We start from the raw sequence: 546935 nt of genomic DNA, 5'->3' as shown, positions 1-546935 counted from the left end.
GCTAAACATCAGGGAGTTGTGGTTACTTTTACCGAAATGGTCCCCCACCGAGAGGTCTGCTAACTGACAAGGGTCATTATCCAGTACTAGATCCAGTCTGGCCTCTTCTCTCATCAGCTTGTTCACATATTGTGTCAGGAATCGTTTTTGGACACACCTGACAAATTCTGCCCCATCTACCCCTCTTGTAATAAAGAGGTGCCAGTCAAATTTGGGAAGTTAAAGTCTCCCATAACAACAGCTTTCTAAAATCTGTCTGCTTATCTGCTCCTTAATCTCCTGAGAGCTATTTGGGGGCCTATGGACTATGCCTAATAGAACAATCGCTCCCTTCCCTCTTCTGACTTCCACCCACACTGACGCATTAGACAATCCCTCTACAATGTCCTCCCTTTCTACAGCTGTGATACAATCCCTGATTAGTAATGCTACTCCCCCCCCACCCAACCAACCCTATTTGAAACATCTAAACCCTGGTACCTGCATCAGCCAATTCTCAGTAGCACCCACCACATGGTGATTTGTGGTATTCTGGACACTTTCCGGATCCACTTGTTGGTGAACACCTCCTCTTGTTCCCTGGCTAAATTGTTTCTTGGTCAAACTGCACCATCCCCAACAACAGATGCTCTGTTCCAAGCTCCATCTTGGCAGGAGGTTACCAGGCAGACTGATGACAATATTTATGGACATATTCAAAGTTACCTTGATTCTTGACAATTCCTATCCAGTCACCACGGAAGTGGAGGAGAATTGGGGTGGTACAGACAACCTTAGGTTCATCCTTGGAGAGCACACAGAACCCTGAGTAGAACTTAACAACCTGCCTACCAGATACCTCTTGGCCTAAGGTTTGTCCCATATCAGCCTCATCAGACAACATAGATCCCAGAGAAGTGGAGGGAAACCAAGTCATCCTCCATCCCATGGAACTGACCAAGAAATACAGAAGGAGTCCCACTAGGGTTCACCCCTAACTTCCTCGGGGTTGCTCTCACCAGCTTCTCCAAGCTAACCTGGGAATATTTTCTGCTCTCTATTATATCACAGCCATCTCCATTTACCTTCTCCATTTTGCTGGCTGTGAAACAAAACATTCGTTAAATAATCCTGAACAAACTGCTAGAACTATATAATAGAAAATGTTCAACATTATAGGAGGCTGTTCAGCTCATCATCTGCCCTTTCCAACCCACCTTCCAGCACTGGGCCTGAAGGCTGGCAAGTCACAACACTCCAAACACATCTTCAAACTTGTTGAATTAGGATGGGGGCTCTGATTTTCCCAGAGAGCCAGTGCATCAGGCAGGAGGCCCAGATCCACACCCCTCTGAGAGTGAAAATATCCTTTATCTCCTCATCCCACCACTGAGTACTATAACTCTTTACATCCTCTGCTCTGTGAAGGAGGTGCTTCCAATTTATCCTAACTATTTTCTATATATATTTTTGGGAACACAAACAAGGCAGGCATTTGCTGCCCATCCCCAACACCCTTCATCCGAAAGGATCATTATGCCACAGGATCAGAGCCCCACGTAGGGAGGGTAAAGAGGACATGAGTGAACCAGTGAAACACGAAAGTCTTCAGACACTGTGATTGTAGTAAAAACACAGAAGTGCAGGAGGAGCCCAGCCAGTCTTGCAGCGTCCACAGGAGGTAAAGATAGATATCTTACCGATGTTTCAGGCCTGAGCCCTGAACCAGAAGTGAGGTAGTTTTCAACATCATCTCCAGATCAGTTGCTGTTCTTTCCTAAATTGCAGAAAGTTAACTGTATTTAAATTCTGCTGTGGTGGAATCTGAACTCAGGCCTTTGGTACTAATTTAACCATCGCACCATCTCAGGGCTGAACTCCCCACTGCAATAATAATCATATCCTTCCTGTAAGATGGTGACAAGAGCTGGATACAATGCTCAAATTTCTTCCAACCTGCATCCACATCAGCCTCATATCATTCTCTGCTAATTAACCAGCTGATAAAGCAAACCATTCTGTAGGACTTTTTAACTACCTCATTGAGCTGTCCTGCTATCACGAAGATTGTAAGGTCTTCCCTTCCTCCATACTACTCAAGAGCATGCCACTCCATGGCCTGTGGCTCCTCTCCAAATGCACAACCTCACACTCCCTAGGATTAAACTCTATTGCCAATGTTCTATCCAAGTTTCAGGTTTATTGTCAAGTATGTCTGGGTACAATGTAAAAATATGTTTCCCATTTTGTCCAGCACGTCAACTGTGACATGAATCTAACAGCGCAGAGTAGATCAGACCATTAGCATGGCCCTTCTATTTGTTTCAGTAGAAACAGTGTGTTTGCACTTTGAATCTTGTGATAGTCTATTGATAACGGGCTAACATGCTAGCATTTTTCACATAAACACCCTCTGTTGGATTGGTTATCGTAAAGCAGTGGCTTACTGTCCATCTTTGTTAAATCACTTGGTCCAGAAAACACCCATTACTCTCTCTCTCTCTCTCAGGCCACTCTGCTTTGTAACTCAGGCAGTTTTCATTTACTGACCACCCAGTGAGTGAGACCTTGCTTCACCTGGTCCCCGTAGATTGTCTGCTCTTCAATCATACAGGCCCTCCTCACTTCCTCCTCAAATAATTCAAGCAATGGCCTTTCCTTAATAAATCATCCCTCTCTTTTGTGAAGACATTTGAAAATTACCCATAAAGCCCCATTCACATCCTCCATATCCACACATCTTTTAATCTTTTGGTTCTTACTTGGCCCTACCTCCGAGATTCTTGCATTATTATATGGTCACCGAGTTGTCCTGTGTAGAAGGGGGCCCTTCTGCCCATCACTTCTCTGATGACTGTGCTAATCTATAAGAATCCCATTTGTCTGCATTAATTCCTTCTCCTTATTACTCGTTTAAGTTCCTGTCCAGGGACCTCTTAAATGTTGCTCTTGTTCCTGCCTCCAGCACCACCTCATTGATTAGGCCAAAATGTGTGAGAAATATCCCCCTCAGATCCCCTTTAAACTGCCTCCCTCCCGCTTTTAGCCTATGACTTCTAGTTTTAGATACTCCAATCGCAGGAAACAGACTCTGGCTCTCTCCATTACCATGCTCTCATGATTTTGTGAATCTCCTCATGTCTCCATTCAGCTTCCACTCCAGAGAAAACAGACTCAACCCATCTAATTTGTCCTTCACACTCAATCTCTCCTATCGAGGAAGTCCATATGAATATCTTTCCACTCTCTGTAGTGCAATGAGCAGAACTGTACACAGTCTCCAAGTGTGGCTGAAGCAACATTTTGTGCAGCTGTGACATGAATCCTACACCCATTGCCTCAGCTGATGAAATCAAACATGACAAATGCCTTCTTCGCCTCCCTGTCAACCTATGTCACTGCTTTTGGTCAACTATGTACCCGAACTCCAAGGTGAACAACATTATACAGATCCCTGTCATGCACTGAGCAAGTCCTAGTTTAACATCCCAATCTACATCACCTCACACTTTCTGAGTTCAATTTCATCTATCATTTCCTTGCCCACTTTCCCAGTTGATCTGGCACCTGTTGTAATCTAACACAGTATAGACTTCCTTCCTTGCTCAAAGCTCACAAAATACCTTTGGCTCATCTTGTTTTCCTAATTCCCCTTTTAATTTCTGCTCATTTTTCTCTCAAATTTCCTTCAGTTTTGATTTCTGGTGGGACCTTGTCTTAGCACAAGATCACAAGATAAAGGAACAGAAGTAGGCCCTTTGACCCACCAAGTCTGCTCCACAACTATACCCTGAGCTATCCTCTTGGCATCTATTTGGAAGCCCCAGCCTTCTATCTGGAAGCCCCAGCCTTTTTCATAGAATCATACAACATAGAAACAGGCCATTTGGCCACCATGTGCAGACTGGCCATGGGCACTCATTGGTGTTGGTCCCACCTCTCAGCACAGGGCCAGTTGCCTTGTGTTCCCAGGTGATTAACGTGCTCATCCAGATAATGTCAGTCGCTCTGCTTCTGCTACTCTCTCACTCCAAGTGCTCTACATTCACTGTGTTGAATAAGGTCTCCTCGTCACCCTCTACATCTCATTCCTGACATCTTGTTCATCACACCCTATCCTCCACACCCAGTCTGGCTCCAGGCTCTGGAAATGTACTTAATGGTCCCAAGGTCAAGCCATAATTAATGGAGATTCTTAGCTGAAATAACTTCAATTCCTCATCCCATGGCTCATAACTAAAGGAAAGTCCATGGGCCATTGTATTCAGGGCTTGAATGAACACTGAGACATTCCTGCCTGATGCTTTCTCCTGATCAACATGGTAAACATGATGACCTGTTGCCTACACTTGGCATTTAACCATGGGCAGACAGTCGTGCTGCCCCAAAACACACAGTAGCCTGGCAGCAGATGTGTGAAAGCATGTTCCAGATGCTGGTGCCATGAATCAGGAGACTTCAGCATGGTGAATTTGTTCAAGCATGTTCTGTTTATTTTGCTTTTGATGGAATGTAATTTTAATCAGCTCTGCCCTGGTTATGAATTTGTCATTGCTGATGTATGCTTCATTACTGAAGCTGCAATGAGAGTTCCTGGGTTTGATGTTATTACAGATTATTAATTCATAATAGTGTATTTTTTAATGATTCTGTTAACAGTGAATCAATCTATTCTGTATTTTCTTTCAAACAATTAAATATCTGTGTTGATAAATAATGACTCAATCACAATGTTACACAGCCTGTTGTCTCCACATAAATCTGTGGTCCACAATCAAACTACACAAACCTTTCTTTTCAAAGCATTGTGTTTTAAAATTTATCTGCTGCTGAAGGCTGCAATGAAAATTTTTCCTTTTGCTGTTTATCTGGCATTTCACCTCTAAATGGTTGGCACATCTCAGCTTCTCCGTTGAAGTCGGGGGGTCTAGCAACCTTCTCTTCACCTGGCCCAGAGTGCCATTCATTAGGACAGTGGTTCTCAACCTTCCCTTTCCCACTCATATACCTCCTCAAGCAATCCCTTACTAACCACAGAGCAGCTGTGGCATAGGATACCATTGGTGCTTTGTGGTTAGTAAGGGATTACTTAAGGTGGTATATGAGTGGCAAGAAAAAGGTTGAGGAACTTTACACTAGGATATGCAGAGAAATTGTAAGGAACTCTAAGAACTGGAGCAAGCTCATTTATAAGTTTGTGACACGAAGGGTAAGTGGATCTGCAAGGGAAAATCTGAGGGAAGATCAAGCTTCTGAGTTTGCTCATTGGTGTGTGCTGATGGTATGTAGATGCAAGGTGAAAGAGAAGACTGGACAGAAAGCAGAGGGTGGTGGAAGGTTGTTTCTTGGACTGCTGGTCTGTGACTCGTGGTGTGCCATAGAGTTCGGTGTTGGGCTCTTTGCTGTTTGTATTTGATATCAATGATTTAAATTAAAACATACACGGTGTGATCAGCAAGTTTATGTCTGGCATTGTAGAAAGTGAAGACTGTTGACAAAGATTGCAGCAGGATCTTGATCAGTTGGGCAGGTAGGCAGAGGAAGGGTCGATGGAATTTAACACTGAGAAATGAGTGGTGTTGCATTGGGGGGAGGTCAAACATGAGTAGGATCTGCACAATGAATGGAGGGGATATGAGGAATGCTTTAGAGCAGAGAGATCTGTGAGAACAGGTACATAGTATCTTGAAAACGATGTCACAGGTAGATAGGGTGGTCAAAAAGCCTTGTGTTACTGGTCATTAGAGTGTTAAGTACAGAAGATGGGAAGTCATTGCATTTGTATAAGTTGAGGAGCATTTGGCATATTGTGCTGAGTTTTGATCACTGTGGAGTAGGAAAGATATCAAAACACAGAAGTACTGGAGGAATCATAGGAGGTACACCTTGAGGAAGTGCTCATAGGATGCCAGAGGTGGTTTGTGGCTAGTATGGGATTACTTAAGGTGGTATGTGAATGGAAATAAAAGGTTGAGAACCACTGAGGGATATGGGTCAAACACAGGCAGGTGGGACTGTCGGTGTGATATTTTGAACAAATGGCCAAGTTGGGGCAGAGGTCCTGTTTCCCTGCTGTGTGACCATGAATAGGAGGCAAAGGGTTATTAATATTATCATTAGGCAGGCTGCTTAGGACAAGGTCCTCTCTGAGAGAGAGTTCCTTCTCACCTCTCTGGGAAATGCCTCCCTCTTTTGGTGTAGCAGATGCTAGGCAGGTACTTACACATTTCTGTCCCTGCTGGTCTTGTACCTCAGTCTGTGATTGTTTTCAAACAATTCCACCTTCAACAGGAACCATCTCAATAAGAAAAATTCTGCTGATCATTTTGGAAATTAAACATGCAGTCAAGGTTAATGTTTCACCATCATAAAATGTTGTCTCTATCCTGTATCCCTACATATAACAAAGGTCACTGGGGGAAATCCCCTTGACAGTGGCCTGCAGTTCAGATTTTTCTCATTTAGTGTCAGACCCTGTGACAGATGCATCCCCAGAATCACAGATGTTTCTGACAAGTGAACTTTCAGTAATTACCAGCTGCCATGTTGAGTATCAGGGCAGCAGCCACAGGACACAACTTTCTGGAGATCAAATATGGAAATATGACTGAAATGGAAACAGAATATGTTTAAACCTTCAGAGGTCAGCCAGTATCTATGAAAAGGGAAACTTGTCAACGTGAACTTCAGAAAGGCATTTGAAAAGATCCTCGAATTTGGGGCAAAAGGTAAAAACCATGGGATCTTGGGCAACTTGGCAAATTGAATCCAAAGGTACCCTCTATACCCCTCCATCCCTGAAACTTTTCAATCTTAACTTAAATGTCAAAATTAAACTGATATCCAGCACCTCCGCTGGCAGCTCGTTCCACACTCTCTGCATGAAGTTCCCCCAATTTTCCCCTTAAACATTTCACCTATCACTCTAAACTCGCGTCCTCTAGATCTTGGCTCATCCAACCTCAGTGGAAAACTGCTTGCATTTTCTCCGTCAATCCTCCATATAATCTTTTCCATCTCTATCAAATCTCCCCTTATTCTTCTACACTCCAGGGAATAAAGTCCTAACCTGTTTAATCTTTCCCTATAACTCAGTTCCTGAAGTCCAGGCAACATCCTTGTAAATTTTCTCTGCACTCTTTCAATCTTATTGATATCTTCCCTGTAGTTAGGTGACCAAAACTGCACCCAATACTCCATATCTGGCCTCACCAATGTTTTAAGCAACTTTATCATAACATACTCAATACTTTGATTTATGAAAGCCAATATGACCTTACCCACCTGTGACACCACTTTTGAAGAATTGTGTATTCCCAGATCCCTCTGTTCTACTGCATTCCTCAGTGCGTGACCATTTATCGTATACGTCCTTTCTTAGTTTGTCCTTCCAAAATGCAACACCTCATACTTGTCTGCATTAAATTCCATCTGCCATTTTATCAGCCTATTTTTCCAGCTGGTCCAGATCCCTCTGTATGCTTTGAAAACCTTCCTCACTGTCCACAACACCTCCAACCTTAGTGTCATCTGGAAACTTGCTGATTCAGTTTACCACATTATCATCCAGAGTGGCTGTTCAACCCGTATTTTCTATCTATTACAAGCTCATTCACAATCATATACTAAAAGCAGAGAGTGCTGGGAATGTTCAACAGATAATACAGCTTCTGTGGAGAGTGAAAGATGAATGATGTTTCATTAGAACTAGTCTATAAACCTCCTTGTATCAAACTCAGCACATTACATTCCCATTCATGTAATCCTCACTTTGAAAAGGCATATCCTGGACTATTCACATCTCAGCCTTTATCACAGATTCACCAATTACATTTTAGAATCTACCTCTCAGAATTCTCAGTCTTCCATGTGATCAAACCCTCCTCACTTGATTCTCTGAACCAGAAATGAGAATTTAAAATTGTTGAATAAATTCCAAGTCCTCAGGGAAAGAACATTAATTTTGAAACTATAGTCTGCTCCCTGCAACCATTATTAATATTTATATATCTAATGAGACCTTCATGAGTCTCATTAATCTTCCCAAGACTGTTCAGTTCTGTACTTTCCTAAACTTTTTCAACTCTGGGCTGACTGAGACCCTGAGTCTGTCCATGGCTCGCAACTTGCAGAGCTGAACCAACACAGAAACATAAAATGCTCCTTGAGTTCATCACCCTTAACCAGTGGTGTAGTTAAACTCACTGTTCACCTCGATCCCTCATCTTTTCAAAATCAAACATCAGATGGAGTCATGGAGTTTTTCTACAGCATGGAAACAGAACCTTTTGTCCAACTTGCCCATATCGACCAAGCTGTTCCCATAGGCCTGCGCTTGGCCCATACTCCTTGAAAGCTTAAATTATCCCACCTCGACCATTTCCTCTGGCAGCTCATTCCATGTACCCACCACCCTCCGTGTGAAGAAAATTCCTCTCACGTCTTTTTTAAATCTTTCCCCTCTCACTTTAAATTTATCCCCTCCAGTTATTGATTCATCGACTCTGGGAATAAAACTGTGACCATTTCCTTATCTATGTCCCTCTATTTTTCACACAGCCTCCTATGATCCAGGGAGAAAAGCCACAACCTATCCAGTCTCTCCCTATAATTCAAGCCCTCAGTCTTGGTAACATTCTTGTGAAAGTCATAAAACTATCATAGAAGATTACAGCACAGAAACAGGCCTTTTCAGCCCTTCTAGTCTGTGCCAAACTATTTTTTTCTGTCTAGTTCCACTGACCTGCACCGTCCATAGCCCTCCATACCTCTTCCATCCATGTACCTGCTCAAATTCCTCTTAAATTTTAAAATTGAGACCACTTCAGCTGAAAGCTCATTTCACACTCTCACCACTCACTGTATGAAGAAGTTCCCTCTCATGTCCCCCTAAACCAGTGGTTCTCAACCTTTTTCTTTCCACTCACATACCCTTTAAGTAATCCCTTTGCCATCAGTGCTCTGTGATTAGTAAGAGATTGCTTAAGGTGGGATGTGTTTTAATCATATCTAATGGACTGGTTACGTGTAGTTTCATAACTCCAAAGGAAATTGGCCAATGACAATTTTTCTCAAGCAAAATATTTTAGTAAAAATTGGGTAAAAATTTTAGTAAAAAGTGATTCTCAAACTTCCCTTCCCATTCACATCCCACCTTAAGCAATCACAGCACACCAATGGCATAGGGATTACTTAAAGTGGTATGTGAGTGGGAAAACAAAGGTTAAGAACCACTACCTAAACTTTTCCCCTTTCACCTTTAACCCATGTCCTCAACTACAATCAAAAAGCCAACCTACATTTACTCTGTCTGTCCCCCTCATAATTTTAAATACCTCAATCAAATCTCCCCTAATTCTTCTATGCTCCAGGGAATAAAGTCCTAACCTGTTTAACCTTTCCCTGTAGTTCAGTTCCTGAAGTTCAGGCCACATCCTGGTAAATCTTCTCTGCACTCTTTCTATCTTATTGACATCTTTCCTGTCATTAGATATCCAAAACTGCACACAATACTCCAGATTTGGCCTCACCAATGTCTTATACAACTTTGTCATAACATTCCAACTCCAAAATGCAATATTTTGATTTATGAAGGCCAATGTGCCAACAGCTCTCTTTACAACCCTGTCCACCTCTGATGCCACTTTCAGGGAATTATGTTCAGTATTCCCAGATCCCTCTGTTCTACCACATTCCTCAGTGTCCTTCCATTTATTGTGTATATCCTTTCTTGGTTTGTCTTTCCAAAATGCAACACCTCACACTTGTCTGCATTAAATTCCATCTGCCATTTTTCAGCCCATTTTTCTAGCTGGTCCAGATCCCTCTTCCTCGCTGTCCACAACACATCCAATCTTAGTGTCATCTGCAAACTTGTTGATCCAATTTACCACATTATCATCCAGATCATTGATATAGGTGACAAACAACAATGGTCCCAGCACCGATCCCTGAGGCACACCACCATAGGCCTCCAGTCTGAGAAGTAACCATCCACCTCTACACTCAGGCTTCTCCTGTCCAGCCATTGTCGAATCCAATTCACTACTTCACCATGAATTCCTAGCATATGAAACTTCCTGACTAACCTTGCATGCGGGACCTTGTCAAAAGCCATGTAGACAATATCCACAGCTTTTTCCTTCATCAACTCTTCTGGTATACTCCTCAAAAAACTCTATAAGATTGGTTAAACAAGACCTACCATGCACAAAGCCATATTGACTGTCCCTAATCAGTCCAAGACTATCCAAATTATTGTATATGGAAAGAAATGGCTCTTAGAACATCTTCCAATAATTTACCTACTACAGACTTCAGGCCCACCAGCCTATAATTTCCAGGGTTACCTTCAGAGCTTTTTTTAAACAACAAAACAATGTGAGCTATCTTCCAATCCTCTGGTGGTTAACGTGGTTAAGGGCATTTTAAATATTTCTGCCAGACCCCTGCAATTTCTACACCAGCCTCCCTCAAGGTCTGAGGGTATATCTTGTCAGGCCCTGAGGATTTATCCACCCTTATTTGTTTTAAGATAGCAACCACTTCCTCCTCTTTAATCTGTACAGGTTCCATGACCTCACTGCTTGTTTTCGTACTTCCCACAACTCTGTGCACTTTTCCTGAGTGAACACTGATGAAAAAAAAATTTAAGACTTCTCCAGTCTCTTTTCGCTCCATACAAAGCCGGCCACTCTGATCTTCAAAGGGACTAATTTTGTCCCTTATTATCCTTTTGCTTTTAATATACCTGTAGAAACCCTTAGGATTTTCCTTCACATTCTCTGCCAAAGCAACCTCGTGTCTTCTTTTACCTTCCTGATTTCTTTCTTGAGGTTTTTCTTGCATTTGTTATACTCCTCAAGTACCTCATTTACTCCATATTGTCTGTACCTGCTATACACCTTTCATTTCTTCTGATCAGATCCCCAATATCCATGGTTGGCGCCAAGGGGGGGGGGTGCATTCGCAGGCATGGACCCCCTTGTGAGGTGCTGTTCCCCATATGCTCGTGGCCATCACTCACTGTCAGACCCACCCCTGTTTCACTAGTGTGTGTCAAACGACATTAGCATCCTGCTTGATGCACGCTAGAACTTGCCATGCAATAAAAGTAACACTTTTGGATGCTATGTCTGCTTGGCAGGTAGGTCACCATCAGCAAACCGCCCACCTCTCCCCAGCTGACAAGTTTATGACTGATGGACTGTGCCCCACCCAGTCAGGTAGGCCTCTGCCAGCAACCCCCCCCCCCCCACTGCTGAATGAGTTTTTGACTGTCGGATTGTGCCCCACCCAGTTACCTCAATGCCCTCCTCTAACACTTGTTCTGGCGCAAACCCTGCCAATATCCCTCGAAAACCAAGGTTCCCTCTGCCTGCGAACCTTGCCTTTGATCCTGATGGGAACATACAAAGTCTGCACTCTCAAAATTGCACTTTTGAAGGACTTCCACTGACCTTGCACATCCTTGCCTGAAAGCAACTTATCCTAATCCATGCATCCTGGTAATATTTCCAATTATATTACAGTTATATTTTCAGTTAACAATGAGGTGTGACATTCCTCATTACATTTGTCCATAATCCCTCCCATCAGTTTTGCAAACATTAACTGACCGGGTTCATCCTGCTGCTTGGTTTACTATTTATTTTTATTTATTTCCTGGATCTGCCACATGCACTAACTTACAGTCACACACCTTGGATCTTTGGAAATGTGACTGGTTCCCAGCACTATTGAAATGAAATTCTGTACTTTCTGAAATAAATTGATCATCATATTGGATTTATACCTAGATGTCTAGGGAAAACATAAATATTTCTTTGTGTTGAGAAAACTGCTCCAACTGGTGTTGGGATCAGGCTTATTTTTAATGCAACCATTATTTAATAGCTGCAAAGAATATTTGTCTTCAAAGCAGAGTGATGACTGATGAACAATGGGAGCCCCAGGAGCTGGGTGCACACTGAATGTTGCTGATACTTGCTGGTCACAGATGAAGGAGGAGATCAGAGGCTGATTTCACAGCTTCAGCCGCACTCTGTCTCCTTGGAATTAATGAGATCAGATATGACAAAAGTAATGCTCCTTGATATTCTTCAAACAATTGAAATCTTACACCATTGATTAGCATTTATAATAAAATGTGCTGAAGTTATCCTCGAAGAAAAGAAGAAAGGGGTTTTCAGTCATATACCATTTAGGGCCTCATGATTCCCTGAAACATTTTATATTTAAAGTGTCGTGTCACGAATCTGCCTTCCTCTGGACCAGTAGATCACTCTGTATTCCATGGTCACCATCCATAGGGTCACTTGGCAACAACACTGCTACGTTGCATACATCCACTTTGAGGTCAACAAGGATATGCAGATGTTGGCAGAATTAAGAGATTTGCATGGACGAGATGGGCCCAATGACCTATTTCTGTGCTCTATGGTTCGAATCAGTACAGTTCACAAAAGTGCTGGAGGAGCTCCGCAGGTCGTACAGCATCTGTGTAGGATGTCAAATGACCATTGCTTTCCATGAATGCTACATGACCTGTGGAGTTCCTCCAGCATGTGTCTAGTTTCCATCCATTCTGAACTGGGCTTCCTTGAGATGCTGTGGAGCATGTATGCATTCTACCACAGCTCCAGTCATACCAACAAGTTAAGGACCATGCCAGGTTCAGTGAGGAGTATGAAGATGCGAAGTGAGCATGGGGTCAGACTGCAGAAGGAGTATGCAATTAGCCCATGGTGAGCCCAGTCAGCAAGTCATGTTTCCATGTCCATGCCTGATTCTGAGTCCTAAGCCCGACTGACTTTCATAGCAATAATGAGAAGCTGCTGCATTAGAGTAGAGGACATCTTCATTCAACATCTGGGAGGGCACTCCTTGAGTAGTCAGTGAAGTAAACACACAGAGTCCTGCCCAAAAGTGCTGCTCAGGAAAGCATAATGCAAAATGGCCAGGAGGTGGGAACCAGAGCAGAAGGGCAGCAATTGAAGGGGTTGAGGGGAAGTAACAGTCATGGCAAGTAGGTCTGAAAGGAAAGACAGACGGGTTGATGAAACAATGGGGTGAAGTGGAGCATCGTGAGTAAGGCAAAGTTCCTGTTCCACTAGTTGGAATTAGGATGTTGTGGCCATAACAGACTTGGCTGCAAGGGATAGAACAGGTAACTCAATGCTCTGAGGCTTTGATCGTTTAGACAAGATCCAAAGGTGGGTAAAAGAGGTGAGGGGTTGCACTACTAATCAAGGAGAGTGTCATTACTGCACACAGAGATGATGTAATGGAATGCTCATCCACCGAGGTATTGAAGGGAGATCTCAGAAATAAGAAAGGGGAAATCATTCTGGTGGGGTTATACGATTGGGCTTCCAGTAGCCACCAAAAGATAAATAGATATGTAGGCAAATTATGGAAAGATGTAAAAGCAACAGGATTGTTGTCATGGGAGTCTTTACCAATATTGACCAGGACTTCCTCAGTGCCAGAGGCTGAGATACGGCAGAATTTGTTCAGTACCCTCCAGGCTACTACGTGGATAGTCCAACTGGAGGAGGAACCAAACCAGACCTTGTCCTGGGAGATGAGCCAAGCCAGGTGATCGAATTTTCAGAAGGAGATCATTTTGAGGATGGTGATCATAATTCCTTTAGTTTGTAGATAGTTATGAAGAAGGGAAAATACAAAATCAGGGCAGGGAAAATTGCAATACTATTAGACAGAGGCTAAGAGGAATGAATTAGAAGCATATGTACCAAGATGCAGTGATAGAAGTTGTTTTATGAGCAGACCAGTTAGACATCTCATACATAGCACAATGTAAGCTAAATATAATCAACTGGAGAAACTCAGAACGTTGAGCAGCATCAGTGAGAGAAAAAGAGTGGCTGATATTTTGGGCCAAAGCCTTTATGAAGACTGAGAATATGGAGAAGAGAAGATTCAAGATTCATTTATTGTCATGTAATAAAACAAATGTAATATTACACAAAATTGCATTTAGTCTACCATAAGCCAGACAAAGATTCGCTATCAGCAGAAATTGCCTTACAGTCAGAGAAAGAAAAGCAAAGAGTTCCCTCAAAGTCATTGAGTGTCAGTGGATTTTCCACCAGTGTTCCAAAGCCTCAGCAGTCGCACAGACTCCTGTTTGATCCACTGACAACCGAAGCCCAGATCCAAACCTCCGACATGATCAGGAGGCCTTCAGCACCCAAAGCCCTTCCCACCCTCTAAATACACATTTAGAAAATCATGGTGAGATTAGGGGGATAGCCAACGTAGCTTTGTGAGGGGCACATCATGTGTTGCATACTTAAAGATTCATTCCACCCTGGCCACACTCTCTCCTCACCCTCTTCCCATTAGACAAAATTCATGAGTATGGAATCACGTGCCACTGAATTCAGGGAGAGTTTCTTTTCTACAATTATTAGACTCTTCACTGAACCTCACTTGTCCAGAGCAACCTCCATCTGCTATTCCTTCTCCTCTCTCCCCCCCCCCCACCCCCCAAGTGTACTTGATCTATATCCTTCTGTATCCTTTGGTAGCTCTCTATGCTCATCTGTAATCTTACTCCTTCAACTATGTACATTTTCAATTAAACAGGAAAGTCTGCAGATACAATATATAAAAGTTCTGGAGAAACTCAGCAGGTCACACAGCATCCATAAGGAGTAAACGATAACCAACATTTTTGGCCTGAGCCCTTCAAGAATAAAGCAAAAAGCCTCCTTCCCCACATCCTTTTACTCAGACACTTGACTGCCCGCCCCACTCCAACCCCATTCCCAACACCTTTGTATTTTATTAATGTGCAAATCCTGCTTTTTGCTTATAACTTGATGAAGGGATCAGACCCAAAATAGATACTTCCAATAGATGATGCACGATCTGCTGGGTTTCTCTAGTACTTTTATTTGTCTACATTTTCAACCAAATCACTTCAAATGACAGTCCTACAGCATGGACACAAGCCTTTTGGCCCAACTTACCAATACCAACCAAAATGTCCCACATAGTTAAACAGTATGCACAGGAGAACACTGAGCATGCCCCACAGTTAAAGTGGATGTGGGGGTGTACACCATGGGAATCACACTGAAATATCCAGTGTTGTGTGTTGTGTGGGAGTACACTGTGGACACAGGGGTGGAACAGTCAATGGGTGTGGGAGTACACTGTGGACACAGGGGTGGTACAGTCAATGGGTGTGGGGGTACACTGTGGGCACAGGGGTGGTACAGTCAATGGGTGTGGGGGAACACTGTGGACACAGGGGTGGTACAGTCAATGGGTGTGGAGGTACACTGTGGACACAGGGATGGTACAGTCAATGGGTGTGGGGGTACACTGTGGGCACTGCACTGGTATAATCAGTGTGTGTGGGTGTTGTAAATGTGCCTAATATTTGTGCTATGTGCCCATTGTGTGGAATACAAACTTCCACCTTGTTAGACCCAGAGAGGAACGACAGCTTCCAGTGTTTTCCAAATCCAAAGAACAAACCCTTTTATTTACAATTAGAGAACTATTTATAGTACTTACAATGCCCTTGGTCCTGAGGGAACTCTCGCAAGGCCTCACACACACGTGACTGGATTATGATGTCCATTTCCATTGTAAGGAGCTTGTTGAGTGGATCGCTGAGTTTATCTCCAGCAGGAATGAACTGTAGTGCCTGATAAGACCCAGGAATGAACATAGCTTGGTCACATCAGTGGGTGCAGGCGTGCGCCCAATAGCATCAGGGTAATGTGGATCTAGCTGCCATCCATGTTCATCAATGAGGAAACCCAGATATTTCACTGATTTCATGAAAAATCTACTTTTTTTGGATGCATTCGAAAATTGTAATCTTTGATGTGGGACAAAATGCAATCAAGATGATCAAACAATTCTTGAGCGTGTGTTCCCATGACCAGGATATCACCTAGGTACCCTACAAGCCCCAAAACAGTTTTTTCCATTGTGTCTATGATCTGTTGAAAGATAGCTGGAGCAGTCTTCACTCCAAATGGTAGACATGGTGTATCAGAACAGTCGATGGTGCCTGTTGATGTTAAACGATTCCTTAGATTCATCATCAGTCTCCACCTGTAGATAAGCTTTTGATAAGTCAATCTTTGCATTGCATTTGCCACCATTCAGTTTAGTGAAGAGATCATCAGACTGGACAGTGGCAGTGGGATTGATGGGTGTCCAATGCTGCATTCAGACTAGTTGAGAAATTGGTTACTTCACCACCATGATAGGTGCAGCCCATGGTGAGTAGTTGACCTGTTCAATTATTCCTCATGTTGCAGCCATTCCAATTTTTGCTCCACTTCTTGCAGTGCCACATATGAGAAAGGTCATTTTGGCTTGAAAATCATTTCACGCTTGGCAGAAGACAGTTTTGCTTTTGTTTTAGTACACCGTCCAAGGCCTTCAGAAAATACCATTGCATGGCGTTGCTTTAACTGTACCAGCAATTTTTGTGAGGTATTTGCTGCTTGTGGGATATGTGCCATTTGTAACTCATGGCAAATATTGCTGAGTGGCCATTCCAGAAGATTCAACCTTTCGATCCAGTTGAGACCCATGAGATTGAGGTTAGGATATTTTTACCAGATAACACATTCCATTTTCTTCTGCGCTGTTTAAGCGGAACAGTCAACTGAACCGAACAAGTCCAGAATCCCCCCCAGAAGCATGTTTTCAGTTGGAGTCACTTCTGGCTGACCAATCTGTTTCCAGGTTTTCTTTGATATTTGGATAATGTCAGACCCTGTCTCAATTTGAAACCTCACTGGAATGGCATTAATGAGCACTTTCATATATTTCCTGCAGTTGGCCTTAGCCACCTTGAAAGTCACTGTGATGGGTTTCACTTTTGAGGGTGTTTTCCGTCTTCCAGCTCTACTGCATTCTGCTTTATGCCCCTTCTTTGACTTGGCTTCGCGGTCGAAGATTTATGGAGGGGGTAAAAAGTCCACGTCAGCTGCAGGCTAGTTTGTGGCTGACAAGTCCGATGCGGGACAGGCAGGCAAGGTTGCAGCGTTGCAAGGGAAAATTGGTGGGTTGGGTGTTGGGTTTTTCCTCCTTTGTCTTTTGTCAGTGAGGTGGGCTCTGCGGTCTTCTTCAATGGAGGTTGCTGCCCGCCGAACTGTGAGGCGCCAAGATGCACGATTTGAGACGATATCAGCCCACTGGCGGTGGTCAATGTGGCAGGCACCAAGAGATTTCTTTAGGCAGTCCTTGTACCTCTTCTTTGGTGCACCTCTGACACGATGGCCAGTGGAGAGCTCACCATATAATTATGCCCCAGGCGCTTGCATTTACTGCAGCCCTGATGTCTGTACAGGCAGTAGTTCCACTCATTGCCGTTCCAACAGACGCTGGGTGGTTTGGCTGGCAGATCACACTTTTGTTTTGTCTAGCGGGACTTGACTGTCTGGACACAACTGCTTGAGGATCGATGTTGCCGCTGCCACCATTTTGCTGTCATGTTTCAGATTAATTAAGTGTTGGTATTTGCCTGTTAAACTTTGAGACTCCTATTTGACCCCTGCTAAATCTTCACTAACAAACACGTCCTGAGGTCAGAATCTTAGTGCGACTGCATTCCAGCTACAAAGACTAAACACTTAAACTGGCCTTCAGTCAGTGTAGGGAGCTTAAAACGCTCGCACTGTCGATTCACCATCCCTGTGTATGTCACAAAATCTTCTGTATCTTTCTTAGTCATTCTGAGGCACTGATACCGAATGTTAAACAGTGATGTTTGCTCAACGAATAGCTCTGCCAACATGCTAAGTGTTTCCCTGAAGCTGAGCTCACAAGGAAGTTTTGGCAGAATGAAGTTTGTGTAGCGCTCATGTTCTTGAGTGCCTAACTTCCACAACAGCCTAATTTTTCACACATCATTGAACTTGGCAAAGTCGACTGCAAATAAGTCTTCATACTTTTTAAACCAAGTTTCAAATGTGCTTGACTCTGGGTCAAATGGAACTCAGTGAAAGAACTTATTAAAATATCTGCCGAATTTGATTTAACTTCAGGCTCACCTTCTACAGTGGCGAGAGTCTCAACCAGCATTTACACTGGCAGCTGGTCAATTAGCCTCACTTGTATTTCTTCAGATTTTCTCTGCTGCTGCTTGAGGACAGCCTGCAGCTGGTGCATTGTCACCTCGTAGCCAAAGTGTTGTAAATGTGCCTAATGTTTGTGCTATGTGCCCAATGTGTGGAATACAAGCTTCCACCTCATTAGACCCAGAGAGGAATGACAGCCTCCACTGTTTTCCAAATCCAAAGATCTAACCCTTTTATTTACAATCAGAGAACTATTAACAATCCCCTTGGTCCACAAGGAATTCTCGCAAGCCTTCTCACACACATGTGACTGGATTAGTTGATTAATGGCACAAATCCTGAGAACCGGTAACACCCACTCCTGGCAACGGTGCAACTGTTCAGGGTGTCCTAGCAGTGGGAACAGGACTGGTATAATCAGTGGGTGTGGGGTTACACTGTGGGTTCAGGGGTGGTATAATCAGAGGGTGTGGGGGTACACTGTGGGAACAGGGGTGGTACAGTCAGCGGGTGTGCGGGGACACTGCAGGCACAGGGGTGGTACAGTCAGTCCGTGTGGGGTTACCCTGTGGGCGCAGGACTATATACCAGGGCGGGTATACATTGGTGGGTGTGGGCATACTCTCTGGGTCCAGAGACTCTGAAACGACAAGCAAAAAAATGTTTCAAGGTTCAAAACCCAACCTGCTGGAGGAGCTCAGCGAGCTGGGCTGCATCCACAGAGAAAAATCGTCGAAGTTTCGTATGGGAACCTTACAACAAACTTGAGTTAGGAGGGGGAAAAACTGGTCGCCTTCGATGCTTGGATGGCGTTGACATTTCACACAACAGATTACCAACAATCATTCCATTTTCAATCAGAATTTTTATTGCAACATATAAATTAAAAATAATGCCTCTTTGAGGGGCAGGATCGGTGCCACTCCACATAGTCACAAGCCAGACTGGTCTGGGACAAGATTTCTGTCACCAATCCATCACAATATTTATATACAGTTCTGATCTTGCCGCGTTCGCCTGCTTGGTTCAGTCCGAGCAGGTGAACGTGGCCCAGGTGGACCAAGAATAGACCAGGAACGGGCTAATCACAGGCCACGGCAGCGGGAGTCAGCAAGTTAACAGGAGGTGAAGGTTTTCCAGAAGAAGTTCTTGCAGCCGGCTTTCCGCTCTCTCTGGGCCAGGTTGGGATTGGCCGATCTCTCCAACTCCATCCGCACCTCGTCCTCTTGCGCCGCTCGCGAGACATCGTCGGCTTCCAGCGCTTCGTTCTCGGCGTTGGCCAACTCCGCCAGCAGTTGAGCCAGAGAATACTCTGCCAGTTCCTGGGGGCAAGGATACACGTTAGGACACAGCCGGCGCTGAACACGCGCAACGCGATCGCGGGGTGGAAATCCCACTAACTATCGGACCCCAGAACCCGTTCGCGAGGTTTGTGCTTCCCCGCACATCCCTGGTTTCAACCTCCCAAATGATCTCAAAAGCCAAAGTTTCGCAGCTCAATTCCAGCTGCGATTTGTGTCATTCCGTCCGAAAACTTCTGACACAAAGGATGTCTTTCAACCACCCATCTGGCGTCGGTTCCCCTGGAGAACGTGAAGGACACCGTTTGGGGCCAGGGTTCGGCCCGTGAAGGACACCGTTTGGGGCCAGGGTTCGGCCCGTGAAGGACACCGTTTGGGGCCAGGGTTCGGCCCGTGAAGGACACCGTTTGGGGCCAGGGTTGTCCATAGAGGGGTCGCTCCGCTCTTTCGTTCTTTTTCGGAGCTTGTGACCTATCTTCCGGAAAGCAGGCGATGCGTTTCAAAGTTCGACGCTACGGGGAAAGCGGCGAGATGTGTCCGAGAGCAGGACCGCCCTGTCGTGACTTCGGAGCCAATTGGGAGAATCGACAAGTGAAGCGAATGGTTGACTCGGTGAAAGTGACAAGCGGTTGAGGGCGCCCGGAAGAGGAGCGGGGACTGTGCTGGGTTGAGGTTTGGATCGAGGGCTCTGGGACTGGGGGAAATTCAAGAGGCTTGGTGGATACACAAGGAGAGAAGACTGCCTTCTCTAGGGTTGCGATTTTCTCGTCCTTGGTTCAACGGAACCTTTCCCTATCGGTTTTCAAACCTGAAGCACCAGTATCTGCAAGAATGAACAAGCCGGTTGGGATGGTTCTGGTCACCCTACCGTTGGATTTCGTCCCTCGATTCTTTCAGGTACTTACCGCCTTGTCCCGTGTTCCCGCGGCGGCCAGTCTCTGCAGCATTCCGCGGTACCTGGCATCGGCGGGAGCCGAGTCCACACTCAGCACAGCCAGAGTTATGGTCAGGAAGGCGAGAGCGCACTGGGCACGGCCACACCACATCTCGGGTCGGAGTGAGACAAGCTGGAAGTTGAGGAAGTGCCCGGCTTCCAGCACTGCTCTTGTCTGGACAGCTCCGCCGTTCCGTCTCTTTTAAACGGCGCTCACCCCCACATCACACGTCAGGAGGAGGCTCCCAAGGGATTTCGAGCAAATTACGCACAATTCAGTCACATTGCTCAAGCAAATCGTTGTCAACGTGACGAAGGCTCACGGGGTCTCAATCTGGGCCCCTTATCGCATCTTGGCAGATGTTCCTGTGGTGGGATGTTGGAGCGGATCCATCTCGAACGAATAAAAAGACGGTTCCATTTCCATTCCTTCATTAGGATGAATGGGCTGTTAAATGATTTTAATTTGAATGTTGACGTTTCCATAATGCAACTGTATTAAGGCTTCTGAATATATTTCTACAACGAAACGCAGAAGGTTCCGTGAACAATGGTCCATCCTTTCATTAATGTCCAGTCGCGTGGTTCTTGCTGTAGCTTCACTCTGATGTGGGACGATTAGGTTTTTCAATGATCACTTTTTAGGTTTGTTCGGGGCGGTGGGCGCGGGCAGGCGAGAAATGTGGGAACTTCCGTGAAAAGGTGGAGAGTCATGAAGACCCTGTAGAAAGATACGCAAAATTCAACTGTTATTCCTAAATTCAATCGAACATTGGGAATGAGTTTGGTTACTTTAACAAAGTGAGTACTCCTTGATTAATAGTTATGTTGTTGGAAATCGTCCCTTCGGCCCAAAATATCCCTGCCGAGTGTGTTGGATTATCTCGACAAAAGCAAATTGTGCAATCATAGTCAAACAGCATAGAAACCGTCCCTTCGACCCAACTGACCCACACTAGTCCCATGTGCCTGTATTTGGCCCTTATCCCTGTAAACCCATCCTATCCATGTACCTGCCTCAACCATCTCCTCCCGCAGCCCTTTCCGTACATTCACCTCCCTCTGTGTAAAACAAATGTTGCTTTTCAGATTCCTGTTAAATTCCCCCCCCCCCCCCCCGCCTTAAATCTGTCTTCTGGTTACCGATTTCCCTACTCTCTGCCTTCCCACGATTTCTTTCTTTCTTGATTAAGATCATCCTTCATCCTCTTCCACTCCAAGGAATAAACCCCCAGCCTGTTCAACCTCTCCCTGAAGCTCAGGCCCCCTATAGTCCTGGTAACGTTCTCGTCAATCTCGTCTGCACTTTCTCCAATTTGAAAAAATCTCGCTGAGTTTCTCCAGTATTATGTTTTTATTATTATCCAACCTGCTATCTCATACGGCGACCTAACCTTCCAGAGCAGCATAGTGTGCAGAACCTTATCAAACGTCTTGCTGAAATCCATATATACCACATTTACAACTTTGCCCTCATTAACCTTCTTGGTCGCATCTTCAAAAACTCAATCAGATTGTTGAGACATGATCTCCCATATACAAAACTCTGTTGACTATCTTCCTTTGAATACTCTCCAGTAACTTACAGATGTTAGACTCCATGGCCTGTAGTTCCCAGGATTTTCTCTGCAGCCATTCTGGAATAGAGGCACAAAATTTACCACCCTCCAGTCTTCCACCGCCTCACCTGCACTTAATAATGATTCATAAATCTAAGTCAGGGCTCCTGCAATTACCTCGCCAGCTTCCCACAGTGTCCTTGGACATATCTGATCAGGCCCAGGATACCCTCATACTCATCAGGACCTTTAGGACTTCCTCAATTGTGATACTAACTGATCTCAAGACACTATCGATGGCAGCTACCATTCACCAATCCTCTTGTCTTTTCCACAGTAAAACAAAACCGGAGAAGTACTTGCTCATCTCCTGTGGCTCCCTACACAGTTCTCCACATTGATTACTGAAGGATCCTTTGTTTTCTCTGTTTACCCCTTTCCCCTTTATGTACATAAACTCTCTTGGGATTATCATTAATGTTATCTGTCAGAAATATCTCCTGTCATTTGTAACTTGCTCCTCGGTTCCCGAAACCCCTCCAGGTATACACTTGATCCCAGCTGCTTATACCCACCCCATCCCTTTTTTCTTGCTTACGATCAGACCCTGAAGTTCCCTCTCATTCAAGCTTCCCTGCACTTGCATACCTGACCCTTCACTCTAACGAGACCGTACATGTCCTGGACTCTTGTCAATACACTTTTAAAAACATCCAATTTTCCTAACGTTCCTCTTCCTTCAAATACCTGGTTCCAATTAACTGAAGCTAGTTCTTCTCTTATACCTTCAACGTTGGCCTTTCCCCATTCCGAATTTTAACTGGTGATCCCATCTGTCTCTCTCCATAATTAACTTAACCCTATTAGAACAATGGTCGTTGGTCCCCAAAAGAGCACTCATGAGCATTTTATTCACTTGCCCTTAATTTCTCAAGAGGGAGCCTCTACATATTGTTGGAGGAAACTTTCCTGAACACATTTGACGAATATCACCCCGTCTATACATTATAACTTTCCCAGTCAGTATATTTAGAAAATTAAAATCCCCTATGACAATCTCCTGGCATATTTGTATCTCTAATTTCTGTTGATTATTTGGAGGCTGTAGTTCAATCCCAACAAGGTCATCATACCTTTCTTATTCCTCACTAGCTTCCCAGTCTATATTGGTACTTTTGGCCATTGCTGTGATATCTCCCTTAACCAATAACACACCTCCCTCTCCTCTTTTACCGTCGCCCCTGTCTTTCCTGAAACAGTTCTATCCTGGCTGCCTGTTCTGTCCCTCTCTTAAACGTGTTTCCCTCATGGCTATCACATCTCAGTCAGATGCGTCTATCTAAGGGATCTTAAGGACAGGCCTCTGGCATTAAAAACAACCATACGTCCTCGGTCCCTGCATTTCTCCTGTCCACTAAAATTTCTCTCATCACCCCTCAAGCCAAAATTTAACCTCTCACCTGCCTCTGTCCCACACAACATTCCCAGTACCCTGCCAATGTACTCTAAATCCACCCGTGTAGCACCAGTGTAGCCCGCCAGGATGCTGGTCCCTCGCTGGTTCCTACATTCCGTCTCTTTTGCACTGGCCGCCTCTCCCCCAGAAGAGATTCCTGTCTTGAAAAGATATCCTGGTAAAAAAGAAGTGGAATGAACCAATCTCTGGGTTAACCCGAAATGTGTGTGGTCTGTCCAGGGTGAGAGGTGATATTCGGGATATCGTTCGAGGTGGGACCATTCGAGATTTTTTTCTATGCTCTTGGAAAATGCGTCAAGCCGCCGCTGCTCCACCCTGGCTAATCTTGTTCATACGGCCGATGCATGAATTCCGCCCTTTACTGGAACCAGGGGCTCTCTTGGTTCGTTAGATTTCAGGCAGTTCACGACGGTGAATGTTTGCTTCACCCGGCTGAAACCAATATCGCTGAGACCTTAAAAAAAATACATTTAGACACACAGCCAAGACCGTGCCGCCCAATTTACACCCAATTAACCCACACCCAAGGTACGTTTTGAACGGTGGGAGGAAACCGGAGCCCCCGGGGAAACATGGGGAGAATGTACAAACTCCTTACAAACGGAGCGGGATTCGAACCCTGGGCCCGATCGTTGGCGCTGTAAAAGCGTTACACTAATGGGAGACTAAAGGCAATTTTGTGTAATATTACATTTCTGTTTTATTACATGACAATAAATAGTATCTGATCTGAAATACCCTCTCAATGAATGAGCAGCGGCCAGATAATCATATTCTATTTCCGTTCTTAGCTGGAAGGTACAAAGACACAACGACCCGGAGAAGGAGCTGCATCTGTCGACAGAAAGCATTATGGATCGAATCCCTGCATCAGGACAGAGGATTTCGATTGAAAATGCCTACTATACCTTTTTTTTTTGGTCTAGATTCTACCTTTTGACTACAAAAATCCGAAATACACACACAACATTCGGATCAATAAATTCCCAGGACCCGAAGAGACATACCCCAGGTTACTACAGGTAGCGATGGAAGAGATTTCTGGGGGTTTGGTAATGATCATAGGGGTACCGGAGGGTTGGAGAATGGCAAATGTGGTCCCTTTATTTTAAAAAAGTAATAGGGAAAATCCTAGGAATTATAAATCAGTGAGTCTCATGTCAGTGGTGGGCAAAGTCTTGGAGAGGGTTCTTCGGGACAGGATTTACGAGCATTTAGAGAAAATTAGTCTTCTCAGGGATAGACAGCACGGCTTTGTGGAGAGTTAGGTCATGCCTCACAAGCCTAATTAAGTTTTTGAGGTGATAGCAAAATAAATGAATTAAGGTAGGGTGGGTAGATGAGGTCTAAATGGTTTTCAGTAAGACTTTTGACAAGGTCCCCCATGAGAAACTCTTTTAGAAACACTAAACATGGTTGTGTTGATACAGAAATGACTTGTTTGCAGAAAGCAGAGGGTAGTAGTGGATGGAAAGTATTCTGCCTGGAGGTCGGTGACTAGTGGAGTTCCACAGGGATCTGTTCTGGACCCCGCTCCTTGTGATTTTTATAAATGACCTGTAAGAAGTAGAGGGATGGGTCAGTAAGTTTGCAAATGCCGCAAAGATTGGAAATGTTGAGGATAGTTTAGAAGGTTGTCATAAGTTACAACAGGATATAGGCAGGATGCAGAGTTGGGTGCCAGATGGAGTTCACTTGGGATAAGCGTGAAGTGATGCTTTTGAAAAGTCAAATTTTAAGGCTGGTTTAATAGCAAAATTCTTAACAAGGTGGATGAACAGAGGGACCTTGGGGTCTAAATCTAAGGTTTCTGCACAGGTTGTCAGAGTAGTTAAGGTGTATGGCGCGTGGGCCTTCATTAGTAGGGGCACTGAGTTCAGGAGTCCAGAGGTAATGTTGCAGATCCATAAAATTCTGGTTAGACTACACGTGGAATATTGTGTTCCGTTCTCGTTGCCTCATTACAGGAAGGATGTGGAAACTTTGGACCGGGTGCAGAGGAAATTTACCAGGATATTGTCTGAATTGGACAGCCAGCAGCATTTTCCCGGAGGAGAGTAGAAATCACCAGAAGACATCTGAATGTGAGGAAAGTAACGTTTAGGGGAGAGGTCAGGGGTAAGGTTTTACACAGAGAGTAGTGGGAGTTCGGAATGCATTGCCGGGGTGGTGGTGGAGGCTGGTACAATGGGGACGTTTAAAATTCTTTTTGACAGAAGAATACAAGAATAATAGAGGATTCTGGGTGTGAGGGAAGGAAGGTTTAGCTTGTTGAGTAGGTCTCTATAGGTCGGCACAACATCGTGGGCCGAAGGGCCTGTACTGTGCTGTAAAGTTCTATGTTCTAACACGCAGCAGGACAGGCGTCTAGTGTTTCAATATTTCAAGTCGTTAGACACAATCCATTATCTGAGGAAAATCTTGCCCACCAGGAAGCAAGGCGATCCAAAAGCCGACACCGTTGTCTCGGAGGACCAGACCGCGTGTTCTAATGGGTTGATCGTGGGATTTTGGATCTCAATCCACAATACGTTCAAACAAGGCACGTTCTGTTTACCATCGGGAAGCTTTCGCGGCGGAATGTGAGCGAGAAACCAAGGATCGAAATCTACTTCGTCTCTCAGTTGGAGGTGGGCAACAGTGGACACAACATTAGAAGACAACAACTTGGGGAATAATATTGTGAAAAACGCTCGGAGACTTGGGTGTCCCTGGATACATGAAAGCACCTGTAATTCTTGTTTACATGTCGGTGTGTTTGTCAAGGTACATGTGGCCTTTATGAAGACAATCGTTGTGAATAAATTCCGCTCCGTTCACCAGGACTGCGGACGGCGGGACATTGCCCGTATCCCTCGCCTGGAGGAGAAGGCACCGAGAGAGGAGCTTTCACAAGCCCCTGGTGCTGGAGACGTTCAACCTGGAGGGGGAGAAATCGATTCTTCACCACAAGCTTCTTAATCTTGTTACCGGTGTTGAGCGATGGCGGAACGAGACAGTATGGAATAGAAGGGGTTACTGTGACCACAGGCTCTGGAATCTGAAGTCTTGAAGCAGGGTGTCAACCCGAAATGTCGACAATTCCCCCCGCCCCCCCACCTCCAGCCCCCCCCCCTCTCCACCCCCCCCCCCTCCACCTGCTGAGTTCCTCCAGCAAATTGGTGTTTGACTTAAACAAGAAAATCTGCAGATGCTGGGGCCAAATGCAACACACAAACGTACTGGAGAATCTCAGCAGATCACGTAGCACCTAAAAGGTCATCAACGTTTCAGGCCTCCTCGCCGCCTTTTGATTCAGACGCCCGTCTGCATTTGGCTAGACCTTGATGAAGGGCCCAGGCCCTTTGCTTCCCTTATGGATGCTCGTTGACCCGCGGAGTTCCTCCAGCACGTTTGATCTGATGTGATCCACTTTATTGCCATTTTGCTGGTCTACCAGTCAATGAGACGATAAGCATCGACAGGAATGTAAAATAGAATAAACACATACAACAAAAATAAACCATGCACAATAAGACAGCAATATTCTAAAATAAACGGTTTTAAAAACTGAACGATCAGTGCAGCTTCACTCAACGCCGCGAATTGTTATTTAACACACGGCTTCATGAAAAAAAACCTCTTTTTAAGTCTGGTCGTTCTCGAGCGTATGGCAATTGCCTGCCATTGAATCTATCTCTCATAGCGTCCGCCCGATGGAAGGAGAGCAAGAGTTCGTGGTTAGGGGGCTTCTTTAATGATATTCCTCGCCCTCTCCAAAGGTCGTCCCCAGGAGATAGAGAGATTCAATGGGAGGCAATTGCATTCCAACAGTCCACTGGTCAGTTTTCATGACTTGCTGCAGTGCCTTCCTATCTTGCACAGAACAATTCCCAAACCGAAATACTATCTCTCTCTCGCCCTCTGGAGTGGAGGTGTCACCTTCCTCACACATCTCAAAAAATAGAGACCTCGTTGTGCCTTCTTGATCAACATTGATGAATTGAAAGACCACGTGAGATCATCAAAGATATGGACCCCCAGGAATTTGAAGCTCTGTAATTACTCCATTAATGTAAATCGGGACGTGCATGTGGCTTCCCGCCCACAATGATCTCTTCTGTCTTCTGGGGACTGTTCTTTCTCAAGGCGAGGTGCTGAACCTCACCCCTATAGGCCGTTTCATCGTCCCCTGTTGGGGAGGGAGTTCAGGACGCAACAATTATGAAAGATCAGTGATATCTTTCCAAGTTAGGTTGATGTGGATTTCCATATTTGTTACACATGTCTTTCTTGATTGAAGTTACGGTAGAGGTATTGCCATCCAATCACAGAGATTTACAGCATGGAGACAGGCCCTTTAGTGCAATCTGGTCTCGTTTGCCTGCACTTGGACTACCTGCCTCTAAACCTTTCCTGTCTGTCTCAATATCTTTTGAATGCTATATTGTCCCCACTTCTTTGGGTAGCCCATTCTATATACCCACTGTGTGAAGAAAGTGCCCTCAGGTCCCATTTACATCTTCATCTCCTCACCATAAATTTATGCCCTCCAGTTTGAAATTCCCTTTAAATTGATATGACCATTTTACCTTATCCATGACCTTCATGATTTTATAAATCTCAAAAACTTTCCATCCTTAGTCTCCAGGGAAAAGTGCCATAGCCTATCCAGCCTCTCCAAATTCAAGTTCTCTCGTCATAGCAACATGCTTATGAAGGTTTTCTGTATATTTTCCAGCATAATGATACTTTTCCCATATCTGGCTAACCAGTGAAGGTTTGCATTCCAAATGCTCACTTCACCACCCTGAATAGCCGTGTCACCACTTTCATGGAACTATGTACCTGTACCTCCATGTTCTACACTTCCAGGGCCCTACCATTCACCGTGTAATGCTACCCTGGTTTAATCTACCTGCAGTTGTCCGAATTAAATTCCATCTGCCTTTCCTTGACCCATTTCCCCGGTTCATCAAGATCCTGTTGCAATCTTAGTTAACCTTCTTCACCTACCAATTTTGGTGTTGTCCACAAACTTTCTAACTATGCTTGGAACATTCTCATTCAGTCATTAATATTGATGACAAATAACAGTGGACGCAGCCCTGATCCCTGCACACCACCACCTCCAAGATGTGCCACAGGATCCGGCACCACCCTCTGATCCCTACCATCAAGCCAATTCTATGTTCCATTGGTCAGCATCCCCTGGGTCCCACCCGATTTGATCTTTCAGATCAGCCTTCAACGTGGAACCTGTCAAAAGCCTGTTAAAATTACAAGAGACAAATGTCTACAGCACTGCCTTCATCAATGGTCTCTTCTTCAATATTCAGTGAGATGTGTGAGCCATAATTTCCCCTGTACAGCTATGCTGACCAGTCTTTGTCTTTCCAAATGCCATTAGATCCTGTCTCTCCCAATCCCCTCTGGTAATTTACCCTCAACATCCAAGTTCTACAGCCTATAGTTCCCTGGTTTGATCTTAGACTTTTCAAAATAAAGACAAAATATTACCCACCCTCCCATCTTTCGGCACTCACCCATGGCTAATAATGGGCCAATTGGGCAGCACCGTTCGTGAGGCGGTTAGCACAAAGGTGTCACAGTGCCAGAGACATGGGTTCGAACCCAGCGCTGTCTTGTCAGGAGTTTGTACATTCTGCCCATGTCTGTGTGGGGTTCCCTGGGGACTCCATTTTCTTCCCACTCTTCAAAATGTTCCGGGGGCTGTAGGTGAATTGGGCGTCACGAGCTCATGGTTCGAAAGGGCTTGTTACCAGGCTGGATGTCTAAATTTAAGTTTAAAATATAATTTTAACACCTCCAGAGCATTCCATAAATAGAACACGTTGTGATGTCAGTGAGTGAGCAGCCATTCGAACGGACTGCCCTTGTCCCAGATGGCACAGAGTTGATGGTACTGTGCTCCTCAAGGCCAGGGCAATACTTTCTCAACAGGGCACATTCTGGGGGAGTCGCTCACTGCAGGGTCAATAGAGCAGCACTCTGACCTCCGACCTTGTAGCTTCAGTTACCTGACTGGACAAGGTGAACATAGAACAGAACAGCAAAGCACTAGCCCTTCAGCCCATCATCTCTGTGCTGATCATGGCACCCAAGTTAAACTAAAACTGTTGCTTGTACCTGGTCCAAACCCCTCCACTTGGGGCTATCTAGAATAGTGCTTCCTCCATTGTTGGTGGCCGCCGCTCCATGCCCACACCACCCTCTCACCTTCAACACATGAAAGTTTCTGTTCCCGGCTGGGAACTCAATGTCAGCAATGTGGCAGAAGGTTTCATTTCGAACTGATATCAAGGGATGATTCGAAGCCTCTGTTCCCTGTCGCGGGTGACCCACTGAAGCCTCTTTCTCCAGAAAAGGGCCAAAACTCAGTTGTTTTAACATAGGCCTCTTGTGTTCTTTTGTACCCCAGGAATACTTCTCGCAGTTGGTTCTTATTTTCGAGAAAAACATGTGGTCTCTTTTTCTGACCAAATGTACAACCAGAATACATTTGATAATTAAACAGTTCCAATCCCATTTGTTGTTCACTGCGGATCTTCTTGATTTTGATTCTTCACAACTCACACCAAAGAGGTGTTGGGGATGAGTTTGGAAGAGCCCTGCGGCTCCCTCCACCGTTCTCAGGCCCTGATCCAGCGTTGATGCTGAGGGGTTGGAGACGGTCAAGCGTGGACCTGGTCCCAACACACCCAAACCCACTCAAAGCCAAAGAGGAGCTGGAGGACATAACAGGATCCATGGAGAAAACAGAGACTCCGTCCGCATCACTGTTCACTCACAATTCCTGCATCTCGGCGTGACCTAATCTCCAGCCGCACGGCATTCATCTCTAGCAACAAATCTGCAGATTCTCCGACGCACAAACTGAACAACAACGAAGCCAGGAAAGAAGACGTGGCCCTGCATTCAAAGGCAACTTTTTTTTAAATTGTACTGGGGAAAAAAACACAAGGGATGCTGAAGTTCAAACTGGCAGAGATTGGTGTGTGGCAAGTCATTTCTGCATTGGGGGAGCGAGCGGGTTCTCAGGAATTCGTATGAGCAAAATGTATTGGGTTTCCAGAAAAATTGTTGAAGTTTTTCCGCATCGCCGTTCCCAGCAGCGAAAGAAGGAGGAACGTCGATGTGTTCTTCTGGAATCCCGTTCTAGCTACAAGTGCTTCCCAGTTCTCAGCGTCTGCCTGGTCAACCAGCAGCAACAGGCGAACCAAAGTGTCTCCCAAAAGCTGTTGTGAGAAAGCCAAGCAATGACAGGTTCAGTTCCTGCTGTGGCCTTTTATCATATCTCGAACTTGTTCCCATTCTGTTTCTCTCTTCATTTTCAAGCATTTTCTGTTTAATTTCCGAATTACTGGCAGTTGAGAGACCAGTCTACCTTGGCACTCAATTCCAGCATCTTCAGCCTGGCCTTGTTTCTAGACACTCAGCTCTTACCAAGGTTCTGTTCGGCTGTATGTTCAGAAAGAACTAAATGAATAACTCCCCTGGCAGTGAGCCACTGTGGTGTGAATAAGGCACAGACCCCCAGATGAGGTACCTTCTCTTGCCCATGTTTCAACTGTACAGGAGATTGGGGAGGCCAAAACTATGTTCAGTTCTGGACACCCAGTGTGGAAAGATAGCATTAATCTGGAGAATGTTATCAGGATTGGGCTTGAATTATAAGGAGCCAGTGAATTAGATGGGACCTTTCTCCTCGGAGCTGAGGGGATGGCTTATAGAGGTTATTTAAGTCATAAGGGGCATATACAAGTACTCAGAGCCTTTTTCTCAGGGTAGGGGAATATAAAACCAGAGAGCATAGATTTTAGATAAGGAGGAAAAAAAATAAAAGGAACTTGAGGGGTATCTTCTTTACACAAGAGGATGGTGGGTATGTGGAGCAATATGGGCGGAATGCAGGCAAATAGGACTAGTTTGGTCAGCCCGGACATGGACTGAATAGCCTGCTTCTTTACTGTGGAACTCTGGGTCTCGATGAATAATAATTGTACAAAATTATTGTTCACACTCTAATAGTTTAAAGGAGTAGAGGTTGTTCATTCTTGCAGGGAGTGCACACCAGCTTTGGGCCAATGACACGGGTCAAAGCATTCATGCTGTTCGAAAGGGCATTGTCAGAGTTTGTTAATATCATGACTTCCTGTCACTCCTCTGCCTGAAAATTGCCATTACAAGGATTTCACACTGTTGTCTTATCTCCCATTTCAATCTACATTTTAATTATTCCTGTGCTAATATTCAACACTGAATCAGACTTCAGTGTGCAGTTAAACTCCTGAATTTTGTGTTATGTCTCAAAGGTAAGAGAAGCAATAAATGGGCTCAGACTCTAAGGAATAGCAAGGAGAGAGTTTAAGATAATGATGTCCAATAAAATATTGTGAGAGATTGAAACGACTGGCGTAATTAAAGATATTATGTTCCATTTATAATGTAAGGAATGAAATCTGACTAACATGAGTACACACAAACTATTGATATATAACCAGCAAACACTTGGTAGGGCAGGTTGCAGCAGTGGGGAGACAGGAACAGTCCATGATTTGGATCTTCAACGTTTTAGAACTGATTTAGAACAAAGGGATCTTGGGGTCCAATTTCACAGCTCCTTCAAGGTTGCTGCACAAGGAAGGTTGTGGAATCTATCAACAGGGAGCAGAGAAGATTTACCAGGATGGATTAGAGAACATGTCTTAGGAAGAAAGGTTAAGCAAGCTAGAGCTTTTCTCTGGATCAATGGGAATGAGAGGTGATTTAATAGAAGTGTTTAAGATTATGAGAAGCATAGATAGAGAGCACAGGCAGCAGACCTGTGATGTGCCATAGAATTCAATGCTGGTCCCATTGCTATTTGTCCATCTTTACATGATTGAGATGAAAATATATAGCATGTGGCATGATTGGCAAGTTTGTTGATGACACAAAAGTTTCTGGTGTTGTAGAGAGTGAAAATGGTGACAAAGATTGCAGCAGGATCTTGATTGATTGAGCAGGTGGATAGAGGAATTTTTGATGGAATTGAACACAGAAAAGAGGTTTTGAATTTTTGGATGTCTGTCATGGGTAGGGACCTGCACAGGGAATGGTAGGGGTCTGGGCAGTGATGTAGAGAAGGAGCTGGGAGCACAGATACATAGTACCTTGAAAATAGTGAAACAGGTAGATAAGGTGGTCAAAAAGGCTTTCAGCATATTGGGCTTCATAAGTCATCAATATATTGAGTAATAGGTGGGGAGGTCATGTGGCATTGTACACAACATTGATGAAGCCCCATTTGGAGTATTGTTCGCAATGCTACAGGAAAGATGTGGTCAAGCTGGTTGAGGGAGCATAAAAGATTGAAGGATGTTGCCAGGTCTTGGGGACCTGAGAAATAGGGAGAGGTTGAGCAGGCTGGGGCTTTATTCCTTGGAGTGCAGGAGGATGAGGGGGGGATCTCAGAGGAGATTAAAACTATGAGAGGAATAGATTGGGTGAACAGAGAATTTCTTTTATCCAGAGTAGAGAAATTGGTAACCAGACAACATAGGTTGAGTGGGGGAGGGGGGGTGGGGTGGGAAGGAAAGATTTAACAGGAACTTGAGGGGTGACTTTTTACACTGTGGGTGGTAAGTCAATGGGATGGACTGCCAAACAGAAAGGTTGAGGCAGGTACTGTTGTACATTAAAGAAAGAAATTGGGTCGATCCATGGTCGGACAACTTTCTAGGGAGGGTGGAACTATTGTAAGTGGGACATTTTGGTCGGTGTGGACAAGTTGGGCCAAAGGACCTATTTACAAGCCAAATCTCCTCATATTTCAGATGCATATATATGCTGGCTCCAGGATAGGCCTTTTGAAATATGGACTCCCAGGAACTTGAGAGATCAGTTCCGACACACCCCCACCTCCCCACCAATGCAGGTGCGCGGCCCCTCAGCTCCACCTTCTCACCAATCCAGACAGGTCTGTTATTCCTCAGCCTCTTCTCCCTGAAATCAACAATCAGCTCCATTGTCTTGTTGATGCTGAGAGCAAATTGATGTTCTGGCACCACCCAACCAGGTTTTCAGTCTCCATCCTGTATTATGACTCATTATCTCCTGTTATTCAGCCAACATTACCTATTGTATTGAGGTAATCACTTTCCATCACATCCATAACATCTCTTTTTGGCATGTTAGATGCATCTTCCACTGTGAAGACGGTCACAGAATAGTTGTTCAAAGCATCGGCCATTCCCTCATTACTTGATATTAATTTCCCTTTCTCATCTTCCAAGGAACGTACATTCACTTTATTTTAGTGAAGTATCTTTCCTCAGTTTACTGCATTCTTTTAGTGGTTCTTTGATCTTTTCCCTTTACTATTCTAATCTCTGCCCAGATGAATTCTGCTTCTAAAATCATCTTTCACTTTTCCCCTGATATCCCTCATTAAAACTGTTAACCCACCCCCTTCAGTCAGCCAATCATGTCCATCCTTCAATCATGTCTCTGAATTGGCCACTAAATCATACTCCTCTTTACTGGTTTATGCCACAAGTTCAAATAATGCAGACAATCAGATAAAGTGCCCTGCCACTTATTGTGCTTTTATATTCTAGTAATCGCACTCATTATATTGTGGGTAAAAAGCCTGCCTCTGATGTCTCCCTAAACTTTCCTCCACTCACCTTAAATTGCAATCCTTTGGTGGTTGTCCCCTCTATCTAGGGCTCTCGTAACCTTATGCACCTCTATTAAGTTCCTTCTTGTCCTCCATCACTCAAAAAAGACCCAATTCACTTAACCTTTCTTAAGACATTCTCTAATCCAGGCTGCATCGTGGTAAACCTCCTCTGCATCTTCTCCAAAGCTTCCACATCCTTTCTAAAGTGAGGCAACCAGAACAAAACCCAATACTCTGTGATCTAGCCAGAGTTTTACAAAGCTGCAATATTACTTTGCAGTGCAAACTCAATCCCATGACTAATGAAGGCCTGCACATCATACACTTCACCAAACCCATCAACTTGTGCAGCAATCTTGAGGGCTGCAAACAAGAAGTCTGCCAACGCAGGGGTCTAGTGCAGTACACAAAAGTGTGGGAGGTCATGCAGCAGCTAGAGAAAGCAATAGGTAGTCAACCTTTGGGGCCTGAGCCCTTCAGGTGTTCTGCATGACTTAATCTTGAGAGATTAATGGAGAGATCCGAGGCCCATCTGTTCCTCTGTATTACTAAGAATAATTAACCACATACTCCACCTTCAGTTCAATTTTCCAAAGTGCATCACCTCACATCTTTCCAGATTGAATCCATCTGCAACTTCCCATCCTCATGCCACTTCCCAACAGCTCCAGTAAACCTGCCCACAATGACACTGATTCTTCTTGAGTTCACAACTAATTACTTCTGAAGGTCCTCTCTTATGCTAATGAAATCACCCCCCCTCCACCCCCCCTCCCCTCCTCCCCCTCCCCTCCTCCCCCTCCCCTCCTCCCCTCCTCCTCCTCCTCCCTCCCTCCCCTCCTCCCCCTCCTCCTCCTCCCCCCTCCCCTCCTCCACCTCCCCCTCCCCTCCCTCCCCTCCTCCACCCACCCTCCCCTCCTCCACCCCCCCTCCCCTCCTCCACCCCCACCTCCCCTCCTCCACCCCCCCTGCCCTCCTCCACCCCCCCTCCCCTCCTCCACCCCCCCTCCCCTCCTCCACCCCCCCTCCCCTCCTCCACCTCCCCCTCCCCTCCCTCCCCTCCTCCACCCCCCCTCCCCTCCTCCACCCCCCCTCCCCTCCTCCACCCCCCCTCCCCTCCTCCACCCCCACCTCCCCTCCTCCACCCCCCCTGCCCTCCTCCACCCCCCCCTCCACTCCTTCACCCCCCCCCCCCCGTTAAGGATCTCAACTAGAGGACAACCACTTTGAAACACAGAATTATGGTCCTTGCTCCCAAGTGTTCCCCACAGACCCTTCCACCATTTGTCTAATTTTATTTCCTCGGATAAGATTGAAGACTGTTCTTTCTCTTTTAAGAGAATGCATTTTGGACACTACAAGTTCTGCCCCTTTTAGCTACTTGCTAAAAGGCAACCCCAGTCTTTCTGGAAATCATCCAGTTCGCTTCATCACTGCATAAATGGCTATTTATGTGCTGAACAGCTGAGTAAAACAAGAACTATTCAGGTTTTTAATTCCCCAGTGGAAGATTTATTTTTCAAGCTCTTGGGAAATAGTTGGGTTTGAACAAACGACATTCACACGCCCTGATTAAATCTGTTCCCAGATATTGCTGACTTCCACTTTCTTATAACATTAATAATGTAGAAGATAAGTCTTAGTTTAAAAGGAAGTTTGTTGTTTTGTGACAACTGGCCAGATCTATGAAATGATACATGGGGTGGGGGGGGGGGGGGGGGAATAGAAAAGGAGGAAAATAAAGTTCATGTGATCTTGAGACCACAGCAAGGTTCAGAGTAAATGACTTCTACCAGTTGCACTCACATCGACAGTGACAGTGTTTGAAAGGCTGGTGTTGAAGCACATCAGCTCCTGTCTGAGTGGCAACATGGATCAATTCCAATTTGCCTACCACAGCAACAGGTCTTCAGTGGATGCCATCTCATAGGTTCTACACAAAGCAATGAAACACCTGGACAGTAAAGACACATACATCAAGATGCTCTGTCAACTACATTTTGACATTCAACACCAGCATCGCCTGAAAACTGATCATAAAACTAAGACCTGGGCCTCAATACCCCACTGGACTTCAACATCTCCCAATTTCAATCTGTGAGCATTAGTAACAGCATCTCCTCCACAATTCCCATCAAGACCAAAGCACCACAGGGCTGCATACTTATTTCTCTGCTCTACTCACTTTACACCCATGACTGTCTGGCTTGGTACCACAACAGCACCATCTACAGGGGGACATCATGTGATGCCATAGGGTTAGGTCGAAGGAACCTGACCCTTCTGGTAAACTCATAAAAAAGTACTAAATAAGTAATGTTTTAAACTAATTAAAATTTTTGAAGCACATTTAAACACTGAAAGAACATTTTCAAAATGCCTCTGAAGAAAGAAAAAACTGCTGCAGCCTTACCTGGAGCCCATCGTGAAGAGAAGACCAGAAGAGATCAGAGGCCTACTGCAAACATGAAGCAGGGAGCTAGTGTTTGAGGTGTTCCTTGGGTGAGTGAACCTGTGGAGGGTGTATCTGCCAACGTCACTCTGTGCAGTGACAGAGAGATGGCGTCAGAGAAGAACCCGGAAGTGAAGTGCACGTGCGCGAAAAGTTGGGGCCTTCAGCAACGGTGTCAGGAGAGTTGGGCTCTCAGGGGATTTATAGCCATGAAGAGGAAGAAGATGAGGAAGTGCAGCCACAAGAGGAGGAGATCCTGAAGGAAGTCAAGACTTTTAAAAATAAAAGTACATGTAAAGTAGAAGATGTGAACAATGTTGACTTACTATTAAGAGAATTTTATGGAATAAAAGGGAAATGAAAGGGGATAGACTAAATATATTTGGCAGTTTCTGGACGACTGAATAATTCAGAATAACGTATTTATTTTTGTGTTGGTTATTGAAAAATTCTTTATGTATTAATTAAATGATCAAAAATTAAATGGTAAATGTACCAGGGGGTTGGGGGGGGGGTGGAAAAGAGGGAAGGTTCTGACTCCTACTGGATCATGTGGGCATTTGTGACCTTGGTCTCATCGCATAAAATGGGAGATAGTGTCTAAACAACACTTGCTGGAGGGTGAGGGGTATTTTGCTTATATATATTTTAAATGGGGAAACATGTATTTTCTAATTGTAAATTTGTTTTTTTTCTATCTAGATTGTGGAGGAAGTGCATGGTGACACATTGGATATTGAGTAATGGAGTAGGTGGAAGTGGAAGAAGTAATGGTTTATCAAGTTAAATAATAGTGAAATTTGTAAATTTTATTAACAGATCAATGAAGAGGAAGAAAGTATTAACACATTAAGAAAATGAGAGTTGACTTAGCTTTTCTGCAAGAAATTCATTTAATTGAAAGAAAACATCTGAAATGAAAATGAGACGATTGGGTATGTAGCAGCTTTTTTTGTTTAACTCTAATAACAGACCCTGCAGGGAGATAGATGATGATACATTATCAAATATATTCAGAATTATAGACTCTTCTGAATGTATATGCACCATATGTGGACGATGAGAAATTTATACAAGAAACATTTTTTAACTTGGTAGAGGCACACAAGAATATTTTAATAGGAGGAGATTTTAATTTTTGTTTAGATCCATTTTTAGATGAATCTGCTAGAGGAATAACAAGAGCTGTAGCAGCAAAGACTATGTTGGTATTAATGAGAGATTTGAACTTAATAGAAGCATGGAGGAGAATTCATCCTAGAAAAAGGAATTATTCTTTTTATTCAAATAGGCATGATTCTTATTCTAGAATTGATTTATTTTTAATTTCAACACAAATATAATGCAAGAATTTTGTCTGATCATTCACTTTTATTAATGACGATTGTAATGCCTGATAAAGAGAAATCAGTTTATAGATGGAGACTGAATCCATTATTATTAAAAACAGATTTTTGTGATTTTCTTAGAAGACAAATTTAGTTATTTTGTGACACAAACTTGAACTCTGAATGATGTTTGTAATATGGGATGTTTTAAAAGCATATCTGAGAGGCCAAATTTTAAGAATATTTCTAAAATTAAGAAGGAATATATGAAAGAAATAGATCAATTAGAACAAGAAATAATGGCTTTGGAAAAAGATTTTCAAAGGAGAAATTCTGAAGATAAACAGACAATTAAAAAAATGTCAATATAATGCATTACAAATGAACAGAACAAGCGATTACAAGAACTAAACAGGGGTAATACGAGTTAGGTGAATGATCATAAAAGTACTTGCATGGCAAGTAAAAGCAGAACAGATTTCAAGATTATTTGAATATTGTTAGTTATAAACCTCAAGAAATAAATGGAACTTTTAAAAGTTTTTATTCTAAATTATATAGGTCAGAGTCTTTACAAGTCTTTATAAATAGATATTTATCCAAGATAAATTCATCTGCACTGAGATGGAAGAACAAACAGAATTGAGTACCACCTTCACCTCTATCTGTGTAAAATGGACAATTAGTTCATTACAAAGTAATAAACCTCTGGTAAAGTATGGTTTTCTGCCTGAATTTTATAAAGAAATTAGACTTATTGATTCCTATTTTTATGGAAAAGTTAGACCAAGCATCAACAACCCATACTCTTCCAGAATCTCTTTCAACAGCAATAATTTGCTGTTAAAACCTTAACTTTATAGACCTATTTCATGATTAAATGCAGTTTATAAGATTGTTGCCAAAATACTGGTGAATAGAATGACTAAACTACTACCTAAATTAATAAATATGGATCAAACAGGCTTTGTAAAAGAGAAATGGCCTCTCAATGCAGCTAGATTGGCAGGGATTGATCAGGGGCACCCAGCATGGGTTTGTGAAGGGAAAGTCATGTTTGACGAATTTAGTTGAGTTTTTTGAAGTGACAAGAAAAGTGGATGAAGGTAGGGTGGTTGACGTGATCTATTTGGATTTTAGTAAGGCTTTTGATAAGGTTCTCCGTGCAAGGTTCGTAAGGAAGGTTCAGTCACTAGGGATTCATAGAGAGATAGGTTCAGAGGTGGCTGGAAGATAGACAGCAGAGAGTAATGGTGGACAACTGTCTGTCAGGATGTAATCCTGTGATGAGCAGTGTGCCCCAGGGATCAGAACTGGGTCCCCTGTTGTTTTTCATTTATATTAATGATTTGGAGGAGGGGGTGATTAACTGGGTAAGCAAATATGCAGATGATACGAAAATAGGGGGAGTGGTGGATAGTGAGGAAGGTTTTCTTGGATTACAGAAGGATTTGGTTTGTTTGGAAGAGTGAGCTGAAAGATGGCAGATGGAATTCAATGTAGACAAGTGTGAGGTGTTGCATTTCAGAAAAAATAACTAGAATAGGACTTGTTCAGTTAAGGGGAGGGCATTGGGGAATGCACAGGAACAGAGGGATCTTGGGGTAATGGTACAGAGTTCCTTGAAGGTGCATTCCCATGTAGACAGGGTGGTTAAGAAGGCATATGGTATGCTGGCCTTCATAAATCATAATATAGAGTAAAGGAGCTGGGAAGTGATGCTGCGACTGTTTAAGGCATTGGTGAGGCCAGGTTTGGAGTATTGTGTTCAGTTCTGGTCTCCAAATTATAGGAAAGATATAGATAAGATGGAGAGGGTGCAGAGAAGATTTATAAGGATGTTGCCTGGCTTACAACATCTAGAGTACAGAGAAAGATTAAGGAGACTGGGACTTTATTCATTGGAACGTAGACAGTTGAGAGAGGATTTGATAGAGGCATTTAAAATTATGAAGGGAATAGATAGACTAGACATAAATAGACTCTTTCCCCTGAGGGCAGGAGAGGTTGGAACAAGAGGGGTGAGGGGGAAAAACTTCAGGAGAAATGTTAGAGGATACTTCTTCACTCAGAGACTGGTGGCAGAATGTAATGATCTTCCAGAGGAGATAGTTGCGGCAGGGTCCTTTCTGTCACTTAAGAGAAGGTTGGATGTGTACATGGATATGAGGGAGTTGGAGGATTATGGGCAGAGAGTGGGGGGGGGGGGGGAACTAGTGGAGTTGTTCAAGTTATCCTGCCTGCTGCTCCTCAGGTCACCTGACCTCTTGCTCCAATCAGCTTCTTCTTCCAATCAGCTTTTAGTTGCTGCCTCATGTCTTTTTAAATTCTAACTGCTACCTTACTATTAGCTTACTTGTGTGAGGTGTTGTGTGAGCCAAGCAATTTTTATTGAACATTTTCAGACTGTAACTGTACAATTAAGTTGAGAAAAACTCATGCCACAGTACCTAGGGGCCAGGTCGGGTTCGGCGGACGGAGTGAGTGGCTGGCCTTGGTCTGGATGTCCTGATGCTCATTCACTCTCCCTGCCTCCACGGTACCAGCCGCTGATCCTAGAAAGGAGTATTGTGTGCAGTTTTGGTCACCTAACTACAGGAAAGATATCAATAAGGTAGAAAGAGCACAGAGAAGATTTACCAAGATGTTGCCTGGACTCAGTTAAAGGGAAAGATTAAACAGGTTAGGACTTCATTCCCTGGAGCAGAGAAGAATGAGGGGAGATTTGATAGAGGCCATTAAGGAAACAAAGTGTGCACATGCCCAGTGCATTCATAGATACTTCCTGGACAGCAAGGACACGTGACACATGTGGAAGGGCATTCAAGATATAACCAACCACAAGACTACACCATATTCATGTGATGGTGATGCCTCCCTCCCAGACACACTGAACAACTCCTATGCTACAGCAACATGCTAACGAGCCAGCAATAAATGATGGAAACACTAGATGGAAACCCTGCAGGCCCAAGCTCAAATCACTTACAGCAACAAGCAGGTTGCTTGCAATAACGCACCATTGAGACAGAATTTTTCCTTAATGAGAGACTGGGGAAGCAAGGTGTGTTCTCCAAGGAGTGGAGGAGGCTGAGGAAAGACCTAAGTGAAGATAAAAAAAATGATGAGGGCAGAGACGATAGACAGTTGGAAACTTTTTCTCCAAACAGATTTCAGTGATCAGAGATTCAAGGTCATGGTCATTTTAAACTCAAATGATCTCAAGTTGTGGAGAGATAACCCCGAAACTGTTTCCTTGCCACCCAATGGACATCCCTGACCATTTTGCAGCTGATGAAAATCCAATCATTCCCTGCACTCGTGCAAACTTCCCCAAGGGTCATCCCTTTGAAAACAAAAGGACAAACTGATCAGGCAGAGAATGCAAGCATAAAACAGGAGCCTGAGTCCAAAAAAATGTCAATTTTCCAACCCCCATTAAACAATGAGTGGATGCTCAATTGAACAAAAGGTGTCTGGAACAGATCTTACTAAATACACCTGACTCCTTTACAAATCACTGCTCTTCTCATTCATCAATATGAAATCAGTTTAACTCTGACATCTCTGCATTAAAAGTATCTGCTCCACTGAACACTCACCATTAATATTCCAGTGAAAATAAATTGAGTGTCAACAGTTGAATGGTATCTCAGACACTGTCAAAATTAATATTATGCAAAGCCCTAATTATATTGACTCTTCCCAAAGTACAGAACCTGAAGATGTGACTCTCCCCAGGGTAGTGAGGGGGTGACTCTCCCTGGGGTACAGTCCTCCCTAGGGTACAGTCCCTGAGGGGGTGACTCTCCCTGGGGTACAGCCCTCCCTAGGGTACAGTCCCTGAGGGGGTGACTCTCCCTGGGGTACAGCCCTCCCTAGGGTACAGTTCCTGAGGGGATGACTCTCCCCAGGGTACAGTTCTCCCTAGGGTACAGTCCTCTCCAGAGTCCAGTCCCTGAAAGGGTGACTCTCTCCAGGTACAGTCCTCCCTAGGGTACTGTCCACTCCAGAGTACAGTCCCTGAGGGGGTGACTCTCTCCAAGATACAGTCCTCCCTAGGGTACTGTCCACTCCAGAGTACAGTCCCTGAGGGGGTGATTCTGGGGTACAGTCACTTTTTGGGCGGCCACTTTTCGCCCAACAGAATATCCTGTCTATATTCTGTGGTTACCTACAACAACCTTCAACACTGTTCACAACCCCTCCAACCTTTGTATCATCCGTAAATGTACTGACCCATCCCTCTACTTCTTTGTCCGGTTTTAAACAACCCATTACCATGGTATTGTGAGCAAATTCCCCTTCATTCATTTCCACCCCCTGCCCCCCACACCTACCAGTTCTACCATGTCCGATACAACAGAACCTCAGAACATTGAGCTGCCGGTCCTGACCTTCCTGAAACCACATTCCACTAATGGTTACAATATCTAATTCCATGTGCCAGTCCATGCTCCGTCTTTTTTACAATACTTCTTGCATTAAAATAGTACACAATTTTCACCACATACAACGCTTTGATTTATGACTTTACATGCAGTCATCTATTTCCTCCTCCGCTCCACTATCTCATCTTGCACTGTGGTTCCCCTCCACCTGCAAATCTCGTTTAACTTCTGCACTAGCAAACCTTTCTGCAAGGATATTAGTCCCCTCCAGTTCAGATGTAAACCGTCCTGCCAGTACAGGCCTAACCTTCCCTGGGAGAGAGCCAAATGACCCAGAAACCTGAAGCCTTCCCGCCTGTACCATGTCTTTAGCCATATGTTAAGCCATATTATTCTCCAATTTCTAACCCACTAGCATGTGACATCTGTAGAAATCCTGAGATCACATCCCTGGAGGCCCTGTCCTTCAACTTCACACCAACTCTATGAACTCTCCCTGCAGGACCTCTTCACCCTTCCTACCCACGTCATTTGTCCCTATATATACCATATCATCTGGCTGCACACCCTCCCTCCTGAGAATGCCGTGAACTAGATCTGAGATATCTCAGACCCTGGTACCAGGGAAGCAACATACCATCTGGGATTCTTGATCTCTTCCACAGAACCTCCTATCTGTACCCCTAATTATGGAATCCTCTATCACTACAGCTCACCTCTTCCTCTCCCTTCCCTTCTTAGCCACAGGGCCAGACTCTGTGCCAGAGACCTAATCTCCGTGGCTTGTACCTGGCAGGTACCCCCACCCACCCCCCCACAACAATATCAAAAATAATATACTTGTTATTGAGGGGATGGCATAGGGGTGCTCTGCACGGACTGCCTGTTCCCTTTCACTCTCTTATCACCCAGTTACCTTCCTCCTATCTCCCAGGAAGGTATGATTGCGTCCCTGTAACTCCTGTCCATCAACACCTCAGCCTCCTGATTAATCCGGAGTTCATTCAACTACAGCTCCAATTAACACAGTTTCTAAGGAACTGCAGTTGGATGCACTTAATAGAACCATAGAACCTTATAGCACAGAAAACAGGCCATTCAGCCCTTCTAGTCTGTGCCAAACTATTATTCTGCCTAGACCCACTGACCTGCACCCAGTCCATAGCCTGCATCCACCATTTCAGCTGGCAGCTCGTTCCACACTCCCACCACTCTCTGTGTGAAGAAGTTCCCCTCTCAGGTTCCTCACTCTTTCACTCTTAACCCACATCATGGTTTGTATCTCACTTACCCTCAGTGGAAAATGCTGACCTACATTTACCCTTATAATTATAATTACCTCTATCAAATCTCCCCTCATTCTTCTACGCTTCAGGGAATAGAGTACTGACCTGTTTAACCTTCCCCTGCAACTCTGTTCCTGAAGTCTGGGCAACATCCTAGTAAATCTTCACCCTTTTCTTTTTAAAATATTTTTATTGATGTTTACATTATCCACAGTCGAACAGTAGTTATATATTTTATTGTAAAATTCAAAGAGGAAAAAAATACTCAAAACCCTTCCAATTCAGAACCCTACCACGAAGCAAGGTTAAAAGCTGGCATGTAGCAATCAACCTGGAGGTGGACACCACAGCACTAAAAACTTCAGAACAACCTGACTCTTTATATCTAATTTTTTTCTAAACTTAAATAAGACATAATATCACTTAACCATTGTGTATGTGTAGGTGGAGTGTTGTCTTTCCATTTGATCAAAATTGCACATTTGACAGTCAATGAAGTAAAAGATAAAATTTGGTTTTGATTAGAGTCATCTTGAAATTATCCGAATGGAGCAATTAAAGGTCCAGGTTCTAATTTGAACTTGAGAATCACCGATATTGTTTGACAAATAACTTTTTAACGCCTTTCTAAAATAAGGCAAGACCAGAACATGTGAACCAAAGAAGCATCACCTATTTTACATTTGTTACATAGAGGATTTATATGGGAATAAAAATGAGACAATTTAACTTTAGACATGTGTACGCTATGGACCTCTTTCAATTGCAACCATCAGTGCCATGCACAAAAGGAGGTCATATCAATCAGGTTACAAATAGAGACCCAAACCTTATCTGAGAATGAAAGATGCAAATTCTGTTCCCAATTGTTCTTGATTTTTAACTAATGAGGCTATCCTTAAATCAAGCAAATTGTTACAAATAAGATAAATTAAACCTTTATGAGAAAGTGGTAAATCAAAAACTGTATTAAGGATGTTTATTTTGGGAATTCATGGAAAGTCAGGGATCTGAGATGGAACAAAACATCTAACTTATATATATCTAAAAAAACTGAGGGTTTGGTAAATTAAATTTTATAACCATATAACCATTTACAGAGCAGGCCATGTTGTTCAAAGGAAACAAAATTGTTTTGAATAAAAAGGTCTTTAAAACATTTGATACCCAGTCATTAAAGACAGTATCTTGCAAAGAAGATTGAAAAAGATGATTAGATATAATAGGGCTGGCAAGATGAAAAACTCTGAAATCCAAAAAACCTTCTGAATTGTGCATATATTCTCAAACAATGTCTGATTATCGGACTACCATTTAGTTTATATAAAGAAGAGGATATAAAACAGACCCGAAAATTGTCAACTAAGAAGTACTTTTAGTAAAATTCCTTCCATTTCTACCCATGAAGGGCGGTCAAGTAGATTATCAAAGTATATTGACCATCCAGTAATAAAACCTAAAATTGGAAACCCCAATCCACCATTCCTTTTAGCCTTTTGTAGATGAGCTTTATCTAAATGGAGGCATTTTCCTTGCCATATGCAGGAATATATGAATGAATCAAGTGAGTCAAAAAAGGATTTGGGAATGAAGATTGGTATAGATTAGAAAAGATACAGAAATGCAGGTAAAATGTTCATTTTAATAGAATTGTTTCAACCATTCATGGAAATAGATCAAGGTGACTATCTCAATAGCAGTCATTTGACCTGATTAAATAAAGTAGAACATTTTTCCTTAAAAAGATGTTTATAACTCCAAGTAATTGTAATACCGAGATAGGTAAATTGATCCTTCACAATCGTAAAAGGAAAATTAGAATATTTTGGTGTAGAACCATTTAAAAGTAAAAGTTCACTTTTATGCAGATTCAACTTGTATCCAGAAAACTAACTAATATGAGAAATAAAAATTAATTTGCTTGGTAAAGAAACATCTGGATTAGATACATAAAGCAAAAGATCATTTGCATATAAGAAAACCTTATGTTCAATGCCATTACTATGGATAAAATCTCTACATTCATGAAGAGCAATTGCTGGAGGTTCTAATACAAAGTCAAAAAGTAATGGACTTAAAGGATAACCTTTACAAGTACCATATTGAAGATTAAAAGGTTTTGATTGCTGTAAATTAGTAAGAATTGAGGCAGTAGGACATAAATATAATAATTTAACCCATTTAATAAATCATGGTCTAAAATTAAATTTTTCCAAAGTGGCAAATAGATAAATCAATTCCACTCGATCAAAAGCTTTCTCTGCATCTAAAGAGAGAACACATTCAGGCGTAGGAGTGGGAGGTAAATATAAAGCATTCAATAAATGGTGTTTATAAGAACATTATAAGAATAATGGTTTTTAATAAAACTAGTTTGATCCTCAGAAATGATTAATGGTAAAATATTCTCCAAACTATGGGCCAATATTTTAGACTAAATCTTCATACCTATTTTAAGTACAGAAATAGGCCTATAAGAAGAACATTTAAATAGATCCTTCCCCTTTTTCAAAATAAGAGAAATAAAAGCTTCATTAAAAGATGATGGAAGATTCCTTTGTTTAAATGAGTCATTGAGAACAGAACTTAATTGGGGCACAAGCAAATTGGGGCACAAGCAAATTGGAAAAGGATTTATAAAATTCCACAGGGTACCCATCAGGTACTAGAGATTTACCCAATTGTAAAGAGGAAATTGCAAAAACTGGTGCCTCCAGACTCATTCTTTTATTCTGAGAAAGCGTAGACAAATTAAGGCAGACCAGAAAATCTGAGATTGAAGTACTATCATTTTTGGATTCAGAAGTATACAGTCTGGAATAGAATTCTCTGAATGATTCATTTATTTTAGAATGGTCAGTAGTATCTGTACCATCTTCCATCTGAATCTTATTTGTCTCTTAGCAGCCATTCCTTTCAATTGGCGAGCCAAAAGCTTATCAGACTTTTCACCATGGATGTAGAACTGACTTATCCTCCTCACAAGTTGCTGTTCAATGGGATAAGTTGAAAGAAGATCAAATTTAGTTTTAAGTTCAGCGGTCCTTCTTTACAAATTTTTAACTTGTGCATACTGAAAAAAGTCGATTTGTTTTATCTGATTGATTAAATCTAATCTTTCCTTGTTAATCTTCTTCTTTATATTAGCTGTTTAAGAAATAATTTGCCCTCTCAGATATGCTTTCATACTGTCCCAGACAATCAGGTTAGAAATTGTTGGGGAAGAATTTGTAGTGAAGAAAAACTGAATTTCCTGAGAGATAAGTACAATATAACTGGAGATACAGCGCTGGCATATTACCAATTGAGATCCTACTTGAAGGATAAATTAGGAAGCAGTTTGAGTCTGCCAGAGGGAAGTAACCTTGAATATGTGATTACAGATACAATGTTAATCAAAAGATTTATAACAAGTATGTATATTAAACTGCAAGAAAAGGAGAATGAGGAAACAAATGGTAAAACTAAACAAAAATGGGAACAAGATTTAAATATAAAGATAAAAAAGGAAACATGGGAGAAATTATGTTCTGGAACGATGAGAAATACAATAAATACGAGGCTACGTATGATACAATATAACTGGTTACACAGACTATACATTACACCTCAAAAGTTAAATAAATGGGACCCAACAGTATCTGATAGATGTTTTCGATGTAAAAAAGAAATGGGAACAACAATTCATGCAATCTGGACATGTGAGAAAGTAGAAAAATTTTGGGAAGATCTCAATCAGATATTAAATAAAATAACAGAAAACAATATACCAAAGAATCCAGAGATCTTTCTCCTAAGTAACATAAAAAACAAAGAATTTGGAATTGATTTGGAGGATGCACAAAAAAGATTTGTTAAGATGGCTCTAGCCGTAGCAAAAAAATGTATTATGTCAACCTGGAAATTGGAAGATAATCTGAAAATACAACAATGGTATATAGAAATGAATAAATGTATTCCATTAGAAAAAATTACATATAGTTTAAGAAATAATATTGAAATATTCAAACAAATATGGGAGCTTTACATTAAATACAATAGCGAAAACCTACCGGGGACAATCATTACCTAAGTTGATGGAAGGAGAAGGAAAGAAAAGAATGGACTCAGTAGAATTTCTGGTGTATTTTTGTTGAATGACAACATTGTCTGACTGGTTTAATGTAACCTAGATTGTATACCTAAAATGGATGGGAGGGGGGGGTGGGGGGGTGGCTTGGGAGGAGGGAGGGGGGGAGAAAAAAGTCACTGTAAATGTGTGAAAAAGAAAAAGTGTGTATCATGGCTAATGTGATTTATGGTGTGAAAAATAAAAAAAATTTTTAAAAAAGAAAAACTGAATTTCCTCTTCCATCAAATTGAAAAAAACCATGACCTAAGAGCAAGGTAGAATTAAAATGCCAACACTTCTTTGTAAAGGAATGTCAGGAAAGTTCAAAGACAAGATAGCAGGAGCATGATCAGATATCACTATTCCTTGATATTTACATGATTTGGTCAATGAAATTAATTGATTATCTATTCGATAATAATCAATCCGAGTATCAGTACAATGGACATTTGAAAAAAAAGAATATACTCTGCTGTTCGGATATAAAAAATGCCAAACATCTGAAATACCAAACTTTGTTAAAATTAGAGATAAAGTTGACACGGGAATATAAATTGAAGGGCTTAAAACTGCCAGATTTTAAAACATACTACTGGGCGTCCCAGGCGAGGCTTGTTGCCTCATTTTTTGAGGGAGGGGGCCCCCCTTCTTTGACACAAATTGGGTTGCATATGGTAGGAGAAAAGATATCAGGAGAATTTATTTAAAAATGGGATGCCAAATTAGTTTTTTAAAAAAACAGATAATCCCATAATAAAACATGGGCCAGACGTGGCAAAGAATAAATCAATGCATTGGATTGAGGGTGGGGTTATCTCCTGAAATGCTCTTGACCCAGAACAATTTGATACCCATGACTCTGGGCAATAAGATCCTGGACATGTCATTCGAGCAGTTGAGGACTAAATATGAGTTATCGAATAGAACATTTTTCTGCTTTCTGCAATTAAGATCTTTCCTAAGGGACAAACTGGGACCAACAATAACTCTGCCTGACTGTAATGACTTGGAGACTCTCATTTGAAAGGGGAATGTGTGTAAATTTATCTCTAGGATGTATTCCACAATCCAAAGTGAAAGCCCAAATCCGGGCTTCCATCGGACAAGGGAAAGATGGAAGTTGAGCATAACAATTGATGAACAATGGAGGGAAGATTTGTGTTTGAATAGCCTGGTGAGAATTGTTAATGCCAGACACATGCTGGTGCAATATAATTTCTTGCGTTGGTTATATCTCACCCTGATAAAATTACACAACTCAAAGTCAGAAATTTCAGAAATATGCTTTAGGTGCGGTGTGGAGGTTGGAACCTTTGTCCACTTCCCCTGGCTGTGTACAAAGGTGAGATCCTTTGGGAAGACCTGGGGGACATTCTGAAGAAAATTACAAAGGTGGATTTTCCACAGGATGTGGAGTTATACCTTCTAGGGGACATTGGAGAAGTACAGTTTGGACTATCCAAACATCAAATTCAGTTTGTGAAGATTGCCTTGTCAGTAGCCAGGACGTGTATAGCAGTGATGTGGAAGTCCGACTCCCAGCTAAATATCACACGATGGAATATCACACAGGGTTGCATTCCCCTGGAGAAAATCACCTACAATTTACAGAAGAGATATGACACATTTGTTGAAGTGTGGCCACCGTATCTGAGGCACATCAGGGCACAAATATAATCACACCCCCTCCCCGAATAAGAGAAAAGAAACAATACATCCCAGCAGGTAAAGGATTAAGAGTATGAAATGGGGAATGTGGCTCAGACAACGTGTGTTTCTGCCCCGAATGGTTTTTATTTAATATTCGAGATCCTCCACCCTCGAGGAAGATCATTGTCTTTCCGGTATTCAAGTGTTTTTTGTGTGTCTGTATTTTTATATTTTGATATCTGTCTAATTTAAGGGATAGGGAGGGGAGGGTGTAAGGGGGGGAAATAAGCAGTTTGTAAACCATATTACGAGGGGAGAGAATGTAATAGTTTTTTTTAATTGAATTTGCATGAGTCTTCAGAAAATCAAAAATAAAATATTTTTAAAAATTAATAAAGTAAAATTAATATAATCTATTTAAATCTTTAATGGCAAGAATAAACAAAATTAAATCAAAAAAACATGTAATTAATCCTTCAGTTAACACAAAAGAGCGGTCAGACTTCTCCCACTCGATAAAAAAATATTTTCAAGAAAGAAATAGCTTTAGACACAGACTATTAGTTCACATTAAACTTGAAATTGAAACGGAATCAGCCAAAATTTTGCAAGCTTCATCCACTGAATTTAAAAAAATTCTTGTGACTGACTTCCAAGGCGATCTGGAGGTGGGATGGATACAGCAAAACTGGTCGTTTTTAAGTAATTAAATCATTTCTTGTATAGCTCAGTCATAATTTCTCTGTATTCATTCTGCATCTCCATAACTTCAGTGCAAAAATCTTCAATGAGTCTACCAGAGACTGGGGTGCTCTGTCAAGCTTGAGCTTGGTGGCAAAAAAAACTCTTTTCCAAACACTTTCACAAGTAACTTTGAGAAGAAATCAGTTTCTGGCCTTTATCAGTATCTTCCTTTAAGCCCAAGATTCAAACGTCTTGGTGTCTGCTCCTACTCTCCATATTGACCACCTTCGATGCTAACTTGGAGTTGCTGGCAGACATAACTTTCCATTGAGTTTCTAATTTATCTATACGGTCATTAACAGACTTCAAACCAACCTCCGTAGTTTCCAAACGCTTCTCAATTGTTGAAATCAATTGTAGGACCTTTTCAAGCTTAGAATCGATCTCTCTTTCACTGCTGCAGTTATTTCTTGTGTTATCTCCTGTGATTGCTTTTTCAATATGTCTGAAATGGAGTCTGCAGTTGTGGGGACTGCCTCCTCTTTACTTTTTTTGCTGCTTTAGCTCCTCTGGTCATCTTCATTTCCAAAAACAATGATATTAAATATTGAACCAGCAAAGTCTAAGCCACTTTGGTTAAAGATTAAGGTTGATCAAGTGAGAAATGTTTAAAACCTGACAGGACACCTAACTACTGCCATCTACATTATACAGTCGCCAGCCAGAAGTCACACTCTTTCAATTTTATTGATCTTTCCTGTAGCAGGGCGACCAAAACTGCACACAATACTTCCCACCGGTCGGAGCCGGCAGGAAGATGGCAGAGCTGCTGTAACAGACCCACGGATCAGAGACACCAAACTTCTGCAGGGTCCAACTGCCCAGTCGGACTGCCGTCAGCTACGTACAAGCTTTAAACAGCCTGTAAATTGAGCCGACAGTGGTTTTATTTAAAAATACTGTAACTGCGGGGTCTGCACCCAAGATGGCAGAGCCTGTGATCCGCAGCAGCCACAAGGGGTTGCAGACTTCAGGGAAGCAGAGGACTAGTGCAGAGTACCAGAGAACAAGGAGACTACTTCCCCCCCACCCCTTTTAAAAAGGAACAGCAGAGGAGACCACACATGGCCCGATGACCATGGCGGCAGACCAGTGAGGGCCTCTGAGGCTGAGGAACACCCAAACGGTGGGCAGTTGGACACTTGAGGTGAGGAACCCACAGAGGCTGCGGGCAGCTGGTGATTCTGGGCTATGGACTGCTTGAGACTAGATCAAGACTGGCTGAAGGGGGACCAGGTGTCGGAACTGGGATACGAGAGGGTGCCGAGGGCTCTGAAGGGTTCCTGATCATGTCGGAGATTCTGATCTGGAGCTCGGGCCTGCTGAAGGTTTGGACTGGACTCCGTGTGGCTGCATGGGCTGTGGAAGCTGGAGGCAAATCCACGGACACTCGGTGACTCTGGTGGGGAATCTCTTTAGCTTCTCTTTCTCTGACTGTAGGGGGTGTTTCAGGCAATTTCTGCCGATGGCAAATCTGTCTGCCTTACAGCAGAGAAAAGCTAATTTTGTGTCATATTGCACTGTCTTAATTACATGAAAATAAATTGAATCTTGCACCTTGAAACAATACTCCAAATTTGGCCTCACCAATAACTTTCACAACTTTACCACAGCATCCCAACTCCTTGACTCAATACTTTGATTAATGAAGAACAATTTACCTTGCTTTCTCCTTCCAAAATCCGATGCCTCACATTTGTCTGCATTAAATTCCATCTGCCATTTTGCACTTTTCCAGTTGGTACATCTGAAATCTTTGAAATCTTTCCTTGTGGTCCACTACACCTCCAATCTTTGTGTCTTGTTGATCTTGCTGATCCAATTTACCACATTATCATCCAGATCATTGATATCAATGACAAACAATGCATTCAACATCGATCCTTGAGGCCTCCACTAGTCACAGGCCTCCAGACAGAGAGGCAATCATCCACCACCACTTCTCAGAGATGCAATCATCAGGGGTACAGCTGGCCTCCCTGACTATCCAGATTCTGCAAGGAGCATGTTCCTGCCCTGTCTAGTATGGAGGTGTCAATGCTCAAGACAGGGAAAAAAACTCCAGAGGGTTGTTAACTTGGCCTGCGACATCACAGGCACCAGACTTCACTCCATCAAGGACATGTACAAAAAGCAGCCTCTAAGACCCCCACCACCCAAGCCATGCCCTATTCACTCTGCTACCATCAGGGGAAAAAGGTACAGGAGCCTGAAGACAAGCACTCAGCGGCACAAGGACAGTTTCTTCTCCAATGAACCAAAGATACGGCCTCACTTTGACTTTTCATCCACTATTGCTATTTATTCATTGTAGTTTATATGAATAGCCTCTTTTAAACTGCAGCTCCAGGGTAGCCCTCCTGGGACCCAGGTGCAATTACTGGGGCAAAGATGCTGGAAGCACCTTTTAAATTGCAGGGGGATTGACCCATTAAATCACCAACCTGGCGATTTAAGGAGGGCCCCGCCCTGCAATGGCACGTCACATACTCACTGGAAGTACCGCCAGATGTTTAGATGCTGCCTACCTGGTGATGCACACATGCAAGCCCTGACTAAGCGGGTCGGCCATTTTAATTTTCAAATCGCCTGTGGACGTGACCTAGGTAAGTTTAACTGGATTCCCTGACTACCCCTGAGGTAGGTCAAGGACCCTGTTGGATTCCAACCCTTTCTAACTGCCGCACAACTTGGGCACTAACTGGGAAAATTGCCCGGTGAACCCCATTTTACATGGCAGTTTGAAAGAGCCTACTGTTTGCAATGTGATTCTGCCGCAAAAACAATGAATTTCATGACTTGTTCATGACAATAAATTCTGATTCTGTCCTGGCTGCCATTGAAATAGAAAAAAGTTAAGGAAACCTGCCCTTACCTGTGCCTTTTGTTTCTCGATAGAGTTGTCCTTACTACAACTCCAGTCCCTCTACCTTAGCCTCTGTTCACTGAAGCATCCTGAGCCAAAGCCTGTATAAGAGATCTAACATTATCCCCATTATTGATGTCCAACTAACAGGTAGTTCTGTTTTCTCCCTACCACCTTTTTATAAACAATGGGGTTACATTTTCCACCCTCCAACCTCCAGGAACTATTCCATTATCTCCAGGTTTTGAAGATGACATTTCCTGGCCTTCTCTTTTAGAACGGATTTGAATTCTAAGCCACGAGAAGCAGGAAAGAGAGAGACCTTTGCCCCTCTGCCATTCAATCAGATCATTTTTGATCTGACATTGATCAATTTCCCTGTCCCATCCTTTCCCTATTATCACAAATCCCTTAATGGTTATCTATCTCAACACGCAAGATCTGTGGCACCGCTCCCTCACAGATGTACCGGACCAATGCCTGAAGAGGACGCACAAAATCAGTGAACCGGTGCGGACTCGAAAGACCAACGTGGCCTGTTTCCGCTCCGTAAATGGTGATATGTTTATTAATGCAAACAGGCTTTTTGCACTGAGTTTGGGTGAGACCAGAACGCGAGGACATGAGTTAAGGAGGGACATTTTGGGGAACATTAAGGGAACTTCTTCACTCAGAGGGTGGTGAGAGTGTGGAACGAGCTGCCAGTAGATCTGGTGGATGTGCATTCCATCGAAGAGAAGATTGGATAAGTATAGGATGGGAGGGATATTGAATGGTATGGTCCAGGTGTAGTCAATGAGACCGTGTGGAGGTAATAGTTAATAGACTAGATGGGAAGGAGGGTCTGTTTCTGCATGGTAGGATAAGTGGTTCCAGGACAGCAACCTGTTCCTCAGTGACAGTGTAGCAACTGTGTCGCAGTGCAAAATGAAGAACGAGAAAAGTGATAAGACGCAGTCAAGTCGAAGTTCAGAAAAGGCATTTCCTCAAATAGTAACGCGCAGCTTTTTAAAACCCCACGCGTTCCAAATGATGTCATCGCATGGTGACGTCATGATGTCACTCGGATCCTCCTGAACCTCCGACGAGCTGCTACAATAGCAAGACTGGTTTTCAGACACACTGCACAGTAACAGGCCCATTCGGCCCACGGGTCTGTGCTACCCAATTACACCTGATTAACCTACAACCCCCAGTAGGTTCTGAACAGTGGGAGAAAACCAGAGTCCCTGGGGGAAACCCATGCAGACACAGGAAGAACATGCACACTCCTGACACACAGGCAGGATTCAACCTCCGGTCCTGATCGCTGGTGCTAACTGCTACGCTAACCTTGCCACCCGATAAGACTTCCAGAAGAAGGGGGGAGCTCACTCCTGTCTGGATTTACAGCACCGTGGTGGAAAGAGTCAACAGCTTTATATTCTTAGGAGTGAGCATCTCCAGTGACCTGTCTTTATCCAACACGTTGTAGCAATGCCAAGGAAATGCACTAGTGCCACTGAGGAAATTTGACATTACCTGTGTCCCTCCACAGCTTCCACATCCAAATCTGTTAGGGTGCATCACTGCATGGAACAGAAAGTGCCCACAGATGATCCTATAGTCTTGACCCTACATTCCGTCCTGACCCACCTGGCAAATGATGCCCCATATGCCAGGCTGTGGTTTATTGACTTGCGCTCGGCATTTGTTATCCAGAGGACAGACAGGAAAGTGCTCCGAAAACAGTAATTTCCACGTGTTTGCACCTGGAGGGTCACCTGACCAGACAGGTTGAAAGTAATTTCCCCATGTCAATCAAGGTTAGTCCATCCATAGGTGAGGGTACACCTTGCGATTGGCTCTCCCGAACATCTTGCCCCATTTGGGCATACCTGAGCTGGCCCCTCCAGCCAAGGGCAGTATAAAGCCCACCACATGGAGCAGCTCTCCCTCATTTTCCCTTGGGATTGAACCCTAGCTTCACTCCAGGTTGCGAGGTGAGTGACGCTGGAGTCAATTGTCAGATGTGTAGGTTTATGGTGGGGGTCTGTGGTGATGCATACTCAATAAGGACTTGTGCCTTATTCATTATTATCAGTGCATCTCATTAGTGAGGGGTGGTGGGTACTGTTGGTTTTGTCCTCACATTCATCAATGAGAACCACGATTGGTAGCCATTTGTCGGCCGTAGCAAGTATCAGTTGTTTAGCTGTGTGGTTTCTTTGTCTGTGTGTGTGAGTGTGATCCCTCTTGCAACTTCCCCCACATGTGTAAATAAAGTTCCTTGTTTGTGGTGAAACTATGTTCAGACTCGTCACTTCTGGAACCCTCAGGACTTGTTCTATTTAGTGTTCAACACAATCATCCCTTAGAAGCAGGTGGATAAACTCTCCTCACTAGGACTCAACACCCCTCCCTGCAACTATATCATGGACTTCTTGACTGAAAGACCATTCAGTCTGGTTTGGCAGCAAAATATCAAGCCCCGTCACACTGAGCACTGGCATGTTCATCCACACTACTGACTCACGACTGCACTTCCAGAATCAGTTCTAACAGAATCATCGTTTGCAGATGATACAACAGTAGCTGGTCTCATAAGCAATCATGGAAACTCAGCTCACAGAGAGGAGGATGGGAGGTTGTAAAACATCCTGAATGTCAACGTGGACAAGAGAAAGGAGATGGTGTGAACTTCAGGAGGATGAAGGTCGACCACTCTCCACTGCACATCATAGAGTGTGCATCACGGTTCCATGGTGGAGAGAGTGGTGTTCCTTGGTGTGCAGAGAAAGGACGACCAAGCCTGGACTCACAACACTTCCTCATTAGTCAGGAACGTGCAGCAGTACTTACACTCCCCAAGGAGATCGAAGAGGGCAGGGCTACTGGCCCCATCTTGACCACATTTCACAGGAGCACAATTGAGAGCGTCCAGTCCGGCTGCATCATTGTCTGGGCCGGTAGCTGCAAAGTCAATCCAGAGGGTCATCCAAACAGCCAGGAAGATCAATGGGGTCTCCCTTTCTTCTCATGATAATGTTAGGACTGAAAGAATTATTGAGGACCCTTTCCGTCCAGCACAAAGTATCTTTGACCCACCCACGACCGTCAGGAAGGAGGTACGAGCATCAAAATCAGGATGGCCAGGCTAGGAAATAACTTCTTCCCACAGGCTGTGAGATTGATGAACAGTTTCCTGTAACCCAGTAAATCAGCCCAAAATATTAATGTATTTATTTTAAATTATATTGTTATGCATTATATGTGATTATTATGTGGTCTGGAGAAACACTGGACATGGACAGTCAAATGACAATAAACTTGAATTTGAAGAAACTCCAATGAGTTGTGAATGCAGTTCAGATCAACACATAAAACCACTCCATCCCCATCCCCCATTATCAACTCGATCTACACCCCGCTGCCTTGGAAAGGCAGATTCATCCCACCCTGGCCCCTGGCGTCATGAGTGAGATCACACACCATCAGGTACAGTTTCTACCCACTCTAATCAAATTGCTGAATGAGCCATCACACCAGTAAAACCATGTTGCCGTTTCCTTGACTTGAACTGATCTCTCTCTCTCCCTCCCTCTATGCTATTCTGCACACTAACCTGTGTTTTAACTGCTCTATGGGTTGATGTGCTGGACTGCATGCAAAATGAACGTTCTCACGGTATCTCAGCAGATGTGGCAAAAAAAAGAGTACTTGAAAAATATTGAGAGAGAGAGTTGGAGGAAAGCTGGAACACGATTACTTCTTCCATTCTGATCAACGTCAACAAGATGAATTCAAATTTTATGAGATCGTGCACCTTAAAATGATTCATCAAATTATACAAAAAACTCTCAATGCTAAAGGCAGACTAATTAAACAAAGCTGGAAGATTATTACTAGGGGTTCTGAACATCACAGTAGAAATTTAAAAGATTAATTTGCCAAACAGAATGTAACTGTCGAGTGAAGAAGGTCCTTCGAGAAGAACGCAAAGTGGAATGAAATGCAAAAGTCTGCAGATTGTAGTCAAAACACAGAAATGCTGGAGGAACTCAGTAGGTCTCCTAATGGGAGGTAAAGGTATATAATGATCATTCATGGGCCTGAGCCCTTGTCAAGGTACAAAGTGGATACTGACAGTTAAGCAAAGGGGCACATGTGATGTGGGGTTGGTTAGAATGAGCACTGAAGCTGCCTTTTCTGGCAGGTAACTCTCTTCACACCCTCTTCTCTGATACATTGAGATCAGCCTGTTAATGGGCTCTCTGAACCAAAGGTATGGAGAGGGCTGAAGGGTACACAGGTGGGCAATGATAACATCTCGTGAGATACAAGAACACGTGAAACTAGGAGCAGGAAGACGCCAGCCCACCCCACCCCCCAAGCCTGTCCCCACTTTAATGTTGTCATGTCTGACGTGCCCCAGGCCTTGACTCCTCTTTTTTGTGACAGTTTCCTATCGCCCTTGATTCCCCAATCTTCCATTCAACGACCTCATGATCCAGCCACAGCGTGGGTGGTGTCTGTGAGACAAAGAGGTAACAAAGCTGGAGCATAGCTGAAATACCCAGCTGAAGATGGGGAGAGATAAATACTTAAAAGATCAATACATCGGAGGTTATGGGAAACTGGCACAGGAGTCATGAAGCCATGGTCACAATGAATGGTAGGGCAGGCTGGAAGGGCTGAATGGCCTCCTCCTGCTCCTACTCCCTTCTCCCTCCTCCCATCAGTGAGAAGGACCAAGAACAAACACACACATCCACAGGCTTAAAAGCTGTTTCTTTCCTGCAGCCATCAACTTCTGAATGAACCCCACAACAGTGTTATTATACTGTCCTTGCTTGGAATGAACTGATCTTCCCAAGAACAGAGCAAAGGCAACACTATTTTATGAATGTGAGGACCGTTCATGAGCCTGACAGGAAAGGAATTGTCCTTGAGTCTAGATGTGAATTTCATTGCCTGTGAGTCACTGGTGAAGTGACAGAAACAATCAGATTAGTTTCTCCATGAGGACATTTCAACACTGTTTCATTCTCCAGAGGCACATGAACCTCTGCATAATGCTGTTGGTACCTTGCACGTAAGCAATCATATTCTTGCATGTACAGACAGCACAGATTCGGAACACATGTCCTGTCTATTTTGTGTTCCTTGGTTTTTTAATTTAGACATACAGTATAGTAACAGGCCATTTCGGCCCACGAGACAGTGCCACCCGATTTACACCCAATTAATCTACACCTTCTGGTACATTTTGACCGGTGGGTGGAAACTGGGGCCCCCAGAAAAAAAGTCCACACAGACACAGATAGAGATTACAAACTCCTTACAGACAGCATGGGATCACCTGTTGATGTCCCCAGCACTTACATAGAACACAGAGCAGTACAGCCCTTTGGCCCACAAGTCTAAACAAAAATGATGTCCTAATTAAACTCAAACTCTACTGTATGCACACCTTCCATTTCTTTCATCCAGAGCTTGGTTCTTGCTTCAGATCATCTCCTTGCTACCAGCACATCAGGAGGTGGCCATATCCTCAGATGTATTTCTCTATCCAAAGAGAAAGTTGTGAAGTAACTGCTGCTAATCGCAAATGTCTGTCATTACCTGTGTAGACACACACTACCCAGGAGCCAGATAGTGATCCTCTGCTTGACTGGAAGAAGATTTATTTTTCAAGCCTTTATTTTAAATATCCTCATGCACGTGGCAAATGTCAATTATTCAGGATCTGAGGGATCCTGACAGTGGGAGGTTGAGACCATTCTAGAGGAGGTGGAGCTGAGGTAGGACCTGGACCTAGGGGAGAGGAAGGTGCTGTTTCTAAGTACTGTCCAGGGTCAGTGGGGAAGAGGGTGGGAGCGAAGAAGGTGCTTATATCTGCTGTCCAGGGTCACTGGTTAAGTGAACTCCAAGGAACTTGGTGCCTCCACTCTCTCTACTACAAAGATATTGATGTGTAATGGAGAGTGCTCGTTCCTGGTCCTCCTGAAGTCCACATCATCGCCTTTGTTTGGTACCATTTCATGGTAGAGCGACTTATCATTGTTGCTGACGAGGCCAATGACTGTTGTGTCATCTGCAAACTTGATGACACTGTTGCAAATGGATAATGGGTCAGTAGCGTGAACTGGAGCAGATTGAGCACACAGCCCTGAGGTGCATCAGTGCTCAGTGTGACGGTGCTCAACGTTCTGCCTCCGATTGTGGCCCTTCCATTTTAAAATCCTGTATCCAATTACAGAGAGGCCCCCAATGCTGCCGACGCTCCTGCCTTGCCCCAAGACTCTGGTCCTGTGGCCAGAGAGGCTCCCTGCTGGTGTCTGGGTGCAACTTTGTGAGAACGTTAACTGCTTGGTGTCATCAGTGGGGCAGCAACCCTGACCTGGGACATGGATGAGGACGTTTACTTCTCCCATAGCTGCTGAAGGTGAAATATGTTTTCATTTAATGGCCATTCCTCCAGGCTTGAGCAGGTGGGGACGAGCTGCTGCTAGGGAGGGGGTCCAGAGCCCTTGTCACTGGGGAGGGGGAAATCAAGGCCCTCCCACTGGTACAGAGACACCACACTCCTCCCCAGGGTCCTACTGCCCGCTGGTCACTCCCACCCATCTGTTCCACATGGGTTTCTTCACCCACACATTATTCCCCCCCACCCCTGTACCATACAGGTCTGCTCCAAAACCAACCCCTATCCATCTCGGGTCTGTTCCCCCCCCCACCCCCGTCCCACATGGGACTGTGCCCATCTTCCCCCTCACCGCTTACAACACAGGTCTGTTCCCCCCCTCCCACTTCCATAATGGCTCCATGGAGATGTCTGGGAAAGGCATTATTTGACTCAATAATGGTGAAAACCAGTGTATATTTCCAACGCATATGGTGCAAGACTTGGAGGAACCCAGGTGGAAAGTGAAGGAGGATGACAGATGAGTTTAACACTTACTGAGTACCTGTCTTTACAGTGAAACCATTGTTTAGAGAAAGAAAGATATTTCAGAGAAGCTGCTGAGGTTAGAAGCTGGCACGTGAGAATTTCAGTTTCAAAGGGGCAGGCTACTTGAGCAGTGATGGCACTGGTTATCATCTGGCAAAGTTCGACAGGTTTGGAAAAGCTTCTGTGGATTGGAGTGGAGCAAATGTAATCCCAATATTTAAGAAGGGAGAGAGTTCATGGGAACTACTGACCTGTCAGTGAGGGAAAATGCTGAAAGACAGCATGCCTGCCAAAGCAAATGGCTGCATTCACGATGGGAACTTTTGTGTCCAGTCTGCTGGGGTTCTACTGGAGAACGGACCAGCAGAACAGGTAAATGGGAACCAGTTGGTGTGGTGGGTTTTCAGCTTTTCAATAGGTCCCACAGAGCCTGGAGAAGAGGGTTAGAGCACATGGAACCAGAACCAGGAACAACATGTAGGCATGAATTGCAAATTGGTTACACCAGATAACAAAGATTTTGCTTCGTGAGCACTTTGGGATGTTTTAAGGATTTGGGGCCGCTGATCACGAAAATCACCTTAAAACTTTCCTATCACATACAATTTTTTTAGATACAACCGATTATTGTGGCTTCCTGTCATATTTTAGGTCTACTTGATGTGTACAAAACCATGAAATGCAACGTCATTGAAAAGTTCGCACTTGGACTTCTTTCCAGCTGATCCTGGTGCCGTCAGTGACAAACACGGTGAAAGGTTTCACCAGGACATTGTGACCATGGAAAAGCAGTATCAGGGCAACTGGAATCCATCAATGGAATCAATCATCTGGCTGACTATTGTTGGAGCCTGACTTGAGAGGCATCAGGTGCTGAGTACAAATGAAAATCAGTGGCAAATCATTTTTTAGGTCAGTTGATCTAACACAATGTGTCAGCGTCATTATGCGATTAAACATGATCAATTCAATAAAATTCAATTTCCTACATGATAAAGCAAATCTGAAACTATCTTTGTGTTCAGCTTGAAGTTGTTAATTATAATCCCCAATTTTTTTCAGGAAGCACATTATCTGGATTGGAAAATAAATCTTATGAGGCAAGGTTAGTAGAGCTAGGACCTTTCTCTTTGGAGTGTAGAAGCATGAAAGGTGCCTTAATAGAGGTCTACAAGATTCTGAGACACATAGACAGCCAGTGCCTTTTTCCCAGGGTGGGAATAGCAAACACCAGAGGACATATGTACAAGGTGAAGGGAGGGAAGTTTAGGGGAGATGTCAGGGCTACGTTGTTGTTGTTTTTTTTTTTTTTTTTTTTTTTTTTTTTTTTTTTTTTTTTTTACACAGAGAGTTGTGGGTGCCTGGAATGCATTGCCAGGGGTGGTGGTGGAGGCTGAAACATTAGGGGCATGTAAGAGACTCTAAGACAGGCACATGGGTGAAAGGAAAATGATGTATGAGGTCAGAAGATTTTTTAAAAATTTTGCTAGGAATACATAGATCGGCACTACATTGAGGTCAAAGGGCCTGTTACTGTGTTGTCATGTTCTATATTCTATATCCAAGTGAGGTACAAAGCTAGGTAGGATTGAGTACAGAGGTTTCAGATGCACCAAGGGAAATAGCAAGGTGAGAATCTCAGGTGCGATTAATGTGGGACACGAGAGGTCCTCCACAATGGTGGAAAACAGAAAAGCAGAGTACATGTTAAAGGGGGAGAGATCAGGTAGTACTGATGTGTTTGAACCCGAGACTCTGAAGGTGAACATGCAGGTGCAGCGAGCAGTCAGGAGAACATGTTGCCTTTCATTAAAGATGATTTAATACAAGTCTTATTGTTGGATTGGAACACCTGGAGGATTGAGGACTCTCAGTATAGTTTAGTCTCTCAACCCTGGAAAGGATATCCTTGCCACAGAGGCAGAGCAGTCCACACCATTCCAAGGTTCAAGGAGAGATGGAGTAGACGAGGCCCAAATTCTTTAGTTTCAACAGATTAAAGGAAATCTCATTGACACTCTCAGAAATCCTATAGGATGCAATACTCTGGATGTGGGGGAAATGATAGAAGCAAGGAACAGTCTCAGAAGCAACCAGAGTTGTTGGCCCTGGTCACCTCTTGGCTGTCAGACAGCATTCCATCACACTTCAGACTCTCACATGTTGACATTAATGAGATGGGAAGATGCTGTCCCTCCCACTCACACTCAATGGATGCCCAATATGATGCCATGCCTGACTTTGGGAAAAATTAGATGTTCCACAACTGAAATTAATCTGAACTTTGTTTCTTTATTGGGTTCTTTTCTCAATTATTTTCACAATTTATAAGATTAACCATTTTCTGGTTGATGACTCTATTGGTGACATTTTGTTTATTATCAGTGGTGGTCTGTCCATGTTAATCCAATAGCCTCTGAAGGGTGGGGTTAGATGAGTAGAATAGTGGTTTAATGTTTTTCTTCCCACTTTTTAATGTAACATAGGTTACTAAACCATCTGTATTATTCTATAAGATCTGTTAATATTCTATTTCATTCTCATGTACCTACGTAACATTTATACAATGAAACTAATAAATATATTGGAAGAGCCTCTCACATGTAGATCTGGAATGTCCTCAGCCTGTCAGCAAGGTGGGGGGGGTGGGGGGAGGGTCCTGTCACGGAAGGATGTCCATTCGCTCAGTTCCTCTTGTACCAAAACACATCCAGCTGAGTTGGTCAGTGGTCATTGAGTTTTACTGCAGGGAAATTAGCCCTTCAGCCCAACATCCACGCTCATCCTCCCAAACAAGTCCTATTTCCCTGTGAAAATGGCCCATCTCCTTCTAAACCTTTCCTATCCATTTACCTATCTAAATGTCTTGTGAACATTTAATTGTCCCCACAGCAGCCACTTCCTCTGCAACTCATTCCATTTACCCACTACCCTGTGGGAAGTTGGCCCTCAAACTTCCTTTTAGATCTTTCCCATCATAAATCTGTGTTCTCTAGTTTTAGATTCCCTCAGCGAGGAGAAAGAGACCTTATCTAAGCACCCCCTCATTTTATAATCTATGAAGGTCCCCCTCAGCCTCCAGCATAAAAGTCCCAGCCAATCTGATCACTAATTATCTGCCTACAAACTGGAGGGATGCAACACAATGACCACCGTGCCAGGGACATGGTCTGTCCGTGAATAAGAATGTGGCTGGACTCACCCTTCAGAGGTGGCTTTTAAGGAGCACCTTGGAGGGAGGTTTGGGAAAGGACATTCGAGATCTCAGCATCTAAACAACTGAATGCAACTTCAGAAATTTAGGATAAATGTGAAAATTGTTCAGACTGAATGTGGAGCCAACATGAAAGGGCATGTGCCATCATCTGAGGCATGTATCTGGTCCCCGTTCTCCTTCCCCAGACACAGAAACTGTGGACCTTGGAGCTGTGACTTCAGTGTCTCCAAACCTCCAAGTTGTGTGCTTCTGTAATTCCTCAAGCCCAAATGCAATCAGCTTGCATTTAGCTGAAACGTAGAATCCACTTCCCAAAACTCTCTGAGCTGGTCCTTAAAAGCCACCTCTGAGCTGTGCATGGATTGTAGACAACACTGTCCATCCTTCCAGTGAGGATCAGACTGGGTCAGGAGTCCATGGGAGTTCTGATCAGCAGACACATCAAGGGAATTAGGTAATGCAAGCAGAGTTCCATGAAAGGATAGGCCTTTCTCCACAAAGATACAGGAGGATCAGAGCTGGCACCACGAGGCTGAGGAACAGCTTCTTCCCACGGGCAGTGAGGATGCTGAATGACCAAAGGAAGTGTTCACACTGACCCTCCAAGACTCTCATATTCAGGAAACAATGTTTATTTAGTTATTGTATATATTGTTCTGTGTGTGTATGGTTTGTCTGTATGTGTGTTATGTCTGCATGTTTGGCATCAAGGACCGGAGAACACGGTTTCGTCAGGTTGTACTTGACAATAAGCGACTTTGTGAATAACGGGAAACCAGTGCAGATACAACACGAATTCCAAAGGTCACTGTAGAAAATCAGTGCGGGAGATATGCACAGGAGCAGTAGCGATGTTCCTATTGGTCACTGCAGAGAGGGACAAGGGGTTCATCAATACACTGATAGCACAGACCAAATACCTCCTGATAAAGTTTGCTGGGGAAATGACCTCCACTCCTTAAAGGTCAGACCCCCTCCCACACACAAAACCCCACCCAAGGCCCTCCAATTCAAGATCAGCAACTCTTCCCCACATCTGGACCTCTCTGCCTCCACCATTGGGGACCCCCTGGCAGATGTCCTTCCTGGAGGACGTCAGTGAGCTGCAGGGTTTAAAACAACTGATGGGTCTCCCAGCAACGACACAACATCACAACAGGCAGCAGGGCAACATATCCATTTATTACATTCTCACAGCCATATTGTACAGTCTATAATTAAAAACCCTCGAAAATCATTGCCCATCTTGCACAAGAAGTTTGTGGTGGAACCCTCATCAGTGACCCAGGGCCAAAGTCAGGGATGACAGTCAAGTGGCTAATAGGGGTGGGAGGGAAGGTCAGGGACCCAGTGAACGGGGCAGGGATCTGGTCCTTGGGGCAGACAGCCTCAGCACAGGGAAGGCACCATGGAAACTGCTCGATAGACAAGAGAAAAACAGATAAAAGTCCAACACAGCAATTGAAGAAAATGTAAACCTTACTTTTCAAAAGCAGCTGAGAACCAAACTTCAAAGAGCACACATATAATTTCACAATAGACAAAATATTTTAAGTGCTTTAAGCAATTGAGATGTTCAGACGGCATGCCCTGCCTGCTCTGTTCAGTAACTGCCGCAGTACAACTTTGGTTAAAAATATCACCGACCTTTCCTTTCTTATATAATAGTACACAACTCTGCTGTGCTTTGCACATGAAAAATATAGATATTTATAGAGTCATACATTCCTTTATATTATGGGAAGAGATGCATATTGTGAAAGCAAATCTCTATTAACAGGAAATAATTGCAAGCACTTTTCACAAGTTTAAAAACCCGTTATACTTCTATCTGCCGATACCTGCTGTAGAATTGACGTGGAGCCTCTGAGCTACAATACTTTAACAATTCAAATATTCCATCACCTCAGAAAGTCAATGTGGCACACGAGTGCAGACAGTGGGGACTAGCGCGCCCGACAAGGGTCAGCCTGGCACTCTGTGGGGATCTGATATTGCACCTTGGTGTTGGTGATGGCTCCATGCTTTTGACGCAAGTGCAGTCGTAGTTGGCTCTTGTGGCGAAAGTGCAAGTTACACTTCTCACACTGCAGAGAGAGGGAATACAATCAGACGGGCGGCAGACAGGAGAGGACGTGGTGAGACGGGCGGCAGACAGGAGAGGATGTGGTGAGACGGGCGGCAGACTGGGGGAAATGGTGAGACGGGCGGCAGACAGGAGAGGACGTGGTGAGACGGGCGGCAGACCGGGGGAAATGGTGAGACGGGCGGCAGACAGGAGAGGACGTGGTGAGACGGGCGGCAGACCGGGGGAAATGGTGAGACGGGCGGCAGACAGGAGAGGACGTGGTGAGACGGGCGGCAGACCAGGGGGAAATGGTGAGACGGGCGGCAGACCAGGGGGAAATGGTGAGACGGGCGGCAGACAGGAGAGGACGTGGTGAGACGGGCGGCAGACCGGGGGAAATGGTGTGACGGGCGGCAGACAGGAGAGGACGTGGTGAGACGGGCGGCAGACCGGGGGAAATGGTGAGACGGGCGGCAGACAGGAGAGGACGTGGTGAGACGGGCGGCAGACCGGGGGAAATGGTGAGACGGGCGGCAGACAGGAGAGGACGTGGTGAGACGGGCGGCAGACCGGGGGAAATGGTGAGACGGGCGGCAGACAGGAGAGGACGTGGTGAGACGGGCGGCAGACCAGGGGGAAATGGTGAGACGGGCGGCAGACAGGAGAGGACGTGGTGAGACGGGCGGCAGACAGGAGAGGACGTGGTGAGACGGGCGGCAGACCGGGGGAAATGGTGAGACGGGCGGCAGACAGGAGAGGACGTGGTGAGACGGGCGGCAGACCGGGGGAAATGGTGAGACGGGCGGCAGACAGGAGAGGACGTGGTGAGACGGGCGGCAGACCGGGGGAAATGGTGAGACGGGCGGCAGACAGGAGAGGACGTGGTGAGACGGGCGGCAGACCGGGGGAAATGGTGAGACGGGCGGCAGACAGGAGAGGACGTGGTGAGACGGGCGGCAGACCGGGGGAAATGGTGAGACGGGCGGCAGACAGGAGAGGACATGGTGAGACGGGCGGCAGACCAGGGGGAAATGGTGAGACGGGCGGCAGACAGGATCAAGGGAGGGAGCACGGCGAGACACGCGGCAGACGGGATCAAGGGAGGGAGCACGGCGAGACAGGTGGCAGGTAAGATCAAAGGAGGGAGCACGGTGAGACGGGCAGCGGACGGGATCAAAGGAGGGGGCATGGCGAGATGGGGAGCGGACGGGATCAAGGGAGGGAGCACGGTAAGATGGGCAGTGGATGGGAGGGTGCAGCGAGACGGGTGTCAACTCCCACAGGCCATGGTCAGTCACTGGCCAATGGTGTTGTCGTCTCCTCTCCAAACTCTCACCCGAGGTCCACCACAGGATCATGCTGTACAGAAGACCCTTTGCTCTCATTAATGGTTCCACATCTGGAGCTTTCATGAGATGGAGACATTCCCCCAAAATAAATGGAAATGGATGTGCGAGGGATTTGTTGGTGGTGAGGGGAGTTAACTTGACTTTGGGTGGTGGGGTGGTTGCATCACAGACTCTGAAGAGCATTCTTTCTCTCCAACACTGATGCACGGGTGACCAGGAAAGCCTCATGTCCCAGAACCAATCCAGCTGCATTGCTGGGAACTCCCTGTGCCTGATCCCATAGGGACCTGCACCCTCAATCCCCTCACAACCCTGTAGCACTCCAACATCATTTTCCTTTTCAAACACCCAAGGAGAGGTAGCTGTATGCCAAGAATCTCCTCATCAGTCTGGGGCCCAATCAACTGACCATTTCCCACTGCTCTCAAACCAACCATCATAAGATCTGGTCACTGGCCCACAGCTGGGGTTAGGGTCTAGAACAACTTCCCCCTCCTATAGCAGCTCTGAGGCATCTTGAGCCACTGTACACCAGGTGCAGGCCTGCTGGTTTGAGTCCAGACTGGAAGACTCAGTTTGGTCAGCCTTGCACCTCCCACTAGCCCTCGGGAAACATGCCCATCCCAACCGCCCCACACACTCACGTGATAAGGTTTCTCTCCAGTGTGGATCCGAAGGTGACTCTTGAGTGTCTGCAGATGCCGGAAACGGGTGCCGCATATCTCACAGGGGTAGGGCTTCTCTCCAGTGTGGATCAGCACGTGGGCTCGTAGGTGGGCTACCTGCAGGGACAGAGTGAGTCAGCGAGCTCCCAATGACCCAAGTCACCCCAGCTCAAGCAGGAAGCCAAGGTGCCATCAGCAACTAGAGAACTCAAGAGACGACGGAGCCAGCCATTCACCCAGCGACCTGTCAGTTCCGGTCAGAGGGAAGACGGGAAAATAGCACACCTTACTCTTATTCCTAATTGAGAGGGAAAGCAGGAAACCAGTTTGCAGAACATTTCTGACTGGGCTATTGTCGAGGATGGTAGGAGCTTGTTATCAGAAGCAGCCTGAACTATTGGCAAACAGGAGCTGATTGAAGTTGATATCGTACCACATCAAAAGTTAGTGACAGCTCTTGACGAGTGTGAGGTGTTGTCCTTCGAGAGGTTAAATGAAAGGGAAATTTCATGTCAAATCAAGTTTATCGTCATCTGATTGTAGAAGTACAACCTGACAAAACAGCGTTCTCCGGTCCTCGGTGCAAAACTTGCAACCGGACATAAAGTACATCCAAACAATACATACCGGATACAGGACAAGTATTTAATCTATATAAATAAATAAAGTTTTATGGATATGAGAGTCTCGGATGGTTAGTGGGAGCAGTTCCTTTGGTCGTTTAGCGTTCTTACTGCCTGTGGGAAGAAGCTGTTCCTTAGCCTGTTGGTGCTGGCAGAGAATTCCATAAATTCACCACCCTCGGAGTGAAAAAATTCTTCCTCATCTCAGTCCTAAAGGACTTCCCCTTTATCCTTAAACTGTGATCCCTGGTTCTAGACTTGCTCAACATTGGGAACAATCTTCCTGCATCTAGCCTGTCAAATCCCTTAAGAATTTTGAACGTTTCTATTAAATCTCCTCTTAATCGTCTAAACTCCAGTGAGTACAAGCCCAGTCATTCCAGCCTTTCTTCATATGCAAGTCCCGCCATCCCTGGTATCAATCTGATGAACCTTTTCTGCACTCTCTCCGTGGCAATGATGTCCTTCCTCAGATAAGGAGACCAAAACTGAACACAATACTCCAGGTGAGGTCTCACCAAGGCCCTGTACAACTGCATCAATACCTCTCTGCTCCTGCACTCGAATCCTCTTGATATGAACGCCAACATACCATTCGCCTTTTTTACTGCTTGCTGCACCTGCCTGCCCATCTTTAATGACTGATGCACAGCGACACCCAGGTCTCTTTGCATCTCCCCTTTTCCTAATTGGATACCATTAAGATAGTACTCAGCCCTCCCATTCTTTCCTCCAAAGTGGACAACCACACACTTATCCACATTATATTGCAACTGCCATGCATTTGCCCACTCACCCAACCTGTCCAAGTCACCCTGCGCACTCTTAACAGCCTCTACATAGCTTACAATGCCACCCAGCTTCGTGTCGTCTGCAAACTTGGAAATGGTGTTTTCTATTTCCTCATCTAAATCATTGATATATATGACTGTAACATTTTCCCCACTACCGATGTCAAGCTAACCGGTCTATAATTCCCTGATTTCTCTTTCCCTCCCTTTTTAAAAAGTGGAGTTACATTAGCCACCCTCCAGTCCTCAGGAACTACTCCAGAATCTAAAGAGTTTTGAAAAATTATCAATAATGCATCCACTATTTCATGGGCAAGGGGTACACAAGGGGTTCACTGGATTAAAGGCTCTAAGTTATAAGTTGGTCCAACTTGGGCTGTTTTCTCTGGAGGCTGAGAGGAAAAGTTTACAAATCTCTGAGAGACATTGATAAGCAGCCAGTCTTTTCCTCAGGGTGGAAATGGCAAATACTAAATGGCATGGGTTTAAGGTGAGGGGAAAGGGGTAAAGGTGGACCGGCTGCCAGGGGTGGTGAAGGCAGATACAATGGTGATGTTTAACAGGCATGTGGACAGACACATTAACAGGCAGGGAATGGAGAGAGAGGGACCACATGCATGCAGATGGGATTAGTTTAGATTACCATTGTGGTCAATGAATATGGAGCCTGTTCTTGTGCTGTCTTCATAATTTCAGCTCTTGCAGAGCCCTGTCTGATGAAAACTGTTATCCCACATTCTTTCCTAATCACATCCTTCAAGGATCCATTGGCTTGTATTAAAAAGCTTCTTTGTTCCCCAACAGTCCCCAAGACCCACAGCTCATCATTTCACCAAATACATGTGGAGGTTACAGGGCGAGAGGGGAATACAGAAATGACATCAATCAGCTTTGAACTTTCTGAATCAGGGAGCCTCAAGGGGCGGTGTTCCTTGTCAAAGTTCCTCCAATCCATTTTCCCCCCCCATTCCTGAAGACAACAACTTGCTTCTTTCCAAGTCTCCTGCCTCTCCATGGCTTTGTTTCCCACCCTCACTTCTGTTTCTTTTACAGCATCAAAAACCCTCGCCATAATTAAATCTTCATCAGCCTAGTGAACACCAAGAAAATTTCCATTCAGCCCATCGAGTCTGCCCCACCATTCAATCATGAGCTGATCCATTTCGCCACTCAGCCCCACTGCCCGGCCCTCTCCCCATAACCTTTGATGCCCTGGCTAATCAAGAACCCATCAATCTCTGTCTTAACTACATCCGCTTGTGGCAACAAACTCCACAGGTTAACCTTCCTCCGCCTGAAGAAATTCCTCCATATCTCTGTTCTAAGTGGGTGCCCTTCAATCCTGAAGTTGTGCCCTCTTGTCCTGGACTCTCTGACCATGGAAAATATCTACTCTGTCCACACCTTTCAACATTCAAAATGTCTCAATGAAATTCCCCCCATACTAAATTCCACTACAAATCGCCAGGTGCATCGTTCCACAGATGTAATCTCAATGGCTCTCCACTCAGCCCTGGAACACCTGGACAACAGCAATACCTACATCAGGCTGCTTTATGTACAGCTCAGCTTTCAGCGGCAGTGCTGGTGACCAAGCATCAAACCTTGGCCTCTGGACCTCCCTCTGCAACTGCATTCTTGACTTCCTCATCAGAAGAGAGGAATCAGTAACAACATCTCCTCCTCACTGACAATCAACACAGGAGCATCTCAAGGATATGCACTTAGCCCACTGCTCTTCGCCCATGACTGTGTGGCCAGGTACAATTCCAATGCTATCTACAAATTTGCCAACGGCACCACAGTTGTCGGCAGAATCACAGATGGCAACAAGGAAGCGTATAGGAAGGAGATCGATCAAGTTTAGTGTCATCAGATTGAATAAATACAACCCAATGAAATAGAATTCTCCAGTTCTCATTGCTAAACACACAGACACACAACCAGACATAACATACATACAGACAAACTATACATATATATGTGTGTGTGTGTGTGTGTGTGTGTGTGTGTGTGTGTGTGTGTGTGTGTATATATATATATACAACTATATAAATAAATATTGTTTTGGAAATATGAGGGTCTCGGAAGGTTAGTGTGAGCAGTTCCTTTGGTCATTCAGCATCCTCACTGCCCGTGAGAAGATCACCAGTTGAGTGGTGTCATAACCACATCCTTGCACTCAACATAAGCCAAACCAAGGATTTGATTGTGGAGTTCAGGAGGGAGAAACCAGGAGTTTTCAATGTTCTCCCCATTTCAAAAATAGTCTTCCTGTTAATTTTTTTCCACCAAAGTGCATGACCGTCCACTTTCTGACATTGTATTACATTGGCCACTTCTCTGCCCATTCTCCTAATCTGTCCAAGTCCTTCTGTACCCTCCGTGTCTCCTCCGCACTCCCTGCTCCTTCACCTACCTTCGTATCATCCGCAAACTTGACCACAAAGCCATGGGGCTGCACAGTTAGCGCAGCGCCAGCAATCAGGACTGGGTTTCGCATCCCACACCATCTGTAAGGAATTTGTATGTTCTCCCCATGTCTCTGTGGGTTTTCCCCAGGGGCTCCAGTTTCCTCCCACCCTTCAAATCATACCGGAGGCATAGGTTAATTAGGTATAATTGGGTGACACAGACTCGTGGGCCAAAATGGCCTGTTACCATGCTGTACGTCTACATTTAAATAATCTAAATCATTAATATACAACATAAAAAGAAGTGGCCCCAACCCCGACCCGTGTGGACACCACCAGAAACTGACAGCCAACCAGAATATGATCCCTGTATTCCTACTTTCTGCTTCCTGCCAACCAGCCAATGCTCTCTCCACAATTCTCCTTGTTAAATCTCAAAGTGAATCCCAGATTCCCATCTCCCACACCAACTCTTCCATGTGACTGCTCCACTTCGTTTCCCAGCTTTCTACTCAACGATGAGAGAATGGAGTCATGGTCCCAACAAAGGACTCTGTAGTCTCTGACCAACAGTCCATGTCCGGCAATGATTTACAACTGGACGGGCAATTGCTCGATCCTTCGGCAAATTCATTGGGTTTGGCTCTGAAAGCAGGAAGAGAGTGGGATCTGTCATCCCACTGCTGATGTCAGGGATCTCTGAATCTTTCAGGCAAACAGAACTGGAGCAGAAACTGAACAGTAATGTATGACTGTTGACAAGCGGCCTCACTCTACAAGGGAAGAGTCAGAGGACTCATCCTACTAACCACCCTAGGTCAAGGGCCCTGCCCAGCCCAGGCCCCACTTCTCTCTCCTCACATGACTGTGAGATCACATTCCTGCTATCAGCAGATTCCTAAACAAACCTCACACAAGGAAAAGAATGTTTTCAAGTCGATCTCTCTCCAACTCTGCAGTTTTATTTGCTGTTCTATGTATGGGTTGACTTGGTGGACAACTCATTGAAGAAGGCTTTCACCATGAACAGGGAATGCAGAGATCAATATCAACTGAGAACGGGGCTGAAAATCTTTGGTATAAAACTCCTCCAGGTAAAGTGATGGTGGGCGAATGGTCCTTGGGACTGGGGCTCTGGGAGTTTGCAGTCAGGGTGAGGATGCAATCACCCACCTGGACAAATCGGGCCCCACACGTCTCACACTTGTATGGTTTCTCCCCAGAGTGGATGCGCGTGTGGGTCTTCAGATTGGCTGGACGGTTGAACTGGGCTCCACAGACGTTACAGCGATAGGGCTTCTCACCTGGAACCGCAGGGGGGGACAGATTTGTGAGGGCCTTGAGAGATTGGCTCCCCCTCTTTCAAATCTTAGGTCACCCACCCATTGTAAACACCTGCAGAGTGGGGCACCAATCCCAGACCTGGACCCAATGTCACCCCTCCACCCCATTCCTGGGCTTCTCTCTCCCCACCCCTCCCGGCCCTTCCGTCCCTAACCCTCAGCCCTCCATCCCCTCCCCCTAATCCCCACCCCTCTCCAAGGGGTCCTGCCTACCTGTGTGCACGGTTTTGTGACTGGCGAGGTTGCCCTTGTAGCGGAAGGCTGCCTGACACCGGTCGCATTTGTAAGGCTTGTCGCTGTGACACTGCAGTAGGTGCTGCTTCAGGGCTGCGTCCTCTGAGAAGCGACATTCACACTCGCAGCACAGGAACGAGCCGTTCTCTGCAGGAACACCAGCTGCTCAGAGCACGAGGTGCAATGGGCCTACAGGGACCCCTAACCCAGGGATACCCACACACTCTCCAAGATCCACCTATGGGACCCCCTTCCTTCCCATCTCTCCCCTCCTCCCAGGTCCCCCCTTACCTCCCTTCTCCCCCCTCCTTGGGACCCCCTTCTCCCCTCCCCCCAGGACACCCTTCCTTCTCTCCCCTCCCTGGGAACACCTCCTCCCCCCGGGTCCCCCAAACTCCATCCCCAGGACCACCCTTCTCTCCCTTCATCCCCCTCCCTTGAACCCCCTTCTCCCCCTCATTCCCCCAGGATGCCCTTCCTTCTCCCCACCCTCCTCCTCCCCTCACTGGGACCCCCAACCCACCCTCCCCCCCCCCCTCCCTGGGAGTCCCTTTTCCCCTCCTCCTCCCTCTGGGAGCCCCATCCCTCCCTTCTTCCCCATCCCTGGGACCCCCTTCTTCCCCTCCTCCCCGTGGCACCCCCTTCCCCTCCTCCCCCCGGGACCCCCTTCTTCCCCTCCTCCCCCCGGGACCCCCTTCTTCCCCTCCTCCCCCCGGGACCCCCTTCTTCCCCTCCTCCCCCCGGGACCCCCTTCTTCCCCTCCTCCCCCCGGGACCCCCTTCCCCTCCACCCCCCGGGACCCCCTTCTTCCCCTCCACCCCCCGGGACCCCCTTCTTCCCCTCCTCCCCACGGGACCCGCTTCCCCCCCCTCCCTGGGAACCCCCAACCCACCCTCCACCCTCCCTGGGAGCCACTTTTCCCCTCCTCCCTCCGGGAGCCCATTTCCACCCTCAGGAGCCTCTTCCCTTCCTTCTCCCCCCTCCCTGTGATCCCCCTTCTTCCCCTTCTCCCCCCGACCCCCTTCCCCCTCTCCCTGGGACCACCATTCTCCCCCCTCCCTGGAACCCCCTTCTCCCCTTCCTTCCCCCAGGATGCTCTACCTTCTCCCCACCTCCCCCCTGAAACCCCCTTCCCCCCCTCACTGGGACCACCCAACCCACCCTCCCCCCTCCCTGGGAGCCCCTTTTCCCCTCCTCCCTCCAGGAGCCCCTTTCCCCCCTCAGGAGTCCCTTTCCTCCCTTCTACCTCCTCCCTGGGACCCCCTTCCCCCGACCCCCTTCCCTCTCTCCCTGGGACCATCAATCCCTCCTCCCCCTGGGACACCCCCCCTCCCCAGGACCATCCTTCTCTCCCTTCACCCCCCCTCCCTGGGACGCCCTTCTCCACCAGGACCCTTCCTTCTCCCCCCTCATCTCCCTTCTCCCCATCCCTGGGAGCCCCTTCTCGCCCCAGGACCCCCTTTTCCCCCTTCCTCCTCCCCGCACCCACCCCCCCCCCCCTTTGGGGAATCCCCTTCTAACCCTCTGGCCCAAATTTCTGAACCTCAATGTGAATGAGTTTGAACCACTTGTCCCTTCCCCTTGAAGACACTTGATTTTGTGTGGTATCCAGCCAAGACAATCTATCACTGACCACAACAGGTCATGCAAATAAAACCCCCGAGGTGAGAGCAGAACGGTTGTAGTGAAAACAAGGAGAGGATTTGCTGGGAGTACAACACACATCTCCTCATGACCGAGTTGGGTTAAACCACTGCAAAGCCAGCCCAATGGGACCTGTTCATGAGCCTGATCACAGCAGGTGGCAACCTGTCCTTCAACCTGGAGTGAGGCCCAAGAAGAGCAATTCTGCCCTCCCCACTGTTCCTTTGGTTCAAACTCATCACCATCACCTGGAACACCCCCTCCTCCCGCCCCGCCCGTCCCCTCACCTGAGCTGGAGTCGGAGAGCTCGGACTGCGTCTCAGCCAGCTCCTCAGTATGTGGGTGCGGTGAGCGATGACACACATCCACGTGTGGTGGCGATGCTGAGTCACACGAGCTGCACTTGCGTGGACAGGCGTTCCCGGGGGGATGCTCGTCTGGTGAAGAGTCAGCCGGTGACCTTGGAGCAAGGAGAGGATCAGTGAGGTGGGGGCTTCTGGTGTAGAGGGAGGTGGGGTAGGTGCTGGGATGGAGGGGGAGGGGGCTGTCCCTGTCAGGGAAGTACGGTAGTCGCTCTGACACGCACAGGGAGTGAGGGGGACCCACACCCGCAGGCCGGGCGGGGGGGGGGGGGGTCTCCGACATGTAGACAGACCGCATGGACTCTCCTGACCCAGGGGTTTGAGTGGAGGATCCCAGTTACCTGTTGACTATGCTGTTAAGTCGACTGGCCTGAGCTTCACTATCAACGTCCATCCTCTCGGGACTGGGAGTTGGCAGTCCCTCGGCTTCAGGTGAGCCCTGGAACGGGGTGGGACACCCAGCGAAGGCTGATGCAGGCCCGTTGTCTGCCTCCAGCCTACCCTCAGCCTCCCCTTTGGCTGTCTGGTTCAGGGAGTTGAGGACGATGAACTTGTACTTCTTCCAGTTGCAAGGCTTGGCATCAAGTACACTCTTGGTGGGAGGCGAGTCTGCACAGGGTGAACGGAAAGCCTTCTTGCTGCTCTTGGATTCAGTCGGCGAGTTGGGCTGGCAGTCAGACTTCAGTGGGCTGTGGGGTCCTACAAGGCCACCATGGTGGTTGACAGGCAAGTGGCTAGACTCCCCAGGACCCCCAGCCTCCTCCTTTGGAGCTCGATGTTCCTCTGTCCTCCAGCCACGGTGGCTGGCAGGGAGTCCCTGGCCTCCCTGTGGCACAGGCTGGGTCCTGTGGCTGGGACTGTAGTGCAAATCATCTTTACCTTCATCTCCCCTGCTGAGCTCTCGGGGGACGAACACGGTGCTGCTCAACATGGTGTCTGTGACAGACCTGCTGCCCAACTTGACACAACATGGCTCACAATCGTGCTGCCCACAGTTTGCTTGAAATCTCCGCAACTCTGCCACCGCGGCCCAGGGAACGCCAGAGTCCCGGAACTCACCGAGTGTGTAGGGGTGCGCTGAGTAGTTGCCAGGGAAGTGCCGATACAAGTGGTAGGGATGAGGGGTGGGAGTCACCGTCACTGTGTTGTACACTGTGGCATCTGCACACCTCCCCTCCGACACTGAGGAATCCACCAGGTTCTCTGAGCCTCTTGACTTGTGAAAGGTCACCATCTCCGGGGGTAGCAGGGGGTTACTGGACAGGAACTGTGGTCGAGACGGACTGACGGTCGAGCAGAGATCTTCACTACAATTGAAAAGACAAAGATTAGCATCGAGAAGCAGGAAACGTCAAACTGCCAGTGTCATCTCTGACAAACCCAGGTCAGTGGGGATTGACAAAAGGTTCGGGGTACCGGTCTCATCAAGACTTGCCCGTCTAATCCTTGCCCTTGAGCTACTTCCTGCCGTTCGTGTTTCAGATCCCACCCCCCTCCACCCCACCCCCAACCCTGTCAGCACCAAATGCCCCCAGGAGAGCAGTGGAGCTGTTAATGTCACCCTCTGCTGTTCTACACCTATGGTGTCTTCCATAATGTTTGGGACAAAGACATTTATCCCTTTATTTTCCCCCCCTATGGTCCAGTTTTAAATTTGTAATCAAACAATTCACACATGATTAAAGTGCATGCTCCATATTTTATTCAAGGTTATTTGTACACATTTTGGTTTTGACTTTTTATACATAGTCCCCTCATTGCAGGGCACCCTGATTGGGATATAGCAATGGTGAGTATATTAAAATAGTCCCGTTTAGTACTTTGTTTCATATCCTTTTCACGCAATGACTGACATCTGTCAGGTGCTGAGCATCTTCTCTGTTGATGCTCTGCCAGGCCCCCTACTGCAGCCACCTTCAGCTCCTGCTTGTTTCAGGGGCTTGACCCTTAAGTTTTCTCTTCAGCATAGGGAAGGCTTGCTCAATGGGATTTAGATCGGGTGACTGACTTGGCCATTCAAGAATTTTCCAGAATTTAGCTTTGAAAATCTCCTTTGTTGGTTCAGCGGGATGTTTGGGATCATTGTTTTGTTGTGGGATGAAGCGCCATCCAATAAGTATAGAGGCATTTGCTCCAACTTGATCCAAGAAGATGTCTCTACACAGTGTTCATTTTCCAATCAGCAGTTATATCATCAATGAAGATAAGTGTCCCAGAACCTGACATGGCCCAGGCCAGAACACCCCCACCACCAGGTTTCATCGTTGAGGTGGTTTACTTTGGACCTTGGGCAGTTCCTTTTGCCTCACACTTTGCTCTTGCCATCACTCTGATACAGGTTAATCTTGTTCTCATCTGTCCACAAGACATTTTTCCAGAATTCTGCAGGTTCCTTTAAATACTTCTTGGCAAACTGTAATCTAGCCATCCTGTTTCTGTGGTGAACTCATGGTGTGCATCTTGCAGTGTAGCCTCTGTATTTCTGTTCATGAAGTCTTCTGTGGTCAGTCGTCATCGACACACCCACTTCTGTACAGTTTCTTCTGAATGATGTTCCAAACTCCTGATTTCGGTAATCCTAGGGTTTCGACGATGTCTCTTATTGTTTTATTCTTGATTTTCAGCCTCATAACGGCTTCTTTGACTTTCATTGGGCACAACTCGTCCCCATGTTGAAAAATTACAACTACAGACTCCAAAGGTGATCTAAAGCTTAGTAGCAGCCCAGCTCCCTTCTACCTGCACCAATGAAGCAATTAAACACACCAGAGTACTCACATGCACCCGTGAAGCCAAATGTGCCAAACGTGGTGCCCTGAAACATGTTTAAAAAGGGCTGTAATTTCTACAATGTCAAACCAAAATGTGTCCATATAACCTTGAATAAAATCTGGAATCTACTCTTTAATTACATGTGAATTGTTTAATTACAAATTTAAAACTGTGGAGCACAGGAGCAAATAAAGGAAAAACTGTCTTTGTCCCAAATTGGAGCACACAGTATGTGACGACGCTCCTCCCACCACCCCTCCCCCTCGTTCCTCCAATCCCTGCGCCCCTCCCACCCCAAGCACAAACCCCTCTCATTGGTCAGTCACCTCCATCTAATCTCTGCTGTCCCAGTTCCCACAGCTCAGGTCAACCTTCCTCGATCTGTTCCCCTCGCCCCACCCCCCCACACAACCCCCAAGCACCTCCGGCAACCAGGCTCCCTCCTCTCACTGGAGTTGACCTCCACCCCACGTCCCACCGATCGGACACAAGGGCACAGCCCGCCTGCTGCCTCACCTGGACTGCAGGTACCTGCGGCAGGTATCTGCCACGTGGTCCATCTGCAGGTAGAGAGCAGTGTTCATTACTGCCATGATGTTGCTGTCTCTCAGAGAGAGGCGAGAGGTGTACATGAAATCCAGAAGAGTTCCAAAGCCCTCCGGGTCCACGTCAGGGTCTAGAGTCACCATGTTCAAACTGAACTTCACCCGATCAGTGAAGATGACGTAGAATAAGCCACTGCAACCAGGAAACAGGGTGTCAGACCCTGCAACTGGTCCCTGCTGGGGGGCTTCTGCCACAATCACGGCACCTTATCAGGGGAAACCCAGCTGAGCAGAAGAGCAGTAACAGAGACCACGGGTATCCCTCAGTAACAGAGACCACGGGTATCCCTCAGTAACAGAGACCACGGGTATCCCTCAGTAACAGAGACCACGGGTATCCCTCAGTAACAGAGACCACGGGTATCCCTCAGTAACAGAGACCACGGGTATCCCTCAGTTCCCTGGTGATGGAGATAAGGAATGGAGTGGTTTGGCTAAATGCAAGGCCTGGACCAAACTAGAGGAGTTGTCCTCAGGACTTCCCATCCCTGCACTGGACCCTAGGGTCTATATCTTGCTGACAGGATGGTGACCCAGACCCAGAGTGGCGGCAGCCTCTCTGCTCTGACACCTGGCAGTAGGTGTCAGCCCCCCCAGTTGGGAACCTGCTCTTCATCCACACCCTGCCACTCAGAACCTCACACACTTGGATAACCTGCAGCCACGTCAACCCACTACCACGCAGGGCATCGGGATGTAACAGGGTCAGCCCCGGCCAAACGAGCTGTGAGGCGCCCCTGAGTGAACCATCGATCGTGGAGCCATGGTGCTGACTGAACCATGAGACCGGGCCACAACCCTTTGCAAATGTGGGTGGCAGCTTCCCCAACCTTCATTGGTTTGGAGGCTTTCATGCCCAATCTGCGGTAGTGCAATCGCCCCGGGGCCTGACCTGCAATGGCGCCACCGCGCTGGTGTCTAACCTGCACGCCATGAGCACAGTTTTGTGCGCTTGAAACTTCTGACGATCCACCAGGATGGTCACGTCAGTGAGAATGTCCCGGGATCGAAGGCGGTTCAGATTGAAGAGAACGTCACCAGCATGTCTGGTGAACTGGATGCAGCTGTCTGATACTGAGGTCATTGTGCCTGCAAGACAAACACAGAGACTGATGCCCATGCAACAACAGTGAAGCTCAGCCCCTCGAATCACTGCCACAGCCTGAATGCAGAAAGAACGTGGCCCTTCAGCAGGTGTCAGCCCTGGAACATCATCTCTCCACAGATGCTCCTTGTCCCACTCTACTCATCTCCAGCCCCGAACAGAACATCACCCATCCCCAACATGATCTCAGAGTGAAACTCAAGGGCCCTTGCACCACATCCCAGGTTTCAGACAATCATTACTTTCCACTTCATCCAAGCAAACCCCACATCACCATTGCTGCAAAATCGCCCGTCGCCAGGACATTTTGTACTGGGTTTCTGTAGATAATAACAGAAGTATGACAAATACAATTTAAAGTTCAATCATCTGCTTACCCATTCAAACACCAGTCCCCCAGTTGTGAAATCTGAAAGGAGAAAAGGAAATTGAAAAAAATGATTCACTGTTGGGGCTTTTTTTTTTTAAAAACCACTTGCAGTTTGAAATCAGGAATCTCACTTTGAAATTAAACTCCCTCGGAGGGAACAGAACCCGACTCGATCGAACTGTTCCTGAATCTGACTATGAAAAGCAGGTGGAACATAGGTCCTGAGTCACATCCCATCCATTGAAAATCAGGCCACGTGTCCACACGGGCACGGCCACACTCACTCCGGGGCCCGGACCTCCTGCACAGTTCTACCTATGGTCAGCTCAGCCTACTGCCTCTCCTCACTCCCCCAGTGGTTACCACACACCTGATGACCATAGAATTGGGACAACAGATTCATGAAACCCAGTGATTCACTGACTCCTCATCCAGCACCCCCACCCCGAACAAAAAATTTGTGCTGTAAGTACTTTCAGTTTCTGGAAGGCAGGCAGACAATCTGATTTAATCTTTCTGCATTTCTCATCTCTGAGAAATTCTCTCAGTTCTGCTAATGTTATCGTGTTTACATTTCCGTGAACATTGTATTCAGAGTGACTCAGATCGGCAGCACAGCCTGTCATCGTCAGGAGCTCGAGGCCCTCCCCATTAGACTGCACCATCTGGAAAGAGATACAGGCCACAAGTTCTGGAAATGTTTCTCAGCCTGGATGTTGTTCCGCAGACACAGGGCAGAGCAGTATTGCTCTAACCCCATCCCTGCAAACATCCGTTTAGGGTAGGAGATGGGCCAGAGTGGATTCTCCAAGGGCTGCACTGAGGCCCTCCATCTTCTCCAAGGTTGCCACTACAAGGCCCACAGAAAGTTGCAATTCCTCCTTCAGCTGTCACTTCAAACAAAATTATTCATTCATTAACTGGGCGGCTAAGGAATTTTGAAGATAAAATTGGGCGCACCAACAGATAACAGGTGTGTGGATCGGCAACAGCTGAAAGGGTCGTGGGCCAAGCACAGGCAAAGGGACTGACTCAGGTAGTGTAATGGATCTGCGTTAATATTAATATAATTTATATTCATCTAAAGATGTCTTAGTGAAGAAAGTTATAGGGTTAAGAGGATTTCTAGTGAGGGAATTGTGGGCTGGTCCATGGTTACACACACCCATACAAGAGAGGTAATCTTTCGGAGTAGCAGCATCTAGAAAGACAGAGCTATTGGAATTGAAGTTCAATTCTTAATTATTTAAGAACAATGGAGAGTTTGCTTTATTAAAAATTGAAGTATTCAAGAAATGGTGAGGGAGGCCGTCAATTTAAACAAAAACAGGTTTATTCGACTTTCTGGCATCAAGCCTCTTGGAACAGAGATGAGGTCAGAGATTATGGATATGGAGTGGTCTTTGCAGAAATGAGACTAAAACTGTTAAGGATTCCAGCACATGATTTCCAAGAATTGAGGTTGACCTCATTGATGATGTAAATGTCACATAATTTGGAGAAATATATTATCAAATTTAGGCATTTCTGGATCGGTTCAGAAGTCAAGACCCTGTGACACACATGGGAGTCGGAACCTTGTGAAATACACGGTTAAATTACAGTGACCAGAATAGGTTGCTGTTATGAGTTACTCCTGATAAAAGGGGAATACAGAACTAAATGGATTCCAAAAGGGAAACCACTTTCCTTCTGCTCTTTTGAAAAATAAAGAGCGCAGTCTCATCGTGGAAGGAAACTCTGTGACTCTTAAGAAGAAAACTTGACCTCCTGGAAAGACAGGACTTGTATTATTCAAAGAATATTCTCTCTGAAAGAGAGATCAAGAGATGCAAGTTTAAAGAGATCTGAAGATATAATGTTTAAAAGTGCTTCATAATTACTTCTGAAGTGCAATTAAAAGGATCCTGGAGTCAACAAGACTTTTGAAACTGGACTTATAAAAGTGATTATTTTTCAGAATCAAGTTTAAACTGTAATGGTTTTGGACTTTAATACCAACACACATTTACAATTGCATAGTGGGGTTAAATTTAGAGATAAGTAGGAAATTTTATCATTTTGAATTTCCCATTATCTGGTGAATTTTCCATTACTCTTCATTTGTTAGAACTAATAATAAGGGGTTATTAGTTCACAACACTGGACAATCACTCCTGTCATGCAAAACATGATGACTAAGGTCCCCCATTAAAGTTAGCTCAATTGAGGGAAAGGGGCTAGTAACGTACCGGCATGGATTGATGAACGGAAGGATTAGGACAGAGATTGGTGCTCGCAACCCAACTGTTCACAATTTACATCAAAGACAAGACCAAGAAGGAAAGCACAATCTGCACAGCAGACAGAAATCTGGGAGGCAGCCGGCATTGAGGGAAGGATACAGAGAGGTTTCAGGGAATTGTAGACTGGACAGGTCAATGGCAAAGCCTCAAGGAGTCGGTGTTCAGAGGCACCCAGGTATCCTGGGATATCAGAACCGTGTGCTCAGCTACAGAAGGAGCAGTGTTGGACTTTACTGCCGGAAACCGTGTGACACAGATACACTTCCTTTCATTATTCAAGAGGCTTTGGGGAAACCTCGAGGGCAGCAACATTATCAATCTGTAAATACAACTGAACAGATGCAGCAAAGGTCATCAGCCTGAACCCTGTGTGATGGAGGTGAGATCCAGCAGCCTGGACTTTAGAAAGAGCTGACATCACTGAAACTGGGCCAGGGAATTTGGTTTTCCCTAGTGGAGGAGGCCACAGCCAGGGATGGCGGCCCCGGCAATACCCGCAGCGGGCAGCAGGGGGCGGTCCCGGGTCACGACGATACCCGCAACGGGCGGCAGGTGGCGGTCCAGGGTCACAATACCCGCAGCGGACGCCAGGTGGCGGTCCCGGATCACAATACCCGCAGCGGACGCCAGATGGCGGTCCCGGGTCACGATACCCACAGCGGACGCCAGGTGGCGACCTCGGGACAGGAATACGTTACAAGTTGGATCCAGGGACCGAAACCAGGGTCCGGGTCTGAATCGAACCTGGACTCGGGGACAAGTGAAAACCCTTTCTGATGGGCCGATGAGACGCCAGGAGCGCGCTCCACGTGGGTGGCAGCGCCGAGGAATGAACGGGTCGGCGCCAGAAGGGAGAGCGAGTTCATCCACCACCCGGGCGGGGGCCGCTTGTCCTCCATCCCCAGCCCCAATTGCTCGTTGGGCGTGAAGGGAGCGGCCGTGACCCGGCCACCCAGACGCCGGCGGCCGGGAACTTGGCCCATAACCTCCGTCCAGTCATCGCCGGATGACGGGGCTTCACACCAGGCAGGAGCCGCCCGATGGGGAACTAACCCGCGTCGCGCCAGGAACTGGCCAACAAACTTAATGGATCGGTAGAAATGTGCAGAGCAAGGATTTTAATCCAATGCAGCAAGTGGTCGTCGGGCACCTTCTACTCGGGGAACAGAATCACCTGCAGTTTAAAAGGCAGCTTGCAGAAACATCACGGAAGCAACGGGTCGAATGGCCTCCTGCACTGCGAATGTGGCAGAAAGGGATTTCTGAAAGACATCGGATAAAGTGCCACATTCCAGTGGCCGAGGAGGATGCGCAGGGTCTTCCCCAACATTAAAACGTGCAGAACCTCCCCAAATGGACCTGTCGAGGATCGATGGGAAGTTGCATTTGGGTTTTAAAAGGCAACGTTGAAGAGAGGGAATGATGGAAAGTGAAGGACAAATCCCTACAATATCCCGGGCCGAAGTTGGAAAGCAGCTCGTGTTTTGCCCACTTTAATTCCGAACGGGTGGAAGAGACTCGTTATAATGTTTCCAGGACGAAGGGCTCGAACTCTGTGGATCGAGAGGAATCTGCAAGATCCGGAGCGAGAGGGGTTGAAACCAGCCACGGTGGCTGGATTCAGGCTCATTGGAGAGGGGCAGTGAAGAGACTGTGGGATCGGACCTGCGGGGACCAGCCCAATTCGAGAAGGAGAGGTGGGCTTCGAATTTTTGCAAAGAACGGAACATTAAATGTGTTTGTGATTTTAAAAAAATGAATCCCACAAATACGGGGAATGTCGAGGAGCTGAGTCGCCTGGTCGTTACGTCCAGCCCAGGGGTCGGGGGGGACTTCAGCAGCAGGAGGGACCCAGACCGGGCCTTGAACAGACCAGAGTGGGGACGTCAACCGGCTTCAGGGTTCCCCAGCTGCCGCCGCCAGCCCACGTCCGACCGGTTCCTGGTCGCGCCGCCACGGCCGAGCAGCCACCGCAGAAATTTCCGAACGGCCGCGGCCGGCGGCAGAGCCCGGCGCAGACAGGGACATGACGGGCCGAAGGGCGCGGGGACGGAGCGGCGACCACAAGAGGGCAGACATTCCCCGCCGGAGCTCGTCCGCTGGTCCCGGACTCCGGCAGCGGCCTGAAGCCCGTCCCGCGGCGGCCGCACCAGCTCCTGGCTTTGAACGGAAGCCCCAGACATCGGCCCCGGGGAATCACAGGCCTCTTCCCCAGCACCAGCCTGCGCTGAGCTGCCGACTCCACGTCCCGGGAAGCAGCCGGAACTCGGCCTCTGACCCGGTAAGTCGGAAAGAGGAGCCCGAGGGACCGTCGATCCACATCGGCCTCTTCCCCCCCCACCCCCCGTGCCCTTGTCAGCCTCTGCCCGGTCAGTAACGCTGTCACCCCGGACCCGCCCGTCCTCCTCCGCCGAGTCCCTGTCCCTCTCGCTCCGCCGTTCCCCCCTCCGCCCCGACCTCCCCCTGCTGCCGCCCCCAATTCCAGCTCTCCGCGTCCCGGTCCTTCTGCCAGTCCACCGGCTCCCGACCCCATCACCTGCCCCCTTCCCCCGGCCCGGTTTATTCCCCCAGTCCCGATCACTCTGTACCGGCCCTCTCCTCCATGCCCTCGGTCCCGGTCACCTCCCGGTCCCGTCGCCCTCCCTGTCCCCCCTCCTCGACCCGCTCGGTATTGCCCCGACTCCTTCTAGTTCTCCCTCCATCCCGACTCCCTCGTCCTGCTCGGTCCCGACTCCCTCGTCCTGCTCCGTCCCGTCCCGACTCCCTCGTCTTGCCCCGACCCCCTCCCGTCCCCGTCCCGGCCCCCTCCTGGTCACCTGGCCGCTCCTTCCAGGAACCGCCGCTTCTCAGAACCGCCTCTCGACAATTCCGCGAATTTGAGCGAAGGGCCGAACCATCGCGGCAGGCCGAGGGGTGGAGGCTCCAGGATGCAGATGGGACAGTGGCTGTGCCGGGCTGCGGGCTCCGTGACAGCTGCGTTGGGGACAGCCAGAATGTATACAGCGGTGGTCTGGCCGGTGGTCCCGAGTCCGGGGGAGCAGCGCTTGTCCTGGTGTCACTGGCTGCTGGATCAACCCCCCGGGCATCCCGCTGCTTGGGCTGGACCATCACGTGGTACGACCCGGCAATGACGTTGCAGCTGAAATTGATACATTGAATCCGAATTCTGAGAACTCATTAACCAGGGGCGGGGCCAGTCCTCCCAGGGGCGGAGCCAGTCCTCCCAAAGGCGGGTCCTGCCCTGTGACGTCAATCGGGGCGGGATCTCCCAGATTGAGTGGTCTGCTAGGTGTGGTCATCTGCTGATTGACAGATAGTCTTTATTCTCAATAAATCATTAACAAACGGCAGAATCTGTTCAAAGTCCCTTCCCGTCCAGTGTCAGGTGCGACAATCCCATCACCTGCGTCGTTCGACTGCAAACCAGTGCAACGCAATGAAACCGTGTTCTCCGGTCCTTGGTGCAGAACACGTGGACACACAACCAGATATAACACACACACAGGCAAACCACACATATGCAGGACAAGTATTCATATATGCAAATAAATAAAGAGATATTTATTCGTAAATATGTGCATTTCGGAGGGTCAGTGTGAACATTTCTTCTGGTTACTCGGCATTCTCACTGCCCGTGGGAAGAAACTGTTCCTCAGCCTGGTGGTGCTGGCTCTGATCCTCCTAGATCTCTTTCCCAATGGAGGCAGCTGAAAGATGCTGTGGGCAGGGTGGATTTTGCTTGCCGTCCTCAGATCACGATCCCAGTAGATCATGTCAATAGGGGGGAGGGAGGCTCCAGAGATCCTCTGTGAATTGACCTCTGATCCATTTCTCTGCAGCAACCATACCACACTGTGACACTCTCAAGAGACCATTGTCACCACTGTGGCTCCTTGTCTTTAATCCCCACTCTGTTGTTTGAGGACCTTCCCCTCAGTGCCAGCCCCTCAGTGCCCGGTAATATAGACTGTGGTCCTTCCCCACAGCGCTCTCTATGGTTGCACCAAGCCTCAGTACATCTTTCAGCACATCCTCCTGCAGCCTGGAATGTGCCCGTCAGCAGTGTTCCCTCCCCAACATCTCCGAGTGCTGAAAGACCAACAGGTTTTGGGCTGACCAAAATGCATCTTTCAGCAGTTCTGGATGTCTGACTGTGTGTCTCTGGGAACAGCCTGTAGATCAGGGAGTCCTCTGCCATGTTGTTGCTGGGGTGAATCATGACTGGCTCTGCACTCAGCTCTGGATCACAGAGAAAACAGCAACTCGTAGATATGGCTGTTCTCCATCGACTAGAGCTCAGCCTTCAACACCATTATTTCCTCAGTTCTGGTGAAGAAGCTCCAAACCCTGGGCCACTGAACCCCACTCTGCAACTGGATCCTTGACTTCCTCATCGGAAGACCACAGTCATTACACACCCGTGACTGTGCAGTCAGGCACAATTCCAATGCTATCTACAAATTTGCTGATGACACCACAGTTATTGGTAGAATCACAAATGGGAAAGAGGAAGCGTACAGAAGGGAGATAGATCAGCCCATTGAGTAGTTTTACGGCCACAACGTTAACAAAACCAAGGAGATGATTGTGGACTTCACGAGGAAGACAGGGGAACATGGCCCAGTCCTCATCAAGGGCTCAGTAGTGGACAGGGTCCAGAACTTAAAATTCCTGCGTGTTAACACCTGCAAGGATCTGTCCTAGAGCTTCCATGTTGATGCAATCATGAAGAAGGCTCACCAGTGGCACTACTTTGTGAGGTGATTGATAGTCTTGGTCTATGTCACCCAAGAAACTTCTTCAGGTGTACTGTGGAGAGCATTCTGGCTGGTGGCTTCAGTGTCTGGTATGTAGATGCCAATGGTCAGGATAAAGAAGAACTCCCAGAGGGTTGTGAACTCGGCCTACAACAGCACAGGCACCAGATTCCACTCCATCGACATCTACATGAGGTGGTGTCCTAACAAAACAGCCTCTATCCTTAAGGACCCCCACCACCCAGGCCATGCCCTCTTCACTCTGCTACCATCGGGAAAAAGGTACAGGAGCCTAAAGATGAGCTCTCAGTGGCACAAGGTCGGCTTCATCCCCTCCACCATCAGATTCCTGAATGATCAATGAAGCAAAAACACGGCCTGGCTGGTGACGTTTTGTGCACTATTTTTATTTATTTTTGTAAGGTGGTTTTTATAGAAATGTTTGCTCTGTGACGCTGCTGCAAAACAACAAATTTTGTGACTTGATAATAAATTCTGATTCCGATTCCTTCTCCAAGCCCTCTTAGTGAATCTGCATTCAGCAGAGGTGAGTGCCTGTCTTCACTCCACCACACTCATCTTGGGGACAAATTGTGTGGTTGGTGATGTTCCAGTTGTACAGGAAAGCTCCTCTCACCACCAACCAGGCCAAATCCTGATGTTTATTAGTAAGCATCTGCCAGATGACCTGATCAGTCTGCTCAGTGAATCACCCCGCCACGTCCATTGAGGTCTCATCTCTCAGTGTCTGCAGGATGTTCTATGCCTAATGGACTTGTGGTCAAAATGTTGGACAGATGTTGGAAGGATAGATGGTGTGGCAAAGTCCAGCTGATTGGAATATTGCAAGGCAATAGGGCCAGGCCCATCCTTCGCAACACCTAGGACAGATAGAACCTCAGCACCTGGCAGCACTTGGTGCCTTTGTACTTTATTTCCATGCCTGATGCAACCACACACAAAGTTGGTCATCAGGATGAGGCAATATTGTGTCTAACCTTGCCCCTGTTGTCTGGTGACTTGTACATGGCAACCCTTCGGACCCTTTCCATTTTGGATCCCCATGTGAACCGGAAGACTGCTCTGGTTACCACCAGGGTGGAGGTGCAGGGGATGGGCTATACTTGCATCATGTACAACAGATGAGCAGATTCTTTCCTGTCATTGAGATGTGCAATATTGAGGTGGCTTCATTGACGTATGTTTTGGTCATAAAGATATTATTAAAACTCTGGCAATTATGTTGGTTATTCGATTACAACCTTTTTGGAATTACAGATGGAGGTTGTTTACTGATTTCTGCAGATCGAGTTATAGTTTTTGCTACGATTAGCTAGGGGCGCCACTTTACTTAAATGGGAAGACTGATTCCGCTACATTATTTCAATGTCTTTCTCATGTTATGTAGAAAAACATCGGAAATCCTACTTTAGATTCAACTTTGCAGAAACATGGAAACGATTTATTGATGACTTTCATGGGTTATAACTGGGTTATTCTATGAATTAACTCTTGCTTTCTAGATGCAATATAATTCTTGCCATTTTTTGTTATATGTAGGTGTGGACTGGAGCTATGTTTTAAACTATTCAACAGATCCTTGGGATAGGCCGCTCAGTTGCTTTCTTAGTAGATTAGTTGGGTTTTTAATAAATAATATTATAATTATTTCTTTATCTCTTTTCTTTTGTTAGGAGAATTATTTCTAATATGTCACATTTTCACTCTTTGGAATTTATATGATCCTTATATGATGTAGACTTGGACATCCAATTTTAATTGTGCTATTTCTATTCTCCTTATGCTGTGTTTATTACGAAATATCAATGAAAAGATTGAAAAAGAAAGGAGAGGGAGCCCACAGACCCAATTTCTGATGGCTCCTTACGATTCACTCCGAATCATTTTTATTGCACGCCTTGGCCCCTCTGAACAACATCCTCATATATTATCCTGAGAATCAAGGGGAAGTTGGCTCTTGAAACAATCAGTTCCATCTGCACCAAGATTTTTCAGGGTTGGAGGCCAACGAGCCCCGACTAGTTCAGGGAGAAGTTCCAGGAGCGGAGAAAATATGAAAGAGAATGTGCTAATGTCTTTGCTGAAGGCCAAAAGACCTGTTCCATGCTCTCCTGTGATAGAGGGGAGGAAGGGAACAGAGAAAGCAGAGGAAGAGTGGTATGAGATGGAATAAATGGAGGGGATGAGAAATAGAAGGAGGGGGGTAATGGGATGAAGCGGGGAATTAAAGTGGAGATAAAGGAATGAGAAGAGGAGGAAAAGGGTGGGAGCAAGATAAGGCAGGCTGACTGACTGGATTAGTATTGCTTATTGAGGTCTACGTTTGATCCTGTGTGTCATTATGTGAATGTATTATGTAGCTGGTGCATCATCTGGGTGTTTCTATGAAGCATCATTGATTGATTGAGAACTGAAGGCTTGAATACATGGGCAGCTGCCAGAGTACCCATACTTGAGGAAAGATGAAGTGTCTCGTGTATTGGAGACACAGAGGAGAAGTTCAGGAGGAACATCTTCACCCAGGGATGAAGATGCAGGAGGTGTCTTGTTATGAGCCCAGAGGACCCCAAAACCCAGCAGCAATAGAAATTCACCAAGACAAATGGTTACTTAAACAAAAGTTGCTTTTAATTTTCTTTAAACATAAAAACAGGATCAAACTTTAACTTATTACTATTAACTTAATCCCCTTCTCATTCTAAGAGCACGTGTATGTAATGTGTATATGTTCAGGAAAGTTCTCTGATTCACAGTCAAATCGTTCACTTTTCACTTCTCCAAGTTCACCAGTATCAGGCAATTCTCATACTGTGAACAGAATTTAACATTTATGAATCTTCACCAGACTCTGGCATTTGAAGTTAAATGGTTACCACTCAGAAAGGTTCTTGTTGGTTTCAGAGAGAGATTTATTGCTCGTTGGACACACAATCTGATTTCCTCCAATCAGTCACTTCAGTGTCTTGCCGAAAAAACTTGCCCCATCGTGGGTTTTCCAAATGATAACTTCTTATTCCAGGACACCACAGAGTTCCTTGTTTCACTTATTTCAGGAAAAACATACTAGCCAGTCATTTCCTCTCATAAGGACTACAGGGTTTTAAACAGGCTGAACTCAGAACTCACAAACTGTCTCTTCAAAATGGGGTTTTCAACAAGCTGCCAGCTTGCCACTTTCCAAAAAACCACTGCAGAACCCAGTTCTCTCTCTCTCTCTCTCTCTCTCTCTCTCTCTCTCAGAGAAGAATCCTGATTGTTATTTTTCCTCACTCTGCTTGTAAAAACTAAAAACCTCTCCCAAGGCTCCAAACCCAATCTTTGAAAGATCTCATCAGTACTTCTGAGCCTGGACTTTATATTGCCCAAAAACAATAGAGCAGCATTTTCATTGCTTCTGCAAAGCCAACCGGAGCCTCAACATCGAGCTTCAGCAAAGATTTTGCATTTTAAATGAGATGTCTTTTGTGAAGTGTTGTGGTGACCTACCCTAAACCCCCACAATCTAACTCTTTTAAAGATATATTTATTCACAACTATACTAATATAACCCATAACAGTCTAAAGTAAAACTGATCCGTGATGAGTTGAAGTTGGATTAAAGGCAACACTGATGTTTCTAAACTGATCTTTCACTGTACTGTGTGGGATTTACTGAGTTGAGTCTGGTTAGTATTTTGCTAGATACCCTGCAAAACAAACCTTCAACTGTACCTCAATATACACTTGAAATTGAACTAGGTTGAACTGCCTGTCTTGATGCTGTACAGTCTTTGTAATTCTATGAAACAAACCATTTCTGTCAGAGTTGTATTTGATCCAACTAAACAATATTATTTCCCAGGTCCTTTCCTCTTCACGTCCATAATTACCACCCCCTCTCACTTCAGACTCACGGATGGTCTTGATATCAAACATTAACTGTATTTCTGCTGCCTGTCTCGCTGAGTCCCTCCAGAATCTCATTCTTTGCTCAGCATTTGCATTTTTTTGTGCTTTTGTGGCTCAGAACACTTCAAACGTAGGAAGTATAACACTTTTAAATCTTGGATAAGATTCCATAAGGTGACCAATGACCCACCAGATGCTGTTCAGAACCCTGGCTTCTCCTTTCCTTCAGGAGACAGAGAAGAGACTTGGCGTGAATCTCCTTCAGCAGTACACCAAGACTGCCAACCATGACAGGGTGCCTACGTCTCTAGATTGGAGAGTTCCTCAAAACCACAAAGTGACTCAGAGGGGCATGTGTCAGGGTGGTGATACTTCTGTGGGACCAGACAAAATTTGTCAATGAAAAGTAAACAAATGCAGATGCTGGAAATCTCAAATATAAACACAAAACTAGTGAGGAGTTTGGCAGCTGAATGACTCCAAGCAGGCTTTAGATGGCTTATGGGCTGCTGGAGACCAGCTCGTGGAAACCAGGTATCAAGACTAGGATTCATGAGGATGCTAATGGAGAGAAGGGACCTAAAAGGCCTTGAGTGTTAACAGGGTAGGAGCATGGGGTTGAGAGGGGTGACAATGCATTGAGCTCAGGTTCACCACTGGAACCGACAGGATATTAGGAAACTAAGGTTACAGGAGGGCAGGAGACAGACCTTGACATCTCTTTCTCCTTTATGTGAGGCTCTAAACTAGTGGCAGCTCTGTGTGTTCCATCATGAGCTCACTGTTGTGTAGTTATGTACGTGACAGTTCAAGAACCTTGAACTAGAATGCTGCATTTACTCAGCAGATTAGACAGTACCGACAGAGAGAGAGAGAGAGAGAGAGAGAGAGAGAGAGAGAGAGAGAGAGAGGTAAAGTCAGCATTTAAAAGCATATCACAGTACAGAAACAGGCCTTTAGCCCATCAAGACAGGAGAATATGATCCAGTCCTCATCGAGTCTCAGTAGTGGAGAGGGTCCAGAACTTCAAATTCCTGAGTATCAATATCTCCAAGGATCTGTCCTGGAGCCTCCATGTCGATGTAATCACAAAGAAAGCTCGCCAGTGGCTATACTTTGTGAGGACTTTGAGGAGATTTGGTATGTCACCAAAAGAGTCTCAAAAACCTCTACAGGTGGACCATGGAGAGCATTCTGGCTGGTTGCATCACAGCCTGGTACGGAGGTGCCAATGCTCAGACCAAGAATACACTCCAGAGGGTTGTTAACTTGGCCTGCAACAACACGGGCACCAGACTTCACTCCATCAAGGACATCTACATGAGGTGGTGTCTTAAAAGGGCAGCCTCTATCCTAAAGGACCCCCACCACCCAGGTCATGCCCTCTTCACTCTGCTACCATCAGGAAAAAGGTACAGGAGCCTAAAGACGAGCATTCAGTGGCACAAGGACAGCTTCTTTCCAGCTGCCATCAGATTCTTGAATGAACCAAAGACCCTGGCTCACTTTGATTTTTTGTACACTATTTTTATTTATTTTTGTAAGGTGTTTTATCTATGAATGTTTGGTTTGTGACGCTGCCACAAAACAATGAATTTCATGACTTTTTCATGACAATAAATTCTTTCTTTTTGTATCTTTTTATTGGTTTTTAAGAAAAAAATATAATAGATACATAGACATATAATATAAAGTTCAGGTAACATAAATTAAAATTTCAGAGAGTAAACAATGGTAAACAAGATCCATATGATCCACATTATTGATAAAGGAAAAGGAAAAATAATTCTATAAGTGATGTAATTTCTAACCCCGAGCTATTATCTGAGCGACTACTATCAAAGCCAGGCATCAACTACTAATTTCAATATGAATTGTTCAAGAAATGAAGAAAAGGAGAATAAAATAAAATAAAGAACAAAAATTTTGAAAATAATTGAAAAAAGAATCCCAAAGAGAAAATGTAATACTCGTTGTAGTAGTTGATCACTTGATTTTTGTCCAGAAAAAGGGATGCCATCAAGTCCAATAACCATTGTGTATGCATGGGAGGGACATCTTTCCACTGCAGCAGAATGAGCCTCTAGCAATCAGGGAAGCAAAAGTGACCACATGGGATTGAGATGGACCCAAAATTAAGTCCATTGGTCCACTTGTTCCAAAAATAGCAATAAAAGGGCTCAGAGAGAGATTGATATCAAGAATTAATTATAGTGCACTCCCACTTTTCACTTTCCTATCCATAAATATCTGTCTAAATGTGTTTTAAATGGGCTGATATTTATTGGAGTTTGGAGTTACAAAGGGAGGGACATAACCAGAACATATGATATAAAGGACCTTCCTGAGTTGTACACTTACCACATTTCAAGAATATATTGGGGTAAAATTTATTTAATTGAACTTTGGAGAAGTAGGCCCTATAGTCTACTTTACACCAGAATAAGGAATGTTGAGCACAGAGAGAGGACGAATGTACATTTTTCAAAATAGATTCCCATGTATCTTCGGCAAAGTTGGGTTCCCAAACTTTCTTCATGTTAAATAAAGAACTATTGCTAAATCTTAATAGTAGTCCATAAAGGGCTGAAAGTGGTCCTTTCTGATTAGTTCTAAAATTATATACTTCCCAGATAAGATTAAAATCTAATTGTTGGGGAAGCCTCAACCTTAAGGAGTTTAAGAAACTCCTAATCTGTAAATAGTGAAAAAAATGTTGATTAGGTCATTTAAATTTGGCAGATAATTGCTCAAAATAAGCAAGGTTTTGGTCTATATATAGGTCCAAGAAAGATTGAATACCTAAACTAAACCATTGAGAATATCCAATGTCTTGAACCATGTTAAAAAAAAAAGGAATTACGTAAAATTAGACTAATTAATAAAAATATATAATCAAAAAGCTTCCTAAATTGAACCAAATACTCAAACTACATCTAACTACCAAATTATCAGTGAGTTTGGAGAGCAAAAAAAGCAAATGTGCTCCCAGTATTGAGATGAGAGTCTCTAAATGGATTTAATCACAAAATCAATCCATCTTGAGGCACCTGAATATTCATAATGTATCAGATAATGACAATAAATTCTGATTCATCCATGTCTATCATTGCCCACCTGAGCTCATCCATTTCCTTGAGCTTGCCCCATATCCCACTAACCCTTTCCTATCCATATATCTGTCTAAATGTGTTTTAAATGGGTCGATATTTATTGGAGTTTGGCAGGATGGGAGGAGGGGTGGAACATGAAACACATCAAATTATGAAAGAAGTAGCTACGATTGAAGTAGGGAGGATGTTTCCACTGGCAGCTGAATGAGGAGACATAGCCTCAAAATTTCAGAGAGTTGACTTAAGACCGAGATGAGGAGGAACTGCTTCTCCCAAAGTGGTGAAACTGTGGAATTCTCTGTCCAAGGAAGCAATAGAAGCTGCCTCTTTAAATATATTTAAGAGACGGGCAGATAGATTTTTGAAGAATATGGGAATGAAAGGCGATGGGGAACAGGCAGGTAAGTGGAGCTGAGTCCATAGTCAGACCAGCTGTGTGTTTATTGGATGGTGGAACAGGCTTGAAGGGACAGATGGCTGCCTCTTGCTCCCATTGCTTGTGTTCCTGTATTGTCCCTGCCCACACTTCCTTTGTCAGTTTATTCCATATCCTCCACCTCCCTCTGTGTGAAAGAATTGGCTCTATGGTCTCTTTTAAATTTTTACCACTTATCTTAAAACTATGCCCGTGGAAAGGATGGTGATCATTCACCCTATTTATCCCCTGAAAATCTAATACTCATTGAAGTCACCCTTCAGCCAATCTCTACTTTTAAGCATAACCTGCCATTCCAGGCCACATCCTGGTGAATCTCTTCTGCACTCTCTCCTTTGCTTCCACATCCTTCCTGCAGAGTGGTGATTGGAACTCAATACAATACTTCATGTGGTCCAATGAAGACTAGTACATTTACAAACCACGAGCTGTTGGAGGGACTCAGTGGGTCAGGCATCATCTGTGGAGGCAGAGGGATGGTCGACAATTCAGGTTGAGACCTTAGATCGAACCTCATCAAGTCGGTGATTCCACTTCTTCCTCTGGCAGCGAGATATAGATATCTCTCACTTTTTGTGTAAAAGACATATCTAAAATCTTTAAAGTTCCTTCGCCTGAAATCTTCCCCTTAAACCTATGCCCACTGTTTTTAACATTCCTTACTATGGAGGTATGGAAAGCAAGAGATTCAAGGAATAAGCCTTTTTTTTCTTGGATTTCACTGTGCTCTGAATCTAAATCATGATCTGGTTTGGTGCCTTCTGACCACAAGATCTAGATGAATTAAGAATGACGGCCAAGGAATGCAAATGGAATTTAACTCAGACATGTTGTTACGTTGAACAAGGCTGGGATGTACATGGAGCATGGTAAGAACATGAAGACTTGCAGATACAGGTATATAGTTCAATGAAAGTGGTGGCACAGGTAGACAGGACAGTGAATAAGGTGTTTGCCTTCATCAATCAAGTCATTGAGGGCTATAGAGGATCCCCATCATCCTTGGTCAAGTTACATCTGCACAAAATATTGGAGTATTGTACACAGTTCTGATAACCCAGCTATAGGAAAGATATTTTTATCCTGGAAAAGGTAAAGAAAGAATTCACAAGAATTATAAGGAGAGACTCTATTGGCTGAGAGTTTTCTCCTGGAGTGTAGGTGCCCAAGTGGGGACATTGTAGAGGTTAGAAGATTGTGAAGGGCATCAATAAGATAACTAGTCATAGTCTTTTTCCCAAGGCATATGGACATTCTAGTGAATGCATCAATAGAGGATTATCACTGGGGTCCATTTACTCTATTGATGACATTTACTGCGGAAGGGGGAGGCTTATACAGGTACACGATCCTTTATCCAGTCTTCTAAAATCTGGAAAGTTCCAAAATCCGGTAAGTGGGGAGAGAGGCGGCTAGCGCTTTTTTTGTGGGGGGGAGGCGGCCGAGGGACCAGCGCTTGGGGAAAGCGGCCGAGGGACCGGCGCTTGGGGGAGGCAGCTGAGGGACCAATGCTTGGGGGAGGCAGTGGCACTTGGGGGAGATGGCCAGGCAACTAGAAGGGGGTGGGGGTGAATAAGGCAGCACAATTTGGGTGGGCTTTCCGAAATTCGGAACACACTGTCCCCCAAAGGTTCCGGATAAAGGATCGTGTACCTGTAATTGGGTTCAAAGAGTTATAGGAGACCCTTTCCATTCAGCACACACTATTTTTGACCGACTGCCATCAGGAAAGATGGACAGGTGCATCAAAATCAGGACTGCCAGGCTGGGAAACAGTTTCTTCCTACAGGCTGAGAGATTGTGAGAATGATTAGCATCAAAGGTTATGGGGAGAAGGCCGGGCAGTGGGGCTGAGTGGGAAAATGGATCAGATCATGATTAAATGGCAGGGCAGACTCGATGGGCCAAGTGGTCTGTTTCTGTTTACCTGAACCAAGTAAATCATCCCAAAATATTTACATTTTTAAAAAAATTGTGTATATATGTGATTACTAGAGGCTCCAACAGCTCTGTGGTTTGAGCACTGGTCTTATAAACTGGTGTTCATTCCTCGATGGGGCCTATTTCTGAGAGGGGCACTGGACATAGTGGCGACTCTCTGTCTTCCTTAAGGTAGACAAAGTTAAAGAATTTCATGTATCTTACATTCTAAATGTAGTGTTATGTGACAATATGGAACCTCTACCTTTTCACCTTTATCTTGGACTGTGTATTATGTGTGTATGTGTGTGCATTGTGGTCTGGAGAAAGGCTGTTTCATCAGGTTGTATATGTACAGCCTTGATGTGAGGTGCTGCTATAGAGGATCCCCATCATCCTTGGTCACAACCTCTTCTCACTGCTTCCTTCAGGCAGAAGGTAGCTTGAAGTCTAACATTTCTAGGTTCAAGAACAGTTTCTTTCCAACAGCCATCAGGCTCTTAAACCTGCCCTTATTACACTGATCGGGGCTGCTCCGACACCACAAACGGACTGCCTGCGCTGTGGCAGTCACGTTTTTGCACAAGAATAATAATATTTATGATTTCTATTATATTTTGGGGCAGCAGTTAGTGTAGCAGTTAAAGCAAGGCTGTTGGGACCAGGGTTTGAATCCCACGCTGTCTGTAAGGAGTTTGTACGTTCTCCCCGTGTCTGCATAGGTTTCTGTGGGGGGGGGGGGGCTCCGGTGTCCTTGCACTGTTCAAAATGTCCCAGGGGGTTAAGTTAATCTGACCTTCGAAAATTCGCTCAGAGTGGGGAGGGTTATTGCTACATACCTATCATGAACCTCCTCCATGCAGCAGTACCACCTCTACCACCTTCCCCCTCCCTCCAACCTAGCAGACAAACACACTGCTCACATTACCTGGAGACTAGTGACACTAGATGCTGGTGATACCAGGCTGTGGGTTACAAAACCTCATTTGGTGGGGGCAATGCTCGCAAATCCCCGCCCCCACCCTGTGTATGTCTCAATTTAAAATTTATTATTTTTATTTATTGTCCATTTTAATTCAATTAAGTATATTATTGTAGTTGATAACCTATTAAACCGGTACATTTTGGGAGGAAACCGGAGCACTCAGAAGAACCCATGCAGGTCACAGGGAGAATGTACGTGCTGCTTGCTTTTATGGAATTGAATTGATGAAATGCCATAGCCTGAAATGTTTACACTCTTTCTGTCCACAGCTGCTACATGACCTGCTGAGTGTTCTCAGAATTATTTGCCACAACTGCAGGACATTAGCTCTGGACCCCTTAGTTGATTGGTAGATGGAATGGGATGTGAAATTGCGTGTGTTGGAGTCTTTAGGAGCCGCAAGAGAGACAAGCTTGTTCTCACTGATTACGCTTTGTCAGAAATTAACTGAAACTGGCAAAACAAAATCTTGGAATAATTGATAAAAGTGACCTTTGAACCTCTCTGGTGGACAAACCATTTGTGTTGAGGGTGAAGGGGGAGGTGAAAGAAATTGCTGTAGTAAGACATACCAGCTACTCACAAATTTCAGCTTTCTGTGAAGCCTGACAATTGATGCCTGCACTGAGCTAGTCTCACCCAATCCCACTGCTGCTTCCCAAGCCAAAGGGGTGACATTTCTGCAGAACGAATGAGGAAAGACATAGGATTGTGCAGTGGCCTCTCCCAGGGCTCGAGGCAAATGGCCTCCAGTCTTGGATCTCTTCAGAATGAGCACATTAAATACCTTGTCAAGCTCTTTCTGAATGTGCTTACTCAGAGCGTTCTTCTCTGTGACTTTCATGTGTTTGTTGAGTTTACATTTTAGTTTCTACATTTCATTTATCTCCTTTGCTCAATGTTACTGAAAGTTACTGATGTCAGAGAGCTTGTGGGTTTTAAATCATCTCACCCCAGATTAGAATTGAGACTTGCGTATAAAGTATTTGTGCTGCTCCTCTCCCAAGCCAATGTTCCTGTTTATTATTCAGCAAAGGGCCACCGTCTCCCCAAAGTGTAATTATGGGCCTTCACACTGGGTCACACTGCCTGGCTATCAATTTCATCTGGATGCAGCAGGTGCCTCAGCATTGTGGTCAGGACCAGGCTCTGCCTCACCTCCTCTGCATTGTGGTCAGGACCAGGCTCTGCCTCACCTCCTCTGCATTGTGGTCAGGACCAGGCTCTGCCTCACCTCCTCTGCATTGTGGTCAGGACCAGGCTCTGCCTCACCTCCTCTGCATTGTGGTCAGGACCAGGCTCTGCCTCACCTCCTCAGCATTGTGGTCAGGACCAGGCTCTGCCTCACCTCCTCTGCATTGTGGTCAGGACCAGGCTCTGCCTCACCTCCTCTGCATTGTGGTCAGGACCAGGCTCTGCCTCACCTCCTCTGCATTGTGGTCAGGACCAGGCTCTGCCTCACCTCCTCTGCATTGTGGTCAGGACCAGGCTCTGCCTCACCTCCTCTGCATTGTGGTCAGGACCAGGCTCTGCCTCACCTCCTCTGCATTGTGGTCAGGACCAGGCTCTGCCTCACCTCCACTGCATTGTGGTCAGGACCAGGCTCTGCCTCACCTCCTCTGCATTGTGGTCAGGACCAGGCTCTGCCTCACCTCCTCTGCATTGTGGTCAGGACCAGGCTCTGCCTCACCTCCTCTGCATTGTGGTCAGGACCAGGCTCTGCCTCACCTCCTCAGCATTGTGGTCAGGACCAGGCTCTGCCTCACCTCCTCAGCATTGTGGTCAGGACCAGGTTCTGCCTCACCTCCTCAGCATTGTGGTCAGGACCAGGCTCTGCCTCACCTCCTCTGCATTGTGGTCAGGACCAGGCTCTGCCTCACCTCCTCAGCATTGTGGTCAGGACCAGGCTCTGCCTCACCTCCTCTGCATTGTGGTCAGGACCAGGCTCTGCCTCACCTCCTCTGCATTGTGGTCAGGACCAGGCTCTGCCTCACCTCCTCTGCATTGTGGTCAGGACCAGGCTCTGCCTCACCTCCTCAGCATTTCCTGCAGCAGTGATAGGAGCGGTGAACAGAGGTCGAAGCAGATGTCGGCCATTCTGCTCCTCAAACCTGCTCCACCATTCAAGGTCATGGCTCAAAATCATATTCTGCCACAATTTACAAACCCCTTTTCATTTCCTTTCGAACAATGGAGGCTGAGGAATGTATGTAAAGTTGTTGGAGGCACTGGCAGGATTGAGTCAAAATAATTTCCCCAGACAAGAGGGCCAGATGGAGAGATAGAGATTTAAATGTAAATTCAATTGAAATTTAGACATCTATAATGGTAACAAGCCCTTTCGGCCCACGAGCCATGCTGCCCAATTACACACAATAGTCCTTTCTGAATATGCCTATTGTAAAGGTTAAAACCTTCTGTTTTTGATTCTTAGTGAATTTTGTGCCTGTCTCTTTAAGAGGACTATTGTTTGTAGTGTTACCATAGTGACTGTGATGTAATATGTTGTAATATCCACTCAGGCTAAGTGCTTGTTCTCTTTCTACAAGATATGAAGGAAGCACGAGCATGAGTAAATTTTCTTTCAATTTTTGTATCTCTTTCAGCTTTTGTGTCTCTACATATTTTTGTTTCTCTATATATCTTTGATTCTTTATGCAGTAAATGCTTCATTATTCATCATTGTGAAAGTCTTAATGTGAAGCTACGTAAAATGTTTATCCACTCTATCAAGTAATTAAAATGACATAAAGTAACAGCCACAGAGTTTGATTTGTTGGATTAAAGAGATAGAAATTTGGGATATCACAGCTCACACTTTGGAAGATGATTCTCTGAAATCAGGATTTATTAGAATAAGGAAAGTGTCATCTATACCTGAGATTGTCTGAACTCGGAGGCTAAGCAGGCTCAGGACTGGTCAGTACTTGGAGGGGAGAGCACCTGGGAACACCAGGTGCTGTAGGTTTCTGTGAGGGGTGCTGGATGAAATGGCGACTCTCTGTCTTCCTTACGGTAGATAAATTTAAAGAATTTCATGTATGTTGCATTCTAAATGTAGTGTTACGTGACAATAATGGAACCTTTACCCTGGTACGTTTTTGAAGGATGGGGGGAAACCCACGCAGTTACAGGGAGAACATAGAAACTCCTAACAGACAACGCCAGATTCGAACCCTGGTTACTGGCACTGTAAAAGTGTTGCCCTTACCACTACGCTAACCGAGTGGCCAATTTAAAGGGGAACTGAGGAATGCATTTCTTTTACACAGAGGGTGATTGATATCTGGAATTGGCTGCCATTGGAGGTGGTGGAATCAGATACAATCAGTGCATTTAAGGACATTTAAGCAGACACTTAAATGATCAAGGTGCAGAAGGATATGAGCATCTAGGGTTACTGTAGATGGGTAAAAAGGTTGGCATGTACAACGTGGTCATCGAGCCTGTTTCAGTGCTGTACAATTCTCTGACTTGCTGGCTGCTCCAACCATGAATCAAACAGATCTGTCCCAAGTAAACTAAGAGTTTGTCTTACACACGTGTTTCTGACCCAGTGAAATAATGCAGAGGTTAAAGGGGAATGGAAAAAAAAGGCTAAAAAAATGGCCATTAACTTACACTGATTTTCGATAAGATGTCCAATCAAGCTCAATTCCATGCAAGTCTGCTATTATATTTGCTTCCTCTTTGAAAGGTTAAGTCTGTTTCTCTCTCTTTCTAATTCCTTTGAGGACCTCATCCATCTCTTGTGGCTCCACCATAGATAACCATGCTGAGTCTTAAGGGGAGCTGTTCTCTCTCCAAGAAGCTAGGGAAGAAATTGCTGAGGTCATTGTAGAGATACTTGTATCGTTCTTAGACACAGATGTGGTACTAAAGACTGAGAAGGTGCATGCAGTTCCAGCAAGGAGCTCGAGTTCGTGGAGTTTGGGGATGATCCTTACCCCAAAACAGATCCCAGTGGTCTAAGAATCCAAATCCCTGCTTCACGCACCAGCTCCTCAGCCACACATTCAGATTCCCATCTCCCTGACAGGTAGGTTTGCCACTGCTGCATGGGTGTGTTTAAACTAAGTAGTGGTGGGAGGTGGGGGGGGATGATGAGGAAATCAAATGGAATTATAAGGATGGAGTTAAAGGGAAGAGAGAATAAGAAAAGTTAAGAAAGTCTACAGAATTAACGGGGCAAAAAGCTTGACAAGGGATTGGAGAGTATTGCCAAGTGCAATAGGAATCGGTGTGAAAGGGGAGAAAGTAATGGATTAAAAGTATTATAAATGAATGCACAAAGTATAAAAAATAAAGTGGATGAGCTTGAGGCTCAGGTGGAACCTGGCAAGTATAATATTGTAGGGAGGATCCAAGATGGCGGTAGAGGGGTAGTAGTTAGTTTTTAGAGCTCCCAAGGCTTTTTAATATAAAAGTCAGAAAAAAATAATGTTGCCCCCAGAAAATGAATAGGGAAAGATAAAAATAGCACAAGAAGAAGGAAGGTTAAAAAGAATGGGAAAGAAGACAAAAACATTTGTTTCAGAAAGAATGGAAAATATAAAGAGTGAGAAGGACTCAGCCAACCACGAGGCCGACGAGAGTACTGGATGCAGGATCACAACATTGTGACCCCTGTCGGGATGAGAACTCCCCTAGAGAAGTAAGAGAGGGCAGCCCTGACAGAACTGACCTGTGGGGTGGTTGGCGGGGAGCTGCGAGTGAGGCAGCGGGAAATCGGTCTGGAGCACTGTCAGATGTGGACAACGAGGAGGCTTGTATGCGAGGGAATCAGCCTGAGATGGCAACAGCATCGGCAGTGATGGACGAGGGATCACAACATCGTGACTCCCATCAGGATGAGAACTCCCCTGGAGCAGTAAGAGAGGGCAGCCCTAGTGGAGCTGACCCAAGAGGAGGTCGGTGAGGAGCTGCAAGTGAGGTGGTGGGAGCGCGGTCTGGAACACTGTTGGGCGCAGACAATGGGGAGGCTCATATGTACATGATGGAGTCGACCTGAGTTGGTGACGACGGTGGTGGTATTGGATGGGGATCACAACGGGCTGAAAAAAAATCAGAAACTCAACGGGTAAGGTTATCTCGCCTGAGGATCGAGAGGAAGCAGATCACAGAGCCCCATTGGGAAGTCGAGTCGTCGGGCCAAGTGGGAAGCAGGTCGTCGGGCCAGGCGGGAAGCAGGAATGGAGAGATCGTAGAGGTGATGGGAATGCTCGGCGTCTCGATATCGGAGAGCAAGGTGGATGAAGACGTTGGAGAAGAGGAGGAAGACCACGGGGGGAGGAGAAAGATAGTAAATAGAGAACAGAAACAAAGGAGATAGAGGGCTTGATGCCCACTACCAGGGACATAATAATGGCCATTGGCCAGATCAAAGAAATGCTGAAAAATTGGTGGCAGGTCAGGGGGTGATCAAGGAGAGGTTAGATAACTTGACAGAAAAGGTGACAGAAGCAGAGGAAAAAATTGAGAGGGTGGAGGAAAGGTTGGATAAGAGAGAGAATGAAATGGAGGAAAGGTTAGATAAGAGTAAGAATGAAATGGACATTTGGGTGAGAGAGAGAGAGACTATGGGAAAAGATAGATTCTTTGGAAATTTACAGCAGGAGAAATAATATCAAGATTGTGGGGGTGAAGGAGGGTGTGGAAGGGTGAGACCTGGTGGTGTTCTTTAAAATGTGGATCCTGGAGGTGCTGGGAAGGGAATAAATTGGGGAAGATTTGGAATTAGAGGGAGCCCACCAGTCTCTTGACCCCCAGCTGGGTCCAAACTAATGACCCTTCCCTGTCCTGGTTAGATTCCTTTACTACCAGGACAGAGAGCAAATTTTATGGGCGGTGGCTTTGAGAGTGAAGGAAAGGAGGGGCCCGGTGGCACGAGGGAGCAAAATATTTTTTTACACCCGTACGTTAGTGTGGCACTTTTATGGCGCAGGAGGGAATTTGATTTAGTAAAAAGGAATCTCAGGAAAAAGGGAATTGAGTATACCCTCCTTTGCCCAGCAGCTCTGAAGGGAATGGGAAGGAGGGGAGAAGAAATTTTTTAAGGACTCTGGTGAGGCAATGGACTATGTATAAACTCCGGCACCATCTTGAGACAAAATATAAATAGGAGATAAAGGGGAATTAATGGGAAGACTGTCTGTACATATTGTAAGCGCTATGAATATAGTGGGGAATGTGTTTGCTGTATTATTGTTTAAATATGACAGGTCAAGATAAATGAGGAATTATTATGGGGAGCTCCAAGAAGGAGAGAGGGAACAAGTAAGAAACAGATGGGTGCATTCTGCACACCTCAAAATGTCAGGGGAATTGGCACCAATATTGGCAGCAGGAAGGAAGGATAGACTGGGGGGGGGGGAGCAGAGAGGTGGGGGGGTGGTTATTTGGAAGTATTTTTAGTTTTTTTTTATGAATAGTTGGTTTTAATTTTTTTTTTAGCTTGTTTAGGTTTGGTTTGGAACATGATTGTCTGCACCAGAGATCTACAGCAAATAAGCGGGACGGAAGATGAGTGGAAAAGAAGGGGAGGATAATTCTGGGGTAATGGATAAGACAATTAAATGTGTAAGTTTTAATGTGACTGGGAGAAAGGAAATCTTGGCACACCTTAAAAAATGCAGGTAGACCGTATTTTTACAGGAAACCCACCTTTCAAATCAAGAACACATAAAGTTGAAGAGGGGCTGAGTGGGCCAGGTCGCATTATCCTCATTTAATTCCAGAGCCAGGGGTGTGGCTATCCTGATAGGAAAAAATGTTCCAGTCGCAGTCTGAGCTGTGGTCACCGAGATGATGCATTGTCAAATATTCTGTGAATCATGGATACTTATGAATATATACTCCCTGAATTTTGATGACAAGCAATTTATACAAAATATATTCTTGAGGGTAACAGAGGAGTGTGGGAATACCTTGATTGTAGGGGATTTCAATTTCTGTCTGGATCCATATATCCATATAACAGTTTATGGCATGGAAACAGGCCATCTCGGCCCTTCAAGTCCATGCTGGTTCACTCAAACAACTCCGCTAGCTCCCCCAGCCTATTCTCCGCCCATAACCTTCCAACCCCCTCTTATCCATTCAGCCTCCTCTTAAATGAAAGAATGATTCTGCCTCCACTATTTCCTCTGGAAGATTATTCCATTCAGCCACCACTCTCTGAAGTAACCTCTAATGTTTCTCCTAAAATTTTTCCCCCTTACCCTCAACTTGTGTTCTCTTGTTTCAACCTCCCCTGCTCTCAAGGGGAAGAGTCTATTTGCATCTAGTCTATCTATTCCCTTCATAATTTTAAACACTTCAATCAAATCCCCTCTCAACTGTCTACGTTGCAATGAATAAAGTCCTAACCTCTTCAATCTTTCTCTGTACTCAGGTATTTTAAGCCAGGCAACATCCTAGTAAATCTTCTCTGCACCTTCTCCACCTTATCTATATCCTTCCTATAATTTGGAGACCAGAACTGAAGACAATACTCCAAACCTGGCCTCACCAATGCTTTAAACAGTCGCAACATCACTTCTCAGCTCCTATACTGCTAATCGGTCATGGACAAGTCAGTAAAGAAAGTAACAAGGGCCAAGGCAGCTAAGTCTATAGTTGCCTTGGCTTTTATTAAAGAGCTGAATTTAATAGATGTCTGAAGAAGGCAGAATCTGAGAGAGAGATGGATTATTCCTTTTACTCGAGACAACACGATTCCTACACCAGAATTGATTTTTTTTAGCATCAGCCCACTTGGATAGTGGAGACTGAGTACACACCTCGATTGCTGTCGCACCATTCACTCTTGACTCTGTCTATCAAATGCCAGATAAGCAAGCCAAGGCGCATAGATGGCATCTGAATTTGTGGCTGTTGGGAAAACTAGAATTTTGTAGCTTTGTTAGGGCTCCAATAGAATTGTTCTACACAAAGGTATCAAAAAGGGGTACATGAAGAAGATCAATAATTTGGAACAGGAAATAATTCAATTGGAAAAAGCCTATCAAAGGGCAGGTTCAGAATGAAAAAAGGGCAGGTTCAGAATGAAAATACAGGAACTTTAATGAATATAAAGTTCAAATATAATACACTGAAAATATACAAGACTGAGAAATCAAAATTAAGATCTAGTCAACAGTTTACAAGCTGGGGAGAGGGCCCATAAATTCTTGTCCTGCAGGTGAGGGTGGAAGAGGTCTCAAAAATGCAATTCAAAAGGGGTAAGGCAAGATTTCACATAAACCAGAGGAAATAAATGAAACTGTATAGATCAGAGTTGGGAGGATCCCACTGAAATAGATGATTTCTTGCTTACGTTGGAACTACCAAATTTGGATCAGGAAGACTAAGAGGGGCTGAATGCCCTCTTCTCTAGAGAGGAGATTTGAAATATATGGTGTGGAGATTGGAACTTTTATCTATTCAACCTGGCTGTGCACAAAGGTGAGTCTTTCTGGGAGGATCTGCGGGACATTCTAAAAAAAATTACGAAGGTGGATTTTCTATAGAATCTGGAATTTAACCTTCTGGGAAACATTATGGAGATGAGTTTTAAACGGTTGGAGGCGATATCAGCCCACTGGCGGTGGTCAATGTGGCAGGCACCAAGAGATTTCTTTAGGCAGTCCTTGTACCTCTTCTTTGGTGCACCTCTGTCTCGGTGGCCAGTGGAGAGCTCGCCATAGAACACGATCTTGGGAAATCCATGCTGCTGAAGACCCAACTGTGCTGGGTGGGTCACGTCTCCAGGGTTGGGTATACGTCTTATCGAAAGGACAGACAGGTGGGCAGAGGGGGTGGGGTGGCTCTGTTGGGAGAAATGAAATTCAGTCTCTTGCCAAGGGTGACATAGAATTAGATGTAGAGGCAGTATAAATAGAACTGAGAAATTATAAGGGCAAAAAGACCCTGATGGGAGTTATCTATTGCCCCCAAACAGTATCTTGGATATAGGGTGCAAGTTGAATCAAGAATTAAAATTGGCATGTCGTAAAGGTAATGCTATGGCTGTTTTGGGGGATTTCAACATGCAGGTAGACTTGGAAAATTAGGTTGGTACTGGACCTCAAGAAAGGGAGTTTGTGGAGTGCCTCCAAGCAGCTTGTACTAGACCCTACCAGGGAGAAGGGAATTTTGGATTTAGTATTTATAATAAACTGGATTTGATAATGGGAACTCTAGGTAAAGGAGCTATTGGGAGCAACTATAATATGATAAGTTTTAATCTACAATTTGAGATTATCTACAATAATCCATTTGAACAAAGGGGAACATTAGGGTTAGGGTTAGGGCAAAGGAGTTAAGGGTTATAGGGATAAGGCTGGAAAGGGGTACTGATGGTAGTGATCAGCCATGATCTGTAAAATGGCAGTGCTGGCTCGACGGGCCGAAGGGCCTACTCCAGCTCCTATTGTCTATTGTCAATGGAGCCATGAAGGAAGAACTTGGCAAATTTGACTGAAGGATACCTAGCAGGTATTTCAGTGAATAATACAAAAGGTGCAGGATCAGCTCATTCCAAAGAGGAAGAAAGATTCTAAGAGGAGTCAGGGGTGACCGTGGCTGACAAGGGAAGGACAGTGTAAATATAAAAGAGAATAAGTATTACAGAGCAAAGATGAGCGGGAAGCCAGAGAATTGAGATGCTTTAAAAGAGCAACAGAAGATAACTAAAAAGGCAATTCAGGGAGAAAAGATGAGGGACAAAGGTAAGGCAGCAAAGAATATAAAGGAGGATAGTAAAAGCTTCTTTAGGCATGTAAATAGGAAAAAATTAGTTAAGATCAAAGTTGGGCCCTTGAAGACAAAAACAGGTGAAATTATTATAGGAAACAAGGAAATGGTGGATGAGTTGAACAGGTACTTTGGATCTGTCTTCACTAGGGAAGACATAAAATATCTACAAGATGTAATAGTGACAGAGGACTTGGGGTAACGGAGGAAATGAAGGAACTTCACATTAGGCAGAAAATGGTGTTGGGTAGATTGATGGGACTGAAGTCTGATAAATCCCCAGGGCCTGATGGTTTGTATCCCAGGGTACTTAAGGAGGTGGTTCTGGAAATCGTGGATGCACTGGTAATCATTTTCCAATGTTCTTTAGATTCAGGATTTGTTCTTGCGGATGGAGGGTAGCTAATGTTGTCCTACTTTTTAAAGAAGGAGGGAGAGAGAAAATAAGGAATTATAGACCTGTTAGCCTGACATCAGTGGTGGGGAAGATGCTGGATTCAATTATAAAAGATGAAATATTGGCACATTTGGATAGCAGTTACAGGATCAGTCCGAGTCAGCATGGATTTACGAAGGGGAAATCATGCTTGACTAATTTTCTGGCATTTTTTGAGGATGTAACTATGAAAATGGACAAGGGAGAACCAATGTGTCATGTACCTGGCCTTTGAGAAATCCTTTGATAAGGTCCCACATAGGAAATTAGTGGGCAAAATTAGAGCACATGATATTGGGGAGGGAACTGACATGGATAGAAAGTTGGTTGGCAGACAGGAAAACGAAGAGTGGGGATTTATGGGTCGCTTTCAGAATGGCAGGCAGTGACTAGTGGGGTACTGCAAGGCTCGGTGCTGGGACCACAGCTATTTACAATATACATTAATGATTTAAATGAAGGGATTAAAAGTAACATCAGGAAATGTGCAGATGACACAAAGCTGAGTGGCCGTGTGAAATGTGAGGAGGATGTTATGAGAACACAGGGTGACTTGGACAGGTTGGGTGAGCGGGCAGATGCTTTTTAATGTGGATAAACGTGAGATTATCCACTTTGGTGGCAAGAACAGGAAGGGAGATTACTACCTGAATTGTATCAAATTAGGAAAAGGGGAAGTACAGTGAGATCATCAGTCACTGAAAATAAGCAAGTGCGGCAGGCAGTGAAGAAAACTATTGGCATGTTGGCCTTCATAACAAGGAGCAGAGAGGTTCTTCTGCAGTTGTACAAGGCCCTGGTGAGACCACAACTGAAATATTGTGTGTAGTTTTGGTCTCTAAATTTGAGGAAGGACATTCTTAATATTGAGGGAGTACAGCGAAGGTTAATGAGGTTAATTCCCAGGATGGAGGGACTGTCATATGTTGCAAGATTGGAGAGACTGGGCTTGATTTAGAAGGATGAGAGGGGATCTGATTGAAACATATGAGATTATAAAAGGATTGGGACATGCTCGAGGCAGGAAAATGTTCCCGATGTTGGGGGAGTCCAGAACCAGAAGCCACAGTTAAGAATAAGGGGTAGGCCATTTAGACGGAGTTCAGGAAAAACTTTTTCAGCCAGTTGTAGATCTGAGCAATGTTCTGCCTCAGAAGGTAATGGAGGCCAATTCTCTGGATGCCTTCAAGAAAGATAAGGAATATTCCTTAAAGTCAAGGGATATGGGGAGAAGGCAGGAATGGGGAACTGATTGTGGATGATCAGCTGTGATCACAGTGAAGGGTGGTGCTGGTTCAAAGGGCTGAATGGCCTACTCCTGCATCGTTTGTCTATTGGAATATCTTTATTTTAAGTAGGGATGCACAAATAAATCAGGGAATACAGGCCCAGTAAACAAAAGTCCAGCAGTGGGAACATGGAGATCCTGACAGACATCTGCTCAGATTTAGAAAAGCAAAGGAAGTAAAACACTAAAGTTTGCAGACACTGTGGTTGAAGTAAAAACATGAAGCTGGAGAAATTCAGCAGGTCAAACAGGGTCCTTTATTGAGCAAAGGTAAAGATACAGAACCGATGTTTCGGGCTTGAGTCCTTCATTAAGAGATGGGAAAATGTCGGCAGGCATCTGAACAATAGAGTAGGGGGGAGGTGTGGTCACAAAGGCAGACGATGATAGGGGAGAATGGAGGGAGGGGACAGCAGTCATCGGAGAGGAGGAAGGGCGAAGTGAAAAGCAAAGACTGATGAAAGACAGTCAGGATGGTTTGTGTGTGGGAATTAAATCTCACAAATTGGAGTTTTTTGAAGAGGTGACCAAGAGGATTCAAGAGGGCAGAACATCAGACATCATCTTACAAGGACTTTTGAAAGATATTTAATAAGGTCCAGTATGGAAAGGTTATTCGGGTTAAGTCAATGAGGTTCGGGGGAGTGAACCTACGAGAGACACTACCTCAACAGAGCAGGTGACATCACAAGGTCGCAACACACCTAAGTGCTGAAGGAATTCAACAGATCAAGCAGAATCCGTAGAGGGCAATAAATAGGCGATGGAGACTTTAGGCAGGAGCACTCCATTGTAAAAGGCCCCTGCCCCTGCTCTCTTCCTATTGCTAACGACCCCAGGAACCTGCCCCTGCTCTCTTCCTACTGCTAACGAGCCCAGCAACCTGCCCCTGCTCTCTTCCTACTGCTAACGACCCCAGCAACCTGCCCCTGCTCTCTTCCTACTGCTAACGAGCCCAGCAACCTGCCCCTGCTCTCTTCCTACTGCTAACGACCCCAGCAACCTGCCCCTGCTCTCTTCCTACTGCTAAAGAGCCCAGCAACCTGCCCCTGCTCTCTTCCTACTGCTAAAGAGCCCAGCAACCTGCCCCTGCTCTCTTCCTACTGCTAACGAGTCCAGCAACCTGCCCCTGCTCTCTTCCTACTGCTAACGACCCCAGCAACCTGCCCCTGCTCTCTTCCTACTGCTAACGACCCCAGCAACCTGCCCCTGCTCTCTTCCTACTGCTAACGAGTCCAGCAACCTGCCCCTGCTCTCTTCCTACTGCTAACGACCCCAGCAACCTGCCCCTGCTCTCTTCCTACTGCTAACGACCCCAGCAACCTGCCCCTGCTCTCTTCCTACTGCTAACGAGTCCAGCAACCTGCCCCTACTCTCTTCCTACTGCTAACGAGCCCAGCAACCTGCCCCTGCTCTCTTCCTACTGCTAACGACCCCAGGAACCTGCCCCTGGTCTCTTCCTACTGCTAACGACCCCAGCAACCTGCCCCTGCTCTCTTCCTACTGCTAACGACCCCAGGAACCTGCCCCTGCTCTCTTCCTACTGCTAACGACCCCAGCAACCTGCCCCTGCTCTCTTCCTACTGCTAACGACCCCAGGAACCTGCCCCTGGTCTCTTCCTACTGCTAACGACCCCAGCAACCTGCCCCTGCTCTCTTCCTACTGCTAACGACCCCAGGAACCTGCCCCTGCTCTCTTCCTACTGCTAACGACCCCAGCAACCTGCCCCTGCTCTCTTCCTACTGCTAACGACCCCAGCAACCTGCCCCTGCTCTCTTCCTACTGCTAACGACCCCAGGAACCTGCCCCTGCTCTCTTCCTACTGCTAACGAGTCCAGCAACCTGCCCCTACTCTCTTCCTACTGCTAACGAGCCCAGCAACCTGCCTCTGCTCTCTTCCTACTGCTAACGAGCCCAGCAACTTAATTTCAGACAAAAAGTATAACAGCTCGAGGTTCAAGAACAGTTTTCTTGCAACAGCTATCAGGCTCTTGAACCTCCCCATACTATCCAAACCACAAACTATTTCAAGACCACGAAAAGATCTGTCTGCATTGTTAAAACTTCACAGTTTTGCATTAACTCTAACTAAATTTTCTTTATATTAATTTCCTTTCTTTTACTTATTGATTTAATTTATACTATTTATGGGTGTATTTGATGGACCTGTATATCTGCAGCGAGGAAGAATTTCAGTGCATCTGCACATTGTACCTCTGTGGAGGATTTCAGATTTATTGTCAGAGTACATACGTGACATCACGTACAACCCTACGACTCTTTTTCCTGTTGGCGAGGCAGAATAATCATTTATTGGAGGTGTAACAAAAACTCTACACAATGAAGACATGTAAACAGATAAAGATCTGTAAGCAGATAAGGAATGCTAATATGACAATAAACTCCATTTGGCATCACGACCTGGATTCAGACTGAGCTTGAGTGCTGAGTGAACATCCTCCTATACCTCCTAGAGACACTGCAAGACTGGCTGAGATTCTCCAGCATCTCTGTGTCTTCTCTACAATCACAGCATCTGCAGACTTACATCTTTCATTTGATCTTAAATTATAACTGGATCCAGATGAACTGGGAAAGTGGGCCAAGGAAGATGAGATGTAATTTAGCTTGGACAACTGCAAGGTATTGGATTTTGTTAATTTAAAACAGGGCAGAACTTACACGGTAAATGCTTGGACCCAGGAGAATGTTATTGAACACAGACCTAAGGGTAAAAGTACATAGTTCCCTAAATGTGCTCTCTCAGGTAGACAGGGTGATGAAGAAGATGTTAACACACTTGCCTTCATCAGTCAGAGCACTGAGCACAGGAGCTGGGATGTCACAACTTTACAAGGTGCTTGGTCAGACCACATGTGGAGTATTGTATGGGACTCTGGTCAGCCAGGATGTCAATCAGCCAGAAAAGGTGCAGAAAAGATTCATGAGGATGGTGGAAGGCATGAGTTATGAGAAGAGACCGGACAGGCCAGGGCTATTTTTCAATGGAGTGGAGGATGCTGAGGGTGAACTTATACAGGTTTATAAAATGATGAGAGGCATAGATCAGTGAATATTGACAGACTTCCCCAGGGAATTCATTCTAAAACCAGAGGTTAAAGATGAGCGATGACCCAATAGGCACCTTTGTCACCCAGATGGTGGTGGGTGTGTGGAACGTGCTCTCGAAGGAAATGGTAGAGGGCATTTATTACATGTCAAAGACATTTAAACAAGAAAGTTAAACATGTGACTAGCTCATGTTGACAACTTGTGTTGGACGAACTTAGCCAAAGGCCTGATTCCATGTGTATAATGGGAGGAATTGCGATTCATCTCCTGAAGAATGTGAAAAATACTTGGACTATGTCAGGCTCTCGATATGATAAGGAACTAGCCTCAGTTCATCTCAATCCAGACAACTGGTTCTGCCTTGGTCATGACCCCGTTCATGCTGGACACATTTGTGGCTGGGATGTAGTGCTGGTTGCACGAGGGATTGGATAGGCTGGGTTTACTCTCACTACAATGTATGAGGCAGAGGGATAACTTTGAAGAGGTTTATAAATAATGAGTGGAACAAATAGCTGTCTTGGGTAGGGGAGACTAAAACTATGGGCAGAGGTTTTAAGGTGAGAAGGAAGAAAGGCCAATATGGCCTGTTTCTGCTCCGTAAATGGTTATATGGTTAAGTAGGGAAAGATTTTCACTCAGAGAGAGATGATTATCTGCAGCGAGTTTCCAGAGGAGGCAGTGAAGGCAGATACAAAAGGTACTGGGACAGGAAAAGCCGAGAGGGATACGGGCTTAATGCAGGTGTGGTGTTAGTGTCGATAGGCATCATCACGGTCAGCATGAGGAGGTGGGCTGAAGGGCATGCAATTCTGTAATTCAATGAATTCCCAGTGACAGTTAGAAGGATCACAAAGGACTTTATTTGGATGAACCTATGGCTGGATTTGGCCCAGGCTGGCAGTGGATGTGGATGAGTGAGATTAGTTGTCCGTTGGCAAATCAACATGTTGCAGAGAAACCCCAGGATGTGGCTAAGTATCATGGTGGTGAAACTGCAAAACAGGCTCTTCCGCTCGCTTCCTGTAATTTCCTTTTGCGACGAGATATGTCCAAGTTGGTAGTTGACCCAAGTCCCTTCGAGAGATATTGACGTGACCATGGGGAACTAGTAGACCTGATGATTTATGCAGAAAACCAGCAATATTATTGACAGGATAACTCCATTTCATCAAAATAAATGACAGGTCTCACATGTGACAGTTGGGTTCTGAATCTTTTAAATAAAATTGCCAACTTCATCAGCTCATCTGGCATCTAAATATTGTCTCTAAAGTTCAAATCAGAGAATCCTTGCTTTTGGATAAAATGTGATAGGTCCCAACCCCAGTGACTCACTATATCACAGTACCAGAAATCCTGAAACTGTAACCGTCTCTATTGAAGTTGTGCAGGAGAGAGGGGGACAGTACTGAGGGAGGGGCATTGTGGGAGGGGGCAGTACTGAGGGAGGGGCACTGTGGGAGGAGCCAGTACTGAGGGAGGGGCACTGTGGGAGGAGGCAGTACTGTGGGAGGGGCACTGTGGGAGGGGGCAGTACTGAGGGAGGGGCACTGTGGGAGGGGGCAGTACTGAGGGAGGGGCACTGTGAGAGGGGGCAGTACTGAGGGAGGGGCACTGTGGGGGGGGGCAATACTGAGGGAGGGGCCTCAGTGTCACTGAAATTCTGTGGCTTGTAACTGATAGCTATTCCCCATCCACTTCAGGTCCACATGTCTATCTACTGTAGAAGCCTCAAACACTACTATTGTATCTGCTTCCGCCACTCCTGGCAGCCTATTTCAAGCACCCACTACTGTCTGCGCAAAATATTTGCCATACACATCTCCCTTAAACTTCCTCTCCCTCACCTTAAAAACATGTCCTCTAATATGTGACACTTACTTATGGTTTTATAAACCTCTATTCCAGAGAAAACAAGCCAAGTTTGGACAATCTCTCCCCATATCTCATCCTCTAAACTAGACACAACATCCTGGTAAACCTCTTCTGAACCACATCCTTCCTGCCATGGAGTGACCAGAATTGTACAGAGTATTCCAAGTGTAGTGTAGCCCACAAGACCTCCTAACATCGATACTCAATCCTTGCCCAATGAAGCCAAACATACCTTACATGTTACATTTGACCTCCCAAACTGCAACACCTCACACTTGTCCAGATTAAACTCCAAATGCCACTTCTCTGCCTATGTCTGAAACAGATCTAAATACTGTTGTATTCTTTGATAATCCTCTATACTGTTAACAACTGCACCAATCTTTGTATCATCTGTAAACTTACTAACCCACCCAACTGCTTTGTTGGCCCTGCAGAGCACCACTGGTTGAAGAATTCCAACTCGACTACTGGCCTTGCAACACCCTGTCTTCCATGACCAAACCAATTCTACTTCCCATCTATTAACTGACAATGGATACAATGGCATTCATTTCAAGAATAGAACTATAAGAGGAGGGATGTGATGTTGAGGGTTTGTAAAGCCCTGGTGAGACCTCATGGAGGATTGTGAGCAGTTTTGGACTCCTCATTTAAGAAAGGAAGTGCTGACATTGGAGAGGGTTCAGAGGAGATTCACAAGGATGATTCCGGGAATGAAAGGGTTATCATATGAAGAGTATTTGATAGCTCTGGGCCTGTATTCATTGGAATTTCAGAGAAAGGGGGGAGGGGGAGAGGGGGAATCTCATTGAAACATTTAAAACATTGAAAAGCTTAGACAGAGTAGATGTAGAAAGGTTGTTTCCCTATGGGGAACAAGAGGGTGCAACTTCAGGATTGAAGGGCATCCGCTTAGGACAGAGATGCATAGGAATTTCTTCAGCCAGAGAGTGGTAAATCTGTGGGATTTGTTGCCACAGGTGTGTGTGGAAACCAGGTCATTGGGTGAATTTAAGAAAAAGATTGATAAGTTCTTGATTAGCCAGGGCCTGAAAGGTTATGGGGAGAGGCCAGGTAGAGGGTCTGAGTGGGAGAATGGATCAGCTCATGATTAAATGATGGGGAAGGCTCGAAGAGCTGAAAAGCTTATTTCTGCTCCTATGTCTTGTGATATCTGCACCTTCTGAATCAGTTGATTCAACCTTCCATGAGGGACTCTCACTGAAGTCCATGCAGACAATATCTACTTCCCAACACTCTTGAACCATCTCTGTCATCTCCTCAAAAAACTCAATCATGTAAAACATGACCTGACCCTCATAAAGCCAAGTTGACTTTCCAAATTTACATATATCAGATCTTTTTCCAGTACTTTCCCTACCATTGATGTGAGTCTTATTGGCCTATAATTTCCTGGATTATCCTTTTTTTTCTTTTTGAACACGATTTAACATTTGACATCCTCCAGTCCTGTAGAGCGTCTCATGTCACCAGTGAAGATGCAAAGAATTTTGTTGAGGCCCCAGCAATCTCTTCACTTGGCTCTTTCAGTAACCAGGATATATCCCATCATTGTTCACCTTAATGCTCCTCAAGAGATCCAGCACTACATCTTTCTTGATCTCAAGAACATAAGAATCAATAAATAATAGGAGCAGGAGTCGCCCATACGGCCCATCAAGCCTGCTCTGTCATTCAATGAGATTATAGCTGATCAGATGATTCATCTTCACCTGCCTTTTCCTCATATCCCTTAATTCCCCTACTATGTAAAAATCTATCCATCCTTTTCTTAAATATATTTTTTGAGGTCGCCTCCACTGGTTCCAAGGGCAGTGAATTCCAAAGATTCACCATTCTCTGGGAAAAGGATGATGAATTCCTCATCTCTGTCCTAAATTTACTACCTTGAATCTTGAGGCTATGTCCCCTAGTACTTGTCTCCCCCATCAATGGAAACAACTTAACTATCTCTATCTTATCTAGGCCTTTCATAATTTTATTTCTATAAGATCCCATCTCATTCTTCTAAATTTCAGTGAGTACAGTCCCAGACAACTTAATCTCTCCTCATAGACCTTCTGCAGGGCAGCATGCTATAATCAATTTCCCTTTAAATAATAATATAATCTTCCATTCTTCCTTCCAAAGTGGATAACCTCACATTTACCATCATTGTACTGCCTTTCCCACTAACTTAACCTAACCACATCTCTGCAGACTCTCTGTATCCTCTGTACACTTTGCTTTTCAAAATGCCCAAACACATTCTGCTCCCTATCACTGTCCATGTCTTTCTCCTTGGTAAACACTAACGCAAAGTATTAATTTAGTACCTCGCCATTTGTCCTTGAATTATCTTATCTTCTCTCTACTCATCCTCTTGTTTTCAATGTAAGTACAAAGTGCCTTGGATTTCTCCTTAATCCTAGTCATTAAGGATATTTCATGTTCCCTTTTGCCTTCCTAATGATCTGCGAGAGCATTTCCCCTCCAGGGCCCTGTCTAATTGAGCTTCCTGAACTTTATACATGCCCCCTTTTCTCTTGATTAAGTTCATGACCTTTCTCATCATCCAAGGTTCTCTGACCTTGCCATCCTTGTCCCTCCTTCAAAGTGGAACATGCCAGTCCTGGACACTAATTAGTTAATCCTTAAACAAACCTGCTACCTGCCAAGAAACTCCCCCCAGCGCCTGTTGAAATCAGGTCATAATTTCCCCTCCCCCGATTTAGTACTTTCCGACCAGGTCTGAGCTTATCCTGGTCCATAACTACCTTGAAGTTAAAGAAGAGTGATCACTATTCCCTAAATATTCCCCACTGTAACTTACATCACCTGGCCAGATTCATTTGCTAATACAGATCTAGTGTGGCCCCATTCCTGGTCGGACTATCTTCACGCAGCTTTATGAAACTCCTGGAGACACTTAACTAATTCTTCCCCATTTGAGTCTCTGGCACCAAGGACATCCCAGTCAATATTGGGGTAACTCCTCCCCCACTCTGGCAATTCTATTGCTTTTACAACATTGCATAATCTGTCGACATATCTGTTTATCCACCTCTCAGTGACTATTGAGAGGCTTGATCAGAGTGATTGCACTAATCTTATTTTTGGTCTCCACCCAAACTGCTTCAGTGGTTGAGACCCCCTTATGTTCTCTTTGAGTGCAGCCTCTCTGTAATATCAAGCCCTCCATCTTGGTAACATCTTGGTGGATCTTTTCTGCATCTTTTCCATCTCAATATCTTTTCTATCGCAAGATGACCATAATTGCACACAATACTCCAAGGACGGTCTCACCAATATCTTGTACAGTTGTACACAATGACCTGACAGATGTGCCAAATGTCTTCTTCACTACTCTTTGTATCTGAGTGGTTATTTCTCAGGAAACTATGCCCCTGTACCCCAAAGTCTCTCTCTGTTCTATAACACCTCCCAGGGCCCTGCCATTCACTTTGTATGACAGACTCTGGTTTATCTTCCCAAACAGTTCAATCGTTTCAGAAATGAGAATTGAACATTTCAGATAATACACATCCTGTTGTGTCAGAACTGGTTAATTCTGATGGCAGGTCATTCACTTGTAACACTGACTCTGTTGTTCTCTCTCACAACTGCTGCCCAACTTGTTGAGTACTGCATTTCCAGCACTCTTTTATCAGATTTTGCACAACTGCATCTCAGCTGTGCTCTGCAGCACACAGATCTTTTATCTGACAATGTGCACAGATAGGCTGGACATTCAGAGTCTTTCTCCCTGGGTGGAAATGTCCAATAGGAGAGACTTAGGGTTTAAGGTGAGAGAGGAAAACTTGAAGGCAATTTGTGAAACAAGATTTTTTACACACAGAGAGCTGTAGGTGCCAGGAAATGGTAGTTTTTCAGAGGCATTTGGACAGAGACATGAACAGACAGGGAATGGAAGGATCGGGACCACAAGCAAGTAGATGGACTTGGTTTAATTTGGCACAGACACACGGGCCAAACAGTCTGTTCTTGTGCTGTACTCTGCTCTTTTCTAGTTGAATGAATTGTGTGAACATTGTCAAATGTTCTAAGTTTCATGTTCTATGTTCCGTTCAATATTATTTGTTCTTTGTCCATTTGCCCTTACTCACCTATTAATTCAACAGCACAAAAGGAAGTATGACCGAAACACCCAGGTCCCCACCTGAGACATTCCTTTTAATTCCCTCCACACAATGTACCACTGCACTTTCCACAAATGCTGTTAGACCTGCCGACTGTTTCTAAACATGTAATGGGCCAGTACAGTACATGCCCTTTGACCTGCATTTTTCTTTGCTTTTGGATTCAATGGAGAGCTTTTGGCCCATTCACAAGACCACCGCACATCCTCAGAATGATTTCACAGCCTAAATTCTCATGGTTGGACTGCTGCTGAGAACCCTGCCATCTCTTTCCCCCAGTGCCACTCTTTCTCAAGAGCATTCACTTTAATGAAATCTTTGGATCCCAGAATGTAACATGACAGGTATGCAAATTTTTCACAACTCAATCTGGTCAGCAATTCAACTGGAATTCCCCTGGGCAGTGTCCAGGGTCCAACCATCCTCAGATGGTTCATCAATGACCTCCCTTCATTCTCAGGGTTAGGATTGGGATGTTTGCCGACGATTATACATCCATTCACAGCCTCTCAACAAAAGCAATCAGCTCATGCTTGCTTGCAGCAAGACTGAGAGAACAAAGGATGTTTGTTGAAGATGTGCAATCATCTGCAAAGATGCCAGGAAATGATCTTTACTAGAAGCCTTCACATCTGCCCTCATTATTTAATACTATCACTGTTGCAGAATCCCCACCATCAATATGCCATGGGTGACCAGTGATTAAAAACTCAACCTACCACCACTCTGGTCATAGGACCTGCCTGAGTGACATTCCAAAGCCTTTCCATGGCACAAGTCAGGAATGAGATGGAACATTCTCCATTTGCCTGGATGAGCACAACCCTAACAACACTATAACTTGACATCATTGAGGGCTCAGCCTATTGTCATTCATCGCCACCCTCATCCCCCACCCCATCTCCACTACTGGTGGTTACAAGATGCACTGCAATTACTCACCTGGGCTACTCCGCCATCACCTCTCCCACTGAGAAAGACAAGGGTGGTGAATGTGTGATCACCATCTCACCCTATGCATATTGGGGAACTATGTCATTGCTTCATCATGACTGGGTCTACATCTTGGATCTCCCTCCCCACAGCACCACCGGACCATCTTCACCAGAAGCATAGCTCTTTTCTAAGGTCATTATGGATAGGTGATGTTCTCTCGCTGATGCCGGATTCCAGAATGGAATTGGAGATGGTGTCCATCTCTGAGCTTGACCACGGAGAATGGATCTCATTGTTCCTGGCTCACATTGAGGCTTGATCAGGTGCTTCCTGCTGTTCATTCCTATCTGCTTAGTCTTATGGAGAAGAAATAATCCTGAAGCATTATCTTTATTGCAGAAAACACAGCAGCTGTATTTTTGCAATACTCCCACAAACAGCACTGATGATCAGTACTTCCCCTTCTTCTCAGACAGTCCCTTCAGATGGCAGACAGTTTGCTTCCACTCCAGGATTTAGGTGGGAATGTGGGACAAACAGCCAATGGGGCAGCGTATACATGTTCCCGACAAATGGCCTTGAGGTTCTCAATGCCACCCTTCTCTGGTTTGAGTGGGAAGAAGGCCAAAGGTTCCCAGGAGTAATGGCAATGTAGCAGTTTTTCAAGTCTTTGATCACACCCTTGAACCTTACCTCTGTCTATCTGGTAATCTCGTGCACAGGGTTATTGAGTTAAACAGCATGGGAACAGGCCGTTCAGCCCAACATGTCTATCATGATGGCATCAGCAAGCTGCTCATCCAATTTACCTGCATTCAGCCCATACCCCTCCACCTTTGTTGTCCATCTTTGATATGTTGGAACTGTGCCTACCTCTACAAATTCCTCTGCCAGCTCTATCCCCAGTATGAAAAGAGTGGTCTCTCAGGCCCCCTTGAAATCTTTCTCTCCTCACCTGAAATCCACGCCGTCGAGTTTTACACTTACCCATTCTGGGAGAAAGAGTGACTTATCTGTGTCCCTCATGATTTTATAAACATTGAGGTCACCCTCACCCTCCTACACTCCAGGGAAAAAAAGTCATCGCCTGCCCAATCTCTTGTTATGCCTCAAGCCCGAGTGCCAGTAACAGCTTTATGAATCATTTTTGCACCCAGTCCAGTTCAATGACCTCTTTCTAATACTTAAATTATCAGAACTGTGTACAAACATGGCCTTACCAACACTGTCCAACTGTAACCATACAGCACCTAATAGCCTGAATATGCCTCGCAAGCTAAGCAGTCATAGAAGTGGAGGGGAGACCACCGAGAAACAGAAGGTGCTGTAGGTTTCGGTGAGGGGTGCTGGACAAAGTGGCGACTCTCCATCTGCTTTATGGTAGACAAAAGTTGAAGAATTTCATGTATATTACATTCTAAATATAGAATTATGTATCAATAATGGAACCTCGACCACTGCCATCATGGTTATTGTCTTCACTGCATTGAGACATCTACAAGAGATGGTGTTTTAAGAAAGCAGCCTCTATCCTCAAGGACCCCCACCATCCAGGCCACACCTTCTTCTCACTGCTATCATCAGGAAAGAGGTCCTGGAGCCTGAAGACAAACACCCAGCGGCATAAGAACAGCTTCTTCCCCTCCTCCAGATTTCTGAACGGACAATGAATCATAGATACTACCTCATTTTCTCCTCTCTTTTCACTAATTGATTTATTTTTTAAATGTAATTTATAGCAATATTTGGACTGCTGCAAAACAACACATTTCGTGAAGTATTCATAACAATAAATTCTGATTCCTTCTGGATCAGCCTATCCTGTGGGACTTTGTCAAAGGCTTTGCCAACGGCCGTCACACAGTGACCTTTTCAGGAGTCTGGTGATAGGTTATATGAAAGCATTTTCCTCGCCAACAGAGTGGCAGAATGTAACCAGGGCTGGCAGTGTTGGACTGTGAGTACCACTGATATTGGTTCACATAACTCGATAACATTGTGACCCTCCCTCAGTGTGGAGCTCCCTCAGTACTGCTGCTCTCTCAGTGCTGCCCCTCCCACTGAGCTGCTTCCTTAATGCTGCACTTCCCACAGTGTGGAGCTCCCTCAGTGCTTCCCTTCCCACTGAGATACTCCCTCAATGCTGCACCTCCCACTGAGATACTCCCTCAATGCTGCACCTCCCACTGAGATGCTCCCTCAGTGCTGCCACTCCCACAGTGTGGAGCTCCCTCAGTGCTTCCCCTCCCACTGAGATACTCCCTCAGTGCTGCACCTCCCACTGAGATGCTCCCTCAGTGCTGCCACTCCCACAGTATGGAGCTCCCTCAGTGCTTCCCCTCCCACTGAGATACTCCCTCAGTGCTGCACCTCCCACTGAGATGCTCCCTCAGTGCTGCCACTCCAACAGTGTGAAGCTCCCTCAGTGCTTCCCCTCCCACTGAGATACTCCCACAATGCTGCCCCTCCTACAAGAGGTGGACCCTCTGTGCTAACCCTAGCCCCACTCACAGTGTAATCTCACTATTTTTTGACATCTGTTTTAATCGGAAAATTGTGAAAGGAAAATGACAGGTCGCTTGAAACTTATCTTTCTGCAAAGAGTGCAGGAAAACCTCAGTGAAGCCACACTCCGAGTTGCTGTCAGATATATTTAGACCTAAGGTTTCAGGGGTTTTTTTAATCATTTCCTTAAGGTCATATGTGAAAATAATATTGGGCTCTGAGAGTCTGTGGACAAGAGTGGGGGCAGTGAACAAAAGGGGGGAGGAGAGGGGTTGAGGCAGGGTGGTGGAGTCAGAGGGTAAGGACAGTGAGGGTTCAGATGGAAAGGTCAGCAAGGGGAGGAGCAGGGAGTCAGAGGGGGGAGTGAAGGTGGAGAGAGGCAGTAGGGAGGGGGCAGTGAGAACAAGGAAAAGCAGTGAGGGGAGGGGGAGTGAAGGGAAGGAAAGGCAATGAGGGGAGGGGCAATGAAGGGAGAGACAGTAGGGAGGGTGCAGTGAGGGAATGGGCAGTGATGGCAAGGATAACTAGTGAGGGGATGGGGAAGTGGGGGGGAGGAGGAAAAGCAGTTGGGAGAGAGTAGTGAGGGAGGGGGCCGTGAGGGGCTGTGGCAATGAGGTGGGGAGAGGCAGTCGGGAGGGGACAGTGAGGGAAGGGGTCAGTAGAGAGGAGGCAGTGAGGAATTGGGGCAGTGGGGGTAGGGAGAGGGCGTAGGGAGGGAGCAGTGAGGGGAGGGGAGGGAGGGTGGGGAGATGAGGTAGGGAAGGGGAAGTTATTGGAAGGGGCAGTGAGGGGAGGGGAAGGAGGGTGGGGAGAGGCCATAGGGAAGGAGCTGTACGAGGATTGGGCTAGCACGGGCTGTTGAAGGAAGTAACTGTGGTGCAGGAGAGTGAGGAACAATTTCATACAATGGAATATTTCCATAAAGGTTGGGACACCAGAGGAATGAAAACACAGCACCTGATCCTGAGCCACAGGTGAAATGTACTGCAAAATCCTGGGATTTTTGAACCAGAAAGGTCAGCTGAACGTTTATAAAGCACTGGTTATCCTTTCCAGTTTTATGTGCAGTGATCAGTGTATCAGTAGGGCTGTCCGTGTTGTGGAAAAGAGGCCTAGAGGAGAGGCATTGGAGCTTGAAATTAATTCAGGGTTTCAAAGTTATGAGGCGTTCCTATTTTCCCAGCAGAAGGTTTGATGATCAGAGGATGTATTTCCAGGGTAACTTGAAATAATTCCAGGAGGGATTTCTCCATGCTGTGAGTTGTTATAGAGAAGCATAGTCTTCTTAGAGATGGTCAGCATGGCTTTGTGAGGGTCATGTCATGCCTCACGAGCCCCGAGTGAGGTTTTCAAGGTGACAAAAGAAATTGATGAAAGTAGGCAATAGATGTTGTATATTTCAGTAAAGGATATGGCAAGGTCCCCCATGGTAGACTCATTCAGAAAGTCATGGGATCCATGGCTGTGTGGATTCAGAATTGGCTTGCCTGCAGAAAGCAGAGGGTAGTAGAGGAGAGAACATATTCTGCCTGGAGGTCGGTGACTAGTGGAATTTCGCAGGGATTTGTTCTCAGGCCCCTGCTCTTTGTGATTTTTATAAATGGCCTGGATGAAGAAGTAAATGGATGGGTCAGTAAGTTTGCGGATGGCACAAAGGTTGAAGGTGATGTGGATAGTGGAGAATATTGTTGCAGGATATAGACAGAGAGTTGGGCAGAGAGGTGGCAGATGGAGTTCAATCTGGATAAGTGTGAAGTGATGCAGTTTGGAGAGTGAAACTTGATGGAAGAGTAATGGTTAATGGCAAGATTCTTAACAGTGTGGAAGAACAGAGGGACCTTGGGTCCAAATCCATACATCTCTCAAGTTTGCCATGCAGGTTGATAGGAGAGTTAAGAAGGCTTATGGTATAATGGCCTTCATTAGTCGGGGGTTGAGTTCAAGAGCCGTGAGGTCATGTTACAGTTCTATAAAACTCTGGTTAGACCACATTTGGAATATTGTGTTCAGTTCTGATTGCCTCATTGCAGGAAGGATGTGAAAGCTTTAGGAAAGGATGCAGAGGAGATTTACCAAGATGTTCCCTGTATAGGAGAACATGTTTTATAAGGCAAAGTTTAACAGAGCGAGGGTTTTACCGTTTGGAATGAAGAAGGAGGAAAGGTGACTACAAGAGGCATAAATAGAGTGGACAGCCATCACATTTTCCCTGGGGAAACGTTAGCAAACAGAGGACATCATACAAGGTGAGGGAAGAAACATTTAGGGGAGATGCTAGAGCAAGTTTTTACTCAGAGAGTTATCGGTGCATGGAATGCATTGTTGGGCTGGTACAATTGGGACATTTAAAAGATTTTTAGACAGGCACATGGATGCAAGGAAAATATGGGGTTAAGCGCGTGCAGTAGGGAATGTTTAGAATGTTGAGAAGGTTTATATAGGTTAGCACAACATTGTGGGCTGAAGGGCCTGTACTGTGCTATCATAGCTTGGCTTTGTGAACAAAGATTTAGAAAGGGGACAGTCCACATCTGCCACAGGCTTACTGGTGGCTGATGTGGCCAATGCAGGACAGTCATGCCCGGTGGCAGTGGCTCCAAGAGAAATTCTGTTCTGAGTTTGTTGCTGCTGTGTCACGGTTCTTCCTCCATCTCCTTTTGTCCCCAAGGCCAGCCCTGCATGCGTTCTTGAAGGAAGAGACAGACTGGTGAAACATGTGTTGCCAGGCTGTGCGATCAGAGGCAAGAGCAGACTACTGGTGATGGTCAATGTGACAGGCACCATGGGATTTCTTTAGAGAGTCCTTGTACCTCTTCTTTGGTGCCCCTCTGTCATGGTGGCCAGTGGAGAGTTTGCCATACAGCACAATCTTGGGCAGGTGAAGATCCTCCATCCGAGAGACATGCCCTGCCCAGCGTAGCTACGTCTTCAACAGCATGGTCTCGATGCTGATAACCTCCGTCTGTTCGAGCACTTTGATGTTGGTCACAAAGTCACTCCCATGGATGCTGAGGGTGGTGCGGAGGCAGCGCTGGTGGAGGCGGTCAAGGAGTTTTAGGTGGTGACGATAGGTAACCCACGACACTGATCTTTGTGCCTTTCTTCAGATGCTTGTTGTTCCAGACTCCTTTATACACTGGCTGAATGCACTGTCTGCCTTTGCCCATCTGTTGTCAACCTCTTTATTTGTCTTGGCATCTGACGAGATGGTGCACCCCAGGTAGCTGAACTGTCTTCTGGTCAGTATTGCTGATGGTAATATGGGGAGGGTGGTACTCTTCCTGAGGTGTGGGGTGGTGGAGAACTGTCTTCTTCAAGCTGACTTCCAGTCCAAGAGCTCCGCAGCCTTCGTAAAGCAGGACGTTATATGCTGCCAGGCTGCCTCTGTATAAGCAGCACGGGCAGCATCACCGGCGAATTATGGGACTGTAGTCCCCTCTGGTTGAACAGCTGCCATTGGTGCGGTATTGGATGTAGACACTGTCCTCGTCATCAAGGTCTTCTGTGGCCCTTTGGCGCATCATGCTGAAGAAGATGGTGAAGAGAGTTGGCGCAAGGAAGCACCTTGCTTTACACCATTGCCTATTGAGAAGGGCTCTGAGAGGTCCTTGTGTCTGACTTAGCCAAGGAAATCTTCATGTATATGGATGACCATGCTGAGGAACTTGGGGGGGACATCCCAGTCATTCCATGATTTGCCACAAACCTTTCCTCATAATGTCGAATACTTTGATAAGGTTGACAAATGTCAGGTGCAGTCCCTTGTTCTATACCCGACACTTCTCTTCGAGCTGCCTGAGAACAAATACCATGTCGATGGTGCTCCTGTTGGCTCTGAAGCCACACTGATTCTCTGGGAGGTGTTCTTCTACAATGATGGGCACCAGTCTATTCAGGAGTACTCTTGCGAGGATTGTTCCTGCGACAGAGAGCAGATTTATCCCCGGTATTTGGAGCAGTTGGACTTTTTCTCCCTTGTTCTTGTACAGGGTGATGATGGCTGTACCACGGAGGTCTTATGGTAGTTTTCCTTGTTCCCAGCAGCAGACGAAGAACTCGTGGAGTTTGGCATGTAACGCTGGGCCCCCATGCTTCCAATCCTCTGGTGGGATTCCATCAACTCCTATTGCCTTGGCCTGGGTTTGAAGTGGAGACTGAATTTGCAGTGGACAAGACAATGGTCTGTATGACACTCTGCGATGGGCACCATTTTGGTGAGTAAGACATCCCGAAGATCTCTTGGCGCACAAAGATGTAGTCTATGAGATGTCAATGCTTGGACCGAGGATGCATCCAGGTTGTCTTCAGACTGTCTTCCTGCTGGAAAGTGGTGTTGGTGACGGTGAGTTGCTGTGCTGTGCAAAACTCTAGCAGAAGGCAGCTTCCAACACCATGTTTGCTAAGTACTCCTTTCCAGGCTTCTGGATCTTGATATTGAAGTCACCAAGGATGATGACCTTGTCATCTGCAGGGGTGTTCTGTATAAAGTTGCACAGATCAGTGTAAGATTTATCTTTTTCTGCAGGATCTGCTTGAAGAGTTGGGATGTACACACTGAGGAGTGTGGCATGCTGCTTGGTTCGAAGTGGGAGGTGCATAGAGATGATGCCCTCTGAGTGACCCATTGGCAGGTTTACAAGTTTGGATGCATAAAGCCAATGCCAGAAAGGCGTCTCTCAGTCTTTGGCTTGCCTGACCAGTACAGGGTATAGCCGGCACCTTTTTGTTGAAGGCTGCTTTCCTCTGGAAAGCGGACTTCACTGAGAGCAGTGATATCGATATCCAATCTTGAAAGTTCATGTGCAACTAGAGCAGAGAATCGTTCTGGGCGACTGCTGTGTGCTAGATCAAGCATGGTTCTGATGTTCCAGTATGTGACCTTTAACCCTTGTGCACCGTGTGAGGCAGGTGTGTAGCTCTTCTTTTTTACCGTTGTTCGGCTGCATTTGAGGATGCCCCTTGACCACAGCTCGCCAACTGGGGGAAATGGAAACGAGCTTTGGTTAGGCCACCTTTTCTAGACTCTCTCCATATGAAGCAAACAGTGCTGTCCCTAGAGAAGGCTGCTTGGTGCTGCCAAATGATGTCGTTATCTCTGTGGTCAGCAGCAGATGACCATTACACCTGAACTGTCTGCAAGCAAGATTGGAACTGCGGCTTCCAGTGTTATCTTCCACCTGTTGTTTTCATCCCTTTCCCATTGCTGCAAGGCTTAATGAATAGTCTGGGAGGATGGTCATAGACGTGGGCACGTCCTTTGAGCCTGCACAATGGATTTTTTAGGTGGAGGGCAGTGTGCGCAGTACTAGCCCCACCCTTTACACCCAGGGCTTATCTGCTAAGGTCCTGCAAGCTGGGACGATGACAGCCAGATCCTTGGGTTGTAGGTGTAACGTCAGAGAGCCCGTCTCCTAGATGGATGGCCTGACAAAGCTAACAAGCCCAATCTGCCCAGGTTTGAAATCAGGGTTATCCTTCTCTTAGGCTGGCTGCCAACCAAGGTTAACGAGTCCAGCCCACCCGTCCAGATATTCCACCAGACACTTGGTCGCGCCATGATGTAGCAAACTCAGTGAAAACGGGGGAATGAGAAGGTATTGCTATGAACGTAGTAATGTAGAAAGGTCATTTGCAGTGACCTCCTGCGCTGTAATGTTCTATTAAACAGTGTAAGTATTTATAAATGTAAGTACGAGGAAGAGTGGAGCAATAGTTAGGCAGTTCTTTCAAAACCACTAAGCTGCAAATGCTTTCATTCCTGAGAGATTCCAGCCCCATTGGCTACTCCTGGGTTTGCCAACGTTTTGAGCTGGAATCCTTTGTCTAAAGTAAAGAGGGAAGAGGAGATACCATGCAAGAAAAAAGAGGGGAGGGGAAGGGAGGAGACGGGAAGGGGAAGGGAGGAGATATGAAGGGAAGGGGAAGGAAAGGAAGGAGACAGGAAGGAGAGGGGAGGGGAAGGAGGAAATGGGAAGGAGAGGGGGGAGGAGATGGGAAGGAGAGGGGAGGTGAGGAGAGGAGATGGGAAGGGGAGAGGAGGAAAGGTGCCTAGAGGTGAGAGGATACTGGAAAGATGAAGATCAGAAGATAAAGGAACAGAAGTAGGCCATTCAGCCCATTGAGTCTGCTCCACCACTCCGCCCTGAGCTAAACTGTTCTCACATTTATTTCCAAATTCTGGCCTTTTCCCCATATCCCTTGATTCCCTGACTAATTAGATACTATCAAACTCCTCCTTAAACTCCCTGAATGATTGTGCCACCACAGCTGTAAGTAGCAACGAATTCCACAAATCCATGACCTTCTGGGTAAAGAAATTTCCACTCATCTCTGTTTTAAATGACCCTCTAATTCTCTGCTCCCTTGTCCTGGATTCAATTTGAAATGTTTCTATGCGATCCCCTCTCATTCTTCTATACTCCAATGAATTCAGTCCAAGAGCTGATAAACCTCCAAATGAAGTCTCATCAACACCTATTTATTCTTATACGCTATTCCTCTTGAAATGAATGCCAACATAGAATTCGCTTTCTTTACTGCCGATCCAACCTGGAGATTAGGTTATCCTGTACGAGGACCCCCAAGTCCCTTTGCACATCCAAATTTTGAATTTTCTCCCCATCTAAATAATAATCTGCCTGTTTATTTCCTCTTCCAAAATGTACAACCAAACATTTCTCAACATTGGATCTCATTTGCCATTTCTTTGCCCTCTCTCCTAAACTGTCCAAGCTTCTCTGCAACATTTCAGTTTTTTCAACACTTCCTACTCAACCACTTATCTTGGTGTTATCTGCAAACATGGCCACAAAACCATTCTATCCACAATTTAAATCATCAATACACTTTGTAAAAAGAAGCGGCCCCAACACCGACCCCTGCGGAACGCCTGTAGTAAAAGGCAACCAGGGTGGGAGAGGTGAAGTGACCAATAGTGGAGGGGCGGTGGGAAGAAATCTCATTTTCCTCTCTGGGAATGAGAAAAGGTAAAGGACTGGTGGAAATGGATTGGAATGGGGGGAGGGGGCTACATAAACTTATGCCATCCAGTCTGACACACTCTCCCTCCAAAGTATATTCCCTAACTTGGAACCCTCCAAACACCTCTGCAACCTTGCATCATCTTCAAAGCCAACTCAAAACTTAAACAACTGCTTCCAAATCCGTCCACCCTGGATAAATCTACCCCATAAGGCCAAACCCTGACTGCATGTACTTTGGGCTCTGAGAAACATGAGCTGCCAATCAAGCATTAATCCCTGACCAACCCCTCCACAGCTGGGGTTCCTATGGTTCACTAATCAGACTGCTCCAAGAGCACAAACGGACTGTTTGCACAATTGTAAGTCACTTTTTGCACTTGGATCACTGTGAATATTTTTATCTATGTTAGGTATTTATTGTTTCTTTTAATTAATTCAATTAATTTTCTGTTGTAGTTTCTCTTTACATGTACTTGTTCAGCTGCAGCAAGGAAGAATTTTGGTGCATGTAGAACCACAGGACACGACAGCACAGAAACAGGCCCTCTGGCCCTTCTGGTCTGTGCCAAACTATTACCCTGCCTAGTCTCACTGACCTGTACCCAGCCCACAGCCTCCATACCCCTCCCATCCATGTACCTGTCCAAATTATTCTTAAATGTGAAAGTTGAGCCTGCATTCACCACCTCAGCTGGCAGCTCGTTCCACACTCCCACTACTCTCTTTGTGAAGAAGTTCCCTCTGATGTTCCCTCGAAACCTTTCCCCTTTCACTCTTAACCTACGTCCTCTGGTTTGTATCTCTCCTAATCTCAGTGGGAAAAGCCGACCTACATTTACTCTGTCTATCCCCCTCATAAATGTATACACTTCTACCAAATCTCCCCTCATTCTTCTCTGCTCCAGGGAATAAAGTCCTAACCTGTTTAACCTTTCCCTGTAACTCAGTTCCTTGTACAATGTGTATGACAATTAACTCATTATCATCAGTTAAACTGCAATGAAGACAGACCCTGTGGCAGTTTTCTCTTCGTGCCTTACCAGCTTGTTTGGTTTTATTTCAGATTTCCTGCATCTGTGTTTTTTGCATTTCAAATGAACTGTGTATGGCCTCAGCCTCTACAGCAAAGTAATGGGCCTGGAATTGAGGCCTTGAATCAGGGAAGGATGTGTTCAAGGTTGCAAGTCTTTACCTGACCGATGTAGGAGGACCCAATGGGAGGCATTCCAAATAGAAATAATGAGGTTTCAGGAGCCCCTATTCCCTGAAGAGTCAAAGGTAAGCCCAACGTCTGAAGAATCCTGAATGCCAAGCAATATCAAGGAATGGACAAGTAAAAAGAATCCTCGAGGCAAGTTAAGTGTGTGAGATGTTTATTAAACTAGTTTGGAGGGTGATTGGTTCACATGAAATCCCTCCTGTTGACAAGATTAAATAACATCTCACAGCATTTTATTGTGTGTAAAATGAAAATGTAGATGACAACCAGGCAAGGGATGGGCTTACTAAAGACCAAAGTGAAGGAGCCAAAGGATGTCCGTGAATCAGGTGAGTTGTCTTTATTAATGAAGGAGGAGATTTCTGCTGAAGAATTCAGAGGAATGGTGAGACCCTAGGTCGTCTTATTATTGAAAAGGAGGAGGTATTAGATCTCAATGTGCATAAACATAGATAAATCCCCAGGCCCTGGTACAGCAGGCATGGAAAGAAATAGTCAGAGAGCCACAGGCCATGTCTACCATTCTATTTAGCTGGACTAGTCCCATTTACTCACAATTACTCTCAGCCTTCAAGTGTGTCCAGATGCTTTAAATGCTGTGAGAAAACCTTCCTCCACTTCCTCCCCCTCCCTCCAACTCATGCTTAATGCCCCCTCTAAATCTTTAGCCTCTCACCTCAAACCTCTGCGCTCTTGCTCCAAACACCTTACCATGGGAAAAAAAATTGTTACTGTCTCCCCATCTACTCTCCTCGTTAATTTGTGTACCACTGTCAGGTCACCTCTCGGCTCCGTCGCATCCAGGAAAAACTAATGTAAAGTTACGTAGATAGTTGTATCTACTGACATTTCCAACAGGACCTGTTGTCCTCCATCGTCTCTCTGTTCTTAAACCGTGCCTCAAGGTCAGCCTGCTTGACCTCTGGGTAAGTGAGCTGTCCTGCTACGAGTTCTTGAGCCCATAGTTTCTCATGTCAGTCTTTCCAGGGGAGGATTATTTCAACTTGTCTCCTGTTTGTCAAGGATACAGAATGTAAACAATGAAACTCCCGAACAACATAGGTTGCTATTTGAAGTATTTTCAAACATTATAAAGCGTTTGGATGCATTTAGGTTTTAGTGAAGATACATTAACATTTGGATTTGCTAATGGACCCCTCCTCCTGATGTTAATGACAAAGACCTAACAATTGAAACAACTTGTTGTTAATTTTGGATTGAATTGGCTGGCAAGAATTATCGGTCAGTTGATGGGCTCAGCTTTTCATCCCAGCTATGGGGTAAATGTTGCTGGACATTGTACCAAATGGTTATTCCAGAACAGTCTGCACAAGGATCACAGCTAAGGATCAGGTTTGGCTCCCTCCTGAATGATGTCTGGGTCCACACACTCCACTGAGGCATTTCAGGATCACACCACCACTCTCTTTCACCTCCTCCTCCCATCCCCCCCCCCCCCCCCCCATCCCACCAACTTCCATCAGGCAAAAGATGTTCAAAGAGGTTGAAAGATGATTCTTTCCTGCTGTTACTAGACTCCTTCCTGATCTTCCATGGGTAAATGATGATGCTCTTTCCCTTCTACCTGCTGCACATGATCACCATTTTTGCACTGCACCTTTCCCTAGACCTGCTGCACTCTCTTCACTGATGTTTATTCACATGCACTGTTGCACTCCTTGTTGAATGAGTTGACTTTGCACACTAAACAAAGCTTTCATGATATCCTGACACACATGATGATAAACTATTCAATTAATTTGCAAGAGCAGAACTCATTAGCTGTTCCCACCTCCCATTCCAGTCGTGGTGAACCATGAGCCGCTGCAATCCATTGAGAAATAAAGAAAATCAAAGCAGGAGGCTCTCGAGCCCTTTGGCTCAGCCCTGATATACACCTGATGTGGCCGATCACTCACTTCATCCCCTAATCCAAACCAGAGGACGTGGGTTAAGGGTGAAAGGGGAAATGTTTAGTCGGAACTTCTTCACACAGAGAGTGGTGGGAGTGTGGAACAAGCTGCCAGCTGAAGAGGTGAATGTGGGCTCCATTTTAACCACCAAGAATTTAGACATGTTCATGGATGGGAGGGGTATTTAAATTTAGTCATAAAGCAGGGAAACAGGCCATTTTGGCCCACGAAACTGTGCTGCCCAACTACAGCCAATGAAACCCACTCCCTCCATGCACTGTGAGCCCGGCAGTTTATGAGCGTTGAACTGGGCCACCCGCCAGTGGGAACACTCATCTCTGCCTCTTTTACCAGTACCATCAAAGGCTAGTGAGTGTGACTCCCCTATACACTAACTCACATATGCCAGCCCCTTTCCCTGCTGCAGTTGGAAGTCCCCCTCCCACCGTGGCTTGCCTGGGCTAATAAACCAAACAGAACTTGGTGGGTGAGGTGAGAACCAGCTGATCCACCCACCACAGTTCCATCGGCAGAGGTTACCACCATCACACTCTAGGTCAAAGGTTCAAGGCCAAAGCCTGACTGACAGAGCTGGACTAAGGAAGCTCTGCACTGTGGGAGGGGCAATACTGAGGGGAGGACTGAGGTAATAGCAGAGGCTGAGGTTTTCACTTTAGATAGTTGAGGAGAGAAAATTGAAAAAAGAAACAGAATACAGAAGTAACAGCAGTGAAGCCACATCCGTGGAGCAACAGGGGTAAGTGGACCTTGTATCAGGATTGAGCGAGAAGGGAGAAAGGTAGTAGTACAAGGAGGTGAGGCAGAGGCTGGCTGTGAATAGGATGAAGCAGATGGGTCACCTGTGGACAGGTGATTGTGGTGGAATGCGGCCCCTCTGCCCCACGTGTGAGAGTGTGACCCCTCTGCCCCACATGCAAAGGTGTGGCCCCTGTTCCCCATGTGAGGGTGTGACCCCTCTGCCCCACATGCAAAGGTGTGGCCCCTGTTCCCCATGTGAGGGTGTGACCCCTCTGCCCCACATGCAAAGGTGTGGCCCCTGTTCCCCATGTGAGGGTGTGACCCCTCTGCCCCACATGCAAAGGTGTGGCCCCTGTTCCCCATGTGAGGGTGTGACCCCTCTGCCCCACATGTGGCCCCTCTTCCCCATGTGCGAGGGTGTGGCCCCTCTGCCCCACATGCAAAGGTGTGGCCCCTGTTCCCCATGTGAGGGTGTGACCCCTCTGCCCCACATGTGACCCCTCTGCCCCACGTGTGAGAGTGTGACCCCTCTGCCCCACATGCAAAGGTGTGGCCCCTGTTCCCCATGTGAGGGTGTGACCCCTCTGCCCCACATGCAAAGGTGTGGCCCCTGTTCCCCATGTGAGGGTGTGACCCCTCTGCCCCACATGCAAAGGTGTGGCCCCTGTTCCCCATATGAGGGTGTGACCCCTCTGCCCCACATGCAAAGGTGTGGCCCCTGTTCCCCATGTGAGGGTGTGACCCCTCTGCCCCACATGTGGCCCCTCTTCCCCATGTGCGAGGGTGTGGCCCCTCTGCCCCACATGCAAAGGTGTGGCCCCTGTTCCCCATGTGAGGGTGTGACCCCTCTGCCCCACATGTGACCCCTCTGCCCCACGTGTGAGAGTGTGACCCCTCTGCCCCACATGCAAAAGTGTGGCCCCTGTTCCCCATGTGAGGGTGTGACCCCTCTGCCCCACATGTGGCCCCTCTGCCCCATGTGCGAGGGTGTGGCCCCTCTGCTCTGTGACTTTACACTTGCACAAAAGTCGGAATGGTCAGTTTTCTCTAACCCTGAATCTGAAGCTGATGGGCCCTATTCCATTGCTGTTTGTGTGCATCTGTTTTGCGTAAATTGGCTGACTTATATCAGGCTTTAAAATAGTGATGACGCTTTAAAAATTCTTCCTCAAAAATTTAGAATTCCTTGCATTGTGTTCAGGATCTGGACGTGTCTGGCAAGGCCAGCATTTATTGCTCATCCCTGAATAGTGATGAGCCCTGTTAGTTGTTCTGGTGGTGAGCTCCCACAGCTCTGGTAACTCAGTTTCTCCAGACCTGCATTTAGCACCTTCTGGTTGGAGGTGCTGGGTTGGGGAGGTGCTGCCAGAGGAGACCGGACACCAACATTAGAGGACTCTGTTGATGTAGAAGATATGGTTTGCTGGGCTTCATGAGCCTCACCATTGATCCATCCTCTCACAACTGCCCTAGTCTTTATCACCAACGTCCTGAACTCAGCTAAATGCCAAGGTCTTAATTTGGCTACATTTTGATTGATGAATTCTCTCATAGTTTGCGTATACAAAAATCTATGTTTTTCAAAAATCAATTTTCATTTTGCAGGTTATCAATGAGCTTTTCATCATTGAATTCTTATTGCAACTGTCTGTCTCTTCCTGTGAGGAATAGAAGCTTGGTTAATTTATTCCTGAACACTCTGTTACCTGCTGTCAGGTCTTGCTGCAGTCTACACAAAGACAAGGACTGGGCCATGTTCCCCAGGACCTTGTCCCTGGGGGTGGTGGGGACTGGGCAACAGGAAAAGGCAATCTGAACCTGGACGTTTCCCCTTCACTCCACCAGTTCCAACAGCCAGCGTTTCCTTCCATGTCCTCTGCCTGGAGCACCTCCAACTGTTCACCCTGCCTCCTTCGTGGAGTCTGAGAACAGACAGAAATAAATATTTCACTCATAAAGGCTGAAGAATATTTGAAAAGCTTTCTTGATAGATTGTTGATTTGCTTCATGTAATTTCTGTCTTCATGAAATATTATCGAGAGAGCTGATTCAGAGAGCATGATTCTTCCAATCTTCCACAGATTCCCACAGAGGGAACAGGAACAGTGACAAACCCACTGTTTAGAAAGGTAAGGAGAGGGGAATAGGGGCCAATTGCCCAGTAAATCTGATGTCAACCAGAAGGAGATGCTGGAATTAGTAGGACTGGGAAGAGTCAACCTGATCTTTTGAAAGGAAAACCACGTTTAACAAACCAGTTGAAGATTTTTGGGTTTGTAACAATCAGTTTATGTGGTGTTGGCATAGAAACAGGCCCTTCAGCCCTTCTAGTCCATTTTGACCATGATGCCAATCCATACTTGTTTCATTTGCCTGCATTAGACCTTATTCATCTATTCTGTTCTCAGCCAAGTATCTATCCAAATGCCTTTCAAACTGCTTCCACCACCTCCTTTGGCAGCTCGTTCCAAACATTCATCATCATCTGTGCAACAAGACATCCTTCAGATCACTGTAATTTTCTCCCTTCTCATGTTAAACCTATTCCCTACCCTGGGAAAAAGTCTTTCTTTCCTATCTGCATCCTTCATGATCTTGTAAACTTATACAGACTTCCTACATACCAGTGAGAAAACCCCCAACCTATCCTTTGACAACTGGCCTCCATTCCAGGAGCATCACAGACACACAGGACACAGCTAGAACCTGAAGTCAAATGGTAAGTGATTGCAGAAGGATTTGGGAGGGCTTGTGCGCGAATCGCAAAAGGTTGGTTTGCAGGTGCAGCAGGCTGTCAAGAAGGCAAATGGAATGTTGGCCTTCATTGCTACAGGGATTGAATTTAGGAACAGGGAGGTTACACTGCAATTGTACAAAGTACTGATGAGGCCACATCTGGAGAATTGCGTGCAGTTCTGGTCTTCTTACTTGTGGGAGGATGGACTGGATTTGGAGGTGGTGCAGAGGAGGTTCACCAGGTTGCTTCCAGAGATGAAGGGGTTGGCCTGTGAAGAGAAATTTAATCGTCTGAGACTGCACTCTCTGGAATTTAGAAGAATGAGAGGGGATCTTATAGAAACATATAAAATTATGAAAGGCCTTTTTTATAGATCGAGGTAGAGAGACTGGAAATAGGGACACAGCCGCAGGTCCAGGTAGTAGTAAAAAAAACAAAGCTGGAGAAACTCAGCAGGTCTAATAGTGTCCTTTATAAAGCAAAGGTGACAATACATAGCCAACATTTCAGACTTGAGCCCTTCATAGTAGATCTAGGATGGAGATGAGGAGGAACTGCTTCTTCCGAAGAAATTCACTGCCCATTGAAGCAATATATTTAAGACAAGGTTGGATAGATTTTTACATAGCAGGAGAGTTAAGAGAAATGGGGACAAGGTAGGTCGGTGGAGAGAAACCTAACATCAGATCAGCCGTGATCTCATTGAATGGTAGAGCAGTCTTGACGGGCAGGATGGCCAACTCTTGTGTGCTTTTGAGTGAGTTTGTATCAATCAGTCAGATTTCAGAATTATTGTCAGAGTACATATACGACATCACATACAACCCTGAGATCCTTTTATTTTGGCAGCGAGGCAGAATTACCACTAATGGGTAATGCAAAAAAAAATGTTCATAGCACATACATGGAAACAAATAAAGGACTATAAACAGATAACTGTGCAATATAGAGAGAATTTTGAAAAAATCAATAAAGTGCCCATTAGAGTCCTTAAATGAGTCCCTGATTGAGTTTGCTGTTGAGGAGTCTGATGGTGGAGGGGGAGCAGCTGTTCCTGAACCTGGGGGTGTGAGTCTTGTGGCACCGATACCTCTTTCCTGATGGCAGCAGCGAGAACAGAGTGAATGCTGGGTGGTGGGGGTCCTTGATGATCGCTGCTGTTTTCCAATTGCAGTGTTCCATGTAGATGTTCATGATGGTGTTAGGGTGTTGCTTGTGATGTCCTTGGCTGTGTCCACTATCTTTTGGAGGTCTGGTGGATTAGCATTAGTGGGAAAAAAGAATGCTGATGTTTCAAGCCAAGACACTTTATCGAGACTATATGTAGTAGAGAAGCAAGTGTAAAGAGGACAGGTGGAAGGGGTGGGATGAGGTGAACCAGGAGAGGTGAAGCATGATGGATAAATGCAGTAGATTGGCAGATGCCAGATAAAGGAAGAGGAGAGAGGTGAGGCTTTATCCCAGGATAGAAATGTCACACACTAGAGGGTATAGGTTAAAAGCAGTAGTTTTCAAATATTTCTTTCCACTCACATACCACCTTAGGTAATCCCTTACTAATCACAGAGCACTGATGGGATAGGAATTACTTAAGGTGGTATGTGAGTGGAAGGAAAAAGTTTGAAAACCACTGGTTTAAGAGAAGGGTAATGTTTAGAGAAGATCTGTGAGGCAAGTTTTTTTTTACAGAGGTGGGTACCTGGAATGCAGTGCCAGGGAAAGATAGTGGAAACAAATGCAGTCATCATGGCTTGGCTTCATGAACAAAGAAAGGAAACTGTCCACATCTGTTGCAGGCTCGCTGGTGGCTGACGAGGCCAATGTGCATGCCCGGCGGCAGCAGTGGCTCCAAGGGAAATTCTGTTCTGGGTTTGGTGGTGCTGTGTCACGGTTCTTCCTCCATCTCCTTTTGTCCTCAAGGCCAGCCCTGCATGCATCCTTTAAGTAGGAGACAGACTGGTGAATGGTGTGTCGCCAGGCCATATGATTGGAGGTTAGAGCAGACGAATGGTGATGGTCAATGTGACAGGCACCACGGGATTTCTTCAGAGAGTCCTTGTACCTCTTTTTCTGTGCCCCTCTGTCACGGTGGCCAGTGGAGAGTTTGCCATACAGCACAATTTTGGGCAGGTAATGATCCTCCACCCTAGAGAGGTGCCCTTCCCAGCGTAGCTACGTCTTCAACAGCATGGTCTCGATGCTGATAACCTCCATCTGTTCAAGGATTTCAATGTTATGACAAATTCTCTCCAGTGGATGCTGAGGGTGGTGCAGAGGAAGCGCTGGTGGAGGCATTCAAGGAGTTGTAGGTGGTGACGGTAGGTGACCCATGACTTGGAGCCGTATGGGAGGGTGGTACTGGTACTGGCTCTGTGGATGCTGAGGGTGGTGTGGAGGCATTCAAGGAGTTGTAGGTGGTGACAGTAGGTGATCCATGACTTGGAGCCGTACGGGAGGGTGGTACTGGTACTGGCTCTGTCCATATTGATATTTGTGCCTTTCCTCAGATGCTTGCTGTTCCAGACTCTTCTGCACAGCGGACGAATGCACTGTTTGCTTTTGCCAGTCTGTTGTCAACCTCTTTATCAATCTTGGCATCTTGGAAGCAAATGCAATAGTGACATGCAAAAGGCATTCAGACTGATACATCAACAAGCTGTTATTGTTGGAGATTTCAGTTTCCCTAACATTGACTGTACTGTGCTATGTTCTAACAGGTGGGTATACCCAAACAGTACAGGCCTTTTGGCTCTCGATGTTATGCCAACTCATATATGCTGGCCAAAATATAAAATAAACTCTCCCTACCTCATAACCCTCTAATTTTCTTTCATCCATGTACCTGCCTAAGAATACCTTAAATGTCCCCATTGTCCCAGTCTCCATTACCACATTTCAGGCACCCACAACTCTGTGTAAAAAACTTACTCTTGATGTCTCCCCTAAACTTTCTTCCCCTCACTTTGTATAGAGTCCTCCGGTGTTTGCTACTCCTGTCCTGGAAAAAAGATGCTGTCTGTCTCCCCTCCCCCCACCATGTCTCTCATGATCTTGTAGACTTCTATCAAGTCAACTCTCATCCTTCTACACTCCAAAGAGAAAACCTCTAGCTCTTCAACCTTGCCTCATGATACATAATTTCCAATCCAGACATCAGGGGTTTGGACGGGTGAACCTTGTTCAGAGTGTCCAGGATGACTTTCAACAGCAATATGTGGACAGGCGTGACCTTTACCTATTAGGAGAGGGCAATTTTAACTCTGCAGTTAGGGTAACACTTTTACAGCACCAATGACTCAGGTTTGAATCTGGTGCTGTCTGTAAGGAGTTTGTATGTTCTCCCCGTGTGTGCATAGGATTTCCCTGGGGACTCCTCACACTTCAAAAACATACATTGTAGGTCAATTGTGTGTAATTGGACAGCACAGGCTTGTGGGCTGGAAGGGCCTGTATGTCTAAATTTAAATATTTGGATAGTTAAGGGACAATTAAGAGCCAGCACGGGAAATCGTATCTCATGAACTTGACAAAGAGGGTAGATGAGCAATTCATGTTATGTGTAAAGTAGTTGATGAGGTCCCACATGGTAGATTCGAATGGAAAGTTACTGCACACAGGATAGGAGCCAACTCATCAACTGCATACAAATTTGGCTTTGTGACTAGTTGCTGTTTTGAATGGAGTTCACCTCCACAAGGAGGCTTGCTCAGTGAGATGGTGATTGATAGGTGGAGATGAGGGAGGTGGGAACTCTGCTGGAAAGGCAGAGCTGTGATGGAATAGCCCAGCTCAGTGGTTCACTTTCTGTCTTCCTTTACTCATTGTGGGATACCTGTGGTGTCCACAGGCCACTGGCTGAAAAAGTCAAGGGTAATTATTCGAGAACAGAACTGCCCACTTCAGCTTCAATCTCTTCTCTTTTTATTGTTACATAAACCAGCCAGAGATCAGGTATGAAGCTGCAAGCAACTTGAAGAAGACTGCCTTACTCTCCTCAGGAAAGTGTTTGACCTGCAGAGGAACTGTGGCTCCCCCTCCGGCTCTGGCCCTGAGGGGAGTACTAGGTGCACCTCCGGGATGCTGACCTTGCTTTGAAATATTCTGATTTCTGAACTAAAATGCAGTTCTGCCAGTTGGCCTGAACAAACCAGTTCAGTGAGTGATTAGTTGCTCACCCAGAAATTCCTCTTGGAGTTCAGCTCACAGTTAAAAGCTGGAGTCTTGTAAACACTGGAAGTTTTAGCAAAAGGGAGAAGGATGAATTCCATTGGTCAGCTCACCCTGCATCCCATGCCCTTCAACTTCCAGCCAGCCTACCACTTTGTGATTGTCATCATTGCCCCTTCAAAAAAACTTAATCAGAATTGTGAGAATTGATTTCCCATGCATAAAGCCATGTCGACTATCCTTTCCAAATGGAGGTGAATCCCCTCCAGTAACTTTTCCACAAATGAAATTAAATGTAGTTCTATGGCTTGTCCTTGTATCCTCTTTCTTTAATACTTGTTACTCTCCTGTCTTTTGATACGCAGGTGATACGTAGCACGTAGGTGGACAGTACGCAATGTAATACACACCACGCAGGTGGACAGTACACAGTGTGAAACACACCTGACAGGTGGACAGTACACAGTGTGATACACACCTGACAGGTGGACAGTACACAGTATGATACACACCATGCAGGTGGACTGTGCAAAGTGTGAAACACACCAGACAGGTGGACTGTACACAGTGTAATACACATCACACAGGTGGACTGTACACAGTGTAATACACATCACGCAGGTGGACTGTACACAGTGTAATACACACCACACAGGTGGACTGTACACGGTATGATACACACCATGCAGGTGGACAGTACGCAGTGTAATACACACCATGCAGGTGGACTGTACACAGTGTAATACACATCACGCGGGTGGACTGTACACAGTGTAATACACACCACGCAGGTGGACTGCTCGGAGTGTAGAAAGTGAGAGGAGGCACAGGCAAAGCAATGAATATACTGTCTCGGATCCAGCCCTCACTTGCTTTTTCCAGCACATGGCAGCAACAACTATGCTGAGAGACGCCAAGGTTCAGCTACAGCCCTGCAGATGAGTGATTGCCAGAATGAGAATCTCCAGCCCAGATCCCATCTCAGATGCATTAACAACCAGACCTTCCATTCAGGAGCACTTGGCTGGCATCATCCAACAATGAATGAATGGAACTTGTTTCCTTGCCAAACCCTTGCCAACAGAAGGCTTTGATTACCCCTCAGGTGGGAACAATGATGACTTCCTAATCAGTGTGCCTCGGGACCCAACACAAATAGTTTACCTGTTGAGACCTGAGGAAAACTGTGTGACATACTCAGGCCAATGTTCCCAGCCTGCACTGTCCCAGCATCTGTGGATGCCTGAAAAAGAACATCAAAACCCTTCCTTTCTGGGATCTGCACTGTGTTCTCAGCTACAGCTCTGCACATTAGACAGCCACTGTATCCCTTATCATTGCAGCAGGTCAGACGTCATCCTGCAAGTTATTGAACATGACTATAAAATGTGTCATGCATCAGTTCAATCAGTAAAGGTTAATGGAGGCACTTTGGCACAGAACCCTTATGCCTGTGACAGTACTATAATCTGTCTTTTGCTGATGTTTACCACCTCTGACAACACTACAACCTGATATCCAGATAATAACATCTAATTATTCTCCACTTTAGCAGTGCTCTCCATCTTTTATCTTTTATTGATGTTTACAAGGCAAGAAAAAGGTGTACAGAGACTTGCAGTGGGATCAATCTGAAAGGCTGATGCATTGCTCATCAAGTCAGGTGTGTGGTCCCATCCCTGTGAGTGCCATTGGGTTCTAGACGGGATGGCAGTTTTTTGAGGAAAAAGCCCAATAGAGTCACTAATGGAGCAATGTTTGGGTCAACTACGGTTGGGCACAAGGTTTTTGGGGGGAGTTCTCACCACGTGTGTCACTATGGCACACCCCATGCTGGTGGGATTCTTGTATTTCTCATCAGCAGTTGACTTTGAAAAGGTGAGCTGCCTTCTTGGCCTGTAGGTTGTTGGACAGAGGGCAGTGTGTCCCTATCTGATGGAAGCTGGGTCCATGTTTGGGGCTGCCATTGGCTCAATGCAGCCTACAGCAACATGGGTTTGGTCTGAGCAAGGCCACACCAAATGGTCTTGGCTTTAAACATTTCTGGGTACAAGAAAGGGAAAGCATGGAGTGGTTCAGTGGTTGATTATTGAGGGCAATACTCAGTCTAGTCAGGCAGAATAAATAGATTCCTTGGAGTTATAGAGCAGAGATACAGGCCCTTTGGCCCACTATGCTAACCCATCTGTACTTACCCATTTACCATCATGGTCAGCACCTTCATCTGTTGCAAATACAAGCACTTTGTCAGGACATAGTGAAAGCCCCTGAATGAACCATTCCCTCAGGACATGTGTTTTGGGTTCCTGCTTTTCTGTGGCGTCAGACTTGACTTGATGAATCTCTGCCAGCAACCTACAGTGGAAGCAAAACAGAAAACAGGTAGCTCTGCCAGTTCGAGGGAACATTGGACCTCATCCTGTACCAGACCAGTCAGAATCCTTAGTAACTCGTAAATCGTAATTCCTGTATATCACTGAATGTAACAGCAATAATAGAGATAAACAACCAGCAAAATTAAAACTACACCTTTAAATTTCAGTATCATACACAAAGCCTCAATGTAGTTAAAGTAAAAATTTGGTAAGAAACAAATACTAATGACCACAATATTGGAGCTAAAACAACAGAACATTTGACAAAAGCAGCGACTCTAAAAACACCAGCAGCAACGAAAACAACAGCGCTTGCTGATGCACGTGCAGACGAAGTACGTGTTTCAGTGGCATTGTAATTGGGTCATAATGACAGCTCTGACAGAAGCACATTAGAAGGTTCAAAAAGTAAATTAACGTTGAGTTTTAGACTTGTAGATCTATTGATACATGTAAGCGGGCTTACGCAAAATGTTTTTGTTGTTAGATTTACAAGGATATTTTTCTAAAAAAAATAATAAATTTCTGCTGAAACACTGCACAAAAATTTTATAGACAGTCATTTTGGTGTCACCTCCTTTGATGGTGTCACGGGTGCATTCCGCACCCCCTTAGTAGCACTGCAGAAGCTGTGCCAATGGTAGCAGGGATGCAGGCCCTTCAGGCCAATTTGTCCATGCTCGTGTGTGGTTTGTGATAGTACAGATCTATCACCAATGTACATAGTGTATATAGTTACTGTATCTAGACTGTGCTTACAGCGATTGGCTGAGAGCTTAGCCACACCTATTGTTTGGGCCTTAAAGGGTTGTGTCCCTAGCCAGGTCGGATCATTCTGGACTGGTTGGCCACCTGTGAAGAGCTCCGGTCTTTTGCTAATAAAAGCCTTGGTTTGGATCAACAAGTCTTTGGTTCTTTCGATGAGCTCTACATGGTTCCATGAACCTGCATTAGGTCTGAATCTCTCAACACCATTCCTGCCCAAATCTGTGCAAATGTCCCACTCTCCATCACCAGCTCGTTCCATGGACTCACCGTTAAGTACGGAAAACTTACCACCCATCTCAAATCTGTGGAGTCAGGGAAGAGTTAACATTTAATTTGCGGCCTTATCAGATCAGTCAGAGAGGAGTTTCAGGTTTCAACAACAATCCAAACTGGTTTTGTTTTGATTTTGTCAATGAATGCACAGAAAATCCTGTTAAAGATGAGGTGGCAATGACCAGATTTTTGTGGTGAGTGAGGATCTTTGGGAATGCTTTGCTGCTGTAGCTACTTCCTCAGTGTGTCCTGATGCTTTCTTTACTTGGGTAACACACCTGTAACAGTTTAATGTCTCCTCCATAACACAGCATCTCACAAGATGGAACCCTGAGTTGCCAGACAGGATTCTGGGAGGACTGGATCAATCCCAGACCCAAAAATAAAGCCACAGGAACAGTGGGAGTTCTTTCACATGCTTCCAGATCAATATGCATCTTGGGACATGGACATAACAATATCAGTATGGTACTGAGGGAGTGTCTCACTGTGGAAGAGGCAGTACTGAGGGAGCGAGGGAAATTGTAGCCTCTAGTATGATCAAGAGAAATGTATGCATGGAGCCAAATGATGTTGTTGAGATTTTAAATGAACACTCCTCATCTGTATTTATGGTACATTTGCAATTTGTGACTAGAGAACTCAGAGAGGGCATGGAGAAATTCTAGAACATATAAGAAAGGAGAGGCAGCAATTGTCCTGGTGGCCTTAAATGTGATGTTCTCAAGGCCTGATGACATGTGCCCCAGGCCTGATGGCGTGTGCCCCAGGCCTGATGGCGTGTGCCCCAGGCTGCTATCTGAAGCAAGGTTGAAATCTTCACTGACCACAGGTGAGGTGATGGGCATCAGCATCAATGGTGGGGATATGACGAGGAGTAGCTTTCTCAGGGAAATGCCTCACCGATCAGCTAATATGATTGAATTTCTTGGAAATGTCACAAAATGTGCTGATGAGGACAGCACAGCAGATAAAGTCTACATGGACCAGTAAATGTTTTTGACAAGGTCCCACATGGTGGGAGCTACATCAGGGTGGGGGTCTAAGGCCAGCAGCAGGGGCTGCAGCGGAATGGAATCTATGGCTGGGGTGGGGATCTATGCCAGGGTTGGAGCTACACCAGGGGTGGGACCTCTGCCAGGTTGGGGTCTATGCCGGGGTGGGGGTGGGGCTATGCTCATTTGGGGGCTACACTAGGGATCCAACATGGGAGACTAGCTCAAAGGTTTATAGTGCACGGTATCCATGGCAAGATCCAGATTATTTTGGTAATAGGAGAGTGGGTGATGGTTGAGGATTGTTTTTGTGATTTGGCAACCAGAAGCTGGAGGGGTACCATGGGCATGGAAGCTGGTATTATTTATTGGCCGTGATGTACATGAACAACATGTCCAAATTTTACATTAAGATGGAAAGTGACAGGGTTAATTCTGTAACTCAGGTTCTGAACTTAAAGAAGGGTGACTTTGAGGGTATGAAACGCGAACTGATTGTTAGATTGGCAAATGTTACTTAAAGGATTAATTGTAGAAAGGCAATGACAATGGCAAGCATTTAAGGATCACCTGGATGAAATACAGCGTTTGTTCATCCCGGTTTGGAAAAATAATAACTCAAGGAGGGTAGTATATCCTTGGATAACAAGGGAAATCAGGGAGAATATCAAGTGTAAAGAGGAAGCGTATAGACTAGCCAGGAATGACAGAATGCCAGAGGATTGGGAGAAATTCAGAGTTCTACAGAGGAAGACAAAGGGATTAATCAGGAAAGGCAAAAGAGATTATGAGAGAAAGTTGGCAGGGAACATAAAAAATGACTGCAAAAGTTTTTATTGATATGTAGAGAGAAAGAGACTAGTAAAGACAAATGTGGGTCCCTTGCAGTCAGAAACAGGTGAATTGGTCATGGGGATTAAGGACATGGCAGACCAATTAAATAACTACTTTAGTTCGGTCTTCACTAGGGAAAATATGAATAATCTTCAGGAAATAATAGGGGACCATGGGGCTAATGTGACGGAAGGACTGGGGAAAGTAAGTGTAAGTTATGAGGTTGTGTTGGATAAATTGAAGGGATTAAAGGCAGACAAGTCCCCAGGGCCAGATGGTCTGCATCCCAGAGTGCGAAAAGAAGTAGCCCATGAAATAGTGGATGCATTGTTGATAATTTTTCAAAACTCTTTAGATTCTGGAGTAGTTCCTGAGGACTGGAGGTGGCTAATGTAACTCCACTTTTTAAAAAGGGAGGGAAAGAGAAATCAGGGAATTATAGACCGGTTAGCTTGACATCGGTAGTGGGGAAAATGTTAGAGTCAGTTATTAAAGATGTGATTGCAGCACATCTGGAAAGTGGTGAATTCATTGGTCAGAGCAGCATGGTTTTATGAAGGGAAAATCGTGTCTGACTAATCTTATTGAATTTTTTGAGGATGTAACTAGTAGAATGGATAGGGGAGAACCAGTAGATGTGGTTTACCTGAATTTTCAGAAGGCTTTTGATAAGGTCCCACACAGGAGATTACTATACGAACTTAAGGCACACGGTATAGGGGATATGGTATTGAGGTGGATAGAGAATTGGCTGACAGATAGGAAGCAAAGAGTAGGAATAAACAGGTACTTTTCGGAATGGCAGTCAGTTACTAGTGGGGTACCACAAGGCTCAGTGTGAGGACCCCAGTTATTTACGATATATATCAATGATTTAGATGAGGAAATAGAAAACACCATTTCCAAGTTTGCAGACGACACGAAGCTGGGTGGCATTGTAAGCTATGTAGAGGCTGTTAAGAGTGCGCAGGGTGACTTGGACAGGTTGGGTGAGTGGGCAAATGCATGGCAGTTGCAATATAATGTGGATAAGTGTGTGGTTGTCCACTTTGGAGGAAAGAATGGGAGGGCTGAGTACTATCTTAATGGTATCCAATTAGGAAAAGGGGAGATGCAAAGAGACCTGGGTGTCGCTGTGCATCAGTCATTAAAGATGGGCAGGCAGGTGCAGCAAGCAGTAAAAAAGGCAAATGGTATCTTGGCGTTCATATCAAGAGGATTCGAGTGCAGGAGCAGAGAGGTATTGATGCAGTTGTATAGGGCCTTGGTGAGACCTCACCTGGAGTATTGTGTTCAGTTTTGGTTTCCTTATCTGAGGAAGGACATCATTGCCACGGAGAGAGTGCAGAAAAGGTTCATCAGATTGATACCAGGGATGGCGGGACTTGCATATGAAGAAAGGCTGGAATGACTGGGCTTGTACTCACTGGAGTTTAGACGATTAAGAGGAGATTTAATAGAAACGTTCAAAATTCTTAAGGGATTTGACAGGCTAGATGCAGGAAGATTGTTCCCAATGTTGAGCAAGTCTAGAACCAGGGATCACAGTTTAAGGATAAAGGGGAAGTCCTTTAGGACTGAGATGAGGAAGAATTTTTTCACTCAGAAGGTGGTGAATTTATGGAATTCTCTGCCACAGGAAGTGATTGAGGCCAGTTCCATAGCTATATTTAAGAGAGAGTTAGATTTAGAACTTGTGACTAGGGGGATCAGGGGGTATGGAGAGAGAGCTGGAACAGGGTACTGAGTGGATGATCAGCCATGATCAAAATGAATGGCGGTGTAGGCTAGAAGGGCCAAATGGCCTTCTCCTACCCCTATTTTCTATGTTTTCTATGTGTATGTATGAGACATGATTACATTTGCAGAGAACATGAAACTTAATGGTAGTGTTAATAATGAAGGTTGTCTTAAACTTGGCATATTGGCAGGATACAGAGTGTAGGACATTCACAGTAAACTATAGGGACCAAGGGAGTATTAAGGTACAGAAGGACCTTGGTGTAGAAGTTCAAGGATCCCTGAAGGTGGCAACACAGGTAATGCGGTGATAAAGAAGGCACACGGGATGCTTGCCGTCATTGGCCAAGGGACAGAATACAAGCACCAGGGGACAGAATACAAGCACCAGGGATGACTGTACAACTTTATAAAGCATTGGTTAGGTGACAGCTGGATACTGATTGCCGCACAGTGGGAAGGACAATTACTCCAGAGAAGGTGCAGAGGAAGGAGCTTCCCCAGGATGTTGCCTGGGATGGAAACTTTGAGTTATGGGGAGTGACTGGAGAGGAAACTGAGGAAAACCCTTGTAGAGGTGCACACAACTTTGGGCACAGGGCATGTCGAATGTGAGGAACTTTTCTGTAAGTACACCTTTAAAAATTTCAAGTTTACATTTATTGTCACCTGTACTGAGGTACAACGAAAAAATTTGCTCTGCGTGTCCGCCAATGCACAAGTGCAGCAGAATACAACACAGGACAGAGTGGAGTTTCCGTGAGAGATCCGTTCAAGTGAAGCAAGGGTATCAATATTGTACTAGTGTGAGGTGCATTCAGGAGTCTGTTAATAACAGAGAATGAAACTGACCTTTAAACTGGTGGTGTGTGATCTCACACTCCTAACTCACCTTCCCATGGCAGGAGGGAGAGTGTGGGATGAGTTGTGGGAGAATGTTGGCTGCTTTTTTGAGGCATCAGGGAGTGTGGATATAATCTAGGGAGGAGAGGTAGGTTAGTGTTAAGATTGGAGAAGCATTTACACCTCTCAGCAAGGTCCGCATAGTAGCTAGTACAGCACCAGCGGCCCGGGTTCGAATCCACCACTGTCTATAAGGAGTTTGTACGTTCTCCCCGTGACCACATGGTTTCCTCTTATGTTCCAAATATTTTTTTTTTTCATTTTAGAGCTACTGTATAGTGACAGGCCCTTCCAGCCCGTGCCACCCAAATACACCCATGTAACCAATTAACCAACAAAAGTTGCAAGTCTTTGGAATATAGGATTAGTCAGGGGTTAGCCCATTAATTGGTTACATGGGTGTATTTGGGCAGTGCGAAATCGTGGGATAGAAGGCCCTTTTACCTTTTAAATGATCACCAAAGTGATCATTATTAACCCCGGGGGGGGGGGGGGGGGGGGTAGTTGATGAAACCATTCAAGTGGTTGATAAATGCCAGGGGGTCGAGAGGGAGTTGATAACATGGGGTGGGGGGGGGGTCAATTGAACTTTTGTAGTGGAAAGTAGAGGCTGATCAACAGAAAATGGAAGATATGGCAGTGGTGGCCAACCTCATATGAGAGCGGGCCTTGGTAGCTGCCATGTGTATTTGACTTCGTCCTTTAAATAAAGACAGACTGAGCAAACAAGGGGATGGACTGAGCATAGAAGAAAAATGTATGTGTTCTTTGTACCTTTTGTAGTCACCACCCCCACCCAGTGCTGCCACCACACCCCGTCCAGCGCTGCCACCATGCCCTGTCCAGTGCCACCAACACCTCATCCAGCACCCCCTCCCTCGTCTGGTGTCACCACCCGCGTCCAGCACCACCACTACTACCCCATCCAGCGCTGCCACCCACGTCCAGTGCCACCACCACTGTCCAGCCCCACCGTCTCCGTCCAGCCCCACTACCCCGTCCATCCCCATTGCCCCCGTCCAGCCCCACTGCCCCCGTCCAGCCCCACTGCCCCCATCCAGCCCCACTGCCCCCGTCCAGCCCCACCGCCCCCGTCCAGCGCTGCCACCTGCCCATCGAGCACCACCACCCACCCTCCCCCCCCTTACAGTGCCAGGATTCCATGCCTGCGGGTCAATGAGTAATCAGGTATTCTATGAAGGGGTCGATAGTCTAAAAGGTTTGTGGATGCCTGATTTAAATGATTGTTTTGAGTGGAATAGCACCTAAACCACGCAGTGACATAACCCGATAGGTTACTTTCAATGATCCATCCATAGAATCATAGAAAATAGCTGCAGAAGGCTATTCAACCCATCGAGACTTTCCCTAAGTTCGATAGATCACAGCTGATCATGTGAGTTAGAACCATTGAACATTACAGCACAGAAACAGGCCCTTTGGCCCTTCTTGTCTGTGCCGAAATATTTTTTTTGCCTAGTCGCACTGACCAGTGCTCAGTACGTAGCCTCCATCCCTCTCTCATTCATGAACCTGTCCAAATTCTTCTTAAATGTTAAAACTGAGCCACATTCAGGACTCTATTCCTGCTTCCTCTCTGGAAACCTTAATCCCTTTAGCAATTAGGGCCAGATCCATAAGTTCACAACTCTCTGAGTGAAGAAGTTTCTCCTTGTCTCAGTCAGAAGTGGTTCTTATCCTTGTTCTGGACTTCCCCAACATTGGGAACATTCTTCCCACATCAACCTTGTCTGCTCCTGTCAGAATTATATGTCTCTCTGATGTCTTCTTGTTCTTCTCAGTTCCATTGAGGATAACCCTGGACTGTCCAGTCTTTCTTCATACACCAGTCCTGCATCCCAGAATCAATCTGGTGAAACTTCGTAGCAATCCCTTATTTGCCTTTAGCCCACGTTTGATCTGTACTCCCTTTTTAGGGGATAGTGATTGTACTACAGTCCTCACCTCCCATTGATTCCTTAACATCACACTTCCCAGACAAAAAAGCTGATCAAGGCCTTGTCATTTCCACATTACCCAGGCTGTCCACCCTCTGGATTTCCCCACTTCTGTATGCCCACTTCACTCCTGACTATAAGCCTGTTGCCACCAAGAGCAGGCTATACAGCGCTGGGGACAGGGCCCTTATCAAATCAGCAATGTCCTGGAGAGCTCAGATAGTGGTGGTTAAAGTGGGGAAAAACACTGAATTGACTATGGTCAAACTATTAACATGTTTACGCAACTGGACGTGTACCCCCTCCCTTGCATAGCCAACATGGTAAATCAAATCACTCAATATTGGGCATTTTCCACCATTTTCCACCTAAAGTCAGTGTACTACCAGCTCCTTATGTGGCCAGAGGATCAGCAGTACATCACGTTTGAAGTGGATGGCTGCCTCTACCACTTTCTGAGGGTCCCCTTTGGGGTCACCAACGGAGTCTTCATCTTCCAGAGAACGGTGGATGAGCATGGGCTACTGGCCACATTCCCCTAACTCGACTATGTGTAGCGCAAATATAAGCTGTCATATCTGGATGGAGAATAAATGCTTTTATTAGCTTACATGGGTAGGATCTCACCGTGGTCTTCAGAAGGGTTCTGGGTTTAGGAGGGAAACCAGGGTTATATATGTAAGTAGATGAGGGTGGGGCCGGCCATCAGCACCACACCCCACCAGTGAATCCCAGTTCACTGCATTCACCCCTTCCTGTAGAATTTAGGGTCCGTGAATGAAGACAGAGAACCTGGATTCAGAAAAAAAGTCGAAAAATATACAGTTATTTACAAATTTACAGATTTAAGTGGTCTGGAGATCATGGTGGAGCGTCTTAGCACCGGGGGGCCTTGGACTCCTTGGATCTCCTGGTCCCCTTGTGAGGGAGGAGAGGTGGGCTGAACTGGATCCCCTGAGGCCATGACTGGGGGTGCCGAGAATGACCTCTGTGGCTCGCAGGGCACTTAAGGCAATAGACCCTTTTTTCCAGCAGGTGCCAGGGCCCTGAAGGAGATGGTGTCCTCCCTGCCATCCAGATACTCCAGATAGGCTTACTTGGGATTGGCATGGAGCAGTTTCACCCTTTCCACCAGGGGGTTGGACTTGCTTCTCCTCACGTACTTCCTGAGAAAGACTGGACCAGGAGTGGTGAGCCAGGTTGGGAGTGTAGTTCCCAATGCCGACCTTATATCGAAATTGAATAGGAGTTCATGAGGAGTAGTGTTCGTCGCTGTACATAGTAGCAACTGGATGGAATGGAGCGCCATAGTGAGGACTTCCTGCCAGTGTGAGTTTGGAAGGCCTCTTGACAGCTTTCCAGATCGTGGCATTCTCCTTTTCAATCCGCCTGTTCCCCCAGGGGTTGTAGCTCGTAGTCCTGCTGGACGCGATGCCCCTCACCAGCAGTTACTGATGTAGCTCTTCGCTCATAAAGGATACGCCCCGATTGCTGTGAATGTAGCTGGGCTACTTGAATAGGGCGAAAATGGAATCTAGGGCCATGATGACTGATGAAGTGGACGTATCTGGACATGGAATGGCGAACAGAAAGTGGGAGCTTTCATCAACGATAGAGAGGAAGAAGGTGCTCCCGTTCGTGGAGGGGAGAGGTCCCTTAAAATTGACACTGAGCCGTCCGAAGGGCCTGGATAATGATCAGGTGTGCCTTTGTGGGGCGGTAGAAATGTGGCTTGCACTCCGCGCAGACCTGGTCATTTCCCTGACGTCTCCATGGAGTAGGGCAGATTGCGCGCCTTGACAAAATGAACCACGTGGGTTATCCTTGGATGGCAGAGCTCATTATGCAGAGACCGCAGTTGGCCAATGTGTGCAGAGGGACAGCTTCCTCTGGATAAGGCATCTAGAAGGTCATTATTAGGCAATGTCATAATCATAGGGGGAGAGCTCGATCCTCCACCCAGCAATCTTGTAATTTTTGATTTTGGCCCTCTTGACATTATTAAACATTATTATTAAATATAAATGCGACAGAGAACCGGTCAGCGAGGAGCGTAAATTTCCTACCAGCCAGGTAGTGTCTCCAGTGCCTCACGGCTTCTACAATGGCTTTAACCTCCTTTTTCACAGATGGGTTCCAAAGCTCATGGCCTTGTATGGTCCGAGAAAAAAATGCAACCGGCCTGCCCACTTGGTTGAGGGTATTGGCCAGGGCTACATCCGAAGCATCGCTTTCCATCTGAAAAGGTACATTCTCGTCCACCACATGCATGGCGACCTTCACAATGTGGTTCCAGAGGTAGTTAAAAGCCACTTGGATTTCAGCCGAAAAAAGGAAATTAGTGGCTTTTAAGAGAGGATGAACCTTATCAGCATATTGAGGGATCCATTGGGCGAAATATGAGAAGAACACCAGGCATCTCCTCAAAGCCTCTGTGGTCCTGGGAACGGGGAACTCTAACACAGGGATTGGGCCAATACCATTCTCCACCATGTAGACAAGGATAGTTCTGATCACGCACTTGTCAGAGTTTTAAGTGAGGTTCAGGGCTTTCGCTGTGTGCAGAAAACTCTGGAGGTTAGCGTCATGGTCTTCCAAGTTATGGCCACAGATGGTGACATTATGGAGGTAGATGAAGGTAGCTTTCAACCCATACTCATGCACCATTCTGTCCATCTGCCTCTGGAAGATAGAAACCCCATTAGTGATACCGAAAGGGACCCTCCGGAATTGATAAAGACGACCGTTAGCCTCAAATGCCAGAAAATGGATGGTCCTCAGAATGGATTGGCAGCTGGTGATAAGCAGCTTTCAGGTCGATGGTCGAATAGACCATATACTGCACAATAACATTCACCATGTCCAAAATTTGAGGGAGGGGGTTTGCATCTAGGGGTGTGTACTGATTAATAGTTTGGCTATAGTCATTTACTAGCCTGGACTTGTTTTCCCCTTTTACCACTTACACTGTCCACAGGCTGGTGCTAGGTTCGATGATACCGTCATCGAGCAGATGTTGTGTTTCAGACTTTATGAAATCTTGGTCTACTGTGCTGTACCTCCTGCCCTTGGTCGCACTAGGTTTGCAGACTGGGTACAGACTTGGGAAGAGAGGTTGGGGGAGGGTCGATATTCAGTGTGGAGAGGCTGCATGTGGGTTCTGATTTTAGGGGCCCTCCATTCCGAACCGTTACAGAATACTCCAAGGTCACGTTTTTAAGGTGACGCAGGAAGTCCAGAGCACACAATTCATCAAGTACGTACAGGTGAATCTTACAGCATCCTCCCCCTTCAAATGACAGATGTACTATACAATGTTGTTAAATACGCGTAGAATATGAATGAGATGCAAGGAATATGCAGTAATTGGAAGGATACATCTTTAGGTTGTACTCTTGCACAGTTCGTGAGTCTGTGAAGCTTTAGTAGAGTCTGTATCAATTAGGCATTTAGTGGAATCTCCATTTACCTTCACAGTCACTATGGAGTTGCTGAGCTGGTGAGGTCTGTCCTGATCTAGAACCATTGAGGCTAGGACCCCGGAGAGTCCATACTCCTCACTCAAGTGTCCCCCACTGTCCTGGGTTGCCATGTGTGGGTAAGATGACATTGACCTCGTGGCGTGGTAACATGGTTGCCCTCCTTTCTCCTCTGAAGGTGGTGGCGCCGAGTTTGAATTTGGGTCGTGGCAAGTTGGCCACCAAGCCTTTTCGTGCCATTTCCTCACGGTCACTGCCACTCTCTGTCGCCGTGTAATGCAGCAAGTGGGTTTGGGTGAATTCAGGGCAGATGGCTTCGGGCTGGAATCAGATCCAGGAGCGGTGCAGGCCGTGGACTTCCCCTTGCGTGGCAAACCCTCACCCAATGGCTTTTCTTGCCATAGCTGGAATACACTGAGTCTTCAGCTGGGCAACAAAATCCAAGATCTTTCTCTTGCCGCAGAAAAAAGCACTCCCTAGCACAGGAAGCAGCAGCTATTAGGGCTGGAGTAGTGGGAGCAGCCGGTCTTTGGAAGGGGTCACCTGGGTGAGCGAGTTTGCTGGCTTCGAGGTCGTCGTTCTCGAGCTTGGCCTGTTCCAACGATTTGGCCAGTTCAATGTGGCTAGCCAGGTCCTTCTTACCCAACTCAAGTAGTCACTGCCTCATGTACCACGAGCGGACCCCCATGACTAGAGAGTTCCGGGTCTGTTCTTCTTCACGAACGCAGCCTGTAGCAGTCTTGGACCTGCACTTTTTGGCAAGTGTCCACAGATCTAGCAGGTAGTCATCGATGGTCTCTCCTGGCCGTTGGTAACGTAGAACAACTAGGACCTTGTTTTGCGACTTCAGGAACCGAGTCTTCAACGCCTCGACAGCAGCATCATATGTCGTGCAGTTCCTAATGGCTGCATACCCTTTCATTCCTACCCTCAAAACAAGAGCAGACCTCCCAATTTCACCAGTGTGGAAGATGTCCCTCGTCGTGTTCAGGTAAGCCTGGAAGCAGTCTAGCCAGTACATGGGACGTCGTGGGACAGAGAGTCTATCGGTAGTACACCAGGCTTGAGTAGTGCTTCCATCGTTCAGGGAATAAGCTAGTAAAATTGTAGCGCAATTAAAAGCTCTTTCGACTGGAGGGAGATCAAACGCTTTTATTAGCTAGGGTCTCACAGTGGCCTTCAGAAGGGTCTGGGTTTAGGCGGGAACCAGAGTTATATGTGAGCAGATGGGAGTGGAGACGGCCATCAGCACCACACACTACTAGTGAATCCCACTATGACACTATCTGCAGCCACAATCTGCAAGACCATGATGCCAACCTCCAGAAATTCCTCCAGAGAGCAAAACGGGACTTGGCACACGTGGGAGACCCTGGGACTCTGGCCGTCCAACCAGTACATCTGTGTGCCCCCCCCCACCCGAAGCATGTCACCCTACCCCAGGTCCCAACCCAGCTGTCTCAGTTCAGTTTCCGGACACCCCACCCACCAACAACGACCACACTGTCCAGGAATCAATAGGTGAGCCATAGCCAGTGCTACGACAATCACAAGGGCAGACAAGACCACCGGACAGACTGAATCTGTGATGGATGTGGAGCCCACTTCACCCTGCCGGGCTCCTTTTTTAAAAGAGGGGGTGAATGTGGTGGAACCATCTTATTACTATCTGTACATGTATGGCTGGCCTGTCCCTTGCTGATTGTACCTGTGGCTCCTCCCCCTTTTTCCCCAATAAAGGCGACAATGCCATAACCCCCTCCCCCAGAACAATCTCGGGTCTCGGGTCAGCAACATGTCAGTTTATGGTAATAAAAACCAATCAGTCAGGTAACTTCTAGTGCATCAGTACACACTCACCAGCAGCTCTGCATTCGCAGAGGACATGTCCAGGGTCTTCATCTGGCCCAGCCACTTTCCCCCTCTCACTACACCAGCCTACCCAGTCTCTTCTTGTAACTCAATCCCTCCATTTCCAGCAAGATCCTTATAAATCCTTTCTGCACCTTCTCAAGATTCCTGTAGACCAGAGCCAGCATGTCAAAGGATCCTCCTGCTGTCCCTTTCGAGGTGACATTAATAACTCTGCTCTCCATTCCTGAACAGAGAAAGCCATTACTCCATAAAACCCCATCAAACACCAATCTCTCCTCATCCTATCCCCATCTTTCCTCGCCCTGCTCTCCCCATCCCTCCTTGCCCTCTTGCCCTGCTCTCCTCCTCCTTATCCTCTCTCCATCCCTCCTCTTCCCAACCCCTCCTCTCCCCAACCCCTCTTCTCCCCATCCCTCCCCACCCATCCCCTCCTCTCCTCATCCTATCCTGATCCCTCCTCTCCCCACCCCTTCACCCTCCTCTGCCTATCTCTCCTCACACTCCTATCCCCACCCCTCCTCACCCTCCACTCCCTCCTTGCCCTCCCTTCCCCATTCTCCTCTCCCCATACCTTTGCCCTCCTCTCCCCATTCCTCCTCACATTCCTCCCCATCCTATCCCCATCCCTCCTCTCCCCTCCTCGCCCTCCCCTCCCCAACCCTCCTTTTCCCACCCCTCCTCACCCCATATCTTCTTGCCCTCCCCTCTCTCCCCCTCCTCACCCCATCCCTCCTCCCCTCCCCTCCTCCTCTCCCCATCCTATCCCTATCCCTCCTCTCCCCTCCTCGCCCTCCCCTCCCCAACCCTCCTTTCCCCACCCCTCCTCACCTCATATCTCCTTGCCCTCCCCTCCCCTCCTCCTATCCCAATCCCTCCTCACTCAATAACCCTTACACCTCTTCCTTTCTCCCCTCTCCCTCTTTCGTCACCACTTCTTCACCCTCCTTTCTTACACTATCCCCTCCCTCTCTCTCACCTTCCCTCTCCCTCCCTCACCTTCTTCCTCCAAGTTTCCCACCCCCGCCAACCCCTCCGTCCGTCCCGGAGCCGCGGGCGTGATGACGTTACACGTTGCCCGGGGCGGCGGGCGCTGGTAAGTGTGGGGGGCCGCGGGGTCCCGGAGCCTGGGTAAGGTGTCGAAGGGGAGGTGGAGGGAGGGAGGGAGAGGGATAGAGGAGCCCAAGGGGGGAGTGTTGCCAGGCGTTGGAAGGGGAAGAAAGGAGGCGGCCCGGGGCGGGGGAGAAGAGGCGGCCCGGGGCGGGGGAGAAGAGGCGGCCCGGGGCGGGGGAGAAGAGGCGGCCCGGGGCGGGGGAGAAGAGGCGGCCCGGGGCGGGGGGGCGGCGGTGGCCTGGCCGGGGTCTGGAGCGGCCCTGCTTGGACATGGTGAAGCAGGAACGGGAGTAGCTTCTCAGCAGCCACGCAGTGGTGGAGGGATAGTGGAATCGGGCAAAAGGGCCTCTGTTTAACACGGAGGGAGGTAGGAATTTGTAGAATCTGAGGGTGTTGATTTATTTCTTGAGGTGGAAATAGATGAACGTTAAATGATCAATGTATTGAGGTTAATGGGGAATTGGAACAGAAGATGCCAGCCACGATCATATTGTAAGGTGGGGAAGGCTTCAGGGGCCAAGTGGTGAACTTCTATTTTCCAATGTTCTTCCAGTTCAGATTCTATCAATTTCCACCCTGATGGTGGATCCTCTGGCTGCCTCCGCAGCTCTCATGGGTTGAGAGCTCCAAAGATCCTTGTGCATTTAGGAAGAAAAAAAATCCTGCTCATGAATCTTAAAGGATGATCTTTTGTTCCAAACACCCCTCATGAGGGAACCATGCATTCATTTCAGTCAGATCATGTCTTGTTCTTCTAAAGTCCATTCAATGTAGGTTCAACCTCCTATCAATTTCAGTCTTTTTTTGCAACCTTCAAGGAGCCTATTTGTTTTATTAAATCTTTGTTTTCTCAGTGCATTCCTATCAGTCACAAACACCCTGTTAACTTTCAGAATACATCATTCTCCTTCCCAGCCACCCACCGACATCAGGGATAGTTTACAGCAGCCAATTAACCTATCACCATGTCTTTGAGATGTGGGATAAAATCAAGAGCATCCAGAGGAAAGCGATGAGTTCAAGGGAGAAAGCACAACCCCATGTGATCTGTGCCCTAGTTAGGATTGAATTGGGGGTCAATGGAGGATTATCTGCTGCACCTCTGTGCTGGCCACCTGATCTATCCTTCTGCCCACACAGGCCCTTTGACCCAAGAATAAACTTGGTGAATCCTCTGCTAATCCAATTATATCATCCCTTTAGCATGGAGAACAAAAGTATGCACTCTATTTCAGACACAGTCTCACCAATGCTCTGAAAGGTTTATACTCCAACCCTCTTGTAATAAAGGCCACAACTCCATTTTTGAATTGCTTGCTTTGTGTTTCACATATACAAAACTCTTTTGATTAACAACATTTGTAGTCAATCTCCATTTAAACATAATTTGCTTGATCATGCTTCCTTCCAAATTGGATAACCTCATCCATATATTTATTATACTCCATCTTCCAACCGCTTGTCCATTTTGCCAGTCTTCATACCTTTCCAACCACTGTTCTTGTGTTGCGCTAACCCGCCTGCCTTTGCAACTGAACACCCAGCCCATTGAGCTTGAGAATCCCAATGTTTTACGTCCTTCTAAGTAAAAAAAATTCCTCTCATCTTGGCTTTCAAGATTCAATTTATTGTCACTGTAATAAAACTGTGTCCTATTACATGAAATTGCCTTTTGCCTACTTTAAGGCAGATGGATTCGCCATCAGCAGGAATTGCCTGAAGCGCCTCTTACAGTCAGAGAAAGAGAAGCCCTCCGAGTCACTGAGTGTCTGTAGATTCGTCTCCTGCGCTTCTGCAGCCCTCGCAGTCACACAGAGTCCAGTCCAAACCATTGGCCACCCGAGGTCCAGATCTGAACCCCCGACATGGTCGGGAATCCTTCAGCGCCTTCGCCACCCCCTCTCATCTGGGTTCTGATACCTGGTACTCCTTCAGCCAGATTCAAGACAGTCTCCAGCAGTTTGCAGTCTGACACGAGTCTCCCAACAGTAGCCTTCAGCAGCACCCAGCCTCTGTGGGTTCCCCAACTCGAGTCTTTCAGCCGCAGACCCCCCCCCCCCCCCACTGGTCCGCCACTGTGGTCAATGTCCCATGGGTCGTCTCCTCTGCTCCTTCTCAGACAAGGGATGGTCTCCCTGTTTTCTGGTGCCCTGCTCCAGTCCTCCGCTTTCTTGGCATCTGCAACCCTTCTTGACTGCTACCAATAAGAGATGCTGCCATCTTGGGCACAGACCCCGCAGTCGCTGAATTTTAAATAAAACTCCCACTGGCTTCCTTAACAGGCTATTCAAAGCCTGTGCAGAGCTGATGGCAGTTGATTGGGTGATGGACCCTGTGAGAGTGCTGTAGCTCCACTCTCCGCTCCCACAAGTCTGCACCAGTGGCAGCGGCGCCATCTTGAATAATTGACTCCACACACACAGTGTCCATTCAGCCCATTGAATATGCCGAACAATTCTGCAAGCCCCAGTTCCTCACTCTTTCCCAAATGTGCTGCAAATTATTTCCCCTCACTTTTAAATAAATATTTTGATTTTGTTTTGTACCTGGGCAAATATTCAAGACTACTTAGATGTAGAAGATATGAATTTATAATTTACTATTTAGAAGTCAAAGGAAATCAACCAGGAAAATGGAAAAGAGAGTGGCAGATGGAATATAACTCAGATGAGTGCAGTGATGCAGTTTGAGAAGTTAATCTAGGGCAGGACTAACCAAGTGACTGAGAGAGCATTGAGGAGTGTAGTTACACAGGTATATAGTTCCCTGAAAAGAGGAACACAGAGAGCCAGGGTGATAAGGAAGGCACATGGCAGGTGTTGGAGGAGGTAGTGAGTTGGTGGGAGTTGGAGAAGGTGGTGAGTTTGGGGGTTGGAGGAGTCAGTGAGTTGGGGGGGTTGGAGGAAGTGGTGAGTTGGGGGGTTGGAGAAGGTGGTGAGTTGGGGGGGTTTGAGGAGGCGGTGAGTTGGAGGAGGTGATGAGCCGTTGTGTATATCTCTATACTACCAGTGTGTTAGTTTTAGTGACTTGACGAGCAGATAATGATAGTGTTGGGGAAAGATTGCAGGATGCTTCATTCCTTTAACAGGTGAAAGATAGATGGTTGTTAATTTCCAGTTTGGGATCTTGCTACGTACTGAAAGGCAGTAATGTGTGTGTTCCATGAGAAGTTCAAAGTCCCTCCTTGTATGTAAAGTGTTTGATGGTATTTAGGTGTGGAAAGATTTGGTGTAACTGAAACTGGCAGGTGGCCAAGATCAAAGTTTACAGCAACCTGTGGTGTGTCGAGTTCACTGCTGAATATTCGACTCAAGTGACCAGATAGGACTGATGCCCTGCAGTGTGTACTCCACCTCTGCTGAGCAGTCCAGCACTCACTTTAGTTCAAGTCCCTCTGGGCACGTCATGCAGAGCAGGAACATCAGAATAAAGGGAGCCATTCAGCCCCATGAGTCTGCTTTGTTCCGTGTGACGATGGCTGATCCAACACTCAAGGCATCCTTACTCTTGATCTTTTGATGCTCTTGTCCAGTCGATGCACCATTGGACTTGAAATGCTCAGTGGATCCCTATGATTCCTTTCTGATAGTCTGTATGGATCACAACAACACCTTTGTGGGAAAAACTTTCTCAATATTTTCTGCAAGTTCTGATGACATCATTTTTCAACTTGTTACCCACACTGCATTTCTCTCCATAGATGTGGAGTCTGGAGGCGTATGGGTATCTCACGGAGACAAGGTGATGGTGCATCTCATGTGCTTGCAGGGTCCATGGGGTCGGATCTTATTGTCTTGCAGGGGTTAATGGAGAAAAGTGGCTGAAGTTCTGGATTAAAATATATTTTTTAAAATCCATTATAAAAGGAGTCCATTCAGCCTATCATGTTTTAACTGATCAAAGAAAAACTAATCAAGACTAATCCCACTTTCCGTCTGTGGTCTAGAGTTCTGCAGGTCAAGGTTTTACATGCTCAGACATGCGCAGCTTAAATGTGGTGAGGGTTCTACCTTTCCCAACCTTTCAATGAATAACACAAGAAAATGATCCATCTGGCTCCTGAAACCTTCCACACCAGTCATTGTAATCATGGCCTCAGTTTCTCTTCTATGTCAGTTCCCCAGAGTCTTCAATTTCCCGATTAAAAAAAAAAAATTAAAAAAAAAAAAAAAAAAAAAAATTAGACATACAGCGCGGTAACAGGCCATTTCGGCCCATGTGCCCTTGCCGCCCAATTACACCCAATTATTGAGCACCCCTGGTACGTTTTGAATGGTAGGAAGAAACTGGAACCCCCAGGGAAATCCCACACAGATATGGGGAGATCGTACAAACTCCTTACGGACAGCGTGGGATTCAAACCAAGTTCTGATCGCTGGTGCTGTAATGGTGGTGTGCTAAACGCTACACCAACTGATGTATCCACCAGTGAGTTGAAACCCTTCCCCAACATCATGAGTAGATCTGTCCATGAATGTATTGGTAGTCTTTGTTGAGGCCTGTATTCTGTGTGATATCTCCCTTCCCCAAGAACCAGCCTCAATGCCCCAAGAATCTTTAAAAAAAATCCTTCCTGTATTTTCTCAAGCCACACATTCATCTGTGCTATCCACCAATTTTTTCACTGATTGACAAATGGCCCAGGGAGTAAATGGCTTTTGATGTCCTGCTTCGTCCAATATATTCAAATCTAATTATTCACACTCCCCCTTCAGAATCTTCTGGATCCACTTAATGTATCCTTGAATCTGAGAGAGAAAAGCCTGTATGCATTCAAAACTATAGAATCCCCAAGAATGACTGGTCCCTTGAACTTAATCTTCCCTCCGCAAGTGAGCCACCCTTTGAATCATGGTCTTACTCCTGAGTAGAACTCTCTGCCATCCACTTGGATCCCCTGTGGCTGCCCTTTGAGTTAAAGGGTGGTCTCCATCTGAAATATGCTGAGTATGTAACAGCCTCCTGATGGATTGTGTGATGTGTGTTCTTGCTCAAGCACTAAAATCGAGGTCTAGAGCTCTTCCTAACACCTCTTGTAACTGTGGTGCCTCAGAACATGTTCCCTCCTGGCACAGGATTCACACTGGGTCTGAGGGCCTGCTATATGGCTCCTTTCCCCACTCACTGAAACGACATTTGTTCTCTGAACTGAGAAATCAGACTTTGGGCCTGGCCTTGTGCATCCATGTTTCTCACTGACTGTCCAGAGGTTCAGTCACATGTTGCTCAGCCACCTGACTGAAACAATAGCATCTACTTAGAGGAAGAAGGAGCAAAGGCAACAGTGTCCACAGGCCTTGTCATTGTGGTTTGTTATTGTTGATTTATTCACTATATAAAAGCTGGCATCCCGAGAAAAGCAAACTATGTCTTTGCTAAAACCTATTCAGTGACTTTCCTATCATGCCAGTGAACAGAAACTCGGAGACCAGAGGCAGAGCAATGGTTACTAGATAAAGGGTCTGTCATTTAAAACTGACACGTATAGAAATGCCTTCTCTCAGAATGTGGAGAATCTCTGGCATTCTCTACCCCTGAGGGTGGTGGAGACTGGATGATGTTATGTTTAAGGTGGGGATAGATAAATATTTGAAAGAGTGAGAAAATTAGGAACTGGAACAGAAAAAGGCAGCAGAGATAGGTCATGGTCACGTTCAATGATGAGGCAGGACGAGGCGTCTGGTGCTCTACTCCTGTTCCTGTTTTCTTGAGTTCTGTGAATGGTTTTCCCTGACCTTGTTCCTATGAAGTAGTTGAGTATCAAAAATGCAAGAAAAACCTCAAGAAAGAAATGAGGAAGGCTAAACGAAGACATGAGGTTTCTTTGGCAGACAATTATGGTTTTTAAACAGCCATTGCAATAATTTCCCATCACTGATTTTCACACTTACCCTCCGAGGTGTCCGTTCAAACAGGATGGGTGTTTACACTAAAATACCTGAGTTGCGGTGATTTTGAAGGCTGGATGACGGCCGAAGGGGATTGAAATGTAGACCCTGCATCCAGTGTATAGTGTCATTGCTTCAATGTAATCAGTGACATCATTCATCTGAGTCCAAAAAGCCTCCAGACAGAAGAGGAAAATGAATCACGATCCACAGGTCATGTTAGCATTAGCAGTGGATATGTACAGCCTTATTCGCATGAATCTTAATTTCATGCCTTCATGATGTGGACATGGAGCCAGAACACGTGTGGTGAATAATTTCCCGCAACACAAAATGCATTGCAGGAGAATTTGAGTGAAGACAGGGAGTAGTTTGATGAAGTAACGCACGAGGACTATAAACGCCACTGAAGGAGACGTTTCCTTATTATGAGTCAATTCACGCTAATGTCACAGAGAAAGAGAAAGAGTGGGCCCGTGTTCTGGTGTAATGTCAAACAATCTTGATGATAATGAGTGTCTCAGTAAATCTTTGACTTTGTTTTGGGACTCATTGAGCCAGATATCAGGAGTAAGACAACCAACTGGTAACAGCCTCTGGGCTTAGACTCACTGTTGATTTGTGATGGAATGTGACACCATGTAAATATCAATCCATAAGTTGTACTTTTGGTATTGGTGTGGCCACCGTCTGTATGTTGGTACACCATGTAACTGGAGGAGTTGGGAGGGCCCCGTTGAAACGTTTTGTTCAACTACCAAGTGGCACTTAACTTCAGGAGACAATCGATGCATTACGGAACGGGGGTATCCAATGTGTGGAGGTGCCATTGATAGTACACAAATTCTCGTCAGATCACTGGCCTACTACAATAGAAAAGGAAGGCATTGGATTGGTCCCCTTGAAGATCAGAGTTATTGTCTTTGTATGGAGCCAAAAGAGATTGGAGAAGTCTTAAATGTTGTTTTTCATTAGTAAAGGGCACAGAGTCATGGGAAGTAGGAAAACAGGCAGAGAGGTCAAGGAACCGATACAGATTAAAGAGGAGGAAGTGCTTTCTTAAAGCAAATAAGGATGGATAAATCCCCAGGACCTGACAAGATATTCCCTTGGACCTTGAGGGAGGCTAGGATAGAAATTGCAAGGGCTCTGGCAGAAATATTTAAAATGCCTTTAGCCACATCCTTCCTGTAATGAGGTGACCAGAACTGAACACAATACTCCAAGTGTGGTCTTAACCATAACCATATAACCGTTTACAGCATGGAAACAGGCCATGTCGGCCCTTCAAGTCCGTACCGGTTCACTTGAACAACTCCTCTCCAAAGGAAATGGGCCAATGACATTTTTTATCAGGAAAAATATTTCAGTAACAATCGGGTCTAGAGCAGTGGTTCTCAACCTTCCCTCCCACTCACATTCCACCTCAAGCCATCTCTTACAGAACACTGTGGCATTGGGATTACTTAAAGTGGTATGCGAGTGGAAAGATAACAAAGATTTGTAGCGTTGCGACATGACCTCTCGATTCCTGAACTCAATCCCCCTATTAATGAAGCCCAGCATCCCATAGGCCTTCTTAACTCTCCTATCAACCTGTGCGAAGACCTTGAGAGATGTTTGGATTTGCACCCCAAGGTCCCTCTGTTCATCACACTTTTAAGGAACCAACCATTGACCCTGTACTCAGCCTTCTGGTTTGTCCTTCCAAAATGCATCACTTCACACTTATCTGTATTGAACTCCATCTGCCTCTTTTCTGCCCAACTCTGGATCCTGTCTATATCCTCTTGTAACCTTTGACAACCTTCAGCTTCATCCACAAGCTTACTGACCCATCTGTCCGCCTCTTCATCCAGGTCATTTATAAAAGTCACAAAGAGCAGGGGTCCCAGGACAGATCCCTGTGACCCCTCCACTAGTCACCGACCTCCAGGCAGAATACTTTCCTCCCACTACTACTCTCTGCTTTTGCCTACAAGCCAATTATTTATCAATGCAGCCAATTATCCACTCATCCCATGACTCATCATTTTATGGATGAGTCTCTTGTGGGGGTCCTTGTCAAATGCCTTATTAAAATCCATGTAGACCACATCTACCGCCTTACCCTCATTATTTCTTTTGTTACCTCCTCAAAAAAACTCAGACTCACAAAGCCATGTTGACTATCTTTGAGTAGTCTGGACTTCTCCAAATGCTCATAGATCCTATCCTTAAGAATCCTCTCCATTAGTGTACATCCCACTGATGTAAGACTCACCCGTCTAGAATTCCCAGAGTTCTCCCTATTATCTTTTTTTAAACAAGGGGACTACATTTTCCATTCTCCAATCCTCCAGCACCTCCCCTGCGACCAAAGAGGTTCAAAGATCATTGCCTCTGCTCCAGCTCTCTTCTTCTCTCACTTCCCACAAGAGCCTTGGGTAGATCACATCCGGCCCTGGGGACATCAATCGATGTTTTTAAGAAGATCCAACACTTCTGCTTCCTTAATCTCCACATGGTCCAGCACACAGGCCTGTCAATTCTGACCTCACCCTGATCAAGGTCCTTTTCTCTTGTGAATACTGAAGCAACGTATTCATTCAGCACCTCCTCAGCCTCCAGACACATGTTGCCTCGTTTATCCTTTTGTGGCCTCACCTTCATTCTCATTATCCTTCTTTTCTTCATTTACACATACAACACCTTGGGGTTCTCCTTAATCCTATATGCCAATGCCTTCTCATGCCCCATCGAGCTCTCCTAAGTCCTTCCTGGCTACCATATACTTCTCATGAGCCTTTCCTATTTCCTGCTCTTATATTTATGTTTCCTTCTTCTTCTTGACTAATTGACTGATCTGTTTCGTCAGCCACAGTTCCCTTTTCCTACCATCTTTTTCTTGTTCCAGTGGGACAAACTATCTTGAATCTTGTACAAGTGGTCCATAAACTTCCTCCACATTACTTCTGTGCTTTTACCCTTAAACATCTGTTTCCAATTTATTCTCACTAGTTCCTGCCTTGCCCCTTCATAATTATCCCTTCCCTAGTTAATCACTTCCCCACTTTGACTGTTTATATCTTTTTTCACAGCTATGTTGAAGCTAAGGGAGTTGTGGCCACTCACCAAAATGCTCCCCCACTGAGATATCCACCACCTGATCAGGTTCATTCCCCAGAACCAGATCCACTATGGCCTCTCCTCTTGTCGGCTGGTCCACACACTGTGTCAGAAATCCTTCTTGGACATACTTGACAAATTTAGCCCCATTTACCCCTCTTGCAGTCAGGAGGTGCCAGTCAATATTAGGGAAGTTGAAATCACCCATGACTACAACTCTACATTTCTTGCACCATTCCAAAATCTGCCTGGTTATCTGCTCCTCGGGATCCCGAAGGCTATTTGGGGGCCTATAGACGACTCCCAGCACAGTGATAGCTCCCTTCCTGTTTCTGATTTCCACCAACACCGACTCAGTGGACCCTCCCTCTGCAGCCTCCTCCTTTCTAAAGTCGTGATACCATCTCTGACCAGTAATGATACTCCCCCCGCCCCCCCCCCCCACCCTTTTCTACCTTGCATCTATTCCTTTTAAAACACCTAAACCCTGGTACCTGCATCAGCCGATCCTGCCCTTCCTCCAGATACGTTTCAGTAATGGCCACAACATCGTAGTTCCACGTACTGATCCAAGCTCCAAGTTCACCCCCTTTATTCCTAATACACCTAGTGTTGAATTAGATACATTTCAAACTCTCTAAGTGGCTCCTTTTATGTTTTAACCCCTGCTTATCCTTCCTCTCCAACTTAGACCACATACAACCTGCTTGCCAAGATATTGGTCCCCCTCCAGTTCAGGCGCAGCCCGGACTTTTTTACAGGTCAGACCTTCATCAAAAGAGATTCTAATGATCCAGAAATCTGAACCCCTGTCCCCTGCAACTCTTCAGCCGTAGATTCATCCTTCACATCTTCCTGTTATTACCCTCTCTGGCGTGTGGCACAGGCAGCAGTCCTGAGATTGCCACACCTGAGGTCCTGCTTGATGATTTGTGGTAAATTGGATCAGCAAGTTTGCAGATGACATTAAGTTTGGAGGCATTGTGGACAGGGAGGAAGGCGTTCAAAGCTTATTGAGGGATTTTGAACAGCTGGAAAATGGGATGAAAAATGGCACATGGAATTTAATGCAGACAAATTTGAGGTGCTGCATTTTGGAAGGACAAACCAGGGTGGGCTTTCATGGTAAACAGTCGGGAACTGTGGAGAGAGGAAGAACAGAGGGAACTTGAAATGCAGTATCTTATTTCCTGAAAGTTGTGTCATAAGTGGATAGAGTCAAAGAGAGATTTTGGAACATTGGCCTTCGTAAATCAGTTTTGAGTACAGGTTGTACCTGTCTTATCTGGTGTTATGTGGTCCCACAACTCTCAAGTTTGAATCTCCACTGTTAGTACAAACTCCTTACAGATAGTGTGGGACTCGAACCCTGGTCCCAATCGGTGGCGGTGTAAAGGCATTGCGCTAACTGCTACACCAACCATGCTGCCCCACAATATTTTTTCCTGTTTTAAGCTTTGTTCTATCTTTTGATACATAGAGGTTTCCCTTAGGAGTCAATTTCTGTTTTATGACAATGGCTAGGTCCCAACATCTCTGGATTAAAGTGGTACAACCTATACAGGAATTGGGATGTAATGTAGAAATTATATAAATACACTGGTGAAGCCAAATTTGGAGTATTGCATGCAGTTTGGCTACCTACCTACAGAAAAGATGTCAATAAGACTAGAAGAGTGCAGAGAATGTTGCTGGGTCTTGAAGAGCTGAGTTGAAGGGAAAGGTTGAATAGGTTAGACTTAATTTGCTGGAGCATTGGAGTAGAAGAGTAGATTTGATGTATACAAAAGCAGGGGTATAGATAGGATTAATGCTCTTTTTACTGAGGTTCAGTGAGTTGTGAACGAGAGGACATGGGAGGAACCTCCACTCGAGAGGGTGATGAGGGTGGGCAACAAGCTGCCAGCAGATGTGATGGCTGTGGCTTTGATTTTGAAATTGAGTAGATAGTTGGATGGGAGGGGTAAAGCACGATGGGACGAGGTGAAATAAATTGTTCAGCACGAACTAGGTGATGTGGTATTCTATATTTACTTTCTTGATTAGCCCACCATGGAAGACGTTGTCAAATTCCTTACTAACGTCCATGTAGACTCTATCTATTGCCCTACTCTCATCAATCACCTTCATCATATCCTGCAGCAAGTAAGAATTTTGGTGCATCTCTCCATTGTACAAACTTGGTGAACATTGAACACCACTTCTCTCTGTGCCTCTACATTTCCTGAGGAATCTATAGGTTGAAATATCGAGCTGCCAGTCCTGCCCATCCCTCACCATTATAATCACATGCTTAGTGGTACTTACTGTAGGTTTCTTTGTGAGATTACCTGGACAGATATATTGTGTGTTTGTAAAATGGTGGGGGTGGGGGAAGCAGATTGGCCATGATCCTATTGAATGGCAGAGCAGGCTTGAGGGGCCATGGCTTACTGCAGCTCCTACTTTCTTGCGTAGTGGGGGTAATGCTATGGGGCATAGGGTGCCATGGTAAAATGTCTATGTAACCTTCGTGTCATAATGTACAGCGTGCCTTTCATTGTTTTATAGAATGGGCAGTACATTGCGATGTTATGGACTTGCATCATATTGCACTTGTTATGTGTGTTACAAATCTTTCAAGTTTTATTTCCAATTCAGGCCATTTACAACCAAATTAATCTTAAACCCTGTACGTTTTGGAGGGTGGGAGGAAACCAGAGCACCCGGGAAAACCCACACCCATGGGGAGAATGTACAAATTCCTTACAGATAGCACCGGAATCGAACCCGGATCATTGGCACTGTATTGGCATCGTGCTAAAGCGCTACACTGTCCGTGCAACACTATCCATGCCTCACTATCCGTGCCTTACTATCCGTGCCTCACTATCCGTGCAACACTATCCGTGCCACGCTATCCGTGCAACACTATCCGTGCCACACTATCCGTGCCACACTGTCCATGCCACACTGTCCGTGCCACACTGTCCGTGCCACACTGTCCGTGCCACACTGTCCGTGCCACACTGTCCGTGCCACACTGTCCGTGCCACACTGTCCGTGCCACACTGTCCGTGCCACACTGTCCGTGCCCACACTGTCCGTGCCCCACTATCCGTGCCACACTATCCGTGCCACACTATCCGTGCCACACAATCCGTGCCACACAATCCGTGCCCCACTATCCGTGCCACACTATCCGTGCCCCACTATCCGTGCAACACTGTCCGTGCCCCACTATCCGTGCCCCACTATCCGTGCCACACTATCCGTGCCACACTATCCGTGCCACACTATCCGTGCCACACTATCCGTGCCACACTATCCGTCCTACACTATCCGTCCTACACTATCCGTCCTACACTATCCGTGCCACACTCTCCGTGCCACACTCTCCGTGCCACACTCTCCGTGCCACACTCTCCGTGCCACACTCTCCGTGCCACACTCTCCGTGCCACACTCTCCGTGCCACACTCTCCGTGCCACACTCTCCGTGCCACACTCTCCGTGCCACACTCTCCGTGCCACACTCTCCGTGCCACACTCTCCGTGCCACACTCTCCGTGCCACACTCTCCGTGCCACACTCTCCGTGCCACACTCTCCGTGCCACACTCTCCGTGCCACACTCTCCGTGCCACACTCTCCGTGCCACACTCTCCGTGCCACACTCTCCGTGCCACACTCTCCGTGCCACACTCTCCGTGCCACACTCTCCGTGCCACACTCTCCGTGCCACACTCTCCGTGCCACACTCTCCGTGCCACACTCTCCGTGCCACACTCTCCGTGCCACACTCTCCGTGCCACACTCTCCGTGCCACACTATCCGTGCCACACTATCCGTGCCACACTATCCGTGCCACACTATCCGTGCCACACTATCCGTGCTACATTCTCCGTGGTACACTCTCCGTGCTACACTCTCCGTGCTACACTCTCCGTGCTACACTCTCCGTGCTACACTATCCGTGCTACACTATCCGTCCCGCACTATCCGTGCCACACTATCCGTGCCGCACTATCCGTGCTACACTATCCGTGCCGCACTATCCGTCCTGCACTATCCGTGCAGCACTATCCGTGCCACACTATCCGTGCCACACTATCCGTGCCACACTATCCGTGCTACACTATCCGTGCTACACTATCTGTGCAACCCATGTTACTGTGTCGAATAATGTAGGACATATTCGAGTGCAGAACATTAGAGGATCTGTTTTACTATCTGATGATATGAATGTGTGTGGCTCTTAGCGATGAGATGAAAGAACAGTACTTGATGCGAAGCGATTACTATGTAAAATAATAATGTAGAGTCTGGGAATGGGATGTATGTTGCTTTGTACAATTACATGGAATGTTCTGGAAAAGTACCAACATGCTATCTGATAGTGTACAGGATGCTGTGGGCACGTTGCATTTGAATTTGTTGTCATGTGCATTGATGTGAGCTAAGTCAGTGTGTTATGGTTGATACACATGGAGAGATGCTATTCCATGGTGGCGTGGTGTCATAACAACGAGCTCCCCCTCTGGAGCAATAATGAAGGGGCTGTGTTGACCGGGAAGTAGAATGGAGCATGTCCCTGGCTGTTTCAACAGTGCTGAAGTGGGGATGGTTGAGAGCTTCACATTTTTAGGTGTAAATATTGCCAGCAAACCTGTCCTGAACATCAAGGCCAAGAAAGTGCACCGATACATGTACTTGCTCAGAAACTTAGAGAAATTTGACATTTCTCCAGAATCCAGTGCCAGTGTTTACAGATGCACCATGGGGATGAAGAGATATGTATTATGGGCAAGAAGCAGAATTGTAGTTCAGTTTGGGCATCATGTTCGGTACAGACTTGATGGGCTGAAGGGTCTGTTCCTGTGCTGTACTGTCTTCCATAAATCCTGACCAGATGCATCACAGCTTGGCATGGGAACTGGTCAGCCCAAGATGACAAGAAATTACAGAGAGGTGTCATCCCAGAAACCCCCCTCTCTTCCCCTCCAACAACACTATACTCACCTCCCTCTGTCTCGGGAAACCAGCTGATAATATTAAAGGACACATCCCACTTCTCCCCCCCTTCCATGTGGCATACAGCACATAAGTTTGAAAACGCACTCCTGTTTCAAGGATGGTTTCTTTGCCACTGTTTACAGAGTCGTGAATAGACTTTTCATTGAGTAAAAGATAATACCTTGCAAAGTTTAACTGAACTTTTCTCTTTAACACTTTATAGCATACACTTTGTCTTCTGTGACCCTATTCTCTGTATCTTTGTTTTAATTCTTGCACTACTACCTGCTGGATAGGATACAAAACAGTCTTTCATTGTATCTTGGTGCACGTGACCAACGAACAGTTCGAATCATTCCTTTTGCTGCCTCTACTTTCATTTCAAAGGTTGCCGATAGTTTGCAGAATCTGTAAGGAGGGGCAGAGTCTGCACTGTGGCACAATTACTTTTTTTCTGGTTTTGAAGAAATTTTCTGGCTGTAATTTTGTGCTGTGTTTGTTGTAATTTCCCATATTTGGAATTGTTGAGCTGTTGCTGGGATTGGAGGGAAGGGGAGGGATGTAGGAGGGAGGATTTGGTGGTGCTTCCAGTAGGTTTCCTGCCAGTAGCTGTGGAGTGTGCAGCCTGGGGGGTCTGAGGATTGGAGGACAGGCTGCGGCTCGCTGCTTTCGGCCTGTCTCACTGTAAGTGGATCAATTCTTTGGATTTGGGTTATGAAGAAGGAGGAAACCTGAAAAGTATAATTCTTGAAGAGGGCAGGGAAGGCAGGTTTGTACAGGAACTGAGAGAGCGAGAGAACAAGCACAGGGCCATAAATGGCTGGTCTGCTCACTGAACTGGGTGGTGCTCCTGAGAATATGACAGTATTCTGTGTTCCTTAACAGTATAATGGTTAACCCCTTCAGGTCAATGACATTGCTGCAGTATGTAAACACACAAAGTGCTCTGTGTAACCTTGCATTGTTGTCAAAAAGGTCTGTCTGAGTTGTTTAGGTCTGATTGCGCTATGTCTTTTGCACATTTGTGAGGGTTGTTTTTGCATGTCTGCATTATGTTCACCTGACTGTGCAGTGTGTGTGCCTGTCGAGGTATTATTTAGCAGCATCCAGACTTCTGATCAGTCTACATGAGGGAAAGCAAGTGAGACACCTAGTCCTGACAGACAGTGACAAAGCTTTGATATGGCTGGAAATGGCGAGGTGAGGTGGCGCAACTTGCTGACTCTGTGTTCCTGAAGTGTGTGGCCTTTACTGATCTACTGAATGGATCTTTCCACCAGACATGCACTGGAGCTGCAGTGACGCTGCCCTTTGGTCAAAACCAGGATCCATTCATTGTTTTACAGGATTATGATTATTTATGGTGCCGTTGTGTGCACAAATTGAAGCAAAAGGACAACGTAATTTAGAGCAATGGTGATTGGTGACTTCATTTCCAGGCAGTCCCACTGTCACTTCTGGACAGGTGGTTCTAGTCAAATTCAGCAAAAGTGGACAAAATTGTGCTGTGGCTGGTCCTAATTCCCAGTGCCAAGTCCTCCAGTGTCTGCTTTGCCCAATCTGTAGCACGGCTATGTGCCTCCTCTCTGAGGCCATCTTCGAAAAAAGGGAAGTAGTAAAAGATTTGTCGAGTTGGACCAATTATGGGGAAATATGTTGGTGCAGAGATAAAGTATGAAGCTAATATCACAGATTTCTGCATCTGTATTCATTTGTAGAATATTTTGCTATTATGCTGACCAAAGAGGAGGCAATTATTTGGTTGGGAAGGAGATAAAGAGGAAAAGTTGTCAGCTTTCAACGTGGAAGAGTCCTCTGATCTGGATTCAATGCAAAATAAAATACTGTAGATGCTGGAAATCTAAAATTATAACAGAAAATGTTGGAAATATCCAAGCCAGCATTTGTGGAGGGAGAGAGAACAGAGTTAACGTTTCAGGTTGGCAACCATTCCTCAAAATCGAGATAAAGTCAGAGTCGTGGGATCATGCGGCATGGAAACAGGCCATTTGACCCATCATGCCCATGCTGCCAACTTGGAGAAGAGAAGGGGAGGGGAAATGACTGCAGATCTGGATGGATAATTATGGGAGAATGGGGATTACAGAGCCTTCATCGAAATCAATTGTGGTGGATACCAGTGGGCTGGAGGTTTGCAAATAATACATATTGTTCAAAAGCAGAGTGTTGAGTTTGATGGTGCAAACATTTCCAGAGATGATAAGTTGAGACAGAATTTATATTTGGAAACAGCTTAGCAAAACGGAAAATGTAAGTATATATTTAAAGCTAAATTGTTTAAAGAATTATCGAACTGTTAAGGAACGGAAGGTCATTTAGACCATGGTACCTATACCAACTGTATAGAGCAGCCCCTGGGTTTCACAGCCCATTTTTTTTCCCCCATAGCACTGTCGATCTCTGAGGTGCTTATTCATTTCCTTTTTGGAATCCTTCATTAATTCCGCTTCCATTGTGCTTAAAAACATTGCATTTCAGATCGTAAGTATAGTCGATGTAAAGTAAAAGTTTACATCCCATATGCCCCTTTCACCAGTCACTTTAACTTTTTTCACCTGGTCCTTGAACATTCCACTTAATGGGAACAGTTTGCCTTGATCTTCTCTGTCTAAAATGATTTTGATCTTGTAGACTTGCATTAAATTTCCTCTCAACCTGCATTGGTGAAAGGACATCCCTAACTTTGACAACCTAACCTTGGAGGTGAAATCCCTCATCACTGGAACATATCAGCAAATCTTTCTGCACCCACCCATGCTAGCACATCATTGTCCACAATAAAGTCCAGTGCTCCATTTGTTGGCTATCCAGTGTTTTGTACGGATTGAACACAACTTCCATGTTTCTGTTCTCATTGTATTTAATTCTGAATCTTGGGAACCAACCCCACTCTCTCAACATGCCCTGTCACTTCCAAGCACTTACTTATATACATCCCAGATCATGCGGTTCCTGCCAACTGAAGGCTGCTAAGGCACACATGGAATTTTAGCTCCATAAAGGCAAGTACAGGAAATGGTGGGAAATGGGTGACATGGGCGGATAGGGCAGTGAAAAGGGCATTTGATACTGGACTGGAGACTGTGAGCTGTCCTTGTTTATGATATTAAGAGTGGAATAGATAGGTTAGTTAGAGTTTCTCTCCCAAGGCAGGGTAGCTTATAACTAGAGGAGCATGGGTATAAAGAGGGGAACATTTTATAGGCAATCTGAGGGGTTTTCATGGAGAGAGTGGTGAGAGGAGGTGATAGAGGCCAATACAATTACAACATTTTAAAGGCATTTGCTCAGGATTTGGGCACTAATTTGGTGCACTGCTAATTCACCAGATTAGAGGTGAGCAGTCCAGACCATTGATCCAGTGCCATGAGTGCTGGTCCTTACACGTGGCTGGAGAATCCAAAATCTGGAATTCAGCAAGAAACCTGATCCCACCAATGTCCTTCAGGGAAGAACATTGTTGTCCTTACACAGAATGACCCTTAGATTGACTTAGTTTGTTATTGTCACATGTACCAAGATTCAATGAGAAACCACATTGCATGCTGTTCAGAGGCTCACGGAGTTGCCAAACCTTGACAACATCTGCAAAAAAAGGAGAAGAAGAAAGAAAAAGAAAGATAATCCCTTTAGAAATCATGAATGGTTGTTGGTCATAGCGTCTCCTCTGATTTAGTCTTCCACTCCTCGATGTTGAACTCTTATCACAGGGAGAACATACAAACTCCTTCCAGACTATGCCAGTTTCAAACCTGTGTCACTGGTGTGTGCTAACCACTACTCTAACCGTGTCGTGGAACAGTATCCAGTAACTGAACAAAGCATCCCAAGATATTTATATCAATTTTAAATAATATCTTCGTGTATAGATGAGATATTGAAGTACTCTGTATTGTGTTTGTGCACCGTGGATTGGGTAAACGCTGTTTTGCTGGGTTGTACATCTGCAGACAGATGATAAACAAACTTGAACTTGCTCCCCTTTGTGGCCTGGATCCGATTCTCCATCATCGGCCAATGTCATCAGTGCCTGTGGCTGGTGTGTGGCCTTCTCTCCATCCTGGTCTTGATTACCATCATGTGGCCGAGCATGCGGCCTGGTGTGAGTCCTGCTCTCCATCACTCCCCAGCCTGATTTCGATTCCCATTGGTGCCTGTGGTGGGATGGGAGTGCTTGGGCTGCCGAGCCCAATGTGGAGCCCGTCTCTGTTGATCACTTCTCTCCCTCTGACCTCTGAGGCCTGCCTATCTCTGCAGTGGTTGCCATTATGGCTGCCACTTCCTGACTTTACTGTATTTCTACCTCGCTTGAGCCTCTTGATAGATGGTAGAAACATTGAGTGGTGCTGATGCTAGCCCGGTACCACAGGGCAGCAGCCAAGCCATCCCCATTCTTTGTCAGCCCTCTGCTGTAAATTATGATTGCCTCCCAGATATAGTTTGGGAGTAGTTAGGGTTGACATTTTGGACAATGTTCATATCCTGTAAGTTAAATAAAAGTTCAAGAGTACTTTTAAAATGGAATTAAACAAGAAATCCTGCAGATGCTGGGGTCTCGGGCAAATCGCAAAAATGCTGGGGAACGTTGGGAAGATATTCTTGATGAAGGGTTCAGGCCCGAAACATTGACTGCCTTTTAATTCCTATGGATGCTGCATGACCTGCTGAGTTTCTCCAGCACTTGTGTATTGCACTTTCAAAATGGAACTGGATTGTACTTGAAATGGATGGGAGGATGTCTCCTGCGCTCTACAGTTTGGGGACCTCACCACAACCTCTGCTCAGGGATGAGTGTGACTCTATAGAGCCATTGTAGATGGATTTTCTGTAGTTGTTAAAATTTGGCACCTTGTGGAATTTTCTAATGGGTTGTACAGTGGAGAGTGACAAATTTGGCCTACAGCTTTACAAGCGTTTTCCTCTGTGTATAAACACTTGCATGTTCAGGAAGAACTAGGATGGGTTGATGAGTATTGTGTGGTATGTTTGGAATTCTCAGAAGGCATTTAATTGGACACCTTGTGGAAATGTATTTGGAAAGTGGAATATCTTCCATCTAATTGGCTGAAAGATAAGGGAATGGATTGTGTGGTTGGATTGTTCTTTACCGTGGATCTCCTCAGGTTTGACATGAGAGCTATCACTTTTCTTGTGTACAAAGGCCACTGAATTATTGTTTATTGATTTACAAGATAGAGTGACAACATTTACTGCCATTTATTGGTTGAGGGAGTACAATTTAAAATTTGTGGTTGATACAAAACCTGTCAGTGTAGCAAATAGTCTTGTAGTTGTTTCTTTTCATTTTTATAGATTTTTAAAAAGCACCTGTTACATGGCACCAAATAAGAATGTTGGTACATATGTACATTGCTTAATATATAATAATAAACTCTTTATCTTTGGTAAGTTTGATGGTAGTAGGAGCATACAACGGGAATTAGATCAGACCCATGGCAGATCCCATGAAGTATTTGGGTGAAACAGGTTGGAGGTCTGGTTTTGGGGATATATACGAGCAGAGGGACTGGGAGTGATTTATTGGAAAATCTTTGAAGAATGCAGGGCAAGTTCAGAAGGTTGTGAAGATAATGATTGGAATACCTATCTACATAAGCAGTGACAATGAATGCAGAAACAAGAATGTAAGGCAAAAGCTTTAGGATCGACAACCAGTTTTATCTGGGTATCACATATATAGAAGGTAGAAACAGAAGGCCACTTGTTTCTGAACTTCTACCCTTTTCATACGACCGTGGGAGATGCTATTGTAAATTTTACAATGTTATTGCATTTCCATCAACCTGTGGGAGCCTTTCAGCCTTCACCAAGCATCTTCCTACCTCAACTTTCAACATATTGAGTCTTCTTCCATCACCCTTTGAGAAATGTCTTAAATGAGCCAAACAGTGACCCTAAAATCAAGGTTCCCTCATGAGGAAATATACTCTCCATATTCACACCATTGAGACCCCTCAGAAACTTGTATTTAAGCTCAGTCTGTTTAACTGTTCCTCAATAGATAACCAGTCCAGTCCTGAAAATGGTCATGAGTTGGTGTTGACCCTTCCTTTGCCTTCACAGATTCTGCCTGATCCGCTGAGTTCCTCCAGCAGGTTGCGTCTTGATCCATTCTAGATGTTAAATTAAAAAACTTCAAAAATCTGTAGATGGTAGAAATTTTAAATGTAGACATACAGCACAGTAACTGGCCATTTAAGCCATCGTGTCTGTGCTATCTAATTCACACCCCATTAACCTACGCCCCCCAGTATTTTTTGAAGGGTGGGAGGAAAAAACCCATGCCGACAGGGGGAGAGTATACAAACTCTTTACAGACAGCACGGGACTTGAACTCAGGTCTGGTCTTGTTCACTATTGCTGTAAGGTGTGCTAACCGCTACCGTACCACCCTAAATAGGCAATAAAAATAGGAAATGCAGGTTCGCCAGCATAAATGGAATGAGACAACATGCTTTAGGTTGAAGATCCTTCAGCAGACTGGGAAAGAGAGAACAGTTCAATTTAAGTTGCAGAAAGTGCGGAGAAGAGACTGGTAGTATAAAGAGAATATCTGAAAGGGTGGGGCAGGGGTTGTAAACCTCTGAACTCTCTCCAATGCATTACTATGCATTCTTGAATAGGAGACTGATACTACCCCAGATGCGATCTGACCAGGGGCCTATATAATTGATTTGTATGATTTTGAAGAAATGTGGAGGTTTATCAGGATAATATCAGAGATAAAGAATTTCAGTTATCGAGATGGATTATGTCCCTTGAAGCAGAGAAATTAATAGGAATCCAGTGCAATCTCAAAAATGTGGGATTTTATAACCCTCAGAAGTTTTTTTTTGTCAATGAAGCAGCAAGTAGACAGTCATGCACAAGGTCGTTTGTGCAGAAAGAAAAATAGATTTCTTCATAGACACGGTGGTTGTTCAGAAGTCTTTGAGAATTGATGTTGAATCATATTTCAGAAGAACTTTTATAATATCTATGAAGACTGATAACGGGGGTTATGTGAAAAATACTGGAGTGCCAATTTAGTTTGGTAAATATTTGAAGGAGCCAGATACATCCAGCAAGTTAAAAAGCCTCAGTCAATGCTGCAGGCAATCCGTGAAAGTTTGACTGAAACCGCTTCCTCTGCCAGGAGAACATTCCAGATAACAGCATCTCGCCTCATCAGTGACCACTTATGGTAACATTCCACATTCCAGGAACTCTTCTGAGAAATTTTCTCTGAATCTTGCTGTCTGCTATTGGATCATTCCTAACTACATTTCCATTTTTGTCCCTTAATGAAACTCAGTAAACAACGAGCTTGCCAGGATTAGATGATCTCACTTATCTTATTAGATATTATTTAACTGTATGCTTGGCAGACTGATGGTAGGGAGGACCGAGAGACACACCAGGAAGTGGTTCTGTGAGATACCGATCCCACATCGCTTAATGGTTACACCTGAACACATGGAAACAAAGCACTGTCTTACTGCAGGGAGAGAATTCAGAAATTTCAATCAATCTTGCACCAAACACATTTTCAAGGGTTATAAGCAGGATATGGGAGAGGCACGACAGTAATTCACAAAGAGAGTTTTGTGGATTGGTCAGATTGAGGATCTTTTCAAGGGAATGAGTAATCAGTTGACAGTACTTTTTTTTATATTCCATGGTTTTTTGAAGTACACAGAGATGAAGAATTACCAGTGACAGAATGAGATATTTGTCTCATTACAACTTGCCAGCATTGGGATTGTTTTATTATCTTCGACTTCCCTCCACTTCCCACATATTGTGCAAATTTTTCCCTTCCAGTATTTTGTCAACTCCCTCTTAAAGATTCCCAATTGAATCTGCTTTCATTGCTCTTGGAGGCAGTGAGTTCCACGTTATAGCAACTTGCTGGATAAAGTGGTCATTCTTCATTCTGTCTCTGGAACCTCAAGGCACTGAATAGTTATGCAGTGGTTCCATAAGGCCAGAAGATATCGGAACAGAAACAGGCCCAGCGAACCTGCTGCACTGATTTACTATGCTTTTCAACCACATTCTCCTGCCTTTTTCTTGTAACCCTTGATTTGCTTCAGAAGTTCAAGAACTTATTTAGCTCCCCAGGCAGCTCTCTTTAAGCACCTACCACTCTTGGTGGTTTTTTTAAAAAAAGCCTCACATCTCCTTTAAGTATTCCTGCTCTTACCTTCAACCTAGCGTTCTAACATTTGATATTTTCAAAATTGGAGGAACACCTCATCTTTCAATTGGGGACTTTCCAACTAGAGGGCATTAATATTAACTTCTCTGGCTTTCGTTAAAACCTTCACCCTTCACTTCTCCCCGAGTCGCCTGCCCCCAGCTCTGTCTCTCTTGCTTTTCCCTGTCTCCTTTCAGACAGACATAATCAATTCTCTCCTCTCCCCTGATAACCAATTAACACCTTTTGTTGGTCTGGACTCCTCCCCCAACGAGCACTGTCTGAATTCTGCAATTTCCTGCTTTTGGCTCATTCTGCTTATTCCTTGAAGAAGGGCTCAGGCCCAAAACATCAGCAATATATCCTTGTCACCTATGAATGCTAAAAGACTGGCTGAATTCCTCCAACATTTTTGTGTGGTGATTTTACAAGCGAATGCTACAACAATCCAGTGAAAACAGTTGAATTTTGTCCAACCACTTCCTATGTCCAATGCACAACAATTCATGCAATATTCTGGTGAACCTCTTCTGCACCCTCTTGAAAGTTTCCACATCCACGTGTCGTATGTGGGACTAGAAATGCACATAATATTCCAAACGTAGCCTAACCAAAGTCACATACAGCCGCTTTACCACCATATCCACGAGTTAAAACACAAAAATGCTGGATGAACTCAGCAGGTCACGCAACACAGGAGGTAAAGATATATAACAAATGTTTAAGGCCTGAGCCCTTTTTCAAGGTATGAGCAAAAACATCTGTTCTGTCTACCCAAGCAAAAGAGGAAGTGTAGCAAAGTTTCAGTAGGGTAAATGCTGCAATGGAGCAGCTTGTTTCATGGGGAGAGATAATCCAATCTGGGCCATCGCCAATTCGGTTTAGAAGAAAGAGAGATGATCTCATTAAGATGTACAAAATTCTTATTGTGTTAGCAGGTGGATGCTGGTCTTTTCCCTGGCTGGGGTATTCAGAAGCACAGGTCATGGTAGTGGCCCATTCAAAACACAGAAAAGAACTTTCTTCACCACAAGGGTTCAGGAGAGCCAACGCCTACTGGTTGTAGATATGAAGGGAGTTGGTGATATGGGGTTAATGGTGGAAAGTGGTGTTGAGCTCAAGGATTAGCCTTGGTTTAATTGAATCTGGAGAAAACACCTGGTGAATAGACATGTTGGTCCACAGAGCACCCTCACTGTGGTAAATTCTAGGTATTTCTGACTCAGTATGTTTCTGTTATGTGAAATTTCTGCAGATAGTGGACAGAGAATATTTATTGTTTATAAATTCTGAGGATTTTTTTCCATGAATTTTTTTACAGGGAGAATATCCTGGGGTCTGTTAGTTGCAGTGGGTATAAAAACTGGTAAGTTCTGACTGAAGGTTGTTTTTGGAAAATTATTATCACATAATCTGTTTTTCTGTTGTCCCTCAGCCCACTTTGCAAGAAGGAAAACTGCAATGAAATTGGGGAGGGTTTGGGATAGTTTCCTTGAGTTATTCATCCCATAATTGCTCTCCAGTGACTTTTAACTAGCTTGCAAATACAGATTGCTGTCTCTTTGATTTGTTTAGCTTCCAGTTTGTATTTTGGTAAACAAAAGATAGATTATCTCAAAAAAACTTGGAGATCTGTTTGATGTTTTTGATGTGGATGCACTGGGTTTCCAAATCTGGACCCTGTGACAGGAATGAGAATTGATTTGATCCGCTTAGGTTCTGGGAGCCTGTCATCTCTGGGAAGCCTGATCCTGAAATGAAATGTTGCTCAACGTGAGTGAGAGAATGATCGGAATGCTTGAGCTGAGAATGTAGGGAATTATTTCCTGTTTGTCTCAAGCACCCGAGGCTTGCGACTGTTTCCGGTGATTGGCTGAAGTCCACAATGCCAACTGCTGTATCTTCGTTCCCTTACCTTGTCCTGTGCTGCTGTGGGTGGGCATCAGATGTGCAGACTGTTTAAGCATTGAGGAAAGTGTAAAGGAAAGCCCCACAGGAAATGCTGGAAAGTCACAACTTCTGCAAAGGAAATCGTTGACTGTTCAGCGGAAACTCCTACATTATCAGTAGCTTCTAAGAACAAGCTGAGGGAACGAGACAAAGAATACATTACTCTGCAATTCAGAATGATAACACAGGCAAAGACCATTCAGCTCATCAAACCTTTGATGGCTTGATAAAAGAACTCTTTAATGAACTTCACTGCCGCCTTCTATCCCCTTACCTCAGGTCTGTTAATTTACTCATCCCAATTGAATCTGCCTGCTGCACTTTCACATCACACAAGTTCTTGTTTTTATCTTTGATCTCATTTATCACTCTGGATCCTTGACTCATTCTGCGAGTTTATTTTTTAACCTCTCTTCACTTGCAATTATTGTGTTATTTTTTATTTTTCAATATTTTTATTAACATTGAAATTTCACATTCAAAAATAACAGAGTACACATCGATATATGTTCGAAGTCAAAAAGATACATCACACGTATCTCATCATTTCATACAAGGTGCTCCACATTTTAATTCAACAGAATATATTGTATTGATATTTTATTATTTTTTAAAAAAGGAAAATTTAAACCCACTACCAAGAAAGAAGCTGTTTGGCTAAAAACAAAGACAGAATTCTAAACAGAGTAATAAATTACCTCATTATGCAAAACTTCTACCTTCATAACAAATCAAAGATTATAAAATTAATTCAAAGAGGATCCCCACAATGTTTGAAAATTTGAATTCTAATCTTCTCTAAGTTTAAACATGACGACTTAATGTGGCTATTGAGCCTGATTAGGTGGGGTAGCGTTCTTCCATCTGGGGAACACCGCCCACTGAGCCAGAAGAGAAATAAAGGCTAATACATGCAGTTCAGATGCCATTAAAGTTGTGTCACTTTCTTCAACAAAACCAAATAATCAGTTAAGGGATTAGGTTTAAAATTAACTTTAAAAACTGCAGAGAAAATTTGAAATACTTCTTTCCAATATTTCTTAATGTTCTGACATGTCCAGAACATATGAATTAATGAACATATGAATGTGTCTTCTGTTCTGATTTGCAACTGTGGACACCACTTTGCAAAGAGAGATTGATTTATCCCATCTCAGTTACTAGTATTTACCCGAGTTAGCAAATCCACTAGTCAGCATGTGCAAGACCTCATAAAGCAGAACTAATTTGTGCCTGGGAAAGTGGGAGAGTGCTCCTGTTCTGTGTCTTCTCTGACAGGTCAGGAAATCTGCATTCACCTAAGTGGATGGTTAAGTTCAAAGTTCAGATTTATTGACATCACATACAACCCTGAGATTCTTTTTCCTGTGGACCAGTCAGAATTTCTACTTTTCAGTAGTGTGAAAACATTGTACTTAGAAAGGATATGTATACAAAAGAGAGAAATGTAAACATAACGTGGAAAACCGAAAAAAATATGCAAGTAAGAGTCCTTAAACGAGTCCCTGATTGAGATTGTTGTTGAGGAGTCTGATGGTGGACGGGGAGCAGCTGTTCCGGAACCTGGGGGTGCGAGTCTAGACCTCTTTCCTGATGGCCACAGCGAGAACAGAGCGTGTGCTGGTTGATGAGGATCCTTGATGATTGCTGCTGCTCTCTGTTGACAGCATTCCCTGTAGATGTTCTCGACAGTGGCGAGGGTTTTGCCTGTAATGCCCTGGGTTTTGTCCATTACCTTTTGCAGGGCTTTCTGCTCAGAGATATTGGAGCCCCCACACCAGACTGACGCAGTCAGTCAGCACACTTTCCACTACATATCTCTGGAAATTTGTCATACCAAACCTCCGTAAAGTCCTGAAGAAGTAGAGGCTCTGACATGTTTCTTCATGATGACCTTTATGTGTTGGGTCCAGGGCAGATCCTCCAAGATAATGATTCCCAGGAATTTGCTCACCCTCTCCACCTCTGATCTAATGATCACTGGATCGTACACCTCTGGTTTCCTTTTCCTAAGGTCCACAACCAAGGAGCTGATTGTGTGCACTATTCAGCCAAGTTTTCAATCTCCCCCTTTTATACAACCCACTATTATGGTAATGTCAGCAAATTTGTAGATGGTGGTGGTGTATTTTTGAGCCACACAATCATAGGTGTAAAGTGGATAATGCAGGGGACTAAGAACGCAGCCCTGTGGTGCTCCACTACTAATGGAGATTGTGGAGGAGATGGTCTTACCAATCCACACTGATGGGGGTCTGGAGGTGAGGAAATCCAGGATCTAATTGCACAGTGGGGTGTTGAGGCCCAGGTCTTGGAGTTTGCTGATTAGTTTTTAGGGGATGATGGTGTTAAATGCTGAACTGGGGTCGATAAAAAGCATCTTGATGTCTGCATCTTTACTGTCCAGGTGTTCTAGGGCTTTGTGTGGAGCCAGTGAGATAGATGGCTTCCACCTTAGACCTGTTGCTGTGGTAGGCAAACTGGAACAGATCCAGGTCGCTGCTCAGACAGGAACTGATCAACCTCTCAAAACACTTCATCACTGTGGATATGAGTGCAATTGGTTGCTATTTAAGTATCTGAAATACCCTCTCTGAGTGATATATTTTTAAAGTAAACAGCAATAGACCTTTGGGGAATCAACAAATTCACGCTGTTCATGTTTTTTATGTAGAATTGTACCTCCTGTCTGTATGATACCTTGCTTCATCACATCCTCTCCCTCTCTCCTCTCCCTGCTCTGTATTTTTGTTTTCATCTCTATCTTTCTCAATTGAGTCTTGTTTTTTTGAACTATCCACCTCTCATTCACACTTTAGATTCAGCTTCTTTACCTCTCTATCACTGTCCCTTTCCGTCTGTCTTCTGCATTTTTATCCTTTCTCCCTACTCCTGGTTCTTTCTCTGGCAAATAGTGTTTTGATGAATTCTCTGTGTAGACACCTCCAGTGTTTCTGAAGAAGCAGTTTGTCTTCAAGGAAGGCATTGAAGAACAATTTTGTGGCTGGGCTGTGCATACATTTCCATTTCTAAAAGCAGGACTTGCAGCACGTTTTGCAACTTCAGGATGAAGCAAATGATTCACAGCTCATGAAAAACCTTTGAAGTGCAGTTCCAAAGGTAATGTTCAAAACACAGTAAGTAATTAATGCATTGTCTGTCCCCATAAATTTTAGTCCTATGGACCAAATAATCTGTGTAGCTGATCTTGGTAAGAAAATCTTGTATATGTCGTCAGTTGAAAATAAAATTGAACTTGAAAATCTCTCTCTTTCTCTCTCTCACATGCACACAAGCACATACACCTCCTTCTTCCCCATCCCTCTTATTTAATGCTTCTCTCTTATGATCCTGCTCTTTATCCAAAATATCCACTTGAGAGAGTAGGTGGACAGTTAACACTTTAATTTTTAACTTGGACGTAATTGGGCAAAAGTGCTACCAATGAATCTTTGTAACATTATTTGCAGCAAATGAATGGATAATTTATGAGGACTCAGGCCTGAAACCTCGGTAAAATGTACCTTTACCTGCGAGATCTGCTGAGCACAGAGGCTTTAGCTACAATCAGAGCGTCTGCAGACTTTTGTGTTTCACTCCAACCAAGGGCTTTTATCGCTGTAACATTATCTCACGACTCTTGAACTCGATGCCACAGTTAATGAAGGCCAATGTACCATACACTTTCTTAACAACACTGTGAACCTGCGCAGCAGCTTTGAGTGCTGTGCGGACACAGACCCTAAGATCTGTGTTCATCCACACGGCTCAGTGTCCTCCCATTAACATTGTTTTCCACCTTCAAATTTGACCTGGTGAAATGAACCACTTCACACTTTTCTGGGTAAAACTCTATGCCACTTCTCAGCTCAACCCTAAAGCTGAAGCACCCGGGTAGCCCTCCTGGGACCCAGGTGTGATTTGTGGGGCAAAGGTGCCTCTAGCACATTTTAAGCTGAGGGGGAATAGCCCCAATCACCAACCCGGACATTTAAGGGGGATCCCTCCCCTGCGATGACGCGGTAAGTGACGCGTCACGCAAATGAGTCTCCCCGTCCCCCACACCAGCTGTCAGTCTCCCTCCCACCATCAATTGTGCTCCCCCCAACCCTCTGCCCCCTTGGTAGTTGTCTCTTCTTCCCCCTCCTCCACAGCAGCTGACCCCTCTCCTCTCTCTCCCCCATGGCATCCGACCCCTCCTTTCTCCCCCGCGGCAGCGACCTCTCTCCTGCTGATTGTGGCACCCCACCCCTCGTGACATTGACCTCACTGCCCCTGATTGTGGCCCCCGTCTCTCCCCCTCATGGCAGTGACCTCTCCCCGCCCCCTTCTCCACCTCGGGCACTGGCAGCGACCCCGCTCTCCCCTGATCACTGCAGACACTTCAGCCGGGGTTTCCCTGTGACGCCAGCATGTAGGCACTGACATCACAGGTGTAACCGGGTCAGCTATTTTGCTGTTCAAGCCACTGGTGGATGCATCCTGGGTAAGTTTAACTGGGTTCCCTGACTACCTCCGAGGTAGGGCAGGGACCTGGTTGACCTTGGGCGACGCTGACTGAGTCCAATTCTTTTAAGCTGCCTTATGATTGGGGCGCTAACCGGACAAATTGCCTGGTTAACCCCCCATTTTACAAGGTAGTTTGAAAGCACCTAATGTCCCTTTGTAGACCCTGGCAACCCTCCAGATTCTCCACAACAGCACCCATTTTTGTGTCATCTGCAAACTTATAACCTACCTTCCACTTCCTCATCCAGGTCATTTATCACAAAGAAATGGGAGCCGCAGAATAGATCCCTGTGGACCACCACTGGTCCCCGATCTCCATGCAGAATACAAACCAGCTACAACCACCCTCTGCCTTCTCTGGGCAAGACGATTCTGTATCCACAAAGCAAGGCCTCCTTGGATTCCATGCCTCCGTACTTTCTGAATGAGCCTTGCATGGGGCGCCTTGTAAAATACCTCACTGAAATCCATATACACAACATTCACCACTCTACCTTCAATGTTCTTCGTTACATCCTCAAAATCATTCAATTTGTTGAAGAATGAGAATCAGTTTAGACCTAAGAAGGTAGTTTTATGCAGGAGTAACATCAGAGTTTTGCTGGCTAGAAGTGTGAAGAAAGTATTCCCTAGTTTTATGAAGAACAGAGAATGAAAGCAAGGCTCATCCAATCATGTGCAGCATTTTTGGGGCAGTTGCTAGAAATCTGAAAGTAAAGGGAAGTACTGAATAGGTCAGTTGGCATTTGTGGGGAAAAAGTCCGTGTCTTGGACCCTCCATCAGAACTGGAAAAGTGAGGTTAGTGTAGAACTGGCAGGGAGTGTGTAATAAGGCGAAGAGTGTTTAAGGTAGCAATTACTTTAAAAACTAGCAAATGAAACAAAATAATACAGAAATAAATTGAAGAAAAAGAATGATTTATCTGAAATTAATCCACTCAATATTAGTTGTATCAAAACTTGTTTTTACTTTTGAACAGCATGCCTGAGTAGATGGTGTTTTGATAAGGGGGGCTGATAAGAGGCAGGCAAGATTATGTAGACTCCTAGTGACAGATAGTGAGAAATGCCTCTCCATAGCTGAGGGCATGTGCTTTGGGTAAGAGGTGGGGGGGGGGGGGGGAGTGGAGATTAGAAGGGATCATCCCGATGGCTTTGGAAACCTGTCTGATGCAGGTACTCTCTCAACACATAACACGTATGTAGAGTAAGCACTTGAAACACCATGTTGGTGAAGGCTATGGGTCACATACTAGGATTTTTTATTTCAAAAGCAAACTTTATTCATAATACATGAAATACTATACAAACAGCACATACTGTGTCATCAAATTAGTACATTGTATTACAGCTCATCAAAACATCTCATCTTTTCCTTTTTCAGCAATAACCCATTAAATATTAGTCAGGACTCAGTCCCTCAGTGTGTCATGGCAGCAGGACCTTGCATTACATTCCTTCCCGAAAAGCATTTTTGGGTTAGCTGTACTGTACCTCAGTGCATGGCACCAGCAGTCAATGCTAGGAAATGGGATTCGTGTAGATGATGTTTAATGACTGGCACAGACCTAGTGATCAGAAGGGCCTCTTTCTGTGTTAGACTATAATATATGATGGGGGTGAGCTGCTGCTTTTAACTGTGTAGCCATTCTGTGAAGGTACTCCACAGTGCTCCTGAGGAGGGAGTTGCAGGATTTTGAGCAGCAATGATGAAGGTCCGATGTTGGTGGTAGAGAGGGCCGGGCCGGGCCTTGCAAGACCCCAAGGAATGATGAAGGACAGAGATTGGGCCTTGAACTGCCCTGAGGAACTGCTGCACTGATTCTCTTTCTGCTAACGATCTTTCTGTGTGTGAGATACAACTCCAACTATTTGCAATGAGCATATCATGCAGTATTTCCCCTTGATGCCTCCTGGGCAAGGCTTCCCAGACCTTTTAGCTCACGGAACCCTTTTGGGGAGCACTTGGAAATCGCAGAACCCCAATTGTCAATTCCAGTTTAAAAGACCTGGAATATACACAAGTATAGTAAGAAGGTAAATAAACTCATCAGTAGTGGATTCACTTCCACTCGGGGCCTAGGCTGATCTTTAGTAAGGCCCCCCCTGACCTTGCCCTGCCGTAGGTCTGGGTCGCCCCTGCCGCCCCTCATTCCCTGCCGCAACCTGGGCCACACTCACTGCCCTTGGCTCACCTCTGCAGCCTGGGCCGCTCTCGCTGCCATTCACTCCCTGCTGTGGCCCAGGCCAGCCCCACTGACCCTCACTCCCCAGCGAGGGCCTGGCCATCTGGGTGCCACTCAGTACTGGCCCCTCATTTAGCTGTTCTGGCCACTGGTCAGCACCACAGGCCAAGCACCCCTCCCATTGTTCACTTACCACAGGTGACAGGCTGGACACTGGTATTTCAGAGCCCCCTCCTCACACTTGCTGCAAATCTTCAGGCTGCTGCTGCTAGAAACCACCGGGCGTGTCACCCACTGACTCTGGCCCACATTCACCGGCTTCACCGGTGTAGAGTCGGGGTGTTGAACAACACTGTGCATGCTCCATGGGATGCATGGAAGATGCAGTTTAATATGGATAAATATGAGGTTATCCACTTTGGTGACAAGAACAGGAAGGCAGGTCACTGTCTGAATGGTATCAGGTGAGGAAAGGAAGTACAACAAGATCTCAGTGTTCTTGTTCATCAGTGTCTGAAAGTAAGCCTGCAGGTATAGCAGGCAGTGAAGAAAGCTAATGGCATGTTGGCCTTCATAACAAGAGGAGTTGAGTATAGGAGCAGAGAGGTCGTTCTACTGTTGTACAGGACCCTGGTGAGATCACACCTGGAGTATTGTGTACAGTTTAGGTCTCCAAATTTGAAGAGGGACATTCTTGCTATTGAGGGAGTGCAGCATAGGTTCATGAAGTTAATTCCCAGCATGGCGTGACTGTCACATGTTGAAAAACTGGGCTTGTATACTTTGGAATTTTGAAGGTTGAGGGGGATCTGATTGAAACATATAAGATTTTCCTCGCTCGTGGCTATCCCTCGAGGTTGAGGATGATGGACTTCATTCTGTTGTTCTATTTATGGGCTCTCAAATGGCTTATGAGTCCAATCTTGGCTTTGAAAGATTTTCCGCATTCAGGACAAGTTGTTCCAGATGGCAGATTGGACTTTGGTCATTGCTGCCTCTCTTTTCATTTACTTCTCTTTTCTTCTAGTTCTGCACATCTGTTGGCTTCAAAAGTAGCTGTTCCTTCTCGGATGACGGTTTGCCAGAGTTTCCTGTCCTTGGCATTGGTTTCCCAATTATTGATGTCGATATTACATTTCTTCATGTTGGATTTTAAGACGTCTTTGAATATCTTGGACACACTAGAGACAAGAAACATGTTCCTGATGTTGGAGGAGTCCAGAACCAGAGTCCACAGTTTAAGAATAAGGGATAGACCATTTAGAATGGAGTTGAGGAAGAACTTTTTCACCTAGAGAGTTATGGATCTGTGGAATGCTCTGCTTCAGAAGGCAGTGGGGGCCAATTCTCTGGATACCTTCAAAAAAGTTAGATAGATCTCTAAAAGATAAGGAATATCCCTTAAAGTCAAGGGGTATGGGGAGAAAGCAGGAACGGGGAACTGATTGTGGATGATCAGCCATGATCCCAGCTAATAGCTTACTCCTGCACCTGTTCTTTATTGTCTATAAATCACTTCCGAGTTGTGATTGCCCCCTCAGCTCCTTCAGCAGAGATAAGGTTCATTCTTGCTATGGGGTTTCATGAAACTGGCTGCTGTGCTGTTTGGTGTTCTGTGATGTTCGCCTCTAACTTTTCAAAAGACCAAGCGCCCCAGGTTTCCTGAGTCTGATTTGGCTCCCTCTCCCTTTCCCCGCAGCCATCGTCTTATCTCCACCCTCCCCCCCCCAAAAAAAACAAATTAAGGAAAGAGGTTAAAAGTAATTGAAAGAAAAACCCAGTTAGATCATTATTACTCTCTTGTCATTTCTTCCACGGAAGCCCTACTCTCTCTACAGAACCCCTGGGTTCCGAGGAACCCAGTTTGGAAATCACTGCTCTTGAGTGTGGCTCATTCTTTTAGTAAGAAGGTGTGACTGGGGTTGGGCTTTGTATCAGTGCCACTTCAGTTCAGGTTCCTTCTGGTGAGGCCACTGAGAGAATGGAATAGCAGTCTTTATGGTTCAATAAAGGTATGTGTGGAGGTGTGGCCGTGCCTCAGGTTAAGTGGGTCATTGGGTTCAGGGTTGGGTTTGTGTGTGTCTGTCTGGTGAGCAATGAAAGTGGCTGGGTTAGCTGCAGGCCAACATTTCCCGGCTGCACGTGTTTGTTTCAGCTCTATCTTCCAGTTGCTATCTGTCTGATGATAAAGTTTTGAACGTTTGAGTTTTAAAGTTTTGATTTCAGACTAACCTCATTTTTGTTAATGCATGCCCTATCACGGTTTGAAGGTTGTAGGCTCAATCCCCATGTGTTCTACCTTCCTGCCATTTCAACTTTTTCTGTCCCCACATTCTCTACCTTCCTGCCATCTCAACCTTCTCCTGCATCCCACATCCTCTACCTCTCTGCCATCTCAACCTTCTCCTCCGTCCCCACATTCTCTACCTTCCTGCCATCTCAACCTTCTCCTCCATCCCCACATCCTCTACCTTTCTGCAATCCTGCTCAGTGCTTACCCGTCTCCTTTCCCCATCTTATCTATCATTCTTTATTCTTGCTTCTCACTCACCCTCTCCTTTCATTCTTTCACCCTGTTCTCTTTTTTTTCCTCACTTGCTGCCTACTGCTTGCATTCCTGACAGTAACTGGTATGAGAGGTTGAGCTCCTCCTGCAGGGTTTGAAGGAGATTGTTTCCATGTACCATGTTCCACTATGAAATCCATGTCCCTTCACTCCTCCCCCCTACCCTGTGCCTGGGTACTTGGTACTTGTGCTGCTACATGGAGAAGTGCATCTATTTTTTTAGACTCTTCTGTTTCAAATATTTTTCACACCAGAAATTTGATGATGGATCCTCTTTAAAAAGTAAAAAGAAATAAAGCATGAAAGTCTGCAAACATCGTAGTTGAAGTAAAAAAAACCATGCTAGAGAAACTCAGCAGGTCACATCGTGTCCTTTATATAGAAAAGATTGAGGCCTTCATCAAGGTAGCCCTGAATACCGAAATTTCAGTTCTGTATCTTTATCTTTGCTGTATAAAGGACACGGTTGAACCTGCTGAGGTTTTCCCAGCATTGTGTTGTTGCTTCTTTAAATAGTGCAAGAAATTTCAATTCAAGTCATGATCAAACTTGCAGGGATGATATATTGCTAGGGTCTGAGAGTATGAGCAAATATCTTATGAGGAATTGGGATTGGATTCACGGTGCAGTTCCTTGTATCTCTAACCAGCCACTTGTTTATTCAAAATGTCATTTTTGAATTGTGGCCTTGACCGTGATTGTTGGCTATGTAGCTGTTGGAGTGGGTAGTGGTGTGTGGAGATTATTGATCTGCTTGAAGTTTCCCCAGTTGATGTTCACTATACATTTGAGAAAGTGGGTGGTCGTTATGCTGACCCACCTCCCCACCCCCGCGCGATGCCAGGTGTGGTGGATGAGCCTCGAGATTACCTGACTCCCTGCAGTCTAGGGTAGTTCTCCTGCCACAATTCTCCCGATTTATTGCCCTTGAGGAGGTGAGATTAGCTACTGCAGCTTGAATGTAATTGTTGGGCTCTCCCTTCTGGTGGGCTCTGCAATTACATCTAGGGCAGAGATGGTAAGGATGAACATTTCCTTCCCTGCTGAGATTTTTTTACAGTTTGGTATCCAGCACCTATGGGGATTGATAGCTGCCAGATAAGTATATTTTCTGGTTGCTTGAGATTGTGATTGGCGAACTAATGATGAGGCACGCCGATTTTAAACCTGTATTTTTTACCTATTTATTTTCTGCAAATTTTTGCCAGTTTGTTTGAGGCTTCCAGTTGCTTGAATTCCAGATAATGGGGATTTTACTGTATATTTTAAAAATTGATTTGTAATGCATGGTGCGCCCTCTCATCCCATCCATCCCTCTCCCTCCACATTTCACAATCCTACAGATTCCCAGGATGCATGACGAGTTGTCCATGTATGCCTGAGCTGAGAACAAGTCCCTTTACTTTGTGGGTTGAGAATCTTTGGAGTTCTGTCCCTATGTGCTCTCGTTGAACGTTGAGACTGATAGATGTTTATTCTGGGAATCAGGTGTGGGGATTGGATGTGATTGTGGACTGGAGGCACTGATTTGACCTTGGCCTTAAGGAATAGTGGCTGCACGTTTGTCCTTCTGTTTCTGTATTCTCTACACCAAATTTAAGATATCCTGTTATGATCTTAGAACATTAATTCTGATCATCTGTTATTCTGAGCAAAATCCCCCGAAGTATCAAGCTTACAAAATCTCATCGTTCAGTCATCATCTTAGCAAATTTGATTGTCTCTAAAGTCCATTACTAGTTTAATATTAATTCTTTGATGTTTAGTTGCAGCTAGTTTAAGATCCTGTGAATTAAGTGATAGGAGAGAAATACGTAACTATGGAATTCTACACTGCTGCCTTTTAATGATGCCTGATGTTCCTTTCCCATGATGTACATGCAGCCCTCACACAATAACAGAAAGCTGCACAGCACGACATGCGCACACTCGCACAACCACATAGTCCCTCTACAACACAGACAGATGCGGACACCACATGCACACTCATGTACGCATACGGCCCCAGGGTTTGTAACCTGTTGTGCAAGTTTTGTTCTGTGGTTTTGTCATGCCTGCAATAGATTCTGTTTCTTTGGGCCCTCAGTCAAATTGCTTCACACGAAAATACCAGATAAGCAACATAGTCTTTTCTGATGATCTTGTGTCATGAGGTATCATTCAAAAACCTTCAGCTTTTCAAACTGATGCAGTCTCTAACTCCAAGCAATACAGAACAAATTGTTTATATCAGCAAACCGTTAAACTTTCCTCAGAATATTAGGTCGACTGTAATATAGGATCTGGATGTTCATTGAAGTTAACTGCAAGGTCAATGACTTTCACTTCAAGCTGGCGTTTACTTTTAGTGATATGCTAGCGGTTTATTTAGATTCCTGGTTAAGGCTCAGAGCAGCTAAATTCTCTATAGGGTGGTTAGACTTTGGTTGAGAATATGCCTACTTGACAAGCAGCTTGGTGTAAAGATTTGAGAACACTACACCATATCCAGTCAAGGTGTGTTCCACCAGTTGTTGGTGAGATCTTGCTGTGCATCAAATGGTTGGTAAATGTATGGCAGATGTGGCATGAGATAGATATGAGCTAATCCACTTAATTAGCAAAAACAGGAAGACAAATTGCTATCTGAATGATGAGGACTTAGGAAAAGGGGAGGTGAGGTGTAACGAGACCTGGGTGTCGTGATACATCAGCCAATGAACGTTGAAGCAGGCAGTGAAGAAACCAAATGGCATGTTGGTCCTTTTTGCAGTAGGGTGTGAATATCGAAGTAGGAAGCTCTGGCTACAGTTGTATAAGGTCTTGTTGAGTGCTGTGTACAGTTTGGTCTCCTAATCTGAAGAAGGATGTTATTGCTGTTTGCGGAAAAGGACGGTGCAGCGAAGGTTCACGATGTTGATCCCTGGGATGGCAGGACTGGCCTATGAAGAATGACTGAATAGACTAGGGTTGTATCATTCAAATTTAGTAAAATGAGAGGGGATTTCATTGAGAGATAAAATTTTGCCAGGACAGGATGGGTTAGATACAGGAAGAATGTCCCTAATGTTGGGGAAAATCTAGAACAGGAGATCACTGTCCAAGAATAAGGGCAAGCCAATGGGACAAAGATGAGGAAAATCTTCTTCAGGGAGTGAGTTATGAACTTGTGGGAGTTCCTGCTAAAGAACATTGTTGACATCAGTTCATCGAGATATTTAGAAGGGAGTTGGATGTGTGGCACATGGCCATAAGACATGGTAGAGGAATTGGGCCATTTGGGTCATGGAGCCTACCCCACTATTCCATAATGGCTGATTTACTATCCCTTTCAACTTCAATCTCCATCCTTCTCCCCATAACCCTGAATCCCCTTCTTAATCAAGAACTTATCCTAAATATACCCAATGATATGGCCTCCACAGCAACAAATTCCATATATTTACCACTCTCTCGATAAAGAAATTACCCCTCCTCATTTTTGTATTCTGAGGCTGTGCCGTTTGGTCCCAGATTCTGGACCAGATGAAGCATCCTCTCCACATCCACTCTATCCAGGTAGAATCATGGAACAATACAGCAGAAGCAGATCTCTTCAGCCCTTCTAGTCTGTGCTGAACTATTTTTCTGCCTAGTCTCACTGACCTGCACCCAATCCATATCCCTCCATACTCTCCCATCCATGTACCTGTCTAAATTCCTCTTAAATGTTAAAATTGATCACACATTCACCACTTCAACTGGCAGCTGTCCCACACTCCCACCACTCTCTTTGTGAAGAAGTTTCCCCTAAACTTTTCCCCTTTCACCCTTAACCCATGTCCTCTGGTTTATATCTCACCTCCCCTCAGTGGAAAAATCCAACCTACATTTACTCTGTTATTCCCCCATTCGGTATTTGATTGGTTTCAATGAGATCCCCATCATCCTTCTAAACTCCAGCGAGGACATTCCCAGAGCCTTCAAATGCTCCTCGTATCATCACCATTTCATTCCAGGGATCATTCTTGTGAACTTCCTCTGGACGCTCTCTCATGCCAACATAGATAGTGAGCACAAAACAGCTTACAGTACTCCAAGTGGTGCCTGACAATGCCTTAGAAAGCCTTAACATTACATCTCTGCTTCTATATTCTATCCCTCTCTAAATGAATGCTAGCATTCCACTTGTTTTCCCTTCCACTTACTCGACCTGCAAGTTGACCTTTAGGGAACCCTTGCATGATTCCTTCTGTGCTTCTCATTTCTGAACTCATTTCTCTTTGAGAAAGTAGTCTAAACCTTTATTCCTTCTACCAAAGTGCATAATCATACATTACTCTGCACTTTACCATTTCTTTGCCCAATCTCCTCATCTATCTAAGTAGTTCTGAAGTCTTAGTGCTTCATCAACACTGGCTAAAGGGATCAGGTGATTTGAAGAGAAAGCAGGAATAGGGTACTGAGGTTGTATGATCAGCCATGATTTCATTGGATGGTGGTACAGGCTTGAAGGGTTGAATGGCCTCCTGCATGTATTTTTTGTGATTCTATGTTTGAAAAGCTCAAAACCGTAAATGCTGTAAATTTGAAGTAGAAACCCGGAATGCTGGAAATATTCAGCAGGTCAGTTAGTATCTGTAGAGGAAGAAATAGTTATCATTTCAGGTGTGAAAGTGAATCACAACTGAGCTCTGATGCGAGGTCACCAGCATGTACCATGATCTCTTTCTTCCCCGATAGTTGCTGCCTGTCGTGTCGAGTATTGACAGCTGTTTTACCTCAGGTGTCCGAGATTCCTAAATTACTGTGCAGAGTAGAACATGCTCCCGTGGGGCGGTGAACGGATGACCTGGGCGTTAGGGGAACCTGGATAGGCACAGGGGAGGGAAGGTCACAGAGATCGGCTGGCATGGAGCAGATACACAAATATAAAACTGTTGAGCGAAAGGCCTGTAAATTCTGTGTCAAGCCTATCACTGGAATACATGGATGTGTTGTAAATGCCCTCGTTCCTCAGTACGTGCCCTCAGATCAGTTAATCACACACCGCATTTCAGGTTGTTTATTGTATCCTGTATGTTGGATGCTGGTGGGGGCGTGAGAGTTGAGAATAAATGAAGTGTTTTTGAGGTATTTAGTAAGCATTAAAAAGCAAAGCTTTACTGTTCCTTCTGAATAATACTGAGTGTGGAAGGTGAGGGAAAGGAGGAGGAAATGGGGACTGCTGTCGTTGGGATGTAGCTGCAAGTACAGATCGTGTAAACAGGAGCAGTGACCCAGGGAGGAAGGAATGTGATAATATTCAGAGAACGGGGAGGAGGCAGCAAGGCACTAACTCAGCTGTTTTCAGATTCCAGATTCTGGGCCTGTGACCACTCCACAAGGTCACTTTTTTCGGTTCTTTTGTTTTTACTTTCTCTTCAAGTTCTTGCACTGTCCTTTTGCCAATTTCTATTTGAGGGCCATTAGGTTGGAATGGTCTGGACTATATTTTGTGCATTGGTTGTGGCAGTTTGCTCAATTCAATACTCTGTCCTCTCTCCAGAATTGATGTTTGTTGTGGAATGATTGACTCTCAATCTCTTGTACTGTTCCCTTCCATTCCCCATCCCAGTCGGTAACAACAGAAACACCACCACAGCAAACGTCAGCAATTGCTAAAACTGCTGGTTGTTCGCGTTGGAGGTGGATTGTTCCACTCTCGAATCCCTTCTCAGGCAAGCCAGCAACTGGCAGGGTTCCAAGTGTAGTTAACTGAGTTCATGTGCTGATTGACTTGAACCCAATGGCCCTGCTGTTGGGAGTTGAGCACGCCTCCTCCTGCAAACAAGGCTGGGCTGGGCTGGGCTGGACTGGGATAGGCTCCACCACTCACATTCTTTGGTCAAATTGAAGAAAACAGAGTAATGTTTGTGTCATAACAGCACTGCAAGATTTACTGCACTAAACTAAATCCTTTCCTAATTAGCACTAGAAATTCTTCCCCACCCAGAGAAAGAAACTTTCACACTTAAAATTGGAAAGATGCCATGTTTGAGAGAAATTACTCTACAGTACTATATAAAGAAAAGTTCATTCCTCATGGTCTCATCAGACACTCCTGGGAAAGAGGCACAATCATGTTTCCTCTGCATTGTCCTGTCAAAAAGGGCAGGGTCAGCAAGGGTCCATAAAGGCTAGCAGGGGAGGCCGATCGAGCTGCCCCGTGTACTGGCAAATAATGCCTCAGAAATTGTTCTAAGCTTCTTATCCTGGCTGCAAACATGGCCTTAATCCAAGAAGAGCACCCTGCTTTACTGAAGTTTATGGCTCTGATGGACAGAATTTTACCGGGTCAAGAGTTGTGTCAATTGCTGCAGAGAATTGCAGGTGTTGAGAAAGGTACAAGGGGTACTTTTCTTCATTAGTCAGGGCATAAAATACAAGAGCGTGAATAACTATCTAAAACAGCCATTCTCAACCTTTTTTTGGCTATGTGGCCCCCTTAAGACTCTGCTCAAAGTTTATGGTCCTCTTTCCCTGTGAAGCATTTAAGTTTAGTTGGTTTTTTCCATACTTCTCTCCTACTGACTACATAAAATTCATTTTATGATATCAGTCTGTGCCCCCCCCCCCCCCTTAAATATGCTGTGGCCCTCAGGGAGCCCATATGGCCCTCATTGAGAATAGTTGATCTAAAACATTAGTCAGACCACAGCTGAAATGCTGTGTACAGTTTGAGACTGCACACTACAGGAAGGACATGATTCACCAGAACCTTGCGGGCTGTTGAAGGTTTTAGTTACAAGGAGAGACTGGATCACTTGGTTTATTTTCCTTGGAGCAGAGGAGACTGAGGAAGGGCCAGATGTGCAAAATGGTGAGGTATGGAGACAGGGTAGGTAGTGGGAAGCTTTCCTTTTTCAGAGAGCTTGGGTTTTAGGGTAAGTGGTAAGAGGATTATCAGACAATCATTGAATCATCTTACAGAGAAGGATGCCATTTGGCCCACACAATGAAGAGTGGCATCCTTCTGTAATAATCCTATCTCCCAACATTTGATCCATAGCTCTTGACCCCTATGTGACTCGTGCTCATCGAGACATTTCTTTTAAAAATACTTTTATTGAGTTTAATATATAAGAATTGACAGTTCCATAATAATTCATTTGTATATGAGTGAGTGTCCACCAAAAGAGTCAAAAATATTGATAAAACTACATCAATAATTGGTTATGCCTCAAAAACATTTCATTGAAATGATCGACGTGACCATGTTAAACCTGATTGTTGAAATAACTTGCATAAAATACTAGAAAAAAGAAAACAAAACCAAAAACTAAATCTAATGAACCCCTTCCCTCTAATCGACCCTCTCTCTAATCGACTCCCTCTCTCCGATTGACCCTCTCCCTTCATTGACCCCCTCCCTCTAATCGACCCCCTCTCTAATTGACCGCCTCTCTCTGATTGACCCTCCCTCTCCAATCGACCCTCTCCCTCTAATCGACCCCCCTCCCTCTAATCGACCCCTCTAAGTGACTTCCCTCCCTCTAATTTACTCCCCTCCCTCTAATTTACTCCCCTCCCTCTAATTGACCCCCTTCCTCTAATCGACCTCCTCTCTCCAATCGACCCCCTCTCTCCGATCGACCTCCTCCTTCCAATCCACCCCCTCCCTCTAAGCAAGGATATAATTAATTTAAAAAATCATTAATGTGGAACCATTGGCGACCCTTGGAGAACAGACAATGAATTACTGGGACACACAGTAATTCTTCCAATTATAAAAAAAAATTCTAAGAATGGGCCCCACTATTTCATGAATTGGAGTTTTATACCTTTAATATTATATCTAATTTTCTCAAAACTTAAATAACCACTATGTATGAGTAGGGGCTGAATCATCTTTCCATTTCAATAAAATTGCTCGTCTGGCTATCAACGTGATAAAAGTTAAAACTTTTTCCTGAGATGCCGATGTAGGCTTATCTGAATAATGAGAAAAAACAGAGCAATTAACGGAAAAGGTTTCAAATTAATCTTTAGAATCATTGAGAAAGTTTGAAAAATGTCTTTCCAGAATTGCTCTAAATTTGGGCACTCTCAAAAGAGAAGCTTCAAAATTTTACATTTCACACATAGTGGATCAATATCTGCATAAAAATAAGATAATTTAAGTTTGGACATATGAGTTCTATGTATCACCTTAAATTGCAATAAGCAGTGCCTTGCACAAAATGGGGAATCATTAATCAATATAAGAGTAGAGTACCAATCTTCATTTGAGAATTTATGTTCAAATCTCATTCTCAATCACTCTTAATCCCAACAATGGGAATAGATTTCAAATCCATTAAATTATTATAAATACATGATGTTAATCCAGCATGAAAATAAAACTATAAATTAAAAAAAAACAGATCAAGAATATTAGTGTTGGAAATATGCAGAAAATCTGAAAGCTTAGACTGAATTAAATGTCTAATTTGTAAATATCTAAAAAAATGTCTGTTGGAAAGATTAAATTTAGCTGAAAGAGGCAAAAATATCTCAAATAAAGAGATCTTTAAAACTTTGAACATCTATTCTCTGCCATTCCTTGAAACCTATGTCCAAGAAGGATGGTTGAAAAAGATGGATATCCATAATAGGACTGGCCAGGGAACAACGATTATGCCCCAAGAATTTCATAAATTAAGCCCAAATTCTCAACCTATTTCTCATTAACAGGTTATGTGTCAATTTGGAAAAGGAAAATGGTAAAAAGGATCCTAAAATTGCCAACATGGAGGTTTTTATGGAGAACTGCAATAGGGGCGATTTAGACATTACTTAAATGTTCTCAGTGTCCAGTGAGAATCTGCTGTCAATCCGCTCCAGGGATTTATCACGGTCCGAGTGAAGAAGTGCTCGAGAGATCCCCTCTGAACGTCTTCCCTTTTACCATAAACAATACCTTCGAGTTTTATTTTCCTCTGATAGTGAAGAAGTTTCTGCACTCTTCCCTACCTAAACTCCTTTATAACTTAATATACCTTTGTCATGTTCCCTCTTAACCTCCTCTGCTCTAGGGAAAACAGGCACATTCTCTCATCTCAGCCAACATCCTGATGAATCTCCTACAGCACTATCACATTCTTCCTATATCTTGATGACCAGAACTGCATGTATAACTCCAGCAGAAGTTTAACCAAGGTTCATTAAAGTATTTCTATATTCAAAGTCTCATCTAATGAAGACCAGTATCCTTTGCCTTCCTCATCATGTAATCTATCTGCGTTGCCACCTTCAAAGATCTATGAATATAATCCAAGGCAGCTTCAGTTCCTCACTGCTCCCTAAGACCTGACTATTCATGTTCTATGTCCCAGCTTCATGAGTACTCCTAAATGCCTTACCTGACGTTTATCTGGATTAAACTCCATCTGCCACTTTTTCAGCCCATTGCACCAGCACATTGATGACTCTGCAGCTGGAGTGTCCTCCACGCTGCCAGCAACTCTGCCAGTTTTTGGGTCATTTGCAAACTTATTCATCTTCTTGCCCATATCCATATACAACTTATTCTTGTATATTGTAAACAGCACTGATCCTTGTGGAACACCACCAATCACAGGGGTCCTAAACCGAAAACAACACTCCATCATCACCCTCTGTCTCCTATTGCCAGGCCAGTCTGGAGGGATGAGGTGAGTTTATTGTCGTATACATAAGTAGACATCAAGTATAAAGTTCAACCAGAGGGACCCGAACCAGTTTTCCATGTGGAACCTTGCCAAAGACTTTACTAAGATCCATGTAAGACTAATGTACTGCCTTGACCTCATCAATGTACTTTATTACCCATTCAAATTGGTCAGATAGGATCTTCCCTTGGTCAAGGCAGCACAGTTGGTGTAGCGGTTATCACAACACCTCGACAGCTCCAGTAATTGAGACTTAGCTTTGAATCCTGCGCCGTCTGGAAGGAGTTTGTATGTTCTTCCCGTGTCTGCGTGGGTTTTCCATGGACACTCCGGTTTTCTCCCACCATTCAAAATGTAGCCCTGAGGTGTAAGTCAATTGGGTGTAAATTGGGTGACACGGGCTTGTGGGCTGAAATGGCCTATTACCATGCTGTATGTCTAAATTTTAAATTTAAAGTCATGTTGGCTGCCTCAAATTACTTTATCTTTCCAAGTGATTATTAACCTCGTCCCTTAGATTATTCTTCCAGTATCTTTCATACCATTGATGTTAGGCCCACAAATTTATAGTTACCATATTGGCCTTTTGTGAAAAGAGAGACCACCTAAACAATCCTGGAGTCAACTGCTACATTACATATATAGCAAACCATAGAACATTACAGGTCAGAAAAAGGCCTTTTGGCTCATCTAGTCCATGCAGAACTATTATTCTTCCTACACTTGGATCATCCACCTCCATATCTCTCCCATTCATGCCCCTGCCCAAATGTTTTTAAATGTCAAAATTGAGCCTCCTTTCCCTACTTCAGCTGACAGTTTGGTCCAAACTCTCACCACTCTCTGTGTGAGGAATCCCTTTAAACATTTAATCTTTCACCCTTAACCCATGTCTTCTCGTTCTTATCTCACCTAACATCAGTGGAAAAAGCCTGCTTGTATTTACTGTTATCTAGATATTGCTTGCATTTACTCTATCTATAGCATTCATAATTTTGTATACATCTATCAAATCTCCTCTCATTCTCCGACACTCCAGATAATAAAGTCCCACCCTATTTAAACTTTCCCTTTAACTCAGCTCCTCAAGTCTCGTCAACATCCTAGTAAATCTTCTCTGCCCTCTTGCAGTCTAATCCTGTAGTTAGGTGACCAAACCTGCACACAATACTCTAAATTTGGCCTCACCAATGTCTTGTATAACTTTACCATAACATCCCAACTCTTGTACTCAGTAGTTTGATTTGTGAAGGTCAACATGCCAAAAACTCCCAGTGCAACCCTCCATACCTGTGACGCCACTTTCAGGAAATTGTGCCTCTGTATTCCCAGATCCTTTTGTTCCACTGCACTTCTCAGTTCCCTACCATTAACCATGCATGTCTTGCTTTGGTTCGTCCAAAATGCCACACCTCACACTCGTCTGCATTTAATCACATCTGCCATTTTTCACCTTATTTTTCCAGTCAGCCCAGATCCCACTGTAAACTTTGAAAGCAGAGGCTGAAAACTATACTGTGATGAAATGGGTTGAAGTGCAGTTCAGTGTGCATGTGTCCGGTCCCCAGTGATTCATCTCCTGACACCTCAATGTCTTCCCATTAAGTAACATAAGGGGAATGACAGAATTAGAATTTATTTTCATAAACGTGACATGAAATTTGTTGTTTTGTGGCGGCATTATGGTGCAAATATTGCAGTAAATTACATTTAAAAATAAATAAATTAGTGCAAAAATAAGATAAAGAGAGGTCATGCCTATGGTTCATTGTTCATTCAGAAATCTGATAGCGGAGGGGAAGAAGCTGTTTTTGTATCATTGGGTGTTTGTCTTCAGGCTCCTGCACCTCCTTCCTGGTGGTAGCAGGGTAAAAAGGACATGGACTGGGTGGGGGTGGTCGGGTCTTTGAGGATAGAGGCTGCTTTCTTAAGACGCTCCCTCTTGTAGATGTCCTCGGTGGAGTGAAGACTGATGCCCGTAATGGTGCTGGCTGAGTTCACAACTCTGTAATCTTTTCCCGTCCTGAGCATTGGCACCTCCGTACCACACTGTGATGGAACCAGTCAGAATGCTGTCCATGGTACCTGTAGAAATTTGCCAGAGTCTTTGGTGACATACCAAATCTCCTGAAAAACCTTGTAGTGTAGCCACTGGTGAACTTTCTTCATGATTGCGTTGACATGAAGGCCCCAAAATAGATCTGAAGAGATGTTGACACCCATGAATTTGACATTCTTAACCCTTTTCATTGCTGACCCTTGATGAGGCCTGGCTTGTGTTCTCCCTTCCTGAAGTCCTTCGTTTTACTATCGTTGAGTGCAAGGTTGCTGTTACACCAGTCAACGAGCTGATCTGTCTCCCTCCTCATTGCCATCTGTGATTCTGCCGATGACAAAGTCAGATTTATTGGCATTGTTCATTCAGAAATCTGATAGCGAAGGGGAAGAAGCTGTTTTTCAGGGTATGATCCTTTATTTCTGAGGGTGCTTCAGAATTGGTAGTGCAAAAAATCAACTGTACACAGTCGAAACAGGTAAACAGATAATGAATGCAAACAAGCTGACTGCAATTCAGAGAGAATAAAAAATAATCCATAAAGTGCACAAGTCAGAGTCCTGAAATGAGTCCCTGATTGAGTTTGTTGTTGAGGAGTCTGATGATGGAGGGGGAGCAGCTGGTCCTGAACCTGGGGGTGCGAGTCTTGAGGATTGACCTCAATCCTGATGGCAGCAGTGGTGTCATGCTGACCATCATGACCCTCTATACCAGTGGTTTTCAAACTTTTTCTTTCTACTCACATATCACCTTAAGTAATCCTTCGGCCATCGGTGCTCTGGTGCCCGCTAAGTAAGGGATTGCTTAAAGTGGTATGAGTGGGAAGGGAAGGTTGAGAATCACTGCTCTAGACCCAATTGTTACTGAAATAATTTGCTTGAGAAAAATTGTCATGGGCCCGTTTCATATGGGGTTATGAAAACGTGCACAGAACGAGTCAATGAGGGGCAGTGGTTTTCAAACATTTTCTTAAGCCACCCCTTATTCATCACAGAGCACGTATGGCATAAGGAATACTAAAAGTGGAATGTGAGTGGAACGAAAAATGTTGAGAATCACTGTTCTTACCTGCATTAATTCCATGTTCCTCTGCACATGCTCATTTATGTACTTGGCCAGGTACATTTGAAATGTTGCCACTGATCCTGCCTCCACCCTCTCCTCTGGCAGATCATTCTAGATACAACTACACTGTGTGAAAATTTTGCATCTTCTGTCCCCTTTAAACCTCCAATTTAAACCAATGATTTCTAGTTTTAGATACTCTTTCCATGGGAAAGAGATTCTGGCTGTTTGCCTTACCATACATTATTTTGTATACAACTTTCTTATTGCCTCTCAGCCTCCTTTTGGGGAAAGGACACTCAACCGTATTCAATCTGTCCTCAAACCCACCAAGTTCCCCCAGCAGAAGGACATGAGCTTTTGGGGTCCAATTGGCAGCTGACCCTGGATTTCATATGTATGTGTCTATCATGTGGGACCTTGTCCATCTTAATTAGTCTTGGCCTTTTCAAATGCAAATAAATCCTGCCTCAGAAACGCTGGACAAGCCAACATCAATCGGAAAAGGCACCTCACCTTGGTCGCTCTCTTCGGCTCCTACCAATGGGCAGAAGATATCAAAGTTGAATATACAAACATCCAGATTTGAGAGAAGTTTCCTTCCTTCTGTTATCAGATTCTTGAATGGCCTCCCATTAGTGTTAGATCAGCCTTGCAATGTTTCACTGTACTTTTCCTTTTAACACAGTACCCTACAGTTTGTTTACTGTCACACATTGCTTTTATTATTGCACTACCTGTTGTTCTATGACCTGCCTGGATAGCACACAAAACAAAGATTTTCACTGTGTAAGACTGTAAGGCATAGGAGAAGAATCAGGTTCTTTTGAATATTTTATTTTTGATTTTCAAAGACTCACACAAATCCAAATAAACAGTACATTTTTTTCCAACAATAATGTATATCATACAGAGTCTATTTACCCCGACCCCTCTCCCCTCCCTCCTGTACTCTAATACAACAAAGAAAATATTATTTGAATTAACAAATAGAAAAAACAAAATATCGTTAAAGTCAAAAACCTTAACGGAAACTTAAGAAGAACCCAAAGAAACCTAAAATAAAAAGATAAGGAACAAAATACAAGAGCCTGTCGCTTGCACCACGACCCACTTCACTGATCTCTAGTATTCCCCTATTGGCACGGTCGTTGTATTTACTTTATCTAAAAGGGGTATAATTATATCTGCATACCAATGTGTTGCAGATAGGGTTTACCACAGTCTTAACAAATGTGTCATATCTCTTCCTCAAATTGTATGTGACTTTCTCCAAGGGAGAAATCCATTGTGTAATATTTAGTTGGGAGTCAGACTTCCACATGACAGCTATACATTTCCTGGCTACCGACAAGGCGACCTTCACAAACTGAATTTGATATCTGAACAGTTTAAAACTCACGTTCACAATGTTCCCCAGAAAGTTTAATTCCGGATCCTGTAGAAAATCCACCTTTGTAATTTTTTTCAGAATGTCCCCCAGGTCCTCCCAGAAGGACTCACCTTTGCACACAGCCAGGTTGAATGGATAAAGGTTTCAATCTTCAAACCACACCTAAAGCACATTTCTGAAATTTCTGATTAGATTTATGTAATTTTTGTGGTGTGAGATACAGTTGATGCAGGAAATTGCAGAATCAGGCTTTTTGGCCCATTCTGTCTGCTCTGCCATTCGAATCACAACTAATATATTTTTCCTCTCAACCCCATTCTCTTGCCTTCTTCCGATAACTTGACACCCAAGAGTTTATCTAACTCTTTTAAATAAACAACTGTCTTCACACGCTTCTATGGCGATGAATTCCACACATTCACCAGTCTTTGCTGAAGAAATTTTTTCTCATCTCTGTTTTAAAGTAATGTCCTTTTATTCTGAGGCTGTGGCTTCTGGTCCTAGACTCTCCAACTCTGGAAACATCTCCACATCCAGCCCTTTCAATGTTCAGTAGGTTTTAAGAGATCCATCCCCTGCAACTACAGGCCCAGAGCCATCAAATGCTCCTTATACTTTAATCCTCTCATCCTTGAGATCATTTTTGTAACACTTCTCTGGACCCTCTCCATTACCAGCTCATCTTAGATATGGGGCTCAAAACTGCTCACAATTGTCACTTGTACCTCAGTGAAACACTGACAATTAATTCAATTGGATTCCAATATCTGTCACCACCAATGTAAGGTTCATCAACCTAGAGTTCCCTGGCTTATCCTTGGTGCAACATAGCCACCTTCCAGCCTTCTAGTATCTCGCCTGTGGCTAACAAAGACTGAAATCTCTGCAGTGGCCTCAGGAAGCTCTTCCCTTGCTTCCATAATATTTTCGGATAGACTTGGTCAGGCCTCAGGGATTTATCCACCTTTACCACCAATATCAATGATGTTGAAATGCTCCAGGATATTACTCAGGACTTGCTTTCCTCCCCTGAACTCACTGGTTTCCATGTCCTTCTACACAATGACTGGTATTCATTTACAACCTCACCTATTTGCTGTGGCTCCACACATACAGTAGATTATCACATTGACCCTGAGGAGAACTACTACATCTTTAGTTTTAAAATAGTAAAAATTTTGAAGATTCTCCTTTATCTTATCAGCCAGGGATTCACGTGGCTTCTTTTTGCCCTCCTTCATTCTTCCTGAGTGTACATCTATTTCACATATCCTGAGGGATTTGCTTGATCCTAGTTGCCTATATCTCCAGTGACCATTTGTGTTCCTCAGGGATCATTGCTGTTTATGAGAAATGCTGTAATGACTGGGATGAAAATGCAGATACAATAGCAACATTTAAGAGGCATTTAGACCAACAGAGGAATAGAAAAACATGGAAGCTGAAGATGTGGAACTTGTTGGACATTGAGAAGCTAGAGGATCTCAAAGGGTCAGGCAGCAAGCATGGATAGAAATGGTCAGTCAACATTCTGGGGCGGACCCTTTGATTCACCATTTCCATCCATTGATGCTGCCTGATCATTTGAGTCCCTCCAACTTCTTGTTCACAAAACACAAAGACAGGCAGGGGATTGAAATAGGGGTTAGGGGTTAGGATTAGGGAGCATGTGCAGGCAGATTGGATCCATTTTGCATCATGTTTAGCATAGATGTACAGGCCGAAGAGCCTATCCCACTGATGTATTACGATGAAAATCTGAGTGACTCAATACAAGAACCACAGAAGTGTAGGTTGCACATAATCTTTAGTAATAAATGGCCCTGATTGTGAAAGAGTGTAGCCACAGGAATAGATAGATAACATTGATGAGAACAGACTGGGCCACTGCCTACAGTTTTGTAGATATGGTGAGCAAAGAGCAAAATTCCATCAGTCCGGTTCTCTCTAGTCATTGGTGGTGCCAGACTGCTCAGAATTTCCAGGCGATTGGATGTTATTCCTACTAATATATGACATATAATTTTTTTAAAAGATGTTACATGGATTTTCCAGTGAACCTGGAGAGTCATATGGTGGAGTGAGAAACAATCTAGAATTTCAGGGGAGTGTTGGAAATTAGGGTTCCAGTGAGTTTCAAGGGGACATGAGAACCCAGTGAGTTTCAAGGGGACATGAGAACCCAGTGAGTTTTGTGGGTGCAAAGGAAACACGGCCCAAACAAGTTTAGAGCAAAGGAAATGGGACGCTCTGAGTTTAAGGGAGAAGTGGGAAATGGGCCCCGTGTGTTTAGGACTAGTCCAAGAAACATCACCAAGTTAGCCAGATGCTAAATCACTGGGGGTTCCAAATAATTAGATAATGGATTGCAAATTTTACAAATCAGAAACAAAGTCAAAAAGAGGATTTGGAAGAATGCACATTTGATGCAAGCTGCTGTTTCTGCAGGCCAGCAAGATTTAAAAAATGTCCAAATTTAGTAGTAAAGTCTAGTATTGGTATCAGATGGAGCTGCTTGTGAACTGTGCACGCCAAAGGAATGTGGAATAATGACAAGGAATTGGTGTGTTGGCAGAATCAGGCCTGGCAGGAGACAGAAACCTCAGTGCCAGCAGAATGACTATCCATTAAACCACAACTTCATCCCTGCCCTGTCAGTGCTGCCCCTTTCCTTACTCCACGTCCCTGCCCTGTCAGTGCTGCCCCTTTCCTTACTCCACATCCCTGCCCTGTCAGCGCTGCCCCTTTCCTTACCCCACATCTCTCCTTCACTGCAAAGTGCATGTAGACCTGTGAAGTTAAGGGTCCTCATCTCTTCATTGTTTTAAGAATGTTTCTGCTCTCTGAGTGATCAAAGTGCAATGGCAGCATGAATGGAAAGGATTTTTTGGGATCAGCTGTGACATGGTCAAGAGTTTCCATTTGGCCCAGGAACTTGAACTCTCTGTGAACAGTGTTCCTCCTGGGCTGGTCAAGCCAATCAATTTGAAATTGTAAAGGCATAGAAAGAGACTGATTATTCCATTAAGTCAATCTCCCAAAGGTGCTTCAAATTGTTGCAAAATTTCCTGGATATTAGAGCAAATTATTTGATGTGGATTATTTAAAGGCATCTTTAAAGAGATGTTGCCCAGACTTCAGGAACTAAGTTATAGGGAAAGGTTACACAGGTCAGGACTTTACTCTTCAGAGCATAGAAGAATGAGGGGAAATTTGATAGAGGTATTTAAAATAATGAGGGATATAGACAGACTAATTGTAGGTGGGTTTTTTCCATGGAGGGTAGGTGAGATACAAACCAAAGGACATGGGTTAAGGTTGAAAGGGGAAAAATTTAGGGGAACTTCTTCACACAGAGAATGGTGGTAGTGTGGAACAAGATGTCAGATGAGGTAGTGAAAGCAGGGTTAATTTTGCCATATAAGAAAAATTTGGACAGGTACGTGGATGGGAGCGGTATGGAGGGTGATTGACTGGGTGCAGGTCGGTGGGATAAAGCAGAATAATAGTTTGGCACAGTCTAGAAGGGCCAAAGGCCTGTTTTGGTGCTGTAATATTCTATGGAATCCTCTGTTTCTCAGCTCTCTCAACTGCTACTCTTGATTTTCAGCACCTCCCTCTCTTCAATACACAGTGACAATCACTCTGTATCTCCCATCTTTTCTGCATTCTGTCCTCAAATGTGTATGGAGCGGTCTAATGCATTAATAGAGTCACTCAGTGTAGGACAGGCCCTTCGACCCATCTAATCCATATGGTAGTCTGGGTTAGTCCCATTTGCGTGCATTTGGTCTGTATACCTCCTAGGCCCTCATCCATAAATCTGTCCAAATGTTTTTTGAATGTTATTGTTGTGCCTGCTTTCACATTTTACACTGAAAGTTTTTTTTTCTGATAGGGACCACCCTCTGAGTGAAAACAAAATCGCCTCTCAGGTCCTTTTTAAACCTCTGGCCTCTCACACCTTAAACCCATGCCTTTGAGTTCACCTGTCAACCTCCTTTGTTGTTGGGAATAAAGACTCAAGTTCTTCCTATAACTCAGCCTCTCCAATCCTGACAACGTCCTGGTGAATCTCCTCTGCAAGTTTTAGATAACCTTCCTGTAGCTGGGCAACCAGATCTGCACACGGCTTTCAGTGGAGGGAATCTGCACCTGTGGAGGTATAATGCCATACACAAACGTGCTGGAGAAACTCAGCAAGTCACACAACAGCCCTTGGAAGAGAAAGACAACAGTTCATGCCTGATCCCTGTGTCAGGAATGTGGAAAAACAGGCAGATGGCTGGATAAAGAGGTGAGAGAGGAGTAGAAGGAGGAAGGAAGAAAGGGGGAGGGAGGAACCCAGGCTAAGAGGTAATAGATGGATACAGATGGAAGAGTAGAAGCTGAGAAATGATTGAGAGAGAGGTCAGAGGGCTGATGGATAGCTCCCCAATAAGAGAAGGAAGGAAAGCAGGTCACGAGCTGGAGGAAAGGGAGATAGAGGGATAATGAAAAAGAGAGTCTGGGGGAGGGGTTTAGCAGAAACTAGAGAAGTCGATATTGATGCTGTCTGGCTGGAAACTCGAGATGCAACATACGGTGTTGTTCCTCCAGTTTGTGGGTGGCCTTAATTTGGCAGTACAAGGCCATGGACAGACATATCAGTGTAGCAATGGTGTGTTAGCCTCTCTGGAGAGATCAAGTCACCTGGGATTATCAAATAGCACAGAAACAGGTCCTTTGGCCCATCGAGTCAGTGCAAACTATTTTTACGCCTAGACCCTTTGACTTGCATCAGGACCATAGTCCATCCGTCCATGCACATATTGAATCTTCTCAACTCTTAAAATTGAACCTACATCTAGCTCCTCCACTAGCAGCTCATTCCACACTCTCACCACCCTCTTAGTGAAGAAGTTCCCCCTCACATTCCCTGAAACATTTCACCTTTCATCTTTAACCCATGTCTTCTGGTTTGTAACTCGTCTAACCTCATAATTTTATATACCTCTACAAAATCTCCACTCATTCTCTGATGTTCTAAGGAATAAAGACTGAACCTATTTAATCTTTCTCTGTAGCTCAGCTCCTCAAGACTCGGCAGCATCCTTGTAAGATTGAGAGATGTATTCTCAAAACAAAATTATGAAGGGGATAAGGTGGAGGCAGGAAGGTTGTGACTAAAACTCGGTGACATAGTCTTTAAACTTGGGGGAGTAGATTTAGCATGCGTATGAGGAGGAACTATCTGCTTCTCCCAGAGAGAAGTGGATCTGTGGAATTTTCTGCTGAAGGAAGCAGTGGAAGCTGCTTCATTAATTATATTTCAGACAGAGTTGGATAGATCTTTACATGGTGAGGGAATTAACCATTAATTGATCATGACAATGAGATTATTGTCATAAAAAACTGTACAGTGCAAATATGCAGTCACATGGTACTTGTAAAGAAAAGCTATAATAGTAAACTAATGGATTTAAGTTAAAGAGACAATAAATACCTGATAATAAATATTCATAGTAATGCAAATGCAAAAAAAAAAAGACCTGCAGTGGTCCAGGCAATTCCTTTGTTCTTTCGGAATAGTCTCTGGTAAGTACCAAGGGAAATTTTAAGTCTGCTAGTTGTTGGAAAAAAACAGTTCTTGAACCTAAAGATGCTTGTTTTGTCCAAATGGAGCAATAAGAAGGGGTTGTGACCAGGGTGAAGGGGGTATTTTATGATGTTGGCGTCTTCTTTTTTTAATTTTTAAAAAAAATTTTCACACTATGAACCATATTAACCAAAATACACACAAACATTTCCCTCTTGAATATACACAGTGTCATTTTCTCCCCTTTTTCCCCCCTCCCTTCCCTCCCTCCCCACTAAACGTTCAACATATACAATACAATAAACCCATTAAACAATGTCATCACACAATAAAAATAAACAAGAAAATTGTGTCATCTACTTTTACATACTGGGTCAGTTCATTTCGTTGTCTTCTCCTTCTGTCATTTTAGGGGGTGGAGGTCCGCGGTAGGCCCTCTCTGTTGTGTTCCATGTACGGTTCCAAAATTTGTTCGAATACTGTGACTTTATTTTTTAAATTATATGTTATTTTTTCCAATGGGATACATTTATTCATTTCCATGTACCATTGCTGTACTCTCAGGCTCTCTTCTAATTTCCAGGTTGACATTATACATTTTTTTGCTACAGCTAAGGCTATCGTAATAAATCTTTTTTGTGCTTCATCCAATTTGAGGCCTAATTCTTTACTTCTTGTATTACTTAGAAGAAAGATCTCTGGAGTTTTTGGGATGTTGCTTTTTGTGATTTTATTTAATACCTGGTTTAGATTTCCCAAAACTTTTCCATTTTCTCACATCCGCAAATTGCATGTACTGTTGTTCCCGCTTCCTTCTTACAGCAAAAACATCTGTCTGATACTGTTGGGTCCCATTTATTTAACTTTTGGGGCGTGATATATAGCCTGTGAAACCAGTTATATTGTATTATGCGTAACCTCGTGTTTATTGTATATTTATTTATAGTTCTGGAGCATAGCTTTACCCATGTTTCATTTTTTATCTTTATTTAGATCTTTTTCCCACTTTTGTTTGGGTTTACAGCTTATTTCATCATTTTCTTTCTCTTGCAGCTTGATGTACATGTTTGTTATAAATCTTTTAATTATCATTGTGTCTGTAATCACATATTCAAAGCTGCTTCCTTCTGGTAACCTCAGTCTGCTTCCCAATTTGTCCTTTAAGGAGGTTTTCAGTTGGTGGTATGCAAACATTGTACCGTGAGTTATTCCATATTTGTACTTCATTTGTTTAAAAGATAATAAATTATTTCCCAAAAAACAATTTTCTATTCTTTTAATTCCTTTTCTCTCCCATTCTCTAAAGGAAAGGTTATCTGTTGTGAAAGGGATTAGTTGATTTTGCGTCATTAATAATTTTGGTAGTTGGTAATTTATTTTTTTCCTTTCTACGTGAATCTTCTTCCAAATGTTGAACAGATGGTGGAGTACTGGTGAACTTCTATGTTGCACCAGTTTTTCATCCCACTTATAAAGTATATGTTCCGGTACCTTCTCCCCTAATTTATCTAGCTCTAACCTGGTCCAATCTGGTTTTTCTCTTGTTTGATAAAAATCTGATAGATTTCTTAATTGTGCTGCTCTATAATAATTCTTAAAGTTTGGTAGCTGTAAGTCCCCTTGTTTGTACCATTCTGTTAATTTATCTAGCGGCTATCCTTGGTTTTCCCCCCTTTCCATAAGAATTTCCTAATTATTTTCTTGAGGTCCTTGAAGAATTTCTCTGTTAGGTGAATTGGTAACAATTGAAATAGGTATTGTATCCTTGGGAAGATATTCATTTTAATGCAATTCACCCTTCCTATCAGTGTTAGTAGTAAATCTTTCCAATGTTCTAAGTCATCTTGTAATTTCTCCACTAATGGCTGATAATTTAATTTGTATAGATGGCCTAGATTATTATCTAGTCTAATACCTAGGTATCGGATTGTTTGTGTTTGCCATCTAAATGGTGATTCTTTCTTAAACTTTGTGAAATCCGCATTATTCATTGGCATCGCTTCATTTTTATTTGCGTTGATCTTGTACCCCAATATTTCTCCATATTCCTTCAATTTCTTATGTAATTCTTTTATTGATAATTCTGGTTCTGTTAAGTATACTATGATGTCATCTGCAAATAGACTGATTTTATATTCCTTCTCTTTTATTTTTATCCCTTTTATTTTATTTTTTGTTCTTATCAGTTCTGCCAAGGGTTCTATAGCCAAAGCGAACAGTGAGGGAGATAGTGGACATCCCTGCCTAGTTGACCTGCTTAATTTAAGTTGGCTCGATATATATCTACTTACTGTCACCTTCACCAGTGGTCCCTTATATAATCCTTTAATCCAATTAATATTATTTCTCTGGTAGGTTGAACTTCTGTAGTACTTTGAATAAATAATTCCATTCTACCCTGTCAAAGGCTTTCTCTGTGTCTAAAGCAACCGCCACTGTTGGCATTTTATTTCCCTGAACGGCATGGATTAAGTTAATGAACTTACAGATATTGTCCATTGTTCGTCTTTTCTTAATAAATCCAGTTTGATCTAGTTTTACTATTTTTGGTACACAGTCGGACGTTGGCGTCTTCTTGAGGCAGCGCCTCACATTGAAGTCTGCAGTGAATGGGAAGTCAGAGCCTGTAATGGAACTGGTTGTGTTTGCTACCTTCTGCATTTCTGGGCTCTTGAATGATCAAACCAGGATATAATGTAACCAGCCGGTATACTTTCCACAATTACTTACTGCCCTGATTGGGGCCTGCTGATGAGGAAATCAAGGATCCACTTGCAGAGGGACGGTGTTTTGATCCCTTAGGTTGGTCATGAGGTTTGCTGATACGATGTTGAATGGAGAGCAGAATGAGTGAACAACAGTCTGATGTCAATGTCTTTGTCGTCTCGGTGATCTAGCGAGATGGCATCTGTCGTTAACCTGTTGTAACAATAGGTGAGCTGAAGTGGGTCCTGGTCCTTCTTGAGACAGGAGTTGATTCGCTCCATAACCAACCACGTGAAGTGCTTCATCACGATGGAGATCAGGGCCAGTGGCCGACAGTCGTTGAGGCAGATCATCTTGCTCTTTTCATGCACCTTTTGAAGCAGTTGGCGACCTCTAACTGCTCTAGTGAGAGGTTGAAAATGTCCAAAAATGACCTTGTCTTACTTTGATGAAGGGCTCAAGACTGAAACGTCAGTTCTGTATTTTTACTTTTTCTGTACAAAGGACACTGCTTGACCTGCTGAGTATCTCCAGCATTAATGTTTTTACTCCACAAATATTCCAGCCAGTTCATTCGCATAGGTTCTAAGGACACATCAGGTACACCATCTAGGCCAAACACTTTCCAAGGATTCACTCTTCTGAAGATTCTGTTCATCTCAGCCTCAAACTGGGACCACAGAGTTGTAGGCCAAAGTTCAGGTGGCTGGAGCTGAGTCTGTGACCTGATCAGCCATGATCCTATTAAATGGCCAACGGGCCAAACAACCTCCTCTTGCTCCTATTTGTGGGCCCGATCTTAAGTTTCAAGAGTAAATTGGATAAATTTCATGGATGGGAGAGGTCTGGAGAGTTATGTAATGGGAGCAGGTCAAAGGGACTAGAGGAATGATGATTGGCACAGACTAGAAGGGCAGAATAGCCTGTTTTCTGTGCTGTAGCATTCTGTGTCTCTATTTATTGTGTTCCTATTCCCACAAGTATCTGTGGGGAAGAAGGAGCCTCCATAGGTTCATTTTAAATCTTTCCCCTTTCTCCTGGAATCAATATCCTCTAGTTTTAACTCATCTACCCTGAGCAAATGACTATGACTGTCTACCTTACTTATGCCCCTAGAGAACAACATAGCACAACAGCAGGCCCTTCGGCCCATAACATCAGTACTGAATGTGATGCTAGATCAAGCTAATCCCATCTGCCTGCACACCATCACCGTTCCCTTTCTGTTTACAAGGTCTGTATTAGGTGCTCCAGTAAGAAATGAGTGGAATCATATGGGCAAATGGGATTAGTGTGGATGGACATCAAAGTCAGCATGTTTGGGCTGAGGTCGTCTTTCTGTGCTGTATGATTCTAGGACTTTGAGTCTAAACCCAACATTTCCACCACGCCCCCCTCCCCCCCACCCCCCGCCATAGTCTGCCCACCTATAATCACCAGCCAAAGGGATCCCTGTCAGCTTCTGACCAGGCAATAATTTTTGGAACCAAAGGCTCAGAGAATAAAATGCAGTCATTGAAGTTGAAACTTTTCTTGTACATCATGTCCCCAAAATATGTTGATTCCACTTTTAAATAGTTCTGTACCTTTAGAAAGTTTCTGCATAGCTGGGTGCCCACACATTGTAGCGAGCTGTTTCCTCTACTAATCTCTTCACTTCCTGCTTGCCACTACCAACAGCTTGGTCGTGAAGCAGTGCATCAGCCCACTGATGTGCAGTGCAAAGACATTGTTCGAATTGATATATCATCACCATTTTAACCAGAAGTCACTTCCCGTGGTGCAGAATTTCACGGAGGTTTAGTGGCCCACGCTGGCTTCGGAGTAGGACCATCCCCAGAAATGGACCTGCTGTGTTTTTACAGACGTCCATAAGCTGGGTTTGTCCATATTAGGAAAATACACCAAAAAAACACTCAGCGTAGCAAATGTACTCCAGTTGTGACATGAATGATGTCAGAATACACAAGACCCAGGTTTGAGTCCCATGCTGTCTGTAAGGAGTTTGTACGTTCTCCCCTTGTCTGCATGAGTTTACCCTGGGGGCTCTGGTTTCCTCCCACCATTCAAAAAGTACTGGGGGTGTAGGCTGATTGCACGGCACGGACCCGAGGGTTACAAGGGCCTGTTACTGTATTGTTTGTCTAAATTTAAAATTTGATAAGAAAGAACAGTTTTCTGCTGTGTGTAGGAATGCAGCATTGGACTTACAAATTTAATAATGAGTCCATAAGTTGGCCAATCGTGACCCAGGTACGGCCTGTAAAAATACTTGGGTCGACAGATGTGCAAGAAGTTCCAATCTGAGTACAGTCATTGAGGCAGAATTGGGGGGTTTTAGGGAGATGATGGTGGAAAACACTGTCTGTCATTGCTAACAACTAAAGCATTCTCCTGGTTGTATGTTTCTTTCATCCCCCATTCCGCTGCCCAACACATAAATGAACCCAAGACTCCAATCTTACCTCACACCCCCGGTCAGGGTGCTGAGATTCTTTCTGCTCCCTGACTGATGGCTACTTAGAGATTATTCCTGGGCTCCTCCTCTATAATCCTGTCGACACTCGAATGAAGTCTGAACCAGAAGGAGCTCAGACTATACTTTAAAGGTTTCTTGTGACCAAGACTTTTTCAATTAAAGCTTTTACTGGAATGAGGTCCTCAGCATTTAGGCAAGAGCCCAAAATCTGAGCACATTAAAAATGAACTTTTCTTTGTGAGATTACATCTGTTCAAGTTGTTGGATGGTGTTGCCAGGAATTTCATGCAACTCCAATGTGCATCAAACCCCCTCTCTAATCAGGATGCTTTTATGCAGAGTAAAGTTCCTTCAGCACTGACCCAAATATGATTTGAAAGAATCCCACCAACGGTAAGGATTTCCTCTGTACTAACCCTCTGGGAGTGTAGCACTCCTTCAATCCTGGATCTCTGGCATAAGAGCACTGGGCCTCAGAGTACAGTGAGCTTCAAACAGAGAATGTGCTGTACAGCAACATGGAAATCTGTTTTACAATGTAGTTCAGCAATAAATTACTATTGGCAGGTTTCTGAATTCACTTATTTTAATCTTTCCGCCCTCCTTTCCACCTCCCTCATTTTCTCCAACTCTCAATTGCCCATTTTCCTTTTTCATTCTTTCCCTTTCCCTCCATGTTCTTTTTTTAAAAACCATTTTTCCTTGTAACTTATTGTCCTTTTCCTTCCTTCTTACCTCACTCAACATTTTTTTCTTTCTCCCCTCCTTTTTTTCTCTCCACTGCCCACACTCACTCACTCTCTCTCTCTCTCTTTCCCCCATTCCAGCTGATTAGCTTCTTTTAAAGTTCCTGTGTAGTGTCCTTTCTTTGTGCTGCACTGATTTTGAACATTGCAGTTCAGCACTGAATTATCTATAAATTTGAGAACTGGTACTTGGCTACAGTGTGGAGTGGAAGGCCGGAGGTTTCTCTTGTTACTAGTAGATTTTCCTGGTCTGGGACCCGGAGTGAAAGTGTAAGATCTCTCTGTGCATGTACCCCTTCCCAACTGGAGTGATGGATATTCCTGATGAGAAACAGAGGCACCAACCCTTTCAAATACCAACTTGTTCTCCACACCAATGATCTGTCTTTGGCTCTTCCAATGTATGAACAACATTCTGCTGCTTGGCAATATCGAAATCCTAAAGCAATGCAGAGTCTGCAGCACAGAAACTGGCCCTTTGGCCAACCTTGTCCATACCAGCCAAGTGAACTCTGTTCTCCTGCACTCACCCTATATCCCTCGAAACCAATGGTTCTCAACCTTTTTCTTTCTACCCACATCCCACTTTAAGTAATCCCAATGCCATAGGTGCTCTGTGATTAGTAAGGGATTGCTTAAGGTGGGATGTGAATGGGAAGAGAAGGTTGGGAATCACTGCTCTAGACCCAATTGTTACTGAAATATTTTGCTTGAGAAAATTGTCATTGGCCTATTTCCTTTGGAGTTATGAAACTCTGCACAGAGCGAGTCAATTAGGGATGATTAAACCAGTGGTTTCCACTCACATCCCACCTTAAGCAATCCCTTACTAATAACAGAGCACCTATGGCATTGGGATTACTTAAAGTGGGATGTGAGTGGAAAGAAAAAGGTTGAGAACCACTGCTCTAAATATTCCCTAGCCACATATCTGTCCAGTTATCTTTTGAACACCCCTTCTACCACCTCCTCTGGCAGCTCATTCCATATACCCACCACCTCTATGGAAGAAAAAAGTTCCCCTTCCCAGGGACTGATCATTCAGCTAATCACATCATCATTGAGAGTACTCCAATCAATCCCAGTCCCCTCGTGCTCCCCTCATCTGCTGTAAAATTTTACTTTTTAACTTACCCAATGAATAGTTTAAATATTAATAATGAGACTGATTCTGCAGTCCTTATAGAGATGCAAGTGGAGAGGGGAAAAGTGGCCAGTTTGAGAGGGGCTGTTGTCTTATCCAAGTACTGCTGGTTGCCTAACTGTGGCCTTTGGTGAAGACTGGTGAGGAGGGCAAGCAACACTAAGGTCAGCTGAATTTTGGTTCTTATTTTGTTTTCCTCTACTTCTGATTACAAGACCAACGTGTTCCTCCAAACTCTAAACGTTTGGACTTGGTGGGTGATCTGTGTCATGCTTCTCCTGTACAATGTGGAAACTCACGGAGGTGCAACATCCCTGGTGACTGCGTGTGCAGTAAGTGTCCAGCCGCAGCTCCTGACAGGCTGCTTGATGGCACTGGAGCTACTCATGGATTCAGTTTGGAGCATCCACGATGCTGAGAATGTTGTGGACAACACAGTTAGTGTGTTGGCCACACCCTAGTTTAAGGGGGAAAAAGAAAGATGGGGAATGAGTGATCAACAGGAAGAGCAGGAGTCCCTGTACTCATCTCCCTCCAAAACAGACGTACCACTCTGGGTGCTGTTGGGGTGCTGGCTCATCGGGGGAAAGCAACAGTGGTCAAGTTCATGGCATGCCTACGCGGAGAAAACCTCTCCCCTCAGATCCCCTTTAGAACTTCTCAATTTAATCCTGGTCTTCTTATTTTTAATATTCCTGTCATGAGAAGAAGATTCTATTATCCATATTTATGCTGCTTGTAATGTTATGCACTTAGAACACCCATTCAAAACCTTTATTTGGTTATGGCCCCCTTAGGACTCTGCTCAAAGTTTATGGGCCCCCTCTGTGTGATGCAGTCAAGTTTAGATGGTTTCTTTTGTACTTCTCTCCAGGTTAGGGGGGCATATAACCCTAATTAAGGATAGTGGACTTGGAACACAGTACAGGCCCACAATGTTGTGCCAACTTAGGTAAACCTCCACTTCAATCTCACCCTTCCTTCCCTCATAGCCCATAATCCTCCTTTTTTCTTGAATTCATCTACCTATCCAAGAGTTTTTTAAAGGTTCTCGTTCCTTTTATTGTCATGTAATAATACATTAAAAACGTAATATATATGAGATGTTTCAACTTTTCTCTGCCTTAAGACAAACAGTCTCCATGAGCATTACCTGACACTCCTAACAATAGGAGAAAGAAAAGCAAAAGAGAGTCCCCTCAGAGTCATGGAGTGTTTGTGGATTTACCTTCACCAGTCCAAACCATTGGCAACACGAGCTCTAGATCCAAACTTCTGATGTGAACAGGAAGCCTTCAACGACCTTGACACCCTCTCACATCTCAGTTCTAATACCTTACACTCCATCATAATAGGGGCACTGAGGAGTGCGGCAGAACAGAGGATCTATAATTCCCTGAAAGTGGTGTCACAGGTAGATAAGGTCATAAAGAGAGCTTTTGGCACATTGGCCGTCATAACTGAAGTTAGGAAAGATAAAAGCTTAAGGACAGGATTAGGGTGAAAGGGGAAAGTTTAAAGGGAACATTAGGGGAAACTTCTTCATGCAGAGAGTGGTGGGAGTGTAAAATTAGCTGCTAGCTGAACTGGTAAATGCAAGCTCAATTTTGACATTGAAGGAAAATTTGGACAGGTACATGTTTGGGAGGTGTATGGAGAGATATAATCTGGATGCAGATCAATGGTACAAGGCAGAATAATAGTTTGACACACACTGGAAGGCATTGTAGTGTTCTATAATTCTATGTTTTTAGCATTACAGCACAGTCAAGGCCCTTCAGTCCACGATGTTCTGCAGACCCATGTGAACCTACTCAACAACTAAGCCTTCCCAACTTCTATTTTTCTTGCATCCATGGGCCTATCTAAGAGTCTTCTAAATGTCCTTATTGTACCAGACTCCACCACCACCCCTGGGAATGCATTCCAAACACTCACTACTATGTGTAAAAAACTATATTAACTGTATGAAGTCACCTCTTGTTCTTCTTTGCTCCAAAGAGAAAAGCACTAGCTCTGTTAACCTTGTATCAGAAGCACGTTCTCCAGTCCAGGCAAAATCCTGGTAAATTACCTCTGAACCCTCCCTAGAATGTCCACATTCTCTAATGAGGCGACTAGAACTGAACACGATATTTCTTTTCTTTAAAAATGTTTTAAAATAATTTAATAGAGAGAAATATTACATGTATATATTGTTTAGATATTAATTAATTATATAGCTCTTATATAATGTAATACAGAATATGAGTTCCATATTTAGTCTTATATAATTCTCGTAAAATGTGAAAAATCCTTCTGAGAATTTCACCTCAGGTTCTAATGCTGAGATTTACTTGTGATTATCTCGTTGTAGAAAAAAATAAAAATTAGAACAAAGGAAAAAAAAGCCCCCCCATACTAAACTAACCCCTCCCACTAAACACGGTTGTAAATTGTAAAGAATCGACTCGATATAAATTAGATCTAATGTTAAAAAGATCAAGGTTGAATTTGACAAGATATGAGGTCCATTCATGGACAATGATCATAATTTGATTAATTAGGCAGGGTGCTCTGAAGTCCGAGAGCCAATACTTAATTCTTCACAATTTATTTGCTGGTGATCATGTTTAGAACTGAATACAATTCTCCAAGTGTGATCTAACAAGAGTTTTATAGAGCTGCAACATTACCTCATGACTCTTGAACTCAATCCCCTGATGCATGAACCCAAGCAGACCCTAAGCCTTTTTAACTATCCTATCAACCTGAGCAGCAAACCTTGAGAGATCTTTAGATTTGGGCCCCAAATCTTCCACACTGTTAAGAATTCTGCCATTAACCAAAGTCACAAAGAGCAGGGGTCCCAGAACAGATCTCTGCGGAAATCCACTTGTCACTGACCTCCAGGCAGAATCTGTACCATCTACTACTACCCTGTGTTTTCCGCAGAAAGACCAATTTTGAATCCACACAGCTAAGGTTCCATAGATTGCATATCTCATGACTTTCTGAGTAAGTCTACCATGAGGGGGACCTTAAATTGCCTTACTAAAATCCATTTACTGTATACCCACATCTACCTCAATTTCTTTAATCTCTTCTTCAAAAAACTAATTAGGCTAATGAGTCATGATCGGCCACTCACACAGCCACGTTAACTATCCCTAAGAAGGCTATGCTTCTCTAAATGCTCGTTAAATTCTGTCCCCAAGAATCCGCTCCAATAGTTTGCTTACCACTGATGTAAGACTCATTGGATTCTCCCTATTACCTTTTTTTAAACAAGGGGACCACATTTACCATTCTCCAATACTCCAGTACCTCCCCTATGGCCAAGGAGGACACAAAGATCATTGCCAATACCCTAGCAATTTCTTCCCTTCCTTCATGTGGTAACGTAGGGTATATCTTGTCCATTCTCGGGGATTTGTTAATCCGAATATTTTTAGGAAGACCCATTTTTCCTCTTTCTTAATCTCAATGCTCCAGCACTTAACCTTGTTCTTTGCCTCACTCTGACCAAAGTCCCTCTTTCTGGTGAATGTTGAAGCAGAGTACATTCAGAACTAACCCTACTTCCTCTGCCTCCAGGCACATGTTGCCTCCTTTATCCTTAAGCACCCTATCTTCCAGGTTGGGCAAGTGTTTGTTCTGTGAGAAGTAGATGTCAGACACCTTCTGTCACACTGTATCTCACTGTAAAAAATGGGCCTGACCCATTGTTACTCTGTGAGAAGTGGACCAGACACACCCTGTCACTCTGAGTAAGTAGGGCACATCGTCGCTCTGAGGGAGATCAGCTGTTTACACCCTCTGTCACTCTCTGTGAAGTAGGCTGAGCATTAAGAGGTGGGATACCCTGAGCAGTGGCCGGGGCAAATTATCTGTCCCTCTGAGGAGTGGGCGGAAACATCCTCTGTCACTCTGAGAAGTGGGTGGGATGTTCATTCTGTCAATGTGAGTGGTGGGTGGGACACACATTCCGTCAATGTGAATCGTGGGCTGGGGGAACATCTGTTGCACTCTGGTGTAGGCCGGCACACTCTCAGGCTGTTTGACATTCAATGAGATCTTATCAATCAGATTCATAAATTGACCACATTAATGCTTCTCAACCACTCTAAACCAGGCCCTTCACCCCATCAAGTCGACATCACCCATCAAGCACTCTCTTATGATGTTATTCTCCTGAATATGCTATTTTTATGCTACTGAGCATCTGTACTCTCACATATGAATGATGAGGACCAATGTATCTACCACCCAATATGTCTTTGGGATGTAAAAGAAAGCACAGACACTCCCTGGGTGATATACAAACTCTGCAGACAGCAGCGCAGGTCAGACATGAGAGGTTGGAGATCTAGTAATTGCCACTTTGCTTCTCAGTCTCCACCCAATACCCAATCTCACTAGGCCTGTGTTCCATGACTTGACATCCAAATATGAAGTGATTTTGAAACAAACAGGTTGTCTGTGGTTGCGTTTTTACCTCAGGCTTCGCATGTTCCCTCATGATTTAGTTGCTGTGTTTCTGTGGTTTGGGAATGAGAGTGTACATTGTCACTTTAGAGTGGTTGAGAGGCCCTAATGTAGTCAATTTATGAATTTGAAATATTTAACAATGAATTAATAACCTTCCTAGCACAGGCAGACAAGGTGCCAATCTGCTGTTCAATGTTTATCATGTTTCTGGCTACATCAGTGACTGGAACTCTGGAAGGAAAAGTCTCTACCAGTTGGGATCTCTTTAAACTAATGCTTGATCCTTTATAACAACATATTATCTTATCATTCTTCCCAGTTCTCTGTTGTTTTAATAATGTGTCATGTAAATAATTAGAATGTCCAACAAAGTTTACAACTTTTTTATGCTTATATTCCAAAGCAACTCATGCAATGTATAATGTATTGCTTGAACAACTACTTTTCAGCTAGTGTGATAGTCTTGAAGTACCTTATGGAAGTGGACAATGCCTCATTGATTTTCAGTACTCTCTAAGAAAACAGAGTTGTTCACTCTTTGGTTATTAAATAATAGGGAACATCCCTGATTTAGGCTATAGACCATAAAGCATAGAACCATAGGGCCATTTGGCCCTTCTAATCTGTGCCGACCATTGTTCAGCTAGTCCCAATAACCTCCTCCCATTCCACAGGGTTACTCCAGACCTCTCCAATCTATGTATCTATCCAATTTATTCTTAAAATTCGAGTCCGCAACCACCATGTAAGATGGCACCTCATTTCACACTCCCACCATTCTGAATGAAGAAGTTCCCCCTAAACCTTTTCCCATTCACCCTAAAGCCACATCCTCTTGTATTTATCTCTCCTAATCTCAGTGGAAAGAGCTTATTCACATTTACTCTGTCTATACCCCTCTTAATTTTGTAAACCTCCATCAAATCTCCCCTCATTCTTCTTCGTTCCAAGGAATAAAATCCTAACCTGTTTAATCTTTCCCTGTAACTCAACTCCTGAAGACCCAGCAACATCCTAGTAAATCTTCTCTGCATTCTTTCAATCTTACTGATATCCTTCCTGAGGCTAGGCAACCAGAACTGCACACAATATTCCAAATTTGGCCTCACCCATGTCTTGTATAACTTCAACATAACATCCCAACTCCTATACTTTGATTTATAAAGGCATGATGCCAAAAGCTCTCTTTACAACCCTGTCCACCTGTGACACCACCTTCAGGGAACAATGTTCCTGTATCCCCAGGTGTCTCTGCTCCTCCGCACTCCTCAGTCTTACCATTTACAGTGTATGTCCTTCCTTGATTTTCTCTTCCAAAACGTAATACCTCACACTTGTCTGCATTAAACTCCCATCATCCATTTTCTGGTCCATTCTCAGTTGGTCCAGATCCCTCTGCAAGCTTTGAAAATCTTCCTCACTGTCTACTACACCTCCCATCTTAGTGTCATCACCAAACTTGCTGATCCAATTTACCACATTATCATTCAGATTCGGCACACCGCTCGACACAGGCCTCCAGTCTGAGAAGCAACCATCCACAACCACTCTGTTTTCTCCCACACAGCCAATTTCAAATCCATATTGCAAACTCTCTATGTATACCTAGTATCTTAACTTTCTGAACTAACCTTCCATGTGGGACCTTGTCAAAGGCCTTACTAAAGTTCATGTAGACAACATCCACAGCCTTTCCTTCATCTACCTTCTTGGTAACATCCTCGAAAAGCTCTACAAAATATGTTAAACATGACCTACCACGCACAAAGCCATGCTGACGGTCCTTAATCAGCCCATGGCTGTCCAAATATCTATATATCCTATCTCTCAGAACTCCTTCCAATAATTTACCTACTACTAACGTCAGGCTCACTGGCCAAAAGTTACCTGGTTTACTTTTGGAGCCTTTCTTAAACAGCAGGACAACATGAGCTATTCTTCAATCCTCTCCCGAGTCCAAGGACATTTTGAATATATTTGTCAGGGCCCCTGCAATTTCAACAGGTCCCTCAAGGTCAGAAGGAATATCATATCCAGCCCAGGAGATTTGTCTACCTTTATTTGCTGTAAGGCAGCAATCTCCTCCTCCTCCTTAATCTCCATATGTTCCATGACCCTTCTATTTGTTTCCCTTCCATCCGTATGCACTATGTCAGTTTCACGAGTTATCCCCTTACTCTAAATACACTTCTAGAAACTCTTTTATTTACCTTCACATTATCTGCCAGAGCACCCTCATGCCTTCTTTTTGCCTTCCTGATTTCCTTCTTTTGTATTCTATTACATAGGAGTGCAATAAGGCTATTCAGCCCCTCAAGACCACCTACCATTCCTTCATGGCTGATTTACAATCCTTTTCAACTCAATTTTCCTGCATCCTTTCCATAACCCTTAATTCCCTTCCTGATCAAGAATAGCTCTACCTCTACCTTAAATGTCCCAAATGACCTGGCCTCCACAGCTGTCTACAGCAACAAATCCACAAATTCACCCATCCACCTCACCTCCCCCCCCCAACCCCCCCCCACCGCCCTGGGTAAAGAAATTCCACCTCATCTCTGTTCTAAATGAATGTTTTTTGAATTCTGAGGCCGAACCCTCTGGTCCCAGACTCCCCATCAAAGGAAATATTCTCTCTATCCAGGCCTTTTAGTATCCAAAAAGTTTCAATGAGACCCCTCCTCTTCCAAACTTGAGTGAGTACAGTCCCAGAATCAAACACTCCTCATATAACCACTTACAGCACAGAACAGGCCAGTTCGGCCCTACTAGTCCATGACGTAGCAAATCCCCACCCTCCTAGTCCCACTGACCAGCACCCAGTCCATACCCCACTAGTCCCCTCCTATCCATGTAACGATCCAGTCTTTCCTTAAATGTAACCAATGATCCCGCCTTGACCACGTCTGCCGGAAGCTCATTCCACATCCTCACCACCCTCTGCGTAAAGAAATTTCCCCTCATGTTCCCCTTATAATTTTCCCCCTTCAATCTTAAACCATGTCCTCTAGTTTGAATCTCGCCCTTTCTTAATTGAAAAAGCCTATCCACATTTACTCTGTCTGTCCCTTTTAAAATCTTAAACACCTCTATCAAGTCCCCTCTCAATCTTCTACGCTCCAGAGAAAAAAGCCCTAGTCTGCACAACCTTTCCGTGTAACTCAGACCCTGAAATCCTGTCAACATTCTCGTGAACCTTCTCTGCACTCTCTCTATTTTGTTTATATCTTTCCTATAATTTGGTGACCAAAACTGTACACAGTACTCCAAATTTGGCCTCACCAATGCCTTGTACAATTTCATCATAACCTCCCTACTCTTGAATTCAATTCTCCAATATATGAAGGCCAACATTCCAAATGCCTTCTTCTCCACACATCTACCTGAGTATCAGCCTTGAGGGTACTATTTACCATAACTCCTAAATCCCTTTGTTGCTCTGCACTCCTCAATTGTCTACCATTCAATGTATATGACCTATTTAAATTTGCCTTTCCAAAATGTAGCACCTCACATTTATCTGTATTAAATTCCATCAGCCATTTCTCAGCCCACACCTCCAGCCTTCCTAAATCACCTTTTATCTACGGTAATCTTCCTCACTGTCCACAACACCACCAATCTTTGTGTCATCCACAAACTTGCTTATCCAATTCTCCACCCCTACATCCAGATCGTTAATATATATAACAAATAATAGTGGACCCAGGACCGAACCCTGAGGAACTCCACTAGACACCGGCCTCCAATTGGACAAACAATTTTCTACCACTACTCTCTGACACCTCCCATCCAACCACTGCTGAATCCATTTCACTACCTCTTTATTTATACCTAATGCCTCCACCTTTTTTCCTAACCTCCTGTGGGGAACTTTGTCAAAAGCTTTACTAAAGTCCAAATAGACAACATCCACAGCTTTCCCTTCATCAACCTTTTTTGTAACCCCCTCGAAGAAGTCAATCAGGTTTGTCAAGCATGATCTACCCCTGACAAAACCATGCTGATTACTCCCTATCAATCCCTGTACCTCCAAAAATTTGTAAATAGCATCCCTCAGAATACTTTCCATCAACTTGCCCACCACAGACGTCAGACTTACAGGCCTATAATTCCCAGGTTTGCATTTGGACCTTTTCTTAAACAGAGGAACCACATGTGCCACCCTCCAATCCTTTGGCACCACCCCCGTGGCCAGTGACATCCTAAATAACTCTGTTAATGGCCCCACTAACTGTCCACTAGCCTCCCTGATTGTCCTAGTGAATATTTTGTCTGGTCCTGGAGATTTATCCACCTTTATCTTTTTTAACACAGCCATCACAACCTCCTCGGTTATCCTTATATGCTTCATGACCTCCCCACTATTTTTCTTTACTTCAACTGGTTCAACATTTTTTTCCCTAGTGAATACCGAGGCAAAGAAATCATTCAAAATTTCCCCCATTTCCTCAGACTTCTCACTCAGCCTACCCTCGCTATCTACAAGGGGTCCAATTTTATCTCTCACTAATCTTTTACTTTTAATGTTCTTGTAGAAACCCTTTGGATTTATTTTTACTCTGTCAGCCAAAGCCTCTTCATGCCTTTTTTTGGCCTTTCTAATTTCTTTCTTAAGATTCCTTCTACACTCCTTGTAGTCGTCCTTCAACTTGTTTTGGTATTATCCTTGTAAACCTCCTCTGGACTCTCTCCAACCCGTCCTTCCATTAGATATGGAGCCCCAAACTGCTCATAATATTCTGAGTGTGATCTGCCCAGAGCCTTATAAAGCATCAACATCACATTCCTTGCTTTTCTATTCTGTCCTTTTTGAAATGAATGCTGGCATTGCATTTGCCTTCCTTACCTCTGACTTTACCCACAAGTTGCCTGTTTAGAATACAGCCTACACCTTTATTCCATCCTTCATCAAAGTGCACGGCCACACACTTTTTCACACTGTACTCCTTCTTTGCCCAATCTCCTAACCTGTCTAAGTCCTTTTGTAGACTCAGTACTTCCTCAACAATATCTGCCCTTCTCTGATCTTTGTATCATCTGCAACCTTGGCCACAAATCCCTCATCTAAATAATTGGCAAATAATGTGAAAGTAGCAGCCCCAGCCCTGAGGAACCCCACTGGTCACCGGCAGCACTGAGCCCTGAGGAACCCCACTGGTCACCGGCAGCACTGAGCCCTGAGGAACCCCACTGGTCACCGACAGCACTGAGCCCTGAGGAACCCCACTGGTCACCGGCAGCACTGAGCCCTGAGGAACCCCACTGGTCACCGGCAGCACTGAGCCCTGAGGAACCCCACTGGTCACCGACAGCACTGAGCCCTGAGGAACCCCACTGGTCACCGGCAGCACTGAGCCCTGAGGAACCCCACTGGTCACCGGCAGCACTGAGCCCTGAGGAACCCCACTGGTCACCGGCAGCACTGAGCCCCGTGGAACCTCACTGGTCACCGGCAGCACTGAGCCCTGAGGAACACCACTGGTCACTGGCAGCACTGAGCCCCGTGGAACCCCACTGGTCACCGGCAGCACTGATCCCTGAGGAACCCCACTGGTCACTGGCAGCACTGAGCCCCATGGAACCCCACTGGTCACCGGCAGCACTGAGCCCCGCGGAACCCCACTGGTCACCGGCAGCACTGAGCCCTGAGGAACCCCACTGGTCACCGGCAGCAATGAGCCCTGAGGAACCCCACTGGTCACCGGCAGCACTGAGTCCTGAGGAACCTCACTGGTCACCGGCAGTACTGAGCCCTGAGGAACACCACTGGTCACCGGCAGCACTGAGCCCTGAGGAACCCCACTGGTCACCGGCAGCACTGAGCCCTGAGGAACACCACTGGTCACTGGCAGCACTGAGCCCTGAGGAACCTCACTGGTCACCGGCAGTACTGAGCCCCGAGGAACCCCACTGGACACCGGCAGCACTGTGCCCCGTGGAACCCCTCTGGACACCGGCAGCACTGAGCCCCGTGGAACCCCACAGGACACTGGCAGCACTGAGCCCTGAGGAACCCCACTGGTCACCGGCAGCACTGAGCCCTGAGGAACCCCACTGGTCACCGGCAGCACTGAGCCCTGAGGAACCCCACTGGTCACCGGCAGCACTGAGCCCTGAGGAACCCCACTGGTCACCGGCAGCACTGAGCCCTGAGGAACCCCACTGGTCACCGGCAGCACTGAGCCCTGAGGAACCCCACTGGTCACCGGCAGCACTGAGCCCTGAGGAACCCCACGGGTCACCGGCATCACTGAGCCCCGAGAAACCCCACTGTTCACCGACAGCACTGAGCCCTGAGGAACCTCACTGGTCACCGGCAGCACTGAGCCCTGAGGAATCCCACTGGTCACTGGCAGCACTGAGCCCTGAAGAATCCCACTGGTCACCAGCAGCACTGAGCCCTGAGGAACCCCACTGGTCACCGGCAGCACTGAGCCCCGTGGAACTCCACTGAACACCAGCAGCACCAAGAGCTGAGGAACCCCACTCGTCACCGGCAGCACTGAGCCCCGTGGAACCCCACTGGTCACCGGCAGCACTGAGCCCTGAGGAACCCCACTGGTCACCGGCAGCACTGAGCCCTGAGGAACCCCACTGGTCACCGGCAGCACTGAGCCCTGAGGAACCCCACTGGTCACCGGCAGCACTGAGCCCCGAGGAACCCCACTGTTCACCGACAGCACTGAGCCCTGAGGAACCCCACTGGTCACCGGCAGCACTGAGCCCTGAGGAATCCCACTGGTCACCGGCAGCACTGAGCCCTGAAGAATCCCACTGGTCACCGGCAGCACTGAGCCCTGATGAACCCCACTGGTCACCGGCAGCACTGAGCCCCGAGGAACCCCACTGTTCACCGACTGCACTGAGCCCTGAGGAACCCCACTGGTCACCGGCAGCACTGAGCCCTGAGGAATCCCACTGGTCACCGGCAGCACTGAGCCCTGAAGAATCCCACTGGTCACCGGCAGCACTGAGCCCTGAGGAACCCCACTGGTCACCGGCAGCACTGAGCACCGTGGAACCCCACTGAACACCAGCAGCACCAAGTGCTGAGGAACCCCACTAGTCACCGGCAGCACTGAGCCCCGTGGAACCCCACTGGTCACCGGCAGCACTGAGCCCTGAGGAACCCCACTGGTCACCGGCAGCATTGAGCCCTGAGGAACCCCACTGGTCACCGGCAGCACTGAGCCCTGAGGAACCCCACTCGTCACCGGCAGCACTGAGCCCCGAGGAACCCCACTGTTCACCGGCAGCACTGAGCCCTGAGGAATCCCACTGGTCACCGGCAGCACTGAGCCCTGAAGAATCCCACTGGTCACCGGCAGCACTGACCCTGAGGAACCCCACTGGTCACCGGCAGCACTGAGCCCCGTGGAACCCCACTGAACACCAGCAGCACCAAGCGCTGAGGAACCCCACTAGTCACCGGCAGCACTGAGCCCCGTGGAACCCCACTGGTCACCGGCAACACTGAGCCCCGTGGAACCCCACTGGTCACCGGCAGCACTGAGCCCTGAGGAACCCCACTGGTCACCGGCAGCACTGAGCCCTGAGGAACCCCACTGGTCACCGGCAGCACTGAGCCCCGTGGAACCCCACTGGTCACTGGCAGCACTGAGCCTTGAGGAACCCCACTGGTCACCGACAGCACTGAGCCCTGAGAAACCCCACTGGTCACCGGCAGCACCAAGCCCTGAGGAACCCCACTGATCACCGGCAGCACTGAGCCCCGTGGAACTCCACTGGACACCAGCAGCACCAAGCCCTGAGTAACCCCACTGGTCACCAGCAACACTGAGGCCTGAGAAACCCCACTGGTCTCCAGCAAAAGGCCCCTTTATTCCCCACTCTCTACCTCCTGCTGGTCAGCCAATCTTCTATCCACCTTGTATTTTTCCAGTATTACCATGAGTGCTCATCTAAGCCCTTTTGAAAATGCAGGAAAACCACATCCACTGACTCCTTTATCCGTACTTCCTGTTACTTCCTCAAAGAATTCCAAAAGTTTGTTAGGCACAATTTGCCCTTCAGGAAACCATGCTGACATTTGCCTATTTTAGTGTGGGCCTCCAAGTACACTGAATCCTCATCCTTAAGCATAGATTCTAATGTCTTACCAACCATTGAAGTCAATTCATTTCAGATAGGTGTGGTCGGGGGATTGAGTTCAGGAGTCGAGAGGTGATGTTGTAGATCTATAAGATTCTGGTTAGATCACACTTGGTTGGCTCATTACAGGAAGGATGCAGAAACTATAGAGAGAGTGTCTTATGAGAAGTAAGAAGGATGAGAGGTGACTTAATAGAAGTCTACAAGATTATGAGAGGCGTTTTTAAGGTGGGGAGGCAGCACCATTTTCCCTGGATGACATCTGTACAAGGTGAGTAATAGGGGTGGTATCAAGGATAAAAAAATTTTTCGCAGAGAATTGTGGGTTGCATTGAATGGTGGTAGAGGCTGGAACAATAAGGACATTTAAAAGACTCTTGGTCAGGCACATGGTTGCAAGAAAAATAGAGGTTGAGGAAGGGATAGATAGTTGAGTAGATTCCGTCAGTGTGGGGCGAAGGAATTGTATTGTGATGTTCAATGTTAACACATTACATTCCCTCTGGACAATCTTAAACCTTATGGTATGAACATTGATTTTTCTAATTTTGGGTAACCCCTACCCCATTTTATTCCACTCTACTTATCTTTTCACCTATTATATTTATGTTTTCCTCTTCTTCGATAACTTTTCTTTCCTCACTCTCGTCCTGATGGTCTTGCCCTCTACATTGCCTCTCCACTTCTCTCACCTTCTGTCCTGTACTCTGGGCCCCTCCAGCTTCTTTCCTCCTTTATGGTGCAGGTCAATCAATTCTATCTTCGTTTTGATAAATGTTGACTGACTGTTTCTACTATAAATGCTGGAGGAACTCGGCCAGTCTTACAGTAATGATGTTTTGGGCCTGAATCCTTCCTCCTTGAGGAAGGGTTCAAGCCCGAAACGTCAGCGATATATCTTTACCTCCTATGGATGCTGCGAGACTGGCTGGGTTCCTCCAGCATTTGACGTGTACTTTTACTACAATCACAGCATCTGCAGACTTCCGTGTTTCACTCATTTCATGATGCCACAACTTGGCCCCAGTGCTGGGCCTAATGCTGGGAGGTGCATAATCATGGTCCTTCATTGCTAAAGGTGCACCAATGACCAGATGGTCTCTCACTCTTGCTGCCTTACAAAAGAGGCACTGCACTCATCTGGTCATGGATAGTTTCCCTTCACACTTTTGACATGTGCCTTGTAGATGGTGTGAAAGTTAGGGTGCAGTGGAGGTTACTCACTTCATTTGCCAGTGTGTTTATGTACTGTCCAGTTTCTAATCAATGATGTGTCAGAAGACAATGTTAGCTAGCCACTTGGTGATGGTAATGTGATTGAATGCCAAGAGGAGCTTTTACAATCTTGCCTACAGATAATATAATTAATTAGTTGGCATCTGTGTGGCCTCATTGTTACTACTCCCCCCAGCCCTTGTCAAGGACTTGCCTGATACAGGCTTGAGCAGCTTTATTTGCAGAGGAATTGAAATTACTGAGCATCCCACTTTTGACCTTGTGATGGAAGAAAGGTCACGGCAGAAGCAACTGAAGGTGAACTTTGGGCTGTATGTGTTTCTGGCAGTACACACGTGTACACACGCACCCACACACACACACACACACAACTTTTTCTGCCGTTGTCCTCAGCAGGGTCAATAAGTGTAGAACTTGTCAGCAACACCCATGTCCCAGTGAAGAGGGAAGCAAACACAGAGTCAGGCTCAGATGCTGCAAGCTGAGATTCACAGCAGATCGGCAGCCAAGTTAAAAAAGGATGATTTTTAAAAAACACATATTTGTTGAGGAATAAGTGAGTTTACAGGAGAATGTGATGAAGCTTGGTTCCTAGTGTGGGATGAAGATGGTAGAAAACTAGATGTTTGGGAGTTGCAGATTTCATCTCTAGTGTGACCTATTTATCGCCTGCTAATGGTGCAGTCATGACAACCCACTCATCATTCTGTTTGGGTATCTTTGGTGGTGTTTTCAAACCCTGCTTTTGGTTGTTTCGAAAGCCCCAACAAAGAGAGCAATTGTGTGCATCTGCTTTACAGAGCAGCAATATTCTTCAAAGTTTCCAAATTGATGCACTGTTTGAAAGTGAAATAGGGAATTATGTGAGAGAGCAGGTTTGGTGTGTGGGTGCTATCAGATCAAGAGATACAGCACAGAGTGCTGACCAATGAACAGAAACCAATTCCAAACCTGTTCTGCTTTGTTGTTATTGCCAATTGCTCAGTTTCTGCCAAAAATCAATGACTCAACCTCATAGAGATTGAGCTGATGAGCTCAAAGATCTTGAAGAGGCGTAGGGACTGGAGGGGGGTCACAGAGTAGGGGCTGGAGGGAGTCACAGGGAGAGGTGGGGGGATAGAGGGGATCATAGGGAGAGGTGTAGGGGCTGCGATAGGTCACAGGGAAAGGTGTAGGGGCTGGAATGTCACAGGGAGAGGTGTGGGGGCTGGAAGAGGGGTCACAGATAAGACCATAATACATAGGAGCAGAACTGGGTTATTGGATTCTGCCCTGCTATTCAATCATGAGCTGATCCATTTCCCATTCAGCCCCACTGCCCATAACCTTTGATTCCCTGGGTAATCAAGAACCTATCAACCTTTTCCTTAAATACACCCAATGACCTGTGGCAACAAATTTCACAGTTAGACCACCCTCTGGCTAAAATTCCTCTGCACCTCTGTAGTAAGCAGGCACCCTTCAATCCTGAGCTTGTGCCCTCTTGTCCTAGATGGAAGATATAAGGGCTGGAGGTGGTCACAGATGGGAGATGTTGGGGTTAGAGAAGGGGAGAGGTGTTAGGGCTTGAGTGAATAAAATAGAGAGGGCCAAGGCAGGAAGATTTAGAGGTGGGGTGAGCAGGGCTTTACAATACAAGCATGCAAGCAGGGCTGAGTTTCAGTACAAAACCTTGATTTCATAAATACAAATTAACCAAATATTGTCCTAGACTCAAGAAGAGCAGGAAATGGAACGGAGAGGAGGTCTTGAATGTCCGATTGAGGGGATCTTGAATGTCCGATTGAGGGGGTCTTGAATGTCTGATTGAGGGGGTCTTGAATGTCTGATTGTAGTTATGTGTTTCAATGGGGAGCAGGTGATTTGGGAGACTCCTGCATTGGTGAATGAAGTATGATGACTACACACAGTGTAGTGGATATCTGCAAAGGTCAGGGACGGTGCTTCACCCACACATTGTTTCAAACGGTTTCAGTAGGAGGAATAATCTGATTAGTCCACAGTCATTTGAAGATAATCTGCTTCCTTGCAACATACCCACATCTGGTAAATTACAAAATTAAGAAATCTTTCATTAACTTTCTCAAAAACGTAAAAATACACAGACCAGTTTTAATAAAACTGAAACAAGAGGAAGCTCCTTTTTACTTTTGTGGTTTGTGAAAGATGAATTTCACTCAGATCAAAACTGGTAATTTGGAGATGTGAAGATAATGTGGTTTGAGCAGAAATTCCCAATTCCAACCATCATGCAGGTATCACTGGTCTGGAGCACGTAGTAACACCTCCTTAACTTCAGCATGTTGGGCTATGTCGTTGTGTCTGGAGCTTCCTGCCTGTTGGAGCACTCCAAAGCTTCATTGTAGTCAGATTGTATGTTGGAGGCCACAACTGCCTCATTCATTTATGATGAGGTACAGGCTTAAGAATCATCTTTAGGTTTTATAGAACACATGATGTCAATCCACATTGGTCTTATCTGCTCCTCTGAACCTCAAAGGGACAAGATTCCAACCAGCATCTTTCACATTTCCCCACTTCTCATTGGGGATAACAAGGGTAGATCCTGTGATTTACCCTCTGGGATTTACTGCTTCACCTTTTACCTCCACCTGACACTCCAACTCCCTCTACCTTGTGCAGTCCTTGTCATAACTTGCTCCTGCCGAAATTCCTTTCAAGTGAAAGTTGAAAGAATTATGTGCAATTTGGTCGTCTTGGTGCAGGAAGGTTGTGGAGACTTTGGTAAGGGTACAGAAGAGGATTCCAGTGAAGTTTCCTTGATTATAGAGAATGAATTATGGGCAGAGGTTGGTTGATTTTTCAGGAATGTTGCAGAGGACACCTGATGGAATTTGAGAGCAATGATAGGGTAAGCAGTCAGAATATTTTCTCCAGGGTAAAAATGCCACATACTAGAGGACTTGTGTTTAAGTTGGGGAATTGAACAATTTGAAGAAGGTTTAATGTAGAAATACAGCACGAGCCCCTTCTTTCCAAATATGCTTATATGACTGATTAATGGTAATCTACAAACCCCATTCATCTTTGGAACATGGGGGTAAAGCAGAGCACCTGGAGGACAGACTCCTACAGACAGACCTCACCTGGAGGACAGATTCCTACAGACAGACCTGGGTTGCTGTAATAGTGTTGCCCTGACTGCCTAGTTAACTATGCTGTCCAACTCCTCCAAAGTTGTACAACTCGTCCCCGTGAAAGAAATGTGCCAGCGTGCTCATCATCTGGGAGGATGCTCCACATACAGGCTTCTCTGCAGGGGCTGAGAGTGGAGATTTGCCACATGGTTGTGGGTACACACCAGCAACTTGATTCCCTTCATCCATTGGGAGATCAGAACGGCAGCAAGTATCCCCAGCTTCCTCTTTCCCCAGAAGAAATAAACCATGATCTTCTACATCATGAGAAATGCAAGGGGCGGGACAGAAGTGATGAACTGGTCTCAAAGCATGGAGATCATCTGTGCTTTATGACTAGTTCTGTGGAAAGGCATTCAGAACTGTATCCAATACCCGAGCCAAGTGGTGACTTTTACCTATACCTGTTGCCAGTTCACTGGCCAAGCTTCCTCACTGGTGCATCTACTCGCACAGGGCGATACCACAGACTTGTCAATAGCCACTGGGATGTGGAGGAACAGATATGTAGACCAATTATGGAAAACTGGGTTGTTGTAGTGGGAAAGGAGTTACCCCAATATTGACTGGGATGTCCTTGGTGCCAGAGACTTAAATGGGGCAGAATTTGTTCAGTTTGTGCAGGAGAATTTCATGAAGCAGCGTGTGAATACCCCAGCCAGGAATGGGGACACACTAGACTTTATATTGACAGATGAGCCCGGCCAGGTGATGGGAGTTTCAGTGGGGGAAAATTTTGGGAATAGTGATCACTCTTTCTTCAGGTAGTTATGGACCAGGATAAACTCAGGCTTGGTAGGAAAGTGGTAAATTGGGGGAGGGGAAATTATGACAGCTTATACAGGAGCTGGGGGAGATCCTTGGGAGCAGGTATCAGACAAGCCCACAACTGACATGGGAGTTGTTTAAGGACCAACTTATTAATGACCAGGGACCAACATGTTCCAGTGTGAAGGAGGGACAAGGCTGGCAAGATCAGGGGGACATCGTGATACCATAGGATCAACACACAAGGACCTGACTTAAAAAAGTGTTTATTAAGTAGTTTTAAATGAATTAATTCCTTCAAAATATTTAAATACTTCTACTTTTCATTAAAAATTCCTCCGGATAAAGATAAACTACTACAGTTGTATCTGGATGCCTGACAAGAAGAAAAGAAGAGTAGGGATGTGAGGCCTTCCTTGATGTCGAAGCAGGAAGCTAGTGCTCGGGCTGCTCCCCATATGAGTGATCCTCTTGAAGGGCCTTCTACCAACGTCACCTCCCCGCAACAACAGAGAGATGGTGTCAGAGAAAAACATGGACCTGAATGGCGCATGCGCAAGAAGTTACACATGAAGAGTCAGGATCCAGGGGAGGTTCTGTAGCTGAATAAGAAGAAGAACAACAGGAAGAGGAGGTAATTAAATAAGTTAAAACTATTTCACAGGCTGAAGTAGATTTAACCACAATTATAATGCATAATTTTAAAGTAATGGAAGGGGAAATGAAAGAGGGATTGAAGGCAGAAATGAAAGAAGAAAAAAAAGAAAAAACTAATAAAGTGTTGGAGATTGTGAATAAAATGAAGAAGAAATTGGAGAAAATGGATGAGAAAATTACAAGAGTACAGGAGGAAGTGAACATGTTGAAGATAAGGTATCGACGTGGAAAATACAACCACTGGTTTAATCAAAAGCTTCTAGAGAAAGTGGATGCACTGGAGAATTTCAGCAGAAGGAATTATATTGAAATAGTCAGCCTTTTGGAAGGAAAAGAAGGTCCAGATGCATTTCACTTTTTTCAAGAATGGATTCCTGAAGTTTTGGGAGAGCAAAATTTTGAAATTCCAATTGAAATTGAAAGAGCTAAAAGAGCTCTGAGACCAAAACCTTTTCCAAATCAGAGACCATGTCCTATATTCATTAAATTTTTATGTTATCACGAGAGAGAGAAGGTTTTAAGTCTTGCTGTGAAAGGGGCAAAGGAATGGCAAGGCCTGCTTCAATGAGATGAAAATAGAATTTTATTTTATCCTGACCCAAGTGAAAATTTATTGAAGAGAATGAAGGAAACCAATCTGGTTAAGAAAGTTCTTTTTGATGAAGATCCTATGCTACCCTGCAACTTTGAATACTTTTGCACTTGGAGATCAAAATAGATTATTTTCCAATTTTGCTCGAGCAGAAGAATTTGCCAGGGATCTTTTTAACCTTAATGTGTCTCTGATGCGATGAACTATTTCTTTTTTCCTCTTTTATTATTATTGGAAAAGGGGAAGTTTGTAAGATTAAAGGAATTAAAATAAGAATTATTCTTTTTTCTCGTCTTTCTTCAAAGTTATTTTAGTTGTGGATAACTAAACAATTAAAGTGTTTTGTATTAAATGTGCCAAAGAGATTGGGAAGAGTGGAAAGTGCTGATTGCTGCAGGATCATGTTTGTGTTTTTGACTGGTCACAATCTGTGAAATGAAGGGAGGTAGTGTTGTATATTTAAACAACACGTACAAGATGGGCTTTCTTTTATATAAATATAGTTGTAAGTGTGGGACTATATATTTGTCTTTTTTCATCTATTTGGATTACTGAACGGAATGCATACTGATACATAGGATATTAAACAATGGAAATAGGAGGAGACTTGCAGGGGGAGGTAATGGAAGGGGATGGATAATACTTTAGCAAGATGAGCAAGGTAATGAAGTTTGTAAATTTTAATGTTAATGGATTAAATGGAAATGTAAAGAGGAAGATAGTGTTACATTTATATTACAAAATAGAAATTGATGTGGGTTTTCTACAAAAAACACATTTGACTGAAAAAGAACATTTGAAATTAGAAAGGGATTGATTTAGACACGTGATATTTTCTTCATTTAATTCTAAGTCAAGAGGTGTGATAATTTTCATAAAAAATGAATCTTCCAATTCAAATTCAAAATGTGACAGACCCATTGGGGAGATGTGTAATGGTGCATTGTCAAATATATTCAGAATTGTGGACTTTTTAAAATCCATATGCTCCAAACATTGATGATGAGAAATTTATTCAAGAAACATTTCTTAATTTGGCAGAGGCACAAAATAATATGGTAATAGAAGGGGATTTTCATTTTTGTTTCAATCCTTTGTTAGATAACTCTACTTGAGTTGTGATGAGAACGAAAGCAGCAAAAGCTACAATGGTCTTAATGAGATTTGAGTTTAATAGATGTATGGAGGATTCATCCTAGAGAGAAAGATTATTCATTTTAATCAAGTCGGTATGATTCTTACTCTAGAATTTATTTAATTTTAATCTCAGCACAAATGCAACTAGGATTTTTGAACCTGATTATAAAGTGAGAATTCTATCTGATCATTTGCTTTTATTAATAACAATGGAAATGCCTGATAAGGAGAAAACAATTTAAAGATGGAGGTTGAATTCTTCATCATTGAAAAAAATACATTTGTGGGTTTGTCAGAATGTAAATTTGGACATTTTATGATATAAATTTGAACTCGATAAATGATAAGTTTATTATATGAGGGGCTTTGAAAGCATATTTAAGAGGTCAAATTATACACTTCTAAATTAAAAAATAAAATATGAGAGAGAGTGATCAATTTGAAAGAGAAATAACAGTTTTAGAAAAGGACCTTCAAAATCAAGGTTATGAAGATTGCCTAGGCAATCAATTAATACAAAAACTTCAATATAACACACATTACAAACTAATAGAACAGAGAAAGCCATCACAAGTACAAAACAAAGATGCTATGAATTAAGTGAGAGATCACAAAGTAGTTGCTTGGCAATTAAAACTGGAACAGGTCTTGAGAACAATTAGTGTAATTAAAAAGGATACTAATGTTGTTACTTATGAACTTCAAGAAATAAATGAATCATTTAAGAATTTTTATTCGAAACTATATAACTCCAAATCTTTAAAAGACAAAAATAAAATAGATAGATACTTATCACAGATAATTTTACCTAAATTAAGTTTGGAAGAGTGAACTGAACTGAAAGTTCCTTTAACTCAGGTAGAGGTGAGAGAAGCTAAAAGTTCATTACATAGTAACAAGTCCCCAGGTGAGGATGGATTTCCGGCTGAATTTTATTAAGAATTTAAAGATTTATTAATTCCTATTTTTATGGAAGTATTAGATCAAGCTTTGGAAACCCATACTCTTCCAGAATCATTTTCAATGGCAATAATTACAGTGATTCCTAAAAAAGATAGAGATCCTTAAAAGCCTTCATCTTATAGACCTATTTTGTTATTAAATGTGGATTATAAAATTGTTGCAAAAATTTTGGCAAATAGAATGACTAAATTGTTTCCTAAATTAATAATTATGGATCAAACAGATTTTGTTAAAAAGAGACAAACATCTGAAAATGTAGCTAGATTACTTAATATAATTCACTTACCATAAAAAAAGAGAAGAATTGAGTGCAGCATTGGTTCTAGAAGCAGAAAAACTGTTTGATAGCTTGGAGTGAGAATATTTGTTTCAGGTGCTGGAAAAATTCAGATTTGGATTGAATTTAGTGAACTGGATTAGGACGTTATAATAATCCAAAAGCTAAAGTAGTGACTAATGAACAAATATCTGCACCGTTTCAGTTGGTGAGGTCAAGTAGACAAGGATGTCCTTATTTATTTTAGTTATAGAACCTCTTGCTGAAGCAAGAGTGATTTGGAAATTAAGGAATTTAGGGTAGCTCAAGAAGATCATAAAATTCTCCTTTTCTTTCTCTTTTATATAAACTATACTTCTTATATTGGTTATATTCTTAGGGAGGGGTAAATGCCATCATGTATGTAATTTTGAAATTTTTTTTCTGGATCATGTATTACTATATTAATCTTGATTACTACATATATGGAAAATGTTAAATAAAATATTCAAATAAAATGGCCAAGTCAGAACTTTGGATAATGAGAGTGGTTGTGAACTTAGTCAAGCGAAAAGGAAGCATGTGTAAGGTTCAGGAAGCTATGAGAGCCCTGGAGGAAAAGATTGCAGGGAAGAGCTCAAGCAAGGCATTAGGAAGGCCAAAGGGAGGCATGAGATGCCCTTGATGAGTGAGATTGAAGAAAATCTCAAGGCATTTTGTACTTACATTGAAGTACGAGAATGACCAGGGAATGGATGAGACCATTCAAGGTCAGAATTTATACTTGGAGATAGAGGAAGTGGGTGAGGTACTAAATGAATATTTTGCATTAATGTTTACCAAGGAAAAAGGCATGGAAACTGACAGGGAACATTATGAGGAGTAGGCTCATATGTTGAAGTATTTTGATAAAAACGAGGCAGTGCTGGGTCCTTTGAGGAGCAGTAAAGTGGACAAGTTCCATGGGTCTGACGGGATATATTGAGGAAGAGGAGCAACCCATTCTGGACACTCTTTCATGAGGTGTGAAAAGGCGTGGAAGTAATTTCCAACAGCTGGCAAATGTGTTCTGGGACTAGCTCCTGTGGAACATTCTGTGATCTCAAATCCTTGTGTAGTTGAAATGATATGGATATCGTCCACAAATCTGTGATAGCAATGGGGTTCATCTTGATTGGGATGAATCCACTGCCATGTGCCCCCTTGTCATGCACTCTACTGGGGTGGCTAGTTTCAGTCACAAGCCATACTATGAGGTTGGCTCTTCCTCTGTCTGATCTCTCCCCAGAATCTCCTTCAACAATGTGGGAGACCCTGAATGGAGGTGTACTAGACTCTAGAAATGTTCTAGTAAAAAGACAACCAACTTATGAGAGGAGTGGCAAATTCTTTGGCAGCTGCACGTCATCCTGAATGTTAGATCCCTAGCTGAGAATATACACTGTCAGTTGTCGTCATTGGGACAATGTTCAATCTGAATGTCCCTCTGCAGGGCCTCAGGGCAAAGATTGTGTTCAGCTTCAGATTCCACCATCTGTAGTCTCCTGTGTGTCACCAGAGAGTACAGCTAGGTGCACAAATCATTGATCACCTTATTCAGAACCTCAGCAGATACACAATGAGCCCTTGTTCCCTATGAACAGTTGATGAGCTTATTCTGGATCTTGGTGGCAAAAGAAGATGATGGAACCACAGGATGGAAGCCATCAGCTGGTTTATGACTTGTTGTGCACTCAGCCTCGTCATGTCCAGCACCCCGAGAGATGACTTTTGCCTCAACTCCTACTGGTTTGCCTACAAGGCTTTCTTGGCAGTATTAGGGTAGATACCCAGGTAGACGAGGTACACGGTGGTCCATAGAGATGGGCTCACGTCTGCAGGAAGACTACTTGCCAGGACTCTGCAAATTTTCTCCCCCATTAATTCTTGTGAAGGACATGGTAGGAAAGCTGTGCAAGCACATGCACATCCTCCACAGCTCTGTGACCATCGGAGTGTTGGTCCAGACAGTGTACAAGGAGGTTTTCTCTGTGTTGAACCTGGTTTACTTTGTTCTGCTCCAACCCAGGAGTTTGTTAAACATGCATTAGGATATGAAAGGTTGAACTCTGGGACTGAAGCCGGATCAAGCGACACAAATGTTGTGTAGCTGGGTGGGGGCAGCTTGTGAACCTTTTGATTTTGTTACCACCAACTCTTCTGCTAATAGTTGTTTGGAACCCAGTGAACTTTTTTATAATGAATCCAGAGTTGAAGTGGGAACCTTTATCTCCAGTTACTGATGAATATATTTTAAAATTGCTTGTTGGGAGCTGCAATGTTTTCCATTTCCTCAATAAAACAATCTCCAATTAACTTCTTGCCTCAGCTCTGCTCTGTCCTTTCAGCTTGCAAGCAAAGGTTCTGCTCGAATGAGAAATGTCGGAATTCGTCTGTCAGCTTGTTCCAGATACAGATCACCCTCTCAGTGAAAAAGTTGCATCTCAGGTCACTCCGAAATCTATCCCCTCTCGCCTTCAAACAATGCCCTCTAGTTCTAGAATCATCTATCCTGAGAAAAAGGGTCTGAACATTCACATTATCAGGGTCCCTTATGATTTTGTAAATCTCTATAAGGTCACTCTAGGCAGGGGTGTCAAACTCAAATTCACAGAGGGCCAAAATTAAAAACTTGGACTAAGTCGAGGGCTGAACTAAATATTTATTGAAAATTTTCAACAACATCTGCATGTTTTCTCTTCTTTCAACATATGTAATGTTAAACTTTTTCTTATTAAAATAAATGTTTAATAATAGTTTTGGATAAACTCTTTTCAGAAGCATTAACAAATGAGAAATAAAATATTCAATCAATAATATTTCTCTATAGAGGATTTGTCAAATGTTGCTAGTGTGCTGTCGAATAGTAAAATCTGAGGGCTATTGAGAATGTGGGAGAATAACATGATTCCTGAAACAATCCAATGGGTGACTGATTGTGGGCATGAACTCTAGCAGGGTTATTTGCCATGCCCTTTTTCCATTGGTACAGATATCCTTTGATTTACACACTTTTCAAGTTTTATGCCTAATGAGCTTGTATCCAGGTGCAGGACCATTTTTAACCAGGAATATATTGATCACTGTGACATGAAACTATTGGAAGATCGTTTTATCCTGAGATTAAAGTTCATAATCCTTACTCAGGCCTGTGTGCGGGAGGGCGGGGTTTGCGGATGATCGGGTTGGACAACGACAGTGCGGGGGCATCGGCTCTCGCTGCAGGGCGGCATCTCGGCGGATCAGCGGCCCCGTCACCGTGAGTTGCGGGTCGGCCTGCGGCAGGGAGGGGGAGTGGGCAACGGTCCTGGCGAGGTCAGGCCCCCTCTGAGTTTCTGCCAGACCCCCCTTGTCCTGCTGAGTTTCTCCCGGACCCCCCATGACCTGCTGAGTTTCTGCCGGAGCCCCCTTGACCTGTTGAGTTTCTCCCGGACCCCCCTTGACCTGCTGAGTTTTCCCGGACCTCCCTTGACCTGCTGAGTTTCTCCCGGACCCCCCTTGACCTGCTGAGTTTCTCCCAGACCCCCTCCCCTTGACCTTCTGAGTTTCTCCCGGACCCCTCCCCGTTGACCTGCTGAGTTTCTCTCGGACCCCCCTTTGACCTGCTGAGTTTCTCCCGGACCCCCCTTGACCTGCTGAGTTTCTCCCGGACCCCCTTGACCTGCTGAGTTTCTCCCTTCTGGTGTTTTTACGAGAACCACAGACTTTCGCTCATACATTGATGAGGGGGATCAAGGGCCAAACATTGTCAGGTACCTCTCTGCTGGATAAAGGATACGGTTTAACCCGCCGAGTTTCTCCAGTGTTGGGTTTTCACGAGGTAGAGTCAAAGGGCCGAAGGGCCTGTTTCTGATCTGTAATGTTCTACGGACCCTGCTCTTCTTTCCGTGCAGGTGTCCCAGGACCTTTCCAGGGCAGTCTCCGCGCTCAGGACCGCGCTGGGATCCCGGTCAGCGGTGGAGGAGCAGGTGAGCGTGGCTAATCCCGATCCAGCCCACGCCACTCCTGAGATTGGCGGAGGGTTCCACCCTACCTGCCCAACCAGCCTCGCTCTCCACGTGTACTCCAGGCACCCGCCGCTGGTCCGGTGGGAAGGCGCAGGGCGGCCGGCACCCTCATCGCCCGGTGGGGAGCCCCAATCTTCCCTCCGGCGTCCCGACTCCATCTGCAGCTCCAAGAAACGCTGTGCCACTGGAGTTCCGGGCGCTGGGAAGCGACCTTGGCTTGCCCTGACACCGACCAGGCCGTGCTGCGGTGGGGGGGTGGGTGGGGGGACATGACAGCGTGTTTATAAAACCACCCACCACTACTTTTCAAGGACCAGGATTTTTCTCTCTCTCTCTCACCCTGGGATACAGCGGTTATTGTGCATGCGCTATACTGGCACGACGGCCAGCGGGCCACCTCTAATACATTTTTGATATGATCTTGTGGGCCAAATATAATTATATCGCGGGCCAAATTTGGCCCACGGGCCAGAGTTTGACATGTGTGCTCTAAGGAATAAAGACCCAGTTGATCCACCAACCCCCTTCAACCCCTCCAGACCTGGCAACATCCTGAGCAATCTCCTCTGCATCCCTTCCAATTTATCGATGACCTTCCAATAGCTGGGTGACCATAACTGCTCACAATACTTGCTGTATTCTCACCCATGCTTGATCATGTGGTTCCAATTTTTATATTCCATACCCCTCATAACTCCCCCCCCACCCCCCAGTGAAACACAGTATGCCAAAGTCCTTGATCACCACCTGAATTGCCAGTTTGAAGGAGCCCCATCACCCTCGTCATGAACTCTTCTTGCTGCTCCCCTCAGGCAGAAGGTCTTGAAGCATCTCGAGGTTTAACAATTATTTTTCAACAGATATTAGACTCTTGAACCTCCCAATACTACCCTAACCTGAATCATAAATTACTATGGGACCATCCAAAGGTTTGCTGCATGACTGAATCGTCACTTTATATTTCTTGTCCTGACTGCAACCATGAATATGTTGATGTATCCTTTCACATTCTCTTTTTCTGTTGTAGTTTTGATACTATTGTAGACGGTGGATGTTCTGTACGTGTGTGGCTGCAGCCAGTAAGAATCAGAGCGTGTCTTTACTCTGCACATGACACTCATCTCGTGTCATCTCTGCAGCTGTACCCCAGCTTTCTCCAAGGCACTGTCACTGTGCCAGCACACCCTGATTTGACTACCAAAGTGCAGCATCTCATTTACCAAAGTACTGAAGTGCAATCCACGGAGGGTCTACTGACTCTATGTCTGACCCATTGTCTGTCTTTATGGGTGCTCCTTGCTCCTGCACAAACTGTTTCTTGTCAGCTATAAATTTGGCTTCTTTCAATAATAGTGATTTTTAAAAAAATTTTGAAATTTAGACATACAGCGCGATAACAGGCTGTTTTGGCCCATGAGTCTCTGATACCCATTTTACACCCAATTGACCTACACCCCTGGTACGTTTGAAAGGTGGGAGGAAACCAGAGCCCCTGGAGAAAACTCATGCAGACACGCAGACAACATAGGATTCGAACCCTGATCCCAATCGCTGGCACTCACAGCTACTGCCCAAAATATTCAATGTCTTGGGTAGCATCGATGCTGAGAGAAGCTGGTAGCATGCCAATCAATGACTATTAATCAGAACACGGAAAAAGTCAAGATAAAGTAATGTGAGTCGCTGACCTGAAACCTAACCTCCATTTCTCTCTTCACAAACCTGAGTATTTTCAGTATTTTCTCTTCTTGGATTTCCAGTATCTGCAGTTTTTCAGATTTATTGTCAGAATACGTACATGACATCACATACAACCCTGAGATTCCTTTATCCTGCAGGCGTGGGCAGAATTACCACTAAATGGTCATGCAAAATAAAACTGTACATAGCATAAACATGTAAACAAATAAAGAACTATAAACAGATAACAAATGTAAACAAATTGACTGTGCAGTACAGAGAGAACAAAAAGAAAATCAATACAGTGCTCTCCAACAGCAGCGTTCCCTCTAGATGTACTCAATAGTGGGGAGGGTTTTGCCTGTGATGTCCTGGGCTGTGTCCACTACCTTTGGAGGGCTTTATGCTCAGGGGCATTTGTGTTCCCATATCTGACCATGATGCAGCCGGTCAGCACCCTTTCCACCTCACCTCTGTAAAAATTTGCCAGGGTTTCTGGTGTCATATCAAACCTCCACAAACTCCTGAGGAAGTAGATGTGTTGACGTACTTTCTTCACAATGCCATTGGTGCTTTGGGTCCAGGAAAGCTCCTCCGAGATAGTGACTCCCAAGAACCTAAATTGGCTCACCCTCTCCACCTCTGATCGCCCAATGATCACTTGATCGTACACCTCTGGCTTTCTCTTCCTGAAGTCAACAATCAGCTCCTTGTTTTTGGTGATATTGAGTGTGAGGTTGTTGTTGGTGCACCATTCATTCAAGTTTTCAATCTCCCTCCTGTATGTTGACTCATCCCCTTCCTTTGTGCAACCCACTACTGTGGTATGGTCAACAAATTTTAGATAGTGTTATTGTCATACCGAGTAACACCGTCATAGGTGTAAAGAGAGTAGAGCAGGGGGCCAAAAATACAGCCCTGTGGTGCTCCCATACTGATGGAGATTGTGGAGGAGATGGTCTTACCAATTTTCACTGATAGTGGTCTGGAGGTGAGGAAATCCATGATCCAATTACACAGTAGGGTGTTGACTCCCAGGTCTTGGAGTTTGCTGATCAGCTTTGAGGGGATAATGGTGTTAAATGCCAAACTGTAATCGATAAAGAGCATCCTGATGAATCCAGCTCTGCTATCCAGGTGTTCCAGGGCTTTGTGTAGAGCCAGTGAGATGGCATCTGCTGTAGACCTGTTACTACGATAGCCAAATTATAACAAATCCATGTCACTGCTCAGACAGGAGTTGATCTGCCTCATCACCAGTCTTTCGAAACACTTCATGACTGTTGATGTAAGTGCTACTGGTCGATAGTCATTGATGCCTGTTTGAAACAGGTGGGGACCATGCCCTGCTGGAGTAAGATATTGAAGATATCCATGAATACCTTGGTCAGCACAGATCTTTAATACTCTACCAGGTTCTCCATCCGGGCTGGATGCTTTCCTTCTCCTGGAGGCAGCATGCACATCATCCTCAGATACGGACAGGATAGGATTATCAGGGGATGTGGGTGTGCAGAGGGGAGGTTCTTCACTGTTACTGTCATCAAATCAGACATAGAAGGTGTTGAGTTCCTCTGGGAGAGAAGCTCTGCTGTCTGCTACTTTACCGGATTTGGGTTTCTAGCAACTTATGGCATTTAGGCCCTGCCACAGCTGTCGAGTGTCCCTTGTTGTTTCCATTTTCATCCAGAATCTCCACTTCACCCAGGAGATGGCTTTCCGCAGGTCAAACCTGCTCCTGCTGTACTCCCTTTACCCAGAGGGTGGTGAATCTGTGGAATTCATTGCCACAGAGGGCAGTAGAGGCAGGTTCATTGAATATATTTAAGAGGGAATTAGATACATTTCTTCAGTATAAGGGAATTAGGGGTTACGGAGAGAAGGCGGGGACGGGGTACTGAACTTTAAGATCAGCCGTGATCTCGTTGAATGGCGGAGCAGGCTCGAAGGGCCGAATGACTTACTCCTGCTCCTATCTTCTATGTTTCTATGATCTGGATGTCCGGACTTAAATGCCTGTGAACTGGCTCTCAGCAGGTTCCGGATTTCATTGTTCATCCAGGGTTTCTGGTTAGGGAAAGCCCTGAATGATTTTTGGGGACACACTCATCCACAGCTGCTTTGATAAAGTGTGTGACAGCCTCTGTGTACTCGTTCAGATTCTCAACAGAGTCCTTGAACAGGCCCAATCCGCTGACTCAAGGAAGTCCTGTAACAGTTCTTCAGCCTCCTGTAATCACCTTCTAGCTGTCCTGTCCTCCGGAGCCTCTCTTGTATGTATGAAGGCAGAAGGAGCACGGCCAGGTGATCAGACTTTCCCAAGTGTCTCAGTAAAGCATGGTAGGCCTTCCTTATCTTGGTGTAGCAGTGATCAAGTGTGCTGGGACCTCTGGTACAGCAGGTTAATGCTGGTGGTAGTTGGGCAGGATTTTCTTGACACAGGCCTGGTTAAGGTCATCGCCTAAGAATTGCAGTGTGTCAGGCTGGCCATCTCTTGTTCACTGACCACATCATCCAGCTCCAGAAGTGCCTGTTTGTAATCGGCATTGGGAGGGATGTAAACTCCAGTGAGAATCACTGATGAGAACTTGGGGTAGATTAGAAGGTGCTGCATTTAATTGAGATTTGCTCTAAGGCAGTAGAGCAGGAGGTCGACATAACCCCAAGGTCCATGCACCACCCAGTATTAATGAAAAAGCATAGTCCACCACCATCTATGGATGGTGAAAACGTCTGATTGGATAGTGGTGTCTGGTGTGCTCTCTGTTAGCCAGGTCTCAGGGCAGCAAACAACTGAGATTTGTCTTTGTTTTGGAATTGTTATTTCTTCAATTCCTCCTTCATCAGTCTCCTTAACTTTATCTCACAAATCCTTAGCACTTGACCCTTGTGCCTTGTCTGGTTCTGCAGTTCTCATTCATTTTTCTGGAGCCCATTCTCAAATAGTTTCTAGTTTGGTCCCAAATTGCACTCTCCCACCTTAAATAGTTGAGACAGAGTAATTTCTTTCATTTAAGAGGAGGCTGGATATATACATGGGATGAGAGGGGGTTGGTTATGGGCGGAGAATAGGCGGGGGGAGCTAGTGGAGTTGTTTGAGTGAGCCGGCGTGGACTTGTAGGGCCGAGATGGCCTGTTTCCATGCCATAAACTGTTATATGGTTATACTGTATTCCACTGGACCTTGATGGACATTTATGCAGAAATTATGAGGACCATAGCAGAGATATTTCAAATGTTCTTAGCCACAAGTGAGGAGCCAAGGATTGGATGGTAATTAATGCTCCATTGTTTATGAAAGGCTCTAAGAATAATCAGGAAAAATATAGTGAGCTTGACATCATTTGTGGGTAAATCTTTGAAGGTATTCCAAGAGGCCGGATGTACAAGTAATTGGATCAGCGGAGACTGATTCGCGTTAGTTAACATGGACTTCTACTCCACAAATGGACACGTCTAATTGATCTTGCAGTTTTTTGAGGAGTTTACCAGGTATGTTATTGAAGGAAAGGCAGTGGATGCTGACAAGGTCCAGCCTGGAAGGTTGGTCTAAAAGGTTAGTTAAGATGATAAAGAGAACTTTTGGTATATTTGTCTTCATTAAATGAAAGTAAAACCCTGTAGAGATTGGGAGATGCCAGATAGGCAATTTTTCCAGTTGTTTGAGACTGTGTTGTGTGAATGGAGAACTAACAGTGAGGCTTGCCAATTTTAAACATCCATTAGTTTTACCCATTTATTTTCATGATTTGTTTGCCGGTTGCTTGAATTCAGGAAAACAGGGATTTTACTGTGTTGAGTATAGGAGTTGGGACAAATGTAAAATTGTATAAAACATTGAATATAGAAATTACTGGTCTTGACCCAGAATGTTGTGCCAAGCTATATACACTTACTCAGGAATCTAAGCCTTTCCTACCTCATGTCCAGAACCCTCTATTTATCTTGCATCCATGCGCCTGTCTCAGAGTCTTATAAATATCCCATTTGTGAGGCTAAATTGAGAGTGTGGTGCAATTTTGGTCACCTTCCTACAGGAGAGATATTAATAAGATTGAAATTGTTTTGAGGAGCTCAGTTAGAGAGAAAGGTTGACTTGGTTAGGACTTTATTTCCTGGAGTGTTGGAGAATGAGGGGAGATTTGATCATGTAAAAAATTATGAGGGGTGTAGATGCAAGGGTAGATGCAAGCTGGCTGTTTCCACTGAGGATGGGTGAAGCAAGAACTAGACAACTAGAGTTAAGGGGAACATTCAAGGTAACTTCTTCACACAATGTGAGGGTGAAACGAGCTGCCAATGGAGGTGGTGGAAGCAGGTTTAATTTTGATATTTCAGCAAAGATTTCAAATGTACATGGATGGTCAGGGTATGATGGAAAGGGTCTTGTCTGGGTGCAGGAAAATTAGATGGGGAAGAATGGTTTGGCATGACCGAAAGGCCTATTTCTATGCTATAGCATTGGTAGTTCTATGGAAGTTGAAAGGGCATTGTGGTGGATTAAATGTGGGAAGTTTCATGAGCTGACATTGGTGTACTCTGAGGCGGAAAGGTGAGCATTGAGGTTCACTGGTTGGCCAACTGCAAGCACTTTCTAAATTCACAACTTTTTGTGTTTTCTAGGTTTCAAAGCCACGTCCAACCCAAGCTGGCTGTTGCCAAAGGAAATGGATAACTCTGGGCATGTGCCAGCCAGAATGGAGACCATGACTTCAATCACGAACCCCAGTATCTCAGTCTCAACTCACCAAACCCCAAAGAAATTTGCACCGGTGGTAGCTCCAAAGCCCAAGTTCAACCCCTACAAGCAAAATGGGCAGCCCATCGTTCAGATGGCAACAGAAGGTACGTTCAAAAAACTGACCCATCCTCTACCACTCAAGTGCAAGGACAGTACACAATACTAGTGCAGGGGTTTTATACAATGGGGACGGTGGTACAGGAACACAACACTTGTGCAGGCATAGTATACAACAGGGATGGTGGTACAGGGACACATTAGTGCAGGGGTAGTACACAATGGGAATAGTACTGTGGCACAACACTAGTGTGTGTACAGTGACGGACTAGCATACTCAAAGTGGACAGGTACACAACATTAGTGGGCACGGGGTCAGTGCATTATCATTATTGCCATGAACGTGTCACAAAATGTCTTGTTTTGTGGGAACATTACAGAGCAAATATTTCTGTGAAACTCCTTTAAAAATAAAATAGTAGAAGAAAAAGAAAGAATCAAAGTGGGGCAGTGTCTTTGGTTCATTGTTCATTCAGGAATCTGACGGCGAAGGGGAAGAAGCCGTCCTTAAGCCGCTGAGGGCTCGTCTTCTGGCTCCTATACCTTTTTCCTGATGGTATCAGAGTGAAATGGGGCCATTGAGGATAGAGGCTGCTCTCTTAAGAGAACGCCTCATGTAGATGTGCTCGATGTAGTGGAGTCTGATGACAGTGATGTCGCAGGCTGAGTTAACAACTCTCTGGAGTTTTCTCCTATTCTGAGGATTGGTGTCTCCATACCAGACTGTGATGGAACGAGTCAGAATGCTCTTCACGGTTCACCGGTAGCAGTTTATTCTTCCTTCATTGCTAATTCTTTTTCTATATTTACTATTTCCCTTTCCAATTGCTCTGTTTCCTGATTATAGTCCTTCTTCATCTTGGTTACATAACTTATTATTTGCCCTCTAATGAACGCTTTCATTGCATCCCATAGTATAAACTTATCTTTCACTGATTCCGTGTTTATTTCAAAATACATTTTAATTTGTCTTTCAATGAATTCTCTAAAATCCTGCCTTTTGAGTAACATGGAGTTTAATCTCCATCTATACATTGTTGGAGGGATGTCCTCTAACTTTATTGTCAATATTAAGGGTGAATGGTCCGATAATATTCTAGCTTTATATTCTGTTTTTCTTACTCTATCTTGCATACGAGCTGATAACAAAAATAGGTCTATTCTTGAGTATGTTTTATGTCTAGCCGAGTAATATGAATATTCCTTTTCCTTTGGGTGTTGTTTCCTCCATATATATCCAAAAGTTGCAATTCTTCCATCGATTTAATTATAAATTTGGTTACTTTGTTCCTTCTGTTAATTTTTTTCCCAGTTTTGTCCATATTTGAATCCAAATTCAGGTTGAAATCCCCTCCTATTAATATGAGCCCTTGCGTATCTGCTATCTTCAAAAAAATATCTTGCATAAACTTTTGATCTTCTTCGTTAGGTGAATATACATTGAGGAGATTCCAAAACTCTGAATATATCTGACATTTTATCATTACATATCTCCCTGCTGGATCTATTATTTCCTCTTCTATTTTAATTGGCACATTTTTACTAATTAATATAGCTACTCCTCTTGCTTTTGAATTATACGACGCTGCTGTTACATGTCCTACCCAATCTCTCTTTAATTTCTTGTGCTCCAATTCAGTTAAATGTGTTTCTTGCACAAATGCTATATCAATTTTTTCTTTTTTCAGTAAATTTAGCAGTTTCTTCCTTTTAATTTGGTTATGTATTCCGTTAATATTTAGTCATATAGTTCAGTGAAGCCATTTTATACTTTGTTTATCTTCCCTTTCCGTTTCTCCATCATTACCTTTCCTTCTTATCCATTTCTGCTTTCTTGTTTTGAACACTTTATAAGACAACATTTCTAAAACATCAAACATTTTCCCTATTCTCCTATTTAAAACTTCTTTAACCCCATTCTCCCCTCCCCCTCCTGAGTTATCCTTTATCCCTTGTCGGACAACCACATCTCCCCTCTCCATTTGGATTTGCGAATTCACTCGCAAACGTCAGCTGATTTTGCAGTGACCGTAACTCCTCCCCACCCAGCCCCCCCAGAAAAGATTTCAATTTTCATATGTAACAAAGGTCACTCTTTTAATTCCCTCCTTATTCCCGCTATTCCATTTCCCTCCCTTATTAATTCTTGTCTATACTCTATATATTTTCCTCTAAATACGGATACATTCATGTATGCACACTACATATATATATATATATATATATATACACACATATACCCCTTTACACACATACATATAGATCGTGGTCATTTTTACTCTTATTACATGTCTTCATCTCTCTGCTTGTTTTGTAGTTGTTCTGCAAATTTCCTTGCTTCCTCTGGATCCGAGAATAGTCTGTTTTGTGGCCCTGGAATAATTATTTTAAGTACCGCTGGGTACCTTAACATAAATTTATATCCTTTTTTCCATAAGATCGTTTTCGCTGTATTGAACTCCTTCCTCTTCTTCAGGAGTTCAAAACTTATGTCTGGATAGAAAAAAATTTTTTGACCTTTATATTCCAGTGGCTTTTTGTCCTCTCTTACTTTCTTCATTGCTTTCTCCAATATATTTTCTCTTGTTGTATATCTTAAGAATTTTACTAAAATGGATCTTGGTTTTTGCTGCGGTTGTGGTTTCGGGGCTAATGTTCGATGTGCCCTCTCTATTTCCATTTCTTCCTGTAATTCTGGTCTTCCCAGGACCCTGGGGATCCAATCTTTTATAAATTCTCTCATATTCTTGCCTTCTTCATCTTCCTTAAGGCTCACTATCTTTATATTATTTCTTCTATTATAGTTCTCTATTATATCTATCTTCTGAGCTAACAGCTCCTGTGCCTCTTTAGCTTTTTTATTAGATTCTTCTAATTTCTCTTTTAAGTCTTTTACTTCCATATCTACAAATGTTTCTCATTTTTTCCATATTTTCCACTCTTTTTGCCAATTCTAATATGGCCACTTCCATTTTATTCATTCTTTCTTCTGCATTTTATCTCATTAAATTCTTGTAATTGCCATTCTTTCACTGATTCCATATATTCTTTAAAAAAAGATACATCCATTGTCTTGCCTTTCTCTTCTTCTTCCACTTCTTTCTGTTCTTCTTCTTCTTCTTCTTCCTCTGGGTTGACCATCTGTTGTTTCCTTGTTTTCTTTTTACCCTCTTCTTTCTTGTTGTCGTTATTGTCTGTGTTCTGCACCTGCTGCTGTGCTGCAGGTGTCTCTCTCAGCTGTGGAGATCGACTCCGCAGCTGTTCCCCCCTCCCGTCAGTGTGTTTTTTTTTCATGCGCATGCGCGGTTGCGCACTTTTACTCGGCTCTGCGAGCCATTTTTGTAGTCCCGAGCCCGGGACCTCCACTGACCTCTGGGAGCGGGCCTCTCTCTCCATGGTGGGCCTCTTCGGACAGGTAAGGCCTTCACCTTCTTCTTCCGACGTCTTTCCTTCTTCTTTTCTTCCCGTTGTTTTTGGTTTTTCTTTCTTCGCTGCCATTTTCTTCACACTTTTACTTTCACTTTGTTTTGGTTTTTAAGTTTGTGCCTTTGCTTTTTCTCTATCTTTTTTTAACTTTTCTGGAGAGGGCTGGAGTTCCCCTACCGGCCACTACTCCATCACGTGACTCCTCTCCAGTTTATTCTAAAGTCTTTGGTGACGTACCATATCTCCTCAAACTCCTCACTAAGTATAGCTGTTGGCGAGCCTTTTTCATGAATGCATTGACATGGAGGCTTCAGGACAGATCCTCAGAGATGTTGACACCTAGGAATTTCAAGTTCTTGACTCTATCCCTGATGACCCCTAGATGAGGACTGGTTAGTGTTCTGATTTTGTTCTTAAGTCCATCATTATCAGCTTGGTTTTATTAACGTCGAGTGCAAGGTTGTTGTTGTGACACCTCTCAACGAGGTGATCTATTTCCTCTACGCTTCCTCATTGCCATCTGTGATTCTGCTGATAACTGTGGTGTCATCGACAAATTATGAATTATAAAAGTGGAGGTTCTGATAGTCTTGACTCACCTGCACAGAACATGGAACATTACAGCGCCTACAGGCTTTTTGGCCCACCTCATTGGGCCAAGCCACGTAAACCTTCTCCAGAAAACTCTAATCTTTCCCCACCTCTTTTTCTGACATCCATGTACCTATCCAATAAGCTTTTGAATTTCCCGATTGTACCAGTCTCCACTTTTATTTGCAGCATTGAATTCCTAGTACCTGCCACTCACGTGTAAAAACCCTGCCTCTGACCTTCCTCCACTCACTTTAAACAGATGTCCTCTGGTACATTGGCATTCCTGGAAAAGGTCTGAGCTGTCCACCAAATCTACGCCCCTCATAATCGTACTTTGATGTCACCTCTCATCCTAAGACAAAAGTCCTTGCTCTGACAACCTTGCAACAATTATGGTAAAACTCCTCTGCATCCTCTGTGCTTCCTTCCTGTAATGAGGTAACTAGAGCCTATCACAATACTCTGGATGGTCTAACCAGAGTTCTGTAGAGCTGCAACATTACCTCACTGTTCTTGAACTTAATTTCCCAACTAATGAAGGCCAAAACACAATACACTTTCTTAACCACCCTATTAACTTGTGCAACAACTTTGAGAGATCTATGGATCTGGACCCCAAGATCTCTGCTCTTCCACACTTAAGTATCCATGTACTCTGCCTTCAATTTCCAAAATGTATCACATCACTTATTTGAACTGAACTCCATCTGTCGCTTCTCCACTTAAATCTACATCCTGTCTATATGTATTCTGTTATAACCTACAGCAACTTTCTAGACTACCCACAACACCTCCAACCTTGGTGGCATCTACAAGGTTACTGACCCATCCTTCCACTTCTTCCTCCGGGCCATTTATAAAAATCACGAAGAGCAGGGGTCCCTGAACAGATCCCTGTGGAGCACCTCTAGTCACTGGCATCCAGGTAGAGTATGTTCCATCTTTTACTACCATCTGCTTTCTGCAAGCAAGCCAGTTCTGAATCACATGACAAGAATTCATGGATCCTTTGTCCCATGGCTTTTAGAATGAGTCTACCATGGGGGACCTTGTCAAACATCTTACTTAAATCCATATCCACCACATCTACCGCCCTACCATCATCAATTTCTTTTGTCAACTTGAAAAACTCAGTTAGGCATGAGGCATGACATGCCCCTCACAAAGCCCTGCTGACTCTTCCCAAGAAGACTCTGCTTCTCTAACTGCTCGTCAATCCTGTTCCTAACAATACTCTCCAATAGTTTCCCAGCATTGATGTAAGATTCACTGGTCTATAATTCCCAGGATTCTCCATCTTCCCTCTTTTTAACAAAGGGACTATATTTGCCTTTCCCTAAGAACGCAAAGATCATTGCCAGTGCCCAAGCAAGGGGTATATTCTGTCTGGTCCTGGGGACTTTCCAAATATTTTTAATACTATCCAGCAGTTCCTCTTTCTTAACCTTGACATGCTTCACCATAATTGCTTGTTCATCTTTTCTTCTTTGGCTTGGCTTCGCGGACGAAGATTTATGGAGGGGTAATGTTCACGTCAGCTGCAGGCTCGTTTGTCTAAAGTTACTTAAATTCCTGGGGATGATGTGTATCCTAGCATGTTATGAGAAGCAATGGAAGAAATAGCAGGAGCAGCGCAGGAGATGCATTTAGGGTGTTAAAGCAGGGTAGACAAACACAGTCAGTCCTGGAGAATACGGCCACAGAAACTGTCTGTCTTGGAGCATACGGCCACAGAGACTGTCTGTCTTGGAGATTACGGCTGCAGAGACTGTCAGTCCTGGAGAATACGGCCACAGAGACTGACAGTCGGAAAATATGGCAGAACAGAGAAACCAAGGGGTACAGGTACCAAGTTTCATGAAATTGTTGACACAGGTAGACAGGGTAGTGGAGAAGATGTTAACATTTGTCTTCATCAGTTAGAGCACTGAGTGCAGGAGTTGAAAAGTCATATTACAACTGAACAAGACGTTGGTGAGACTGCACCTTGAATATTATGTGCTTTCATGGATCCTGACCTCTAACCTATTTGTTTATTTTATTTATTTATTTTTATTTAGACATACAGCACGGTAACAGGTCATTTTGGCCCTCGAGTCTGTGCTGCCCAATTTTACCCCCAATTAACCAACACCCCCGGTACATATTGAATGTGTTGTGATTAACAATTTCGATCATTGTTAATCATCACTGATGAAGTCTTGATGAGCTATGGAGTTGAAGAGCATGAAACAGGCTCTTTAGCCCAACATCCATGTGACCAAATTGCCATTCTGGCCTCGTCCCATTTGCCTGCATTTGGCCCATATATACATCTACTGACCCACATCAATTCTCTTGGACACTTCTTTAAAATGTCATCAGTTTGTTGCGACATGAACTCCCACATGCAGAGGCATGCTGTCAATCTCCCATCAGTCCCTGACTATCCAAAAGCTAGAGTCCCCTCCATTCTGACCTCTGACGTCAAGCTCACTGGCCTGTAGTTCCCTGGCTTGTCCTTGTTACTCTTTATCAGCCACCCTCTGGTTTTCTTGTACTTCACCTGAGGCCAGTGATGAGGAAGATACCTCAGCAAGTGACTTCCCACAGGTGCAAGGATGCACTTCATCAGGCCCTTAATATGATTCAAGGCCACCAACACCCCCTCCATGTTCCTTCTCTTTTAAGGTCTTCTCCACAGTAAAGACCGAGAAGAAACATTAATTTATAATCTTGCCCATCTCCTGTTGCTCCACATGGACCTAAGGAGAATCTCCACAGCAACTTTTTAATAAACCTACAGAATCTTTTGTGATCTTCCTTTATCCTGCTCGCCAGCTCCATGTCCTCTTTTTGTCCTTTTGATTTCTCATTCCATTTTTCTGCTGTCCTACAATCCCAATTTCTTCATCATCCCTGATTTCCAAGGCCTTTCCCTAACCTGTGGAATTTCCGAAGCCGCTCCAACCCTGCTGCTCTTTGTTCCTCTGGAGATGCTGTTCTTTGATCGTGAAAGGTTTTATTTATTTTTCTATTAAATGTATTGTGGCGGCCCCTCGCATTCCCCTTGGGTTCCTCACAAAATGAAGGACGAGCGCGACGATCCAGCAGGCTGCACGAGGCCCGCCGCGCTGCCCTCCAATTGGCTACAACTAAAGGAGCCGAACTAGCCTATCAAGAAAAGCGGATCGCAAATGCACCAATCAGCGCTGAGGGGGCTTTGACCAAACCCCTCCGCTTGAGGGTACAAGCAGGGCTGTGAATCCAATTAAGCTCAATGTTAACTACACTCAACTGGAGTTTGTGTCATCGTTTCTGGGAACAGCGTGTTCTTTCTGAGCTAACCTGAATACAGCGATAACCTCTCCCGCGTTGTAGGCTCCACAGAGCCATAGCTCGTAGCAGCGAGCTACAGTATTACATATGCAGCACGGTGTCAGGCCATTGGGTCCATGCCGCCCAATGACACCCGATTGACCTACAACCCCCTGTACATTTCGAACGGTGGCAGGAAACTGGAGCCCCCGGAGAAAACCCACCCAGACACAGGGAGAACATTCAAACTCCTTACAGACAGCATGGGTTTTGAAGCCCAGTCCCGCTGTAACAGCATTGTGGTAACTGCTACACCCACCATGTCCACCCTATGTTTCTGTAAAGCTTCTCGGGACACTACCAGGTTATTGTTATTCATTCTGGCCCTCCTCAACTGTACTTTCTTTCTCATTCCTTTCATCTCATTCTCCCCTCCCTGCACCCACTTTTCATCCTCCATGTCCTCTCTCCATCTTACTCTTCTGTGGCTTCCCATCACATGACCTATCCTCGTTCCCTTCTTACTTTTCCTCACTTTCCTTGTGCTTGTTGAGATATTCGAGTGAAGCTTCTAGAACAATCCTTTTTTTATTGTCTTATGTCATTGGTTTGATCGTTTGTTGTTTCAGAATGTCACCTAGCAACCTGCCTCCTGGTTGCCTAGCGGCAACCAGACATTACTGGTGCTCAGTTGTAAAGCTTGGAGTGAGAGCGAGCCACCCTCAGCCGCACGTCAATGCACACATTTTGAGTGATGATTTAAAGCAGAGCAGCTCGGAGATTAGTTCTTCAATCAGGCAAAGAAGCAGTATCGAGCTGTCAGAGATTTGGTGCCTGGATAGGCAGTGGAATCCTTTCTGATAAAACCCCCTGCAGAGTATTTCATGGCTGAAAGACATCACCAAGGATTGACCACCAGTGAAATGTCATTGCTGAAGTGTGGAGAAACCACAGGAACTTTGCATGTTGCAGGCTACCAAAAAGACCATTGTCACAATGAGCAAGTAACCTGCTTGCAAGGGTTCTTGGACACCGAGTAGGGCTCTTCCACTTCCCCAACAGAGCAGGGAGATCTCCCCCCTTCCCTTCACCCTGCCTGATAAACAAACCAAATGGGCTCTCAGTAAGTTAGACTGAGCAACAATCTATGCAAGGAAATGTGGGCTCAGGTGAACTTCCGGGAGCTGCATGTGTCTAGAGGGTCTGCTGTCACACTGCAGCTGCATTGAACCGCCAGTGGCTTGTGTAGTGGCGTGACCCAACGCACCTACTGATTGCATGTGTTTGTGTTGGCTCCCAGACAAGATGTTAGCTGTGTAACTGTTCACAGAAATTATGGTCAGTTACTGCAGGAAGAGACGTGTCAGATGGTGAGTGAATTTGGGGAAGTTGCATGTGCTCTCACCATAAATATCTTTTTTTTCTTTGACTCATGCCATTTTCTCCAGATCAAAGAGGTAGCCATGGGCACCTGCATGGGCCCCAGCTACGCCTGCCTTTTTGTTGGCCACGTGGAGCAATCCATGCTGCAAGCCCTCACAGGCAGGGCCCCTCAACTCTTCCTCCACTACATCTTTGGTGCTGCCTCATGTACCTGTGATGAGCTTGTCAACTTCATCCATTTAGCTGCCAACTTTCACCCTGTCCTCAAATTCATGGTCCATCTCTGGCAGCCTTCTCCTCCCATGCACTCCCAATCAGAGGGTATTAACATCAGCCTCCAGTTTCCATTAGCACCCCCTGCCCGTTTCTATCTCCTTCCCTATCCCTATAGCTCTTATTCTGCAGCTCCATGCCCCCCTTCTCTCTGGATTCACAGCTAACCCTATCACCTCAGCCATTTCCTCCTGGCCTTTCAGCCACACCCACCTATGACCTCCTGCATGTTGTCCTGTGCTCCTCCCCTGCCCCTTCCTCCCTTCTCCCCCTTCCTTTTTCTTCCAGTGCCTGCTTGCTTTCTGCTCAAATTATGAGGAAGGGCTCTCTGAAATGTTGGATACCCTTTGCTTCCTATGGGCACTGCATGACTGGCTGAGTTTCCCCAGCACGAGTTAAATAATTCTGCCTTTGCTCTGTTCTAACTGATCTCACTCTGCACTCAGTACGGTGATGAAAACACAGTGTACAATGTATGAATTCACGAGGAGGACCTCTCAAAAACAAACTTCCTCACTGTACCTTGATGTGCATGACAGTAAACATGAACTAAGTAGCAAGATTAAGCCACTCAGTCTGTCAAGCCTGTTCCAACATTGAATAATGGGGCCAAGATCTCATTTTCTTAAGAATCATCCTGTCTGTGCATTAAATGTAAGGACAAAGTGGTTTCCATCATCCTTTCAGAGTTCCAAAGATACATCGTTATCCAGTAGAATAAATATTTGGCACATTTCTGTTTTAAATTAACATCCCCTTGTTTAATAACAGAGCTCATTTGATCCACTGATACACTTTCTACATGCACCTATGCATCTTGTGCAGCAAGCAAGTTCCCCGCCCCCTCTCTTTTTCAAACTCCAGCTATACAAGTTGAGCCTACCCTACCTCATAGGATAGTATTCCCACACCAAGGTATCAATCTAGTAAATGTTCTGTGAAGTGCTTCCATGCATTTAAATAAGGAGATCGATACTCTGTATAGTACTCCAGATGTACAGGTACACAATCCATTATCCGGAACCCTTGGGGGATAGTGTGTTCCGAATTTCAGATTTTTCCGGATTTCGGAAAGACAGACTTAAGCCCACCCGAATTGTGCTGCCATATCCACCCCCACCCCTGCCAGTCGCACTGCCGTCTCTCCCCCCCCTTGTCCGCCCAACTTGCACTGCCAGTCTCCCCACCTCGCCCACCCAACTCATGCTGCCGGTCTCCCTCCGCTCGCCTGCCTGACTCGCGCTGCCAGTCTCCCCAATTACCGGATTTTAGATGACCGGATAAAGGATTGTGTACCTGTCGTTTCACCAGTGCTGTATTTAACAAAGTGCGACTTCCCCACTGTTGTATCCATTTCCTTTACAGTAAACAACAACATTCTTATCAGTTTTACTAACTTCTTGCTGCACCTCTGTTATGGCCTTGGATACTTGGATTCCTTGACATCTCAGACCCACTTCTCCCAACATTTATATAATATGCCTGTGTGAACTTTTACTGCCAAATGGAACATTTCACATTTTCCCACATCATGTGCCAGAACTTTATACACTTGTTGAGCCCCTTTGTAGCTTTCCTCACAAGGTATTTTCTTTCCTATCTTTGAGCCTTCAGAAAATGGAGCAATCATAACCCTGAGGCCCTGCATGGAAGTCATGTCTATAAATTGTAAAAGGTGAGGTGCAGGTGCACTACCTCTTACAGAGGAAGGCCCAGTCAGAGTACAATCTTCTCAGGGACAGTCAGCAAGGCTTTGTGAAGAGAAGGCCGTGCCTCTCAACCCTAATTGAGTTTTTTGAGGAAGGAACAAAAGAAATGGATGAACATAGGGTGGTAGATGTGGTGTATATATTTTTAGTAAGATATTTGACAAGGATCCCCCATGCAAGACTCATTCAGAAAGTCATGGGATCCATGAAACCTCGGCTGTGTGGATTTCCTGTAAAAAGCAGGGAGTAGTAGTGGATGGAACATATTCTGCCTGGAGGTTAGTGACAAGTGGAGTTCAACAGCGATCTGTTCTGGGACCCCTGCTTTTTGAGATTTTTATAAATGACCTGGATGAAGAAATAGAGGGAAGGATCAGTAAATCTACGAATGATACAACAGGATATAGACAGAGTCATGCAGAAAAGTGGGAGTTGGAGTTCAATCCGGATAAGTGTGAGGTAATGTATTTTGGAAGGTCAACCTTGAAGGCTGAGTACAGGGTTAATGGTCAGATACTTAACAGTCTGGAAGAACAGAGGGACCTTGGGTCCAAATCCATAGATCTCTCAAGGTTACCACGCAGGTTGATAAGATGATGAAGAAGGCCTATGGTGGAGGAGTCATGTGATGGAGTAGTGGCTGGTCAGGTGGAACCAGCCCTCTCCAGAGAAAAGGAAAAAAAAGTGTGGAAAAAACAGAGCTCAATCAACATAAAATACAGGAAGAGAAAGATAAAGTTTCAGAGAAGAGACAGAAGATAGCACCCAAAAGAGAAATAGTAAGAATAACAGAGAAAAGGGAAGAAGGAAAATCACTGGAGAAGAAAGAAGAAGGCCTTATCTGCACGTCGGAGCAGAGAGCCACCGTGGAGAAGAATGGCCGATCTCTGGTGTTGGTGAATCCCCAGAGGAGCGGTGTCCTCCCAACCGGCGGACTTCAAAAATGGCTCTCAGAGCCAAGAAGAGGTGCGCAACTGTGCATGCGTGAAGAGTTGCGCATGCACAGTGAGCAAGTAAAAGAAAAGGTCAACGCCGACTGGAGGGGGACTCAGCTGAGGAGCGGCCAGCTGCGGAGCGGCCAGCTGCGGAGCGGCCAGCTGCGGAGCAGCCAGCTGAGAGACGCCCATTATCGGGGTGTTTGGCTGGGGGAAGTAAAGAAGAAAAGCAGAATAGTTGGAAAGAGAACAAAGGACGGGAACAGGATGAGTGGCAACGGGGCAACTGGCAGGGGGACGACCTGCGGCAGGAGACCCAGCAGCTGGTCGGCCTGCAGCAGGGGGCCCAACCACAAGAGACACACCAGCTGGAGGCCCAACAAGGATACAGAAGCAGCTCACCAGAGAAGGATGAAGATACAAAGATACAGAGAAGAGAAGAAGATGACATGGACATAGATATAGACACAGAAGAAGAGGAGGAAGAAGACCAAGAATTTCAAAGGAAAGAAGGTAAAATAGAAGGACAAAATTTAGATAAAGCCTTTTTCAAAGAACAAGTGAGGTCATTAAAAGAATGGCCATCATTAGAATTTAGTTCAATCAAAAGAGAAATGAAAAGAGCTGAAGACAGAATGCAAAGCTTAGAGTTGGTCAGGACTGAAATTGGGAAAAGAGGAGAAAATGTGGAGGAACGAGAAGCTGCTGCGGAAGTGGAGATAAATGATTTAAGAGGGAAGTTGGAAAAGAGCGAAAAAAAAATTAAAGCGACACAAGATTTATTGTCACAAAAAATTGACATATTGGAAAACTACAGTAGGTGAAACAACATAAAAATAATGGGCCTGAAAGAAGGCAAAGAAGGGTCAGGTATGAAGGAATTTATAAAAGGATGGATCCCGAAGGTGTTGGGAAATTTCTAAGATATACGACAAGGAAAAACATACTGGAGCAGGCAAGAAAGAAGGTTAGAGAAAACAATGAGCTGTTGGAATATAAGGGACAAAAAATATTTTTTTACCCAGACATCAGCTTTGAACTTTTAAAGAAGAGGAAGGAATTCAACACAGCGAAAACAATCTAAGTATTCATTCCTGGGGAATGGAATAGACTGTTCTCGGACCCAAAGAAAGCTCAAGAATTTGCTGAACATTTGCAGGACAAGAAAAGAGAGGAGGAGTGACAAGAAGGATGACCGGCAAGAAAATATACAATAATATGTAATAAATATAAAGTAAAGATAATGTACATATAAAGATTTAAAGATGGATAAGAGAAGGGGAAGAAGGGAAAAAAAAAGAGAGAGCTTTGTTATAAGTATAGGAAAATAGTGTTCTCTGGGGGGGCTGGGGGGGAGAAGAAGAGTCACAGCAAAATCAGTTGATGCTTGCGAGTAAGTTTGCAAACCGAATGGAAAGGGGAGTTGTGGTTGCCATCAAGGGACAGGAGGCAATGCAAGGAGGGGAGGTTCCTTTGGGGATAAAGGGTTATTGCTTGTGGGGATTGTTGGGGTATTTCATGTCTTAAATGCATTGTCATCTATTGAGATTAAAAAGGAAAACTTAAAAAATAGTAATGGAAAAAAGGGATGGAGGTGGTGAAGAGGCGGGAAATTTGTGAAAATAAAGATATAAGATGGCCCTGTTGGTCTAAATGACTATAAACATTAATGGAATATATAACCAAGTTTAAATGTATCCCATTAGGAAAAAAAAATCACATATAATTTAAAAGACAAAGTTATAATGATTGGGGAAATCTGGGAACTATATCTGGAACATAACAGAAAGAATAGGCCTTGGACCACCACCACCTAAAATGATAAGAAGATAAACACAATCAGATTTAATGTGAATAAGTAGATGATATGTCTTTTTTGTTTGTATTCCTTTTGTATAAAGATATTGTTTTATTGCATTTTATATGTCCAATATTTACTGTTTTTGGAGGAGGGTGGGAAGGGGGAAGGGAGGGATGGGGGGGGGGGGAAAGAGAAAATGTCATTGTGAATATTTAAAGAGATGCATCTGTAAATATATTGGGGTTGATATGGTTCATAGTGCGATAAATAAAGAATTACAAAAAAAAATGAATGCCTGTGGCCTGCTGGGCTTCATTATTCGGGGGATTGAGTTCAGGAGTCATAAGATAATGTTGCAGCTCTATATATCTCTGGTGAGACCACACTTAGAATATTGTGTTCATTCTGGTCACCTCATTACAGGAAGGATGTGGAAGCTATGAAGAGGGTGCAGAGGGGATTCACCAGTTTGTTGCATGGATTGGAAATATGAGGCAAGGTTACCAGAGCTGGGGCTTTTCTCTGTGTAATAGATGTCTGGAAATCATGATAAGGTGGACAGTCAGTGCTTTTTCCCCAAGGCAGGAGTAGCAAACACGAGAGGACATTTGTACACGGTGAAGGGAGGGAAATTTAGGGGTGACATCAGGGGTAAATGTTTTACACAAAGAGTTGTGAATCCCTGGAATACCTTGCCAGGGATGGTGGTGGAAGCTGGAACAAAAGGGGCACTTGAGACTTTTAGGCTCATGGATAGAAGAAAAATAGAGGGTTATGAAGTAGGGAGGGTTTTGTTTTGTATGTTTACATCGGTCGACACAAAATCCTGGGCTGAAGGGTCTGTACTGTACTGTAATATTCTATGCCCATTCTGTCTTTTCAGTTAGCCAACCTGTTCTCATGCACGCCCCACTGACACTGGCAAGGACAAGTTTCTGCACTGTAGACTCTATGACTCCAACCTATCTTTTATCCATTTCAATACTTCACCTCCGGCACCTTAAAATTTTATTGTTGACAATAACCTTCCATATGGTGTATATTCAAATGACTTTTAGATATCCAAGTATAGTAAATGCACTGGTCCCCCTTATCGATCATTTGCTGTCAGATTCTGCTGTGTACTGTACTGACGAAGACTGAGAGGGAAACTGCTGGCCACATACAGTCTGGCTGTATGTGAACCAAGGCTTTAACTGAAAGGACCCAGCAGATGGTCAATTGACCACATGGACCTTGTCACCTTCAGAGGGCCACTGAGCACTGCATTGTGTAGGCTGGTGTACAGGGTAGTCACGGGGTGGGGGGGCAAGCTTGGGGGTGGTCTTTGGGGGAAGGGCAGAGAATGGTGGTGAGTGGAGAGCAAGAGGTTGAATCGGGTTTCCTGCTGTTGGTAAGCTGACGATTTTTCTGGCTAAAGCTCAGGCTGGAGCTTCTGTTCTTGGAAGAGATACATTGAGTGATACTTGCTGAAGGTTTTCTCCAAGAATAAAAATAACCTGAGGTCATTAGTAATGAGTCAGTTCAGGAAATAAAACCAGCAACAAACCCTCTTCCTGAAAACCTTGCACACCCAGCCGCTCGAGCTTCCGGTGCTTTCTGCTTTTCAGGGTGAGTGAAGCTGATTGTGGAGGAAGGGACTTCCAGTAAATAGAAACTCTCTGACATTAGAGCGACATATTTGCATCCAAATGGTGTGCATCAGCAACTCTCCCTGTGTCTTTCTGAGTGATCAGGAACTGTCTACAGTTGAGAGAGGGGTGGAGACTGAGTCACTGGACAGCAATTAAAGTGAATCTAGATGGAGACGAATCACCCAGACACAGAGTGCCGTGGACCTGGTGCTGGCAGCTTGGGTTCATACAGAAGATCACCCATTGGCCAGCCTGGATGAATTGGACCAAATGGCCTGTTTCCATGGTGCACAATTGTCTGACTATGAAGTTGTCTTGGCAGTGAGATTGCTGTGAAAGCCGTTCTCTTCAGAAAATAAAGGTCATTTTGAGCTGTCAAAACCGGAAGGACTCAGCAAGTCAGACATTGTCCGTGGATAGAAATGGTCAGTCAATGTTTCCGGTCTCAACAGAATTTTGACTTGAAACGCTGACTGACTGTTTCTACCCACAGATGCTCTGACCCGCTGACTGACTGTCTCTACCTATGGATACTCTGTCTCACCACTGAAATCCCAGCACTGATCCCCATGGAACACCTCTGGTCATGGATTTCCAGTCAAAGAACCCTCCCTCACGAAATTCTGTCTTCTATGGCCAAGCCTGCTTTAAATCCAGTCGACCAGGAACCTTCAGGTTCCATGTGTCTTGGGAATTAAATTCCATTGGACATTGCATCTTACCAAATGATCAATATCATCTTGCAGACTCTCCTCCACACTGACAACAGCACCACTCATTTTATTATTATTTGCAAACGTACCGATCACGCTTCCTGCAATCACTTCCAAATTGTGCATCTACAAAACAAACAGGGTGCCAGGACTGATTGCTGTGATACACATCTGATCACAGGCTGCCAGTCCAAACTCAGCCCTCACTATTATCTTCTGCCTCATGTTACCAAGACAGTTTTGGACCCAGTTTGCCAATTTTCACCTTGAATGTAAGTTCACGACCAGCGTTGGGACCTTTGTTGTTTGTGAAATTTGTAAATAATTGAAATAAAATATAAATGGACTGGTTAGAAAATTTGCAGATGCCACAAAAATTGTTGGATCATGAGAATGGATGACAAAGAACAGCAGGATAGAGATCATTTAGAAGTACAGATGGAGAAATGGTGGATGGATTATAATCTGGACAAGTGAGCTATTGAACTGTGAGAGGGGAACATATCAGCTCGCACTCTGCCCTTGCCCTTTTCCATTGAAACTCTGGAACCGTGCTCTTGCCCTCCCATTTTCAAGAGTTAACTAGCATGTTGCCTTTTGGACCTGTTTTCCATGTGGAAGTTTAGCACCTGATTTACTGGTCCACGTGGACTATATCATCTGCATTGCCCTCATCAAAACATTTAGTTATCACTTTGAATTCAATCTAATTCGTCAGGCAGGATCTTTGATAAATCCCTATCATTTCAAGTGTAGATGAACCGTAATGCACAATTTTTTTTTCCAATAACTGCCATAATATTTGACTCACAGGCCTATAATTATCTGTCTTATTCTCGCTGCTTTCTTAAATTAAAAAAATACCACATTAGTTGTCCTCCAGTCATCATACGTTCAGCTATTCTTCATTAACTACAGCTCAGCCTTTCAGTCTTTAACACCATTATTCCCTCAGTGCTGGTCAAGAAGCTACAAACTCTGGCCCTCTGTTCCCTCCCTCCCTGACCCCCATCCCCACAACTGGATCCTTGTCTTTCTCACCAGAAGACCACAGTCAGAACGAATTAGAAGCAACATCTCCTCCTCACTGATCATCAACAAAGCGCACCTCAAGGATGTGTGCTTAGCCCACTGCTCTTCTCATTATACCCCCATGACTGTGTGGCCAGGCACAATTCCAATGCCATCTACAAGTTGGCTGATGACACCACAGTTGTCGGCAGAATCACAAACGGCAACGAGGAAGCATATAGGAGGGAGATAGATCAGCTCGTTGAGTGGTGTCACAACAACAACCTTGTGCTCAACATTAGCAAAACCAAAGAGATGATTGTGGATTTCAGGAGGGAGTCAGGGGAACATGTCCCAGACTCATTGAGGGCTCAGTCATGGAGAGGGTCAAGAACTTCAAATTCCTGGGTGTCAACATCTCCAAGGATCTGTTCGGGATCCTCCATGTTGATGCAATCACAAAGAAGGCTCACCAGCGGTTATACTTTGCGAGGTGTTTGAGGGGATTCGGTTTATCACTGGAGACTCTCGTAAACTTCCACAGGTGGACCATGAAGAGTATTCTGGCTGGTTACATCACTGCCTGGTACGGAGGTGCCAACTCTCAGGACAAGAATAAACTCCAGAGGGTTGTTAACTTGACCTGCAACATTACAGGCACCAGACTTCACTCCATTGGGGGCATCTACATGAGGTGGTGTCTTAAAAATGTGGTCCCTATCCTCAAAGACCCTCCACCACCCAGACCACGGCCTCTTCACTCTGCTACCATTGGAGGAAAAAGTACAGGAGCCTAAAGACGAGCACTCAGCGACACAATCGGATTCCTGAATAATCAATGATCCATAGACAATGCTTCACTTTTCACACACTGTTATTTTTATTTTTCATAGCATTGTTGTCAGATGGTTCATATTATGAATGTTTGCTCTGTGATACTGCAAATCACTGAATTTCCTGATTTGTTAATGACAATAAATTCTGATTCTGATTGTGGCCTCACCTGAGACCACCAATAATTTTATAGGTCCCAAGAATCCCTTTCCTCACTTCTTATAGCAGCCTGGGATACATTGCAATCTCATTCGACCCTTGGGATTAATTTGCCTTTATGCCAACTAGGACATCCTCTATCTTCACTCTTTCCTTCTGTCTCTCGCTCTTTAGTCTCTCCTGATGCAGTCTTTTCTGTTTCTCTCTCTCTCTCTCTTCTCTCTCTCTCTCTCTCTCTCTCTCTCTCTCTCTCTTCCCCCCCCCCCCTTGATGTTAACCAGTGGAAGTGGGGAACTCCCATCTGCTGGTTGGTATTGTGGCCTTGGGCCATTGACAGACAGACCTCTAAGTCACACATATACTAGACACAGAGTTGTAAGTGTAAAACACTCCATCTAGATATCTGAGTCTTGTGTGAAACTACATAACCTTGCAGAACAATTGACTGTCACACCTTTAAATAACCATGCAATCAGTTTTTGGGTGGAGTGAATAGAATCTCATGGATTAGTTGAGGATTTGAGGCTGAGTTTTTTTTTCCAAAGCAATGTTTTGCATTGACCATAGCTGTTTTGCATTGACAGGGGTGGTGGTGGAGCATTGACAGGAGTGGTGGTGGAGCATTACCAGGGGTGGTGGTGAAGCATGGACAGGGGTGGTGGTGGAGCATTGACAGGAGTGGTGGTGGAGCATTAGCAGGGGTGGTGGTGAAGCATGGACAGGGGTGGTGGTGCAGCATTACCAGGGATATGGTGGAGCATTGACAGGGGACGTGGTGGAGCATTGACAGGGGACATGGTGGAGCATTGACAGGGGACGTGGTGGAGCATTAACAGGGTTGGTGGTGGTGGAGCATTGAAAGGGTTGGTGGTGGTGGAGCATTGACAGGGTTGGTGGTGGTGGAGCATTGACAGGGTTGGTGGTGGTGGAGCATTGATAGGGGTGGTGGTGGAGCATTGACAGGGGTGGTGGTGCAGCATTGACAGGGAAGGTGGTGGAGCATTACCAGGAATAGTGGTGGAGCATTGAGAGGGGACGTGGTTGAGCATTGACAGGTTTGGTGGTGGTGGAGCATTGACAGGGTTGGTGGTGGTGGAGCATTGACAGGGTTGGTGGTGGTGGAGCATTGATAGAGTTGGTGGTGGAGCATTGACAGGGGTGGTGGTGGAGCATTGATGGGTTGGTGGAGGTGGAGCATTGACAGGGTTGGTGGTGATGGAGCAGTGACAGGGGTGGTGGTGGAGCATTGACAAGGGTGGTGGTACTCTCTCCAACATCATTACATCCCTTCTAAGATAAGGGGCCCAAAACTGCACTCAGTTCTCCAAATGGGGTCTCACCAGTGCCCCTTAGAGGCTCATCAACACCTCTTTACTCTTATACACTGTTCCTCTTGAAATGAATGCCAACATAGCATTCACTTTCTTTACCGCCGATCCAACCTGTTCATTAATCTTTAGGTTATTCTATATGAGGACCCCCATGTCCATTTACACTTCCAAATTTTGGATTTTCTCCCCATCTAAATAATAATCTGCCTGGTTATTTCCACTTCCTAAATGTACAACTGAACATTTCTTCCAAAAACTCTCTCAGTAAGCAGGAGTAATTTCCAGCTTTCCAATGAAATGCCAACATTGAAAAGTTAACTTTGCTCTCTCCACATGTACTGCCCAACTATTAAGTGTTTGCAGCATTTTCTGTTTTTAATTGAATGTAACTTCCCACATCAGTTCTCCACGTCTCTGGGAAACCAGGATGCTACATGCTTTTCTCATCGCTGTCACTGTATATTGTGCCATATTAAAGATTGATGCATGCGCTTACCTCCGCCCTTTCCTGCACATGCTTCGGAAATCTGCCATTATATGCCTCAGATTGGAACCAATTCAGAAAACTCAAGGATCAGAATTTAAGGCTGCAGTCTGCACACAAGCTGAAGATGGTCTCAAATATTCCCTAAACTTTCTTTCCGTGGGGTAGCTCCATTGCTGTGCAGTGTGCTGAATCCTCCACACTGCCAGTGGATAAGGTGTAGTCTCACAAGCAGGTTCATCTGACAAAAGGTTAGCAGGTTGGCTGTCAGCCAGTTCCTGTCTCTACTCTTCTCTGTTGAGAAGGAACAAGCCTGAAGCTGAGGATAACATTATCACTGAAGTATTAAGGGAGTTTTGTCCATGAGAGTTACTGTCTTTTGGGTGAAATCTTATCAGGGTCCTTGTCTGAGGTAGCTGTGAACATTCTAAAGAAGAGTGGGTTTTCGGCCATTCATGTGGGCGTGATCCCACTGGTGTTTGTGGGAGCATGTGCACAATGTGCCACCACATTCCCTGCATTGCAGCAGAGACCACACTTCAAATGTACTTTGTTGGTTTTAAAGTGCCTTGAAGCACCTTGACGCTGTGCAAGATTCTTATCAGAAGGTTAATGGTGTGGTCCTTGTTTGTAGACTTAAGGTCACAGTATAGTTGTCAGACAGAACGGTTGTTGGATGTGCAGAATGTGTGAACTGGAGGCTGATTGGCAAGTCTCATCATGCATAGAGAGCAAATTATAACTTGGCCGAGCTGGTATTGTTCACCTCATGGTTGAATTAAGTGGGGGTGCTTGCACTTTGAGTCTGCTTTGAAAATTGCTTGGAAGTCCCTTGGAACCAAAATTGACTTGTTTCCATCTACAGAGGAGGAGGTAGTGTTGAGATTGAGGGGAAGGTCAGGCAGTGGAGGAAGCTTAACTTTATGCATTTGGAAGGGTTGGAATATGTTTATTTCAGTGCAAGTATCAGGAATAAAGGAGATGAACTTAGAGCATGGATCTGTACTTGGAATTATGATGTGGCGGTTACAGAGACTTGGCTGATGCAGGTACTAGGGTTTAGATATTTGAAAAGGGATGGGGGTGGGGGGGGGGTGAGTAGCATTACTAATCATGGATAGTATCACCAATGCAGAAATGGAGAACATTCTGGAGGGATTGTCAGTGTGGGTGGAAGTCTTAAACAGGAAAGTAGCAATCACTTCCTTGCAAATACTCTGTAGGCCCCGCAAATAGCCCTCAGGACAAATGAGGTGTGGTAAACCACTGTCTGTATATATTTATCTGTTGGGACACACCCATTGGCTGACTGGACCTGTGGCTCCCCCCACGGACTCCTGAATAAAGGTGACTGTTCCTCAGCCCCTCCCCAGTTCACGACAGTGGAACAACATGGACATTCCTGCAGTCTCTTGTGAATAAAAGCCGGTCAGCTTTACACAACTCCAGTCTCTTGGAGATGCATCAATTTTATTCACAATAAATTTTGGCCATGGAGCAGATCCTGAAGCCGGAGAAGTTGGAAATCGACCCTCAATCACCCGAGGCCTTCACCAACTTCGAACTCTGCCCAGTGGGTCCCCAACTCCGCGGACAAGGTCCACCTCCTCGTTAAATCCACCTCTTTTCCCCTAACACCAGAAGCCCATGAAGCCTTCAGCTGCATCAAGGAAGACGTTGCCAAAGCTGTGATGCCCACTCTGGACAAATCCACCCCATTCCAGGTAGAGAGCAATGCAATGCATTCAACTTCGCCCTGGAGGCCACACTTAACCAGGCAGGAAGACCCATCTCTTTCTTTTTCTGCATCTTCCAGGGCCCCGAAATTTGGCACTCCTCTGTCGAGAAGGAGGCCCAAGACATTGTTGAGTTGGTATAGCACTGGAGACACTGCCTGGCTGGCTAACATTTTACCCTGCTGACTGACCAATGTACCGTTGCATTCATGATCAATGACCAACCGTGGGGTAAAATCAAAAACAACAAGATATTGAGGTGGAGAATTGAACTTTCCACCTACAATTACAATATCTTGTACTGGCCCGGGAAACTCGATGAGCCCCCAGGTGCACTATCCCGTGGAACCTGTACGAATGCACAAATTGACCGCTTACAAGCCCTTCACAATGATCTCTCCCACCCTGGAGTTGGCAGGTTCTTTCACTCTGTCAAAGCCCGCAACCAGCCTTACTCCATTGAGGAGATGAGGTCAATGACCAAAAACTGTCAGGTGTGTGTGGAGTGCAAACTGTACTTCTACCGGCCAGACCAAAATGCAAATCAGACCACCCGAGAGACTTGTGATCATATCTAATGTACTTCAACCTGCAGGACTCTTTTTAAAAATAAGGGGTGAATGTGGTAAACCACTGTCTGTCTGTATATATTTATCTGTCAGGGCACACTTACTGGCTGACTGGACCTGTGACCCAACCCACAGACTCCTGAATAAAGGTGACTGTTCTGTAGCCCCTTCCCCAGTTCAGGACAGTTGACCAGCATGGACGAGTCTCCAGTCTATTGTGAATAAAAACCTGGCTGTGTTGCATAACTTCCAGTCTTTTGGAGTTATTAATGGTGCATCAGTTTTAAGATAGGTTTGTTCTATTGAGACAGATTAAAGATGGTAAGATAAGGGAATCATGTTGGCAGAAAAGGTGAGACAGCTATTAAGAGGAAGAAGGAAGTAAACTTAAAGTTTAAGAAGAAAATATCAGAATGGGCTTATGAGAATTCTATAGTAGCCAGGAAGGAACAAAAAAGGACTTAGGTGAGCTAGAAGGGGGCAGGAGAAGATCTTGGCAAGTAGGATTAAGGAGTACCCAAAGGCATTCTTTGTGCATGTAAAGAGTAGAAGGATGGCAAGAGTGAAGGTCGGGCCGCTTAAGGATAAAAGCCTCAAGGCAGAGGAAGTTGGGGAGTTTCTAAATGAATGCTTTGCTTCAGTGTACACCAGAGAGAGGGATCTTAGTCAATGTGAGGTCAGCATGGAACAAGCTTTTGTTCTAGAGCATGTTGAGGTTATGAAAGAGGAAGTGCTGAAACTTTTAAAAAAAATTTGGATTGATATGTACCCAGGACCAGACGAGATATACCCCAGGTTAAAACAGGAAGTGAGGGAAGAGATTGCTGGGGTATTGGCAATGATCTTTATGTCCTCACTGACCATAGGGAAGGTACCAGAGCATTGGAGAATGGCGAATGTAGTCCCCATGTTTAAAAAAGGTAATAGGGGATGGTAATCGCATTAAAACACATAGACGCACAATTTACAAAGACCATGGAAAAGTCAGAGATGAAATACACGCATTGAGCGATGGCAGACCTGCCCTCCCAGAATTCTGTGCGGCAGAGAAAGAACTGTATGCACAGAGCACTCATGGAGGGGCTTCTCTGCCGCACAGAATTCTGGGAGGGCAGGTCTGGCTTCGCTTAATGTGCATATTTCATCCCTGACTTTCCCACGGTCTTTATAAATAATGCGGCTATGTGTTTTATACCACCTTCCGACAATCTTTTATAAATATATGAAGGTTTATATAGGTTGACACACAACAGTGGCTGAAAGGCTCATATTATGCTGTACATAAAGCTTAATTAAGTTATAATTAGAACATTGTAGCTTGTGCTACAAGCTATGGCTCTTCAAAGCCTATAGCACAGGAGAAGTTATAGCTGTATGCAGGTTAGCTCAGAAAGAACACGCTGTTCCCAGTTGAGTGTAGTTAACACTGAGCTTTTATTCTTAAACTGAGGGGTGAGGTCAAAGCCCCCTCAGCACTGATTGGTGTGTTTGTGATCAGCTTTCCCTGATAGGCCAGTTAAGCTCTTTTGGTTGTGGCCAATTGGAGGGGAGCGCTGCGGGCCTCGTGCAGCCTGCTGGACCATCACATTCGTCCTTCATTTTGTGAGGCCCCTTGGGGGAGCTGCAAAGGGCTGCCACATGACCCCCCCCTCCTCCCAGAACTGGCAGTTGGAATGTTGTTATTCTTTGAAGGCCGGCCTCTTTTGCAGGGGGTGGGAGGGTGGTAAATCGGTTGTGTAATGTCCAAATGGGCTGGTTTCAGCCTGTCAATGGTAAAGATCTCCTCTCGGCCTCCAAAGTCAATTACACAGGTTGAACCGTTGTGCTGGACGATGCGGTATGGCCCCTCATAGGGTCTCTGCAATGGGGGTATGTACGCTCCACGTTTTACGAAAACGTGTGAAGTTCTGAAAATCTCTGGGGACAAACATGCGGCTAGCCGTGGGCATTGGGTGGTAAAGGGGCTAGGATTCCCAACTGCTCACGAAGGCGCGCTAGTGCTTCCCTGGGGGGTTCTTCGGTTCTCCTGTTAGTGGCCAGGAATTCACCCAGGATGACCAGCGGTACCCCGTACACCATTTTGGCGGATGAGGTTTGGATACCTAAGAGGACCCAGGGTAATTCATCAGCCCAGTTGGGCCCAGTGAGTTGGGCCATCAGGGCTGCTTTTAGTTGCCTATGGAATCTCTCCACTTGGCCATTTGCCTGGGGATGGTAGGCTGTAGTGTGGTGCAGGTGTGTCCCAAGTGCTGTTGCTAAGTCTGCCCAAAGACTGGAGGTGAACTGGGCTCCCCGGTCTGAGGTAAGATGCTCAGGGACCCCAAAACGTGCCAGCCAATTGTGCCTGGGCACATGTTTCAGTGGATAATTTGGGTAGGGGAACGGCTTCTGGTAGACCTGTCTACCATAGTGATTAGGTAATGAGCACCCTGGGAGACTGGTAAGTGGCCCACTATATTAATGTGAACATGGATAAACCTGCGCTGCGGAGATTCAAAGGTTTGGAGTGGGGCTTTAATGTGTGACTGGACTTTTGAAGTTTGGCCTGTGTACATGTTCTGGCCCAATTGGTGACCTGTTTATGAAGGCCATGCCAGACGTAATTGTTGGGCACCATCTTGACCGTGGTCTTGATGGCAGGATGGGCTAAATTGTGTATGGATTCGAATATCTGCCTCCTCCATGTGGTGGGGATAATGGGACGAGGCTTACCGTTCAAGGTGTTGCAGAGTAAAGTTGTAAGTCCTGTACCGAAGGGAATGTCCTCTATGTGGAGGCCAGTTATAGCTGTTCTGTAGGCTGCAACGTCAGGATCGGAGTACTGTGCCTCGGCCAGGGCCTTGTAATCAATGCCTGGAGTAGTATGGACAGCCAACACGTTTGGGCGTGACAGTGTATCTGCCATGACATTCACCTTGCCAACAATATGTTCAATGTCTGTGGTAAATTCTGAGACATAAGAAAGGTGATGCTATTGTCTGGCCGACCAAGGGTCCGAGACCTTTTTGAAAACATAAGTGAGTGGTTTGTGGTCAGTGAACACCTTGAATCTCCTTCCTTCCAGGAAGTAACAAAAATGTCTTATGGCCAGATACAGTGCCAGCAGTTCCCTGTTGAGTGAACTGCATTGTGTTTCGGATGGCTGCAGATGTTCACTGAAGAAAGCTAGAGGTCTCTAATGCCCATCAATTAATTATTCTAAGACTCGTCCGACTGCCGTATTGGAGGCATCAGCCGTGAGGGCTGTGGGTGCCCTCTGATTGTGGGTGTCCCAGGAGAGTGGCATTTGCTAAAGCATCCTTAGCCTTTTGGAAGGCGTCTGAGGCTTCTGCATTCCATTTGAGATCTTTTTGACATTAGAGTTGTCATTAGGGGTCGCATGATGTGGGCTGCTGCCAGTATGAATCTATGATAAAAATTAATAATCTCTGTGAATTTCAGAAGGCCTTTAACTTTCGTTGGCTGTGGGAAGGATTTAATGGACTCTACCTTTTCGGGTCGTGGCCTAGCAATGTGTATGTCAATGCAGTGGTGCAGGAAGTTGATTACCTCTTTTCCAAACTTGCATTTAGTTGGATTAATAGTCAGTCCATATTCACACAGTCATATTACACAGTCGTCTTAAATGAGTTTACTGGTTGTGACTGGCCATTAGGATATCGTCTAACTAGATGAAAATAAAGTCAAGGTCCCTGCCCACAGTGTTCATTACTTGTTGGAATGTTTGGGCTGCATTTTTCCGTCCAAAAGGCATCCTTAAAAACTCAAGTAAACTGAATAGGATGATAACAGTGTAGAGCTCGTCGACAGAACCAAAGACTTGTTGATCCAAACCAAGGCTTTTATTAGCAAAAGACAGGAGTTCTTCACAGGTGGCCGACCAGTCCAGAATGATCCGACCTGGCTAGGGACACAACCCTTTAAGGCCCAGACAGTAGGCGTGGCTGAGCTCTCAGCCAATCGCTGTAAGCACAGTCATTACACTCTAGATACTGTACTATATACATTGGTGATAGATCTGTATTATCACAAACAGCTATTTTTGTGATGTCCTCTGGGTGAACTGGGATTTGGTGGTAGCCTCAGTCTTGGATAAGATCTGTGCCCCTTGTGGATTTGCAGTGAAGTCCTGAATGTGGGGTACCGTGTAGCAGTCAGGAGTCATGTTTGATGGGCGTGGACGTCTCAAGGACGTCATTAGGGAGTCCGCCTTCTCTGCTACCTTTCGTGGATTGCTGAAGTCATCTTCCTGGACCATCATCCGGACGTTTTGTGGCAGCTTTTTCAAGAACAATTCTTTTAAGAATAAGCAGGGAGCGTGGCCATCATTATAGGTCGGATGGGGCCCTGTCCCCCAACCTGTCCATATGCAGCAGATGGGCTGCGCATTTGCACTCAGGCAGCACGAAAGTCCAGGTCAATAATTCTCAGGTGGCTTTGTATTTACCCTCCCATGGCAGCTTTTTCAAGAAATCAGTGATCTTGGTAGTTGTGGCTTGTTTGAGGGCACCCACCATGTGGTAGTAACGGGTGTCATCAGAGGTGATTTTCCTCAGGGCGAACTGTGCTTTGATTTGTTGGAACAATACTTTGGGCTGCGCTGCCCAAAGGTTCGGCAGCTTCAATGACCCAAAGTTGATTGCAGGGTCTTTCTCCATTGCTGGGTCCAGAATGCTGTTTGGACTGTCGGGGTCGCCACTGTAGCTAGCTACTACAAGCTATGGCTCTGCAAAGCCTATAGCACAGGAGAAGTTATAGCTGCATGCGGGTTAGCTGAGAAAGAACATACTGTTCCCAGTTAAGTGTAGTTAACACTGAGCTTTATTGAGCTCACAGCCCTGCTTTTATTCTCAAGCTGAGGGGTGAGGTCAAAACCCACTCAGCACTGATTGGCGTGTTTGTGATCCGCTTTCCCTAATAGGCCAGTTAAGCTCTTTTGGTTGTGGCCAATTGGAGGGGAGCGCTGTGGGCCTCGTGCAACCTGTTGGATCGTTGCGCTCGTACTTCATTTCATGGGGTCCCGTGGGGGAGCTGCGAAGGGCCGCCACAGCAAATACAAATACCAGATCATAATTAGCAGATGTGTCACTCAGACGTCACCAGTGGAGGAGAGGCGCCCCTCTTCCCAGGGACACCTGGGGGTAAGTGTGAATGGACACAAAGAACAGTGGTCCAGTGTGAACAGCAAAAACACCTTCTCTAACCGGTTCATTGAACGGCCAATTTACAGGTTAGCAGTGTGAAAAGGGCTCTATAGTCAGCATGGGTTTGTTCATGTTAGGTTGTATTTAATAAATATTAGAATTTTTCAAGGATGTTTCCAGGAAAGTTGTTGAAGGAAAGGCTGTGAATGCTGTCTACATGGACTTTAGAGTGTGGTCTTTGACAAGGTTCCTCATGCGAGGTTAGTCAGGATGGTTTGGTATTCATAGTAAATTGGATTAGACATTGGCTTTGCGGAAGTGGCCAGAGTGGTAATGGATGATCGCTGCTCTAATGGTGGTTTGTGACTAGAGGTGTGCCTCAGCAAGCCACTGTTGGGTCCGCTGTTGTCATCTACAGTGCATCAGTGATCTAGATGATACTGTATATACGCGTGCAGTACTCGATATGGCATATTCCAGATATCGCATGCAAAAGTCAACCTGCCCACCTTCTCACCTAGGTCTGTCTGCCCATTGCAGCTCTCAATGCCCCGACTGCAGACTCACGCCTAGGCCCTAGCTGCCCATCCATCCAAGCTCCTGATGTCCTGACCGTTGAGTCTCGTCTTGGACCCAGCTGCCTACCCACCAGAACTCCAATGCCCTGACCGTGAACACTCGCCTTGTCCTGACCACCCACCCATCCAAGCCCCCAATGCCCCGGCCCAAACTCTCACCTAGGCCCTGGCTGCCTGCCCATCCTGGCTCCTGATGTTAGTGTGCAGAGCTTCATCACTACCCTCCCTTAGTGTGCAGAACTCCCTCACTGCCCTTCCCCATTGTGCAGAACTCCCTCACTGCCCTTCCCCATTGTGCAGAACTCCCTCACTGCCCTTCCCCATTGTGCAGAACTCCCTCACTGCCCTTCCCCATTGTGCAGAACTCCCTCACTGCCCTTTCCCATTGTGCAGAACTCCCTCACTGCCCTTCCCCATTGTGCAGAACTCCCTCACTGCCCTTTCCCATTGTGCAGAACTCCCTCACTGCCCTTCCCCATTGTGCAGAACTCCCTCACTGCCCTTCCCCATTGTGCAGAACTCCCTCACTGCCCTTCCCCATTGTGCAGAACTCCCTCACTGCCCTTCCCCATTGTGCAGAACTCCCTCACTGCCCTTCCCCATTGTGCAGAACTCCCTCACTGCCCTACCCCATTGTGCAGAACTCCCTCACTGCCCTTCCCCATTGTGCAGAACTCCCTCTCTGCCCTCCCTGTGTGCAAAGCTCTCTCACTGCCCTCCCTCAGTGTGCAAAGCTCCCTCACTGCCCTCCCTCAGTGTGCAAAGCTCCCTCACTCCCCTCCCCCAGTCTGTAGATCTCCCTCACTGCCCTTCCACAGTATGCAGAACTCCCTTAGGGCTGCCTCTCCAGTAATACAGCTTCCCCCCATTTAACCACCCTGTAATCATGAGTGTCCTCAGTGTTGCTGCATCGATTGGACGGAAGGGGTAGGGCTGAGGGTGCCCTCCATGACCATGGGCTTGTTCTAATGAGTTTGGCTGAGGAAAAGCCCTGACAATGGATCATGTTTCTAGTGTTCACCTTCCTCCATGTTAAATGTAAATGGTGGCAGGTTTCTGGGGTTGTGGGTGTTGATGAGTTGAGGCATTTGGAGGTGTGGATCATCCCTCCCACAGACCAAGGCTGAAGAGAGTGCATGTACCGCTCAATAAGGTTGACCTTCCTCATGTCGGGCGTGCATGTGTTGAAATTCTTTGGTAAGCAGCCAGCTGTGAGGAAAAATTACCTTTCTTGACGATAAATGCTGTTTAATGATCACATTGTCACTCCAGGCAATGTAGCTGCTCTTTAATCAGTCTCAACTGTGCGAGGCGCACTCAGTCTGTCCTTCCTCACCTCATCCTCTCGGGAACTGAGACCTCAGCCACTTCCACCCTGATGAATCGAATGGAAGAGCTGTGTAACCTAATTCTCACAACCTTGTGCTCCATCCCCCAATATTCAGTGCCCCCTCAGTGCTGAACCCCAACATTCAATGCCCCCTCAGTGCTGAACCTCAATATTCAGTGCTCAATAGTTCTGTAGCCCAATATTCAGCGCTTCCTCAGTATTGACCCCTTCTTTTCGTGTTATGTTAATGATTTGGATCAATGAAGTGATAGCTTGTGTCCCGGTTTGTAAATGATACAAAGATAGGAAAGAGGCAAGTAGTATTGAGGAAGCACTAATTCTGCAGGCGAACAAACAGGTTTGGAAATCAGGTAAGGAAATGGCAGATGGTGTACAGTTTAGAAATGTATTATCATGCATTTTGGTAAAATAAATAAAGGCGTAGACTATTAAAAGGGCAAGGAGTTCCTAAATCAGAAGTGCAGAGGGATTTTGGAGTTCTCTTGCAAGCAGTTTTAGGTCCATATCTGAAGAAGGTTGTGTTGGCATTAGACAGGGTCCAGAGGAGGATTACGTTCCCCAGCCAGCACTGTCTGTAGTCTGAGATTTCCTGTTTTCTGCTCATTCCGCTTATTCTTTGCTTATTCCTTGAAGAAGGGCTCAGGCCCGAAACGTTGGCAATAGATCTTTGTCTCCTATTGATGCTAACAGACTGGCTGAGTTCCTCCAGCATTTCGATGTGTTTTTGCCTCGATCACAGTGTCTGCAAACTTTCATGTTTCACTCTTTACAAAGATGATGAAAGGGTTTACATATGAGGAGCGTTTGAAGGCTCTGGGGCTGTACTTGGTGGAGTTTAGAAGAATGAGTGGGGTCTCATTAAAATCTATCAATTTTGGATGTGTGAGAATGTTTCCTGTGCTGGGGTGTCTGGGTCCAAAAGGCTCAGCTTCAGAATATTAAAAACGTCCCTTTACAGAGATGAGGAGAATTTCTTTACCCAGAAGGAGGTGAATCTATGGCATTCATTGCTACGGACAGCTGTGGATACCAAGTCTTTGGGAAGATAGGTTCTTGATCAGGAAGAGAGTCAAGGGTGCGAGGAAAAGGCAGGAGAACGGGGTTGAAATGATAGTAAATCAGCCATGATGGGTGGGTTGACTTGATGGGCTGAATATCCTCATTTCATTCCTAAGACATGATTTTGTGGTCAAGTGTATAAGCTCAGTGAATGGAGATTTGGCTTCATGAGGCACCAGAGACTGCAGAAGCTTCAGTCAGGCCTCAACCCAATCACTGAGCATGTGTGTGCCTCCACAGATGCTACCTGACCCAATGAGTTTTTATTCAGCTTTGTGAATAATATATTTAATACAGTAGAAACATCAGCAAGGTTTTCAGTATAAACATTATTTGTTGGAACGTTATCAACACTATTACTGAAATCCTGAGTTCAGTTCAAATCAGGAGCAGGATTGGAGACACGTGGAGAAATTCTGTCCATGAAGTATGGAGGTTATTAAATAAGGATTGTGAGATGTTGGAAAGTGTGAAATGTATTGTTTTGAGTTGATTTGGCAGTATTTTTATGTTATGGTTTTTAAACAGCTGAAGTACAGATTAACTCTACGTTGAGTTCAAACAATTCAGCAGGGAAGGGACGTGTCCTGCTGGTCCCAGACATGGTCTCATCACAGTTTATGCTGCAGAATGTTGTCTACCCTACAACTTAGTTCTTTGCTGCATCAGACAATTATGGTTCAGTCAACAGCTACAAATCAAAGAGAAGGTTCAGGCATTTTCTCCTCCAAGAAAGCATACCCAGACAGCATGGTTGGCGAAGGAGTTAGCACAACACCTTCACAGCTCTAGCAATTGGGTCTTGGGTTCGAATCCCGCTCTGTCTGTAAGGAGTTTATACATTCTCTCCGTGTCTGTGTGGATTTTCCCCAGGGGCTCTGGTTTCCTTCCACCCTTCAAAACATACTGTGGGTGTAGGTTAATGGGGTGTAATTGGGTGGCGCAGGCTATAGACAACACTTTTCTTATTCTAATATATCCTAATTTGAAGAGTCTGATAACAGCAGAAAAGAAATCTGGAAGTTTGTGTTTTCAGACTTGTTTAACTCCCACTCGATGGAAAAGGGGAGAAGAAAGTGGGACCAGGATGGGACGTGTACATCTTTCAAGGGTGGGAGGAAATCAGAGCCCCCAGAGAAATCCCACGCAGACATGGGGAGAAAGTACGAACTCCTTTCAGAGCGCGGGATTTGAACCCAAGTCCGACCCCGATCGCTGGTGCTGTAGAGGTGTTGGGCTATCTGCTATGCTAACCATGCTGCCATGGGTGAACCTTTTGAACCAGTGAGGTGTCAGTCAATATTTGGGAAGTTGAAGTCCTCCATGGCAACAACTCTGTAATTTTGCACCTTTCCAAAATCTGCCTCGCTATCTGCTCCTCGGTGTCCTAGTGGCTATTGGGGAGGGGGCCTGTAGAATTCTCCCTTCCTATTTCTGAGCTTCACCCACAGACTCAGGAGACGATCCGTCCCCTGCATCCTCCCTTTCTGCAGCTGTTAATACTAACTCTGATTAGTAATGTTATTCCCTTCCTATACCTTTTGAAACATATAAACCATGGAATATGCATCCTGTCTGTGAGTCAGCTAAGTCTCTGTTCCATCCATAACATCACAATGCCATGTATTGATCCATGTTCTCTGATTATTGCCCTTATTCTTAATAATTCTCAGAATAAAGATGTTTCCGATGATGGGAAAATCCAGAACCCGGGGCCATGGTTTGAGGATAATAGGCAATCCATTTAGGACCGAGATGAGGAGGAATTTCTTTACCCAGAGGGTGGTGAATCTGTGGAATTCATTGCCACAGAGGGCAGTAGAGGCAGGTTCATTAAATCTATTTAAGAGGGAATTAGATCTATTTCTTCAGTATAAGGGTATTAAAGGTTACAGAGAGAAGGCGGGGACGGGGTACTGAACTTTAAGATCAGCCATGATCTCGTTGAATGGCGGAGCAGGCTCGAAGGGTCGAATGACCTACTCCTGCTCCTATCTTCTATGTTTCTATGTGTTTATGCTCCATTCACTGCCTGTCCTTCAAATTCTCAACAAACAGAACATTTACCATTCCACTATTGGAATAGTGTTTGCACCATTCCATCATACTCTGGTTCCTAATCCCCTGCCGTGTCAGTTAAAATCCTCCATAACTTCAACAAACCTGTTGGTCCTCTGTAGTTCCGTTGCAAATGTCTTTCATTTCTGTGTACCTGCAGTAATTTTTCATTCTTTTGTTCATCAAGAAACTACTTCTGTCTTAAAAGTATTTAAAGATTCTTGTTCGACTGCTCTTTGAGAAAGAGTTCCAAAATCTCACACCCACTGAGATAACAAGTTGCTCTCATCTCTGTTTTAAACAGGTGACTACCTATTTTGCTCAAGATTTTCCCTCAAGGTTACATCCTCTCCACATCCACTGTCATAACCCCAGGGTTCTTAACTCTAGTGGGTACAATCCTAGTCTACCCAACCTAACTGCCACCACAAGACTATCACTGGTTCTGAGTGTTTGCTTAACCTCTGAACTGTAAACAATTCAATTAATTTGAAATCCCTCCGATGCCTTTACACTCTCCCTTCAATGAGGAGATCAATTTTCAACGCAGCACTCAGATACACTGTCGAACATAATTCAGTTCCCCTGGCAATAAGCATGAGCATTCTGTTAGCTACTGGCTTTAGTTTGCTCATTCATCCACTGGGACACCTAGATACTCTGCATCCCCTAACAATTTCCATTTGTACTTTTGACATTTTTTTCCTGCCAAAGTGAACAGGCTCACATTTTCTCACGTTATACTACATTTAGCAGATCTCTGTCACTTGACGACCACATTATATCTTTTCAAGTCCTCCTTTCATCCTTGTCACAGCTGACTTTCCATAACTATCTTTGTGTCATTGGAAAAGTTTGCAGCTACTGCTTCGAAGCCTTTATATAGTCCCAACATTGGTCTACATGAAACATCACTTATTACATCTTAACAACGAGGAAAAGTCCTGTTTCAGCCTACTCTCTGTTTCCTGCCATCTGACCAATCCTCCATCGATTCTAATAGAACCATAGAACACGACAGCACAGCAACAGGACCTTCAGTCCATCTAATCTGTTCCAAACCATTTATTCCACCTCGTCCCGTCGACCTGCACCCGGCCATATCCCTCCCCTCCATGTACCTATCCAATCTTGTCTTGAATGTTGCATCTGTCACCAACGCTGGAAGCTCGTTCCACCCTCTGAGTGAAGTGGTGTTAATTATCCTCTGATTGCACATGTACAATCCGATGAAACAGCATCTCCCCATACCCTGGTGCACCCACAAAAATGCACAATACGCAGGACAGAAGGATCACATAAATGATCAAAACAAAGATATTGAAACCTTTGGGATGATTTACTCGGGAAGAAGGTATTCCCAACCTGGCCGTCCTGATTTTGAGTCTCCTGGACCTCCTTCCTGATGGGAGTGGTTTGAAGATTCTGTGTGCTGGATGGAAAGAATCTTTTCTAATTCTCTGAGATTTAGATAACGGTCCCAGTAAATGTTGTTTATAGAGGAGAGGAGGATCCCAGTGTTCCTCCTAGCTGTTTTAATGATCCTTTTTATAGACTTCCAGTCCGATGTTTTACAGTTCTCATCCCATACAATGTTGCAGCCAGTCTGGACACTCTCAGATGTGCTCGTGTAAAAGGTTCCCAAGATGGGAGCCAATAGTCTTGCTCTGCTGACTAATCTGACTAATGAGGCGGTGTTGTGAGTCCAGGATAGCTCTTCCTTTACATGCTCTTCATTCTCCTTCAATGTGTAATCGAGAATTTTCAACATTTGTCCTTTGTCTTGTCCACGTTGAGTCTCGGGTTGTTTTTCTCGCACCATTTTATGAGCCTTTCAACATCCTCTCTGTTACGTAACTCAGTGTTGCTGTTAATGCCATTTTACTGTTGTATCATCTGCAAATTTGATGATTCTGGACCTGGCAGCTGAACCTGGCAGTGTAGTCAGTAGTGTGAACAGTAGTGGGCTGAGCACACAGTCCTGAGGTGCACCAATGCTCAGTGTGATGGGGCTTGAAGTTGGAAGTTCCATCTAATGTTCAACTTAAACATTTCCCTCTTAACCCATGTCCAGTATTTTTTGTCTCACCCTTGGAAAACTGCCTTTACTCAATCTATTCCCCCTCATAATTTTCTGTGCCTCTATGAAATCTCCCCTCATTCTTCAACAGTCTAGGGAATAAAATCCTAACCTATTCAACCTTTCCCTAGAACTTAGCTCTTCAAGCCAACATCCTTGTAAATTTTGTCTGCACTCTTTCAATCTTATTGATACATTTCCTGTAGTTAGGTGACCAAAACTTCACAATGCTCCATATAGGCCCTCATCAATGTCTTATACAATTTCAGTGTAACATCCCTACAATATGTCACCTGTGGTGAGAATGTGGGCAGTGGGATTGTTTCAGAATGCAGGTCTGTGGGAAGAGCTGAGTGTAATGGGATTCATAAAGGGCTCCGGAGAAAGAGTGACACAATGGGAGTACTTTGGGATTGTTTGAGTGCAGTGATGAGAAGTGATCCTCTGGGATATTTGGGCCTTGTGTTTGGCAATGGGTGTGGTTTTTAAAGGCCAAAGGGCTGTAAGGAGATAAAGAGATGGCAGGATTAGTTTTCATTTGCTCGAGCTAAAATGTGGCCAGAGCCAGTGAGTTGCTACAGTTAAGGTAGCGAGTCAGTTGGCGCATGATGAATATTGTTGGTGGCCCTACCCAAACCTTTGCACTGGGACCTGAGGGTTGATGTGTGTTTTCAAGTTGAACTGTTGTTTGGAGACAAAGTCCTGTCACTCTTGTTGACAAGTCTCTGTATGACCTATAACTCCTTGTTCATTGATGAACTCTTTAACCCAACGATCTCATGTAATCTCTGGCACGAGTCTGTAAAAGCTGCCAGATGCTTTATGAAAATTCCTCTACACACTGCAAGCACTTTACATGAGCTGGAAGTTGCTGTGAAGTACAGTAGTTGGTTTACTGGATAGAGAAATAACCTACAGAGATTTGCATTCACACTTGCCAAAGATTGCGTTTTCTATCAAGTGATCTTTCCACTATTGTGCCTTTTTTCAACAACCCATCGTCATCAGTCTTGTCTACCTCTGCTACTGGATACTGACGAAGCTGCCTGCATTCAATTACCTCAGATATTATGGCCTGGATATTTTAGGAACTGGCTCTGGCTTGTTACCTCGAATGATTTTCCTATGTAATTTAAGATTAGGAGTTATGCAATAGAATGAGCTTCATTTTGTCTGCCTACTTAAAATTCTGCTTGTCCCACCCCATTCTTCCTTCAATACTAGTCCATCTCTGCCTTCCAATAGGTTTACACAGGTCAGCACAACATCATGGGCTGAAGGGCCAGCTCTGGGCTGTATTGAGAGGCTATTCTTGACCTGGTATTAGTAAATGAACCAGATGAGATGTGCATTCCCTCAGTGGGCAAAGATCAAAGAGAAAGTGATCACAACTTTTTCTCCTTTACCCTAACGCTGGAGAAGGACAAGGATATACAATTTGGGAAAACATTTAATTGGGGTGAGGGAAAATATGATGCTATTCGTTAGGAACGGGACCATAAATTGGGAGCAGATGTACTTGAAGAAAAGTATGGCAGAAATGTGGCAAATCTTCAGAGAATATTTGCTTAGAGCTCTGCACAAATATATTTCATCAAGGCAGAGAAAGGATGGAAAAGTGTACAAGGGATGTAGAAAATCTAGTTAAGAACAGAAAAGCTTATGAGAGGTTTAAGAAGACAGGAACTGATAGAGCTCGAAAGAATTACAAGATTTCCAGAAAAGAAAGGACTAAAAACTAAGAAGCCATGAGAAGACTTTGGCAAGCAAGATTGAGGAAAACAGCAAGGTATTCAACGTCTGTGAAGAACATGAGAGGGAAACACGTGCATGGAGTTGCAGGAGGTAGTGGACTTTCTTAATAAATACTTTGCTTCAGTATTCACCAGAGAAAAGGACCTTGGCAATTGTGAGGATGACTTAAAATGGTCTGAAACACTTGAGCACATTTACATCAAGAAAGAAGATATGTTGGAGCTTTTGAAAAATAAAGTTCGATACATTGCCAGGACCAGATGAGATTTACCCAAGACCACAGTGGGAAGCAAGGGAGGAGATTGCTGAGCCACTGGTGATGATCTTCACATCATCGCTGGGGACAGGAGAAGTACCAGAGGAATGGAGGATTGCAAATGTTGTTACCTTGTTCAAGAAAGGGAGTTGAGATAACCCAGGAAATTATAGACCACTGAGTCTTACTTCAGTGAAAACACAAAGCTGGAGAAACTTTTTTTACTTCAACTATGATGTTTGCAGATTTTCATGTTTTACTTTAGTCTTATTTCAGTGGCGGATGGCTGTTGGAGAAGATCCTGAGAGACAGGATTTACAAGCACTTAGAGAGGCATAATCTGATTGGGGATAGTCAGCATGGTTTCGTCAGGGGAAGGTTGTGTCTCACGGGCCTGATTGAATTCTTTGAGGGTGTAACAAAGAACATTAATGTGGGTAGAGTGGTGGATGTAATGTACATGTACATGTAGTGAGGCATTTGATAAGGTTCCAACACAAGACTCATTCAGTAAGTAAGGAGGCATGGAATCCAAGGAGGCCTTGCTTTGTGGATACAGAGTCTTGCCCAGAGAAGGCAGATGGTGGTTGTAAATCGGTGACCAGTGGTAATCCACAGGGATCTTTTCTCTGACTAGATGAGTTAGTATATTTGCAGATGAAGTGAAAGTGGGTGATCTTGTGGATAGTCTAGCAGGTTGCTAGACAAGGGCCATTGTTAGGATGCAGAGCTTGGCTGAGAAGTGGCAGATGGAGTTTAACTCAGAAGAATGTGAGGTGGTTTATTTGGTAGGTCAGATTTGAAGGAAGAATACATTAATTGGAGGACTCTGAGCAGTGTGGACAGACTGAGATATCTTGTGGTCTGTGTCCATAGGACACTCAAAGCTGCTGCCCAGATTGATAGTGTTGTTAAGAAGGCATATGGCGTGTTGGCCTTCACTAACCTTGGGATTGAGTTCAAAAGCCGTGAGGTAATGTTAGAGCTGTACAATATCACACAAAGTTTGCTTTATTAAATTTTTTAAATTGAATTTGGACATACAGGCCATTTCAGCCCACAAATCTGTGCCCCCCAATTTACACCCAATTAACCTACATACCCCAGGATATTTTGAAAGGCAGACTGATTCGCCATCAGCAGAAATTTCCTGGTTCCTCTTACAGTCAGAGAAAGAGAAGCAAAAGAGAATCGCCCCAGAATCACTGAGTGTCTGTGGATTTGCCTCCAGCGCTCCCATGACCTCCACAGCTGCACAGACTTCAGTCCAAACCACCAGTAACCCGAGCTCCAGATCCAAATCTCCGATAAGATCAGAAAGTCTTCAGCGCCCTCAGTTCCCTCTCATATCTCGGTTCTGATAGCTGTCACCCTGTCAGCCAGTGTCGAGCCAGTCTCCAGCATCCTTGTACAAGTCCTTTGACCCACTGTCACCAGCAAGTCCACACCCTGCATGGGTTCCTCGCCTCGAGTCACCAACAGCCCACTGCTTGTGTATTCTTCAGCTGCAGAGCCTCTCACTGGTCCACCGCAATGGCCACTGTCCCATAGGGTCATCTTCTCTGCTTCTCCTCAAACAGAGGGTGGTCTCCCAGTTTTCTGGTGCCCTGAGCTAGTCCTCTACTCCCCCGGAGTCTGCAACTTCTCAAAGCTGCTGCTGAACATAGTCGCTGCCATCTTGGGCCCAGACCCCACAGTTGCAGGATTTTAAAATAAACCACCATTAACTTCTTTCAGGTCATTTAGTCCCTGGACTGAGCTGCCGGTCGTTGCAACAGTTCCACCAGCACCACGATTTTTTAAAGATCTATACAAGACCCCATTTAGAATATTGTGTTCAGTTCTGGTCACCTCACTGCAGGAAGGATGTGGATGCTATGGAGAGGGTGCAGAGGAGATTCACAAGGATGCTGTCTGGATTAACATAAGAATTAGGAGCAGGAGTCATCCATCTGGCCCATCGAGCCTGCTCCGCCATTCAATAAGATCACGGCTGATCTGATCATTGACTCAGCTCCACCCACCAGCCTTTTCTCCATATCCTTTCATTCCTTTTTTATGTAAAAATCTATCTAACTGAACCTTAAATATGTTTAATGAAGTCGTTTCAACCACTTCTCTGGGCAGAGAATTCCACAGATTCACGACTGTGAAAAACAGCTTTTCCTCATCTTTATATTAAATCTACTCCCCTGAATCTTGACGCTGTGTCCCCTAGTTCTGGTCTCACCTACCAGTGAAAACAATTTTCCTACCTCTGTCTTATCTATCCCTTTTATTTTATATGTTTCTATAAGATCTCTCATTCTTCTGAATTCGAGTGAGTATAATCCCAAGCGATTTAGTCTCTCCTCATAGGTCAACACCCTCATCTCTGGGATCAACCAGTGAACCTCCTCTGGACTGCCTCCAAGGCTAGCACATCCTTCTTCAAGTATTGAGACCAGAACTGCACACATTTCTCCAGGTGCAGCCTCACCAGGACCTTGTACATTTGCAGCATGACCTCCCTGCTCTTGAATTCAATTCCTCTAGTGATGAAGGCCAACATTCCATGTATGATCTTAATAACCTGTTGTACCTGCAACCCAACGTTTTGCGATTCATGCACAAGCCCTCCCAAGTCCACCTGCACGACAGCAACCTGCAGTCTTTCACCATTAAAATAATAATCTGCTCTTCTATTTTTCCTACCAAAGTGGATGACCTTGCATTTACTAACGTTGTTCTCGATCTGCCAGACCTTTGCCCACTCACCTAACTTAACTATATTCTTCTGCAGCCTCTCCACATCCTCTGTACAATTTGCTTTTCTACTCAATTTAGTATCATCCACAAACTTGGCTACTCGACCCTCTGTCCCTTCTTCCGCATCATCAATGTAAATGATGAACAGCTGTGGGCCCAGCACCGACCCCTGCGGCCCCCCACTTACCGCTGTCTTCCAATCAGAAATACCCCCATTTATCCCGACTCTCTGCCTTCTGTCAGTTAACCAATCCTCAATCCAGGCCAATAGACTTCCCCCGACTCCATTCATCTGTATCTTATTGATACGCTTCTTGTGCGACACCTTATCAAACACCTTCTGGAAATCCAAATATACAACATCAACCTGTTCCCCTCGATCTACCACACCCATTATATCCTCAAAAATCTCCAGGAAGTTTGTCAAACAAGACCTGCCCTTTCTGAATCCATGCTGCGTCTGTCGGATGGAACCCCTTTGTTCTAAATGTCTTGCTATTTCGTCCTTAATGACGGCTTCAAGCATTTTCCTGACTACAGACGTTGATCTAACTGACCGATAGTTACTCATCTTCTGCCTACATCATCCCTTTTTAAAAAGTGGCATGATATTTGATGCCTTCCAATCTGCCGGGACCTGCCCAGAATCTGGAGAATTTTGATGAATGACTATCAATGACTATTACTCCCGCCATTTCCTTTAGTACTCTGGGATGCATCCCACCACGGGATTTGTCGGCTTCTAGTCCATTCGTTTGCTTATCACTATCTCTTTTGTAACAATTATTTCATCGAGACTCTCACCTCCCTTCACATCCTTATCACCACTCTTTGGCACGCTGGACGTATTTTCCAACGTGAAGACTGACACAAAATATCTGTTCAATGCTTTGACCATTTCCTCATTACTCAACGTAAATCTCCCTTTCTCATCTTCCAAGCGACCAATTTTGACTTGTCACCCTCTTCCATTTTATATATTTAGAACATTTTTTGCTATCTGTATTTTGTGCTAATTTACCCTCATAATCCTTCTTCCCTTCCCTTATTTCCCATTTAATTGTCCTTTGTTTCCTTTTAAAGTTTTCCCGATCCTTCAGTTTCCCACGACTCTTGGCTACTTTGTACACATGAGCTTTTAATTTTATTATTTTTCCTTTATTTCCTTAGTTAACCAAGGTTGACTCTTCCTCTCTTACTGCCCTTATTTTTAACAGGAATATATTTTTGTTGAACACTGTGAAAAATTTCTTGGAAAGTCTTCCACTGTTCTGCCAACGAGCCTGTGCTCCCAGTCCACACTGACCAATTCATCCCTCATCCTGTTGTAGTCTCCCCTGTTCAAGCATAATACACTAGTTTTAGATCTAACTATTGTAACCTTCATCTGTATGAGAAATTCAATCATATAATTATCGCTTTTTCCAAGAGGGTCCCTAACTACTAGATCATTAATTATACCTGTCTCATTGCACAATTCTTGATCTAAAACAGCATCCTCCCTTGTTAGTCCCTTAACATGCTGCTCAAGGTAAACCATCCTGGATAAATTCTATGAAGTCAACCTCCAGACTCCCTCAACCAACTTGATTTTCCCAATCTACGCGGAAGTTAAAGTCCCCCGCGACAACTGCTGTTCCGTTCTTACATGCCTCCGCTCTCTCTCGGTTAATTGCCTGTGTCACTGTGCTATTGTTATTTGGTGAGCATTCGACAACTCCCTTTACTATTCTCAATCTCTACCCAGAAGGACTCAACATTCTGCTCCTTAGATTTATGACATCTCTCCTTAGGGCCTTGAACTCATCTTTGATTTAGAGCGCCACCCACCACCTTTACCATCCTGTCTACCTTTTCGTATTACCTGATACCTTTGAATATTTAATTCCCAATCGTGCCCATGTTGGAACCATGTTTCTGTGATGGCCACTAAATCACATGCCTGAGCACTGATTTGGGCCTCAAGTTCATTAACCTTGTTTCTAATACTACGGGCATTCAGATAAAGTGCCGTTATGCTCATTGACCTTTTAGAATCTCATGACCTGCATCCTTTGCTTTTGACTTTCCTCCCCTCTATTTTTCTTTTTCTCTGTCCTAACTCTGGCTTTGGTCTCTCTACCACCTTCCTCACTCTTTCTTTGTAGGTTCCCATCCCCCTGCCCCATTAGATTAACCCTTCCCCAACAGTACAAGCAAACAATCTCCCTAGGACATTGATCCCAGCCCTGGCCAGATGGAGAACATCCAGTTTGTACTAGTCCCATCTGTGCCAGAAGTCATTCCAATGTCCCAAGAAACTGAAACCCTCCCTCCTGCACCACTGTTCAAGGCACATATTCATTCTATTGTGCTATTTCTACTCTGGCTAGGTCGTGGTACTGTAATAATCCTGAGATTATTACTTTTGAGGTCCTACTCCTTAACTTGGTCTTTTCTCCTTGGAGTGACGGAGGATGAGTGAGGGTTGACCTGATAAAGGTGTAGTAGATGATGAGAGGCATTGATCGTGTGGACGACCAGTGGCTTTTTCCCCGGGGCTGAAATGGCTCAACAGAAGGCGTTTAGTTTTAAGGTGCTCAGTAATAAGTACAGAGGGATGCAAGAGGTAAGTTCTTCACATAGGGTGGGTTCAGAGAATGTGTTGCTGGAATCAATAGGATCTTATAAGAGTATTTAGATGGGGACATGGAACTGAGAAAAAATGGAGGATTATGCAGAAGGGAAATTCTAGGCAGTTGTTAGAGTGGGTTATTAGGTCAGCATTGTGGACTATAGGACTTGTGCTATGCTGTCGATTTCTATGTTCTATGAAGCTATCCAGTGTCAGCATTAATTTGTCATTGTTGCCTTACCACATTGCTGCTCAGGACTTCCCTTTGAAGCATAGTCACTGCAATGTGACAGCTAATATGCCCATGGTTAGCAGTGTGGTAATGACATAAGAACATAAGAAATAGGAGCATGAGTCGGCCACCTGGCCCGTCAAGCCTGCTTTGCCATTCAATGAGATCATGGCTGATCTGATGATTGGCTCATTTCTATCCTCCTGCCTTTTCCCCATATCCCTGAATTTCCCTACGATGTAAAAATCTATCCAACCTTGTCTTAAATATATTTACTGAGATCACCTTCACTGCTTCAATGATCAGTAAATCCCAGAGATTCACCACCCTCTGGGAAAGCAGCTTCTCCTCATCTCCATCCTAAATCTACTACCCTACATCTTGAGGCTATGTTCTCTAATTCTAGTCTCCCTCACCAATGGAAGCAACTTGGCTATCTCTATCAAATATGCTTTTCATACCAGAACATGCAGCTCAGTCGAGACTTATTGAGAGATCAGAAGAACATAGCTCAATACTGCCTCCGAGAGTTTAGCACAATTTTACCAGTGTCCCCCTGTCATTGAAGCAATGACACAATCCGGCTGACTCTTACCACTAGCTCTTCACTCCAGCAATGAGCTTTCTAACAGTGAGGAGTCGCTCGATCCTGCCTTGCCAACACAATGCAATGTTTCTTCAAAACTGTGAGAGTGTGACACTCCCTTGGTGCGGGTGCCTGCAGCCTCATTGACAGAGCAGCTCCTGCTAGTACTGTCCCCCTAATAGTGTGGCACCCCCTGGTATTCTACCTCTGATGCACGAGCATGTGAACACGCCCTGGAAGGAGAAGCAGACGTCAGGGTGATTTGTTATTTTAAAATAGTGACCACTAGTTCCAAACAGCCCACAAGAGGAAACAGCCTCTCTAAATCCCCCTTTCAATATTCCTCAATCAAAACCCCACTGAGTCTTCAAAGCAACAGTGGATAGAAGGGGAACCTGTCCAGCCTTTCACTTTCAGGCACCTAACCTTTCTAGTGAAGTAAACCTTCTCAAACTGCTTTGTACACGTTTCCTTAAATAAGAGAACCAAATGATTTGCGTTACAAGGGGATGGAATAGGAATGAGGCTTTTATCACAGGAACATCGGAGGTTTAGGGGAACCTTGAAGAGGTTTATGAAAACATGAGGGGCGTAAATAAGGTGATTTAAAATGGTGCGAGAGCAACAAACTGTGTCTCAACGTGGACAAGACAAAAACTTCAGGAAGACCATTCTCCATTACACCTAGTGGTTCTGCCGTGGAGTGAGTGGAGAGCACAGAATTCCTTGGTGTGCACATAATGGATGACCTATCCTGGATCCACAACACCTCCTCAGTTGTCAGGAAGACACAGCAGTGCCTCCACTTCTCCAGGAGGTTGAGGAGGGCAAGGCTGCTGGCTCCCATCTTGACGACCTTTTACAGGTGCACAGTGGAGAGTGTCCTGTCTGCCTCAGCATCCTATGCTCCAGAGAAAACATTCCAAGTTCACACAACCTCTCCTTATAGCTCAAACCCTCTAATCCAAGAAAAATCCTAGTAGATGTCTTCTGTGCCCTTTCCAAAACCTCCACATCCATCCTGTAATGGTGTGGCCAGAATTACACCCGGTACTCCAAGTGCAGCCCAACCAAAGTTTTATTTTTCTGCCACATGACCTCCTTACTTTAATGTCTACATAGGTGGCTACTTTCAAGGAGATATGGAGCTGAACCCCAAATGCCTCTACACTTTTAAGAGCCCCACCATTAATTGTGTATACTCCCATTATATTTGACCTCACAAAGTGCAAACCTCACACGTCCAGATTTTTTACTCCTTCCTGTTGTATTCTTTGATAACCCTCTAAATCACCATCCTCAACCTTTTTTTTTACTCTAGTCCCCTTAGGACTCTGCTCAAAGTTTCTGGGCCCTCTTCCCTGTGAAGCTGTTAAGTTGGCTTCTTCTGGACTTCTCTCCTTCCAACTACATAAAACACAGAAAAAATATTTATGTTACGTGAGGTGAAAAGAAAACCAGGCTTTAACTCTGAGTGCAACAACTGTGTCTTGTGACTCCAAAACAAATAGACAAATAGGAAATAATTCTTACTGAACATGTAGGAAAGAAGAAAACATGAACATACATATTACAAAAAACTTAAAAAGATTCTTAGAGCATAATGGTTTGTACACAATGAGTCATCAGCGAACATTAAGCATAAACTCGAGGGTGTTAAAACTTTAAAAAGAACTTTAAAATAGAATTCTTATGAAATGAAAATATTTGTGAGATCCTTGAGCTTGATGTTCTGTGCAAGATTTTTGATGTCAGGCTCCAAATTAGCTGTGATCGTTGAAGGTCACCTCTTGCTGTGTTATCAAGTCTGTTCCTGGACCTTCTCATGGAAACTACTTTTGCTGAATTCATTTTCAACTAAGTCTGTAGATGGAGAGAAAGGCTTTTCAGCCTTTCTCCAAAGTTTTGGAAATCTATTCAACTCTCAACCCAAAAATCTTTTTAAAATTAATTGAACTTGCGACATACAATTATATCACTCTGACGATCAATCAACCTCTCGTGTATTTCAGTGTCAACATTGCGGGGTTGTTCCTCAAATGGATCTAATATCCCATACGGGATGTTGAGTTTTAACAGGCCATTAAATCTTTCCTGCAGATCTGTGTGTATTTGCTTTTGGTGTTTCACATAAACAGTCCTGTCATCGTCCTCCAGTGCCTCTGCATTTGTGTTCACATTTGGAAATTGTAAAAATTCCCAACGTCTGATATCGCTCCAATAGAGCTTTTTAAGGAAAGAAACAGTGGCTTCCTTTCTATTAATGAGATTATTGTGTTTACCATGTATGGTCTTGTTCATTAACTTGAGCTTGTCCAAGATATTTGCCGGATAAAATGTGTCCGCCTTTGCATCGATGAGTTTTGCTCCAAGCTCATTTTGAGCAAGAAAGAAAACAATGATGTCTCAGAGTGCAACAAATCGACGAAGACAATTTCCTTCGGAGAGCCAGCTCACCTTGGCATGCAGCAAACTTCATCATTTGTCTTCACACAACAGCTGGAATAGATGGTCTTGAAGGGAATGTGATTTTATAAAGTTTATAGTGTTTATGTCAATTGAAAGCAAAGCATTTAAACGTCCTCCTAAGTTTTTAGCAACAAAGTACTCCCTATAAATGATGCAATGAACAGTAAAGACTGAAGGTCTAACTCTTTTCAGGCATGCAATGAACGCTCTACACTGTCCAAGCATTGAAGCGTCACCATCAGTTAATGTTCTCGTTTATGTAATTTTTTTTCAAAAATAATCGGTTCCTCAGTGTCTGTTTTAATCCTTCTGGCAAACAATGTCTCTTCCATCAGCCCATCTCCATTTCAGAATCTGGATAAGCCATGAGAAGAGTGCTGTTCTCTTGTGAGTGCATTCATCTCATTGTCAAGAGAATTTCTTGGATTGTAATGAAATGGTTAATTGTTTTTCAATGTCCCTCGCCATCTCATCAATTCTTCAAGAAACAGTGGAATCTCCTCAAAGGAATTACCGGAATAGTTTCCTTGGCATTTGATTTCATGATGTCAGATATTATTATGGACACTGAAGACAAAATAAGGGACTCAGTGATGTTATGAGCATTTCCACTTTCAGCGATCAATTCACTTTCATGATGCGAGAAGATCCTTTATCAATTTTTGCAATGTTTCAGTAATCATCTGTTTAAGCGTTGGCCTTCTCCTGAAATGATCTCGAACAGTTTTGAAGTTATTCAAACGTTCATCTTTCTTCTCTTTATGTAGTCTCTAAATGTTGTTTCAGCTTGCTGCTTCATGCTTTTGTTTGAAAATGTATTCAAATTATTTCTGAAAGTAACAAAAAATAACTGTTAGGAAATGAAAGCATTTCTTTACAATGATCAGCTCAAAAGTCAGCTTAAATTTTATGGAAAATAATGAACAATACATGCCTTTATCAATAAAAGCTAGTAGAAGGAGACATACACTCAGCACTCATCACAAAGTAATATGAGGGTACTTGCGGCCATGAGAAGTATGGAGCCAAACCTTTTGGCAAAACCTGCACACTTATTTTCTGGAATTGAAAGTGATCAAACAAAAGAGGAAAACTACATAGAAGGCAATTCATGACGTCGAAGCAAGGAGTATTTGATAATATTCTGCATTTATCTAGGTCATTCTAGGCTGTTTCCAAGTGCCTCCAATCTTGAAAGAGCTCACGTTGCCTGGCAATTATACAGCAAAGCTCACAGCAATGTCTTTTCCTTCCCCAAAAAATTATTCATCCATTCAGTTTCCGTGTCCCCCATACACCTTGGGGGTCCACCATATTAAGGATTTCAGTCCATGACGCCGCCCCCCCTTAAATGCGCTGTGGCCCTGGGAGGGGGGGGTGGTATGGCGTATGCACCCCATTGAGAATGGCTGCTGTATAGTGTCCACAACTCCACCAACCTTTGTATTGTCTGCAAACCTTCTAGCACCCACACCCAAGTAGAACCATAGAACATTACCACACAAAAACAGGCCTCGTCAGCCCTTCTAGTCCATGCCAAACTATTTTTTGCCTAGTCCCAATTACTTGGACACGGCTCTCCTTCAGCCGGCACATTCAGATGACAGAAAGGCGTCTTCTCCGCGGCCACCTGAACATCCCAGCTGCACACCTCCAGCCTCGTCGGCCGGCGCATTATCTGCTTCCGAGCACCTGAAAGCAGCTTGTGTGAAGAGGTTCCCCCTCATTTTCCCCCTAAACATTTCCCCTTTCACCCTTAACCCATGTCCTCTAGTTTATATCTCACCTTCCTTCAGTGGAAAAGGCCTATCTATATTTACTCTATCTATCCCCCTCATAAATTTAAATACCTCTATCAAAATTCCCCTCATTCTTCTACGCTGTAGGGAATAAAGTCCTCTCCTGTTTAACCTTACCCCCAAAAGTTCTCTTTACAACCCTATTCACCTTGGTGCCACTTTCAGGGAATTATGTATCTCTATTCTCAGATCCCTCTGTTCTACCGCACTGCTCAGTGCCCAACCATTTACTGTATATATGCTTTCTTGATTTGTCCTTCCAAAATGCAACACCTCACTCTTTTCTACATTAAATATGCCATTTCTGCCATTTTTCTAGCTGGTCCAGATCCCTCTGCAAGCTTTTAAAACTTTCTTCGCTGTCCACAACACCTCCCATCTTAATGTCATCTGCAAAATTACTGATCCAATATCCACATTATCATCCAGATCATTGATATAAATGACAAATACAATGGTCCCAGCAGTGATCCCTGAGGCCCACCACCAGTTACAGGCCTCCAGTCTGAGAAGCATCATCAACCACTACTCTCTGGCTTCTCCAATCCAGCCATTGTCAAATCCAGTTCACCATGAATCTTCCTGATTAACCTCCCATGCGGGGTCTTGTCAAAGGCCTTACTAAAGTGCATGTAGATAACGTCCACAGTCTTTCCTCCATCAACTTTCCTGGCAACCATCTCGAAATATGCAAAAAGGTTGGTTAATCACAACCTACCAAACGCAAAGCCATATTGACTATTCCTAATCAGTCCCTGGCTATCAAATAATTGTATATCTGATCTCTTAGAACACCTCCAATAATTTACCTATCACTGACATCAGGCTCACCAGCCTATAATTTCCAGGGTTTATTTTTGGAACCTTTTTTAAACAATGGATCAAGGCCCGAGGGAATATTTTGTCAGGCCCTGGGGATTTATCCACCCTGATTTGCTTTAAGACACCAAGACTTCCTCCTCTTCAATCTGTATATCTGTGCCTATTTCCTGAGTGAACACTGATGAAAAAAAACATTTAAGATCTCCCCCTTCTCTTTTGGCTCCATTCAAATTCGACCTCTCTGATTGTTAAGGGGACCAATTTTATCCCTTTGCTCTTAATATACCTGTAGAAACACAGGATTTTTTTCACATTGTCTCCAAAAGCCACCTCAAGTCTTCTTTTACCCTCCTGATTTCTTTCTTGGGGTTTTTCTTGCATTTTCTATACTCCTCAAGTACCTCATTTACTCCGTGTTGCCTCTACATCTCTCTTCTGAACCAGATCCCCAATATCCCTCGAAAAACAAGGTTCCCTCTGCCTGCTAACCTTGCCTTCCATCCTGACAGGAACATACAAACTCTGTACTCTCAAAATTTCCCCTTTGTAGGTCTCCACTTACCTCGCACGTCCTTGCCGAAAACAACAATCCACGCATTCAAAATCCTTTCTCATTTCCTCATAATTGGATTTTCTCCAATTTAGAATCTCAACCCAAGGCCCAGGCCTATCCTTTTCCATAATTAATTGGAACTGATGGCATTATGATCACTGGACCCAAAATGTTCCCTTACACATACTTCTGTCACCTGTCCTGTATCATTCCCTAATAGGAGATCCAGTATTGCCCTCCGCCTCTCTAGTTGGTACCTCTATATATTGATTTAGAAAACTTTCCTGAACACATTTGACAAACTCCAAACCATTCAGCTCTTTTACAGTACGGGAGTCCCAGTCAATATGTGGAAACCTTATGTTTCCTGCAGCTGTCTACAGATTTGATCCTCCAATTCTCGCTGACTATTGGGTGGTCTATAGACCTTTCCTATTCCTCAGCTCCACCCATATAGCCTCAGTAGATGAGCCCTCTGGTCTGTCCTGCCTGAGCACAGCTGTGATATTTTCCCTGATGAGCACCAGGAAAGTAACATAACGTCTGGTATACTTGATCTTTTCCTCAGAATCTCTTATCTGTCCCATACCTATGGAATCCCCTATCACTGGAGTCCGCTCCTTCTCCTCCCTTCCCTTCTTAACCACAGGATTAGACTCTGTACCAGACACCTCATCTCCATTGCTTGTCACTGAAGGTCATCCCCCCTCAACAGTATCCAAGATGGTGTACTTGTTATTGAGGGAATGGCCACAGGGGTGCCTGCACTGCCTGTCTGTTCCCTTTCCCTCTCCTGACTATCATCCATCTACTCTCCTCCTGCCTCCTAGGTGTGATCGTGTCCCTGTAACTCCTGTTTATCACCCCCCTCAGCCTCCCAAATGATCCGGACTTCATCCAACTCCAGCTCCGGTCCCTTAACTTGGTTTGTCAGGAGTTGCAGCTGGATGCACTTCTTGCAGATGAAGTTGTCAGGGATTCTGCCGGCTTCCCTGGTGACCCACATCCTGCAAGAGGACCATTACCGTTGTCAAGGACTCTGCTGGCTTCCTTGGTGACCCACATCCTGCAAGAGGACCATTCCCCCCTTGGCTGCCATTCCTTTTGTTTATGAACAAAATAAATGATATCTAAAAAACCTGCCCTTACCTGTGCCTACCTGCTGAATTCAAAGCAAGTCAAGCCACCTTTATTTGTCGTTTATACCCTGCTCGCATGGTAAAGATGAGTTAGTGTTTCTCCAAGACCACGGAGCAGATTTATATAAATATAGGTTAAAATAGAAGTTAAACTATTAAGATGTATACAGTAAAAGTCCACAGTACATTATCTATACATGTCCTGGGAATTCAGGAGCCTGATGGCTTGGGGGGAAAACAACTGTTGCCCAATCTGGACATAAGGGCCTGAGTGCTATGGTACCTCCTACTTGATGACAGAAGGGAGAACAGCTTATGTGAGGGGTGTGTGGAGTTTTCACAATGTTTATTGCCATTCGCCTGTATCGAGTGTTGTCGATGTCCCTCGTGGTAGGAAGAGGTTCCTCAATGATCTTTTCCACTGATTTCACCATTCTCTGCAGGATCTTATGGTCCAAGGTGGTACAGCTTCCAAACCAGGCAGTGATGCAGTTGCACAGGAAACTCTTGATACATCCTCTGTAGAATGTAGAGAGGAATGAGGGTGAAAGATGGACTTTCCTCAGCCTTTGCAGGAAGTAGAGGTGGTGCTGGACTTTCTTGGCTATGGAGCTGATGTTAAGGGACCAGGTGAGATTCTCCGCCAAGTGCACACCAAAGAACTTGATACTCTTGACGACCTCAATGATAGAGCCGTCAATGGTCAGCCAAGCAAGGTCTCCCTTGGACATTCCTGAAGTCGACAACCATCTCTTTGGTTTAATTAACGTTCAGATACAGGTTGTTGGCTCTTCACCAGTCCATTAGCGACTGCACTTTGTCTCTGTACGCTGACTCCTCATTCTCACTGATCAGGCAACCTTCCTGATGGTCGTGTCATAAACTTGATGATGTGGTTCAATTGTGTTTAGCCACACAGTGGTGGGTCAGCAAAGTGAACAACAGTGGACTAAGCACACAACCCTAGGGGGCCCCATGCTCAGTGTGATGGCCTTGGAGGTGCTATTACCGATCCAGACTGCCTGAGGTCTCCCTGACAGGAAGTCAAGAATCCAATTGCAGAGAGAGGTGTTCAGATGCAGCAGGTTCAACTTCCTTATCAGGTACTGAGTTATGATCGTGTTGAATGCCGAAATGAAGTCAATAAATAGCATTCGAACATAAGTGACCTTATTTCAGGTAGGGGAGGGCAGTAACGATGGCATCGCCTGTAGAGCAGTTGGATCTGTATGTGAACTGCAGGGGGTCCAGTGACAGGGGCAGCATGTGCTCAATATGCCCCATGACGAGCCTCTCGAAGCACTTCATGATGATGGACGTGAGTGCGACAGGGCGGTCGTCATTGAGGCAGAACACGGACAATTTCCTCGGCACGGGGACAATGGTGGCGGCTTTCCAGCACATTGGGACCACGGCACTTCTCAGGGAAGTGTTAAGGATGTCGGTGAGAACATCTGCCAGCTGAGCCGCACATCCCTGAGCACTCCGCCAGGGATGATATCTGGTCCAGCAGCTTTCCGCGAGTTGACCTTGCCTAAAACTCTCCTCACATTGGCCACTGTAAGACACAGCACCTGATCATTTGGAGGAGAGGTAGTCTTCTTCACTGTCACCGAATTCTTTTTGTTCCTCGAACAGAGTGGCCCTTCTGACTTCAACTCCGACTATTCCTCGCCTCTTACCTGTTCTTGCTTAAGCCTGTTGGGCTAAAGGCTTACCTTCCTGGCTCAGCCCACTCCGACGACAACCCCTGTCTTCAACTGTTGAACTCGATTGCCCAAATCAACTGTAATCTTTTGAGTCTCTTCTTTTTCAACCTCTGTCTTCAACTGTTGGACTCAAAGTCATCCATATTTATTGCAAAGATCAGGGGTTCCAACACCCATCCCTATGGAACACTACTGGTCACAGTGTGACCATGCATGGGTACTGTAGTGGTCCACTCTCAGGCCTCAGGTTTCTGATGTTGTATGGAATTTAATGTCAAAATGTTTAAAGAAGGCAGTGTTTAACATCATCCAATTCTTCAGTCAGGTGAAAGCATGGAATAGTACATCCAGTTCTAGATCTGTACTTTCTAAGGATATTGATGGGTTTGTGGGAAAATAACAGATGATCATTCCAGGACACAGATCCTCATCCAGTTTGAATAGCTTCGAGAGAACTTGCTGTTCTTCATGTGGGGAAAATGCTTTCAAAGCATCTTACATAACAAAGGGCATGGGTCCAGGGACGCTGTCAGATATAACTGGGCAGAAAATGAATCAGAAGGCCTCCAGTCCTCAAGCAGTGAAGCACAGAAACATGGTTTTGGACTGTGTTTTCAGGCTCCTATCTCAGGGAATAAGTGAGTTGAGGAATACTTTGGAATCAAATGACTGAGGGAATAAGAGAAAGACAAGGCAGATTCCAGAAATAGGCACCAAGCACATGCTCACAGATAAACAGGGAGCTGCTCTCTCGCGCTTGCATGCACACTCTCTCATGTACAGGCACACACACATAACATCCAAAGCATGGCATGCAAGATCTTGGCATGTGCATCAGGTAATCAAGAAGACTTCAAAGCCATTCTTCATGTGTCAGGGTGAAATGTTATTGTCTTCAGACAGGAATGCAGAATTAATTTTCTTTTACATTTAGATGTACAGCACAGTAACCATGAGGCCTTGCTGCCCAAATATACCAATTAACCTATAACCCCGGAAAATTTGAAGGGTGAGAGGAAACCGGAGCACAAGGAGGAAACCCACACAGATAGACACGGGGAGAGCATACAAACCCGTTACAGAGAGCATGGGATTTGAAGTCCAGTCGCTGGTGCTGTAATAGCGTTGTGCTAACTGTGCCACCCTCTATGTGAGGAGACAGTTAAAACAACAGCACAGACTCCAGTGCACTGACTAAACCTCTCTTAATTCTTCCTAATCCTTGGTATAGCTTGCCCTGTGTCTGCTCTCAACACAACACCATTGTACTGCAGATTGTGTCCTTAATCCAGGATGGCTGAACACGGAATGTAGGCGACAAGCAATGGAAAGAGAAGAAAAATTTTACCACTTCTCCCTGGAATTTTGTGTATTCACTGATTCGGGTGGGGGGCAGAGTGAGGAGATATCGGGCAGGTTAATGATGATGGGGGAGTGAGGGGCAGGTTAATGATGGGGAGTGAGGGGCAGGTTAATGATGGGGGGCTGAGTGACAGGCAGGCTAATCATGTTTTACTTTGTTTGGCTGCAGGTGAATTCCCTCCCCCTCCACCAAGTGTGGAAGGGTTGAGCCATGAGCCTGGAGAGTTCCCTCCACCATCAACCTTTCCCTCGGATCAATATGAATCACGTACACCTTCTGAAGGGCAGGTGAGGAGACTGCGAGTAAAACTGATGGGGTGGAATGGAGAATTGGTTGGTGGGTGTGGGATGGGGCTTCAACAGTGAAGTTATAATACTCCCTGAACATAGTGGTTGGGGTTTAGGAACTCTCTTCCGCAACCAACAGCTGATGGACAACTTCACATTTCAATTTCGAGACTGAACAACCTAAAAAGTCGTAATCAGTGAATGTATGTTGCCATTATGGAGAGTGACAGAGTTTGGAGTCATTCAGCGTGTGGGGCTGAAAGGCTTGTTTCTGTGGTGTACTCAATAATGGAACAACACTAGTCACTAGGATCAATCACAAAACGTCCCTCTAACATCATATTTTTGACAAATCAATTTTGGATTCAATTTGCTGACTTGCCCTGGATCCCATGGTATCAAAGCTTTTGAACCAGTCTTGGATGGGGAACCTGGTCAAAGGCTTTACTGAAGTCCATTTACTCACATCGGCTGGCCTGTCATCATCGATACACCTCTATCAAATTGGGTGGAGGGGATCTACTCTTGACAGCGCTATGCTGGCCATCTTTGATCAGTCCCAGACTTTAAAGTTGGGGGTGTGAGCATGCGAACAATTTAGACAGGCATGTTTTAGTTGATCTCTCTGTGAAGAGTACTGAATAAACAGTTAAAACTTGAAAATCAAAATCTTCTTCCTGAAAAATGGATAAAACTAGCACGAAGAAGCCAAGCCAGCCAAGAACAAAGATTGAAGAAGCTCCTATTCCACTGGGAACTTCTGGTGGAAATCCCAAAGGGAGCGATGCATAGATGGCGACAGGACAGGCAGAACCAGGTAAAACTGGGGAGCTAGGTCAAGAGTTGAGCATCATCCTGGAAAAAAAGGGAGAATTTGAGGAATTTATTCTCAGGTGTTCAAATGGTGATGATAGATATGACAGAGAAAATGACCAAAATAAAAGAGATCGTTGAAGACCTGATGGAGAGAATGAGTCGAGCAGAGATAGAATCGACGAAAACACATGGAAAAACTTGAGGCTTTGGGAAAAAATTCAAAGAATGGAGTCGGATGAACAAGGACTGCTGGAACTTCAGTCGACAGAATAATGTTCGGATTATTGGACTGAAGGAAGGAATTGAGGGAAGACACCTGGTGAACCTTTTTCAAAAATGGATCCCACAAGTTTTGGAAGACAAATTTGGAGAAAAACTGCATATTGAGAACGTTCACCAAACACTCAGTTCCAGAAGGGATGGCGATCAGAGACCAAGACTAGTTCTGGTGAGACTTTTAAGCTACTGAGAACGGGAGATAATTCTGGGAGCAGCATATGATTACTCGAAGCAGAATAATGGCCCACCCAAGGTTGGTCATGAAAAGGCACTATTTTTTACCCCAGCCTTGATTAAACAAAGAAAAGAATTTGAAGATTGAAAAATGTTAAAAACTTGAAATACTTAGTGGTATACCCCGCGAGTCTGAGGGTCGAAGTAACAGAAGGGATTTGGTGATTTTTCAAGAACAAGAACGAGGTGGGACACTTTCTGCGAAGTTTGGGAAAAAAAACTTTTGCCATGGGAGAAGATTGTGAAAATAATTATCATGGAATTAAGTAAAAGTGGTAGAAGTTGTATTTTTTATTTTGTTAAACCATCCTGTATTTATTGTTTAAAAATTGTTTAGAAATCCACATGGAGAGCTCAGTAAAAGGAAAATATCTGAGAAAAGTGGTAGCAGGGTGGAGACTCCGGTCTAAGGGGGAGAATGGGCCCTGGAAAGGAGGAGAAAAAAAAAGGTGGCGCCAAAGTGAAGGGTTCTCCAACCTTGCCATCATTGTCCCTCCTTCACACTAGAACATGTCAGTCCCTGGTTATTAATAACTTGGTCCTTAAACAACTCCCATATGTCAGTTGTGGGCTTGTCTGATAACAGCTACTCCCAAGGATCTCCCCCAGCTCCTGTCTAATCTGTCATAATTTCCCCTCCCCCAATTTAGCATTTTCCTACCAAACCTGATCTTATCCTGGTCCATAGCTACCTGATCACTATTCTGAAGATGTTCCTCCACTGAAACTCCCATCTCCTGGCTGGGCTCATTTTCAAACTGTCCATTTCTGGCTGGGGTATTCACACAATGCTTCGTGAAACTCTCATTGACATATTTAACTAATACTACCCTACTTAGAATTTGTATGCTCCTGTCAGAATTAAAGGCAAGACTAACAGGTATAAGAAAGCTTAATTTCTGAAAGATATTGAATCCCTGGATAAGGAGAAGGAGGTACATAGTAAATATGAGCAGCAAGAAAAAAATGAGGTACTGGTGGATTATACAAAATATAAGGAGGAGAACACAGGATATCTTGGCAGACAATTGAAGAAAAATCCATGGGACCTCTACAGATATATTAAGAACAAAAGGATAGTAAGGTTCAAAATTAGTCCTCTTTAAGATTAGAGTATGCATAGAGATGCAGGAGATTATAAGTGGATTTTATGCATTCGTATTTACTCAGCCCCTACCCCTGTGATCACAAGAAGTACTTCACTTGCATCCATACCTCCTTACCTCCTCTTTCACCTCTATTCAAGGGCCCAAAGAGTTCTTCCAAGTGAAGCAACACTCCACTTTTGAATCTGCAGGGGTCATTTGCTGCATCTGGGTCTCCCGTTGTGGTCTATTCTACATCGGTGAGACTGGACATAGACTGGGAAATCGCTTCATTGAGCACTTTTGCTCTGTCCGCTGTAACAGCAAGGACCTCCCAGTGACCACCCCATTATCCATCGCCTTATGCACTGCTAAATCAAGGCCTCCTGCAAATTGGAGGAACAGCACCTTATAGTCTATCTTGGACATCTCCAACCAGACAGAATCAATATCAACCTCTCCAATTTCCATTAGCCCCATGCTCTAGTCTCTCTCTTTCTCCCTCTTCTGTCTCCTCTCCTCCAGCTCCCATTTCCTTCCCTTTAACAATTACAGCACAGAAACAGGCCAGTTTGACCCTTCTAGTCGAACACCTTCTCCCATCTAGTTCCATTGACTCGCACCCAGCCCATAACCCTGCACACCTCCCTTGTCCACATACCTATATCCAATTTTTCCTTAAATATTAAAATTGAGCCCGCATCTGTCACTTTGGCTGGAAGCTCATTCCACACTCCCACCACCCTCTGAATGAAGAAATTCCCCCTTATGTTTCCCCCTTACTTTTTCTCCTTCAATCTCAATCTATGTCCTCTTGTTTGAATCTCCCCCACTCTCAATGGAAAAAGCCTGTCAACATTTACTTTATCTGTCCCCCTCAGAATTTTAAATTCCTCCATCAAATCACCCCTCAATCTTCTACGCTCCAAGGAATAAAGTCCTAGCCTATTAAAAGTTTCCCTGTAACTCAAACCCTAAAACCCAGGCAATATTCTTGCAAATTTCATCTGCACTCTCTCTATTCTGCTTATATCCTATCTATAATTTGTAATAACATTATTACAAATTTGGCCTCACCAATCCCAATTCCTGTATTCAATACTCTGAATTATGAAGGCCAACATATCAAAAGCTTTCTTCGCCACCCTATCTACATGTGATTCCACTTTCAGGGAATTATGTACCAGAATTCCTCAATCCCTTTGTTCTACTTCACTCCTTGATTGTCAGCCATTTAACATGATGGACCTTTGCTGATCAGTCCCACCAAAATGTAGCCCCTCACATCCATCTGCCATCTTCCAGCCCACTCTTCTAACTGTCCTATAATCCCACTGCAAGCTTTGATAACCTTCTTTACTATTCACAACACCTCCAATCTTTGTATAATCTGCATACTTACTAATTCGATTTACTACCCTATCATCCAGATCGTTAATATTAATGACAAACAGCAGTGGACCCAGTACCGATCCCTGAGGTTCTCCACTCTTCTCTGGCCTCCAAATTGACAAACAATTTTCCACCATTACTCTCTGGCATCTCCCATCCAACCATTGTTGAATCCATTTCACTACTTCAACATTAATACCTAATGGTTGAACCTTCCTAACAAACCTCTTATGTGGAACCTTGTCAAAGGCCTTACTAAAGTCCATATAGGCAACATCCACAGCCTTCCCTTCATCTACCTTCTTCGTAACCTCCTAGAAAAACTCGTTAATCGTGACCTACCATGTACAAAACCAAGTTGACTACTACTAATCAATCCCCGTCTTTCCAAATAATTGTATACACCATCTCTAAGAACACCCTCCATTAATTTACCCACCACCAATGTCAGACTCACAGGCCTATATTTATCAGGTTTAATTTTGGAGCCTTGTTTAAACAGTGGAACAACATGAGCCACCCTCCAGTCCTCTGGCATCTCCCCCGTGCCCAGTCAAATTTCAAATATTTCGGTCCGAGTCCCCACTATTTGTACACTAACGTCCATTCTCCTAACAGAGAGTTGCCCTTCTTCGCTCTCTTCCCTTCCCCATCATCTCAAATTCTTTCTCTTCAGTCCCCCCATCAGGAATCTCCTCTACCTGTCCCTCCCCCTCCAACCTCAAGTTCAAGTTCATATTTATTGTCAGACTACATACATAATAACCCTGAGGTTCTTTTTTCCTGCAGGCTAGGCAGTATTTCTACTTATTGGTAGTGTACACACACTGCATAGTTACAGACACACACACACACACACACACACACACACACACACACACACACACACACACACACACACACACACACACGGCAGAGAAATTAAACAAACTGTACAAATTCAGAAAAAAAATCAGTAATAAATAATGTGGAAAATAAAAGTCTTTAAACGAGTCCATGATTGAATTTGTCTTTGAGGAGTCTGGTGGTGGAGGAGCAGCAGCTGCTTCTGAACCTGGGGGTTCTTGCAGCTCTGATACCTCTTTCCTGATGGCAGCAGCGAGAACAGAGCGTGTGCTGGGTGGTGTGGATCCTTGATGATCGCTGCTGCTCTCTGATGGCAGTGTTCCCTGTAGGTTCTTGAGAGTGGAGAGGGTTGTGCCTGTGATGTCCTGGGTTATGAATACTATCTTGTGCCGGGTTTTCTGCTCAAAGGTATTGGCGTCCCCATACCAGACCGTGGTGCAGCCGGTCACCACACTTTCCACTACATATCTGTAGAAGTGTGCCAAGGTTTTCATTGTCATACTGAACCTCTGCAAACTCCTGAGAAAGTAGAGGTGCTGACGTGCTTTCTTCACAATACCATTAGTGTGTTGGGTCCAGGAAAGATCCTCTCAGATCGTGACTCCCAAGAATCTTCTCCTCCTCTGATCCCCCAATGATCACTGGATCGTACACCTCTGGTTTTCCCTTCCTGAAGTCAACAATCAGCTCCTTGCTTTTGGTGACATTGAGTGTGAGGTTGTTGTTGGTGCACCGTTGAGTCAAGTTTTCAATCTCCCTCCTGTAGGCTGACTCATCACCCATTTTTATACAACCCACTACCGGAGTATCATCAGCGAATTTGTAGATGGTGTTATTGTTGTACCGAGCCTCACAGTGTAGGTGTAAAGAGAGTAGAGCATACCCCTGTGGTGCTCCAGTAGTGCTGGAGATTGTGGAGGAGATGGTCTTACCAATCCTCAGTGAATGTAGTCTGTAGGTGAGGAAATCAAGGATCCAATTACACAGTGGGGTGTTGAGTCCCAGATCTTGGTACACCACTGCATGTCAGGTTTCTGTCTCATTGATTATCATCTGAAATGAAAGCGATATGTAGAAGTGAAAAGCAAAAAAAACTGCAGAAACTGAAAATTAAAATAAAATCAGAACATTCTGGAAGTACTCAACAATAAGGGAAACAGAGTTAACATTTCTAGACAAACTCCCTCTCTCCACCCTTCATTCTGAGCAAGGCTTTCCGGCCTGAAACCTCAACTCTGTTTCTCTTCCCACAGATTTGGGCCAGCTTGTGGAGTATTCCAGAATGCTCTGGTTGTCAGGCGTGATGTTAGTTGCTATATGGAGTGTTCTGGGATATGACTGAGAATGGAAAAAGAGCTCTCTGCAGACCAGCAGCTTCTCAGGCCCCTACCCTTGGCTAACGCCTGGTTTAGCAGCTGTGATCAGTCCATGCTGGGAGACTGGCAGGGTGTCATGTCATCTTAGCACATGCCCAGCAACTGGACAGTTGTTTGGAAATGGTGACCTTCAGAGACAGTTCTGAGTTGAAGATACAGACTGATTCCTGGCTCCTATTCCTGGTTCAGATCAAGTTACAGCAGTACTGCTGCCTAAACCTGTCTCTCCTTGGGCTCTCCCCCCACCACCTGCCTCCCTTGTCCTCTCACTTTCTTCTGTCCAATATCTTATCATCTCTTGGACCCTTTCAATTCCCTCTTCCACTCTCCCCACCCCCTCCTGTTTTATATGCTGGAAGAGGGGGAGTGGAGTGGCACAGTTAGTATAGTAGCTGGCACAACACTATTACAGGGCCAGCGACCAGGCCAATCCTGGAAAGAGTTTGTACATTCTCCCAGTGTCTTCGCAGGTTTCCCCCGATGCTCCAGTTTCCTCCCACTTTTCAAAGCATATGCTGTTGTACGTTAATTTGGGTGGCAGGAGTTTTAAAAAAAAATTAAATCACCTGGTTTTGTACTGCTTAAGGTGAAGGTCTGATCCAAAAGCCAGTGTACTAAATGGTGTTGACCAATGTAGGACCTGAGTGCCTTTGGAGACATCTAACTTAAGCCTGCAAGGTACCTGGAGGCAGGATCAGCCCAAAGTGTCAACCCTTTTCTGCGCAGCCTGCTCTGCTGAATGTCTGCAGCATTGTAATGGGGAACATAGAACAGTACCACACAGGTCCTTCAGCCTGCACATCAGCACTAAACCTGATGACCAAATGGAACAAAATCTCTGTTGGTCCCTCTTTCTAGAACCCTCCTCAATGCTGCCGTTGCATCTGATATATCTTTACCTCCTATGGATGCTGCAAGCCTGGCTGGGTTCCTCCAGCATTGTGTGTGTTTTTTCTACAATCGCCTCACCTGCAGACTTTTGCATTTCACATTGTATCTGCTTGCACCACGGCTCCTGGCAGCCCATTCCGGGCACCCATCACACTCTGTGGAAGAAACATCCCTGCACATCTCCTTTAAACTTTCCCTCTTTCCCTTTAAACACATGCCCTCTATTATTTGACATTTAATTTTTTAATATTATTTTAATGCTACGTAATGGTTGAAGGCCCTTCCAAAGCAAGCAGGTCATGGAGAATGTACAAACTCCTTTCAGAGAGCACTGGAATCGACCCTAGGTCAATGGCACTGCAATGGTGTTGCGCAAACACTTTCTGGGAGAAAGATTCTGATGGTCTACACCTTCTGTGTCTCTTATTAATCTCCGAGTTCCCCCCTCAGCCTGTCACTCCAGAGAAAACTACCCAAGTTTGTCCAACATGTCCTTATAGCTCATGCCCATTTATCCAGCAGGCTCTTGTCATAGCCTTTCCTAAATCTGCATCTCCATCCTGCAATGCAGTGACCAGAATTTCACACAATGCTCCAAGTGCAGTCTAACCAGAGTTTTATATTGCTGCAACATGACCTCCTTACTTTTGCTCTCAGTGTCCAACCAAGCATTCCATACACCTTCTTTGCCACCCTCTCCACTTGCGTGGCCACTCTTTGGACCAGTGATGTACACATCCCTCTTACATTTAACCTGCCAAAATGCACCACCTCATACTTGTCTGGATTTGACTCCATCTGCCATTACTCTGCCCATATCTTTCACTGATTTGTATCCTGTTCTATCCTTCACACAGCCCCCTACACTGTCCATAACTCCACCAATCTTTGTATCATCTGCAAACTTACAAGCCTCCATTTTGTCCATATATAAATCACAAACAAAAGGAGTCCCCACATAGACTGGTGTGGAAGACCACTGGTCATGGATCTCCATCCAAAACCATGCCCTCCACCACTCTTCTCTGGCCACTCAGTTCTAAATCCATACTATCAGTTCACCATTGATTCCATGTTTCTGTACCTTCTGGGTTAACTTACTATGAGGGTCCTTGTCAAATGCCATATTAGTCTCTGTTGACTCCATCCACTGCCCTACCCTCATCAACCACCTTCATTACCCCCTCAAGAACCTCAATCAAATTGCTAATGGCCTGTCCCTCACAAAGCCATGTTGAATGTTCCAATCTGACCATGACTTTCCAAATGTGTGTAAACCCTATCCCTAACCATTCTCTCTAATTGCTTCCCTACACCTGATGTGAGGTTTATCAATCTGTAAATTCCTGGTTTATCCCTTGCTGGACATGTTTTCTATTTTAATTTCATATTTCCATCATATGTAGATTTTTAAAAATTATAGTCAGAACTGTATAGCACAGAAATAGGCTTTTCAGTGCAATTCATCCATGTTGACCAAATTGCCCATCTGAGTTGGTCCAACGTACCCTCACTTGGCCCATCACTCTCCTACCCTCTCCTATTCATGTACCTGTCTAAACATCTTTTAAGTGTCCAAATTGTCCCCATCTCTCTCACTTCCTCTGACAGCTCATTCCATACACCCACTACCCTTTGTGCGAAAGCCCCTCAGGTCCCTTTCAAATCTTTCCCCTCTCATCGAAAACTGGTGGCCTCCGGTTTTAGATTATTTATCTTGTCTATGCCTTTCATGATTTAATAAACTTCTTGTCCTCCCCCTCCCCCTCCCACCCCCCCCCTCCCCATCATTCCAGGTAAAAATATCCTGACCACCCAGTCTCTCATAACTCAAGCCCACCATCCTGGCAATCCTGCCGCATCTTTTCTGTCCCCTTTTTCCTGTTGATGAACCTCCTCTCTTCAACAGGGTGACCAGAACTGAATACTATATTCCAATGTAAATCAGTGACTCGTTCTGAGTTTCAACTCTCCACCACCATCATCTGCTTACTTCTGACAAATTTGCAGTCAGTTGGCCAGTTTACCCTGGATCCTGTGTGATCTGACCTTCCAGACCTGCCTACGTCAAAGACCTCGTCAAAGGTTTCGCTAAAGGTCATGTAGTCCTTGCAGATTGGCCACATCACCACCTCCTCACTGAGCAGCTAGACAGGGATACCTCCAAGTTGCCTGTTCTGTTCCCAGTACACTTACAGTCGATAAAATTGGTGATGATACTTCTGTGGTTGGTTGAACAACGGGAAGCAATGAGTCAGAGTCAGTTAATTGGAAAGAATTCTCTCCAGATGAAAAGTTAGCCCTTAGCACTCTTGTGCAAGGTCTTCTCACCTCTGTCTGAAATGGATGGTCCTTTGATGAGTTTTGTGCCTGGACCACACTTTTTGATTCCCATTTTTGCTGACAGCTTTTTTTTTCCTCATATAACCATATAACCACTTACAGCACAGAACAGGCCAGTTCGGCCCTACTAGTCCATGCCGTAACAAATCCCCACCCTCCTAGTCCCACTGACCAGTACCCGGTCCCACTGACCAGTACCCGGTCCATACCCCTCCAGTCCTCTCCTATCCATGTAACTATCCAGTCTTTCCTTAAATGTAACCAATGATCCCGCCTCAACCATGTCTGCCGGAAGCTCATTCCACATCCCTACCACCCTTTGCATAAAGAAATTTCCCCTCATGTTCCCCTTATAATTTTCACCCTTCAATCTTAAACCATGCCCTCTAGTTTGAATCTCCCCCACTCTTAATTGAAAAAGCCTATCCACATTTACTCTGTCTGTCCCTTTTAAAACCTTAAACACCTCTATCAAGTCCTCCCTCAATCTTCTACGCTCCAGAGAAAAAAGCCCTAGTCTGCACAACCTTTCCCTGTAACTCAAACCTTGAAATCCTGTCAACATTCTCGTGAACCTTCTCTGCACTCTCTCTATTTTGTTTATATCTTTCCTATAATTTGGTGTCCAAAACTGTACACAGTACTCCAAATTTGGCCTCACCAATGCCTTGTACAATTTCATCATAACCTCCCTAGTCTTGAATTCAATACTCCGATTTATGAAGGCCAACATTCCAAATGCCTTCTTCACCACACCATCTACCTGAGTATTAGCCTTGAGGGTACTATTTACCACAACTTGCTCTGCACATCTCAATAGCCTACCATTTAATGCATATGACCTATTTAGATTTGCCTTTCCAAAATGAAACACCTCACACTTATCTGTATTAAATTCCATCAGCCATTTCTCAGCCCACACCTCCAGCCTTCCTAAATCACCTTTTAATCTACGGTAATCTTCCTCACTGTCCACAAAACCACCAATCTTTGTATCATCCGCAAACTTGCTTATCCAATTCTCCACCCCTATTTCCAGATCGTTAATATATATAACAAACAATAGTGGACCCAGGACCGATCCCTGAGGAACTCCACTAGTCACCGGCCTCCAATTGGACAAACAATTTTCTACCACTACTCTCTGACACCTCCCATCCATCCATTGCTGAATCCATTTTACTACCTCCTCATTTATACCTAATGCCTCCACCTTTTTTCCTAACCTCCTGTGGGGAACTTTCTCAAAAGCTTTACTAAAGTTTAAATAGACAACATCCACAGCTTTCCCTTCATCAACCTTTTTTGTAACCCCCTCGAAAAACTCAATCAGGTTTGTCAAGCATGATCTACCCCTGACAAAACCATGCTGATTACTCCCTAGCAATCCCTGTACCTCCAAATATTTGTAAATACCATCCCTCAGAACACTTTCCATCAACTTGCCCACCACAGACTTCAGACCCACGGGCCTATAATTCCCAGGTTTACATTTAGACCCTTTCTTAAACAGCGGAACCACATGCGTCACCCTCCAATCCTTCGGCACTACCCCCGTGGCCAGTGACATCCTAAATATCTCTGTTAATGGCCTCACTATCTGTCTACTAGCCTCCCTGAGTGTCCTTGGGAATATTTTGTCTGGTCCCTGAGATTTATCCACCTTTATCTTTTTCAACACAGCCATCACTGTCTCCTCGGTTATCCTTATATGCTTTATTACCTCCCCACTATTTTTCTTTACCTCAACTGGTTCAATATTTTTTTCCCTAGTGAATACCGAGGCAAAGAAATCATTCAAAATTTCCCCCATTTCCTCTGACTTCTCACTCAGCCTACCCTCACTATCTACAAGGGGTCCAATTTTATCCCTCTCTAATCTTTTACTTTTAATGTACTTATAGAAACCTTTTGGATTTATTTTTACTCTGTCTGCCAAAGCCTCTTCGTGCCTTTTTTTGGCCTTTCTAATTTCTTTCTTAAGATTCCTTCTACACTCCTTGTAGTCCTGCTTCAAACTCTCAGCTCCCTGCTATTTATACCTCTTGTACACCATTTTTCTCCTAACAAAATTTCCAATATTCCTCGAAAACCAAGCCTCCCTATGACTTCCAGCCTTTCCTTTGAACCTCACTAGCACATAACTACTCTGTACCCTCAAAATTTCTTTTTTGAATATTCATTTCTCATTTACACCCTCACCTGAAAATATCCTGTCCCACTCAATACTCCCCAAATCCCTTCTTATTCCTTCGAAATTTACTCTTCTTCAATCCAGAACCTCAACTTTAGGCCCCTCCTTGCTCCTCCCTAAAACTACCTTAAAACTAACAGAATTATGATCACTAGACCCAATTGGATCTCCAACATCAATGTCTGATACCTGACCTAGCTCGTTCCCTAACAGGAGATCCAGTATTACACTGTCCCGAGTCGGTTCTTCTACTAATTGATTCAGAAAACAATCTTGAACACATTTAACGAACTCTAGCCCATCCAGCCTTCTCACTGTATGGGTATCCCAATCAATGTGAGGGAAGTTAAAATCTCCCATGATCACTACCTTATGATTCTCACACATAGACGTTATCTCTCTACACATTTGTTCCTCTAGTTTTCTTGACCCATTTGGTGGTCTGTAATACACCTCTATTAGCACTCTCATGTCTCCTTCACCCCTCAATTCCACCCAAACAGCCTCACTGGACGATCCCGCCAGACCATCTTGTAACCTCACGACAGTAATGTCCTCCTTAACAAGCAGAGCAACTCCTCCCCCTTTTTTACCCCCTGATCTATCACATCTAAAACAAATGTAGCCTGGAATATTAAGTTGCCAGTCCTGCCCCTCTTGTAGCCAGGTCTCACTAATTGCCACAATATCATGACCCCAAGTATCTGTCCATGCTCTAAGCTCGTCTACCTTGTTCACTATGCTTCTTGCATTAAAATATCTGCAATTCAGAGAATGACCCTCACATACATTCTCTTTTCTACCTTCTACCCTAATCTCCATCCTACCTTTGTTATCGTTTTTATTCTTATGTAGGTGGCCATGCTCCCTTGACTCTGTTCTCACACTCTGTTCCCCACCCTCCTGCCAAACTAGTTTAAACTTTCCCCCTCAGCTCTAGCAAATCTGCTTGCCAGCACATGGGTCCCCCTCCAGTTCAAGTGGAATCTGTCCCTTTTGTACAGGTCCGACCTTCCCCAGAAGAGATCCTAATGATCCAGAAATCTTGTCCCTTGCCCCCTGCACCATCTCTTTAGCCACACATTCATCCTCCACATCCTCCTATTTCTACCCTCACTAGCGCGTGGCACACTGAAACTTTTTACTTCCCCTTTGGTTTTTCTCTAATAAGCTGCTGGTATAGTTATCCTACTGATGCTGGTATCTGAGCAAACAGTGAACTGGTGGAGAGACTCAGCTGAACAGACTGCATCCGTGGAGAGAAACGGTCAGTTAGCATTTTGGGTTGGGACCTGTTCTCAAGACTAAAGTAGGAATGATGATGAGTTTATTGAGATCCACGCAAGTTCTCAGCCACCATTAGAATCCTCCCTTAAGAATTCTATTTTTGGGATGGGATGATCCTGCATCTTCTAAAACTGCCAGAAAGCCCAGCCATTTCTGCTCTCCATCTTCCCCACTAGGGTCCCATTCCAAAAAAATCTTTGACTAGCTCCTCACTCGTGCCTCTGTTACCTTGACTCAACCTAATACCGATACATCTGACGTTAGCTTCTCCCTCTCAGTCTGCAGGGTGAATGCTGGTGTTTTGAGATCACTACCTGCTCACGGTTCTCTCTCCTCAAGCTGCCAACCCTTTCCCTCTCTTTAACGGCGACAGCATCCTAATTATACACATTGATTCTGGCTCTGAGTTTATTTGTTTTCCAGATGGTAGGAAAGGTGAAGAGGGATATGAGCCTAATGCGGGGAAATAGGCTTTGAGCAGATAAGCATCGGCATGGACGAGGTCAGCTCAATAGGCCCATTTCCGTCCAGCATGTTCCTCCCATTCCATTGTAGAGTTGAATAACCTCCTTTCTACCTGTTGCAGCACAACAGTGTGGGGATGTGGAAGTTATGCTGCAGGCTACAAGCTCACATATTGATGGTCCTTTCAGATGGGGAAGAGGAGCCTGGAGGAGAGGCGTTCGAGCCTGGACGCAGAGATAGACTCACTGACCAGTATCCTGGCGGATCTGGAGAGCAGTTCACCATATCAGCCTCGGCCTCGCCAGGTAAGGAGCATCTCTGTGTGTGGGGAAACATTAGCATTGGGTTGGTGCAGAGATGAGTAACTGTTTCTTTCACTGAGTCTTCAAGAGTTCAATGTCAATGTATTGTCATGTACATAAGTGCAATGTACAAATAGCCCGTTTTTATATAAAAAAATTATTTATAATTTTCCACTCAAACTCCCAACAATTGTCAATAACATTAATATCATTATCAATAATATCAACATTATTTACATTTCATATTTGTTAATTCCATACAATCTTCTCATGGAGTTGAAGTGTCAAATAGCCCGAGGTTCTTGCTGCAGGTTCACAGGACGAAAGGTACATTAAATACAACAGTGGAAATTAAATGACCTCAATCTGCCAAGGCAGAAAAGAGACAATAAATATCAACAGGATAAATAAATTTTCACAGTGCAACTCATACAAGGAAAAGATTGACTTCCTAGCCCCATCAGACCGATATGGCCAAGCCCTGAGAAGGGTGATTCTTCTTTCCCCCTTCATATGGAATTAAATAGTCATGGAAGCATGGTCAGCGGGAAACAAACTACCAAGGTATAATGGTTCACGTCCTGACGTGTAATCCTGGGAATTCTGTCAACATTTCTGATCAGCCCATCAACAATTTAACTACCTGCACCCTGAAGTCTCCTCACAAATACCTCACACCATAATCCCATGAAATATCACAGCATCGACATAAATGTGGGCAAGGAAATGTCCTCTTGATCTTCCCTCAGTCATGCTCCTCCATGTTGATCAACAATTGTAAGTAGCACAAGATCAGCAGGAGCCCATTCTGTACTCTGGGTGGAGACTTCAGCATCTGGTGGAATTACCACACACCTGACTGGCCAAGCCCTGAACATACACTGTTGAAAGACATGTCGGGAATAGTCCAAGTGAAGCTACAGCTGAACCTGTCCAAGAGAAGCCACAACCGTACCTGTCTGAGTGAAGCTACAGCCATAACATCTGAGTGAAGCCACAACTGTACCTGTCCAAGTGAAGCTACAACCATCTGATCAAGAGAAGTTAAACCATCTGATCAAATGAAGCTAAAACTGCACCATCAGAGTGAAGCTACAACCATGAAGTCCAAGTGAAGCTACAATTGTCCAATCGAGTGAAGCTACAACTGTACCGCCCAAGCGAAGCTACAGTTGTCCGAATGATTGAAGCTACAACCATCCAATTAAGTGAAGTAACAGCCGTACCTGTCCAAGTGAAGCTTCAACTGTCCAATTGAGTGAAGCTACAACTGAACCCATCTGAGTGAAGCTGCAACTGTCCAACTGAGTGAAGTTAAATCATACTGTCCCAATGAAGTGCGAGCAGTATTTGTCCAAGTGAAGCCACAGCCGTCCAATTGAATGAAACTACAGCCATACAATTGAGTGAAACTACAGCCATACCCATCTGAGTGAAGCTACAACCATCCAATCAAATGAAGCTACAACTGTACCTGTCTGAATGAAGATGCAACCATCTGATCAAGTGAATCCTGGTTCCGAAACCAGGTTCACATGAGCCAATCTCCAGCAGTCTGCAGCCTAAGTGAGTCCTTTGACCGCAAGTCACCAATCTGGGTCCTTCAGCCACTGAGCCCCCCATTGCTCCACTGCCACGGTCCTCTGCCTGTAGGATCATCTCCTATGCCTCTCCTTCTCAACGAGGGGTGTTCTCCCCATTTCTGGTGCATCGTTAGCCCAGAGTCTACAACCCCTGGAATACATTGCCAAGCGTAGGTGATTCCCTCTTGCAAACAGACCTCTGTGGTTAAAACGAAAGCACTATCAGTTCCTTTGACAACCCATTTACAGGCTGTCCAGAGCTGTTGCTCTTTTGGGTTTGCCACATGTAAATGAGAAAAATGGAGGGCTATGCAGTCAGTAAATTCTCGGCAGTTGTTAGAGTGGGTTACTAGGTCAGCACAACAGTGTGGGCTGAAGGGTCCGTTCAATGCACGAGGTTCTTATGTTCTATGTTCTATCTTCGTTTCTTTCTGATAACACTCATCACAGAAAGGATGTGAAAGCTTTGTAGGGTGCTGTCATCTCAAGAGAAAAAGGCCACTGGAGGGATTCAGCAGGTTACACAGCATCGGTGCAGGTGAAAGTCGAGGTTTCGGGATAGATGCAGAGTGAAGCCACTTTGCTAGAGAGTGATTACAAGTCTCATCTACTGGACATAATATAGCAACTGATTGGAAATTAGGTGAAGGGTAAAAGCTGAGATGTTTGAAAATGACCTGAATGAACTGCTCAAATATTTGACCAGGGATTCTGAACAAATTGTGCAGAGAATGTTGTGTTTTAATGACAGAACTTCAGGATATTACTGGATGGTTCCTTAGACTCAGACAATTGAACTTTTTTATGAGGACTGAAACCTCCCTCTTTGTTTTCAAGCATTTATTGCCATCAGGCGCAGTGATGGTAATTCCCAGAACACCTGAAGTGTGTGGTCTCCGGGTAACTGAGAGCTGGGACAGAAGTCATTCACTCAGTTAAGTTGAACCTTTATCCCAGATGCGACTTGCTCAATGCTCCAGCCTTTTCTGGTTCCCAAGAGTGGCAGCTGACAAGCTTTGGAATGATTTCGTTGGAGGGTAGAGTGTGAATGGTTCCATGAGACCATAAGATGGAGGAGCAGAATTGGGCTATTCAGCCCATTAAGATTACAAGAGTGAGAGAAAGTCACAGCCAGTGCCCTTTTCCTGCAGCGACAGTGACTGATACCAGAGGATATTTGTTCGAGATGAGTGGAGGAAAGTTTTGGGGAAATGTCAGAGGTCGTTTTTTTTACATAGGCTAGTGGGTGCCTGGAATGCATTGTCAGGGGATATGGTGAAGTCTGGTACAGTAGGGACATTTACAAGACTTTAGGCAAGCGCATGAATGTAAGAAAAATAGAAGGTTATGGGTGTGAGGTAGGGAAGGGTTAGATTGTTGTGGAGTAGGTTTACATAGGTGGCCACGATATTGTGGGCTAGAAAACTTGAACTGTGCTGTAATGTTCTACATTCTACAGGTTGGACTATGGCAGATATGGGAGGTACGGTTGGCATAGCGGTTAGCACAATACCTTTACAGCACCAGCGATCGGGACCGAGGTTTGAATCCCGTGCTGTCTGTAAGGAGTTTGGATTTCGTTGCCCTGTGTTTGCGTGGGTTTTCCCCAGGGGCTTTTTTCCTCCCACCATTCGAAATGTGCTGGGTATGTAGATTAATTGGGTGTAAATTAGGCAGCGAGGACTTGTGGGCCTAAATGTCCTGTTATGTGCTGTAAGTCTAAATTTAAAAAAAAATTCATATCCTTTCTTGAACAACATTAGTGAACGAGATAAGGATTGGAGGGTGGCGCATGTGGTTCCTCTGTTTAAGAAAGGGTCCAAATGCAAACCTGGGAATTATAGGCCTGTAAGTCTGACGTCTGTGGTGGGCAAGTTGATGGAAAGTGTTACAAATTTTTGGAGGTACAGGGGTTGATAGGGAGTAATCAGCATGGTTTTGTCAGGGGTAGATCATGCTTGACAAACCTGATTGAGTTCTTCGAGGGAGTTAAAAAAAAAGGTTGATGAAGGGAAAGCTGTGGATGTTGTCTATTTGGACTTTGGTAAAGCTTTTGAGAAAGTTCCCCACAGGAGGTTAGGAAAAAAGGTGGAGGCATTAGGTATAAATAAAGAGGTAGTGAAATGGATTCAGCAGTGGTTGGATGGGAGGTGTCAGAGAGTAGTGGTAGAAAATTGTTTGTCCAATTGGAGGCCGGTGACTAGTGGAGTTCCTCAGGGTTCGGTCCTGGGTCCACTATTATTTGTTATATATATTAACAATCTGGATGTAGGGGTGGAGAATTGGATAAGCAAGTTTGCGGATGACACAAAGATTGGTGGTGTTGTGGACAGTGAGGAAGATTACCGTAGATTAAAAGGTGATTTAGGAAGGCTGGAGGTGTGGGCTGAGAAATGGCTGATGGAATTTAATACAGATAAATGTGAGGTGCTACATTTTGGAAAGGCAAATTTAAATAGGTCTTGTACATTGCATGGTAGACAATTGAGGAGTGCAGAGCAACAAAGGGATTTAGGAGTTGTGATAAATAGTATCCTCAAGGCTGATACTCAGGTAGATGGTGTGGTGAAGAAGGCATTTGGAATGTTGGCCTTCATAAATCGGAGTATTGAATTCAAGAGTAGGGAGGTTATGATGAAATTGTACAAGGCATTGGTGAGGCCGAATTTGGAGTACTGTGTACAGTTTTGGTCACTAAATTATAGGAAAGATATAAACAAAATAGAGAGAGTGCAGAGAAGGTTCACGAGAATGTTGACAGGATTTCAGGGTCTGAGTTACAGGGAAAGGTTGTGCAGACTGGGGCTTTTTTCTCTGGAGCGTAGAAGATTGAGAGGGGACTTGATAGAGGTGTTTAAGATTTTAAAAGGGACAGACAGAGTAAATATGGATAGGCTTTTTCAATTAAGAGTGGGGGAGATTCAAACTAGAAGACATGGTTTAAGATCGAAGAGGGAAAATTATAAGGGGAACATGAGGGGAAATTTCTTTACGCAGAGGGTGGTGGGGATGTGGAATGAGCTTCCGGCAGACGTGGTCGAGGCGGGATCATTGGTTACATTTAAGGAAAGACTGGATCGTTACATGGATAGGAGGGGACTAGAGGGGTATGGACTGGGTGCTGGTCAGTGGAACTAGGAGGGTGGGGATTTGCTACGTCATGGACTAGTAGGGCCGAACTGGCCTGTTCTGTGCTGTAAGTGGTTATATGGTTATATATGGTTATATGGTTATAAGATTTTATCTGGTATTTCAAGTTACCACTGTGGCAGCAGTATTTTATTTACTGACCTGAATTGATATTCGCCACCTGCCAGCTGGGAATCAGACGTCTCTCAATCAATAATCCACGTACTGTTGTGTGGTGAATTACCATGTAACCATGGCCATTCTCTCTTTATTGACTCCCCATATCACTCTCTTGCTCTCCCCTCCTTTCCCCTTTCTCTCACTCTCCCCACTCCCTCTCTCTCCCTCCCTCCACCTATCTCTCCTCTTCCCCTCCCTGCTCTGTCTTGTGACTTTCTCTCTGCCCCTTTGACACACTTGATGTCCATTGTGCCTTGGGTTATTTTCTTTCACCTCTCCCTGCCTCCTGTTTATGATCTGTTCTTGTGCTGGTGGTTTCACCCTCCACCCACTGACCTCTGGTTTGGAGGGGATTCTCTTACTGTGCAGAGACCCACTGCAGTCATCTGTCGATAGATTTATAAGGTGTGGTAACTAATTCTGTGAAGTGCTAGTTTTACAGGCATTTGCTGGAGCACTAATCAGTTGCCATCTGTTTAATTTCTTGGCACATGGTTGAACCCTGGACATATTATTATGAAATCTTAAGTAAAGGAGACATCTCATGTGGGGCTGAGAAACCCAGTTGCTAGAGCCTTGGCTGTGACTTGAGTGAATTGGAATGAGATGTTAGAGAGTAGTAAGGAGCTGACTGTAATTGAGAAGGTGCTGGATGTTCTTACAACCTTTTACACAGCCAGAGAGTAACCAAACTCTGCTTCTATCAAGGTTTGTTGAGGAATTAACTTTGCAACTCAAAGATTTCTTGGATTCGGGCAAGTCCTGCCAAAACCAGCCTTGTTGTGCATTCTGATTATCCTTGAGCAGATGACGGTTGGTCATCTTCCTGAACCACTGCAGTCCTGTGACAAAGGGACGTCTCTCAACTTCATATTGGATTTAGAATTTCTTTGCCATGCACATCCACCTCAGTGTGGCCAGAGCAAGTCTCAGGGAGTTTTGGAGCAGTCATTGTCGAGGTAGGCAGTATTGGCACAGACAGAATTGGCAGGCGGTCATTGCCAACATCAGTGTGGCACCAGTGCCTCAGAGTTGGTGCCAGCTGTGCCAGTACATCAGTGTAAACACCGTCAATTCAGGGAGCATTGATGGAATGAAATCTGTCCAGGCAAGATTGGTGAGAGCAGATGCTACTGTTGATTTTCCAAACTGGGATTCTCTCCTCCACTGACAGATTCTGATCCAATGGTAGATGGACACCATTAGGCTCAGAGCCAGTGAATGGTCAGACAGGTGTGTTGGGTGAACCTTCTACCCACCTTCAGCATTCAAATGCTGCAGCCTCTGGCCAGTTTCATCCATCTACAACTAAAGCAACAAAGGTTATTGGAAGCAAAAGAGAAGCAGATGGCTCAGTTAGTTTCAATATTCTTTCTATTTTAATTTCTGATTAAGAACAGAATTGGAATCAAAATTTCAATGAGTGGAAAGCATTTATTTCAAGAAATCCACCAACCTAATCTTTCCTGTGCTGGAGTTTTGCAAGGTCGATGTTTACATACAGGAGAGGCCATTCTGCGCAATAAACCCTTGACAGTTCCCATTTGCATGTATCAATCCCAGACCAGCTCTATTCCCACTCATTCTCTTGCAACAGCTATGTCATTTCCAGACTAGTCATACTTCCCCTCGCTCCATAGTCAACAAATATTTCACAACAGTACAGGCCCTTTGGCCTGTGCTGTGGTGCTGACTTATATATACCTATGCCAAAAGAAAACTAAACCTTCCTGCCCTCATAACCCTCTATTTTTCTTTCATCTGTGTGCCTGTCTAACAGTCTATTATATGCCCCCAGTGATCCAGCCTCCACCACCACCTCTGGAAATGCATTCCAGGCACCCACAGCTCTCTGTGTAAAAAACTTAGCAATGATGTTTCCCCTAAACTTTCCTCCCCTCACTTTGTACACACGTCCTCTGGTGTTTGCTGATCCTGCCCTGGGAAACGGGCACTGGCTGTCCATCCTATCTATGCCTCTCATAATCTTGTAGACCTCTATCAAGTCTCCTCCGATCCTTCTTCACTCCAAAGTGAAAAGTCCCAGCTCTGGTAACCTTGCCTCATAAGACTTATTTTCCAATCCAGGCAACACCCTGGTGAATCTCCTCTGCACCCTCTCCATAGCTTCCACATCCTTCCTGCAATGAGATGACCAGAACTGAACACAGTATTCTATGTGTGGTCTCACCTGAGATTTATAGAGCTGCAACATTACAACACATCTCTGAACTCAATCCCCTGACTAATGAAGCCCAGCAGACCATAGCCTTCTTATCTATCCTAATAACCTGTGTGGCAGTCTTCAGAGATCTATGGATTTGTACCTCAAGGTCCCTCTGTGAAGTATTCCACACTGTGAAAGATCCGGCCTTCAAATTTAACCTTCCAAAATGCATCATCTCACAGTCCATCTGCCACTTTTCTACCCAACTCTGCATCTTGTCTATATCCTTTTGTAACCTACAACAACCTTCAGCTCCATCTACAACTTATCCAACCTTCATGCCTTCTACTGACCCATCCCTCTATTTCTTCATCCAGAGCCTCCTCATCCTTCCTGCATTATGGTGACCAGAACTCGACCATGCTCCAATGTGGCCTTATTGAAGTTTAATTCACCTGCAGTATGACTTCCTGACTTCTTGTACTCAAAGCCCTGACCGATATAGGCTGATGTATTGCCTTCTTTCCAACCATGCCACTTGCGTTGTCCCTTTCCAGCAGCTATGGATGTACTCTGTTCATCTGTGCTCCTGGTGGTCCTGCCATTTACTCTTCTCCTTGTATCTGTCCTCCCAAAATGAAAGACCTCACACTTGACCAGATTAAACTCCATCTGCCATTTCTCTCCCCTTATCAGTCACCCTGGTTACCATCTGTTCCACTGCTATCTTCGAGCAGAAGGACATCACCCCTAGGTTGAAGAACAGTTTTCAACAGCTGTCAGGCTCTGAGCCTTCCCTTTGCACACTAATCAAAACCACAAAAGGACTGTCTACATGATTTCAAGACACTTTCTGTATGAGGATTACTGTGAATATGTATTAAATATCCTATGGACCATTTTCTCTTTTAATTTAATTCAAAATTGCAGCGGCTGTGTAGCGGGCCGAATGGGCGCACGGCGTGGTATCGCGAACCGTTGTCAGTGCAGCTCATCAGTGACCGTGTGGAGCTGCGGGCACTTACCTGGGTAATGGACCGCGTACACGCGGTACTGCGTGCCAAGTAATGGCATGTCAGATTGACATGCCTCCTTCTAGAGGGCATGTAGCTCTCACCTTGTGTACTTTAAACCCGCCACCCCCTGTGGAGCCTGGGATGGGAGGGATATAAAAGAATATGGCAAACTCAAATAAACAGTCTTCGGCTGACTAACCTGGTGTATGTGTGTTGATTTAGTAGCTCCACTGGAATAGACACTACAAAATACTATTATTGATTTTCTGTACGAGTACCCGTTCGGCTACAGCTAGTGAGAATTCCAGTGCATGTGAACATTGTACAATGTGTATGATAGTAAACTCATTATCACGTCATTACCTGGTTGTCTTCTTTGCCAACCTTCTTCACTATTCACAACTCCACCAATTTACTAAGCAGCCCACTTCCATTTTCATCCAGATCATAGATAAAAATGCTCCTTGCAGAGCGCCACAGATCACAGACCTTCAAGCGGAACAGTCAGCGAAGATCAAGTCAAGAAGCTCTTCTTCCACGGAGACAGTGGCAGTGTGGCCTGTGGATATGAGCATCTATTCACTACATTTGTGTCTCTGGTTCTACACCAGTCTGTCGTGACCGGGTTGCTCACAAGGCCCTCAGTGGATTGAATGAATTTTTTATTTTTTACATGGGCCAAGATACAGTGAAAAACTTTTGTTTTGTGTGCCATCCAGGCAAGTTAAGTGGAGTAGTTGTGCAAAATTAAACAGAAGTACTAAGTGTTACAGAGAAAAGTTCCATCAAAACAGTGGAAGGGAAACACAATTTTACTAATGAGGGGTCTATTCAAGAGTCTGACAACGGGGGAAAGAAACTCTCCAAGAATCTGGAGATTCGTGCTGTCATACTTGTATCTTCTATCCAGCAGGAGGGGGAGAAATCATAAAGACAGAGCCCAGAGCAGACTCTGTGCTTGTGAGCATGTGTGTGAATGTGCATGGGTGCATGTGCATACGAGGGAGGGGTGGGTGTGGGTGTGTGATTGGTGTGTGCATGTGTGTGGGTGTGTGATTGGTGTGTATGTGTGTGCGTGTGAGTGTGTGTGTGGGTAGGTGATTGTGTGTGGGTAGGTGATTTTGTGTGTGGGTGTATGATTCGTGTGTATATGTGTGCGTGTGAATGTGTGTGTGGGTGTTTGATTGTGTGTGGGTAGGTGTTTTTGTGTGTGTGGGTGTATGATTCATGTGTATGTGTGTGCGTGTGGGTGTTTGATTGTGTGTGTGTGTTTGCACGTGATTGTGTGTCCGTGTGTGTGTGATTGTGGTGTGTGCGTCTCTGTGTAAACATTTGTGTGAATGTGGGGTTAAGTGTGCGTGTGATTGTGGGATGCATGAGATATTTTGTTTGTGTGTATGTGTGTGAACGTGTGTGTGCACGTGATTGTGTGTCCATGTGTGTCCCCGCACATGCACCTGTGAGTGGTGATTGTGGTGTGTGTGTGATTGTGGGATATGTGAGGTATTTTGTGTGTGTGTGTGTGTGTTGACAATCACTGTGCTGGGAAGCTCTAATAACAGGCACTGATTCAAAGTTCAGGTATATTGTCAGACATCACATATAACCTTGACATTCTTTTTCTGCAGGCCAAGCAGAATTTCTAGTGTTCAGTGTCTGTAAACTGTACTCAAAAAGAAAGGTACATATACAAAAGAGAGAGAGAAATGTAAACAAACTGACTGCAAATACAGAAAAAATAAATATTTTTCATAAATAGTAAGAATCTTTAAATGGTCTCTGAGTCTACTGCTGTTGTGTTTCAGGGTCCTGGAGCCTCAATGACAGGTAGCTTGCCAGCTGGCCAGGTGCCAATGACCACCGCTGCTCCCAGCCCAGTGATTGGACACCAGAGGATGGTCATTCCGTCTCAACCACTTCTGACAGCCACCAAGAAGACAGCCACGAAGCCCCAGGCTGCCCAGAGCACTGCAGCAGGCTGGAAGCCCCCAGCCCAGCCTGTGCCGGCCTCGTACTCCACAGCCTCCACGCCTTCCCAGCCTGCCTTCAACGTGCAGGTGAAATCGGCTCAACCCAATCCACATTTTGCACAGCCAGGACCCCGTCCAGGTGGATCCGACCTGGGGTCCCTGCACCAACAGTACAGGGTCCAGCCCAGCCAGTATCCCGAGCCAGCGCGGCCAGCACAGTACTCCCAACAGCCTCGCTCTGCTGATCCTGGCCACAGACCTCCAGCCGCGTGGTGTCCTGACCCAAATTATGGTTATGGTCCTCCACCGTCTCGCTCCCAGGATGTGTATCCCATGGCACCAGGATATGCTGGGGAACCAGCCCACAGCAATCAGAATCCCTGGAGGCCAGAGCTGGCCTACACCCCCACCGCTCCTGGAGCCAGCAGCAGTGCCTATCGTCAGCCTGAACCGCCAAGGAAGGCCTACATCACGGAACCAGCACGGTTACCAGCTGCACCTCTGCATCAACCTAAGGTACATGGAACATAGAACATCACAGTTCAATTCAGCCAAGGCCCCTTCCACCCACCATGATGTGCTGACCTATATAAACTATTCAACTATCTAACCCTTCCCCACCTCACACTCAGAAGCCTGGATTTTTCTTGCATGCATGTCTTTTAAATGTCCCTATTGAAGCCAGCCTCCACCATCACTCCTAGTAATGCATTCCAGGCCCCCACTACTCTCCGTGTTAAAAAACTTCCCCTTGACTTCTCCCCCAAAATTTCCTCTCCTCACCTTGTACAATGTCCTCTGATGTTTGTCGCCACAGGAACACCATGCTGACTGCCCCTCTCATCCTTCTTTGCTCCAGAGAGAAAAGCCCCAGCTCTGCTAACCTTGTCTAATAAGGCACGTTCTGGTAAATCTTCTCTGGACCCTCTCCATAGCTTCCCTATCCTTCATGTAAGAAAGCGACCAGAACTGAACACAACATTGCAACACCCATCTATTGCTGGGCTGCTCCACCCTCTTCCCCACTTCAACCATGCTTTTAAATTATTTTAAATGTAAATCTATTCATTTATTAAATTTATTTTTAGATATACAGCATGGTAACAGGCCAGTTCAGCTCACGAGGCCATCCTGCCTAATTTACGTGCCCCCCTACACTAACCGTGTCCCCTACACTAACCGTGACCTCTACACTAACCGTGACCTCTACACTAACCGTGTCCCCTGCACTAACCGTGTCCTCCCTACATTAACCGTTTTCCCCTACACTAACCGTGTCCTCCCTACATTAACCGTTTTCCCCTACACTAACCGTGTTCCCCTTAACTAACTGTGCCCCCCTACACTAACCATCCACCCTACAATAACTGTGCTGCCTTACTGATAACTTTGCTCTTCGTTTCTTCAAAAAACAGCAACTGTTAAAGTTTGGGTGGTGCATGTTTAGCTTAATAGTTAGTGTGATGTTATTACAATATGATCAATACAGATTCAAATCCACCACTTCCTCTAAGGTGTTTGTACGTTTTCCCTGTGAACCCATGGGTTTCCTCCAGTGGCTCCTGTTTCCAACTACATTCCCAGGACGCATGAGTTTAGTAGGTTAATCATTCACTGGGTGTAATTGGGCAGCGTGTGCTCGTGATCTGGAAGGACCAGTTACTGTGCTGTGTCTGTACATTGAAGTTGCCCTTTGCTTGATGCACAGTGGTGGGGAAGTGGTATGAAGTCAGCTGAGAATCTAACACACTGTTGAAGATCTGTGCATGGCTTCCATTTGTTCTGCTCTTGAATTTTCAGCAGTTTGAAACTTCATGTCACAGGGATTTTTGACCCTACTCCCAAATCCCCCCCATGTGGAAATACAGCAGGAGGTTGATGTGGCACTGCTACATGGCCCTGAAGGGTTAACCTAGATCCTTGTTTGATTTCTCAAAGGCTTCTGGAGATTGCGGAACTTATTCCTGACAGAAGTAGCTCTGCTACAGTGTCATCCCAGCTGCATCAGTGTATGCAAGAGTCAGAGCTCATTAGAATGCAGGAAGACACACATGTGGGTGTCACTATGGGCTCTGACCAACTGAGGCAAATGCATGGTGAATCCCGGTAAAAATGGGGCCTCGTGAAGGACTGCTTTCATTTGGGGTGATGAAAACTCAGAGCTTGGCCCTCAATCTGGTAGAAGCCCAAGCAATGGGCAGTGCCACTTGGAACTCAGGCAACGGGCAGTGCCTCTGGTGGGAGCCCATACAGTGGGCAGTGCCTCTGGTGGGAGCCCATACAGTGGGCAGTGCCATCTTGAGCCCAGGCAGTGGGCAGTGCCATCTGGTGGGAGCCCAGGCAGTGGGCAGTGCCATCTTGAGCCCAGGCAGTAGGCAGTGCCATCTGGTGGGAGCCCAGACAGTGAGCAGTGCCACCTGGAACTCAGGCAATGGGCAGTGCCTCTGGTGGGAGCCCATACAGTGGGCAGTGCCATCTTGAGCCCAGGCAGTGGGCAGTCCCATCTGGCACCCAGGCAGTGGGCAGTGCCTCTGGAGCCCGAGTCACTTGGTGGGAGATTGTGAGTGTCTTCAGTTTTGGCAGTGCATGAGCCCATGGTCAGATATGTCGGTGTGGGAATGGGCCGTGGAAGTGAAATGGCTGGCCACTGGGTGGTCCCCATTATTGCAGCGGAAAGAGCAGAGGGGCTCAACTTTTAAATTGAGGGAACAACATCTTATATTCTCGTCTGAATACTCTCCAACCACAGCCAACAATGGCAGAGTCGTCAGCAAATTTATAGATAAGTTTGAGCCGAACTTGGCGATGCAGTTATAAGTGTCTAGGGAATAGAGCTGGAGCCTAAGCACATGGCCTTTGGGTCAGCATGGAGGAGGTGGACATTGCTGATCTGCACTGAATGGAGACTGCCGATGAGGAAATCAAGGATCCAGTTGCAGAAGGACCTGGAGATTATTAGTCTCATTGGTATGATGGTGTTAAACCCTGAGCTGTAGTCAATAAACAGCCTGATATAATATTCCTGCGGTCCACACAGTGGCACGATGCTGAGCTTGGGTCAGTCTGCTTTCCCTCACCTGCCTCAGAAAGTCCACCAAGGCAGTAGGATTGTCATAGAGTCTACCATATGGAAAGAGTCCATTCAGCCTACTGAGTTCATCTGTACTCATCCTGTTTATTCTTCACACAGTCCCGCAAGACTCTGCCACTCCCCAACACAACAGAGCTAATTGACAGTGGCCCATGAACCTTCCAGCCTGTGAGCGTTTGGGATGTGGGGGGAGAACAGAGTGCCTGGAGGAAATCCCACACCCTTGTTGGATATTGTCCCAGCTCCTGGCTGGCGCTCAGGACTGAATGTGGAATGTACTCATGTGTCAGTGTCTCCACTATCTGTGGCACTGTGTGCTGGGCCATTGAATTTGTGGACCAGTCGCAGCGTTGAGAGAGACTGCTCACTGAAACATCTGCTGATGTGCTCGCACACTCCACAGGCAAATGGTTTAGCCCAGAACTTGGTCAGCATGGATAAGTTGTGTTGAAGGGCCTGCTCCATTCTGTATGACCCTAGGATCACACACTCCCCCTCTGCCCTCCCTGACCCTGCTCTCCAGCCACAATCAGTCTCATTCTTTCTCCTTGCCCTCCTGTTTCTTATTCCTCGCCACCACCACTGCCCCTCCCTCCCTACCCACTTCCCTGGCCATGCAGGTTCCTGAACTGCTGGATGGTCACTGCCTGTGGGGTTGGGCTATTTATTTTAACTAGATCACAAAGTACATGGCTCAGGAAACAGGGAGGAAATATTAGCTCTGTTTAGTGGCCTTGTCGAGGAGCTCGTTGTGTCGACTGGTGAATCCCTGGAGAAGCCGTGTATCCAGATTGAGGTTGCAGGCTTGAGTCACACACTGGCAACTTGTCCTGGAACTGCTTGCTGTGTAGTTAAAGACGTACAGACTGCTGGATATCCAACAGCTATTCCTGACAACCAGCTCGTTAACGAAGAATATGAGAACTTATAACTTGGCAATGTGGCAAAAGTTTTGTTGCTGTGTGTTTGTGTTGCACTCCTAGTGGTCTTCATTACACTAACTAATCAACGGCTGCAGTGTGAATGTAATGCTCTCCCACTTGGAGAGGAGACTTTCACAGCACAAATAAAGGAAAGGAAGTGAAACACCAACATCTGGAGCCACCGTGGTTGAAGTCCAAATACAATGCCTGAGAAACTCAGCAGGTCAAACAAGGTCCTTTATGTAGCAAAGGTAAAGATACAGAACCAATGTTTCGGACTTGAGCCCTTCATAAAAGTGTGGAAAAAGGTAGACAGGCACCCATTGTGAAAGGGAAAAAAGTGCATAGAGTCTATCATCAGGATGGATCAACAGAGCCCAACACAAGGTGTATAGGGGGGTAGAAGAGAATATGGAATAAACCAACTAAACGTGCCTGCTTCACTGGAAAGGGGCCCCATAAACTTTGAGTGAAGTTCTCAGAGGGGCCACAATCGAAAAAAGGTTGAGAATGGCTGCTCCAAACATTTCCTCTCCATGTACCTGACCAGTTAAAAGTTGTCATTCTCCCCTTAAGGATCAAAGTGGTTGTCTTTATGTGGAGTCAGAGGAGATGGGTGAGAACTTCAATAAATATTTCTCATCTTGTTTCCTGTAGAGAAAGATATAGATGCCAGTAAAATTGGGGAAGAAACTAGTTTGGGGAGAAAGATTTAAAAGAAACGAGGCCTCCTTTTCACATAGATGGTGGGTCTGGGTAGAGCTGCCAGAGGAAGCTGTAGAGGGAGGGACAATTCTGACTTGTAAAAGCCATTTGGACTGTTAAATAGACAGGGAAGGTAAAGGAATGTGGGGTAAACTCTTGCAAAAGGGATGATCACCATGGGCTGTCTAACTTGATTCGCATCTCTCCTATTAAGCTCTCTTTGGATCTTACATATTTGAAAAGGATCTTGCTGAGTGCTTTTAAACTCATAGGAATACCTACCCATGCTGTAGAGCCTCATTTATTGGACAACTTTCTCATCCCAGGAATCCAGGACACTTCACACGCCTTCCAGTTCCCTGAACTCTATTGCCTCATGCCTACCATGGACATCCAATCCCTATGCACCTCCATTCCCCCATACTGAAGGTCTCAAAACCTTTGTTTCTTTCTGGACAATAGAACTAATTAGACCCCTCCACCATCACCCTTCTCTGGCTGGTAGAACTTGTCCTCATCCTCAATAATTTCTCCTTTGACTAATTACACTTTCTACAGGTTAAAGGGGTGGCCATGGCTACCTGCATGGGCCCAAGCTATGCCTGCCTTTTTGTTGGCTATATGGAGCAATCTATGCTACAAGCCCTCACAGGCAGGGGCCCTCAACTCTTCCTCTGCTACATCAGTGACTACTTTGCCTCATGTATCCATGATGAGCTTGTCGACTTCATCCACTTTGCTGCCAACTTCCACTCTGACCTCAAATTCACTGGGTCCTTCTCTAGCAAAACTCTCCATTTTCTCCATCTCTCTGAATCCATCTCAGGAGTCTCCCATCCTGTCCCTGTAAGGATTCCATTCCATTTTTTCAATTCCTCCGTGTCTGTCGCATCTGGACCCAGGATGAGGACTTGGATGCCAGAAGGAGTGTCCTCCTTCTTCAAACAACATGGCTTTCCCTCTACCACCATTAACTCGGTGCTCACCCGCATCTTCTCCATTACCAGCACATCTCCCCTGGTCCCCTCCACCCCCACATACAACAAAGACAAGATCCTCTTGTCTTCACCTACGGCTCCACCAGCCTCTGCATCCAACACATCCTCCTCCACCATTTCCACCACCTACCACGTGATCCCACCACTCGACACTTATTCCCCTCTCCACTTTCCACAGGGACCGCTCCCTCCGTGACTCCCTTGTCGACTCCCTCCCCACCTATTGTTCCCTTGGGACCTACCTTGTGACTAAAGGAGATGCCTCTACTTGCACCCACACCTCCTCCTCAACCATCATTTGGGGCCCCAAACAATCCTTTCAAGTGAAGCAACTTTTCACTTGTGAATCTGCAGGGGTTATCTACTACGTCCAGTGCTCCTGTTGTGGTCTCCTCTACATCAGAGAAATTGGACGCAGACTGGGAGATCATTTCGTTGAGCATCTCAGCTCTGTCTGCCGCAGTAGCCTGGATCGCCCAGTGGCCACTTATTTCAATTCCCCCTCCTATTCCCTTGCCAACATGTCTGTCCACGGTCTCATGTGCTGCCAGACTGAGACCACCCATAAATTAGAGAAAGAACACCTCATCGTCCCCTCCAACTGGATGGCATTAACATCGACTTCTCTGGGTTTCGTTAACCCTTCCCCCTCCTCCTTTCTCTATCTCTCCATTCCATCACCTTTCACAATATAAATTCTTACCTTGTCCCTTATCACATCTAATTAACACCTTTTGTGGGTCTGGATTCCTTCCCCGTTGTTTGGATTCTGAGACTTTCTGAGATTTCCTGGTCTGGCTCATTTTGCTTCTTCCTTGAAAAAGGCCTCAGCCCCAAAATGTCGGCAATAACTCTTTGTCCTACTAATGTCCAACTCATGCTGAAAAGACCAACTGAGTTCCTTCAGCTTTTCAATGTGTTTTTCTTATAATCACAATGTCTGCAAACTTTTGTGTTTCACTCTGTTCCGAGCTGCCTGCAGTGCTGTCTTAACACAGAAGGAAACTGGACCTCACATTTGACTCTCCTCGTGCCCTTTGTCCACCCTTTATGTTTATTGTTGTCCTGAGGTACATGGAAACATTTGTATTGTGTGCTGGGGGGAAATAGAGGGATGTGTATGTCACAGCAATTTCCGCAGGTTCATGGATAGAAGATGTATCGAGGATATTAGCCAAGTTCAGGCAAATGAGACTAGTGCAGGTGGGCAACTTGGTTGGCATGGTCATGTAGGGCTGTAGTGCCCTGTTTCTGTGCTGTACAATTCCATATAACCATATAACCATTTACGGAGCAGAAACAGGCCATGTCGGGCTTTCGAGTCTGCACCAGTTCACTAGAACAACTCCAATAGTTCAAACCTCCCGCTCACATTTCCCAGGAGATGTGGGGCTCAGGGCTGGGCACAAACTGCTGTGAGCAGCGATGGAAACTGCAGACTCTCTGCAGCCCCAAGCAATTTCAATGAGAACAACACCATCCTTCAGATGGTGCCTACAGTGGTGACTCCTTACATACAGCTGTGACAGGAATTTTCAAATATTCCCATTCAGAATTATTAAAACCCAACCCCAGAACCATAAAATCAAACTTACCCAAGAATAAGGATGTCCAGAGATCGCTAGGAGACTGGAATTGGAAGAAGTGGCAGTTTCCATCAGTCCATGGGATCTTTAAACATCCGGCCCTCAGGCAAGTTCAGCAGCACAGGAGTTTCAAACAGCAGCAATGGGCCATTCACAGTTCGCGGGAGACGCAAGCAGCAGATACTCAGTCCACTTAAAGAACCATCGCACGGACCATTTCAACACCATGGGAGATACCTGCAATGGACACACAGGCCATTTCAAGACCCGACCACGTGGATGCAAAAGGGGGCTACAGGTTAAGCTAAGATGCCGAGCCCTGTAGCCTCTGCTCCCTACCATCCTCCTGGCCAATGTACAATCCTTGGAGAACAAACTTGATGAATTCCGAGCCAGATTACCACACCAGAGAATACTGTGTGATGTGCTTCACAGAAACATAGTTAAACACGAACATTCCAGACATGGCATTTCAGCCTGTGGGCTACACTCTCCACCACGCTGACTGGACTGCAGCGTCAAGAAAAGCCAGTAGAGGCAATGTTTGTTTCATCCTCAATTCATCATGGTGCAGAAAAGTAGAGGTTATGTCCCAGTCCTACTCCTCTGACCTGGAACATCTGGCGATCAAGTGCCACCCATTCTACCTGCTGAGGGAGTTCACCTCCATCATCCTGGTCACAGTGTACATTCCACCCCAGGCTAACATCAGGCTGGAGCACGAGACAGCGCATCCTGATGCCTTCCCCATCATTGTCAATGAGGTCACCTCTAACAAACTACCAACACCACCAAGAAGGAGGTGATTGTGGACTTCAGGAGGAAGTCAGGGGAACACGACCCAGTCCTCATCGAGAGGTCAGTAGTGAGAGGGTCAAGAACTTCAAATTCCTGGCTGTCAGTATCTCCAAGGATATATCCTGGAGCCTCCACTTCGATGCAATCGCAAAGAAGGCTCTGCAGCGGCTAGACGTGAGGTGTTTGAGGAGATTTGGTCTATCACTGAAGATTCTCCTAAACTTCTATAGGTGTACTGAGGAGAGCATTCTGGTTGATTGCATCACTGTCTGGTATGGAGGCACCAACACTTAGGACGAAAAATCTCTAGTGGATTATTAACTCAGCCTGCAACATCACAGGCTCCAGACTTTACTCCATCGAGGATATCTACATGAGGTGGTGCCTTAAAAAAGCAGCTTCTATCCTCAAGGACCCTCCACCACCCAAACCATCCCCTCTTTACTCTGCTACCATCGAGGAAAAGGTACAGGAGCCTAAAGACGAGCACTCAGCGGCACAAGGACAACTTCTTCCCCTCCACCATCAGATTCCTGGGTAATCAGTGAATCAAAGACACTGCCTTACTTTGACTTTTCATGCTTTTTTAAATTTATTTTAGTGAGGTGGTTTATATAAATGTTTGCACTGTGACATTGCCACAAAACAACTAATTTTGTGACTTGTTCATGTCAGTAAATTCTGATTCTGACCAACTGTTGCTGGGAATTGAATTTAATGTTGTATTCATTGAAATGCAATTCTTAATTTTCAGAATCTCTACCAGAATCCAGGTTCAGCTCCAGCCCAAGGTCTGGTTCCAGCTCCGGTTCCAGGTCTGGTTCCAGCTCCAGCACCGAATGCCCCTGCTCCAAGACCAGAGGATGAGCTTGACCGACTGACAAAGAAGATGTTGTTTGACATGGAGCATCCCCCATCTGATGATTACTTTGGTAAAGAAAACCAATCTTATTGAAAGTATATGAGTTAATGTCCCCCACATGCTATTCCTGGCATAATTTTAATTTAGAGATACAGCATGGTAACAGGCCCTTCTGGCACAGGAGCCTGTGCTGCCCCTAATACATGACCTTTGAGTCTGGAAAATGACTGGCTACCCACCCTATCTTGGCCTCTCCTAATTTTATGAACTTCTAACAGCCCCCCTCCCCCCCCACCTCAGCCTCCTTCACTCAAGAGAAACAACCCAAATTTGTCCAATCTCTCCTTATTCTCAATACACCCCAATCCATGTATTATCCTGGTAAAACTTGCAGTGCCCTTTCCACAGCCTCCCCATCCTTCCTGTAATTGGGTGACCAGAATGGCATGTAGTGCTCCAAATGTGGTCCAATCTCACTTTTATACAGCTGCAACGTGACTTCCTAACTTCTGTACTCAGCACCCCAACCTATGAGCAAGCCTGCCACGGGCCTTCTTTACACTCCTACTGCTTTCAAAGGGATGATGGGACAATGCTCTTATCATGGCAGTTAGCCTGACGAACCTCCTCTGCATGGTCTTTGTTGAAATGGTGAGCTGGACTGTACTCCAAGTGTAGCACAGCAACATGGTGTCCACTGTGACACTGGCACAGGTCTGACGCTAGTGCAGGCTGTACAGCTGCAATGCTGCACACATGGTCGAGAGCCACCATTTTGTCATTGCCAGGTGCAGGCTTCAGGAGTGTCTCCTCAGTCACAGCCTGACTCGTGTCTGCTTCGCTTGGTTCTGTGGCTGCATGTGAGCCATTTTCAGCTGAAGGGACATCTGTTTTGTCCCAAGGTGACTGGTTAAGGGGAGAATGTAACTGTGGCTGACTCCTGAATGGGATCTAAAGGCAGGATATACAGGCCTTGAACCAGTTGATGCCTGTCTGGAAGCCGAAACTCTGGGTGATGTGGTGCAGCCTCTGGGGTTTGTTCTGTTGGGATCACTGGGACATTCTCCTGTGGAAGTGGTGCTGAAGAGTCACAGTTGGCTGGCACAGTTCAGGCAGGAATGGGTTGGGAACTTGCTGTTAGATGAAGCTGTTGGAAAGGGTACTGCACTCTCAGAGCTGGGAATGTTTTTCCAAGACACTTCGATGGTCTGGCAGGGTTCCTGTGTTTCCAGGGAGAATGCTTCAGCTGTTTGCCTGTTTCTACTGCTGGAGAACAGTTCTGTGCTGCTGTGCCAGAAACTCTGTTTTTGAATCACAGATCCTTATAGTGCAGGGGCTCCCGATTAATCCCATGCCTCCTGATCTTTCCTCAAAGTCCTGCAAACTTCTCCTTTAAATAATACAGTGCAAGTGAGGGTCAGTTGTTCAAATTAAATGGTGAAGCAGGTGAAGTGGCCTTTTCCAATCCCTGCGAATGACCTGTTCCTTGAATACATGGGTCACCCCCTTGATCATTTTCATCCTGGTGTGTGTATGGAAAGCCCGTTTTGAAAGTCTGTGCAAATTTCCCCTTGGTGGGCAGTCCTTTTTATTCATGGGGTTGAGTGCACTGGAGTGTGCAATGGGTGTGCTTGGGGAAGTGAGCAAAATTCCTCACTGTTCACCTACTGTGCATCCCTGTCTGCACCTATGTATCTCAAAGGTGAGCTCCTGGCAACCCGCAACCTGTCAAGATCCCTACTCCAGGAACCCCTCAGCTGTACCTGCTCCAGCTCTTCAATCATGTTCCTGGGTTGTTTGCCACATTCACACCGTGCTCAGGGACATGTTCCAGCTGAGGAATATTCAGCATGGTGTTACGTTTGCCATGGGAGTAGCATTTCTCACGCCAGAAAGTGTTGGAACTTCAGAACCTTTTAATAAGATGGTCAGTACGATCCTCACACAGAAGTTGCTATTGAAATGCACAGTCTTGCTGCGCTTCATCAACTGGAATTTGTCCTTACGTCAAGAAAAAAATTGGAACAGTCCACAATATTTCAAAGCAAAACTACAATGCTGCAAGTTAGCAGCTGATTAATTTGTAGAACTATTAACCGTGCCATTCTCTAAAGAAAATGCTCTATCAGAACCAACTTGGTCCATCATCTTTAAATGGAGAACACAGAAGTCGCTCTAAAGTTTGAGAAAAAGCTTTGTGATTGGAATATAGGCTGTGTGTTTAAGGGGCCAGGAGTGTGAAATCATTTCATCGGTTACTATGATTAGCTTAAGCATGTTGTTCCAAGTGTTCATTTACAATAGTAAGTGGGAAGATTTATGTAAAGCTAAAGATAGCAAGGAAAGTTGTCAAAGGCTACAACAGGACAGATGAGTTTAATGTAGGCAGAGAGTTTAATGCCAACAAGGGAGAGAGGTCAAATGTGGGAGGAAGGCAAATGACAGGATTCAGGAGAGCATTCATGTACAGACAGATCTCAGGACAAAGTCAGTAGTTCCCTCAAAGGAGATAGGGTGGTAAAAACGGCACCTGGCAGGCTTGCCTTCATCATCACAGAGCTGAGTATAAAAGTCAGGAAATCATGTGTATCTATATAAAACTTGCTCGGGCTACATTTGGAGTATTGTGTACAGTTGTGGTCGCTGCATTACAGGAAGGATGTGGAGGCAGTTCAGAAAAGGTTCACCAGGATGTTTCCTGGATTGGAGTGTATTGATCTGTAAGGAAAAGTTGGACAAACCTGGGTTGTGTTCTCTGGAGCATCAGAGGCTAAGGGGAGATCGGATAGAATGTTAGAAAATTATGAGAGGCACGAAGAGGGGAGATAGTTTTTGTCAGGGTGGAAATGTCAAACAAGATTTCATATAAACCAAAAGAGATAAATGAAACACTTAGAAGGTTCTATACAGAGTTGTATAAATCAGAATCTGTGGAAGATTCTGCCAAAAAAGATGATTTCTTGTCTACATTGGGACTACCAAATTTGGATCAAGACCAAAGAGGGGCTGAGTGCCCACTTCTCTAGAGAGGAGATTGAGAAAGCCCTGGGCTCATTGCAGGCTAACAAATCACTGGGGGAGGATGGGTTCCCTGCTGAATTTTATAAAGAGTTTAAGGATCTTTTAATGCCCCTTATTATTGGGGTGGTGGACCAGGCGGTGGAGACACATACCTTCTCGGAATCCTGCTCAACAGCAATCATTACAGTGATCCCAAAAAAAGACAGGGACCCATTCAATTCCACCTCCTATAGGCCAATTTGATTATTGAATGTAGATTATAAAATTATAGTATAGGCATTGGCCAATAGGTTGGCTCAATATTTATTGAGAAAAAATCCAGACCAAGCAGAATTTGTAAAAAAGAGACAATCAGCAGATAACATATGCAGATAATTTAATATAGTGCACCTGGCACAGTCGTGGGTGAATCCGGACGTGGTCATAGCCTGGATGTGGAGAAGGTCTCTGATAGACTGGAATGGGACTTTTTATTTAAAGTATTGGGGAGATTTGGATTGGGACCATTCATAAATTGGGTAAAGAATCTATATCATAAGGCCTCAAGCTAAAATTATAATGAATGGGCAAAGGTCTCCAGTGTTCCCACTGGCCAGGTCACGTAGGCAGGGCTGCCCATTGTCCCCAGTGTTGGCTATTGAACCGCTGGCAGAACTCATTCGGTGGGATCCACATATAAGGGGGTTCAGAGTGGGCCAGGAGGACCATAAAATCAATTCATTTGCTGATGATGTGCTGCTGGTATATTTGTCAGACCTGGGGCGGTGGGGGGGGGGGTTGGGTGTCGTTGGCCAGGCTGAGGACCACATTGGAGGAGTATGGCAAGATCTCAAGATGTTATAAGGTAAATCTGGACAAGAGTGAAATTTTTCCCTTGACAAAAGGGGTCTATGGACAATATCAAAAAGGGAGCTATTATTTAAATAGCCGCAAGAGGGTATCAAATATTTGGGGAAAAAAGTGGATAAGGATTTACCTAATTTATTTAAGCATAATTATCTCCCTTTGCTCTGGAAGATTGAGGAGGACCTTGGTAGATGGAGAACCCTGCCCATAACTTTGGTGGGTAGAGTTAATTCTGTTAAAATGAAAGTGATGCCAAGACCACAATATTTATTTCAGTCTTTGCCCATCCCATTGGCCCAGAACTTCTTTAAGGTGCTCAATGGATGTGTCATGAAGTTCTTGTGGAATGATAAGGTGGCTGGGGTCTCCTTTACCAGACTTCAAAAAATGCTATTGGGCAGCCCAGTCGAGGTATATCTCTTCTCTCTATAAGGGAGGAGGTACCCTCCTCCTGGGCACAAATTGGACTGCACATGGTAGGAGAGTTAATATACAAGTGGGCACTGAAGTGGAACAGATAACCCCATATTAAAACATGTAATTCAGACGTGGCAAAATATAAATCAGTGTATCGAGCTAAAGGTGGGATTATCTCCCAAAACTCTTTTGTCCCAGAACATATTAATAATGACTCTGAATAATCACCATCCTGGATACCTGATGTTGGAAGGGGATCATGTGTATCAAGGATTGTGATGAATGGAGGCGGCTCATGTCATTCAAGCAGCTGAGGAATAAGTATGATTTGCCAAATAAAACTTTTTTCTGCTATCTTCAACCAAGATCTTTCAAGAGATAACCTGAGACTTTGGCCCTACCTGTGTGTAATGACATGAAGGCGCTAATTCAAAGGGGGAATACATGCAAGTTCATCTCTATAATGTACCTCCTACTCCAAAGTGAGTGCCCGAAGCCGGGCTTATATAAAGTGATGGAAAGGTGGGAGTCTGACCCGTGCTGGTCAGACCTGTGTTGGGACAGCATGACAGCTGTCGTCAATGCCAGGTTCAAGTTGGTGCAATACAATTTCCTGCATCAACTGTACCTCACATCACAAAAATTACATAAATCTAAATCAGAAATCTCGGAAATGTGCTTTAGGCGTTGAGGTTGGAACCTTTATCTATTCAACCTAGCTAAGTACAAGGATGAGATCCTTCTGGGTGGGACCTGGGGAATATTGTGAAAAAGATTACAAAGGTGGGTTTTCCACAAGATCCAGAAAACATGATAGATGTGTGTTTTAAATTGTCCAGATACCAAATTCAGTTTGTGAAGGTCACCTTGTCGGTAGCCAGGAAATGTATAGCCGTCACATGGAAGTCTACGTCCCAACTAAATATTACACGATGGAATATGGAGATAGAGAGTTGCATTCCCTGGAGAAAATCATGTACGATTTAAGGAGGAGATGTGACTACCCTATTTGTAACACATTGATTCGAGATATAGTTTCACCCCTTCTGATTAAAAGAAAGGTAACAACCCATGCCAGTAGTGGAATGATTGAGAAAAATGAAGTGGGTCGTGGAGAAGATGACGGGCTCTTGTATTTCGTTCCCTATTATTTCAGGTTACTTTGGGTTTTTCTTAAGTTCCTTTAAGGGCTAATGACTTTACTGATAATTGTTTTTTTGTGTTTGTTTAATTTGTATAAACTTTGAGGTAAGAGGGTATGGGAGGGGGAGAGAAGGGGAGGGGCAGAAAACGGACTATATTATATACTGTTGTTGAGAGAGATTGTGTTTGTTCAGATTTGTGGTGTCTTTGAAAATCAAAAATAAAGAATACAAATGAAATGTCAGACACTACCGGTCGGAGCTTCAAAATGAGAGGGGGAAGGTTTCAAGATGTGAGAGGCCACTTTTTTTCCACAGAGGATGTTGGGTGTCCAGAAGGTACTGCCAAGGAAGGCAGTGACAATAGATGATAGCAATGTTGAACAGGTATTCAGACAGACACACGATGAGACAGGGAATGATTACAGGCAAATGGGATGAGTTAGATCTGCATATACAAAATATGGCTGTTAGGCCAAAGGGCCTGTTCCTGTACTGTTCTTTGTCAGAAAGTCAGGTCACATAACGTGGAAAACAGGTCCTTCTGCCTACTTGCCGACTCTGACCAAAATGTCCCTCCCACACTAGTCCCATTTGCTTGCATTTGGCTCACGTCCCTCTAAACCCACCTCATCCATGGTTGTCCAAATTGTTCTTAAATATTGCAATAGTACCTGCTTCAACCACCTCCTCTGGCAGCCTGTTCTGTACACCCACCACTCTCTGTAAAAAAGGTCCTGTTAATTCTCTCGTCCTCATCTTAAACCTGTGTCCTTATGGTTACTGATTCCCCTTCTCTGGGCAAAACATTCTCTGCGTTCACCCGATCTATTCCTCCCATGATTTTCTGTACCTCTGTGAGATCCCCCTCATCCTTCTGGGCTCTAAGGAATAAAGTCCCGGCTTGCTCAACCTCTCCCTGTAGCTCGGGGCCCTGAGTCCTGGTGTTATGAGCCCGGAGGACCCCAAAACCCAGCAGCAGTAGATATTCACCAAGACAAATCGTTACTTAAACAAAAGTTGTTTTAATTATCTTTAAACATGAAAATGGAAACAAACTTTAACTTATCTATTATTAACTTAGTTAACCTAACTTAATCCCCCTCTAATTCTAAGCGCACATGTGTGTAATGTGTATATAAGTTCAGAAAAGTTTTTTGGTTCATAGTCCAATCTCATTTCTCATTCCTCCAAGTTCATTGGTTGCAGGCAATTCTTATACTGTGCACAGAATTGAACGTGTATAAAGTTCATCAGGCTTTGGTACTCGAAAGGTAAATGGTTACCACTCAGGAAGGTTCTTGTAGGTTCTGTGGGGAGAGATATGTTGTTCCAGGACATCCACAACTGAGGTACTTCCCTCAGTCACCTCAGTGTCTTGCTGATGTCAGTCTGGCTCCATGTTGGTCGATACGATGACCCAGGAATTCAATAGTTTCTCGGCCAAACTGGCACTTGATGGTGAGGCCGAAATCACTCAGACTGGAGAATAATTGTTTTAAGTAGGTGACGTGCTTGGTGCGGGTGTGTCTGGCGATTAAAATGTCAAAAGGCAATAATACTGATCCTGGCCCACCTCATCCATCAGCCTCTGAAAAGTCTAAGCCACGTTTTTTAACCCGAGGGGCACGCAGAGAAATTCAAACAATCTAAACGGGGTTATGATGGCAATTTTTGGGATGTCTTCGGGGTGAACCAGGATTTGGTGATAGCCCCTGAGGAGGTTCACCTTTGAGAATATCCGTGCCCCTTGCAGATTAGCGGTGAAGTCTTGGATATGGGGCATGGGATATCTGTCCAGTATGGTGTCCTCGTTGAAGCAACGGTAGTCTCATTAACAAATGAAATTTGGAATTTAGTTAGTTTATTACTTATTTCAATAAAGTTTCCCAAAAGATAAAGCTCTGGGTCATCCGTGAAGGTCTCCTGTTATCCATGTTAGTATTTCAGTAATATCCTGCCAGAAAGGTCCCACCATCTCACACGACCACGTAGCATGTACAAATGTTCTAATTTCTCTTCCACATCTCAAAGACATCTCTGATATTTCCGATTTTGATTAATGTAATTTCTGTGGTGTGAGGTATATTGTACCAATCAGTATCTTGCATTTATAATTAATGACATGTTGTCCAAACACCAATCAGACCAGCATCTTTCAATTATTGCAACTCCTAAATCTGACTCCCATCTCTCTCTCAATATCTGTAAACCTGGTTTTGCACTTTCATTTTGGAGAGCAAAGTACATCTTAGATATAAATTTAAGTGTGTTCCCCAGCCAAGTAGTTCGTTCCATCTCACTAATTTCAGGTGGGCCCAAGTTTGGTCCCCATCTTTCTCTTAAGAATGATCTTAACTGGAGAAAGAAGAAGAATGTCCAATTAGCTACTCCATACTTACTTCTTAATTGTTCAAAAGACACAAGAGATCCTTCCCTCTAACAGTCATCAACATATCTTATTCCTTTGTCATACCCTAAATTCAGTATTTTCACTGAGCACCTTCACTTTGTCTGCTGCAGTAACAGGGACCTCCACACACCATTCCCACACCAACTCGCATTAACATAAACTTTTCCAGCTTCTCTGAAATCCCTCCCCCATGTCTCCTTCTTTCTCAATCCCTCCGTCTCCTATCCTCCAGCTCCCTACCCCCTTTCCTTCCCTCTCCATTCAGAACAATCCCCTCCTCTATCACTTCTCAGCTTTTGTGAATTGCAGAATCTTTAGTGTCATCTGCAAATTTGCTAATGTACATTTTCATGTACATAATGGATTTAGATGACACACAGTAATGGCCCCAGCACTGAACCCTGTGGCACATAACTAGTCACAGGCCTCCAGTCTGAAAAACAACCTTCCGCCATCACCCACTGCTTTCTTCCATGAAGCCAATTTTCTCTCTCACCCAGTGTGATCTAACCATCCAGAGCAGCCGACCGTGTGGAACCTTACTGAATGCCATATATACAGCTCTGCCCTCGATAACCTTTTGAATGACATCAAAAATTCCATTAGATTTGTGACACGACCTCCACTTACAAAACCGTGCTGACTCTCCCTTAATCAGCCCTGGTCCATCCAAGTTCATGCGTATCTTCTTCCTCTCGAGTAACTACAACCTCAGACGCAGAGTCAACATCTGAACAAGTCTAATTGGGGGGCATTAGGGTAACAGCAAGGGGTGGGGGGGCATAAACTGATGTTCAAAAACTCACCCAGTGGGGGGGAGGGATATGGGTGTCATACCTACCATGAACCTCCTCCATGTGCCTCTGTCACATTTACCCCTCCCTCTGATGTAACAGATAAACACGCATGCTTAAAGCGTGTGGAGATGAAACTGTGTGACATTAGTGCTGTGGGTGGGAGTGAGTGGACACAATAACTCATTGGGGAGGCATGGCTCGCAAATCCCCGGCCCCCCCCCCATCCCATGATGCCGAGCCTGCACAGATATTAGGCTCCCTGGCCTGTAGTTTCCAGGCTTTTCCCTGCAGCCCTTCTTGAATAGAGGGACAACATTTACCACCCTCCAGTCTTCCGGCACCTCACCTGTACTTAATAACGACTCTTAAATCTAAGCCAGGGCTCCTGCAATTTCCTCTCCAGCTTCCCACAGTGTCCTTGGACATATCTGATCAGGTCCAAGATACCTCATACTCATCAGGACCTTTAGGACTTCCTCAACTGTGATACTAACTGATCTGAAGACACTACCGATGACAGCCCCAGGTTCACCAGTCCTCTTGTCTTTCTCCACAAAAAAAAACACTGGAGAGCTACTCGTTGAGGACCTTGATTCCTGAGGGGTCCTTTGTTTTCTCTGTTTACCCCTTTCCCCTTTATGTACATAAACTCTCTTAGGATTATTCTTAATGTTATCTGTCAGAGATATCTCCTGTCATTTGTTTGACCTCCTGATGTCTATGTATAGCTCACTCCTCGGTTCCCGAAACCCCTCCAGGTATACACTTGATCCCAGCTGCTTATACCCGCCCCATCCCTTTTTCTTGCTTATGAGCAGACCTTGAATTTCCCTCTCATCCAAGCTTCCCTGTGCTTGCATGCCTGACCCTTCACTTTAATGGGACCGTGCACACCCTGGACTAAACATACTTTTAAAAACTTAACATTTTCTTCTTTTTTCAAACAATCTATTCCAATTAACTTGAACTAGTTCTTGTCTTACACCTTCAAAATTGGCCAATAACCCTAAAGGACAGAATCAACCCATTCGGCCCTTTTAGTCTGAACCAAAATATTATTCTGCATAGTCCCACCGATGTGCACCTGGACCATAGCTGCCCATACTCCTGTCCATGTACCTGTCCAAATTTTTCACAAATGTCAAAACTGAGCCTGCATTTACCAATTCCGCTGGCAGCTTCTTCCACACCCACCACTCTCTTTCCCAATGTTCCCTCTCAACTTTTCCCCATTCACCCTTAATCCACATCCTCTAGTTTTTATCTCACCTAACCTCAGTGGAAAAAGCCGACTTGTATTTACTCTATCTATACCCATCAAATTTTTTTATATTTCTATCAAACTACAACCCCATTCAAAATGTACAGGATTGTGGGTCAATTGGGTGTAATTGGGTGGCATGGGCTCGTGGGCCGAAAGGGCCTGTTGCCGTGCTGTTTGTCTAAATATCTAAATCTCCCATCATTCTATGCTCCAGGGAATAAAGTCATAACCTGTTTAACCTTTCCCTGTTATTCAGTTCCTCAAGACCTGGCAACATCCTGGTAAATCTCTGCACTCATTCTATCTTATTGTTATCGTTCTTGTCATCAGGTGACCAAATCTGCACACAATACTCTATATTTGGCCTCACCAATGCCTTATACATCTCAGCTCCTGTTCTCAATACTTTGATTTATGAAGGCCAATGTGCCAAATGCTTTCTTTACAACCCTAACTACCTGTGACGCCACTTCAAAGGAATTATGTATCTGAATCCCCAGATCCCTTCTGTTCTACCCCACTGCTCAGGGCCCGACCATTTACTCTGTTTGTCCTTCCAAAGTACAACACCTCACGTTTGTCTGTATTAAATTCCATCTGCCATATTGTAGCCTATTTTTCCAGCTGGCCCAGGTCCCTCTGTAAGTTTTGAAAGCCCTCCTCAATGTCCACAAACTCTTAAAACTTCGATTCGTCTGCAAACCTACTGATCCAATTTACCACATTATCATTGATAGAGACGATAAATAATAATGGACTCAGCTCTGATCCCTGAGGCACCTACAGTCAGAGAGGCAATCATCAATTACGACTCTGTGGCTTCTCTCGTATAGTCAATGTCAAATCCAATTTACTAACTCACCATAAACTCTGAGTGACCAATCCTTCCTGACTAACCTCCCACGCGACCTTGTCAAAGTCCATGTGGTCAACAACCACAGCCTTTGACATTGCTGACAAGTCTGTCCACAGTCTCTTGCACTGCCAAACCCACCGGCTGGAGGAACTGTATATGGTCGAGGCACCCTCCAACCAGATGTCATTAACATCGACTTTTCCGGTTTCTGTCCAGTCGTTGACCTGTGAGGGAGTTGAGGAAACATGGGAAGGTGAGCTGAGGCTGAGGATGGATTGATTGATGGATCAAGCTGTAGGGGGAGAATGGTCCACTTTACTCCTATCTCTTCTGTCCTCAGCTGGTGGGGGATGAATGTTGGCAGGATACTGGTGAGAGCTTCCTCTTCTTTCATCATTGAAAGACATGCAGGAAAGAGACTGTGTGACAGACAGGAGATGAAAGAGCCAAGATCTCCCTGTGCATGGGAAGCCATGGTAGATGTGTTGATTCTCTCGTTCCAGGGCAATGTGTGCGCTGTGGGGAGAGTGTAGTCGGGGATGGATCCGGCTGCACAGCCATGGAACAAGTCTTCCACGTGGATTGTTTCACCTGTGTGACGTGCGGTCACAAGCTGCGAGGACAGGCCTTCTACGCAGTGGAGAAGAGGTCCTATTGTGAGCCCTGCTACATTGTGAGTACAGTCATGGTGGAAGGCAGGGGAGGGAGAGAGATCACCTGGGGCAGCCAAGCGATACCTTTGCCCTATCTCTGCAGCTTGGTGGCTGGGAGCTGGGGCACAGGATTGTGCAGGCGCACAGCTGGCAATTCCTGCTTATTTGTGGTTCATTTCCCCTCCACCTTGACACACTCCATAGACAGCTCCACCCCTCCTGCACTCCTGTCCCCCACTGCATCTTTCACACCATCACTCCTCCCTCCATCCTCCAACCCCTCCTTCCATCCCCACTCCATCCCTCCCTCAGTCCTATCCCACACAGCCTCTCTCCCCATCCCTTCCTCCATTCTTCACTCCTCCATCCCCATCCTGTCCCACACCCCCTCCATCCCTCTATCACTTCCTTCATCCCTCCCTCCATCCCCACCCCATCCCTCCCTCTGTCCCTTCCTCCATACCTTCCTCCATCTCCACCCCATCCCTCCCTCTATCCCTTCTTCCAACCCTCCCTCCATCCCCACTCTATCCCTTCTTCTAACCCTCCCTCCATCCCCACTCTATCCCTTCTTCCAATCCTCCCTCCATCCCTCCCTCTATCCCTTCCATCCCTCCTCCATTCCTTCTTCCATCCCTCCCTCCATCCCTTCCTCCAACCCTCTCTAATCACAACAATGTTTCTGGAACAAGTTCTTGGGAGAGAATGGATAGGCTGGGACTGAGCTCCCTGGAGCAAAGGAGGCCAACAAAATGAGGAGGGGTATGACTAAGATGAACAGTCACATTTTATTACAGGGTCAGGGAATCTAAAACTAGAGGGCACCTTTTCCAGTCAGAGGATGGAAGGAACTGCCAGAGGTAGTGATGGATAATTGTAATGTGTAGGGGGCTTTTGGATGAGTACATGGACGGGAAAGGTTTAGTGGAGATGGACCAAACACCAGCAAATGGGACTAGCTTAGGCAGGAGACTTCTTTTTAATGTAACAGGTCCTTCTGACCCATGAGCCCATGCTGCCAAATACACCCACTACTAACCCTGCATGCCTTTGGAATGAGTGACACAGGCACATACAAATTCCTTGCGGACAGTAGCGGATTTGAACCTGGGTCGCTGACACAGTAACAGCACTAACTGCTACACTAACTGTGCCACCACTTGGTTGACAGGAGCAAGTTGGGCTGAAATGGGAACACATCCAAATTCACAGAAGAAATTGTTATCAGATTTAACTTGAAAAATGCACAATACATTTTACAAATGTCTATCAACCGAATGCTAGAAGGTTCTGAGAGCTGAATTTGACAGTGACAAGGTGGACAAGCTGTGTGGGGGGGGAATCTTGCCCAGCAGTAATGTACGAGTACCCTTGCGGATCTTCCAGTTTGGAAGAGTCATTCATAGCCCGAGGCAAGGTGTTTACAGGGGAGACTCCAGCCTGTTTGACCACCCACTGCCCAGGTCAATACCATCAGCCTGTCATTTCCTTTTGCTGCCTGCTTAAGAAAATCAACATGGACGGAGTTTTCAACAGAAAATCTCTATTGAAACTCTCCAATGTCTGGAAACTATGACATATCAAGTGCTGCACTCAACAATATGAGCATATATAATGCTCCGCCCCTTTAGAAAGAGGTAAACCACACAATGTGGACATAGTTACACATGGGAATCGTGATGGGTGAACTGTTTATGAAGGGTACCGTCATGAATACACTCAATTGCTTTGTATCCACACTCATTGAATGTTACATTGAAACAGGCCTGTCATTTTGCCGGATCTTGCTAAACCCAGCACCCTCTTGCCAAGTCGTACATCCTGTTCTACAAATAATCCTGCAACCTCAGCACGGGTATCTTCCTAAGTTTGGACGCCTTCTTTTAAATAATCTGCATCATGACCCTCTCAAAGCCATCACAGTGTCCAGCAGTGCATGGTGAACTTGGAACTTCCCCACATCCATGTCACTGGTCTTTGTGGGACAACTACCATCAATCTCTCTCCTATTTCCAAACCAGGAACCGGGTTTGGATCCAGTTTGGATCCTTTTGATCTATGGAAAGTCCATGTAAGTCACATCTAGTGCCCAACCATCATCAATAAGTTAAGTTACTTCAATCAAATTGTTCAATCAGATTGGTCAATCAAGACCTGCTCTTGACCGAGCCATGCTGGCTCTCCCGATTAGTCCCTGCCTTCCTTCTTTTTCAGAATTGTTTCCAGATTCCTCCCTACCATTGATGTTAGACTCATAGATCAGGATGTCCCCAGTTGCCTTTCCTGAAAATGGGGACCACATTTCCTGTCCCGAGTGTTAGGTCTGCTTTGTTCATGAATGAGTGAGACAAACACCAGACTGAGTCGAAATCAGGGTTCTTTGTTCTTTATTACCGGATTGTAACACTTGCGACTAACAATGTTAGTCGGAGAATGCATTCTGCCGTTATCAGCAAAATGGTGATTTTTTATACCCTTGGATACGTGCTTAGAACATCATCATATCATTACTTGTCCAATGACTAAAACTGTTGCTATCCTTTCCCTGCTAGCTTCCTGCCTCTCAATCCATCAATGTCTCTCTTATCTTGTAAGTACAAGGATGCATTCACATCTTGTTACAGCCCTGCACAGGGTAACTCCTTACACATTCCCATCTCATGATGTTTTACCTAACAGGAGTACAAGGACACCTCCCCTTCTTGTTACAGCCCTGCACAGGGTAACTCCTTACACATTCCCATCTCATGATGTTTTACCTTACACGAGTCAACTGGCACCACTTAAGTACGGAAAAGCTGTAAAATTGTCAGTTGAATCTGGAAGGTTAGGTCACTGGGAATTCAAGATACCCTGGCCCATTGAATTCTACACAGTCTCAGGGGAAGGAGGCAGAGCTGAAGAGTGAAGGATGCTTATCTTATCAGAGTCAGAGAGTCATGCAGAAAGGAAAAGGCCCTTCGCCCAACTAGTCCATGCTAACTAACTTGGCATTCTGGGCTGATTCCATTTGGCCACATTAGTCCATGTTATTCTAAACCTCTAGAACAGAGATGAGTAGAAACCACTTTTCCCAGAGTGGGAAATTTATGGAATTCTGTGCCCAAGAAAGTAGAGGCTGCTGCATTGAATAGATGTAAGATATAAGATCTTTGCAGAGCAGGGGAATTAAGGGTTGTGAGGAAAAAGCAGGTAGATGGAGCTGAGTCCATGGCCAGATCAGCCATGGTCTCATTGAATGGTGGGGCAGGCTCGATAGGCCGATGGCTGATTCCTGCTCCTGTTTGTGATGTTCTAATGCAGGCTCCTCCTACCCATAAATCTGTCCAGATATATCTTGAATATTGTTATTGTGTCTGCCTCTACAGTTTCCTCTGGCAGAGCAGTGCAGTTAGTGTAGCGATAAGCATGATGTTATTACTGTGCCAGTGATCCAGGTTAGAATCTGCCGCTGACTCTAAGACATTTTACCACAGGCATGGACTTCTTCCAGGTGTTCTGGTTTGCTCCCACCCTCGAAAAGCATACGGGATTTCTAGGTTGATTGGTGTATTGTGGGGGCACGGGCTGAACCTCTAAAAGTAAAATGTAAACTCGTTCCTGATGCAGACAACCCTCTGAGTGAAAATAATCACCTCTCAGGTCCCTCCAAAATTCCCCTCTCACCTTAAACTTATGCCCTCTAGTTCTAGAACCATCTACTCTGGGAAAATGACTGTGAACATTCACTTGATCCATGCCCCTCATGATTTTGAAAACCTCTGTAAGATCACCCTCAGCCTCCATTGCTCTTTGGGAATAAAGCCCTAGTCTATCCAACCTCAACCCTCCAGTGTTGGCAACATCCTGGTCAATCCCCTCCAATACATTGATGTCTTTCCAACAATGCTGTAAGTGTGATCTCACCAACACCTTCTACAACTCAGTCACGAGGTGCCACCTCTGTATACCATATCCCGTCCAATGAAGGGCAGTGTGCCAAACACCTTCTTCACTACCACATCCACCCCAGTGGGAACTCTGTCCTTGTACACCTTGGTCTCTCACCAGGACCTGACCATTCAGCATGTAAGTTTGGTTAGACTTACAACATTAACATCTCACTCATATCAGAGTTAAATTCCACTCACCACTCCTTATCCCACCAACCCAATTGATCTAGATCCTGTTGGAAGCTTCCATAGTCAGGGTTGGTACTGGGCCCATTATTGTTTGTTATCTTGATTAACAATTCGGATGCCAGTGTAGCTAACATGATTAGTACATTTGTGGATGGCATGGGAATTGGCAGTGTATGGATAAATCTCATCTCGTCCTGGGGATTTATCCCACTTCAATGGTGCAGTGAACAGGGAAGAAGGTTATCAAAGATTACAAATGGATCTAGATCAACAGGGTCGCACTTGAAAACACAAAGCTGGACAGCTAAAGGAGGGGACACAGATGTTCTAGAATATGGAACATGCAACAGGAAGGAGGAGGTGTTTGAAATTTTGGGACATGAAGGAAGGATAGATTCCAGAGTGCTAAGGGGTGCAAGGGGGGTAGATTTCTTGGGCTCTGACAGAGGGTTTTACATTATTATTTGCCATGAGCATGCTAGTCGGAGACTGGAGAATGGCTGATGTATCCCCTTGTTAAAATCACACAGTAGCGACAATCACGGGAACTACAATGTGACATCGGTGGTAAGGAAGTTGTTGGGCACCTGACATTCATTTGCAAAGGTCGGGTATGATCAGGGGGTCTGTGCAGGCATGATTGAATCTAACATGGACCAGCGAGGTCAGGAAATCTAAAGTGTATTGGCAAATTGGACGCAAACTGTCTGACTGATAGGCGGCAGAGAGTAGGGGTGGGTGAGTGGGTACGTGACTTTTAGTCTGTAACCAGTGGGGTTCTGCAGGAATCAGAGATGTTTGCAATATATATAAATAACTTGGATGATAATGTAGGAGAGCATGATTCATGAGTTTGCAGATGATACAGAATTGGTAGAGTTGTAGACATCAGCTGGAAAGATGGGCAAGGAGGTGATAGGTGGAAGTTAATCCAAACATGTGTGCAGTACTGAGATTTGGGAAGAAAGGTTCTGCTAGGATGTATGGAGTAAATGGCCAGGATCATAGGAGCATTGATGTATAGAGAGACATTGGGGTGCAAATCCTTAGCTCCCTGACAGTGGCCACACATATGAGTAAAGTGGTGAAAACCACTATATACAGCAAGGTCAGCCCAATGGGATTACAGCGGCACTGACCCAGTTTCTGATCCAGTGCTGTCTGTAAGGAATTTGTTCGCTCTCCTCGTGCTTGCGTGAGTTTTCCCAGATATTCTGGTTTCCTCCACCCTCCAGAAACATGTGGAGTAATAGGTTAATTGGGTGAAATTAGGCAGCGGAGGGGTAACGGCCAGAATCAGCTGCCACCATCTTAGAAGAGAGAATACAGTCCAGGCCTTTTGGCCCACATTGTTGTGCCTACCTGTGTATCCCTACAAAAAAAATCTGAACTCTCCCTATCTCATAATTCTCTATCTTTCTTTTTCCTTTCGTCCATGTTCTGTAACTATTTTTTTTAAATGTAAACATTGAGTAGAAGTGTTGGGACATCATGTTGCCGCCATACAGGACATTGGTCAGGCCACACAGAGTATTGGGTACTGCTCTGGTTGCTACATTACAGGAAATGTGTGGTCACATTCGAGAGAGTGGGGAAGAGATTCACCTGAGGAGTGTTGATGATATTGATGAGGAGTTTAATGTCATGCACATTGTATTCTGTATATATGCAATGAAATTCTTACTGCAACCGAACAGCTACTTGTATAGAACAACTATGACAGTAAACGATTAAATTAGATCAAAAGACACCATAAATACAAAATGTAGATATACATATTACAGTAATCTGAGTGCAGGAAAAGTGACTTACAGTAGGGCGGTCTAAGATTAATGACGCAGGGGAGGTTCAAGAGCCTGATAGCTCTTGGAAAGAAACTGTCCTGAACCTGGAGGTGCTGGTCTTCAGGCTTCTATACTTTCTGCCTGAAGGGAGCAGTGAGAAGAGGTTGTGACCAGGGTGATGGGGGTGCTCTATAATGTTGGCTGCCTTCTTGAGGCAGTGCCTCCCACAGATGTCTGCAGTGGATGGGAGGCCTCGTAGAGAAAGGATAGATGTCAGGTTCTTTTTCCAGGGGAGGGGCATCTAGAGTGAGAGGGCATGGAATATACAACTTGGAACATTGCAGCATAGTTCAGGCCTTTTGGCCTAAGAGGTGTTGACCTATACAAACCAACTCTACACATCAGTCTAACCACTCCCTCCCTAACAGCCATAGCCACTATTTTCCTCTTAGGTTGAAAGTAGGAGGGGAGAAATTTAAAGAAGATTTGAGGGGCAAGTTTTTCCCCACAGATGGTACTGGAATGAACTGCCAGAGGAGGTAGTAGAAGCATGTATTATTACTTGTCTGGGAGTGTGCAGAGAAATACGGATTTAATATGTACAGGTGCAATGAGTGTCACAATTTCTGTGGATGAGGTGAATGGGTACGTTTCTATTGCTGGGGCATTGGCAATGATCTTTGCATCTTCCTTGGCCGCAGGGGAGTTACCAGAGGATTGGTGAATGGCAAATGTGGTCCTCTTGTTTAAAAAACGTAACGGAAAATTCTGGAAATTACCGACCAATGAGTCTTATGTCAGTGGTGTGCAAACTATGGGAGAGGGTTCTTAAAGACAGGATTTCTGAGCATTTGGAGAAGAACAGTCCACTCAGGGTTAGCTTGCATGGCTTTGTGAAGGGAAGGTCATGCCTCAAGAGCCTAATTGGCTCTTTTGAGGAGGTAACAAAAGAAATTGATGAAGGTAGGGTGGCGATATGGATTTTAGCAAAGCATTTGACAAGATCCTCCATAAGAGGCTCGTTCAGAAAGTCTTAAGGCACAGAATCTATGGAACCTTGGCTGGGTGGATTAAAAATTGACTTGCATGTCAAAAGCAGAGTAGTAGTGGAAGGAAAGTATTCTGCCTGGAGGTCATGACTAGTGAAGTTTTGCAGGGATCTGTTCTGGGACCCCTGCTTGTTACGATCTTTATAAATGACCTGGATGAAGAGGTGGAAGGATGGGTCAGTAATTTTGTGGATGATTCGAAGGTTGGTGGAGTTGTGGGTGGAGCTGAAGGTTGTGTCATAGATTACAAGAGGATCTAGACAGGATGCAGTGTTGGGTGGAAAAGTGGCAGATGGAGTTCAATCCAGACAAGTGTGAGGTGATGAATTTTGGAAGAAAAAACCAGAGGCTGAGTACAGGGTTAATGGTCGGTTACTTAACAATGTGGAGGAACAGAGGGATTGGGGTCCAAATCCATACATCCCTCAAGATCGCTGTGCAGGTTGAAAGCCTATGGGATTCTGGGATTATTAATAGGGGGATTGAATTCAGGAATCGAGAAGTCATGTGGCAACTCTACAAATCTCCAGTGAGACCACACTGTGTTCAGTTCTGGTCACCTCATTATAGGAAGGATGTGGATGCTATGGAGAGGGTGCAGAGGAGATTTACCAGGATGTTGCCTGGATTGGAAAATAAGTCTTACGAGGCAAGGTTAGCAGAGTTGGGACTTTTCATTTTAGAGCGAAGAAGGATGAAAGGAGACTTGATAGTGGTCTCCAAAATTCTGAGAGGCATAGATAGGGTGGATGGCCAGCACATTTTTCCCAGGGCAGGAATATCAAACACCAGAGGACATGTCTATAAAGTGAAGGGAGGGAAGTTTAGGGGTAAGTTTTTTACACAGAGATTTGGGGGGGGCTGGAATGCCTTGCCAGGGGTGGTGGTGGAGGCTGAAACATGAGTGGCATTTAAGAAACTCTTAGACAGTTGAATGAATGAAAGAAAAATAGAGTGTAATGCGGTAGGAAGGGTTTTGCATTTTTTGGTAGGAATATATAGGTCGGCACAACATCAAGGGCTGAAGGGCCTGCACTGTTCATGAACTCTATCCATTCACAGGGAGAACATACAAGTTCCACATGGCTGGTGGGCAGGTTCATGAATGAAGCAAATACAATAGTGCCCCTCCTCCCTCTCCCCCTCCTCTTCCCTGATCCTCTCTCTGACTCGCTCGCCTCTTTCCTCCTCTTCTCCCCATTACCATTTCCTTGTTTACATTTCCACATGCTGAATTTGCTCGCGCTCTAATCTGCTGCAATGCCCTTTCTCCCACATCCTGTATATTCTCTAAACATCTGATGCTCACTTGATTTAAACTGCACCTCACGCATTTGGGTTCCAGTCACTGCAGAATTGCCAGCTCACAGCTTCCCCCTTTTTTGACTTTTACTTTGAGGTGTGAAGCTTTTCATAAAATGAACATATTAATGAAAAGTCGATCGGCTGGCGGACCTCGAGGGGCCAAGCATCAGTGGGGATGATTTGGGTTTGCCCTACATCAGGACAGAATGTGTTTAGTCAGCTTGACACCTTGAAGCTGCTGCTTTGTGTGAAACAGGGCCCAGGTGGGAATCTCCAAACCTTCTTGCACTTCAGCAAAGCCAAACGTAACAATTTTGCACAGGAATTGGGCCTTATAGAAAGAACCCCCACACGTTTGTTTAACTGGTCTGTCCAGTGGGTGTTGCAAAATGTTTGCCAAATTTTATTTTGAAAAGTGACTATATTTGTGTGGATCTTTTTATAGATTGAAGAGCAGACAAACTTGAGTTGGGAGCTTGATTCCATGAGCCTCTGGGTTAACTTACTGGCAGGCAGTTTTATTAGTCCCCATTTTAACAACTGCTATAATACTTTCTCAATGATCCATTCTGAGGGTGTGAGAGGTGCCAGCAACCTCACGTTTCCATGTGCTCCAAGGTGGCCTTCAACAACTGGCAATCTCACAAGGAAATGAAGAGCCAGATATTGTCTGGGATTGGACTCACGAGTAGGCCCAGACTGGGTAAAGAAGGCACTGTGTGTTTAATGCCATGCTTATGACGGTCATTATCACCACTTGCTCAGCGAATTCATCATCCCCCAGAGAACAGATGGAGAACAGGCCATTGTACCCTCAACTCTGCTTTACCAGTCAACAAAATCAGGCTTGTCCTCAATTTATTGTGTGCATTTCTGGTCGCCCCCATTTCAGGAAGGATGTGAAGCTTGGGAAAGGGTAAGGAGAGGTTCACCAGAATATTGCCTGGTTTAGAGGGTACGGCTTATGGGGAGAGGCTGGATAAACCTGGGTTATTTTCTCTGGAGTGTCAGAGGCTAGGGTAGACCTGATGAAAGTTTGCAAAATTATGAGAAAATGGTATTAAAGTGAGTGATTGGCAATGGTCTTATTGAATACTGGAGCAAGCTGAAGGCACTCAGTGGTGAAGCCTTTTACATTTTGTGTAAGGATGTAATCAGGAACTTAAAATGAGGACCTGTAATTGGAGGAGAAGTGTAGGCTCTGTAATTGGAGGGATGTTACCAGGTTGTGACTGAACACTGCCTGGATAGACTTCCCAATTGGAAGGTGTGTAACCAGGGTGTGTGGGGTCAGAGAACCCACAGGCACCATTGGTCTCACCTGTCAGTTCCCAGCTGCAGAATCACTCTGTCAATGACATTCTGGCACTCAGCATCACTGCACCTCCCCATCCTGGGAAAGGCAGGGGAATGGCATTGAAAAGGTGAGTAAGTCAGCCATAATAGAGTAGTAGCGCAAAGTCAATGGGCTGAATGGCCTAATCGTCCCTAATCTCTCATGTTCCTTCCACTGACAGAATCATAAGGATGGTGGGGAATTGGGCTGAATGAGGCAACAGGGTGTCAGTCAACAGCTCAGTCAGGCATTGAGAACCTCCTCCGTCCACACTGATCACCCCTCCATCCACAGACACTCCACACTGACCTCCTCTGTCCACAGTGACCCCCTCCTGACTACAGTGACAACTCCGCCCTGACTCCCCCTCTCTCCACAGTGAACCCCCATCTACAGTGACCTCTCCACACTGCCACCCCCTCCATCCACAGTGACCATTTCACAGCTCCCACGGTGACCACCAGTCCAGTTTATAGTCCCATCTCCACATTGAACCGGCAATGTAAGGGGAAATTCTTGGCCTCTGACAGAAAGGTTGGCTCCTGATCTGGGAAGGCAGCATCCCTGCATTGGGAGGGTTGCTGGTTCTCTGTAAGGATGAGTTTCCTGACCTCTGGCTGACTAGCCCTGCCTCTCCCCACCAGAGGAGAGAATTTGGTACACCCTATCAAATTCTTGGGTGGTATGGTTAGTGTAGCAGTTAGTGCAACTGTGTTACAGTGCCAGAGATCGGGACTGGGGTTTGAATCCTGTGCTCTCCCTGTGTCTGCATGGGTTTTTCCCTGGGGCTCTGGTTTCCTCCCGCCGTTCGAAACGTGCTGGAGTTTGTAAGCTAATTAGGTGTAATTGGGCAGACGGGCTAATGGGCCAAAAGGGCCTGTTATCGTGCTGTATGTCAAAATTAAAATTTTAATTTATTCTTTCCCCTTTATCGTCTCTATTAAAGAAGTACGATTCAGATCTATGCCAAGCTTACCCTTTTGAGACCAGTGGATTGTGTGTCTGTTCTTGTTGCCCCACTCCTCCCTCTTCTGCCGAAGGCAAATCTCACCTCCCAGCCCTGAAACGATTAGCTTATCTCAGTGCTCACAGCACATGTCTGTCCATGAACCATTTGCTCTTCACTTTTGTAGCGTAGCCTATCACCTTTCCCTGCGTGTGAATCTTCTCCCTCAGGGTGACGAAGAGCTGCTAGCCATGTTTGCTGAGCTAGTTTGAGGCTGTTGGATGGAGGAGCACAGTGTGCGTGGAATGTGTGGAAGTTTGAGGCTGTCGGAGAGAGGAGTTGGCTGTTTGTGACCCCATGGTGCTTTATATCTATGTCCAGGCAGTCCATAGGTGCAAATGATGAGGACAGGAACCAGCTGAGATATAATCAATTCAAGGCCAGTTACACCTCGACCAATCATTTAACGTAAAAGGACCTGTGAAGTATCTGAGATCTTGTCATGTATCAATTCTGCGTTCAGGAGCTTTGCAGTATCCAGCCTTGAAGCCACAACAGCAGCAAATCTTTATCCACCAACTATGTGTTGGAGCATCTTAACCCCCATAGTTGTACTGAGAAAAAATGGCTGATAATGACCGTAAACCTGACCTGACTGAAAATCAGAGACTATCTGGGAGATGAGAGTTTACTCAGGCCCAGCGGATATTTCAATGTTTTAGCAGGCTGAGGGAGAAGCAGAGTGGAGGTCCCTGGACCAGGAGTCCTCCCCTTTACATCGGGGACCTGGGGTGGAGTGCAGCACTGATTGGTGCCATGTAACTGCTTCCTAAGTCAGTTCACCGACACCCTGCGGCTGGGAGGAGATGGTGTACCAGATCTTTGTGGAGTGTGTGAGGTTGTAGCCCCTCTTCGCCTACCTGAAGGGGCTGCTTCTCAAATTTTGGTTGCACTTCAGCCCCACGCTCCTGATCCACGGCCACCTGGTGTGGAAGGGGGTTGGGCATTCCGCTGATCTCCTTGTGGGGTTGGTGTTAAGCCTGGCCAAACTGGCTGTTCACGGGTCGAGGTGGCGGGTGGTCAAGGGTGTGATGCCAACTGACTACATACCCATCTTACGGGGTTACATCTGGGCCTGTGCGGTGTTGGAGCAGGAGCACATGGTGTCCGAGGAGATGGTGGCGAAGTTCCAGGAACTATGGGCCCCCCCCACCCCCTCCCCCCCAGGAGATCATGTGTCTGATGATGAAAATCATGTTTTAATTTAATATGTAATACCATGTAATAAAGAGGCGGTCGAGATTACTGCTTCTCACGGTTTTGTTGCCACATGTCATGATAGTTTTTGGGTTTAGTTGTAGCTCCTTGTGTAATGTTGTAGTTGAATAAAGTTTGAATGTTTTTTAAAAAAGGAAGCAGATCCAGGAAGGGTGATGATGTAGCAATGAATTTTCTCTATCACCAAGGCTTTGTATTCATGAAGCACAGTTAGAACCTGGTCTTGGGATTCCCACCTGCCGGCAAGGTGTGCTTACATTCTTTAAGGACATGTGAATGGAAAGCAGGTGTGTTGTGTGCCAGTGGACTAACATCTAGGTTCCCTGGCCTCCTCAGGGGAGGGGACTCACCCACTTCACCCAGCCATGCTGCTAATCTGGCAAAGGGTCTTTGACCTAAGTAAAACACAGAAGTCTGCAGGCACCGCAGTTCAAATGAAAACACTATGTTGGAGAAATTCAGCAAGTTGGACAGTGTCCTTCATGTAGCAGAGATAGATACAGAACCAACATTTTGGGTTTGAGCCTTTCATCAAAGTACATGAGTGTCTGAAAAAAATGGTGGTGGGGTGGGGAGGAGCACAGGCCAGAGATAACAGGTAGAGAAAGGAGGGAGGGCACACCAGCAAATAGGGGGAGGGAGATGGCTCTGTGAATGGAGAAGGAAGGCGACGGAGAGCAAAGGATCATTGACCTCATCTGTTTCTCTGCACCGATGCTGCCTGTCCTGCTGGGTGTTTCCAGCTGTTCCTGGGTTCATTTCTGCTTTTCAGCACCTGCATTTTGCTTTAATTTTCATTGAAGTAGCATTAATTTCCCTGGAATGTCAGGCATCTTATGAGTGGGGTCAAGTGTTGATGGAACAGGTCAGTGTTTCTCCCCCTGGGGTCACTGCCGGCAGCTGGTGTTGAGACTTGTACCTGGTCCTTTAACACCCCTTTCTCATAAATTCATTCTCTTTCACTGATCACCTTTGAAATCCTCCTCCTCCATATAAACCACTTACAGCACAGAACAGGCCAGTTCGGCCCTACTCGTCCATGCCGGAACAAATCCCCACCCTCCTCGTCCCACTGACCAGCACCTGGTCCATACCCCTCCAATCCTCTCCCCTCCATGTAATTATCCAGTCTTTCCTTAAATGTAAATAACATCCCTGCTTCAACCACATCTGCCAGAAGCTCATTCCACATCCCCACCACCCTTTGCCTCAAGAAATTTCCCCTCATGTTCCCTTTATAATTTTCCCCCTTCAATCTCAAACCATGGCCTCTGGTTTGAATCTCCCCCACTCTTAATTGAAAAAGCCTATCCACGTTGACTCTCTCTGTCTCTTTTAAAATCTTGAACACCTCCATCAAATCCCCCCTCAATCTTCGACGCTCCAGAGAAAAAAGCCCCAGGCTGCTCAACCTTTCTCTGTAACTCAAACCCTGACATCCTGTCAACATTCTCGTGAACCTTCTCTGCACTCTCTCTATTTTGTTTATATCCTTCCTATAATTTGGTGACCAAAACTGTACACAGTACTCCAAATTTGGCCTCATCAATGCTTTGTACAATTTCATCATAACCTCCCTACTTTTGAATTCAGTACTCCGATTGATGAAGGCCAACATTCCAAATGCCTTCTTCACCACACCATCTACCTGAGTATCAACTTTGAGGGTACTATTAACCATAACTCCTAAATCCCTTTGTTGCTCTGCACTCCTCAATTGTATATATATGACCTATTTAGATTTGCCTTTCCAAAATGCAACACCTCACACTTATCCGTATTAAATTCCATCAGCCATTTCTCAGCCCACTCCTCTAGCTTTCCTATATCTCTTTTTAAGCTACAGTAATCTTCCTCACTGTCCACAATACCACCAATCTTTGTATCATCTGCAAACTTATCCAATTCACCACTCCTTCTTCCAGATTGTTAATATATATAACAAACAATAGTGGATCCCTGAGGAACTCCACTAGTCACCGGCCTCCAATTTGACAAACAATTTTCTACCAGTACTCTCTGACACCTCCCATCCAACCATTGCTGAATCCATTTTCTCCACCTCCTTATTTATACCTAATGCCTCCACCTTTTTTCCTAACCTCCTGTGGGGAACTTTGTCAAAAGCTTTACTAAAGTCTAAATAGACAACATCCACAGCCTTCCCTTCATCAATCTTTTTTGTAACCCCCTAGAAAAACTCTATAAGGTTTGTTAAGCATGATCTACCCCTGACAAAACTGTGCTGAGTACTACCTATCAATCCCTGTTCTTCCAAATATTTGTAAATGCCATCCCTCAGAACACTTTCCATCAACTTACCCACCACAGACGTCAGACTCACAGGTCTATAATTCCCAGGCTTACATTTGGACTCTTTCTTAAACAGCAGAACAACATGAGACACCCTCCAATCCTCTGGCACTAACCCCATGACCAGTGACAACCTAAATATCTCTGTTAATGGCCGCACTATCTGTACACTAGTCTACCTGAGTGTCCTTGGGAATACTTTGTCCAGACCCGGAGATTTGTCCACCTTTATCTTTTTTAACACAGCCATCACTACCTCCTCAGTTATCCTTATATGTTTCATGACCTCCCCACTATTTTTCTTTACTTCAACTGGTTCAATATTTTTTTCCCTAGTGAATACCGAGGCAAAGAAATCATTCAAAATTTCCCCCATTTCCTCTGACTTCTCACTCAGCCTACCCTCGCTATCTACAAGGGGTCCAATTCTATCCCTCACTAATCTTTTACTTTTAATGTACCTATAGAAACACTTTGGATTTATTTTTACTCTGTCTGCCAAAGCCTCTTCTTGCCTCTTTATGACCTTTCTAATTTCTTTCTTAAGATTTTTTCTATACTCCTTGTAGTCCTGCTTCAAACTCTCAGCTCCCTGCTATTTATACCTCTTGTACACCTTTTTTCTCCTAACCAAATTTCCAATATTCCTCAAAAACCAAGCCTCACTGTGACTTCCAGCCTTTCCTTTGATCCTCACTGGGACATATCTACTCTGTACTCTCAAAATTTCTTCTTTGAATATTCTCCGTTTTTCATTTACATCCTTTCCTGAAAAAATCATGTCCCACTCAATACTCCCCAAAGCCATTCTTATTCCTTCGAAATTTGCTTTTCTCCAATCCAGAACCTCAACTTTAGGCTCTTCTTTGCTCTTCCCTAAAACTACCCTAAAACTAATAGAGTTATGATCACTAGACCCAATTTGTTCTCCAACATTAACCTCAGACACCTGACCTATCTCGTTCCCTAACAGGAGATCCAGTATTATACCGTCCCGAGTCGGTTCCTCTACGTATTGATTAAGAAAATTATTCTCGTCTCCAGTCTCACCATATAACCGAGAGAGTATACCTTCATTAACTGAGGGAGAGTTGACGACGTTAGAGCAGATCTGACATTGACAATGGAATGTGGTTCAGGGGGAAATTGGAATCTTGAATCCAAACAGAATCTCTGAGGTGTGCAAATTGGCTGAAGGCAACTAGGATCAAGTTTGGGAGACAAGACCGTGGACAGACAATGGTTTAAATAAATAGCACAAGGTCACAAATAGTGGCAAATGGTTCCTTTAAGGTCCAGGCAGACGATAGGAAAAGTGATTTGTCTGTGGTGGCTTGGAGAGGTTAGATGCAAAGTTTAAGTTGGAGGGATCTGAAAGAGGTGTGGGGCAACTGAAAACTCAGCAAAGGACCAAGTCGACATTGAAGGAAGGACAAATAGAATATGAGAGCAAACCTAATAGAAAGCTTTCACTGCTATATAAAAGAAAAACTATATGGTGAGGGCAAGTGTTGTCTCTTTTCAGCTATAGAGGAGAATTGATAACAGGGAATAAAGAAAGGGCAGAGGAATTAAACACTTTCTTTGCATCTCTTTTCACATATAAAACCAGGCAGATCTATTATAGAATCAGGGGTCTAATGAGAAAGAGGAACTGCTAAGTAGCACAAGAGAAACTGGAAACTTGAGGGTTGACAAATGCCAAGGATCTGCTTAATCACAGTGGAGGAAACCGGATGACGGGAATGCTCCAGGTATCACCATCCAATGTCCTGTAGGTTCTCCAGCCCTTCCTTTGGATATGTGGAACTATGAGTTTGTGGCTGGAAGAAGGGCAGGATTGGCTAATGCAGGTACCAGGGTTTAGGTATTTTAAAAGGAGGTAAGAGAGGAGGAGTAGCATTACTGGTCAGGGATAGTATCACGGCTATAGAAAGGGAGGTCGCTGCAGTGAGGGTGTCTACTCAGACAGTGTGGATGGAAATTAGAAACAGGAAGGAAGTTATCACTGTGCTGGGACTCATCTATAGCCCTCGGGACACCAAGGAGCAAATAAGCAGGCAGGTTTTGGGATGGTGGGAAATACAGGGTTGTAGTTATGGGTGATTTCAACTTCCCTAATATTGACTGACTCCTCCTGACTGCAAGAGGGATGGATGGTGCTGAATTTGTCAGGTGTGTTCAAGAAGGATTCCTGACACTGTGTGGACCAGCCGACGGGATCTAGTTCTGGGGAATGAACCTGGTCAGGTGGCGGAGCATTTTGATGAGAGTGTTCACAAGTCCCTGAACTTCAGCACAGCTATGGATAAGGATAAAAGCAGATAAAATGGGAAAGTGTTTAATTGGGGGAGGGCTAATTGTGATGGGATGAGGCAGGAACTAGTGAAAGTAAATTGGAAACAGATGTTCAAGGGTGAAAGCACAGAACTAACGTGGAGGAAGTTTAGGGACCACTTGAGTTCAGGATAGATTTGTCCCACTGGGACAAGGAAAAGATGGTAGAAGGAAACATACATGAGATATAGGAAGCAGGAAACAGGAAGGGCTCACGAGAATTATATGGTAGCCAGGAAGGAGCTTATGAAAGGACTTAGGAGAGCTCAAGTGGGGCATGAGAAGGCCTTGACATATAGGATTAAGGAGAACCCCAAGGTGTTCTATGCTTATGTGAAGAACAGAAGGATGATGACAATGAATGAAGGTGGGGCCACTAAAGGATAAAGGAGAGAACATGTGTCTGGAGGTTGGGGAGGTCTTAAATGAAAAGGACCTTGATCAGGGTGAGGTCAGAATTGACAGGCCTGTGTGCTGGACCATGTGGAGATTAAGGAAGCAGAAGTGTTGGATCTTCTTAAAAACATCTAGATTGATAAGTCCCTGGAGCCAGATACGACAGCTGTAGGAAGTGATAGAAGAGATAGCTGGGCCAGTAGCTATGATCTTTGAGTCCTCTTTTGCCAAAAGGGAGGTGCCAGAGGATTGGATAATAGCAGATGTAGTCCTCTTGTTTAAAAAAGATAACAGGGAGAATCCTGGGAATTTTAGACCAATGAGTCTTATGTCAGTGGTGGGAAAATTATTGTAGAGGATTCTTAAGGACAGGATCTGTGAGCATTTAGAGAAGTCCAGTCTACTCAAGGATAGTCAGCATGGCTTTGTGAAGGGGAGATTGTGCCTCATAAGTCTAATTGAGTTATTTGAGAAGGTAACAAAAGAAAATTGATGAGGGTCGGACAGTAGATGTAGTCAACATGGATTTTAGCAAGGCACTTGACAAGATCCCTCGTGGAAGAAAGTCATGAGCACAGAATCAGTGGAACCTTGGCTGTGTGGATAAAAAATTCACTTGCAGATAGAAAGCAAAGAGTAGTAGTGGAGGAAAGTATTCTGCCTGGAAGTCGGTGACTAGTGGAGTTCAGCAGGGATCTGTTCTGGGACCCCTGCTCTTTTTTATTTTTATAGATAACCTGGACGAAGAGGCAGAAAGATGGGTCAGTAAGTTTGCGGATGATATGAAGGTTGGAGGAGTTGTGGATGAAGCTGAAGGATGTCGAAGGTTCCAAGAGGATATAGACAGGATCCAGAGTTGGCGGAGAAGTGGTATTTGGAATTCAATCCAGATAAGTGTGAGGTGATGCATTTTGGAAGGACAAACGAGAAGGATGAGTACAGGGTTAATGAGTACAGGATTATTTAAGAGTGTGGATGAACAGAGGGACCTTGGGGTCCAAATCCATACATCCCTCAAATTCACCACACAGGTTGATAGGATGGTTAAGAAGGCCTATGGGATTTGGGGATTTATTAATGGGGGATTTAGTACAACAATAGAGATCTCTGGTGAGACCACATTTAAAGTATTGTGTTCAATTCTGGTCATCTCATTATAGGAAGGATGTGGAAGCTGTGGAGAGGGTGCAGAGGAGATTTACCAGGATGTTATCTGGATTGGAAAATAAGTCTTATGAGGCAAGGTTAGAAGAGCTGGGACTTTTCTCTTTGGAGTGAAGAAGGATGAGGGGAGACTTTATTAAGTCTACAAGATGATGAGGGTGGACAGCCAGTACCATTTCCCAGGGCAGGATCAGCAAACACCAGAGGACTTGTGTACAAAGTGAAGTTTAGGGGAGATGTCAGGGGTAAGTTTTTTTTACACAGAGCTGTGGGGGGCCTGGAAGGCCTTGCCAGGGATGGTGGTGGAGACTGAAACATTAGAGGCATTTAAGAGACTCTTAGACAGACACATGGATGGAAGTAAAATAGAGGGTCACTGGGTAGAGAGGGTTTAGTACATTTTTTTATATATGGGTCAGCACAACATCAAGGGCCCAAAGGGCCTGGACTGTGCTATAATGTTCTACATTCAGTTCTTAAGTCCCGGCAGCATCCTTGTAAATCTCTGCACTCTTTCAAGCTGAATGATATCTTTCCTGTAGTTGAGCTACAAAAACTGCATATTTGGCCTCACCAATGTCTTCTTTTCCTTCATTATTTTTTTAAATAAGAAATACAGTAACAATGAAGAAAAAGGAACAAAACTGAAAATACAATATCACGTATATACATCAAGATAAAACTTCAAACAGCATAACTCAATACCCCCTCCACTGCACTGTGTGAAAATAAAACATCAAAAGTTTCTAAACAAACACCTAACCTGCTCTTATAAAAAAAACTTAACAAAAAACATCTGACCAGTTTATCCTGAGGGTTACATCTATTTTGAAGTCTTTGGTTCCTACCGTGAGTCAAAAAACAAAGGTAAGTCTCTATCTCATCTGGAAGAGCAAGTACATCTAATAACATTAAAAGCATTTATTTCATGTGAAAATAAGACATAAAAGGTCGCCATGTTACTTCAAATTTCACCAATGGATCAAATACATGATATCTAATTTTTTCTAAGCTTAGACAAGACATGATATGCGAGAACCATTGAAGCACTGTTGGAGGTCTAGACTCTTGAGTCTTTCTATTTGAATAAGATGGCTCTTCTAGCCAGTACTGTAGGGAAAGCCACAACTCGTTGAACAGGTGGGGAAAAACTCCCTAAGCCTGGGTCAATAACCCCAAAAAGAGCAGTTACAGGATTGGGTCATAGCACCAATGTCTTTACAACTTTACCATAACATCCTAACTCCTGTACTCCAAACTTTAATTGATGAAGGCTAATATGCCAATAGGTCTCTATGACCCTATCTACCTGTGATGCCACTTTCAGGGAATTACATATCTGAATTTCCAGATCCCTCTGTTCTACCGCACTCCTCAGTGCCCTACTGTTTACGATGTACGTCCTACCTTGGTTTGTCCTTCCAAAATGTAACACCTCAAATTTCTCGGCATTAAATTCCATCTGCCATTTCTCAGTCCATTTTTCCAGCTGGTCCAAATCCCTCTGAAAACTTTGAAAGCCTTCCTCGCTGTCCACTACATCTCCAGTCTTCGTGTCACCTGCAAACTTGCTGATCCAATTTACCACATTATCATCCAGATCATTGATATAGATAACAAACAACAATGGATGCAGTACCGATCCCTGAGGCCCACCACCGGTCACAGGCCTCCAGTCGGAGAGACAATCATCCACCACTACTCTGGCTTCTCCTGTCAAGCCAAAATCTAATCCTATAATCTATGTTGCCATGAATACTGAGCTTCTGGACCTTCCTGACCTGAGGGCCCATGAATCCACAGCCTTTCCTTCAGCTTTCCTGATAGCCTCCTTTAAAAACTGCATGATTAGTTGAACACAACCTACAATGGACAGAGCCATGTTGATTATCCCCCTAATCAGTCCTTTTCTTTTCAATTACTTATATATCTGATCTCTTAGAACACCTTCCAATAACTTATCTACGAATGATCACTGGCCTATAATTTCCCAAATTATTTTTAGAGCCTTTTTTAAACAACAGTACAACTTGAACTAGCCTTCAATCTTCTGGCACCTCACCGTGGCTAAGGACATGTTAAATATATATGCAAGGGCCCCTATAATCTCTACACTAGCCTCCCTCAAGGTCCGAGGGAATATCTTGTCAGACCCTGGGGATTTATCCACCTTTATTTGCTTTAAGACAGCAAGCACCCCCTCCTCTTTAATCTGTATCGGTTCCATGACCTCACTGCTTGATTGTCTCACTTTCATGGGCTCTGTGTCTGATTCCTGAGTAAATATTGTGGGCTCCAGACCACTCCATTGAGGAAACAGGCCCTTCAGCGTAAACTGCCTACATTGACCAAAGCGTCCCAAGCGTCCTCCTTCCTTCCTGCATTGGGCTAACATTCCGCTAAACCCATCCTATCCACCATCCAGAGTTTTTCTTCAACATTCCATTCATACCTGCCTCAACTACTTCCTCTGGCAACCCCGTTCCACACATTCACCACCCTCTGAATAAAAATGTTACCCCTCAGGCTCCTGTTAAATCTCTCCCCCCCACCCCCCTCACAAACCTATATCCTCATGGTTACCGATTCCCCTACTCTAGGCAACAGACTCTCCGTGTTCACCTGATCTATTCCTCTCACAATTTTGTACATCTCTCTGACATCACCCCTCATCCTCCTGCGCTCCAAGGAATAAAGCCCTGGCCTGCTCAACCTCTCCCTGTAGCCCAGGCCCCAAAGTCCTGGCAACATCCTCATAAATATTCTCTGTTCCCTCTCCAGGGACATCATTTCTGCAGCACGGTGACCAGAACTGAACACAGTGCTCCTAATGGGGCCTCACCAATGTCTTGTACAACTGAAACATGAGCTCCCAGCTTCTGTACTCAAAGCACTGATGAAGGCCAATGTGACAAGAGCCTTTTGGTCACTGTATCTACCCACAACACCACTTTCAAAGCACTAGTAACTGTACTCCTCGATTGCTCTGCTCTACAACACTCCCCAGATCACCACCATTTACTGCATAGGTCCTACCCACATTAAACCATGAACAATTACAACACCTTCGATTGGGTATCGCCAGGCCATTCTTGGATCCAATTTACCAACTTGGCAGGGGAGGTCAGGTAAGTTGGAGGCATTTAATCCAGAGGATCAGGGACAACATATTCCTGTTAGAGTGAAGGGCATGGCTGGCAGGTTCTGAGGACCCTGGATGATCGGTCGGTAATAGTGACGTTGATCAGCTAATCCTTGGAGCAGTACGGAGGATGTAAAAGGTCAGAGTAAATGGGCCCAGGAAATGACTCTGGCAGATAAGTAAAAGAGAATCCAGATTCTATGCTACAAGCAACCTTCCTCTGGCAGTCATGCATTTTCACCTGACCACCCCCACTCCTGGTCTCCTGAGAGTCCACCACACAATCGTCTCCCGCTGGGACTTGACTAACCTGTTGAAAGCATGATGTTAATTAAATTGTTGGTTCTCTCTTGACAGAGCACCCTTGAGCAGTGCAGTGTTTGCTCCAAGCCGATCATGGAACGCATCCTGCGAGCTACAGGCAAAGCCTATCACCCCCAGTGCTTTACCTGTGTGGTTTGTCACCGCAGTCTCGATGGCATTCCCTTCACCGTGGACTCGGTCAACCAGATCTACTGCATCGAGGACTTCCACAAGTGAGTACGAGAACTCCAACCGATCTAACCAGTAGTTCATGCTATGACAGCTACAAAGTAAGATGAGTTTGGATGTTCTGACCCTTGCCCCAACTGCAGTGGCAATGGGAGAGTATACTCAGCGTTCCCCATCCGGTGACAGAAGAACTCCGTCCTCGGAAGTGACCTCATTCAATTCCAGATTCACGCCAGTCAGCAGTACAGCATGACAAGGAGAAGACCAGATAGATCATGGAGTACATCCACTGTGTCTCCATGACTCTCCCTGGGGTTCAGACTCTGAGGGGTTGACGCTCCCCGAGGTACAGTCCCTGAGGGGGTGACTCAACCCGGGGTACAGTTCTGAGGGGGGGTGACACTTCCTGTGGGACAGACCCTGAAGAGGTGGCTCTCCCCGTGGTACAGTCCCTGAGGGGTTCACTCTCCCTGAGGTACTGTCCCTGAGGAGGTGACTCTCCCCGGGGTACAGTTCTGAGGGTACAGACCCTGAGAGGGCCCTCAGGACAGGTTGTATGTGAGTTGCTGCAGGTTATGGCCTGCCATTCTGGATAAGGATTTGCACCGGTCACTACCTGCAGTTGGTGCTACCCTCAAGTACCTGGTGTGCTGTGCTGATGTGTGAGCAATGTGGTTCAGACATTTATTGCTTTGTCTCTGCCTACACCCTACAGGAAGTTCGCACCACGTTGTTCCGTCTGCAACCAGGCCATAATGCCTGCTGATGGACAGGAGGAAACCGTGCGGATCGTGGCTCTCGAACGGGATTTCCACCTCCACTGTTACCGCTGTGAGGTACGTGCTGCTCCTCTTATCCCTAACCTAAGAACATAGAACATTGCAGCCCTTCACCGCAATAAGAAAAACACTGCTGCCTGCACCATATCCCTCGATCCTGTCCATGTACTTCCTCCACTAATCCTGGCTGCCCATTCCAGGCACCCACCACTCTGTGTAAAACATCGGCCCTACAGCTCTCCCTTAAACGTGTTTCCTCTCATGTTAGATTATCCTGGTGAAATTATTCTGAAATGTCAACTCTGTTACAGCCTCTCATGATTTTAACAATAAATCTCTATCAGGTCTCTCTTCTACCTCTGTGAGGATAGTGGGGGAGGGAATGCTGAAATGAAGAAGGCAGTCTGGTCCCCTGTAAATGGCAGCAAGGTATTGAGCTGTGAAATGCAGAGCAGGGGGTCAGGCTGGGTGTCTTATTGCAGACGGAAGAGGGAAAAGTATAGAGGTGATCTGAGGGGTGAACTTTGCCCCACAGAGGTTGATGGTAAATAGAACAGACTGTGGAGGTGCTGATGGAGGCAGGGACAGTTACAGTGTTCAGGAGAGATTTGGACAGGTATCTGGATAGGACAAGCTGAATGCAGGCCTACGAGATCAGCGTGGTTGGGCATCGTGATCACCGATGCAAGATGAGTGAAAGGGCCTGTTTCTGTGCCCCCAAATTCTATGATTTCTCTAAATGTGTCAGTCATCCATCAGCAACAAAACCTTGAGAGAAAACAAGTCAGGCTTGGTCAGTCTCTCCCATAACTCAGACCCTCTAAACTAGATGACACCCTGATGAACTTCTTCGTTGCCTTTTCCAAAGCCTCCACATCCTTCCTGCAATGGAGTCATCAGAATGACACACAATAATCCAATTGCAACCTAACTAAAGGTTTACATCGCTCCAACATGACCCCATACTTAGAGACTTAATGCCCACACGATGAATTGAGGCACACCATGTGCCTTCTTTACCATCGTATCGACTTGTGGGGCACTTTCAATGATCTATAGGTCTGGATCCCCAGATCCCTCTGCACATCAATGCTGTTAAGAGTCTTGCCATTAACTGTGTACTTTCCCCTTACATTTGACCTCTCAGAGTGTAGTGCCTCACACTTGTCCAATTTAAACTCCATCTGTCATTTCTCTGCCTGTATCTGTAGTTGATCTAAATCTTGTTGTATCCTTAGATAATCAACTCCACCAATCGTTGTATCATCTGCAAAATTACGAACCTACTCACCTACTTTTTCATCCAAGTCACCTATGTATTTTATCACAAACGACAGGGGTCCCATCAACGACCCCTGTAGACAGGCCTTTAGCCTGAATAAGAATGTTGGAAAGAGGAGCAGGAGTCGTTGGGCCTGATCTGCCATTCAATAGGATCATGGCTGATCTGGCTGTGAACTCAGCTCCACCTATCTGCCTATTCCCAGAAACCCATAATTCCCCTACTATGCAACAGAGTTGTGGGGGCCTGGAATGCCTTGCCGGGTATTTAAGAGACTCTTAGACGGACATATGGATGGAAGAAAAATAGAGGGTTAGGGGGTTGGGAGGGTTTTTTTTAAAGGAATATATGTGTCAGCGCAACGTCGAGGGGGCGAAAGGCCTGTACTGTGCTGTAGTGGTCGATGTTCTATAACTTCTTGCCTTTGTTGCCCCTAGGACTGTGGCACCCTACTGTCAGATGGTGACACCCAAGGATGTTACCCCCTGGATGGGCATATCTACTGCAAGCTGTGCAATGGCAGGCGTATCCAGACCCTGACAGCCAAGGCCACCACTGACCTGTGAGCTCAGGGACCAACCTCGCCAGCTGGTGTGCACACTCTTTCATGATGGCATCTTACCAAAGATCTCTTTTCAACTTCTCAGTTCTCTCTGCCCACTTCACGCTGCCTCTCACTTTGACCCTCTCTCTGTCATACACTCAGAGCTGAAACACCGCCTTTGTTTAAACCAACAGCGAGTGCATACCCAATTATCCCTAGACTGGAATTTGTGGGGGGGTGTGTGTGGATATGTGTGCGCATGTGGGGGGGTGTGTGGGTACATGCGGACATGCGTGCGTGGTTTATCTGAGTGGTACCATTGGGTCGCTGAGTACTGCTACCATGGCCTTATGGCCAGTGCAGAGCTGTGAAGGGTGGACTCCCACCACCCAGTCAGACATCTCTGATGGGAACAATGAGCGGGTCAGGATGAGTCTGTGAAAAGACGAACTGAGTTTGTGCTCATGGCCCCTCCTTCAGCACTACTGCAGGAGGCGGCTGTGAAATACACATTGTCTCCACTCTGGTCCCATAAAGAGGAAACGTCTGTGCAGCCTCAGTGCTGGGGGTGTCATCAGGAGCACTGCAAGGATCTGCGGTCAAATTGTGCCATAGAAAATAGAGTTGTGGGGTCCCAGCAGGCTGGGAGTTCCCATTAGATTGAAATTGGGTGTTAACCATTGTAATGTGGAGCAGAGAAGAGGCTTGTTCTATATCCTGGCAGGATAGACACCCAACATACTGTACCCCAGCAGGGAGGAGTTGCTCATTGATTTGTACCCCAGCTGGGATGTCTTGCCCACCTGGATCCCAGCAGGCAGGAGAAACCCTCGTGCAGGGCCCCTGGAGGATGAACACCCAATATACTGTACCCCAGCAGGGAGGAGACGATTGTTGTTACATACCCCAGCAGGGAGGTCTTGCCCAGCCTGAATCCCAGCAGGGAGGAGGAACGCTCGTGCAGGAGGACAGGAAGCAGGGGAACGGGATGGGAGAGCAGGGGAATGAGGACAGAGGGACTGAGTAGGGTTCAGAGGGACAGGGAGGGAACTGGGGTCAGCAGGGCGAAAACATGAACTGTGGGTTGTACTCCCAGATCCCTCTGTGTTGACAGAAACAGCTGGATAAAACGGGACCAAGCGTTCTTGCTTTGTGTTTGCACAGGAAGGAATAATATTGACTTTTGGCACTCTATAAATGCGCAGAGAAACTTTTATTTAGCTCTGAGAATCTGCATTGCCATAAGAATAAATAGGCTGGCATTTTAAATAACCAGTCAGAAGCACACGTTCTCAGCACCACATTGAACAGGTTGGCCAGGAAACATTTCTAAAATCAGGCAGATTCTTTTCTTTTTCAATATTTTTATTGAAAGTGAAATTCAAAATCAAAAGAAAGAACAGAGTATAAACGAATACAGAGTGCACTCCATTCAGATCAAACCATTTCGTCCACATTACCCCGCATTCTTAATCAAACAAAATATAGTAATATTTTATTATATTTTTTTTAAATATAATCCCACTACCAAAACCAAAGCTGTTTGACAAAGAGAGAAAAAATAATTCTCTGTTGCAGTAATAAATGACCTTATTAGTCATTACATCTGCATTAATACCAAATCAGAGATTTTGAAAGTAATTCCAAATGAACCCCCACAATATTTGAAAATTTAAATTCAAATCGGATATTGAACCACAAATCTCTAAATTTAAACATAACATCACGTAACCCTTGAGCGTGGGTAGGAAGAGCATCGTCCCTCCATCTGAGCAACACCAGCCTAGTCATAAGAGAAGCAAAAGCTAATACATGCAAATCAGCTGCTGTTAGATTTATGCCTCTCTCTCCAACAATACCAAACAAGGCAGTTAGAGGATTAGGCTTAAAATTATCTTGAAAGAGTACAGAAAAAGTTTGAAATAATGTTTCCCGAGGTGTCGACAGGTCCCAAACATATGAATTAGTGAAGCATTCCCATGTTGCGTCTATCACATCGAGGAGATACATCTGCATAAAAATGGGATAGTTTGACTTTGGACATGTGGGCTCTATGGACTACTTTAAATTGTAGGAGGGAGTAGCGGGCACATAAAGATGAGGCATTAACCAATTCTAAGTTTCTTAAGAGATTGTTCCCAGGCTTTTTTAAATTTTATCCAAAAGAGACACTCTTATTCCCAACACCATATCATAAATGTTAGATATTGAATCATGATTAAAAAAAGGTTGCAAATTAATAATTACATAAATTAAACTCTTAGGAAATGTATGTAATTGAGATTGAAAAAATCTCTCATCTGTAAATAATGCTAAAAATGAGTATTTGATCATCGATATTTAAAAGAAAAGAGGCTCCCCTCAATAAATAGATCGTTAAAACATTTAATGTCTAATCTGTACCATTCTTTAAAAGAATGGAAGGTTTACAGAAATAGGAAAAAATAGAACTAGAAAAAGAAAATCTCAAAAAACCAAAATGTTTTCAAAACTGTGTCCAGTTCTCAAGTATGTTTAACTATTGAAGAGTCAGTTAATTTATTTAAAGGCAAGGGAAGTGAAGATCCAAGAAGAGAAACAATAGAAAATTTTGTAACAGAATTAGATTCCAAAGAGACCCATATTGGACAGTCTTCATGGTTAATAAAATATGACTAAAACATAAGATTTTGTATGCTGACTGCCCAGTAATAGAACCTAAAGTTTGCAAGGCTAAACCTCCATTCTTTTCAAGTTTTTGAAGGTGTTTATTCTTCCATATATCAGAAGATCAGATTTCATCAAAGGGAACCAAAAAAAAGACAGGAATAAAAATAGACAAAGCCTGTAGGTAACATTACCCATCATAGGTAATATATTCGTTTTAATCAGGGAGATTCTAAAAAGACGTATTGCTTCTTGCTGAAGGGAGCCTGCAGTCAGGTTGGGTTAGGACCAGAGTTTGTGTTGGAGTTAGGGTTTGATTTCTTGTGGGATTAAGGCTAAACCCTGTAGGGTTTAGGGATTCCATGGGGGTAGGTTTCAGGGTCCCATGGGGATAGGAAGAGTTCCTGCTGTTTCTCACAACCCTCTCATGCCTCAAAATCGCCATACTTTTCAGCTGCATGCTGAAGCCGTCACTGCCGCTTGGTGTGAGTCGAGCTTTGTGGGACTGGTGTTTAGGCTGTGACCGGAAAACTGATGTGAAACCAACAGAGTGGATGTGGAGCAATCTCTGAAGCAGGAAATAGGATTGGGAGAAGCCGGAAACATAGTGTCTGAAGGTTTTCTGTGTTTGAGTGGCGGCACGACTCTTGATCAGTGGCCGAAGGTGCTCAAGACCTGAGGCAGTTCCGTGGGACCAGAGCTTCATCCACCCCTCTCTTGCTGTTTATTGTTTAACTGTCCTGCTTTCAGACATTGAAGCCATTCTCCTGTGGGACTTGGTGCTGCTGCCAGTTTTCACCATCAGCGTCCTCCAAGTATTGTCTGCTCAGGGTCCTGGCGAGCATTTGGATCAGTTCACAGTTGCATTAATGGGTAAAATTTACCTGCCTGAGGATTGTGGTGTGAGATGGTTTGGATACCATCCTGGTCCATGCTTGCTGCGGAGGTCACGGTTGTTAGACTTGATCTGGATTCTCCACCCAGGTAATCTCCTACAGCAGTCCAGGATTGTTACAACACTCCTCCGCAACATGATATCCGCACGGTGATTGATTAAGCACACAAAATGCCACCCTCCCCTCCACAGTTGTCTACCTGAGACAGCGACGTGGCTACAGCATGGGTGCGATCTGGGGGAGTGTGTGGCCAACCTTGCAGTCAGTCCATCTCAGCACAAAGTCCTGGCCACAGTTCCTGCAGGCCACACAAGGAGAAGATTGGAGAGCACGGTGTGATGAGAGAGCAAGGATTTGACTGGATTGGTCAAGACGATAGATAGCCCAGAGAGCCCTTCAGGGACCTGAATTCCTCATCGGCCAATGTGATTTGATCACACAAAGTGGATTAATCGTACTAGGAGCTCCTAGAATGCTTCCATCAGCGCTGTCTCCGCTCCATCCTCAACATTCATTGGAATGACTTCATCACCAACATCGAAGAACTCGAGCTGGCAGAGTCCACAAGCATCGAATCCATGCTGCTGAAGACCCAACTGCGTTGGGTGGGTCACGTCCTCACGAATGGAGGACCATCACCTTCCCAAGATCGTGTTCTGTGGTGAGCTCTCCACTGGCCACCGAGACAGAGATGCACCAAAGAAGAGGTACAAGGACTGCTTAAAGAAATCTCTTGGTGCCTGCACATTGACCACCGCCAGTAGGCTGATATCACCTCCAACCTTGCATCTTGGCACCTCACAGTTCGGCGGGCAGCAACCTCCTTTGAAGAAGACCGCAGAGCCCACCTCACTGACAAAAGACAAAGGAGGAAAAACCCAACACCCAACCCCAACCCACCAATTTTCCCTTGCAACTGTGTCTGCCTGTCCCGCATTGGACTTATCAGTCACCAACGAGCCTGCAGCAGACGTGGACATACCCCTCCATAAATCTTCGTCCGCGAAGCCAAGCCAAAGAAAGAAGGAGCTGAAGGTGTAGCACCAACAAAAAGTGATGATATTTATTGATTTGAGCTTCTTACATCAGGACCTAGTCTGATCAAATAGAAAGACCAGACTACAAAAAATATGTCCAAACTAAATTAGACCTGATAAATAGCTCCAAATAACTGGAGATGGTTGGAACAATTGATACCAAAACAGCCATCAGTTTGATCATCAACCACTGATGTTTATTCATCTGAGACCTGCAAGTGGTCTCATCAACGACTTATCACATGATGTCCCAGCTCCTCATTGCACGATCGACTGATGCCAACATCATCTTCACTGTCCTGTTTACCAGTCTCATCATGTTCATGGAACATGGGCTACAACACTGCAGTGTCCCACCATTTCCTGTGGATGCGCCCTGGCTGGAATTAAAGCACTGGGCCTTGTCCTGAATGAAACTCCATCTGTCATTGACTCAGATAACCATGGTCCTGTCAATGACCTGTCTCATTGTCCACTATCCCACATTCTCATCCAGATTGTTATCTTAAATAATGATCACATCTGTCACAGGCCTCCAATCTGAACAACCACCAAGCTATTCTGTGCCAAGTGGGCTAGTACACCATAGATGACGTGAGATCTGACATCAAGGACCAGGACACCTGGTGGAATCTAGTCTAGTGGACAACATTTATCACCCAATCCTCAACAATCCTCTTTGCCACATCTTCAAAAAAGCTCCAATCAAACTTGTGAGCTATGATTGCCACGAACAAAGCCATGCCGAGTATTCCTGGCACCCCACATTATCATCGAGGTGGTTTACATGGATGGCCACAACAGAGGTCCCAGCGCTGACCCCTGCGATGCTCCTCTGGTCACACCCTTCCAGAAACACCTCCCCACCACAGAGCCAATCAGCCAGACCAATTTGCCATAACGTTCCAACCAGTTAATCACAAAAACTGGAACTGACCCCGCCCCCCCACCCTCCACACACTAAATAGCAGGAAGTGTGTAGAGCAAATCAGAGACTGTGACTAAGGGGTGGATGGGGAGAGGGTGTATTGTGGGAAGCTGGAGTGGGGGGTGAAGTGCAATGGGGGCAGCAAAGGAGTAGGGGAGGAGTAGAGTGGGGTTACTGGTGGGGGGGTGGAATATTATTTCTAAACATCACCCCTGATAGCTACATAGTGCTTTTGGGATGAGTCTGCAACTGTTAGCACCGGGGTACAGTACTGGTGGGGGCGATTCTGCCACTGTGTAACACCAGGGTACAGTACTGGTGGGGCGGGTCTGTCCCTCTGTAACACCGGGGTACAGTACTGGTGTGGACGGGTCTGTAACTGTGTAACACCAGTGTACAGTACAGGTGGGCATGGGCCAGTGTAACACTGGGGTACAGTACTGGTGGGGACAGGTCTGTCACTGTGTAACACTGGGGTACAGTACTGGTGGGGATGGGTCTGTCATTGTATAACACTGGGGTACAGGACTGGTGGGGACAGGTCTGTCCCTCTGTAACACGGGGTACAGTACTGGTGGGGACGGGTTAAGGTATTGTGATGGATGTTTGAAGACTGGAGCAGAAGTGTAAACCCTCTGGTTGTGCTCTGGGGAAGTCTGTGTTTCTGCTGATGTACCTGTCACAACCCACAACCTAACTGTATTGTTTGTTTTGTCCCCTTCAATCTCATATTATGGTGATGTAGAGTACGCGGGCTCTTTCTATGCAACAAACTGCGGTGACATTCATGATCAGAAGCTTCTGGGTCTGTGCGAGGTTTCCTTTGGCACTCTCTGCCCTCCTTGCCCTGAGCTCACCTTGTTCTGATTATGATCCACTGGACCAGCACAGACCTCTCGGTGCTAACCACTTCAGTTCCACACCCAATGCCACATTTTCAAGTCTGTCCATGGCTTCATGTTCTGCCAGTTTGAGGGCCACCCACAAACTGGAGGAAAAATACCTTATATCCGTCTTGGCAGTCTCCAACCAGACAGCATCAATTTCTGTTAACCTCCTCCCCTTTCCCTCATCCCTCTGCCTCCTTCCCTCTCTCAGGAAACTCCTCAGCCCTCTCTCCATCATCCTCTCACCTGTATCTACCTACTACCTGTCAGCCTGTGCTCTTCCCTTTTATCTCCGTCCTCCCCCACCTTGATGTCGGGTTCTGCCTGATCTTTGTCACTGTTGACCCTAAGGGCCCAGGCCTGAAACACTAATGACCTTTTACTTATGAATGCTGCTTGACCTGCTGGGTTTCTCCTGCCAAGTTGTGTCCTGGACCAGACCCCAGTTTCTGCAGCCAGCTTACCTGATCATGATGGTGTCATTCTGCCACCTGGTGGATCTTAGCAACACTGCTCCTGACACTCAGACGGTGACAGCACACTCTGAAATCAGTGCCTTGATAGTCCTGGGCGAAATCGGTGCCCTGACTATTGGTGAAATCGATGCCCTGACTGCAGACTCAGTGCTAAATTGATAACTTTACATGTTTTGTTTTTGGAGATTACACAGACACAGAGTTGTCCAGTTTCACACTTCTGCATGTTCATTTCAGCCAGATGTTGGTGTTAAAATTTTAGATGCGATTAATCAATATTATAGCTTCAATTAAATATAAACTGTAAAACACTTTATAAACACTAATATTGCACTAATATATTTCTAATCAACTCTAATAATCCGCTACTGATCCGTGAGGAGAGATCATGAAGAAGATCAGAGTCTTCACCGAGTCAGCTTCAGACCATCTCTCGCCAGTGGATTTTTCTCAACTCTCACTTATCTGTTCGTTGCCCTGAAAATTACAGACAAATCACCATCTTGCACCAATTTGGATAATTATAAGATTAGCTGTTGCTTGAAGAAATCCATTTGTTATTTGCTTTATTCATATTGAGTTTCCTCTGAATTATGGCTGGTGTTGGAGGTAGGAGTTGAACTGTGAGAGGATGTTCTGAGCCAGCACTTCTCCTCAGCTCAACAGTATAAAAAGAACCTTCACATGAGATTGGGAATTATGTTTCCCTTTCCTCTGATGTGGCGTCACGGCGACCAACCCTGACTCCTGTTGGTGCAAACACGGGTTCCTCAGTCTGTGCAAATTCTGATGCTGTCAGATAGATCTGGAACTGGGGCAATAATATGATTCCTGATACCCATGGATAATGCAGGAATCATCCACCGGGATCCAAATCCCTGATTCCAAGGACATTAAGCACCTGCAGCGCGTGGCCAAGGGCATGCTTGGCTCGGGAGGACTGACCACAATACCAAGGAAGGATGAAAAATTGGCCTGACTTGTTCCTGGAATAGTGGAGTTGTCATATGAGGTGAAGCTGATGTGGCCTCCATGCCGTGGCACCTAGGACAATGATAGGTGTTTCCATTGAAATGTTCAGCCTTTTGGGGCTTGACTAGGAGTGTGAAACAGTCTCCGTGCCCAATTCTTCCACACTCAATATCACCATCCCACTTCATTCCCTTGGCTGAGTCCATCCCATTTCAACCTCCCAAAACAATTGGTTCCAACTCAATTTTCTCCCACTTTATGCCAGCCCATTTGGAGGGGAATGTAGATCCAAGTCATCACCTTTATGTATCGTTCATACCCAACTACTAATAGCACAGTAAAGATGAGACAGCGTTTCTCCAGGACCTCAGAGCACATTTACATAAACAGGAAGAGATCATTTGTCAAAGTACAGCTGATGGATTTACATATTTTAGTCAAATCTGAAATGAAAGAACAAAGATTGCCAAATTAGTGACAATATAGGGAAAAATGCCCAAACTCAATTTAACCCAGTCTAATCCAGTTCCACATTCAAAGCCAGCCCACAAAAATCCACCCCTGTCTGACCAGCTTTCACCCCACCATCTTAAGTCAAGATGGTTGAGGGAGAAGGCATAGCAAGTAGCCATAGAAAGTAACTCGAGTCTGCTCTGGATGAGTTGGTTTAGATTTTATATAAAACACAAAATGTGGTATTTTGCTTTGCCATTCACATGATTGTATCCATTATCGACATACTTCAGTAGAAAACATGTTTATTTGCCGTGCATTTTGATTTTTATTTAAATGGAGCTGAGAATCGCAGTCAGTCTTCACCACTCACGCTTTCAGAATTCTATTCATTTTTGTAGCACATCACTCAATAAAAATTCCGCAGTCGTTAACGCCTGTGAAGTGTGCTTTATTCTGAGAATTGATAAAATTGAATCTTGCATTGGATGGTTTGGTTGCCTCCTTCTGTCCTCTAATGTACGACCTCCGTATGATTTCAATGCAAGGCAGGAGGTGGCCAAAGCTCAAAGCAAGGAAGTCCACAGATGACCAAGGGGTGGCATTCAGACATGGACTAGAAAGAGTTCAGGGCATTACACTCCCAAAGATTGTGAAAGGCAAAGATCGCAAGCTGAACGGTGCTGAAGGAGCAGTGAAGTGTAGATTAAGAAAGGGGTAGTTTATGACAGAGTGAAGAGAATTGTAAACGAGAATACCCTATCTGGGGGTAACCAATATCCTGGGGTAATTCAAGGAGGGAAAGAACATTATTCAAGAACAGGTATTAAAAGTCTTATTGCAGTGTTGCAATGAGTTACATTAGCATCCAACCAGCATGGTGGACCCACATCCACTGAGGCACCAAGCATGACAGATTCCAGCTGAAGGTATAGGCAATCCAACCCCTCTCCTAGCTGAGTTGTGAGGCGGGAAGTGATTTATTCATTGCTCTCTCACTGGAGTTGGTGAAGAATCCAGACAAAAATGTTTCCTCTTTGAGGAAACCAGGATGTTAACCTGTAAGAGGTCTCTGAGGTAAGAATTCACAGTGATAGCCATCACTGCCCACTGTGGAAGGAGCCGTACTGATGGAGGGTCACATTGTGGGAGTTCTGGTCCTCTAGCAGTGTGGCACTCCCTCTAAGCCACTATGCTACACGGGTGCTCTGTTGCTCCAGTTCTCACACCTGTCTCTGAAGTTGATGTTCTTCCCGCTTTGAGTTGGAGAGGTGAAGGTAACTGCTTAGGTCCTCCCCATCAGAATGAATGCTGGCCATTGTGTTCCTCTCCCTCTGTTACAGAATTTGAGAGGATGAAATGCTCCGTCCTGGAATCAGTCAGTTAAATCTGTCTCTGAGCATTTAGTAACACAAGCTCTCTTGAAACATCGATGTCAGATGGAAACTGGCCAGACCAGCTGCACTTTTCCACAAGTAGAACAAATTGTAAATCACGCTCTGACCATGGCTGTGCTTTTCTGTACAAACAGTTTCGCAGCTTTCCCCTTAGCAGTGCAGAGCCAAATCACGGGCTCGTTCGGACCTGAATTGGCCAGAAGATACAGAATGGAGAGAGTATTCAGCTCTCTGATGTAGCTCGGTAATCCTCGGTAGAGGTGCAACATCTGCCCTGCCAGCTCACTATCACCCTGTCCATTTGAATGCCCTTTTTCATCCCCAGTTCTTGACTCTTCACCCCTCCTCTTCCTTGTCTCTATTCCCCAGGGTAGGAGTGTCTCCAGAATTCCCATGAGATTCTTCTGAGACTGTCTGATCTTGATGAGCAGTTGTTCTTGTGTTACCTTCAAACTCACCCCACCAAAGCCCTTCATTTTCTTCAAACCAACCTACAATCTTCATTTTCTTGGAGGGGGAGGTGAATGGAATCTTTCCACATAGTGTCACTCCAGTCAACATTCTTCTCAGCTTCCCCATGGACTCCTGGGGTTCAATGAAGCTGGGTGACCTTGCCTGAATTTGATTGTGAAGACCTGCAGGACATCTCAATGTAAAATTCCACGTTTGAAAGGGTGTGTCAGAGTGGAAGGACTTCAGAGGGAAAGGGCAGTGTGTCAGACAAATGAGCTTGGCCAGGTGATTGGAGATTCTACGATGAAGCGCTGGGGATCACAATAGAGATCACAATTCCTTAAGTTACAAGATAGTTATCAGTAAGGATAAGCCTGGATCTTGTGGAAAATACTAAATTAGGTGAGAACAAATTCTGACATTATAAGGCATGAGTCAATTGAGAAGAGCTGTAATAAGGCAAGCCAACAACTGGCATAGGGGAGCTGTTCAAGAACCAGCTGATCAGAGCCAAGGACTGCAGGTTGCAGTGAGGAGGAAGGGCCGGGACGACAAGGAAGAGAACCTTGGATGATGAGAAATTATAAATTCAGTCAAAAAGAAAAAACACGCGTGTAAGGTTTAGCAACAAAAATCAGACAGGGTTCTTGAGGAAATACAAGGATGGCAGGAAAGAGCTGAAGCAGGGTATGAGGAAGACCAAAAGTGTCCTTGGCAGGATTGAAGAGAATCCCATCCTGGATTGAAGGGCCTGTTCCTGTCTTCTCTGAATGGGTGCAGCCCCACCTAGAGAATCGTACAGAACTAAGGGACGACAGTGCCAAAGGGGTGCCACATGATGCGAGGGCAGTACTGAGGGAAAACTCCCACAGCTCTGATGGCAAATCTAGGGGACTTGGCCCTATTGCCTGGCCCATAAATAACAAGGTGTTGTCCAGTTCCTGTGTGTGGTCACTGGGCATTGTGTAATCTTCCCTGAAATAGCAGTGGTTTTGCCCCTCGAGGAACAGCGATGTTGGGAGGTGAATGTAAGTCCTTCAGAAATATGGTAAACTTTTAAAGGAATTATATTTTGCTTCACAACTCAACCTGTGAACAGAATGAGAAGCAATAGAACTCGGAAGGAAGGCTGATGGTGAACAGTTCAGTGTTTATGGAGAATTGTCACATAGCCAGATCAGAGTGAGAGTTGTTAAATTTAGCTCTCAGCTTTTCCACAGCCACGCACAGCACTCTGCACTCTGTCTTGTGTGACAGTAACTGGAGCGGTTCTGGCGCAGCCCCAGGGAACATCGTGTTCTGCAAACCACACACTGGAAATGAATCCAGACACAGGGACTCGCAGACCTTCAGGAACCAGAGCACAGGGCACTATCACACACACACACACCCACACACACATACAGACACACACTCACTCACACACACACACACACACACACACTCTCACTCTCATATGCCTGTACACATTGAATACTGTGTGTAACTTCCACCTCAGACCAACATTTGGTTTACTGTGAACATGGGGAGTGGATCAAGTGATGTTCCCCATCCCTTTACCTTCTTTCCTTTAACTCCCCTTCCCTCTTTATTCAGAGACCTACCCTCTCCCCCCTCACTTCTCGACTTTTCTACCTTCCCACCTGCTACTCTTTCCCATGAACCAGTGCCTCCCCCCTTGGTCCTTCCTCCCTCCACCCCACCCACCTTTTATTCAGGAGCCTTATTGCTCGTACCTTGTTGAAGGGCCTAAGTCTGAAACATTGGCTCCCATTTTGCTTCCTGTAGATGCTGCATGGCCTGCTGAGTTTCTCCAGTATGCGCATGTGTATTGGACTAGACCCCTTTGACTGCAGACTTTCCCATTCCCTGCAGGGACAAACACCAGTTGGGAATACAGTGTGGTGAGGAACAGGGCTGGGCTGGGCTGAAAGCTCTTGGATACAATGACTGGTGCAAACGCTCAAGTGCTGGAGACAGTTGGGAGTGGGGGAGGGGAGTTTGGCTGGAGCTGGGGAACTATGTCTGTTGCAGTGATACAGAGAGACGACAAGGGTGCAAAACATAGGGTTGTTTATTCAAGGGTGAACTGGGACAGTAACAGCGTTAAGGCCAGAGAGGTGAAGGTGGTCCCTCTTCCTCCAGGGGTCAGTGCTAAGGCAATGGACCTGGTCTCACCTAGTGTGTTCACACCACCTCTCACACTGACTCCACAGCTGGTGTGATAGTGAAATCCAAGTGTAACGTTGGAAACAACTCTTCCCTTCATACTTGCAGCAATTTAATTCAAAGCAGTTTATTGTGATTAGGTCAAGTGAGGTTGAAGCTGTCGTCTTCCAAAAATGTAGCGTGAGAAATGTCTGCATTCCTTCTCCAACCTGCCCCAGGAGCTGCCAGCACCTCCGGGACCAGTTCCCAGAGATCCAGCTGCACAACCAGGCACAGGGAGTGAGCTCTTTCACGGAGATGGGAAGCCACTGAAATAAACGAGGAGCAGAGAAGCAGGTGAAAGTGCAAGGGAAGAAGTGGTGGAAGGTGAGGAGACAATGAATGAATGAAGGAACAAAGCTGCCAAGGGGCAGCTGACAGGGCAATGTCTGGTGTCTCTCTCACCCTCTGGAAACATAGACTAAAGCAGCACAGCACAGGAACGGGGGTATAGCAGGCAGTTCAGAATTCTGCCCTGAAGAAAAGAAGGCTTGAACCTAGTGCTTGTGATATAATCAATTCTCACCTCGTCCCTTATCATAGCTAAATGAACACTTTTTGTGGGTCTGGATTCCTCCCCCATTGTGTGAATTCTGAGACTTTCTGACATTTCCTACTTCTGGCTCGTTCTTCTTATTCCTTGACGATGGGCTCAGGCCTGAAACTTCGGCAACATATCTTTGTCTCCTACGGACTCTGAAAGACCAACTGAGTTCCTCCAGCATTTCAGGGTGTTTTTATTAGTCACAGCATCTGCAGACTTTCATGTTTCACAGAGGTAACCAGGTAACCAGTCACACATTAACATGGCAGGGGAGTGCTGTTCCCTCACCGCACCTCAGAACTTAGTGGAATGTAGCCACCTTGAGTGTGGGGGGTGGTGGGGGCGGGGGGGGGGGGGGGGAGATCTGGTCAGTTTATGGAATGAGAAAAAATATCTGTGTGAGACTATTTTAATAATAATGAAAATTATTCACATTTATTTAGCATTGTAGAAAATCACAGACTATAAGCAAATGTTCTGCCCAGGCCAACTGTATTTGACTGAGATAAAAACAGGAATAGCAGGTGCCTATAGGAAGGAGTACAGATGGAAGGTAGGAAGGGGTACAAATGCCTGTAGGAAGGGGTACAGGTGGAAGGTAGGAAGGGGTACAGGTGCCTGAAGGAAGGGGTACAGGTGGAAGGTAGGAAGGGGTACAGGTGGAAGGTAGGAAGGGGTACAGGTGGAAGGTAGGAAGGGGTACAGGTGGAAGGTAGGAAGGGATACAGGTGGAAGGTAGGAAGGGGTACAGGTGGAAGGTAGGAAGGGGTACAGGTGGAAGGCCTTCACCTGCTGAGCACCTCCAGCATCTTCCTTTCTCCCATTTGCATTGATGTGACTGAGATATGATTCAGCCTGGACATATGGATGCAGTTACCTAAAGGTAAACTGGCCTCAGAACAGTAGGGGACAATGATGAGCCAAAGCAAAACGGTGTCTCTCCCTCCGGTGGAAACCCATAGATGTAAAGGAGACAGTGGGAAGAGTAAGACACAAAGTCCATTACTAACAGATACAATGACTCGATGCAGATTAGAGAATGTGTAGAGGTTGAAAGGGAAACGAGAAACATGGGCTGTAAAATCAGTACAAATGTTCATCTATTCTGTAGGCATCAGAAAGGATAGAGGACTAGAGAATAAAGAGAGGGTCAATGGCAGTGACTGCAAAGGTGAACGATCGTAAAGCACCCACGTTTACCAAGAGGCAGTGGCAAGGTAAGTTTGAACACAATAAACTAAGGGAGAAAGAGGATGTGTCTGCACATCTCACGTCTTTGGGCGGTTAGCGCGATGCTGTTACAGCACCAGTGACCAAGATTTCAATCCCCCACTGTCTGTAAGGAGTTTGTATGTTCTCCCCATATCTGCGTGGTTTCCTCCCACCCTTCATAATGTACGGGGGCGGGGGAGGTGTAGATTAATTGGGCGGTACGGGCTCGTGGACTGAAAGGGCCTGTTACCGTGCTTCAGTACATAAATCAACAGGTCCAGAAGAAATGTATTCCAGTCCAGAAAAAACAGCAAGAACACAACACAGATTCTTGACCAGCATTTTTAAACGGTGATCTCTGGATTTAAACCCCACCCCCCCCCCCCCCATCAAGGACAATGCTTTCCCACACTTGCCCCCTCATTTTTATAAACCTCAGCACAGACAGATCAATATTTGTTCATGTGTGGACATCCCATCCCAGATATTAGTCAATCCTCTCTGAACCATCTGCAATGCATACACATGCTTCCTCATTAAGGAGATGAACACTGTTCGTAGAACTCTGGGTGTGGTCCAGATGTGGTCTCGCCAGGGCACTTTACCATGAACACGTAACTTTGCTGCTTTATCTTTGATCCCTGGGATAGGCTAGAGGGAATTCATTCTGTGTCTGACCTGGTAGTATGTGATGGGATGGGTGTAGTGCTATCAATCAACGACATTAGACAGAGAGTCCTGATTAATAGACTTTAATCACCTTAAGACATCAGCACCTCTTGCATGTTGCTGGCCTGGTCCCAAGGCAGGCACTGAGGGAGGGGTTTGGGCATAATGGCCTTTATGGGGATTCTGAGGGGAGGAGTCACAAGAGCAAGGGGTGGACTAACCCATACAGTACATACATACAGACAGTGCTAATAGCCATACAGTGGTTCCACCACATTCACCCCTTTTAAAACAGAGTGTGGTGGGCTGAAGTGAGTTGGCCCATTACAGGTTAAGCCTGTCTGGTGGTCTCGTCTGTCATTGTGACCATCACAGGGCCTGCTCTGGCTCTGATGGGCAGTGTTTTGCATTATGGGCTGTGACTCCATTGGCTGAGGGGTGGGGTTTAATGGGACTATGGGATTGCTCGGTCTGGGGATGGGGTGGGGTGCTGGATGCAGTTAGTGGGGCTGGCTGGCCTTTTACACAAGGGGATGCTGATCAGTTGGTTGAGGGATCCCCTGCATGCGCCAGGTCCCGGATGGAAACTGTGTTCTTCCACCCATCCTGTATTCCACATAAGTGTACTGGGGACTTGATTGGAGGAAGTGGTCCCTCTCGTCCAGAGGGTCAGTCTTGTGGCTCCTGGCATGCCTCTGAAGCAGGACAGGCCCAGGGGTCATCAGCCAGGACAGCAGTGTGATCCCTGACGCCGACTTCCTGGTGAAGGAAAAGAGCCCTTCATGTGGTGTCACATTAGTAGTGGAACAAAGGAGGGACCTGGTGGCATGAAGCACCTCAGGGAGGACCTCTTGCCACTGGGAGATAGGCAGGCCTTTCGACCTGAGGGCTAAGAGGGCTGCCTTCCAGACAGTTGTGTTCTCCCTTTCTACCTGGCCGTTCCCTCTGGGGTTATAGCTCATGGACCTACACATGGCTATGCCTTTGGTCAGCAGGTACTGGTGCAGATCCTCACTCTTAAACAAGGATCCCTCATTGCTATAGGGTAACTGAACAGAGCGAATATGCTGTGCAATGACTTTATGACTGTGTCTGTGGTCGTGTCCGGACAGGGGATGGCAAAAGGGAAGCGGGAGTATTCATCGATGATGTTGAGGAAATATATGTTCCTGTTGGTGGAGGGGAGGGGGTCCTTGAAGTCCATACTCAGGCATTCGAAAAGACGGGTGGCTTTAATCAACGGAGTTTTGTCTGGTCAGTAGAATTGGGGTTTATGCTTGGCACAGACCGAGTAGCTCCGGGTCAGCTCCCTGAATCCTCAACTGAGTTGGGGAGGTGCAAGCCCTAACAAAGTGGTGACCCTGTTAGAGACTGCTGTGGTGGACTTGGAGGTGGTCCAACTGCACGTTGTCCCCAGGACAGGGAATCAGGAGACTTGTTGAGCTTCCTGGGCCAGTACAAGATATCATAGTTGTAGGTGGACAGTTCAATTCTCAACCTCACAATCTTGTTGTTCTTAATTCTTCCCCACTGTTTGTTATTGAACATAAAGGAGACTGCACTTTGGTCAGTCAGTAGGATGAACAGTTTGCCAGCCAGGTAGTGCATCCAGTGGTGCACAGCTTCCACTATCACCTGGGCCTCTTTCTTGATGACTGAGTTTCAAAGTTTCTGGCCCTGGAGGGTCTGGGAAAAAAATGTCACAGGCCTGCCCACCTGGTTGAGCGTGGCAGCCAGGGCAAAGTGGATGGATCACTCTCCATTTGGAACAGGATGGATTCATCCACAGCGCTACCCTGACGATGTCACCCTTGATGCATACAAACTGCGCTTGGGCTTCTGCTGATGGGGGAAAGTAGTATTTTCACCAGGAGTGGGCTTTGTTTGCATAATTGGGAACCCTCTGGGCATAGTAGGAAAAGAACCCCAAGCACCTTTCCAGGGCCTTTAGGTTGTGGGGCAGTGGGTGTACCAGCAGGGGCCACATGCGATCAGGGTTGAGCCCAATGATGCCATTCTCCACCATGCAACTAAGGACGGGCAGCTGTGAAGTGCTGAACATGCCCTTCTTCTGGTTGAGGCTTTTAGCCATCTGGAGAAATTTCTGTAGATTAGTGTTATGATCCTGCTGGTCATGGCCACAGATGGTCACATTGTCCAGATAGGGAAACATGGCCCGTAGTCATCCACTATCCGGTCCATCTCTCTCTAGAAGATGGGGACCCCATTGGTGGCCCCGAAGGGGCCTTGAAGGCAGTGTGTGGGCTGTCCTCTGGGTGGATCGGGAGTTGGTGGTAGGCTGGCTTCAGGTTGACGGTTGAGAAGATCCAGTATTGGGTGATCTTGTTCACATGTCAGGGATGCGGGGGAGGGGTGGACAATCCAGCTAGGTTAATTGGTTTAAGGTCTGACTATAGTTGACGATCATGCAGTGTTCCTCTCTGCTCTTTACCACCACCACCACCTATGCCCTCCACGGGCTGGTGCTGAGTTCTATGATCCCTTCAGCCAGAAGTTGTTTAACTTCTGCTTTGATGAAGGCTCTGTCCCTGGGGCTGTATCACCTGCTCTTGGTGGTGACAGGCCTGCAGTTGGGGGTGAGATTCTTGAACAGGTGCAGTGGTGGGACCCAGAGAGTGGACAGGCTGAAGGTCGTGTTCGGAGGGTGGGGGGTTCGGGTAGTTTAAAAATTAGTAGTTGTGGACCGGGGTGGTGGGGGGGGGGGGGTGGTAGTGGGTGTGGACGCTCTTGAACTGACACTGGAAATCCAGCCCCAGTGTGGCATGATAAGGAGTTTAAAGTTTGTGTACTCAGTGCCCCACACCATCAATGTCATGGTGCAGCTGCCGTGGATCTCGGCCGAGTGGCACTTGGAGGCCAGGGAGACATTACACTTCACTGGGGTTATTACAAGGGAGTAGCGCTGCACTGTGCCCAGGTGGATGAGGCTTTCCCTGCTCCCTGTATCAAATAAACAGTTTGAGACGCGACCATTTACCGTGATGTCCATCATGGACCTGGCTAGTTGATGTGGGCTATCCTGGTCCAGGGTAATCAAGGCCAAACATTTGGTTGCTGTCTGATTCACTGCTGTAGTACTGGTTTGGGAATGCCTCACAAGATGGCTGCCTCCATGCCGCGCACGCAATGCTGCCTCATGCCGCCAGAAGTGACGATGGAAGTAGAGCCGTCCCAGTTTGCTGTCCACATGGTCCCACTGAGCCGTTCCCCGCCACCGGAAGTAGTGCCGGAAGTGACGTGGTCCAAGATGGCGATAACTGCTGGCCACACGCTGCACTGCTGGAGGGGGTTGGGACCTACGTACCTTCCCATAGTGTCTCTTCTTCCCACAAGCAGAACATGATGTTTTGGGTCAGGCAGCCCTTACAGGGATGTTTCACGTGGCCGCAGAAGTAGCACTTTGGGTGCTCAATGGCAGGATGGTGACCTAGGGCTCCACGTCCCAAGATGGTGATGGCCATGATCCGCACATGGCAGAAGCATTTCCAGAGGAGAAGATCTCTGTGTTTAGCAGCGCTGTCTCATACGTTTTTGCCAGATCAATGACTTTCTGCAGGCTTCGATCGCCCTTTTCTAGGAGTCTCGGTCTGATGTGATCGGACTTGAATCCAGTCACATATGCATCACATATCAGTTCCTCTCAGTGGGCAGCAGAGACTTCTCTGCATCACCCCAGCTCCCACAGGACCCATGTGTACTCATCCACCGACTCACCAGACACTTGCCTATGACTGTCCAGAAGGTACCTGGCATAGATGGCATTTGTCAGGGTCCGATACTGTTTCTGCAGAAGCTCCATTGAAGTCGAGTAAGTCATGAAGTCCCTGATCATCTGAAAAACAAAGTGGGCGAAAAGCAGGTCTCGTTTGTCTTCCTCGCTCTGCTCATCGTTGCGTCTCATGAAGGCATTGAGGCACTGCAGCCACCGATCGGATTTGGTGATGGCTGCCCAATCTTTAGGGTCAGAGTCCAGTTTATCCCCATACTGCCTTGTCTATGCACAAAATTAAGGTGATTAAATTGTAATGCGATCAAGCAACCATATTAGACAGAGAGTTGTGATTAATAGGCTTTAATCACCTTAAGACATCAGCACCTCTCACATGATGCTGGCTCGGTTCCAAAGCAGGTACTGAGGGAGGGGTTTGGACATAACAGCCTTTATGGGGATTTCTGGGGTGAGGAATCACAGGTACAGGGCAGGCCAGCTCATCCAGTACATACATACAGACAGTGTTAATAGTTACACAGTGATTCCACCACATTGGGATCGAGGGACCTTCACTCAGTGTCTGTCCCCAGGTGTGTATGATGGGATGGTGTGGAGGGAGCTTCACTCTGTTTCTGATCCCAGGAATTTGTGATGGGATGGTGTGGAGGGAGATTCACGCTGTGTCTGACCCTGGGAGTGTGTGATAGGTCGGAGCGGAGGGAGCTTCACTCTGTGTCTGACCCCGAAAGTGTGCGATGGGATGGTGTGGAGGAAGCTTCACTCTGTGTCTGACACCGGGAGTGTGTGATGGGACGGTGTGGAGGGAGCTTCACTCTGTATCTGATCCCAGGAATTTGTGATGGGATGGTATGGAGGTAGATTCACTCTGTGTCTGACCCCGGGAGTGTGTGATGGGATGGTGTGGAGGGAGCTTCACTCTGTATCTGATGCCGTGAGTGTATGATGGGATGGTGTGGAGGGAGCTTCACTCTGTGTCTGACCCCGGGAGTGTGTGATGTGATGGTGTGGAGAGAGCTTCACCTTGAGTCTGACCCCGGTAGTGTGTGATGGGATGGTGTGGAGGGAGCTTCACTCTGTGTCTGACCCCGAAAGTGTGCGATGGGATGGTGTGGAGGAAGCTTCACTCTGTGTCTGACCCCGGGAGTGTGTGATGGGATGGTGTGGAGGGAGCTTCACTCTGTGTCTGAACCCGAGACTGTGTGATGGGATGGTGTGGAGGGAGCTTCATTCTGTGTCTGACCCCGGGAGTGTGTGATGGGACGGTGTGGAGGGAGCCTCACTCTGTGTCTGACCCCGAAAGTGTGCGATGGGATGGTGTGGAGGGAGCTTCACTCTGTGTCTGACCCCGGGAGTGTGTGATGGGATGGTGTGGAGGGAGCTTCACTCTGTGTCTGACCCCGGGAGTGTGATGGGATGGTGTGGAGGGAGCTTCACTCTGTATCTGATGCCATGAGTGTATGATGGGATGGTGTGGAGGGAGCTTCACTCTGTGTCTGACCCCGGGAGTGTGTGATGTGATGGTGTGGAGAGAGCTTCACCTTGAGTCTGACCCCGGTAGTGTGTGATGGGACGGTGCGGAGGGAGCTTCACTCTGTGTCTGACCCCGGGAGTGTGTGATGGGACGGTGCGGAGGGAGCCTCACTCTGTGTCTAATGCTGCGAGTGTATGATGGGATGGTGTGGAGGGACCTTCACTCTGTGTCTGACCCCGGGAGTGTGTGATGGGATGGTGCGGTGGGAGCTTCACTCTGTGTCTGATCCCGGGAGTGTGTGATGGGACGGTGCAGAGGGAGCTTCACTCTGTGTCTGACCCCGGGCGTGTGTGATGGGATGGTGTGGAGGGAGCTTCACTCTGTGTCTGACCCTGGGAGTGTGTGATGTGATGGTGTGGAGAGAGCTTCACCTTGAGTCTGACCCCGGGAGTGTGTGATGGGACGGTGTGGAGGGAGCTTCACTCTGTGTCTGATGCCGTGAGTGTATGATGGGATGGTGTGGAGGGAGCTTCACTCTGTGTCTGACCCCGGGAGTGTATGATGGGACGGTGCGGAGGAGCTTCATTCAGTGTCTAGAACATAAAATTGATAAAATCCAGAGTAAAGTTTAGTTTTAACAGAGATAAATGCATCTGAAACATTTTTGCTGCGATAGCTGAAGTGGTTAAAATTCTCAGTTTAAAATGATAGGAATAAAGTTTTTGCCAATTGGACTTGGTTTATAAAATTTCAAACAAACTGCAAGCAGAAGCCAAGGGATGAGCGTTGGGATTGCTGGAAAGCTCTGAGACTTGGGAAAGCAAAACACAGTAATTTTTGTTTTGGTGATTTATTATCCAATTAAACAGGATTGGACACAGATTTATTTTGCAGAACTCTTTTGAGGTTTTATTTGGGAAACCTCCAAGAATCTGCATTATTTGCTGGATTTAGTGTTGAGATCCGTGCCCCACGTCTGTGTCAGATCCATACTCTCTGCCGGCTGCCCCCAGAACCTTTGCTCCTTCATCCAGGTTTGTGCCCATGACCAGCCAACTCCCTGCTGAAATCCATGGCCCAGTTTCACATCCTTTCTGCCAACCAAATCATGCAAGGGTAGGTTGACTTCCTAGGCTCAGGTCAAAGGGGCTCCTGATCTCCACTGCACTGCAGGGTCCTCCTGTGTTCCTTGAGCTCTCTATCCTCACAGCACAGCATCTTCATCCAGTGCCTGAGGCTTTCCTGCTGACATTCAAACACTTCTCCCACTGAAGTTCACGCTGGCACTACCCCCTTTCATCAGATCCAAAGTTTTTTAGAAAGTCACAAGATTTCCTGTCTCATTCCTAACTTTTGTTCCCAGGTCAGAGTGAGCCTAGAAATCAAATCCCACGACGAAAATGCTTCAGTCTAACCAGGATGAACAAACACCCATCCTTCCAATGCCTCTGGTCAGCCAGACTCTTGACCACCCCCAACTGCTAACCTCTCCCACCAACAAGGTCAAACACTACTGGCAGGTTCCTTTCCTTTTTTTTTAAACTTTATTTAAAGATTTTATCACAGGAATAAAAAGAAAAATTACATTTAAGTAAAAAAATATAAAATAAAATAATATAATTACAATACAACATTAATAACCTAACTTAATTCAACCTAACCCCCCCTATATATACAAGAACTAAAAAAAATCTATATAAAAAAAATCCCACCCTTCCCCTCCCCAAAATAAAGAGTGAAGAATTAGTAAAATTAATAATATTATGTATTAAAAAAAAACACACACAAAAAAAATGACAAATAAAAATAATTAAAAAAAAAGATTTATCAAATCTAAAATATCACATCTAGGAACATACGTAAATCAAACTTAATTGCATATACTTAACAAATGGAGTCCACTTCAACTTATAAAAAGACATCTTATCTTGAATTGAAAAAGATATCCTTTCCATAATTAAACAAGACTTCATCTCTAAATACCACCTATCCAAAGTTAGTATATTTCTATCTTTCCAAGTAGATGCTATACATTTCTTGGCCACTGCTAAAGCTAAATAGATAAAAGAAATCTGATAATCATTTAATCCTAAATCAATTAATGATTGCATATTCCCTAATAAAAATATATCAGGATCTAATACAACACAAATATTATATAGTCTATTAAATATAGATTGAATACCTTTCCAAAACTGTTGCAATTGGTCACAAGACCAAACAGTATGTAAAAAAGTGCTAGCTATCTGATCACAACGAAAACAACAATCTGACTTATTAAGACCAAATTTTTTAAATATTTCTGGTGTTAGATGTAATTGATGTATAAAATTATAATTAATCATCGCTAATCTAGCATTAATCAATTTCCGAATACTATTTTGACAAATTTCCATCCACGCTTCTTCAGCTATTGTAGAACCTAAATCTTTTTCCCATTTCAACTTATCTTTATCCCAATCTTTCTTACTTTCAATTTCTTGTAAAATACAATACAAATCAGATATATACCCCTTTTCTGGCATTGAAAGTACATATTTCTCTAAACTAGTTTCGGGCAATAAAGTCATTTGACGACCACATACTTGTTTTACAAATGATCTTAACTGATAATACACAAATACAGAATTTCCACTAATACCAAATTTCTTTTATAATTCCTCAAAAGAACAAAAATGTCCTTCAAAAAAACATCAGATAAATTTTTTATTCCTTTCCTTTCCCATTGTTTCAAAGTGATATTGGAGACCGTAAAAGGAACAAGTTGATTATTATATAATGGCAATCGCCCAGACCATTTATTTTTAAGCCCCATTTTATCAAGTTTACTCGTCCATAGATTCAATAAATGTTTCAATATTGGTACATCATAAGTTGGTAACAAATTTTTATTCCATCGAAACAAAAATTCATGTGGAGATTTTTCTAAAATAACTGCCAGTTCTATCTTTGCCCAACTGGGCGGATCCTCGCAGGTTCCTTTCCAAGGCACATCCCTTTCTTATCTACAAGTCACTCCTTCATTATCTCGGGTCTAATCCTGGAACCCGTTCCTGAGAACTCTCTCAGGTCAGCAGATCATGCCCCTCCTTCTGAGCATTACACTGGGGAAAGGTTTTCTTCCTGAAAAAAAATTGGGGATTATGATAGACAACTTCGAGGTGAACACAAGGATAGTTTCAGATTTGCTGTATCGTGTTGGAAGTTGTAGAAACATTAAATTCTTTTATTGAATTTAGCTTGTGTTTGCATCATGAAGCGGACACATTGCATTAGTTTAACTTACTTAAAAATGTTTTGCCGCTGATTTTCATTTGTACTCAGCATCTGATGCCTCTCATGTCAGAGTCCAACAATAGTCAGCCAGCATTGATTGATTCCAGTCCCCCTGATGCCGCTTTTCTATGGTTGCAATGTCCTGGTGAAACCTTTCACCATGTTCATCACTGATGGCACCAAAGTCAGCGGAGAAGGAGTCCAAGTGCGAACGCAGAAAATGAATTTTCAATGACGTTGCAGTTCATGGTTTTGTACGCTTGAAGTCGAATTAAAATATGACAGGAAATCACAAAAATAGGTGAAATCTAAAAAAAATATACATGATAGTAAAATTTTAAGAAAAATTTCATGATCATCATCTCAAAATCTATAAAATACACCCAAGGGGTTTAGGAAGCAAGATCTTCGTTGTCCAGTGTTATGGATGAGCAATAAATGCTTGCCTTGCAACCCCAAAAGCAAGAATTTAAACACATTCCTTCTAACCAGTTTTATAAGATGTTTCAGTCCAGCTGGTGACACAACCTTTTCTCGCATCCTCCCTGCTGCCTGATTCAAATAAACCTCACTTCATCCAACTGAAAAGCTCCGCACTCTAAAAGGCAAATTCCAACTCTGCAAACTGTCATTCAGGATAATGGGAATTAAATCTGATCGTAGGGCTGGCATGAGATAAAATGACGATGCTCGTGTGGCTATGATTCCTGCAACTGAAGTTTTTAGAACATAGAACATAGAGTGACAGCACAGTACAGGCCCTCTGGCCCTCGATGTTGTGATAACACACATATTTCTTTTTAAAACACTACTAAACCCTCCTTATCCCGTAACCCTCTATTTTTCTTTCATCCATGTGTCTGTCCAAGAGTACCTTAAATGCCCCCAATGTTCCAGCCTTCACCACCATCCCTGACAAGGCATTCCAGGCCCCCACAACTCTCTGTGTAAAAAAACTTATCCCGACTTCTCCCCTAAATTTCCCTCCCTTCACCTTTACACACGTCCTCTAGTGTTTGCTGATCCTCCCCTGGGAAGCAGGCACTGGCCGTCCACTCTATCTATGCCTCTCATAATCCTGTAGACCTCCATCAAGTCTCCTCTCATCCTTCTACACTCCAAATAGAAATGTACCAGCTCTACTAACCTTGCCAATCCAAGCAACATCCTGGCAAATCTCCTGTGCACCACAGCCTCCACATCCTTCCTATAATGAGGTGACCAGAACTGAACACAATACTCTAAGTGGGGTCTCACCAGAGATTTGTAGAGCTGCAACATGACCTCTCGACTCTTCAAGTCAAGTTTATTGTTATCTGATTGTACATATAACCCAACGAAACAGCATTCTTTGGTCCTCGGTGCATAACCCACATACAGACAGACAATGCATACACAGGACAAGTATTTGATCTTTACAAATAAATAAATAAATATATAGACATTGTTTTGTACAAATGAGAGTGGGAGCAGTTCCTTTGGTCGTTCACCATTCTCCCTGCCCGTGGGAAGAACCTGTTTCTCAGCCTGGGGGTGCTGGCTCTGATCCTCCTGTATCCCTCTCCTGATGGGAGTAGCTGAAAGATGCTGTGTGCAGGGTGGAAGGGGTTCTCAATGATTCTGTGCACGCTTTTAAAACAATGATCCTGCTAGATCACATCGATGGAGGGGGGAAGGAGGTGGGTGGTGGCGGGGGGGGGGGTAGAGACTCCAGTGATCCTCTCTGCCACTCTATTGTCCTGTGGATTGACCTCTGATTCATTTCTCTGCATCAGTTGTACCACACTGTGATACAGCCGGCCAGAACGCTCTCGATAGAGCTCCTGTAGAAGGTTGACATGATGGTGGCCGGTAGCCTTGCCCGCTTCAGTCTTCTCACGAAGTGCAGTTGCCGTTGCGCCTTCCTGACAAGTGAGGAGATGTTGAGCATCCATGATAGGTCACTAGTTAAGTGAACTCCACGGAACTTGGTGTCTCCACTCTCTCCACTAGAGTCGAGGTGTAGTGGAGGGAGGTCATTCCTTATTCTCCCGCAATCCACAATCATCTCCTTTGACTTGTCCACATTGAGACTCAGGTGGTTTATTCTCACATCACTTCATGAGATTTTCCACCTCTTCCTGTTGGTGATGAGACCGACGACTGTTGCGTCATCGGCAAACTTGATGGCACTGCAGGAGCTGGATCTGGCCATGCAGTCGTGTTGTCAGGGGCGCCAGACCTCAGTGTGACAGTACGTGACATTCTGCTACTGATACAGACAGACTGTGGTCTTTCCATTAGGAAGTCCAGGATCCAGTCTCAGAGAGGGGTTGAATCCCAGTGAGGACAGCATCTCCACCAGCCTCTGGGGAATGATTGAATTACACACCAAGCTGAAGTCCATGAACAGCAGCCTGACATATGAGGCGTCGTTCTCCAGGTGGGCCAGGATAGGATGGAGTGAAGCGACAAGGCTGTAGCATCGTCTGTGGAATGGTTTCTTCTGCAGGTGAATTGAAATGGATCCAGCATCTCTGGGAGGTGTGGTTTGATGTGTTCCATCACTAGATACTAGGAGCCTTTCATAATGGTAGTGCCACAGGGTGATAGTCGTTGAGACCTGTTATTGTCAATCACTTGGGTACCGGGATGATGATGGCTGTCTTGATCCCTGTGGGAATGATGGACTGCTGCAGTGAGGTGTTGAAGATGTCTGTGAAGACCTCTATCTGCGCAGTCCTTCAGTACCTGGCCAGACATGTTGTCTAATCCGGCCTCCTTGTGTGGGTTCACCCTGGATAGGGTTCTCCTCACCTCAGCTGTGTCTATGTGGGGGGCCCCATTCATCAGGGGGATATGGAGCTTTCTTTGACATCATCTTGTTCTCATCAAACCGTGCACAGAAGGTGTTCAGTCTGTCCAGGAGGGAGGCGTTGTTGTCCTTAATTCACAAGGTTGACATGATCTGTTATAGTCTTGATCCCTTGCCACATGCACCTCATGTCGTTAGTATCACACAGTTGCCTGTTGATCTTCTGTGTGTACCCTTTCTATGCCTTTCTAATTGTGTCGGAGAGTCCAGCCTTGGCTGATCCTATACCCTATCCTGAAGGCAGCATCACGAGCTCTGTGAAGGGCCTGTACCTCTGCATCCAACCATGGTTTCTTTTTAGTCCTGGTTGTGAAGCATTTGATCCCAGTGACATCCTCAATGCACTTGCTGATGTGGCCAGTTACTGAGCTCGTGTGCTTCTCTCTGTTTACATGACCATTGTAGATGGCTGCTTCCCTGAAACAGCTCCAGTCTGTGGTCTCAAAGCAGTCTCACACCGCTGCTATGGCTACCGCCCCCCCCCCCCCCACCCCCCGACCCAGCCATATCTTGAACTCCCTGCGAATGAACCTATTTTGTTTTGCTGGGGTTAGCAGGACAGATATGTGATCCTTGTAACCAAGGTGGAATGAAGTGCAGCCTTGTACGCACCAGGGACTCTCTCCTCTCTGGTGTCGAAGTTGCATACTGCTAAAACCATGGTAAGGTTGCCATGATTGAAATCACCATCAATAATCATGGGACGTCGGGCTTCACAGATGGAACCATAAACTCCATTATGGCTTCACCCTTATTAGCTGAAGATGGAATGTAGACAGCAGTAATTAGCGTGGCTGAGTATTCCCTGGGTGGGGAGAAAGGTCTGCATTTCACCAGGAGGTATCTATCTCTGCTGAGAAGAAGGTCTTCACAACAGATACATGGGTGCATCAGTTCTTGTGATGTAAATGCGCAGACCCCCTCCTCGAGTCTTGTCAGAAGCAGCAGTGTCTCCGTCTATCTGAAGGAGAGACCTTCCAGCTGGAGGGCTGAGACTGGAATGGTGTCCTGGAGCCACGTTTCTGTAGTGACCAGAGCACAGCAGGCCCTGCAGTTCTCTCTGCTTCAGATGCAGCCTCAGCTAATCCATTGTCTTCTCCAGCCATCTTCCATTTGAGAGAAGGATCATCGGGAGCGCAGATCGGGAGAGGTTAGCCCTCACTCTAACCCCAATACCAGCCCATTTTCCACATTTCCACCTTCTCCAGCAGTGCTTCCAATGGCCTCCCACACATCCCCGCGTTCCCTCCGTAGTTTGCAACGGTCTGTGTTCCTTGCTTCAGTAGGTGTAAATTGCACAGAACCTTACCGATCCAATCTGGATTGTGTTTTGTACTTTAATGAGTGGCGATCACAGGCACAATGAAGTGGGTTGGGGATGTCCCCCTTATGAGGGGCCGAAGTGGCCGTTGCATCATTGTGCACTGCCATCTTGGAGGTGAACTTAATCCCCCTATTAATGAAGCCCAGCACCCCTTAGGCCTTCTTAACTATCCTCTCAATCTGTGCAGCAAGGAGAAACCTTTTCACTCAGAGAGTTGTGAACTTGTGGAACTCCCTGCCACAGAAAGTTGATGAGGTCAGTTCCTTGGATATATTCCGAGGGGGTTGGATGTGGCCCTTGTAGTGAAAAGGATCCAGGGGTGTGGAGAGGAAGTAAGAATAGGGAACTGAGGTCACATGATCAGCCATGATGGTGTTGAATAGGGGTGTAGGCACGAAGGGCTGAATGGCCCCAAGCACTGATGTTCCCTGTTTCTATGATAACGAGTATTTAAAGAGTGAGTAGGTGGAAAGTGCAGATGATCAGGAGACCCAAGGGTCCTTATGCGCAAATTGCTGGAACAACCACATATAACCATGTAACAACTACAGTGCAGAAGCAGGCCACCTCGGCCCCTCTTGTCCACACTGATTTAAGTGAACTCCACGAGTCCCATCTACCTGCTCCCTCTCCATAACCCTCCAACCCCCTCACATCCATGCACTTATCCAACCATCCCTTAAATGACATCATTGACCCTGCTGGAAACACCTCTTCCACAAGGTCATTCCACTCAGCCACCATTCTCTGAGTGAAGTTTCCCCTCATGTTACTTCTAAAGTTTTGCCCCTAACCCTTATCTTATGACCCCTCATTCCAATCACATCTACCCTCAAGGGGAAGAGCCTATACACATCTACTCTGTTTATCCCCTTCATAATTTTAAATACCTCTTTCAAATCTCCCCTCAACCTTCTACGCTCCAATGAATAAAGACCCAGTCTACTCAATCTTTCTTTGTAATTTAAATACTGCAATCCAGGTAACATTTTAGTAAATCTCTGCACCCTCTCTACCTTATTGATATCCTTCCTATAATTTGTGGACCAAAACTGCACACAGTATTCCAAACTTGGCCTCACCAGCGCCTTGAACAGTCTCAACATCACCTCCCTGCTCCTACATTCTATGCTTTGATTTATAAAGGCCAGCCGACCAAAAGCCTTCTTCATCACCCTAGTAGGTCATGAGGAATTGTGCAGAAGTGGAAACAATTATTAGTCCTGGTGAGACCACGACGAGAATTGTGTGCAGGTGTGGTTTCCCTGCCTAAGGAAGGAAACACTTGACATGGATGAAGCCTGGCAACTTCCTGGAATGCAAGGTTAGTCCATTCAGGAGCGGTTGAGCGGACTGCCCTGGAACTTCTGGAGTCTAGCAGAATGAGCAGTGATCGAGTTGAAGTGTATAAAAATTGCAAGGAGCTTGTCAGGAGAGCTGCAGAGTTCTTTCCCCTGACTTGGAATAAGGCCGGGATGTGAAGGGAGTGATTAAACCTTTGGAATTCTCTGCACAAGGACAGTGAAGGCTCGGTCACTGAGGTTGGTCACAACTGAGGTGAGTGGTGGCACAGGACTGAGGGACCCACTTGGATTGTGTTTCTCTGCACAGCTTCTGACCACATGCTGGTATCACATCAGCCGTTGTACTTTCAGCACACAGTCGGACCTGATGGTTTCACTCGCTTTTGGGCTGAACTGATGTTTGCTTTACAAAGATACTGATTCCTGGCACAAGTGTCTGGGCCCAGCTGTTTGTTCAAGCAGACAACTACAGGGCTGTGTACAGCAGGTATGCACTGCCCTCTCCTGGACTGCTGTTGCATAGACTCAGTCCCACCTCTGCTCATTGGCAATGGAGCAACTTCTTTGCTGTGTGATGATGGGACCTCTACCCCAGGACAGGGTTTTATCAGCCAGTCACATCCATCAGGGAGAAAATATTGGGCGTAATCATCATCGATGGAAGGTAGACCATTAATATTTCAGGTCATTTCCATGTCATGCATTCACAGTTTGCCTTGTACCTATGGGGTTTCAGTCACACCTGTCTGCATGGGACATGCAGAATATACTGTAAAGGCCCCAAACAGTCCTTATAAAATTCAAAGTTTAGGAGAACAAACAAGTGAATTTTGAAAGTTTATTAATAAAACATTTTATCATCTCCTATACAAAAGAAAATACAAAAACTCTTTTTTCATTTCCATGACTTTCACATGGTTGCAGGTGGTCACTGTACATCTGTGGTGCTTACATATGCACTCAAACACACACACACACACACACACACACACACACACACACACACACACACGCACACACACACATACACACACACACGCACGCACACACACGCACACATACACACACACACGCACACATATACACACACACGCACATACACACACGCACGCACACACACACACGCACACATACACACACACGCACACATACATACACGTGCACACACACACATACACGCACACACATACATCCACGCATGCACACACACGTACATACATACATACACGCACACACACACACACACACACACAAACTCCAAGAAATCCAGATTCTCGCATGATCTGGGTCTCTGGTATCCGGAATTTTGGACTTTTACTGCATTTTGTTGGTGCAGAGGGACCATCTGTGGTAACTCTGTTTCACTTTCCATGATGCATGTCCTGATATCTTTTCCAGGCCTCGGATCTGTGAGCTGTTACAAGGACTCAGCAGATCAGGCACCATCCGTGGGTAAAAATTATCAGTCACTGTTTCCATCAAAACTAATGTGGGAAGGGGAGATTTGATATAATTCAGATCATGAGAGGGCCTGTCCAAAGAGTGGGTGAAGCTGGGGGTTCTGGGGGCGGGGGGGGGGGGGGGGGGGTTGGTGACAGGGAATTGGGCAGGTGAGAGAGGTGAAAAGATGGGTAGAGGAGGAGACCTTGGGGATGGGGGGGGGAACAAGTTAGAGAGAAAAATAAGAACAGGAGTTGTTAAAGTGATGGAAATGGAACCCGATGGGAGAGATTTGGGGGGGGTGAGAGGAGGGTGGGGGTTCCTCGGAAACAGAAAACTCAGTGTCCATGTTGTGGGGTTTGTACAGTGCCCAGGGGGAAGATGATGTGTTGTTGCTCAAGTTTGTGTTTGGCCCCACCCTGGTGATTATGTAGTGGAAGGCAGACATGTCTGTGTGGGGACGGTGAGGGGGTCTGCAATGATTGGCAACTGGGAGCTCCAGCTCCACTGCACAGGTGTTGGGTGAAGTAGTTCCCGAGCTGGTTTTGGCCTCAACAGTGTAGAGGAGGCCAGGTTGGATGGTGTTCCTCACTTGGAAGGTGTGTCTGTTGCCCTGGATGGAGGTGACGGAGGAGATGTGGGGAGGGGAGTGCCTCTGGCAGGTGGGGAAGGGGCCTTGAGGGGTGGGGATGGGGATAGAGGTGCCTTGGATGATGGGTGTGAGGGGATGGAGATGCCTTGCAGAGAGGGGAGGGGGCCTTGGGAGTGGGGGAATAGAGGTGCTTTGGGGGATGAGGGTGGGGAGAGATGGCTTGGGTGGGGTGGGAGGGGACTGGTGCCTCAGGGGGTGTGGTGGAGAGATAGAGGTGCTTCAGGGAAGGGGAAATGGGGCAGATGGGGAGGGAAATGCCTCAGCGGGTAGGGGGAAGTACTGATCAGGGAGAGTCGGGGATACTGGGTGCTGTGAGAAGTAGATTGTGGTGGGGAGAAGTTGTGGTTGGAGGATAACGTGTTTCACAGTGTGGGGGGGCAGAGGACCACATCCTTGTTCTACCTTGGGGGGAGGAGGGGTGAGAACAGTAGCATGAGAAATGGAGGTGTAGGCTTTATTAGTGACAGGAGGGGGAATCCCATCTATTAAAGAAAATGGACATTTCACATTCCTGCAGAGAAAAGTCTCACCCACCACCTTCAGGTTCAAGAACAGTTTCTTTCCAACAGCTCTTGAACCTGTCCATGTTACACTGATCAGGGGCTTCTCCCACACTCCAAGAGGACTGCCTGAATGATTGAAACACTATTTTTACCACTTGTCTATTTATACTGTATACATTTTAGTGAAGTGTCTGTTCGACTGCAGCAATGTTGTTGCCTATGTGCCTTCTACACTGTGTAAGACAAAAACCTCATGGTCACCTTCAGTTTTCTGGGAACAGGAGACCCTGGAGACTGCAAATGCCGGGATCGGAAGGTAAACACTCTGCTGAAGGAACCCGAGTTCCTGTTTTTACTGTTTCAGGACAGAACGCTTCATCAAGGCTGAGCGTGTGGAGGAGAAGTGACCTGTAGCATGTGCACAGGATGGAAGGGTTTGGATAGGAGCAGTGGCGATGGGTGAACCAGGGAGTGGTAGATGATGGACAGTTGAGTGGCAGGTGGCAGAGAAAGGGAGAGAGAAACCATGGGGTCTGGTGGAGGGGGTTGTGGGTGATTAGAGACATGGCTGCCAGCACTGAAACCACGCTGTTCCATTACAAAGAGCACTGGTGCACCTGATGGCTGTCACGACAGCCTGCTACTGTTCATGCTGTGGGCTCATGACTGCACCACGAGATTCAGCTCTAACAGAAGCATCAAGTTTGTGGATGACACAACAGTGGTTGACCTCATCGGCAACAACGATGAGTTGGCTTCCAGAGAGAAGGTTGAAAGGGTTTAACAATGGTGGAAGAGCAACACCTGGGTCTCAACGTGGACAAGATTGTGGAGATGATTGTGGACTTCAGGAGGATTAGTGTTGAACATTCTCCATTACACATCAAGGGCTCTGTCATGGAGAGTACATAATGGACGACCAACCCTGGACCCACATCCCCTCCTCATTAGTCAGGAAGGTGCAGCAGCACCTTCCACTTGCTGAGAAGATTGAGGAGGTCACGCCTACTGGCCTCATCTTGACAGCATTTTACAGAAGCACGATTGAGAGTGTCCTGTCTGGCTGCATTGTTGTGTGGGCCAATAGTTCCAAAGCATCGGACTGGAGGCCAATATAGAAGGTCATCAAAATGGCTGAGAATGGTGTCTATAGATACCATTCACTAGGAATGTTGAATCAAGAAGGCTCAACGAATTATTGAAGATGCTTTCCATCCAGCACACAGGATCTTTGACCCACTAGCATCAGGAAGGAGGTACAGGAGCATCAAAATCAGGACGGCCAGGCTGCGGAACAGCTTCTTTCCTCAGGCTGTGATATTGATGAACTGTGACCTGTAACCTTGCATCTCTTATTAATGAAATTGAGTAAATGATTCCAGAATATTTATACATTTTTATTTTTCCCTATGCATGTGATTATTAAGCTCTGGGAGAAATGTATTGTGTCGATGAGTGAGCACCATGGTGTGGAGAAGCGATATCTTGTCGGGTTGTATATGTACAGTCAAATGACAATAAGTAAATTGGAACTTGAACCTGACAAAAGGTAACAGTGATGGTGCAATGGTGGCTCTTGGAGAAGAGCTGTTGGTGGACGACAGATGAATATGTCTGGTATCATGGCAGCTGCAGACCTTCACTCCTCAGCCTGCGGGTCTGGGACACAATTCCTCCCTACTGCATTCATGTGGAAAGATGAGGATGTCAGAATAGCTTAGGTTGTGTCTCATGAACTTCACTGATCCTTTATTCTCTGGAGAGTTGGATGCTGAAGGGTAGCCTGATAAAGGTCAATAAAATCACAGGTAAAGTGAATATTTGCAGTCTGTTTACTAGGATAGATGGTTCTAGAATGAGGGGACATAGATCTACAGTGAGGGGAAAGACCACTAACTGTCATTGTGAAAATGTATTTATCTGTCTTTTCTGTATCGGGTAGTGGGGATTGTGGAGGGTCATGTGACATCTCCAGCTGGAGTCGAGTTGGAAGTCAGCTTACCTGCCAATCAAGGGTTAGATCTGCCCACAGGTGAGGCTGACACATGATTGGTCCTTGCAGGTCACATGGACAGGCCCTCTCATGAGAAAAATCAAGCATGTGTTGTGTCTGCCCCCCTGTTTTTCTTTGCTGCTGCCTTCAAACTATCCCTGAGGTCCAGGCGGCAGGCAGCACCGGAGGGTCAACTCTAATATGCTTGCCCTGGATCCTGAGCTGTGGTTGATGCTCGAAACCAGGTTTGTATTTATATACCTGTTCCCTGTCATTAATTTACTGCTTATTGCTGTGATGTGCCTGCTAGAGATAGAGTTGGTGGGTACGGAATTTTTAACCCTTGCATTCCCAATCAGAGTGACAGAGTTTAGTACTGATTTACTTGCACCTGTATTATGTAAGCCATGGGCAGCTCTGGAGGGCCCGACTCCAATGACTCTGTCCCAGATCCTGAGTGGTGGTGACACCGGATATCAGGCTTATGTGCACGTAATTGTTTATTTACATGTTTCTGGGTCTACCGTGCCTGTGGGTGGAGGGTGTTGAAGAAGTTGGACCCTTGTTTCTGGGTCTACCGTGCCTGTGGGTGTTGAAGACGTTGGACCCTTGTTTCTGGGTCTACCGTGCCTGTGGGTGTTGAAGAAGTTGAACCCTTGTTTCTGGGTCTACCGTGCCTGTGGGTGTTGAAGAAGTTGGACCCTTGTTTCTGGGTCTACCGTGCCTGTGGGTGGAGGGTGTTGAAGAAGTTGAACCCTTGTTTCTGGGTATACTGTGCCTGTGGGTGGAGGGTGTTGAAGAAGTTGAACCTTTGTTTCTGGGTATACCGTGCCTGTGGGTGGAGGGTGTTGAAGAAGTTGAACCCTTGTTTCTGGGTATACCGTGCCTGTGGGTGGAGGGTGTTGAAGAAGTTGGACCCTTGTTTCTGGGTCTACCGTGCCTGTGGGTGTTGAAGAAGTTGGACCCTTGTTTCTGGGTCTACCGTGCCTGTGGGTGGAGGGTGTTGAAGAAGTTGAACCCTTGTTTCTGGGTATACTGTGCCTGTGGGTGGAGGGTGTTGAAGAAGTTGAACCCTTGTTTCTGGGTATACTGTGCCTGTGGGTGGAGGGTGTTGAAGAAGTTGAACCCTTGTTTCTGGGTATACCGTGCCTGTGGGTGGAGGGTGTTGAAGAAGTTGAACCCTTGTTTCTGGGTATACCGTGCCTGTGGGTGGAGGGTGTTGAAGAAGTTGAACCCTTGTTTCTGGGTCTACCGTGCCTGTGGGTGGAGGGTGTTGAAGAAGTTGAACCCTTGTTTCTGGGTCTACCGTGCCTGTGGATGGAGGGTGTTGAAGAAGTTGAACCCTTGTTTCTGGGTATACTGTGCCTGTGGGTGGAGGGTGTTGAAGAGGTTGAACCTTTGTTTCTGGGTATACCGTGCCTGTGGGTGGAGGGTGTTGAAGAAGTTGAACCCTTGTTTCTGGGTATACCGTGCCTGTGGGTGGAGGGTGTTGAAGAAGTTGAACCCTTGTTTCTGGGTATACCGTGCCTGTGGGTGGAGGGTGTTGAAGAAGTTGAACCCTTGTTTCTGGGTATACCGTGCCTGTGGGTGGAGGGTGTTGAAGAAGTTGAACCCTTGTTTCTGGGTCTACCGTGCCAGTGGGTGGAGGGTGTTGAAGAAGTTGAACCCTTGTTTCTGGGTATACTGTGCCTGTGGGTGGAGGGTGTTGAAGAAGTTGAACCCTTGTTTCTGGGTATACCGTGCTTGTGGGTGGAGGGTGTTGAAGAAGTTGAACCCTTGTTTCTGGGTCTACCGTGCCTGTGGGTGTTGAAGAAGTTGGACCCTTGTTTCTGGGTCTACCGTGCCTGTGGGTGTTGAAGAAGTTGGACCCTTGCTTCTGGGTCTACCGTGCCTGTGGGTGGAGGGTGTTGAAGTAGTTGAACCCTAGTTTCTGGGTCTACCGTGCCTGTGGGTGGAGGGTGTTGAAGAAGTTGAACCCTTGTTTCTGGGTCTACCGTGCCTGTGGGTGGAGGGTATTGAAGAAGTTGGACCCTTGTTTCTGGGTCTACCGTGCCTGTGGGTGGAGGGTGTTGAAGAAGTTGGACCCTTGTTTCTGGGTCTACCGTGCTTGTGGGTGGAGGGTGTTGAAGAAGTTGAACCCTTGTTTCTGGGTCTACCGTGCCTGTGGGTGTTGAAGAAGTTGGACCCTTGTTTCTGGGTCTACCGTGCCTGTGGGTGTTGAAGAAGTTGGACCCTTGTTTCTGGGTCTACCGTGCCTGTGGGTGGAGGGTGTTGAAGAAGTTGAACCCTTGTTTCTGGGTCTACCGTGCCTGTGGGTGGAGGGTGTTGAAGAAGTTGAACCCTTGTTTCTGGGTATACTGTGCCTGTGGGTGGAGGGTGTTGAAGAAGTTGAACCTTTGTTTCTGGGTATATCGTGCCTGTGGGTGGAGGGTGTTGAAGAAGTTGAACCTTTGTTTCTGGGTATACTGTGCCTGTGGGTGGAGGGTGTTGAAGAAGTTGAACCCTTGTTTCTGGGTATACCGTGCCTGTGGGTGGAGGGTGTTGAAGAAGTTGAACCTTTGTTTCTGGGTATACTGTGCCTGTGGGTGGAGGGTGTTGAAGAAGTTGAACCCTTGTTTCTGGGTATACCGTGCCTGTGGGTGGAGGGTGTTGAAGAAGTTGAACCCTTGTTTCTGGGTATACCGTGCCTGTGGGTGGAGGGTGTTGAAGAAGTTGAACCCTTGTTTCTGGGTATACCGTGCCTGTGGGTGGAGGGTGTTGAAGAAGTTGAACCCTTGTTTCTGGGTATACCGTGCCTGTGGGTGGAGGGTGTTGAAGAAGTTGAACCCTTGTTTCTGGGTCTACCGTGCCTGTGGGTGGAGGGTGTTGAAGAAGTTGAACCCTTGTTTCTGGGTCTACCGTGCCTGTGGGTGGAGGGTGTTGAAGAAGTTGAACCCTTGTTTCTGGGTCTACTGTGCCTGTGGGTGGAGGGTGTTGAAGAAGTTGAACCCTTGTTTCTGGGTATACCGTGCCTGTGGGTGGAGGGTGTTGAAGAAGTTGAACCCTTATTTCTGGGTCTACCGTGCCTGTGGGTGTTGAAGAAGTTGGACCCTTGTTTCTGGGTCTACCATGCCTGTGGGTGGAGGGTGTTGAAGAAGTTGAACCCTGGTTTCTGGGTCTACCGTGCCTGTGGGTGGAGGGTGTTGAAGAAGTTGAACCCTTGTTTCTGGGTCTACCGTGCCTGTGGGTGGAGGGTGTTGAAGAAGTTGAACCCTTGTTTCTGGGTCTACCGTGCCTGTGGGTGGAGGGTGTTGAAGTTGAACCCTTGTTTCTGGGTATACCGTGTCTGTGGGTGGAGGGTGTTGAAGAAGTTGAACCCTTGTTTCTGGGTATACCGTGCCTGTGGGTGGAGGGTGTTGAAGAAGTTGAACCCTTGTTTCTGGGTCTACCGTGCCTGTGGGTGGAGGGTGTTGAAGAAGTTGAACCCTTGTTTCTGGGTCTACCGTGCCTGTGGGTGGAGGGTGTTGAAGAAGTTGAACCCTTGTTTCTGGGTCTACCGTGCCTGTGGGTGGAGGGTGTTGAAGTTGAACCCTTGTTTCTGGGTATACCGTGCCTGTGGGTGGAGGGTGTTGAAGAAGTTGAACCCTTGTTTCTGGGTATACTGTGCCTGTGGGTGGAGGGTGTTGAAGAAGTTGAACCTTTGTTTCTGGGTATACTGTGCCTGTGGGTGGAGGGTGTTGAAGAAGTTGAACCTTTGTTTCTGGGTATACCGTGCCTGTGGGTGGAGGGTGTTGAAGAAGTTGAACCCTTGTTTCTGGGTCTACCGTGCCTGTGGGTGGAGGGTGTTGAAGAAGTTGAACCCTTGTTTCTGGGTATACCGTGCCTGTGGGTGGAGGGTGTTGAAGAAGTTGGACCCTTGTTTCTGGGTCTACCGTGCCTGTGGGTGTTGAAGAAGTTGAACCCTTGTTTCTGGGTCTACCGTGCCTGTGGGTGTTGAAGAAGTTGGACCCTTGTTTCTGGGTCTACCGTGCCTGTGGGTGTTGAAGAAGTTGGACCCTTGTTTCTGGGTCTACCATGCCTGTGGGTGGAGGGTGTTGAAGAAGTTGAACCCTTGTTTCTGGGACTACCGTGCCTGTGGGTGGAGGGTGTTGAAGAAGTTGAACCCTTGTTTCTGGGTCTACCGTGCCTGTGGGTGGAGGGTGTTGAAGAAGTTGAACCCTTGTTTCTGGGTATACTATGCCTGTGGGTGGAGGGTGTTGAAGAAGTTGAACCTTTGTTTCTGGGTATACCGTGCCTGTGGGTGGAGGGTGTTGAAGAAGTTGAACCCTTGTTTCTGGATCTACCGTGCCTGTGGGTGGAGGGTGTTGAAGAAGTTGAACCCTTGTTTCTGGGTATACCGTGCCTGTGGGTGGAGGGTGTTGAAGAAGTTGAACCCTTGTTTCTGGGTATACCGTGCCTGTGGGTGGAGGGTGTTGAAGAAGTTGGACCCTTGTTTCTGGGTCTTCCGTGCCTGTGGGTGTTGAAGAAGTTGAACCCTTGTTTCTGGGTCTACCGTGCCTGTGGGTGTTGAAGAAGTTGGACCTTTGTTTCTGGGTCTACCATGCCTGTGGGTGGAGGGTGTTGAAGAAGTTGAACCCTTGTTTCTGGGACTACCGTGCCTGTGGGTGGAGGGTGTTGAAGAAGTTGAACCCTTGTTTCTGGGTATACTATGCCTGTGGGTGGAGGGTGTTGAAGAAGTTGAACCCTTGTTTCTGGGTATACCGTACCTGTGGGTGGAGGGTATTGAAGAAGTTGAACCCTTGTTTCTGGGTATACTGTGCCTGTGGGTGGAAGGTGTTGAAGAAGTTGGACCCTTGTTTCTGGGTCTACCGTGCCTGTGGGTGTTGAAGAAGTTGAACCCTTGTTTCTGGGTATACTGTGCCTGTGGGTGGAAGGTGTTGAAGAAGTTGGACCCTTGTTTCTGGGTATACTGTGCCTGTGGGTGGAAGGTGTTGAAGAAGTTGGACCCTTGTTTCTGGGTATACCGTACCTGTGGGTGGAGGGTGTTGAATAAGTTGAACCCTTGTTTCTGGGTATACCGTGACTGTGGGTGGAAGGTGTTGATGAAGTTGAACCCTTTTTCTGGGTATACAGTGCCTGTGGGTGGAGGATGTTGAAGTTGAACCCTTGTTTCTGGGTACACCGTACCTGTGGGTGGAGGGTGTTGAAATTGAAGCCTTGTTTCTGAGTATACCGTGGGTGCTGAAGAAGGTTAAGCCCTTGTTTCTCAGTATACTGTGGGTGGTGGGTGTTGAAGAAGTTTTTGGGTATACCGTGCCTGTGGGTGGTTGGTGCTGAAGAAGTTTAAGCCCTTGTTTCTTAGTATACTGTGTCTGTGTGCTGTGAACATGGTCCTGTCAGTGTGTGGCCTTTTTGTAATTGCCCCTGTGTGTACATGTGTCTAGCCTTGATTCTCTGTGAACCCATTGAACACAAAGTCTAACTATTATTGGTGTATCTTACACACCTGTGTGGTTGTAGGAAGTAAAAATTTTGTGTATCTGTACGATATTGTGCTGACCAATGTAAACCTACTCCATACTCCTCGTGTTCCTCTGTCTCTCCTAAACTTTCCTTCCCTCACCTTAAACAGGTATTGGCTGTTGCCGCCTGGGAAAAAGGTGCTGGCTGTCCACCCAAGCCCATCATAATCTTTTACAAAGTCATCTCCCATCCTTCATCATTCCAAAGAGAAAATCTCCATAAGCCATGTTCTCCAATCCAGGCAACATCCTGATAAACCTCCTCTATGCCAAAGTATTGACATCCCTCCTGTAATGAGGCCACCAGAACTGAAGACAATTCTCTAAGTGTGGTCAAACCACACTTTTATAGAGCTGCAACATTACCTCATGCTCTTGAACACAATCCCCTGATGAATAAAGAACTGCATACCATTGCCTTCTTAACAACCCCATCAACCCTGGACCCCAAGGTCCCTCTGTTCCTCCACACTGTTAAAATTCTTGCCATTAATCACATACTCCACCTTAAGGTTTAACCTTCCAAACTGCATCACTGCTCACTTATCCAGTACTTGGATATAAAACATTTTATTTTCACTCCTAGACAAGTTTGTATTTAGCACAAGCAAGAATAATTTCAACATTCATTAGATGTTTCAGGTTCAAATATATTGCACTGTGTGCATTGTTTCTGGGTATTTGGACAAATATACTTGGATTCAGAAACATTTGGATTGGGGGTCAATCCTCGGGACCATAAAAGTGGCAGAGAGGATCATTGGAATCTTTCTCCCCCCCCCCCCACCATCAACATGATCTATCAGAATCGTTATCTGAAGAGGGCGCGCAAAATCATTAAGGACCCCTTCCACCCTATGTACAGCATCTTCCAGCTGCTCCTGTCGGGGAAGCGATCCAGGACAATCTGAGCCAGCTCCACCAGGCTGAGGAACAAGTTCTTCCCACAGGCAGTGAGAACGCTGAACGACCAAAGGAACTGCTCACACTCACCCTCTGAGACTTTCATATGTACAAAGTCATATTTATTTGTGTAGGTGAATTACTTGTCCTGCATCTGTTGTTTGTATGAGCGTTGTATCTGGTTGTGTATCTGCCTGTTTCGTTAGGTTGTACTGGAACAATCAGATGACAATAAACTTGATTTAAAGGATGTGAGAATGAAACTATCCCAGAAATTCAGTGATGGTCAGACTTGGGATGGTAGCAGATGGTTGTTATACAAACTGGAGGTCTGTGACCAGTGAGGTGCAGAGACTGGTCTCGGGTCCACTGCTGTTTTCCATCTCTGTTAATGATTTGGATGACGATGTAGTTAGGATGATGAGTAAATCTGTGAATGACACCAACATTGGAGGCACAGGGTCTCATACCACATTAGGAAAGGGCCAGGAAAGGGCTATCGGTGCCACAAGACTCGCACCCACCAGGTTCAGGAACAGCTGCTCCCCCTCCACCGTCAGACTCCTCAACTACAAACTCAATCAGGGACTCGTTTAAGGACTTGGACACTTCATTGATTACTGAAGATTAGTTTGTTCAGATTTTTCTTGATTTACATTTCTTTCTTTTGTCTACATATCTTTCGACTTGATTACAGTTACTGAAAGTATAAGTTCTGTCTGACCCATGGAAAAAAGAATCTCCAGGGTATATGTAATGTCATGCATGTACTCTGACAATAAATTTGAACTTTGAACTGTGTGGAAAGTTATCTGAGATTCCAACAGGATCTCCATTGATTGGGAGAGTGGGCTGAGGAATGGCATGTGGAACCAAAGTATTGCACTTTGGCAGGTTAAACCAGGGCAAGACCTTCCCTGTGAATGGTAGGATTCTGGAGAGCACTGTCAAAGAGACCTGGGTTCCCCAAGAGTGGCAACTCGGGTGGATTGGGTGGTGAAAAAGAGGTTTGGCACATTGGCCTTTATCAGTTAGGTCATTGAGAACAGCAGCAGAGACATTGAAACACCACTTATTCTTCTTGCATTAATGGTTAATATATATTAATTTCTCTTTCTATTCATTATCTCTTTCCATACTGGGGTCAGTTCATGTACACGATGTACGTGGTATACCAAACATAACTGTGTGGCTGTAGCAAGTAAGAATTTCAGTGCTTTTGTATATTACTCATTAAATCATTGAACATTACAGCAAATAAGCAGGCCTTTCAGCCCATCTAATTAGTGCTGAACTATTATTCTACTTGGCCCCATTGACCTGGACCATCATCCTGTACCTATCAAAATTTTCTTAAATATCCAAATTGGGCCTAGATTCCCCACATCAACTGGCAGCTCATCCACTCACCTGCCATTCTCCGTGACTTTCTTTCTAATGTTCCTTTTATTACCTTTCACCTTTAACCATGTCGCCTAGTTCTTGTTTCACCCAATCTCAGTGGAAAAAGCCTGCTTGTATTCTTTTTCTTCTTTTCTTTGGCTTGGCTTCGCGGACGAAGATTTATGGAGGGGTAATATCCACGTCAGCTGCAGGCCTGTTTGTGGCTGACAAGTCCGATGCAAGACAGGCAGACACGGTTGCAAGGGAAAATTGGTTGGTTGGGGTTGGGTTTTTCCTCCTTTGTCTTTTGTCAGTGAAGTGGGCTCTGCGGTCTTCTTCAAAGGAGGTTGCTGCCCGCCGAACTGTGAGGCGCCAAGATGCATGGTTTGAGGCGATATCAGTCCACTGGCGGTGGTCAATGTGGCAGGCACCAAGAGATTTCTTTAAGCAGTCCTTGTACCTCTTCTTTGGTGCACCTCTGTCTCGGTGGCCAGTGAAGAGCTCGCCATATAACACGATCTTGGGAAGGTGATGGTCCTCCATTCTGGAGACGTGACCAACCCAGCGCAGCTGGATCTTCAGCAGCGCGGATTCGATGCTGTCGGCCTCTGCCATCTCGAGTACTTCGATGTTGGTTTTGAAGTCGCTCCAATGAATGTTGAGGATGGAGCGGAGACAAAGCTGGTGGAAGCGTTCTAGGAGCCGTAGGTGATGCCGGTAGAGGACCCATGATTCGGAGCCGAACAGGAGTGTGGGTATGACGACGGCTCTGTATACGCTAATCTTTGTGAGGTTTTTAAGTTGGTTGTTTTTCCAGACTCTTTTGTGTAGTCTTCTAAAGGCGCTATTTGCCTTGGTGAGTCTGTTGTCTATCTCGTTGTATTAACCCTGTCTATACTACCATTTTATGCCTCTCTGAATCTCCCCTCATTCTCTGGTGCTCCAGAAAATAAAGTCCTAACTGATTCAACTGCTGCCTGTCACTCAGCTCAACCTCCTTGTCAATATTCTCTGAACTCTTTCAATCTTACTGTACTTGGGTGTGTGACAACAAATATAGGCCTGATTTGCAGCACACAGAAGGGCCCAAAAACATCAACACCTTTTCCTTTCTCTGGATCTGTCGTGGGAGGGGGAGAGATGAGAAATTGGGGGCTAATATTGAACTTAAAGATAGCAAGTTTCATAAACAGGACAGGCAGTAACTTAGCAAAGAGGAAAGAAAGACTGATGGTTTAAAGTGCATTTATTTCAGTGCTAGAGTGAAACTCGAAAGTCTGCAGATGCCGTGATTTGAATAAAAACACAAATTGCTGAGAGACTGGCTGAGCTCCTCCAGCATTTCTGTCTGGTTTTGCTTATTTCAGTACAAGGCAGATGAACTCAGGCCATGGATTGGCTCTGGAGACTGGCATATTATAGGCATAACCGTAACATGGCTGAGAGATGATCCAGGGTTCAGATGTTGGTCATGATGTAAGGCGGGGGAGGGGGGAAAATTGCCTTTTTGTAAAGGGAAAACAACAGCACTTTGAGGACATTCAGAGGATTATCTGGTGAAGATAAACAAGTAGAACAATGTGTTCACATTGATGGGGCTGTGTTATTGGTGCCCAAATGGTCAATGAGAATTGGAGCAGATGAGGAGGGAAATTGCAGATAGGGTAAGAGTTACTGGAAAACTTTCACTTCCCAAATATTGACTGGGATACTCACAGTACAAAGGGTTTGGACAGGGTAGAATTTGTTAAATGTGTCAAAAAAGAACATCCTTAATCAATATATTGAGGGACCTTCTAGAGAAGGTGCACTGGATCTCCTTTTGGGGAATGAAATAGGGCAAGTGACTGGTTAGAGGGGGAGAATTCTGGGTCCAGTGATCATAACTCCATTAGTTTTAAAAAAGATATGGAGAAAGCTGGGATTGTTAGCGTAGCAGTTAACACAACAGTCAGTGACTGGGTTCAGATCCAGTGCTGTATGTAAGGAGTTTGTACATGCTCATTGTGTTTCCCCCCCACCCTTCAAATGTACAGGGGCTGTAGGTTAATTGGGTGAAATTGGGCGGCACGGGCTCATAGGCAGGAAGGGTCTGTTACTGAGCTGTACATTTAAATTTAAAGTTCATGTCCCATTTGGGGCAAGGCTGATTTTGGAGCAATTGGCGGGAATTTGTAGAAGTTGATCATAAGGGAATGGCTGGAAAGAGGGATGTTATTAAAAGGTGAGTGAGTGAGTAAGAGCCCAGGCAAAAAATAAAATCTCGAATTCTCAGCCTCATCTCAGCCTTACAGTAAATCTGCTGAGAGGTAAAGTTGCCATCGGCCAAAATTAGAAAACCTTGATAAAAGTGTTGCACGAATGGCTTTCAGTGACAACGATCAGAAGGTATGGCAATTTCTGGGCCCATGGTTATTGCCAAAGCAGTGTCTTTTAATGAGCTAATGAACATGGAATCAGAATGTGCATTTAGTGGATGGCTTGGGAATTTCAACTCGACAAGATATTAGATAATTAGATGGAAAGACAGTCATCAGCGTAACAAAAGCAGCCACAAAATATAGTGCAACACTCGAAAAAATTGTAAGGACTCTGATCTCACACCCGATCAAATTTTTAATGGTGATGAAACAGGGTTTTACTGGAATTGTTTGTCCATAAAAAACTTTGGCTGGAAACCAAGAAGGAAATACAACAGGGTTTAAGCTTAATCAGGAAAGATTTGTACATGTGCTAATGCTTCAGGTCAGCACAAATTAAAGCTTTTGGTGATTAGCAAATTTCAGGGCCCATGGGCCTTTAAAGTTGTCCACTTTCCTGTGACTTATAAAGCCCAAAAGAGTGCTTAGATGGACAAAGACATATTTTGCAATTGGTTTGTTCATGATTTTGGCCAAATATGATGTTTGCAGATTTGTGATTGCGATGAAAATTTTGAAGGACTCCACATCTGAAGTGTAAGAACTGATGAAAACCATTAAACTAACTTTGGAAGACAACCCTCTATGCAACCTTAATGCTGATGTCAAGGAAGAGTAGATAGCCATTGAAGATGCAGCCACTTTCACTAATCAAGAAATCATTCAAAGCATTATAACTCCTGATAAGACGGAAGAGAATTATTCAGAAGAATCGGGTGAAGAAAATGATAAAGTTGAAGAAAAGATATTTTGGGCTACCTTGGAAAAGTCCATGGAATCAGTCATTAAATTTACAAAACCGAACCATAATTTCAGCTTCAAGATGTCCTGCATGTGCACATGCTACAGAATAATCTTTTCACAAAGAAAGGACAAAAGTTGTAAACAAGGAAATGTATGAAAGCATTTAAAGTACACAGCAGGTAAGTGGAAACTGCAAGTTTTCAAGTCACAAGTAGGGCAGCAGGTACAACACAAGTCGCAGAATGAACAAATATTTGGGTTTTTTTCATACAGGAACTTTGCATTTTATATGAAAAATGTTTCGTTAATAGGCTATCAATATTTCCCTGTTCATCCTCCTTAAATTTGAATTCTAAAAGTACTGCTGGAAAATCTGGACTGACCCAATCCCTGAGCAGTCAGGATTTGAAGACTTTTTCTGTAGTTTGCACACCATTTATAATCCAGGAATTCCAGTCAATATGTGCAAAGTTAAAGTCACCTACTATCACAACTTTGTTTCCTGCAGCTGTCTGCCATCTCTCGACAGATTTGCTCCTCCAATTCTCACTGAAACTACTGGGTGGTCTATGATACTCCGGATTAGTGTGGTCATTTCTTTCCCATTCCTCAGCTCCACCCATTAGGCCTCAGTAGACAAGTCCTCTGGTCTGGCCTGCCTGAGCACAGCTGTGATATTTTCCCTGACTAACAAATGCCACTCTTCCTCACTCTTTCAACCCTCCTGTTCTATCACATCTAAAGGGAAGCCAGGAACATTGAGTTGCCAGTCCTGCCCCTCTTGCAACCAAGTTTTACTAATGGCTACAATGTAATAATTCCACATGCCAATCCATGTTCTAAGCTCATTTGCCTTAGATACAAAACTCCTTGCATTGAAATAAACACACCTCGGAATCTTTTTCCCACCATGGTTTCTGTCTTGCCTCTTCCCCCACTTCCTTTCTGAGCCAAAGAGCCAGACCCAGAGACTTGACCACCATTGCTTGTCCTGATTCCATGGCAATGTCCGAGGTACTTTTTTTACATAGGGAGGGTACCTGAAATGCATTACCAAGTGTACAATATGGACATTTAACACACTTAGACAGGCACAAGGATGTCAGAAATATAGTTATGAGCTGTGAGAGAGGATAAGGTTGAATTGAAGTGGAGTAGGTTTCTACAAGTTGGTACAATATCATGGGCTAAAGGATCCTCACTATGTTGGACTGTAATTTGTCACCAGGACCGGTGGGTTTAATGATAAAGTCAGGAAGAAACATTGGAGGCTGATGGGAGCAAAAGGGTTAAGAAGAAGAGGTGATGCGAAGAAGAAGAGGTGATGCGAATCAGTGTTTAGAAGAAGAGGTGATGCGAATCAGGATTTATTGTCATGAACAAGTTGTGAAATTCAGTGTTTTGTGGCAGGGTCACAGAGCAAACATTCATATAACCATCTGACAAAAATACTATAATAAAATAAAAATAATAGGGCACAAAAAGTATGATTATTCAGGAATCCGATGGCAGTGGGGAAGAAGCTGACCTTGTGCCGCTGAGTGCACATCTTTAGGCTCCTGTACCTTTTTCCCGATGGTAGCAGAGTGAAGAGGGCATGGCCTGGGTGGTGGAGGTCTTTGAGGATAGAGGCTACCTATCCCTTTGAAGATTAAGACACTGCCTCATGTAGATGTCCTCGAGGGAGTGAAGTCTGGTGCCTGCGATGTTGCAGGGCGAGTTAACAACCCTCTGGACTTTATTCTTGTTCTGCGAGTTGGCACCTCCGTACCAGGCAGTAATGCAACCAGCCAGAATACTCTCCAAGGTCCACCTGTAGAAGTTTACAATAGTCTTTGGTGACCACTGAATCTCTTCAAATACCTCACAAAGTGTAGCCACTGCTGAGCCTTCTTTGTGATTACATCAACATGGAGGTTCCAGGACAGATCCTAAGAGATGTTCTCACCAAGGAATTTGAAGTTCTTGTCCACTACTGAGCCCTCGATGAGGACTGGGTCCTGTTCCCCTGACTACCTCCTGAAGTCCACAATTATCTCCTTGGTTTTGCTGACATTGATCCAGAGCTGAGTGGAGAGCCAGTGATATTGGCTATTGTGACAATAGGTGAATTGCAGCGGGTCCAGATTTTTGCTTAGGTACATGTTCATTTTGGCCATTACCAGCCTCTCAAAGCATTTCATACCATAGAAGTTAGTGCTACTGGGCGATAGTCATTGAGCAGCTCCCACTCCTCTTCTTGGGTACCGGGATGAGTGATGCCCTTTTGAAGCAGGTGGGATCCTCTGACTGCAGCAATGAGAGGTTGAAAAGGTCCGTGAACACTCCGGCTAGTTGGTTGGTGCAGATTTTTCAGTACCCTGCCAGATACGCGGTCAGGGCTTGATGCCTTGTAAGGGTTCACCCTATTGAATGATGTTCAGACGTCATCCTCAGAGATGGATATCATAGAATTCTCAGCCTTTTCAGGGTTTCTAGTCGGCACTGTTTGGATCTTCATCTCAAAGCAAGCATAAAAGATGTTCAGCTCATCGAGTAGTGAAGCATCACAGTCATCGCTTTGTAGGCTGTAATCGCCTACATAGAACCATTGAATGCTACAGTACAGTAAAGAGGCTATTCAGCCTGTGCTGACCATCATCTCCCTAGTCCCACTAACCTGCTCCTATTCCATAACCTTCTGGGCCTCTCCCATCCATGTACCTATCCAATTTACTCTTAAAACACATGATTGAACTGCCATTCACCACATCAGATGGCAGCTCATTCCACACTCCCACCACTCTGAGAGAACTTCCCCCTAATTTTGTCCCCAAACCTTTCTCCCTTCTGCTTAAAACAGTGGTTCTCAACCTTTTTCTTTCCACCCAGATCCCACTTTAAGTAATCCCTATGCCATAGGTGCTCTGTGATTAGTAAGGGATTGCTTAAGGTGGGATGTGGGTGGAAAGAAAAAGTTTTTTGCAAATGACAATTTTTCTCAAGCAAAATGTTTCAGTAGCAATTGGGTCGAGAGCAATGATTCTCAACCTTTCCTTCCCACTCACATCCCACCTTAAGCAATCCCTTGCTAATCATAGAGCACCAATGGCCTAGGGAATAGTTCAAGTGTTATGTGAGTGGAAAGAAAAAGGTTGAGAACCACTGGCTTAAAACTATGATCTCTCGTATTTATCTCCCCAATCTAAGTGTAAAAAGAGTATTTGCATCCACTCTGTCTACACCTCTCATAATCTTGTAAACCTCAATCTCCCCTCATTTTTGCTCCAAGGAATAAAATACTAACCTGTTTAATCTTTCCCTGTAACTCAACTTCTGAAGACCTAGCAAAATCCTAGTAAACCTTCTCTGCACTCTTTCAATTTTATTGATATTCTTGTGGTTAGGTGACCAGAACTGCACAGAATATTCTAAATTTGGCCTCAGCAATGTCTTATACAACTTTAACATAACATCCCAACTCCTATGCTCAGTACATTGATTTATGAAGGCCAATATGCCAAAACATCTCATTACAACGCTGTCCACCTGTGACACCACTTTCAGGAATTGTGTATCTGTATTCCCAGATCCCAATGTTCTACCGCACTCCTCAGTGCCCTCTTATTTACTGTTTATCCTTCCAAAATGCAACAACTCACACTTGTCTGCATTAAATTCCATCAGCCATTTTTCCAGCTGGTCCAATCCTTCTGCAAGCTTTGAAAACCACAAAGCCTCCAATGTTGGTGTCATCTGCAAACTTGCTGATCCAATTTACCACAGTGTTGGTTCCCTTGGTTTTGCTTGTGGCTTGTTGGTGGTAGCTTGTCAAAGGCTTCTTCAGGTTGACCTGATTGAAGTCACCCATGATGACTGGGAATTGTAAGGTAAAACATCATGAGATGGGAATGTGTAAGGAGTTACCCTGTACAGGGCTGTAACAAGATGTGAATGCATCCTTGTACTTACAAGATAAGAGAGACATCTCTTAACAGACATCTCTTATCCTAACAGAAGGCATCAGGATGTGTTGCCTCATGGCTATTTATCAGTGCTCAGTCCCACCAGTGAGAACCTGACATTAGCCTGAGGCGTAATGTACACTGCAACCAGGATGATGATGGTGAACTCTCTTGGCAGGTAGAATGGGTGACACTTGATTGGGGGAGCAGGACTTGTACATGACCGTCACATCTGTGCACCATGACTGGAATTAGAAAATTCTCTATTCATATCATTGGGCTTCAGACAGCGCAGGTGGAATGAGGAATTGAGGTCAGTGTGGGAATGGGAAGGGGAGGAAAAGTGACAGAAACTGAGAGCTCAGATTGGCATCTGTGAACAGTTTAGTTGTTTGTGAATCTCTGGAATTTGTTGCCACACACGGCTGTGGAGACTCAGTGAAAAGATTTAAAAGAGAGGTTGATAAGTTCTTAATTAAACAGGGGAGTCACAGAGGAACAAATCCCTGTGGAAGGGTGGGGAGGGTAGATGTGGCCAGTAGTGGGGTCTGGTTGTGTCCCTGTTCTGCGTGGAGAGGGGGGGGCAGTAAGAGTGGAACTCTGAGATGGCTCTATTGACAATGGTGAAGGGGAAGCTGAGTGCCTTGAAAAAGGAGGTCATTTTAGATGTTCTGTAGTGAAAGGCCTCACTTTGAGAACAGATGAGGTGAAGGCAGAGAAACTGGGATATGGGGATGGCATTGTTTCAGGAAACCCGGTGGGAGAAGGTGGAGTCAGGCTAAAAAAGGGAGAGAAGTGTCAGAAATGAAACAGAATTTTCTAATGTCAGCTCATCCCCCTCACTCATCTGTTCTCCTGCATTCTTTTCATTCCCAATCCCAACCAGCCTCATTCATTTAGATACCCCCTCCTCCTCTCTTGTTGCAACCCCCCACCCAAATATTCCACTCTCTCCTCTCTCACTTTGGTTCCATCTGGTCTGTCTTTATGCCACCATTCTCCATTTCAGATTCCAGCACTGGAAGCCTTTGTCCCAAATTACCCACTCCACCCTGTATGACTCAACTTGCTTGACCTGTTTTACTTGCCTCTTGTCTGTCGCTCCTCTGCCTCTGTCATTTATATTTCACTGCCTGTTTGACCAATCCTGTGTGGGACCCTCCCTCACCCCTCCCAGCCTGACCTCTTTACGCCACTTCTTGTCTAACTTTTCCCAGTCCTAACGAAGATTTTTGGCTCGAAACTTCAACCACACTTTATCTCCCCCTGACATTGCTTGACCCACTGTGTTTCTCCAGCAGGTTGTGCTTGGCTTCAGATTCAAGAGTCTTCAGTCTCCGTCACATCTTGAGTATCTGAATTTAAATTAAGACATACAGCACAGTAACAGGTGCTTTCGGCCCATGATCCCCAGCCACCCAATTATACCCAATTAACTCCAGTACGTTTTGAAGGGTGGGAGGAAACCAGAGCCCCCGGGGAAAACCCACACAGACACAGGGAGAATCTACAAACTCCTTGCAGACAGTGCGGGATTTGAACCTGCGTCACTGGCACTGTAACAGCGTTGGTCTAACTGCTATACTAATCATGCTGTCTATAAAAGGACACATTGCAATGGTATAAAAGTTTGGTGATGCTGCACTTGGAGTATCCTGTGCAATTCTGGTTACCCCATTACAGGGAGAATGTGGAGGCTTTGGAAAGAGGACAGAAGAGCTTCACTGGGATGTAGTTGTATGGGAAGGTATCGGCTACAGGGAGAGGTTGGATGATCTTGGGTTGTTTTCACTGCACCTCAGAGACTGAAGGGTGACCTGATAGAGGTTTATAAATGGAGACATTGATAGGGTACATAGTCAGAATTTATTTGAAGAGTAAATGTTGCATAACTATAAAACATCATTTAAAGTTGGGCAGGGAGTGGTGGAGTTAAAAAATGATGTGTAGTGCAAGGTTTCAGATAGAGTGGTAGGTGCTTGGAATGGGCTGATGGTGGTGGTGGAAGCAGATACAATAGGAAGAAGATCTCGAGAGAGAAACGGACATGGAGGAATATAAAACAGACCATTACCGAATAATACAGGCCCTTCACCTGATGGTGTTGTGGTGACCAATGTAAACTGCCTCCACAACAATAATCCTTCCCTCTATCACATCCATAACTCTCTATTTTTCTTGAGTGCTTGAATTTTTTTTTGTAGTGTCGAAGAATCTTTTGAATGTGCCTATTGTTCCAGGCACCCACCACTTTAAAAAAAAAAGCCTCTCAACACCTTGTGTAAACTTTCTCCCACTCACTTTAGACAGATGTCCTTTGGTGTTTGTTACCGTGGTGCTGGGAAAAAGGTGCTGGCCATCCACACTATCGACTGTGCCCCTTGTGATCTGAGATAACTCCATTAAGTCGCCTCTCAACCTTCATCACTTCAAAGGTCAAGAATCTCCCTAGCTCTGCCACCTTGCATCATATGGCACACTCTCCAATTCAGACATCCTGGATAATCTCTGCACCTTCTCTAAAGCTTCCACATACTTCCCTAATGAGGTGACCAGAACTGAAGGCAATACTCCCAAAATGAAAACGACTTCAACAGTAAGAAGTTGAGTTTCTTTGATTTGCTTCTCCTATTTAGCCCAGACATGTGACCCAAAGGACCTCTTCCTGTGGTCAATAAGGCCAAATGGAATTGGTTCAGATAAACTACCTGGTCTGCTGTTTCTGCACTGTGGAACTGACTGTAGATGTCTCGCCAGAAGGCCTGAGCTTGTTCAGTCAACTCGGAATAATGATCTGAAAGGGAATCGGGGGGGGGGGGGGTGGGTAACATTACACATCTGATGAAAGTGAAAAGACCACGCTGGAGAAACTCGGCAGGTCAAACAGTGTTCTTTATATAGTAAAGATACAGGTACCATATAACAATTGCAGCACAGAAACGGGCCAGTTCGGCCTTTCTAGTCCATTACCTTCTCCCACATCTTGTCATGCTGTGATGAAGGGTTCAAGCCTGAACACTGGTTATGTACGTTTGCTACATAAAGTACAGTTGAATCCGTGGCTCCATAAGGTGATGAAGGCCAGACATTTAGATCGGAGAATGGGATGTAGCGGAAGCTACAGCTTCCCACACTCAACACGTGTATCTGATATCTCTCGCGTCCACAGCGATTGCAATGACGAGAAACCCCCTTGTTACTGGAGTTTCGTTATTTGACTCTGACGGAGCCATGGCTGGTGGCTGGCCCGCCCTGACCTGGGTCTCTATCCCCACCCCCCCCTCGGTCATTTCCCCCCACCCCCTCCCCTCTCCGCCCCCGGTCATTTCCCCCCACCCCCTCCCCTCTCCGCCCCCGGTCATTTCCCCCCACCCCCTCCCCTCTCCGCCCCCGGTCATTTCCCCCCACCCCCTCCCCTCTCCGCCCCCGGTCATTTCCCCCCACCCCCTCCCCTCTCCGCCCCCGGTCATTTCCCCCCACCCCCTCCCCTCTCCGCCCCCGGTCATTTCCCCCCACCCCCTCCCCTCTCCGCCCCCGGTCATTTCCCCCCACCCCCTCCCCTCTCCGCCCCCGGTCATTTCCCCCCACCCCCTCCCCTCTCCGCCCCCGGTCATTTCCCCCCACCCCCGCCCCAGGTTCAGTCTCCACCCCGCCGCGGGTTTAGTCCCCGCCCCGCCAGGAACCAGGAAGTAGGAACCAAGCAAGTGAGCAGCAAAGCAGCCGCCACTCGCTTCCTGCCTCGCGTCGCATCCCGGTCTCTCTCTCTCTCTCCGAATTCCATCCGCGCCGGACGGGCTCGGGCCCCCCTTCCTCCCCGGGACAGGCGCACCTGTCGGGCCCCCCTTCCTCCCCGGGACAGGCGCACCTGTCGGGCCCCCCTTCCTCCCCGGGACAGGCGCACCTGTCGGGCCCCCCTTCCTCCCCGGGACAGGCGCACCTGTCGGGCCCCCCTTCCTCCCCGGGACAGGCGCACCTGTCGGGCCCCCTTCCTCCCCGGGACAGGCGCACCTGTCGGGCCCCCCTTCCTCCCCGGGACAGGCGCACCTGTCGGGCCCCCCTTCCTCCCCGGGACAGGCGCACCTGTCGGGCCCCCCTTCCTCCCCTGGACAGGCGCACCTGTCGGGCCCCCCTTCCTCCCCGGGACAGGCGCACCTGTCGGGCCCCCCTTCCTCCCCGGGACAGGCGCACCTGTCGGGCCCCCCTTCCTCCCCGGGACAGGCGCACCTGTCTTGCCCCCCTTCCTCCCCGGGACAGGCGCACCTGTCGGGCCCCCCTTCCTCCCCGGGACAGGCGCACCTGTCGGGCCCCCCTTCCTCCCCGGGACAGGCGCACCTGTCGGGCCCCCCTTCCTCCCCGGGACAGGCGCACCTGTCGGGCCCCCCTTCCTCCCCGGGACAGGCGCACCTGTCGGGCCCCCCCTTCCTCTCCTCTGGAACGACAGCCGGGATTTCGCAGGTCTGCTCCTCCCATGGAGTCGGGTCTGGACCAAGTCGAGCCCCAGCGCGGGGATCCGGGGCCAAAGCTGAGCCACGACCTTCCAGACGAGAGCGAGCAGAAGGTGGCTCCGATCCCAGCCCCCATCCTGTCCGAGTCCAGGCTCAGGAAATTCTTCGTGCTTCGGGTAATCACACCTGCGTCTCGGTCAAGGCTGATCCACGTTATGGTTGGGACAGGGGTGACCAAGGTCAGAGCTGATCTGGGACAGGGAACCGGGGAGGGTATCTGTGGGGTCACTGGAGAAGCTTGAGCTCTTCAGAGGGGAGGGAAGGTTCTAGAGAACCTGGACAAGGTGGGAATCATTTACATTGTGAGTTCGTATGCATGGGTGGGGAAGAGAACCGGAGATATCTTGATGGGCTGGTGAGACTGGAACAACTTTTGCTATGCTATTTTAGCCCTTCTCTGCAGTTTAGGTCAGTAAGCAGAGATCTCATATAAACGTACACAATTCCTAGCAAGCTCAACAGACTGGGTGGAGGGAGTCGGCCTGGAGGTCAAGACCAGGGGGCTACTTGGGTTTCAGCGGAGATATTTCTTCACACACAATGAAAGGAAATTTTAGAATACTTGGTCTGGAGGACTGAGGAAACTCAGTCTTGATAAAGAAGAAAATCAATGGGTGTGGGCTTAGTGGAAAATGGTCCATTATATTGTTGAATGGGTGAGGCAGGCTCGAGGGGCTGAATAGCCTCCTCATGTTCCTGCCTGTACATTCTTAAAAGTAGTAATCAGTGTCATCCTTGATTACACCACACATTGAGGTCTGCCCTGGTCTAAAGCAATACCACAGAAAGAGAGAGTCCCATATCTCTCAATGCCATTAATAATCAGTAATCTTGATTTTGGGGCACTGCCAACGAAGGTAAGCAACATGCGCATTTTCACTACCCTATCCACCTGAAAGCCCAATTTTGGGGACCTGTGGATGCCATGCAAGGTCTCTGTGTGCATTAACTCTCCCAAGGTCCCTACCATTTACCTATATGTCCCACCAGAATTTGACTTCCCAAAGTACATGAAGCCTGTTGAACCCTGTAAGAATGTTAAGTTCTTAATGATAAGTGAAATCTCTAGTTACTTTTGTAAACTCAAAAGTACAATCCTGGTCTCTGGGAGATTCCTGGAATGGATCCACTGCATCTGCTCCACATTCTGTTCACGTTTAAGAAGACCGATACCCCAGATGTGGTCTAGTCTGTATAATTGCAGTAAGATTATCTTAAATATTCTTGGAATAAAGTTGCATAACAGTTGCCTTCCTAATCATTTATTTCACATGCACATTCACTTTCAAAGATAACCCAGTCCTGGATCAGATCACTGCTATAACTGCCAGGAATCCAATCCACTTGTCCTCAGCTGATGGCGATTTCTGGGATCTCTCTGCAGACAGAATAGTGTTATGACATTGCTCATGGGAAGGATGTGGGTCAAAGCCAGCCTCCCCCATCAAACTGGTCACTAATCGCACTGCCATCTTTGTATTCTTTCAGCCTGGGACGTTTGAGCAGGCAATGACTGACATCAGAGCCCAGATAGACCAGCAACGAGATGGAGAAATTCAAAGCAGTTGGCTCCTAACTGAGTAAGTGTTTATATTCTTAGACCATATAACACCCCAAATGATTGGGCACTACAGACAGGTGCTGGCACCAACCATTACAACTCATTGGCTCCCTGTCCATTGTGAGATGAGGGGGCTGCAAGGTGGCCCACTAATCATTCAGCTGCCCTTGGAATGATGAGGCAGATTCCACACTACCTCTGACTAAAGTGTACCTAGTGGACTAATCCCTGCCACCAAAATGTTGTCCCATCATGTGGCTGAAGGAATTAGATTGATATTCTTGGAGTTGAGAAGAATGAGTGAGGGGTGATCTTAATTGAAGTGTAGAATACCCTGAGGGAGCAGGACAGGGTAGATGTTGAGATGTTTCCAGTGGTGGGGGAGGCTCCAAGAGGACACTGAATTCTCATTTAAAACTGAGGTACATGACAAATAGTGGTGAATCTCTGGAATCCTCCACCTCAGACTGTGGAGGCTGGTTGCAGATGTCAGAGAGGAACCAGATAAGAAAGATTGTGGAATTGAGGACATTGGGGAACTGGTACATCAGAGGGTCAGGGACATACCAGCAGAGAATTTACACAGTCACAGCACAGAAATAGGCCCTTCAGCCTATCGAGTTCATGGTAACCATTTTGATAATTAATCCCATTTATTTCATCACCTCCCCTGAACTCAACCACTCACTCACATACGAGAGATCATTTGCGTGTCTTTGGGAGCACCAGGGGAAAACCATGTGGTGACAGAGAGAGTGGTGGATCTGGGGAGTGAACATGGGTCCCTGGTGCTGTGACACAGGAACTTTACTGCACTGCCTTGCAAACATTAAATGGCATGGCAGGTTTCAGGAGGCTGAGCAGCTGACTCCAAGGAGTTGGAATATAATTCCAAGTCAGGATGAGAAACGTTGAAAGAGAAGCTCCCTCACCTGCTGCCCTTGTGCTTTGGAAGTTGCACGTTGCTCTCATTGGGAGCCGGTGGAGGGGGTGTGGTCCATTCTTGTGGTGGGGGAGGTGCCCATTGAATCGAGGCATTGACTTGCTTGCTTTATGTTGATGTAGCCCAGGTCAGGAGAGTGATCGATCAGTCCATAACAGGCCAGCCAACTGATTGGCTGCAGTCACACCATTGTGGTGCTGCTACCCAGGCCCATGTATCCTCTGAAGGACCAGGGATTCAGTGATGGTGACCCAGAGAGTACAGACGGTGGTACAAAACCCTCTCATCCTACTTCATTTACCCAGTCTGGCCAGATAGACTCCAGACCCACCAATGTCCCAGGCTTCCCTTTGAAAGCGTCAGCAGGTCAGTCAGGACAGGGAATAGCCTTCAACATGGGCATGTCCTCCCATGTCACCTACCACCTTGCGAAGGCACACACGTGGTGAACCTTAATACAAGTTCTGTGAACTATGGATGGATAAAATATTGGTTGTTAGATCAAGTTATTAGTTACAGGTTATTGGAAAGTGGTGAGTCAGGTCAGCTTATGAATATGTGATGTTACTGCTGTAATAAAACCAGAAAATGATAAAGCATTTCACAGTCTCTCTTGGCAGCTGCTCCAGAAGTTGAACCAGGAGATCAATGGTGAGTTGGATACAAAGTTAGCTTGGCCCTGGAGAAAGGGCGCAGTGGTGGTGAGGTATTTCACTAACTGGGTCTGTGACCGTGGTGTTCTCCCAAGATCAGTGCTGGCCTCTCTCTTTTTTCTTTGACTTGGCTTCGCGGACGAAGATTTATGGAGGGGGTAAAATGTCTATTGTTTGTGAAATACACAAATGATTTGGATGAAGATATAGATGGTCTGATTTGTAAGGGTGCAGAAGGTAAAAGTTGACAGAGTTGTGGATAGTTGGGCAAGTTGTCAAAGGATTCAGCAGGCACAAAGACCTGTTGAAAATACAAAATGTAAATAGGGTGGTGTGTAGTGACACTTCGCCTCCATCAGATGGGACTTTGAATGTCAAAGTTGGGAAGTTGAGTTAAAATGTAGAATTGTGTACAGTTCTGGTTGCTGCATTACAGGAATGACATGGAGGCTCTGGAGAGGGTGCAGAAGAGGTCCATCAGGATTGGAAAGAAATAGCTACAGAAGTTGGATAAACAAATTGTTTTTCTCTGGTGATTTGGAGTATGAGGAGAGTCCTGACAGAAGTTTATAAAATTAAGAGAGGAATTGATAGAGCAGGCAGTTATTCTTCCCATTAGGGGAATCTAAATAATAGGGCAGAGTTTGAAGGTGAAAGGGGAAAGATTTAAAAGGGGAGGGGAGAGGCACCTGCTTCATGAGGGTGGTGGTACATGGAAGTGGGGAAATTGTAATGCTTAGTACACATTGAGTTTTTTGAGTAAGTAACAAAATAAATTGTATATGGATTTTAATAAGGACTCCCATGGGAGACTCATTCAGAAAGTCCTGAGGCATGGTATCCATGGAACCTTGGCTGTGTAGATTCAGGATTGGCTTGCCTGCAGACTTCAGAGAGTGGTAGTGGTTGGAATGTATTCTGCCTGGAAGCCGGTAGAAATCTGTTCTGAGACCCCTGCTCTTGGTGATTTTTATAAATGACCTGGATGAAGAAGTAGAGGGATGAGTTAGAAAGTTTACAGATGACACAAAGGTTGGAGGAGTTGTGGATAGTATTGAAGGTTGTTGTAGGTTACAACAGGTTAGAGACAGGATGCAGAGTTGGGTGGATGGAGTTCAATCTGGATAAATGTGAAGAGAGGTATTTTGGAAGGTGAAACTTGAAGGGAGAGTACATTTGGTTAATGGTTGGTTCAACAGTGTGGAAGAACAGAGAGACCTTGGGCTCCAATCCATAGATCTCTCAAGGTTGCCACATGATAGGTTCGTTAAGAAAACTTGTGGGATGTTGGGGATTTAGGTCAGGAGCTGTGAGGTCATGTTGCAGCTCTATTCAGGGCCCTCCATATTTGGGACAAAGACACTTTTTTTCCTTTTTTTTTGCCTCTGTGCTCCGCAGTTTTACATTTGTAATCAAACAATTCACATACCCTTAAAATACACATTCCAGATTTTATTCAAGGTTACTTGCATATATTTTGGTTTGACCATGTAGAAATTACAGCTATTTTATACATAATTTTCCATATTTCAGGGGAACTTTTCATTATTATTGATGCTTTAAGAGATTGGATATTCCAGTATTTGGATAGTCGGGAATGATTAGGGACAGGCAAGATGGCTTTGTGCGTGGTATGTCACGTTTAACCAATCTTATAGTTTTTTGAGGAAGTTACCAGGAAAATTGATGAAGGAAAGGCTGTGGATGTTGAGTACATGGACTTTAGTAAGGCCTTTGACAAGTCAGTCAGGAATGTAGTGGGTAGGTAGTAAAATGGATTTGATGTTGGCTATACTGGAGAAGCCCGAGAGTGGTAATGGATGGTGCTTCTCAGCCTGGAGGCCTGTGGCTAGTCGTGTGCCTCAGGGATTAGTGCTAGGAAAATCGTTATCAATGGTCTGAAGGATCTGGACCAGCGTGGAAAATGGCAGATGGAATTTAATGCAGACAAATGTAAGGTTTTGCATTTTGGAAGGACAAACCAAGAAAGGACATTTGCCATATAACAATTACAGCACAGAAACAGGCCAACTGGGCTCTTCTCGTCCATGCCAAACACTTTCTCCCACCTAACCCCACTGACCTACACTCAACCCATAATCGTCCATTCCTTTTCCATCCATATACATATCCAATTTCTCCTTAAATGCTAATATTGAGCCTGCCTCCGCCACTTCATCTGGAATCTTGTTTCACACACCCACCACTCTCTGAGTAAAGAAGTCCCCCCTCATGTTTCCTCTAAACTTTTGCCCCCTAACTCTCGGCTCATGTCCTCTTATTTGTATCTCCCCCTTCCTTAAAGGAAAAAGCCTCTCTACATCCACTCTGTGTATACCCCTAATAATCTTAAACACCTCAATCAAATCCCCTCTCAACCTTCTATGCTCCAAAAAATAAAGACCCAACTTATTTAACCTTTCCCTATAACTTAGACCCTGTAACCCCAGCAACATTCTAGTAAATCTTCTCTCAACTCTCTCCAATTCGTTGACATCTTTCCTATACTTTGGTGGCCAAAACTGTGCACAGTACTCCATGATGAATAGTAGGGCACTGAGGAATGCGGTTGAACAGAGGGATCTGGGAATACAGATGCACAGTAGTGTCCTGGATGTATAGGGCTTTAAAGAGAGCTTTTGGCATATTTGTCTTCATAAATCAAAGTATTGAGTGCAGGAGTTGGGATGTTGTAGTGAAGTTGTATAAGACATTGGTGAGGTCAAATTTGGAATATTAACTACAGGAAAGATATCAATAAGATAGAAAGAGTGCAGAGAAGATTTATTAGGATGTTGCCTGGACTTGAGGAACTGTATTACAGGGAAAGGTTAAACAGGTTAGGAATTTATTCCCTGGAACATAGAAGAATGAGGGGAGATTTAAAATTATGAGGGGAATAGACAGCAAATGTAGGTCGGCTTTTTCCACTGAGGGTAGGTGAAATACAAACTAGAGGACATGGGTTAAGGGTGAAAGGGGAAATGTTTAGGGAGAACATGAGGGGAAACTTCTCACAGAGAGTGGTGGGGGGGTGGAATGAGCTGCCAGCTAAAGTGCGGTTCAATTAAGAAGAATTTAGACAGGTAGATGGATGGGAGGGGTACAGAGGGCTATGGACTGGGTGCAGGTCAGTGGGACTAGGCAGAAAAATAGTTTGACACAGATTAGAAGGGCAGAAGGGCCTGTTTCTGTGCTGTAATGTTCTCTGGTTCTATTCCCTTTTTTATTCCCATTCTCCAAGCATCTGGCACCTCCCCTATGGTCAGGGAGTACACATATACCCAAAGCTCCAGCAATTTCTACCCTCCCTTTTTGTCATAACCTGGGGTATATCTTGTCCGGTCCTGGGGTCTTGTCAATCTGAATGTTTTTAAGAAGTACAGCACTTCCTCTTTCTTGCATGGTCCAACATGTAAGCCTGTTCTCTACTGACCTCAGAAAGGAAGTGCCAGTCAATATTTGAGAAGTCAGTCTCTCATAACAACAACCTTGTTATTTTTGCACCATTTCAAAATCTGTCTACTTATCTGCCCCTCAGTGTCCTGAGGTCTATTTGGGGGCCTGGAGATTACTCCCAGTACAGTGTTAGCTCCCTTCCTGTTTGACTTCCACTCACATTGGACACTCGCTCCACAATATCTACCCTTTCTACAGCTTTGATGCTTTCCCTGATAGTAACGCTTCTCCCACCCCCTCTTTTACCTCCCATTTAATCCCTTTTGATACACTTAAATGCTGGTACCTGCATCAGCCAATCCTGTTCTTGAGTCAAATGAGTCTCTGTAATGGCCACAACATCATAATTCCATGTGCTGATCTATCCTCTTAAGTTCATTTAAACCTCAGCCTCCTTCACTCCAGGTAATAAAGACCCAATCTATCCAACCTCTCCCTGAAACTCAGCACCTCCAGTCCTGGCATTATCTTGGTGTTTTACTTCTCCAGTCCTTCCAATTTATTGACGTCCTTCCTATAATTGGCCACAGTGCTCTATCATCTCACTAACACTTTTTAGAGCTGAATCATGAGGTCCCAACCTTTGTACTCCATACCCTTCCCAGTGAAACCCAGTGTGTCAAACTCCTTCTTCACATGTCATCCACCTAAATCTTTGTACCTGTACCTTGATGTCTCTGTTCTTCAACTCTGTCCAGGGCCCGACCATTCACTGTGCAAGCCCTGCCCTAGTTTGATTGACCAAAGTGGAACACATCACACTTATCGGAGTTAAATTCCATTTTCAACTCCTTGACCAACCTGGCCAACTGATCCAGATCATGTTGTAAATTTGGATAGCCTTCCTCTCTCTCCCCTACACCACTAATTTTGGCGTCATCCTCAAATTTACCAGCCAGGTTACCATCCAAATTGTTAATATAGATGACAAACAGCAGTGGCCCCAGTACCGAATCCTGTGGCACCCACTGATTGCAGGGTTCTAATCTGTAAATATCCTTGCACGACCACCCTCTGCCTCTTTCCACTAAACCAGTTGGGATCCAATGAGCCAGCTCACTTTGCGTCCCATGTAATACAACCTTCCAGATGAACCCGCCATGCGGGACCTTGTCAAAGGTCTTGCTAAAGTCCAGACACACAACATCCACTACACTGCCCTCATCAATCCCCTTTGTCACCACTTCAAAACACAGGAGACACGATCTCCCATACTGACTACCTCCAATCAATTGCTGCCTGTCCAAATGCTGGTAGGTCCTGTCCTCCAGCAACATTCTGACCTCTGACGTCAAGCTCACTGGCCTGTAGTTCCCTGGCTTGTCCTTGTTACTCTTTATCAGCCACCCTCTGGTTTTCTTGTACTTCACCTGAGGCCAGTGATGAGGAAGCTATCTCAGCAAGTGACTTCCCACAGGTGCAAGGATGCACTTCATCACGCCCTGGGGATTTGAAGAAATGTATTCACAACATGGTAGAAGCCAATTCCGGCCATTTAAACTCTGTGTTGCCCAATAGCACCCAATTGACCCCCAACCCCGTACATTTTTGGAGGGTGGGAGGAAACTGGAGCACCCAGGGAAAAACCATGCAGACATGGGGACAATGTACAAACTCCTTACAGTACGGGATTTGAACCTGGGCTACTGATGCTGTAATGGTGTCACGCTAACTGTGAAATCCACTTTTATTTGTCCACATTAATAAGCTCCAAGGCTGCCAAGACTTCACTAGGTTGTAATATAATTCAGCACCTTGTGTGTCAGCCTGTGGCTGACTCAGTCTGGGAAGGACCTGTGGCCGTGTGCCGGCCCGGTGCCATGTCTCAGTCTGGGATGAACCTGTTGCCATGTGTCAGCCTGTTACCACATCTCTGTCTGGAAGCAGGCCTGGGGCTGTGTGGTGACGTGTGCCGACCCATTGCTGTGTGTCGGCCCGGTGCCCTGTGACCTCGTGGCCTTCTGCTGTGGTTGATGAAATGTCTTCCTGCAGGGTGGACCACTGGAACAATGAGAAGGAGCGCATCGTACTAATCACAGAGAGGACTCTGCTCATCTGTAAATACGACTTTGTGATGCTGAGTTTCCAATCGTGCTGCAACATTCCCCTGAACTATATTGACAAGATATGTCATGGTCCACTTGCCTTTCCAGAATACTCCATCAGCAGGTAAGCCTTGTCCTGGGATTCTCCAAACCTTGATCAGATCTCCCTGAGCCATGTGTCAAGTTACTATCCCCACTCATCATGAAATGGGTAAGAGAGGAGGAGAGAATATTGACGGGGGTTGGAGATGGAGGGCCTTTGCAACAGACAACTCAATGGTAGAGTGAACAATGCGGAAGACAGCTGATCGAGTGAAGCTTGAGTGTTCCACAGTCTCGCCGAATGTGCAGAGAGGGGTATACCAAATTGATCTGGGGCAAGGAGTGGATTGAGCCTGATCCCATTCACAGGTGGAGAGAAGAATGGTCTGGGAGAGAGTTCAGTGGGTGGAGGCTGGAGTCCAGGATCACTGGTGAGGAGATTAGGAAAAATCTTTTTCCTTGAAGGTATGATTTTAGGATTCTCACTTCTGAGGACAATGGAAGATCTATCTGTGACCTTAAGTGTAAGGGAACATGTACAGTTATGGCAGTAAAAGCATTGAGGTCCAGGTTTGTAGATCCTTGAAAGTAGCTACACAAGTAGGTGGTGGTAATGAAGATGTATGGTAGCTTGGTTTCATTGGGTTGGGCATGAAAGTTAGGAGGTCATGTGGCAGTGACATGAAACTTTGGTGAGGTTGCACTTGGAGAACTGTGTGCAATTCTGGGCAACCAATAACGGGGTGGAAGTGGAGGTTTTGGAAAGGGTACAGATGAGGTTTATCAGGATGCTCGGTTCAGAGGGTATGAATTTTGGGAAGAGTTTGGATAAACTTGGCTTGTTTTCTTTGGAATGTTGGAGACTGAGGGGCGGCCTGACAGAAGTTGATGAAATTATGAGAGGCATGATGGGATGGATTGTCAGAACCATTTTCCCCAGGGAGAAAGTGTCACACACTGGAGGACTTGTTTAAGGTTATGGGGGGAAGGGGGAGAGAATGTGGTGGTTGAGGGGGTTAAATGAGATGTACTGTGCAATTTCTTTACACAGTGAGTGAAGGGTGCCAGTGAAAGGCTGGTGAGGGTAGTGGGGGAGCATATACAATGGTAGCATTTAAGAAGCTTCTAGATAGGCCCATGAGCTGAGGGATGTGGATCATGTGCAGGCTGCAGTGCTTTAGTTGAAGTTGGGCATCATGTTCGGTGCAGACATTGTTAGCTGAAGGGCCTGTTCCATGCTGTGCTATTCAAGGCCAACATGGGCAGGATTGGAGGTTGTACTCACTAGGTGGAAAGGTAGACAAGGCCCTGGACCAGCTGTGATCTCACTGAGTAAGGGCTGAAAGGCCTTCTCCTGCTCCAGACTGGACACTTGGAATGCAGAAGTGACTAGAGGGAGGCTGCCACTCTCCGACTGGCCATTTGGGGACAGCCCAGACCTGGTTCAGGGTCAAGGCCTCCTGTCTTGTGGGGCACCCAGAAAATTAGGACCTTGTGAAAGCCTTTATTCCAGGAGCCGAATTCCAGAGGTGCAGGGGGAGAAGAGGTGAAGGAAAATCAACACAGCAAAATGATGAGAAATTGGCCATTGAATATGCTAGTGATGCAACTGAGGTGGTTCAGGATGCCTTCCCCATGACCCAGGAATGAATGCCATCCATTTCATTGAGTGAGGTTTCAAGAAGCCCTGTTCAACCCGAGCTCAATCAGCATCAGTGGTTGGAATCCGAGCTCATGCAGGGGAAGATAGTTTTCCAACCATCATCAAATGCTTCACCAATAACCTTCCTACTGTGAGTGGATTATTTGGACTTCAGTCAGGCTTTTAACAAGGTTCTGTGTGGTAAAGGTGTCCATAAGTTCAAAGGATCTGAGGTGTTGTGGAATTAAATCCAACATTGTGTAGGTGACAGGAGGCAGAGGGTTGTGGTGGAGGGGTGCCTCACTCATGGAAGAGGTGTACCGCAGAGATCAGTGCTGGGACCTTTGTTTCAAATATGTAGAAATGACTTTGATGAGAATGTTGGTGGTCTGATTAGAACCACAGAAACAGGCCCCTTTGGCCTATCTCGTCTGTGCTGTCATAGACCTCCATACCCCTCCCATCCTGTCCTCTCTTCTTAAATGTTAAAATTGAGCCCGCATTCACCACTTCAGCTGATGGCTTGTCCCATACCCCCACCACATAAATTCCCCTCATATTCCCCTTAAACTTTTCACCACCTTGACCAAAGTCCTCTAATTCTTGTCTCACCTAATCACAGTGGGGGAAAAAAAACACTGTTTATATTTACCCTTTCTGTACCCCTTAACATTAACTTTAAACTGCCTGTTAAACAAACTAATTGTATTTTTATAAAATCCTACAACCATGCTGACTGAGCCAAAGATGGCCGTGCCTGCGCTGGATTGTGTACTATGAGAAGCTGCAGGGCACCAGAAATGGGGGGAAACAACCCCTCCCACCCAGTTGAGAAAGAGAAACATTGTAGATGGCCCTGCAACCCATAGCATTGGGCAGTAATGGGCTCAGTGTTTGGATCCACACAGGTTGTGGAATGCTGGAGATTCTTGGGAACCGAGATTTGAGAGGGTGTTGAGGGCTGAAGGGCCTCGAGAATTGAAGGCTTCCTGATCGTGTCAGAGGTTTGGATCTGGAGTTGTGGTGGTCAATGGATTGAACAGGAGTCTGTGTGGCTGCAGAGGCTGTGGGAGGGCTGGAGGCAAATCCACAGACACTTGGTGGCTCTGAGGGGAATCTCTTCTGCTTCTCATTCTCCTATTGTTGTGGGTGCTGGGCAACATTTTGTCTGCCTTACGCCAGACAAAAGTTGAAGTATATCATCTACGTTACATTTTAATATTTTATTATGGGACAATAAAAGGAACCTTTGAACAAACAATAAGTTGGCCTGAATGTTGGTGGAGTTGTAGATAGTAAAGAAAGTTGAGTCAGGATACAGAATCCATTGATCAGTTGGAAAGATAGGTGAAGATGAAATTTAATCCACACAAGTGTGAGGTAATGGGTAGTCTAATATCAGCAAGGTATTGTGTGGTAAATGTTGCGCTTAAGGGTACAGGCAAATCGTTGCAGAAGATCATGTAAGATAGTGATGTCTTGAAATAGAAACATGCTGGCATTTTGAAAGAGGAGGTGCTGGTGGGGTTGAGGAGCATAAAGTAGAACCATCCCCCAGGCCTGAGCAGATGTAACCACTCAAAGCTGGGAAAAATTGCTGGGGCCCTTTTAGAGATGTTTGTAGAGGGGAGGTCTTTATTTTAGAAGGCTACCAGGACAAGTGTGCCTGACATCAGTGGTAGGAACATTATTGGAGGAGGTTCTGGAGAGAGGATCTACTTGCATTTGGAAAGATGAGGGTTGTTTGGGAACAGACAGCCTTTGAACATGGGAAGTTGTTGAACTCTTTGAAGTGGTAATCGAGGTTTTTTAGGTGAAGAGAAGGGATAGGGCTGGGCCCAAGGTTGAGATTCTTGATTGGAATAAGGAAAATTTTGAGGAGATGGGAAAGGATTTAGAAGTGGGGATTGGGATAATTTATTTTCTAGGAAGGATGTAACAGATAAATGGAGGATATTCAAAGGGGAAATATTGAGAGTATGGAGTCAATATGTCCCTGTGAAGATTAAAGGAAAGGTTGGAAAATATAGGGAGCCTTGGTTTTCAAGGGATATTGGGAATTTGGTTTTGAGGAAGAGGGATGTGTAAAACAGGTATAGACAGTAGGGAATAGGTGGTGTTTGAGGAATATAAGGAGTGTAACAAAAAAAAATCTGAAGAAAAATATTAGAATGGTTAAAAGGAGATATGAGGCTGCTTTGGCAGGCAAGGTAAAAATAAATCCAAAGGGTTTCTACAGATACATTAAAAGTAAAAGAATAGTGAGGAATAAAATTGGGCCCCTTGGGGAAGGGTAGGCTCTGTGAGAAGTCAGAAGTGATGGGGGAAATTTTAAATGATTTTTTTCCAGTATTGAACCAGATGAAGTAAAGAGATAGTGAGGTCATGGAAAATATACAGATTAATGAGGAAGTATTAGCTTTTTTAAAGAGAATCAAGGTGGATAAATCTCTGGGTCCTGACAATCTATTCCCTAGAACCTGAGAGAGAGTAGTGTGTACATAGTGGGGGCTCTGACAGAAATATTTAAAATGTCACTCAGCATGGGGGAGGTGCCAGAGAATTGGAGGGTGGTTGATATTGTTCCGCTTTTTAAAAAAAGGCTCCAAAATTAAACCTGGTAAATATAGGCCTGTGAGTCTGATGTCAGTGGTGGGTAAATTAAAAGAGAGAGTTCTTAGAGGTGGAATATACAATTATTTGGAAAGACAGGGATTGATTAGGAGTCGTCAGCATGGTTTTGGTAGGTCACGATTAATGAGTTTTTCGAGGAGGTTACAAAGAAGATTGATGAGTGTTGTGGATGTTGTCTATATGGACTTTAGTAAGGCCTTTGACAAGGTTCCACATAAGAGGTTAGTCAGGAAGGTGGAAGCATTCAGTATTAATGTTGAAGTAGTGAAGTAGAGATGCCAGAGAGTAGTGATGGAAAATTGTTTGCCAACTTGGAGGCTGGTGTCTAGTGGAGTGCCTCAGGGATCAGTACTGGGTCCATTGTTGTTTGTCATTTATATTAATGATCTGGATGATATGGTGGTAAATTGGATTAGTAAGTATGCAGATGATCTGAAGATTGGTGGTGTTGTGGATGGTGAAGAAGGTTTTTAAAGCTTGCAGTGGGATATAGGACAGTTGGAAGAGTGGCCGTTCTCTCCCCCCAGCCCCCCACCCCCACCCATCATTCTGCTCCTTATGAATGAGGCACTTCTGGCTACAACTGCAGAAGGTGCAAATCCTGTCCTTACATCTCCATCACTACCATCCAGGGCACTTCCAGTTGAGGCAGAGTTTTGCATGCACCTTGTCCAACCTGACCAATTCGTTCAGTGCTCTCCATGTGCCCTTGCACTGTAACACTGCGTGCTGTCATGTGTTCTTTGCATGGCTGCATGCATGTAGAGATGACTTCTCATCGAGGTGTAATGTGATAATAGCTTGTCAAGCAAAGCATGGGAAGTTTATGGCCGGTGATTTGCATTGTTCAGGATGTGGCTTTGCTGGAAAGGCCAGCATTTATTGCCAATTCCTGATGTCCTTGAGAAGATGGAGGTGTTGAGCCACTGCAGTCTGTGTGCAGAAGGTAAACAAGAAAGTCTGCAGATGCTGGAGTCCAGTGCAATGCACAAACATGCTGGAGAATCACAGTAGGACCTGCATCGTCTATAGAAAGCAAAGGGCGACCACGTTTTGGGGCTGAACCCTTTGTCATTGACTCACTCATTGTGATCCCTCTGAGTGTGTGTCTGGTGCGATGAGGTTCTGGTCAGAGGTGACCTCTCCTTGTTGGAGGTTGATGCCATACTGCAGAGTGCCTGCAGGTGGTGCTGGTGATGAATGGTTGGGCTGTGTACCTGTACCTGCCCTGGCTAGTAGCTCCTCACCTTGTAATCAGCGTGGAAGAGCACAGGGCGTTTCCGCTGACTACACTGCTCACCCCTTGATGCAGCCTCTCGAGTTATGAAAATTTACCCTTTCAGAATTCAAACCTATCCATGATCCAAGCTCCAAAAGGGACCTGGAGTGAAATTCACTCTCTCAAAATCTAAGTGGGGAAAAAATCAAAGGACTTTTCAACTTGATTTATAGCAGCATCGTCTTGCAGGAAAATCCTGACTTGGCTCTTTTCCTGGGAGTGCATCCGCCCCCAAAACACAGTGGGAGCTTGTAGCGGCTTGTAATGTACACTCCAGTTTACATTGAACAGGGACAGGCATTTCGTGTCTGCACCAAACATGATGTTAAACTAAAGCTCTGGTGCTTGCATGTGACCTCTATCCCTCCATCACCTTCATCTTCATGTGTCTGTCTCGAAGCCTATCAAGGTCAGCACAACGTCATTGGCTGAGGGGTCTGTATTGTGCTGTAATGTTCCACTTTCTAAGCCTCTTAGCTGCTATTAATGTATCTGCTTTCTCCACTTATCCCTCTTTGTATAAAATATCTATCCCGTACACCCTCAGACTTCCTGCCTTGCGTTTTAAATGCATGACCACTGGTAGAAGCATAGAACATTACAGCATAGAAACAGGCCCCTTTGGCCCTTCTAGTCTGTGCCAAACCATTTTGTTTGTTGCCTAATCTGACCTGCACCCAGTCCATAGCTCCATCCATGTACCTGCCCAAATTCTTTTTAAATGTTAAAATGGAGCCCACATTCACCACCTCGTCTGGCAGCTTGTTCTACACTCCCACCACTCTGTGTGACGAGGTTCCACCTCATGTCCCCCCCTAAACTTTTCCCCTTTCACTTTTTCAAATATTTTATTTTAAAAGACTCAAGCAAATATATTGCAACCAATATAAGAAATTTTCTTATCACACAATGTAATATCCACGTGTGATGGCGTACATAATTGCCGCGGTGAACTGGCCCCACTTGTCACACGTGGTCAGTGTGGCAGCTATGGCAAAGATGGCGTATGGGACTTTCTCTTCCGGTACAGAATGGAAGTGCGGGTATGCACTTGCATGACACAAGTTCTGGGACACGAGGGGCGGGCTCCAGATCGGCCTTAAAGGCTGCAGCAGGAACTTCAAAGTAGATCAGTGGTGCTAAACAACTCGCAGCCTGCTATCTCAGTTCTTTCGCTGCACTCGCGTACAACACGCCTCTCTCTTGCGTGCTCTTTCTCACTGTTTTCCCCCTTCCCCAGATATTAAATGAACCATAAAAGGCAAGGGAAGAACTAAAAATGAAAATGCGTTGTGTGTACCACAACCTTAATTCAGTCTTTTCTTTATTTATCTGTCAGGACAGTCTGTAACCGATTTATATCCTTTTGAATTCTTTGACAGCCCTCTACGTTGTCAACAACTCTACCAATCTTTGTGTCATCTCCAAACATACTAACCCACAAACCTTTCCCATTCAAGTCATTGATGTACATCACAAACGACAAGGTCCCACACCGATCCCTGCAGAACATCACAGCTTACTGTTCTCCAGCCGAATACTGCTCTTCCACTACCCTCTACTTTCCATGGGCCATTCATTTTCGTATCCCATGAGCAGACACCCAGCACAGAGCAGGCCATATGAGGCAGGAGAAGAATGAGGCTATTTGGCCCATTGAGTCTGCTCTGCCATTCACATCATGGCTGATGTATTCTTCCTTTCAACCCCATTTTTCTTGCTTCTTTCCATAACCTTTGACACCCTGACTAATCAAACATCTTTCAGCCTCTGCTTTAATCTACTGTCAGCGGCAATGAATTCCATAGATTCATTGTCTTCGAGCTGAAGAAATCTCTCCTTCTCTCTCTTCTAAAACCTTTAGCCCAACTCTTCCAGGCCGACCAAGTGAGCATTCTGGGCTAGACCCATATGCTCATATTTAGCCAATATCCTTCTAAGCCCCTCCTAATCATGTCTGTCCAAATGTCTTGTATATACCAGAATTGTGCATGCATCTGCAATCTCCTCTGGCAGTTCATTCCTGATACGGAACCCCCCCTCTAAGTGAAATGTTCTCTCTCAGGATCCTTGTAAATCTCTCCTCTCTCACCTTAAACCTGTGTCCATTAGTCTAGAACCATCTACTCTGGGATAAAGACCGTGAGTATTCACTTTATCCATGCCCCTCATAATTTTATTATCCTATGTAAGGTCCCCCCTCAACCTCATTCACTCTGGGTATTAAAGTCCCAGCTGAACTGCCTTCTCCTGATAAGTCAACCCTTCCAGACCTTGCAACATCCTGGTCAATCTCCTCTGAACGTCTTCCAGTTTATTGACACCCATCTACAACTGGGCGATCTGAAATGTACACAGTACTTGAAGTCTGGTCTCATCAATGCCTTTTGCAGCTGAATCATAGGGTCACGGCTTTTGTTCTCAGCAGCAAGTCCAGAGGAGATTAATGGGACAAACATCTACTTCACCACCCCGTCCACCTGAGTCACCACTTTCAAAGAATCTGTGCCCTTTGGTCCCTCTGTGCCCTGCTATTCCCCATCATGGTAACACACTCCCCATTCTTTCCTGTATCCTCTGGCAAAGGTAAATTACTGTTCAAATAATTCCCATGGGCTCCCTGAATGCTCCACAATGATCATTCAATTGATGTTAGGAAACCTCCCATCAGTCACTCTGTGATTGCCAGTCACAGTCAGGTCTCTGGTATGATGCAAGTGTGGACTGGGCCAGGAGAACCTCCTCTCCTCTGGACAGGAGTGGGTCCACTCCTCCTCTAATGCAGGAGTAAGCTCTGAGTCCCCTCTGCAGTGGGGGTGAGCCCTCACTGCAAATGTCTACAGATGTGTGGTGGAAAGTGAGCTGACCGGCTGCATCATGGTCCAGTGCGGGAACACCAATACCCCCGAGCATAAAGCCCTCCTAAAGGTAGTGGACACGGCCATGGAAAGGGGTCTAGGTGTTATAAGACTCGCACCCCCCAGGTTCAGGAACAGCTGCTCCCCCTTCACCATCAGACTCCTCAACAACAAACTCAATCAGGGACTCGTTTAAGGACTCTGTGCACTTTATTGATATTTTTATTCTCTGTCGTACATTTATTTACATTTCTTTCTGTTTACATGTGTATGTTGTGTAGTTTTCTTTGTAGTACTCCATCAGCCAGCTCCCCACCATGACTACCAGCCCCCCCACATCTCCATCGGGCACACAAAACTCAAAACGGTCAACCAGTTTACCTATCTCGGCTGCACCATTTCATCAGATGCAAGGATCGACAATGAGATAGACAACAGACTCGCCAAGGCAAATAGCGCCTTTGGAAGACTACACAAAAGAGTCTGGAAAAACAACCAACTGAAAAACCTCACAAAGATAAGCGTATACAGAGCCGTTGTCATACCCACACTCCTGTTCGGCTCCGAATCATGGGTCCTCTACCGGCACCACCTACGGCTCCTAGAACGCTTCCACCAGCGTTGTTTCCGCTCCATCCTCAACATCCATTGGAGCGCTTTCATCCCTAACGTCGAAGTACTCGAGATGGCAGAGGTCGACAGCATCGAGTCCACGCTGCTGAAGATCCAGCTGCGCTGGATGGGTCACGTCTCCAGAATGGAGGACCATCGCCTTCCCAAGATCGTGTTATATGGCGAGCTCTCCACTGGCCACCGTGACAGAGGTGCACCAAAGAAAAGGTACAAGGACTGCCTAAAGAAATCTCTTGGTGCCTGCCACATTGACCACCGCCAGTGGGCTGATAACGCCTCAAACCGTGCATCTTGGCACCTCACAGTTTGGCGGGCAGCAACCTCCTTTGAAGAAGACCGCAGAGCCCACCTCACTGACAAAAGGCAAAGGAGGAAAAACCCAACACCCAAGCCCAACCAACCAATTTTCCCCTGCAAACGCTGCAACCGTGTCTGCCTGTCCCGCATCGGACTTGTCAGCCACAAACGAGCCTGCAGCTGACGTGGACTTTTTACCCCCTCCATAAATCTTCGTCCGCGAAGCCAAGCCAAAGAAGAACAGGGAAGGAACTGTCTTTAAACCTACTACCTGCTGCCAAAACAGATTCCTAACTGTGCCCTGGCCTTCCCCAGCCCAGAACATTCAACTGACCACGGTGTTCCCCAGACCTGAGTCTCTGATACAGGGGATTACCCCCAGCCTTCCTTAGGCTGGAACCTTCGATATGTGTTTCTTCTGGTCTTCCCCAGGCTGGAACCTATGACTCATGCTTACCCTAGGCCAGAGCCTCTGACAGAGACATGCCATAGCCTTTCCCTTCCTGGGGGAGCAAATTGCAAAGAGATGGAAGACAGCTGCCGGAAATATTATGTTGTGATAATAGATGACTTTAACTTTCCACATATTTGCTGGGACATCCATATTGTAAAAGGGCTGGGTGGCTTGGAATTTATCAAATGTGTTCAGGAAAGTTTTCTAAATTAATATATAGAGGTACCAACTAGTGAGGCGGAGGGCAATACTGGATCTCCTATTAGGGAATGGGACAGGACAGGTGACAGAAGTATGTGTAGGGGAACATTTTGGGACCAGTGATCATAATACCATTAGTTTCAAGTTAATTATGGAGAAGGATAGGTCTGGCCTCGGGTTGAAATTCTAAATTGGAGAAAGATTAATTTTGAGGAAATGAGAAAGGATCTAGAATGCATGGATTGGGATAAGTTGTTTTCGCAAGGATGTGCGAGGTAAGTGAAGGATGTTCAAAGGTGAAATTTTGAGAGTACAGAGTTTGTATGTTCCTGTCAGGATGAAAGGCAAGGTTAGCAGGAAGAGGGAACTTTGGTTTTCGAGGGATATTTGGGATCTGGTTTGGAAGAAGAGAAGACCAGGTTGCAGGTATGGACAACATGGAGCAAATGAGGTACTTGAGTATGAAAGATGCAGGAAAAAAGCCTCAAGGAAAAAATCAGGAGGCTAAAAGAAGGCATGAGGTTGCTTTTGCCGACAACGTGAAGGAAAATCTTCAGGGTTTCTAAAGGTGTATTAAGAGTAAAATGAGAATAAGGGACAAAATTCTTCCCTGTGAAGATCTGGGTGGTCGGGCTTGTATGGAATCAAAAGAGATGGGGGGAGATCTTGAATGCTTTTTTTTTGCATCTGAATTTACTCAGGAAACAGGTACAGAGATGTGGGAAGTAAACAAGCAGTGAGGTAATGGATAGTAAACACACCAAAATGCTGGAGGGACCTGACAATTCAGATACATAATTCCCTGAAAATTGTGCCACAGATAGTTAAGGTGAGAAAGAGAGCTTGGCACATTGGCCTTCATAAATCAAAGTACTGTACAGGTACTGAATGCAGGATTTGGGATGTTATGGTAAAGTTGTAGAAGACATCAGTGCAGCCAAATTTGGAGAATTGTGTGCAGTTTTGATCACCTAACTATAGGAAAGATATCAATAAGATTGAAAGAGAGCAGAGAAGATTTACTAGGATGTTGAAAGGAATTGAGGAACTTAGTTACAGGGAAAGGTTAAACAGGTTAGGACTTTATTCCCTGGAGTGTAGAAGAATGAGCGGAGTTTTGATAGAGCTTACTCCAGCCCTCCCCTGTCTGCAACCTCAGACTGATGCTTACCTTGGCTTCCCCAGGATGGAACCTCCAATAGGTGGAGGTTTTACCTTAGTTCCCTATGCTCACAATGAGTTGTGCACATCCCATGATGCTGAACTCTTTCTCCATCTCTGAGCCATCTTTAACCGGGATTCTCCACCTCCACTACAGACCCCATCAGCATTCTTCCTCCTCTTGGGCAGATTGTTCTGTCCTTCATCCCTCTCGATCTTTTCATTTCGAACTGCAGCCAAGACATCAATCATCCTGACTTCACCACTCCATTCACCTCTTCGAATCTTACACCCCTCGGAATGCATTTTTCCCCATTATCTCTGCACCAATCCCAACCTCACTATCAAACCCACAGACAGGGATGCATGTGTCTGATCTCTAGCTTCCCATGGCCAGATGACAGCTCTCAAACACCTCTTACTCAAACAGGACCCCACTAAGAAACATCAAGCCACTGTCTCCCGCACCATCACTGACCTCATCCCTTCTGGTCCTGTCCCAGCCTCTAACCTCATTGTTTCCCACCCCATACTACTCACTTCCACTAACATCTACAAACTCAACTACCCCGCTGGACCCATTGCCTCCATATGTCCTGTTGAAATGTCATAATTCCCCTACTCCATTTTGTTCTCTCAGATGGTCCAGTCCCTACATCTGAGATATCTCACATTATATCAATCACTCTGATAACTATCATTTCCTTAGACTGAACTGCCTCATTTTCACCTTGGATGTCCAGTCCATGTACAGCCCCCAAAAGGTCTCCAGGCTCTCTGCTTCTTCCTTAATATTGGACCTAACCAGTCCCCCTCAACTGCAACCCTGCCCCTTGCTGATAGAACTTGTTCTCACCCTCAATAACTTCTCCTCTGGCTCATCTCACTTTCTCCAAGGGCACCCTCATGGGCCCCAGCCATGCCTACCTTTTTGATGGAGATGTGGATTGATCTACACAGAAACGGGTCCTCAGCTCTTCCTCCACAACACTGATGACTACATCGGCGCTGCCTTGTGCACCCATTATGAGTCCGTCAACATCATCCACTTTGCTGCCAACTTCCATCCTGATCTCAAATTCACTTGGTCCATCTCTGGCAACTTGCCCCCTTTTCTTGATCTCTCTGTCTCCAATTCAACTCAATGTAATGGGCTTCTGTGGCTTTAGACATGATAGAATGGGGGAGGGAGGATGAAAAGGGGAGGAGTGGCATTGCTAGACAGGGAAAATATCACAGCTGTGCTCAGACAAGTCAGACCAGAAGGTTTGTCTACTGAGGCTGTATGGATGGAATGGGAGTTGGAGGAGCAAATCTGTAGAGAGAGAGAGAGAGAGCAGACAGCTGCAGAAAACACAAGGTTGTGATGGTAGGAGATTTTAACTTTCCACATATTGACTGGGGCTCCCAGACTGTAAAAGGGCTGGATGGCTTGGAGTTTGTCAAATGTATTCAGGATAGATTTCTAAATCAATATATAGAGGGGCCAACTAGAGACAGAGTGCAATACTGGATCTTCTATTAGGAAATGAGACAGGACAGGTGACAGAAGTGTGAGTAGGGGAATATTTTGGGACCAGTGATCATAATACCATTAGTTTCAAGTTAATTATGGAGATTTTGGCCTTGGGTTGAGATTCTAAATTGGAGAAAGGCCAATTAACCTCCCCAAAAAGGTTTAAATAATATAGTGTGGTTGGGGGAAGGGGTACATATTAAGGAGCAGAGCAAAGACAAGGTTTCTCAGTAAAGAGAGAAGGCTTGTAGACAAAGTTTTGGGGAGGAAGGGTAGGTGATCGAGAAGGAAAAGGATCAATGCACTGATGGAGGGGTGATAATGGTAATAAATAATAGAGTTGACTGTAAAGAGGGGGATAGGCAGAAGGTAGGATGTGGGAAATCTCTGGAATATATTTACTTCAATGCAAGGAAAGTGGACGAGCTGAAGGTTTGGATAGACACTTGGCAGTATGACCTGGTGGTGATTAGTGAGATGTGGTTGCAGGAGGGAAGTTGAATATTCTGGGGTTTCGCTGCTTTAGGTGTGATAGAATTGGAGGGGTAATGTGGGGGGTGGGGGGGGTGGGGTGTGGCATTACTTGTCAGGGAAAATATTACAGCGGTGCTGAGGTGTGATAGATTGGGGGGCTCATCAAGGGAGGTGTGTGGGTGGAATTAAAAAATAGAAAAGGTGAGGTTACAATTATAGGGATGTATTATAGACCACCTAGTGGGGAGTGAGAAATAGAGGAGCAAATGTGTAAGGAAATAGCTGAGGTGTGCAATAGCACAGGGTTGTGTTAGTTGGGGATTTAAATTTTCCTAACATAGATTGGGAGATGCAGTCAGTGAAAGGGGTGGATGGCTTAGAGTTTGTAAAATGTGTGCAGGATTGCTTTTTGCAGCAACATGTTGAGGTACCCACTAGAGAGGGGGCAGTGTTGGATCTACTGTTGGGGAATGAAATAGGACAGGTGACAAAGGTGTATGTTGGGGAGCACTTTGGATCCAGTGATCATGATACCATTAGTTTCAGCATAATTATGGAAAGGGATAGCTCTAGTCCAACGATGAAGGTCTTTAAGTGGGGGAAAGCCAGATCTGATGAAATGAGAAGGGATTTGCAGGGAGTGGTTTGGGCTGATTTGTTTTTTGGGAAGGAAGTGGAGGAGAATTGGAAGGCAATTAAAGGTGAGATTTTTGAGGGTGCAAAACCTTTATGTTCCTGATAGGATAAAAGGCATGGCCAAATGTTCGAGAGCCGTGGTTTTCAAGGGAGATTAGGAAGTTGGTTCGAATTAAAAGGGAGGCCTACATTAAATATGGGAAGCAAGGGATGGACGAGATGCTTGAAAGATACATAGATTGTAGAAAGGTAAATCGTGCTTGACAAATCTATTGGAATTCTTTGAGATGGTGACAGGTAAAATAGATGGGGGAGGGCCAGTGGATGTGGTGTACCTGGACTTCCAAAAGGCCTTCGATAAGCATAAACGACTGGCTTCCAAAATCAAGGCTCATGGGATTGGGGGCAAAGTATTGATGTGGATTGAGAACTGGCTGGCAGGTAGAAGACAGAGTTGGGATAAATGGCTCATTTTCTGAGTGGCAGGCGGTGACCAGTGGGGTGCCACAGGGATCTGTACTGGGACCCCAGCTGTTCACAATTTACATTAATGATCTGGATGAGGGGATTAGATGGAATATCTCCAAATTTGCAGATGACACTAAGCTAGGAGGGGTTGTGTGCACGGAAGAGGGGGTCAGGAAGCTCCAGTGTGATTTGGATAAATTGAGGGACTGGGCAGATCCATGGCAAATGCACTACAATGTGGATAAATGTGAGGTATCCACTTTGGTAATACAAACCGGAGGGCAGATTACTATTTGAATGGCAATAGATTAAGAGATGGGGAAGTGCAGAGAGACCTAGGGGTACTTGTACACCAGTCTCTGAAGGCGAGCATGCAGGTACAGCAGGCGGTTAAAAAGGCAAATGGTATGTTGGCCTTCATATCAAGAGGGTTTGAGTATAGGAACAAGGATACCTTACTGCAGCTGTACAGGGCCTTGGTGAGACCCCACCTGGAGTATTGTGTGCAGTTTTGGTCACCTTATCTAAGGAAGGAGGGAGTGCAGAGGCGATTCACCAGGCTGATACCTGGAATGGCAGGAATGACTTATGAGGAAAGATTGCGCAAATTGGGATTGTACTCGCTGGAGTTTAGAAGATCGAGAGGGGATCTCATAGAGACCTATAAAATTCTGGCAGGACTGGACAGAATGGATGCAGATGGGATGTTTCCAATGGTGGGAAAATCCAGAACCCGGGGCCATGGTTTGAGGATAATAGGCAAACCATTTAGGACCGAGATGAGGAGGAATTTCTTTACCCAGAGGGTGGTGAATCTGTGGAATTCATTGCCACAGAGGGCAGTAGAGGCAGGTTCATTAAATCTATTTAAGATGGAATTAGATCTATTTCTTCAGTATAAGGGTATTAAAGGTTACGGAGAGAAGGCGGGGACGGGGTACTGAACTTTAAGATCAGCCATGATCTCGTTGAATGGCGGAGCAGGCTCGAAGGGTCGAATGACCTACTCCTGCTCCTATCTTCTATGTTTCTATGTTTCTAAGCTTAAGAAGGAAATTAGGAAAGCGAAAAGAAGGTACAAGGTGGCTATAGCAAACAGGGAGAAAGTAAATCTGAAGGGTTTTTACAAATATGTGAATAGCAAAAGGAGAGTGAGGGATAAAACTGGTCCACTAGAGAATAGGAGCAGACAAATGTGAGCAGAGCCGAATGAGATGGGGAATTAAATGAGTTCTTCTCATTAGTATTCACTAGGGAAAAGGATGTGGAATTGTGTAGGATGAGGAAGGCAAAAGGGGGAATTATGGAAAAGATAGGGATTAGGAAAGAGGGGGTGTTGGAACTTTTGAGGCATATAAAAGTGGATAAGTTTCCGGTGCCCGATGGGATTTTCCCCAGGACCTTGAGGGAAGTCAGGGAGGAAATAGCGGAGGCTCTGTTAGTTATTTTTCAACAGTCACTGGAGGAGGGTGTGATGCCGTGCGATTGGCGTGTTGCGAACGTGGTTCTTCTGTTTAAAAAGGGTTCCAGGTGTAGGCTCAGCGATTATTGTCAGTGGTTGGTAAACTAATGGAAAGTATTCTTGGAGATAATATGTATAGGTATCTAGAGGGGCAGGGACTGATCAGGGACACCCAACATGGGTTTGTAAGGGGAAGATCATGTTGAATTTTTTGAGGTGACGAGTGAGGTTGATGAGGGTAGAGCAGTAAGGCCTTTGATAAGGTTCCACATGGAAGTTTGGTGAGGAAGGTTCAGGCACTAGGGATTAATGTTGAAATAGTCAGATGGGTTCAACGGTGGCTGGATGACAGGCACCAGAGAGTCATGATGGACAGCTGCCTGTCAGGGTGGAGGCCGGTAATGAGCAGTGTGCCTCAGGGATTGGTATTGGGTCCCGTGTTGTTTGCCATTTACATTAATGATTTGGTTGATGGAATGGTAAATTGGGTTAGTAAATATGCGGACGATACAAAAATAGGGGAGTTGTGGAGAGTGAAGATAGTTTTCAGGGACTACAGAAGGATTTGGACTGCTTAGAAGAGAGAGCTGAAAGGTGGCAGATGGAGTTTAATGTAGATAAGTGTGAAGTGCTTCATTTTGGGAAGAATAATCAAAACAGGACATATGCAGTGAAGGGGAGGGCGTTGAGGAATGCAGAGGAACAGAGGGGTCTTGGAATAACGGTTCATTTTTCTTTGAAAATGGATTCTCATGTAGATAAGGTGGTAAAGAAGGCTTTTGGTATGCTGGCCTTTATAAATCAAAGCATAGAATATAGGAGCTGGGAGGTGATGTTGAGACTGTTCAAGGCATTGGTGAGGCCAAGTTTGGAATACTGTGTGTAGTTCTGGTCGCCAAATTATGGGAAGGATGCCAATAAGGTAGAGAGGGTGCAGAGAAGATTTACTAAAATTTTGCTTGGATTGCAATATCTAGAATACAAAGAAAGATTGAGTAGACTGGGTCTTTATTCATTGGAGCATAGAAGGTTGAGGGGGGGGGAATTTGATAAAGATAATTAAAATTATGAGGGAGATAGACAGAGTAGATGTGAATAGGCTCTTCCCCTTGAGGGTAGGTGAGATTGGAACGAGGGGTCATAGTTAAGGGTTTGGGGGGAATAGTTTAGAAGCAACATGAGGGGAAACTTCTCCACTCAGAGAGTGGTGGCTGTGGAATGACCTTCTGGAAGAGTTGGTTCCAGCAGGGTCAATTTTGTCATTTAAGAGAAGGTTGGATAAGTGCATGGATGTGAGGGGGTTGGAGGGTTATGTGCAGGAAGCAGGTAGGTGGGACTAGTGGAGTTTACTTAAATTGGTGTGGACTAGAGGGGCTGAGATGGCCTGTTTCCGTACTGTAATTGTTATATAGTTAGATAATGTTGCTGGGACTTCAGGAGTTGAGTTACAGGGAAAAAATGAAACAGGTTAGGACTTTCTTCCTTGGAGCGAAGAAGAATGAGGGGAGATTTGATTGAGATTTAAAAAAATATGATTAGGCTCTTTCCATTTAGATTAGGAGAGATAAATACGAGAGGATATGGCTTTAGGGTGAAAGGGGAAATATTAAGGGGAACTTCTTCACTCAGAGAGTGGTGGGAGTGTGGAACGAGCTGCCATCTGATGTGGTGAATGCAGGCTCACTCTTAATTTTTAAGAATAAATTGGATAGATACATGAATGGGAGAGGTCTGGACGCCCTTCAATCCTGAAGTTGTGACCTCATGTGGACTCTCCCACTGTGAGGAATCAACTTTTCTTCATCTACTCTGTCCCTGCCTTTCAACATTCAAAATGTTTCAATGAGTTTCCCCCTCATTCTTCTAAATTCCAAAAAGTCCAGCTCAAGAGCTGTCAAACACTCCTCATATGATAACCCTTTCATTCCCAGAATCATCCTTGTGAACCTCCTCTGTACCTTCTCACATCAGCACATCCTTTCTTAAATGAGGAGCCCAAAACTGCTCACAATCTCCATGAGGTCCCACCAGGGCCTTATGAGCCTCAACATCCCATCCCTGCTTTTATATTCTATACCTCTTGAAGTGAACTCCATCGCATTCGCCTTCTTCACTACCAACTCGACCTGCAAGTTTACCTTCAGGCCGTCCTGCACGAGGACTCCCAGGTACCTTTTCATCTGGGGATTTTCAATTTTTCCCCGTTTTTTCCACCAAAGTTCACGACCTTCCACTTTCCAACATTGTATTTCATTTGCCACTTCTCTGTCCGTTCTCCTAATCTGTCCAAGTCCTTCTGCACCCTCCGAACACTACCTACTCCTTCACCTATCTTTGTATCATCTGCAAACTTGGCCACAAAGCCATTCATTCCAGAATCTAAATCATTGATATACAACATGAAAAGAAGCGTCCCCAACTCCGACCCCTGTGGACACTGAGCCACTGGCAGCCGATCAGAATGTGATCCCTGTATTCCGATTCTCTGCTTCCTGCCAATCGGCCAATGCTCTACCCACACTAGTACATTTCCTGATATACCATGGGTTCTTATCTTCTTGAGTATCTTCATATGTGATACAAGTGGGCGTAGAGAGGGGTAGTTCAGACTGGAGGACCGTGACCAGTGGATGCCTCAGGTTTCAGTTCTCAGACCCATGCTCTTTTTAATACACATAAATGATTTGGACAAGGCTGTTTGTGGAAAGGGGAGGAAATGTGCTGATGGCAAGAAACTGTGGTATAGTGGACAGTGAAGAAGGCTACCTCGTTTGCAATGGGATCTAAATCAGATGTGGGAAACTGGGCTAAGGATTAGCAGGTGGAGTTCAACTCCGAGATGTGCGTGGTTCTGCAAATGGGTAACTGGAACCAGGGCATGTCTTACTCTGTTAACAGCAGGGCGCTGAAGAGTGTATTAGTGCGGATGAACTCGGCTCTTTAAAGATGGCAGCATTGGTAGAGAGTGAAGAGAGCATTTGGGACACTTACCTTTTTGGTCAGAGATTTGAATATGTGTTGGGACATTGTGTTGAAGTGAAACAGCCCATTGGTGAGGCCACGCTTGGAATATTATGTGCAGGTTTGGTCACCCAGCTCTAGGAAGGATATTATAAAGTTGGAAAGGGTAGAGAAGAAGTTTACAAAGTTGTTGCTGGGATTGGGGACCCATGATATGGTGACAGACTGGATGCTGTGAGGGTCCCACAAATTATAAAGCAGCTCGTTGAGTCACTGCTATGTTTTGGGCAACCTCAGGTTTACAGAGCTGGAGCAGGCAAGTTGAGACCTATTCACCAACCAAAAAGATCCTTTCACTTCTGGTAAATACAGCCTCTGCCCCAATGCTGTTGGATCAGTGAATGAATTCACCCTGAAGGTACAAGCAAATTGATCTCAGCTATTCCTCTGTATATTGGAAGCAAACCATGTATGAGGTTATATTTGGTTCAAATCCAGTTAGGACAGCCACCACTTCCTTTGACAAGCGGACAGACTATCCTGGGTAATGAGACTCACGCTGAGCACACAATCCTTAGATATCCCCCTTCCACTGATGCTACCCCTTGCCTGGCCCCAGCCCTCACACCTCCTACCCCTCAGTTCCCTCCCCCCACCTCTTACCTCCTCCTGCTGCTCTTTGTTCCTCCTCTCACAATAGCCCACACCTGCCCCCAGAAGGTGATCTGTCTTTGGAACCCTCTACCAAAGGAGGCTGCGGCTTGATCCAAGACCGAGAAGGAGGATGTTGAGAGATGGGCTGTGACAAGTTACTGAAATACAGGATCAGCTGGAGATGGGCTCAGTGGCTTCCCTGCTGATGTGTATGTCGTTAGAGAGCGGTGCGGTGCCAGGTGTAGACTTGCCACCCAGCCTCTGCATGCTCCTTGTTTTTACAGGAAGGAAGGTAATGCACTGCGTGTTCACTGGGACAAACTGCGAGAGGCTCCATTCCTCTCCCGCTGGAATCCCTGGAGCAACGAGATTCCATACACAACCTTCACGGAACACCCAGTTGCAGGAGCCAACCAGACATTCAACAGCATGTGCCAGGTGAGGTGAGTGGGGTAGGGAGGGAGGGGTGTGTACTCACTCCCTCACTGCTGCTCCTCCATGTGGTCCTGAGCCCCACAGCTGGGGAATCTTCCCTTCCTGCACAGCTGGTGACCCAGTGCCCTGCAGGAAACTGACTCTCATTTTGGGGATACTGAGCCACACCTCCGGCACCCTGACCCACCCTGGATGTGAGGATCAGGCCAGGTAGCTACAGTTCATTTAGTGGGAGGCCCTCTAACTGCTGCCACACTGGGACCTGTTCCTGGATTGGAACTCCTTCCCACATCAGGACTGTTCCCAGTACCACACTGTGTCTGGATCTCACAGCAAATAGTCCGCAAAAATTAGAGGACTAATTACAGGGAGATGGCAAACAGCTGCAGAAAAAATAAGGTTGTGATTTAGGTGTTTTAACTTTCCACATACTGACTGGGACTCCCATACTGTAACAGGGCTGGATGGCTTGGAGTTTGACAAATGTGTTCAGGTAAGTTTTCTAAATCAATATATAGAGCTACCAACGAGAGAGGATGCAGAACTGGATCTGCTATTAGGGGACAGGTCAGGTGGCAGAATTATGTCAAAACTCAATGCTGGAGAAACTCAGCAGGTTAAACAGTGAACTTTGTAAACCAAAGATACTGACCAATGCTTTGGGCTTGAGCCCTTCAAGGTATGAGCAGAATGTAGGCAGGTTAGGGTGGGGGGCAGCCAGCAACTTTTTCCCAGAGCAGAAATGGTCAATACCAGAGGTCATCTATTTAAGGTGAATGGAATGGAGGAAAGTTTAGGGGAGTTGTTAGAATTCATTTGTTTTTTGCAGTGTGATGGGTGCTTTGAATGCATTGCCGGGGAGTGGGGGGGGGGGGGGGGTGGATCTGGTGGAGGCTGATACAGTAGGGGCAGCTAAAAATAAACTCTTAGATTGCACTTCGAAAAATGGAGGGTTATGGACTGTGAAGGAGGGAAGGGCTAGATTGATGTGGGTTAGGTTTTCATAGGTCAGCACAACATTGTGAGCTGAAGGGCCAGTACTGTGTTGTAATGTTCTGTGTTTTAGGTCCTGGAGGCCAGAAGAAATCTTTATTTAAACATACAAGGTGTTAAGGATTCTTCGAGCAGAGTATTCACCTGGGGGACATAGATGCAGGATATGTAATCAATTATTTAAAATTGAGGTGTGTAGAAATTTCTTCTCACAAATAATGGTGAAGCTCTGGAATTTTCTGCCCCCGAGGGTAGAATTTTTAATTTAGTTTAGAGGTGCAGCATGTTATCAGGCACTTTCCAGCCTACAAAGTCCACATCGCCCAAATACGCCCATGTGACAGATTAACCTAATAACCCCGCATGTCTTTGGAAAATGGGAGAAAGCCACGCAGACATGGAGGGAACGTGCAAACTCCAGCAGACATCGGCAGATTCGAGCCTGGGTCACTGGTGCTAATCATCAGATCAAGTTAAGATGGAGATGGTAAAAATTTGAAAGCTGAAGAAATTGAGGGGGTCTGGGGAATTGGCATAGAAGAGGACAGCACAGATCAGCCACGATCACATTGAATGGTGGAGGAGCTGGAGGGGCCAAGTACCCTGCTCCTTCTACTTTCTCTGGGCCAAGAGCAGGTGCTGCAAGCTGCAATCTCAACCAAAACCTTCACTCCGTCCACACTAGTGACAGAGATCCCCTAGTTACCAACCATTTCAGTTGTATCCCACTCCCATAACCACATGTCTGTCTATGGCCTCGTACTATCCCACTAAGACCACCCACACATTGGAGGAACAACAACTGATTTTCTGTCTGGGCACTCTCCAGCCAGATGGCATTAACATCAGCTTCTCTGGTTTCTGCTAATTTGTTCTCCTTCCTCCTCTCTCCCTCCTCTATTCACCCTGCCATCCCTCCTCCCCTTGATCGCTACTGCTCCCTCCCTCCCTTCTCCACCTATCACCTTTGCATCCCCACCCCCCACCACTCTTCTGCTTGGATCCCTGCCGACATTTTGCCAGACCTGGTTGAAGGGCTCAAGGCCCAGACGTCAGTTCTGTATTTTTAACCTTTGCTCTATAAAGGACACTACTGAGTTTCTCCAGCTTTGTGTTTTTAGTTCAACCACAACCAAACCTTTCTCCGAATTCTTTAGTTGTTAGTCATTGCTGTTTCCCACAGTTTATACCTGCACTCTCAATACCACCTTAGGCAAATAAGCTTTAATGAAATTACAATGCATAACCACTGCCTAATGCCTTTATTGGCATCAAGTCACTAAACTGGATTTTGTTCTCACAATATTTAAATGAACTGGCTCACTTTTCTTCAGGTCTGGCAATGCCTGGAGCTATTAGTGTTTTTAAACAAAACCCTGTAAATCACACCCTCATCTTGTGATTACACAATTAGTCACAAACAACAGGGCAGTGACCAAGTGAAATGAAACAGAAAAGCCTGCAGACACCTTGGTTGAAGTAAAAACACAATGCTGGAGAATCCTACGCTATCTGTGTGGGTTTGTACGCTCTCTCCGTGTCTGTGTGGGCTTGTACGCTCTCTCCGTGTCTGTGTGGGTTTGTACGCTCTCACTGTGTCTGTGTGGGTTTGTACGCTCTCTCCGTGTCTGTGTGGGTTTGTACGCTCTCTCCGTGTCTGTGTGGGTTTGTACGCTCTCTCCGTGTCTGTGTGGGTTTGTACGCTCTCTCCGTGTCTGTGTGGGTTTGTACGCTCTCTCCGTGTCTGTGTGGGTTTGTACGCTCTCTCCGTGTCTGTGTGGGTTTGTACGCTCTCTCCGTGTCTGTGTGGGTTTGTACGCTCTCTCCGTGTCTGTGGGTTTGTACGGTCTCTCCGTGTCTGTGTGGGTTTGTACGGTCTCTCCGTGTCTGTGTGGGTTTGTACGGTCTCTCCGTGTCTGTGTGGGTTTGTACGCTCTCTCCGTGTCTGTGTGGGTTTGTACGCTCTCTCTGTGTCTGTGTGGGTTTGTACGCTCTCTCTGTGTCTGTGTGGGTTTGTACGCTCTCTCCGTGTCTGTGTGGGTTTGTACGCTCTCTCCGTGTCTGTGTGGGTTTGTACGCTCTCTCCGTGTCTGTGTGGGTTTGTACGGTCTCTCCGTGTCTGTGTGGGTTTGTACGCTCTCTCCGTGTCTGTGTGGGTTTGTACGCTCTCTCCGTGTCTGTGTGGGTTTGTACGCTCTCTCCGTGTCTGTGTGGGTTTGTACGCTCTCTCTATGTCTGTGTGGGTTTCTTCCTGGAGGTTCCAGTTTCCTCCCACTGTTCAAAACGTATCAGGGGTGTAGGATAATTGGGTGTAAATGGGCTCCACGGACTCATGGGACAAAATTACCTGTAACGTGCTGTATTCAATAGTTCAAACAGTGTCCTGTAAATATAGCAAAGATAAAGAAAGATACATAAGTGTGAGGTATAAAGAGCAGGGAGCTGAGAAGTTGAAGGAGGACTACAAGGTGTGTAGAAGGAATCTTAAGAAAGAAATTAGAAAGGCCAAAAAAAGGCATGAAGAGACTTTGGCTGACAGTAAAAATAAATCCAAAGGGTTTCTATAAGTACATTAAAAGTAAAAGATTAGTGAGAGATAAAATTGGACCCCTTGTAGATAGCGAGGGTAGGCTGAGTGAGAAGTCTGAGGAAATGGAGGAAATTTTGAATGATTTCTTTGCCTCGGTATTCACTAGGGAAAAAAATGTTGAACTAGTTGAAGTAAAGAAAAATAGTGGGGAGGTCATGAAGCATATAAGGATAACCGAGGAGGTAGTGATGACTGTGTTAAAAAAGATAAAGGTGGATAAATCTCCCGGACCAGACAAAATATTCCCTAGGACACTCAGGGAGGCTAGTGGACAGTTAGTGGGGCCATTAACAGAGATATTTAGGATGTCAAAGGATTGGAGGGTGGTGCATGTGGTTCCTCTGTTTAAGAAAGGGTCCAAATGCAAACCTGGGAATTATAGGCCTGTAAGTCTGACGTCTGTGGTGGGCAAGTTGATGGAAAGTGTTCTGAGGGATGCTATTTACAAATTTTTGGAGGTACAGGGATTGATAGGGAGTAATCAACATGGTTTTGTCAGGGGTAGATCATGCTTGACAAACCTGATTGACTTCTTCAAGGGGGTTACAAAAAAGGTTGATGAAGGGAAAGCTGTGGATGTTGTCTATTTGGACTTTAGTAAAGCTTTTGACAAAGTTCCCCACAGGAGGTTAGGAAAAAAGGTGGAGGAATTAGGTATAAATAAAGAGGTAGTGAAATGGATTCAGCAGTGGTTGGATGGGAGGTGTCAGAGAGTAGTGGTAGAAAATTGTTTGTCCAATTGGAGGCCGGTGACTAGTGGAGTTCCTCAGGGTTCGGTCCTGGGTCCACTATTATTTGTTATATATATTAACGATCTGGATGTAGGGGTGGGGAATTGGATAAGCAAGTTTGTGGATGACACAAAGATTGGTGGTGTTGTGGACAGTGAGGAAGATTACCGTAGATAAAAGGTGATTTAGGAAGGCTGGAGGTGTGGGCTGAGAAATGGCTGATGGAATTTAATACAGATAAATGTGAGGTGCTACATTTTGGAAAGGCAAATTTAAATAGGTCATATACATTGAATGGTAGACAATTGAGGAGTGCAGAGCAACAAAGGGATTTAGGAGTTATGGTAAATAGTACCCTCAAGGCTGATACTCAGGTAGATGGTGTGGTGAAGAAGGCATTTGGAATGTTGGCCTTCATATATTGGAGTATTGAATTCAAGAGTAGGGAGGTTATGATGAAATTGTACAAGGCATTGGTGAGGCCAAATTTGGAGTACTGTGTACAGTTTTGGACACCAAATTATAGGAAAGATATAAACAAAATAGAGAGAGTGCAGAGAAGGTTCACGAGAATGTTGACAGGATTTCAGGGTCTGAGTTACAGGGAAAGGTTGTGCAGACTGGGGCTTTTTTCTCTGGAGCGTAGAAGATTGAGGGGGGACTTGATAGAGGTGTTTAAGATTTTAAAAGGGACAGACAGAGTAAATGTGGATAGGCTTTTTCAATTAAGAGTGGGGGAGATTCAAACTAGAGGACATGGTTTAAGATTGAAGGGGGAAAATTATAAGGGGAACATGAGGGGAAATTTCTTTACGCAAAGGGTGGTGGGGATGTGGAATGAGCTTCCGGCAGATGTGGTTGAGGCAGGATCATTGGTTACATTTAAGGAAAGACTGGATCGTTACATGGAGAGGAGAGGACTGGAGGGGTATGGACCGGGTGCTGGTCAGTGGGACTAGGAGGGTGGGGATTTGTTACGGCATGGACTAGTAGGGCCGAACTGGCCTGTTCTGTGCTATAAGTGGTTATGTGGTTATAACATTTTGGGCTTGAGCCCTTCATTGAGGTATGGCAAAATGTCGGCAGGTGAGTGAACAAGTGAAGCTGGAGAAACAGCGAGTCAGGCTGCAGCCACAGAGATCAGTCAGTGGCCAGTCAGGGAGGCTGGTGTGTAACAATCTCACCACTGCAGAGAATGGAGATCTGAAACCAAACAGAAGCACTTATGCACTCAGCAGGTCAGGTGCTGTCTGTGGAGAAGGAAACAGTTCAGGTTGAAGGCGCATCAGTGGAACTAGGAAAGAGGGAAAATGTTGGACATCATGTGGACAAAGGGTGGGGAGTGGTGGAGAGACCACTGGGCTGTCTGCCTGTCACTGCTCTCCTGCTGTTGGGGTTTGGTTTATTGCTTTATTTCCCAGCATTTTAGAATCTCCCACTACCTGCTGAAGAATGCTTATCTGTGTTTCTGGTGAGTGGCTAAAATGGGCAGGCAATATCATTTAACAGAATGTAGGAGCGGACGAACGAGCCCTTCAGCTCAGGTGTCTGTTGAATGCTGAACATGATGACCAAATCAAATTAAAACTCTGCTTGTTAATGGATATTCCTCCATCCCCTTCCTGTTCAGGTCTCTATTTAGAAGCCTCTTGAATGCTACTATTAATGCAGATGACACTAAGATTGGAGGCGCTGTGGACAGTGAGGAAGGTTTTCAAAAAATGGACTGAAAAATGGCAGATGGAATTTAATGCAGACAAGTGAGAGATGTTGCATTTTGGAAGGACAAACCAAGAAAGGACGTACACGGTAAATGGTCGGGCAATGAGGAGTGTGGTAGAACAGAGGGATCTAGGAATACAGATACAGAATTCCTTGAAAGTGTCGTCGCAGGTGGACAGGATTGCAAAGAGAGCTTTTGGCATCTTGGCCTTCATAAATCAAAGTATTGAGTACAGGAGCTGGGATGTTATTGGTGAAGTTTTTTAAAGTTAGACATTCAGCACTGTTACAGGCCCTTTCAGCCCATGGGCCCGCGCTGCCGAGTTGACAACTCCCCGTACATTTTCGAACGGTTAGAGGAAACCAGAGATTCAGGAGGGAAACCCATGCAGACAGCGTGGGATTCGAACGTTAGTCCCAATCACTGGTGCTGTAACAGTGTTGCACTAACCGTGTCACGCATGTTGTTAAAGGCACTAGTGAGGCTAAATTTGGAGTATTGTATGCAGTTTTGGTCACCTAACTATCGGAAAGTTATCAATTAGATAGAAAGAGTGCAGAGAAGATTTACTAAGATGTTGCCTAGACTTCAGGAACTGAGTTACAGGAGAAGGTTAAACAGATTAAGACTCTATTCTCTGGAGCATAGAACAATGAGGGGAGAATTGATCGAGGTATACAAAATTATGATAGAGTAAATGCAAACAAGCTTTTTACACTGTGAGATACAAACCAGAGGACTTTGGTTAATGGTGAAAGTTTAGGGGAAACTTTATGCAGACTGGTGGAAGTGTGGAATGAGCTGCCAGCTGAAGTGGTAAATGTAGGTTCAGTTATGACATTCAAGAAACATTTGGACAGGTACATGGATGGGTGCGATGTGTGAAGGGCTGTGGACTGGGTGCAGGTCAGTGGGATTGGGCAGAAAAATGGTTCTGTATTCTCTAGAAAGGCCAAAGGGCGTCTTTCTGTGCTTTAGTGTTTTAATATTCTATATCTGCTTCCACAATTGCTCTTGGCAGCCCATTCAAGGCACCTACCACTCTCGGTGTAAAATATTTGACCACCATGCCTCCCTTAAACAACTTTTCCTTCGCCTTAGACATATGACCAATACTGCGCGAGGCACATTGCCCTGTGCGAATGATTTGGACTGTCCACCCTATCTAAGCCTCATGATTTTATAAACCTCTATCAGGTCTTGCCTTAGCTTCCCACACTCCAGAAAAACCAATGCAAGTTTGGCCAGTTTCTACCCGCAACTCACAGCCTCTAAACCAGGCAACATCTCTATAAACTGCTTCTGTCCCTTTTCCAAAGGCTCCACATCCTTCCTGTAATGGGACAATGAGAATTGCACATAGTAAACAGCTGCAACATGACCTCCTTACTTTTAGACTCAATACCCTGCCCAATGAAGCCAAGTGTTCCATACATGCGACTAGGGCAAGATTCCCCTTGTCCTCACCTATCAGCCACTCCAGCAGCCTCCGCATCCAACATTATTATCGCTACACCACCCACTACATGATCCTACTACCAGCTACCCAAAAGAATCTGAAGGCAAGAGTCCATAGTACTGAATGCTGATCAGGGAGGGAGAACTGGAACTAAATTAGGGTAGATGGGGAAATCCATCAGCATGGAGGTGATGGGCTGAAGAGCTGGTACTTTGCTATATCACACTATGCTCACGCTAGGAATTTCCGAGGGAACAGGGATGTTTTGCTTCCACTCTGACAGATGGATGGGGGTTGGTGGGCTGATGCTGTGAGTACGTTCCATGTTCTCAGTCTCCCCCTGATTGTCCCTCTCCACTGGGAGCAGCCACATGTAAATGCACGTGACTGGGGATCAATGGAAATAGAGTGATTGAGCAGGAAACAGGCCATTCGGCCTGACATACAGTCAACTCACAGGCACTCTCTGTATTAACCTCATCGCCCAACACTTGTCCCGTAGCCCTCTGTGCCAAGTGATTCAAGTGTTCATCCAGATGCTTCTTGAATGGGGTCAGCAGCACCGCATCACTCATTCCCTCAGGCAGTGCACTCTCTGGGTGAAGATGGAGCCTTGAGATTTCCTCGACATCTCTTCCCCCTCACCCTAAACCTGTGCCCTCTCATGTTATCTACCTCTGATAAGGGAATTGTTTCCTGCAGGCCACCATATCTACATCCCTCATAATTTTACATATCTATTCCCCACCTCTTCTCCTCCACACTGGGGAGAACAGATCCAGCATCTCCTCATAATTGAGATCCTCCTCCCCAGGTGTAGCCTGGGGAACTTCCTCTGCCCCTTCTCATCACTATCGCATCCTTTGTCCACAGCAACGTGCGATACTCCAGCTGAGTCTGACCAAGATTTTCTAAAGTTGGAGCATAACCTCCCCTCCTCTGTATAACCCTAACCCTGGCTAACAAAGGCCAGTATTCCATTTGTCTTCCTAATCATAGCTGCCTGTGTTGTCACATTCAAAGCTACATGGACTTTACACCACGATCTCATGTACGATCAAAATCCATCAGTTCACGTATGTCTGGAGTAAACTCCATCTGCCATTTCTAAGCCCATTTTACCAACACTTCACTGTCGTCCCATAGTCTATGTACACTCTGCCAATCTTCATGTCAGACGCAAACCTACTGCTCATGCCTCTCACATGCAGACCCAAGTTGCTCATGTCTGAGAAACAGAAAGGGTCCCAGCACTGATCCTCATGGGATGCAACTGGTCACAGGGGTCCAATCACAACACAACCTTCTACCATCATCCTCTGTCTCCTAGTGCCAAACCAATTTTGGATCCAATTTGCTGACTGGTCCTGGATCCCAAGGGCCCAAATCTATGGAACTGGTTTTTTGTGAACCTCATCTTTGTTTATGGAGACCTCATGAGAATTTCACCTTCCCCATTCACTGAATTCTGTAACAAACCTCACCCATACCTTGGCTCCATGCACAGATTGTCTGTTTTTGCATCTTTTAAGGAGATTTCTGGATTGGGAGATTGCTTCATTGAGCATCTCTCTCTGTGCTCTGCAAGACCTCTGAATGGCCAACAAATGAGGCTACCTGCAAATTGGAGGAACAACACCTTATATTGGCAGTCTCCAACCAGAGAGCATTAACGCTGATTCTTCAATTTCCATTAACCCCCCCTCTCCTATGTCTCTCTTTCCCTATCCCTCTGTTTCCTTTCCTTCCCTTCTCCGATCTGATCAGAGAGCTACCTTGGCCCCTTTCCCATCACGTCTCAGATTGTTTCCTCTTCTACACTCTCATCTGTATCCACCTTTGGCCTTTGATCCTCCCCCTGCCTCTTTTTCCTTCCTCTCCTTGTCCTCCCTTCCCTCATCTTTTTATTCAGGTGCCTACACCTACACCCAGGCTCAATACGTTGGTTACTCTTTCCTTCCTATGGATGCTGTGTAACTTGCTGTGTTTCTCTAGCTCGATTGTGTACTCCACTAGACCCAATAATCTGCAGACATTCTTGTTTAACCCTCAACACATCTTTTACTTGTTCCTCCTGTCCACCAGGAGGCTGAGTGGAGATTTAATAAAGACATAAAATTTTATGCAGCCTCATCAGGATACATCAAAAAAGGACCTTTCTTCAGATTGTCCTGAACGGGGCAGAGATTTATAGTAATTGATGAAGGATTACAGGGATATGAGGAATGTTCTTTTCTGCAGAGGATGGTGGGGATCTGTCAGTCAGTGTTGGAAAGGATCATCCCATTCATACAGTACTGGAGTTGGGCTCAGGGCTGTGGAGCCAGGGTTAGACCAGTAAGGGGATGATGGTGAGCGTGCCTGGGTGTGTGGACTTGCTTCCTCCCTCTCCGTGATTTCATCTTATCCTTTTTACTTTCTACAGCTTGAAAACTTTAAAGGCCAACTTGCTCAAGCTGTCCAAAAAGCCTATCAACTGGACCCAGTTCCCGGGAGAGCCAATGGGGTGATTGTATTGAATCATCCGATTAGTATCGAGACATACATTGGGATAGTCTCACTCATCAGCAATCAAAACAAGCTCGGCTACTCATTGGCTCGGGGCTCCGTGGGGTTCTAGTGCACGGGCTCGGGCTCCGCGGGGCTTCTAGTGCACGGGCTCGGGCTCCGCGGGGTTTCTAGTGCACGGGCTCTGGCTCCGCGGGGTTTCTAGTGCACGGGCTCGGGCTCCGCGGGGTTTCTAGTGCTCGGGCTCTGTGGGGGTTCTAGTGCACGGGCTCGGGGCTCTGTGGGGGTTCTAATGCACGGGCTCGGGGTGCCGTGGGGGTCGTAGTGCACGGGCCCGGGGCGCCGTGGGGGTTGTAGTGCACGGGCCCGGGGCGCCGTGGGGGTCGTAGTGCACGGGCCCGGGGCGCCGTGGGGTCCCAGTGCCGGGGCCCGGGGCGCCGTGGGGTCCCAGTGCCGGGGCCCAGGGCGCCGTGGGGTCCCAGTGCCGGGGCCCAGGGCGCCGTGGGGTCCCAGTGCCGGGGCCCGGGGCGCCGTGGGGTCCCAGTGCCGGGGCGCCGTGGGGTCCCAGTGCCGGGGCCCGGGGCGCCGTGGGGTCCCAGTGCCGGGGCCCGGGGCGCCGTGGGGTCCCAGTGCCGGGGCCCGGGGCGCCGTGGGGTCCCAGTGCCGGGGCCCGGGGCGCCGTGGGGTCCCAGTGCCGGGGCCCGGGGCGCCGTGGGGTCCCAGTGCCGGGGCCCGGGGCGCCGTGGGGTCCCAGTGCCGGGGCCCGGGGCGCCGTGGGGTCCCAGTGCCGGGGCCCGGGGCGCCGTGGGGTCCCAGTGCCGGGGCCCGGGGCGCCGTGGGGTCCCAGTGCCGGGGCCCGGGGCGCCGTGGGGTCCCAGTGCCGGGGCCCGGGGCGCCGTGGGGTCCCAGTGCCGGGGCCCGGGGCTCTATTGTCATTGTCTGCAACTAATGCTGGAGTTTCCTGCTGAGCCACTTCTACGTCTGCACCGTGATGAGCTTGTTGCCACTCGATGGATCAGTTATCACAGATTTTGGTCATTTGGTAGAGTGACATGTAACCTTAAAGCAGTTTATTATTTGCAGCTTTTAAACTGAGTACTGATTATGTTAAGCACCTGTATCCAAACTACAGACAAGTAGCAATGTTAGACAACATGGGGTGTCTCCATTCAAGCTGTAACACATGGCATCCTCTTGTTGTGGTGTCTTGTCCCTGGGTGTACTTGTACATCTGAACAAAGAATTGATCAGTCCTCTCTGCAGTCCTCTGCCTCACACTCCAAACCTATTGGATGGGCTCTTTGACTTCCATCACTAACACATCAAACAAAAGGGATTAATCACAGATAGGGACAAACTCGTGGACACCAGCTCCATACCCCATTGTTACTTGGTGACAGATGTACCACAAAAACTCCCCAACACTTTCAGAGCCCCTTCCCCTTCACACTCCTATAACTGCAGATGGTGGCATATGTTTTCTTTCATTTCATTCCTGGGGACAATCTGACCCAGGAGTGTGACAATTTCACAGGTTGTTCAAACCCCACACATTAACATTTTCACATAAATTGCAAGTTCGGTCCACATTTTTTGAAGTGTGTAATTGCTTTGAATATGTTGTCTGCAGCTTCCTGTGTACCAGAACAAAACCTGTGTCATTTTGTATATTGGCCAAATAAAATGGGGGCTGCCATGCTGTCTCTGGTTCTCTTTGTCACGGGTGTTAATACTTTTCATCTCTTCTATTCTGAAAGCAAACCAGTGTTTGACATGAGAGCAACATTAATCCAACTGGAGGGCTCTGCTGTGCAGAATAGATTCCTATAGCCCGGACACAGGCGCAGCGTGTTCACATCAAACAACATTCATTCCTGCTTTAGTCCCATTTGACCCACAGCCCGTTAATCCCCTCCCGGCCATGGAGTTATCCATATGTTCCTTAAAGGAAACACCTGCCTCCACCACTTTGCCTGGCAGCTCTAGTGCATGGGCTCGGGACTCTGTGGGGGTTCTAGTGCATGGGCTCGGGGCTCTGTGGGGGTTCTAGTGCATGAGCCCGGGGTGCCGTGTCACCCTCTAAGTGAAGAACTATACCCTCACATCCCACCCCCCTCACCTTGTAGTTATTTCCTCTCACCTTCGATTCTCCTACTCATGAAAACAGACCGTCACTATTCACCATAACCATGCCCCTCGTGATTATATAGACCTCAGTAAGATTCCCTCTCAACCTCCTGTGCACTAAGGAAACCAGGCCCAGTTTTTCCAATCTCTCTCGATAACTTTCCTAATCCTGACCACGACTCTGTAAACCTCTTCTGCACCCTTTTTAACGTTATAATATTCATTCCTATAGCTAGGTGACAAAACTGCTCACAATATTCCACATGGCCTCACCAATGTCTTGCATAACTTCAACGACCTCCCAAGTATCCCAAACACTCTCCATCCACCTGTGCCACCATCTTGGAGCTATGTACCTGCACCCTTTGGTCCTTCTGCTCCACCGCACTCATTAGGATGCTGTCGTTAACAGAGTAAGTCCTGCATGGATAATTTACCCAAATGCAGCATTCAGTGTTCCTTCAGGTATCTTGGGTTATAATCGGCACAGCTATGTTTACTTGTCTCACCTTGGTGCTTGTCCTCCATCAAGCAATTTTGCTTCAATGCACTTCCTTTGCTTTCTTCACTATCCATAACGTTTCCAGTCTGTCTCTCTGCATCCTGCACCCCCACTCCCAGTCACACTAGTTTAAAGCTTCCTGGGTGAATTAGCAAATTTCCCTGCAGGAAACCCATCTCTTGTACAGATCACCTCTACTTCAGAAATCATCTCAATCATTTATAAATCTGAAGCCCTCCCTCCTGCATGAATAGCTCAGCCACATACTCATGTGTTCTATCCTCCTCTCACTAGCTCTTGGCACAGGGACTAATCTGGCGATTATTACCTTGGAGCTCCTACTTTTTAACTTTGTCCTAACTCCCTGTGTTTGTTTTGCAGGACCTCATCCCATTGCCTACTCATGTAATTGATACCAATATGCACCACTCTGGCTCCTCCTCCTCCCTTTTAAATATGCTGTGGTCTTAATTTGAGATGTTCCCAACCAGGCAACAGGGTGGCTCCCATTCGGGCGTCTCATTCTTGCAACAGAGCAGTACAGCACATTATAGGCTCTTTGGCCCACGATGTTGTGCCAACCCATATAAACCTACTCCACATCAATCTAATTTTTCCCTACCTCACACCCATAACCATGTGCCTATCTAAGAGTCTTTGGAATGTCCCTATTGTCCCTTTACCTCCGTCCCTGGTGATGCATTAGAGGCATCCACTGCTCTGTGTGAAAATCATCTTCCCTAAACTTTCCCCTATTTACCTTGTATGGATGGCCTCTGGTATTGGCTAATACCAATCTGGGAAATAGGAGATGGCTGTCCTCTGTCTCTGCCTCTCATAATCTTATCTACAAAGAACTTCTATGAAGTCATCTCTCATCCTTCATTGTTGCAAGGAGAAAAGCCCTAGCTTGTTCAACGTTGCCTCAAAAAACATGTTCTCCAATCAAGGCCACATCCTGGTAAATCTCTGCACATTCTTAGCCCCCTGCTCTACTCACTCTATGCCAACAATGGTTTGGCTTGTGTTTTTCTACATTGACCGTGTGCCCCTGCTCTAATCATGGCTCTCTACACTAATCGTGCCCCTCTACCTTCTCGATCTCTCCTCATAGGCTAACCCCTAAAATATATATTTTCTCACGGTATTGCATCTAAACAAGGAAGATTAAAAGAGAATGATGGAGGAGTTATTTGGCATAGACTGGGAACATAAATTATATGGTGGGATAGTTGAGGAACATAGGAAGATGGAGATATTTTTCAGTGCTTCACGATGTACATCAACAATTCATAAGAGGGGATCAGGTGCAGTATCGAAGTTTGTTGATGACAGGTAAGATAGAAGGAGGGAAATTGTTTCCTCTGATAGGTGAGACTAGAACTACGGGCCATAGCCTCAAGACAGTGGAGTAGGTTAAGGATGGAGGTGAGGAGAAACTGCTTTTAAATTTAAAAAATTGTTTTTAATTTAGATACAGCACAGTAACGGGCCTTTTTGGCCCATGAGCCCATGCCGCAAAATTACAGCCAATTAACCTACAGCCCCTAGTACAGTAAGCAGTAGAGACTACCACATTAACTATATTTAAGACAAGCTAGGTAGACTTTTGCAATTTTGGGGAATTAATTGTTATGGGGATATGGCAGGTAGGTGGAGCTAAGTCCACGGCCAGATCAGCCCTGACTTTATTGAATAGCAGAGCAGGCTTGAAGGGGTGATGGCTGACTCCTGCTCCTGTTTCTAATGTTCTTATCCCAGGTCCTGATGGAATCCATATCAAGATGCCCCTCTTGTACAGTATAGGCCGAAGGGATAAACCTGCGTGAGCCCTGCATCGATGGTGGGGAAGATGCTGGAGAAGATTCTTTGGGACAGGATTTATGTTCACTTGCAAAGGCAGGGACTAACTCGTCATCATGGTCCATTCCTGCTCCTATTTCTTAAAGAAAAGTCCATCAGTTCAGCAGTACATTTCTTCTTGGTTTAGTGTCAGTTTATTTATCACTTTATATCTTGTACAGTGAGAAGGGTCTTCTGCTAGGAGTGTAACAGGTTACCCCCAACATTCATGCAGCGAGGCAAAGAGCTCAAAGTGTAGAGTATAGATTTACAATTTGCACCAAGCAAATGCAGAGTGAGCACTGCTGTGGGGTTCATTCAGGAGCCCATTGGCTGTGGGGTAGAAACTGGATGAGTGCTTTCACATTCTTGAGCCTTCTCCCAATGGGGTGGGGGGGGGGGGTGGAGGGAGAAGGGTGTGATGAATCCTTCAGTGTGTTGGCTGTCTTTCCCAGGCCATGGGAGAAGTAGATGGAGCCTGTGGAGGGGAGGGGAGCTTGCCCGATGTTCTGAGCTGCTTTCACCACCCTCTGCAGCTCCTGATCCTGAGCAGAGGAGCTCCTGTCCCATGCTATGATGTGCCCAGCAAGTCTGCCCTCCATAGTGCACTTGTGGAAGTTGTTGAGGGACGGTAAATGCATAGCAGAATGTTGCCCACACTGACATTTCCAGGTAAAGCATGTTGCCTAAGAGATGACTTCCTGCCTGAGTGGATGTGGTGTGCGAGTGTGAAATACTGAATGTGCTGCTATGTCCTGACCTCCCCCCCCTGGTTTGGGGGAGAGGAGACCATTGACTATGCCCATTGAATGCTGGCCTGGCCCACACTTAGCAATGCTGCCCCACCTTGTTCATGAGTTGGTTTGCTCTCTCCACGCCTTCATCAGCTGTTTACTTCAACAGCTGAACCATACAACAAACGAGAAACATTCTATGAGAGGGAGGGAAGCTGCAATATTATCCCTCTCGATTTGGGACAGGTGCAGGCTGTTTACCACAAAATCCAAAAATGAAGAAGGGTGACCCCGGAAAGAATTCCAGTCACATGACTAGTGTACCACCACATACAGGCAGTAAATTTAACCCTTTCAAGACCAAAGTCAAGGCCACTTCAAAACAAGGTTTTTATTCCTTGAACAAAGTTGGCAAAGTTGTGGACCATGTTCTATCAAATTATTACATGTACTGTGGTACAGTGAGAAAGTTCATTTTGCAAGAAGACCAGCAACTCGACCTTTACGACGATCAGCTGTAAAACAGTAGGTGCAGTGATGCAGAGAGAGATTAGTTAGTGCAGAGCAAAGGTAACATCATTATACTGACTTGGTTCACTCAGGAATCTGGACACCTTCTGAGAAGAAGAACCAAACAGTGCTGACTTGGATCCCCGAACAGGCTGAGGACCCGGTGATATCGGTCTCTGAGGGCGACATCAGAACATCATTCAAGAGGGTGAACCCTCACATGGCAGCAGGCCCTGATGGCGTACCTGGCAGGTTAAATTTACAGCATTGTTGTCAGATTCCATAATCTCTCTGATTGTCAGTGTATTAAACATTCAAAAACATCATTTCACAAATATAGGTTCCATATTTTAAAAACACATACAAACACTTTAAAACAGGGTTAGGGTTTAAAACCTATTTCGCAAATATAGGTTCCATATTTTAAAAACACATACAAACACTTTAAAACAGATCTTATTTAAGATACTAGAGCTCTGCTCATGCTAGACATGTCGGTGCTTCAGAGCCTTTCCAAAAGCTTTGTAGAGTGAATAAGAGACTTCACTAATGGATTGTTGTTTACAAAAGGCAACAGATGAAAGAGCTTGTTGGAGTGTTCTAAGAGGGTCTTGTGGTTTTGCAAGCAGAGAGAGTTGAACAGGCTTTCTCTCTGTGATACAGTTAGCAGCAGCAGCTGGGACTGGAACAGGGCAAGCTTGTGGAAAACCCCATTTGGAAGATGGGCTGTGAGTTCTTAGTTCAGCCTGGTCAAAACCCTTGTGGTTCATGCAAGAGGAGAGGACTGGCTGTCTAATGTTTCACTTAAAATAAGAGAAACCAGAAGGTGACCTGAAAGAAAGAGGTTATCATCTGGAGAACCCTGAGGGAGAAGCTTTGTCAGCAAGACACTGAAGTGGCTGATTAAAAAGGAATCAGCTGTGGGTGTCCTGGAACAACATATCTCTCTCTGAAAACTGACAAGAACCTTCCTGAAAGGTAACCATTTACCTTTCAAGCACCAAAGCCTGGTGAAGTTTATAAATGTTAAATTCTGTGCACAGTCTAAGAATTGCCTACAACCAGAGAACTTGGAGGAATGAGAAGTGAGATTGGACTGTGAATCAAAGAACTTTTCTACATACGTGTGCTTAGAATTAGAAGGGGGTTAATTTAGGTTAGTTAAGTTAATAGTGATAAGTTAAAGTTTGGTTCTATTTTCATGTTTAAAGATAATTAAAAACAATTTTTGTTTAAGTAACCATTTTTCTTGAATGAATATCTATTGCTACCGAGTTTTGGGGTCCTCTGGGCTCGTAACAATAGTAATACGGACGTGTCAAAAAATATACTCATTATTTCTATATTTTAATCACAATTATGTTTAAAAAATATTTGATAGGCAACTGCTAACTAACTGTTGGAGAAATTTAGTGACTGATCAGCATCTGTGGGGAGAAAAGAATTGTCATAATCTTTGACCCAACTAGTCCAGTTCCATTTGTCTGCATTTAATCTATATTGTTTGAAATCCTTCCGATGCACAAACCTGTCCAAAAGACTTTTGAATATTGTTACCATGCCACCTTCTACAGATTTGTCTGAGTATCAGAATCAGAATTTTTGCCATGGTCATGTCATGACATTGGTTGTTTTGTGGCAGCATTACAGGTGAAAATATTGTTATAAATTCCTTGAGTGGAATGACCTTCCGGAAGAGGTGGTTGCAGCAGGGTCAATTTTGTCATTTAAGAGAAGTTTGGATGAGTGTATGGATGTGAGGGGGTTGGAGGGTTAAATCGGTGCAGACTAGAGGGACCGAGCTGGCCTGTTTCCGAACTGTAATTGTTATATGGGTTGTTGTTATAAATTACATTTTTTTTAAAATAAACAAATTAGTGCAAAAGAAGAGAAAGAAAAAGTGAGGCCGTGTCTGTGGGTCATTGTCCGTTCAGAATCTGATGGTGGAGGGGAAGAAGCTGTTTTGTACCATTGGGTGCTTGACTTCAGGCTCCTGGACTGCCTTCCTGATGGCAGCAGTGAGAAGAGGGCATGGCCTGGGTGGAGAGGGTCCTTGAGGATAGAGGCTGCTTTCTTAAGACACCCCCTCTTGTAGATGTCCTCGATGGAGTGAAGACTGATGCCCATGATGGTACTGGCCAAGTTCACAATGCTCTGTAGTCTTTTCCTGTCCTGAGCATTGGCACCTCCGTACCAGACAGTGATGGACCCAGTCAGAATGGTACCTGTAGAAATTTGCAAGTCTTTGGTGACATACCAAATCTCCTCAAACTCCTCATGTAGTAGAGGCGCTGGTGAGCCTTCTTTGTGATTTCATCAACGTGGAAGCCCTAGAGCAGATCTTCAGAGATGTTGACACCCAGGAATTTCCACTACTGACCCCTCCATGAGGCTGGTTTGTGTTCTTCTGATTTCCTCCTCAAGTTCACAATCCATGTCTTACTTTTGCTAGCATTGAGTGCAAGGTTGTTGTGTGACACCTCTCAACGAGCTGATCTGTCTCTCTCCTGTACACTTCCTCATTGCCATCTGTGATTCTGCTGACAACTGTGGTGTTTGAATTTTGCTTGGCCTCACAGTCATGGGTGTAGAGTGGGTAGAACAGTGGGCTAAAAATTCATTTTGCCATGTGCCTGTATCTGATAGTAAGTGAAGAGGAGACATTGTTACTGATTCACACTGGCTGTGCTCTTCTGATGAGGAAGTCAAGGATCCAGTTGCGGAGGGGGGAGGGGAGGGGAGGCATGCAGAGTCCCAAGTGTGGGAGCTTGTTGACCAACATTGAGGGGATGATGGTGTTGAAAGCTGAGCTGCAGTTGATGAAGAGCAGGCTGATATACATGTTGCTGTTGTTTAGGTGATCTAGAGCTGAGTGGAGAGCTAGTCAGATTGCATCCGATGTGGACTTATTGTGACAGTGTATGTGTCCAGATCTTTACTTTGGTACGAGTTCATTCTGGCCATGTCCAGCCCTTTAAAGCATTTAATCCTAGTAGATGCAAATGTTATTGGGTGAGGAAGGTTGAGGCAGCTCACACTGCTCTTCTCTCTCGTCTTAAACATATGCCCTCTAGCTCTAAATATATCTACTGTGGGGATAAAAGACTGAGCATTCATTTTATTCTCACTCCTGGGAACAACATCCCAGCCTATCCAACTCCCCCCCCCTGCCACTCAACCCCTTCAATCCTGGCAACATCTGACTGAATATCATCTGTACCCCTTCCAATGTGTTGATATCCTTCTTACAGCTGGGAGACCAGAAATGTAGGTCCCAACATTTGAACTCAATTCCCTGAACAACAGCCAGTTTACCAAACATCTTCGTCACTACCTTGTGCCCCTGAGATGCCACCTTCATAGATAAATTAACCAAAACACAGACCATTCCTTGCCCCTGACCGACGCTGCTTGGCTTGCTGAGTTCTGAGTGCGTCTGTTATTTGTTGCAGATTCCAGAATCTGTGGCTTTTTGTGTGTCCAAAATTTGAAGGGATTGGGATGATCTGGGATTCACTAGAAGTGTGATGTACTAACAACTGACCCCACTTCCCGGCTCCTCCCCCGGGGGGCCCGCCTCAACCCTGAACCCCTCTGAAGCCTGTTCATGAATCCTACCTGTATTGTAAGCTAATAAAGCATTAGTTCTCCATCCAGTCTGTGGTGATATGTAATTACACCTCTGGGCCACCAGGGGTCACCCTGATGACCTTGTCTATAAAGCAGTCCAGAGCTACAGTCTTGCAGAGAGACAAGACCTCTTAGTGTCCATATTAGTTTATTAAAGCTGCCTTATACTCACACTGCTGGTGTGGTTATTGTCAGTTCACTGTCGAGTGTGAGTTTTTATTTAAATTGTATGAGCTTAGATAGGAGTTTTGATTAGATTAAACATGGCCTGTTTCTCTGAATCAAGGAATCAATTTGCTGATAAAGCATCTACATCAGCCCCATACAGGAACATAGAACTGCACTGCACAGTACAGGTCCTTCAGCCCTCAATGTTGTGCTGACCTTTTTATTAATTCCTTAAAAAAAGTTCTAAACCCTCCCTAACCCATAACCCTTTAATTTTATTCCATCCATGTGCCTGTCTAAGAGTCTCTTAAATGCACCCAATGTTTCAGCCTCCACCATCATCCCTGGCAAGGCATTCCAGGCCCCCACAACTCTCTGTTTTTAAAAAAAAATCCTTGATTTCTCCCCTAAACTTCCCTCCTTTAACTTTTATGTGTCCTCTGGTATTTGCTAATACTGCCCTGGGAAACAGGTGCTGGCTGTCCACCCTATCTATGCCTCTCATAATCTTGTAGACTTCTATTAATTCTCCTCTCATCCTTCTACACTCCAAAGAGAAAAGTCCCAGCTCATGAGACTTATTTTCCAATCCAGGCAACATCCTGGTAAATCTCCTTTGCATCCTCTCTCCAAAGCTTCCACATCCTTCCTATAATGAGGTGACCAGAACTGAACACAATAATCTAAGTGGGGTCTCACCAGAGATTTGTAAAGTTGCAACATAACCTCTCCACTCCTGAATTCAATCCCCCTAATAATGAAACTCAGCATCCCATAGGCCTTCTTACCCATCCTATCAACCAGTGCAGTGACCTTGAGGGGATATATGGATTTGGACCCTAAGGTCCCTCTATTCATCCACACTCTTAACTAACCAACCATTAACCTTGTACTCAGCCTTCTGGTTTGTCCTTCCAAAATGCATCACCTCACACTTATCTGGATTCTGCCCAACTCTGCATCCTGTCTATATCCTCTTGTAAGCTTCGACAACCTTCAGCTCCATCCACAACTCCTCCAACCTTCGTATCTTCCACAAACTTACTGACCCATCCTTCATTGCCTTCATTCAGGTCATTTATAAAAACACACAAAGAGCAGGGGTATCAGGACAGATCCCTGTGGCACTCCACTAGTCACTGATCTCCAGGCAGAATACTTTTCTTCCACTATTACTCTCGGCTTTCTTCATATAAGCTAATGTTTTATCCACACAGCCAAGGTTTCACTGGTCCTGTGACTCATGACTTTCTGGATGAATCTCTCACTGGGGACCTTGTTAAATGCCTTGCTAAAATCCATGTATTCTACATCTACCACCCAACCCCCATCAATTCCTTTTGTTACCTCCTCAAGTAGACTCGTGAGGTAGGAACCCCCCCTTCACAAACTCATGCTGACTCTCCTTGAGCAGATTCCTCCAAATGCTCATAGATCCCTAGCCTGAAAAATCCTCTCCTTCCAGATCGAAAATGTATTTCCTATTGTAGAACAATAGCTGGGAATGCAGAGATTGAGGGAAAGATAGGAGATGGACTTGGGGAAAAGGATTCGAGAACAATATTGCTCAAAATTGTGCTCTGATAATGACATAATTTATTAATGTCAGATATAGATGGGTACAGTACAATTTTATGCACCAATTATACCTGACACTACAAAAATTACATGGTTTAAAATCAGAAATTCAGGACTCATGTTTTAGGTGAGGTTGGAACATTTATACATTCAACCTGGCTCTGTGTGAAAATAAGATCCTTTTGGTATGACTTGGCAGAAATGTTGACAAAAATTATAAAGTAGATTTTCTGTGGGAACTAGAACTATGTTTATTGAGGAATCTTATGGTTATTGGCACAAAACTATGAAAATATCAAATCCAGTTCATGAAAATGGCACTCATGGGAGCCAGGAGATGTCTCGCTGTTACATGGAAGTTCAACCCCCCCCCCCCCCCCCCTTATTACTCGCTGGAATATGGACATGCAAAGTTGTGCCCTCTCCGAAAGAGAACTTATAATCCTAGAAAGAAATATAACCTGTTTGTTAAAATATGGCAACCTTATTGGAATCATTCTGGCTTAAGGATATATTAACTTCCCCGAAATGGTTTAAGTAATAAAGGTTAATAGTGTTGAATTCCTGAAGATCAAGATATGGACTAATTAATGAAGGTTGCTAAACACCCCTTTTTTGACAATTTTTTTTATATGTTAGCAGGTGGGGGGTGGTGAGATTTGGGCATTATATGAGACTGTCCTTTTAAAATACTATTTATATGATGTTCTATATGAGTCTTGGAAAATTAAAATAAAATATTCAAAAATAGAATCCTCTCCATTAGTTTGTCCACAACTGACATAAGACTCCCAGGATTCTCCCTGTTACCTTTTTTCAGCAAAGAGACTACATTTGCCATTCTCCAACCCTCTGGCACCTCGCTGTGGCCAAAGAGGATTCCAAGATCATCGCTACTGGAGTGGAAGGACTCCCATGCTTTGTCTGGACCATTGATATTTTCAGTTCAATGGTTGTGCTGTAGGACCATTTTGTCCTGACTCCAACTTTGAAGTTATTAAACTTCATAGCAAATGTTCCAGACTGTCTTGTTCTCCTACCTTCTCCAATCAGCATTTCAGCCTTGCTGGAATTAAAATTATTAGCTCCTCACTCTCAAAGGTCTCAGTAGTTTTGATGGTTGCAATACTTTGCCGTCACACCCTTCAGACATTTAATGCATAAAGTTATCTTTGCAAGTGGACAGATTGGAGGTTACCAGCATGGATATGTGCATGACAGATTCTGAGCCTGACTTTTTTGAAGATGTGACTAAGATGATTGATGAGGGCAGGGCAATGGGTGAGCTTTTTAAAAACCAGTGATTCTGCCGACAACTGTGGTGTCATTGGCATTGTAGATGGCATTTGAATTGTCCTAGCCACACAGCTGTGGTTGTAGCTCGAGTAGAGCAGTGGGCTAAGCACATATCCTTGAGTTCCGCCTGAGTTGATTGTTTGTGAGGAGGAGATGTTGTTACCAATCTGCACTGACTGTGGTCTCTTCCAATGAGAAAGTCAAGGAGGGAGGTCCAGAGGCCCAGGTTTTGAAACTCAGTGACCAGAATTGAAGGGATGATGGTGCTGTATGAAAAGCAGTCTGATGTAGGTATTGCCGTTGTCCAGGCATTCCAGGGCTGAGTGGAGAGCCAGTGGGATTGCATTTGCTGCGTAAGGATTGTGGTGGTAGGCGAATTGCAGTGGGTGCATGTCTTTACTTAGGTATGAGTTAATTCTGGCCACGACCAAACTCTCAAAGGATTTCATCATAGTGGATGAGAGTGCTACTGGGCGATAGTCGTTGAGGCAGCTCACACCACTCTTCCTGGGCACTGGGGTGATTAATGCCCTTTTGAAGCAGGTGGGAACATCCAAGTGCAGCAATGAGAGATTGAAAATGTCCATGAACTCTCCAGCCAGTTGGTTGGCACAGATTTTCAGTACCCTGCTGAAGTACCAATTGCTGAAGTAGACAAAGACGATGTGGTCAAACAATAATCATGGCTTTTATTAGCAGAAACTCATGGTACAATAATGAAAGACAATAGATGCATATACAGTTATATCCAAGGGGAGTGTCCTTAACAGTAGAGATAATGCACAGCCAATGTTAGTACAGCAAGGCTAGCCAGAGGGGAGACAGGCAGCTTGGCAGACATTCACCACACCTACCAGGTACGCCATCAGGTCAGATGTCTTGCAAGGATTCACCCTCTTGAAGGATGTTCTGCTATTAGCCTCCTAAAGAGATATCACAAGGTTGCCATCCAGGGGTTCACTACTGCTTGTCAGTTATATTAACGATCTGGCTGGCAATGTAATTAACTTGATTGTCAATTTGCAGTTGACTCCAAAATTGGTGGCGTAGCGAAGAGTGAGTTGTTGCACAGTGAATGGACAGGCCCTGGAATGTGGACTAGACAGGGAGACCCAAGGTACAGAGTTTCTTGAAAGTAGCAATTCAGGTGGATGAGATGGTGAAGAAGGAAATTGACATGCTGGCCTTAATTTGGAAGTACTAGGATTCAGCTGTACAAGGCCTTGGTGAAACCTCACTTAGAGGACTGTGTGCAGTTCTAGTTGCCCAAATATAGAAAGGACATCAGTGAATTAGAGGGGATATAGAAGAGATTCACCAGGATTTTGCAGGGACTGGAGGAGTTGGTTGGATAGAATGGGCTTTTACTCCCTAGAGCACACATGTAAGCGATATAATTATATTTGGCCCGCAAGATCATATTAAATATATATTAGAGTTGCCCCGCTGGCCGCCGCGCCAGTATAGCACATGCACACTGAAGGTGAAAATGAAGACACCGGAGGTGTGGAGGGATCTCAGAGTCCAAAATCCCGGGGACCGGTTCCCAGACACACAGACGCGGCTGGAGTTGGGGACCATCCTCACTGGGTCTGTGCTTCAGCGGCGATGCCGGACCGAACGTCTCGTTGGCGATGCTTTCCCCCTCGCTCCATGCGCGACGGACCCTGCCTCCCGCTCCTTTTGTTGGAGACAAGCCCGGCGCCGTGAGATCGCAGTTTAATCCCTCTCCAACCATGGGAGGGGGGTGGGAGCAACGCGCTCTTCTCAGCCAATTCCTCCACCGCCCCGGACGACAGCGTTTCAACGGGGGGTTCGGGTGCCTTCGTCAGGCGACCGACCTGTTGGTCCAAGACAAGGGGAGAGCGTACAAACTCCACACAGACAGCACCTGAACTCGGGTGAACGTGGAGCTGCGACCCCACATTCCACATCAGGACTGTGTGTAAGATTGGGAGCAGTGAGACGGAAGCTTATTTTGTTCCTGTGATTTAAGCCTTTCTTGGGGTGGGGGGGGGGGTTCCTTCTCTGACCACTTGCCTAACATTAACCTAATCAGATGTGGAGTTACCACAATACAACAGTTCTCAACCTTTTTCTTTCCACTCGCGTCCCTGTGCCATTGGTGCTCTGTGATTAGTAAGGGATTGCTTAAGGTGGTCTGTGGGTGGAAAGAAAAAGTTTGAAGACCACTGCTTTAATTATCCCTCATTGACTCGTCATGTGCACGGTTTCAGAACGCTAAAGGAAATGGGCCAATGACAATGAAAGAGTTTATCCAAAACTATTATTAAACATTTATTTTAATAAGAAAAAGTTTAACATTACATATGTTGAAAGAAGAGAAAACATGCAGATGTTGTTGAAAATTTTCAATAAATATTTAGTTCGGCCCTCGACTTAGTCCAAGTTTTTAATTTTGGCCCTCCGTGAATTTGAGTTTGACACCCCTGCCCTAGAGCGAAGAAGGTTGAGGGGTGATCTTAAAAAGGATGGGTCAGTGTGAGAGAGGGCATGGGTTTAAGTTGAGAGGAAAGAGATTTAGGAGGGACCTGAGAGGCAACATTTTCACTCAGAGTGTGGTCTGTATCTGGAATGAGCTGACAGAGGAGACTGTAGAAATGGGCATAAGAACAATATTCAAAATATATTTATGGATAAAAAGCCCTGGTGGGATTAGCCCAGAATGCCAATTTGGTCAGCATAGACTAGTGGGGCTGAAGGGCCTGTTCTACGATTATGACTCCATAACTCAAAGCTGTTTGCACAGAAAATCTGTCCAATGTACAGGAAAGGGTAGCTTGTTTATTCAAGGATTCTTCTTGCATTAATGCATGTGATATGTCAGGAACTGCCCACGCAGACTTGGATCACCTTGACACCACCCAAAAGGGCAACAGCCTTAAAGCAACAATTAATATGACACACTGGTGTCCTTTCTGTGGGTTAACGCCAAATGGAGGCGCATTTCTTTGCAGCTTCATCATTATAAACAACAGCTTTTTAAAAAACATGTAAACATATAGCATGGTAACAGGTCCTTTTGGCCCATGAGTCCGTGCCGCCCAATTTACACCCAAATGACCTACACCCCCTCCATACATTTTGAATGGTGGGAGGGAAACAGAGCCCCCGGGGAAAACCCACGCAGACATGGGGAGAATGTACACACTCCTAACAGGCAGCATGGGATTTGAACCCTTGTCCCAATCACCAGTGCTGTAACAGCAGTATGGTAACTGTGCTGCTCTTCAATGTGCACGATAAAACTCTTACCCACGCTGCCTTCAGCCACTGGGTCTCCAGATTGTTTCTCTCTGTACTACAATCCAGGGAATTTGGTTGGGTCCATGGCCTCACTTTCTTCATTATACAGTAGTGTTTCAAAAATCTGGCATCTCTGGGACTTTAGTACCATGCCACGACAGAACATTTTCACAGATTACACAGCAGGTGAGACTAAAGATAGCAAAGGAAACAGTGAGCATAAAGGAAGTGCAAGGAAAAGGATCCTGATGGATTTTGAAGGCAAAGGAACGGGCCCTGATCAGTTTAACAGCAGTGCTGGAATCCTAAACAAACCCATGCCCTTCCTTAAATTCATCAGGCCACAGTCCCTCACTCCTTATCAATGGGAAATAAACTGGCTCAAGAGATGGATGGAAAAGTGGTGGAGTTCAATCCAGATAAGTATAAGGTAGATGCATTTTGGAAGGACAAACCAGAGGCTGAGTCCAGGGTTAATGGTCAGTTACTTAAGAGTATGGATGAACAGAGGGATCTTGGGGTGCAAATCCACAAATCCCTCAAAGTCACCACACAGGTTGATAGGATAGTTAAGAAGGCCTATGGGATGCTGGGCTTCATTAATAGGGGGATTGAGTTCAGGAGTCAAGAGGTCATGTTGCAACGCTACAAATCTCTGGTGAGACCACATTTAGAGTATTGTGTTCAGTTCTGATTACTTCATTACAGGAAAGATGTGGAAGCTATGGAAAGGGTGTAGAGGAGATTCACCAGGATGTTGTCTAGATTGGAGAATATGTCTTGCAGGACAAGGTTAGCAGAGCTGGAGCTTTTCTCTGGAGTGTTGAAGGATGAGAGGAAACTTGATAGAGGTCCCAAGATTATGAGAGGCATAGAAAGGATGGATGGCTAATGCCTGTTTCCCAGGGTGGGAATAGCAAACACCAGAGGACATCTGGTAAGTTTATGGGAGACTTCAGGGGGTAAGTTTTTTACAGAGAGTTGTGGGTGTCTGGAAAGCCTTGCCAGGAGTGGTGGTGGTGGAGGCTGGCACATTGGGGGCAATGAAGAAAGATAAGCATACGGCCAAAGGAAAAATAGAGGGTTTCGTTTTCATTTGTAGGTATATTTATGTTGGCACAAAATCATGGGCTGAAGGGCCTGTACTGTGCTGGTAGTGTTCTATGTTCTACGTTGTTCTACGTTGTCAACTCATGAAAACACACAAAAAAAAAGATTCTGGGAATCTTGTGCGAACAACGAGAAGCTGCAGGAACCCAATGGGTCAGGCAGCGTTCATGAGTAGAAATGATCAGACAGTGCTTTGGGTGGTATCCTTTGTTGGGGGGGGGGTGGAGGTGGTAGAATGTGAAAAAGGGTTCTAAGGAAAATGGAGACTGAGCTCTGGTGAATTAAAAGGAGAGCGGGAATGGGCTTCTGGTGAATTGAATAGAAGATCTGGAAACACAGTTCAGAACTTTATTCTCACATTCCTTACAAGTCCTCGCTCTCTCAACACACAGGGACCCTAAAGATGGTTCCTGGTGAGCATGCGAATACGTTGGGATTTCTGTGCCATCGAAGAGCAGTGACTATACTGTTTTTGGGAAGTTGTGAATACACTTCTTCGCCCTCTTGTTGGGCTGTGTCAAGTGGAGTCCAAAGATTCTGGTCTCATCTTGACTTTGGCCCAAGAGCTTGTGCTGCCCAATTACAACCAATTGAACTACACCCTCTGAACATTTCATGAGATGGGGAGAGCATACAAACTCCTTACAGACAGCATGGGATTTGAACCCTGGTCTGGTCCCGAGCGCTGGCGCTGTAACAGCATTGTGTTAACCACTACACCAACCATGCCTCCCAACCTTTGGTTTGAAATCAGCTGTAAAAATGGAAACGTGTTCACCATCCTCCGCCTTAGCCATGGTTCTGTGCGGGAATGTCAAAGCTTCTAATTCTCAACATGCACAATTACTTCACAATCGGGTAGAGGAACTACAGAACAGAAAAGTGCAATCCTTTCAGAGAAAGTAAGGGTAATCACGGAATGGGTATAGGGAGCCTGTAAATTAATTTGGAACGATGAGGTGGGAGAAGGAGAATGGGGCTAAACTGGGAGGGATGCTCGATTGGGCCCTTCCATCTTTGCTTCCACTTCCTCACTTAATCTTGTTGCTTTCTCTCCTTGTCTTTCGTCTCCATTTTGTGTTTACCCAGTCAGTTGTCCACTTAAAGCATTAAATATGCTGTTAATTTTTTCAAATTTTCCTGAGAAAAATGCTGGATGGATTTAATTAACAATGATTGCATCAATTCTAAGTGAAATAAGAACAAGATTCAGACTCCCCCTTGGTCAACAGTGTGTCAGAGGACAAATTTGGCAAAATAAAATGGTGGAGTCACAACTTCTAGAAAAATGCAGAAGATGCAAGGTTGTCTGCCTGAATTCTAACCACCGAACAACCAACATGTGTCACTCCAAAGAGGTGCAGCTCTTAATCCACAAAAATCAGTTGTGCTTCCTTTCCTGCACTGGGTGCGGCTCCTGTAAGGTGTGCCTTTGACTTAGTAGCTCTTGGGTAAATTTTCCCAGCTGCTTTTGACTGTAACGTAACACCTATGTACCACTGACAGAGGGAGAATCTCCCCAATGTCCATTTTTTTGGTGTTAATTGAGCATTGTGGGTGACTCGAAAATGGTATGTGCAAACAGGGATTTCAGTTGCAAGATTCACAGAACAAGGAACATTTTGACCCTGCCAGGATTGCCTTAGTCTTGCATTCACCTCTTTTCAGATGATTGTTCCAGATGATTGTGCAGGTGGAACCATTGAAGCCATCATTTAAAAAATATCCACTGCATAAATTTCAGAACGGATGTCACAACAATGGGAGGGGAGGCAGAGTTTTCAGGGGTCATAGGTCAAGGAGAATTTGGTGAAGAAGTAGTCTGCAGGAAGCATATTTTATTTTCTTGGGCCACGGAGATCAGATAGCATATTTTTTTTTTGGCTGAATGATCGCAGTTTTCTCTCTCTCCCCCTCCAAAAATGCATGGAGTTGTAGATTAATTGGGTGTAAATCGGTGGCACGATTCTCAACAGCTGGAATTGGCTTCTGCCATGTTGTAAATAAAATCCCTGTTGGAAGGAAGTTGAGAAGGAAAATCCCTGAAGAAAGAGACGAATTTCTCAGTGTTGCCCAGCCGAAGTTGCTTTACTTGGTGATAAGGTATTTTCAACAGTAATAATATAGTACTTTCAGGAGTTGTGTGAGTGAATGTCAAGTCTGTTGAATGTGCAGGGGAAGTTGCTGCAGGCTTGTTAAACCAGATTTAACTGCACCCTGTCTTTTGGCTTACCCACTCTGCTTCATCGAACTCATGGAAAGCATTCCACCTTGTTATGCACTCACACTGTGAGCTCTTGATCATGACAAGGCTTTGCTGTGCTCATCCTCTTTTACAATTGTTGAAGTGGTTGCAGTTATAGGCTTTGAACTAAGCACTGGATAAATGCTCTTCTCAGTACTCAGAGATCCCAACAGCCTGGATCTCCTCCTATCCCCCCTCATTCTAGCCACCACCTGCTTCCAATTTCCCCTGAACTGTTGAGCATCCTGTTTTCCTTGATGTGTTTCCCTGCAAACTATCAGAGACCAGAGATGCTCAGAGTGTCATAGAGCCACACAGTGTGGAAACAACCCTTCGACCCAACTTGCCCATGCCAACCAATATGACCAACCCATATTAGTCTCACCTGTCCCATTTCCCTCTTGTGGTAATATGCTATTACACCACAAGGTCATCAGGGGCCACCACCTGACATCCTTGTATATAAAGCTGACTGGAGCTAGGCTTCTCCATTCGGACCTAGGCTTGCACAGAGGCAAGACCTAGCTGTATATATTAGTCTATTAAAACTAGCATTTAACCTGCACTCTGTCTCACGTGGTTGATGTTAGTCACACCTCTAACCTTATCCTATCCACGTATTCCTCCAAATATTTCTTAACCCTTTGGACTCTGGCCATTTTTAACCGTTCATAAGGTATACTTCAGACTAGGTTCATGGGAAAACTAAGTATGAACACCCAGTATGAACCAGCTGGTAATTGGGTATAAAACCAGTCCTGGAAAATAGGGACACCGAGCATATGCACCGAGCATATGTTGATGGCCCCTGAAAACCAGGACAAGGAGTCCAAATGGTTAAATGTTGCCATAGTAATGAATCGTGATAAGTAACCTTGCAGCCCCTCCAGATGTTATTTGCAAATCCACACTCAAGTCCAGCAGAAATGTCTCCTCAGTGCAGTGTATGTGGTGCTTCTGCCATCATACAGACAGAGCCTAAAAAGAGGCTCCGGAGATCAGGACAGCTAGAAGGTGGTCATAGGAGGTTGAAGAATGGTTACAGGACTTCCTCGAGTCAGCGGATTAGCTGGTATTCAAGGAGCCAGCTGAGGATCTGAATGATTACACTGGGGCTGTCACAGGATTTAACAAATCACCTGTGGATGAGTGTGTCCCCATCAAATCATTCAGGGTTTTCCCTAACCAGGAGCCCTGGAAGAATAATAAAATCTGGAACCTGCTGAAAGCCAGATCACAGGCATTTGAGTCTGGAGCTCCAGATCAATACAGGAGTAGGTAAGCCATCTCTCGGGTGAAGTGGAGATTACAGATGAGAATGGTAACAACAAAAGATTCCTGACAGATGTGGCAGGGCCTAAATGTCACAACCTGCTACAAACCCAAATCTGAGGCAGTGGGAGACAGCAAAGCTTCAGCCCCAGATGAACTCAGTGTCTTCTAGTCCCGATTCGACCACAAGAACGAGGAAGAACCACCATTGCACAGCCCCATGCCCTCTGTCTATATCCAAGGATGACGTGCATGCTGCCTTCAGGAGAGTGAATCCGAGAAAAGCACTCAGTCCAAACGGAGAACCTGGCCAAGTATTGAAAACCTGTGCTGACCAATATGCCAAAAGATTCATGATATCTTCAACAACTCACTCCATAAGGGTGTGGTATCCATCTGTTTCGATCAGGTGCCTGAGAAGAGTGTGGTAACCTGCCTCAAGGACTATCGACCAATGGCAATCACTTCAACAGTGGTGAAGTATTTTGAAGGCTAGTATTGAAGCATATCAGCTCCTGCCTGAGCAGTGACTTGGATCCATTCCAATTCACCTATTGTAGTAATGGGTGTGAGGGCGATCTGGCTGCAACATCTGTCACCCCATTGATCGCTAGGGATGATCTGGCTGGCTAGGCGGGCGTCACCCTTCCCTCACAGCTCCATGTGCGTCCCTCCCGAAGCTCAGCGCTCGGTCGCAGAGGATGGCCCCCTAGAAGAGGACCGCTCCGCCGGTCTAGGGTATATGACGTAGCTACTCCCCTGCTAGTCTAAACCTCAAAGACCTATTGTAGTAACAGGTCTACAGCAGATGCCATCCCACTGACTCTAGACAAGGGCCTGGAACACTTGGACAGTAAAAGTGCATTCAACAGGATGCCTCTGGGTGACTGCAGTTCGGCATTTAACAGCATCATCCCCTCAAAACTGATCAGCAAACTCCAAGACCTGGGCCTCAGTCCCTCACTGTTTAATTGGATCCTGGATTTCCTCACCCCCCAGACCCCAATCAGTGTGGATTGGAGGAAGAGAGATCAGATGACCTGAGGAGTAGCAGCAGTTAGAATTTAAAAAGAGGCGAGGCAACAGCAAGAAGCTGATTGGAGGAAGAAGCTGATGGGAGGAAGAAGCTGATTGGAGGAAGAGAGATCAGATGACCTGAGGAGTAGCAGCAGTTAGAATTTAAAAAGAGGCGAGGCAACAGCAAGAAGCTGATTGGAGGAAGAAGCTGATGGGAGGAAGAAGCTGATTGGAGGAAGAGAGATCAGATGACCTGAGGAGTAGCAGCAGTTAGAATTTAAAAAGAGGCGAGGCAACAGCAAGAAGCTGATTGGAGGAAGAAGCTGATGGGAGGAAGAAGCTGATTGGAGGAAGAGAGATCAGATGACCTGAGGAGTAGCAGCAGTTAGAATTTAAAAATAGGTGAGGCAACAGCAAGGAGGAAGAAGCTGATGGGAGGAAGGAGCTAATGGGAGGAAGGAGCTAATGGGAGGAAGGAGCTGATGGGAGGAAGGAGCTGATGGGAGGAAGGAGCTGATGGGAGGAAGGAGCTGATGGGAGGAAGAGAGATCAGATGACCTGAGGAGTAGTAGCAGCAGTTAGAATTTAAAAAGAGGCGAGGCAACAGCAAGAAGCTGCTGGGCGGAGGGCGCTGCTGGGCGGAGGGCGCTGCTGGGCGGAGGGCGCTGCTGGGCGGAGGGCGCTGCTGGGCGGAGGGCGCTGCTGGGCGGAGGGCGCTGCTGGGCGGAGGGCGCTGCTGGGCGGAGGGCGCTGCTGGGCGGAGGGCGCTGCTGGGCGGAGGGCGCTGCTGGGCGGAGGGCGCTGCTGGGCGGAGGGCGCTGCTGGGCGGAGGGCGCTGCTGGGCGGAGGGCGCTGCTGGGCGGAGGGCGCTGCTGGGCGGAGGGCGCTGCTGGGCGGAGGGCGCTGCTGGGCGGAGGGCGCTGCTGGGCGGAGGGCGCTGCTGGGCGGAGGGCGCTGCTGGGCGGAGGGCGCTGCTGGGCGGAGGGCGCTGCTGGGCGGAGGGCGCTGCTGGGCGGAGGGCGCTGCTGGGCGGAGGGCGCTGCTGGGCGGAGGGCGCTGCTGGGCGGAGGGCGCTGCTGGGCGGAGGGCGCTGCTGGGCGGAGGGCGCTGCTGGGCGGAGGGCGCTGCTGGGCGGAGGGCGCTGCTGGGCGGAGGGCGCTGCTGGGCGGAGGGCGCTGCTGGGCGGAGGGCGCTGCTGGGCGGAGGGCGCTGCTGGGCGGAGGGCGCTGCTGGGCGGAGGGCGCTGCTGGGCGGAGGGCGCTGCTGGGCGGAGGGCGCTGCTGGGCGGAGGGCGCTGCTGGGCGGAGGGCGCTGCTGGGCGGAGGGCGCTGCTGGGCGGAGGGCGCTGCTGGGCGGAGGGCGCTGAGCATCACCATAAAATGAGGATCTGTGGAGTGGAGTCGTAATTGTCAGAGTGGTAAAGTGTTGGCTCAACACGCTTCGGTGAAACCAGGTAAGAGGTGCGGGTAAGTGATTGTGTATTACTTATTAAACTGTTGACAGACTAGACAGGATGTCTGTCGGACTAGTGCTCTGTGGTGAGTGTCATATGTGGGGTTCCTGGGAAACTCCAAGCCTCCTGGATGCCTATATCACCACCAGGTGCAGTGACATGCAGCTCCTTATGGTCCGTGTTAAAGAACTGGAGCTGCAGCTTGATGCCCTACTGCTCATTACGGAGAGTGAAGGGATAATCGTCAGGAGCTACAGTCAGTTAGTAGAGAGCACCCCTGTGGCTGACCTCTTAGCAACCTGTATATCATCCTGGATAACATTGCTGAGGATGACCTACAGAGGAGAACCATGGTGACCAAGTCTCCAACAATGAGTCTGGCACGGTGTCACAGAAGGTAAAGAAGCAGGTAGTTGTGATCAGCGATTCTATTCTGAGGAGGATGGAAAAGAGATTCTGCGGGGCTGGTGAAGACACTCAGATGGTGTTGCCTCCCAGGTGCCAGGATACGGGATGTCTCCAAAACATACTGAGGAGAGAGGGTGAACAGCCATAAATCTTGGGACATGTTGGTACCAATGACATAGGGAAGATCAGTAAGGATGTCCTGAAGGGTGAATACAAGGAAGTAGGAAGGGAGCTGAGAAGCAGGACCTGCAGCATGGTCATCTCAGGATTACTGCCTGTGCCTTATTCTAGTTAGGGCAAAACTAGCAACATCAGGCAGATAAATATGTGGCTGAGAAACTGGTGCTGGGGGGCAGGGCTTTAGATTCTTGGATCACTTTTGGGGAAAGTACGACCTATACCACAGGATGGAATATCCCTGAACCCAAAGGGGCCCAATATCCTGGCAGGCAGGTTTGATAAGGCTGTTAAGGAAGATTTAAACTAATTTTGCAGGGTGATGGGAACCAGCGTGTCAGAGCAGATGAAGGGCAAAATCAAAATAAGCCAAGGATAATGTGCAGCAAGAATGACAAGCTGGTGATGGTCTAAAGGTTTAAAAACTGAAATGCACGGAGCTCTGGAAACAAGGTGGACAATCTTGCAGCACCGTTACAGATTGGGGGCTACGATATTGTGGCCATGACTGAGTCGTGGGTGAAGGACGGGTGTCAGTGGGAGCTGAATGTCCAAGGATACATGGTGTATCACAAGGATACGAGGGAGGTAGAGGGGGTTGTGGGGCTCAGCTGGTAAACAACAATATCAAATCACTGGGAAGAAGTGACATAGCATCAGAAGAGGTAGAGTCCTTATGGGTTGAGTTAGGGAATGGTAAAGGTAAAAGTCCCTACATCCAGGCCGCCCAAACACAGTGGAATGTGGATCACAAAATATAACAAGAAATACAAAAGGCATGTTACAATAATCACGGGCATGTTACAATAATACTGTACTATCTCTCCCACTGTTGCTGGCAGCACAGTCCAATCACCCACTGCTCTCTGTATTAACTTTTCTCTTGCATCCCCCTGTACATACTCCAAAGCACCTCAAAACTATGCCCCCTCGTGTTAGCCATTTCAGCTCTGGGGGCAAAAGCCTCTGGCCATGCCTCTCATCATCTTGTACACCTCTATTAGGTCACCCCTCATCCTTCATCACTCCAAGGAAAAAAGGTTATGTTCACTCAACCTGTCTTCATTAGGCATGGTCTCCAAGCTGCGCAACAACCTTGTAAATCTCCTCTGCCCCCTCTCTGTAACATCTCCATTTTTTTACTGCAATGAGGAGACCAAAACTGAACACTATATTCTAAGTGGGATCTAATCAAGGTGTTGTATAGCTGCAACATTACCTCACAGGTCTTGAACATGATCCCATGGTTAATGAAGGCCAACACACCATACACCTTCTGAACAACACTATCAACCTGTGCAGCAGCCTTGAGTGCCCTGTTGACATGGAACCCATGATCTCTCTGTTTGTCCACACTGCTCAGAGTATTCCCATTAACATTATATTCCACCTTCAAATTTGACCTAGTGAAGTGAACCACTTCACACTTTTCTGGGTTAAATTCCATTTGTCACTTCTCAGCTCAGCTCTGCATCTTGTTAACCTCTAACTTATGGCAACCCTCCAGTCTATCCACAACACCACCCATCTTTGTGGCATCTGCAAAGTTACCAACCCACCCTTCCACTTCCTCATCCTGGTCATTTATAAAAATCTCGAAGAGGTGGGGGTCCCATAACAGATCCCTGTGGACCACCACTGGTCACCGATCTCCATGCAGAATACAAACCAGCTACAACCACCCTCTGCCTTCTTTGGGCAAGTCGATTCTGTATCCACAAAGCAAGGCCTCCTTGGATTCCATGCCTCTGTACTCTCTGAATGAGCCTTGCATGGGGAACCTTATCAAATGCCTCACTGAAATCCATATACATGACATCCACTGCTTTACCTTCATCAATGTTCTTTGTTACATCCTCAAAAGAATTCACTCAGTTTGTGAAACACTCTAAATGTTTGTAAATCCTGTCTCTCAGGATCTTCTCCACAGCTGCCCACCACTGAAGTAATACTCACTGGTCTATAATTTTCTGAGTTATCTCCACTCTCTTTCTTGAACAGAGGAACATTTGCAACCCTCCAATCCTCTGGGACTTCTCCTGTCCCCATCTCCTCCCTTGCTTCACACCGTGGTCTTTGGCAAATCTTGTCTGGTCCTGGCAATGTATCTAACTTTGTGTTTTTCAATAGCTCCAACATATCTTCTTTTTTGATGTAAATGTGCTCGTGTTAAGTCATCCTCACAATTGCCAAGGTCCTTTTCTCTGGTGAATACTGAACCAAAGTATTTATTAAGAACCTTCACTACCTCCTGCAATTCCATACACACATTTCCATGTTCACCCCTGATGGGTCCTGTCCTTACATGACTCAACCTCTTGTTCTTCACAGTCTTGAAGAATTCCTTAGGGTTTTCCTCAATTCTTCTCGCCAAGGTCTTCCCATTTTCATTCCCCTAAGTCCTTTCTTAAGCTATTTCCTGTCAATCTTCTAATTTTCTAGAGCACTTTCAGTTCCTATCTTCTTAAACCTCTCATAAGCTTCAGATCCTTCCTCAGAACTGGGTTCTCTCTCCAACAGCTGTTTGACTGGCTGAGCTCTTCTAGAATTTCTACTTTGGTTGAAAATTCCAGCAGCTGACATTTTATTTGCTGGTTAAACTTGTTGAAAAGTTGTTAGGCTGTGGGCCTAACCTAACTGACTCACTATTATTCTTTCAGAAAGGAATGTGCCAACTTAACCAGTTTATACATGACTCCGGTCACACTCCGAAGTTGTTGGCTCTTGACTGCCATTGGTGGAAGTGCAATGAGGCATCTTGTAATGGAAAAATCAGTCACAACCTCCTTCTCAGGTGCTTAGATAACCCTCAACAAAGAAATATTCCATTATTTATTTTATCCTTGATGGAATAAGGCTGTGCCTGATCTGGTTCTCACCCAGTACCTACCTGTAGATCCTTCTGTAAGTGTTGATGTCAAGAAGCTGGATATTGCACCTTGTGGGATGGTAATCTATAAAATCATTGAGGACCCATTCCACCCTTCGTACAGCATCGTTCAGCTGCTCCCCTCGGGGAAGAGATACAGGAGTATTAGAGCCAGCACCGCCAGGCTGAAGAACAGCTTTTCCCCACGGGCAGTGAGAATGCTGAACGACCAAAGGAACTGCTCACACTGACCATCCAAGACTTCCATATTCATGAAACAATATTTATTAATTGTCCTGCGTATGTATTGTCTGCCTGTATGTGTGTTGTATCTAGTTGTGTGTCTGCGTGTTTTACACTGAGGACAGGAGAACACAGTTTCATCTGGTTGAACTTGTACAATCAGAGGACAATAAACGTGACTTGATTAACAAACAATTTCTGCTGACATGAGTATCCTCGATTTTCTGTTTTTGGTGTAACATAAAATGAATCAACATTTTCTCCAAATGTACAGCGCACTTCAGCTCCTGCCATTTCGTCTTTGTTCAGATGCCCAATGATCTGCTTGTCATGGGATTCATCAGAGTTTATTCTGTGCATTCTTTGCGGTGGTTTCAACGTGTCCCAGCTGTTCTAACGATTGCACCTCCTCTAAGAAATTACGGGAAGCTTGGAATCATTTATACTAAGCTTAATGTAATTAATACAAATGAAAAAAAAAGCTGAGCATTCGTTAAATAAATATTAACAGGGATTACCTTAATGTAAAATGCTCAGGTGGGGAGAAGGGAATTTTTGAGGTGGATTCGGGAGAGGTTTTTGACACAATATGTAGAAAGACATGAGGGAAGGTGCATTTTAATGCACAAAATTCAGCAGGTCACGCGGCATTCTTTACATCCAGCGTAACCAACTGAAGCTCAAGCAAAAAGTCATTTCATTTTGCAAATTCTACTTAATTTTCCAGGAATGCAATCCTTTGGTAGATTGAGGAATGGCTGCACCTGGCAGGCTTGTAAATGAGGCCCATGCCTCAAGAATGAACACTTAATGATGGGGAACTGGTGTCTTGCTCTCCACCCACTGGTAGCTTTCATCGGTTTCTACAAAGCCGCAGCAGTTATGCAGCTGGGAGCTTGGAGACAGAAGGTCAGTGTAGCGATGACTCAGAAAACGTTGCCTTAGCAGAGGTGATAGTGAAGTCTATAAATCTGTTGGTGAGATTAGGTGAACTTTGTTCTATATAATAATGATGCTGCACATTTTAGAACAGGTTCCAGAGAAAGGAAAGGGGTGTGTGTGGGAATTGCCAAACAGCTACACCTTTGGAAGACGACTGTCCACCAAGGAGCTGGAGAAGGAACCCATCCAATGCATTTTAACCCTTAAACTGCTGCAGCAAACAGTAGATGTTGAATTTGCCCTCCTATAACCCACTAAATAGGTTCCTTGTGTGGTGGTAATGCTCAGTTGGAGACTCTGGTAAATGAAATGAAACCTGTTAAAGGAACATTTGTGTAGCTTTCACCCTCATTCTCAGTAAGCCTCCTGAATTGTATTCAGGAACATACTGATAAGTTGTATTCGTGCCACAAGCATTCAACTGATGGTGAAATGTGCAGCAGAAAATGTGTGGAGGAGCAGCGTCAAGAAAACAGTTGATGTTTCAAGTCAAGACACTGACAGGTGAGAGCTAGCTGTGAGACTGAGTAAGAATGGGTCAAAGAACTTGAATGTAAAAGAATGAGAGGGGATCGTATAGAAATATCTAAAATTATGAAAGACAAAGATCAGATAAAGGGAGGTAAGTTGTTTCCATTGGTGGGGGAGACCAAAACTAGGGGACATAGCCTGAAGAACTAGGGTAGTAAATTGAGGACAGAGTTGAGGAGGAACTGCTTTTCCTGCGGTGGGGTGGGGTGGGGAGGGGGGGGGAAATCTGTGGAATTTAATGCCCATTGAAGCAGTGGAGGCAACCTCAGTAAATAAGGTTGAATATATTTCTACATAGTCAGGGAATTAAGAGATATGGGAAAAGGCAGGTTGGTGAAGATGAGTCCATCAGATCAGCCATGATCACATTGAACGGCTTCATGGGCCAGACGGCCGACTCCTGCTCCTATTTCTTGTGTTCTTAGTAAAAGAGCGGTAGGAACCAGAGAGGCATTAACACCTACAATGCAGTCGCAGAGAGTCCCAGGATCTCAACCTAGCGACAGTGGAGGAACGCTGATGCACTTCCTCACCACTGTAACAGTCCAAGATACACTACCAACTTTTCAAAGGCAATTAAATGTTAGCTTTGCTAGTAACACCCATATCTGGAAAAATAATTAGCATAGAATGTTACGTGGGCAGCTGCCAAAAGCAACTCCTGCAGGTATCATGGGAAGCCTGAGGGTAATTGCCCTGGGAGTGACTGTGAGCATCCTATAATATGCACAAACTGGTTGAGTTCACCATGTCTGCATCAAAAACTGGCACCAATGGGTTCCAATTTCCAAGAGATGACAGGAAACAAGAACAAACTGGGGCTGAAGCCCATGTGTGAGTGAATTTTGGGGTCTGCAGCATTACCATTGACCTAGTCTGACCAGAAGGATGGAAGCAGTTCATTTAGCCAGATTTAACAATTCCCTGGATACATTTTATTCTCACAGGTTGAAGAAATGCACAAAAGGCCAGAAGTGGAATGATACTGAGGTCCAAAAGCCAGATACGAAAGAGCACAGAAGACAAGAAATAGGGCCAGTCTTGGTCTGGGGGGAGTTTAATGTTCTGAAGGTGCAAGGTTAACCGTGTACATCTGCAGGGCCTTGGTATACTCACTGCTCTGACCCAGTGTGGGCATAGAGTGAGAGGCTTGCCTCAAGTTCATCTTCTCCATTCTTTCCCCACTGGCATTTAGACCAGACTGCAGCCTGACAACACAGGTTATGGGCTGTTTGTTCATAGACATATCTTGATCTACAAATAGGAGCCGGTTTGCCGCAAATCCATCTGGAACCGTCAAAGAAAAGGAAATCTAGCTCTAAGCAGCCTGTTAGCAGAGAGCTCCTCTAAATTGAAGACTGCTCTCCTGGGTAAGGAAGAGCCCCAGCACAGCCTTGCTCCCTTCTTTTGTGGAGGAGAGGACCCCTGTCAGGTCAGAGCAGAGCAGTGAGTATCAACAGGCCCTGAAACATTCTGGATGTGGGATAGGTGGCACCTGGCACTAGAAAACCAAAACAAACATTGAGTTTTGTAGATGCAAGGGTTGGAGACTAAATCAGAGAGAATAAACAATCTGATCTCAGTCCAAGTTCCTCAGAAGTCCTTATACATGTGCTGACACGCAACCTTGGAGTGTGAGCACAGGGAGAAATTGTTCTGCTCTCACCTGACAAGCAGAAGTCTGACACACCTAAAAACCGTGCATTCACTGAACGTGGGTTCATACAGAGCAGAACTGGGCCTCTCAGCCCATTGTGTCCAGACAGCCCTCAATTACATGACGCACATCCCATTTACAGTACCTTGTGTACCACATCTTGGCACATTATGCACGCACTCTTCCACCTATGGTCTAACTATTCTTTGTATAGTTGTACCATAACCAACCTGCTCTGATAGTCTTTTCTGGGTTCTATTCTATACCTATCATATGGGAAAGTTTCCTATATTCCATATAGGAAAGTATCCTATATATTTCATAATAATCTGAAAGAGACATGGATAGAAAAGGTTGTGAGGGAACTGATTGAATTACTGGTTGTCGTCAACTTAAGACTATGCGAGTTACATCCACCCGCTCATGTGACCAAAATTTAAAAAAAACATTGTACATATGCTGAGATTCTTCATTAAAGGTTCATTTGTTGTATTTTATTTTTTTTTAAATTGCTTTAATACCTCGTTAAGATATGCGACTTACGACCAGTCCTTCAGTCCCAAATACGATTAAGTTGAGGATGACCTGTATTTATTGTCATGTCTGTGTGTGAGAGTTTATTGTCAAATACAATGTATAGATTGGACTGAAATGACATTGAACATCGAGCATTGCAATAACAAGCTCTTCAGCCCACAAGATATCCAAATTCTTACAGAATGTAAGATGCACCAATAATAATGGTATAATTTAAATTATTACAATATGTCATGCAGCAGAAAAAGGACAATGAATATAGATAATAAGGGGCAGCATGTTTGGCATAGCAGTTAGCGCAACGCTATTTCAGTGCCAGCGACCGGGCCTGCGGCTCGAATCCTGCATTGTCCAAGGAGTTTGGACGTTCTCCCCATGTCTGTGTGGGTTTTCTCCAGGAGCTACAGTTTCCTCCCACCATTCGAAATGTACTGGGGTTGTAGGTTAATTGGGCGGCATGGACTTGTGGGTTACAAGAGCCTGTTACCGTGCTGTATGTCTAAATTTAAAATGTAAATTTTGAAAGGATAGACATCAATAAATAAACAGTAAAAAAAAAAGTTTTATTTTGTGTAAAATCCAGGTAGTGCAATAATAACAAATCAATAAATAACAGTGTAGGGATTGGTGATCCAGGAAGTCACTTTGTGCAGGGTATAGGGAACCGTACAAAATAGAATCAGGGTATGGAGAAAAGTCATTAGAAACCATGGAAGGCCAATTATCATTTACCAGGGAGAGATTCAGTTAAGCGGGACTAGCTTAGGGAGAGAACTCGGCCAGCCGATACACGTTACATCAAAGGATCTGCTTCATGTTATAAAATTCTATGACTCAAGTAAGGCTTTGAGCAAGATCCAGAAGACGTGTTAGTGAAAAGTGGCTCGGTGATTGGAAACTGAGAGTTGTGGTGGAGGAGTTGTAGCTGATCTTTATTTATTGTCATGTGCTCTGAGAATCAGTTAACCATTTTACTTTGTGTTATCCAGGTAAGTCAACCCATGCTTAAGTGCAAAATGTAATACAAAATGAAACCAAAAGTGCAGAGTATAGTGTTACAGAGAAAAGTTCAGTTAAAACAAGGGAAGAGCCACAATGGGGAACAGTTTGTGAGATCAATTGATATTTTTTTACATATGAGAGCGCCACTTAAGTGTCTGATAATAGTGGGGAAGAAACAGTCTTTGAATCTCAAGGTTTGTGTTTTCAAACTCGTATCTTTGGCCCAATAAAGTACAATCTATCCAACTTCCTGCATTTATCTTCCACCCAATGCCTGCCTTTCTCACAATCTCACTACACCTAGCATTTACCATTTCGCCAACTGCTCCATCATTGGACCAAAACTCATTCCCATCCCCTTGCCTAGATGGTTTAAACAATCCTCAACAGCTCTCTCGAACCTGCACACAAGAATATTGGCCCCTTTCCATTTCAGGTGCAGTGAAAACACACAAATGGCAGAATTCAGCAGGTTTGGCAGAATCCATAGCAGGTGAAGATGTATATTTCATCTCGGCACCCTCCAAATGGATGGCATTAAGACCAACTTCTCCAATTTGTGCGAGGCCTCTCTCCATTCTTCTTTGTTTCCCTCTGCTCCATTCACAGAGCTATCCCCTCCCTCTGTTTCCTGTGGGCCTGTGTTTCTTCCCCTTTTCTCCCCCACTAATTTATTCAGGCACCTGCCCATATTTTGCTTTTACCGAGATGAAGAGCTCAAGCCCAACATGTTGGTGATGGATCTTTATCTTTGCCATATACCTGCTGAGTTTCTACTTCATCACTGCATCTGCAGACTTTCGTGTTTCACTCTATTCAATCCTTAATACTTTGATTTATAAAGTCCAATGTGTCAAACTCCTTTTTACAACCCTATGCACGTGTGACATCACTTTCGAGGAATTATGCATTTTTATTCCCAGATCCTTCTGTTCTTCCACTGCCTGCAGCTCCCAACCGTTTACCGTGTATGTCCTACCCCGGCTTCTCCTCTCCAAATGCAACACCTCACCCTTGTCTAAATTCCATCTGCCTTTTCACCGTCCTCTTTGTAATGGATTGTTTAAAAGTCATTTAGGCAGGTACATGGATAGGAATGGTCAGAAGGAAATGGGCTGAATGCAGACAAATGTGACTAGCTCTGACTGGCATCTTGTTCAGTATGAATGAGTGGGAATGAAGAATATTTCCTTGCTGCACAACTGTGAATCTAAAATGCTGTGTCTATGAAATCTCTTCTGTGGCTGACCTGCCACCCCAGGTATCGACCTGCCACCCCAGGTATCATCCCGCCACCCCAGGTATCGACCCGCCACCCCAGGTATCGACCCGCCACCCCAGGTATCGACCCGCCACCCCAGGTATCGACCCGCCACCCCAGGTATCGACCCGCCACCCCAGGTATCGACCCGCCACCCCAGGTATCGACCCGCCACCCCAGGTATCGACCCGCCACCCCAGGTATCGACCCGCCACCCCAGGTATCGACCCGCCACCCCAGGTATCGACCTGCTGATTCTTCACTGTACTTCACTAGAGCACCTTCTTGAGAAGCAGTCCTAAATTATAGAAATGACTCCAGCTAAAGCAGGGGTGTCAAACTCAAATTCACGGAGGGCCAAAATTAAAAGCTTGGACTAAGTCGAGGGCCGAACTAAATATTTATTGAAAATTTTCAACAACATCTGCATGTTTTCTCTTCTTTCAACATATGTAATGTTAAACTTTAGGATATAACTTTAGGAGGATAATGTTACAGGTCAGGAGGAGGTAGCTCAAGTTCACCCTTTGCTTGACCTGAGGGAAACCTATTTGGTCCCTGTGGAGATGTAGTCAGCATTCACAGGCTGTGTCCATTTTGGCCTGCATCAGGACTCAGCATTTCCTGCTCACTCCTCAGGCTCTAGGCCTCTATTCACCCTCGACCCACCATCCCTCTACCTGACCAGTCCTTTACCCAACCTCTACTCACCCCTCATTCCACTCGCTCTGCCTCTACCCACCCCATCCTATACACGCCCCTCTACTGCCTCTCCCCTCAACCTGTTCCTCCCTCTACCCATCTCTCACCCTCTAATCACCCCTCCCCACTCGCCCTGCCCCTCCCCTTTTACCTTTTCCCTATCCACCCCTCCTTCTACTCATCCCTCCCTCTAACTGCCCCTCGCACCACCATAACTTCCCCTGCCCATTACTCCTCACCTACACCCTCTGCCCACCCCTGCTTATCCACCCACTCAGGCTGCCGATTAGCCTTTGCGGACAGCCACCATCTCTCTTCACGTGCAGGGCTGAACCAGCCGTCCCTGGGGTCCGCGCGGGTGCAAGCGCTGAAGGCCGTGGCGACCGGGAGAAGTGCGCTCGCGCTGTGGAAGGGCCATCCGGTGCCAGTCGCGCGGGGCTCGCGCTGCCCGGGGGCCGTGCGCAGCCTGCCATGTCCGTCACGCCGACAGGAAATCACAGGCGCTCGCCCATCCGCCGCACCGCTCGACAGGTGGGAGAAGTAACTGGTTGTGCGGGGAGCCTTCCAACTGGCTTGCTGGCTGATGACATCGACAGACTTCTCGTGTTACAATTACAATGGGGAAGGATGTGCAATGAAGGGGGAGGATGATGGGGGTGACATGACCAAAAAACAGCATTGGCTCTCGTTGCAGGGCGGGCCACCTCTAATACAGGCCAAATATAATTATATCGCGGGCCAAATTTGGCCCGCGGGCCAGAGTTTGAGATGTGTGAGCTAAAGTCTCTCTATGGCCCTATATAATCATTAGGGCATAGTTATTCTTGCAATAAAGGCTGATGTGTCATTTGTCTTCCTAAGTGCCTTTTACACCTTCGTGTTATCTGTCAGTGACTATAGTGTAGAAGGCTTACTCAGATCCCTTCAAATATCAGCTTGTCCATATCATCTTGAAGCTTCAAAACGATTCCTATTTACTTTTATGTCACCGGAGAACTTGGAAGTTTACATTTGATTCTCTTGCCCATATTGCCAAAAGAGATTGTGATCTGCATACTGAACACTTGCCAACCTGAGAAAGGTCCATTTATTTCCACTCTTTGATAACTGATGTTCAACCACACAGATACAACAGCCCCAATTCTTTAGGTTCAAACTTTCTTCATCAATCTCCTGCAGGACCTTATTAAGAGCATTCTGAACGTCCAAAATACACCACGTCCACTGAATAGAGTACATGGAGGAATCGGTGATCAAGGGACAACAATAGATGAGACAAACATGGGCTCCCTTTCACAAATCCATAATGATTCTGATTCACATTATTACCTGCCTTCAAATCCCAGGCTTGTAATGTAAGTGTCTGTGCTCACAAGAGCTACAGTGCAGAATGAGAAAGACAGAGAATGTGAAACAGTAAGCGAGAATGTCAGTGAGAAATGTTGAGCAGGAGAGATGCAGGAAACAATTCTAATTGCTGTAAAGGAGATACTATGTTTAGTGTAGATAAAAGCTCACCCTCAACTGGAAGGAGAACTAGCACTTTTATTAGTTTACAACACAGGTAGGGTTCATGAACAAGCTTCAGAGGGCTTCTAGGTTTAGGCGGGAAACCAGGGTTATATACAGGCCCCGGGGTGGGGTGGGGCGGGGGGGGGGGGGGGGAGCTGGGACCAGTCAGCAGAACAGCACAATTTGAGAGATTTCCAGTTCACTGCACTGTGTTAAATAGCAATGGAAGGAAAGGGTGAGAAAGCCAGTAATTCTGACAGTATCAAAAACATTTCTTCTCAGAGTTTGCATTCACTAAACATGATCCAGGAGTATTGTGAAACATTTCACCATGTATGTATTGACAGGATACAATTGATGGTATAATTGGGAACGCCTGGCCTAATGAGGAATTTGGTTTACGTCCAAGCTAAATTCAGAAGCGCGCCTACAATTACTTCTTCATCCCAGTTAATCATACTGCGTAAGCCAAAAAGCATCTTTAATGTTCTGGAAAAAATGTTGGTTCTTTCACTGATTATGAAGTGTTCCTGCTAACATATTCAAGGTAGAAGCAGTAGGAGGGGATTCTATTCCTCAAGCAATTCAACACAAGAAAATTGGATCAGGAATAGGCCTCAGGCCCATCAAACCCATTGATTGTGATCATGGCTGGCCTCGATCTTTCAAACATTTAGCCCCATCTTAAATATATCTGACCACCACCAGAAAATTCCAGAGATTCACTACAGTGTGGGAGAAGAAATTTCCACACATCTCAGTTTTAAAAGTCTCCTTATTTCTGCAGTTATGTCCCTTTGATTATAACTCCCCCACGAGCAAAAAAATGTTTGAACATCCACCTTCAAGTTTCTATAGGATTTTAAATGTTTGAGTAAACCAGCCCTCAGCCCTGAGGAACGCGGACCCAAGCTGTCTAATGTTTCTTGCTTGGACAACCCTGTCATTCCAGGAATTTGCTTGGTGAATGTTCTTTTGTCTACTTCTGATGCAACTTTATCCCTTTTTAGATAAGTAGACCAAAACTGTGAGCAGTGTTCAGATGTGGCTCTCAAACACCCTCCAAACTGTATCAAAACCTTAAACCTCAACCCTATTGCAAACAAAGACAAATATGCTGTTGGCTTTTTTCATGTATTGGCTGAGAGAAAGGCAAGTCGGCAACTCAGTATTCCAAGATAAATGCTGCAGGTGTGATAGAGGTTCAATTAAGTGGCAGAGGGGAGAGAGAGGGCCTTGCCAGTTTGATGATGGAAGACATAAAAACAGATATTCTTGGGATTCTCCAGTCAGGCTATAGTGGTAGAAATTAGCAACAAGAAGGGAATGATAACATTTATGGGATTGTATTGAAGGTCCCCTAAAAGTCAATGGAATTAGATAGCTGTAAGAATAATAAAGTGGTATTGGTGAGCAATGTGTAGAGGGACCCACAAGGGAGAGGAAGGGCAAGTGGATGACGGTCTGTGGAAGAACCTTTGGGACCAGTGAACATTGTTCTATTTTATTTAAGATAGCTGTGGAGAGAAACAGGTCAGGAACATGAGTTAAAATTTGAGATGAGTAGCAGAGAATCATGGAGTACAACATAAGAATCTGTAGACACTGTGGAAGGGCTCAAGTCCAAAACATTGGTGATGTATCTTTACCTGTTAAGTTTCTCCAGCATTTGCATGTTTTTTTCAGTCTTAGAGAACAGGTGCATGGCACCTTGGAAGAGGAGGCCCAAGTGGTCAAAAAGGCTGACGGCGTATTGAGTACAGAAGCTGGGAGGTCGTGTTGCAGTTGTAAGATGTTGATGAGGTCCTGTGTGGAGGATTGTGTTCAGTTCTGGTCATTGTGCTACAGAAACGATGTCGTTGAGCTGCAGAGGGAACAGAGGAGATTTACAAGGATGTTGCCAGGACTCGGGGCCTGGGCTAGAGGGTTGAGCAGGCTGGAACTTTATTCCCTGAAGTGCAGGAAGATGAGGGGTAATCTCAGAGATGAAGAGAGTCATGAGAGGAACAGATCGGGTGAACACAGAGAGTGATCACGTCCACACACGCTTGCTGCTCCTGGGCTTCTTGTGTTACAAGGAGCAAAGAATTGAGATTAATAAGCTTTTAGTTGTCAACAAATTAAAAATATAGGAAATTTCAAAAGATATTGTGAGGGTTCATGAAAGTTGAAACTATATATAAACAATCAAAGAAATAACAGGATTATTATAATTAAAATGATTAATTTGAGTTTGATCACATAAGAGTAAATAAATTGAATGAAATCCGCTGAAGTTACTTTGAGTGAATTGAACAACTCGTTAGTGAAAATAAAAGATCTGGACCTTCCAGGACTCACTTGTTCTATTAATTTATATGGTTCTAAAGATGAATAATTCCAGTTAAGATTTCTAAGATTTTTCTTCATGTAGCAAACCCTCGCCCAATGTCCTTTCTTGCCATAGCAGGAACACACTGAGTCTTTAGCCTGGCAACGAGATCGGGGGTGCTGGCTCTTGCTGTAGAAAAAGCTCACACTAGTGCGGGAGCATTGCCTAGCATGGGAAGCTGCAGCCATTAGCTCAGGGGTAGCGGAAGCAACAGGTCCTTGGATGGGGTCACCTGGATGAGCGAGTTTGTTGGCTTCGAGGTCATCATTCTTGAGCTTGGCTTGTTCCAATGATTTGGGCAGTTCAACGTGGCTAGCCAGGTCCTTCTCACCCAACTCAAGTAGTCACTGCCTCATGTACCTCGAGCGGACGCCCATGACTAGAATGTCCCAGATCTGTTCTTCCTCACGAACATGGCCCTTAGCTGCTGCACACCTGCACTTCTTGGCAAGCATCCACAGATCCAACAAGTAGTCATCGATGGTCTCACCTGGCCACTGGCGACGTAGAGCGAGTCAGTGCCTTGCTAGGACCTCATTTTGCGACTTCAGGTACCGAGCTTTCATGCCTCGATGGCAGCATCATATGTAGTGCAGTTCCTGATGATTGCATACCCTTTCCTTCCTACCCTCGAAATGAGTGCAGACCTCCTGAGTTCACCAGTGTGGAAGATGTCTATGGTCGTGTTCAGGTAGGCCTGGAAGCAGTCTAGCCAGTACGTGAACGCCTCATCTGGGTCGGGGGACAGAGGGTCTATCAATAGCACATCAGGCTTGAGTAGTGCTTCCATCATTTATGGAATAAGCTAATAAAATTGTAGCACGAATAAAAGCTCTCAAATAACTGGAAGGAGAACATACACTTTTATTATAACTGACGGTAGGGTCTTCAGAAGGGCTCAGGGTTTAGGTGGGAAACCAGGGTTATATATGGGTAGATGGGGACAGAGCCAGCCATCAGTATAACACACCACCAGTGAATCTCAGTTCACTGCACAATGTATCATGTGAACCTTATAAACTGCTTTACTAATTTCTATGTAAATCACATCTAATGACCCATTCTCATTGTTTCCTCTTTAAAAGAGTCAGACAGGAGGGACCCTTGACAAAGCAATGATGGATGATTCTCATTAGTTTGTCTTTTCACATGATCTTTAAAGCTTCCATCAGGAAGATTTTCAAGTATCCTTCCCCCTCCCCCCATCACTGATGTTAGGGTCAAGGTTCAACATAAATTAAACAGTCACTTAAGGAATTTACATATGTGGCCTGCTGCATCAAACTCTTAATTGGGACGACTGATTAATACCAAATAATGAATTCAGAAGAGGCTCACACAGCTAGATTACCAAAAGCCATGTGACCTTACCAGAACCAGCCTGAAGTCTGAAATTCTTGAAGCTCTAATGCCATTCAGTGAAACCATGGTAAGTGTTTCTATATATTTATGTGGATGTGGCTGCCAAGCCCAGCATTTGTTGCCCATCTTGAATTGGCCTCAAGAAATTGGTGCCATTCTTGAACTACTTCAGACTGTGTGCTGAAGGCTCACAATGGCATTGGAGAGACAGTTCTTGGAGATAGACTCAGTGATAATGAAGGAATGGCAATTTATTCCCAATTGGAATTTGAATGCTGCAACACAGGAACAGGCCCTTCAGTTCACATCTGTACTGAACATGATGCCCAATTCACATTAAAACCTTTCTGCCTGTACATGGTACTTGATACCTATCCCTCTATTCCTTGGATATTCATGTGTCTTTCTGGAAGCCTCTTAAAACCTACTGTTGTACCTGCTTCCACCACTACCCCTTTATCAAATGTCTTGCTAAAGTCCAAAAGACCAGGCTAATGTGCTCCAGCATGTTGAGGTTAAGAAAGCAGAAGTACTAGATCTACTTTAAAAATATTTACATAGGTAAGTCCTGACGACTGGCATAATATACTGTTACAGAAAGTGAGGAAAGCGATTGCTGGGATATTACCGAGGATCTTTGCTTCCTCCCTGGTCAAAGATGTGGTACCGGAGAATTTAGAATAGCAAATGTAGCCCCCTTGTTTAGGAAGATTAAGCAGGTTAATCCTGGGAATTATAGACCAGTGAGTCTTGCGTCAGAGGTGGGCAAACTATTGGAGTTTGTGAGCATTTAAGAGAAGCGTAATCTTTTCAGGAATCATAAGCTTTGTAAAGGCCAGGCCAGGCCAGGCCAGGCCTCACAAGCCTAATTGAGTTTTTCAAGAAGGTGACAAAATAAATTAAGGAATATTGTTCTAAGATGGATGGTGGATGTGGTGTACATGGATTTAGTGAGGCATTTGACATGGCCCCTTGTGTAGGATCATTCAGGATGTCATGAGGCATAGAATCCATGGAACCTTGGCTGATAAGATTCAGAAATGGCTTGTCTGCAGAAAGCAGAGGGTAGTAGAAGGTGAAATATAATCTGTCTGGAGATCAATGACTAGTGGAGTTCTGCAGGGATCTGTTCTAGGATGCCTACTCTTTGATTTTTACAAATGACTTGGATGAAGCAGAGGAGGTGTATGTTTGCGCACTGCAGCCCCTTCAGCCCATGATGTTGGGCCAACCTCTAGAAACCTATTCAAAAAAATTAAAACTTCCCTACATACCCACAATCCTCTATTTTTCTTTCATCTGTGTGCTTGCCTAAGATTCTTTTAAATGTCTCTATTGTACCATCCTCCACCACCACCCCTGGCAATGCATTCAAGGTCCCCACTATTCTTTATGTTTTTAAAAAAAAAATGTGCTCCTGACATCTCCCTAAGATTTCCTCTCCTCACTTTGTATGGATGTCCTCTAGTGTTTGCTGTTCTCACCCTGGGAAACAGGTGCTGGCCATCCACCTTATCTATGCCTCTCATACCCTTGTAGATCTCTATTAAGTCTCCTCTTGTCCTTCTTCACTCCAAAGGAAAAATCCCTGGCTCTGCTAACCTTGCGTCATATTTTCCAATCCAGGCAACAGCCTGGTAAATCTTCTCTGCACCCTCTCCATAGCTACCACATCCTCCTGTAATGAGGCAACCAGAACTGAACACAATTCTCCAAGTGGGGTCTGAGCAGAGTTTTATAGAGTTGCAACATCACCTCATGGTTCTTGAACTCAATCTCCTGATGAATGAAGGCCAGGGTTCCAGCAGCCTCTTAACTACCCTATCAACCTTGAGTAATTGAACCCCATCTGCTACTTTTCCAACCAACTCTGCATTCTGTCTATATCCTGTTATAACCTACAAAAACCTTTGACACAATCCACAACACCTCCAACCTTGGTATCATCTGTAAACTTACTGACCCATTCCTCTACTTCTTTGTTCAGGTGATTTATAAAAATCATAAAGAGCAGGAGTGAAAGGATAGATCCCTGCAGAACTCCACTAGTCACTGACCTCCAGGTAGACTTTCTGTCCACTACTACTCCATGATTTCTGCAGGCAAGACAATTCTGAATTCACACAGCCACGTTTCCATGGATCCCATGCCTCATGATTTTCTGAATGAGTTCACCATGGTGGACCTTTTCAAATGCATTCTTAAAATCCATGTACACCAAATCTAACCTCTACCTTCATCAATTTCTTTTATCTCCTCAAAAAAACACAAATAGGCTCACGAGGCATAACCTATACCTCAAAAAGCCATGCTGATTAAGGTTGGAGGCATTGGTTAGTGTCAAAAGTTGTCATAGGTTATATCAGGATATAGACATGAGACAGCATTGTGCAGAGGTGGAAGATGGAGTTCATTCCAGATATGTGTGAAGTGATGCACTTTGGAAAGTCAAATATGAAGGATGATTATGCAGAATTTTTCAGTGTAGATGATTAGCGAGTTCTTGGGGTCCAGGTCCATAGATCCCTTGAGATAACTGCGCGTTAATTGGATGGTCAAGAAGGCATATTGTGTGTTGGCCTTTATTGCTCGGGAGATCAAGTTCAAGAACTATGAGGTAATGTTGCCACTCCAGAAAACTCTAGTTTGACCCCATTGGAGCATTGTGCCTCATTACAGGAAGGATGTAAAAGCTTTGGCGAGCATGCAGAGATTACCAGGATGTGGCCTGGATTGGAAAACGTGCCTTATGAGGTTGACTTTCTCTTTGGAATGATGAAAGGTGAGAGGTGACTTACTAGAGGGATTTAAGATTTTGAGGGGTATGGATAGGGTGGACAGCCACTTTTTTTCTTGGAGCACGAAATCAAACACCAGAGGACATCTTTTTAAGATGAATGGAGATGAGGTGCAGTTGCTAACAGACTGGTGCAGAGCCAACAACCTGTATCTGATCATTAATAAAGCAAAAGAAATGGTTGTTGACTTGAGGAGGGCACAGGGGGATCATTCTCCATTGATGGTTCTACTGTTGAGATCATCAAGACTCAAGTTCCATGGTGTGCACTTGGCAGAGAATCTCACCTGGTCCCTTAGCACCAGCTCCATATCTAAGAAAGCCCAGCACCACTTCTACTTCCTGCAAAGACTGAGGGAAGTTCATCTCCCACCCTCCATCCTCACTACATTCTACAGAGGATCTATTGAGAGTATTCTGAGTAATTGCATCACTGCCTGCATTCGAAACGATCATCCCAGACCATAAGACCCTGCAGAGGATAGTGAGGTCTGTGGAGAAGATCACTGGGGCCTCTCTTCCTACCATGATGGACATCGACAACACTCGATGCATGTGGAGGGCAAATAACATTGTGAAGGTCTCTTCACACCCCTTGTAAACTTTTCTCCCTTCTTCTCTCTGGAAGGAGGTACCGAGGCACTCGAGCGCATACGTCTAGATTGTGCAACAGTTTTTTTTTCCCTGAGCCATCAGGCTCCTCAATTCCCAGAACATGTGTGTACTGGTATATCATAGATTTTTATTGTATTGTGTTTTAATATTTAACTCTTATTTTTGTAAATCTGCTCCATGGTCCTGGAGAAACACAATCCTTGCTGTACGTTGTATTACCAGTTATGGTATGAATGACAAATAAAAGTGACTTGTAGAATGTTTAGGGGGGATGTCAGAAGTAGTTTTTTACAGAGGGTGGTGGTGAAGTCTGGTATAATAAGGATATTCAAAAGGCACTTAGACTTGTGGGTGTGAGGTAGTTAAAAATTGGATTGTTGTGGAGCAGGTTTCTATAGGTTGGCACAAGGTTGTGGGCTGAAGGGCCTGTACTGTGCTGTAATGATCTAAGTTCAATGGTGACAGATGGTGAGACTGTTCCATTCACCTCTGGGTGGAGCTTAAAGTGTGACCACTGGCTTCTGCTGGGGTAGAGCCGAGGTCAACCTTGCACATGCAATCTTAGTGCTGCGAGAAATTACTTTTAAAAAGAACGAATGGTGACAATGCTCAGAAGTGGGATGGAGTCCAACTTGATTTGGAAGTTTACAAGGGCTAATCTTTCAGACACTACATAGGATATAAATATATGTGGCTGCCACAACAAGAAAGCCTGACTGACAGACTTGTAACTATTAACTAATGATACGAGAAACTGTGTACAGAGAGAGATGGACTGGAGCACGTTACTGCTGGTATTCATGATCTGCTTGACATTGTTGGATGATATCAGGGCAGCTGCAGAAAGGAAACCAGTCATCCTTAACAATGAACATCATCGGGACCAAATTCACTATATTACAGAGAATTTTTTAATATCAATTTTTAATATATGCTGAGAAATCCACATGTCACAACATTTGTTTACAGTTCCTGATCAGGAAACTGGATTAGAAGGGAGTTCTAATCTCTGGGATCAGTCATCCCTTGGATAAGGTGAGACTGAGTGTTGGGCATTCTCGGCCCTTGATCACTCATTCTGCAATTGTTGCAACAATTTGGAATTTACAAAGACTCTGACCAAGTTCCACAAGTTAAGCAGATCTGGTGGATTAGATTGCATGGCATCTTGGGTGAGCTAAGCAATTGGTCACAAAATTGATTTGGCGTTAGGAGATGGAAGGTGGGAGTGGAGGCCAGAGATGAGTGAAAGGCAGCAAGGATCTGTGCTCCTTTGCTCTGTGTCAATGAACTGGATGAGAATGTATGTGGCATGGTTCATCAGTTGGCAGATGATGTTAAAATTGATGGGATACGCCACATGAAGAAGGTTATTCTTGGGTCACAACGGAATCTTGAGCAATGGGCAGATGGAGTTTAATTCAGTTAAGTGTGAGGAGCAGTACTTTTAAAAAAGAGATTCAGACCAGAAGCCAGCCATTCAGCCCATTGAGTTCCTGCTGATTGCCATCCACCCATTTACACTAATCTAACATTATTCCTTTTTTATGATACCCTTGGAATGATGGAGATTGAGAGGTAACTTAATAAAGGTGTATAAAATTAAGAGGGACCTAGATAGAATGGACAGCCACAACCTTTTTCGCAGGGCAGCATTGGCCAATACCATGAAAGATGTGTGTGGGAATGTTTAGGGGAGATGTCAGAATAGGCTTTTAACACAGAGAGTGATGGGTGCCTGGAATGCATTGCTGGGGATAGTGGTTGATGCTAATACCTTAAGACAAAGGAGCAGAAATCGGCCATTCAGCCCATTGAGTGTGGCTCACCATTTAATCATGAGCTGATCCATTTTTCCACTCAGCCCCATTGCCTGGTCTTCTCCCCATTACCTTTGATACCCTGACTATTCAAGATCAATGGAGACTTTTAAAAGACTCTTGGATACACACATAGAAATACGAAAAATGGGAGGGTTATGGATTGTGAGGAAGGGAAGGCTTAGATTGATTGTCAAGTAGGTATACATAGGTTGACACAACATTCTGGGCCAAAGGGCCTGTACAGTTTGGTCTCTGTTAAAACCAGGGGCAGGACTCGCACAGTAAATGGAATGATCCAGAGAGTTGAATGTTGCAGAATCTTGGGGTACAGGTAATAGATCATAAGATATAGGAGCAGAATAGGCCATTCAGCCCATCAAGTTTGCTCCACCATTACATCAAGAGGTGATCCATTCTCCCACTCAGCCCCACTCCCCTGCCTTCTCCCCATAACCTTTGATACCCTGATTATTCACATAGTTCCTGAAAATAGCAACACAGGTAGACACGATGTTGAAGAAGACATTTGACACACTTTCCTTTACTGTTTGGATACTGAGTCCAGTAGTTGGGATGTGATCATATGGTTGTGCAAGACATTGGTAATGCCACATTTATCTGGACTTTGCAATCAAGAACCTATCTACCTCTACCTTAAATATACCCAATAATTGGCCTCCACGACTACTGCAGCAACAAATTTCATCTGGGTAAAGGGGACCAATTTTATCCCTTGCCAGCCTTTTGCTCTTAATATATCTGTAGAAACTTTTGGGATTTGGAATAAACATAAAGTTTGCAGATGCTGGAAAACTGGAGCAATACACAAAACACTGAAGGTACCAGTGGTCGGCAGCATCAGGAATTAGCAAGAATCAGGCCAAATAAAAAGGTCTGTGTGGGTGGTGGGTGGGGGGGGGGGGGGTGGTGTTATTGGGAAGGAGCACCGGCTCCAACAAATATAGGACCTCTCATAACCCTGACAGATGCACAGGTGGCTTCACTTGGAATGGCTGTTTGGGGCTATGAATAATGGTAAGAGATGAAGTGTAAGTTCAGGTGGATTATTTAGTGCGGTCACAGGGATAAACTCCAGGAGGGTGCTTGGTAAGAAGGAACAAGAGGACAAGGGAGTCGCGAAGAGACAGATTCCCATGGACAGCTGGAAGGAAATGGGTGTTGTTCAGTTAACTGTGGGAGGAAGTAGGTTGTAAAAGGTCTTGGTAGACATACTATCTCCTGAAAAGGAGACAGAGATTGAAAAAGGAAAGAGAGGAACTGGAGATGGACTAAGTGTTAAAATCAAGCCTGCATTCATCATTTCAGCTGGCAGCTTGTTCCACACCCCACCACTCTCTGTGTGAAGAAGGCCCCCCTCATGTAGTCCTAAACTTTTCCCCTTTCTCCCTTAACCCATGTACTCTGGTTTGTATCTCACCTACCCTCAGTGGAAAAAGCCGACCTACATTAATTCTGTTACCTCTATCAAATCTCCTATCATTCTTCTACGCTCCAGGGAATAAAGTCCTCACCTGTTTAACCTTCCCCTTTATCTCAGTTCCTGAAGTCTGATCAACATCTTAGTAAATCTTCTCTGCATTCTTTCAATCTTATTGATATCTTTCCTGTCGTTATGTGACCAAAACTGCACACAATTCTCCAAATTTGGCCTCACTAGTGTCTTATACAACTTTACCATAGCATCCCAACTCCTGTACTCAATACTTTGATTTATGAAGGCCAATATGCCAAAAGCTCTCTTTACAACCCTGTCTACCTGTGGCACCACTTTCAGGGAATTCTGTATCTGTATTCCCAGATCCCTCTGTTCTTCCGCACTCCTCAGTGCCTGACCACTTACCGTGTACGTCCTTTCTTGGTTGGTCCTTCCAAAGTGCAACATTAGTTTCAAGTTAATTATGGATAAAATCTGGTCCTCGGATTGAGATTCTAAATTGATGAATTGCCAATTTTGAGGAAATAAAAGAAGGATCGAGAAAGCTTTTATTGTTTTCTGGCAAGGATGTGCTTGGTAAGTGAAATTTTAAGAGTACAGAGTTTCTATTAAATACTGAATTTCAGGATTAAAGACAAAGTTAACAGCCATAGGGAACCTTGGTTCTTGAGGGATTTGGTTATGAAGAAGAGAGGTGTATAGCAGGTTTAGGCAACAAGGAGCAAATGAGGTATTTGAGGAGCAAAAAAAAATGCAAAAAATAACAAGAAAGGAACGAGGAAGGTTAAAAGAATATGTCGTTGCTTTTGCAGACAGGGTGAGAAAAAATCATAAGGGCTTCTGCAGGAAGCAAAAGGATAGAAATGGATAAAATCAGTCCTAATGTGGTCAATTGGTCAATAGGTTTGCAGATTACATTTAGATTGGAGGTGTAGTTTGGTGGAAAGTGAGGAAGGATTTCAGAGGGATCTGGACCAGCTGGAAAATTGGTCTGCAAAGCGGCCGATGGAATTTAATGCAGACAAGTGTGAGATGTTGCATTTTGGAAGGAGAAACCAAGGCAGGGCATAGGAAATGGACGGGCAGAAGAACAGTGGGCTCTGGGAATGCAGATACATAATTCCCTAAAAGTGGCATCACAGGTGGGCAGGATTGTAAAGAGAGCTTTTGGCACATTGGCCTTCTAAGTATTGAGTACAGGAGTTGGGATGTTGTGGTAAAGTTGTATAAGATGTAGGTGAGCCATATTTGGAGCATTGTGTGCAGTTTTGGTCACTTGCCATGTAACTTTGTGTGCCATCATCACACTCCCCCCCCCCACCCCCCCCATCGCACATGGGCTTGCAGCCCTCAGGATACTGCACTAAACAGATAAGTGCCCTTTCTGCCCCTTAATTTATCCTCCATTTCGAGGTATAGAGCCTACATCCAAAATAGAGGGCAAATAATGTCTGGCTCAAGGTAGTGCCAGACAGAAGACAGGGCTTAAAAGCTGGACCGTCCAGCCTAAAACTGGACATCTGGCCACCCTACCCAGCATCTCCTCCCCTGTCCAGCACCCAGTATTCCCCCCCCCCCCCATCTCCCTATCCAGTGCTGGGATTTCATGCCTGAGGGTCAATGAGGGACCACATAGTCTTGAAGGGTTCCACAGTCTAAAAGGTCTAAAAGGAGGCCCCTGCTGTAGAACATAGAACTCTACAGCACAGTACAGGTCCTTTGGCCTTCAATGTCATGCTGACCTATATATTCTTACCAAAAAAAATGAAACCCATTCTACCCCATAACCTTCTATTTTGTTTTAATCTATGTGTTTGTCTGAAAGTCTCTGAAATGCCCCTAATGTTCTGGCCTCCACCACCATCCCCAACAAGGCATTCTAGGCACCCACAATTCTCTGTGATTTTTAAAAAAACTTACCTCTGACTTCTCCCCTAAACTTCCCTCCCTTCACTTTGTACACATGTCCTCTGGTGTTTGCTGATCCTGCCAGGGAAGCAGGTGCTGGCCGTCCACCCTATCTATGCCTCTCATAAACTTGTGGACCTCTATCAAGTCCTCTCTCATCCGTCTATGCTCCAAAAAATCCCTTGCTCATATGACATTTTTTTCCAATCCAGGCAACATCCTGGTCAATCTCCTCTGCACCCTCTCCATAGCTTCCACGTCCTTCCTGCAATGAGGTGACCAGAAATGAACACAGATTTTCACAATTACAACATGATCTCTCTACTCTTGAATCCCAGCATTCCATAGGCCTTCTTAACTCTCCTATCAACCTGTGTGGTAACCTTGAAAGATGTATGGATTTGGACCCCAAGGTTCCTCTGTTCTTCCACACTGTTAAGTATCTATCTTTCCTTCCCAAGAGGATAACCTCACATTTGCCAATATTGTACCCTTGCCCACTCACTTAACCTATCTACATCTCTCTGCAGCCTCTCTGTATTCTCTGCACCATTCTCTTTTCTACTCCATTTAGTGTCATTAGCAAATGTAGATACACTACACTCTTTCCCTTCTTCCAGATTGTTATGAACAGTTGCAAACCCAGGTCTGGGTGCAGGTCAGTGGGACTAGGTAGAATAATATTTCAGCATGTCCTTGAAGGGATGAAGGGCCTCTCTATGCTGTAGTGTTCAGTGGTTCTCAACCTTTTTCTTTTCACTCACATACCACTTTAAGTATTCCCTATGTGATCGGCGCTCTGTGATTAATATGGGATTGCTTAAGGTGGGATGTGGGTGGAAAGAAAAATTTGAAAAACACTGTTTTAATCATCCCTCATTGACTCATTATGTGTATGGTTTCAGAACTCTAAAGGAAAAGGGCCAATGACAATTTTTCTCAAGCAAAATTTTTCCGTAACAATTGGGTCTAGAGCAGTGGTTCTCAATCCTCCCTTTTCACTCACATCTTAAACAATCCTTTACTAATCTCAGAGCACCAATGGCATAAGGATTACTTAAGGTGGGATGTGAGTGGAAAGAGAAAGGTTGAGAACCACTGTTCTAATGTGTTCACCCACTTCTCATTCTTAACCCTTATAGCCTCACTCAATGAGCCTTCTCATCCATCCATTCTCAATGGGGGCCTTGTGACCCCCTTCCTCCTCCATACTCAGTGTTCAGTTAAGGGGGGCACGGACTGAAATCATAAAATATTTTTTATGTAGACATTAGAAATACGGAAGAAACCAACTGAACTTGACTGCTTCACAGGCAAGGGGGCCCATAAACTGTACCCCTAGAGTCTTAAGAGGCCGTAGCATGACATTTTCCCTGACTAGCAACACTACCCATCCCCCTTTCATCCGTCCCTCTCTAAAACAATGGAACCACAGAACATTAAGCTGCCAGTCCTGCCCCTCCTGCAACTACTTGGTATTAGCCACAATTTCATAATTACACATGCTGATCCATGCTCTAAGATCATCTCCCTTTCCTGCTATTCTCCTTGCATTGAAACAGAAGCAACTCAGACCATTATTTCCACCAAGCCAGACCTTTTGATTTCTGTCTTTGTCTACAGGCTTAACTACATCTTTTTCCACTACCACTTCACTATTTTCTCTGACATTCTGGTTCCCATCCCCTTGCAACTCAAAAAAAAAATCAAGGTTTATATGAATCCCATTGTGTACTTCTCATATTCCTGTCAACTCCCAATCACCTATACTCTAGGGGAAATGTACAGCATTCAATTAACCTACCAACTACCAAGTCTTTGGGACATGGAAAAAAACCATGAAGTACTCTGGAAATCCATGAGATTACAGAGACCATCCAATAGGTTACATTAGTGACCATTATTGTGGACACACATCTCCTCACTTATCAGGAAGGTACAACAGTGACAGGACTCCTGATATGACTGGAGGTCTGCCAGACCCTTTCTGCAGACCCTGCACAATTTGCTTTTCATTACCCTTGATCCCTTCTTCCAAATCTATATTGCAAATCATGTTTCTTTTTACAAATGACTACATCCCATAAAATAACACTGAAAGTTATGTGATTGTAACTTGCAGCCGTTTATCAGAAAGCGTAACTGTCCTCTTGATTTTCTTATGTCTGATTGGGATTTCCATCCTCCCCTACCTCTGATAGGAACTTGGTATCCAGTTAAAAGAAGTAGCTTGCCAATGAGTGAAAATTGAGTAACTGAAGTAAACAGGAGTTAAACTCTGGGGAAAAACAGGAGGTCAGTATCATAGTCCATCTATCAGCACTACTTGAGTGTATTTCAACCCCACCATCTCATTTCGATCACAACCATGTTGACCACAAATACAAGCTAAAGCAGTTCCCTTGACTGTCCTGTCTAGAAATAAATTATTTATTGATCACTTTACATATTTATTTTGGTTCACTTACTTGGTCTTCCATATTTTAAATAAAATCAGTCATCAGTTGATATTATCAAATAGATTTCACAACATGTCTTATTTTTCTTTGATCCTTAATCTCCTTCCTAACTTTACCCCAGGTTCTGAGAGTTCCGCTGCCTCTCTAAAGCCCTGAAGAAAATCTTGTTCTTCCTTTGAGGGTCCGTTCATTAATCCTTGGATGTTGCTGTATAATTATCATGGGCTCTCTTCCAGGATTTTTGCTGGATCAGCTTGATGTATTGCCAGTTAAATCCTTATGCTTAAAAACCATCCCAAAACATTTATATAGTTTGGCTCACTGCCATGGAGTTCCACTGCTAGTTCAGTGAACTAATCAGTGTGGAGCAATGAGATGGGAGATGTTGTAATTAAGAGCTGAAGCCAGGAATTATAAAGGCTAAAAGGAAGCATAAAACGTCCTGAGTGAGAAGGAGTAAAGAAAATCCCAAGGCCTTTTAGACGTATGTTAAAAAGGCAAGAAGATGACTTGGGAAAGGGTAAGCCCTTTCAAGGACAAAGAAAGAAATTTATGCTCACTCAGGAAGTCGGTGAGGTATTTACCGACAAGGGGAAGGACATGGAGGATAGAGACCGAGACCATAGTATGAAGATTGCTACAGTGTTGGGGCATTTTGAGATCAAGAAAGAGATGATGCTGGGTGTTTAGAACCTCACTGACAAAAGGCAAAGGAGGAAAAACCCAACACCCAACCCCAACCAACCAATTTTCCCCTGCAACCGCTGCAACCGTGTCTGCCTGTCCCGCATCGGACTTGTCAGCCACAAACGAGCCTGCAACTGACGTGGACATTTACCCCCTCCATAAATCTTCGTCCGCGAAGCCAAGCCAAAGAAGGTGAACAAGTCCCTGAAGCCTGATGGGACAGATCCCCGACTATTGAAAGAAGCAAGTGAGGTGATTGGTGTGGCCCTGAGAAGACCATTGAGCCCTTACTTGCAACAGATGTAATCCTGGAGGACTAAACAGTAGCCAATATTGTTCTCCTGTTCAAGAAGGGAAATGGGGATAATCCAGGAAATTGTCGGCCAGTGAGCCTCACATCAGTAGAAGTGAAGTTATTAGAGAGGATACTTAGGCAGAGGATAGGTGCACATTTGGAAAGACATAGTCAGATTAGGGACAGTTGGCATTGATTGAATGTTTTGAAGACATGACAAGGGTGCTTGATGAAGGTAGGGCAGTGAATATGGTCCACATGGACTTCAGTAAGGCATCTGACAAGGTCATGTATGGTAGGTTGATCCAGAAAGCAAAGATGCTTGGGCTCAGCAAAGAAGTGATGGTTTGGATCACAATTGGCTGGTCGAAGAACACTATTCCAACTGGAGGTCCGTGACCAGTGGAGTTCAACAGAGATTGTTGCTTTGATCTCTTAAGTTTGTTTGTATCTATATCAAAATCTATCTTTCATTCTATCTATTTATACCTATGTTGTCTTGGATGAAAAGTGGATGGATTTGTTGGTACGCTTGCAGATGATTGGCTGAGTTGTGGACAGTGATGGGGAATCGATGGGTGCAGCAGGATGCAGGTCAATTACAGCCATGGACAGAGAAATGACAGAGTTTAGTCTGAACAAGAGTGAAGCTTTGCAATTTGGCAGATCAAATGTAAGAGAAAAGTATATGGTTAATGGCAGTTCCCATAACATATAGAAGCACATAGTCATTTATCACATGGAAATAGGCTCTTAAATCTAACTTGTCCCTGCAGACCAAGCTAGTCCCATTTGCCTGCATATGGCCTAGATTCCTCTAAATCATTCCTGTCTATCTAATTGTATAAACGAGGGTGGTAGTATATGAAATAAGCTTCCTCTGGCAGCTCTTATCAAGTACCCAGCACTCTACTTGAATTCAGGAGTCCTTTTAAACCTTTTCCCTCTCACCTTAAACCTACAAGTTCTGGTTTTAGATTTCCCCTACCCTGAGAGAAAAGCTCTGTGGGGGGTGGGGGGGGGGGGGGTGGTTTATAAAATCTGGCCTTCAGGATGTTATATACCTCCATAAGGTCCCCCTCAACCTTCTATTCTCTGGGAGAAAAGACCCAACTATTCAGCCTTCTCCTGATAATTTGAGCCCATCAGTCCTGGTAAATTTCTAAACTGATCACTCACTAATTTAAAAGGGAAAATGGAATATCTTACAAATGGTATCTGTTTAGGAAAAATGGAAATGCAGCAAGTTGCTGTGCATCAGTCATTGAAAGTGGGCATGCAGGTACAGCAGGCGATGAGTAAGGCGAATGGAATGTTGGCATTCATATCAAGAGGATTGGAGTACAGGCATAGGGAGGTCCTACTGCAGCTGTACAGGGCCTTGGTGAGACCACACGGAATACTGTGTTCAGTTTTGGTCTCCTTATCTGAAGAAGGACATCCTCTCCATGGAGGAGGTGCAGAGAAGGTTCACTCAATTAATACCAGGAATGGAAGGACTTGCAATTGAAGAAAGGTTGGATCAACTAGGCTTGTATTTGCTGGAATTAAGAATATTGTGGTGGTGGGGGGGGGGGGGGGGCGGGGGGGGGGGCGGGGATATCTTATAGAAACAAATAAAATTCTTAAAGAATTAGACAGACTAGATGCAGGTAGGTTGTTTCCGATGCTGTGAAAACCAGAACCAGGGGACACAGTTTAAAGATAAGGGGAAAGTTTTCTTAGGACTGAGATGAGAAAAACATTCTTCTCTCAGAGAAGGGTGAATCTATGAACTTCTTTGCCACAAGAAGTAGTTGAGGCTGGTTCCTTCAATATTTAAGAGGAGGTTCTATTTGGCCCTTGTGGCTAAGGGGATCAGAGCGTATAGGGAGAAGACAGGAACCGGGTACTGATCAGCCATGATCATGATGAGTGGCGGTGTAGGCTTGAAGGGCCAAATGGCCAACTCCTGCACCTATCTTCTATGTTTCTATGATTCTTGAATCTTTTCCACCACCTTTAGACATAATAGAAATCCTAAATGTTAGTATTTTGTTATTTAACTCCAGGAATGAATTACATTTGTCTTTTTTCTTTCTCTAACCAAGGAATGATGGTAAGGGGATGGGTTTAGAGACAGGCTATCTGTGTTTAAAATTATTGGATATGTCTGTGTTTTACATATTATGGATGTGCTCTATATGTCTTTACAATTTGTTGAGTTAAGTCTGAGGTGTTGCATTTTGGAAGGTCTAAACCAGAAAGGACATGCATGGTAAATGGTCAGGCACTGAGGATTGCGGTAGAACAGAGGGATCTGAGAATACAGAATTCCCTGAAAGTGGCGTCATGGGTGGACAGGGTGTGATAGTACAGATTCTATCACCAATGTGTATATGTACAGATGGTAGTGTAGGATGACTATGATTGGCTGAGAGTGTAGCCACACCTACTGGCAGGTCTTAAAGGATTGCTCCGAGCCAGACCAGGTCATTCTGGACTGGTCGACCTACTTGTGATATGGTCCACTCTTTTAGTTAATAAAAGCCTTGGTTTAGATCAACAAGTCTTTGGTTCTTTTGACGCGCACCACACAGGGTTGTAAAGAAATCTTTAGGGGGGAAATGTTAAACAGACTTTATTCCCTGGAATGTAGAAGAATGAGGGGAAATTTGATGGAAGTATTTAAAATTATAAGGGGGACAGACAGAGTAAATGCAGATCGGCTTTTTCCACTGAGGCTGGGTGAGATACAAACCAGAGGACATGGGTTAAGGGTGAAAGGGGAAAAGTTTAGGGGGAACTTCTTCACACAGGGAATGGAGGGAATGTGAAACAAGCTGCCAGCTGAAGTGGTGAATGGGCTCAATTTTAACATTTAAGAAGAATTTGGACAGGTACGTGGATGGGAGAGGTACAGAGGTTATGGATTGGGTGCAGGCCAGTGGGATGAGGCAAAAAAAATACTTCAGCACAGACTAGAAGGGCTGAAAGGGTCTATTTCTGTGCTGTAATGTTCTATGGTTCTATCTGCCAAAGTTAATCCATGTTCCTTTCTTGCTGCCCTGATTTCCCTCTTGAATGCAGTCCTACATTGCCTATACTCCTCTGTGATTCATGAGCCCAGATCCTGATTCCTGACATTGGCCTTTTTTTCAATTCTCTTGTCATCCAGGGTTCCCTACTCCTGCCAGCCTTTCCCTCCACTTTAAACAGGTGCCCCTGAACTCAGTATCATCTTTAAAAGTCTCTCACTTGCCAGATGTCCTTTACCTGAAAACTGCCTCTTCCAATCAACCTCTGCAAGTTCCACCCTGATTCCTGAATGTAACTGTTTCTCTGTGGCTGTAACCTCCAGTTCCCGTCCCCCTCAGCCAGAAAAAAAAATCATCCAGCCTGTAAACCCTTTCAAATGAATTTTTTCAATAAAATCTTCTAATTCTAGAGAATAGAGGCTCTTCATATCACAATCCCACCATCCCAAGAACCAGTCTACTGTAACTTCACTGCATGGCATCAAAGGCAAACACATACAATTTTAGATAAGATCAATGGAATAAGGTGGGAGAAAGTGTTCAGCATGGACTAGAAGGGCCGTTGGCCTGTTTCGGTGCTCTAATTGTTATATAGTTAATAGTTAAACTTAACAACTCAACAGTGACTTGTACAAACATTCCAAGAGCCTTTTCCAGAGGGTTGGATACCCTCTGTCTGACCCCTGGCAGGAACGTGTCTACTATGTGGATAGGCTTGTGCCTGATGTCATTGTTTAGTTATAAACTGCCGTCCTCTGCACCTAGTGTAACAAGAGTGTCTCTTGTGTTGCAAGGCAGATGCAATGGATGAGTTACATTTGGCCTAGGGGGTTGTCACACTGTGGACAGCTGGATGATGAGATGACCAGGTGCCTAGGCTTGAATGAGAATGCTCAGCAGTCGTAAACAATTTAACTTGAAACGAGAATTTATTCCAACAGTGAGTGCATAACTCACTGGTCATGGAATGTGGTTAAAAACAAAACAAACACATAGTCCACACTCTTCTTTTCTTTGAAAGCATTGTCAACTGTTGTAATAATGGACAGTTGGTGGCATGGTTAAAAAAATCTCCCATGTGATATACAGGATGGTAAAAAAGAATTCAAAAATAAGCTGCTGTTTGTTGTTACTTCCTCCTTGGGATTCCACTTTCGAGCATCAGCTTCAGAATAAACACAACACAAGGGACAGAAACCCCTCCCTCGCAGCTCGTGAGTTATCAGTGCAACATGAGGGCAGGAAGGCATTCAGTCCCAGCATGTGTCACCTTGTCACATCCCTGACTGTGGGCCAGCCAACCTGTTGCAGGATTGATCTGTACAAATGACATCATATCAGTTGGCATTTGTGGGAAGAAATACCAATTTTTATTGCCCTCAGCGTAGAAGTGTCCCGAGTTGACTTATGAAAGGCATAAATAATTTTTTAGACATCCACCTGTTGTTAGATTCTTTCAGAATCCGCTGCCCTCATTATAGAGCCAACAGAGAAGAGTCGCAAGGAGCAGGCCCTTGGACCCATGTGCTGAGCCAAGCACGATGCCCAAGTCAAACTAAGCAATACATAGATTTTGATTTCAGATATATTGTCAGAGGACATACATGATATCACATACAATCTTGAGATTCTTTTCCTGCAGGCAAGGCAGAATTACCACTTATTGGCAAAAAAAACCCTGTACACCACATTCACATGTAAACAAATAAAGAATAATAAACAGATAATGATTGTAAATGAACTGTGCAATACAGAGAAAATAGAAAATATCAATAAAGTGCAAAAGTGGGGGGGGGGCGGTATGGCAAGGTGGCGTAAAGTCCAGACGTGCAATCTCGACTGCTCTGGCCAGACTTTTAAATACCCATTTTTTAACTCTTTGCTTTCAAGTTTAAACTTTTTAAATTTTAGTTTAAAGTATTAAGGAATTATTATGGCCACTAATGGTTAAAAGATTAAACCTCAAGTTCAAAAGAAGTTACATTTTCGAAGTGTTGAAGATTTGGGGCCGAGACGACTTGATACTGCCCCAGGCTCAATCTCTTCATTGTCTAAACCTCAAAGATCGCCTGTGGGGGCTGAAAAAAAAATCTATTACTCACCAAATGAAGGATGGTGCTGGAATTACCCGTTCTCCAGAAGAAGGTGCGTGTTCCCAAGTAGTGGACCCCGATTTGGAAAGCCTTTCGATTTCAACGGAGGGAACACACATCAGGTAGGATTTCAATCTGAAGAAATCGCTTTTCTTCACGAATTGATGAAAAAACAATGAGATACAGGGGGAGACCAGCGGCGACCCCCTGAGGAAGTCGGGGTGCCGTTGCTGGGAGTCCAGACCCGCAGTAAAACTTTTAAAATGCCTTCTGTTGAGTTGCAGCAGGAGCTGCAGTTACCTTGTTCTGCCACTATGTCAGAGAGAGCAGAGCTGAGCTTTACTGAATCACAGTGTATGCAATTGAATGTAGTTATTCAAGCTGTTATAAAACCTTTGTTGACATCTCAAATGAATGAAATGGTTCATATGAATGCTGGTATAAGTTCAGAAATAAATATGGTTAAGACACGTGTGGATGTATCCTATGAAGAATTTTAAAAATTTCAGACTGCTTTTTTGGACTGTAAACAACAAGTGACTTCTAACACAGAAAACTTGTTGAAGGTGGAAAAATCAGTCATAGAATTAGGAGAATGTGAGAAGGAGCTAGAAAGAAAAATAGATTACTTGGAGAATCAAAGCAGAAGGAATAATGTGAAAATTGTCGGTTTGCCAGAAGGTATAGAAGGACAAGATCCTCTTCGTTTCTTTAAAGACTGGATTCCGCAAGTATTAGGGCAAGAATTTTTCTCTGGGGGATTGGTACTGGAAAGAGCCCATAGAGCTTTAAAAAGAACACCCTCAGCTGGTCAACCACTGAGATCGGTAATAATTCAATGCTTGAATTATTTGGATAGAGAAGCAATTCTTCGACTTGCAGTACAAAATGTAAGACAACGACAAGCCCATTATTGATTCAGAATAGCAGAGTCTTTTTTTTATCCTGATCTGAGTCAATAGGTGATTCAACGTCAACGTCGATTCAATCCAGTTAAAGAAGTTTTGTGGCGTAAAGGTTATAAGTCTACTTTTCGTTATCCTGCAGTGTTGAAGGCGTTTTATGGAGACTATCAATTTCAGTTTCTTGAAACTGATCATAAAGCAATGATTTTTGCTGATTCATTGCCAAATATAAGAGGACAAAGACGTAGTCCAGCATTATCTCCTAAAGAAAAATCTGGTTGTTCTGGAAAGAGAAGAAATGGCAGAAATGGGAAAAACGGGAATGGAAAGAGTCTACCTCCTTCTGAAATGGGATCTTCGAGATTGGAATCTTCTGGTTGAAAAGAAGAATTTTCTTATTCTATTTTTCTTCTTTTGTTATGATATTTTGATGTTATTGATTTGTTTGGCTGGTTAGGGAGAGATTTGCACTAAGTTCTTTACTAGTCATCAGCCTCTGGTGGGTGACCCACACCAAATTTTGTTTAGAGGATTACTACCTTTTGGTAGTTTTTTTGGGGGGCTGGGGAATTTTCTTTTTTTTTTCTTTATTATTTTATTTTCATTTTATTTAGTTTTTAATTTGTGATTTTTCTATTGGAGGGTCTATATACATTGATTTGAGTTTTTATATAAAGATATTATTGGTATTTAGTAATAATAGAAGATATGTCAAAGTTGAGGTTTGCTACTTTTAATGTTCGAGGATTAAATAGTGCGATTAAGCATAAGTGAGTCTTGGCGTATATTAAGAAAATGAAAATTGATATTGCCTTTTTACAAGAAACACATTTGAATGTGAAGGAAAGCATGAAATTAAAAAGGGACTGGGTTGGGCATGTATATTCTTCTTCATTTAATTCTAGATCTAAAGGTGTAGCAATTTTGATACATAAAAATTTATCTTTTGAATTACAATCAATGGAGGAAAAGGCAGGATGTATTCTTAAATTGAATTGTAAGATTTTTAGTGAATTTTGGACTTTACTTAATATTTATCCCCCAAATGCAGATGATGAGGTATTTATTTCAGATGCGTTTTTATGTTTGGGTCAGGCTAATGATAATATTTTAGTTGGTGGTGATTTTAATTGTATTTTGGAACCTTTATTAGATAAATCTCCAAAAAAAGTTAAAAAAATCCAAGATGGCAATTCAGGTCCAAGTGTTGATGAAAGATCTTAATTTAGTAGATATTTGGAGATGTCTTAATCAGACAGAGAAAGATTTTTCCTTTTATTCATCTAGACATGAATCATTTTCAAGGATTGTCTTCTTTTTAGTATCGGCACATTTACAAGGGAAAATACAACAAGCGGAATATAAAAGTAGGGTGATTTCAGATCATTCTCTGTTAAATTTTACATATGAAACTTCTGAGAAAATTCAAATAGCTTATCGTTGGAGATTTAATACAATGTTGTTAAAAATATGGAATTTATTGATTTTTTGAAAAAACTTTTTTTTGAAAGAAAATTCTAATTCTGTTCAAAGTAAGTTTTTATTATGGGATGCTATGAAAGCCTATTTGAGAGGACAAATAATTAGTTATACTTCTAAAATAAAAAAGAATCGATTAAATCAGAGTCTTGAATTAGAGAAACAGATCGATGAGTTAGAAAACGAATTTCAGAAAGATGCTACAGAAGATCAGAAAGTAGAATTATCTAGGCTGAAATTGGAATATAATACTTTGCAATCTTATCAATTTGAATGTGATTAATAGGACTAAACAACGATATTACGAATGGGGAGAGAAAACACATAAGGTATTGGCGTGGCAATTAAAGAAAGAACAGATATTGAAAACTATTAATGCTGTTAGTCGGAATTCTCTTATTACATAAACCTCGTGAGATTAATGATGAGTTTTATTCATTTTATAAAAAAGTTATATACATCTGAAGGAAAACAGGAAACTGGATCGATTGATCTTTTTTTAATCACAGTTGAATTTACCGATATTAGAGGATGCAGATATACAGGAGTTAGAAGAACCATTTACTGATACGGAAATTAAAATGGCTATGCTGGAAATGCCGAATGGTAAATAGCCTGGTGATGATGGATTTTCGGTTGAATTTTATAAAATTTTTTATGATAACTTATCTACAGTGTTTGGGGATGTATTACGTCAAGTTAGAGAACATTATAAATTACCTGAGTCTTGTTCTAGTGCTTTAATTACAGTAATTCCTAAAAAAGATAGAGACCCTTTGAAAGTATCTTCATATAGACCAATTTTATTGTTAAATGTAGATTATAAAATCTCTTTCTCTCTTTGGCTTGGCTTCACAGACGAAGATTTATGGAATGGGTAAATGTCCACATCAGCTGCAGGCTCGTTTGTGCCTGACTAGTCCGATGCGGGACAGGCAGACACGGTTGCAGGGGAAAATTGGTTGGTTGGGGTTGGGTGTTGGGTTTTTCCTCCTTTGTCTTTTGTCAGTGAGGTGGGCTCTGCAGTCTTCTTCAAAGGAGGTTGCTGCCCGCCGAACTGTGAGGCGCCAAGATGCACGGTTTGAGGCGATATCAGCCCACTGGTGGTGGTCAATGTGGCAGGCACCAAGAGATTTCTTTAGGTAGTCCTTGTACCTCTTCTTTGGTGCACCTCTGTCACGGTGGCCAGTGGAGAGCTCGCCATATAACACGACCTACCCAGCGCAGTTGGATCTTCAGCAGCGTGGATTCGATGCTGTCGGCCTCTGCCATCTCGAGTACTTTGATGTTAGGGATGAAGTTGCTCCAATGAATGTTGAGGATGGAGTGGAGACAATGCTGGTGGAAGCGTTCTAGGAGCCGTAGGTGATGCCGGTAGAGGACCCATGATTCGGAGCCGAACAGGAGTGTGGGTATGACAGTGGCTCTGTATACGCTAATCTTTGTGAGGTTTTTCAGTTGGTTGTTATAATAATAGCTAAAATATTAGCAAATAGATTGGCTAAATTTTTACCCAAGTTGATTCATATGGATCAAACAGGTTTTATAAAGAATGGATATGCTTCAGATAACATTTTACGTGTGATTAGTTTGATTAACAGATTTTGACAATCTTTAGATCACCCGATGGTGATAACCTTAGATTCAGAAAAAGCATTTGATAGAGTTGAATGGAATTTTTTGTTTAAAGTTTTGGAGAAATTTAAATTTGGTCCTTCTTTTATTGGTTGGATTAGGGCTCTATATAGTAAACCAGTAGCGAGGGGATTGACGAATGGTTTGATTTCGGAATCTTTTAAGTTAACTCGATCAACTCGTCAAGGTTGTCCTTTATTACCAGCTTTGTTTGTGTTAGTGATTGAACCTTTAGCGCAGTTGATAAGACAAAATACACAGATATAAGGTATGCAAGTTTTAGATGAGTATAAAATTAATTTATTTGCTGATGATGTACTGGTGTATTTAATAAACCCAGCTCAGTCACTTTTGAATTTGAAGGAATGTTTTGAATGTTTTGTGCTCTTTGAGCACTGTTGAGGGGGACATCAAGGTTGGGGGGAGTGACAGTGGCTGTGCCTCTGGCATGAGGTTGGCCCCTGTAGCTCAGAAAGGGAGGGAAAGGAAGAGGAGGGCAATTGTGGTAGGAGACTCCATAGTTAAGAGGACGGATAGGGGATTCTGCGGACGCAGCAAGGAGAACCGGATGGTGGTTTGCCTCCCTGGTGCCAGGGTCCGAGATGTTGCTGCTCGTGTCCCGGATATCCTAAAGTGGGAGGGACAGGAGCCAGAGGTCGTGGTACATGTAGGTACCAATGACATAGGGAGAAATAGAGAAGAGGTCCTAAAAAGTGAGTACAGGCAGTTAGGTAGGGAGTTAAAAAGAAGGACCGCAAAGGGGGTAATCTCTGGATTACTCCCTGTGCCACGTGACAGTGTGAATAGAAATAGAATAAGGTGGAGGATTAACACGTGGCTGAAGGGGTGGAGTAAGGGGCAGGGTTTTAAGTTTCTGGATAACTGGGACCTTTTTTGGGGGAGATGTGACCTGTACAGTAAGGACGGGTTACACTTAAATCCCAGGGGGACCAGAATCCTGGCAGAGGTATTTGCTAGGGCTACTCAGGATCCTTTAAACTAGAATGGTTGGGGGGAGGGAACAAAATAGTACAGAGCAGTAAGGAGAAGGTTAGAATGCAAACAAAGAAAGTTTGTTGTAAGTATTTGAATATGGATGGGCAGGTGATAGAGAAGGGAAATGCTCTGGAAGAAGATGAAGGGCAATTGGCAGGAAAAGTAAATAATGTTGTTCTTAAAGATGAGGGAAAACAGGGATTAAAAAATGGGAAATCCCTGAAATTCATATATTTTAATGCCAGGAGTATTGTAAAAAAGGTGGATGAGCTGAAGGTGTGGATTGATACTTGGAAGTATGATGTGGTAGCAATTAGTGAGACATGGTTGCAGGAGGGATGTGATTGGCAACTGAATATCCCTGGGTTTCGTTGTTTTAGGTGTGATAGAGTCGGAGGGACAAGAGGAGGTGGGGTTGCATTGCTTGTCAGGGGAAATATTACAGCGGTGCCTAGGAAGGATAGATTAGAGGGCACATCCACGGAGGCTATTTGGGTGGAACTGAGGAGTAGGAAAGGAGAGGTTACACTTGTAGGGGTGTATTATAGACCACCCGGAGGGGACCGAGACCTCGAGGAGCAAATCTGTAGGGAGATGGTAGATATTTGTGATAAGCACAGGGTTGTAATTATGGGAGATTTTAATTTTCCACATATAGATTGGGAAACACATTCTGTGAAAGGAATGGATGGGTTAGAGTTTGTGAAATGTGTGCAAGATAGTTTTTTACAACAATATGTAGAGGTGCCGACCAGAGAAGGAGCAGTGTTAGATCTACTGTTGGCAAATGGGATGGGTCAAGTGACGGAGGTTAGTGTTGGCGAGCACTTCGGGTCCAGTGATCATAATGCCATCAGCTTCAATGTCATTATGGAAAGAGAGAAATCAGGGCCAAGGATTGAGGTTTTTGATTGGGGAAAAGCTAGATTTGAGGAGATGCGAAAGGACTTGCAGGGTGTGCATTGGGACAATTTGTTTTATGGGCAGGATGTAGTAGAGAGATGGAAGTCTTTTAAAGATCAGATTTTGAGAGTGCAAAAGCTTTATGTTCCTGTTAGGTTAAAAGGAGGGGCAAAAGGTTTGAGAGAGCCGTGGTTTTCAAGGAATATTGGAAACTTGGTTCGAAGAAAAAGGGAGGCGTACATTAGATATAAGAAGCATGGAGTTAAGGAGATGTTTGAAAGATACATTGAATGTAAGAGGAATCTTAAGAGAGGAATTAGGAAAGCTAAAAGAAGGTACGAGAAAACTATGGCAAGCAGGGTGAAAACGAATCCAAAAGAGTTCTACAAATATGTTAATGGTAAGAGGAAAGCTAGAGACAAAATTGGTCCCTTAGAAAATCAGAGTGGAAAACTGTGTGTGGAACCTAGAGAAATGGGGGAGATATTGAACAGTTTCTTTTCTTCGGTATTCACTAAGGAGAAGGATATTGGGAGATGTGGGATAAAAAAAAGCAAATTGGGTAAATATGGGGAATATAGAGATTACAAAAGGTGTAGTTTTAAGGCTTTTGAAGAATATAAAGGTGGATAAGTCTCCGGGACCAGACGGGATCTTCCCCAGGACATTGAGAGTAGTGAAGGAGGAAATAGCAGAGGCTCTGGCGGTAATTTTTCAAATGTCATTAGATATGGGGATAGTGCCGGAGGATTGGCGCATTGCGCATGTGATTCCGTTATTTAAAAAGGGTTCAAGGAGGAAGCCTGGCAACTATCGGCCTGTAAGTTTGACGTCTGTGGTAGGTAAATTAATGGAGAAAATTCTTAGAGATAGTACTTATAAACATCTGGATAGACAGGGTCTGATCAGGAGCACTCAACATGGATTTGTGGGAGGAAGGTCATGTTTGACCAATCTGATTGAATTTTTTGAAGAGGTGACTAGGAATGTGGATGAGGGTAGCGCAGTGGATGTTGTCTATATGGACTTCAGTAAGGCCTTTGATAAGGTACCACATGGAAGGTTAGTTAGGAAGGTGCAGTCTTTAGGTATAAATTTTGAGATAGTCAAATGGATTGAACATTGGCTGAAAGGGAGAGGCCAGAGAGTGGTAGTGGATAATTGTCTGTCAGGTTGGAGGCCGGTGACCAGTGGTGTGCCTCAAGGATCTGTATTGGGCCCATTGTTGTTCATTATATACATTAATGATCTAGATGATGGGGTGGTGAATTGGATTAGTAAATATGCAGACGATACTAAGATAGGTGGAATAGTGGATAATGAAGAAGGTTTTCAAGGATTGCAGAGGGATTTGGGCTGCTTAGAAAAGTGGGCTGAAAAATGGCAGATGGAATTTAATGCTGATAAGTGTGAGGTGCTTCATTTTGGTAAGAAGAATCAGAATAGGACATACGTGGTAAATGGGAGAGCATTGAGGAATACAGAAGAGCAGAAAGATTTAGGAGTGACGGTACATCGTTCCCTGAAGGTAGAAACTCACGTGAATAGGTTGGTGAAGAAGGCTTTTAGTATGCTGGCCTTTATCAATCATTGCATGGAATATAGGAGTTGGGAGGTGATGTTGAGATTGTATAAGACGTTTGTGCGGCCTAATTTGGAGTTCTGAGTGCAGTTCTGGTCGCCTTATTATAGGAAGGATATAAACAGAGTGGAGAGAGTGCAGAGAAGGTTTACCAGAATGTTGCCTGGGTTTAAGCATCTGGAGTATGGGGAGAGATTGGACAGATTGGGTCTTTATTCTTTGGAGCGTAGAAGGTTGAGAGGGGATTTGATAGAAGTATTTAAGATTATGAAAGGGATAGACAGAGTGGATGTGGATAGACTATTTTCGTTAAGAGGAGGAAAGTTTAAAACAAGAGGACATGAGTTAAGAATTAAGGGGCAGAGGTTTAGAGGTAACATGAGGGGGAACTTCTTTACTCAGAGAGTGGTAGCTGTGTGGAATGATCTTCCGGGAGAAATAGTGGCGGCAGAGTCAATTGTATTATTTAAGAAAAGGTTGGACAGGTATATGGATGAGAAGACGATGGAGGGTTATGGGCATTGTGCAGGGAGGTGGGATTAGAAAGGGGTGTTTGGTTCGGTGCGGACTAGAAGGGCCTAATGGCCTGTTTCCGTGCTGTAATTGTTATGTTATGTTTAATACAATATGGACGTCTTTCTGGATGTAAAGTTAATTGGGAAAAATGTGAAATATTACCAGTAAGTGAAGGAGATTATTCAGTTTATAAGAATATTATTAATTTGAAGTGGACTGATCGAATAAAATATCTGGGTATAATTTTGAATGTTAATTATCAATCTTTATATAAATTAAATTATGCTCCGTTAATGAAAAAAAATTAAAACTGATTTGATTAAATGGAAAGATTTACTTATTAATTTAAAGGGAAGGATAAATACAATTAAGATGAATATTTTTCTGCTTATACAATATTTGTTTCAATTTATTCTGTATTTACTTGACAAAATGTTTTTTCGAGATTTGAATAAAATGGTTAGGAAGTTTTTATGGAGGGGTAAATTTTTCGAGAGTAGCTTTGAATAACTTAACTTGGAAATATGTTAGGGGGGACTACATTTACCACATTTTCAGAATTATTGAGGCAGCTCAACTTAAATATATTAGTTTATTGATGGATTTGGTACAGCCTCCTAGTTGGGATAAAATTGAGATGGCAAGTATTTCTGAATTTGAAATACATCAATTTTTGTTTAGGTGGAATATAAATTTGTTACGACAATATAATGTGCCTATACTAAAACATTTAATGAAGTTATGGATAAAGAAAAATAAAATGATAGGCTCTAGGGGTAAATTATTGGCTTTGACTCCATTGTATAATAATCAACTTATTTCTTTTTCAATACATAATCAAAGTTTATGGCATTGGAGATTTAAAGGTGTGAAAAATTTGGGAGATTGTTTTAAAGAGGGTGTTTTTATCTTTTAATCAGATGAGGGAAGATTTTGGTATTGATAAGAATTCTTTATTTCTTTATTATCAAATTCAATCTTTGGTAAAATGTATGTTTGGTAGAGAGATGATTTTACCTAAAATGACTAAATTTGAGACTTTTCTTATGAAGGTACCAGAGAAGGGTTATATTTCATTTATGTATCAAATATTACAGAATGGTATGGATAAAAAGGGTTGGGATAGATGTAAAATTAAATGGGAAGCGGCTATTGGTTTTACTTTTTCTGAAGAGGATGGGTTAGATACCTGATAGTGTAACTAGATTGATAAATGCACGTTATGCAATGATTAATTACAATTTTTTACATCAATTATATTTGACACCTGAAAAATTTTAAAAATATGGTTTTAATGAATCAGATTTGTGTTTTAGATGTGGTGAGACGGTTGGAACTTTTTTTCATGCTGTTTGGTTATGTATACATATACAATCTTTTTGGAAGAAAATTCAATCGTTTTTAGAATATCTGTATAAGATTAAAATAGTTTTAGATCCAACAGTATTTTTATTGGGTAGTTTGCAACCTCTGAAAGGCTTGGGATTAGATAAGTTCCAGCTTGCTTTTGTATATTTAGCTTTATCCGTAGCAAAAAAATGTATTGCTAGTATGTGGAAAGATACAAATATGATTTATATTAATAGATGGCATCATGAGATGAAATATTGTTTAATAATGGAAAAAATTATGTATGTTTCTCATGATAATTATAATTTTTTTTATTAATAACTGGATGTTATACTCAGAATATTTACATTTCAATTTATATTGATTAGATTTTAATATGTATATTTAACTTTTTCTTTAATATTCTTTCTTTTTTCTTTCTTATGGCTCTCCTTAGTAGAGTTGGCTGAAGGGGGGGGGGGTGTTCTTTATTTATATATATATATATATATATATATACATATATATATATATATATATATATATATACATATATATATATATATATGTATATATAAAATGTTTATGTTCATGTTTAATTGCTGCATGTGTCATATATTATTTGTTTTTTGAATGAATAAATAAAGTTTTTTTTTTAAAAGTGCGAAAGGGAGTATCCATAAATGGGTCCCTAATTGAGTTTGTCATTGAGGAGTCTGATGGTGGAGGGGGAGCAGCTGTTCCTGAACCTGGGGGTGCGAGTCTTGTGGCACCGATACCTTTTTCCTGATGGCAGCAGCGAGAACAAAGCGTGTGCTGGGTGGTGTGGATCCTTGATGATCATTGCTGCTCTCTGATGGTATATCTGTCTATTCACAGTGTTTCTTGAAAATTATAACCAAATCACTCCCTAACCTTCTTAACTACAGGAGCCTGAAGATGAGCACTCAATGGTACAAAAACAGCTTCTTCCCCTCTGCCATCAGATTTCTGAACGGATATTGACCCACAGATATGACCTCACTTTCTCTTCTTTTTGCACTAATTTATTTATTTTTAAAATGACATTTACAGCAATGTTTGTACCTGTGATGCTGGAGCAAAACAACTAACTTCATGACGATAAATTTCCAATTCTGATTGGGCAGATGTACGGATTGAGGGGTGTAAAAGCAAATGGATCAAATTTGGGCAAATGAGGTGAGCTCAGAATCCCAACATAATCTACTCAGATGAGTTGGGTTGAAGTGCCTGTTTTGTGCTATATGACTGTACATTTCATTCATGGTGTGTTCTCTTCAGCTTGGAACACAATGCCCCCACCAATTAAGCCAAACCTGCCAAAACTCTGAGTTAACAATGAGAAGCTGCAGGCTCTCGGCATCCAGAGACAGAAATGGTCAGTCAAAGTTGTGAGTCAGGTCTCTTTATCTGTCTCAATAAAGGATCCTGGCATGTAATGTTGACTGACCATTTCTATCCTTGGATGTTACCTAACCCATTCTTCCCTCCAAATTCTCATGTTGACTTAAGATTCTTGCATCTACAATTTCTGTGTTTCTCTATTACACCATATGCCATCTTGGCCACCCTGTCTGCCAGTGTGGCCATTTTCAGGTAACTATATAAAAAATAGAATCAGATTTTATTGTCACGAACAAGTCATGAAATTTGAAGTTTTGTGACAGCATCACTGTGAAAACATTCATATTATAACCAGCTTACAACATCACTATCAAAAAATAAAATAAGAGTGCATGAAAAGTAAGGCAGTGTCTTTAGCTAATTGATCATTCAGGAATCTGATGGCAGCGGGGAAGAAGCTGTCCTTGTGCCGTTGAGTGCTCATCTTTAGGCTCCTGTACCTTTTCCCCCAATGGTAGCAAAGTGAAGAGGGCATGGCCTGGGTGGTGGGGATCTTTGAGGATAGAGCTGCTTTTTTTAAGACACCGCCTCTTGTAGCTATCCTTGAAGTTAGGGGCCTGTGATGTTGCAGGCTGAGTTAACAACTCTCTGGAGTTTTCTCGTGTCCTGAGAGTTGGTGCCTCCATACTAGACAGTGATGCATCCAGCTAGAATGGTCTCCATAGTACACCTGTACTATGTTTACAAGAGTCTTTAGTGACATACTGAATCACCTCAAACACCTCACAAAGTGAAGCCGCTCATGTCTTCTTTGTGATTGCATCAATATGGAGACTTCAGGACAGATCCTGACCTTCTCCACTACTGACCCCTTGATGAGGACTGGGTCCAGTTCTTCTGACTCCTTCCTGAAGTCCACAATCATCTCCTTAGTTTTGCTAACATTGGGTACAAGGTTGTTGTGACACCACTCAACGAGCTGATCTATCTCCCTCTGTACACTTCCTTGTTGCCGTTTGTGATACTGCCAACAACTGTGGTGTAGATGGCTTTGGAGTTGTGCCTGGCCACACAGTCATGGGTGTATAATGAGAAGAGCAGTGGGCTAAGCACACATCTTTGGGGTGTGCTATAGATTTGTGCCCCAAGGTCTCTCTGTTTAACAGCACTCCCCATAGCTCTGCCATTCACTGTGCAAGTCCTGACCCATAATGCATCACTTGGTAGTTGTCTACCTGCTATCCTTCCAATGACATTCCCAGTTGATCAATATCCCATTGTGACCTTCGTCAGTTTTCTTCACAGTTCACCTCACCACCAATTTCGGAATCATCTTTAAACTTCTTGTTTACATTCTTTCTTGCATATTTCTTAAGGTCCTTGTCTGATTTCATGCTGGTCTTGGATTCCATTCAATTGACCTTTCGATGACTTTCAAATGTCAGATTTTCTTTGCCCTCAAACAGCTGCTTCTAATCTACATTTTTCTGTCTGAACAGTTATAATTCGCCTTCCCCAATTTAGTAGTTTCATTGAAGGGCCGTTTTATTCTCATTTATAACTATGTTAAATTTACAGTATGGTCACTGTTCTCCAAATGCTCCCCCACTGAAAATTTGATCACCTGGCCAAGCTCATTCCCCATTATTTAATATTATTTATTATTGTCAAGTACATGTACTGTTAAAAGCTTCGTTTGTGTGCTATTCAAAGGTTTTGCCAAAACAAGGGAATAAGACAAAGTCCCTTCAGAGTGGTTGAGGATCATGTTGCCTCCTCCAGTGTAGTCTGCCATACCCAGATGCTGAGCTCAATCCTCTGATTCCAGTTGCACCTCCTCAACCCTTTCTTCTGATTCTTGTCATCAGCTGTGTCGCAGAATGCCTGCGGTTGTCAGTCCCAAGGTGGAGCCCATCGTATGCAGTTGTCTCCACCTCAGTGGGTCTGTCACAAGTCACACCAGCACCAGCTTTCCTTCAGCTTGGCCCCAGCTGACCTGGTACCTGGTTGTAGATCACTTCTCTCAGACCTGACGTCTGCCTACCTCCCGTGTGGTTGCTAATACCATTACTGCCTCTCATTTTAACTGATGCTTCAGATTCAAGTAAATCCCGACTAAACCACGTTCTCTGGTCCTCGGTGCAAAACATACAACTAAACATAACACACATGCAAGCACACACTACATATGTATTTAGATGTATACATATAAATAAATATTGTTTAATATGTAGCAGAGTCTCGGATGGTTAGTGGGAGCAGGTCCTTTGGTCGTTCAGCATTCTCACTGCCTGTGGGAAGAAGCTGTTCCTCAGCTTGGTGGTGCTGGCCCTGATTCTCTTGGATCTCTTCCCTGACAGAAGCAGCTGAAAGATGCTTTTCAAACAATGATCAATGAGGGAGAGGGAGACCCATGATTCTCTCTGCCACTCTTCTGGTCCTGTGGATTGACCTCCAATCCAATGGTCTACAGCACCCATGCCCCACTGTGATGCAGCCGGCCAGGATACTCTCCATAGAGCTCCTGTAGAAGGTTGACATGATGGTCGCGGTAGCCTTTAGATGACTTCCCAGGAAGTATTGCACTTTCCTGACAGTTGAGGAGATGTTGAGAGTCCATGATAGGTCACTAGTTAAGTGAACTTGGAGGAACTTGAGTTGTTGATGTGTAGTGGAGGGTGATTGCCCTGGTCCTTCTGAAGTCCATGACCATCTCTTTCGTCTTGTCCACACTAAAACTTGGGTTGCTATTCTTACACCTTTTCACAAGATTTTCCACCTCTTTGCTGCAAATCAATAGGTAGCTCTCCAACGTCTGTACTGTGTGTTCCTCCTAATTTGTATGAGATGTCTTAGCAGCCTCTGTCCCTGCATCTTTGTACACGTGGCAATAAACTGGAACCTGATTCGAAGTACATGAACACCATGGCATCAGTCAAGAGCTGAACAATGTCATTGTGGACAGTACCTCATGGCAGGCACAGACATGGTAGTACATAAAGCCCAAACTACTAGAAGAATCTTTGCATCTACAGCAATTAAAGACGCCCTGATTCTGGAAATGTATGTGACCTCAGACTGATGAGAAATGGAATGAAAAAATATAAGGCCATTTAATCATGATGTGATCCATTTTCCCACTGCCCATTTAAAAAAAAATGATCTGCCTGGCCTTCTCCCCATCACCTTTGATACCCTGGCTAATCCATATCTGCCTTAAATGCACCCAGTGACTTGGCCTCCACAACTGCCTGTGGCAACAAATTCCAGATTTACCTTCCTCTGGCTGAAAAAATTCCTTTGCATCCCTGTTCTAAGTGGATGCGCTTCAATCCTGAAGTTGTGTCTCGAGACTCACCAACATTGGCTGGCTCCACCTATTCCATTTGCCCATCACCCACACAATCCTATCCCTGTACTAGCCCTGTGTCATGACCATTTTATTAATCCAGCATTGACCCAAATGTATATTATGTCCATTCCTTCTGTCATTCAACTCTAACATTCGATTCCCATCGTTCAACCAAAGTTGTACTCTTGACAGGGCGTTCCCAAAGCTTCTAATCCTTCCTGTAATGTAGCGACTAGAACTGAACGCAATATTCCAAGTGTAGTCTAACCAGAGTTTTATGGAGCTGCAACATCATGGGTAACCTCTGATGGCAAATGTGAAATAGATATAAAGGTAAGAACAGCATTTATAGAAATGAGAAACATCCTAACAGACAAGAAAATAGGAATTGACATCCACCTTAGAACCTCAGCTGATGTACATTGATGGACAGTTGCCAGTCATGGATTAGAAAAGAATCAATTCAGCAGAGATGATTCTCAGAAGAATGCTGTGCATGTCATATATGGACAGGATAACAAATGAAGAAGTCCTACAAAGAACAAAAACAAAACATACATCACTTAAAAGAATCAGAAAACAGCGATCAAAATTCTTTGGACACCGTGTGAAGAGATACATTAGAACATTTAGTAGGAACCTGGAAGAAAGAATAAGCAGAGGCAAACAGAGAATGAAAATGATAGGGATTAACATCATGGTTAGAAACAGGGGAGGCAACAGCTACAATTTGGAGGGTCAGAGACCGTGATGGATGAAGAGACATGATCGTGAATAGCAAGGCACCTGAACAACAAGAACATTATCTCATGGTTCTTGATCTCAATCCCCCGATGAATGAAGGCCAACACATCATACACCTTCTTAACCACTTGATCCATGTGGGGCAACATTGGGGAATTTATGGACCTGGGCATCAAGAACTCTCTGTTCTTCCACATTTATGAGAGGGATAGATAGGGTGGCAGCTCACACTATTTTCCTGGAGTGAGAGTGCTAAACACCTGAGAACATCTGTAAAGGTGATGGGAGAAAAGTTTAGGGGGGGCCATCAGGGATAAATTGTTTTACACAGAGTAGTGGGTGCCTGGAATGCATTGCTAGGAGTGGTGGTGGAGGCTGGTACAATAGTGACCCATTTTCAAATACTGCGCTGTCTGTAAAGAGTTTGTATGTTCTCACCATGTCTGCGTGGGTTTTCCCTGGGGGCTCCGGTTTCCTCCCACCCTTCAAAACAAATGGGTTGTAGGTTAATTGGGTATAATTGGATAGCACAGACTCGTGGGTCAAAGGGGCTGTTACCGTGCTGTAGGTCTGACAAAAGATGACATTTAAAAGAATCTTTGGCAGGCACATGGATGCAACAAAAATCGAGGGTTATGGGTGAGAGGTAGGGAGGGAAGGTTTAGTTTGTTCAGTAGGTTTATATAGGTCAGCACAACATTGTGGGCTGAAGTTCCTGTACTGTGTTGAAATGTTCTATGTTCCATTGTTAAGAATCCTACCACATCCTCAGTTTTAAAGTTTGACCTTCCAAAGCACATCAATTCACACTGATCTGGATTGAACTGCATCTGCCACTTCTCTGGCCAACTCTGCATCCTGCCTACATTCTGTTGTAACCTGTAACAACCTTTTACTCTATTCACCACTCCTCCAACCTTTATATCATCTGGAAACTTACTGACCTACCCCTCCACTTCATCCAAGAAAAATCAGAAAGAGCAGGGGTCACAGAACAGATCTTACCTGCAGCAGAATACCTTCCATCTTCTACTACCCAGATCTTTCTGCAGGCAAGCTAATTCCAAATCACGGCAACCTTCCTGTCTTGGGGGACCTTATCAAATGCCTTTCTAAAATCCATATCCATCACATCCACCCTCCAAAACTCAGTTAGGCTCATGAGGTATGACCTGCCCATCACAAAGCCATGCTGACTATCCCCAAGTAGTCTATACTCATAATTCCTGCCCCTAAGAGTCCTCTCCGATAGTTTTCCCAGCACTGACATAAAACTCACTCATTACATCTTTGTTTTATGTTCTAGTCTCTTCAAAATGAACGGTAACATTATATTTTCCCTCCTTACTACCAACTCAATCTGCAAGTTAGTTTTTAGGGAATCCTGCACCAAGACTTCTAAGTACCTTCAAATCACTGCCTCTGAATTCTCTTTATTCCTGCTACCAAAGTGAAATAACGTACAGTACTTGAACAGGGATAGTCAGTATGGCTTCATCACGGGAAGGTCGTGTGTCACAAGCCAGAATGAATTCCTTGTGGATATAATGAAGAACTTTGATGAGGGTAGAGTGGTGGATGTTGTGTATATGGATTTCGGTGAGGTATTTTATAAGGTTCCCCATGCAAGGCTCATTCAGAAAGTACGGAGGCATGGAATCCAAGGAGGCCTTGCTTTGTGGATACAGAATCAGCCTGCCCAGAGAAACCACAGGGAGTTGTAGATGGTTCAGTAGTGGTTCGCAGGGATCTGTCCCAGAACCCTTCCTGTTTGCAATAAATGACCTGGATGAGGAAGTGGAAGGTGGGTTAATAAGTTTGCGGATGACACAAAAATGGGTGGTGTTGTTGATAGTCTGGAGGGTTACCAGGACCTACAAAGGGAGATTGATAGGATGCAGAGTTGAGCTGAGAGCATGGAGTTTATCCCAGAAAAGTGTGAAGTGGTTCATTTCACCAGGTCAAATTTGAAGGCGAGAAACAATGTTAATGGGAGGACTCTGAGCCGTGTGAATGAACACAGATCTTGGGGTCCGAGTCCACAGGGCACTCAAAGTTACTGCACAGGCTCATAGTGTTGTTAAGGTGTATGGTGTGTTGGCCTTTATTAACTGTGACATCGAGAACAAGAGCCGTGAGATAACGTTACAGCGATACAAGACCATAATTAGACACCACTTGGAATATTATGTTCACCTCATTAAAGGAAAGATGTGGATGATTATGGAGAGGGTGGAGACAAGATTTACAAGGTTGTTGCCTGGATTGAAGAGTGTGCCTTATGAGGATACTTTGAGTGAACTTGGAACCCTCCCGATTGCTGACGTCAACAGTTCACCCACAACAACTTTCTGAGCCGGTTCGAACTGCGCTTAGGCGAGTTGCCACAAAGTCGATTTTACAGACAGAGCGGTGAGTGCATGGAATGTGCTGCCAGCAACCATATTGCAGGCAGGGACAGAGGATGTTTTAAAAGAATATTAGTCAGGAGCATGGAACTGAGAAAAGTGGAGGGTTCTGCAGGAGGGAGATTCCAGGCAGTGGATGATGAAGTCAGCACCAAGCACCCGTGCTGTGCTGTAGGTTTATATTCTCTTTACAGTTCCCGACACTGCATTCCACCTGCCACTTCTTCACCCATTTTCCCAACCTGTCCAAGCCCTTCTGCGGATGCCCTGCACCTCCTACCTTATGAAAAAATGAAATGCAACTTTTGCTGAAGACTCCTCCTGAACTTCCAATGTCTGGATTGCAAACACGCTAAAATAGGGAATTATCTCTGTATGATTCATAATGCAAGAGGTAGACCTGGTGCCGATGGAGTGAACATTTGTCCATTCAACCTGCAATTCTGGTTCCATTCCACTCCACATCTTTCTCAACAAGTGAACAGTTCTCCAATTTTCAATTGGTCATTTCAATTGGCGTGACTTCTGCCACTCATTCTCTCCTTCTGACTCTTTTCCACAACCTTTGCCTCTATGGAACAGAATGTGAAACAATACAGTACAGGAATAGGCTCTTTGCTCCATCAAGCCTGCACCGAACATAATGCCATGAAAAGGGCTGAAGATGTGTTTCATGCGTGAAAAATGAAGATCAGAAGAGCAGACAATGTTTGAGGGGGAAAGAAAGTTAGAGACAAATTCAAGTCAAAGGAGTCCAAGCATGTAATTTCTAAAGTGGAAGAGGTGACTCAGAAGACGAGCTGAGCTCACTTTCGGGGAAGTCCAAACTGCATTACCACCCCTCCCATTTAAGTCCAAAGAATGCTTTAGCAGGATGACCATGTAGCTGCAGTAGTTTACACATAATTTAAAGAATACATTCACTCATTTTTTTCAGCACAAAATGGATCGATTCTCTTTATTCCACCCAGACACGACACTGAATTCTTCATCCCAACAAACACCACCTTGCCAAACCCCTCTGACCTTCTCATTGGCTGTCTGCCACATGGATGATCTTGATGCTCTCACGCTCCTTCTGTGTCCGAGATCCATCACAATGTTTGCAGGCTTCTACACATGCAATATTATTCCCGGGTTTCACCTTGAATATGTCATCAGCGGTGACCAGCACTGCTCCCAATGCAGGTATCACAGCAGCCATATACAGCACCAATATCAGAATCATGTGCTCTCATGAACTGGTCTAGCGTTTATGAACAAATAGTCTCGCTTTGCCTTGATAGGAGCCAAATTACAAATGTCATTTTTCACCGATTATTTTATTGAAACCCACTGAGGTGGGGAAATGATACGGGACTAGTTCACTTCAATGCAGACATGAAAAACCAGATGCAAAAGGGATTGGTACAGAGAGGTTTTTTTTGATGAGGAAAGCTCTAGGAGGTTGAAGTGCCTTGAACCAGCAGCATGTTCTGTGACGTACAGTGCCCTCCATATTGTTTGGGACAAAGATACTTTTTCCCTTTATTTCACTATTTGAAAAATAACAACTACAGACTCCAAAGCTGATCAAAAGCTCAGAAGCAGCCAAACTCTCTTAATGTTTACCAGCAATTTGACATAGCTAAGTACTCACATATACCTGTGAAGACAAATTTCCTAAACATTAGGGTGCCCTGCAAAGAGGGGACGAAGTATAAAAAGGGCTGTAATTTCTACATGGTCAAACCAAAATGTACACGAATAACCTTGAATAAAATTTGAAATGTGGACTTTAATTACACGTGAATTGTTTGATTACAAATTTAAAACAATGGAGCACAAGGGCAAATAAAATAAAAAAAGTGACTTTATTCCAAACATTATGGAGGGCCCTGCATATCTTAATTTAATTTATAATTTAGACATACAGCACGGTAACAGGCAATTTTGGCCCATGAGTCCATGCTGCCCAATATACACCCAATTGACCTACACCCCCAGTACATTTTTAACAGTGGAATGAAACCGGAGCCCCCAGGGAAAACCCAGCAGACACAGGGAGGGGATAGAAACTCCTTACAGACAGCACGGGATTCGAACCCTGGTCCTGAATGCTGGTGCTGCAAAAGTGTCGTGTTAACTGTTGTACCAACCGTGCCACCCTTGTTTAATCCCATGTAAAAGAATAAAATCAACAAAGTGAATTAGGGAATTATTCATTAAATAGGTTCCAGTGAGAGATTTTTGCATTAAAGGAATTAAAAACTCTCCCCATCGTTGAGAACATCTACAGGTAACCCCGCTGTCGGAGAACAGCAGCAATCATCTACGATCCACACCACCCAGCACTTGCTCTGTTCTCGCTGCAACCTTCAGGAAAGAGGGATCAGTGCCACAAGGCTCGAACTACCAGGTTCAGGAACAGCTGCTCCCCATCCACCATCAGACTCCTCAACAATAAACTCAATTGGGGACTCGTTTAAGGACTCTCACTTTGCAATTTATTTATTCCTAAATATTTATTTGCTGTATTGCACAGTTTGTTTGTACTGCCTTTATTTACTTTTCTCTCTTTTGTATACGTATCTTTTCTCGAGTACAGACTTTTGTTGCAACTACCAATAAGTTGAAATTTTGCCTGACCCACAAGGAAAATAATCTTAGGATGGTTTGTTATGTCAAATATGAACTCTGACAATAAATCCGAACTTTGAAGGAGGTGTACATGGTTAAAGGCATGATTCTTAGCAGCGTGAAGGAAGAGAAGGATCTCGTGGTCCATGTAGATCTTTCAAGGTTGCCGTGCAATTTGATAGGGTGGTTTAGAAGACGTGGCATATTGACCTTCATTAGTCGGGGGATTGTGTTCAGGAGTGGGAGGGAATGTTGCATCTCTGTAAAACTCTTGGTTAGACACAACTTGGAGTATTGCATTCAATTCTGGTTGCCTCATTACAGGAGGGATGTGGAAGTTTTAGAGAGGGTACAGGGGAAATTTACCAGGATGTTGTTTGGATTGGAGAGCGTGCATAAAGCAAGATTGGCAGACCTGGGGCTTTTCTCTTTGGAGCGATGAAGTATGAAAGATGACTTAATAGAGGTCCTGTATATAAGATTCTGAGGGGCACAGATAGGGTGGCACAGCCAGCACCTTTTTCATGGGTGACAGTAGCAAATACCAGAGGACATCGATTTAAGATGAGTGGAGGAAAGTTTGGGGAAAATATCTTGGGTAAGTTTTTTTTATACAAAGAATGATAGGTGCCTGGGATGCATTGCCAAGGGTGATGATGGAGGCTGGTACAATAGGGACATTTAAAAGACACTGAATAGATAGGCATATGGATGCAAGAAAAATAGAGAGTTCTGGGTGTGAGGTCAGGAAGTATTAGATGGTTTACTCCAGGGCAGTCTAAGGCCAGTGAGATGGCATCTGCTGTGGACCTCCCATCCATGTACCTATCCAAATTGTTCTTCAATGTCAAAATTGGGCCTGCATTCCACAATTCAGCTGCCAAAAGAATTTAAAGTGAGAAAAATGCTTCAATAGGTTTTAAGACAGTAGCTTCCCCACAGTCAACAGTCTCGTGAATTAACCCCATATCAATGTTAACAATCTGACCTTGTTTTGTGTTAATTGATCTTTCTTTTCACTCTGCCATAATGGTGGCACAGTTAGTGTATCCAGTGCCCTGGGTTCAAATCGGGCACTGTCTGTAAGGGGTCTTTTTGTTCTCCCATGTCTACATGGGTTTCCATACACACACATGCGCGCGCGCACACACAATAATATTTACACATATATAAACACACATACAGATAGATACACACAGATATACAGTATATCACACACACTCACACACTCACACACTCACACACTCTCACACACACACATATATTTTCTTTATAAAGAGAGTATCTGGCTGCAGTAGATGCACTGAAGGATAAGGGACAAGCCATTTCAGACTAAGATAAGGAGAAAGTTTTTCCACTAGGAGTTTGAACTTGAAAGCATTCGATCAAGTAATAATCATACTGAATAATGAAAAAAGCTCAAAAGGTTTAATGGCCTTCTTCTTTTTGATGTTCCTTTGAAGTAAATGCCATGTTTATATATTGAATTAATCCAATGTACCCAAGGGTTCTGTTTATTTTTCCTTAAGCCAATTTTGAAAACTCCAAACCTGTTCCTAGTATTTCTGTATTAGTTGAGCTAGAGCCATTTCAGGCTTCCAGCACTTCCCTCCTTTCTCTCTGTGTTCAATTTGCTGATGTTGTATCAGCAGGGATGTTGATGGTGGTATCAGTTTTAAATAACTCAATTGATCCAGTATATAATTGGAGATTTTTCAAGATGACAGGACACACAAAGTTTGCTCTGAATTCTGCTAGTCTAGGCTTGGTCACAAGCATGCTATCCTCTTGGTAACATCAGCTGCCAGAATGCATGATGGCAGGACTTCCTCCTTCTGCCTTTTTGCCTGAATTACAGAGTGAGGCTTTGATTCTGTGTTTCTCCAGGAATTGCACTTAATTTAGTAACTGAATCACTATATATTCATTTAAAATGGTCCACTATTTGCTGAATAAGGCATACAAATGTGCAGTGCAAGTATTCTTTTAGCTGTGTTACACATTATTCTACCTAAGGCAATAGTTTAAACCACACTGGAGAAGGCTTAGTAATATCAGGGCTTTACAAAATTCCCCTAGGTTGACCTTGCACTACATCTTCAAAGTCTCATTGGGAGAGTACCCCAATCAGTGATTGTCAATGGACAGAACTTGCAGGAAGAACAGTAATCTCGAGCACAGTAATAACATGCAAAACATGGTGCAAGCCACAATTAAACCCTGATCATGAAAGACGTAGCTGAACACTAAACTGATGAACCAGCCAACGCTGAAGTTGCAGTCATGAACAAATGTCATCAGCATTAAACTTTGGAGGGGAACTGAAATGTCCAATGACCAGTGCCCATTGGATATATTGCCCAAATCAGAAGCTAAGCTTGATTGGACAGAGTGAGAAAGGGTGCAGCCCATAAACCGTTTAAAAAAAAAAAAAATCCAAGGGTCCATCTCGTGTTACATTTTAGTTTGCATCTAACTGTCACAGGAAAAAAGAATTGGCAAGATGAATATTGAGCTCCCTTCATTTTCACCTGCACAATACTTCCCAGAGGTCCCCTTCTCGTGGTGAGTTCATTTTAATTATATAATTTGTCAAAGGGATTATGACCCTACTTTAACAGAAATACCGAGTTTGCAGAGTGCAGAATATGTAAATGCTGCTTCAGTGTTGAATATATTAAGAGGTTTAGAAAGGCCAAAGGAGGTATTTCCATTTTTGTCATTGGCGAAGTATTCATCAGGCGTTTCAATGAAATATAATTGTAATCCGCAATCTTAGAGTAAATTTTCCAGGGAATTTACCTTTATTTAATATTTCAACAATGAATTTCTTGAAGTTTATTTTGTTTACAAAAACAAGATGTGAGTGCTCCAAGTCTGAGATAAAAACAAATCCTGAGTGAAATGAAAAGGAGCCTCTGTCAGGAGATGCCAGGCGTCAACCTACCTTTGGGATGTTGACTGATCACAGTGGAATTATGTTTGGTGTTTTCCTTCTTGTCAGTGTTTCCATTGGTAATGGTGAGACAGTACTGTCCGAGGGTGGGGTACGTGAACATATGACAAAGCTAGTCCTATTTTGGACACCTGACCTCAGCCTTGGTTTTTACTAGGCTCTCTTTGCTGAAATGTGTGCAGTGTTGACGCAGTGCTTCCCAATGCAGGAGATGTACCCAGGTCGACTCATTTATATTCCATCTCTTCAAAGTGAGCAAAATTAAATTGTTTATGTGAAATCAAGAATAGATGTTTTCCATGCCTGGACAATTCAAGTATTTGCCTCCACCACCTGCACTCCTAATCCTTAAGACCTGCAATCTTCAACTTCAGCCCACTTTTCTTAAGGCACCCCAAACAGGGGTAAAAAATGTTCTTATCTATTCCCCCCATAACTTTGTAAATCTTGGTGGAAACGATGTCAACAGCCTGCTTCTGAAACACAGCTTCAGTCGATTCATGTCCTTCCATTTCTAACATGCTCGTGTGCAGTGAGAGAAACAACAAGGCTGCAACAATGCACACAAGTGCTGCAGGAACTCAGCACATCACACAGCATCTATGCAAAGCAATAGGCCATCGACGATTTGGGATGGAGTTCTTCATCGGGGTGGCAAAGAGTTCACGGAGGTGGTGGAAAGGGAAAGGTGAGGAGCACAGACATGTAGGTGAGAGGTAAATGCCAGTGTGTATGTGGGGGGGGGGGGTGGGGGGCAGAGAAAAAAGAAAGGAGCTAAGAGGCAATTGAGGGAAGGGGCAGAGGATCCCAACCTTGGAATCAGCCAGACTCTCTTCCCTCAGCACTCTCCTCCTCTCACCTCTTAACTTTCTTTTCTTCCCTTTTCCACCAGCATTCACACATCACCTGTAACCCTGTGCTGCTCCCCATTTCCCCTTTTCCTCCCAACCTTCCCATTTGGGCATTTTCTCAATCTTTGGTATGGCTGATGAAGGGCCCAGACCTGAAATGTCCCCTGCAAATTGCTTTCCATGACCTGGTGAGTTGCTCCTGTACTTCTATGGATTGTTTCAGTGCAGAGACATGTTTGGAAACTCGATTTCAGTTTTTTGAAAAGCATCAAATTTTTACCAAAGAAAACCTAGCCAATATCTGGCAAGAGAAGACCAAAGAAGGGAGACTGGCTTGCAGAGAAAGATGAATCAATAGCATAAATTATGACAACTGAAGTTAATAACTAAAATAACTGAAATTTCAAAGATATTTTTCTTAACAATTTCAATTAATTTTAAACAATCTTCTTCAACAAAAATGTCCATGGACATGAATGACCTCCATGAACTTGGATGGAGTCAGTAAAATGGGAACATCTGAAGGGTTTCTGAATGTTTTGCGACTTTGGAGAGCTGCAGTGATCATCAAGGATCCACACACCCCCTCCCCCCCAGCACACGCTCTGTTCTTGCTGCTGCCATCAGGTCCCCCAGAACTCACATCCCCAGGTTCAGGAACAGCTGCTCCCCATCCACCATCAGACTCCTCAACAACAAACTCAATCAGGGCCTCGTTTAAGGACTCTCACTTGTGCACTTTATTGATTTTGTTTCTCTCTCTCTCTCTCTGGATTGCAGTCAGTTTGTTTACATTTATTATCTGTTTACAGTTCTTTATTTTTTTTAGATGTATAAACTGTTTACAGTTTTTTTTGTACTACCAATTAGTGGTAATTCTGCCTCACACACAGGAAAAGAATCTCAGGGATGTATGTGATGTCATGTATGTTTCTGAGAATAAATCTGAAATCTGAATCTGATAACTCTAAATGTGGCTGAAGATTTATTGGAAGTACTGTATAAGACTGAGCGAGGAGGCTGCCACTCAGCTCATCGTGCCAATTCTAGTTCAGAAAAAATGTTCCAATTAGATAATGGAGCCTTGCCACGGTTTTCCTTTTCACATATTTATCCATTCCTTCTTGAACTTGACTTACATCTTGATTTCTACTCACATTTCACTTGCTGTACAAACCAATCCTCATAATTTCCTCTCAATTTTGCCAACAAACACCAATCAGTTTCCTCTGGTTACTGAACCTTCTGCATTTTCCATATGAACTATAAAATCTTCCGTGATTTCTAAACCCCTGCAGTTGACAATTCAACTCTCTTGTCATTAGCTTTGAGTTGTCTCCCTGGTAACAGAAAATGGTGATTGCAATTAAAAAAAAACCCACTAAAATCATTGGAATTAAATAAAACAAATGAAAGAAATAATTTTTCACCCAACAATCCTTGAAACAATTTAAAAAAAGAAACATGATTTAATCCAACATTGACTTACAAGATTTATTAAATGGATATTAATTGTGAATTAACTAAGATTATTAAATTATTTCTAAAAGAAATAAGGTTGAACTAAATCTGTAACTGAATACACTGTAAATATAAGGTTACTGGAAATCACCTAGCTATGAGTAATGAGTAGGGAATACAGTGCAGCAGCTATGAGAGTACATGGTTCAGATCAGTTTCTTCTACAAGTATCAAGTGGATATTCTTATATAAAATGCACACTTTCTTTATCGATAAGATGGGGTGAACATTTTTTAAAATGCTCAACACCATCTGGAGCATAGCAGCCCACTTGTTAGGCACCCGTTCACACACTGTATATCCAAAACACAGAAACAGGAGTTTGTACCAGCTACAGAATATGTTGCAGCAACTCATCAACATTCCTTAAACAGCACCTTCCAAATCCAGCACCACTACCAGCTGGAAGCACAAGGGCTGCAGCTCCAACGGAAAGTTACCCTCCAAGCCCTACACCATCCTGACTTGAAAATGCATCTCCATTCCTTCACCAGGTCAAAATCCTGCAAATCCCTCCCTCACCACATTGTGGATATATCCACATGTCAAACAATGCAGAGGTTCAAGACCACAGCCACCACCACCTTGTCAAAGCAGTCGGGGATGGAAAATTAAATGCTGGCTCAGCTTGAATTAAAAGGAAAATTATGTCAGTTAAAAGAGGAATAATTTACTTGGAAATAGGGTGGGAACCCAAGACCTGCCTGAAGGTAGAAGGACAAATACCTATTCAAGAAATGTTGTTGATATTTCTGAAAACTAAAAATGCAAAAAAAAGATCAGCGCTTCATTCAAAACCTCGTTGTGGTTGCCCATTGTTTAGAGTAAGGCCATGAAGTCAACCAGAATGCAGAAAAACATAATGTTTTAATACATTCAGTCTGTCTTGGCATTTCATCAGTATTATGGGACTCAGTATGAAAGAAGCCTTTTTCTATGTTCCATCCTCTGTTGATGTTGTTGTTGTCATAGTCTTTGTCTGTGGTGAGGCTCTAAAGATAATATCAGCAGTGTGCACAATTCTGGTCACCACTCTAGAAAAGGTGTGGTCTTGCGAGTGAGCACAGAGGAGATTTACCAGGATGTTGCTGGGATTGGAGGACTTAAGGGATGGGCCGAGTCTGGATTAGGTTGGGTTTGTTTTCGTAGAGAGTAGGAACCTTTTTCCCCATGATAGAGACATGGAAAACAAAAGGGCACTGGATTAAGGGGATTTGAGGGGAATGTTTTATTTAATACACACAGTGTGGTTGATATCAAGAGGAGGTGATGGAGTCCAATCCAATCTTTACATCTAAGAAGATAGAGGGGCAGATGGTTAGCGTGCGATACTTACATCGCAGTATGTGGTGGCGAAGTACCAAGGTTGTGAATCTGAACCTCAGCAAGAGCATCCAACTAACTTTTACAAGAGTGAGAGTGACCACAAGATCCTGAGGGTCAGCCATAAAGTGATTGCTCCCAGTCTCTATCCCAGGCTAGGCAATTCTAAAACTAATTAGCAGAGGTGGAAGGTGAGAGGGTTTTAGGCTCAGGGACAACTTTCTCACTCATGAGGTCATCCTTATCTGGATCAAGCTGCCAGAGGAAGTAGGTAAAGTGATGACTTTCCAAAGGCATTTGGACAGATATGGATGGGAAGGTCTGAGAGACAAATCCAGGCAAATGGGACTAGACCCAGATTGCAAACCTCGACCACATGGACAAATGGACTTATGATTCTACAACGTTTGGACAGGCACTGACATAGGTTCAGACATACTGGATGCACAAAGTTTGGACAGGCACTGACATAGGTCCAGACATACTGGATGCACAGGAACATGGGATTATTTAGATGGATAAAAAGGAGTAAATGGTTGTGATTGACAAAGGACCCATTTAATCAAGATAATTCTATTAATTTTATCTGGAGTTGCTGGGACCTGAGGATCACTGGCTTTACACAAAGCCCTGGAACATTTGGACAGCAAAGACACATGTTCACGATGCTCTTTGTCAACTGCAGTTTGGCATCTCCTCAAAACTGATCAGCAAACCCCAAGACCTGGGCCTCAATACCCCACTGTGTAATTGAATCCTGATTTTCCTCACCCCCAAACCCCAATCAACAATTTCCATCAGTGCCTCAAGTTGCATACAACATCCTGCTCTATTCATATTCCACCTACAGTACGAATATGTGGCTTGAGATGACAACCACACCGCATAAAAATTCACTGACAATGCCACCAGAGTAGGTTAATATAAATGGGTGATGAGTCAGCATCCAGGAGGGATGTCAAAAACTGGGCTGAATGGTGCACCCACCACAACCTTGCACTCAATGTCACCCAAACCAAGAAGCTGAATGGAGACTTTAATGAAAACCAGAAGTCCAATGACCATTGGGGATCAGAGGTGACAGGGTGAGCAAATTAAAATTCCTGGGAGTCACTCTCACGGAGAACCTATCCTGGACCCAACACATGAATGTCATCTTAAAGAAAGTACATCAGTGCCTCTATTTCATCGGGAGTTTTGCAGAGGTTGGCATGTCATAGGCAAACTTCTACAGTTGTGCGGTATAAATAGTGTTGACCGGTTGCATGATGGCCTGATATGGAGGTGCCAAGATCTCTGAGCACAAAGCCAGGCAAAAGGTAGTGGACACAGTCCAGGGCATCACAGGCAAAACTCTCCCAACCATCAAGAACATCTCCATGGAATACTGCTGTCAGATCATGAAGAAACCACATCACCCAGGACATGCCCTGTTCCCACTGCTTCCATCAGGAAAGAGGTAGAGGTGTCATAAGACTCATACCCTCAGGTTCAGGAATGGTTCCTACCCCTCACCCATCAGACTCCTGAACAGCAGACTCACTCAGACTCATTTCAGGACTCTTAATTTGCTCATTATTTATTATTAAATATTTACGTTATGTATTTGCATAGTTAGTTTGTTTACATTTCTTTCTTAAGTACAGTTTACAATTACAGTAATTAGAAATTCTTCTGCGCCTGCAGGAAAAAGAATCTCAGGGTTGTATGTGATGTCATGAATGTACTCTGACAATAAATCTGAACTTTGAGCTGAATTACAGGCAGAGGTTAAACCTTTATTCCCAGAGTATTGAATTATTGATAGAGATATACAGAACTATGAGGAGTTTAGACAGAGTAAAAGCAAGGTGGATTTTCCCACTGAGTTCACATGTGACAAGAACTAGAGGACATGGGTTAAGGGCAAATGGTGAAATGTTGGAAGGACAAACCTAGGTAGAATATACACAGTAAATGGTCGGGCACTGAGGAGTGCGGTAGAACAGAAGGACCTGGGAATACAGATACATCATTCCCTGAAGGTGGCGTCGCAGGTGGACAGGGTTGTAAAGAGAGCTTTTGGCATCTTGGCCCTCATAAATCAAATTACTGAGTACAGGAGTTGAGATGTTATGTTAAAGTTGTATAAGACATTGGTGAGGCCAAACTTGGATTACTGTGTGCAGTTCTGATTGCCAAACTAGAGGAAGGATATCAGTCAGATAGAAAGAGTGCAGAAAAAATTCACTAGGATGTTGCTGGGACTATTTTCTGTGTTGTAGTGTCTGAGGTTTAAAGGGAATATTGGGAAATTTAATAGGTGGTGAGAGGGTGGAACGAGCTGCCAGCTGAATTGGTGAAATGGGAGATGGAGTGAAACTGTGACAAATAGGACCTTAGGATTTTAGGACTTTATTCCCTGGGGAATAGAAGAATGAAGGGAGATTTGATAGAGGTATTTAAAATTATGAGGGGGACAGACAGAGTAAATGTGGACAGGCTTTTTTCACTGAGGGAAGGTGAAATACAAACCAGAGGATTTATTTTAAGAGTGAAAGGGGAAAGGTTTAGGGGAACTTCTTCACACAGAGAGCAGTGGAGGTGTGGAACTAGCTGCCAGCTGAAGAGGTGAATGCGGGATCAATTTTAACATTTAAGAGGAATTTGGACAGGTACGTGGATGGGAGAGATATGGAGGGGAATGGACTAGGTGCAGGTCAGTGGGACTAAAAAAAGGTTCAGCGCAGACGAGAAGGGCTGTTTCTGTGCTGTAATGTTCTATGGCTCTATGGTTCTAAGAATAAATGTTGCACTTTGGTTGTTTAAACCAGGGCAGGGCTTACTCAGTGAATGCTAATGCTGGACCACAGAGAGAGTTGGTGGTACGGGAACATAGTTCTATGAAAATGGCAACGCAGGTAAACAGAGTGGTGATGAGGGCATTTGGTCTGCTTTCTTCATTAGTCAAGACTTTTAGTACAGTCACAGCAATGCCATGTTACAATTGTACAAGATGGTAGTGAAACTACACAGAATTTTGTGGACGGTTCTGGTCACATAGTGATGAGAAGTTTCATTAAGCTACAATGGGTGTAGAAAAGATTCATGAGAATGTCACTAGGCTTCAATAATAAGAGGTTGAAGCTTTCTCCCTGGAGTGAGAAAGCTGAACGAGGACCATCTAAAGCATTGGTTTTCAAGCTGCCCCCCCCTAAACTCACATTCCACAAGCAATCCCTATGCCATAATTGCCCTGTGATTGGTAAGGGATTCAGGGGGTAGATTGAAAACCACTGATCTAAAGTTTTATAAAATTATGAGGGGTAGAGACAAGGTAAATAATCATAGTCTTTTTCTGGGGAGTAGGGAAATCTAAAACTAAAGGACATTGATTTAGGGGGGGAAATGTGTTTCACAAAAGATTTAAAAAGGGAACCAACAAGCACCTTCTTCACACAAAAGATATGGGTTTATATGCAAGAAACTGCCTGAGGAAATGATAATTATAATGTATAAAAGCCACATGCAACTGGCCAGAGAGTTGATAAGATTAGGGAGTTAAATGTGTGGCTCAAAGACTGGTGTGGGAGAAGAGGATTTCAGCTCAAGGAACATTGGCAATTTTGACATTGAAGAAAAATTTGGACAGGTAAATGGATGGGCTGAGAGCTGTTCCGATGAGACAGGCTTTGCCTGGACTGGACTGCAACCAGGGTCCTGGCAAATAGCATAACTAGGGCTGTGCAGTATGGCCTGAAGGTAAACTTGCAGGTTGAGTCAGTGGTGTTTATTTCAAAGGGAATAGAATATAAGAGCAGGGATTTATCAGGCCCTGGTGAGACCTCACGTGGAGGATTGTGAGCAGTTTGTGTTCCTCATTTAAGAAAGGACATGCTGACGTTGGAGAGAGTTCAGAGGAGGTTCACAAGTACGATTCTAGGAACGAAAGGGTTATCATACAAGGAGCATTTGACAGCTTTTGGCCTGTACTCATTGGAATTTAGGAGAAGGAGGGGGATCTCATTGAAACATTTCAAATATTAAAGATGTGGACAGAATAGACGTAGAAAGTTGTTTCTCATGGGGTTCTCATGAGTTTAAGACAAAAGGGCACAACTTCAGGATTGAAGGCCGTCCACTAAGAAAGGAGATATGTAGGAATTTCTTTAGCCAGAGGATGGTGAATCTGTGGAATTTGTTGCCACAGGCTGTTGTGGAGGCCAGGTCATTGGGTGTATTTAAAGTAGAGATTGACGGGTCCTTGATTAGCCAGGGCATCAAAGGTTGTGGGGAGTGGAGTTGTGTGGGAAAATGGATCAGATCATTATTAAATGGTGGAGCAGACGTGATGGGCTGAATGGCCTATTTCTGCTCCAATGTCATATGGATAGGGCTTCAAATTAAATAGCAAAGGGGTAGGTTCAACAGATTGGAAAAGTATGGGTGAAGTTAAAGAGAAGGAGAGTGCAGGACAGTGTATTAAAGTCGCCAGCATTTTAAAAAAAGAATGTTTAAAAAAAGAATAAGAATTTAATCCCTGGCAACAGGGAGACAAGTATGGGAAGAGTGGTGAATGCAGGCTTGAAGGTAATTGAATGCATGCAGTCAACAAAGCGAGGTAGATGAGTTTAACACAGAGTTAGAAATTGGCAGGTACAATTTTATGGGGATAATAGATACGTGGCTGAAGAAGGAATGCAGATGGGAGCTGAACATTCAAGTATACACTTCCTATCGAACAGAAAGGCAGGTGGGCAGAGGAGTTGGGCCAGCTCCATTGAAAAGAAAAGCAGAGATTCCAAAGAAAGTGCTGGCAAGTTCAAAGATAATATCAAGATCTAGCATGAAGATGAAGTGAGGACATAAGAATTAGAGGCAGGAGAAGGTTGTTTTGTCCCTGTACTTGAACTGTCAAAGGAAAGAGTAGGAACTATTTATGGTCAAAAGGATAGTCAGTGCATGTAAGAAGATGGTGTGGACAAGGTATGCCGTGAATACTGCTGCTGTCTCAATGTCAGTTTGGTAGATACAAAAGATAAATGTGAACTACTAAAATTAAATAAACGTTGCACAATGGAAAATATTAAATAGTCCAGCATCTTTGAAAATGGGAAAATTGGTAGATTTGGATAAAATATACTGTATGACACTCTGGGGAAAACAAGAAATTTCAAATGGTCGGATGGTCTGATTACAGAGCTTCAGCTCTCCTCAACAACAACAACATCAGTACAGAATAGGTTTAATGGTGATCAAATTCTTGGAATCTAAGAGATGTTGTAAGAAGTGATTAAAAGAGCACAGATTAATTAGAGACCATCAGAGAGTATTTATTAAGGAAAGCTGGTGCCTGAATAACAACTGAATATTTTGTGGAGATAATCAAGAGGCCAATTAGGGTTAGCGAGGTTCATTGTAATTCCTCTGGGCTTGAGAAAGTTTGTTAATATCATGACACATGAGAGGCTGATCAAAAAAGTTAACCTCATGGCATTCAAGAAAGGGACAAATTAGACTGAAAAGTGACTTGGTGACAAAAGGCAAAGAAAAGTTGTCAACGTGCTTCTGTAATTGAGAGGTTATGGCTGGTGGGCTTCCACAAGGATTTGCTTCAGTCCTGTTTTTGTTTTAAATGTGCAGTAATAATTTAGAAGAAATGTTGGAGGTATTATAAGGATCTGCAAATGATCTAAAGATTGACCACGTGGTTGACAGTGAAGAGGAAAGCTTAATTTTACCTATAAATAGCCTCGTCACTGGGGCAGAAATTGGCAAATTGAGTTTAATTTAGGATGATTGGATAGGCCACGAGATACAAAAGACTCCAGATACTGGAATCTAGAACAATGAAAATAAACTCATGGAAGAACTCAGTGGGTCCAAGTAAGTTAAGACTACCCTCTACATCGTCAAAAACTCCCCCAATCTTATTGATCATCTCTGCTGCATCCAGGCCCAAATTATTTACATAGAACACTGTGCTGAACTGTATATTCCTTTTTTAAAAAACATAATAAACCCTCCCTATGTCAAAAGCCTCTATTTTTCTTCCATTCATGTGCCCTCTTAAATCCCCCTAAAGTTTCAGCCTCCCCCATGACCCCTGGCAATACATTCCAGCAACCCACACTCTCTGTGTAAGAAATTTACCCCTGACGTGGTCCCTA

The 546935-nt window shown here is 45.0% G+C and overlaps 7 protein-coding genes and 1 long non-coding RNA gene across 37 annotated transcripts in view; 4 read left to right on the top strand and 4 right to left on the bottom strand.

The window, feature by feature from the left end:
• Positions 1-18937: 18937 nt before the first annotated feature.
• On the bottom strand, positions 18938-21015 carry sst1.1 (somatostatin 1, tandem duplicate 1). The gene is made up of 2 exons (XM_069897904.1): positions 20266-21015; positions 18938-19381 (listed from the first exon to the last, which is right to left on the bottom strand). The coding sequence occupies exons 1-2, from the start codon at positions 20404-20406 to the stop codon at positions 19175-19177; spliced, it is 348 nt and encodes a 115-aa protein (XP_069754005.1). The 5' UTR covers positions 20407-21015; the 3' UTR covers positions 18938-19174.
• Positions 21016-36607: 15592 nt separating this feature from the next.
• LOC138742778 (uncharacterized) lies at positions 36608-46990 on the top strand. Of its 2 annotated transcripts, none has more exons than XR_011344397.1 (3): positions 36608-36735; positions 37151-37383; positions 46361-46990. It is a non-coding gene; the product is annotated as an uncharacterized lncRNA (long non-coding RNA). The 2 variants fall into 2 exon arrangements; XR_011344396.1 differs by having other exon boundaries at positions 46358-46990.
• A 17146-nt stretch (positions 46991-64136) lies between these two features.
• Positions 64137-84669, bottom strand: bcl6aa (BCL6A transcription repressor a). Of its 5 annotated transcripts, none has more exons than XM_069897664.1 (10): positions 84422-84669; positions 79328-79359; positions 78769-78934; positions 77757-77978; positions 74810-75775; positions 74394-74566; positions 72442-72609; positions 72059-72189; positions 67037-67174; positions 64137-65062 (listed from the first exon to the last, which is right to left on the bottom strand). In XM_069897664.1, exons 2-10 carry the CDS (start codon positions 79329-79331, stop codon positions 64922-64924), a joined length of 2109 nt encoding a protein of 702 aa, XP_069753765.1. In that variant the 5' UTR covers positions 79332-79359; positions 84422-84669; the 3' UTR covers positions 64137-64921. The 5 variants fall into 5 exon arrangements, with proteins under 5 accessions (XP_069753765.1, XP_069753767.1, XP_069753766.1 ...); XM_069897666.1 differs by lacking the exon at positions 84422-84669 and adding an exon at positions 82780-82866; XM_069897665.1 differs by lacking the exon at positions 84422-84669 and adding an exon at positions 79452-82018.
• On the top strand, positions 82237-376335 carry lpp (LIM domain containing preferred translocation partner in lipoma). 12 transcript variants are annotated; one of them, XM_069897669.1, is made up of 11 exons: positions 82237-83886; positions 124784-124953; positions 246746-246967; positions 299293-299411; positions 312808-312924; positions 322802-323482; positions 331822-331999; positions 343189-343358; positions 364867-365045; positions 365717-365837; positions 367500-376335. In XM_069897669.1, the coding sequence occupies exons 2-11, from the start codon at positions 124917-124919 to the stop codon at positions 367626-367628; spliced, it is 1953 nt and encodes a 650-aa protein (XP_069753770.1). In that variant the 5' UTR covers positions 82237-83886; positions 124784-124916; the 3' UTR covers positions 367629-376335. The 12 variants fall into 12 exon arrangements, with proteins under 12 accessions (XP_069753770.1, XP_069753772.1, XP_069753778.1 ...); XM_069897671.1 differs by having other exon boundaries at positions 124781-124953; XM_069897673.1 differs by lacking the exons at positions 82237-83886; positions 124784-124953 and adding exons at positions 154697-154810; positions 178359-178403.
• LOC138742777 (uncharacterized) lies at positions 82877-84150 on the bottom strand. Its single transcript, XM_069897683.1, has 2 exons — positions 83479-84150; positions 82877-82964 (listed from the first exon to the last, which is right to left on the bottom strand). The coding sequence occupies exons 1-2, from the start codon at positions 84136-84138 to the stop codon at positions 82935-82937; spliced, it is 690 nt and encodes a 229-aa protein (XP_069753784.1). The 5' UTR covers positions 84139-84150; the 3' UTR covers positions 82877-82934.
• Positions 376336-418160: 41825 nt separating the features above from the next.
• On the top strand, positions 418161-459245 carry LOC138743640 (putative protein FAM47C). The gene is made up of 7 exons (XM_069899167.1): positions 418161-418233; positions 418343-418446; positions 419515-420471; positions 421844-421935; positions 428964-429140; positions 448673-448826; positions 458745-459245. The coding sequence occupies exons 1-7, from the start codon at positions 418161-418163 to the stop codon at positions 458937-458939; spliced, it is 1752 nt and encodes a 583-aa protein (XP_069755268.1). The 3' UTR covers positions 458940-459245.
• On the bottom strand, positions 459029-459763 carry LOC138743639 (uncharacterized). The gene has a single exon (XM_069899166.1). The coding sequence runs from the start codon at positions 459761-459763 to the stop codon at positions 459029-459031; it is 735 nt and encodes a 244-aa protein (XP_069755267.1).
• A 20364-nt stretch (positions 459764-480127) lies between these two features.
• Positions 480128-546935, top strand: part of tp63 (tumor protein p63) — a 314779-nt gene continuing 247971 nt past the window's right edge. For 2 of the 14 annotated variants that reach the window (XM_069897652.1, XM_069897648.1), the window contains exons 1-2: positions 481438-481578; positions 524722-524847. Coding sequence is in view for 1 of the 14 variants with exons in the window: in XM_069897656.1 (XP_069753757.1) it covers positions 524843-524847 (5 nt within the window). In the remaining 13 variants the exon portion in view is untranslated. Of the gene's footprint in view, positions 480528-481433; positions 481579-484823; positions 484958-524721; positions 524848-536620; positions 536701-546935 lie in introns of those variants that run through there. The other 12 variants (XM_069897653.1, XM_069897651.1, XM_069897660.1 and 9 more) reach the window with 10 other exon arrangements.

The sequence above is a fragment of the Narcine bancroftii genome, chromosome 9 (assembly GCF_036971445.1).
Source record: "Narcine bancroftii isolate sNarBan1 chromosome 9, sNarBan1.hap1, whole genome shotgun sequence".
NCBI lineage: Eukaryota > Metazoa > Chordata > Chondrichthyes > Torpediniformes > Narcinidae > Narcine > Narcine bancroftii.
The sequence above is the reverse complement of the archived record's forward strand: the minus strand, read 5'-3'. Positions and strand labels throughout refer to the sequence as shown.

Excerpts from the sequence above, each read along its gene's own strand:
- sst1.1 (XM_069897904.1), bottom strand. The coding sequence starts at position 20,406 with ATGTGGTGTGGCCGTGCCCAGTGCGCTCTCGCCTTCCTGACCATAACT. Across the intron at positions 19,382-20,265 it reads CGGGAACACGGGACAAGGCG|GAACTGGCAGAGTATTCTCT; the intron begins GTAAGTACCTGA and ends CCTTGCCCCCAG.
- LOC138743640 (XM_069899167.1), top strand. The coding sequence starts at position 418,161 with ATGTCCTTTGGTGTTTGTTACCGTGGTGCTGGGAAAAAGGTGCTGGCC. Across the intron at positions 421,936-428,963 it reads AGCAGTTGGCTCCTAACTGA|GGTGGACCACTGGAACAATG; the intron begins GTAAGTGTTTAT and ends GTCTTCCTGCAG. Across the intron at positions 429,141-448,672 it reads CCAGAATACTCCATCAGCAG|GAAGGAAGGTAATGCACTGC; the intron begins GTAAGCCTTGTC and ends TTGTTTTTACAG.
- lpp (XM_069897669.1), top strand. The coding sequence starts at position 124,917 with ATGGTCTGTATGACACTCTGCGATGGGCACCATTTTG. Across the intron at positions 246,968-299,292 it reads CGTTCAGATGGCAACAGAAG|GTGAATTCCCTCCCCCTCCA; the intron begins GTACGTTCAAAA and ends GTTTGGCTGCAG. Across the intron at positions 323,483-331,821 it reads CACCTCTGCATCAACCTAAG|AATCTCTACCAGAATCCAGG; the intron begins GTACATGGAACA and ends CTTAATTTTCAG.
- bcl6aa (XM_069897664.1), bottom strand. Across the intron at positions 72,190-72,441 it reads TCACAAAACCGTGCACACAG|GTGAGAAGCCCTATCGCTGT; the intron begins GTAGGCAGGACC and ends CTGCGGTTCCAG. Across the intron at positions 67,175-72,058 it reads GTGGGGCCCGATTTGTCCAG|GTAGCCCACCTACGAGCCCA; the intron begins GTGGGTGATTGC and ends CTGTCCCTGCAG.
- LOC138743639 (XM_069899166.1), bottom strand. The coding sequence starts at position 459,763 with ATGACAATAGAGCCCCGGGCCCCGGCACTGGGACCCCACGGCGCCCCG.
- LOC138742777 (XM_069897683.1), bottom strand. The coding sequence starts at position 84,138 with ATGGGGTCGGGAGCCGGTGGACTGGCAGAAGGACCGGGACGCGGAGAG. Across the intron at positions 82,965-83,478 it reads CGGTTGACGTCCCCACTCTG|GTCCATTTGGGGAGGTTCTG; the intron begins GTCTGTTCAAGG and ends GATCCTCGACAG.